General features: G+C 39.9%; 6 protein-coding genes across 6 annotated transcripts; 4 read left to right on the top strand and 2 right to left on the bottom strand.

The window, feature by feature from the left end:
• Positions 1–89,755: 89,755 nt before the first annotated feature.
• Positions 89,756–245,542, bottom strand: CCDC171 (coiled-coil domain containing 171; the record flags this gene model as incomplete). The annotated part of the gene is given in 26 exon segments (XM_082497984.1): positions 89,756–90,014; positions 90,017–90,053; positions 114,968–115,120; positions 135,571–135,702; positions 148,168–148,222; positions 150,884–151,029; positions 168,898–169,083; positions 170,407–170,589; positions 171,261–171,487; positions 177,293–177,409; positions 178,160–178,664; positions 184,201–184,389; positions 186,344–186,511; positions 188,394–188,594; positions 190,499–190,588; positions 193,160–193,263; positions 199,264–199,366; positions 207,646–207,784; positions 216,721–216,881; positions 218,210–218,302; positions 229,358–229,504; positions 233,547–233,728; positions 234,567–234,741; positions 237,031–237,169; positions 243,742–243,905; positions 245,525–245,542. Coding segments are annotated over 26 exon segments (4,002 nt in total). The 3' UTR covers positions 89,756–89,826.
• Positions 245,543–256,283: 10,741 nt separating this feature from the next.
• On the top strand, positions 256,284–288,316 carry PSIP1 (PC4 and SRSF1 interacting protein 1). The gene is made up of 16 exons (XM_082497239.1): positions 256,284–256,493; positions 257,628–257,704; positions 262,008–262,146; positions 267,534–267,650; positions 270,145–270,252; positions 270,810–270,872; positions 273,766–273,874; positions 275,638–275,713; positions 276,606–276,831; positions 277,522–277,640; positions 280,069–280,124; positions 281,391–281,461; positions 282,668–282,769; positions 283,456–283,675; positions 285,390–285,501; positions 288,223–288,316. Exons 1-16 carry the CDS (start codon positions 256,422–256,424, stop codon positions 288,284–288,286), a joined length of 1,731 nt encoding a protein of 576 aa, XP_082353365.1. The 5' UTR covers positions 256,284–256,421; the 3' UTR covers positions 288,287–288,316.
• Positions 288,317–291,993: 3,677 nt separating this feature from the next.
• Positions 291,994–341,994, bottom strand: SNAPC3 (small nuclear RNA activating complex polypeptide 3; the record flags this gene model as incomplete). Its single annotated transcript, XM_082497985.1, has 11 exons — positions 291,994–293,886; positions 295,656–295,763; positions 296,806–296,970; positions 298,306–298,388; positions 306,833–306,982; positions 307,512–307,616; positions 309,524–309,608; positions 310,839–310,916; positions 317,679–318,332; positions 319,560–319,588; positions 341,887–341,994. The coding sequence occupies 11 exons, from the start codon at positions 341,992–341,994 to the stop codon at positions 293,739–293,741; spliced, it is 1,713 nt and encodes a 570-aa protein (XP_082354111.1). The 3' UTR covers positions 291,994–293,738.
• Positions 341,995–358,429: 16,435 nt separating this feature from the next.
• On the top strand, positions 358,430–419,749 carry TTC39B (tetratricopeptide repeat domain 39B; the record flags this gene model as incomplete). Its single annotated transcript, XM_082497986.1, has 20 exons — positions 358,430–358,556; positions 359,623–359,675; positions 369,004–369,038; positions 393,674–393,778; positions 396,222–396,353; positions 397,574–397,650; positions 398,783–398,850; positions 400,454–400,518; positions 400,687–400,792; positions 402,164–402,229; positions 403,898–404,006; positions 404,893–404,960; positions 405,048–405,107; positions 405,428–405,589; positions 406,671–406,762; positions 407,077–407,197; positions 411,553–411,664; positions 414,961–415,078; positions 418,427–418,543; positions 419,570–419,749. 20 exons carry the CDS (start codon positions 358,430–358,432, stop codon positions 419,664–419,666), a joined length of 1,890 nt encoding a protein of 629 aa, XP_082354112.1. The 3' UTR covers positions 419,667–419,749.
• Positions 419,750–489,924: 70,175 nt separating this feature from the next.
• FREM1 (FRAS1 related extracellular matrix 1) lies at positions 489,925–551,405 on the top strand (the record flags this gene model as incomplete). The annotated part of the gene is made up of 36 exons (XM_082497719.1): positions 489,925–490,155; positions 495,005–495,099; positions 495,923–496,224; positions 496,646–496,842; positions 497,522–497,845; positions 499,632–499,740; positions 500,986–501,117; positions 504,222–504,566; positions 505,248–505,390; positions 505,976–506,172; positions 507,065–507,155; positions 508,204–508,371; positions 508,901–509,109; positions 509,754–509,847; positions 510,300–510,552; positions 512,415–512,612; positions 513,839–514,024; positions 514,983–515,179; positions 516,634–516,862; positions 519,233–519,377; positions 522,680–522,821; positions 524,186–524,381; positions 525,135–525,399; positions 529,927–530,341; positions 531,636–531,837; positions 532,310–532,454; positions 534,733–534,862; positions 536,251–536,323; positions 539,318–539,467; positions 540,641–540,879; positions 541,595–541,642; positions 541,857–542,039; positions 542,312–542,437; positions 543,148–543,263; positions 549,684–549,769; positions 551,206–551,405. The coding sequence occupies 36 exons, from the start codon at positions 489,925–489,927 to the stop codon at positions 551,403–551,405; spliced, it is 6,561 nt and encodes a 2,186-aa protein (XP_082353845.1).
• A 9,029-nt stretch (positions 551,406–560,434) lies between these two features.
• CER1 (cerberus 1, DAN family BMP antagonist) lies at positions 560,435–561,973 on the top strand (the record flags this gene model as incomplete). Its single annotated transcript, XM_082497759.1, has 2 exons — positions 560,435–560,962; positions 561,680–561,973. The coding sequence occupies 2 exons, from the start codon at positions 560,435–560,437 to the stop codon at positions 561,971–561,973; spliced, it is 822 nt and encodes a 273-aa protein (XP_082353885.1).
• Between the last annotated feature and the right edge of the window lie 14,743 nt (positions 561,974–576,716).

The raw sequence follows: 576,716 nt of genomic DNA on the forward strand, positions 1-576,716 counted from the left end.
TCAATTCACTCATGTATGTTTTTTAAGCTACACTTACAACTGACTCTCAGCCCAGTTTCTAGCAACAGGAATATTTATATGCCCTGGACATAGATGCGCCCTTAATCAGAACTCCCCATAGGGCCAATTGGCATAGAAAAAAATCAAGCAAGATCTGAGCCAGGAACCAGAAATGAGACAGTTCTGACATCTAACCCCAAGTAATTCTTTCTTCTAAGATTTTCACTCTGGGAATGGGGGAGGCGGGAGAAATTCCTCGCCTTTCCCACTCCTTTCCAGCCTACTCAACACGATGGGCACCCAAGCTCTGCTGGGACATCATTTCACTGCGGCCCAGGGTGCAGGAAAATTTAGAGAGCTTGGAAACCTCCTTGCAGCTGTAAGTGTGGCAAAATTGGGTGGTATCACTGCTTTCAAACATTCCTGGTTTGGTCTACATTTATACAATTCAGCCTGTTTCAAAGGCTGTGGCCCATGGGGCCCTGTGCTAGGCAGGCTAAAGCAGAGCAGTAGGGTTGAGTGACACAGAGCTAGCTCTTTGCCACCAGCAATGCCGTCACCTGCTCAAACTCTGAACTGGGGCCGATCACAGCACTTTGAATAAACAAAACAAAACACATGGCCCCAAACCCACTAATTTTTTGTACCGGCTTAGTAGTTTCTGGAATGTGGTTTGCTGACCTCTGGTGGTTATCAAAGCTACGAGAGATGGTTTGACAGTCAGACTTGGAAAGTTAAAAAGGAAAATTTATGAACTCCTAAAGCATGTGCAGCCATGGTGTTAGACAGTGGAAAAAGATGAGGATTTAAATCCTAAAGTTCAGGAGCTACTGTCCTATTCTGCAGGCAGATTTCAGTGCAACACTTATTCCTGTATCACTTTAGCTTGGTATCATTTTACCCAGCAAAACAATCTGAAGTAAATGAAGAAGTAGAGCAGCAGCTTCTGTGACACGTGTGGTCTCACTTAGGTTGTTTTCTTTACTCTTCCTGTCTGCATGGCTCATCATTCCTACCCCTTACATGGGCCGTGTCCACAGAGAAAGGCTCTGATGTCCCCTGGCACTGGGCTCAGAGCAGATGCCTGCAGGGGCAGGAGCTCAAAGCCATTGAGTCAGGAAGAGCAGAGACAAACCATGTCCTTCTCAGGCTTACAGAGAGTCTTTCCCAGGAAAACTCTCAGTAAGGCTCAGTGTTCTCTCTTCTGTTTTGGGCCTAAACCCCTGCTTTAAATGTATCTTTGAAAGGCAGTCTAAGGTGAAACTGAGTCAGCAGCAGCATGTGCAAGGTCTGCGGAGGACCAAGCCTCCAGACCTGCCTTCAGCTGGTGGAGATGCACCGCTTCCCCTGCTGTCCCTGACTGTCCTCCACACCACACACTGCCCAGCGCGTCAGAGAGCAGCCCAGGATTGCATTAAATTCATCCTCTGAGAATAAAAAAAAAGGCAATCCCTCCATCTCAGACATTATTAAGGTCTGCTATGAGTCATGTTTGTCCTTGGTTGTATTCCTTCCAAGGAAGTGTTTTCCTCTACCCATGGAAATGTACGCTAAATATAAACACAGCTTTCTCAGTGACATTTGACCAGTTTAATGACTATACCATCTTCAAGGACACTTTCTGTTGTTATGTAGTGAATCTAGGTTGTTCCTATTTGCCTTTTCCTGACAGAATAGTGGCTAAAACAGACTATAGTCTATTTGAGTCTGAAATCATTTCTGGTTACATGACTGCCTGAAATTTTCCATTTAATAAGTGACAAACATTCTCTCCTTGTGCTTGTTACCAGTCGACATGCATTACTCTGTTCAACACTGTACTGTCTTATCTATTTTTCTAGCTTTGTCACTGATCCCCAGAGCTCCCTAACTGCTAGCACTGATCCTCATGATTTGTTGAAATTACATTGAATTAATTGATAGAGACAATACCAAAAAGGATTCAAATGAATATCCTTTTAAGATCAATCTGCTGTGAAAAAGTTGCTCCAAATGGCTTTTCCTAGCCGAGTCCTAGCTTAGTTAGGAGGGATAGACTTCTGTGTTAGAAAATAAGGTAACAGATGGTCAAGAGCACGTCTGGTTAGCATGCTTCTGTAAAATGAAAAACCACCTCCACACTAACCATGCTACAAATGAGATTAAACTCAGGTTATGTTAAAGCAGTGTAAAAACATTGTGTGAATATGGCTTTCGGGTGAATGCCCTGACTTCTTTTAAACCATTCTTTTAGACTGAGTTTGTAAAGAATCAATAGAATACCACCCTTACGGATGACTCTTGGGACAAATGATCATTGCAAACAGTTAGTTCTCAATTCTCTTGTGTAAGCAGGTGTAGGCTGTCATTTTCAGTATCTGCTTGGTAAGACAATAGTTCATTTCTTTATTAAGGGCTAAAATTTGTCCTCTGATATGTGTGAATGGCTCCCATTGAAGTAAATGAAAATGTCAATTAATTATTTAGCTTAGTTACAGGGGTATAACTAGAGCAGTAATGAGAAGAAATTAAAAGAAGAAAAATTTAGATTGACTATCAGAAGAAAATCCCAGGCAGTGAGACTATTTATAGTGCTGGAGCACATGTGTGATTTTAAACATGTGATTGATACTGCTTTTTTTCTTAAGGTTGCGTACATGTGTATTTCAGTTCTTGAACTGGATCTGGACTACACTTTGCCCGTTGTCATAACATTAGACAGTGAAATAATTTCTCAAGGGGAAAGAACACTTGGGAACATTTAAATTAGATTGGAGAAACATCAGGAAATATGGCACTGAAATCAGTTCCACATTAACAGGAAGATATAGTGGTTGATCTTTATCATCTCTGTATCCCACATAGTGTTTATAATTTGGATCTTATAGCTTCTTTCCAACTGCAGGATGTGAAGGTCTGAGGAGGTGACAGGAGGCATTTGTAGTTAACTTCATTACCTGTGTAGGCCAGATATATGCCACCAGGTAAATACTCCTGCTCCTTACCACAACCAGTAATCTCCTATACAGAAAGTGCCCGGAGCCTGCAGAACATGGTTTGCCACATCTTTCTCAGCAATCAGAACAAGTAAAATGATCAAGCCAAGGCAATGTATTGTACAACCTGGAGTACCCCTCACATGCAGGATACGCAGCACTTATACCCACTGTTGGTGAAGTCTTTTATAGAATGAAGGTGGCTCTGTGTGTTTCCATGCTGTGTCCATGGAGAAAGGTCAGCATTGCCCTTCCTATCAGAGACAGCCAGAGTGAGCCTGCTGATCATTTGGATCATCCTATGATGTTTAAATCAGCAGTGAGGCACACAGACAAATAGTGCAGCAATCCCACTGCTGTGTAATCTAACTCCACACTTTTTGCATCCTGCTTCCTTGAGACAGAAGCGTGTGCTCCACTTGTGCAGCTGGGAAACTAGAATACTATTCTAAAAAGTGCTTCTGCTAACCTTATCTTTAACAGAGAATCTGTACATCATCTTTAACATAGAATAAAACATCAAATCATATGTTCTTCGTATAAGGAAGGTGAAAATCACAGATGCAGAGGGTAATATGTGAACCATACAGTGCTCAAAACTGTTCTGCAAATGCAGTGGCACATACATATTCTAAACCATGGCAGCAGAAATGATGGCAAAGCCTTTATGTTTTCTAATAATACATCTCTTTGAAACACTGCTGGCGGACTCTCTCTCTCTACATCATGTCACACAAGACAAGGAATGGGACAGTGCCTCTGTGCTTCTCAATTCATAGATATGCCATACAATACAACAAGCCAGCTTTATAAAGGCGTGCTGAATGAGGCTCTGTGCCTGCAAGGGAAATTTAATTGGATTTCTTTATAGGTTGCAACAATCCAATGAAAAATTATGTAAGAATAGCATGATTCAATTTCAGCATGTGCTTGAATAATAATATTTTTTAAAAGAGAAAATTCTTCGTGCACACACACACAAAAAAGGCTAAAGATGAAAACAACCTAAACCAGCAGTTTTCAACCCAAATAGACTGCATGGCCCAACTTTATTCACAACAGCATAGACATTATGTGTGTCATTGTCCCAAGTTAGGATATAAAAGCACAAATTATAAGCCATTTGATGTGAATATATAGGCTTTCACGGCTTCTGGGTTTGACTTTTTGGAAGAATAATGGTGTCTTTCATTCTGTCCCCATACCCTGAATCAAAGTGGCTGAGAAAAGAAAAGAAGAGAAAATATTGCTTCATCTAACTATCAGATCCACCTCAATGAATAATGATGAGTTCAAGCATTACGGGTTTCAGTTGCTTGGGTGTAACTTAAATATTTCCATGCTTTTCGTCGTATTTAACATACATTTTCACATCAACTAGTAGCTGAATAAAACCAGACAGTCTTTGGGTTTCTTAAGGATACATGTGAGATGCTTGCAAGTGTGTGTGTTTGTGTAGATAGATAGAATACATTCCCAACAATCCTAAATACTAGGTAAAAAGTGGCACCTAAGTTGACAGCTGCCTGTTGATTACTGTTATACCCAGATACAGCAAATTATTAACCCTACGGTAACTTCAAATAAAGTTGTAAGGATAGCGCTTTTTTTGTATTTAATGTGAAAATGAAGAATATGACTATAATCCTAGTGTTACTTAATTTTTCATTAAGCTTGAATAGGTTTGTCTTATGTTCATGGCTTTTGGTGCACCACGAATCTTTGGACTGGGAACGTAGATACTTTGTATCATTTTCAGTGACTTTAGCATACAAGGAGGGGGCAAATGAGATGGCTCCAGAAAAGAGCAGAAGGAAGTTTGAAACTGTAGAATAAACTTGTTAGTTTTATGCTTCTGGTAAAGTTATCAGCAATCAAAATCATAGAATCATAGAATCATAGAATGGTTTAGGTTGGAAAGGACCTTGAGGATCATCAAGTTCCAGCCCCCCTGCCATAGGCAGGGACACCTCCCACTAGACCAGGTTGCCCAAGGCCACATCCAGCCTGGCCTTAAACACTTCCAGGGATGGGGCCTCAACAACCTCTCCGGGCAACCTGATCCAGTGCCTTACCACCCTTAAAGTGAAAAAATTCTTCCTAATTTTCAATCTGAACCTGCCCTCTTCTAGTTTAAAGCCATTTCCCCTCGTCCTATCACTACATGCCCTAGTAAAAAGTCCTTCCCCAGCTCTCCTATAGGAGCTCCTATAGGTACTGAAAGGCCACAATACTGAAAAGCTCCTATACCTCCTATAGGTACTGAAAGGCCACAATAAGATCTCCCCGGAGCCTTCTCTTCTCCAGGCTGAACAGCCCCAACTCTTTCAGCCCCTCCTCAGAGGAGAGGTGCTCCAGCCCTCAGATCATCCTCATGGCTCTCCTCTGGACACGCTCCAGCACGTCCATGTCCTTCTTCTGTTGGGGACTCCAGAGCTGGATGCAGTACTCCAGGTGTGGTCTCACGAGAGTGGAGTAGAGGGGCAGAATCACCTCCTTTGACCTGCTGGCCATGCTTCCTTTGATGCAGCCCAGGATATGGTTGGCCTTCTGGGCTGCGATCGCACATTGCTGGCTCATGTTGAGCTTCTCGTCAATCAGCACACCCAGGTCCTTCTCCTCAGGGCTGCTCTCCAGCCATTCCCCGCCAAGCCTGTATTGTGCTTTGGATTGCCCCGGCCCAGATGTAGGACCTTGCACTCGTCCATGTTGAACTGCATGAAATTGGCTTGGGCCCACCTCTCCAGCCTGTCCAGGTCCCCCTGGATGGCATCCCTCCCCTCCAGCATGTCTACCTCACCAAACAGCTTGGTATCATCAGCAAACTTGCTGAGGGTGCACTCGACCCCACTGTCCATGTCGCCGACAAAGATGTACAGGCCCCAGTACCAACCCCTGAGGAACGCCACTTGTCACTGCTCTCCACTTTGACATCAAGCCATTGACCACAACTCCTTGAGTGCAACTGTCCAGCCAGTTCTTTATCCACTGAGTGGTCCATTTGTCGAATCCATGTCTCTTCAATTTAGAGACCAGGATATTGTGTGGGACAGTGTTGAACACTTTGCACAAGTCCAGATCGATCACATCGGTTGCTCTTCCCTTGTCCACTGCTGCTGTAACCCCTTTGTAGAAGGCCACCAAATTTGTCGGGCATGACTTGCCCTTGGTGAAGCCGTGCTGGCTGTCACCAATCACCTCCTTGATTTCTACGTGCCTCAGCAGAGTTTCCAGGAGGATCTGCTCCATGATCTTGCCAGGCACAGAGGTGAGACTGACTGGCCTGTAGTTCCCTGGGTCTTCCTTATTTCCCTTTTTCAAAATAGTGGTTATGTTTCCCCTTTTCCAGTTGGCAGGAACCTCGCCAGACCGCCATGACTTCTCAAATATGATGGCTAGTGACTTAGCAACCTCATCTGCTGGCTCCCTCAGGACCCGTGGATGTATCTCATCAGGGCCCATGGACTTGTGCACCTTCAGATTCTTCAGGTGGTCTTGCACTTGATCTTCACCTACAGTGGGCGGTTCTCCATTTTCCCAATCCTCGCCTTTGCATTCTGCGTCATGGGCAGTGCGGCTGCAGTCCTTGCCAGTGAAGACCGAGGCAAAAAAGTCATTGAGTACCTCAACTCTGTCTCTGTCCTGGGTAACCAGTTCTTGCATTTCCTTCCAGAGAGGGCCCACAGTTTCCCTATTCTTTCTAGGGAGACCTAAACCTATGAGACCTATATTGATATTAAAGATTTATCATTAGTTTTTAAAAATAAGGCTGCCTTTCATACATGACTGAGCTCTTGCTTTAGAAATTACACTTCCAAAGCTAATGACTTTGAAACCAAATGTTATATACCAAGTACAAAATTTTGCAGCAAAAAGTAAATTTTGTGATTGAGTACATAACATTGATTTCGAAAATACACAGACCAGTCAGTACTGCAGCAGAGATCCATCTCTGCTGCAGCTAACACTCTTATTAATAGTCTTTATTTTAAACTTTCTTCTACTAAGTTTTGGGGTTTTTTTTTAAACACAACATTCTTATCCAGAGCGTCTTCATATTTGACCCGCTTCAGATTGGTGCCAAATTGTTTATTGTCTTGAATTTGTTGATACTTGAAGAAGGGTTTCCTCAGACAGTCTGTCCCTACGTTTTAAGTACAGCGGCTGTTCTGACATTGAAAAATTCCTCTAGTGTGTTTTAACTGCAGATCTGAAGGTTCAAACCCCAGAGGTGCCTAAAACTGACATTATACATTTGACATTCTCCCCACCTAATATTCATTTTTTATGCCCCTTCTGAGCCCCCACTTTGGAGAAACTGTATGAAAATTAATATTCCTTGAAGAGTTGAGGTTTCAGAAAAAAAAAAAAAACAAAACAAAACAAAACAAAAAACAAAAACCAAACAAGACAGAGTCACAGACCAAGTGGGTTACACCAACCCATTCACTGTCCAAGCAGCTGAAAGGTTTCTAATCTGTTGGCTCAGCTGGTGAATCCAACATGGACCTGCTATGGGTCATTTTGCATTTGTCATTAAGCAGGTCCTTGAAAGCGAAAAAAAAAAGGACTGTTATTACAATTTCCTGCTGTCAAAAGGGGAATTTCTTAATTATTTTGCAGGCAAATCTAACCTGTGTATGACATAGACTTATGAAGGGGCTCAGATTGTTTCCTCAAAGATAATAGATGACATGTAGTCATCTTCTGCTCATGGAGAGGAAAGGGGGTGGAGAAGACTTTGAAGATTTGGCAAGAGAATTAATGGCTATGCATGGATGAAAAGGGAGGAGGGAAGAAGGAGGAGAAGAGGTTGGGGGAAACGATGTTGATTAGCGGGAGTTGGAGTAGCAGGATCACTGTGAGGAATGAGATGGGGAAGGGTGGCAAAGGATGAGAGGATGGGTGCTGGGGATTTAGGCACTGGAGCAACTGCTGGTGCAGAGCTATGTGCAGGATGGAAAAAAAGGAGACACTGATTTGTGCAACAGGTAGCAGACCTTCTTCTCCAGTCCCCTGCCTCCTCTGAATTAGGGAACCTTTTCCCACATGGACGTCTCTTGGAAAGCCCTGGTCATCTAGAAAGAAATTCTCTGAGACCACAGTTTCCCAGTGCAGGGGTTTTGGCAGAAATGCTGACTCAATACTTGCCTGCTGTTCCCCATTTTTGGTCATGTTTCCTGCAATTTTTATCCCCCTTGGTGTTTTTGGGACCATATTCTACAGCATGTCACAGGGCTGACCCAGGATTAAAAAGAACCCTGCAAAGCAAAGGTTTACTCTTAGCCTGGATCCTTGCTCCAATGTTTCCTTAATGTAAAATGATGGCTTTTGTCCCAGTGTGTGGTGAGATGTGGGGACACCTTGTCACTCATTCATGAAAAGAGCTACACGGGAGGCATGTACCATGTACACAGGGACCAGTGTGAGGCCAACATCAGAGAGCAGCTGCACTTCATGCATGTCACAGGCTCTCAGTCTTGCTAGAGAGAAGGCAGTGAGGGCAGGAGGACACACTCTGGCATGAATAAAGCTGTTCTCACTGCTCTGAGGTGTTCCCTGATGGCGTTCCCATTCACCCAAGAAATTCAGACCAGGATGGACAAGTATCTTCACACCTTTTCTTCGTAAGACACATTTCGTCCAACTGCTTTAAAATTTGCTGACATTCTTGAATTGCCTTTACATTTGCCATGCTGTATGGTTCATGGTGTTTTGTTGGGTAATCAAGACTTCAAATCACCATGATATGCCCATACCGTGAGACTATCGTTTGTTGATAGGAGAAGGTGGGATATGATCAGGGAATAAATCCTGGCTAATCCATGTTAGGAAACAGAGGTTCTCAGTTACTCAGGTGCTCATGTAGTATATGGCAACCACTGCCCCAGTAAGAGATACTGAGGTGTAATATTTAAGAAATATGGAGGGATGAGATGGTCTGAGCACTTCCTGTTCCTCATGCGAGTACTGCTGTTTGGAGAGGTCCATGACCAGAGTTTGTTTTTCAGTCTGCTTCTATAGGTAAAAGGTTTAGGGGATAGGTTTAAGTGTAATTTGTGCTTGATGGGAAAAAAAACAAAGCTAAACAGCCACGCTTAAAGACCACACCCGTCATTGAGCTGCACTGTAACAGCCAGAGGTATGTCAGTGATGGAACATGAAAGGGAGGCTTCCTGAAGAGCGCTGGATGTTAAAAGGGGGTCTGGGGTCTGGCCATGGCATGCGAGGGAGTGCAGGTGGGAGAGCATCACTGGGGGCAGAGCAGGGCCTGTTTCTGTGTGAAGTTTGGGTATGCTCTGAAGATGTGTGTGATCCTCCATCCAGTTGCTGCGGATGCCACACCAGCAAGCTCCAGACATGCATCAGCCATTTTTCATGTGGTCAGCATTACCGTAACCACCTCTATGTTTTTTGCATGCCTGTGATTTCTCACTTCAGCCTATATGGAGACTTCACTCTAGAGATATTTAGCTCCCTGTTAGGTTAGGGAAGAAGGTGAAGTTTTAACAGCACTCCACTAACACACCACACTAATTTTATATTCTCCAATATTCCAAAGCACTCTCTTAGGGAAAGTTTGGCAAATTTTGGGATTTGTTGTTGTTGCTTTTTTTCTGTTTCTAGAATTTAAGCCCTATTCTAAAAAATATTTACATATTTACACATTTTCCCCTATACATTTTGAATACCATTGTTTCCTGTTATACACATGATCACATTTTTGAGAAAAAGTGTTCTGGTCTGGAAAACTCAGCTAAGTGGTTTTTGTCTTTCTCCGAGGTCCAGAATAATTTATTGAATTATAAGGAGGTAAAGGACAGCTGGCCTTTAAAGCTTGATTCTGCCCCACAGATGTGGATGAAAATTTTGCCATGTAAATCCATGAGGCAACTCTGGGCTTTATGACGCTCAGAGCTTTCTAGCTTTAAAGTCTAAGGGCTTTTGGTTTTGATTTCTTACTGCTTTTTATTTAGAAAATTATGGACAAAGTCAAGTACTTTCCTCATCTAATTCTGTCTTCAGGAACATTTATCTGCAAACAGGGACCTCTGATGATATTAACATCCATCTCCCCCAACCTTCCATCCACAGTATCACTCTCAAGTTGATGTTTGTTGCAATGCACACATGTTATCCTATTAATGTCAAAGAATAATTCACTTAAGCCCTTTCCCTTTGCTAGGAATGTAGAATATGGGTTTCTATTTGTCTTTGTTTGGCATGGCAGCCACAATCTGATTGGTGGGTAGATGTATAGGTTGATAATACAATTGTTTTCTGTATAAATATTGTCATGAAAGCAAAGTGTGTAAGAGCAATAGTCTGTGTCTGATGACTGGACAGATCTAGCTTGTACAAATCAAGCATTTACAAATTGATTATACTTGTGAAAGATTTCTTCAACATCCCAACTTAAAAGCAGAGTCATGCTATTGAAACTGTATTCCTCTTTGTGTTATTTTGATAGCATAGACCTTGTTATGCTAGTTAGCATTGCATCAATATTTCCAGTGTAACTAATCCTCGTTCTTTAGATGTTTAAAACTAAGATATGTTAGTGCAGAAGGACCTTGAACTGAATGGACAAATAAAGACACCCTCCTCCCCCTGAAGTTCTTTGACGTTGCTTGAAATATATTTAACAGCAGAAATAAACAACAAATTGCCTTACAGATATATTTTTGTCTACTTAAACAACTGTTTTATGTTATACAATACAATCTTGAAGACACAGATTGTTCCTGTGTATTTAGAAATTTAGACCACAGAACCTTCACCCATCAGCCATTTCTTTTTCTTTGACAAAAGAAGTAGTTGATTTTATGTTAGGCAAATATGCTTCACCTTACAAATACTTTAGCCAGAACTGGTGATTAAAGACTAATGAGATTTTTTCCTTTGTTGTCGACACAGATGTCTTCCTTGACACCTTCCCTTTTTGTTTCAATAGCAGGGGAAAAGAAGTGGAAGATAAGTAGGTTGGTGGAGAAGTGCTGAAAATTTCCAGCCCTTCAATTTCAGCAGCTCCACTGGATGAAAAACAGCAGGGCTGGGAGTGGGAAGGCTAGGTGGACCATCAGCTCCTGCAGGAGATTCAAGTTCACACCCAAGCAGACATCAGACCACGCTCCTAGGCCAGGGTGTTTTGGGCAAACTGCAAAGAGTTTGAGTAGTTACCCCTTAGACTCTGCTCAGTGTTCAAGTAAGGGAAAGATGAACAAAAACAAACAGACAAGCCTGTGACTTGAAGGAGAAAGCTAGTAGAGACACGTATCTTGAGCATCACTGTAAGGATGTCCAATACTAGTAGCATCAAAGGCAACAGCAAAAATCCTGAGATATATGGAACATCTTGTGAAATTTATTCAGATTAGGCATGTAGACTATAATACATGAACAATTTTAGCAGTGTTAAATTGTCTCTGAGGCTGACTGACATCCATAGTACTGAACTTTCCTAACCTCCAAGATAGAGTGGGTCAGCTTGTGCTAGCTCCCAAGGCTTCTCTGGTAATCTCCTGAGAGAGCAAAGGTTGCCATGGACGAGGGACCACAATGAAATAGTGAAACGCTATTTCACTGACTTGAAGTGTTTCCTGGCCCTGTTAATTGAATAAGGAAGATTTGCTAATAAAATCCACACCTCAGGGTTAGATAAACCCATGTCCCTCAGAGCTGTCTGTTCAAATGACAGTAATTCTAATATTGTCTGCTCAGCAGTAGGTTGTTTCTCCTTTAAAGGTAAGGGAAAGCAGGTGGAGCAAGAGACCCTCTTGGCTTAACTGCGAGCTTCTGAGTCTGTTCAAAACCAAAAGAGAAGCATACCAGAGATGCAAAAGTGAACAAATACCCATTGAGAACTACAAGGGCATTGCCAGGGTAATGTCTACCCAGATTTCTCCAAGGCTTTCGATGCTGTTCCCCACAGCCTCCTCCTAGTGAAATGGATGGGTTATGGTCTGGACAAGTGGTCTGTGTGGTGGGTGGGGAACTGGCTGAGAGGCCACACCCAGAGAGTAGTGGTAAGTAGCTCCTTTTAAAAATGGCAAGCTGTCACATGTGGAGTCCCCCAGGGATCAACACCGGGCCCAACACTGGTTAGTATCTTCATAAGTGATCTGGATGATGGCAAGTTTGCCAATGATACTAAAGTGAGTGGGGAAGTGGACACTCGGGAAGGGAGAGCCACCCTGCAGGAAGACATGGATGGGCTGGAAGAGTGGGATAACAAGAACCTTATGAAGTTCAACAAGGACAAGTGTGAGGCTTTACACCTGGGAAAACATAATCCAGGTGTGCAGGACAGGCTGGGTTCTACCCTGATGGGGGGACAGCTCTGTGGAAAGGGACCCGCGGTTTCTGGTGGACAACAAGCTCAATATGAACAAACAGTGGGCTGCAGCTGCAAAGAAAGCCAACAAGGGCATCACCAGTGGGAAAAATAATTCTGTAATTATTCCACTCTACTTGGCACTTCTCAGGCCACAGCTGGAATAACGCATTCAGTTTTGGTCCCCGCTATGGAAGAAAGATGTGGACAGGCTGGAGAGGGTCCAGAGAAGGACCACAAAGATGATCAAAGGATTGGGAAACCTGCCACGTGAAGAAAGGCTGAGAGAACTGGGTTTGTTCAGCCTTGAGAAAAAAAGACTTAAGGGAGACCTTATTACCATGTTCCAGTATTTAAAGGGTGGCTGCAAAGAAGATGGAGACTCCCTTTGTACAAGGAGTCACGTGGAAAAGACAAGGGGTAATGGGTACAAATTACTCCTGGGGACGTTCTGATTGGACATGAGGAAAATCTTGCAATGAGATCAGCCATTGGAATAATCTCCTCAGTAAAGTGGTGGATTTCCCAACACTTGACACCTTTAAGATTCGGCTGGACAGAGTGCTGGGCCACCTTGTCTAGACTGTGCTTTTGCCAATAAAGGTTGCATCAGATGATCCTTGAGGTCCCTTCCAACCTGGTATTCTATGAGTCTATGAGTCATACCTCATACGTACCCATGTGGTCTGGGGACACTTCTCCCACCTGGCTCACAACATTGCTCCAAGTAAAGCAAAGAGAAATAACTCAGAGAGCACGGTTTTAGATGGGATGAGCCAATCTACAATTTTGCTGTTGAGGAAGGGGTAGGGTAATGCTGTCCTTCCCTTCTACCTTTTTTCCTGCCAGCTTCACACTCCAACTGTGCGCCTCGTATCAGCTCAGTCACTCTCCACTCCCCAGTGGGAGCTGGTATCAGCTGTGAACTTGGAAGAGTAGCAGGAGAGGAAGTGAAAAAGGCCCCACTTGACAGCAGTGGTAAGCTGTTATGTTGCTTGAGCATTTTGGTAAACTGAATCCTGAAAGACCTAAGGATTGCCTCAGTCATAACATTAATAAATATATCTTTTGGGAAAAAAATGTGAAATAAATGCTGACACAAGAAAATATTTCATCCATCACATATCAGCCAGACAACACAACAGAGATTATTTCAGCCTTCCTTCAGTTATCCCTGCATTAAACGCACAGGGTTTCAACACTATTTCCATTGCTGCTTGCCCACCACAAGAGCTGAAACTCAACTGTATTTTATGTGGTACTTCAGAGAAACAAAAGGGAAAGACCAGTTATATAAATTATTGGAAACCATCATAAGCTTTTTTTTTTTTTTTTGGTGGACGTAACTGAGAAAGAGAGATATATAACAATGGATTTCACAATACTAGCGACTTGAGCTGCATCAGATGAAGTCAGCTAATACTGTGGGAATAAAAAGACAAAAAGCAGTCAGAACCAGACCTCTTGGTAAGAAAGAAGACTAGATCCTTAGCTAGTTTTGCTATGCATAGATTCAAGTGAATCAGTGGGGACATCCCAATTTACACTAACTAAAAAACATTTAAAGCTGGTAGACTCTTCTGGCTGTTAAGACCAACTTTCTTGCTTCTCCGTTTAATCCTTGTGCCATTTTGCCATCTCTCAAAAGACAAAACTAATTACAAATTTTCTGTCTTGAGTTGCTCTGATTTTTCATACTCCTACAGTGTGGGTCTGGAAACTATTAATAGAGAAATGCTGATCAGCTCAAAACTGATTTATGTGGAATAGATCCTGAAAACTGTAGAGTTAATAGGATTTAGGGAGGAAGGGACTCAGAATAGTGTGCAGGAGCCAAATGACCAGGGCTTTTCTGAAGTAAATTGTGTGACCTGGGCACGCAATTTCCATTAAACTCATGTGAGATTTGGTGTCTTAAGGCCAGTTGCCTTAAGAAGACTCCATTCTCTTTGGCCTCTGAAGTTCTCTGCACGAGTTAGTAGTTGCTGACTGCTTTTAGAAACCTCTCTCTCTACTACCTCAGCTCTTTTTAGAGAAATCTGAGTTGATTTTTTTGAAAGCTATTGTTAATAACCCTAGAACTCTATGACAAATGAGGTAACTGTTTCATAAACTGTTTTATAGGAAACATCTCATAGGGGCTTGCTTGACTAATTTGTTATGGTTTGTTTCTGGAAAGTAGAGAAGGTGTTGGGGTGCTCTGGTCTCCCCATCTCTCAGAAAGGCTTTTCTAAGCATCTACCAAAAAAGTGCAGTCAACAGTGAGGAAGGGGTTCCCCTCCTCCAGCCATCTGAGGGCCATGTGTGTTACTTTTAGCATAGGGGTGATGGCCAGCTCTGTGCTCAGTAGTCCTCTGTTAGACTTCAGGAGCTAACTACAGCAACAAGGTGTCTTTCCAGATGGAAATTCAAATGGAGATCTTGTGCACGGTCACACGAATGGTTATTTCTTCAAATCAATCCATCATGCCCAGATTTCTACTCGGGAATTTAATGGAGAAATGTTTAATATTTAATACTAAATCCTCTTGTAAGTCTTGTTGTTATAAAGCTAATTCATCCTCTGGTTTAGCTCAAAGCTACCCTGAGCCTCTCTCTAAGTGATTCCTTTACAAGCAAATCCATCACCTTCTGAAAACAACTTTTTAAAAGTGCAGATCTTCCAGCTGCCAACACATTTTAAAACATGTACCTTTGCTTTAATGAGAAACACCCCAAGTATCATATGGTCTGCAGTGGAGAGCAAAGTCCTTTGCTATTTTCTTAGCGTTCTTGATGGCAAGATAATTGCAAGAGAGAACACACTCTTTGCAGCAGCTGTGATTATTGGAAGCACTATAGGAAGCAAATAAGTATGTATGGGGTTTTTTTTAGTGTACTGGCATAATAGAATAAAATGTGCGATCCAGTGAGTCAAGTCCTTATACACTGTCCAATACTAATGCATAAGGGCCAGATAGCGCTCAGTGCCTCATTGTGCTAAGAGTGTGGCCAGTTGCCAGAGGGTGCTCCAAGAGGGATCATGTCTGCAGCTGACAACCCCTCCCAGGGCACTGTATGGTAGAGAGATTTTTGTGCCGGTGTGGATCCTGGAGAGAAGCACTGGACTCTTTTCTCTGTGTTTGCCTCCTTCAACTGTTTAGTGAAAGGCAGATGAAGAGCATAGCTTCTCCTCCTCAGCTTCTAGCTTAGGTGTTCCCTCCCGGGGTGGCTGGGAAGGGACAGTTACTGGAATGTCCTCAGGTGCAAACGCTCTCACAGAAGCAATTACGCACTGATACCTGATGTGCTGTTTATGCTGTGGGACTTAGGACCATATTGCTGCACGTTTTGTATATCTCCCCATCAGTAGAAAGTGACAAACGTGGACCCAGACTCTCTTTAAGTTGCTGAAGAAGGCAAGCCAGAAAAGGTGGGCTGATTTGTAATGAACACTCAAGTTCCTGGGCACCAAAGATACTTACATCCCACAGACAAAGTTGAATCTTTGTTATTCAGATCTCCTGGGCTGCAACTTCAGGCCCTAAATTGCAACTTAGAATTGGGTTATACTTGGGGTCTCAGTTGGTTTTGATTAGCTATTTGCTTCTTTTTTTGGCACCTTATTTAATGAATATTATTTGAGTGCTTTACAAATCTGTGTTCAGTCACTAAGGTGCTTTCAGAATAACAATAGAGGTTTCAAAGCGTTTTCTCAGAAACTGATGCAGGATTTGGAAAGCTCTTTTAGGCCTGTTAGCATGAAGCTGGAGAAGTAAGAATTGACATGGGTGGTTGCTTATAAGCAGAGACTTCTTGCTTTCCTCTAACTGTCTTCCGACTTCCAAGCTAGAGAAGTCAGCAAGCTTCACTTTCACGGCTACTGAGCACCTTTGTCACCATACGAAATCAGGCCCTGTTTATGTCTTTTATATGCCAACATTCACTGAATTTTGTAAAGAAAGTTGCAAAATGGCAAGTAAACCTCATAATTCCCCAGAGGAGTACACATGACCCATTTGTTTTCTCACAAACCCAAATAGAATTAACGTGCATTGTGGAGCCACAGTCCCTGGAAAACATCAACACTCTGACAGTTTCTTCCAGTCAACAGTTCTGAACATAACAGTTTCTTCCAGTCATCTAATCAGAAATTAAGTGTCTACAAGCCAGAGCACAGAATCTCATAATCTCATTTTGCAGAGCAATTGTGCGTCAGGACATCAGTATTTAGACTAATATTGTCCTGTGATTTTTTCTAATCTATCCATTTCAAAATGATGACCTAGGATAAGATAATAATAGTATTTTTGGCAGTCACTTTCAGTTGAAGATGATTCCTAGTTTGTATTTCTTTCTTTTATATTACTGAAGGAGAAAGATCATGGCTGTATCTATCTATATCAAAATGTTACCAGCAGGTGCTTGTCTGTTAAGTTAGGTGTTCTTTGTTATCATGCAATATTGTATTTTAACAAATCAGTAAATATCCTTAACTATGTGTATGCGTACATACGCAGTGTACAGGGAACTGTGTCTTGAAGACAAATGTAAATTTAAAATAACTTAGTGCTTGGATTCTGTCAAAACTGCTTGATGGACTTTCACTCTTCAGCTTCACTTTTTCTATCAGAACAAACCGAAATGGGTGCATATGAAAGCACTTATGAAGAGTTAGGGGAAACTTAATGACACAGTTTCAGGTGGGAACTCCTGTCTAAGAAAGTATATTTTACAGGGAAAAAGCAAGAAGAGTTGAATTCTCTACACAGAATTAGTTTTAAGGAGTTGAGCAATGCGGCTGAGAGGGAACAGATAACTGCTGTTTTCTTTAGGGTATTAAAAAAAAAAAAAAGAAAAGCTAAGTTGTCATCATCATCAAAAAGATTCCTGTTCCAGTTTCAACTCAATAGGTATTTGAGGCATGCAAAGGATATACAATTGGGTCCCATACGTTCAGAGCCACTGGTGTGAGGTCTGTATACACTCCTTCACAAAAATGAAGATAATCACAGAACTTGCAGGGTCCTATGAATGTTTAAGATTTAGGCAGGTGTTCTTCTAAAATGCTATAGATCTATAATTAATTAACAGTAATGTCCTATGAGTATACTTTTCTGAATCGTTCTGTGGTTTTCTGCAGCTAGAATATAATTTATTACTGGGTAGACACATGTGACTGGCCCTTCTTGTGTTAGGAGGAAACCTTGCAGACGGCAGAGTCACTTAGCCTGGAAGCAGTCATAGCCTGTGACAGCTGAGGCAGGAATGAAGGCTTCTTAAAAAGGGAAGAAAAATAAATACATAAATAAAGATGAAAAGAGAAATGGGCTGACCATTTCTTCTTTTTTTTTTTTTTGTTTTAAAGAATATAACTAGTGGTAGGGCAAGGCAGGTAGCAGTGCAATTCAGTATTCCATGGTAAAACCTCTCTGTACTGTGAGTGTTGGCTCTTAAACATGTTTTGTTTAATTTTTTTTTTTAATCCTGATGCTATTATAGTAACAGATGGAAAGTATGTGTTATTTCCATTTTTTGGTTATTGTTGCAGCAGCTTAATAGTGTTAGATTGTTACAGCTATTTTTTCTGCATTGTACTAACGAGTGGCAACTGTGTGTTTTCTTAAGGGGTGGTTGTCATTGATAAAATTTCTCTTCAACAGCTGTAGTTTGCTCTTTTGTCTGGTGGCTGTTGGCCCTATTTTTCTAAAAGAAACTGACCCTCCTAGCAAAGTAAAATCAGAGGAAGGTGTTTACTGTCAATTAAAAAAATTGAAGTGATGCAGATGGTCGGTCCAAAAGAGCTTGGAGTGCACTGAATGAGCTTGGGCCAGCCATGGAGCTGTTTAGCACTATGGTGTACGCATCACTGAAGAACTCTGCCCGGTCTTGACTCTTAAATTATTCTAAGTTTCAACTGGGAACTGGGAATGGAAAAAGGATATATTTGTGAGTATATATACATCTACATGGAGGAGTGATTGTGTGTGTGAGTGCGTGCCTGCACGTGTGTAAAATTAAGTTGGTTTGCCAAATTTCAGGCTCATTCCCTTACTACTAGAAATTATCTAATAGTGAAATGACACATATATTTTATGTACTACAGTCAATGTATTGTTATAACTGTTAAGAACTACTAAAACTGTAAGAGGACCTTTTTTTCCAAAGATTTTTAAGAAAGAGGGAAACATCCACAGACAGCCTGCAGAGTGGACTTGACCGGAAAGATGGCTAAAAAGCAGACATGGGCTTTTTGAGGAGGGAAAGGAGGATTAAAGGAAAGTTAGGAATGTGAATTTGCTTTTCTACAGAAAATCCAAAACATCTTTGTTGTGAGAAACAACACTAACATCACACTGTCATTTACTGATGGATCATGCTGGAGGGGGAGTCTGTCTTATTAAAATACTCCCTATGGATTTGGTGAATAGAAACAGTTCCTTAAGGAAATATCTATGGAAACATCTCTGTATCACTCCTCATTGGGAAAATTTAACAGCTCTGTAGAGACAGTTTGGACCATGAAAATTAGGAGCCTTTCAAGTGTTCTTTACATACTGTTCTGTTACTAAGTACTTAAAGAAACTTCTGTGAAATGCCTACAGAAGCCCGGCTTATTATGTCTCAGCTGTTCTCTGCTGTTTCTGTCAGGTTGAAATGCTACTGATTAGAAAATGATCCCAACTTAGGATCTAGTAGTAGGATAAAATGCCCATCAAAAAAATCCCTTAATATAGCTATATGAAGTGAAACGAAAAACCATGTATCAAAAAGGAAAATATAGTTATTGTTATCACATCTGTCAAAGGAATTACCCTGTTTCAGTGAAACTCTTTTGCGCTAGTTCCTGTAATAAAGGATCTAAAGGATGACTCCAGGAAGAGATCAACTTGTTAACAGAACACTGTGTATTGACTGTGTTCAAAAAGTCTGTATATTCAGCAAATCTCCATTGTAACACACCTTTTTCTATTGTAAGAACAGTAGTTCCTGTGGCGAGTATTTGACTCCAGTCTGAACTGTATCTTTTGCACTACAAAACTTCAAAGTCAGCCACTTCAGAGAACAGAGATGGAAATGCTTTCCCTTTAACTCTGTGCTTAACTGTTTAATGAAGAGTTCTGTCTTTAAAAGGTCAGTGAAGCTACAGCAGCAGAAAGTGAGTATAACAGGATAGAGTCAGTCCTTTAAATGTTTAAGACTATTTTATAAGTAAGTTTATTCTGGTGACATTGCAAATACAATCGAGTCGGCCCATAAATAAGATGGGCTCGAGCTTTTCATCACTTGTGTCATCGTGAAATTTGAGCAACTCCACTGAAGGCTATGATTATGTGTGACTGCCTGACACTCGGTTTAAGCCTGAGCTTCCTCCATCTGAAGAATTTTCCTAAAACTACAGAAGAAAAATAGGTGTTTGATTTGCTCCTTCATGCCTTTACCCTTCTCTACAATAGGAAGGATTGAGGATTAGCTAAACTTGGTTTGCTCTGGTTCAATAGTCAGCAATGGCGGGCGTTCGCTGGGTACTTGACCTTTGCCTTGTCACTTTCTAATGAAAAAATAAAGGAAACATAAGGAGGACATTTATGTAGGAGCTGTAAACAGTGGGCCTGTGCTTTTTATGCATGCCCTTAATGTTCTTGTTTTACAACCTTAACTCTCCCAGAAGAATTTATAACAGTCGCTAGGCACAAGCGGTTGATGTGTGCTGTTTGTGATGGTAACACAAAAGCGGCTACAGTAAAATGTTCTGGTTAATAAAGGATGAAACACTAAGCTCTTTGTCAACAAACATGTCTGGGGCAAACTTAACATTTCTTTTTACAAAACCAAAGTGCTAAAATTAGAGGTATGATATATGGTTCTATCCTTGCTTATGTTGCTTTTAAGCTGCGCTTAGGCTAGTGAAAAACTTTGAAGAAGGAGGATCAGTCTGAGAGCTGGTATTTATGTATCTATGTATGTGTACTTATGTGTAGATGTACATGTCCTGATTAGTACAAGATTCCTTATTATTCTTGGTCCTGACTGAATAAAATTTTACAGTGATGAACATCGTATCTTTGTAAAAGAAATAGCACCTATTGGTTTTCGTTGGTTATCCTTCAGGTTTGCTCTCTTCCCAACAAACAGGAACTAGTTATCATAATCAAAGGCACCAATGTAACCACATAGTGATTACTACACTGCTTACATAGAGCACAGGATGTAGGACACAGGACCTCAAGTTCCTAACCTCCTGAGGTCAGTGCAAAGCCTTAAAAAATATCTTTTCCATGTAAATGTATTTTTCCATAGCAAGTATATTTTTAAATACTGAATATTAAAACAATATCTGCTGGGGCAGGGGTGTGGGAGTGGTGTAAATGCTCAGCTGCTGTAGGTCAGGACAGTTTCATTTCAGTTAACAGAGCTATGCTAATTAGCCTCCAGTGGTAACCAAGAACTTAGTCTTGAAGATCCAGCTCAGTATGCACTTATCACTGAGAGCAAAAGGTTTGGGCCAAATGTATGAGTGTTGTAAATGAAGATAGCTGGGCTGATTTCAGTGGAGCTCTGCCAGTGTATGTCACCTAAGGGTTTGGTACAACAATTTCAGGCAAAGAAGATACATTCCTTTCAGAAGATTAATTATGTTTTATGTGCACTTACTGGGTACTTTTGGGGTATGTTGGCTACAAAATAAAAAGCAGGTAATAAAAAGAAAAAAGCAACCTGAATTTGCAGGTGGTCCATTTTATTGGACTAAAAATAAAAGGCAAGCATTTGAGAATCACAGTGTCTTCCTTAAGAGCTCGAGAGGAGGGCAAGTTGGGGCAGCAGACATGAGAGCCTGGTTCTGATTCAGGCTTCATAATTATATTCAGAGCCAGAGATCAAAGCAGGAGCTGAGCAGGAAATGGCAGAGAGAAAGTCAGGTGCAGATATCACACCCTACTCTGTAGCCGTCGTCAGCCAAAATTTGGGAGCCAGTCCAGTGTGGTGAATGAATGTGTTTGTTTAAAATAATTGCCTTGACTGAAGCTCATTATTGTTTTCTTCTGACTAGTTTAGGTGGAAGCTACTGCCAGCCTGTTTCTGGTGGTACAGGTAGTCAAGCTAAAACAGCTGCCGTCATTAACACATGAAAAATCCTGCAGTCTTTATTCAGCTTCTACTCAGGCTTTCCTATGAAAAATACTGCTGAAATGGGAAAAGTGGACCTGAAGTCAAGGAAGAATTACTTCCATCTTCCAGAATACCCTAGTGGAAAGAAAAAACACCATTCAGAAATTTCAGCGGATTGGCTCACAGTGAAGCAACAGCCTGTAGTAGTTCAATGACTGTGGGGAGGATATATTTTTTTCTTCTTTTTTCCTTAAAACAAGGCCTTTTTTTTTTTTTTTAATATATCTATTCCAACTTTGCATAGAAAGTCAGATGAAGAGGCAGTTTTGGCAAGACAATAGTGAAACGGATCAGTCTGCATACCTGCAAATTTCTAATTGACAAGAAAGCTATCAAAAAAACATTCTGGTTGCAGGTACACACTCCAGACTAGACAAGCATCAGTGCAAAGTTTGCTAGTTATCCTGGTTGTTATTTTATCCTATACTATTTGTTCTATGGGGTTTCTGCCCTACCAACTGCACCAGGTGGGCATGTCTAATTAAATGCATTGATTCTGTCAGGGAAGACAAAATTCAAATTTTTGCCTTTATTGGAAATGTAGCAAAATCTGTCGAAACTAGGGAACCTTTATATTTGTCTAAAATCTCTAAATCCCATCCTTGTGTATATAAGCATATTAAATACATGTATTTCAGACATCCAGATTTGAACTTGGTTTTATATTCTTTGGTGTCACATTGATTAACTAATTTCACGTTTGAGCTTGGGGTCCCAACAAGTGAGTCAGTCATTTGCTGGGAAGGAGTGAATAGCTGGTCCTGGAGGTACAGTCCAATCTGCTCTGTTTTGATGCTTGCCTGCTGTGGGGGATGCCCCAGCTCACAGGAGAGACCTCCTGTACAGACCTAGCTAAGCCTCTGCTCAGTTTCTCCCTGCTGAGGTTTCCCTCTTGAAGACAGCCATCTGGAAACTCTTCCTAGAGGTGCACAAGGGGTTTAGAGCAATCCCTGAGGACTGCGTGCACACAGCACAAAGGACTCATTAAAGAACAAGTAGGGGCAGGAGCTGCTACATGGAAAAGGGTATGATGTATCGTATAAAGGGAAAGCCCAGACAAAGTGAGATGAAACCTGACAGTCGATACAAAAGAAGCATCTGAGAAGACAGGCAGTATTCAGCTTATAGAAGAGGATAATTTTACAAATGATCATAACGTTGGTAACCACATGTTCTCACATAAAAATTTCAATCTTTAGCTTACAAGAACAGAAAACTTCTAGAAGCTTTTGTGATGGGTCTTAGAGCATGTTTCATTCCCATCCCACTGTTAAACACAGGCCATACAAAGCTGTAGAGTTCCAACTCAGCCCTTCAAGGGAATCTGATTTTGATCACACAGTAATTAACAGAAATACAGAAGAACTTGGTCAAATATTCTTCTTTGGCTTCCCTAAATCCATAGTTGTTCTGAAATGTTGCTCTCTGCTCAGCCTGTTCCTCAGATTTTCACCCTTTCCTTCTGCTGCTCCAGCCAGCCAGTTCACAACCTTTATAAACAAGACAAGGGAGTCATTTGGCTCATTAAGTCAACTCCTAATCCATCTCTGGAACAACATTGACTGTCTCTGGGGAATAGTGACAGACATGCGACTGCACAACAGTGCCAGGGGAAAAGCAGCAGCCAGCAGGCAGGTTACCCCATACTCAAAAGTAATCTGGCACTGACCCCTGTCAGGAATCAAACTTTCAGTATGATCTGGCAAATCTTCCTGACAGGAGAGTTACCTGAGAGCTGTATCAGTTTGCCTTGGCTTTCACCCGCTCCTGTGCCAGCTGAAGTTATTTCCTGCTGGGGAGTCTCCCGAGAGGAACCTGCGATGAGCCTAGCAATCAGCTCACTCACACTTGTCTTTCTCTTTGGTGTGAAGATGTCATAAATCACAAAAGAAATAGTTGCTTCAAGTTATGTCAAAATATACTTTCTATTTTATTTAAACTGCCCACTTTTATGAATACAGAGCCAGCCATCTATCTATTTAGGTGCCAATGGCCCAGAAATTTGGCATCCAAGGATTAAACCAACATTTTTCACATTCGTTAACAAAACCATATTGTCAAAATACGTGCTGACAAAATGCTGAAAGTGAATGCATGAAACCCTTATGGCCTGATCTCTCAAGATATTTGAGTCTATAGTCTTCCCAGCTGACAAACTCCAGGCTTGCAGTTGTCATTATAACAAACTTTAATTTCTTCTTTCCTATCGCTTTAAGAAAAGACTTGCACAGTTCTAGGACACTGACCTTGATCTGTTGGGGTTTTTTTCCTATGTAAGAAAAATTCTTATACTTTTCAGTTATCTAGACTGAAAAATCTCTCCTGAATCTAAATAAAGCCTTCCTAAAGGAAATTCTTATCACATATAGCAGCATTACTTTCATCTTTTCTATGTGCACAGTGAATACAGGAATTTAAAGAATAACAGAGAAATAAAATCCTGTAAAATTCACTGTTATTCAAAGGCTGATTATGTATACAAGAGCATAACTTTCACAAGTTAGTAATTTCTGTGATGCACCCTCACTAAAACTAATTTTTTTAATAGGCTAAGCAACTTGTGTTGTCCAACATGTTATACGGTCAGGTACTTTAATTAAATATTGCTTGCTATTAAATGTATGTGCTTATTTATCTTAATTATCCCCCTCAGCTGTGTAGATTGTCGCAAATTCAGTGTAAGCCAAGTATAGGAGATATTCTTGGGACCTGGAGACTTCATGCAAGCCCAAGATGCAGCTGGTGAAGGTGTCAACCTACTGCTTCTGTGGGATTGTGCCAGATAGGCATTTATTCTCACAGACAACACTCTGGAGTTTTATTGCAAACATTCAGACTAGCCAGTTGGTGACAACAGACTGGAGTCTGGATTGCACCATTCAGCAACAAGTGAGGGGAAAGGGCATCCTAGAAACTATTCAGAAACTGAAGACCTACAGGGTTGATATGAATGCTTTCATTGCTAGTAAAAATTACTTCAGTTTGTGCTTCTGGGATTTCAGGATCAAACAACGTTGAATTCAAAGCACCTCGAGTCTATCGACAACCCACATTCTTGCCAACCAAATCTTGGGAATTTCACATAGCTCTAGCTTTTATCCCTGATCTCTCTTGGCTTTCACCAGTCTCACCATGCCTATCTGCTCTTCTCCTCACTCAAGAGTTTTTCTCAGGGGTTTTGTTTTAGTTTTTGTTTTCTTGTTCTTTTCCAATTAGATGCCAGGATTATGCCTTTTCTCTAAGAAATGATCCATTTGAATCTCCTAGCCAGAATTTCTTCTTTGCTTTACAAGCTCATTGGCAGTGGCAGAAGGGGACAATATGCCTTGTCTTCTACTTTTGCAGATGTTTCTCTTGGCCTTTGTGGTTTTAGTCCTTGTTTCTCTCACTAGCCAAAATTCCCAATGAGCCTTTTATTTTTGTCCCAAAAATACTGTTTTTCCTCACAGTCTTTCAATTCTTCATCAGTACTAAATCATCCCAGTCATTGGATTAATTTAACAGTTGTACTAACAGCCAGCATAAGGCAGCGAAGTTCCTTCTGCCACCTGGCTGCTACTGCAATAACTGAAAAAAGAAGAAAATGTCAGTATTTCCATTTTAAACCTATAGAAAAATAAAACAAGAAACCATTATTTTTAGTTTACAGGTAACTGAATAGGACTCAGAGTAGAACTATTTTTTGCATTCTCATAGCAAATTTGCTTCCATGTAACCATGCTAATTAAAACCTACGGTTGTTAACATCTCATTCATGTCAAGTCGTGTTTCCCTTCCTGCTCCTCAGCAAGAGCAAATGGTGTGGTGGCCGTGGTCACTTTCTCCCTTCAGTGCAAATTTGACCACTGCCGGGTAACTTGGTTCACCTTCTCATCCCCTCCAGCAAAACTCCTTAATGTTTGTTCAGTGTTGATATAGCTGTCAAACCACCCATTGCTGACACCATTCCTATTTCTTCTCACTTCTGTTGGGAGAGCCATCAGAGAAATGGGAGGAGAACTGATATCTGGGGGAGGCCATCAGAGAATATTGTGACAAACACCACATTGATGGACAACACAGAAAGAAGCAGATCCTGGGCCGCATTCAGATCTCATATATGTACCTGTCTTTTACCTGCTCTTTTCACTGAAGTGAATGGATTTTTCTCTGATCTCCAGAGCAATATCGGTCATATCGGCTTGCATCGTTGTTACTCACCTGATGCCTGACTGTGCTGTAGTCCCGGTACATTGCAAGTGAAAAAGACAAATCTGTGCCCCAAAGATTTTGCAACCTGCAGTCTCTACACCACAGGCCTTTAGGACCAAATGTACGCAAAGGCAGGTAATTTCCTTCATATAGAGCTGAATCAAGGGGCTTTCTTGGGAAATAAGGGCTATGCATTTGGAAGAAAGGGTGAAGGAAACATGGGCCTGCAGGTCTTGAAGGAAGCTCCTGACTCACCAAGCTTGGGCCACTGCATCCAAACGTGATGGTGTTTGCCCTGAAAGGCCCTCAAAACATCTGCTCCACATACCAGCAGCAAAATACCACAACACATCACAGCAAACTTCCAAGATCCCAAACAGACCGAGAGCCATATAGTGCCACAGGGAGAAAATAAAAGGGATCAGAGGCACCCCAAAATCTTGCCAGTAGTGGGCAATTAACTGAACAAAATACCTGGGTGTTTTTAGGCTGTGGGCTACACTCACCTTCTGCAGACATGAGCGGCAAAGGGGAGGAAGAAGTACCTCTCAGTTTAATATAGGAAATAAAAATCTCCTTTGATTCTAAACCTGTTAGGTGATGAACCTGACGAATCTAGCAATGCACTTTCCTGGGAGAGTGTGATGCCACTAGAAGCAGCAGCACAGCTCAGAATAAAAAGCAGAAATAGTATCTTTTCTTTGTCTCAGCTTCATGGTGCTGTTTACTTTTCTTTTTATTTTATAGATTGGCTTCATGCAAACTACATTGAGGGATGTTATTTCAGTTACTTGGTCATTTTCAGGATGTGTTAAGAAATTAATTAAAACCCCAAATGCAAAGATAAATAAATGCTACTGCTTAGAATATCACTCTGATTTAATGGTCATGAAATAAAATATACTTTAAATATTCTTTTTATAAAATAACCATACAATATATGTATGAAGGGACACCTTTTTGCTGGCCATGTTCACCTCCTAAAAATGGTAGCCCCTGCAATGAATGCAGACATTTGCAGACGTTCTGCAGATTGTAGAAGAGAGATTTAATCTTGCTCCTTGTTCCCACTGAGTTTTTTCTAAACCCACCCATACAGAAAAGCTATGTATTTGCATAACTTCTCTGCACACATGCTTAAAATAGTACAGAATTGGCCACTGTTCAGATGAGTCAAAGTAAATGATAGGGCCAGCAATAAAATGACATTAATATGTCTAAATAGTGACTTTCCCCAAGCTCTGCAACCTGTGAGTTCAGGCCAGCAGACCACCACCCATCTCCCTGCTGCACGATATGCTCCGATCAAGCTCTTCACTGCAATGCTTGAAAGGCTCCTGATCCCCAAGGAAAATAATAGATGGTCAGGAAACAGTGTGCTAAGTTCAGAAACTATTTCAGATGTAGTGTACTGTGCCTGAAAAGAAAGCAAACTTATTACTTACAGCTGCATTGCAACAAATTCAGAGACGCAGCCATTGAGGGCCTCTTTGTATTTTCTTTGGCCTCCGCACAAATTGTTGACATCATTTCAGTCTTCACCATTCATCTACTGCTGTTCTGAGTTTAAAGCTGTATTTCAAAGATGAGAGAAGTTCTGGTCAATCAATTGCGGGGATTCCTCTGGGAACCCCTGCACCTTGTGCTATTGCCTGAAGCAACTGATCTGAAGCAAAAATGACATCCAATAGCCATGCTTTAAAATTTTCACCCAGTGAGTTCAGGACTCTAAGAATTCAAATAAATTCATAAACAAATAAATAAATAAATAAACTCAGAAATAGAAACAGAATTACAGAATAGCAGCAAAGATATTTATGTATTTTGTCTTATCCCATAAAATTGCAACTCACAGAGTGGCTGAGATTGAAAGGGGCTTCTGGAGGCCATCTGTTCTGACTGACCCGCTTTAGCAGGGCCACCTAGTGCCGGTTGCCCAGGACCGTGACCACATGGTTTTTGATTATCTCAAAGGATGGAGACTCCACAATGTCCCCTGGCAACCTGTGGCAGTGCTGTCACCCTCACAGTGAAAAAGTATTTTGTGATGTTCACACAGACCCACCTGTGTTTCAGTTTGTGCTCGCAGCATCCTTGGTTTTCTTAAATTCGGGCTATCAAGATTTCATGGGTGGAATTCTGTGTAAGGTAAAACACAAGTGCTCACACTGACTTTCATAACTCACCATGCAAAGACAGTGAGAAGTCAAGGAGGGCAGCAGACATAAAGAGACAAATCTTCAAAATTAGTGGCTCTAACATTGGTTTGCACAAATTATTTACAGCAAACTGTTGTGTAATACTTGACAGAAAAGCTGGGACTCAGATATAAGTGAGTAAAGCCATGGTCTAACATACGCCAGCTCACATGCGGTTGTGAATTAAGTGCCTGAAGGTCCCTGGAATCATTGAATTTGCAAGTTAAATTGCTATTTAGTTTAAACTGCAGCATAATGGAAGCTCCATAAGCTACAGTACGTTGGGTGGTTACTGGATCCTCTTTGGGGGATGTGCAGTTTTACCCTTATGGTGGTGAAGTTGCCTTTGGTGTGGAGGACCAGGACAAAGCGCGCTCAGCAGCACTGGGCAGTTGCTGAGCTGTACCCACCGTGGCACCAGCTTCCCTGGGAGAACACCAGTGCTTTGCATGGGATTACACAAATCCAAACTCAAAGGAGGGTGAAGATGGGCCATCAGTCTACACAAATGTAGGTTTTGGTCACAGTGAAACAGCAGCAGAAATACAGCTCCTGGTTTGTGCATTGTTGTTTCCAGAGGTACACTTAAAAATATTTTCCATTTTGCCAGACAGATTTTCTGAGATGCTGCTTTTTGCAAGGTCTCTTTTTCATTGAAATGTACCCTTTTTCTAATAGATGTATGGTATATGTTTGCAGTAATTACAGAAGATGTTGTCCTTTTCATTTATGTCTGCACAATCCAGTTTGACATCATGTCATAAAAGTTTATGTGTTGTGTTCTCTGAGCTCCTTACTAATATCCCTGGCATTCTCCCTGGCTATCCAAAATCAATACCATTGCTCCTCTCTCAATAAAAAATGGAGCGTTGAACAGGGTCCAAATGTGCACACTGACAATTTGCAGCAATTAGATGCTGTGCTAACAAATGACCATCCCACGGGGTGATAAAGCAGGACCAAAAGGATCACCGATGTCTTTCACAGGGGAGCCTACAAACAACTGGGAATTTTAAGTCACTTACTGTCCCTGTCTCTCTCATCGGACAGTCACAGAAATAGTGAAATCAGGACAGAGAGGCATTCAAATTAGGAACCTTGGCGATCAATTTTTACTTGCAGCCAGTGGATAGTAATCAATGTTAATTAACCAGACTCCTTTTCAGACCAGGCTACACCAAGAGAGCAACTGCGTATATTTTTGACCAAGACAACTAATTTTGCTGGTCTTCAGAAAGGGACAGAGTGATGGCTTTGGGAGCTGCATCAGAATACCAGATTAGGGAAAATAAAATGGACAGACTTTAAGTCCTTTAGGAAAATATGTCTTCAGGGATATAGGAGACAGTAGCAAATATCTCATTTATGGAACTGGCAGTGGGATGGTGCAGTGCTTACCCTGTGCCTCCAAATTTGAATTCAGCCCCAGTTGTGGAGACCAAAAATATATTATTTTTTTTTTCAATGAACTATGCAAAATGAACTTTTTTTCTCAGGTCAAGTTCAGGAGCATCAGAAGTGGCACCCACAATGTTACAGTCTTCACATATTTCTGTTGTGCATTTGATGCTATTCATAAAGACTTATTTCTTTTAAGGTTGCAATTAGGAGACCATTTTAAATGTCTGTATTTTAAAAAAAACAAACAAACTTTCCATTTTCATTGCTGCAGAAAGGTTGAAAATGTGACTAAAACATACTCAAAAAACATGGAAACCAGAAAATTAATGTAAGCATTTTCCCTTTTTTATTTTTAAAAATGGGCAGGAGTATAGTAGGAGAAGGGCTGTATCCTGGTGCTTGGACCCATGTTTGGCAACACTACACTCCTGTAAAGACAACCAAAGACTGAACAAACATACAGGCTGAGCTGTCTTCTCTTTTCCCGAAATGCTTGCTGCCAGACGGGTGGACACAGACAGAGAAAGATGACACTGCTCCTGCATGGGCTATACCTGTTCTTCAGATAAACAAAGGAGTTCATTTTCTAGTGCTGTCAGACTATTGCTTCTTCCTGACACCAGACTCTTTAAAAATTCACAGTGCAAGAGAAGGAAAATATACTGCAAAGCAGGATTTATATACTTGCCTATATGCAAAACTTGCTGCATTGATCTGTGAATTTAGTGAATAAAGCTGTCTTTCCAGGGATCTTTGACTGGAATAAAAATTGAGGCTTTCAATGAACTCTGAGTGGCACGAGAATGAACTTGAGATAGCACCAGAAAATATTGTTATTCCTCAGGCTTAGCGGGGGGCTTGATTGCAAACTCACTGTGACAGGGACCTTTTCTGTTCTGTGTTTGTACTCTGGAAGCCAGCAGGACACAGTTTCCAATTAGTTCTTCTAAGCACAGCACTGATACACAGGCATTAAGGCAAAACTGGTATAAGTGACTTGGTCTAAGAAAAGGCAAAGACACTAATACAGTGTGCTGTGCTATATGGATGGTAGCGGTAAAGCTCTGATTTTCTTGGTCACAGTTACCACAGGCAAGTCACTGCCTCTATGTGTAGTTGGAATAATGATAATTCCTTCTTTCTATCCTTTCTCTTGTCACTTAAGATGTATTCTTGCAGAATAGGATACTTTCTTCTATGGATTTCCATAGCATCTACCACAACCAGGACTGAGAGGGTACAGGGAAGGAAGTGTCTAGACTTCACAGAGGTTTGTTTGGATTGCTTAGATATCATATGAAATCATTAACTGGTTAACTGGGGGGGGTGGGGGGGAGCAGAATATTGTCTAGTCTATGAAGTTTTATAAAACACAAAATTTTTGTCTCATGCTTCAGATATTTTGGGGTAATTTTTTTTTTTTCTATGAAACTTAAGAGAATATGGAAAGCATATGCCAGGAGCGTAATTCAGCCCAGTTTTGTTACAGACATGGTGTACCACTACCAGGAGAAAAAGGTTGTCTCTACCTAACACTACTGCTATAGGAGGTAGCAGTATGGCTACCCAAACTCACAGTGGAACAACAAAGTGCAGAATTCAGAGCTACAGGAGCAACAGCAAATGCTGCCTTCTGGTGCAGGGAGCTGGAAGCCATTCCTGCTTCAAAAGAAGAAAAACCAAAACCCCCAAAACCCTAAAAACCATGGGGCCTAATTTTCCAAGCACATGTTTGCTGACAATAAGCATCAAATTTACCATTCTAGGTATTCCTAAGATAGTCTGGATACAGAAAACAAGACTAGTTTCTCTTTCTGTCTTTAAAATGAGCTGGTTTCTTGCTTTCCATGAAGCTGAAACTTCAGTTCTAACTGAGCACGTGGCTCATAAGCTGCGGTAAAATATATGTAACCAAGAGGGATATGCAGAACTTTTACTACAGAAGAAACAAACATAACTGGTCTGCAAGAGGGATCATTTAATTTGTGATTTGTAATACACAACAACAAAAAAAATTTTCACATAATATAATACTGTAAAAGCCTTGGGTGTGATCAACCCAAGCCTTGGGTTTCATCAACCCTCATTCGATTCTGGACTGTGAACAGGTGGCCTATAATAGGCATTAAAAAGTTTTTCACAGAGGCAACAGTGAAACTTTCAGTGTAGAATAAGTTTCACCGCTTTTGTACCTGGCTTGCTCTTTTGGGGACTTTTAGTAAACACTAAACCACTGAACTGCACTCTTGGAAACTCCTCAGACAAAAATGCATCAGCCAGTGTATACTATGTGAGCATTACCATAAAGACTTCTCTAGGTCACAAGATGTTTGTAAAACGCCACATCAGCTGAAAGGCAACTTGCAGCAGCCACTTAGCTTCGTGACAGGACTGAATGTCCTACTATATGCAAAAGGTCTTGTGCCTGATGTAAAGAAATTATATCATGGTTGTTAGGACAGCTGAACAAAAATCTGCTGACAATAACATTTGAAACGGGGTCTGGTTTGTTCCAGGCTCAACAGTGAAGTGAGGTTCATCTGTAAAGTTAGAATTTTGATTTATTTCTAAGCACACTTAAACCAGCTTCTATGTCTAATATGAGGTTCAAGCACAGACCTTCAGATCCTTCAGTTAGAATTTGCTTAGAGATTTTGAGTATATTTGAAAATAGCAGTAGTCAGAGCATGCCAAACTCCAGCAGTTCTGGATTAACAGTGGTTTCAAAGAGGGGAAGTTTCAGATGACGTGAACCATCCAATACTATGCGATTCCAGGAGACAGATCAGCAGAAAAGTAGATGAAAAGCACCATGAGCTTTCTTCAGTGCAACTGGGTTCTGTCCCACGCAGGTCCACCAAGGTAAATCTAATACTTGTTCACTTTTTTCATACAATAAGAGGAAAAAAGGTACTTTCACTGGACGTCTTTTATCTTTGCAAAACAAAAAATTATTTTGTGCTGAACCAGTGTCTGGAGGTAACTGTCATTGATAACTCAGTTTATTATGACTTGTCAATGGGTTGCATTATGATAATAATCTTGTGTCTAATTCATTTGGCATGTCTCTTGATCATACAGAAGTTTAATTTCTACACACCCAAAGGTGTTAAGATTTGAAGTCTCAAGCCAGTGAAGGTTACATGCAGTCACAGGTATTTCAGACTTGTGAGCGTTGCCAATTTTCAGACTTCCCCTGGATCCTCACAGAAGCTCAGCAGTGCAGGGATTGAAAATATTTCTCATTTCTGCAATCAGCACGCCTGAGAGAGCTTTCATTGATGGAACATTTTGCTGAACTGAACTCAGGAAACTCACACACACACACACACACACTAACACCCCATTACTGCTAGCACAGCTGAAACCTATACCCAAATACTAGCAAAGGAGTAACAAACTCTACAGTGAAACTTGCATTCAGAAGAGTCGTGGAATATGTCAAGTATTTAAAAGACACTTGCAAAAAATCCTAATTTCTTACGCACCAAAGACAGAGCATTCAGCACCTTGCAAGATTGAGGCCTTTCAGTGAGTAACCTTCTACTGCTTCATATGTATCACTTTATAGCATCCCAAATGATTCAATGCATACTGAAGTCTACCTTGTCCAAGCAACTGATGTATTTCCTGGTCCCTTGAGTGGTTCCTTAAGACATTTGTGTAAAGGGATCGTTATATCCAACACTGAAATACAGCCTGCCCTCTGGTATAACTTGGTAACTGTTTAATGTCACAGAGCAATGCTGTATGAGAGGTTTAAAATGGAAAGTGAAAGCCATGAGAAAACAACCCTCCCTTAACAGTAAGTGGCTTAGATACTTTCCTGCTTGTACTAGAAAGCATTCATTTTAAATGGAGTATAACTCAACATCACGGTGGGTCAGACACCATGGCTTTGCTTATTTAATGAATATTAAAGCATGAGGAATAGCTGAGGACTGCCTATAAACATTCAGTCTCTAGAATTTATATTTCTTATTTTCAAGGCATAAAACATTTCTGGAGCTTATCACGTAGAAGACGCACCATGCTAAAGAGCAGAGTAAAGATGGTGGTGAATGAAAACTATGTTACTTAGCAGAAGACTGGGGATTGTTTTTTGAGGGGGTACCAGCAGGTAGACTGAGAATCTTTTTTTTTTCCTTCATAAAAGTGGTCTGTCCTATTTTCTTTTCATCACTTTGCCAATTTTCTAATGCCCTCACCAGCAAAATTCCTGTTGGCACAAATGTTAGGTTAGCCATTAAATAAATTCATTGGCATGTATTTGGCATTGTCCAAGCAGAGTTCCAAGATATTTTGAAAGACACAAAGAAATGCAAGTGAGTTTTACCTTGTCGACACAGTGTTTGGTGTTAACTGCAGGTTCTGTGGAATGACAAACTTATTCAAATACAAAAAACACAGTCATTTTGGATTGTGTCACAATTCTTTGTTAGGGCTCACATGACAGCCAGACTTACTCACAAGCCAGTTTTCTTTCAGCAAACTCATTTAATGTTGGCTGGAGGAGAATGGCACCTCAGTGCCAGACCTTTCTCTCCACTTTCCTTCTTTTCATAGTTCCTTCTTCATGTGTCTTGGTCATTGAACAGTACTGGTGGCCAGAACGAGGGATCTGGACCCTGGTATCAACCATTTAGCTTTCAGAGAATTCAGAAAAATCAGGAAATGTATCTTAAATTGGTGAAGAGAATTGGGTATTTTCAAAGGGCAATTCAGACCTGACAAAGGCTCAGCTATCCTTCCACGGTCTACAACAGAGCCAACCTGTGGTGAGGAAGCCTCTGAATCAGATGCTTCTATACAAGTGTCTGAAATTGGGTAGGATGAACAGGGACCAAGATGTAGGTTTCCATTTCAGAACATGGTTTGGCTTCCAGAAACTCAGAAGCATTCATTCCAGAAACTATTCAGCATTCATGTGAAAAACAGAGGTAATATTACCAATCGCCGTAAAGCAATCAGTTTCCCAACTCAACCAACAGCTCATTTAAGTATATCTTTAGTATCTTATTGCTATTGTATTACGCTATATGTAAAAAGCAGTCAAAGCAGACAGGGAAACATATTCAGACATGGTTTCACCCACAACACATAAATGATGGCAGTTTCGTCCGCAGTGATGAATGGAAGCAATGAAGGAGATGTCAAAAAAAAAAAAAGTCTGCCCCCAACATGCCGTTCCACCAGTTGTCTGGAAGAAAACATACAATAAGACCAAGAGAGTCTGTAAAAATGTTGGATGCAGATTTGAAGAGGAGAGTAATGGAAATGGAGTTTTTCTGGAACATGCAAAAGAAAGAAAGAAGGGTGAGCAGAGCCTGGCAGCAATACAGGGTTTGCAGGGAGGTGACGAAAACAAGAGCAAAGAGACAGGCTGAAACTGACAGTGACAGAAAATGTATCTGTAGAGAGAAGCTAAAGGCAAAATACAGCCAAGCAAAGTAACCCCATAAAATCCTCTGCCATGAGCGTTCTAAGGCTGAAATCGTATTTTATCTTTATTTTGCAAGGTGTAAGTTGGTCTTTCAGTTAGAAAAAAAAACTTCTATTAAATAATTTCTCTCTAAAAAGGCTAGTTTCCTTATTAAAACTGCAGTGGGTTTCACAGTCTTCCCAGGCAGTTGTTGATTTTTTTGTGCTCTTGTTCTCAAATAAGGGCTAAATTCTGTGACCTATTAATCATAGAGCAGGTCCTGTCATATGCATACACTCCCATGCAAGGTAATCAGAGATTGTGCTGCTCACTAGATCTAAAAATTAAAATGCAGCTGTTGAGAAATTGATATAAACTAACTACAGTAGCCTGGAGTTAAATATTTATATTAGTAAAAACTGGCCTAGCTCTTGAGTTCCTAGAAGATCAGAGTTAACTTTCAGCTTGTGACTCAATTGTAAAACAATGCCATTTTCTCTTCTCAAGCCAGCAGACAGCCCAAAACAACACCCCTGGGAAGACATGATTCTTTAAATGAGAGATTTTCTTCACTGAGCCTTAAGTCCAAAGTTTTCAGATGATTCTGTGTAAGTCCTTATTATTAACTATTTCATCAAGGAAAAAAGTAGGTGAGAAGAATAGGGACAACCTGTATCAAATATCACTGCATACTGGACAAAGCATATATATGATCTGTTGCACATTACATCCTGTTTTGGTATTCCACTTTGGTTTAATTTTTGGCTGATTTGTGGGAAAGGGCTACTGCTCTCAGGAGTTTTCCTGTGCTGCTCCCCCTCTTCCAGGGAAAAAAAAAGGAAAACACCTTAACAAGGTCAAGGAAAGTATGAGACAACATAAAGCACAAAAAACCCACTCAAAACCAAAGTGGCAAAGCAGATACGGATTTCTGCTCTCCATTCAAATAATATAGTTAGTTGATGACATTGCTGCGTCTTTTTTTTTTGTAATCAAAAGCAGCCATATACTTGTGAAATTAAAGTATTATTGCAGTCAGAAAAGCTGAACTTTGTGTAACGTTACTGATGCTGGACAAGAGTCAGTATCAGGAGTAAATGCTTGCAAAGTTTGATACAAAAGGCTCTCTTGTTTACACCTTCACGGATGATCTAGAAAAAAAACCTGAACCATCCGAGTTACAGAAAAGTTGTTAAACTTTGCTGAAAACAGAACAAAAATTGAAAGCCATGTCAACTTTGAACCTCATTTAACAGAAATGAATGATTGAATGTTCTTTGTGTTTGGGGAGGTCTGGGGCAAACCTTCAAGCTGTCAGAAATAAACTGTTAATATCTCAAGGAGAATCAGTTTGGAAACATATTTAGCCAACATAACTTGAGAAAAATAACTCCACATCATCAACAGGGGCCGAGTTTGGCACAAGGCTCCTTTCATCTGTATGTCTCACCTGTATTAGTTAAGGGCTAATTTGGAAACCACAGGTTCTGGGTCCAGAACAGAGCTGCAAGTGCTGCTGTTTGTGTTCAATGTTCCTTGGTTCATTTCAGGCTGATGAATCCTCTAAATTTTCTTTTATTTTTTAAGTCCTAGAGAGAGGTAAATCAGAGTTATTTTCAAACCAGAGTTTGAGGTTTTTTTTTCAGGATGAGGTCTACTTTTGTGTAAATACTTTGCTGTTTTTAAAGGAAATTCATAGAGGTTTGGGACATTTGTGTTTGATTAGTTTAGGGGTGAAACATGCAGCAGAAAACAAGAGAAGGATAAAGTTTTAGGTTTTGCAAACCACAACTGACAGCAGCTTCTTCTATGTATTTCTTGTTCACAAAAACTGGTTGCATCCAAAAGGTTTCTCCAGGCACACTTTTTGGGAAATGCTTATGATGGGTTTGCCATTGAATGACCTCACTCCCAGAAATCTGTTTGTAATGAGTAATAATAACAATGAAGATGCCATCAAGCACTAAAATCCTCCAGAGAACTGGAGTCTGTTCTCAGCTCACAGTGTATGTAAACACTGGAAATATATGTAGCGTTGCAATATCCTATAGTTCTGCCTGCAAAAATACACCAGGGTAACTTTTTTCTCCATACGGAACCATGAGAAATTGTGAGACCACTGTACTTAAAATTCTGTTCTCCTCCTTATCCTGCTGCATTGGAAATACTGGGCTAATGTCTAATGCTTCAGGTTATAGCCAGTGTCCCTTGCCCATTTCAACAGCAGGACATGCTCTCTTCAAAAGCATCCATGGAGGCTGCAAGTCAAAGCCACTGATGAAAGCCAAGTCTCCTGTCTGTCCTGTGTGTTAAGCACTAGTCTTGCTCTCTTTTATCTGGCTTTCTGTAGAGTTTACAACTGCTGCAAGGGAACAGCTTGTGAATTTTCATTTTTCCTCAGCTTTAATTTCACAGCATATGTGTTCTCTGTGTACAGACCTGGCTACAGGGGCTCTAGAAACAAATTCCCTGAACACACAACTTCTAACTTTGGAAGCAGTATTTTGCCTAGAACCACGTTATTGTCTCAACTTTCTATCTATTGTCTAAGGGATAATCGTGAGGGGGCAACAGGACCAGGGAAAACTCCTGTGCTCTCTTTTCCGTATGGATAGAAGCAGCAGATTCACAAATTTTTGAAAGGCTGTCCAAGCTAGTCTTATGGACTGTAAGTTCATGGGGACCAGTCATCTGGAGACCAGGGAGGGGCTAAGATAAGAAAGCTTATTCATGCATTTATCCCTGCCACAGATGGGAACAACTGTTATGGGGGGGGAATGCAATCCTGTTTTAGGAGTGGATGTTGCTGGCATCATCACCCATGGGTGTCTCGGCAAAGTTGACAGACTACAGAAAGGAGAAAAATAACACTGAAGCCTCCAACTTTGAAGGTGTCTCTGGGAAGAGCAGTAAAGTATTTGGGATAGAGACTTAGCTGCACTGAGGTCCTAGAAGGTGAAATCAGGCAGGGGGAATGCAACCATCTGCTCATCAGATGACTGTGACCATCCCAGCTCATGGTGCCCAGTGTCCCAAGTGCCTGGAGATCTGAGCTTGCCCAGCTGACAGCCACGGAGATGAGCAGGCAGGGCTGGTGGGCATCACGGCCCCTCAGAAGTCTCCGCACTGGTTGGAAGGTGGGATCTTTCCCTCCTTGTTTTTCCACCCACAGGGTGAGGTGCTTTGTTTATGTCCTTACAGAGGTAGTCATAATGGGCTTTTTTATTTAGAAAAAAAAAAAAGAAGATTCATGAAGGGGCAGCCCAGAGCTCAGAACTGTGGCCTGGGGTTGCCCATTTTTTTTGTTTGCTCAATTTCTGTGAGCACAGTCTGGTGTTACAGGAGTACACTTAGTTTCTCAGGTGCCTGCAGGGGTCAAGACTTGGTGTAAATTTACATTCCCTATAGTATGCCCCAGGCCATAGTCTATCTGCATTTAATCTGCATGAACTCTGAGGCACTCCAGCTGGATCCATCAAAGCGGGGGGAAGGGGCTTCATGTCTTGTGAGAGAATCACACCTAATCTCAGCTGACCCCATTAAGAAGGGCTGACCTGTAGGTATATGTTCTCTCTTGTTTTGGACTGCTCTTGCTTATTTTCTGAAGCCTCCCAAGTGAGCAGGCAATCCTGGGCTACCATTAAGTGTGAGTCCCCTTCTGGGGCTCAGCCTTGCAAGGACAATCTTTCTGTGACACCAGTGCTGTCTGTATGCGTTTGAACACAGAAAGGATATGTGTGCTAGACACCAATAAAGCGGGTTTGCACCTTAGTTTTACACGTATCTATCGTCTCTACCCAATGCTCCCTGGAGAGACCATGTGGTCTACTGGTCCCTCTCGCCTTCTTATTTTCCTTGACACGCAGGTGCAAACAGCACTTTGGTGTGCAGTGTTACACCATGGAATGGGAACTGTTGCAGATTTGGAGCTATGTGGGGAAGACCATCCCAGAAGGAAGGTGCCTCTGGGCCACATTCTGGAGAGAGGAAAATGGCAGGATATGGTCTTGGATGAGGATATAAGTTTAAGAAGTGAATGGGTTACAACTTCCAAACTGGTCCTGGGGAGGGTTTTCAGCGGGGAGGGAGGCGGGTGTATCTTAAGATGGTCTCTGCAACCTTCATGCTGATCAAGAGCTTCTGGATGAAGACCATATCCCTTTCAAAAGTGGATGTGATATCCTTTCCAGCACTAGTGACAGCTGCTGACACAAAGCTGAGAAGGTAGCATACTGTTCTACAGGTTACCAGTCACCCAACAACTGGGAAAAGGAAGGTGATGCCAGAGAGGTGTGGAGAGCCAGGGAACCTGACCGTGGGGACACCCAGGACTTCCAGGACCCCAGCATCTCTGCTGTTTGTTTAGCAGAATGCCAGACAGTGCCCCATGCAGGCTGCTGAGGTTCTCCCTGGGACCCAGAGCACAGAATGCAGCAACACCTCTCCCTGAGATGAGAGGATCACCTCCCTCCTTGTCTGGGATCTCTTTCTCCTTCTTTTACTGCTCCCTAGCCACACAAATCATAGTTTCTTGTATGTGGTGATACAGCAAGATGTCAGTCCCCTGGGCTGGCAAGGCCCTCTAGAGATGACAAAGAGGAGGACCTTTCAGGGATACTGGAAAAGTATCTTAGTGTGCAGTGCAGGCAAAACCAAGGTGTTTGGGAACTGCAGTTGGACCCTTGCATGACTGCAGACCTGACTTGTGGGCAGAATTGCTATTGACAGGTAGAGTCAAGTAGCCACCTGACTATAATATCTGATTTCATATCTGAAGGACAAGTCAGACATCCCACTTCTGCAACCTGTGGTATTCATCTATCAATGACTGACCTAAAACTAATAGAAAATCCTTCAAAGCCAAAGTACATCTGCTCACCTCTTTGGCTGGCCTACCCAAGACGAGAGGAAGGCTGAATTGCAAGACAAAGTCAGGCGTACGCTAGCATTTTTTAAAAGGTTCCTCCATCACCCCTGAACCTCCACTGATGCTCCTCCTATTCACCTCTAGATTATGATGAACCCCTTCAGTTCAAGCCTCCCAAACTGAAAGTGGGTGATGAATTTACAGACTAAGTTTGTTAGTTTCTTCACATATGAAAAGAGATTTCCAATGTTCTCAAAGGAATGCCATTACAAATGCACATCACCGTAGGCTTCAAGGGAAACGGAGAAGCACTGTCCCTCTGCTAATTTCTCACAAAGCAACTACTGTTTCATGTGACCCCATCAATTACTATGGCAAAATATTTGCTCCACACAAACACTTGAATGATTTCCAGGGATAAGACATCTCTGACGAAGAAGAGGAGAGAGTAGGGAGGAATAAACCAATTAGCGTTAGAGAGAGGAAAGGGCTTTTTTCCAGTGTTAGACCAGAATTCAGTATAGCAACCTTAGGAGCACACAGAGCAGCCCAATGCAGGTGCGTGAAGTGGGAACACTGATTACGGCAGAGAGACATCTGCCATCTCATCCTGCACAAACCTCACTAAGTACTGGTGCTTCAGAGCAAGGTGCAATAACCATGTAACGAACTAACCTAGAGTAACCTGACCTCCAGCGAAGCTTGCTTCTAGCCCCCTGCTCAATTAGTAAGTGATTTTTGCTCTAGAGCTTTAGGGTTTATAAGACACATTTGTTTTTCTTGCCTAATAACGATGGATCTTGTAATTACCCCTGTGCTGTCTGATGCTTTAATAGAGCTCGTTATGCTCTTAATCTCGGTGATACACTGCACTGGCCCAGATGCTGGGTAGCCTTCCAGGTGAGGATGCATGCTCTCATGTTTTACAGAGTGGAAATAAAAACTACACTTCCCGCCACCCACCCAAAAATGTTATATTAAAGGAACAAAGCCTGCAATAGGCCATTTTCTCCAGCCCTATGCACAGCCCTGAAACTTCCCCTAAACCCCACTCCTCCCCCCAGCTGCCTCCCAGGGCCTGGGTGCTCCCCACTGCCTGGTGCAGAGATCCGCTGTCCTTCCTGTGGGGCATCTTCAAGGTGGCCCACAGCCCGGCCATGCCCCATGGCACCCCCAGGCACCGTGCGAGTGTCCCCAGCCAGCACCAGCGCTGCGGATGGCTGCGGCGGCACCAGCTGCACCCCCCCCCCCCACCAGAAGGGCTCTCTGGGACACGCAGGACCATGGCATAGCCCATGGATTTGGGGAGGATTTTTTCAGGTCTTCATACCTGGGAAAAAGAAACAAAACCAACCAGAACAAGTAACAGCAGTCATTAAAACAGAAGTTACTGATATAGTACTGCCATGAGAACTTCCTCCAAATAAGTTTATTTCATCACTGTCTTGTTTTTCAGCTTCATTAAAAAAATCCTTTTTTTTTTTTCTTTTTTCTTTTTAAGGAAAGGGTTAATAGAAACCAGATAATTTGCTTTCTCTGTTCCTTACTTTAAAGATTCCGCTTGTGTTCTTGCATTGTGGGCTACTTTGTAACCTCTGCCATGGCCTTCTGCTGCTCGTCACAACGCGATATTTTTTTTTTGTGCGAGTTGGCAGGTGTTATCCACACGGTCTGCAGATAACGCGCTGATCACAGAGAACTGCTTTAATTCCTTGCTTCCAGCTGCTTGGTCGTGTTAAACAGTAAAAGGTACATTTCCGCATACTCATTGCCTGTGTAAGCAAATGCTGTAGCTGTGGCAAGGATCTCATCAGCTCAAGAACAGAAAAGAAACTAATCGATGAAACATACTATTTAAACTGTGATCTGCCATATTTTTAAAAAAAAAAAAAAATCATTCAACCTATTATATGAAATAAGAGTGCAAGTAAAAAAGGAAACCTAAGAGAATGTTTCCTCTTTTTTTTTTTTCATTAAGCATTTACTAATCTGGGTAGGGCTTTTTAAGGGTTTTCATCATTTATTTGCTAGGAAGCTATTTGGGAAATTTTTAAAAGTATTTTAGAGTCATCATATCTATTTAGGATGACTTATGAAATATTTTGAGATCATGTATGCCTTGATTGCTGTCTCACCATAAAAAATCCTTATGCCCATCAAATTCATGATAGTGGTCACACATGCTGCTGAGCGGGTACATCCTCTTGTTGAAACTTGGGTCGCAGGATTGGGACCTTAATGTGACATGGAGGAGGGGGAGATATTGAGAGCCAACTTTTTGAAGCAGACAGATGTTATTGATCTGGCAGGGGGGAAGTCTATTTCTACCTTTTTGGCGGGATCTCAAAGAGTTAATGTAGTATTTCCAAAACAATGCAATCAGCTTAGAAGCAATTATTTTGCATTGGAGCTGGCACTCACTAAATTTTGTAGGTCCACAATCTCAGTGATCCTTTTTCTCATCAAGTCATGAAAACCTTAAAAATGTCTCACAGGCTACAAATGTATTCTTATCTTACCAAGAACAAGTACAACCTCATAAAAGCTGTTGCATCTCCAATTCTGAATCCAGTCAAGCTATTATCAGATAAAAGGGCAACATTTTAGCTCCTTTTTCTATTCATATATTTATTGTTAAATTTGGCACCTTTTTTTTTTTGTTTTGCATTATTCCACACTACGCTGCTCTAAAACTAGTTTTAATTTTAGTACATACTATATATTGTACTGCCACATCCTGGGAACAATCAATGACCTTTCTTAATAATGTATCACTTTACTGAATATTACACGTAATTAAAAAAATGAACACATGCTGTATTTATATTTGGTAGTAAAAATTCCTTCTCAAATAATACTGCTATCAACACAATCATATAGACAGCCATTAATGGTAAAGCACGAACAAAACCACAAGTGTAAAGATTTAGAGGAACTGACCTCTCAGTAGTGTAATCAAAACAACATGCACTTTCTTTTCTAGTTGACAGACTCCTGCTTGCAATATTTTCCACTGCTTTGGATACAACCTATTCTGGTGCCATTTCTTCACTGATTTCAACTGAATGTTGTCAGTCTGAAGATGGCAAAGAACATAAGAATAAAGAGTCACTAGGAAATAAGTTTGTGTATTGTTACAGAATTGGGAAAGCATTAAAGGACCTCTCAGATGATAATTATATTATATATAAAAAAGAAGTTTCCTCCACGTAAGCAGTAGGGCAACTTATTGCCAAGACTGAAACCGCCCGTGGATCCTTTTACTTTTTGACACAGCCAGTTTTAGCATTTGTAAAGATATTCTGGCTCACATTAGCTCATGCAGCTAATCATCAGCCATTTCTAAAGGTTATTGACTGCCCCATTTTCCCTAAAGCTATAATGCAGAAGCACATTACAGAAGTCCATGAAAACTGGTCAGTCACTTTCCTCTGTTCCTAGCAGGTCCTCAGATCAGTTTGCAGCTACCTCCACAGTGCATTCCCTATTGCTCAGCTTCCTGTTAATTACCGTGGTTCCCATGAACCCAAGCCCCCTGGTTCACGTGCAGTCAGCTACCTCACCTGTGACTTTGCTGGGGAAAGAGTTTGGGGCTGGCACTTTCCACAGCAAACTCTGGGCTGGGGAACGTGCTCTTTCTCTGCTGCAATGTAGGGTTGCTGTTTCGGCTCCGTGGCTAGAGGATGGGGACAGTATATTTTGAAAGGTTTAGTAGTTACTGTTTTATACTAGTGGGAGGTGCCCCTGCCTGTGGCAGGGGGGTTGGAACTCAATGATCTTCGATGTCCTTTCCAACCTAAACCATTCTATGATTCTATGATTCTATACAAATTTTGTAGATATATTAATGTCTTAAAACACTTGTCATATTACATAGACACATTGGATATATTGCAATACAGTAAAATGTTTAAGGAAAGGAAGAAGCACAAACACACTATCCTTGCCTTTGCAGGTTTGGTTTCCTTTTTATGATTATTATAACATTAAATGGAAAGAACCGGTTTTTTTAAAGGAGACTTTCTTCCTTCATTGTTTATTAGCTATGTGTAACTGCTTACATGGCAGGGTCACCTTTCCATGTCATGCATTGCGTATAGTCCCTCTGTGTGTATAAATACAACTCAAACTTGAGTGCACACTAACTCATGCTACAAGTAGCGTTTGTTTCCTTAATTTTAGACATTCAATTCTTGACAGAGTTTACGTCTTAGAAACAGCAAGCTGCCTCCTCTGCTTAGTGTAGGAAGGGCCCCATGACTGCCACGAAGTAAAGTGAATTAAGAAAATAGTCAGGTCTTTGTAATAAGTAGCCTCTGTTTTTCTGCAGTTCTTTTCCACTGTTTATGCTGGGTTACAAAGCAAGCAGGAAACTAATTTTTATTTTTTTTTCAGTAAGAAATGGCCAGTGCAATGTATCTCTGCCATATCAGCTTGGATGACCACAGGCTCCTGCCTTTGCCAGAAGGGCTAAGAGTTTCCAGACATCTTACAGGGTCACCTGAACACATGCAGGTTGCTATTCCTGGTGGCAACCACCCCTCTGTTGTGACATGTAGCCTGCATGCAAAGATGCCCTATATCACCAGAACCTCCAATCTGGGCAGAGGCTCCAGATGTTTTCTAAAGTTTTGAGCTCTGTAGGTCTCTAACTCTTTTTTCTTCCATGGCAAGTACATCACGCTTATCTGTGATCTGGTGAGTTGAGATGTTCCCCCTCTTCTTGGACACAAATACATCTAAATATGACCAAGAGGCTCTATAAGTGAGCTTCTGCCATTGCTTCTCTCTTCCCTGGCAGCAGGACTTAGTTGCAGGCTCTTGCCTCTGACTTTGCCTTTCTCAAAGTCGTATACAAAGAAAATTTAAGAACGGTGTGTAGGGATTAACCTAGAGTATTCCTGGACAAAGGACAGCATCTAGAACTTCATATCTGTGTAATATTTTTTTTTCTGTTCAAGATTTGGTTTTGTTGTGTTTGGTTTTTTTTTTTTTAAATAAGCACCAGCTTGTAACAACAATTGGTGCTGTGCAATTAATTAATTTATCATCTGTATGATATTGCTGATACTGTCTTTGGAGCCACTACTATTGAATGTGTACTGTGCAACACTGAACATGGTGACAGGGCTCAACACCTAATAAATGATAATAAGAGGTTTGCTTGGTCACTTTCAGACCAGAAGAATGAGCTCAAGCTGATCTGGGAGTGTATTATAGCTGATCTGTGAGTGTATTATTTCATCTGCCCTTCTATTTTTATTTTTTGTTACTGTGGGAGTGATCCGTTGTCTCTAAAATCAAGCTGCCCTTTGCAGTTGACTTCCCACTGACATGAGGAGCAGGCAGTGATTTTGCTTCCAGATGAAACCCGAGGAGAACAAACATCTGTGAAGAATGGAGAATGGTGGCAGCCCAGTGAAGTGCCTGAGAGCAAAGTGTTCAACATGCTCACTAATAAGTGTCAGCTTGATTTGAATCATTTGCTAAAGTGCAGCCCAGCTGAAGCCAAAAGAACATACCTTTCCTCAATGAAATGGAATCCCAAGGCATAAATAAAAGATTTCACCTGGGAAGAGTGATTTATTATCTCCATCCCAAGAAAGATGCCTGTGATTTACCACACCTCCTTGCTTTAAAGTAGAAGCAAAAACAATCCCTTCCCCCAAAATAACCCCTAACCAGCAACCACCAGCACTATCTCCATTAGTTGGAAGAGAAGTCTGAGATGCATTTATACCAGTGATTTAGTTGAAGTCAACAGTCATACAGACAGGAGAACAGACTAAGTGAGAGACAAACTGGGTCCATGGTTCCAAAAATCATGAGAAACTCACTGATATTCATTTTAAACACACACACACACAAAAAAAAAAAAATTAAAAAAGACTATATCACAGTGGGCTTCTGTCCAATCTAAAACTCCAATCCCATATCCCACTGAAAGGAGCCAGCTAATTCATTCCCAACCATATGGATGTTGTAAAGCTGTAGAGATCAAAACCCTCCCTGACAGAACCTTGGATCAACGAAAGAAAACATTTCTGCTCCCTCTTGAGTAGCCATTTCGGGTTTTACAGGGAGCCTGATCCGTGTTGGGACAACAGTTTGAACGGCTTAGTCAATGCTAAAGAACGTTCACACAGCAGACACAATCAATAAAGCTTATAATTTATTTACTTCATTCCTGAGTCTGAGGGGTTTGATTTAAGGAGCTGACATGGGATGTCAAAGTGAGGAGGGGCTTTCTGGGGTGAATGACAGGTTTTAAATACTGTCTAGGTCTTAGGTAGATTCTCCATAGCCTCTTGCTCAGGATTATGTTGAAAACAAGACACTATTCATAGACACCCTCAGCAAATGACCACACCGTCTGCTGCTAGCTGTTGCCATAAATTACATATACAAAATTCAAAACCGCTGGACAGTGATGACTGGGCCCCTCTTTAATTCCTCTCACTCATGAAGCCTGAGCTTCTGCAGGTTGTGGGAGATGCAGGCAGAATGAATGATAATTACACACAGTCCTTAATTCCATCTTCCCTCCTTCTACTGCTTGAAGCTGGGAAAAGAAAGAATGGTAGGGAATCTGAGGTGGTTGGAAGGTGGGGATAACTGAGGGTACTTGCCTCTTTTTCCAGCCAAGTACCCTCACTTTTTCCAAACCTGAAAATTTCAGGGGAAACCCTAAGGAAACGACTATCAGGGTCAGCCAGCAAACTATATACTACTCTCAAGCAGGCAAGTTACTCGGTTCCCCTATAACGTTACCTTTCTTTCCAGTACGAAGTAAATTATCTGTGCTGCTTACAATGTTGCTTGGAGTGCAAAGTACTTGCTGAGACATTATAATATTTTCAGGTGAAACAACCCTTTACTGGAAAGCCTGTGCTCTAATTTACTCATGCTTTAAGCCAAAAATAGGAAGCCACTTCTGCCACAGGAACTGCTTAGTGTCTATTTCTTTTCAGTCCTCAGCAAAGAGTCAGCCAGATTTAGCACAAACTGACCACTGGTGGGGACAGCTCTGAATGCATGACCAGCCTTGGAAATCCTCATGCGGCAATAAATGTGTTGAAGACACTGCATGGAAAGATCATTGAGTGACTTGCCCCTTGTTCTGTCCTTCCAGGGTTTTATGATCTCTAATAAAGGTGAAAATGTGATGTGTACCTGACATGCTTATGTATTTATATTTACAAGATGCAATCTACTGCCTCAACCTCTAGTCCTATTTACATCACAAAACATAAATAAACAACATAAATCAAGGGAAATAAAGAAATGTGAGCTTTTGCATGTTCTGCATTTGTACCAGTGCTGTCCTGATTTAATTTCTTGGGGTTCCCTCCATATGGGGCATAATGATGCGGGACTGGAAGCATCACTTAGTGCAGAAATAGAGTGCCAGGTACTTGTACAGAGCAGTGCCCTCAGCCCTATGGCTACATCCTCTCAGATCAGAGCACACCGCTGGTACTCAGCCAGAGGGAGCCTGCACACGGGGAACTAGAGTGGGAAGACAAGTGAAAAGTGAATCATTCTATGTCACCCCTGCTTTCCATTCCAGAGTAAGAGCTACACCACAGCATAGTAAGCAGGTGGAGCTGAGGCTTCTCTGAGATCCACTCTAAGTGTCTTCTGAAAAAAACACAGCAGGTTTTGCGGTGTCTAGACGAGCAGTGTCTGCCCAGTCCCCTGTGCAGCATTCCTGTTTCCCGATGCGCTGCACAGCAAGGGCCATTGCTGGGAGTCATGAAGGCAGTAGAGAAATTGAAGCTTATTGTGAGAGTTCATTGGCCCTCCAAGTATGAGCTTTGAAGTTACTTCAACAGCTCTTCTGCATTTCTCATGTCCAGCAAGAAGTCAACACAGAAATGCTCCCTCCTCAACATGAACCAGGTGGAATTTTCTTCTTAACGATCTTGAAAAGCACAGTGTCCACCCTGAGTACTTGGCAAGTACTGTGCAGTACAGGTACATCAAAACCATAAGCAACTTTCACACTCAGAAAGTAATGTTAGCATTGGCTGCCATACAAAAGGAACTATAAAACAACAAAGAGAGAAGCAGAGAGCATTTGGGATATATACAAATGGCAGGAGTAAGGTAGATAAAAGATTCATGCATGAGGCCAAATTATACTTTTTCTTTTCAAAGACAAAATTATACTTAAAAGATATACTTTGTGTTTTACAACTCAATCCCACATTGATAAAACTGCCACCTTTCAGCTACCTCTTCATCTAAAAGGTGTTTTTCGGTCCTGCCTGAGTGAAATGAAGAATGATTTATTTGTCAGTCAGGGAATGCTCTGGAAAAGAAATTTTGCTCTTTTACTTTTTCTCCTACAGAACTAGAAAAAAAAAAACAAAACAACAACCACTCTTCAGGCTAATGTACCAGTATACAACATGGTCACCAGTCATTGCCAGCTGTTCTGGCATTCAACATCAGAGATGCCAGAATTTCTGAAAGACCTGGAAAATTGTAGTGAATTTCCAATTTCTGGTACCAATATAGCAGTGAAAAAAATGCTGCCACTCCGCATGACCCAGTGCTGATTCTATCTGGAAGTACCACCATTGGCTTTAACAACAAATCTTCCTTTTTCGAGTAGTTGTACTTTGCAGGAATGTCTCTGCCTGCTTATGGCGGCCTAAGTAGAACGAATGCTGTTCTGTACTTAAGTGAGATTTATTTCACCTTTGACAAGAAGTCACCAGTTTATTTGGGCAGATTTAAACTCCTGTTTACAGAAAAATGATGGGAAGAAAAAAAAATCTACTCTCCTTTGCGTCCAGATTTGGAGTTTTTAGAACTGTTTTACATTGGAGAGAAATTCTGGAAATCCCACCTCCGTGCAATCTGATGTAATAATGCAGGTCTATTTGCTTTTACTGATTGCATTGCTTGTCTGTTGCATTATTGCTGGATTGCTTCCAAAAATCATCATCATAATAATAAAATAACTTTTGTTTATCCAAATATCTGAACAGTTTTTTGAGGTACAAATCCATATTTAGCAGCAATATCATTTGCAGCAATAATGTCTGGAAGAAAAGAAAAATAAGAAGTGTCAGTCAAAGTAAACAGATTCTATATTGCAGCCCCCAGGAGGCCATGCTACGGTGTATAATATATTCAGTTGCTCACACCTAGCCCTATTTTCAAAGTCATAAACTGGGGTGGATTTGTCAGAGTTTCAACAATATAATTGTTTAGCTGCAAATTTTCCTGCTGGCAAGTTCCAGAGTTTTCAGATAATCCCAGGCAGGGATTCAAGCTTGCAGTCACATACACAATAGAAGGTTCACAGGTAGCGTGTGGAGCCTGCAAACTGCGCTGCCACAGAAGTTTTCAGGGGATCACGAGCTCCCTCAAGCACACAATGTAATTTGAATATATGATACACAGATACTTCCATCATGGTGCACAAAGAGAGTGACATTGTTGTGGATTGTGTATGATTAACAGTGGAAGTGCAGAGTAGGTTTAGAAGTGTGTAAATCACTCAAATTTTTCAGCATCTTGAGCAATAAGATGCATTCCCACTTGAAGCCATGTGGAGAGGGCTTGGCTCAGGCCTTATTTCAGAATAGTCAAGGGAAACACCTGTGTCTCTGTTAGCATGAGGCATGGCCTATAGCTTCTTACTTTGGCTATTTTTCTCCTGACTGCACAACTTATGTCCTGGCAGCACAATCTCCTGAGGTTTTTTGTTTCATTTGAATGCTTATTTAGCTTCCATCTAAGCTGTACAACGGGGCTTGAAGTGTTTATAGAAAAAGCTACAAAGATAGCAGTCATACAGAAACCACTTCTTCGCAGGTAAACATGATGAGGGCTGATGTACATAAACTAATGAAGAGGAAGGGAGAGAGAAGAGCATTTCCATTTCTCACTGGATTAGGAAGTCAAAGACTATTTCCCTGATTGAGCTGGAGTTTTCTCTCTCAAAGCACCATACACAGAGGCATTTATTTATCCTTAGATGGATTCAAAACAATGTTGGAAGACTCTGGAGCATGGTACCACATCCCACCTCTCACGTAGCCTTCCCTCTCTGTTGTTTGAAGGGTAGCACAAATCCTGCCAACATAAACTTTCCTCCCCTGAAATCCACTGCAAATAACCTTCACCCATTAATTCTTAAAACCCCCAGAACCTATTGCAATAGTCCCTCTGAGTCCCTAAAAACACCTTATTGTGTGAGAGCAAGAGAGTGAAACTATGACTTTTCCTCCATGCCTTTCTTTGACCTACCGCTGATCCATCAGAAAGGGCCTCCTAACCCCCTCACTCACAGTGTCTGGGGCAGCTGCTGCAGATGCCGTTGTGGGATTTACCTATGTATCTTGAAGGTCCACGTGGGTTTGGCCCTGCTGTGCTGTGGCACACCACCTGCCCCTTTACCGTCACGACCCCTGCCTGCCTAGCCACTTCAGCTCACTGCAGTTCAAAGAGATATAGCTGGCAGGAGGTCATCCAGAACATCCTGGTGAGGTCCTCTTTCTGAAATCACTAACACTCTGTGCCCTCCTCAGTGTTACTTGAAAAAACAAAACAAAACAAAAACAAAACAAACAAAAAAAAAACCAAACCAACACCAAAACAAAACAACACAAAAGGATACATTTTGCCAATGTTTTGCATAGGAAAGCTATGTCAGTCAATGTTCCCTCCACTCTCAAAAATTTGTCACAAGGCATTACACAGAACTCAGGAAAAACTTTGAGGAGACTGGGTCAGTCGAAGGGCCAACAGAGACCCAAACTAGAATAAAACAGCTGAGGCGGAATCAAGGTTACAAGCACTTTCCTCAGAGTGCCCAACATTTCCACAGCACCCTGCCGTACAAGCCTTGCCACTCACCCCAGTGGTGCATGGAGATGAAGCAGGACTGGCCACGGACACCTATGGTGATGTTTACCCTGCCCTTTGCAGCTTCTGCCTGGTTTATATGTGGCAGGGCAGTTTGCAAACACCTAACACAGTGCCACAGTTCAAGCTTTGTGATTTGGTGGAGGGGATGTACACAATATTAAATGCACTCAGTTATCTTTTCTGAGAACTTACATACTTCTTCAAAAATAATTGGAAGTAGAGCATAATACTGCGTGCCAGAGAGAGAAACAGCTATAAGTATTTGCTCTCTCTTTTTTCTCCCCTATTGAAAACGCAGAGAAAGAATTGCCTTATCTCCATCTTCCTTGAATACCCCTGAAGATCAAGAGGCTGATAGTCAAAGGTATTATAAATTCCTCTGTAACACAGTTCTCTAGCTGGTATCTGTAACTCCATGCTTGCCTCAAGCTTTATCCAATAATTAATCAGATTGCCTTGGTCACACATACTTGGACTATAAAATGCCTCTGCAAGAGACACTCACAACCAGCCCTGACTCCACACACGCAAGGCTCTGATTTATTCATCAATTTGGCCCGACTAGAAGCAAAGCTATAGTTTTTCACCTGGGGTGTGATCCGGCACTCATTGATGTCAAAGGCAGCGCTCCCATTGACTTCCACGGGACGCAGGATCAAGGCTTTCGCCCACCAGCAACTGACAGTAAGTCGTGCTGGTAGGGAGGGCAAGACTCCCAAAGGCAATTCAGAGTGCAACAAATTTACCATTGTGTGCTAGGTTACAGACGATGCTCCTTATAATCAAACTATCCAGCTTCGGTATTTAGGTACCTGTGCTGAACAGCCGTGCCTCGCTGGCTAAGTTCCCAAACCTCTGTTTCAGCCTCAGTTAAATTCAGTGTAAAACCCTGAAGGTCATTTCCATCTTTTCTTTCTCTCTTTCTCTTCCATCCTTCCTTTCTTCTTTTCCTTTCTTTTTCTTCCTCTTTCTTTCTTTTTCTTTCTTTTTCTTTCTTTTTCTTTCTTTCCCTCCCTCCCTCCCTTCCTCCCTCCCTCCCTCCTTTCCTTCCTTCCTTCCTTCCTTCCTTCCTTCCTTCCTTCCTTCCTTCCTTCCTTCCTTCCTTCCTTCCTTCCTTTCTTCTCCCTTCCTTTCTTTCTTCTCCCTTCCTTTCTTTTTTCTCTCTTCCTTTCTTTCTTTCCTTTATTTTCCTTTCCTTCCTTCCTTCCTTTCTTTCTCTTTTCTTTCTTTTTCTTTTTTTTCTTTCTTTCTTCCTTTTTCCTTCCTTCAACTGCCTCTCTATTTCTCTTTCTTTATTCTTCTTCCTCTTCCTCATTCCTTCTCTTTTACTTTCTTTCTCCCTCTCACTCTGCCACCTCTCTCCCCCTGCCCCACTCTTTCTTTCTCTTTTCTTTTATAACCAACTTGTTCTTCTCAGTTTGGCTTCACAATGCTAGATAGCAATTCAGAAGGCACGTGTCTGTGTCTTCAGATGGCATCCAGACTAGTTTGGTTATGCTTTCCATAACAGCTGAAAAAAAAATGTGTTCATAGAGCATGACAGAACGTACAGAATCTGGAACATCATGTGTGCAGCAGCTGGACCCTTTGCTCCAGCTCCCTTGCTCTCCACTGTCTGGAGGTATTTTTCTTGGTGTCACACACTGGTTAACCTTTATAAGATAAACTATTTCAGTTAATATTGGAGTTGTTTAGGATTTGCAGCCACTCACTTGAGAGCAAAACTAGTCCTTGTGTATGAAGATAGCAGTTGCTTATCCCAATCACTTTAAAACTGGCTTTTCGTCATTCATCATTAGTCAAATACCTTTTCTTTAATCAAAATGTGGTATTGTTTCTTCCACACGTTCCTTAGGACTAACTATTCCTGCAGTTTATTTCTGCTTCTCCCTCTCTTCACTTGGCCCCAAATGCACTAAAATGTCCCATCTCCCATCGTTTGAAGGTTAGAGGTGACTGGTTTATCTAGAGTTCACTTCGGTTATATTGACACACACATGCTGCAACTGGGATACTCGGGCCTCCAGGCTCTGGCTCTGAGAGCCGATTCCACAGTGTCAGAGGAGGGGATTGTAGGCTGTGACCCATCAGTAGGCTGTCTATACACTAAAATAATGGAGAATGTGATAAACTGTCACCAGAATACAGTCTCAATTCCCTGACTCTTAATGGTAGAATAACACAATAGGGTCAGACTAAAAAGGTTTCCTTATGAAAATTTTATCAGCAACTTTGGTAAATTGCTGTGGGAAAGGTGCTTTGCTCTCAGGCAGACCTGGAACCTGTTTTTACAAGGTACAGCTCGCATGCATTGCCTCACTCCCGCAAGATATTAAGGGCACTCAAATTGAATTAACACCAAATCAGGCCGGTGCACTTAACAATACAAATGCACTTAAGGGATGCCTCAGAATGATTTGTGACTAAAGAAAGCAAAGAAGAAATCGGCCTTGAAGACCACAGGGGTGGTGTTGTGTGTCATATACAGGAAAAGCCATAAGTAGAACTTAGAATACCGGAAAACCATGAACTTCAAGGGCTCTCAGATACCTTAGACCCAGCCGTAAAGTAGATGGTCTCTTTTGTGGTATGTAGAAACAATTGATAAATAAATTACAGCCAATTTTCTTAGTGGCATGGTCTCCATTACCTCTGACAGCAGTGTAACTGCTTTGCTAAAATGATAAGAGGTGAATAATGGTATATCAGGTAGCAGCAAAGGAAATTCTCTGATTTGCCTGTTCTCTCCGTGACAGCAATGCCACAATGCAGAAGTGAGTGAGATGTGATGTGGCAGCTGACAGGGAGCTCCGTGTGGACTTCTACTAAGGCCAAAGCAGCTGAACCATAATCCTAGTAAGAGGGTGGAAGCAGTGGGGTTTTGGTTTTCTGTTAAATTGTCAGACTCATCCTTTTTTTCAGGAAGCCACCTCTGTTTACCACCATTTTTTATCAAGTTACTTAATTGTTCCTCTCTCTGAGCCTGCAGGACATATTCTCTCATAATTTAGAGGACCAGCAGTGCAAAGTTTAGACCACAACCAGGCATAAATCATGTAAAAAGCACTAAGAGCATTCTTCACCTCAGGGCTGCTCAGTGGATCAAGCTTTACAGAGGGATAGGTCCACCATGGTGAAACTGGTCTATGTAGAAGGTAATAATTCCTTTCTAGTCAAAGACTAGTATTGGCCTAAAAATACCATACATTCCAGCTATCTGTTATATGGGTAGTTTCTTCAGCAAGCATGATGTTGAAGACACTATTAAAGCAACAGTAGTCTTCTTGACACCGCAAAATGGTGGAGTTGAGGTCTTAAGTGACTGGAACTTATAGCAGAAAGGAAAGTGAAAGACTCCAGGCACGTTTCTAAGACCTCTGTGACAAACTAAAATGGTGGTGGTTGTGGTGGGATTTCTGCCTATCAATGCTACAGTTGCTGCTTTTGCTGCTGTTACAAAAAAATAGCCAAATCAACTAGATCTTCTGATTTAGTACACAGGAATTTCCTTGGCTTAGAAGGAGGCTTTATATCAAGAAACAAGACACTTGTCAAGTCATGATGATGTTGTGGAAAAGCAGGTCGGGTTTTGGTTTGGTGTTCATGAAGAACATGTCAGGAAGCTGTGAAACAATGAGGGATTTCTATGAGCTGCACCATGACTGTTGAGCAACATGCATATATACTGCAGCATTTACTGTCAAAGAAAACATGTTGTGGGGCCATTTGTTTTAGGCTGCAGTGGCAGGATGGCTCACAAGCTGTGGAGTGCACACCCATCTTCCAGCTGAGTACCAAGAGGTAGGAAAGAAGAATCCCACATACCTACAAACTCCGGTGAGGGTCCTAGCAGCCTGTTGACAGAGGAAGACATAAAACCACTGCTATGAGTGGTAGGAGTTAGGGAGTGGCTCAGCAATGGAGAGAAGTCTCCCCACATACACCAGTACTGCCAGGTCATGGTGCACTTCATCCCCGTGGGAAACGGTCAGCCCAGCACAGCAGGAAGTCAGACAGGGAGCAGACATAGCCCATTCCTTGTCTCCTTCCTACATGATCTTAAAACCAAGTCCCAGAGAGGGGACAGCTGGAGACATTCAGGGCAGAATAGACCTTTTCTCTTCTCCTGCATTCCAGAGTAGAGCCAAGCAGCCCGGACACAGGCTGACAACCCCACGGAGCTGAACTCTCACCATGGGAGGGCAGCTTTTGACAATGGCAAGAAAGAGACTTTCTCCTTCTCCAGATATTCATCCAGGCCTTAGCCTGGCCAGCTGAAGATGTTTCTGTGATTCTGCTCATTGTAATGTGGAAGGAGAGTGCGTTAAAAGACTTTCTCTTTGTACTATTGCTATCCAACTAACACCAAATGGAAAGTAAACTACTTCTGAGCAGATTGAACCAATGTCACTCAAAACACTTTCAACAGAGAAGACCTTCAGGTTGGAAAACATGTTTGCAGGCAAACCTTTGTGCCCACAATGGCAGAGATGGGGGACGTGAAAGAGGTGTGCTGGGCAGCAGTCCAGCGTCCACCCTATGCCTTTTGTCCTTCCACTCTTCTACCCTTCAACCTGGTAGGAATTCAACACAAATAACAATGCCGTGGCTGCTGAACCAGATGACCCACTAGATGTCCTTCTTAACAAATGTTTTTTATGGAATTAACGAAAGGACTGTGCAGCAGCTTCTCATTAACTCAGGCCCAGCTTCAGCTTGTACTCATGATATGCTTATTAACACCTCTCGGAATCCTAATCAGACATATCTGCTAAATTTTTGCTCAGACTCAAGAAGTATTCCTCTTAGCACCTAAAGCAAAAGGATAAAACCCCAGACTTTTAGTCAAGTTTGTGTTCCCGGAGAGGATTCCTGAAATCCCTTATAAGACTGTGTTCTTGAACAATTTCTGGGGACAACCTAAGTTTTATATATTGACAGACTGAAATGTGTTTGTACACATAATAAATACTTCCATGCGTCAAAATTAATCAGGCCTACAGATATTGATATAGAAGAACGGAAGTATAAAATGTAATAATTAAAACTTTATCTTTGCATATGTAAGTCAGATTCTAATGATCTCCATTTCCTTTGGTTTCTTTATTTTCATTGGAAGCACAATTTTATATCAAGTTTCTCCATAAAAACAGTGAATGGAAACTTACTAAATGATTAATAACAATAAATGCTTAATAGATGTTGTAATAAATAATCAATTGTTTTTAAATCCGGTCAGTCAATAGGATGCTAACCTTATTAAAAACCATGCATTACACCTCCTCTTGACATGCTTATAACCTCCCACATCACTTGTCAGTACAAGGGTTATACCTCTTTTTCACCTCTAGTAAGCATTTATTGACCCTTTATAAACTATCTTGGAATGAAACCATGTTGTAGAATGCAAAATCATAGAATCATAGAATGGTTTATGTTGGAAAGGACCTTGAAGATCATCGAGTTCCAACCCCCCTGCCATAGGCAAGGACACCTCCCACTAGACCAGGTTGCCCAAGGCAACACCTCCAGAGATGGGGCCTCAACAACCTCTCTGGGCAACCTGTTCCAGTGCCTTACCACCCTCAAAGTGAAAAACTTCTTCCTAATGTTTAATCCTAACCTGCCCTCTTCCAGTTTAAAGCCATTTCCCCTCGTCCTATCGCTACATGCCATAGTAAAAAGTCCTTCCCCAGCTCTCCTGTAGGCCCCCTTTAGGTACTGGAAGGCCTCGATAAGGTCTCACCGGAGCCTTCTCTTCTCCAGGCTGAACACCTTATGATCAGAAGTCCATCACAAAGACAGAATATCAGTCACAATGCAATTGATCTTTCTTATGAAGACACTAAATGACTTGAAGGCAGTTGAACTAGATTTTCTAATGTGCAAGAAATAAATGACCATCCAGGAATCCCACACGTGTAGCAGAGTCACAGAACGGTTGAGGTTGGAAGGGACCTCTAGAGGTCATCTTGTCCAACTCCCTTGCCTAGAGCTGGTTGCCCAGGACTATGTCCAGATGGCTCTTGAGTAAGTCCAAGGATGGAGACTCCATAACATCTCTGGGCAACCTGTGCCAGGGTCAGTCACCTCCACAGGAAAAAGTATTTCCTGATGTTCAGGGGAACCTCCTATGTTTCTGTTTGGCCCATTGCCTTTGGTCCTGTCATGGGGCACCACTGAAAACAGCCTGACTGCATCTTCTTTGTACCCTCTCTTCAAGTATTTATACACAAGGATATGTTCCCCACTGAGCCTTCTCTTCTCCAGGCTGAGCAGTCCCAGCTCTATCAGCCTTTCCTGATAGGAGAGATGCTCCAGTCCCCTAATCACCTTTGTGGCCCTTTGCTGAGCTCTCTGCAGTATTTCCAAGTCTCTCTTGTACTGGAGAGCCCAGAACTGGACACAGGACTCCACGTGTGGCCTCACTAGGGCTGAGCAGAGGGAGAGGATCAGTCCTTCCAGTGCAGCCCAGGATACCAGTAGCTTTCTTTGTAGGAAAGCCATGTTGTTGTTTTATGTTCAGCTTGTTGTCTCTCAGGATCGTCAGGTCCTCTTCTGCAAAGCTGGACAATACACAGGTTTATCAAACACCTGACCCAAATTCCACATAATGTGACCTCTTCTTCAGTACATTTTAGATTAACTGGAATTAACAGTAGAAAAGCATCCACTGAATTCAGAAAGTTCAACATTTGATCAAGGGAAAAATGAATGAGAACTTCAAGAATCTACCCACCCCCTCGGATCTGTCCCTTAAATGAGAGTTGCTTAACTTTATGTCTAAACACATTTTCATTATTAAGTATTCAGCAGGCCATTACAATATGACAATAGATCCCAGCAACTTTCTCCTCTAGAATCAATTTAAATAAACACAGCTAAGAAGGAGGATGTATGCCTTGGTCGTTGTAAGAGTTAGCAAAAGTTCATAATTGCCAAACAAGGAGACAAAGTGTTGTTTGGTTTGGAGTCAGCCCGCTGACGTATCCCCTGACGCTTTAAATGAGTTCATTGTATTTTATGAGCATTAAAGCTTCCCCCTCCATCAGTCAATTCATTCTCTTGGTTTAATTTTAATACATACTGTGAAGTTATATCCCTTGAAATCATTGGCTTGTCTGAAGGTCCCGAGATGCTCCCTTCTGAGTTCTCTCAGTCCCACTCGCTCTTTGCCACACACCTCTTAGGTCTTTACTCAGCTGGTTCTAGCCCACACAAACATATCATCCACAACAAAGAGTTTTCTCTCACACATATTCATACTCAGCAGGAGAATATAGAATAAATTTCCTCTACTAACATATACACGTACATATATATAGGTATAACATATACACACACCTATATATATGTGTGTGTAGAGATAGAGAGAGATATATATGTGTGTATGACCTACACAGTTCAGTGATTGTAACTACGTGACTTAGGACTTCCACTGAACTGTGAGGAGAGGTTTGCTTTTTTTTTTTTTTTTTTTTAATTGCCTGCAAGTGCTCCCTCTGGCCAAAAACAGGGAATACAGCTTCTCCCCCATCCCTGACCACAATGCCAGGCAAGCGTTTCCCATTACATTTATCACATTTTGTATGGAGTTAGGTTTCCCATGACATCTGTAATGTGATCAGCAACTGGGTAAGCTTGCACGAATTGCCACATTCTCATAAAGCCCACTAATATTTAAGTATAAATATCAGTGTCACTGGAATTCCTGTGGTTGCAATGGTCTACATCAGGGGGTGCAAACATGTTGTTAGGCAGATCACTCAAAATCCTATTGAGACAAGAGAAAAGACACATCCATCTTTCTGTCATACACAAAGTTTCTGATAGCATGTCCTAATAGGGAGTGGTGGGTTACATTTAGTTAACTGGTTCTCTTGTCAAAAGGAGAGGGATGCCTAAATGTGGCGCATATATACAAAACTGTGGGAAAGATTTGACTTCCACTCCATTTCAGACAAGAAAGCATTTGAATATTTTTGCGTTTTCAGACTGGGGAGGAAAAAAGAATAAAATAGCCATGGAAAAAAAAGAGTTTCATTGACTAAGTCACTGCTAAAGCTGCATTTTTTGTCATGGTTCCTGAAAGAGTCAAGGAGTTCATGTTTTTCAGAAAATTATCCATGACTGATGACACTTTGGGACTTTTTGCATGTGGGTGAGTGGATGCAATGTTAACCAGTTGAATCTGTTTCAGAGAAACCTTTTGGTGCTGTCAAGTTAAGTCCCAGACTGCAATGGAATATGACAAAGAGCAGGAACCCAGCAACACCACCACAATGACAAAGTGTCCTGGAACAGCGGACTCTCCCTGAGACTGCCTGGAGCAATGAGCTTTCTCCCTCCCATAAAGAAAACAAAAGGTCTTTTCTTCTTTCTCTCTCTTTTTTTTTTTTTCCCCTCTCATTCCCATATTTAGAACCATAGCTTGGTTCAAAGGTTAGTTCTGGCATGGTGACCAATTGGGTCTCCATATGGTATTTATTTATTTATTCTTCGTCTAAAATGCTTTTGGCACAAGATATTTGCATGAGTTAGATGGTGTTTATAGAAAACCTGAATACTGGAGTTCACAGAAAAGGTCATTGGCTCAGTCTTTTTTTTTTTTTTTTAATTGAATTTTCCTCGCTCTTGTTTCTGCTGCTACTTGTTTTATTTCTTTATAGATATTGATTTCTTTTCCGGACTTGTTTTTCTTTGTTTGTTTGCTTGCTTTTTGTTGTTCGGGGTTCTTTTGTTGCTGTTGTGGTTGTTTTTTTTCAGCTTGACCACTTGTGGGTTCTCTGTAAAAGCTTCAGACAGTTTTAATCAAATGGAGGAGTGTGGTCTTGTCTACGAACTTGTCACTTGGAGCTAGTGCCCATTCCTTCTCAGTATAGAAGGTTTCACTTCAGTCTCTCTGAAAGAAGAAATTTGATTCTGCTTGAATTTTCTTATGAAGCATAGCCTCTTCAAAGGCTGCACTTCCTGTTCACTGCCTTTAACACCCTATTTCCTACCTTTAGCAAACAACTGTGCCAAAACAGCTCTCATTTTACCTACTTGCATTATTTGTGGAAAACCTCACTTAACACATCCTCCAGTTCAACAGAGGGCTGTGGCAAAGCTCCAATTCAGAAAAAGCATTAGCTCCCTGTTTCCTCCCCAGATGACTCAAGCTATGTACCATTGTGTGGGGAGCCTCTCCTCATACCCACTTCTGAATAATGCCAAATGACACTAAGGTTTGATTGCTCTGTGGTTGTATCTTCCTGGTCTTCAGCAGAGTTACATGAGGAAATAATTTTTACTGGTCATCTTTTAGGTCATCTTCAATGTTAAGATTAAGATAAGGAGGTTATATTTCATGTAGGTTTCTTTGACTCTTTATGTGTATAAATATATACATATGATATTACATATATCTTATGTCATTTTATGTCATTGCTGGTTAATGTCAGATGACAATTTCCTCCAGTTACGCAAACTGTAAAATTTTCCTGAATCTAGCCTCAATGGAGCACAGCTGCCTTCAAATGCTTCAGAGGTACCCCAAGGCCTCAATCACACCAAGGCAAGTTCCAAGATCAAGGCAAACCTTCATATGCTGAACAACAGAATTGGCTGTAACCCTTTTAAAATTTGACTTATTACATCTTTATTTCCAGCTGGATTCCTTTGCAGTAACAAAAGCCTTGTTGAGATCAATATGGCCACCTTGACTGTCTGAAAGGGAAACCCTGTGGTGCCTCTTCCTAACCTGAGTGCCTTACACTGATGACATTATCATTCATGGGCTTCTTGTATCTGACCCTGACTGACAGCAATATCTTTCAATTTCTGTATTATATAAAATAGAGATAATCCACACTGGGAAGGAAAACCCTGGTTTTGCTTTGTAGCAGATATTCCAGCTCACTGACTGTGAAGCATCACCAGTGATATCAGAGGTCGCACAATGACATTGAGGGACCTGGGGAAGTGGATCTTTTGCTCTGAACCCACATGGAAATATTCTGTGACTGAAGGAGAGAATGTCATAGGTTTTTTGGCAATAGGTTTGGTACATCTGTCCTTGAGCAACACAGTACTTCACTAGGTGTCATGGTACAGCAATAACAATAACAATAATAATCATCATCATCACAGGCTGAGAGAGTTGGAGTTGGGGTTGTTCAGTCTGGAGAAGGGAAGCCTCCAGCAAGACCTTATAGCAGCCTTCCAGTATCTGAAGTGGACCTACAGGAAAGACAGAGAGGGATGTTTTGCAAGGGCGGGTAGTGATAGGACAAGGGGGAATGGTTTCAAACTGGAAGAGGGGAGATTTAGGTTAGATATCAGAATGAAATTTTTTGCTATGAGAGTGGTGAGACACTGGAACAGGTTTCCCAGAGAAGTTGTGGATGCCCCATCCCTGGAAGTGTTCAGGGCCAGGCTGAATGGGGCTGGTCAAGTGGAAGGTGTCCCTGCCCATGGCAGGGGGGTTGGAACTAGATGATCTTTGAAGTCCTTTCCAACCCAAACCATTCTATGATTCCATGATTCTATAATAATGGTAAAATAATATACAAGACACAAGTCTCTCTCACTGCCCAGTGAATTGGTTGCCCACCGTGACCCAAGCAGAGGTCACAGATTCCTCCTACCCCCGGCCACCTACCATTTATATACCAAGCATGACACCTATGGTACCGAATATTTCATTGGCCATTCCATTGTTCTGTCTATGCTCCTTCTCAGATTCTATGGGAAGCTGAAAAAAGTCCTTGAATAGTATAAACATGACTTAGCAACAATTAAAACAATATGCATTATTGACAGTCCTCTCATACCAAATCTGAAAACACAGCAACCACTAGAAAGAAAATAACTCTATCTCAGCTGAAACCAGGACAATTTAAAAGACAAAGCTCTTCTGGTTAATAAGCAGAGTTAATATCCAAGATGCAAAGTATTATGCCATTTCAGATATAGGCTTCTAAACCCCAAATTGCATTCATTTACCAGCCTGGCTAAATTTTGTCTTATTTTCCACTAACGTAAAGAATGCTGTTCATTATGGAAATTTCCAGATTGGAAAGTGGACAAAATGATTGACAAAATCATTAAATGTCTCTGAACTTCTTTTTCAAGAAGTCATAAATTGGATTGTCAGTGAATTACATCTACGTACCACCACAGGATGTATCACTTGCAGAGAATTTCTCCTGTAGCTTGCTTAAGAAAAAAAAGATTTCTATTAAATATCAGGACACATTAATTCTTTGTATTTCATTCTAGATTTCAATTTTCTGTGTTTTTTCACCAGTCAGTTTTGTCATACCATTGGAAAGGAACCATAAGTATAAGAGCAGCAAATTAAAAAGCAACAATCCAGCATACATTGTTTGGAAAAATCCCTCACTCTGACAGGTGACATAAAGTTTCCCTTTCACATAAATTATGTCTTAAATAAGACGTAGTTTGCAATTTTACATTACAAATAACTGCTGGGCTGGAATCAAACTAGAGATTGAAGCAGTTTCCTATTCCAGTGAAATTAGTATGGTGCCTGGGTCACTTAACAAAAACATTCAGAAAATGTAACTAAACCAGAACTCGACTCTGTGAACACCAAGTCTGCTTTTTACAGTAATGTCTACAAGACAGGCATGTGAAGACTCTTAATTACTTGCATAGTCCTATTGACTTCAGTAGGAAGAGTTGCAGGCACAGGTCTCTGCAGGACTGCCATTCATACGGCTGCTCCTGGAGCAGTTGGATCACTAACTTGAGCAACATCAGAGGACATCTAGCATGGTACGGCAGGCACATACCACATTGTGACATTTGAGATGATAGAAACATAACCAGCCTCTCTTCCCTCACTTAAAGCACATTTTAAAAACTTAGAGATCTCATTTTAATTGGTGTTTTAGCACCATTCATGAGAGAGAGGCCGAATGGAAGAAGTGAAGATGCATTTCAGCTGGACAACCAAGTTCTTCTCAATGTTTTCAGGAGATGAAACTTTTAAGCTCAAACAGAAAGCCTGAAGTAGAGTGAGATATGAATAGGTCTTAGCATCAGAGATCTGCCAGTTTAAAGAGCTTGTGTCTAAAATGAACACAATAATGTAAGTCAATTCAACATAGCAGTAAATGAAACTTTTTGCAATCCGTATTATTCCATCACTTCCATTGGAAAAATAAACAATACTTAGTATATCAAAACAGCTGTTCTTAAATTTACAGATGTAACTCATCAGAGGAAAAAAAGATCCTCTACCAGTATCCTCTTCGTGTGTTAGAGAATTGAAAAAATACAATACTGTTATATACAAAAACATGAAGATCATACGAAATTCTATTTCCTTGTGATAATGGTACAGATAATTTTTCAGTAGTCAAAATCACTAATGCATCCTCATTCTTCTATACTTACAAGTAATCAATGAGAAGTAGAATAACAACCAGAAGTTAAGGTTAATGAAATCAAATGAAGAATTTTGAAAAGTCAGACCTGTAATTGATATGCCTAAACATTGACTTTAGCCCCTATGAATAGATCAATAGGGTTTGATGTCAGAATGGACTCATCATAACAAAAGGCAACAAACTTCCCTTAAGAAATGCCTGCTTCTGCCCAATGCATGCTCTTGAACTAAAGTTCACTTTTGAGAAAGGAAAACAAAAAAAAAAAAAAAAAAAAGAAGAGATCTTGACCAAAATAACTAGCCCCAGGTATAAATCATGACCTCTGTTGTTTCAGTGACTATCACTTTGAAGAACTGTCTTCATTTCAGCCAGAATTTTTCTAACTACAATTTCCCATCTCTTAATCTTGTCAGGAGTTTGGTTGATAAAGAAAATGGTCCTATGGAGTAATGTGCAAGCCATTCCACATTGCAGCTCACCCTCAGGGCCTGGCATCACCTGGGGCCTCTCCCTGAACCCTCTCCATATCTCAGCTCCCTCTTGGACCATGTGACAAGCAGTGGGCAATATTGCAGCAGGCTCATTGTCAGACTCATGCTGTGCTGAAGCACAGCACAACCTTCTTTGCTCATGATGACCACAGGCCACTGTGGGTTTTTTCCATGACAGAATCCCTCAATTATATGACTACGTTTAATGAAAGAGCCATGGAAATATATATTGTTCTCTTGCATCCCAGCTATACCAGATAACCAATATTGCTATTTGCTGTCCCCCCATTCTTGCCACATGAGTGGACATTTATCAGCAGCAGTTACAGTCATTGCTCAGGGAAATCCTGAATAGCAGAAGGCTAGGTTAAACATCTGTGGCCTGAGAAAAGGAGGCATTTGTAATTACCTTCTTCAGACCTGCCCCTTGTCCATTATCTGAGTGCGATGTTGGTTTGGTGCCATTCTAGGCTTTCAACCAAATGGCACGTTAAGACAAAATAAAACGCGTCAGAGACTTCTTAGCTTATTGGATCAACATGCTGTTTTTATCAAATGACATTTTAAAATGTCACAAAAAATACACCATTTATTTCCCCAGATCTGTTCTCTTAACCCATACTGACTGTTGTTAACAGAAATATCACCTTTTTATTCAAGGCCTATGCTGATTTTCCATTATTTTATGTGGCACCGATGTCCAAAACAGCAGGCTGAGTAGCCCTTTTGTATTCTGGCTCAGTATTTGCTTTGCTCTCTTGGAACAGTTATGAGATATGTTAGGGAAAAATGTCAATGTTAGTGCCTCAGAGGAGTTCTCAGCCATTTTGCTTAAAATTTGCTGGTAGAAGGTCTTTCAATAAGTGATTAAGCAATCTGATTTTCAAAGATGTTCTTTAACATCATCTTTCATTATCACCAGAACTGAGAAGTGTTTACCATTACATGACAGAAGTAGAGGCTTTTATCAAGTCTGTAACAAAGATATTTATTGAATTGCTGTGTCTTCTGCACTATAAACAGTAACTGTACCAACTAGCAATGGGTCACTGCAGACTTTTTTTTTTTTTCTCAGTAGACCTTTTCCATAGATATGTCTTTGTGAACTTTTGCTTCCCTCATAAATTTTCTGGTTTTCCCTCCCTTTAACTCACATTCACCGATGCTATTTTCTATTTTTCTAACAATTTTTATATCTTTGGAAAAAAATATATGTTTATTTTCACCTCTATGCCTAACTTTTAAGAAACCACAACAGCAGCTTTCCCCACCTCGCCCCAAAAATTAAACCATAATAACCCTTCAGACTACGAGTTTGTTGGGCAGCCAGTGAAATGTTTTATAGCAGATAACAAGATCCTTTTTCCTAGATGTTGTCACTTAAAATTGTTTTCAAGTCTGTGAAACTGAGCCTTTAGCATCCATTTGTACATTTACTGCTTGTTCAGATTGTATTCTGCTTGCACACAGCAAATTTAATCAAGTCGAGACAATTCACATCTGAAAACCTACTGATTTTAAGTTCTAAAATCAACTTCTCTTTTTCAGGTGAAGTCTAGCATAAAAATCCTTGGACTTGGATATAACACATATTAAGTCAGAAAATCGAGATGTACAATTTTTGTAAATTCCAGAACCAGGCTGTGAGACGTTGGCAGCATGTGTCACCTGGACTGAAAGTCCCACACAAGTTATTGATCTATTTAAAACTATGGCTTACTCTCCTAAGTGCATTTTCAGCTGGTAGGGCAGTGCACAGAGCTGCTGGAGTCTAGGCAGTGGCCTGGTACCTGCAGAATATGGTAAGAAAAGTGAAGAAAACAGCGGCTTTAAAAATGAAGAAAAAATAACAAAACATAATAAAATGTAGTTAGAAAAGTAACGAGATTTTATGAAAAACTTCACAAAGGAATATTTTTCAACAGGACAATAGATACTGAAATATTCTTGAAAGTTCTACCCAGCAGCAGTACTCACCTGAACAAACCTGTTCATCTGTTCTAAGATGCAAGTATACATACCACTCTTCAGCCACTGATAAAACCATCAAAAAATTTTCCAAACTTATATATGCAAGGCTCTTTTAAAACAGTTCCTTTGAGAACATAAAAGTTGTCAAATTGTGAGTTGGAGTCATACAATCATATGAAAGGTATGTGAGATTTTTTTAAAAAAAAAAAGTAAATAAGGAAAACCAAAATACAGAGAAGCTAAATTACTTCCTCACAGTGCCGTGCAGAGATGACAACATGCCAGGACTGGTTCCTTGAGAGATGAATAGCAAGTCCAGGTTGCAATTGTCACTGCAGGTGGAGTTTGTAAAACCCGAACCCCTTTCACATAACAGAAAAGTGTCACCTAATTTAACATTATTTATTACTTTGTCCTTAGCAAGGTGCTTAGTTTGTAGTTCATTTGGTGCCCACCCTAAACAGGGCGGATGAAGAGGGAACGTCTTCACATCACTCATAACAAATCCACACCTGTGACTGATCTCAGTGGTTCTGTATTTCCCCAGTGGCTGATGGTGATACACCTGAAGAAGCTGCAGCAGTGAGCAGCTTAATTTGTAAAAATCCTCTTCAAGGAATTAAGCCCATCACAAGAAGAATTACGTATTCACACAGATCTCCCCACTACTTGAACTCAGCAGTCATGCTTCTATCCACTGATGTCCTGTCAATGGTGAACTGACAGATGCAAGACTTCAGGCGGGCGTGCCATACCCATACAAACTGCAAAATGAAGCTCTGCTGCATGAAAATCATTGCATTGATCTACAGGCAGGCAAGGTCACCACTTTTCCAAAACTCCTTTTGTGTTTCATAAGTGGAAATGACAAAGGGAAAGCTTCATTAGTGACCTAGCAGTCCCAGACAGACAGACCAAGGTCTGAGGGAGAAGAAATCATCCTGCATACGTTGCAGATAATCAATCAGCAGAGGTGCAGTATCATCAGGAGGTGCCTGCACTCACCAGATGCTTTGACACACCTCATTGCTTCTGCCATGAAAACCAGCCGTCACCACTGTAAGACAGTTCTGGTGCATTAACATTGCTGCCAAGCTGGGTTTCAGGCTAATCTCCCACACAAAGTGATTTTTTGGTTCACAACGTGATTTTTTGGTTTAGCGCAAAGCACCCTGTACCCATGGGTGTCAACAAGGAGCACATGTGTCTCACATAAACAAATGAAGGCATGATGCTAGTGGAGAGTATGGGGTGGTGACATGCTACCCAGCCAGCAGCACCACCAAGCTTTTGCTCAGCACTGAGCTCTGCGGGAGGCTGTGGAGCCAGGAGGCTGCAGGGGACAGCACCTGCTACCAGATCAACAGTGGAGGTGTTGGGTACTCATAACTTCAGAAACCTCACGTGATGCCCCAGCACCAGGCATGGGCTTAGAGCTGCTGAGCTTGCTTGAAGATCCACTCTTTGCTGAGGTCTCCATAAACTTTCTCAGTTTAGATCAAGGGAGACACTTCTGTGAGGTTACTGGCTCAGCCTGTTCGGTATTTTAAAATATATATTATAATGAATTTTCCATCAAAGCTGTCACTTGCTATCTGCCTTAAGAAGATAAATATATGAAGAGCATTGCTATAGGAAAACCCTAACTGGATTCCCATTTCAAGGTAGGTGCTATCTATAGTATAATACTTAAATCCTGCATAGTCCCTCATGAGACAGGAACACTTAACAAAACAAACAAAAAGCAATTTCTCATTTGCCAGGAGCGCTTTGATGTCGCACTTGAAAACTTGTGGGGGGCAAAAAGGGCAGCACACCTTATAAGGGAAGCCTAGAATTTCTTGTTAGTGTAACTAAAATCCTTAGTTGCTTAGTGTAACTAAGCAACAACAAGTAGTTCTAACAAGTAGTTCTAACGAGTAGTCCAGCTAGAACAATGCTAACACTCATCGTCCGAACGATCTAATTAACACACAATAAATCTCCTTAATAATACGGTTTAAAAATCATTATACAAACCCTCCTACTATCTTCCCCTTTCTCTGCTTATACACGGACCCTCCCACAGCCCCTGCGTGTCCTCAGGTTGGCAGCAGCACCTCTGTGGTGCACTTCTACGCTTCGCTCTGTCTTTATTGGTCTGGAGCTCATGTTGCATCCCAATTTACCCTGTATAGTGTATTTTACGGTTGGTAGATAAGATGCCTGTTGCTTATTGCTCCTGTGGCTAATGCTGCTCAGGTCCCAGGTGTGGGTCTCTCGAGCTGACAGTGGTAAGCTGTTTATAGCCTCTCCAGGTCTCCAGTGCCAGTCTCTTCCTTCTCTTGCACCACCCCACACCTCTACACCTCTGTGCCACCTCCCCATTCCCAAGGCCTGTGCTGTCACACCAGGGCTGCATATAACGACATAATAATGACATCATTATGGTAGGGTCATAAATTTTGCATTTGTTGCGGAGTAACTATACTGTAGAACACAAAATTATGGCTAAGATATAAAATACTTTTAAAGTATAAAATCATGGCTATTCTGTGATTGTACAAAGATAAGCAAAATTAAAACAAATTAGGCAACAGCCTCCTGATCATTGGAAGAATTGTTATTACAGCTAAATTAACTAAAGCGGAGCTCTAGGCCGGCCAAGAAGACCCCACACAAAGCCTGGCAAGCTTGCCTCAGTCCTGAGACCTTACGAAGTTACTTGAAGGTCTACAGACTTTACTGGGCTATACATGACTACTGAGAGTTTCTTGTCAAGAAAGGGAAAAAAATTACCCCAGAGGAAGAGGCATCATTCCAAAAAAATGCTCCACGTTAGTGTAATGGGAAAAGTAAACACATGAGTGCGTTATCAGGAAAATAAAAGCTGAACTGACACTGACCTGGTGGGTTGCCATTCGAGCTCTCCGTGGTGTGAGCAAGTTTATTTGCAACAGACAACCCCGGCTTCCACCCAAGACACACATTCACACCCCACACTTTAGACTTTACTGCTGTATTTCCTGTGTTATATTAATGAACAAAAGCAGAATTGCCTATAAACACATTTTTGGAACAGTGTTTATAGTGCAAGAGCACTCAGCTTCTACTCTACTCACACATTATGAAATAGATACTTCTGAATGTGCTGCATATCAACGTGGAAGTGATGAAAACACTTAACAGCTTTGTAAAAGCCTCTTTTTGCTTAGAGACGAGAGCGCCTACGTACAGTAGCCTATGTAAGCCCCCAAAAGGTATTTTGTTCTACTCCATGCTTTGTAATGACACTTGTCTCTTTCAGGCTCGAACAGACCATGCTGTTTGGCTTTAGCAGAATGCAATGCCACACATCACCATGTGTACAGCTTCACAGATCGCTGGTAGATACCTATTTGCATTCCTACAACTTAGAAAGGAACACGCTGTTATTTTCTTTCCCTGTTTTAGAAAGTTCCATATAATATTCTGTACAAATGGGAGTGCACTCATGTATCCATAAACAAACATATGTACCTTGGATGGAGATCTTTGTAAAGTGGATTTTAGCCCAAAGTAAATTTTTGTAATCGGGTTTAAAAGCCTCCAGAATTGGAGATTATAATGGAAATAGTGCAACAGAGCATCTAATAGCAGCACTGCGAGATCTCTTCCGTAGAGCAGCAGTAACATTTAGAGAGCAAAACTACAGTGTTACAGCAATACTCCACAACCCTTATTTGTACTTTTAACACCAGTTTTGCAGTGAAAAATGGAAACAGTAAACAGCAGCTCAAAATTTCTACTAGCAGTATTAATATCAATGACTCTTATAAAACCAATAGCATAAATCTTGCTCTTAGCACCGTAGCACATGTTTAATTAATCAGCCCTGCCATCCTCATTTGCCCTTCGCTGGGTTTCACTGATGATTACCCAGCGGAAAATTCAGCCCCTTAATGCAAACAATATCCTTTTTAACACTTTCTTACCAGCGGCTGGCTTTTGGGGGTGGCAGAGGCATTGCATTGCCAGCGAAGGAGGCTGGAACTCCTCTTGGCTCCAGCCACCCTTCTGTGATTTAACCCTTCATATGGGTTACAAACCAACTTGGAAGGGGTTGCTCTCTTTCTTCATCCAGAACGGCTTTTCCTTCAAGACCTCTTTTCTCTTCCTCTCAGCTTTAGTGATAGGATTACAGCCAAATATTTATGCATCTTATGAATGTGAGGCAAGAGACGTATTAAGTGCTAAGTTATTCTAATTTATTCTGCTGGAGGAACCATGTGAGTTAGCACAAAGCCCTCCCTGATTTTGAATTTTAAGGCCAGTCACAAGTTTTACGTGTAAAGGACATCAGAATTTTATTTTCTTGTTGGTAGCACTACTCAGGAACGAGAGAGAAAAATTGTCTCAGAAATGAAACCCTTGTAAATAAAATATAATTCAGAGACAGGAGCAGAATTTTCCTCTGGGTCATTATTAGTGAAACCCAGTGAGGGGATAATAAGGACACGAGGCCTGATTAATTAAACATTTGCACTATTGTGTGTAATTATAGTTTTGTGAATCATCCCATGGACATCTGTTTACACAGGGCCATGGGACCCGCCACGCTGAGCTTCGCTGGGTCCTCAGGCAGAGCCCAGCACGGGGCACCCAGCCGCCGGGGCCCCGCAACCCCTTCCCCAAACCAAACAGCCCTTCTGCCTGCCCCGGTGGCACATCACAGCCTGACAAACCGGCCACGTGTTCATGGCAGCGTCTTCCCAGAGGAAGTCTCCAAACCGGCCCGGTTTGGTGCTCCGAGCTGCTCCACTCGTATCCATCACTATGTGAATTTGCAGCCACACCTGTAAGTTTTCACATTTGGTTACCCAAGTGCACTGTGGCATTCTCCTAGCATGTGGGATGTATTCCCATTTATCTTCCTCTTCAATCTTTGTTCAAGCCATATACAGCTCAGAGGAGTTAATACAGCAGGGTTTTTACTTGAAGCATTCTTTTGAAAGGTCCATACCATGCCATATTTGCAGTTTATAGCCTCTTTACAGCTTTTAGTTGCTAATTAACTTATCTCGGGTTTTGCAAGATTCTGACAAAAAAGCCTTGAGCCCCTGAAGCGTAGTAAAAACCTTGGTGCCAGCATTATCAGCTAGATGCTGTGGAGTCACTAATAGAGACAGCGTCAGCCTGCCTAAAATTTACCGTAGTAGAAACATTAAATTGTCATAGCACACACACACTTCTACCATAACTCTAAGTCACAGCACATTTCTACTCCGAACAGTGACCGTGACAACGGTATTTTGGGGATCTGCTTCTCAAAGGCGGCCGGGACTGACAGTGCTCCGAACAGCCCTGTCACAGTGAAATGATCTCTTTTTCTGGGGAGGCCGGGAAGAGCTCTGCTGCCTCTCGGAGATGTTACATCTACCTCCCCTGGGATGGGAAAGGGTAACTATCAGGGAAGGCCATTTTCAAGCATTTCTGGAGAAATAAAGGTATTGGTGAGAAAAAGCTCGATATTTTGGTTCATTCTTTGACTTCCACTTCCTCACGCAATCTGGGGTGTCTGAAAATATCCTGTTACCAGAAGCATGGCTCCCAGCCAGAGTCCCCCTAAGGGAGAAGAAGAAACTGGAAGTACCATGGAGGAAAAAAAAATACAGTTTTATATATTTCTAGGGTGCTTTTTTTTTGTTTGTTTCTTTTTTCTGATTCGCGACTTTCCAATCTCACACTCCCTCTTTCAATTGATAATTATCTTGGAGTGTTTTTACAGCACTTGTAGCTCTCCTTCCCTTGCCCATGTGAGAACAGATATTAAACCAGGACATTTCTGAAAAACCCAGACAAAGTAGAAAGCTCGAATAGCCCAGCTGAACAGGATAGTTCTTACATGATAGTTGAAAGGCACAAGAGGTTTCACAGCAACAGAGACCAACATGTACATGACCAGAAGGGAAAAAAGAGAAAAAAAGTTGTACAGTTGCAAACTTCTGCTGCGTTTTCTGTTGTAAGAGGAACGGGTGTAAAAATCCTGTTAGCAAAATCCTGCCGGGCACTGTGGGTGTCAGCATCTTGTGTATGCAAACGGATAGTTGGGTTGTGTTCAGCGCTGTAGAAATCCAACCGTCGCAGGTCAAAAAGACATGCTGAGTTGGCTCAATGCAATTTTAGAAACTCATTGCTGTTGCCTTTTCCTTGCAGTAAAATAATGTCTGCCACAGCACCACCTCATTCTTGCATTAAATGATCACATTTGTACCAGGTTAGTGCCAGGTTTCCTTTCGGTATGTCTTCTTCAGCCTGCACTCCACGTGGCCGGTCCTGGCATCCTGCCACAAAACCAACAAACTTTGAGTGCTCTTCAGGTCTGCCCACTAGTGTGACCGGTTCCTGTGCAGGCAAAACAGAGAGGAAAAAATATGGCAACAGGCCAAACTGAGGGCCTGGCACTGAAAGGCAAGAATAGCCCAAGATCCCTGAGTCACACCTTGAGACAGACGGTCACTAGATGTGTGGCACCTTCACAAGGAAACACAGCGCCCGTGAGCAACTCCTGCGTGTCTTCTCCTTATTGCTCTACTCTTCCCCCAGACAAGATGATTTAGTCCTCGGGGTCTCTTCTGAACTGCGTGATGCTCAGTAAAGAAAGAAATCTGTTGTGAACACTGATTTTTATTAAAACAAAAAAAAAAACAAACAACCACCCCTGTCTGATTTTAGTAAATCGCTAGATTTCATCCTAATTACTCCTAATTATTCCTTGCATTAACCTGATGAACTGCAGGTATATATCTTCAGCAAAAGTAAGATTTGAGTACAGTATGCCTGAACATCTCCAGTGGGACAAGCTGCAGTGTGTTTCCAGTACAAGGGTTTAGCCTGACATACACTTGCAGCACAGGCCACTTGTTAACATGACAGAATAAGCAAACCAAACAAAAAGAAGAACTGGTGCCAATACTGTAAATGCATTTAAAGGGCAAGTAAATGCACTTTTCTTGTTTTCAAAAATGTTTACTCAGTCATCATTTTCAGGCAGTTTATCATAAAAATCAGATTATAAGTGTGTTTTCCACCCATACTTCATGACGCTCTTCACAAGAAACTAATTGAACTGGTGCACTAGAAAAGACACAACAGGAATGATCCTAGTTCCCTCCTTTATACAACTACATTAAAAGAGAAAATGAAGAATGGAGAATTAAAGTGTTTTATGGATTATAACAAGGCTATGCCAAGACCCTGGTTCTCTGAATCACTGAAGAAAAAGGGACTGTTTTCATGAACAGATTGCCAGGGCTAGGTCTCACCTTTCATTTAGCTGAATAGAAATATTCATCTCTAAGGCCAGCTACAATTCACTTTTGATTGAAACTGTCTGGGAAGAAAATACTGAATTTTCTTTGACCTCATTTTTCTTACAACTGAATTTGTTGCGTTTTTTTTAATGAGTGGAAAGCACATGAAATAGCAACACAAAGACCCAGGTGCAATTTGATGTCTTGAAAGGGAGCTGAGAACCTGGACACCATAAGTGTGTTTAAATTTACTCTTGACCAGTATTTAGGGCCAGTCACTTAATCGCTCTGCCCCTCAGCTTACTTCTGCAAATGACAGATTTCAATATTCCACTAGCTCTAATGCACTAGTAGGCTCTCTAGATGAAAAGCACGAGGTAATGCATGTTGTTATGATAGCAAAAATACAATAAAGCTGTTCAATTGTCTCATGAGGTAGGGCTGCTAATCTGCTAATTGATGCCTCTGGAAATACATGCCTGAGCACCGTCAGTATGGAGCTCCCCTGCCTGATACATCTTGACATAATACGGAACAGTGCTAAGTACTGAAAACAGTGTAATAATCAACTTCCTCACTTTTTCAAGGAGCTTGGACAGGAGAAACGGAGAGAAATCTCCATAGTGATGCTACCACTGCAACTTTGCTATTGAGATCATTGGCTTTGCCAGAAACTGCGCTGAATCTTATGTGAAAACAAACAGCAGGGAATCCTGAGCGGCTTATAGACAACCCAGGGAGTAACCAGGGCAGCATTTTTTTCTTGTTTAAACCTGGCACTGTGCAGTGTTGCAATTGACTGGGTGACGCAGCAGCAGAAATCAATTGGAAACTCTAATAAGGGCGTCAGATACAACTGAAGGGAAGCAGGTGAAAAAGATTGTAGATGACATAGCACTGCTGTCGGAATATGTGAGGGGAATGCAAGAAACGACTTGCAGTTCAGAATGATGTCAGTCCATTTTGGCTTCACCAATACTACAGCAATATGACTCTGTGCGGGAGAACCAGCACTTCAGAGAAGATGACCGGCTGGCCAAGACAGCCACAGCCTCCTACCTGCAAAGATCTCCGAACAAAAAAAAACGTAGCAAGGCTTGGCTGGAAAAGCGGCTGGATGAAGAAGGGATAATTTTGGCAAAGAGCATGACGATCACAAATGCCAGTCAATGCTTGTAGTGGCCACTGCAGAAACACCCAGTGGTCAGAGCAGCAGCTCTCCACACAAGGTGGGTTGGTGCACCAACAAGGGCAGCGGAGGGGTGTTGCGGCACTGCTGCCCTCTCTGGACCTGTGCTGCGGAGATGGCCACGCTGCAGCTGTTTCTGACATTCTGGAACACCCGATGTTTGTTTAAATTCAGAAGCAGCTACCAAAACTAGCCAGTACACAAAGATGAGTCAACCTTACTTATGCAGGCTGAGTTTCAATTAAATCTTTTTACTTAAGGACTCTGCTAAACTGTAGAAATCCTTCTGTGCTTTCAGCTGATAACAAGGAGCAACTCATTTTCTCCTGCTGTATTTCTTTGCTACCTGTGCTACAGATCTTTCCTGGCCACGCAACAGTCCAGGACAGGATAGTCTTTAATGTCAGTAAAACACATTTATAGAAAAGACATAGAAAGGAAAATGGGGTAAAATACATAGGTAACCTGCATACAAGCTGGGGACACCAAGCAGTCATGAGGGAGACACTTTCACTGAAGAGTTCACTGAACTCTTCTAACCCAAGTCTTATTCTTCTAATTTAAAATTTTTATTTTAAGTATTAAAATATGAGAGAAAAAAAATCTGAGAGAACCACAGATAAGGGAAATGGGACCCTAATAAGGTCCTTATTAGATAATGAGGCAAAATATTTGGGTCCATCTACCTTACAGTAGGGAGTGTTTTAGCTTCAACATGTCCTTTAAAACTTCTTTGGGCCATGGCTGCAGCAGTCTTAAAATGAGATAAAGGCACTTTATATAAGGCTTTCAAAGTCTCAGAGAAAAGAAGAACAGTGCTGAGTATTGTTACTCTTTCTCCTAGCAAAAAGATCTACACCCAAAGCCAGAGAAACACTGAGAAGGACATGTTGCCCCAGTAACATTTCTTAATGCACTGGGCATCCCAGCAGGCAAGGAATCCACCTTGGGTGTAATAAAAAATATAAAATATAAAAAGCCAAAATTCCTATTCACTTCAACAGGGTCAGGATTTCACACAGGAGGCATACCACCTTAGTCTATGTACGGTTTATTAGTTCTGCTTCCAAAGCACCACCCTTACTGTCCTTCCTCGACAGGACCCTGATGTCTCCATGTTTGTAAGTTTAATCCAAATATTTTATAACCGGTCATCTCTGGTTATCAACAGCTGATTAAATTGACACACTTGCCTTTTCTGTGATGTCTGTCCTCACAGAAGACATATTAGGTATTCCTGGCAAACTTGTATGCTTTGGGCCCTATCTTATCATCCACCCACTACGTGTTGCTTATTAAATCAGCAGGAAAACTCAGAATGAAAATCGTGCAGCAGAAAACATCGTGTCTTGCAGTTCCCCTGAGCTGCAAGAAAAGACCCTTCTGAAGGTGATTTCTGGTTTACATGGCATAGACCTTTGAAGTACACTCAATCTGGAATCAATTCAGGAATTTACAGATATGGGTTATCAGCCCTTGTTTATTCACAATGATGAGAAGAGTTTAATTAATACCACGCATATTAGTCAATTCTTTGCTTTTAAACCTTACCTTTTGCCCATCAGCCAATCAATATGTATTTTAATCTTCTCTCCTTTTCAGACGTGGTTTTAACATCTCACAGAACAGAGTAGCAGGCTTCACAATCATTAATTGCTATTACCAGCCCTTTCATTTTCTGAACATCAGCAGTTTCTATAAATTCCACTTTCATCCATCTGTTATATTATCCATTCTTATTCACCACTTGTTTCTGAAGTATTCTTTTTTAGAACTGCAGAGAGGTTCTCTTAGCCAGTAACACAAAATATTTTTTAATACAATTTCATTACTATTCTCAGAATTTCTCGTTTTACATGGAAAAGCAGACAAGAATAAACTTCAGCTGTAGACATAATTCCATATCTATCTGCAAAACCTAAAATATGAATGAGGAAAATAAAGCAATTTTCCCTGCTACAAATACAATTGAGCCATTTATTTTGGGATATAGACTAACTTTTTAACCCGAGGAGTTCTAGGTGATAATTAAGTCCACAAAAATGAAACTGTTTTAAGGTCTGGCAGTTCATAGCCTACAAACAAGCTGATCTTTGGTCATGTGTAGCATGTAGTAGCAGTTAATATGACTTTATATTTATCCCCCTCTCTGTTAATCAACAAAATCAACAGTTACAGGTAGACATGGAAGAACAACTCTCACTGACCTCTCATTTCCGCTTTGTTCGTGCAGTTGAACTCAGACATAAAAGGAAAGTGGACACGAGGTGAGAGCAGGGTCAAGTGACCCTGGAGAAGTGTAGTGTTGCTGTCCAGTCATGCAGGGATGGGGTTAGGAAAGTCAAGGTCCACCTGGAGTTGAATCTGGCAAGGAATGCGAAGGACAACAGGAAAGCATTCTACAACTACATGAACAGAAAAAAGGAAAATGTGAGCCCACTGCTGAATGGAGTTGGGAAACTGGTGACAACTGACACAGAGAAGGATGAGGTACTCAATGCCTTCTTTGCCTCAGTCTTTACCAGTAAAAACTACTTTCGGGAATCACAGGCCCCTGAGGCCAGAGGGAAAATCTGGAGCAAGAAAGACTGACTTACCCTCAGTAAAGAAGGATGAGGTTAGGGAGCACATAAATAAAGTGTTTTTACATAAGCTCAAAAGTGCTGAGGGAGCTGTAGATGTCACTATGAAGCCAATCCCAATTGCCTTTGAACATCATAGCAACTATGAGAGGTTTCCAAAGACTGGAACAGAGAAAATACTACTTCAGTCTTCAAGGATGGCAAAGAGGAAGATTTGGAGAACTACAGGCCCTTCAGCATCACATCAATCCCCAGGAAGGTGATGAATAACTGCTCCTGGAAACCATTTCCAGACACATGACTGACAAGAAGATTATTTGGAATAGTCAGTGTGGATTTACGAAGGGAAGATCATGCTTGACCAACCTCATTGCCTTCTACAATGTGGTGAATAGCTTGGTGGATGAAGGAAGAACAGTGGATGGTGTTTACCTTGACTTTAGTGAAGTTTTTGACACTGTCTCCTATAACATCATTATAGGCAAGCTGACAAAGTACAGATTAGATAAGTGGACAGTGAACTGGATCAAAAAGTGGCTGAACAATCAGGCCCAGTCCTGTTCAACATCCCCATTGATGGCCTGGAAGACAGGATGGAGTGCATCTTCAATAGGTTCACAGATGGTACAAAATTGGGAAATGTGACTGAGACATCAGAGCGTTTTGTTGCCATTCAGAGGGACTTCAATGAGCTAGAGAGGAAACTCCAGAAATTCAACAAGGAGAAATGGCAAGTCCTGTAACTGGGGAGGAATAACCCCAGGCACCAGCACATGCTGGCCACCCAACTGGAAAGCAGCTTTGCAGAAAAAGATTTGTGGGTTCTGATGGACAACAAGCTGACCATGAGGAAGCGATGCATTCTCATAGCATAAAAGGCCAATGTTATCCTGGGCTGCTTTAGGCAGAGAGTGGTCAGCAGGCTGAGGAACATGATCCTTCCACTCTGCTCAACACTGGTGAGGCCATATCTGGAGTATTGTTTCCAGTTCTGGGCTCCCCAGTATAAAAGTGACATGGACATACTGGAACAACTCCTGTGCAGGGCAACAAAGACGATCAAGCTACTGGAGCACCTTTCATATGAGAAGAGGCTGAGAGAGCTGGGCCTGTTCAGCCTGGAGAAAAGCAGGCTCAGGGGAATCTTATCCATGTGTATAAATACCTGACAGGAATGAAGATTAGGGACCTAGACTCTTCTCTGTGGTGCCCAGTGACAGGACCAGAGGTAATGGGCACAAACTAAAACAAAGGAGGTTCCCTCTGAACATCAGGAAACACTTTTTTTTTACTGTGAAGGAGATTGAGCACTGGCACTGTTGCCCAGGGAACCTGTGGAGTCTCCACGCTTGGAGATATTCAAAACCCAACTGAACACAGTCCTGGAAAACCTGCTCAAGCTGACCTTGCTCTAGACAGGGGCGTCAGACTAGATGATCTTCGGAGATCCCTTCCAACCTCACCCATTCTGTGATTCCATGATTTGTAAGCCAGTGGCTTGCTTGCAGTTATTGCTGCAACAATTTACGAATTTGATGACTTCATTCTGTGACCCATGAGAATGATCACATCACTTCTGTGGTGGCATCATGGAACAGATGAAGTAATCATCATAAAACAGGAACAGCTCCTTAACAAACCAAACAGTCTTGAGTACTGTACACTAAGGACAGAGAGAACGAATGATGGAATTTTAGGATATGCTCATCCTCTCATCTGCTGTGGACAACAACCTCAGGTTTCACAATGATGAAGTTCTTCCTCCAACCTTTTATTAGACTGAGAGCTGTATGCCCATGTATTGGTGTGTCTCATCATTACTATGCATTGCACACTATGTTTTTCATATATGTGCCAAGTGAATGGATTGATTTTAATGACTTTCATTTTTCTATCACCTTTGCAATCCTCCAAGTTCCCATCTTGAAACTTTTTAGTTAACATGTATATGGCATAATTTGATTGTTTCAAGAAAAACAGCTGATTTTGTGTAATAATTGGTAAAATAATGCTGTCCTCCGGGAGAGGACACTTCTTTTTCGACAAACCTCTCACAATATGAATAACGGGCAAAGAAAATGTGTTAAAATACCACTTAGAATTGACTTATGTTGGTAGTGAGAACAAGAAAACTGGGGTATCAGGTTTAAAATCCAATTGAATGATGCTGTATTTCTGACAGAATGTTTAAACTCCGTTCTAATATAGGGACAATTCTAGAAACACTCAAAGCTGCATTGCCTGGATCTACTTTCTTCCTTCCTTCACTCTCACAGAGAACTCCTTCATTCTGGAAAAAAAAAAAAAAAAAAAACAACAACAAAAAAAAAAAAACACAAAACAAAACCAAAACAAAACAGAATTGTGATTGTGAAAATAAATATCCATATTGGGGTCCTAGTAGACAGTAAATTATCCATGGCCCAGCAATGTGCCCTTGTTGCCAAAAAGGCCAATGGAATCCTGGGCTGCATAGGGAAGAGTGTGGCCAGTAGGTCGAGGGAGGTCATTCTCCCCCTCTACTCTGCACTGGTGAGGCCACAACTGGAATACTGTGTCCAGTTTGGGGCTCCCCTGTTCAAGAGGGACAGGGAACTGCTGGAGCGAGTCCAGCACAGGGCAACTAAGATGATTAAGGGATTGGAGCATCTCCCTTATGAGGAAAGGCTGAGAGAGCTGGGACTCTTTAGCCTGGAGAAGAGAAGGCTGAGGGGACACCTTATTAATGCTTACAAGTATCTAAAGGGTGGGTTGAAGGAGGATGGAGCCAGGCTCTTTTCAGTGGTTCCCAGTGACAGGACGAGGGGTAATGGGCACAAGTTAGAACACAGGAAGTTCTGTTCAAATACACGGAAAAACTTCTTTACGGTGAGGGTGACAGAGCCCTGGCACAGGCTGCCCAGGGAGGTTGTGGAGTCCCCTTCCCTGGAGATTTTCAAGACCCGCCTGGATGCAGTCCTGAGTAATGTGCTCTGGGCAATCCTGCTTTGGCAGGGGAGTTGGACTAGATGATCTCTAGAGGTCCCTTCCAACTCTGAAAGTCTGTGATTCCATGATATACATACACAATAAAACAAGTCAGACATACAGGAAATTAAGAATTGGAAAGCTTGTGGAAGCCATGCAGAAATTTCTATCATAACACTTTCCTCAGGACTACAGCCCAGATTCCAGTCTAAAGTCACCCCAAGCAACTCTCCACATTTCATCTTCATGTCCCTAAGATTTGTATCTTTCTGAGATCCTCAGACTTGTATATAAAATTATAGTCCCTAAATTGGATGTGCATTAGACAGCTGGTTTAATGAAAAAGATGACTAGCAGCTGCTCAAAGAAATAAGTTTGTATTTGACTAGCTCACATGGTGAACTGTAACTACTCTATGAACTTTGTAAGAAGTTCTTGTAGACTGAGACAGAGGTAGAAACCATTTCAGTTATTAAAAGAATCCAAGTCTTTTTGTGCAGCACCAACAAAGAGGAAACTCCTCCCTTTCAAATTATAAATCTTTATAGTGCAATTCTTTATGGCTAGGAAGAGGACTTCAGACACTTTTCAAATAACCCCAACCGTTTAATCTGTACCCTTCAGGAAGTCAAGCTGTGTGTGTACGTGAGACAGAAACATTTTTGCTGAAATAGGAAGAATCAGACGGTTCTGCTCAGCCCACTGTAAAACTAGATGGCTTCTGATAGGGGAAGGAACCTACTTTTCCTTTGCAGAGAATGGCATTATAAGGCTTGTGATTCTTGATCCTTTTGTAGTCTGGTCAGAACCTGTGACCACAGGGGACAACTCTAGGCAAATATCCCCCCCCCAAAAAAAAGGACAGTAGATCCATTAACAAAGGTATTTAATTTTATTTATGTAGAAAACCATTAGCTTCTAAGTTTAGTTTACAGGAAAACAAGTCTGAGCCATTTATAAAAGGTCCTATTTATCACTTCCTTTTAAACTTACTATTACTCCAGAGTCAGTTCTGTTAGGTTTTAAGCAATTTGTTTGAAATTCTAGCAAATCCAATATCCCAGTAGTAATGTTTATTATCTCCCTACCTTTCCCTGTGCAGTGATCAGACAATCATACAGGTACGAAAGTGCAACACAAACAACAAGTATTCCAGAAATACTTAATGAAGACCATTGATGTAGTTAGTTGCAGTTGTAAATGTAAGTGTTTCACACTGGATAAAGTTTGCATTTTCAATTAATAAAGATGCCCTCACAGTCTTCAGGACATAATTACAGTAGAGATGACAATGAACGGACTTTGCAGATAGATAACATTTTTCACCTGAGAATGAAAGCATTTTTTAAAAGCACTGGAGAAAAATAGGTAGAAATTCTTACAAGAATTTTTTTTTAAGTAGCAGTTGACAAGTAAGATAAAGGAGGTTTTGCTCATTTTCTTATAGGGAGCCACAGCCAGCTTTTGGTGTCCAAATCCTAATTTATTGCTAAAATTGTACAAACCCCTTCTTTAGAAATAGAGAGCCTTTTGCCACTGAGCAAGGCTACATATTACCTGATGTCCTCTGAAGCTATCCAGAAATTCCCAGGTCTTCTTTTCTTCTTGGTCCTTCCCAATTAAAGCTGTTTCTAGCTATTCACCCCTTTTAGCACCAATTTTGTAACTGGTCAGTTTTACGTGCCTTTCCTCTTGGAGCTTTTTGACCAAACGACTAGCACTGCTTTGCAGTTGGTCTAAGATTGTGATATTTGGTTCACCCATTTAAAAAGGGGTTTATTTACAACGCCAAACAATAATTTCTTCTCAGTTTATTGGTAATCATCAAGTTTCCTCTTCTTTCTTGCTAATAATTTAACACGCTCTGCCTTTCACCAAGCAACAGCTGGTTCTACCTGACTGCTACAAGTGCTTCTGAGTAAAATAAGTTCAGCGCAATGCGCACGATATGTGTAACAGCACATACACCACAGAGTGCTAAAGAATACATTAAATAAAATAAAGCATTAAAATGTTCAAAAAGGCAACACCCAACACAAATGTTCATATACAAACACATGGACAATTAGACTTGGAGCTAAAGCAGGTTCCCACAAGTCTCCTTATGGCTTCACCCCTCTGTACTGCTCAGCGCTCTTTGCAGCACAGTTGTGAGTTTCTGGAAGCTGGAAGGATTTATTTTTTGCCCTTGAGCCAGTAGCAGACATGAGAATCGAGTTCCCACAGGCCAGAGCTCTATAGGCCCTGCCTGCTGAGCCATACTGCTCTCCATAGTATACAAGTGACTCAGTGTAGATCCTGGAAGACACAGATCTGCAAACTTCACCAGCAATTCCTACTGTGAAATAGTTAACCTGTTTCCAAACACTTTTATGGTGTCTTAGACACTAGAAGGAATCTAAATATATTTACTTAAACCCATAAAGGCAGGTACTTAAACAGGCTGCTGCTTCTAAGGAGCTCTGACTATTATGACTTTCTACATAAACTCTTTGTGATTTACCACTCAAATTTAAGTTTCACACAGTTATTCCCTTAGTAGCTCAAGTGTTATGCCCCGATGTGACCTAACAAGATAGTATAAGAACCAGAAAGTTCACACAATGCATCAAAAGTTTCACATACGCTAGGTCCATCTGCAGTTGCAGGCTTCAACCAGGCTGGCTGACATCAACTTGAAAAATTACATTGGCTTGCAAAAAAAAAAAAAAACTCATTGCAAAACTTGCAAACTCATTTCCAAGATACAGAATTCTAATGACTTCCAGAAAGCATCCTGCAGTCATGAGAAAAATCCTGGAAAGCACAGAACCCAAAAGCATAACAAAGCCCTATGGGACTAGACAAACAGCATGCAGACTACTTCAGCCAAAATAAGGAAGAATATAACAGCTGTCCATATGAGGGCAGTTATTTTGGAACAGTTATTCTACCATGCAAAAGCACAATATGCAATATACTCCTCCCACTGTGCACACAAGCTCCTGTAAGTTCACCAGTGTTTATTGCTTCCCATATCCCTCTTCAAAAGCCTTTATTTGCATCCACAATTTACAGTATTGTCTATATCTCTCTTGCAAACCACCACCAATTTCCTCTTGAGGGTTTTAGACTGGCATGGAGACTTAACACTGAGAAGTATTCAGAGAAAGAACATGAAGTTATTTTTTCCAAACGTAGACAAAGAGAAGATGAAAAGCCATTGGTGTGTCCTAAGGCAAGCTTACAAAAGCTATCAGAAGGTGCTTCTGTAACAAATCTGCCTTCTGGAGTTGGCTTTGTACTTTTCAAGGTACATTTACTAACTTGTGTGACACACCTGACAAAAAAAATCTTGGGATCAATTTATTTATCTAAAGATCCAACAATTCTCTCTTATCAGTCCTCTCAAGAGGCAGTGTGAAAACATATATGACAAAAAAAAACTCAGTTCACATTTCCTGTCTGGGTATAATGAATGTTGCCACCATCCAGACAGTATAGGAATCCCACTCCAGCAGAGTACAACTGCTCTGTCTTGCACACTATTTTGCTATAGCAGCACGATATGTCAGTGTATACTTTGCTGAAGAGAACTTTCTGTCAACAATCAGTGTTTCACTGGCATTAATGTGCAGTAAAAGACAACGAAGCATGACTCAATTAAACCACCAAATACTGCATTTAAATAACATTAACCCCTGACATTTTAAAAGAACTGTGCAGGATTTTAGCTGCATGACTCTCGTTAAGGTCAGTGCTTTAATATATACAGCTTCCCACCCCAAATGTCTGACATAAACTTGTATCAGTAAGCCAATTGAGAATGAAGCCTGAAACCAGAATTTATCTCCTAGTGCAAACATATTGCAACTAAGATTTCTCCCATGCTATTGTTTATGGCAACAAATTTTCTTAATCTTCACATAGCATAGAGGTAGGAAAGGATTTCTTATTTAATTCCTAATTCCCTTGCTTATTTTTTTGATAACGACCTTGTGAACTGAGGATTCAGAAATTATTTTTAGAAGTTTTTTATTCAGTAAAAACCTCAAATGCCATCCGAATGTCATAGGATGGAGTACAGCTTTGGATTGCTCTCTCTTACGTGTACCAGCAGAATCCCATGTATTAGAAGGACTTTATGTATAATATCATGATGGGCTGGCAAATCATCATAGCATACACTGAAAGTGATTGAAACTTTGGCCTGATTCATACAAAAGTTGCCACCATTTAGACCCACACTGCTATGCACATGTGCCAGATTCTTACACCTAACAGCATTTTACCTGTAAAGTGTAAAAGATGTATGCCTTACTGAACAGCCTACCGTTCCAAGTACACCATCTACAATGCTTGTTGCCAGGGCTTTAAAGACCACACCACTCCTGTGAACTAAAACATTCCAGCATCTACGAGGCAACAGTTAGTAAGGCTGCTGTATGGGTTAGCGGTGTATCAGGCAAAAAGGAATGTAAATACGGTTATGTATTAAATATAATTAGCATCGTTCTTCTCATTTTGAACAATCTCCCTGTTACCATTATGCAGCAGATTAAAAAATGTGTTTACCACGAAAAAGAAAGGATACTTACACAACAACGCTCACAATACTTATGCTTAAAGTAAATCCAATGTTCTTCATCTTTTAATTAATGACTTTCATTGAATTAGTCAGAACAAGATTCAACAACTTCTGACGCTTTAATCAGGCACAGTAGAGCCATGAGAAAGCAATCTAATATCAGTAATGATTATTAGTACTATTAGCTTATAAATAGACAGGAAATATGGTAAAGTAGAAGTGGTAAACAAAGAACTGAACAAAAATTATTCAGTGGATCTCCCTACCTCCTGCTGAGCATTCCTTGGAAACAATTTAGTTTTCAGACACTCCTTCATATTTTTCTTTGTCCTTGTTCAATTTTATTCATCAGTCACTGGACACCAGAAATGGCAGGCTAAGATTCAGTTTCACGTGCAGTGCTGAATGACTGGTTCGTAAAGTAAGAACTCTTTTTTTTTTTTAACATTAGCATCAAACTATGATACATAAAATTATATGAACCGCACAAAATCCCTACATGATGCTCCCCATGACAGCGATCAGATCCACGTTAGCATGACAAAGAACATGTCACCTTCCATCTTCCATTGATATTGAAGGACGATTTGCAAAGACCTAATTGAAAGCCAAGTCTACATCTGTAAAATTGAAGTCACAGTAGAGATAGAGAACCTATCAGAGAATGCAATTGTACCAGCTTTAATCCCAAAACACTGCACATAAAGAGGTTAAATAATTTAGTTTTAATATATGTAAAGATCACTGTAGATTCCACTGGTTTAGGTGAATATTCAGCAAAGAGGAAAGAAGACACTTAAATACTTTCAAAATGAAACTGAGGTACATTTTTGGGCCACACAGAGAGCATGAGGTGGAATGATTGTCCAAAGAGGATCAGACTATTAAGACCAAAGTGGAGCCAAGTTAGGCAAAATCTAGTAATTTCATACTGATAAAGAGGAAAGTTGAAAAGATATGAAAGAATGTCCTAAAAGAGTCATTTTGTAAGTTTGGATATCAAAGCCAATCAACAAAAGGATGGAGAGAGGATGGTGTTCATCACTAGCAATGGAAGAAAGGTGGTTTGCACATAAAGATTTGTTCTAAACTGTGATACTGCCAATGGCTTCTTGAGTTTTATTCACAAGAGAATAATCAAACAACAAAACACATCAGGAGGAAAATGCTACTAATGCAATTTTCTATTTCCAAAGAGAGTTCAAATAATTTTTAGGAGCTAGGTTATACCACTGAACATGCAGATTTATATAAAATTTGAAGTCCTGGAAAACCTTTCAAGTATAGGACGACAGCAGTATGATCAGATGATGTTTTAAGTGATCAAATGATCAAACTAACCTAATTGACAAACGGGTCATACAAAATATTGCATTTCACTTAATCCAGGGATTTAGCAGTGTTTGGAAATTTTGGAAAATTTGCCTTTACACAGCAAAATGGCCCACTGTTGAGTAAGGAAATATGGACTTGATACAAAGACAGTAAGTCAGTTTCAAAACTGTCTGAACTGGTGCGCTAAAAAGGAATGCGATCAGTAGAATGAAGTCCACTCAGAGGCCAGTCATTAGTTGTATACCCCAGGGATCAATACTGGGGCCAATACTGTTTAATGACCTGGACAACGGGACCCAGTCCACACTCCACAAGTTTGCTGATGATACAAAGCAGGGAGAAGCGCTTGATAGATCCAGAAGGGTTTGCTGCCATCCAGAGAGACTTCGACAGGCAAGAGAAATGGTCTGACAGGAACTTCTCGAAGTTCAAAAAAAGAGAAGTGGAATTACCTCATGCACCAGGACAGGCTGGGGGCCCAAGACTGATCACGGACCAATTGGCTGGGGAGCAGCTTGGCAGAAAAGTTCCTGGAGGTCAACGTAGACTCCATGTTGACCACAAGGCAGCAGTGTGCCCTTGCGGCAAAGCAGGCCAACAGCCTCCTTGGGCTGCATCAGAAAGAGAGCTGCCCGCAGGCCGAGGAAGGTGATCCTTCCCCTCTATTCAGCACTGGTGACGCCATACCTGGAGTAATGGCTCCAGTCCTGAGCTCCCTAGTATGAGAGAGACATGGACATACTGGAGTGAGTCCAGTGAAGGGCCACAAAGATGACTGATAAACTGACTGGAGCATCTTTCACAGGAGGAAAAGCTGAGAGAGCTGTGATTTATTTAGCCTGGAGAAGAGAAGGCTCAGGGAGATCTCATCAATGTGTTTAATTACCTGCAAAGTAAAGAAGACGGAACCACACTATTCTCTGTGGTGCATACTGACAGGACAAGAGGAACAAACTGAAACACATTAAAATCCATTTGAACATAAGAAAAAAACACCTTTACTTTGAGGGTGATTGAATACTGGAACAGGTTGTCAAGAGAGGCTCCATCCTTGCAGATATTCAAACCCAGCTCAATGCTCAGCAACCTGCTGTAGCTGACTCTGTTCTGAGCAGGGGCACCAGACTACATGATCTCCAGAGGCGTCTTCCAACCTCATCTGCCCTGGATTAACTTAGTAAAGACATCCAAGGTCTTTTCCAGCAGAGGAGGAGACTGCCACAACTGTCTATCAAACTTCACTGGCAGTAAAGCTTGTGCTGAATTTGCAAATATGTGTGGAAGACAGAGGAAGCCGAAAAGTCCTTCTGTACTACTGGTGTAGTAGTAATTACTTACACTATGTGGTGTGATAATACAGTCAGAACAATAACCAAACTTTTTGCCAAGAAGTATACATATGTGTGCACACAAGCACACACACAATTTGTACTAACAACTGTAGTTATAATAACTTTCCATTGCAGGGAAGAAATCATATATTTCACAGTCTCTTTTCAGAGATTAGTCGCTTGGTGGGAAAACAAATTAATATGAATTTTGAGACCGATCAGACCACAGATCTGTGACCAACTATTTGTTGTGCCACATTCCAGAAATGCGGAGAATATTCTAGTCCCACCAAACATGGGCTTTCTTCTAAGGAAACTGTCTGGTTGTTCTCATGGAGCAGTGCTGATGATGGAGCTGAGGTTATCAAAGTGGAAGCAGTCCTCTTGAAATCCCAGGCCCAAACCATGAAAAGCTCTGAAAGGAAGGATCTCAGGCTCTGCAATTTTTGAAGCAAGTCAGAGGGAGCAGATGGCATACAACAGTCAGGATGCTCTTTTGGCAGCTACTGTTACTGAACTGTGTTGCCACATTCTACACAAGCATGATTTCTATTGTGTCCCCGAAAAGGGAAAGAAATGCTTTGGTGGGATCATTTGTAAACTACTAACAGGGGATCTTGCCAGCTGGATTTCTTATATTCATTTGGAATTTATAACAAACTTCAATTTATCAGATGCCTGGAAAAGCAACACCGAAGTATTTGACTAACAGTCATCCAGTTACTACTCAACAACTTCTTCACAATATGAGAAAGAGGAGCTTTCCTTTACAAATGGGACATCTGACATCCAAATAAAAGATATTTCAAAGTCTCTTCAAAGTGGATGGGTTTAAGAAAAACAGTCTGTAACTTGCAGTTGGTCAATATTTAAGTAGAGTAAATGAGGTAAACATTCCTCCTTTCAATGAAAACATACAAGCTAGTTCTTGTGAGACAGTCAGTTTGTCATTGCTACAGCCCCTGTGAAATCACATGGACCTACGCTTGGAGCAGTAACTGGAGTAACTGGAGATCAGTCCCAGTCTCAAATAAGACACTGGTTTCAAAAAGGAAAACAGATTTCAGAAAGAAATCCTTCTTCCATCTCTACATGCACAATACCACATGTACTGGCAATGATGGGAAAGTGACAAATACGTTGCAAATTTTCTTCAGTAGTTTGAGGTCATGTAGCAAAGAATAGGCACTTTCTTTCTCCAACTACAGAGTACCATGAGAATGTATTTTAAAAAGTAAAGCACATACGTGCTTCTATACATAGTAGACAGAAAAACGCTGGGTAAAATATACTCTTTCATTCTTCATACAAATATAACAGATTTTTGACATTATACTTGGGAAAGCAGAATTGCAGTGCTTTTACCAGGAACAGTCACTGTCAGGAAGGAGGGAGCTGAGACTTCTGCAGGGAAACAAAACTTCTTTCTTCAGTTTTCAAGACTAAATCCACCATCATAAAGAAGCATTCCTCCTCTATCAGTCCACTCTTAGATGCGAGTGTTCTGCAGGATTTATTATTTGTTTTTTGCATGGCTCTGTATTAGTATACATACACACGTGGACATCATGGCTGTGAGCAACGGACATGCACAATAGGGGAATACCTGAAAACTTGAAGCTATCTTTGATTAAAGTTCTTCTGTTGTAAATTTGAAATTTATTTTAGCTTTTCTGGTATCTGAAAACAAGGGTATTTGTAAGACTTTGGTCATTTTAAGTGGTGTATTATCTATGCAAATGTTGTCTTCCATCCAAAATGAAATTTCAGTAGTAGTTGGGAGGCTTTAAAATCAAAACCTACATTTGACATATTAGAAGAAATTACAAATTCCATAATGCATAATATTATTTTTCTAATGTATCACTGGCCCATAATGAGAAACAATCTATTATATAGATTTTGCATTCAATCTTTTTGTCAAAAACTACATAGCACATCAAAAGTTAATAGCACCGGGGAGTTCAGCGATTAATATGAAAACAAATGGTATTTTACAAATTTTCTTTTGTTCTTCATTCAAAATGATGAAACTGCTAGGATTTAACCTTTAAGGGTTAAAGAGTTTAATCAATGTCAATGTCTGATCTTCTGAAGGCGATAAAGAACAGTCTGTCTAGCGATACCCAACAGAACATCACTTTGTCAAGCCACAAAGCGCCCAAAAGCTTGTCAAGTAAGTTACCAGAAACCTCTTTGTGGTTAGAACTCAGCTCCTTCCTGCTTGACCTATTATTTGATATTTGACCACTTGGTTGCAAGACACTTGCTCTTTCCAGCTGAAATGTCACTGGGGCATCTTGTCAGCTCCCCGACATCTCGGCCTGACATACAATTTTACTTTTGTGTGCTACAAGGCAGAAAATGCAGGGCAATGGCCTTGCTTTAAATTCTGTCAGCATCAAAGATGGGCGTCACTCTTGGGTCCTACCAACAACAACAAAAAAGGAGTCTATTTGAAGGTCAAAACAGCCATTACTTTAAAGTCTTTCAGCTTAAACTAAATCTATTACCTGCAACACTGGTTTGGGAACTGTCCTTATAAAGTACATAAACATATCATCAGAAATCCTCCCTGCACAATTGTTCTTCTTTCTTATGAAATGCAGACTTGATAAAAGGGTGAGTTTTCAGCGCCTGCAGGGACCAGATTCAGCAGTTAACTTAACTTGTTCAAATAGGCAAGTGGTATCATGTAGCTTTACAAGGAGCAACCTGACCTTCTCACATTGACCAGCAGTGACATTATTGTGCAGGAAGAGAAGCAGTCACATCATTTCTGTTTTGCACAACCTGCTTAAAGTTTGCAACTAAATGCTTGTCTTCAGTTGAGCTGACAAGAGAAAAGAGGGGGCTCAGTGAACCATGGCAGGGCTGCCATGAAATGACAGGAATCATTGGCATACATTTCAAATAGCTCTCTCAATCCTATTAAAGTATTGCAGTCCTGCTTTAAAATAGACAAGTATGAAACAACTTTGATAGATAGAGACTAAAATGGCTTATTGATTTTTTTTTTTAAGACTGAGGAAAATTACCCAAAATGTGTCATTCTTTAACATTTAAAAATATACTACATAAAAAATGAACAACTGCAATAAATAAAAGTTAAAAAAATAACTGCTTCGGTATGCAAAGAATGAGAAGCGTAGAAATGCGAACATATGAATGCACATTTTCATAAAAACGTAAAATTAATGTCAAAAATTATGTACGCTGAACTACAATTCAAAGGTAGCAACAAAATTGCACTTTAATTGCATCATTTTACATTAATGCAATTTTTTCCTTCTAAAAGATTATTGATACAAAGAATCTGAAAATCCATTTTCCATTGTTCTTTTGGGACTGGATGTGACATTCAGGCTGAAGGAATAGACTGAAGACTGAGAACTGGGTCTATTGTGCATAAAACTGTAGGATGTGTCAGGTTGAGCTTGCAACGCCAAAAAATCTGGGATACAACTCTGGTCGGGCTGAATTCCTAGCTTGAAGCCATGGTGATGTTTGAAGTCCCTCTTGATTCCTGGAGTAAAATAAAGTAATAACAAAAAAAAAAAAAAACCAAAATCAAAGAGAATCTACATTTACTGTTAAACAAGCAAGAAAAATAATTTCATTATGCCTTTCACAAAGCTAAGTATATGAAGAATTTGCAAGCATTTGCTTCTTGTTTAGAACACTTGTTTAAAATACATGCTACCTGAATATATATACTAATATTTAATAAGCAGGAACAAAAGACATTAGCTAAAGTATTGTACACTAGTAAGTGTTAGGAAACAACAGCCTACTTTATTTTTTTTTACTTACAGAAAACTTTTATCCCTTTTCACTGTCATTTCTGGGGTGTGTTTTTTTAATCAAGCAAACAAACTTATTCTACAGGCTCCCCGTCACTGTTAGTAGGAAAAATATGCCATGCTGAACGCGGAAGGTATTAATTTACTTTTAAATACATTTTACCATCAATTGAAATCACTTAATACTCTTCAAATGTTAGTCTGCTAGAAGATGGCCAGAGAATATACACTGAATGTACGTTGATGGGGAACATGATTCATATTTCAATGAGTCTCGACATTCAGTCAAAGTTATAAAGGTTAGACCAGTTAAAATTCAGTATTAAACAACTTCCAGCACCAAAACATTGTGCATCCTGCTCTGAAAGATTATGGAAAATATCAGTATTTCAGCATTAATAATTTTTAAATGCTAAATGAAGACACTCTGTATTCCCCTAAATATCCATAGTAATAAATAAACTTAAGAATACACAATACCATATTGCTCTTCTGCCCTTTACCAAGGTATTTTACCCAATGTACTATACAGCTGTGGAAATAACAATCAATTATTTCATCAGGTCATAAATACATGAAAACTTCACATGCAAAGCATAATTATGGAAAAGGCAAAATTTAAGATCCTGAAAGACTGTTATGGTGTATTTGAGGTTTTAAACACTCTCTCTTTGGCATATCAGGAAGAGTATACATGCATATATAAACACGGACACAGAGTGGCAGAAATGCATATATACAGAGGCATAGATTCCAATATACATACTCATAGATATCCAGAGAGAGGCAGAAGGGCATGCATATATTCATATTTCAACAAATCCAGACTCAATCTTACGTATAAAGACACATTCATGAAAGATTCCCCTTTCCTCTGTTACTATTGCTGGAGAAAAAAATCAATAGTTGCCTCTAACACCTACTTCAACAGTTTCCTTTGATAGGACTCTTCTGATTTCCTGATACACCACAAGCCATATAGCAGCTACTGTAAACAGCTAGGTTATGTTACACTTTCGTTAAGAACCCATACAGTAGCAAATTGAGATGACTACTTCACGAAGATAGTTAAAATGAGGCAGTGCCTTGATTTTTTCTAAACTCTGGTGGTGAGGAGGATGAGATAACCAGTAGAACTGGCAAGTAATATCTGTAACACCCTAGGTTTTCAGTCTTTCTGGGCTCAATGCTGTGCAGAATGGGAACCACTAAATAGCCAAAGCACAAACAAGATTTACTGCACTTGTATCAGTGCCTCTCAAATGAGATCTCAGAGAAGGCATCCACCTATTACACCGATTAACAGTCTGTTACTCGTATACTTTAATCAGCTGACCACATGGCCAAAATTCTGAGTCATTCATAAAATAACATTATAACAATATTGAAATATGCAAATAACTTGTGATGTTCTAAAAACACTTCTGTGTGTAAAAAAATGAAATCAGTAAGATATAAGCTATAAATGGGTTTCACTCTGGATAACAAATACTGAAGACAAATTTAAACATATTGGTTTGTACTGCTTTCAATAAATCAGCGTATCATAATGAGTAAAAATCACATGCTACGATTACACACTCATATTACTCTTCTTCCAGATGTAGTGAGGTTTTTTTTGAAGAATATGGCATCAAAATCCCAGTAAGGAGGTAAGAAATCAGATTTCCTTTGAGGGTTGCAAAAAAAACGTATGAAACTTAATGATTGGCAGCAAGTCAATAGACTATGTTACAGTAAAAGCTTCACTGTTGGGGGAAAAAAGCTCTGGTTTAGTTATCCAGATCCTGCGCTGTACTTACAAAGAACAGAATACTATTCATTGAATAGAAGGGAAACCGGATCTAATAGTAATGTGATTGATGTAAAGATAAATCTTGGCTGTTACTCACAAGAACTGTTTTGATCCAGTATCACTATATACACTCATGATGAATAAGAAAATAGGATTCTATAGGTTAGAATGAAAAATACTCAGAACTGTTATAACACTCGTTTGAACACATACCTCTACACAGGAATTTTAAAGGCAGTTATAACTTCCCCAACAGACCTCTTTCAACATTATTGTATTTAGACACCTTTCTAAAACATGTATTAAATTGACAAACTCAAATGACTATGCCAGAGCTGTGATGATAATCCATCACATAAATATGCATTTAGGTAATTTTTAAAAGAGGAATTATGTATCTTAAATAAGGTGTCTGTTCAGGTAAATCTTTAGCATAGCACTTTTATTTACCCGATAAGCTGTAAATGATTCCATCTAAACTGTTACACTTCATCAGGTAAATAGATATTTAGGACACAACACGTCTAGCAAAAATATGCTTTCAAAATATTTATGTAATACAGTAATTGGTCATGTCCTATGGTCATTTTTCAAAGTTTGATAGCCTAACTTTATAAAACATGTTTTCCCAAAGACCAAAATACGAAAGGTTAGTCTATATTATGGAATAATCACTTTCTAAACTATAGTTAACTCAAGCAATTTTTTAGTATTAGACATGGAAAAAGATTTCTAAGACAATTCTTCTCTACAGTTTTTCTTCTGTGACTAGCCTATGATCACATTTAGGATCTAGTTTACAGGTTGCCTCATGATACATGAACTGTTTTACCGAAGTTAAAACTGATTTATAGTGGGTGGCTTTATTATGTATGATATTGTGAGGAAATATTATAATACCATCATGTATTATTAGCCTTATATAGGTTTTTATTGCAATCCCAGCCTACTCAAAAGCATCACGTTGTGATCAAAGACACCCCATTTTGCTTTTATATATCAATACTTGTGGAATACTTGCCTAACTTGCACAGTTAGACACTTGGAATTAGAAGACTATGTACATGTTATGACAACGGTGCAAACAGATAACTACATGAAGAAATTCACTGTTATATGTATATTGTTTATCTTCAGTTGTAGGAGTAAAATCTATAACCAGAGCAGAAGCCACAAATCACCCTTCAAAGTCTACACAAGGATAACTTTACTGCACCACAATTTTCACTATAATACCACACTACAACTTTTCAATTGCCCTCTACTATTTGTATGCTGCAACAATAACCCCATCCAATTTTGGGATTTTCCACCCACTTTAATCACTTTAAACTACTTTCAAATATTTCATTTCAAAACACAGCAGCCCAAACTTCCCTTCCACTTTCTTTTGACACATAACATTCTTTATTATAAAAAAGTCAGAATAATAAGAAGTGGTAAGGTTTTTGTGAGTTAAGGTTTCTGGGTTGTAAATAACAAGCTTGCACGTATGGCTTCCACTGAGGTAAGAAAGTAATGAGACAGCTTAGAGTCAGAACAGAAAATGACTGAGTAAGGAATCAAATAAAAGGGCAGACAGGGTAATACTGAAGTTGCAACATAATACGAAGACTTAGTTATGGGGGATCCCTGTGTGATGACGCAGATGCAGTAATAAGTTCATTGTTATGTCTCAAGTTGAATTAAAGGCAACTGTTGAATTACAAAGCCAAAGCGTGATCTGAAAATCACCAGATTACAGGATACTTAGGTTTTGCTGTTGTGACAGCAAAACAAAAGTGCAGAGGGAGGAGCAACCTGTAGTTTCTTCTGAATTCTAGCACCCCCTAAAATTTCTGGAAGGCTGTAGCACAGATCCTCAAGAGTAGGAAGAAATGTAAAGTAAGCACGGACGCAGAGAGCGATGAGGGGAATGTGAGAAACAGTCAATATATTTCTCCACGTTTGATTTCTGATACCGATTCCTCTCACCCCAAATCTAGAACATACATATACACAGTAATACCAGTAGACAGCAAATCAAAGGGCCAATAATGCTCTTTTCAGTCTCTCCCACCTATGCTTTCATTGCAGCTTGCACCGTTTCACTGTAGCAATAGCAATTCCAGTAAGTGTTAAAGAAACAACCACTGTCTTCAATAACCATTTTGAAGCATTTATGTGGAACACCTATTTCCCTATAAAGAAAGATGCACATTTTCAGATCATTCACTACCAACTCCTCAGACTGCTGTTTCCAAAACTGAGTTGACTTTTGCCAGACAATAGCAAAAGTTCCTGTATGCTGTTCATTCTTTTGCTGTTAAAAGTATCTCCAAGAGCCATTCCTCATTCTCAGTGAAATAAATAAAACACCAGACTGATGAAAATGGTAGAAACTGGTGCTTAAAATGGGAAGTATTACTAGCGGGCATTAGTGCAGTACAGTACTAGTTAACAAACTCCTTCAAAGCAGGAATGTATGCTGGCCAAAACTGGAAAGTTTGCTTCCCATGTCAATGATTTTGCAATTCTGTATGCTGAGGCAGTACGACCAAATTGGTGCTCTGACACAAAGTAGGAAAATAGTAACATTCAGTATAAATTTTAATTGTCAGCACTCCTGCCTGGATTCTGCAAACAATTTGCTATCAGAGAATAATTCAATGGGCTGCCAGCTCGTTGCACATTAAGTCAGAAAGGTAGACACACAACACACTTTGGGTGCTGCTAGCCAACAATACTAATGGCTTTTTTCATTATCAAAGAATTCCCTCTTCCACTTTCAGGAGTTTTTAAACAAACACATGAGTCTGAAATATCTAGAAATAACTTTTTTTTTTCTGCTTTTCTAAAGCTTTAGCATTTAGTGCATTCAGTGAAATCAAACTCCAGAGGCTCAATTAAAAGCAATTAAGAAAAAGACTTCATGATATTGTATTTGCTTTTCTAAAAGAAAATCCTGTTTTATTCAAACATACTTAAACCTGGTACGTTTGAAGAACGCATGGGCTTGGATGGATTATCACATCAGATGAACATCTTATCTTCAATGTTTTGTTGGCTTTGCATTGCTAATTTTGATGATTTCTAAATATTTTGGCCAAAATCCACTATACAGCCTACATAGTAAGTTTCTCTTCCAGATGATTCATTGGAATACACACGGCAGTCTCCCATTTTCAGGTCAAATTCTCTGCACTACCCTAATTAGACCAAAACATTAGACAAACTATGTAGTGCACTATTTTCACAGCGAAATGCTCAGTCTGTATTGATTTCAATCCAAGGTTCCAATTCTTTAGTACTTTTTGCCCATGCTGTCTACTATTCTTTCCACTTTCTCAAGAATGGAAGCAACTTTTATTTATTTATTTTTAATCTGAGTAGCTAACCCAAATGGCTATTGGTGTATCTTGTGCTGCAAGTTGCAAACAACATTGAAAGGTACACGGTACTCTTACTAAACTGTTGTGACACCTCTCCGTGTTTTGCATCACCATATAAGATTGTCACTATCTGTAACTGATGCTCCTCTTGCTTCCAAGAAAGCCTTTCCTGCTCTGTGTGTTTTCCTGCAGCTTTTCATGGCCTCAGATCAGTATTTCTCTCTCTCACGGCTCTCTCTCATGTCTTTGCTTCTTTCTAGCAAGAAGAGGAGAAAGTGACTACAACTAGAGACTAAGACACTCACGACACCATGCTGAGACACCAGCAGCTCATGAAGTAGTCCTCCCCACTTAGCCTTTTCTGCTGCTTGTGCTAGTGGGAAAACAGTCCCTATGCAACTAGTTAAAGTGTCAAACTTCATATTCTCTTGAGAAATGTATTCAGTCATCAGCCGAATTCCTAGACAGTGTGACTGTCTGACGTAAGCCTTCAAAGTTTCATCTGAGTTGCATGTATACTGCCGCTCTAGCAGAAAAAGGAAAAAAGTGTATTTACATTCATTTTGCCAAACATTAGCATCTTCTGTCCAATCATTTGAATGCAGAAGTGTTAGGAGAAAACAGCTTAGAGAACAAGGGTTGACACATACAGTGTGAAATCTTAAGGTGCTTGAATGCAATGAGGGAGAAAGTGAGACAGAACCACATTTCATCTCCCTAACTGTGCTATAGTCCACATGAACTTTGTGACAGGTCTCTGTCTCTCAGCCACACTTCACTAGCTTCTGCTGACATTCAGCTGTCAGACAGCAACCCTTTACCATGCCCCTAACATGCTCTACAGCTTCACCCAATTAACTCGCTTTCACTTGACATTGCAGCAAAAAGCTTCATAATAGGTGGTCAAGGTGCATGGTGTCTGCTTGCCCTCTAACTGCTCACGCACAGCAAAATGCTTAGCTACCTTCCTTTTTGTCTGTTTGCTCGGAACTGGAGCAACTACAATTTAGGCATTCTGCTGTTAAGCAGGACAAGGACAGGAGACCTTTGCCAGTGGTGCATTAATCTACCTTTTACCAAAGACTAATTTTAATGCAGAATCGTAGAGCTAATCATCATAAACATTTTGGAAAAAAAAAAAAAAAAAGAAATTACACTGATTCAGTAAAATACTTCAATCACTTTATAATTAATAAAGATATACTGTATCAGCAATACGGATACAAGGGGGAAAGAGGGAAAAAGTAATTATTTCTAATAGTAACATTTAACAACATAAAGGAGAAAGGTCTAGGAACAATGAGCGTGTCTTTATGATTCAGTTTTCTTGCATTAAAAAATCTTTAGGCATTCAGAAGATTAATTTTTTCTATGCATTTCTGCCAAATATGCAATATTTTTGAGGAATAATATTCAGAAATCAGATTTATCTATGTAGCTAACAAAACAAAGCAACTATTAAAAAAATGGGATCAACATTTTAGGATTCCCCTGACAGCTTAAACAAAAACGAGAACCAACACGGTACTCACTGTTACTTTACAGACAGATGCCTTGAGAATACTCCAGTTTGCTCACTACTTCTCTCAAGTATATTTGTATAAATATGTGGAGTAGGTCAGAAAAGGCCCTTAAAAAATCGAATACACAATAACTACTGATGATGTTCAAGTGCTCTTTGCTGAAGAGGCATGTTGTTAACCAAGGGTGGAAAAGTCTGGATGAGCACTGGATGAGCACTGGTGGACAGGGGAATTAGGAGTCGCTGTAGTGAATGCCTTCTGGTGGCCTTAGGGGTTTTGACTACCAGAACTCCAGGAAGGCAAGACACAAAAGACTATTCACGAAGCCCTTTCAGATTCTGGTGTTTGCTAAACTACAGCAAGTTCAGATAGGCTATGTAACCTATTTGCTTCCCCAGCATATCTACAGGGACAAGTCCCCGTGAAGTTTTCTCTAAAAACCACTGAAAGGGCATTTTTTCACACAAGAAATCTGATTTTCATAAAGAGAAGCAGACATCCAGTTTGTAGAAAGTGGAAGCTCAAAAGAAACCATAAGCATGAAGGAAGGAAAACAAAAAGGAAATGTATCAATTGAGGTGTAAAGCAGATACCTCTCAACAGGAATTTGTGGCAAGGACATAGAATCAACTTATCTTTATGAAAGGTGGTGAAAAGAACCAAGTCATAAGGACTTGGAGCTTCCATACCTCTGGCAGAGGTTGGTGATGCAAAAATGGGTAGTTTTGCAGCAATGGAAAAGAATGCAGCGAACATCTCACTCAGATTTGAAGTAGGAAAACTCAGACTTAAAACGAGTGCCAGGCAGACACAAGGTCTCTTAGTCAAGAATATTATTGCAGATTTCTCCAAAAACCTTAAAGTGAGCAAAAAGTTACTTTGGTCCACTTGGTTGTGAGAATATAATCCGGTTATGTCCATAATCCTGAAGTTAGAAGGGAAAAGCTGATCCCATTAATTGACAGCCTTTAATATCCCTTATCAAATAGCTGACTAATGTTAGCTTTTAGGAGACAGAATTAGGATCACAAACTGGAAACAGATATGGTTTATGCAACCTATCTGCACCTATTTGAAAAACAGACTGATTGTAATGTGTTATCCAAAATACAGACAAACACTTCCATGCTCAGTGAGAACATCTGCATTTGCATTAGGCTATAGGCTAATCTACATCTCAGTTCATCTAAATAACAGTACTAAATTGATTAGCCTCTTAAAAAGAACCTCTAATGATGAACTACTGAACTACTACTACTGTAAACTTCATTTTCTCAAAAGTAAGTTTACTTTTAAAATCATCAATGATTTTAAAAAGAGGGCAAACAGTTCCACCCTTTTGCACTGGACAACGCAGTGTACATTTTCCGGATTGTCCACTGCATATGTGTAGCCTGCTACCTCCCAGCCAAAATCATAGAATGGTTTCGGTTGGAAAGGACTTCAAAGATCATCTAGTTCCTACCCCCCTGCCATGGGCAGGGACACCTCCCACTAGACCAGGTTGCTCAAAGCCCCATCCAACCTGGTCTTGAACACTGCCAGGGATGGGGCACCCACAACTTCTCTGGGCAACCTGTTCCAGTGCCTCACCACCCTCACACTAAAGAATTTCTTCCTAATATCTAACCTAATATCTAAATATAACCTCTTTCAGTTTAAAACTGTTACCCCTCGTCGTGTCATTACACTCCCTGATAAAGAGTCCCTCCCCTTCTTTTCTGTGGGCCCCCTTTAGGTACTGGAAGGCCACTATAAGGTCTCCCCAGATTCTTCTCCAGGCTGAACAACCCCAATTCTCTCAGCCTGTCTTTATAGGAGAGGTGCTCCAGCCCTCGGATCATCTTCGTGGCCCTCCTCTGGACCCCCTCCAACAGGTCCATATCCTTCTTATGTCGGAGGCTCCAGAGCTGGATGCAGTACTCCAGGAGGAGTCTCCTGAGAGCGGACTAGAGGGGCAGAATCACCTCCCTCAATCTGCTGGCTATGATTTTTTTGATGTAGCCTAGGACGCAGTTGGCCTTCTGGGCTGTGAGCACACATTGCTGGCTCATGTTAAGCTTCTCATCAACCAACACCCCCAAGTCCTTCTCCTCAGGGCTACTCTCAATCCATTCTCTGCCCAGCCTGCATCTGTGCTTGGGATTGCCCTGACACACGCACAGGACCTTGCACTTGGCCTTGTTGAACTTCATAATGTTCGCATGGGCCCACCTCTCAAGCCTGTCCAGGTCCCTCTGGATGGCATCCCTTCCCTCCAGCATGTTAACCACACCACACAGCTTGGTGTCATTGGCAAACTTGCTGAAGGTGCACTCAATCCTACTGTCCATGTTGCTGACTGTTCCCAGTACCGACCCCTGAGGAACACCACTTGTCACAGGTCACCACTTGGACATCCAGCCACTGATTGCAACCCTTTGAGTGCAGCCATCCATGCAGTTCCTCATCCACCGGGCGGTCCATCGGTCAAATCTATGTCTCTCCAATTTAGAGACAAGAATATCGTGTGGGATGGTGTCAAATGCTTTGCAAAAGTCCAGGTAGATGATGTCAGTTGCTCTTCCCTTATGCACCAATGCTATAACCCTGCCACAGAAGGACACTGAATTTGGTAGACACGATTTGCCTTTCATGAAGCCACGTTGACTGTCACTGATTACCTCCTTACTTTCCACATGCCTTAGCAGAGTTTCCAGGAGGATCTGATCCATGATCCTGCTGGCCACAGAGGCGAGACTGACTGGCCTATAGTTCTCTTTTTGAAAATGGGGGTTATGTTTCCCCTTTTCCAGTCAGTGGGAACTTCACTGGACTGCCATGACTTCTCAAATATGATGGATAGTGGCTTTGCAACTTCCTCCACCAGTTCCCTTGGGACCCGTGGATACATCTCATCAGCTCCCATGGATCTGTGCACATTGATAAGGGTTCCACCGCCCTCCCCCATAAACTAGCTTAGAGAAAGATTCACTGGGAGGAGGTACATTTGGATCCCTGTAGGTTTGGCATAGTTTTCAAACTTTTGTTTGCTTATCCAAACCAAGCACGTTAATGCTTGTTGATCCCCAGTAAAACTTAGTTGAAGGAATTTCAGGAGGGAATTACTCCTTCTCCCACAAATTGCATGCAATATCTGAAGCAGTATATATTCAATGGAGTTCTAAAGGGTAGTTTTATAACAGTCAGGGAAAACAGTTGGCTTTCTGACAGTATTGCTTATAAAATATCAGTTGATATCTGAATAGCCTAAAAAAATATTTTAGGCTCAATTTCAGTTGCTGGCTAACATGTAGGTCTTTTGTAAATGCAAGATCCAAATTACACTAACTGGGCAAGGAATCAAGCTTATCAGTTATAAACAACTTGAGTGTGGGTGACTTAGGTTTACTGTCTCTATTGGTTTTGGCTGAATTTATATATACAGTTATACTTCAGACTGAAATTAAATAAAAAAATCTAATAATTACTTTGACAGAACTTTTTATACTTATTAGATTCCTGAGCACAATCAGCCTCTAAGAACTGCTGTTAGCTCAGGTACTAGATCATCACTTTCTGTGAGGCTGAACATGCAGTTCGAGTGAGTCCACTAGGCAAATGAAACTAATATTTCCTGCATACCAATCATATTTTATGTGAATCAACATTAAAAAAATGCTAATGGAATTTTATCCTTTCGTATATGTATGCCAAATGCATGTTCTGAAAGCACAGAAGAGTTAAAACAAAACAAAACAAAAAAATAGAAACCACCACCACATACAACACTACAAACTTTTCATCAGGCATGTAAAATTTTTATCGTAAGAGTCATGAAGAACTTATAAGGATAATTGGAGAGAGGTTTCTTCAGCTTTTCAGTTTCTAAAACAAACTGAAACTGGAACACAATTTAAAAAAAATCATCTTGCACAGGGATGTTTCAGTAATGTGGTGTTCCTTGTACACTCCAGAATGATATCCTAAATTCCTTTATTCAGAGCTCCCAATTAGATTATGCTCTTCTAAAAAATCTTATTTAAAGTATGGTTAACTTCAGTAAGTTATTAAATTAAACCAGAAATTCCTAAAGCAATAGGTTGCTTTGACATGCACAAATCAAAACGAAACTGGATGATTTTAAGTGTTAGGAAGCTTTGGAAAGCCCCAGTTAGATTACAATACATGCTCAGGCTCCCAAAACAGCGCAATGCATTTACTGTGAAAGAAAACTTGATGTCACATAGAGTCTGAAAGACTAACAGGTCCCTGACCATTAGTGTATAACCACCATATGAGCTGATCCTTTTGTGATCAAATGAGACCCTTGGTACTCAACAAAAGCTGAAAAATTAGTGAATCGTTTCATTATTTTGACTCTGGCCTCCAAGGGCTTTCTTTGTGAAATCACTGACAACAAATAGATAGGACAAAAGATTTTCAAAATATTGGTTAAAATACAAATTTAAGAGAGGCAAGTATTGCAATGTCAGCTTTATGGCGACATTTACTGAGTGGACTATGGGTTTATGGGTCAATTTCAGTTGAGGACCAGATCCAAAAGTGTGGTGTCTTAAAGCAATGCAGCTTTAAAGGTTCCATGGGCCCCTCTCTAAAAACCTGTAGGAATTAAAGCAGTTACACCATTTGAAAAGTATGAAATGGAATCATTGCATCATCATAATGGCACTTTGCTTTCCTAATATCATCATATATAGCAGTGAAACTCTGCTGGTGAATAACCACACCATTCTTGCCTATATTTTTATTACTGGGCATTTTAAAGGTGCCCTACCTTCCATTAAATTAAAAAAAAAGTCAGTTGATTGCTTAACAAAGAGACAGTCCTTCCTTTCCAAAAGGTAGCATTTCTGAAACAATTCAACAAAAAAACCCAATTCTTGTAACATGGGAAAGGAAAGATATAGCTTAAGAAGCACATTCATTTCTAAATCTCTTTCTTTAACTGAACCATTATGCAAACTGAAGAAAACAAAAGTTAGCTGAAAAATCAAGATTATTGTCATGATAACATCCTTTTAGATGACAATGAAGCTCTTTACCCTACTGTATACTCATTTCACATTTTTAAAATTTGTTCAAGTACTGGTTTATTCAACAGGCCAAACTGCTTCAGGGAGCCCAGTCTCTGGAGGAAACAGGTCCTTACCATGATCAACTAGAAAAACTGTGACTTCACTACATAATGTGGGTTTCACAGAGTTCCACAAAAAGTTATTATACATAATTTAAAAACAACAAACAAACAAACAAACAAACAAATAAATACTGGGTAAATATTAAGCAATGTGACTTAAATATGTAAACCCCAATAAAAACAAACATTAAGATGTAACTTGCTGACTGTATTCCCCTAAATCACGTCAACATTACAGGAATAAAATTACAAGTTAAGAACAGTGTTATGCTTCAAGCCCTAACTCTGAATTTCCTGTCTTTTTATCTCAGCAAGTCATACTCTCTAACGTATTTTAAAGGTGTTTTTTTTAATTTCTCACATTAACTTCTATGCTTAAAGTACAAAATGCAAGCAATCAGGCAATGGAAGTAGACAAACATATGCATTTCTACAAAAACACATTATTCTACTGCAAAAATGTCACAGAAAGGAACGCAAAGGCTTGTTATTTTTTTTTTTCCCAGTTGAAAAGGATGCAAACACGCACAATTGTAGAAGGTAGGGGAAAAGAGCACGAGCAAACCAAGGGAAAAACAATCTGATTTTATAAATTCCAGAAAGGCACAAAGTAAAGGAGACTGCTATGGTTTACAGCTACCCTTCTTTATCGCTCTCATTATCTCCCTTTAGCCTGTGGAGGACCCACTTGTCCTCTGCTTGGACTAGTGAGGTGAGGTCTGCCAGCTGAGAAATCTGCTGTGGGACCAAGGGTGTAGAGGGTGTTGGTGATGCCCAGCCTTGTGCTCCCATGACCTTCCTTCCAGTCCGTGCACCAAAAGCAGAGACGAAGAGGAGATACAGCATCAGAGACAGCTGTCTCCTGTGGAGGAAAGTTTGCCTGCTAGCTGGCACTGAATTCTCTGGTGGTGGGGCATCGGCCTTCTCCCTGCCATCCAGAGGGAAACAAAAACCTCTAAACATGAGATTTTGTTTTACAAACATTGAAAGTACGTCTTTTGAGGGGAATAGTTACTTCCCCACTAATTTAAATGTAGTTTTACGCTTAAATAGATTCTTCAGGCCCAATCCAGCACAATTGTGTGTGTCAGCACAATTTTTTTTAATTTTTTTTTTTAATAGGTGCATGTAGCATTATTCTCACTACATATTATGTGGGGCATGCTGCACATATATGCATTTCTGAAGCTGTTTGAGAAAGAGGCAGACACTGGCCTAGGTCTTACTTGCTTACCGTTTTTCCCTGAGAACTATGCAAAATGAGCTAGTGGCAGAATGCAAACAAGAAACACCACAAAATACAACAAAAATCCTTCCACCTATCGTCCCACTCAATGGAATTTCAACTCACAGGTAGCATGTACACATCTTGCACCATTTATCAAAGCTAATGCCTGAAGATCAGCACTGAATTTTCTTCTTATATACTCTTCTTATATACTCAGCTTGAAACACAAAATTAAACAGGTGTCAGAACAAGAAAATAATTATTCATAACAGTATACCTCACAGGATCTAAATTTAAACTGTCAAGAAAATATCAGGAAGATGACAATCTGGATTGCATGGCTTCATTTGCCATTTAAGTATCTGAGCTAGACTCATTCAGGCACAGCTATACTTTAATCCCCTACAAAAATTTCTCAGCAAATTCAGTCTCAGAACAGACGTTCCCTTTATGTTTAACCCACAGTTTAGCAGGGAATAATAGAAGCTGCCCAGCTCTCTTTCTTGAAATAACTTCTTCAAAAGGGAGGAGGAAGCACCTTCTGGCCTGAGTAAAAGTCCTTGGGTCTGGAAAGAAGTGAATTTGTCTGCCTTTGTAGAGAATATTCCTTTTCTTCTATAAAGCAAATAAAATTGTGTCATTGGCTCTGTTCTTTTGTAAAAACTTTTTCCCAGGGTTAACTGTCTTGGTCTATAATATCCAGTTCTCAAAATAACAGCCTGTCCAGCAGTCCCAATACTTTTATTTCTACTGCAGCATTAGCAGTACATGTAATAATATACAAAAGTTTCTTTAGATTTGATGTGCTGAAAATGTCGCTTTGAGAGGTATGGGAAGAAGGCAAAAGAAAACAGGAAGCAAACATATATGGCTGGTGAATAAAACTCATTACATATTACCAATGAAACACATTTTGAAAGACCACTGCAAAAACATCTGTGAGAAACGCGCTCACTGTATTGAATTTTAGTCCGGGGCAAATTCGGTGGAGCAAAGAATATTTATTACAGCGCTGGGAGTTACACAGGGGATTTCTCCTCCTGTGGCTCATTTTTCCTTTACAAACGCTTGTTTTTATTTTGTATTCCTTATACTTATTCATGTTTCTTCTTGGAATGTAATTTGCATAATCAATGAGTTTTCAGAACACAACCCACCTTCAATTACATAATCAATGAGTTCTTGGAATGCAACCCACCCCGCAATTTACATAATCAATAAGTTTGTGGAATGCAACCCACCCCTGAGCACGCCCCCTCCCTTCTAGCGGTGCAGGCGCTATGCTTCCTCAGGGGTCTTCCTGGTAGTCGTTGGAGGGAGGCTTGAAGTCTTTATCACCATGTCCTTCTAGAGGCTTCTTCATTCTTTACACTCCTGTGGTTATCTTGGCTAACTACACCACCCTCTGTTCTGCAAATTTTCGGTACTTCTAACTGTTGCTTTCGTCTGATATCCTATTTAACACTATCCCTTTTCCAAAGGCATAGCAAGCGCACACCCATCTTAGCTGAAGCCATAGCGAGCACACATTCATTTTAGCTGAAGCAAAATTTTTGCCAAATTACTTATTACACATCTAATAAGGAAAATGGCATCACACAGCTCACAGTTGCCTTCCACAGCAACTGGGGCCTTTCTGAAACATTCGGTTTCAGGAAAACCCACGTACCATTTTGCAAAGAAAACAAAAGGCTAGTTCATTCCAGTATTTCTCCATCAAAAACCAAACAAAATGAAGCGCAGGCATTCACTTCCTTTTTCTCTGTTCATCAGCTGCCTACAGAGAATGAATGCACGATGATTTTTTTACAGGGCAAACTTGAACCTATACTTTAGACTTGTTTCCTTATCCAAATCATTAGTTTCTCTAAATCAATTTCCAATTAGTTACTCCAGGAGGTACAATTGTTGCACTGGACCGAGCATTTAGGATAAGAGATGAATACAGCTTCAGCTTCCAAGTGTCTCATTTCAGCCCTGGGAACTGAGGACCCTTGTTTGTGAGCTGGTAGTTCCAGTACCTCACTAGAAACACATTTCTAATGCCATAGAAATGCAAACCATGAAGGAAAAAAAAGGAAAGGAGATTAGCTTCCTGAAAACATGACCCTCCTTTTTTGCGACGCAGCCAATGACTTGAAAGATTTGTTTTGTGCTGAACATCGGAACAAACCTGCGGTCATTTAGGAACTTCATGGTTTCCATTAAACCGCACAGCATGGACATTTGGAATTTCATGGCAACTATGAAGTGAGAATGTAGATCTTGCTTTTCCAAAGCACCGGTCTCTGCCGAGAGCTAACACCCACACACATTCACTCACATTCCTTAGCCAATTCATGTCATTAAGGAGACTTCAAGAACAGACAAAACAAAGAAGAAAAAAAAAAAAAAAAACAAAACAAAAAACAACAAACCAACCCTACTTAAACCTCCTTCTTAAGCACTTGAAAGCAAAATACTACAAGTGGAAACATGATATTTAAATGCAGCAAAAGCATTGTGTCCATCTACAGTGTTTACAGGATAAACTCTGCAGCTACACTGAAGAGCTGAAGTATTGGGAACCACCTAATTACCCAAACATTTACCTCTCTGCAGGTGTAAATACATGGGCCTAATAAGCCTTCCCACTGTGAAAGCAGTTACTTAAATTATATTAAAATATTAAAAACTATTTAATGAGCTTTTTTCCCCTAAAGTAAATTGAGTGTGTGCCTTAACCTGCTTCAGGCAAAGGAAGTTTCAAACATATTGGTTTTGAAACTAGCCATTATTTCCCATGTTGCAAAAATGGCAATTTTATTTCCCAACAGCAAATGAAACTGTCAGGAAAATTTAGATGCAATAAAATTGGGTGGTTAAACCAACATGCTGGATTTGGAATAAAACTGAATTAAAGGAATTAAAATTAAGCATTATGTCAGTCAAACTTTATAAAAATTATTTGAAACGGCGGGGAGGGGGTGTTGGGGTTTGGGTTTTCTTTTGCAAAAGTTAGGTTTTGTACTTGGTGAAGTCCACTCATAACTACCCATTTTATGTCCATCAACAGTGTCACATTTGAAATTTGCGCAATGAAAAATATTTTGCATAAAATGTGTTGCTTCTGGCAACATTTCTGCCTAAATAAAAAGTTGTCAGGCAGTGTGTGACTTTAGTGGTACAGAGTTTTAAAATGGTGGCTTCAGTCCAAGGCTAGCTAATAACGGCTGACATGCACTGGAATCTTGAGGCCTAAATCAACATTGTTTTCACAGCTGTAATTAAGCCACCTAATCAGAAGCACATTTTGACGGGACAGTTTCTGGAAGCCAGACATTACAATTTCTTATGCCTGGAGCGCAGTGGCTCATGAGAGGTCCTCATTTAATTTCAGAGGGTTTTTTTTTTTTTTTTTAAAAAAAAGGCTGTAAAATGAAAAGACTATAAAAAAAGCAGTGTACGGCTGTTGAAATGAAGCAGGCCTATGTGTTCATGCCTTGACCAACCCTGCATCCCACCCTCCTTCGGCTCTCTGCCGAGTCCCCAGCTCTCAAGTGGCAGCTGCACACAGTGAGATTAAGGGCTTCTGCCAAAGTCAACAGATGAGCTGGTCTGAACTGGCTCTCTGTGTGTTCTGATTGTAAATTGTGCTGGTGATGATTAGAGAACTCTAACACAGGATGTCGACTCTTAAAACTGTCCAGAGAAAATAATTTTTATTTTTTTTTTAAGTTCAGGAAATTTTTTTAAACTTCTTTTGTGGCTTGGTACATAGTGTTGTGTCTATAACTTTCAGATGATTCAAACATGAATTCACACAAATTAAGTAACTATATTATTAAAGAAATCCACTGTTACTTGCTCACAGCGAGATCCTTCATTTGGGGATGTTTATGTAGCAGTGTTGCTGCTGAATGCAATTCTCTGGCTAGTACACTCCAGCAGTCTTGTGCTTCTACCACCTGCCAGTGGAAGATACCCCTAAAATTCAGATTATCAACTATTTTTCTTGTTTTACTGTCACTTTGGGATGTCGCCATACCTGAAAAGGCTACACTGCCTTGCTCTTTTTCTGGAGTACAGCTACATTACTAACTTTAACATAAACTTTCAACCCCAGAGGCCATTGTAAAACTATCAATATGAAGGCACCAGTCACTGGGGTCTGATTACATTTAGTTCTGCATTTTAATTACATATGGATTCTATTAACTGAACCTTTTGCCTTATAGGCAACATTTTAATCAAATTACTATAATTTTCAAATACGTTACAATAGTCTGACAAGTTAAAAGTTCACATACCTAGAATATTGAGTATCAGAAAATTTTTGCATAGAAAAGAAGTATTCTTTACAAAATAGCAAGTGTGTTGTCGGATTACTGTAACTGTTTTTGAACACCTTCCTCTAAGTTACATAACGTGATTTATAATATTGGTTTCATATTATTATTTTTTATTGGTACTATATAATAAGCAAATAGTTTAAACTACATGATTTATACTGTTTGGTTACAATGATTACTTGTGTAAGCAATACCACATGACAAAGTGAGCATTTGCACTAGTATACCTGCATTCCTTGGCTATGCAGTAAAGTTGGCAAAAGATGCCCGATTGCTTAAAATCAGGTAAGAAACGCAGTATTTCAGTAAAAAAATAGGTTCTGGAAGATATTACTGCTTTGCGGATTCAGCCTGATAGAGACTTCAAGCTTAGTAAATATTACAAATACAATTTTCTGGTTTTGCCTATGGTGATATTTCCACATTCCATGTCTATTATCACCTCAGTAGTTGGGAAAGTCTCCTTGTGGGTCTGTCAGATTTTTCTTTACTTACTATCACTTTAAGAATATTCATATGTTTCACAGTAAATAAACCACGCACTGGTAATTAACAGTACTAAGCAAAAGTTCCATCCCAAACTATTTCCAAGAAAACACTGCATGACAGCGGGTAACAATAAAAACAAGTCTGATTATGTTTTGCAAGGCAAATTAAGAACTAGCATCTCCAAATCTTTCACAAAACCAGTTCAATTCCAAATCTTTCGAAAAATCTTTTAATTTCAGTTGTGCATCAGGCTAACATGAAGTAGTGGAAAAGCCAAGCAGAGTTTTCATCCAGGACCTATCTGCTTCTTGCAACATCTGGGAAGAATTCCCCCAGCTACATCAGTCATTCCATGTCCTAACACAAGAGATATGGCTCTGGCCCATGAAAGACACTCTGACATTTAACACGACACCGATGGAGTGAGTGCCTTTCTCCTATGCAGCAAGTGAAAAGGCAAACAGTTTTTTTTTCTTTCTCTCCAGTTCCGTCCTCATAATTCTAAATGTGAGGCACTGCATCCCTGTTAAATGCAGGTCTTCGCCTTGAAACAGAGATTGAACCGGTGACAAGGAAACAAAGAGCATGGGGAAAGGACAAGTAAAACCACTGCCCTGACCAGCCTGGCTAAGTAGGAAGAAACTCAGTGGTGTTGTTAACTGATAAGTTTGAGTTTCAAATATTTCTTTTCTCTCTCCCTGCCTTGAGTGTGGTTCAAGTAGATCATAAGATCTGAGAGCTGACTGCTCTGAGTAGTAAGAAAAGTGTACAATTTGCTTAATGCAGTTCAACAGAAAAATATGAGAGCATATGTCAATTATTAGCATCTCAACAATGAATATGGTTTCTTCATGCATAAGAACACTCTACTTGCTTCTGTCACCTTATCAAAACCTACAATTCCTGTACTTTCAGAACTTAAAGTGATATCACTAGGCATTTCCAGACAAAGGACAGACACAGCCACAACTTCGGGGAAAAAAAAATAAGGATGATGCAAAGCCACATAAAGCAATGAGTGATTTCATTTTCAACCCCAGTTAGGAGAAGCATCCAAAGACAACAGTTGTTTTTGTGGTTAGCGAGAGAACTCTGCTCTTCTTACCGACATTTACTTCACCCCTCTCAGCCATCTGAAACTCACCTTCTCCGCCCTTCAGTTAAAGTTATCCTTTTAGCTCCCTAAATTTCCATTTCTCCATTACACAAAAATCTTTTCTCTCTTCATTGTCTTTATAAATCACTGTATTTCCCCCTTCAGTTCCTACTGTCCTTTGATTCTGAAGTGAAAGCAGAAAAAGGAAGGAGTACCACCAGATCAGCTGCACGTTCAGGATCAAAGAAACACCTTATCACTTGTAATATAACAGTGGCTTCTTTAGTTTGCCAAAACTGATACCAGAATATTTTAAATTCTTAAAATTCTGTCAGCAGTACTGACATCAGGCACAAAATCTCAGGGCTGAAAGCTACGAAAACACTTTCTGGAGAAATTTCATAATGAATTGAATTCTGTCAGTTCCTTATGTGTGTCAGGACACACTGGAAAATACAGTGTCACGGCATCCACTCCCCACAACACTGTGCTTGTAGCAACAAACTCTTTGCCAGTACAGACCCCATGGATTCACGTGCTTTCCATGTGACTAATATGATGCCACATGTTCCCCCACAGCACCCACAAAGTAATTGCGTATGACTATACTACTGCCCAGTACAGCACTTAAAAGGTCTCAGTTCAAAGCCTACTTATTACTGCGACTCAGAATGAAAGTGCAAATATACTAATAAACTAACGTATCTGAAGAAGTAAAATGGATCAAAGCAGCAGAAATTGGTACTGTTAAAGTAACTGGCAAGTGTTCATTTAATAGGAAACCGTGAAGCACAGTCCAGTTTTTGATGTTTATATTCCTAGATGTTGCTGAACAAGAAATAGACAGGAAAAAAGAAATACAAGAATGTTTTAGCTGATATCTTCTCTGCTTAGATACTGATTATGTGTGCAGTTAGTTACTACCAGAGAAGTACTTCCCCTAAACCTACCTTCTAAGTACATTATGCTTACCTAAGGAAAATCATAAGAAGGCATAAAGAAGGAGACATATGAAAGGAAACAATACAGTTTCTTAAATTTCACAGAGAAAATGGCAGCGCCAGTCCAGTACTCACTTCAGTGCTCAGTGAAATAATACTCCATCTTATTTCATGCTAGACGTTGACTGCTGGCTTCTCTGTTCTTCCTCTGTCAACCTACATCCTTATAGTTAAGACTACATATGGCCATATCAATGACATCTTCTTAGCTGAACTCTTATTGTTATTAGCTCTACCAATTACAGACATAATCCTTAATGCGGGGATGCAGCCACTTATGAAGGACAGAGAGTCGTGGATGTCATCTACCTTGACTTTAGCAAGGCTTTTGACACTGTCTCCCATGACATCCTCATTAGGAAGCTGAGGAAGTATGGGCTAGATGAGGTGACAGCGAGGTGGGTTGAGAGTTGGCTGCGGGACAGAACTCAGAGGGTTGTGATCAGCGGCACAGAGTCTAGTTGGAGGCCTGTAACCAGTGGTGTCCCCCAGGGGTCAATACTCGGTCCAATTTTGTTTAATATATTCATTAATGACCTGGATGAGGGGACAGAGTGTATCCTCAGCAAGTTTGCTGATGATACCAAACTGGGTGGGGTGGCTGACACCCCAGAGGGCCGTGCTGCCATCCAGCGTGACCTGGACAGGCTGGAGAGCTGGGCAGAGAAGAACCTAATGAGGTTCAACAAAAGCAAGTGCAAGGTCCTGCACCTGGGGAGGAAGAATGCTGGGCACCAGTACAGGTTAGGGGCGGACCTGCTAGGAAGTAGCTCAGAGGAGAAGGATCTGGAGGTTGTGGTAGACAGTAAATTATCCATGGCCCAGCAATGTGCCCTTGTTGCCAAAAAGGCCAATGGAATCCTGGGCTGCACAGGGAAGAGTGTGGCCAGTAGGTCGAGGGACGTCATTCTCCCCCTCTACTCTGCACTGGTGAGGCCACAAGTGGAATACTGTATCCAGTTTTGGGCTCCCCAGTTCAAGAGGGACAGGGAACTGCTGGACCAAGTCCAGCGAAAGGCAACTAAGATGATTAAGGGCTTGGAGCATCTCCCTTATGAGGAAAGGCTGAGAGAGCTGGGACTCTTTAGCCTGGAGAAGAGAAGGCTGAGGGGAGACGTTATTAATGCTTACAAGTATCTAAAGGGTGGGTTGAAGGAGGATGGAGCCAGGCTCTTTCCAATGGTTCCCAGTAACAGGACGAGGGGTAACGGGCACAAGTTAGTACACAGGAAGTTCCGTTCAAATACACGGAAAAACTTCTTTACGGTGAGGGTGACAGAGCACTGGCACAGGCTGCCCAGGGAGGTTGTGGAGTCCCCTTCCCTGGAGATTTTCAAGACCCGCCTGGATGCAGTCCTGAGTAATGTGCTCTGGGCAATCCTGCTTTGGCAGGGGAGTTGGACTAGATGATCTCTAGAGGTCCCTTCCAACTCTGAAAATTCTGTGATTCTGTGATTCTGTGATTCTGTGAATTGTGACTGTGGTACTTGCACTTCAGAGAAAGTAGATTTTAAAAAACAAGGAAATGCATAGGACTGAAACTGTTATGGTTGCAAAGAAAGACTGTTACAAAACTGTTTATGGTTTGATAACAGAAATAAAAGACATTTTAGAAATGTAAGGGAATTTTCAGAAGCATTTGGTAAAGAAAAAAAACACGAGAAATTTAAAAAAAAAAAAACAAAAAAAAGAATAAAACAGAAAAGAAATACAGGAATAGGGAACAATAGAAAAAAAAGGAAGGTTTAGGTAGAAAACCAATCATCTGTATTTCAGCCATACTGAATTTTAAAGAGTTTCAAGAATGAAAAATGCACGGGGTCTTTCTCTGCACAGAGGAAGAATCATCAGAGATGAGTACGACAGACAGATAGCTGGACACTAATGAAGAGTACAGAGACATTCTGCTATTGACTCCCCTTCACCCCACATAATAATTCTCTTCTCTGTTTGCACTATTTCCAGCGTTCATCTCACTTCTGTCCATCATAATCATATCCCTTCCTGTTCCTCTCTGTTGGCATTAGCATGAGCACACACAGCAATCTCAGAATCTAAACACTATTGACGAGAAGTAAGTGGTTGGACCAGAAGCAGAACGAGAATGGAGACGTCAATTCGGAGTCTTAGATAAAAGATGAGGAGTCAGAATCACTGATGTTGCCTTATGGCATCAGGTTTTTTTTTTACAATTATCAGCAAAACCCAAAGCAACAGAAGAGGAAAAAAGTGGTGTGAATAGCGAGAAAGGAGATGTAGTTAGCAAATTTCAGTACAAAAAGGTCAGTTAGGAAAGCAATATCTTCTGAACATGGCCAAGATCAATACTGATGAATGGCCCAAATCTGGATGCAATGGACAATTGGGAGGGCAAGAACCTTACGCAACATACAAGACATCAAGAGACAACCACAACATAGTGAGATAAAACCCAATCTTACAAGGTCGACACATGGTATACACCTGAAAGACACTTCAAAAATGTGTTTCAGCACTGAGCAGTAGGTTACTGTTCTACGAACACAAGCACGCATCATATGAAGATCTGCAATTAATGCAGCCCAGGTGCTGTGTTTGTCTCCTACATGAAAAGTTTTGCCTGCAATGTTACTAGAATTGGATATATGATTGAACACAGTGGATTGAAACCAACAAAGTATACAATTCTGAAACCAAATAGATGCTCAAGAAAAGCCATTACTTCCTTTCATTTCAAATAATCAAGAAAAGAAAAATCTGTTCTACTTTTTTAATAGAGAAAGAAATTTAGCGCAAAACTTCTTCCTCAAAATCAGAACAGAACAGTATTGGCTGAAACTTTAAAATTTAAGTCACTCTGGAAAGCTGTGATGCCTGAAGTTATCAGAAGTCATGCTTGATGCAACTTCTGCAAATATTAGGAACAAGCTTTAAAAAAAAAATTAAATACTATGAAATATACCATAAACACACATACTTTTTTCATGGAAACTTGAGAATCTATCATTCTGAAATTTTTGCCTTTACATTAAAATTTTAAAACAATTTCTATTAATGCTTATGCTTAGGTTCAAACTAAACTGCACCTAAAGGAAGGAGTATTCTTCTCCTCAGTGTTGTACGTAAGGGCCAACAGATCCTACTACAATGCAAAAAGTATCACCTTTACACTGGTACTGTAGGCAGACACAAATTACTTAAAAAGCTCTGCATTTAATCACAGGCATCGGAGAGCTGGTGGCGGCAAGTTGTTTGTTTTCGTTGTAACATATCAAGCCACTGCATAGACCTTCATAGACAGGACTAGCATAATCTTTGCTAAAAGCTCTCTCAATCCCAATGAAAGCAAACCTCGCTGCAGCAAGTTTGGCAGACTTCCCAATCCTTAGTACACAAGTGGTCATCTTGATTTAAACAACAAAAAACAATCGTAACAGGCAAAGGAGCAACCCAATTACACTGGGCACAGGCTCAGCAGGACACATGTAAACCGAGTAGAAAACATAAAGAAAGCCTGGTTGGAGGAGAAAAGAAGCAATTTGAGTGAAGCAATTTCATTTAGTTTCTTAGAAAGGCTGTGCGGTCACAATTAAAGCTTTCATTCAATCATCTCAAGATATTAGAACTGAAATTCAGCACTGATTAATATATTTTCTATTTGTGCTAATATCTCATTGTGCTGACCCAATTTAGAAGCAGGATAAGAAATTAATGTAATTCTGCTGGAAACAACCAAAGCCACAGTCACAGCCTTTCAACGTACACTTGCCGATATATTTATGTCATTTGCATTAGTGACAGCTCTCTTCTTACAGATCTTTGGTTTCAAAAAGACAAACAATCTGCATTTTCTTTATGGTGCTTTCCTTCACAAGAATAAAAGAAGACAAAACAGGAAGGAGAGGGGAACAAAAAAAAACCCTCAAACTCCAAAGCTTTCTCCTTTATCCTATGTGGAAAAGTAAAGAAAGAGGGAATAAAAATACATCAAGCGTATGCAAGTTGCACAGCTTATACAGTCTCATTCTAGACATACTTGGCTACATATTTATGACAGTTCATGTGTTTGGCCTCCTGCTTGTGTGACACAAGTACATCTGCATTCAGTAATTCCCCTAGAGAGAGATCTCAGATCTGAGGAACCACCTTATTAGCCTGAGACAAGTCCAAGTAGCTTTCTGGGCAGCAACGTTTTAGACAAGAAATAGTTTCTGAAATTGGATTTTAACCTTGTAACTTTAGTGAGAAGTATTAATCATAAACACAATTGTCTCTAAAAAAAAATCATGTCTTCTAATAAACATTTTGTTTACAAGTACAGTTAATAACATTCAGTTTTAACATTGTGCTATATCTTTAGATGGTTACATTCTTCCAGTCCAAAATTCAACTGTTTACTGACTGCCAAAACCAAGGAAATCACAATGTATACTTTTCCAGTGACAGCGGCAATGAACAGGTCCTTGCAGAAGATACAGTAGTAAAATTAATCCTTATGTTAACTTTTACCACCCCTTTCTCTTCTGAAAAAGTCTCAGAATGTTTCTGTTGACACTAGTTTTATTGGTCTATTATGTTTATGATGAAATATTGTATTTCCCTAGAGCAACTATGCAGTATGAAGGGAGATGCTGGCTAGGAAACCACATCCAAATGACAAAAATTACTTGAAAAGCAGACTTACCAATTGTAAGTTCTCACTTTCATGAAGACAAGCTGTTTGGAGCTTGGACTTCAGGGCTGCAGTGTGAAGCTGATGAGATGCTGTTTCTCTCACTAACATGTCAATTCTGGAACTTGCAAGTTGGTAGACATCCATAAAACTTTTAATCATGGCCTTTAAAAAGTAAAATAAATCATCAGTGCCAGGCAGGCTATACTTAAATGCCAAATAGCATACATCCAAATTCATTACAGGAGACCTAACTTTTATTAATCAGACAAAGCAAACAAAGGTTGGAAGCCAGGCAAAATTTCAGTCTCAGAACTTAAACATTAAAAAGGTCTAACATGGGACTTTGTATTCCTTCTAAAACCTTAAATATTAATAGCATTGAAGAAAAGCAAATGACTGTGCACCCTAATTAGAAGGTGTTTTGATGAGCTGTTTTCAAACATGCAGTACTGCATTGAGCAGCTGATGCCATTTTTTGTTGTATCTAAATGCAAGACTCAGTGCAAGTTCAATTTCTGTTTACAAAGAATCACTATGCAGTTTCAGGTAAATGTTTATACTTTCAAAATGAGTCGAGTTACTAATCCTCCCACTCCATGTTAAAAAAAAAAAAAATTAATTTGGCAGAAACAAAAGATACACAGTAAACCTACAGACCTTTGAAAGCAAATAATCTGATTACAATATAGCTGGGAAAATATAATTGTTTTCATGTATATAGCAGAAGAATGTCCCAACCATGTAATATTGATCAGACTGATAATAAAGTTAGCAGCACAAGAGAGTACAAATGATTTGGCAGTACTGGCAACTTTATATCTACCCTAAATAGTGTAACACTGTTGAGATTATTGGTCTTCTTTACAACTGGTTAATCACATTTTATAAGTTATAGTTTTCCCTTCTGAAATGACCTGTAGTGAGTTTCTACTGTAAGAACATATTACAGATAATATGAAACTGGCCTTTTGAATGCAAGTTTGTGGTATAGACAAAAATAAACTTAGTACCACAACTAGGCATGGACAAAGACTTTTACTATTTTCCCTTCTTTGTTCTCAAACACACTACTGCTTTTCAGAACAAAAGTTAACATAGCTGAAACCAACCAAGTTATTTAATTGTCAAATGTAGAAAACAGCAGTGGCAAATTAACACCATCATATCTTTTCTCATCAGAAAGAATAAGAATACCCAAAATGTTTCACATACTATGGTGCTGGTCCTAAAAGTGTATTCACATAGCTCTAAGTCTGCCACTGTCAGCTCTGATCCTGCTTTTAAAATTTTTCATCCACATTCAACGTGACTAAAATGCTGCAGGTCTTCACAAACAATACCAAGCAAGAATGTGGATATATCTCACACCCCATATAAAACTGCCTGAGAGTCTTCACATGGCAACTGCCCACATGTTAAAAATTAGACATATGTTGAAATACGTCTATGGACTGGGCCTGTGACTCATAAACAAGGATTATACCAATGCGTCATAACAAGCTGTGTCTCAAATCTCACACAAAAAAAATCTTACGTGTTCCTTTGATTACTTCCCACATGATATTTAAAGGTATCGCTGAACTAGTGCGCATAGGGACGATTCCTTACCTTCTCCCTTTTACCTCTGCTACCACAAAGCTAGTGAAGCCACTAACCTATATAGCTTCACCCTATGTCTCCAGAGCCACTCTAAGTCCATGCCATGATCTGAAACAGCAGTTATTGATTCCTTGCTGCTCGACTCAGCTATTTCAATTGTTCTCTTGTTTAATGAGTTCAAAAATTTTCAATCTAGGAAAAATGTATTCATTCATGAGCTTTTATGTTCAGACGTGGCAAATACTTTTTCTAAGCCATCTAGCATTTTTGGTTTTTTTAGTCCAGAAGGAAGCAATTTCTCAGCTATTAACGATTCATTACAAACGTGGAAGGTAGCATTTATGCACCCATTAGTACACACTCCTTCCAGTATCTCCCAACTCCCTAGCAAGGAGTCAGGATCAGTTTAAATTTCTCTCACTCACTCAGGACCAGGTTAGGAAAAACAGTATTTTGGGGTCTTCCAGTGGGTGACGTGGAATCCTTGATAATGAGTGTGCAGAACATTTATTCTAAATGCCATCTGGAGGAAGGCAAATACTTTGGCTTTTAGATGTGCCATTGGAAGGCATTCATTTACATATGATTTTAAGTAACTAATGTCAGTCACAGATTGAGTCACAGATCTGTTTTCCACAATACAAAAGTTCCACTTATTAGAAAGCCTGATACACAGGGTTGGGCATAGAAGTCGGTCACTTGCATGTTATAAGATTCGTCACATAATGATTAAACATATCTCTAAAGGAGTTCAGAACTCTAATTTAGATCCCTCTTTGCTCATTACCGATACAAATATATCTGCAGCTCTGGAAACTGTTCCACGATCAACAAAGTCTGTTGACAGGATTTCAGAGAAGGCACATCTAGTTCTGCAGAATTTTTTTCCTCTCCTGCTAAGAAGTAGTATTTTCTTTTATTTTTAAGTACACAGAGGAGTAAGATATACACATAGCTTTTAAGTACAAATAGCAGTAAGATACTTCAGCGGCCCTCCTGATTAATTTTCGTAGCATAAAATTTGGCATTCATACACTTCTGCAGGATCTGGATTCAAGTGAGCACTTCTGGTTTTCAATGTGTTGATAATATTGTGACATGCAAACTGGGAACAGAACATAAAACAATAAAAATTTGTCTACCGTTACAAATAAAAATGTTTTAGAAATACACACCAGAAAATGACTACTGTTCAGAAAGGCCAGATGTATTGATCCGCAAATATTATAGGAACTAATACTGCAACTCAGACCACTTTAAAAGTTAAAACCTTTTCAGACAGATGAGAATTATAGGAAAGTTAGTGGGGAGAAGACTTAACCAAGGAGGCCACAGCAATAGTAGGGCTGAAGAATACTAATTTTAAACATTACTGGCTCTAGGTGTCCCTGCAAGAGGCTTGAACTAGATGACCTCCAGGGGGCCCTTCCAACCTCAACCAGTCTGAAATTTGGTGATTACAAAGTCTTCCTAAGGATGGAACGCAATTACAGTTAATAATGGTTGAAGTTTACACAGAACTGTCAATTTTAAGAGCAGAAATTGTAGTGACTTAACTCTGATTAATCAAAGAAAAAGAGGAATTAATCAGACAGCTGAATGGCTTTTTTCAGTGACCTCTTCCCCTTCCTTTTACTCCACACAATGCCTTATTTTATAAAGGATTTCACTATTATTTGAAGTTCTACATCATGTACTACTGATATGGCAGAAGATGGCAGAAGAGAACTATAACGGTAGGACTGTTTCCAGTGTCAAAAGTGTCTTCAGTGTGAGAGGAGACCCATGCTCCAACACTAAGTCAAGACACAGGCAGCTTCGTGAAAACAGATGCATGACTTTCCCAATAATTGGCTCCAACTCACAGGATAAATATATATTCATAAGGTTGGCATGGAGAAAGGATGCTTTTATGCTGAAGGTGCTGGACTAGGCACACAATTTGCAACAGTGCCCAAACCCATTTTCAAATATAAACCCCATTTTCAAATATAACTTTCAATGGACAAGTTATTTTAAGCCCAAGTACTTTTAAGGAACTTTTTTTACAGGTATTTATATATTTCAAACAGTATCCCCATCTGGAAAAAACCCTTTGACCACTTTAACTATCTTTGAATTCAAAGCAAATCGGAAAGTTTTGAAAAATTAAGGTAAGTGCTATTCACATGGTAAAGGAACAAAGTATTTTAAATTTCAGATCCTTATTTGTTTAAAAAAAGGGACTCTGAAGATTCTGAGCATTGCACACCTGACAATTTTGCCTACCTCCCCAGCTCGTACAAACAAGGCCAGAAGGCATTGCAAAACCATGTATGTGCACAGCCATCTACCAGTGCTCCTATACCCTGAATATACATCGATAATCACATAAATAGATAAAAGAAAACATATATAAGAAAACATATATAAAATTTAACAAAAATTAAACACATTTTAAGTGAAATTAACAGATAAGGTTTATTTCAAAGCAGCCGTAAGGAAGAAGGTCCTTATGATCTGTTCAAACATGTCTCATCTGTAATACAAGGGCGTGTAAAAATTTCTGGCTTACGCTACGGGCTGGTGAAGCTAAGAAACCTGAGTTGAGAGTAAAAAAGAGACAAACTAATTTGATGCTGTTTATACAATACAAACCAGGTGAACTGCAGAACAAACCAGCAAAATTTAAGCTGTGCTTTCTTTCTCCAGATTAATCTTTAAAAGGACTGAGAATACTTAACATTAAAGTCCTCCAGAGGACACGTAAAAACAATTTTTTCTAATATTCCCTCCATATAATTTTGAATAACCAGTCATTTTCTTGTTCTGTACAACATTTCTAGAACCAGTAATTTAAAGGTGTATAGTGTAGTAGATGCTTTAAAACAGCTTTTGCATGTATTACTGACTATAAATTTACAAGACTGGAAGACTCCAGTCTTCAGGAGTACTTTATTTAAAGCGAAAAATGGCTAATACTGACAAATTACACAACAATCTTTAAGGAAAATGAAACATGAAAAGAAAATAAACCTTTTTTTAAAAATTAATTTATGAAATTCAAAGGTTTCTCAAACTTCAACTGTTCTCAATTCAGTTATAGTAGAAACACATGACAAGAAATATACAGATCAGTATATGCAAATTAGCAGAAGACCTCTCATCAAAGTTTTCATGTATTTATTATACATTATAAAACCGACATTCTTAATTCCAAATTAAAACACTGTACATGTTGTCTCCCTCGCCCTCAGTGCTTGGCTAATGAGAACAAACACTGTTCAAAATAATTTTTATTTGGATTATGAATTACAAGTAATTGCAAATGGAAGTTTCCATTTAAAATTTTAGACTATTCCAAAGTTACAAATAACATACCAAGTGATTAAGAATAATTTTCTTTATTTTTATATCCACGTGATACCATTTACTCAGGATCTTATTGGGCCTGCTGTTATCAAAGAACTGTATCTCCTGTTTAGAAAGAACAAAACTAAAGGAAAGTGACCTTATGTGACATAATGCTTACTAAAAGCTACCAAACAGAATAACAGCCTGACAACATAAGCATGAAATTTGTAATGTCAGATGCAGCAGGTAGAATAACAAGACCATCCACTTCACACAATGTGGTTAAAAAAAAACAAAACAAAACAAAAAAAAACAACCAAAACCAAAAGTATAAAAAAAAAAAAGTCAAAATTTATGTTTGACTGTTGGAGTCTCGCTTCAGGAAATTCTTCAACTAAAACGAATGTTAGCAAGTAGTAAATTTACCTAAGGGCAACATACACAAAAAGATGAAAAAGAACAAGAGAAGGAATAATGAATGGACTTCAGAAGAATGAAATATTAAATCTAGTATAACAAAATGCTTAGATGAGAATCTGAAAAGACTGAGAATTTCATTTATGGTACAGAATTTGGCTGAAGTGCAGTTCGGGCAAAAGCAACTGGTGTGAAAACAAAACTCCGCAGAGTGGAGTTCTGCATGTAAAACGCCTGTCATTACTGCCTTGTTTCAAACTGATGTAAATAAGATTAGTTAAAACGAGTCCAGAAAACAAAACATACATCAATTACTTTTTGTTTTCAGAAGGAAGATTTCAGGATATTTATTATAGATTTAAGAGAGCTATATTTAGGGAAGAAAGCATTAAAATTCACTTCCCCCATACACTTTAGCATTTGAGAATCCATTCTGGCTGCCTTGACCCATAGTCCAAAATGTCTAGTGGCAACATCAGTGGAGGATGTAAATACAGCAGCTTCTCAGGCATCAGAAAAAAACCCCAGGGAAACAGCATTCAGCAAAATTGCACTTTTGCAGCTGTTTGGCACTTCTTTAATGATCTATTCTCCTTGTATCTCATTTCGACACTAAACTTTTTGTTGGGTTCCATTCAAGCGTGGCATGCACAATTTAAATGTGCCAAAAAGCAGGTCAGTTCTGTTACAACTTTTTTTTTTTTTTTTTTTTAACTGAAAGCTGACTCAGTGCCACACACGGGGCCTAACTCTATCCCCTTCGCTTCAATAACAATTACTTTACCCCGTAGGTCTCAGAGGATAGCCCAAGGGAATGAAGCTCTAAATAAAAAGGCTAGATTCTCTGCAAGAGGTAATGACATGACTTCCTACAAGAAAATTGAAAAGGAAGCATTGAAATTGACAGAGACTGAGGGGAAAGTGCTTCTACTGGAAACCACAGCAGATGGGCATAGCAACAATTGCCATGAAAATTATTACTAAGCAGAAGAATTTCAAAAATAACATCGACATTCTAGAAACTGATACATTAAGACCAATGTGTTTGTTGGTATGATCAGGTAAAAAGCATTCTGAGAATTCTATAGGAAAGGAGCTACCTTCAGCCTTGACCACTCCGAAATATCTCTGGACCATGCAAGAAAATTACCACTCAACAAAATTAAGGAAACACAGGTTTTTACAGGCCAATAATGTTTACATGCAAAGAGCACTCTCACTGCCTGTTGCACAAAGTCAGGCATAGCTGCACACAAAGCATAAAGGAAAAACAATCGCTGCCCCAAAGAACTTGTAGTTAAAGCTACAGCTACGGGAAAAATGCTACCAGTACATTGTACCCCTTCCCATCTTCTCACACAGTCTTGATACAAAAAGAACAAAAGTTTGTCAGGGAGGAATAGAATTTTCAAATAAATGGTTTTGGCAAGAAAGAAATGGAAACTGAAAGAAGTTTCAGGCTGGTACCCTTCCTTCAGCTTTCTCTTGCAGTGTATATTCGAGACATGGACGAAAGAAAGTGGGAGAGGTAGTCACTGAAAGTAATACAAATTCTGCGTTAAGTGCCTCAACTGTGAGCACAAAATTCTGGTTAGTGTGAGCACAACATATTACCACTGATGAGAGGAACTAAAGAGTATCAGTCACAACAGAAAAGCCAGGATCAGTTTTATCAAAAAAATGGCAGTGTCCCATCACACATTCAGCTTGAGGAGAAACAAGAGAGTAAAACTTCTCATCAAAATCCAGGTGAAATGTCAAGTGAAAGTACAAGTTGCCTGTATCTGGATGATGTTGCTTTTCGTCTATTGGAGTGACATCTTGGAACCAGAAAAGATGTACAAAAGCTGAAGTCTAGAATTCTGTTTTCAAAACTAAATTGATAGAAGTAAAATCCATTAAAAAAAAAAGCATATTATTTCTTATTTTTAAGGGACTCCTACATATGGGTAAGATATCCTCTATAAGCAAACCAATTTTCATAAATAAATGTTACCTAAACACTAGGTCTTAACTATCTGAAATCTAATGGATTAATCATAGGTGTATGTGTATGAGAACAATTTAAGGAAGGGAGAGAAGCAAACATTAATCTATCAAGTTACTAAGTAGGAAAATCTGAAGCAACTTCACATGGAAGGTATCTGTAAAATCTGAAAAACTCTTCCCTTCTTCTGAAATGCTGTCCACAAACTATTCAACGTAAGTAACAAACTCTATTATTTGCCAACAAAGTAGAAACAATGAGTTTACTGAAAATTAAAATACATATTTTTCATTGTTTTTAAAGAATGTTCTATTAGTTAAGACCAATTTAAATTACTTTCAGTAAAGAAGTATATTTTACAAACAAATAGATGCTATTGAGACTTTTATGAATCTTTTTAGAAACTCAGGAATAAATACTAGTTTGGTTTTAACCAGTGCAGAAAAAGTCTGTCACTGACTCCAACAGAAGAAAAAGATCACAAAATCTGGGTTCAGTATAGACATTTCCTTAACTGTCGACTGGAGCTACAAAGGGATATAGATCATTCCTTTCTGGCCACAAGAAGCAGCCTTTCAATTTTAGATTAAAACATTTTAAAACTGAATTAGATACAATATTTTACATATGCTTACAAGGGGTAAATGCATCCAGTTTGTATTTTCCATGCAAAAAGATGAAGACAATCTATGCTGTAGTTGCCATTTATTAGGAGAGACAAAGGTCTCTTCTGGCAGGTTTAGTCGATATGACAACTGCTATTATGTGGCTCATACATAAACCATCATTACTGAGTCCTAATCTTCATATCAGATTTTAGGTGAATGCTCAAGTCTAATGGAGCCCAGGGATTAGAAAACTGCACAAAGTTTTGTGATACAGTTACTTCATTTCCTTTGCTTTTCTTACAAAGTGCTCATGATCGCACTGCATTTTAGTTCCACGTCAATATTTCATCCTACATAAAGCAGTATTTTGTAGTTTTGTAAGAAAACTCTAAAGTATACTTGCTGGTTTGGATTGCAAACTAATTTTTTCATTTTGGCTTCTCACCAAAGCATCAGTTATGTTCACAAATTCATGATGCCACCACAGGAAAAAGCACCAGTCACTCTCTATAGGGAAAGTAATGACCTAGAAAAGCTGAACTGCATTCCTCAGGTGAATGGACAGACCCTTAATCTAATGTCCACTAACACATACAGGATGGACAGGTGTTCTCCAGTCATTCTGCTGAAACTCAAATGTTAGTAATATAACTAGCTTGCTTCTTGAACTGTATCAAAATTTGTATTTAAAAAAACTCAACACACAAATGGTTAGATTTTCAATCAGACTTGCCTTCAAGATCTGTTTTATGCCACGAAAATATTTTATTAGAAATTGCAGGGACAACAGCTCATTCCAAAATCTGAAGAGTCAAATGAAATTTAAAGAGCACAGTACACCTACTACTGACCTCCACAATAAGCATACAGATCAGCATCCCTCTTTCCAAAGCAAACGTCAGAGAATATTGGCAATGTCTGCCAAAAGCGGTACTGACACTGAGCTTGACAACTTGCTATCCTTAAGCTTCGTATGAAATAAAGAAAATATTTTCCTCCCAAAGTTTGCTTTTAACCATTAGAATCTGAGGAAGAAGAATGAATAAAATGATCCCTGTCGTCTCTGAGTATCTAGTTCTACTAACAATGGATGTACTGCTGAAGAAAACTCTTATTGGGAAAAACTGATTCTGTTTGTCCATCTTCTTGGCATTTGTCATATAGGTGACAGATTAGCTCAACTCAGAAAGGTATAAATCGCAATCAACACATGCTAAACACAAACTAAAAACTGGACGAGTGAGACTCCACTACACTGAAGCCGGGGCCTCTTCCGTGCAAGAGGTCAACAAGCTAAGTGAGAAAGCTGCTCACATGGAACAGCTTGAAAGACAAAGAGAAGAAGAAACAAACTTTTCTGCTGGCTGAGCTCTGGTTGTCCTTGCTTAGACCAACAATTCAAGATGCGTTGTTACACGATGAGCTTTTTTAGACAGTATTTTGGAAGACGTTGATTTTCTGCTTTGTCTTCAGCAAATGCACCAAGTGTCTTTTCATTAAACGGAAACTTATCATCAGACTGCAGAATAGGATTTGAATTATTAGGTCGGGAGCCTGGCAAATAAGGAGTAGGCTGTTATGGTCTATTCCCCTGTCCACCCAACAGTCAACAATTAGATCCAATTCCTTAGAAGCATAAGAGATCAAGTGACTTTCTGAATTCTATTCATGAAATTGGATGTATACAGCAACCCTGAAAGGAGAAAACTAAGGACAACAGGCACTGGTGAGATGAGTTGGCTAGACAGCATGAAATATTCTTCAACAACAGGATCAGAACTAAAATACCCCATATCACAGGCCATCTAGTTACGCTAGATTAAGTCCTTTTTGGTCTTCCTTTTTTACTGGATTTGGTAATGACTGCAGGCACAGCAACATCATGTGCTTTACTGGTGACCTTAATGGTGGATCAACAAAAGAAGCTGCTTCTTATCCAAGGATCCCAGGCTATCCTAACTTATAAACAGCCTGGAGCACAGCATTTTCTAAACTGCCTCTGATGTGAATTGGTTACTACTTCCTTATCCATTTTTCAGAGCTGGACCACTACTTGCAGTTAGGTCATTTATGAGCAATTGTGCCTACGGATGTTGGTAACATTGAGAAATCACTTCCACAGCTTACCAAATCTTCTGTTACCAAATCTTCTGATGATTTCTACTGTTTTTCACCTTCTTGTAGTGGAGAAATGAGGAAAGTAACTTGAAAAGAAACAACTACTGATGGAGTGGCAAAGAATGAGAGGTGATTATGACAGATGATGCTAAAACATGATTAGCATAAAGAAGGTAAACTGGGAATATTTATTAACATTAACATATTAAAATTAAATGAAGCAGCAGAAACCATTTTCAAAACAAACACAGAAAACAGTTTTTCAGAAATTGTGTAGTTAAGCTGTGGAAGTCCCTTCCACAAGTCATGTGCATGCTTAACTTTACATGGGTTCAAAAAGCAATGGTGCAATACATGGCTGTTGAATACAAAAATAAGAATTTTGTTTCAGGAGGTCCTTGAACTAAAATGGTGGAGTCTGGGAGAAATTCTGGAGACATTTTAGCCCTGCTTCTTATACTCTTCTGTTTGTTTTTTTGTTTTTTTTTTTCCCACTTTCCCCTGTCCAACCTGTTTTTAAGCAGGGACAACCAGATTTACAGCTATTCTGTGTGTCCTCTAGACATTAAATGTTTACTCAGTCCCACAGTTTATTTCCCAAAGAAGTAAAATTTGCAGCAAGTCTGTGGAATAAATGCAAAACAAATCAAGCATCTAGGATGCCAAGGTACAGACAAACATCACATTCTGACACGTACGAGGCGCTCTGCTCAAAACCCAGTCCTGTGGTCTTTGCAAGCATTTGCAAAAAATTCAGAACGTCAACTTAAAATCTTTAGCTTGCACAATATTAAAGTAATTCATAAAAATTATTCCTTTGAGAATGCGAAACTGGATGGAGAGAAAGTCTGGCACTACATGCAGTAGCAACGGCATATTGCTTTGCTCTCTGATCTCTCCCTTTAGATCAGGAAGAGGGGGACCTACAAATGGGTGCTGGTATTGGAAAAGAACACACAATCTGCCTTTGAACAGAGAGAAGTCAGAACTAAAATATAATCTTCAGGCATTACATGGGCATTGCAAGTTTGCCCACAGGTGAAATGGGTGACTGTTTCCTCCTGATGTTTACTTTAGAACTGCACTTTTGTCAAACATGATCACGATGTGGAAGCAATCCAAAGGAATCTAAGTATAAATTCTATCCAGGTTTCAGGTGGATAAACAAATGGTGGTCTTTCCCAGGATATTATCTTTTTAAAAGCCATGAAAGACTCAATCCTTTGCGGGTAAACTTGCCAACATGCGGGCTGTTATCCCTATTATTCAAGTTTACAAATCAGTTTCACATTCACCCCCTCTCCATTACTTTAGCACCCTTTAGCCCTCTCCATTTTCTCCCCACCCCATAATTTCTTACCACCTTTTGCTTCTAACAAGAAGGGACCATAATGAGGGAAGAGATCACAGTGAAGGAAGAGACTGTAAAGAAGGGAGAGTTAAAGAAGACTATAATGAAATTTGGTACTGCAAGGGACAAGTATTCATTAAAAATGAGTGCCTTATTTCAAGCATATTTGTCCTGGAACACCTACAGCAATAGACCTTACCAATCCTAAGAATTTATGCTTTCCACAGTCCAATCTCAGTGTTGGAACTTGTGACCTTAGGATTCTAGCAGCACATATCACTAGACCATCAATCAATTCAGTAACTGAAAAAATCAAGACAACAGCTTCAAAGTAGTTCATTATGATTCCTGCAAGATTACAATGTGAAAAAGAAAATTTGCAGGTAACAATATATGTGAATTTATAAGCTGCAATTTACAGTCCCCCTCCCCCCAAAAAGCCCAAACCCAAAAGGAATTAGTGGCAACTTGGTAGAATTTGGTAAAAAACAGGTTAACTTCTAAACCTTTCAAAATTCATCCTCTTTGAATTTCACGTCAGCAGTATACCACTTGGGATGCTAGCCCAGTCTATTTCTTCAATATAGGACAACTGTAGAATTAACAGAACAGCCTGGTTTTTCATGCCTAGTTTTATATTCTGAAAGGTTTACTGTGTTTTTCTTAATCCTTAAGTTGCATATTCATTGCTATATTTTCGTCTAACTGCTGTCACTTATATTGTCATCCAGAAGGGCAAATCAGGGTCAGTTTATGTAAGCGGCATCAATCTGAAAAACTTCATCAGTCTTTATTTCAAGGCATTATGCAAAGAAAGCTGACATTAAGAGAGCCTTAACTGACAGCAAATGAAATCAATCAGCAAATCACTAAGCCATAATAAACTCGCTCAAGTTGTAGATAACCCTTCCTCTTCCAGGTCTTTAACTACAAGGCCCAGCAAATGCAGTATGTGGGCAGAAATGTCTCTCTTGGTTCCATTACAAAATTCTTGCACTAATATAGTGCACTATTCAACATTTTTTTCTTGCTCTGTAAGCTATCCATAAGAATATTAAACAGACAGAGATACGTTTTATGATAATGGAATATGAAGCACTTAAGTGAAAAAAGACTAAACAAAATATTCAGCATTTGAAGTTTCTTTTTTTAGTTCAAATGTAATTAAGAATAGAAAATAGTTTGATACTGTCTCTGCTACTAACATTTTTGCGTAATAAAGTCTATTGCCTTATTTACTCCTATTGCTTAGACTCACTTGCTCAGCATTTTGTCTGGTTTTGAAATTAAAAGAACTAGTACAAAAAAAGTAAGACCCCAGACAATTCCTAATCTTTCATAGTATTCACTTCATGAATTCATTTTGTAACCCACATGATTATTAACAGTTTAACAGCTACGCTTCTTGATGGGCTTATCTGTGTTACAACAGTACACACTGCAGACAACATCAAACAATACAGTCACATACAAGTTACGCAGTGGTTATCTGGAAAAATTATCCCTTTCCTGAAGATACTGCACAAAGATAGTTGCATGCAGTTCTGGAAGACAGAATTTCTGAAGTAAGAAAAACAGCCTAACAAACAAGGTGCTGTGAAAACTATATTTGTTATTTTACGTTATGTTACGTTATCGCATTTAGGAGTCTGCCCTTATTCACTGAGGCAGCTTTGGGTACATATTGAGATCACCGTGTCTCTAGAGTAATTTTTCTCATAAAAGAATAATGACTAAAAGTCAAAAAAGATGCTTCCTTTTGGGTCCTTATGCTATAAGATGCAGCAACCAGGTAACCAGCTGGAAAAAAAAAAACATCCCAGGATTACAAGTAGAAGCAAAACTAAATAAATAAACTTAGTGAATTAAAATCGTATTTTACACAGTTCTTATAGCCTTTTCTTGCATATCAATGCAGATCATTCATAAGAGATTACCCAAATGCAACAGATATAGATGTATAAAAAAGTCTAAGTGGACAAAAGCAGATAGTTACATGATTGTTTGACAGGGTCAGGAAAGAAAATTTTCCATTAAGAAAGGTTACTGAAAGGTTAACTGATTATATACTAACTTTGGCATGCAAGATAATCAGCAGCAGATCTTAACTGAAAAGTTTTTACAAAAATAATAATGCTTATGAAAGAGGCTGGACAAGAGTTAGTAGTTTCACAGGCATAAAGAGACAGCTTTCAGTAATTGATGAATTAGTGATTACAGATACTGACTTTGATAATTACGGTCCCATAGTGCCAAAGACTTAACAGGGCTGGGATGCAATCAGTGTACCAGATAACTACAAAGCCTTCTGAGAAGAGTTCTTCATGTAATCTCTATTCATTTATTAGAATGAAGAAAGGCAAGGGAAGAAACAAAAAAGTAAAAGGGTGGCTAAGAAAGCGAGGGAAAGAGGCTAATGATAAGGAGGGGGAAAATAAGGAAAGGAGACAGAGCAATAAAAAAGCCCATAGAGGACAGGGAGAAAAAGACTGCTAAAAGAAATGCAGTGGAGAGGAAGTTGGGAACACAGCTAACATGCAGAAAGGAGAAGGGGTGTGAAATTCAAATTATAAAAGGCAAATTTCCAGCATCACTGGCATTTTGAAGATGCCTCACTTTTTATGTTTTAAATTTGTTTTGCTAACATACATTGATGTTATGTTTTAAAGGAATTACAGTTAAAATAAATTATGTTAAAATGGATTCTAAACATTTATCATCATGATACAACCTATCTGGAGACGTGACTCCAGATACCAGCTGAATACATTCAAGGACATTAAATTAGAGTTCTTCATGTTACATCTCTTCAATCTGGTTATTCAGATTTTACTTAGTTGTTAATTATTGTTTCTTAAGTGATGCACCAACTTTATTTTTGACAAATTGAAGTTTGCAAACGGTCAGGGTTGCAAGAGGTGTCATCCCACTCGAAGGAGTTTAAAACACTTATTTATTTATGAGTATTTCAACTCAAGGTGTAAGTGCAAAGTATCGTTATATTAATAAAGAATCACTTCTCTCTTCAAACAGTACATTGGAAGGCAGCCTCGTGGTCAGTCCAGAGGCAGGACATTTTGACACTAGGTAGGAAATCAGTCCTTTTTGAGGAGAGAAGAAAATAAGCGGAGGGCAGTCCAGGTGCTGTTGATAGCAGCTGTTGAAGCCCTGGAGAATGAAGACCCAGTTTTACCCAACAAGAAGCAGCAGTCTGATTCCAGAGGAGGCAACATTCTGGCCTCTGTAATGAAACAGACAGTACCTTCTGTGGGTGAAATGGTGGAAGTAAAAAGAAAACACTAGAAGTGTGTGCATGTTGGGTGCACGTATATATAAATGCACTATCTTCAAGAATCTCTTAAAAAGGTTTCTCCTTTCTGAAGTACTAAGAGAAAAAAAAAAACACAATTATTTGTTCTTTTAACAGCCACACCATTAAAAAAAAAAGAAAGATATAGGCTCCAAAACAGAAGTATGAGATTTAAAATACTAATAATTCAGTTTTCAAGCAGCTACTCCATGATTAATCCTTCCCATTAGGTCCTCATACCAGAAGTGATTTATGTTTGAAAGACTTGCCCTACGCAGAAGATAAAATCTGATGACAGAATTATAATGTTACCTTTGAAATCACTGGCTTCCTCAATTTGGTAAGAACTCTTTTACTGAGAAGTAAACATGGGAATGAGAAAGTGTTCATTATTTTAAGAAAAATTATCAGCAGAAATATGACTATCTTTTACCTTCTAATCTATCAAGCATAAATCTAAAATTAATGAACAAGTGAAAATAAATACAAATTAGAAAGCCCCTAACATTTTAAACTACGTTTATGTTTGCCCAATTAATTAGAAAAAGTGGACCTACAACACAATCAGATAATGCATGACTAAATCATATATGAATATGTAATTTACATAAAATAAATGGTAAGAACCTACTCCTTCATAAATTTATAATGATTATACTCTAACTCTGAAGATATGTGGCTATAATACTAACACCACTATAAGCCATTACGCTATTACTGCACTTTTCATTTCAAATTACCTCAAAACACTTGAGAAACTCAAAAGAAGTACACGTAAATCCCACGTGGACTTCCTAAGCCTGCACGAACAGATGGACACATGCTGAAGACAGGGACAGAGGGAGAGCGCGACAGAGGGAGCGCAAGATGCGGGGGGTAGGAGGGAGAGGCAGAGGGACAGTGGGGACAGAAAGCAGACAGAGAGGCAGAGCAAGCGAGACAGAGACAGAGACAGAGTGGGAAAGGCAGACACAGGGAGCAGGAAAAAGGGGAAGAGACAGAGAGACAGAGGCAGAGCAGCAGGCAGAGCTGGACCGAGGGAAAGCAAGAGCGTGAGTAGAGCAGGGAGAGCAGGCACGGCAGGAGAGGGAGAGCAAAAGCAGCAGAGGGTGGCTGTGCGTGCGGCAGTGTGCACACAGCAGCGAGCAAGCGTGCGGCAGAGAGCGGACACGTGCAGTGGGGAGTGTGCACATAGGGCACAGGCAGGGACGGCGGGCAGCAGGGAATGACAGCGTGTAGCAGAGAGAGAGACAAAAAAAGAGGGAGACACAGACAGACAGACAAGACAAAGTGCAAACTTATCCATCTCAAACCCACCTGGAGGGGAGAAAGCAGACCACAAGTGTATAGTATCTTTCAAAATTAAGGGAGAGCTTAGTAATGGAAAATATGAATTTACCGACTCAAGTCCTTCATTATAATAAACTAAAATTTTCTTAATATGCAAGGGATTTTCAATAGTCAGGTCAATCTTACATCTCAGGTGAAGGGCAGCACACAAAGAAATGCCTTCTCCTAAGACCTAGAAATACCAACAAACACAGATACATGTATGTGCACCCGTTTTACACCAGAAGCCTGCCTATAGTCTTATCCTCACATCTGCTTTTTCAAATACCACATAAATGTGTTAAATATTCACATCCTCATTAAAGTCACTCACAAAACTTGCCTATTTGGATTCTCTAATTCATATAAATCCTGTAAAACAGCAACACAAGTTCACCTGTGAATATCAGTTCTCTTCCAAACCGACATCCAGAAGTCACATCATACTCTTTATCAACCAGATATTAGAGGAGGAAGACGCCCAGCATGCCAAATACAGACCAAAAGCAACCACCACAGATTAATAGGGCCAATTAATAAAACACACAAATGGAGACTTTGAAGACAGAGGTCAAGGTAGTTCCCATGACAGAGAAAATGATTACTCTTTCCCTAACTGCACATCTGCAGGCTGCTACCACGTGTGAGTACCAGTGGCTGTCTGATCACACAGCCATATGCATGTCTTCCGGACACACAGAAGATGTGATTCTGCCAACCAGAGTTCTTGTTGCCACTGTTTTTCACCGACAATGCCTGAATAAATCTGTTACTTCTGTGTATCAGAACATCTGGGACATTCTCCATGAAGACAGTGCTCCTCTACTTTGTCTAAACAGCTCATGTACCTCCTGTAAAACTGACCTGCAACAGTCCATACAGAGCATAACCTAGGCACGCAGGGCAAAGCCACTGATTTGTATGCTGTCAGCCTTTCCCTGTTTGGGAATCAAGCACTTATACATCAAGCATACATTACGCATCCTGTTGCTATTGCAAAATTAGTCTGAGGTACTTAAATTTCCTTCAAGAAGTTTCTTTCATACCAGTTCTTACCCTTCTGTGTATACATCTCCAAATAGAAGACATTTATTGCGAGAGTATACCAATGTTTAATTATTTATACATGAGCATTTAAACCTTATTTGGGGACTTTACGCATTGTTTTTTAGGTCGAATTGCTTGCCATGAGTATTAACTACGTATCTGATGTAAAAATACTTGAGACAATTCAGAATTAATCTTCTGAATGAATACTTCTTCTGTGAGCCAATAACCTCTTTCAGAAAAGAGAGTTAAGAGAACATTATCCTCTTCCTAAAAGTGTAGCACAAGTCAATTTTGTATTTTATAAAGAGTTGGTAACTCTCATATTTTCTTACAAAATTACTGGTAAATTCAATTAGTCATCTATCAAGCAAGACTACTAGAACTAGGAATCCCTATAGCTTGTATTTATTGAAAGCTTCACATACGATTCCACTTTTTATCTTCAGTGGGAACATTCAGGCATGGCCAGAACAGCACACCTTAAATCCTGTTCTCATGTGTTTCAGTTGCTTGAAAATAACACTGTATTTTCCACATTCAAACTTAACTAAGTTACAAACAGTACAACTTTGTGACATAACATCCTTCACAGCAATTAAATACCAGGTGAGAATGTTTCAAAGCTATAGCAATCATATCATTTTACTCTTTGAGATATTGCACATCTTTTTATTATTTACCCATCTCAAGTGACATTTTCAAACTATTATAGTAATTCTTGTTACAGTTTCCAAGAATTTAACGAATGCCTACAAATGAAGTCATACTTCCACTACTTGCATGGGGCTTTAGAAGACAGTGCAAGGACATTCTTGTCAAATAACTTACATTTCAATCTATTATGTAACTTTGCAATTCAAGAGCCATTACATAAAGTGCAGGCTTTGGAGAAGATACACATGACTTTGTGTCCCAAATATTTCATTTTGTTATCTAAAGGTCTATCACCAGAGTGTACAAAACATTCTTTAAAAGATGCACACCACTTCCTCTACAGCTTAACAATTATTTCATTTGGGAATGACAGGGGTTTTGTTTGTCTGTTTGTTTGATCAGCCCTGTAAGCATTCATGGTATTTGGAATGTTGGATCCATTTGCTAGAAAAAGAACACCTTCTCTGGTTTTACAAGTTAATTTATTAAGTATGCCACAAAAAAGCAAATCTCTGATAGGTTAGTTCATAGTCGAGCAACTAAGGTTCATTATCTTCTTTACATTTGTGAGAAGGAACATTCATACAGGAAGAAACATTCATATAGACATAACAGCGATTTAAAAATTCCAAGACTTCCCATATTCCCAATGACAAGGAATATAGATCCCTAATGCTGCTGAGCCCATCAAGTAAATTAAGGATAGCAGATTTCATTCAAAATGCCTTTAAGAGCCACTTGCTTCCCAGAAAATTTGGAAGAAAGATAACCTATGCGGATGTGTATGTACATATAAATAGACTAGCTTTTTTCTTCCTCTCATATGATGAAAAAGTGATACGTACTGAACCAATGGATACAAAATTATTATTAATTACTGATTTCAGCCACCAACTATGAACTGGATGCATGAATAATAAAAATAAAACAATGCAATCTTCTATGAGTACTCAACAGTTCTGATAGCCCGTGCTTCATCCCTACCATACTGTCTAATTTAGGATATTATCTTTTATGCAATTTTTTAAAAGAAACCATCAAATATCAATAAATTTAGACTTGGAAAAAAACTCCTCATGTCTAACAGTTGCAAATAATAAGGCCTTTAACTGAAATGTAGTTGTCACAGACTAACTACACGTAGTAGTAGCCGTTAGAGACCATGCATGCAACCAATTCCACTGGTTTTAATAATAAGTGTCCATAAAGTGATTACTGCTTGCCTCATTCAAGATTGCAGGATTGCCCTTAATACGGTTTTGCATACAGTGAAATTAAAATCAATTAGCTGACACTCAGCTAGAAAAAGGCAATTTTATGATAAAATCTCTATAATGTACTTAGAAAGTTATCAAGCGGGCACTCGTTTACAATACTGCACCATCAGTAAACTCACCAGTGCATACGTTGCTATGTGTTGGTTATATCACAAGCCCTCCATACAAATGTGAAACGCAACTTTTTAGATTTCTGTTTCTCTTCATCTTAGAAAGAAAGATGGAATAGGCTGTCTTGCAAATGCTTCTACAATCCTTCTGAGGTCAAAAAAAAAAAAAATGGGACTTGGGATTGGACACAAAAATAGGGCAGCTATCACTGAATAGGCCACCAAATTAGAAAAGCAATATTTAAAAGCTGGTGATTTCCATGACAGGTTCTTTGAAAAGATGCCACCTGTGGAACCTTTTGCACAGCCTTAGAAGTGATCATCACTGTACTGGGGAAACATTTGAAACTCTAAACTCTGCTAGGGAAGTATATCTGTGTTAATTAAAGTTCATGGGAATCTCAAGGTGTTACATACTACTACTTCATTATGGAAATATGATAATATACACATGATTTAAAACTTTCTTGTACTGAAATGCATGAATACAAGAAGGCAACAGTGAGAAATGTCCAGTTTAGAATCTCTTTCTTGAATGTTTGATTTTGTGACCCCATTCCCGCAATTACATACCACATCTAAAACAGAGAATCTACAATAAACTAAAAAGGATTACTACAGAAATGTACACACACTATGCAATACTTGCATTGTCTGACTTCCTTCAACTTTACATGACTTGCTTTCCTCTCTCCAATTCACGTAGAAGAGCGTGATGAAAGTACGTACTCACTCTGCCTTTCCTTCACTCATTGAGAAAACAAAATGTTCTTCCTTTAGCAAGAATGTATCACAAGAATGAAGTCATTCCGCACAGCTATAAAGACTAAGGGATAGTTCGTGTATATGAAGACATAACAAACTTAAAAACAATAAGGAAGCATTGTACAGAATCCATTTTCAGAGCTGAAATATTTTCAGTTCATTTCTTTTTCCCCTCCATTGTTTCCTCCTAACGAAAACAGTATTTTGAAACATACAAGTCTTTAAACCTACATAAACAAAATAGATTCTATATTTAAGTATTCCAAACAGCAGTTCCTTTTAAATTAGGAATGTTCAAAAATCATTATTACTTCTAAAACTGTAATATGGAAAAATCTGACACCGACAAAGAAGCAGCATAAAAATTCTGTCTTTTTTTTTTTCTATTTTATCCATCTTGCTTAAATTGGGTGGGTGGGGGGAGCAAAGGGGAGGTAGGATAGAGTGATATTAATTTTCAAATATATCATGTGCATTTTTCCATGGTCATATTCCCGTCAGTTATTTAACTGCATAATTAAAAGTTCACATCATCTCTGAAACACCGTATTCAAGAGTATATAGGGAAATTATTTCTCTTTCAGCTGTTGACTGCAACAGTTTTGAAGCTTTTTGTTCTCCACACATTCAGAGCAGTCTGTCTTCTTGTTCTATCTCAGATGCAAAAAAGGAAAAAAAGATACAGGATTATTTTAGACTCTAACCTGAAATGCTACAACCTCTGGCCTGCCCTTCAGCCCTTCCACTGCAAAGGTCTCTAGGTGCAGTTTGGGTAGCTGCAGGGTGAAGTCATTCCTGGTTGCCGCAGTCCGTGACAGCAAGGTCTGATCTCTGACCTAAAGGGAAAAAAACAGCATCAATGGTAATTCCCCTTCAGACACATTAACTGGGATGAACTGGGTCCCCTTGAGCCCACTGAGTGGACTTGCATTGATCGCTGGACCTGAAATCCATGAATAAATTTAGGACTAATTGATTTTTCGTTGCAAATAAATCTCTAATTCAGAGTGCTGGGAGAGAATGTTAAGAAGAAAAAGCATCTTCCCCAGGTCTGAAATGAGAAGGAAAGAAGAGACAGTAAGGGCTCACAAGCCCACCTGGCACATACATTTCACAGATCTGTCCCCTGTAAAAACCTCAAAAGAAAAGAAATAGTAATTGTACTTCTGACTCAAACAAACATCAGCTATGAAATTAAAAAGTTCACGCGATCACACAAAGAAGAAGCTGGCATGTGAGTTCTGCCTACTGTAAGGAGATTGTATCAGTTCATTTAATATCAATTCAGCTAAACCCCAGATTAAAATGAACAATCCTCAGACAAAGCAAAATAAACCAACCTGTAGCTCTGCAATTAACAGAAAAAAAACCCACCTAGCCACCAGATTTCTCATTGTGGACTCCCTATAAGAAATAACACACTAATTGGTATTAATCGACTTTTATACAGTTTCTAACTACGTCAATTCGGAGTGGGAAGCGCTACAATTTGCACGGAGTTCGGGCAGTTTGATATTTAGTTTTGCGGGCAGCCCGAAACGGAAGGATAAAACCAACCCCCCAAAGCAGCACCAGCGTGATGTCTCCCCGCACACCGACACACCCGGAGGCCGTTGGTGTCACAGTGCCACCTGCTGACCGCGCCACAAACCGGTTTTAATTGCGAAACGCGCGTGCCTTCAGAGGGAGGCAAAGGCAGGGGTAAAACTCTCAGCAACGTGAAGTGATTAACGCTTTTGTCTTTAAAGGCAGCCAGACTTACTAGTGTTGCACGCGAGACCAATACTGTTATCGTTACTTAAAAAGCAACTTTTTTCCACATATTACAACATGTGATTAGTCTATCAGCATGGATGTGAAATTACATGTATTTAACACGTAACTTCCCCGGACACATCACTTAAATTTATATATATACCCCATATGCTGCCACACACCCACTTTTCATTCCATTTAATACAAAAATTGTCATGTTCACCTCCAGGAGATCCCAGTAGCCAGGTTAGATTCTAATACAGACGGAGAGACACACGTACAAATATATATTAGCACAAACGAACAGATGAAATACGTTCATTTGGCATAGACTGTATCTGTTGAGTAGAGCTAGTACTGTAAAAATAATTTACTGTCTTTAACAACAATACACAGTCTGATACTAAAACATATACTAAATATCTACTAAATACATATAAATCAATAGATACATCATTTACTAAATACTATTTTAAATGAATTTCAGTTTTTCTTAGAGCCTCCCTTGCAGAAAAGAACTCACAAAACATGAATTAAAACATATGTCCCTTCATTTTAAATCCCAGATTACTTTTTTGTAACCACTTACAAAATTAGATTGTTTTAAAATGTTGATTATGAGTGAACATATTTCAAATAATAGCACAGCCTTTGAAATCTGCTCTGATTTAAAGAAGCACGCATTTGTAAATCTACTGATACAAAGAAGAAAAGATTTTATTTTATTCGTTGCTCTGTTCTGTGGGAATAGGGAGCCCTACATTTCCCAAGTTGACCTAAAGAATTCCTGTCAATACCTGTGGCTGCCAAACATATGCACTATGATGCAATTTTTATAACAGGAAAGGTCCTCTACACATTTTTTGCACACATAGTGCACTAGGTTCAGGATATACAGTCCTGTGGAACAAACATACTCTCTAGAGTGTTCTGTCAGCATGTGTAATTCCGGTCAGATGTTAACCTCGCTGAACATAACAAAATGCATTACTTTAAATACACACACATACACACACACACACACACACGCACATACATGCATTTGATTTACATTTTTATAGCTCATATATCCCAACTTTTCAGTGTCTTTGCTGCCAGTATGCACACAGATAAAAGAAAACATTAATGTGGATTAAGGTACTAAGAATTTATCAACATCAAACCACCAGTGTTTTGCCTTCTACCCTTCTGAACCGTAGTCAATAGATCTAAATATTTTACTGCACCCTGGCCAATTCATTGTTTGATGTTTAAAAACTCACCCAGAATCAAAGAAAATTTATTAAATTTCAGCCCCCAAATGAGATACTATTAGCTTTGAAAGTCAAGTTTAACTGCGATATTGATGATTCTCTTTTTTCTGTGACAAAATTCACAAGGGAAATCCCTATGTCAAAGTACAAAAGCAGATTGCTAATACTACGGGGAAAAAAACAATGTATAAGCAATGTAGGTATAATACACACACAATACAGACAGTGGAAGTCCTTTTAACCCTATTAGTTTCAAACTCTCCATTTCAGTATTGGGGCCTGACACTCACTGAACAATAAAATACAAAAGCCATTTTTTAAAATGGCTGAATTATGGTAAACATATGACATTAATGCCACCGCCGCAGAAAAGTATATCTTAGCTCCTTAAAAAGTATGATATTTGATATGAAGATTCACAACTAAAAAAAAAAAAAAACAAACCAAAACTTTCTGTGTTTGTAAATACTTAGATCGTAAAGAGTGAATCTCATTATCAAAACACATAATGAGAAACAGAAACGAAGCTGGAGTTTTACTTTGAAAAATACTCAGAAGGGTTCAGGGAAAATTGTAAGAACAAAAGACTGGGCATACACTGTACAAATATCATTACATTGTTTCTCTAAAAGTGAAAACAGTCTTCAAGTTGGCCGCCTATTCAAGGAAGGGAAAGCTACAATAGCCATGCCTGGAGGGAATCACATTGGATAGGCGGTACCTATATGAAGTCTTAGTTAAGAACTAATTTCATCACTTCCTGGTTATTTGCTTTTTAAGATCCAGAAAGACAACGACAGGAGTTGGGCAACTGTGATTATTTCCTCATTCTCTAAGGAAGTAAGCACAGTACTCATGTAGACACTTCCAGTACAGAACTATCAGGCAAAGTTAAAACTAGTAATTTTATTTAAAAAAATCTTTTTATTTTGGTAGCTTGGCAGGGAGGAAAACCATCCTATGTAGTTAAGCTTTACAATGCAAGTTCAGAGCTTTTTTCGTATTTAATGACACTTTTTTTTTTCCACATGAAATCTAAAGCAAGACTATTTTATCTGAGAGGTCTCCTTAGGCTAGAGTCCTAATGCTATAATCAAAAAACTTGATCAGCTGATCAGGCTCATTGCAAAGATTAAAAATGTCTAAAACCAGTTCCACTTCCCTATATTCAAAAATGAACAGAAAGAAAAAAATATACAAATGTATATATAGCCAATGCTAGTGAAGATTTTGGTTATTTCTGACTTCAGTACACAAAATTTTGGCTGACACGTGAAAAGTTGTCAGAGTGATTTTATATGGACCATAGCAAGTACTGCGACAGTGGGCTGCTAAGTCCGATCATTAGATTTTTCAGTTTAGCTTTACATAAATACTCTCTGAAAACAGGCAAAATCACACAGACCCACACAACTCTACTACAATACTCAAAATGTTTTAAAACAAAGTAACATAGTGATTTATAACACTTTAACTTTTTAATTAATTAAGAGCACAACACAGAAGACAAGACTATAGCAACTCAATTTAAAATCAATAAAGTACTGATGAATTCAGATCAAAGCTAAAACTGAATAATAAACTGAAGTTACGTTATTGACTGAATGAAGGTGTAGAATTTGATGCGCTAATTCTACATGTCCAAAAATGACATTAAAAATTCTCTGCTGATCAGAGATAATAATTTTGTCTACAGTCCACTTCTATGCTCACTTCTTTGTTTACCCTCTGCAGGTATGTCCAGTTATGCCAATAGAGACAAAGTAAACGCTAGCAAGCTGTAAAAGGTATTAAGATGTGCTTACCCCTCCCTACTGCCTTTGCCTGGTTACTGTCTGACTGGTACAACAAACCTGAGATTTTAGTTCCCTATCTTGGGCCTAATTCAATGCTTTCTTATGATGAAAATAAAGTAAAAATATTTATGGATATAAACTTCACTATGTAAGTGAAGGAAGTGTATAGGAAACCTTTTTTAAGTTCAAAGTTCACCAATTCTACATAAAAAATAGTACCAAGAAAGTAAAAGACTTTGGGCTTATTTTACTTTCATTTCCCACTACTATTTTTAATAGCATACCATCTGCAATTTAAACAGTGGAACAAAAACTACAATGATGTAGTGGTTTGGTGACAAATGAATGGCACACAATGATTTAGTTTGCCTGACTTTGAGATGACCATATTGCTTAGATAACAGAAGCTACAAATACGTTATGCAAATCATTCTCAAAGAGTGCAAACAAAATAGTTTCTACCACACCATAATGTGTTCTGCATATGACATATAATTAACAAAAATGCTTTTAGAACTTTTAAAAATAGAAAGAGGCAGTTTGAATGCAAACCACTTCTTAGTCTTAACCACAGTCTTGTAAATATGTGGCTGATTTAGCTGCATAATGTCCATACCTCCAGGGCCGCATGTAGAATGGAGGCCATATTGCACAAATCAAGGAAATGCACATCTACTGAATGTGGTCCTTTGCCTTCTTCGATGAGAAGCACTTTAACAGAAACAAGTTACATAGTACATCATTTGAATGAGCAAGTCTTTGTTACAGTGGCGCAAATTATCATGGAACTATAAAAAATCGGTGGACAAAATTAAACCTTCGTGAAGACTCCCCAATTTTTTAATGTTTAGTTATGAATTGTTGATCTTCTCTTACCCTACACCAAAAAATACAAGTGAATATACATGAAGGAAGTTGCACCAACAATAGGACTGAATAGTGTTGGTAACAACAGTTCTTCAAGTAAGTTGCCCGTACAGACGATCTTTCTAAGGATATATCCATATACTGTCATTCTTGACTATGGGCTCTCCAGAAAACAGTGATCACACCTGAAGTGTTAGCCCTTTAAGGGAATACAGACCCCAAAAGATTTGCTGAAGGATTTGGCACGTGTGACATCCAAAGTAAATACCCCAGCATCCTGTCAGATCCAAGAAACAATCTGTTAATACCAGTTGCTTATAAACACCAGAGGCAGGACTGTCCTGAAAATAAGGAAATCACTCAAAAGTGTACATTCATCTTATTGAATGAGGGCCTATATAATCACTGACACAACCTTTTCCATGAGGATGTTTCAGCAATCAAGGCTCACTCCAGAAGTAGAGAGACCGCTTGTGAAAGATTGCATTGTTTAAACTGAAGGCACTTTAAATCAAACATGTGAAAACTGGAAAACTATAGCCCCAATCAGAGAGTGGAACAGCTGAGGAATGATGCTGGGAACCAAACCAGTCAATTGAAATGAAAAAAACCACACACAAACTCTCCAAACTTTTTTTTTTTTTTTAAATCTTGCTTAGACAAAACAGTACCTCATAGGATAGAAAGGGAAAAAGAGCTACATGGTACAATTGAATGGATGCTTGTTATATGGCCATCACAGTTAGGTTTGAGTACTCATTAAAGGCCACATGATAGTTACATACTCTTTCATCAAAAGAAGGAATATTTCCTCAAACCCAAGGATCTGACTTCTGTGGAGGTTTTAAATAGCATTTGCACATACCTTGCTGTAGGTAGCCATATGTGAATATATACAAAATATTTCACTTAACTGAAAATCTACTAAAAATTTCTGTAGTAGCATACAGACTTAGTGACTACCCTTTTTGATGACTGCCATTCAAATCTGTATTTAATTATAATACAAGCAATTTCATAGGTGGTTTTCAAAAGACCATTAATTATTGTATAACAGCATTTGTGTAAGGGGACATGTATCTCATAAAACTGATCTTTTGGGTATGTTTGGCTTTTTCTTTTTTTTTTTTTCTTAAGGACTAGTCAAGATTCTGGACATTAATTTTCAGAGTAGAATAGCATCCCAGGCTTACCTATAAGTTTAATTCAAGCTTTCTCATATTACTATACACACACTACACGCTCTGCTGAATAAGATGTTAATTTGATCCAGAGTTGTTTTTTGCAAACATTGACCACTGTACCTAAGCTTCGCTGCAGTTGCAGGATGTGCACTATAATACATCCCCTATGAATGCATTTCAGTGACCTTGGGCTGAAAATGAACCTATGTCTGGAGAAAATAACAGTTAATGTATTCAGTAATTCCACAAAATCTCCAAACAAGGATTTTTCCTTACTGAAGGCAAACTACACAAAAGTATTCAGCCTTAAAAAAAAAAAAAAAAAAAAAAAAAACATAAAAAAAACGCAATGAAAGGCAAAGAAGACAAATGCACCCTGAAATTAGTTATTTAGATATGTCTAAACTGAAAACAGTTAAGCACATGGATATGACATTCGGCAATGTCTTATCTTTAGTTTGTCAAGGTTTTTAAATCCCTCTTGAGCTGGAGTACCATTTTTAGCTTGGCTAGGTCAGAATGACACTGAACAATATGAGTGATGACACACTAGACAGCTATATGGACAGAGTTGTCATCAGCAAGCCAGCTGTGCTAACACCTGTATGTCCTGCACAACTGATCTTTAGGAACAAGGATCAAGAAAGTCAGATTACTGGGGGGAGAAACAAAAGTCTTTCATAAAACACTGAAATGAAGAGGTGCTAATTTGAGATGGAAGAGGAGGAAAAGTAATCCTTTTACTGCATGTTTTTCTGCTCACAAAGAAGTAATAGCTTGTTTCCTACTATAAACTCCTTACAGCAGTCATTTAGAATTCTAACATTCTAATTGGGTTTTTTTTTGTGATTTTATTGCATGTACACATAACCACTGTGTCAACAGGCTTCTGATAGGGCCAGTTTAGAACAATCAAGGACCATGGTGATAAATAAACCCTGATCACACACACACAAGCAGACTTCACTCTGTTAATGTGCCTAAACACACAGAAGAACCAGCTCTGGGAGTGACATTAGGCTACAGAAAAATTTTCAAGTTGAGATCTCTAAAATTGAGTTTTTCAATCATTATTGAGATAACTAAATAATATGACAGACTATAGATCTGAGTTAACTCAGAGAAATGTGGCTGATCAGTACACCTAAAAGTATCAGGTCACTTCTATTGGAGACTGATTGTGGCAGCTAACTTAAGCCTCATAGCTGTTCTGTTTTTTCAAGGCCTGATCAATTTGTGGTCTTCTTGCTGAAACTAACAATTAATGCCACTTACACTGAGAGTTTTTACTGATATAATCACCTGTATATGGACTTAAAGCTGTTGTAAATTAATTTCTTACAGGCCGTAAAACAACCATCACAAGGAAATGCATTTTATTGCTATGGACCACATGAGAAATAGCAATATAATGCTACGACGTTACTAATTCTCAAGTCTTCAAAGGTCTCAGCCATCTCCAACTGTCTTTTTGTCCTGTATTAAAAATGTTGCTAAATCGGATAAAGAAAGATAATTTTGCATTAGTATTTTACAAGTATATAACAGGATGGATTGTACTGGTTTGAGATTTTTTACAGTGGATAGAACTGTGGGGCCCAAATCTCACTCATAGCCAGTTTAGGGACATTTCCGAGAAGACAACAGGGGTGGAAGTGGAGCAGCACTGAGGCAACGAAACGCACTAGTGGAAGGATTTCAAGGCTGATGGCTCTGCGTGGAAGCTGTTCTGCCAGCTGGCACGTGAACCTTTCAATCAGCAGAAATGAAGTGTGTTACAGAAGTGGATGAAGAAGTTAGTTTGGCACTAACCAAGTGCCAAAAGGAAAGAAGCACACTGGACAGGTGTTGTGATCCCTGAACTGTCCCAAACTGTCAGAATGAGTGGGTTGCTAACTGGTATCGGGAAAAAGATTTTTTCAGGGAGGCTTTTTTGTGTTTTTCACTGACTCATTATCACAGTTCATCAGCCGACAGGGTAATGGGTAACAGTCTAAGCTTGTGAAGACACGGTATTTTATTAACCTGTTAAAATGGCCAAATACCTAAGCAGCTGGGGCTGGGACAGGTGGAAAACTCTGCCAGCCCTTAAAGCTTGTCAATACTTTAATAGTTAAAAGTACACAGGGAAACAAAAACAATTTTCTGTCTCTGTACAGGCTGACTCACTGGGATGACTTCCCATGGTGGTGTTTTGCACAGGCGGAGTTTATAGAAGAGTGATGTAGGGAGGCTGAAGAAGGGGCAGTTACAGCGCTGTACCAGATGCAGTGCCCAGGCAATGGCAGAGGGGGCTGCAGGGCAGCCTCTGTGAGGAGCGGCCATTTCCAGACGGCTCCAACCGACCCACCACAGGGCATGGCCGAGCCCCTCAGCCAAGCTGGTGGCCCTTCTGTGAGGAGGTACTTAAGAAAGGGCAGAAATCACCACAAAGGCAGAGGAGGAGGGAAGAAAAGGAGTGAGAAGCAGCCCTGCAAACACCAGTCAAAGAAGCCGGAGGGAGAAGTGCCTGAGGCACCAGATTGGGTACTTCCCGGCAGCCCATGCAGAGGACCATGCTGGGGCACATGTCTACACTGTAGCCTGTGGAGGACCTCATGCTGGAGCAGGCGGATAGCTCGCGAGGGAATTGAAGTCCATGGAGAGCCCACGCTGGAGCAGATATTCTCAAAGGACTGCAGCCCATGTGGAGAGCCCACACTGGAACAGGGAAACAGTGTGAGGAGGAAGAAGCGGCAGAGAGGAGTTGCTATGGACTGACTGCAATCCCCTGCCCCTCACCCACCCTGCACTTCAGGGCATGGCCAGAGGACTGAGGAGTGAAGTTGAGCCTAAAAGGCAGGAGGATGCTGATTTTTTTGTCTTCGTTTCTCAACATCCAAATCCATTTTAATAAAGAAATTAAAATAATTTTCCCCAAGCCAACTCTGTTCCACCTGTGACAGTAACTACTACACAATCTCCCAGCACAAGCTTTCTCATCCTATTTTGTCTCCATGTCCTGTTGAGGGGGAGTGAGATTGCGGCTGGGTGGGCATCTGGCTGCTGGCCAAGGCTGACCCACCACAAGCACTCAAACTGCAAAGCAACACCAAGGGAAGGCCGAAGATTGTAGCAGAGAGAATGTAAAATTATTTCTTCCACTGATGGGATTACCATAGCTAATAAGTCATTAACTACGCATTAAAGAATCTAGTTGTATGAAATGAACAGATCTAATGTCCCTTACTCTGTCTGTGCAAACACGATCTTAAGAAGTACAGAAGAAATTAATAATGAAACACAGTTTATCAACAAGTATAACAAGGATATATTTATTACTAAAATAACTTCTCAACATATTTTTGAGAGGACAGTGTTTCAAGAAATCATTTATTTTTAATAAAATTTAATTTTAATTTAATAAAATTTATTTTTAAAAAATTTAATAAAAAGGGCTGCAGATGGGTTTTAAAATAAGACATTTATTTAACTGGTTTTTCTCTTGATAAGATGACTTTTTAAGAAAACGACATTCAAACTTCAAGCAGGTGGAATTTCTTCTAAGAACTCTTCCAGTAAAAATTAATTTATTTCTGTTACTGTTTTGCATCTTACATTGGGCTTTTTTTCCTTTTTAAAGGAATTGGTCAAGTCATGGACACAAATTGGCTGATGTTTAAACCTGTTTTACTTTGCTATGTTTTTCAGTATAAGGCTATCTAATAGATTCTAGGGAGGGGGAAAAAAAATGCACCTGTTTTCCAAACCTAGATTAAAAAAAAAATCAGCTATTACCTTTTGGTCATCTTCTATATTACAACAATAAAACTGAACCAAAACACAATTTTCTTGAGGTCCTTTGTTTGCCAATGGTGGTGTTTGTTTTTTTTTTTTTTTTTTAATTTGGTAAAACATTCACTTTGCACTTTGGTATTTGTCTTCAATATTTAGATGGTATAGAACCAAGAAAGATCTCTTATTTTAATGGTATCAGGAACTCTTGTGCAAATAATCCAGCTCCAGGACTCAGATGAAGATAGCTAACATAAGAAGACCCAGGATAAGAAAAAAATAACCTTCTAAAGAATACCTTGCAGGTTGTGTAGGATACAGAACTAGCTGCAAAAAATATTTTCTCTCTTACCATCGCACATGCTTAAGTTCTTTAAGATTTATGCTTCATAAATATTCATGAAGATTTAAAAAGGTGGCTCTGAAATGGTCTTAAAAGAATCATTCTGGGCACAAGCACGCTCGAGCACTTGTTGACAAAGCCAAATGTATGATACTAGATTTTCCATCCAGTCACAGGCTGGGGGGTGGGGAGGGAGTGCTAAGTGTTGTAAATAATCCCTTATCTACAGCTGTATTAGAGGCACACACTGTCTCCCTCAGCTCTGCTTTTTTTTTGCTTTGTTTGCTGAATGTTACACCCAAGTACACCCAAAGGCAGAGGATCTAGTACCTACATTGCTGCCTTCTGGATTCTTGTAGTGGTAAGAGTACAGAAAGGAATGAGTTTGCTTTAATGGATATGAGTGCACACTGTCTTATCCTTAGTCTAACTAAGATTACTAAGGATGTCTGTAAAATCCCTCTGAGCTCTATAGGCAAAAATTTAGCATTATGCATTGATAACACAGATCCTGCAAGCGATGCAGTGGAATTTTGTGGATATTTGCTCATGAATACATCAATGTAGAAATATCACAATGTTCAATTTCAAACTCCCATAAATATATCTGCAGCTAACAGTAATACTTGTTCAACTCCAGATGATTCTGAACTTTATCCATTTTCTTTGGATTCCTTTTTTGAAAACAAAAGCAGTTCGCAGAATTTCTATGAGAGAAAAGACAGGCTTGTGGTTCCTTTTCTATTATTGTTCTGATTTTTTCACTATGTGAGAATACCTTTAAGAACAACAGTGTAAACTTGGTAGTTTACACATAAGCCGTGTTCATTCGTGTTAGATAATTAGCTACCATTATGACGTAGGGCTTACATTTCAGATATACCCCAAACAAAGATCAATAATTTCCCTTTGTTCTTCTAGGAGAAATGACATGTCAAATTATGAATGATTTACAATCAATTCTTTTTAGTTCCTGCTGAAAGGAGCATCCTGACATTTCTAAATCTTATGTTTTCCTCATTCTTTAGGTTGACAAACCAGAAAGGATAAATTACTCTGCTACTCAATAATAAGCTATCTGGGCCTAACAACTATGTACATCAAGAACTAAGAAGCAGATGTGGTAACTAAAATTCTCAAAGAAAGATGGCAGTTTCTTGATCCACTCACTGCATCAGGAAAATCAGTACTAAGCATGTGACCTTCCCTGTAACCTTTCCCCAAACATTTTAATCCTTGTGCATATACAGCACCGCTTTCTAAATCAAAACGTAAACTTGCAATCCAGAACAATAAATTCTCAAGGCCAAGGACATTGCATGTACGTGTTACAGTAAAAACACAACACATTCTGCATTACAGAGACTTCCCAAGCTTAAAAGAAGCCAGTGTGAAGAAGAGGACATGAAGGAAGACACTACCCATCAGCATAGTTTGCTACAGCTAAAACACACAGTTTAGGTACTGTCACTTTTTGTGAACATCGAAGGAAAGAAAAACCTGAAAAAGGTATCTGAAAATTAAATTAACAGCAGTTTTGGTGGACACAGAAACTAAAATAAGGAATAGATTCCCATGTTGCTGGGAATTCACGATGTGATAAGGGAAATGAACACTCCCAGGTAATAAAAACACTTCTTTTGCTCTGTGTTGCTCTGGACTAAAAACAGTTACAAAACAATCAGCCACTAGAGCTACAGCTAAAAACAGACCTTTATCCCAAATAATTAATATATACAGCTTTTTTGGACCTTCAAAGCATACTATACCAGGGCAAAACAGTACAAAGTCAGACAAATTAAAATTATTACTCACTTTTAAATTTTTTTTAAAAATATCATGAAAGTTTTTGATTACAGGTTAATATTTACTGTCTTTTCCTTATTTTATTTATCGTGTATCAAAGATTAAAGTAGCATGCGCAATGCCAAATGTCTTGTGGCCACTGCGCATGTGACCTCACAAGATGACCTCCACCTTACTCAGTAGAGAGAGTTAACTCAGCAGCAATTATGAAGTGTTTGGATGATCAATAGTCCTCACTTGGTAACCATGAAAAGTGCTCAGTGACTGAAGGAAGGAAGGTGAATTTTGTAATAAGTTTTATATTAAAAATAAGAAGTCCATATACTACAAAATTGTATTTTATTTCACTAAATACGAATAGTTTTTGGAGATGAAAGAAGTTGAAGGTGGAAACTTAAAACTTGAAGGGAACAAAGGAAGTTACTTTACAACTTCTACTCCCCTACCTCCTTGAGAATAAGCAGTTGTAAAACCTTGATGTGTTTAGAAATACAAATGCAGAGCAAGCACTTCAAATTCCTACCTTGCGAAGAGTGGCTTCCACAGATTTCATATGACTAATAATCAGTTCTTTGTCTCTATTACAAGAGGAAAAAAAAAAAAAGAGTAGTTAATAGAACTGAAGCTTTAGTGATGAAGAAATTAATTTTCTGCTACTTTATAAACATCATGTCTTTAAAAAGTTCAGTCAAGGATCCTATCCTTATGAAACAGAAGTCTGGATAACGAAATACTACTCTCATGCCTTTCTGTAGATTAGGGCTTCAGTAAGAAAGAACTTCAGTTATGCTGCCATAAAAAACCTTGGTCTCATCTGATGCATTGACAGAAATTAAATTAAAGATGCATAATACCATATGACTAAGGAGAACAGGACAGCATGACCAACAAAACACCACAGGAAATAAAATGGAATCTACGCCAGAAAAGCATAGGCTCCTTAACATTCTAGGACTGTCTTTTACCTTGCCAGCTATGAGAATATTTTGTTTGAGCTCTTACAGTTCCTAAAACAGAAGTCAAAACCATGGTGGTGTTCTGCCTGGAATGACTACTGCTTCCTCATTTCTTGATTCATACTATCCTAACAGCAAATACAGGAAGGTGGACAGAAAAGTAGGACTGGCTTTTACATTCCTAGTAAAGCTGTCGCAGAGATTTTTCTGTTTTCAGGATCCTGCCTTTCTTTGGACTAGACTGACAGGGACATGCTGTTCACCTTCTCTGCTGGCCTTGTTTATGAAGCTACTGCTATTTGTCTGGGTGAAGTCAGTTCTAGAGAGCCAGTTCAACACCATTCATTTCTATGTTAAGTAGTGACATAGAAGTCAGACTCTTCCTTGCATGTTCTCAGGTGTTCATCATAAAAAGGAAAGTATCTTTAGATGGAATTTTGGACCCAGGATAATAGGTGGTTCCCAGGTTCTCATTTTTGTGAACAGAAAGCCCTCTGAATATGGCTGATTTATTCTCTTAAATAACATCTTAAAATAAAATTCTAGTAATATTTGTTTATAGCACCTACAAAAAAAGTTTAAAAAAATGAATCTATTGTACCCCTACATGCCAGGATCCACATTTTATTCCATCTTTATTTCATGTATTCATCAACTCCTACAGTTGTAAGGGAAATTGTAATTGGATCATAGAACTATTCTTTAGGATTATTATCCTGAAATGCAGTTCAGGCACGAGGAACATGCTTTACATCATCTTTTACACAATAGCTGGGGTGAAGGTTTGATAGAGAGTTTCTATGTAGCAGAGGAATGACCAAAAGGCTACTAAATTTCTGTCAAGTTCACTGCTATCAGGCACTTTTATTAATACTGCTTCCTACTTTGGAGTAAAGTGGAACAGAACTGCTGGCCACCACTGCAAGAAAATCAAGGTCACAATTCTTAGAATGAGCCAGCCATCTTGCTGTTATTTAAAGCTGTACAAAAGATTAGGAAAGAACTTGAAAGACACCCATGCATTGGTTACAAACACTCAGGTTATGGAAGAGATATTAAAATAAGACTTTCTGCGCAGAAGTCAAGTCTATTTCACCAACTTTGCTTATATGTTCCAAAGGGGAAAAAAAGGCATTTGTCATGAAGAGCCGGTAGAACAATAAATGGTATGGGTTTTTTCTTTGTCAATATTCAACTGCTATCTACAGAAATAAAACCAATTTTAAAACCACTTCACATTGAAATAACCTTTTCTGAATATAAGAAGGGCCACAGGGAACGATCTTTACTAGAATGCATAAAATAGGTTGGGGCAGGGTGAAAAGGGCCAAGCTTTCCAGAACAAATCCTTCTTCAGGTCACATCAGCTTTAATACACTCATACTAAATAACATTTGTCATTTTAATTAGCTTGTTAAACATTTCACTGATAGCCATATTAATTACATTATTTCACGTGTACATAAATCCATTAAAGCTTGTAAGCTATTGTTCTTCAGAGGTCAAACGTATCCCAGGTATAATGAGAAATTTTAATTTTAAATTAAACTTTTTTAAAATCTTAGCCATAGACCAAATTATTCAAAGTGCATACTACAATAAGAGTAATAGATAACAGAGTCTGCAAAGATTTATCTTTTTATCTGACTATACGACTGTAAGAGGTTAGTAATAATCTCATTCAAGTCAACGGAACACCTTTCGACTACCGATCTTTCCAAGACCGGTCCCTGAACATTTCCTTCCACTCTCCAGATTATGGAATAAAAAGGCATGTTTTTTATGTCTAAATTCAAAACTATCTGAAATCAGCTGAAAGATCTATCCTGTTCCATAAATAAGACTAGTTCCAAATGGGTATCAGCCCCTTTGGCAGCTAAGACTTGTCACCTAGCTGTTTTTATTATAAAAAGTTTGTATCTCTCTATAAAAAGATAACTTGGAAATAGAAAAAACAAGCAATAATTTCTTAAATAAACAAAGCGTTAGAGATCTGCCAAAGAGACATTATCAAATCAGTAAGATAACTGGCAAACAAAAATGCCCATGCTATTTCAGGACCCAGAATTGGGAGCACTATTATGGAATAACTACAGAAAACATACCATCTAGTATCTTAAACTAACAGTTTTCTTTTTAGAAGACTACCACTGAATTTCAAAGAGAGACAGATGTACTTTTGTTTTCTAGCATTACATTAGCCAGGGCTAAAACCCTGTGCATGAAAGTAAGAATTGATCTTTTGTCTGTTTTAAGTGATCTCCCCAAGGTCCCAGTGCTCACTTCGCTGCCATGCAGAGGGCACTCTCTGCATCATGGATGCTCTCTTTCAGTCGACGCTTGTCCTGCTCCAGCTGGGTAAGAAGTCTATTGAGCTGACGCAGAGATTGATCTTTTCTTCTCAGCTCCATCTTTGCCTCAGAGAGTCTCTGCAAGCAGACAGAAAGCAGAGTTACTTGTCAGCCCAAATAATTAACTTCAATTTATGCCATAGGCTATTAAACAAAGTGGAAAACAGACTGACTGTGAAGTAGATTTGGACCATTACATACTAAGGTTTTATGAATTCTCTAGCAAAAACATTACTAACTCAGAACCCCCCAGTTTTTAGTGTATTGCCTATGTACAAATGTTTTGTAAAATAAAGTGATCTGTTGATCAAACAGGTACATGTACTATGTTACAGGTACTATATTTACAAATACCAGATCTAATCACAGTGAAAATAAGAGTACAGCATTAAAGAGAACAGAATATTCTCAAAGCTTAATTTAAAATGAACATTAAAGAAAAGAATTCACAAAGAAAGGGAATGAACAAAGTAGCATTTATTTAAATATTCTGCACTATTCAGAAATTTCAGGATTAAAAAAATGATCTAGTATTCTCTGATAGTGCATTAAGTACAGTTTTGCTGCAATTCTTGCTAAGAATAAATCACTACTTTATGGTGCTTTCACTATTTTAACATTAGTTTTCCAATATTCAAAATAGTACGTGTATTTTTCTTAATGTTTCTCTCTGGCTTAGAATTAACACAACATGCTTTAAATCAATTCAGATTAATCCAATAGATGACAAATAGCACACCAAACTAATTAATACAGAACCTGCCTAGTTGCTACTCCTTTCTGCTGGGATAAATCAATACTTTTATAGACTGGAGTATTAATAATGTGATTTCATAGTTTGCTAAATGTTACATTTTACTTACAGCTGTTAATTGCCTTTTTAGAAAGAAATTATAATAGGTGGCTATAAACATTCTTTTACAAAATGCAAATTCCCTGACAGATACTAAACCAATGTGGAAGGATAGAGAAGGCTGCACAGTTGCAAGACTGAGCTCTTCTTGCACCTTGTTTTCAAAATTTATGGATATGTTTTATGCTTATGTTCTAAGAACGGTCTGCATAATTTGTACTCAGGACTACTTGACTTGGACTGTGGAACATGGACAATATATATTATGCTGTGGATACGTATTAAGAACAGTATATACAAAAGGTTGAAAAAATTTGGAGGGCACTGAAAACCCAACTAATCTGAAAAAGCTTCAGACCTAGCCAAGAGTCAAAAGCATTTCAAAAAACAATATGCTAGAGAAATTTCTGTAAAATAACTAAGTACAGCATAAAACTGGATAATACTGCAAAATAAACCGAAACCTGTGGATTGGCGTAAGTTTTCTTCAAACATTTCTCAACACAAAAAAGCAACCAGTTATTTCAAGTGTATCTGGAAGGTACAGCATTGCTACCTGAACCCTCTGTTCAGCAATTTACAAAATACAGGCTGAGCTTAGTCACTGCTGTAAGAAAAAACCCAATCAGAGCAGTTTATTTAAGAAACTCTAAACCCCAGAAATGCTAATATTAGTCTTGCTCAAATTACTGCAGGCTGAATAACTCTATTTTGCCTCCTATGTCATTATTTTTGATGAAGAATGCCATTTTTCACCTAAGTAAAGATAAACACACAGATCTCATTCTTCCACTGCGTTATGAGCATAAAGATATCCAAAAACAGAAGTGTTGCTTTCAGAAATTCTACCCTAATGCCACTAGCAGCTATCAAAGCCCTGTCTGGACAGCTGAAGTTGCGAATTGTCAGATTTTCAGAAAAGTTATTTCCAAGAAACCAGATGTGGATTAGCAAGGATCAAAGGAGCCATCTTTAATTTAAGAACAAAGAACATCTTCATTTATTGTGTTTACTGTTTGTTTGTTTTAGGCTAAGTCAGCATTGAGGAAACTGCTCAAAAACCAAGTCCTGTCCCTTCCCCACCCATATTCCCATCTTTTGATAAACAAAATTTACTGAATAGAGAACAATGTCTCTGGTGCCGATGTGGTTCAGCCCACTTTCACATATGATTGAAAAATCTGTTTTTAAGATGCAGCCACGGGACTGAGCTCTGACCAACGTAGAACAGGTAATTCTGCTAATATTTCGATGCAAGCAACTTTTGATGTACAGGCTGCTGGAAGAGAGCCTGGGTCCAAGATTCTAGTGGTTTAAATGAGCGAAGAAAGACAGGATAATAGGAACATTATGTGTATTTATTTCTTTTTTATTAGATAGCTATCCTTCTACAGGGCTGAGGAGTTGTCTGCTCCCACATAAAGCTTTAAACACTGACCACAAATGGTGAAGAGACCCACTAGGTGTCAAAATCTTCTGGGAGCTGCTAACTAACCTTGCTTACCAATTGCAAGTGCAGGCCTATTAATAAGGCAATAAAACAGGGATGAAATCATGAAGCCTAACTCTTTGAGAGGCATGGCCAGCAATCCACACTAGCTGGTGATGAAGCAATACAGAAAATGATTAAATCAAATACCTCACTGAACAGCTGCTTTATTATATTCAAAACTTTCACCATTATTTACAGAAATTTCCAAAGGATTCAGACTTTATCTATCAATAATATTGCAATATTTAAGCAAAATGCAAACTGATTTTAGCTCTCTAAAAGCAGTTTCAGCATTCACTTGAAGCTCCTTGCTACTGTGGATTTAAGTCAAGCCTTGGAAATTGCTGAAATACAGTGTGGAGTATTCTAAAGTAATGGCTGCTAAGCCTCTCTTTTTTTCCTTCTTCAGATTGATCTAATTAAAACCCTTGATAAACTTTATGGACTCTAATATTTCCAGCTGAGTGACTGAAACCAAGAGGGTGTGCCTCAAGGCAGCAAGGCAACAATGATAAGCAGCAGGTTAGCCACTAATTTCTCAGCCAGGGTAGATTGTGAAAGTGTGATGTTCTGATATCCAAGAAAGTGTTCAGGAGAGAATAGGATAAATCAAGTTTAATAACTCTGCTCCTAATTGTTCCCTCAATGCTCCACTCTAATTACTTGGAGAACTCTCCTGACTGTCACCTGATATTAAGTTGTTGGAGGCTGAGTGTGGAGCAGTGAGATAATCAATAAACATTTAGTGGGGAGAAGAATGAAGATCCCGTTAAGCAGTGGGAACCTGCAGCACCCAAAGCCCTTCTGCTCATGAGAAAACCTATGGGAGAGCCATAGTGATTGCAAAGCAATAATCCAAAGCACTGTTTTTAGGCCTTGAGGCCTTTAGGCAACAGTACATTTGAGAAAAAAAGGTTAACACGGTCACCCTAATTACAGCCCATTTTCACATTCTTCATATATAAGCGAAGACAAGCCAATTAGGTAGAAAGGAAGATAAGGGAAGTTTTATTTGTATACTAATTAAACCCCTGATGAAATTAAAGGAAAAACATACAGCTCTGTAATTGTGTCTGAGAAAGGTCACTTCAGGTTCAGTTATCAGAAAAGCACAGCCTTGAGATATTTCACTTAATCCACAATATAGCCCTTATTTTGCCCCCCAGGTCTTAGTATTTACAAAAATAAGAAAATTTCAAAACCCGATAATGCATTTATCTCAAAATGTTTTCTGTGGACAATTACAATTGTTAAAAAGTTGAGGCTAAATATGATAAGAAGAATGAAGGTTTTAAAAACCTACTATGTCTGCACATAGTTCTGTGAAGATGCTGAGCTTTCACTTTCAAGCACAAGTGATTCTGAACCAACTTACAAGCCAAACTCCAATTTATTGACACTCCATAAAATTCCGTTATCTGTTTAGTTCAGATGTTTAGGCATTCAGGTGCTAATTCAGACATCACTGCACTCCTTCCTCTACAGTCCACCAAAATCTCATAGATCAGTTGAGTTTTCATCAGGATGCTGAGAAGGAGTTCCCCTTAGAGATATTTAGACTTAGGCTTTTTTTCCCCATAAACTGAGCACAAAACCCCATTTGTTAGAGAGAACACCAAGCAACTGATAGCACTGCAGAAAAATCTTATTGGATGTCTGTGGGATGGGTCCTTCCACAAATAATTTTAACAAGCTTAGGCTTTGCAGTGAGGAATCTCTTTCTTTAAAACCAGTTACAAAAATAAATCAAAGTTTAACATTGTCATTCTTTACATACAGAAAAGCACTCTATTCAAAAGATAACAGATGGACAATCATTCTAGACTAACGACAGCAGTCATACAGTTTAAATTCATGCAAAGCATGTGTGACACATTTACACTGAGAGCATATTTTCCAAGATCAACTAAAGCTAGATCAAACTGCTTACTAAATTAGATTTAAATTACTCAGACACAACACAGCACTACAAGACATACAAATATACTGCAGTATGTGTATTATGAACTAATTTGTGAAGTAAAGATTTTGTCTTCAGGATGAAGTTTTACTATTTTTTTTTTCCATTTGGACGCAAAATACTATTTTTTAAGACATCTGGACAGTGAATACATCCTGAAAACTGTCCTACACATATCACTAACAAAATTCCACAATGAAAAAAAGAATGCAACGTTTAGCAAGCATCCATTCCTCCACCGGTTGAAACACACTTCCCATTATCCCTGTTGGCAAACATAATCTTCAGGACAATCTGAATGCCCCTCAAAAGACAGTCCACAGATAACCTAGAGAAGTCTTCTATCTTAAAAAGCCCCAAATCCAAAAGGTACAAGAAATTACATTAATATTTAATGTAAACTGTATTTTTAGTGTGCAATGCAAACCAAATTATATTAGCTCAAACTATATGCCTGAATTTCCACAGAATGTTTTCTGAAAAGAATTCTTACTTATTAAGAACAACTCAAAATGAAACTTTTTCTATCAAAATAGAATAAAAATCTCATGGAAAAAAAAATTCTGTGGCAAAAAAAAAATAATAAATGAGACTTCTGATCGATACATGGAAAAAAAAAAGACTTTCTAAGACGTACATTTAGGCCTATGTCAACAAATAAGATGGATTCACATTTTTCAACTGTAAAACAAACTGCAATATAAAAATATTCTATCTGGATTCACTGTGTGTTTCATAGGGGTTGCAGTATTGTCTTAAAACAGTTTGAAATGAACTCCATGTGGCTCTTCTGCTCTTGCAAAGCAGAGCTAACCTGAGGCTGACCACCCATGACATCCCTTCAATAACAAATGCTTTCACATGTCCTTTAAACTACTTTAGGAAAAGAAATACAAGTACTCAAAAGGACGTGAATCAGCTGTATCTGCTTTGCAGAAAAATCAGTGATTTTTTTAACCTCTCTGCTACTGGACCCTCATCCTGACGGCAGCAATCTTTTCATATGCTGGCATTCTTAGAAAGAACATACCTGATGACTCTTCTCTGAAGTATGTGATGTAGCATGGAAGCAGTTAAACATAGCTTACAGATCACAGTGCACCTAACAAGGTGCAAAATGGCTCTTCACGTCTTTGAAAGTGCCCTGGGTAATAAGGTTACAGAGTACGAGTGGGTCTACTGAGCAAAACAGTAACACCAACCAGCACAATGATTTTAATCAATAACCAACAGAATACTGGTGCATGAAGGGATACTCGCAGACATATTTTCACATTTCTGACACAATGTCAAATACAATTGCTTGTGATTGTTTTATATAAGAAACCCTCGTAACATTGGAGCACAAACTATGCTAACAGCAGAAAGCTTTAGCCAAATCAGTATCACAAAAAAGTCAAGCAATTATCTGAAGACAATGATAAGTTAAATGATGGTGAAAGGTAGCTTAAAAAGCAGCTGTGATATAGTTACTCAACAAGACCTACAAGCTAATAAGAAACATTTCAATAAAAAATTATTCGAGAGTCACTCAATGGGTTGGATGGGGAAAATGCATACATTTTCATTTTGCAAGAGATTTTTCTTACAAAAGTCGTTTGAAATGGTAGGCACTCACACTGTGAAAGCGAGTGGCATTACCTATGTATGTCTAGACAACAGTTCATTTATTGACTGAAGCATAGCTCTCAAACATCCAAGCAAGTTCAGGTACCACCAGCATTTTACCTGCAGTAGTTCAGGCTGGATTATAGTGCCTCAAAGACTTAAAGCTATGCCTAATATCTCTGTGCTACAACGCAGACTTACTTCTCAAGAGAAAATCTATTCTGATCAACAAGAAAGGAATGCATTTTTCAATTGCATTAGCTCAAAATGTTTAGCAAAGGATGACTGAAAATGCTTTATGAAGTCACTGAGCTGGGTACGCTTTAAAGTTATTGTGAATTAAAAGAGCTTATTAATTTAAAGACAGTAGCAATTCCTGAATAATTCCACATAATAACACTTCTTCCAGAAGACACATCCTATGTTCACATGCCACTCAGCTTCAAAGTAAGTAAAACTAAACAAAACTTTGAAAGTTTTATACACAGTAATCACAAAATACAAACTGCTCACACATAGGCTAGATCCTCATGGACTGTTAGTACTAGCAAACAAAAGCATCAGTGTTAAAATGTGTTAGCTAGGTACACTGCTGTATCTGAAGAGAAACAAAAGTTGAAAAAGTTGAGGGACTCCCTTTTTATACCAAGATGCACTTGGCCTTCCAGACATACACTAATCCAATCAGAGATAATAATTAAGCTCTACTTTTAAACAATGTTTTGGAAAATGTTAAAGTACGTGATAAAATTTATGCATATCATAATCTAGAAATTTTTTATCTTCTTCTGAGCTAAGTGAACTATGTCAGTATTCCTGGAATGCTGCAGAGAAGGATTACACCACCTTAATGGAACAAAGACAATTTTAGAAAAATGCGGGCTTTATCATTGTGAGTTTTAAGTGTATTAGAAAAGCCCTTGATGTTAAGTGAGAATAAATGTTTGGAATCACGTGTGTGGTGGCATGAGAAGTTGATTATTCACCTCATTCACCTCTGAGGTGCTACCTCAGGACTGATGTTTCCTTTTTCTCCCTAGAAAAGTAAATTCCTCTCCCACCACAATACCTAACCTTGTGCAACTGCAGACTAGACAAGATCCAGCCCTGCAGGAGCAGCAGCTTTTCTGTGCTTTGTCAGTGTCATGCCTTTGAACCAGCTACTTAAGTGCCACAGAAAAGAAAAAATTCTGTTTTTTTCACTGTTACACTTTTTACCCTGATAGACCCCCAGGCCTTATAGTTGTTACAGTTCCAAAATTTCAAAAAGATGGTTTATACCTGGTACTGCAAAAGAGGACTTTTCATAACTCTCTGATGTACCTGTATGTACGTGAGGCACTCAACTTTACAGGGGAACTCTGACACCGCTCTGTTAACACCGCTCTCCACTACACACAAGCATCTGCAATACTGTTGCTTAACTTTGCTATACGTTATCTAATTGTGCATATTAGCTCACAGTGTACAACACAAAGATGTAAACCAGAGTAATGATAAAGTGCTGTTTGTAAGTGCTAATATATCACATGTATGTACACAGAAATATTTAGCTGGATATCTATGATGACACAACATATTGTGTTAGTTTCTTGCATTACATTATAGGTGAACTGTGCTCAAACCGTCTATCTCTGATCACGTCCTACTGGTCTTAATGATCTTGCAGTCCAGTGACATTTCTAAGCCCAGGAACAGACGCTTCTGTTCTCAAAAGTTCTCAAAAAAAATTCTTCCACTGGATCTGCATCACTCAATTTATTGGCAACATTTCTAAGCCATACAGTTAAGGTAACTCAGGAAGAAGGAGAAACAACAGCAATAAAATTATTAGCAATAACAATGAAATGTTACCGACAAATTAAATAGCCACAATTTCATTCCCATTGTTTATTTTAAAAAAGCATACAATTTGAAGTCAGTGGGAGTCTGGACACAGACTAAAAAGTCATCAGGGAGTGACCGGTTAAATCACACAGAACTCTGCCTCAGATCTAAATTTAAGAAATAAGTATTACAGCACAGTGGCTATATGTCTTCACTTCAGACACTGGCTCAAAAAATGGGAATCCTAAGAGTCTTTAGAATAGTTTCAAGAATTTTTTGAAATAGAACTTAAAGTTCAGGCCGCTGTAGGAAAATATACTGTTCATGACTTCAATATACTGCATGACCTCAATATACTGGTGGTCCCAGTTAAGTTGTTTCAGTGCTACAGGTCATTCTGCAACAGTTTCTTGGAAGAGGCTGCCGCACAGTTCTACCAAACACTAGCCCTTTAGTATAAACCATCACATTAAGCAGTTATGAACAATGCCAAGTATGCCAATTTATGCAACCTAAAGTTTTGATCTTGCTTCAGCAAGAGTTTTCCTTTTTCTTCAATTAATTAATTGGACAAATATTTTTTTTAATACGGCACTAACATTAACGTAGGCTTTGGCGCATTTATCACGTTATACAGTTTACATTCAAACACTGCCTTCTCCTTCAGAAGTGTTCTGACCAAACTACATTTGTATTCAGTTATATGTGTTTCCACAGACAGCCCCAAATGCTGTTTAGTGTATGCATATTTTATTTTAATATTATGCCAGCCACATCCTGCTGCATGAAGTATCTGCAGGGGGAAAACACGCATACATGATTCTCTTTATCCCCTTTACTCTTTAAACCTCAATAAAATAAGAATGAATTGCTAAATACATCATTTCATACTAAAAGGTCTATTCTTTTATACAGGTCACCCCTATCCCTCCCTTCATTAAAAACTGGAGAGTAGTCTTCTTAGCAGAAAGAACAGATACAGTAAAACACAATTTAACTAATATAAAAGGCAACTTCTAAATCATTCTGTTGAAAAAGCGTTGAGGATACATTACATCCCAATATTCACCAAGGAGACCAAAGTGCTATAAAGGCATATTGATTGGGTGTCTCCCTTCCCTTAGGATATGCTTTGTGTCACAGCAAGTGCCAACCAAGAGCACAAACCTTAAATAAGGAATATGTTTTTCTGGGCATGCCACACACAGATCCTGAAGCAGACGTGGTAAATACTAACAACAATAAATCACTGTAACTGTTAAATTGAACTGAATTAATTTTCATTTTTCGTATGTTTTGTGGCACCATGATGGTACAAAACATGGAAAATTACCTGCTTCACCCATCTACAAAAGCAACAGTAATAAATATGCTTTGTTATCAAATATGTTGGGTGATACCACATAACTATTTTAGTAAATTATCGTTAACTTTTTTTTTTTAAGAACACTTATTTCTTCATGCTCACAACTGAGAAATTTTCTTGTATAACAGCAAAGTACTATTTTTAAATAAAATCTTGGGACCGCTACTTAGAATTGAAAATCTTAAATTCATAGTTTTTAAATCACTTAATTACTTACTGTATAGTCCACAGTCAAAAAAAAGCCAAAACCAAAAAAACAAACCAACAAATGAAAAAAAAAAAGTAAACAATAATTAAGGTGGGTTTGCTTTAGCTAGTAAGTTTTCATAAATTATTAAAAATACCTTCTAACTGAGATAGTAAAAAGATTCACGTAGCAACAAGAACTTCAGTGGGTATTTCATAAATATATACTGTAAAAGGCAACAGAAAAATTTAGGCAACATAAAAAAATAATTTGTGTTTTGAGTTTCCTACCCTGCTACAATCTCTAAGAGCTTCCATGCTTTTCATGATGAAAAGAAGATAGCATAGCTACAGATTTTGGAAGCTGAAAAGTGGTATAAATTTAGAAAAGTTGCTCTTGAAAATCATCAAATACCTAATGAGAAAGAGTGCCAAATTAAATTAAAAAACCAAATTACGTGAACGATAGACATGGCTGCTATGTAGCCATGTCATTGTATGTAGCCAAGAAAGAGGACCAAAGTGCAAAGGAATGCATCTCTTGCTTTAGCCTTATGCCAGTTAGATACATACTTAATTATATTCTAATAGCTTAATTATATTCCAATAGGTATTTGAGAGTTAAATACGTACGGTTTTACAAGAAGATATAAAAGATCTTTATGGAGTTAGCTTCACACAAATAGAACAGGAGATCATGGGAAAACCTGACTAAGGTGAAAAAATGATGGGGCCCTAGAGATACCCTAGATAAACAGCAGCAAGAAGCAAATCTATGTATAAAGGACTTGTATATCAAGATCCTATACAGCAGAAAGTCCTATACATTGATATCTGAACTACTAGGAAAAGGAGGGTTTAGAACACTTCTTTAAAAACATCATATGCTGTTTTAAAGATCTATTGATCCCCTCTGCACATCTCGAGGTAACAAAGTTACTTTCTAGTTCACCCAATAATAGAACACAGATCTCCCAGGCACTGGATTTATCAAAAAGCCTTTCTGTATTTTTGAGTGAAAACTGAAACAGAGTTGAAGGTCTTGAAATAACAGGGATAAATGGTATGTAAGTACATATGCTTAATAACCACACACTGTAATTACACAATAATCCCATTTTTCTTCCAAATTACATGTCAATAAATCTTTCTCACTGCACTATAAATTCCAAGGTCATGGACAGAGGTGTTTATTAGTATAATTACAATGCAGCAATAAAACCATTAAGCTTTTAGATCCCAATATTGTTCCATTTATTCTCCCCTCCCCCCAAGGGAGGTACATAGTTCCTACAAATGGAATACCCAGAAAATATTGGAAGTTACTTTTAAAAGACTATGAAAACGCTCCTGTTCATGCAATTACTTTATTAAAGTTTTCTTCATTTAATCTTTGACAGAATGTCAGAATTTGCTTTTTTTTAATAGAACAGTACAGCAAACAGACTCAAGATAAGAAATATTCTCTAAAATAGGCAACATTACTACTCTGTAAAGATATAACTAAAGCATTCTAGATTTCACTGTGTGTGCAGTCCTCAACATATTAGACCAAAAAACCCAATGTCTTAGCCATCTGTTCAGAAGGAACTTACAGTCCGAATTATTCACTCTTGTTTCCACATCAGTTTCAATATTCCTGGGCACAATTTTACCTGTCTTGGTTACTTGCATTCTTCTGCAAACTACCAGAAGGCCACTTAAGCGCGTGATTGAGATCATCTAGTCCAACTCCCCTGCTAAAGCAGGATTGCCTAGAGCACATTACTCAGGACTGCATCCAGGCGGGTCTTGAAAATCTCCCGGGAAGGGGACTCCACAACCTCCCTGGGCAGCCTGTGCCAGTGCTCTGTCACCCTCACCGTAAAGAACTGTTTCCGTGTATTTGAACGGAACTTCCAACTCTGATAATTCTGTGATTCTGTGATTAGTCAAATGACTATTGAATTCAGACTACTGAATCAGACTAGCACGATCAAACTTACTGCGTAATTTTCTAAAGAAGGGAAGATCTATTCTTACTTGGAAATTAACTCCAAGCTTTCATAATTAGCTTTGAAAATTTAACTAAAGCGATGTTATGTAATCGACTTATTCCAGCGTTCTCTCACAGTGCCTAAATTACACCCAAATTGTTACAAAGGTGAGAGCATCTTCCTCAGTTATCTTAAACTCTTTGACACGTTAAAAAGAAAACAAAAATTTTTCTAACATAAGGATGTCTTTTCTGATTAGATAAATAATGTTTACACCTGACTAGATTGAACATGAATGTAATAAATTGACAATTCCATTCACTCTTCTCTCAATGTAAAGTAGAAGGAATTTCGGAGATTATTTTACTATTTTCTTACTATACAAAGATAGTAAAGAATTTGCCTGACAAAACCAGGCCACGTAATATTCTTACTACTAACCAATCAAATATTTTGTAGTGGGATAATTTAAAAAGTAACAAAAAGTGTTCACCTGGTATGAATATCTCTTCAACTTCCAATGTAAAATCTTAACATTGCTCAAATTACAAGGAACTATTACTGATATTCAACCTGCAAAACTGGACAAAAGAGGAACTGCAGAGAAATAAAACAGTAACACAATGGTAATGCCAATATCCCTCCAAAATAAGAGTTTCTAATTAAGTTATGTTTGTGTGACTCGCACAGTAAAATTTTGAATTGTTGTATGGAACTTCATGTTAATGCAAACACATAACTAGTTCATAATCACAAATTTTAACTTTATTTCTTTTCCTATTCTGCTCATTAGTTACATAGTTTCCAGAAAACCTGTCTCAGAAAAGTTAAGGCAGATCTTCAACAACTTGGTTGGTAGTTGCTCGGTTGCTTCATTGATGACTATGGAGCAAATACAACTCTTTTCTAAAGGCCACATACTGACCTCAGTCCCTCCAGACTACTCACACTGGTACTAACTGATGGATGTTATAGGCACAGAATAAAGGAAACGCACAGACCTAACCACCTGGCTGGAAATAAGTTTGTTCTGTGCGAAACACAGGGATCAATATTCCTAATGATGTGATCTCTAAAGTGGAAAAAGAACAGAGCAAGCTTCGGACCCTGAATCTTAGAGGCTAACCAGAGAAGCAAAGCAAGGAGAGCTGTGCACCACAACATAAAGAGCTGCTTTCAAAGTGCTAAACAGAATAGAGTACAATTATTTATCTCCAAGAGAAGATTTAGTTTTAGTCTAGAGAAAAGAAGACTGAGGGAGGATCTTATTAATGCTTACAAATACTTAAAGGGAGGGTGCCAGGGGGATGGGAACAGACTTCTTTCAGTGGTGCCCGTTACCTCTTGTCCTGTCACTGGGCACAAACTTGAATATAGGAAGTTCCATCTTAACATGAGGAGGAACTTCTTTCCTTTGAGGGTGGCAGAGCACTGGAACAGTCTGCCCAGTGGAGTCTCCCACTCTGGAGACATTCAAAACCCACCTGGACGCTGTCCTGTGCAACCGGCTGTAGGTGACCCTGCTCAGGCAGGGGGATTGGACTAGATGATCTCCAGAGGTCCCTTCCAACCCTGACCATTCTGTGATTCTGTGATTTAATGCACAAGTTTGTCATATTAAAAAAGTAAGACAATAACGCAGACAGACAGTAAAACAAACAAACTTTATGGACAAACCACAGAAGAGAAATTTAAGGTGAAGTTTAAGTTTAGATATCTGAAGTGCAGATTGAGTAACAGAATACAGACTTCATCACAGGCTTCTTCTCTTTCCTTCTGTGAAGAGAAGCTCTCAGGTCCAGACCACAACAGGATGCTTTCTGTGTGTCTCTCCTATTATATAAAGCTAGCAGCTGCTAGAAGTAAGCCTGGGAAGACTATCCCTTCTCATATACTTAAATTCCATGTACAATGCATAGCAATCTTTAAACAAGAAAGCACAAAGGACCAGCTCCAGGGCAATTCTTTAGTTGACCTAACTCTTTGAAGACTATCTAAGAAGTTATCAGTAGTAGAAGTTATGTAACAGACAAGGAGAATAAGCAGGCTTACTTATTTTACAAATAGCATTAACGCAAACTGAAATACATGACAAAACTGTTTAACCTGTAATTTATTGTAATAAGAAAACATACGACCTCCTTTGACTAAGAATACGGCAGATGGCAATGATAATCCATTCCTACCTACTTTGTAAATTATTTAGGTGTTCAGAACATAAAGAGTATGGAAACTAAAAACCCATTTAATTAATGAATCATTAATTTGAGTTTCTAACCTATTCAGAGGGGAGCTTGCTTCTCTTTAACATGCTAAAATGGATTAATACAAATTCTCTATTAAGTTAGATGCTAATGGTAATCAGCTATACTGCTTTCTTTTATTTCATATATATATACACTATATACTATATATAGTGTGTGTGCATATATATGCACACACTGCTTTAATTTAACTGGGCAACATACAGAAATGCCATTTCTTGACAAAGTGACAAACAAGTTTTTGGGAATCAGCAGTATAGCTCGGTGCACCTAAATCCTGACAGTCGTTCCAACACAAAATGTCAGAGACTTTAAAAAAAAAAAAAATCCAAAACTTATTTTGGTTCTTATAGTGACTGTAATCTCTGCTGTTCTATTTGAGAAGCATGAAAATCACTTAGTCTTCCTCATATAAGTGAGGCCTTTTAACCTTTCTAAAAGTTAGAGTACTGCATCATTTGCAGAAATAGCCAACTACAAAAAGCAGAAATAGCCAACTACCATTGTAAAGTGTGTGCAATGTTATAATAAAAGAAAATGTATAAATAATTGAAATTATTTTTCAGGGAAAATATGTGGCTATAAATGTATGAAGAGGAAAAGCAACAAAAAGTAGCAATTTGTGTACCACCTTCAAGTGAAATTCACACCAAGAACCAAGAACCTGCTCAGGGAAAACATCCACTTCTACCAAACCTGGAAATCCCAATCTCCTTTGGAATCTAATTAATTCAGATGTGTCTGTTTAGCAAAGGATACCACACTTTCTGACCACAGAATATCCATATAATGCTTTAAATGAAATAGCTAGTGGAAATAAACACTCCAAACCTCCCCATCAGAAAATGTTTTTCTCTGAGTATTATCAAAGCACTGGGATGAGATTCTTTTCTCACTTTTGCTGTCATAAATCAATGGCAGCCTCACCAAACTCAGCAGAGTAAATACACCGAAAATTTAGGGTATCTTCTTCTAAAACATGTATTGAAGACCATTTTGAGGCAGATCAGTAGCAAATTACCTGATTTAACATATAGTGCACTTAAATGCACACAGAGTTATTCATTAGCAATTTATAGGACATGCTCCATAAATTAAACGTTAAAAAGATATTGTTTTTATTACAGGCACTAACAGGTACTAAAAGGAAGTAAATATACACACAGTGCCTGTCAATAGGAAGAAAAAGTATTTTACTGGAATTAAGACATGCTTCTATAACGAGTAAAAAATATGTCTGCTATAGATGCCTGTGTAGCATTTTTGTAAAAGTTCGTCTTCTAAGGCAGGGGACTCAGAGCTACTGATTTACCTCTTCTAATAAAAAAAGTGGTGTAAGAGAGTTGCTTAGTTCTAGCTGACCTTGAATGCAATTGGCTACCTTGGATGTCCCTATGGTATATGCCATTAAGAAGATAAAAATATACAGGATTAAAATCTGAACCGATAAAGCTAAGAAATTAAGTATTACTCCTTTAATAAGCCTACTTTATGAAAGTACATGAATACCAAAATATCTCCTTACTTATTGCTGTTGAACTGTGAATAAGTTTAAAAATAAGTTATCAAAAGCAAAAGTATCTAACATTTTATTTTTCCCCTTGTTACCTGTTTAAAAACTATGAATAAAGAATTCAAAGCAAGTTTTTTTACTCCATGACACTGCTCCATCTGAAATCACTCGTACACCACAACATTCTCCAACATTTTATATATACTTAGTCTAGACTGATAGATTATTTTGTATCTTAAGATGAAGGCACAGTTTTTCTATTATATTTTTTCGGTGCAGCAGTTCTTTTTTTCCATACTTCTGTACTATTTAAGAGTTCAGAAGCTTATGCAATTGTAGGGACACTGTTTTACAAGCTCAGGGTTGATTATTGCAGAGATGAGATTGTTACACTGTACTGCAAAACAAGAGCTACAGAAAGAAAAAAAAACAAACACAAAAACATTTTAAGTCACAAAAACCAATCTGCCAAGAGAAAAAGGTCCGTCAGTTGACACACCAGGGCAGAGACCGTTTCTGTTTGTCAGGAATAAAGCCATAAATAAAGTGGGACTGTGGTAAACTGTGGGAGGAAAAAAGCTTATCAAAAACTTCCATTTCAAAATCCCCAAACATGTAGAGGTCAAAATAAAAAAAAAATCTTTTTACTCCTTGGCATTAAAGTAGTTTGTGTTAAACTTCTTGAATTTAGGAAGTACTTATTCAACATAGGTTTGGCACTGTAAAAAAGAATGATAAAAATTAAAGGCGAGATGATGATTTAGGAAGTATATATTATAAAATCATCTAAAAAAAAAAAATCAAGAAACACTAGATCATGAATGCACGTTGCCATGCTACCACAACTGATCTTGTTTCCTTCCTTGATACAGTCAATGATACAGGCAGTTACAACCACAAGGCAATTTTGTGCTAACTATTGTAGTAAACGGCATGAAGGAATCAAAAGACATCAATCAACCTTCTGGAATTTAAACAGAAGTTTAAGGACAGTACACGGCAACAAGTCCAAAACTTAAATTTGGCTCAAAACTCCTCCATGGAAAGGATTGAGAATTATGGAGTAATACATTCAGAAAACCAAACCAGTGTAACTGTAAGTAGTAAGTTTCAGCTCTAACGCTTATTTTGTCAACTTTCTTAGCCTCCATGCTAGCACAACAGCTATATTATTACATTGTATTGTATCTTTACAGCTTTCACCTATAACCAAACATTTTACACTATATCGAGTTGCTCCAGTAGCAAACAACTGCTAGGGGGCTGCAGAATTAGGATGCATTTTAGGATCACTGCTGTCTCAAAAAATAATTGTACCCAGCCTTTAATTAATAAAAAACAGAAGCTGTGCAATCTAATTCAGTACCCAATAATCCGTGTAATAGATTTGTTTAAAGTTCCATCCTATATTTTAAATGCCTACAATTGACTTTTTGTTTAATTTCCTCTGAACAAATGTAAAGGTATGTTTTACATATAAAGTAAAACATGCTGAAATACCATGCATTAATGTATAAAGAGTAGACCCTAATGAAAATTTCAAGTAACATCTGTCTTCTATTCCTTCCCTTCTTTATGATCCTAGTATCTATTTGAACATCTTGAATCAAGTATTTGCCAAATCAATCAAACACAAGTCAAACAAACACTTGGCTTATATATACTGCAATTGTAACCGAAACAAAAAAGCAATAGTATTAACAAGCAACCTGTCTTAAACATTAGACAAGTTTATTCTTACATTGAAATGAAACACCCAAAATTAGGAGACTGGGAGGGAGAAAAAAACATTAAAACCAACAGGTAAATTGGAAATGTTGTTGTCTTTCACCCTTAGTGAGATAAGGCATTTTTAGTAAATAATACTGCTAATGAAAACCGTCCTTAATAAATTTAATAACATCCTTAAGCTTCCTCCACTGTACATCAGTTCAAACTTCAACTCTGCTGAAAGTCATCCTTCTTGACATCCATTTTCCCTGTTACGTTTTCAACAATGGTTTCTGACTTTTCTACTAGTTTTGTAGCTTGTATCTTTTTGGTTCTCCTCCCGCCTCTTGACATTTCTTATCACTTCCTCCCTAAATCTTCCTCAGATACACAAGATTCTATTACTCAAAACACCAGTGAAGCAGTCTCTTTGGCTCAACTATCAATTCACAGAATACTGGGAGGTGTAAAGACAGTAGTAGGGCTGAAGAGCAAATACAAACTGCAAAGCTTGCTTTAAATAAAAAATAAATAAAAGCTGCAGAGCTCAGGTCACCACACATTACTGGCCTGCCATCACAAGGTTCCTTCTCTTCCCACGTGAGATATCCACTTGTTTTCAAATGTCTTAGTCTCTCTCTCTGCTCCTGATTTGCTATCAGAGATTCTGATAACATCATCTTTTCCCTCATTACTCTTTATGTCTGGGGAAAATTCTAAATCCTGATGAAAAAGGATGTTTCTCTACTCTCACCTGCCATATTCCAAACTGACAAACGCATTCTCTACCCTAAGACTATATTCAGGGAACAGCTAACTCAGATTTTAAAGTACTCTTATAATCTTTGTCAAAAAACAAAGTATTCCTGTATTTCTTCCTTCATTTCTCCTATAGCCTGCAAACACTTTGTGATAGCTAGAACTCCTGTCTCTTATGTATCACGTAAAAATCAGACACTTCACAGATTACATATATTGGTGTACACTGTCCAGTCCTAAAAGCAGAAAACGGACGTTATACCTTTAAGTTTCGCCTTGAAAGTGTTTTCTGAGTACCCTAAGATTCCAATGGAGTGAGTAGTATGTGTGCAATTACTCCTATAATTTTATTTGCACAAGAAAAGCAAGATTTGGCTTACTCACCAAAAGGTAAATTGCTGGTGCCTATTTCTCCTAGGATAATCATCTTACCTTTACAGTTTCACTTAAGACTTCATTTTTATCTGCTTCTTCACTGGAGTGCAATTCTAGTTTATTATTTAAGTCCTGTAGCTGTTGCGCCTGTTCATTCAAAAGCACTTGTGCTTGATGCTCCCGATGTAATGCATTATTTAATTCTTCACATGCACTTTCAAACCTCTCATGGGCGATCAATTTCTGATAAGGGAAATAAATTGTGTTTGATTGTGTAACTGTATTCACTTGTTTACATGCTTGACTTTCAGAGTTCCACTTGCAAACATATCAAATTCTAAACCAAAAGTGCGCTAAAGATGAATATTTAGGTTTTTTTAACATGAAGACTGACCACTGAACAATAAAACAGCAGGCCACTTTATTCACTGTATTTTTTCAAAAAAGCATTCAGGGTACTGTAAACAGTACGCACTCATTATTCTACAAAAATTAGCAAGCCGGATTATAAAGAATCAATATTTAGAAGGAAATAAGCAGGTCAATGTCCCACTTTTCAGTGCCTATCTTACTAATCCTTGTAAACGTCTTCCTGGACTCTCTCCTCTCCCCAAAAAGTTCCAGAAAGAAGAACTAATTCTCCAGGGAAAATCATCATCTACATATGAACAACAATTTAAAATGTGACAACATCATCTAACTGTCCCAGAATTGTAAGGGGGGGAAAAGCAGTAAGAACAAAACTGAAGATGATTAGCAGACACAGTTCAATGAGTATGACAGGGAACAAACCGACAACCCACAAAAAGGCATCAATCCCTCAAACACCATGTCCATTACTCGCTATATTGTGGCATCAAGTTGTCAAGGAATGGTTGTCTCTTCTCAGTCTCTTCTCATTCCTGCCAGAAAGTGCTATTTACAGGTTAGTGAGCCCATAGTGTTTACATAAATCGATCAGCAACAGTAAAGGGTCAGAGGGATTTGGTGGACATGTGCTACTGAGAATGTAGAAGAGGGCTTTTTTTTTTCCTTGCTGTAAACTTACTCCTTCAAGGAAACAGCCACACTCAAATTTGCACTGACTAGCTCAGGATATAACCGATACTCAAAGATACAGTAAAATGTCTATCATAATATTCAGCAATATCCACGCGGAGTTTAAGATACTACTTTTATGCTTTTTGAACTTCTCATGAACACACTTATTGGATACCCTCATTCCAGCTGACTTTACTCTGTTGAACTGAAATTTATAAATCCTTTTATGGTATATAAATCACACCAACATTTTCAACACATGGAAGAAAAACTGGGCTGCTGAACACCAAACGTAGTTTACACAGAATACCCCATTCTACAAATCAAAGAGAAACTCCAGTGGAAAGGATATACTTCCAAATACATCTGACTTACAGTTTAGTGACATTTACAAGGCAATTTTTCGGGAAAATTCTGTTCATAGTAGATTGATTTCATACTTGTTTTTCAGAAGAACACAAATCAAAAAAAGTGTAAAAAGGAAGATCTCTTGTAAGCAGTCTCCTCTAAATCAAATATACTTACAGATTGCTTAAACAGATTTAATTGCTCTTGCAGGCTCTGGGCTTTGTCAGCTTCTTTTTTCAACTCACTGAAATTCCATTTGAATTCTGCAAGTTTTAGGCGCAGTGAGCGGCGTTCCACCTCTGCCGTATGAAGTCTTTGTGTAAATTCAAATATTTGCTTCTGCAAGGATGCTATCCTTTTCTGTTAGTAAAGAGAAGCAAATTCATGTGCTATAAAATGTGCTGTTTTAGCAATACAATTAATCACTTTTAATACCCAAGCAAATTAGATGAAGGTGTCATTTTGTCGTCCACCTCTAAAAGACAGACACAAGTTCAAAAATGTGAACCTGTTTCACCTGCTGTTGAGGGTTATTGAAAATTCTGGTTTTAAGGAAGTACCTGTTTTCACATAAGGCCCATAATAAAAGACAGATTATGTGAGAAAGAGTTTATCCTTTCATTTTGGTTACAGGGAAGAAGGTTATCTTTACTGAAAGACAGAACGGTAAGAAGGCGAAAAATGGAAAAAAAAAAAAAAAAAAAGAATGAACCTTACATTTAGTTCAAGCCAAAAGCAAGTTTGTTCTTATAAAGCAAATACAATTTTGATACAACTTCAAAAAATTTTTCTTGGGTACATCAAATCTCTTCTTGAATTTCTTTCACAATGAAAAAGATTTTTTTCACAAGAAAAGATCTATTCACACCCTAATGCTTTTGGGTGTTGCAAACAAACTTCTGTAGTTGACTTCAATGTAATGGACTCAAACAATTTGAAACAAAATTAATGGTACTACCAAGAGGGCTTCACCATAACACTTATGCTGTGAACCTACTGTTTAGATGAAGTAGCACTATAAATACGCATACCAGAATGGGTAGTCTGTCACACAATCCAGATTCCAGGGCCTGGGTATTTATTTTATGAAGTCCATGCGCCAGCCTCTGTACCAAGGAGTCTTTCTCCAGATAAGTAATGCTCCTGCTGCTGTCTAGTGGAACAGTCTCCATTATTACATTCAGCTTGTCCATAAGTCTTGAAAAGGAGTTCCTGGCTGCACTTACAAGCAAGTGTCTGGAAAGCCAGGGCTTTGGATCTTTAAGAAACAACAACAAAAAAGAAACATCAAGTAGGTTATTCATTTTGAGTTTTTTTCAGTGGAAAAAAGCAATGACAACAAATAGCACCTTAAAAATACTCTGTAAGAAGTTTCCATTAAAGAGCGGAAGATTGAGCTCACAGGAATATCTTAGATACTTCGGGACAAATTCTGTATGTAGCAATGAACGCTCCTATCAATCTTTGAATGGAAGGGCAGGATAGGATTCTGAAGAATAGGATTTGTTTGTCAAAGAATAATTTTCCAGTTGTTTTCATGTTCTCCTCCAATACGATACTTTCTTAAGTCTTTCTTAGACGTTCTTATTTTGTAATTCAAAAATTATGTAAGATGGATACAAGAAAATGCAAGCCAGGTCAAATATGTCAGATGTGATAGCACATGGTAAATCATTTTATCGCAATATTTACAATGCAAATTTCTGAGGGTTTCCTGACTCCTCTTCCCTCCCGTCTATAGATGTCTAAATCATTTGCAGTTCAAAATTAGTGAGGCTTGGTACCTTAATGCCATACTATTTATATTCTGAGACAAGAGAATATAATTTACCTTATTCCAAGGCAATTAAAATTTTACAGCTACAATTACTTATTTCCCCACAGGATTTTGGTAATCATCCTTCTCATATAATGGACTTAAGGCCCCAGCACACCCAACATGTCCTGCTTACTGCTAGATTCATCAGGTCTGTAATTAATAATTGTGTTTAATGTTGATAAATAAAATTGTCAGTGCTCCTTCCACTAATTGGTATTCCAGATAACAGTTAATAGGTTTATTTATGCCTTAATAAAAGTCTTGTAATTTAGTTTTCCCTCTGCTAGGCAGGTCTTAATCTGTCATTACTTGTCTTATGATACTATCAGTGTAAGATGACAAGCATGGAAGAGCTTATTTACATTCAGTAGTACAGCAGATCTCCTGTTGCTGCAGTGAATTAAATATTTACTTAGGAGTATAAACAGAAAAAATAACCACAGCATTTTAAGTTAAAGAATTTCTTTTTATATATTGTGAGGATAAAGACAAAGGTTCAAAGCAAACAGAACATGACCATTGATATTTTTAGATTATGAATCCCATCATAAAGAATGTATAATTTGCACGAGACGAAATTTACCTTTAAGCAACAACAACAACAACAAAAAAAGCACATGATAAAGTCAAATACTCTTTTTTCAGAGCCATTCTGCTGCTTGGTTTCAAAATACCACCATTCCAATGATTCCAGTGCTTAACTGGAGTACAGTTTTTGAGTACATCCTCTCCCTAATCCCAGCTAGTAGTAAATCTGTCTTTTCTTCATGTCTAAGATAGCACTCTTTCTATTCATTTCCAAAGCTAAAAATCTTATCCAGCATGTTTATCTTGCACTTCAACTAAAAAAAAATCCTTTTAAATTAAAAAAAAATTATTATTCTCGTACGCAGAAGAAACTGCTATTCTAATGCTCTGTCTACTTTGGCCAAGGCTCTTCTTTTTTCCTTATGTTGGTTCACTACTACTGATCACTTAAAAGATAAGCTACTTTCATCATTTGAACTCTTATCACAGATTAGCCTGTCCTACCTGTCTTTCAGTTTCAAAGACCATCTCTTTTCTCCAGACATGATGCATTCACTAGTTTGAATGTTTAGTTATATTAACCTAAAATTAAAAGAACATTATTTGCACTGCCTTCCATGTAAGATGACAACAAAATGTTCTAAAAAACTCTCCTTTGAGGTGATTTTTGGTAAATAACTAAACAAGGATACTGTCAACAAGCTACTGTTCCTTCATTTTTCCTAGTATTCCCACCTGGTATCTCATTTTACACGAGATTGTTTGCCTGCCAGAAAACACAGTATTTCTCCATATGTGCAGTACCTAGGAAGGCAGTCCCTTTCCCTATGTCTTGAACCTCCAGTTTAACTGCATTAAAAATAAATTAATAATAATAGTTCAGGCAATTGTGTTGCAGCATTTTGAAACCATCTTTCAATTTCATAACCAGGATTCCCGCTATTCAGTATACTTCAGTATCTACAACTTAAGGCACTTTCTTGGGATGGGCAATAACAAGCAAATCAGCAACTCTGTTTATTTTTTTAATGGGAAGCAGTTTGGAGCTAATACACAGAAGTAAATTGATGCAAGTTACTGACTCCTTTGAAAGATGAAATGAGAATATAATGCAATTCCACAAGTAACTATCTCTAATCACTGGGAAGAGAATATAGGGTTTAAGTATACACATTTTAAGTACCTGCCCAATAAAGATCAAGGAATTACAATGAAAGCATTAAATGATGTACATTATGATGTGTATAAGAAATAATTAACACAAATACAGGTACATCACAAAGAGCAATTAACTCTTACTTTGAACAAATGAAGAAAAAGAGTGAAAAGTGGCAAATTTTACTTCACTGACAGATGAAGAAAGAATTCTTGTTTACTCTGTGTTGGTGAAATAGAACAGTCAGCCAGATGAACTTAGTAGTACTGCACAAGATTAAAATTTTCATGATAAGCTTCAAAAGCTTTGTGTATGTAACAGTTGATGATATTTGTATTCAAAAAGCTTGACCTTTACTTTCTCTGGTTTCTTGCAGTACAGTTTCTCTTCAAACAAACCGACAAAATTAACCTTACAAACCCCAACACTTTAATGAACTTGTATTCAAACTGAAGCTAAGAGATCATTCCAAGACACGCTGGAATGAGAACCAAACCAATGAACAGTGTGAAGGGAAATGACCATGAATGTCAAACCAAAACCACATTTTAAAAAGTTAAAAGCTCAAGAAGCGTGCCTCAAATCACCAGAGCGCACAAGCCTAAAAATTTTCAGTGTCATCTGAGTGATCCAGATTCCGTTTCTCTCAGCTGCCTCAAATGGTTCCTCAGAACCTAGCCATCTTTAAAAGTAATTTTTAAGACAGCAAACCATTCCATATTGTAGATCCATATAGCACCTACACCCTCCTGTGATGTGCAGTCTAATCTGGAACTGCCATTATTTCAAGATCTGAAGAGAGCAGATGCCTCTCAGGTTGTCTATTTACATTAAAAAAACTTTAAAATCATTTAAGTCAGTTTGAAGGTTTAAATCCTATTTGAAATATGACTTACAGAACATAAAATAATTTCCTAAGTATGCAAGCTTTCTTTCAAATATATTCCTTCAGAGCCTTATCACTTCGATACTTCTGGAAATTTCATGTCAAACTTTAAATTATTTATTACTATTTTTTGAACCAAAGGTTTTTGGGAAACTTTTGATCTCACGAGCAACAGAATTCCAAGTAATACATGAGCAGTTAGATCTTGAGGTTCTGTGAAAATGACTTAAAATAGAGATAAGCCATGAAAGAATCACCAAACTGACTGACCATAACATTCTCAGCATGGCTTTTCCTAATTCTCAAAATCTAAACTGTGTTGAGTGCAGAGGTATCAAGCAAGTAGAGTCCAACAGAATTCTCATATACTTCAGTACCAGCAAAGTATCATGAGGTTTAGGGTATTCTAACTAGTCACTTCAGCACATCAATGCTGCTGTAACATTTCTCTTAATTCCTTTTCAATTTGCTGTTCTTACTCAACACTCCATACACAGCAACACTTGCAGTATAAAACCTGCAAATATTCTAAAACACAGTTCAAACTTTTTTTTGTATGGACATAAGTTCAAGTTATTGAGAACAGGATGATCAAAGAAAAGAGCGCCTGGAACTGAATCAAAACACTTATGATTCAATGGCTGATTTCCATTACCAGTTTACTGTTCAGGCTTCTGGGAAACGTATCACCTTCTCTCTGTCCCGCTATTTCCCTTTATTCATATAAATTATCCTTCCTTTAATATCCTTTATTCTGTGACCAAATTGTTGGGACTTTGAAACTACCAGGTATCAAAGAACTAAGGATGACAGCAATGCAGAGGAACCAAGTGAGATCTTACATCAGTCCTCACTGCAAAGAAATTAAGGAGATAGTTAACAGCTGGGAATCAAGAGGTGACATTTCCAGAGACTGGCACTAAAATTGTCCATAGGCACAGCAGAATTCTATATGAGGAGAGACTGAGAAAATTAAGGAATCTAGACACAAATCTAATTAAGCATATCCTTAGAGAGGGAACACAGCAGACACAAAATAAGGACTGATATCACAGAATCACAGAATTATCAGAGTTGGAAGGGACCTCTAGAGATCATCTAGTCCAACTCCCCTGCTAAAGCAGGATTGCCTAGAGCACATTACTCAGGACTGCATCCAGGTGGGTCTTGAAAATCTCCAGGGAAGGGGACTCCACAACCTCCCTGGGCAGCCTGTGCCAGTGCTCTGTCACCCTCACCGTAAAGAACTGTTTCCGTGTATTTGAACGGAACTTCCTGTGTTCTAACTTGTGCCCATTGCCCCTCGTCCTGTCACTTGGAACCAATGAAAAGAGCCTGGCTCCATCCTTCTTCAACCCACCCTTTAGATACTTGTATGCCATAATAAGGTCTCCCCTCAGCCTTCTCTTCTCCAGGCTAAAGAGTCCCAGCTCTCTCAGCCTTTCCTCATAAGGGAGGTGCTCCAAGCCCTTAATCATCTTAGTTGCCCTTCGCTGGACTCGCTCCAGCAGTTCCCTGTCCCTCTTGAACTGGGGAGCCCAAAACTGGACACAGTATTCCAGTTGTGGCCTCACCAGTGCCGAGTAGAGGGGGAGAATGACGTCCCTCGACCTACTGGCCACACTCTTCCCTATGCAGCCCAGGATTCCATTGGCCTTTTTGGCGACAAGGGCACATTGCTGGGCCATGGATAATTTACTGTCTACCACAACCCCCAGATCCTTCTCCTCCAAGCTATCTCCCAGCAGGTCAGCCCCTAACCTGTACTGGTGCCTAGCATTCTTCCTCCCCAGGTGCAGGACCTTGCACTTGCTTTTGTTGAACCTCATTAGGTTCTTCTCTGCCCAGCTCTCCAGCCTGTCCAGGTCACGCTGGATGGCAGCACAGCCCTCTGGGGTGTCAGCCACCCCACCCAGTTTGGTATCATCAGCAAACTTGCTGAGGATACACTCTGTCCCCTCATCCAGGTCATTAATGAATATATTAAACAAAATAGGACCAAGTATTGACCCCTATATATGTTGACCCCTATATATATATATGTTGTGAAAATTGACAGCATTTTATTTCTCTCTCAAAAGCCACAAGATAGCAAGGAAACCAGGTGAAAATAGTATCCCTCAAATTCAACTGTGTTCCAGATTTGGAAATTCTAGATTCACATCATACAAAACACAATAGGAAATTATTTCCTTTCAATCAGCAGTGGTAACATCCCAGGTTGAATATGTGCCAGTTTTAGGGCCTGCATTTAAGGAATGCACAGATCAAACACGTTAGGTTGAGCTCCCATAAAATACTTTTCCATATTAGAAGGGTGGAACAAGATAACTAGGTAGCTTGTAAATATTACTTCACTGGAAGGTTTTAAGAACAGGTTAGCCAAATATCTGTTAGTGTGGTGTAGATGGTTTTTTTCTATCTCACAACAAAGCAGGTAAAACTGTTTATATGCTTTCTAGAAGCACTCTCCAGCCTCCGCTTCCATGACTCTATATACTGAAATGATAAAGTATCATATCACCAACCGAAGAAAAATAATCTGTTCCAACAATACAGCTCTCCAGAGATTTGATCCAGAATAGTTTAGATAAAATCCTAAAAATGGAAATGAAGTAACCACCCTGACAATTTTTTTTAATCTTCTACTACAAGAATATAGATCTAAAATTACCTGGTTTGTTTACAATATCCTGTAATTCACTGACAGAACTGATTATTGCAGCAAGGAGGTCAGAACTAGTAAACCAGCTGAGTGCTTCAACACAGTGCATTTGTTCCTCTTCGCGACCTGTGAAACAGAATTGTAGCTAGCAATAAAACTGAATAACCTGGATAAGGCACACTACTATCTCCAGCTCTTTCAGAAATTGACCAAAACTAAGTATGTAAGCCACAAACTAATTCTTCTTTCAGGACAATTTAGACTGTATTAAATATGCTTCCAGAATTACTAAAACAGAAGAGCAGACAGATCTTCTGGATTGGGAAACATTTTTGATAGCATTTATCCTTGCAGGGGGAAGTGTGAGCTAGTCTGGTAAAAGAAAGGGACAGGGAGACTACATAATCTCTAAAGAAAAATTTAGAAATTCTACGTTAATATTTTACCTGAATGAGAAAGGAACTTTCCACGTTTTAAGTATGAAATAAATACTAGAAGTTATTAATAAAAGAAGAGGAAATATATTTTTAAAAAAATATGTTGATGGTCAATCATTTAGGAACATTACAAGATATTTACCACAGGTGCAATAACACCTAGTTCTGAAATCCATAGCTCAAATGTCAAAGGTATCTAACAGTATGAGTTCATGCGCGTAGTTCTAACTTTTTTTTCAGTGCTTAACAGACTAAGCATTTCCTTTTAGGGGAAATTACATTTGTCAAGAAATCCAGGAATCACAAATCCAGAAATTACAGTTGTCAAAATGTCATTAAATTTGTCTTTACACTCTATTAATAATAACATGACTATTTGCTGTTCACTAACCATGTAATTTGACATAACACTTATCAAAGAAGAAAACAATTAGCTTACTTGACACATTACGCTTGTCTTTGGAATCTCCTATACAAACTAGAATTCCAATGCCTTCTTTGAAGCCATTTACCCAGGAGAAGAGGGAACGAGAAGACTGGGCTAAAACTTTAAGTCTGTTAGCTGCCAAAACTGCAATCACACCTCTTCGGAATACATGAATCAGGCCTTTGAATTTTCTTTTCTTCAGATTTTCTTCATCTTGATTGTTTTCCTCTACATCAGAGAGAGCATGAACTAGGGTCCTAATCTCCTGGTTCACTAATTCATAAATGTTGACCTGATCCTGGAGGAGGTCTCTTTGGGAAGACATAGCACACAAGCGGCCGTAGAGAGGATACAGGGCACCTGCCAATAGAGCACAGGCTGCCAGGAGAGATGAATGCTCCTTCTGAACATGCATTAACATATTTTTCACAGATACATTTTCAAGGGCCAATTTCTCCTGTCTTTTTTCAAGGACATACATTTTTTCCTTGTTTTTCTCTGCTGTTTCTTGGTATTCCTGGGGTAAGGGAAAAAATCAAACAAACCCAGAAAAATATTAACTAGAAGATATTTTTTAAAATAACAAAATCATTTTTACCTAGACAAAGCTATTTTTTTTCTGATTCAAATAACACATTAAAAGAACAAAAGTTATTAGCAATGACTGTCAAAGTATCTTAGCAAACAGTTGCAGAACCAGATATATGAAAACATGAGGAAAATTTGCACAATCTTCAACTACAGATGGACTCCAGATTTCTGACGATAATCCACTAGTACCACAATAGCCCACAGAAGGTCCAACAGGACCTTGTTGTCCACAATACAGTTTTATGAGTCGGCTTAACAATAAGCAATTACATGCTCCAATTTCAGAAAGAACATTGCTCTTCAAAGCAGAAAAGAAAGTTAGTATAACAGAGAGGAAAAAAAAGAAGGAAGACTCTGGAAGATAAACCTAGACAGATTGGCAGCAGCTGGGAAAGGGGAAGTAAAGGTGATCTCTTAATTACTTTGTAATCAACCCCCTACTTATATATTCACAGATTAATTAGGTCTCATACAGAATTGAGTTTTCAAAAGAACAGTGTAATACAGATATTTTTGTTTTGACTAGTGCCATTACAGATTCTTTTCAACTTGCAGAACATTTTTTCTTTTCCTCTATATGCCCTGAAACAGGGCAACAGGGAGATTTAAAACAGTAAACTGGTGTAGCAAAAATGAAGAGACTAATAAGCCAGTGAATGCCAGGACTAAGGTTAGACCACGCAGACTGGCTGCTTTTGATAAAATGCAGTTCTTGTATAGGAATCAAGACACTATGCTGGGACCTCAGAGACTTATACTGGCTTCTTGATGCATGAGAGTCCTCTGTGATTGGAACAAACACTTGAGACTCCGTTTACAAAGGATTCAGTGGTACAAGGAGATAATAAATTTTAGGCACTGTTCACAAAGAATCCACAAGCTCAAGTTAAATGCTTACACTCCAGTTACACTACTTGGACACAAAAAGGCAAACATGAATGGAATGACAAGTCCGTATGACGAAGAAAAGAGGATTAACCTAAGCTTCAGCTACCTCTCAGAGCTACAAGCCATTTTGTTAAAAATGGTGTGAGGTTATTCCTGTTAGCAGTGGCCAAAAGAGAAGTAAAATGGTATCATCCAGCCACATTCCCCTGTGTTTTATTTGGTACAGGTCCCAAGCAAGTCGTCTGGGGGGCACTCTAGTTTCTTCTCCCTCCTCCATCCTGCAAGCACAACAGGGGAAAAAAAAACCCACCACTCTCCCTAGAATGGAAATAAAAGATTCCATGCTACTATAGCGATGTACCCTAGTCAGTTCAGAATGTCTTTGACCAAATAAATATTTTATTATTTTTTTGGAAGAGGAAGAATTTGTAGTGTTATTAAAATACTTTCAGTGATACAAAAATAGAGTAGGTAACTAAAAGATTTAACTACAAAATGCAATTTACAGGCTTCATATGTCACTTCTCTAAAATTAAGTATGAACATATACAATACTTTCAGTGCTACTGCATTATTTACAGTATTTGATTTTTATAGGAAAAAAAACCTGATAGCATGACTGGAAGGAACTGAAAAGGTAAGCTGAATTTAGAAAACAACTTATGTTTTCTGGCCATCACAGGTGAAAGGCCAATATCTGAGTAAACAAAGTGTGATCCCTACAGGGCTGTTGGGCAGCAATACTAACATTCAGTGCTCTAGCTAATTAAAATTAATTTTTTAAAAAAGCTTAGTGTTTTTATGCTTATGGTTAAACCATAATATGCAAAAGTGAACAAGACAATCTCTGATGACAGAAATGTAAAAGTTTTGTAAGAAGATACACCTTCTTGGTTTTACCAGCTAATAATTGCTTTTGTCTTACCCTACACTTTTTCTACTGTTTTCTTTGAAGCTTAAAAGCAATTTTTTGAAAGGGACATAGAATTCTCTTCCAAACACTGGCAACCCAGCTTGCTTCAGTGTTTGAGCTTTGAGGAACATCTCACTGGGTTACAGAGCTTGGTGGATTCCACGAACCCTTAATAAAAAAATCAGGTGGCTACTAGCAACACTGTTTTATCCTACTTCTTTCTGGATTGCTACCCTTTATTCTGGCATGAAAACAGAATTGGAAACTAGAAATATAATGACACTATGACTTCAAAACGTTTTCCTGTATTTCAGCAGTTGTTTTTTTTTCCCTAAATATAAACATCTATATAAACAACATCAACACAACTGCCCTCCACTTCTTTCCTATATTTTAAGTACATGGGCCAGAATATGTCTATCAAAGACACATGGTGGGTCAGGAACAGTATAGTTATGGGTACTTCTCCTTTTGCACTGACTGCATTGACTTTTGATACAATTGCAAGATATCACTGCCTTTAGCTAATTCACCTGCCTTGCTGTAAATGCAAGGCTTCCAAACAACAAAAAAAGCCAATAAAAGAAAAAACATTTTTTTCTCCCTAGAGGACTTTTCCTCTTTCCTATTTAGCACACCTTTTATTTTTCTGTTGAAATTAACATTTTTAAAGTAGTTACAGGATTTTTCTCTTACAACATATTTTTGCATACCAGAACAAAACCCTTCTATTTTAAGTGGTTGCCACAAAAAAATGGGGACAGATTAATAAATGTCTACATAATAAACAAACAACAACCGATAGTTAAAATTCAGAGGACATTTCCTATGAGATTGTGCAGAGTCTGAATAAATAATTTGTGTGAGGTTAAGGAACAGGCATAGTAACATTTTCAAAATGGCACACTATCAAATCAAGAGGACTGCACTCCTGCTACAAAAGGCAAGGAAAAAGGATATGAATTTTAAGCTCCATTGACTCTCCAAACATGGAGACCATTGACAAAGAAGAGTGGTATCTCTAGAGTGCCTTATTTATTGCTGATCTGTAATAAGGCCACTCTGGGAATTTCCACCCTACAGAAAAACAGTGAAACTGCTTTCTGATTATACCATCCGACCTACAGTAACAGTTTTGAAGTAGTACCGATTAACATCCACAGATCCTATCTTGGCATAGGGGACCCCGAACAGTACTGGTTGGGGACAGAAGCAGCAGCAGGTGTCACTGCTACTAAAACCTCCAGATATCACAATGTTACATTTCAATCATAAGGAGAACCATTCTGAAAAGCCCTAACGCTCTACGGCAGTTCTAAGAAACCAGAATGATAATTTCCAAGGTACATTACTCATATTGCTGTGCAGTTAGAGTTCTCAGTTAAATCCTGAGAGTCTGAATTGACAGTCTTCAGTTTGCCTTTGTACATGTAGCAACAACTGGAATAAATAAAGAATTCTCAACGCAGAGCTCTGAGGAGAAAATGCCTAGAAGAAGACATGGAACACTGGTGGAAGACAAAGTTACAAAAAAAAGGATGCATCCTATGATGTACCATTAACTTGGTGCAGGAAAGCAAAAACACCTACAAGGGATTAGTTCATTATACTGCTTGCAATTAACACTCAGGTCTTTGAATGGAAAATAAGGCAAATTGCTACAGTTTGCTTGTAGTGCCAGAATAAACGTCCTACAGTGATAAGACCCACAGTTGTATAATAAAGTATAGAATACTGGCAACTTATATTCCACTTACACTGATTATACGTTTCCTATAAAATTTAATGAATAAAGCCTGTTAAAATAATTAAATTTAAATATTGCATTCTGTATCTTTATGTAAACACTGGCACTCAGTAATATCTGAAAGACCCTTTGAAAACATTCTGTAACTTGTGGCACATTTTTCCTTGTTTCCTATGGAAATAAGACTGCAATATTTGTCTGCAGACCTCTGATCCAACTAGAGCAGTGATCTTGCAGACAAATATGGCTAACAGGCTCAAAATCCAACAGGTAAAACACAATCAAGTCTTACGAAAAACAAGCACTCAGGATTACGACAGCCCTAATGGCAGATATCCATGGACTCTACAGATCCTAGAAAGGGAAATGCTTCAGCTGATATTTGCAGGTCCAAAGTCAGTCACAAACTAGAAATCCACAAGAAATAAGACTATCTTCCTTGCAGATTGACACGGAAGAGTAAAGAAAGCAAACTGGAACATGGGATGGAAAAAAGATGAGACAAAGTTTTGTTGAGTCATCTAAATGTATACAGACATTGCGCTGCCTAGTTTACACCACCAGCAGCTTGTACTCCAACACTACAGAACCTGTTAGAAAACATGCCTAGGTGTTTCTAAGGGAAAGCATTTCCCTCTTAGAAACCCAGTAGTCCCGTACAGTAAGCTGACAGATAAAGTCTTTTCCAGAAGCCATGCCTAATGCACGCTCCACAAAAGACAACTCTGTTTTCAGTACACACTCTGCTTGCTGTCTACAAATTTCAGCTGAGAAGACTGGCAGGTTCGGCGCCATCCCGAAGATCGGCACAGTACTGCACAGCACCAATTCTCCACAATACGCTAGAGTTCTGAAAGAGATAACTCAGACCTTGCTTTTGTGCAGAAGCAGGCAGAAATCTAAATTGCCTAACTCCACTTTTTCTTTAGGAATAAAAAGTCATTTTTAAAATTAAGCTTCCTCATTGTGTCGTTCTTTTTGTTGGCAAGGATTTCATAAAGTGAAACTACAGGACGCTGGGGGAACTTGATGTAAGTATGGATGCCACTTATTCAACTCATAGGGATGTTTAGCATTGCCAATATCCAATGTGAAATGTAAATATGAAACAAAAAATATATACAAGATTTTAACTCATTCCCAGGGAATTACCACAAATTGCTCTGTCTAAAGAAGTCTTCATAAATACATTTTTCACAGTGCAAAGGCTTCCAAGCCCAAAATCTGAGTCAAATACAGCATTCTTCTGATGAAGCAAGTCTCAGATGTCACAAATAACAAAGCATATCTTATTTTCTCTATTTCACAACACTTGTAACTGAAACACGTGTGAAGGAATGTGACTGTAAAGACAGTAAATTGTGGTTGTAGAACAAGTGTGAAAATTTTAGATCACAAATAACTTTTCCAACAATCGATGACAGTTTTATATTGTTGAACCACTGCCCACTGTAGTATCTGTATAACAAAGTCCTTTAATACTGCTGAAATATACCACTGTAACTGCTAATTGGTTCTCAGGGTTAGAATGTATGTATCTAAATTTATCCCCACATGACACCACATTACTGTTGCTCTACAGAGTCTTTGCAAAGCATGACACTGAAAAAGTAACTGCTGCCCTATATAATTCTTTAAATAAGCAATTCAAGTATTACAGCTTTAACATTCTCAAAAAAAATCACTAGAAACTAGAAACTAGAAACAAATTAAGCAATTCATTTCTGGAATGTTTTAAAACAGTAATTTATTTCTTATTATAAGTGAAGTTAATACCAGCACAATGTTGGCATTTTTATTTTAAAGATATACTAAAATTCCCAAATAACCTTAAATTGGTTAGGAGCTTAAATTACTGATATAATCCATTAAATATTTACAAGAAAAAGAAATCAGAAGTTCACAGCACCATACCTGTGCCCTTGCATGAACTTCCCCAAGGAGACCTGAGTACTGCTGTTCCAAATAAGTTTTTTGTTTCTGCCAACAGCTTTCCTGTGCTTTCATCTGGTCAGCCATTTTGCTAAAAGCATCTTCCTGGCTCTGCTGAAGTTCCTTCATAGTACTGGACTTCTTCTTACAAACATATTCTAGGTGAGATATCTGCGTGACAAACATTTAAAAAAAATATTTTACCTCTCAAAACACCTTTTTACTTTAATTGTTCATATTAACTTAAGCTCAGACTATTTCAGCATAAAATCTAAATCGTAATTTCATCAACATATTTATTAAAACCAAGTAAAAGCCTTTCACAACAGATTACTTACTTGAATCTTGCAACAAAACTGAGACATATTTTGGGATAACAAATTTTCCTTGGCTTCAGTTTTGCCATCCTTATACACCTTGCAGATATCTGTTGCCTTCTTTGTTGGAAACCCGAACCGGACACTTACCACGATTTTTTGAAAGAAGTGCATTGAATCTTGTGCTGCTAACTTAGTAATCCAACTACACCAGTCCTTTAGCAGTTTGCAAGGATTGCAAACAGTAACGAAAAAAAATGCCCTTACTTTTATTTTTAGTTTTATTGGAAAGCCAAGACATTCCATATATTATTAAGTATTAAAATAATTTTCAGGAAATTTTGGTGTACAGAATGTTTCCCGTACAAGTAGCTCATTGATTTTTGATGTGTTTTCAACAAGCATGAAGGGATTCGCTCTGTGGTTTAACTTTGCAGCTCCCATGCAAACTAAATGGAGGAATGAATTAACCCGACAATGACCTCTAAATACACCTGCCTACATTTCGTTGCTACAGAGTATCACAAGTTACCTTCCGAATAGCTGACACAAAACTGCAGGAGAAAAATTTTGTTCTCAGAAAGCAGGTACAACACAGGTAACAACACTGACCCAAATCCCTGAAAAGCTGGTAAGTACATGAAAAGAGCCCTAGACACCTCACAATCAATCTCAATAACCATACTAAATTGAAAAATAAGAAACAATAACACAACACCCACCCCAAACACTGCCAACGATGTTCACTCCTTTCCTTTCCATATCGTTTCCTCCTCTACTCCAAAAGGAAAATACAAATGTACATCCAATCTGCACAATCCAGGTTTTCTACTATCCCTCTTTAGTAATTTCCATTGACTGCTGGTGTATTTGCAGCAGATGGGCTGCAAATTTGTATTTGATGGGCAGACTAAAAACAATTTACTGTAACCAGCCCCATCCCTTACTCCAGCCAGAAGAGTGGTCACAATTCCAGCAGATGAGAAACATCCAAAAGAACTTTTCCCTTCCAATGCCTCAGGAACAAAATGTCAGGGCAGCCAAGATCTGGGGTCGCTCTGTTAGACTGTAGGACTGGCCTGATCAATGGAGCCAGAACATGAACTGAAACCTTAACAGTGGTGTATGTTAGTCTGCGGAGCCGATTTAAGTTATTTAAAAAGAGGTCTTTTCTTTCCTAAAAACAAAGGGATTTTCAGGGAGAAAGGACACGTAAGCTTACTCACATTAAAAACATTGAGAAAAGTACAGCTTCTCCCTTAAACAAATATTGACATGTTTTATAAAAATAAGTATCTTCTATTGTATTTCTGAATACAAACTTCATAGTCCAAAAGTTACCATTAAAGCAAAAAAACACACTGGCATTTTTTCAGATAGTACCTCTGAATCATAAACATATAATTTAAAGATGATGTTCCTGGAGTAAGTGCATTTTGTTTCTGTTTTATGCTAAAATAAAGACTTGCTTTATTAGTGTAAATGACTAAGTTCTTTGAATTGCTTCATCAGTAAGATTAATTTATTTTCTTTTAATTAGGTCCCTGTGGCTAATATTGGCTAGTACTATTAGCATGTCCTGCACAGAAAGTGGAGCTTAGAGACTTCATACAGACTTCAGTCACATTTACATGCCCACAGCAATGGCATCAAACTGAGTTGTAGACAAGCCATAATTAATGGTATTGAATTATTAACGTCCAAATTCTTTTTGAAATAAGATGAATGTCAGTCCTTTTTAATGATACTGTGATGTGGACAAATGTCACTGAATTTAATAGAGGTAGCTGGTGCCTAAGGACACTTACCTTCTCATTAGCCCTGTTGAGGTCTAAGATCAGGGCATCAACATTCTCCTGCAAGACTGCACAAAGCTCAGACCAAGAGAATCTATCTAGGATGCCTTCTGGTTGTTTTATAAGCACACAGCCTGCTACCAAATGCTGGTATAAGCTATGGAGGAAGGTTAGCTTCTCCTGAGACAAAAAGAAAAATTAACTGTTGTATCTGAACAGTGATAGAATTCAAAGAGATGCATCATATGTGTAGTAATGTGAGCTCCATGCAGCTGAAAAAACCCACAAAGCTCATTCTCAAACCTTTTCAAAATTCAATTCCTTGTTAATATTTGCAGTCATACATATTAAAGCCAGAGTAAGAAAACAGTTTTTACAGAATTTATCTAATTACCCATCGTATATAACTAAAGAAAGCCCAATACTGAAGTGGCCACAACCATGACCTGATACAGATAAAAATTTCCATGCTGTTAGTAGATTAATCATTCACGTTAACACTTTCAGGTACATTCAAATTGTACCCACTTCCAATATCAGCACGCAGAAAATTGTCTGATTGGCTTGGCAGCACAACACAGTGTTTATACAACTATCACTCTGAATTCTTTTGAAAATCATTTTTGTATGGATTATGTATGACTAAACAGTCAGACAAAAAGGCTTACAGCTTCATCAGTTAAATTCCACAAGCTATTTCTCATTCATTTACACTGATTTTAGTCAGTAGTATAATAAATTGATGCAAGTTATATACAAACAATAGCATGCAACAAAAATTCCAGCCTTCATTCTTTCAGTACATATATGCAACTTAACAACTTTGATTAAAACAATAGAAAGCCGTACCTCAAAAGCCACAAGAAACAGAGCCTTTATTCAAAGTCAGTAAACCATTGTAAAGGTTCCCATTGTTTTCCAGGGGCCTTGGATGATGCTTTACATTAAGAAATTGTGGATGACCAAGATGGGAAACTATGGTTTTTCTGAGCCCTTTCCATTATACTTAGGTGCATTTTCTCACACTATTATTTCATGGTATTTTAGGTAATAAAAAATTGTAGTGTAGTTTATATTAACTTTGTTTCTAGCAGATCCCTTAATTCCCCAAGGAAAATCCAGTGTGCCACCATTATGACATTTTTGCTTGAGCTGTGATAAACCAAGGATGATAATTATCCATTTGGCATCAAAAAAGGGATCCCAAGACCCAAAATCAATTCACACATGTTGAACGCAACCACAGTGTTGTAGACATGCTGACTTTACAATATAGCCAGGCTTCTCGTTTCCTTCACTTTAATCATTATCTGATGTGTATAACAATTCCAGCTGCTTCATGTGGACACTATTTAAATACCAGACTGTAAAAGAGGTGGAAAGAATGTTTCCTCTTTACTCAGTTGGCATCCATGTCCAAATTTGTGGAAGTAATGAGCTCAATATGCACAACAACTATGATAAAGAATACCATTGCTATTGCTAGTACTGCTTCATTGGGGGGAAAAAGTAACAAAATTAACATCTGTAAACAAACACAAGGAGAGAGATAATAGTTCTGAAACAAGACTTTGTGAAGCAATTCCCACATATTGCAAACCACAATGAGCTAACAGGTCACAAATAGCAATTTCTAGGTTTTGTGGCATTCAGGGAAAACTACCTCAATTCCACATTTGCTATCTATCATTGCCTTGTGAATCAGTAATTAACAACACATGATGATGATACTATTGTATGTTCCAATTGTAAAACATTTTTGTTAACTTTCAATTTGAAAGAAAGAAATAATTGCCAGGCACAGCTCTTTAAATAAACTCAGTTGTTCAAAAATTCAAAATACTGGACGGGTTAAGCTATTAGTTCTGATATAGAAGGAAGCAGAACAAATATGTCCTGAGATCTTGTAGATATTAAATACATATTTCAAAATACATATCTTAAAATCATATTTTGGGGATAAATCTGTTAAGACCAAGAGTAACCATCTGATGTATGTAAATGTATAAAGTTGAGATTAAATAAAGACTCTTTTTGACAGTCATCTTGTCTCTGGTAATACCTCCACATCCTTCTGGTAAGCCCTGGTAAGCTTCTGGATTTCATTTTCAGATTCTGTGGCACGTACTTTCTCCTTCTCCCAGCATTGCCGTACATTCTGTAGTTCCATTTTTAAAGTTCCTATTAAAGTCTCTCTGTCTGCACACTTAGTGTGCAGATGATTTAACTCTTTATTGGCATCAGTTAGGTTATGCTGAGCTTCCTGTAGAACAGAGGCATGGAACAGAAAGGCTGGTAAGAATTTTACTCTATAAAATATTACCTTAGTCCACTGCTCAGCATCTGAAGTAGTAAACAGTCATATAGCCATATGTGCTCAGAAGACTCCAGGCTAAGCTGACTGTATCTTGTCAATAACAGAATTTCAGAATTGACAATAGTCCTTCTCCACAGCTTGTAACTAGACGGCATCAGAAATCCGTCTGAGAGTTAAAAGCTCCATGATGCAGTGACCTTCGGAATCCCCTCTACCCCCACAACTGAGATGCAGAACGCATGGACGCAAATTATCCTCTGCAGAGTGGAGAGCTCTCAGAGCTAGTGAAAAGATATATTATTTTCATAAGTAAATCTCTGATCCATTACAGCTGAGTCGGTATGCAACACAGACAGCTGCTGTTACCCACTGTATTCTTTATCTGCATGATAAAAAAAAAATAAATGTGAGTACTCTCTTTAGAGGTTTGACCATGGGAAGACACTAATAATCAGAAATGGTCAAAAATACCATCATTATGTTACCAGTACCAAATCTCACAAGGTAAACAAAGCATTTCACACACTATCCCTATTCAGCCAAAAAGATTGCTGAGATGGAGAGGACAGATACACATGCCTTCCTCTCCTACAAGCACTGGACTTCAGTATTGCTTAAGTTTGCTAAAGGTCAAACTGAAAGCATTGTTTGTTTTTCGTAAAATCAGAGCTGCTTATATAGGAAATATAATAGGAAAGATACTCCCAAATTCAGCAGACACTGACAACTTTTATTCTTCTTAATGGAAATATTAAAAGATTAAAACAATGTTAAATGTTTTCAGAGTGGATCTAATTTTTACTCATATATACAATTTCATTACCAAAAAAATTAAAGACATCAGACACTGGTGTTCTGCATAAAAACCAGCACCATCTGTGAGTAGCAAACTCAGTTTTTGCATGAACAAGTATCTGTTGCAATGGGTTGCAAAATTTTTAGGTGCCTTACAAACGTGCCGCAACAGAAGCAGAAGTTTTAAGTCTTCCGAACATAAATTAGTAAAAAAGCTCAGATCAGATGACAGGAGATCGTGTGCTAGTATCAATTAATATGAAGATGCAATGAGTGTTGCAGAAGTATCTGTGATTAAACTGAAGTGATAAAGCAACATATCCTCAGCAAAAGAATCTGAGAAACACTGGGAGTAGAGACATTGTATTTTGGCAGTAATATAATACACTGCCAGTTGGGAGATTAAGTTTAACCATGACCTCAGGACTTCCTCACTCCCTCGGCCACTGATGTAACCAGACAGGACATTACAAAAGTGATGTGTCAGCCAAAAACAGAGACAACAAAAAATTCTTGTTCAGAAACTAAAGAAAAGAGTTCACAATTGCTTTTACTAGTTCCCAGGCAGATTTTACTCTAAGAAAATTTCAGCTGCACATTGTACAACTGTTAAGGATGACCTGATGCTACATGCATGCATTAAGTTGTCTGATAAACACAAACAAAAAAAATTAACAAAGAAAAGGACAGCTTTAATAAAATGTGCTTTCATATGAACGGGGGTAATTAAATTCTCTTCTCTTTTTCTTGAGAAAAACAGTTAAGAAAAAAAAATTACTGATGCCGATTTAAACATAAAACAGTACTTTGCAAATTGATAAATCTATTGCAAATTATTTCAGAAGTGCAATCATTGAAATGATCACTTACGTAGTTTAAGGTGATAACAAGAATAAAGCAGCATGCTTCACACAAGCTTGCAAGATAAACCAGTCTGCTCAACAGAATACCTTTATACAGAGACTTATTCTGATAAGAAAAAAAAGATACCTTAAATCCACAAAGATACTTTTTCCAAATCTTTCAAATTTTATGTTAAGTTCATGAAACCATACCTTTAAGTCTTGACTTAAAGCACACATTTTATCTTTGGATATCTCAAGTTCTTTTGTCATCTTTTCACACAGAGCCTTCATTTTCCCAAGCTGTGAAAAATACGGAGGTCAAACAGGCTTTTACAGAAAGGCTACATAATCGCTTGAATATAAAGGAAGAATTTTATATATAAAGGTAAAAAAAAATGTTTTCAGTTCATTTGAAAATATTTATATTGCATACAATCTAAATAACGTGCCATAACTAAGCACTAAATAACTCTTTTATAATAGTTTAAGATAAATAGCAGTGGCAGAATCCCAAACTGAGTCCACTATTAACCTTCCCATTAACTCTCAAAATATCTGACAAAAGTACAGACTTTGAAATGCATTTGAAAATGGAATAAATTCAGATTACGATCTGGGGAGTGGTTCGAGAAAATAAGTTTTCAAAGTCAGTGGCCATTTGCAGAAATTGTCTGGGTACAAGCGTGGTCTCTACTTTTTACTGACCGCTTGATAGTACTCACATACTATGTTGCTCACATAAAATAACCCATTTACAAAATTTATAAATTACTTTGGAAACTATATATTTGTTTGATCTCAAATCAGGAGACCTGGCAGAACCCTTAGAAATAATTATAGTAAATCACAGAATGTCACTGGAATATTTCCAGTCTTTTTGTTGGTTTACTAGCCTTCCCTCTCTCCCCAAACATATTCTACCTTCTGCACTATACAGAAAGTCAAAAGCTTGTTATCTGCCAAAAACAAAACACTTTTATACCTTTCAGTCACACAAATGAAGCAGATCGTTTAATCTAATGTTTAGCACAGTAAGTTAAAGGTGACACATGACGAGTTTACCAGCATATTTCACGTACACATTCAGGTGTGGGGTCTTGTTGAAAATCTCTCTATAAAAAGAACCACTACATAATTACTCAAAACTAAACCCTTACTGCTGTGTATTAAAACATCCTGTTTTTATTGCACAGTGCCCTTCATAGTCCCTTTGTGCATTATTGTATTATTAAAAAGTTTTATTACTAAACATATCTAATATATAAAAAGCCAAAAGCAGCGTTATCTGTGGGGGCAGGGGTAATCAAGAAGGACAGAGCACTGCCCTTTCTGTGCACCATGAAGGTGCTCGGTGATCTCTGGCTCCATATGACAACTTCAGGGTCAGTCACACGCAGTCCTACTGGGAAGTCTTGTGGCAGGTCATCAGTTGGTCCTGCTCTGCTTGCGATTTATTTTCCTTGACAGTTCATTCTTCTTTCTGTCAGAATACTCTCTTTGCTTTCTTAGCAGCCACCCCCTTGGTCTCCCCACTGCTGTCTCTGGCACAGTTTCACAACAAAGCACATCACTAAGCCAAAGCCTGCTGAGTCGACTTTTCAACTGTGCTGCCTATCACGTGACATTCCTCCTCCCAAATAACAATTCGCTGTGGGTAATATGTTCCTAGTTACTCTGCAGCTTCCAGACTTGGGTCTCAGAAGAGTTTCATAATGACTATACACATCGGTTCTCTTATCTCTCTGGGAGAGACCTAACAGTGCTTGCTGTTTACAACAGTATAATTGTTTCCATGGTCACTTATTTTTGTGCCCATTGAACAAACTCAAAGGTCTTGTGGGAGACCATTCTTTTCCCAATAAAAGGGGCAAAGCTGATATACTTCCTTTTTTTTTTTGGTCCTTTTTTTTTTAAAAAAAAAAAAAACGTTGTGAGTGACTAGTTAGACTATGCATTTGTAAAAACACGAGACAAAACTGAGAAATGAAAAAAACAGTACTGGCATTTTTACGGTCTTATCACACCTTGCCTTTCTGTATTTGCCAATTTTATCCAAAGATAAGCTAATTAGAAGTTTGTACAGAAAGCTTTAACAGTGCAGTTAACTTCTCTCTACAGCCTTTAAAGGCACAAATTCATAAAAAATTTACACCCAAGAGGATTAATTTAATCTCATTAGCAATACAAATGAGAAAATAAATGCAAGATTGTGACTTTTCAGTCAGTGAAATAAAAGGCCAGTAGGACTGCATGCAAAACATTTGATTTTTTTCACGGTTAAGACTTCCAAAATTGAAATATTTCCATTATTGTCTTAGATAACTTAAAGAAAGTATTGTCACAGTCCTATTTTACTTGAAAAGACCCAAAAATAGTTCCAAAAGAGATTTCATCATAAACACAGTCATCTCAGAATATTACATCACTTTTTAAATGTACAAGAGCATGCACATTTACATAACTTATATCAATGACTGTTGAGGCTGAAGTGTTACATATTTAGGAATATTGTGGTATACATGGCCCAACTCTTAAATCATAATCTTTTAACTGAAACCCTAGATATAGAAGGCTTGTTTTGCCAAATGTTTATTGAAAAAGTAACCCCAACAGGGTTAATAAGAAACCAAAACCAAATTAAACTGAAAAGAAAAAAAGAAAAAAACCCTTCTCCCTTTTCCCCCCAAACATAAGTGAAACTTCACTGTAGGGCAAGCTTAGAGAAATTGTAGTGACAGAGATTATTTCTTTGGGTATACATGAAACTGTCAACTCAACATTCCCACTCTTCTGACCTTTTTTACAAGCAAAGCATATGTACTGCTGCTGGCCGAAGGCGATACATATAGAGCCAAACAGTGCAAGTGTTACCTCATTAGACGTATCTTCCAGCTTGTTCTGGTAAGCTGTCAAGGTACACCTCAAAGTCTCAAGGACAGAGAGGCTCGGAGGTTTATCTTTGTCCTTACAAGTGCCTGAAGAAAAATACAGAATGAAAATTAAGCCTTAAAGCTACAGAGAGAAAACTACTCACCCCGGATGAGAGGTATTAAAATTAGTTAGGGCTTCAGCGACAATACCAAACACTGAACAGCAGCCTTTTTTGCCACAAGAGATGCAGCTGAATAGTCATACTTTCACAGCAAATGCATCTGAAAGACATTTGTATAAAGCTTTAATACAAGATTCAGAACTGTAAATTCTGGATTACATTTCTACCTAATATATTTGGTATGCAGTCTCGCATATAATTTCTACTGTGGTCAAGTCTGTGTCATACAGTCAGACCAGCCAACTTTAAAACCACACAATAACACACTTTGAAAACCATGTTGCCTGGAAGTTAAGTATGTTACACTTTTCCTGACATTATTTTGCTGTTGTGACTAAGCATGCATATTATAATGTAGTACTTCATTTACTCAAAGCTTTACCGAGCCAAAGATCACATGACTGTTATGCTTGGAGAGGTCTTAAAAACCTTTTAAATGATCTTGAATTTCATTCCAAAGGAAATAGTAAAAAAAATTTATTATCTGTCTGCCGAGTCCTACATAACGTTTCAATTATAAATCTTAAAGCTGATATATCCATTATATACACACTACACTTATTTACTAAACCTTTAGACGGAGACTTCTGATCTGGTTGTCTTAATTAGGGACATATGAACAAGTCTGAGCATTCCAAAGTCTGTAGTACAATGTGCTAAGAAAGCAAAACAACACTGTATTGATCAAGAGGTCACAAGATGTCAGCTGATATTAAATTTCCAAGAAAAAACTATTCATTTTTTTCTGGTGTTACAGCAAAACACCAGGTTATTGACAGATGCTTCTCCTCAGCATTATTTATATTAGTACGCAGCATTTATAAACTTATTTTGTAAAAAATTATAGTACAATCTTTTCCACGAATCATAACATGTTCTATAAGCAAAACTAACTTTACCAACACTAACAGCATCCTTATTTTGCAAAAGAAGTGAAAAAGTCTGTGGCATTTGAACTACAGAGAGGCTAAACAATCATAACTCCCAGCAGAACTAAAAAGATGATACAGGTGTTTTATCACCTTTAACAGGCCAGTGCCACTACGCAATTTACCTAGGGTGGCTCATAAAGTCAAATCAGATACTAAACTCTAGCGCCTTCTTTGGTTCTCCATAAAACTTTGTCAGCTAGAGGAGGTGCACTTACAGACTTGCAGGCTGGAATTTTTTTAGGAATCCTACGGTTAGTGTTCTCTAATAAGCATGATGTTCTACTCAAAGCATTATACAAAAATTATAGATTTGTCCTGTAGGCTATACATAATTCACCAGCATCAGTCAGTGGAAAACTTACACACATGCACAAGTCAGAAAGTATTGCCAACAGCCATTCTGAAAATTTTTTCAATTAATTAGCCTCTTCTCTCCCAATTCCTTGTTAATACCGGACAGCATAGAGTATTATTCAAATTGGACATTAACTTTTCACTTTGACTTGCCAGTCAAGTATTACTGTCAAAGTCACACCTAGTCAAACCCACACCGGTTTGCATGACTGCTTTGAGTAACAGGAGCAAAATCTGCTCTTCAGGATGTGAGTGAATTTAAAAAGAACACACGTCCCAGTGACAGACTTCTGCTCTATCAGCCACTCCACTGGACACCTATTTACCACAGTTGCTAAAGGTCTACAGGGTCAGGGAAAAGCAAAATCTTCTTAATGAAACTCCAGTGCCCTTAATCAAACCTTTGAGCCCTACAGATGTCCCAAATAACAATGTTACACTTAGAATCAACCTAAGAATAATTCTTAAAATCTGACCTTTTGTGAGTAGTTTAGATTTCACATTTAAGAAAGAGACTAGTAACACCTTACTATCATTTTAATCACTTAACCACAGCTATAGTTAAGGATGCATAGCCCTCCGCTCCTGTCTTCTCAATTACAAGAGAGACTTCTCACAACTACTCATTGTAGGAACATTTTGCAGTGATCTTGTTGCACAGAAAAAAGAAAGTACTATGCTTCCATGCTTCTAGCTCTAGAGAAGTTGTACCTCACAATTCTCATTCAGTTTAAAATAACACCTATTAAGTCAATCTAGGGGTTGTCTTCCATCCCATAGTTTTCATCAAGCGTCTAAATGATGTATCTAGAGTCCCAGCCTGCAATGCTGTCACTGAAACGTACCTCTGAAGTACCTTAATTTACATCATGTTTGCCAGAACCAGATTTTTGCCATTAAACTTTCCATGCTGGCTGGCATTGCTTGCCTTTGCTGCAACCCTATTTTCTAGGCAGCCCAGCCTGCCAACAGAAATACCAGATTCCACCATCCTGCACTAGCTGAAAACAAGTCTATGGCTTTAATACTGGCCAAATGTTGCCTGTCTTCACACAACTATGCAGGAGACATGCAACATAATCCAAATGGTACTCTCTTGCTGGAGAAGGCCTGCTTCAGCAATAAGGAAGAAAAAACCCCAATACTTGAAGCATTTGCCCAATATCACCTGAAAGTTTGGGGGAAGAATTTTGGGAAAATGCCAGGTTTAATAGGAGATTGACAGGAGGTATTCAAGTGAGTAAACTCTTAAAACTGTTGCTTCAGACTTTCTACTAACGGTACTGGTCCTGGCTAGGATAGAGTTAATTTTCTTCATAGCAGTTCATATGGTGCTGTGTTTTGGATTTTTGACCAAAACAGTACTGGTGGCCTGTGTTAAACAGTGACATTAGCTCAAAGCAGCTGACGCTCTTAGCACTTTATAGTCAGTTCACATTTTTTTTCAGATTGCTAAAACCTTTTTTTTTTTCTTGAAATGAAGACAAACTTCCCTGAGCACAAACCCTGTTGCTGAATAACTGTAAAATATGATAAACTGAACATGGACAAACTGAAATCATGCAAATTCACCAGAAAGTGGTGGTGAATGGAGTTAAATCCAGTTGGTGTTCAGTCACAAGTGGTGTCCCCCAAGGCTCGGTGCTGGGGCCGGTTCTCTTTAATATCTTTATCAATGATCTGGATGAGGGGATCGAATGCACCCTCAATAAGCTCGTAGACGACACTAAGCTAGGTGGGTGTGTTGATCTGCTTGAGGGTAGAATGGCTCTGCAGAGGGATCTGGACAGACTGGACCAATGGGCCAAGGCCAATGGTATGAGGTTCAACAAGGCCAAGTGCCAGGTCCTGCACTTGGGTCACAACAACCCCATGCAGCGCTACAGGATTGGGGCGGAGTGGCTCAAAAGCTGCCCGGCAGAAAAGGACCTGGGGGTGTTGGTGGACAGCCCGCTGAATACGAGCCAGCAGCATGCCCAGGTGGCCAAAAAGGCCAACAGCATCCTGGCCTGCATCAGGAATAGTGTGGTGAACAGGACAAGGGAAGTGATCATCCCCCTGTACTCAGCACTGGTGAGGCCCCACCTCGAGTACTGTGTTCAGTTTTGGGCCCCTCACTACAAGAAGGACATTGAGGTGTTGGAGCGTGTCCAGAGACGGGCTACAAAGCTGGTGAGGGGTCTGGAGGACAAGTCTTATGAGGAATGACTGAGGGAACTGGGGTTGTTTAGCCTGGAGAAGAGGAGGCTGAGGGGAGACCTTATTACTCTCTACAACTACCTGAAAGGAGGTTATAGAGAGGTGGGGGCTGACCTCTTCTCCTTGGTGACAAGTGATAGGACGAGAGGAAATGGGTTCAAGTTAAGTCAGGGGAGGTTTAGATCGGATATTAGGAAACATTTTTTCACTGAAAGTGTTATTAAACATTGGAATAGGCTGCCCAGGGAGGTGGTGGATTCGCCATCCCTGGAGGTGTTTAAAAAAAGGGTAGACGTGGTACTTAGGGACATGGTTTAGAAGTGATTTTGTCAGGGTGGGTTAATGGTTGGACTTGATGATCTTAAAGGTCCCTTCCAACCTCAGCAATTCTATGATTCTATGAAATTGCCCAATAAGAATAACAATGCTGTGGAAATTTTATAAAGGTCACTTAAAGAGAAGATGTGGATTTATGCTTGTTACTTTGGAATGTACAAAGAAAAAATTTTTTAAAATACTTTGGCTTTTAATCTTAAAAATATAAAGTCTTCTCTTCTTTTTCCTGTATAGCCCAATCAGCACCTAAAGGAAGGGCCTGGACCTTTAATATTGGCAGATTTTTAAGTAGATCTCTCAACCACTTGGATGGAAAGTTAAAAACCTAAACAAGAAAGGAAGATTGCCCAGCCAGATGTGGTTCATGTAACCCCTCACCTGCTAATTAGACTACAAAGATTTATATAAGATTTTTACTTTTATTGGCACCCATTTCAAATATGATTACATTAAACGTTTTTTTTGAAAACTGAATACTGGTACATAATAAATTCATAGGTACAACACAGTAAGGCAACAGCATTAGAAAATTTTCACACTTAAAAGCATAGTAAATATGTAGAACAAATGTCTTAGTCAATGTCCACTTTAGTATTAGCCTTAAAGACTCAATCCACAGCCAAGTTAAATTTTACTTTCTGCCTCAACTGAACCTCTGCAGAGATGCTGATGCTTAAAAAAAAAAAATCTCTTGAAATAAGATCTTTCAAAGTTTACCTTAAACAAAGCAAATTAATACTGAAGTTACTGTTACTGAATCCCTAGATTATAGAAACAGGTCAAAGCTGTTCTCTGCAAGGTTTATCACTAGGGAGAACAGAAAACCTACCCAAAAGACAATTACTGCTTTGGAAACTGCACTTTGGCAGCAGCATCCAGCTCCCCCCAGAATTGCTGAAGCCCCTCCAGGCATGCAGAACTTTGCAAGATTGAGGAAAACATAGAGTTTTGAAGAGCTTTTCAGTCTGACTTATTTACAGTAAACCTACAGGTATTACCCACAGGAATTACATTTATAATTACAGAATAAAACTGGTACCAGTTCCCAAATAAAACATCATATAGCCTATGTGAGGAAATCAATGCATCACAGATTCAAGGCTAGGCTTTTAAGGACAACAGAAATCTTAAGAAGTTCCTTTATTCAATTTTAACAGCACCAGGGCCCCCAAAAAATGTTTTTGTGCAGATACAAAAAAAGTGCATCCTCATTTAAAGATGTTATATGACCCATTTGTGCCCACTGTTGCTAAAAAATGCAGAAACATCACAATTTACATAAAACAAAAGCATTTGCTCTTTAAGCAACATTTTGCCTGTTTTCTTACAGTTTACTTGCACTGCAACTTGGAAGCATTTTGAGTCTAGTATGTGATTTTCTAACAGGAACCACATAGAGAAAACTTTTATAGTTTTAAATGAAGATTTTTAAGAGTGTACTATTTTCACCTTTAAAAAAATTACTAGCTTTGATGTTAAAGTTCAGCTCACTTATGTCAGCCACTATTTCAAATATTTAAGCAGGCAGCAATTTGTTGAGTTTGATACAATAATTACATATAAAGCTAGGCAGCAGAGTGACAACCACTGACTTACAATTAATTTTAATGAAAACAGAGAAACATTTGTTCTCTATTAGATCAAACGAATGCAATATAGTAGTAGTCCACAATCAACAGTAAAAAGTATTGTGTTATATCATGTGTCCTACACAACCTTTTTGAATATATGACCTTTAAGTTGCTGAAGGTTGCCTCAGAATTTGGCTCAGTTCAGGCAAAACATCTGTTCCCTTTGCAGGTATACTGTAAGGACTTTTTTCTCAGTTGGATTTAGAGCACAGCAAGTGAGCCCTTTTCTGACCGATCATATACACCCCAGCATTTGTAAATCAAGCTCTGGGCTGACAACAGCAGGTCCACATTCCGTCACCCTTTCTCAGCTAGCAAGGCCATTTGACTGCTGTGAGAACTGCTCTTAACATGTCATCAAATCAAAGCATGTTGAGAAGAGGGAATGCAAGAGGCATCTGCAGAATTCCCACAATGTAGTGACTTTGGAACATTGACAGATGCATCTGTCATTTTATACCTTCAACTAACCTGCTGTCCGCTGGCCTGACATAGCAAAGCTGTCCAAGAGTAACTCCAGCTCTCTCATGTTGTTTTCATACGTCTCTGTTAGAAAGACCTGGTGTTTCTTGGCCTTTATTTGACAGGAGATACAGACAAGACAAGAGAGGGAAAAAAAGAAACCCATTAAAATAGTAAACAGAAGAAATACAGATCACAATGGTATTTTTGTTCCCCTTTAAGTTTAAATTCCCGCTATATTTGTTATTACTCCTTTTCTTGAGCCAAGAGACCTAACATAACATCACAAATAACACAGACCCCTGCAACATACTTAAAAAAGAACTAAAGGCTTCAGGTAGTCAAAAGAAAAAATGGCTGTACTAAAACCTAGTTTTGATCTTCTTTTGCTTTAAAAATGTCTTAATGAACATTAATTAACTGCTGCCCATCTATGCAAGCAACAAAATCTATTGTTACACCCTACAAGGGCATCCAGAAAGACACCAAACTACTGGCAGACAGGCTAGAAATTCATGATTTGGCACTCAGTCAAATCCCACACCTATTCTCATTGCAAATCTGCCTCCTTTAATTGTTAGTATCGTCCATGTTTGATAGTGATTTCTTCAATATCAAAACCTCCTCCTTAAGCATGAAATATAAAGCAGCAGAGTCCTTCAGCTCCTATCATTGAATTTTCTTAAAGAAAGCTATTCACTAAGTGCAGCCTATTGTTCAAATCAAGACAGTGGCTTTATTCTCAGGGCAGAAAGGTAATACAGCAGATTTTTTTTTAATCACTACCATAGAAAGACTATTCCTTCAATTTATATCTGATACTAAAACTTGAAGTTTTCAAAGACATGCATCCACAATTCCAGACAAGACCAAGGTTCTCTTGTAAATACATAGCTCTGGTTTCTCAAAGAAATGTACAATTTTAGTAGCTAACTGACAAAAAGTAATACATCTCAGCAGCGTAGAAAACAAAAAACCAAAACCCCCCAACAACCCTTCTGCCCCAGATGAAGAGGATACTTAATTTAAATAACTTCACGGTTTTCACATGACAAAGGCTATGCTCAAAGATGCCTCATTACTTTTAATTACTCTATTTTTATTCTAAATTCTAACAGCTATTTGAGTAATTTACATTTCTACTTGGTGATGGAAGGTTACCCTTTTTGTATTGAGAAAAACTCTATTGTTTTCTATCATATCTATAAACTCTATTGCTTTAGTTATGCTTCACTGCATGTGTAAGGATCCAGTCAATTTCTCAAGTGTGGGAGACTGCTCATACTGGTAGCATATAACTGTCAGGCTAAAAAAAACCAAGAAATGCATTTAATTCTCTGCAGTGTTCTTCACTATTCAGCTTAAATATTTTATAAATTTGCTTTACTCTTTCAATTCTAATTATATGTACTGTATATCAACTAATATATTATTCATATGTGTATTTCAATGTTAGGTCCCCTGTAGCATTTACACGCCTTTCCTTGTGTGAGAGCTTGTACTACGCTTCATAAAGAATTTCCAAACCACTTCTATATGTTAAAAAATAACTAAGTTTTAACTCTTCCTCTATAAAATTAACTATATAAATAGAGCTTGTAATTGCAGAGCTCCAGTAAAAATATTTTATGGGATGCAAACATATTAAAATAATGTACTCTCATGTACGGATATAATGTCAAAGACCTCACATATTAAAAATAACAAAATGTAACAATATGATCAGCATCACAATAAAATAGTCTTTTTACATAAACCACTTCACCACAGAAAGGTCAGACTAAATCTTCCCAGAAAAACCTTTTCCCATGGAAAAGTCAAATTTGAGAATTTTTTTAAATCTCCTTATCCAATTTTTTTCATTTGGTTTAGTTAATTTACCACAATTTAGTCAGTGTATTTGAATTTACTCAGCCTTCTCCACTTCTCTGTGCTTTATTTGCTAACTGCATCTAGACTCCCTAAGCCAAGCTTGGTCTCTTTTTCGACAGCAATAAAGATCAAAAGGAAATTCCTTAGACTAGCCAGTTTCTCCACACTTCAGCTGCAAAGTATTTCGTATCTTTCTTTTCTAACTCCCATTTTCAACCACTGTCCCCCTTATCAGAAATTGAAGAAAAATACTGTAAACTACAGTGCTGGAAATCCAGGCACAGGTTAAGAGTACAAAAGGGTCTGAACATATCGATCTAATTTCTTATGTCTCACTGACAGGTATCTAATAAGAATGTGTAGAGTCATAAAATCATGGAGTAATTTAAGCTGACAGGATCTCTGGAGGTCATCTGGTCCCACTCCCCACTCAAAGCAGGGCCATGCTTGAAGTCAGGTTAGGTTGCTCAGAGCTTTGCCCAGTCAAGTTTTGACTATCCTCAAGGATGGAGTTTCAACAACCCCTCCAGGCAACCTGCTCCAATATCTCACCATGCTCACTGTGAAGTTTTTTTTTTTCCCCATACAGGTAATTAGAATTTCCCTTTCTAAAACTTCTGTTTTCTCTTATACTTTCACTGCATAGTTCTACGGAGAATGTAGCTCCGTCTTCTCAGTAAGCACCCACTTGATAATTTGTGGCAGCAGCTGTAACTCCCTTCATTTTCTTTTCTTCAGTCTGAACAAACACAGCAAGTATACATAACTACTTTGAAAAGGAAAATGGAGTCCACAAGTGCAGAAGTCAAACATAATCAGTTGCAGCTGCTGAAAGATATCTTCTTATCTCCTGAAATAGTTGGATCTGGCAGATTACTTCCCTCTCAGCAAGTCCATCCATCATCCTGTTTGTGTTAGGGGATGCCATTCCTGTAGAACTACTGGAAAGGTACTGGCGTGAGTGTTCCCCAAATTACTTCAAAAGGGAAATCAGGTGACAAAATACTAAAGCCTTTACTTACAGAGAGTCTGCTTCCCAGACCACATTTAGTAGAAACAGGTGGAAGAACACTTGTAAAGTAAGCCTTCTGCTGACTTTGCTTGACTTCCTGCACATCAGGATGGACCATACCTGACCTTGGAGGTGATCCTTGACAACGACCTTGAAAATCAAAGGCAGCAAGGGGCCTGTATGGATGCACGAGTAGCTCCTAACTAAATTCAAGTATTAATAGGAAGCAGAAAGGAGGTGGAAGCAGGCGTAAGTGACCTGGAATAAATATCGAGACGCTGTCCAAGCGATATGCTTTGGAAAGCCAAAATCCACCCAAAGTTGAATTTGGCAAGGGATGTGAAGGGCAACAGGAAAGGCTCCTGAAGTACATCACCAACAAAAGGAAGATTAGGCAAAATGTGCACCCACTACTGAATGGGGCTGAGGATCTGGTGACTACAACTCAGAAAAGGTCTCTCAATGCCTTTTTCACCTCAGTCTTTACTGGGAGAACCTGCCTTCAGGAATCCCAGGTTCCCGAGATCAGTGGTAAAGTCTTCTTGTGAAGTTTGTACAAACACTTGAGAATTTAAAATTCTTGAAATAGATCAGGAGTATTTCCTATACCCCACAAACACAATTGCTTCCCTCACAAAATATTCATAATAGGAGGCTAGAAATTAAATGATATGGGAGTGAAGTCACCCTTTCTGAACCTACAATATATGCTGAATTGCTTCCCATAGTCAAACTTTATATCCTTAAGAAGGTCCCTATTACCACAAAACTTCCCTTGAGCACAAAAGAACTTTTGGTAGAAAAATGTGTTTGGCAACATATTTACTTAGCCATCAATTTGTAAACACAACTGTACTTTTAAAGAAATTAAGTAGAGGCCAAGTATTTTTCATTACAAGTAATGTAGGCTCCAACCAGGAGTAAATCTTTTTTCCAAGATTTGTACCCTTATCTGTAAGGAGAACCAGAATTCTTAGGAAAGCCTACTGCTTATAAAAATGATTCCACCCACCGTCAGAATTATACTAATCTTCCAGAATCAGGGTATCTGCATTTATCTGGGCAATTCCCTATTATCTTGGTTGCAGAGATATTTTCTTTAACTACCAGCATTCAATTTTGGTATAATTCCATCACCTCTTCCAGGACAGAAATGAAGTCCCGTTGATTTTTCAGCATTTTCCAAAGGCCACTGTTGAATAAAATAAATGCAAACTCTACGCACACTTACACAATAGCCCACGCGACCTGATGCTGCAAACGTGCACCTGTGTCTCAAGTTCAGTAACATTTAAAAAATAAACACATAGGCAGGAGTTTGAGGCCTTTTCAAAATTATCTTATCAAAACCTCTGTAGTATTATAGAAGGAACTGGGGGTTAGACCTGCAACAAACTGCCATTATTCCAAGAGGAATTTCCTCTGCTTTGTTTACAGTTACAGGGATTTTCCAGTGTGGCTGTCTTGTACACGGACTAATCCACCCACTTAGACTGCAGTACAAATCCCATCTGATGATGGCAGAGCAAGTGCAAAAGACAGAACTATCCACACCAACACTGAAAAGCAGTATGTTCAGATACTCCTTGAAAAGCATTTGGGTAAATTCTTTACAAAAGCATCAGACCTTGGGGGAACAAAATCAACGTGTTTACAGAAATAGGCTCCAAATGACTGCTCCACAGTTAACAAAAAATGGTTTTACTTGAGTGATGTTCTGCACAGCAGAACAGTGGCCCAAATTTTAAGCAACCAAGCATAAATTGCAGTATAAAACAAACAAACAAACAAAAAAATACTCACTGACAATCTCCCTCCTTAGGCTACTATTTATTTTTGCTCAAGTTATCTAACTATTGAATCCTTAATAGAGTTTCTTTATTTTCTTATATTAGCTAGAATTTTCTGAGGTCTATAGAGGTATCTTTAAAAAGTGTCTAGCCATGTGTAAATTAAATACAATTTCTCAAGAAATTTAGTGTATTTGTTTTACTCCCCTGAAATAAAATTATTCGAAAATACTCAAATTTTATATGGAACTATTCTAGTCCCCTAAAGAGAGATTTGTAACAACCTTTTGGTGGGACAGAGTATCTCTTTTGGTTTTTAGGTTTGGTTGGTTTTTAGTCAGAGAAAGTTCTTCAAGGATTGGCAACTTTAAAAGCGTCTTTTAGATGCCTGCCTTCAAACACTGGGACATCACAGCTTGAGTGACCTCTCCACTTCCAGAATAAATTACAAAATTGGTTTCTTTGTTTCTATCATTTAAGCATATGCTTCAGACTGATTGGTCCACTTATATTAGGACAATAACAGAAGTAGCAACTGGGTAGGAACGCTCCACCCCTGAGTTAAGGCAAGCAATACAAGCATCAAGGTAACAACACTTAACAATCATTAGCACAAAATTAATGAAGACTGAGTCTCAGTTTTTTTAAATTGAAAGAAAAATCGCTGTTCACAATAAATCATCTAGATGAGATTTACATCTTTGCCATTGAGTACCAGATTCTGCTCCACAGAATTTGTAGGAAAGTATCACAATCTTTAGGGTGTTTCATTGTCTGTTCAGTCAATACTTTAAACACTTCTGTTAAAGAACAACGGTTAATGCCTATGCCCAGGAACTAGATTCTCAACACTTCTGTTCTGACTTCCATTTTACAATAACCTACAAGGCTGTTACAGGCAGCTGAGATGTATACAGCACATGACTGCATGCATGGCTGCAAGAGAAAGATTTATATGCTACATGGAAAAAGACAGGCTCTGGGTGTAATCTATTACATTACTTACACACTAATTATGCTACTTATACAAACGGGAGGAAATGAATACACAGTTCTTCCAAATTAAAGGAATTTGTACTAAAATACACTGTTTTTAATGACTTTCATTTCTTTATATGCATTCTGGTGAACTGGCAAGTTCACCAAATTTCAATATACGTTTGTCATAAAATAAAGGTTCAACATTCTCCCACTTGTCCGGTACTAAGAGTTAAAGATCATCCACTACTAGGTGCCAGAAACATAAATATCCTCAGTGACTTTTAAAACAATTGAAGACACCTCTTATCCTTTCCATGGTGCAAGAATACAGCTGGGGCTGCTTCAATTTAAAACAAGTTCTGAATCACAACGGCCATTCTTCAAGCTAAAAATTTCTAAAAACCCTAGCTGGAAATAATGACAAGCCTGAGACCAATTTCCTCAGAAAAACATAATGGAAATCTTGAGAGTCTGCTCATGCTGAACTTTCATAAGCAGTTTTGTTTGATACCAACAGAACCTATCACATTTGATCCATGCAAATTTCTGGCAAACTTCTGCCACATGCTGATGTTTAAAATTAAAAGCAGCATAACTACTTTAGTATACATTCAGCTGAGCCATAAAAAAAAAAAAAAAAAAAGAGTTCTTCTCTTTCATATAGAGTTTCCAAAGAATATATTTCGTCCCTGCTTAAGTCTGCTTCTCTAAAAAAAAAAAAAGAGCCTTCCCCGGTTTGGTTATATTTCCCAAGTATTTTACAAACAAAAACATTAACTTTTATTATAGCAGTACAGTGAGAAACAAATACAAGATCATCAGACTGGAGTGGAAAGGATATATTCACGACGTCTAACAATAGTATAAAATATAAGAAGGCAATGAACAGATCAAGAAAGCAGGAAGGGGAAATGAAGGGAAGAGAATACACTGACTTTTTCCACACAATTTTAGCATGGGTATAGGGAAGCCTAATAACAGCATATGAAATGTTATTTATACTTAGTTTCTGCTAGAGTCTTCGTCTTTTTCATTTTGGGAAGGAAAATAACAAAAAGTTGTCCGGACTAAGTAAACAAGACCACACACAGGCACTCCTGCTTCCCAAACAAATACAAAAGTCTTCAGGAAAAATACAAAGCCATCCAAGGTGATAAAAATCTAATCCCATGGGGACCACTAATACAACTCCTCAGAAAACTAGTATTTTTATTGCCTGTTCAAGACAGTCTTGTGGTTCGAAATAGTTCCAGTAAAACAATTAAAACAACCAGCTCAATGAATAAGACAGTTCTTTTAACTGAGACAATCTATTCTGCTTTTTTACCATCCAGTAATGTAGTGTTCATTTTGAGTACACCATTTAATACTGTTGCCATTACCAGAAACCTTGATCACGAACAGAACTCTGCCCTGAGTTTTTGTCAGGTATAACATACATTTTACTAAGGAACACAAAAAAAAAAAGGAAAACTCATATCACAGCGACAGCTAGCAAGCGCTCAAGGTTCCTAGTAGAAACTTTTCAGCTTGGAATTGTATTTTATAGTAATAAACAGCAATCATTACTGACTGTAGTTAGGGGAGACAGTTGCTTTTGTCTCTTTGTAGTCCTTTTGTGCCTGATAAGATGACTTTTTCAAGTTAACTAGGCCAGTAAATGCCTTTTAATACATTAAAGCTTGCATGGAAGAAGCTGTGATTTTCCCAGATGGAAGAGGGTGGGTTTGATTTGATTTTTCTTCAATTTATTAGTTACCAATCTGTCTGGGAAGTGGATAACACTAAGACAACGTATGGAATAACTGCATCAGCAGAACAGAAGACACCAACAGGTCTGAAGATCCTCTGATCCGGGTCTCTGCTCCTTCTCACTGACTAGCACAACGCTTATCAGCAGCAGGGAACAGACCGCTTTTACCTGCCAACTCACAGCTCCAAGACAAAGAAAGAAGAGAAATTTGCAAGCCAGTATCAAAAAAAGTTTACACTGGTTAAGTATAGAAATACTGCAATTGTCACTACACAATGGAAGGAGAGGTGGTTTTCTAGATATCCTAAAATCTTTGCTTTGTCCCTGCTATTACGGAACAGGATGGCAAAATTGTTATTCAAAGTTGAGGTGGGTAGAGACAGTGGGAAGGCCTCAGTTGGTCATATAGAAGGAGAAAGATTTCAGAAAATAATGCAGTAAAATACATCCAACATGCCAAATCCACAGCAAAACAAACAAAAAAATGCCTCTGCTTTGTCACCTTCAAACAAGCAATTTTCAACAATTTTTACAGTGAAATGTTTTCACTAAAAACAAAATGTTACATGAAATAGAAATAAACAAGCCCACAATGGCAGGTAATAAGGCTTGCAGAAGAAAAAAGCTTGGGTACAAAGAACATTCTCCACAAGGAATCATAATCCATATCTACAAATTGTCTTCTTTGCTAGGAATGCAAACACAAGTTACTCTTTACTCATAGCCATACTTTTAAAATATTTGTTTGCTCTAAATAACTCTTCAGCTAAATACATGGTGTATCACTTAAAATACATTTTCAAATTAGCTTCTCCAGTGTATTAGCTGTATTGAGCCATGTTTTACAAAACAAAATAAGGTAAGTAAAATCAGAGTAACACAATGGCAGAGTTCTTAATCTTCATTTACTGTGCTGAGCCGTTTATGTTCACAGTATGTTTAAAAAACCCTCAAGAATGAGTGTCACAGGCCTTTTGTCTTACCATTGCAAGTTCCTCCTGTAATTCTCTGCAGCTTTTTTCACTATTCCCTAGTCTCTCAGAGAGGTCTTTAATTACCTTCTTCTTTTCCTCAATCTTCTCATTCATTTGCTTGGTTGTGGAGAAACACTCTCTTTCTAATCTGTAAAGTTTCAGCATTAGAACATTTTTATCAAAAATACTTTTGTCAAGTATACTATATACTTTTAAAGATAATCAATGGATATGGCACATATCATGTTATCACATCATATCGCTTCTGAAGCTACTTTTTTTTTTTAAACGAAGAAAGTTATATATGCCTTCTATGAAAGTCTTTTCAAGAAGTGGTTATGTTCTCTTCAGTTACAAATGCTTGTGTTAGGCTTCCAGTCATAAATTCATTTGGTCATTTGGATATGACCTCCAAATTACATATAATAAATAGAATACATCGTATTTTAATTAACACAATAGCTCTCTTCAGAAAGACCATGTCACACCTTGGCATAATCAACCCTGACTCCAAGTACAAAGCTGGCTCCTGAAGTTTCCACATACCTGACTACATCCTACTCAGAATGGCAAGACTTCAAATTTTTCCACCAGCAAACTGTTCCCAAAATTTCAAACAGTTCTTGTACTGTATCAGTCTTCCTGGTACTCAGGAAAACAGATGAATAAGAAGCCTGGCATGGCTAAACAGGCAACTCACGACAAAGCTACAAGGCCAAAAAAGAGCACACAAGAGACAGAAGCAGGGACAGGAACCCAAGGAAGAATTTAGAAAGATTGCCTGAGTATGTAGGCATGGTGTCAGGAAAGCCAAAATCTCACCCAGAATTGATGTTTGCAAAGGCTGACAAAGACAACGAGAAGAGATTTTACGACTATATTAGGGTAGAAAGAAAACGCAGACCTGCTTCTACGCAGACCACGTAATTTATCAACAGCGGACACAGAGAAGGTCACCACACTCAACACCTTCTTTGCCTCAGTCTTCCCTGGCAAGGTCTCCCAAACCTCTATGATCAGTAAAAAGGCTCAAAGAGGACAGTTGCTAGCAGTAGGTAAGGACTGAGTCTGAGATTACTTGTAAGAACTCAACCCATAGAAATTGAAAAGGCCAGCTCACCCACACTCAAATATTCTGACAAAGCTGGCCAATGTCATAGCAAGGCTGCTCATTATCACCTTTGAAAGGTCACAGAGATTGGGGGAGGTGCCTGGCAAATGGAGAAAGACAAATGTCACACCTATATTTGGAAAAGGGCAAAAGGTTAAGCCAAGGAACTACAGACCAGTTAGCTTCATTTCAGCCCCAGGAAGGTCATGAAGCAAGTCGCCTTGGAACAAACTTCTGTGCTTATGAAAGAGAAAAAGGTGATTGAGAACAGTCAGTGAGGATTTACCAAGGCTAAATCATATCTGGCCAATCCAGTTATACTCCATGATAAAATGACCACATCTGTGGACAAAAGGAAAGCAAGTAGATTAAATATAACTTAAGGAAGGCTTTTGGCACTGTCGCACATAGTATTTTTATAGCCAAGTTAGGACTTCAGTCTAGATATGTGAACTACAACATTGATAAAATTAGTTTGGATGGTAAAGCTGAGATGGTAGTGGCTGCTAACAAGTCAATACTGTAAGAGTCTGTATTAGAATCTGTTTAACATCTTTATCCATCATCTGGATTAGGCCAAGAGTGCAATCTCACAAAGTCTGCAGACAACAGTTAACTGGGTGTGGATAGGTCATAACACAACACAATTGATACACTCAAGAGAAGGGCTGCCATTCCCTAGAACCTAGACAGGGAGGAGGAACAGGTTAACAAGAGCCTTCTGAGATTCAACAATGACAGCTGCAAAGACCTGAATTTAGGAAGCAAGAGCCCTCTGAAGTGATATGGCTGATACTGGCTGGGGAGCAGCTATGTTTGAAAAAGACCTGGTAATCTTGGTAGACAGGAGGCCTGCCACAAATCAGCAGCATAGCACACAAGTAGAGTTAGCCAACAGCATCCTGGGCTGTATTAGTAGTAGTATAGCCAGAAGCTCAAGGGAAGTGATTAATCCCCTTTTATTTGGTACTCATTACAACACATCTAGGATAATGACCAGTTTTAAGCACACAGACCCCAGATGAAGGGTCTGTGTGAGACCCCAGATGAAGATGAAGTCAAGTCAATGGATGGGTTTGCCTTAGTTGATGAGGACTGGGTCAGAGACCAGTTAAGCAACCTGGACATCCATAAATCAATGGGTCCAGATGGGATGCACCCGCGGGTGCTGAAGGAGCTGTCTGAAGTCATTGCTGGACCACTCTCCACCATCTTTACCAAGTCTTGGGAAACGGGCAAGGTGCCCGAGGACTGGAGGAAAGCAAATGCCACTCCAGTCTTCAAAAAGGGCAAGAAGGAGGACCCGGGTAACTATAGACCGGTCAGCCTCACCTCCATCCCTGGGAAACTGATGGAGCAGCTTATCCTTGGTGCCCTCTCAAGGCATATCAAGGATAAGAGGGTTATTAGGGGCAGTCAGCATGGCTTTTCCAAGGGGAAGTCATGCTTGACCAACCTCATAGCCTTTTATGAGGAAATAACGAGATGGATGGATGATGGCAGAGCGGTGGATGTGGTCTACCTTGACTTCAGTAAAGCATTTGACACGGTCTCCCACAGCATCCTCATGGCTAAACTGAGGAAGTGTGGACTCAATGACCGGATAATTAGGTGGACTGCGAACTGGCTGAAGGAGAGATGCCAGAGAGTCGTAGTCAATGGGGCAGAGTCCAGTTGGAGGCCGGTAACCAGTGGAGTGCCTCAAGGGTCGGTACTGGGGCCCATATTATTCAATATATTCATTAATGATTTAGATGAGGGAATTGAGTGTACTATCAGCAAGTTTGCTGATGACACTAAGCTAGGAGGAGTGGCTGACACGCCAGAGGGCTGTGCTGCCATCCAGAGAGACTTGGACAGGCTGGAGATTTGGGCAGGGAATAACTTAATGAAATACAACAAGGGAAAGTGTAGGGTCCTACATCTGGGCAGAAACAACCCCAGGTTCCAGTATAGGATGGGGAGCTACCTGTTAGAGAGCAGTGTAGAGGAAAGGGACCTGGGGGTCCTGGTGGACAGCAGGATGACCATGAGCCAGCACTGTGCCCTTGTGGCCAAGAAGGCCAATGGCATCCTGGGCTGTATTAGAAGGGGAGTGGTTAGCAGATCGAGAGAGGTCCTCCTTCCCCTCTACTCTGCCCTGGTGAGACCGCATCTGGAATACTGTGTCCAGTTCTGGGCCCCTCAGTTCAAGAAGGACAGAGAGCTGCTGGAGAGAGTCCAGCGTAGGGCAACTAAGATGATTAAGGGAGTGGAGCATCTCCCTTATGAGGAAAGACTGAGGGAGCTGGGTCTCTTTAGTTTGGAGAAGAGGAGACTGAGGGGTGATCTTATTAGCGTTTATAAATATATAAAGGGGGAATGTCATGAGGATGGAGCCAGGCTCTTCTCAGTAGCGACCAGTGATAGGACAAGGGGTAATGGATTCAAGCTGGAACACAAGAGGTTCCACTTAAATTTGAGAAGAAACTTCTTCTCAGTGAGGGTGACAGAGCACTGGAACAGGCTGCCCAGGGAGGTTGTGGAGTCTCCTTCTCTGGAGACATTCAAAACTCGCCTGGACGCCTTCCTGTGCAACCTCATCTAGGTGTTCCTGCTCCGACAGGGGGATTGGACTAGATGATCTTTTGAGGTCCCTTCCAATCCCTAGCATACTGTGATACACCTCCCCTGTAACACAGGAAAAAAGTTGGAGTGAGCTCAGGGGATGGTCACCAACATGGTCAGGGGCTGAAGCACATATAAGAACTGAGGGAACTTGGTATGTTCAGGTGGAGGAGAGGTAACTTAAGGGTGTATAACAGGCCCCACAATATCTAAAAGAAGGTTATCAAGAAGATGCAGCCAGTCACTTCACAGCAATGTATGGCTAGAGGACAAGAGACAACAGTCACAAATCAAATCCAAAGAGGTTCAGACAAGGAGAAACCTCTTCTACCTAATGACAAACAGCAGAACAGGTTCCCAGAGAGGTTGCGCCATCTCCGTTCTTGGAGGTTTACAAGACCTAACTGGATGAAGCCCTGAGCAACCTGATCTCATAGATGATCCGGGTTTGAGCAGAAGGTTGGAACATAGATGTCCTGCAATCCCTTTCAACCTGAAGTATTCTTTGATGTAACTCTTACCAGTAGGGACATCCAGGTTTCTCTCATTTCCTTGTCTCTTCTCCTATCACTTCTGTCTCACTAGAACTGAAAGTAGTGCAAAGTGCTCAAAGTTCTTCCAACTTTGAAACTTTTGAATCAGTTTGTCACTTCCTGACTTGGACTTATTTCTTAAAGATCGACACATATTTTTAGCTGAAGGACCACTTTATCAGTCCTCCAAATACCTACATGCTTCTGCTTCTTCCCAGCTGATTTTTCTTCCTTATAGCTGTAGATGGTTACTTGTTACTCCTAGAGAAGAACTTGCCTGTTTCAGTCCCCCAAAGTAGCTTCTACTCCCACAGCTTTCAGACACACAGCAAAAGCAGTTCCAATTTATTCTATGTCATGTTCTCACTCTTCAAGAAAAGTAAATTCACATGGAGACCCAAATCCCATGTTGCTTCCGATTTACATAGTGCTACTGGGTTCAGAGCTAATTAATAAATTATGCAACCCAGAAAAGCCTGATTGCTTGGTTTCAGCTATTATAACCATCTTTTTGTGAGAAAATAAATTCTAACAGCTTTGAATAGCTTCCAACTTTGGTATTATTTATCCTACATCAAGTCCAGCTAAAAAGACATGCAAGTGTTCTAGCATAACAAATGAAAGTCTCCAAGACTTTCCAGACACTAAGGCTTAAAGACAAACTCATGGAACTCCTCCAGAAAAAGGAAAATATGTTAGGATGCCAAATCATGGCTTAAAAGAAAAGCCAAGCTCCTGACATTGTCTGGAGTCCAAGGACCACAGCCTTCAAAGGTAAGTAGATCAAAGGCTCTTGTATTCTCTCTGAAGGGATCCGGTGAAAGCAATCACTGATATTCACCAATGTTACTGATACTTGTATGCTTCAAAGAATAAAAAAAGGCACAGGAAACACACGAGGCAGCAAATGCCCACCCCATGTAGTTACTTCAAGGGAACAGAGTATATTGATGTCCATCTGAGATAAAGCTTGACCTTCACTACCTACCTTTATGAAGCTCTGGAAATGCAGGTGCCTGGATTAACAAAATCGCAAGGCTAGCCTGTTTCTGTTTCTTCAGCCTCTATTAACAAAACCACCAACTGTTTAACTGTGTTAACTTTTATGGAGAAACTTTCATGGAACTTTCATTTTTGAAATCACAGAAGACAATTTGTTTTCAAAAAAATCTCAGTTGGCAGAAGCTGCTAGGAGTAATTGCCTGAATCAAGAGATGATTGCAAGTAGTGAAAAGTACTGCTTCAATATTAGACAAAGTTTATTCTGATATCCAATTAACACACAGAACAGGTGCTTTAAGTAGGCACAAACTCTTTTTTGTACCAAAAGAAAATGCAAAATAGGGCAAATCTGCTTTCCTGGGAAAGAAATGTTGAACAGAATTATCCAACTTAGAGGAAAAGGGGAAGGCTGTTTCAGGTTCTTGTTGCATTTTAGCAACATAAGTACTTACTTCTCTGTAAGCACTACTATCAAAGTTCCTAATGCAACTGGTACCATATCTCTAAGAACTGTATTTCCTAGTCTTAGCCACAACAAATATTCAACAAAAAATTAAGGTACTTCCTATGGCAATTCCAGACAAAGAAATATAGTCCCTAAAAAACAACTCTATTTTTCTTTTTAGGATAAGGTTTTTGTTTAAGAGTTCTCCCCATTTTTCCAAAATGTAATTTTCATGGACCACAACTACAATAGTGAAGCTCCACATGGTAACAACTGGACAACATTGTTCCATGTGCAGGCAGTACTCCACTTAAGACTACTTCTTGAGAAAAAAGGTCTTTGCGCATCTGAGAAACTAATCTGCGGAATAAAATGGTCGGACAAACTCTGTTTGTTAAGGAAACTTAAGTGTACATGCATACCACTTTGGCAGATTGGGGTCTAGTGTGATGAAATCAACCAATCAAAATTTTTCTAATAAAAATGCAGCCGAGGAACTCGTCTTTTATTAACTTTCTGTAGGTCCAAAAGGAATCTTCCTAAGAGGATCTTGCACTGAAAACTATTACTGAGCACAGATATCTAAGACAAAACATCTTGTAGCAAGGTGAAAATAAGAATTTGCTAAAATAAAGAAGAGTACCTGAGAGAACAGTTACGATGAAAGTTAAAAAGAACAACTGAAGACAGACAAATAAAAGCATTAAAATGCCAAACATAATGGAAACCCTGAGAATCAAATTGTTTTACCAATATGTAACTCCCAGTGTAATGTATTAACACTCCTTTCAGGACCTAGTACATTTGCATGAAGTGTGGTTTACTTTTTTGGTTTACACGTGTACACTTATATATGTTATATTTTTAAAATTCATTTCTGCAGAATTCATGACTCCACATTTATTTCAAATCAAATAATAAAATCAGAACAGGCAAACTTCTGTAATGTTAACTCTTCATTTGTTAATGTATCAAAGCTGAACATGACCCACGTGTTCAGACTCACATTCATTTTCTAGAGATCTATAAAGATAAAAAACAGTGCAGTTCTGCATTTCAAAAGTTAAGAACTTTCAAAAGTCATTAGGTATAATTTCTACAAATCTATTAAATCCCCTGATGGACTAACTGCACCCTTAAATTTGACAGTGTCTGTGGTTCATTAATCTCACTACCTTGAACTTCAGAAGCAAAAGCTACAGGTCAGACGCACCTGTTTTCTCTAAGAATGCAAGAGACATAGTAACAGATACAAGGACAGACATGAGCTGCCTGTACAATTCACGGGCTAGCTTTTGAGCTTGGACAGAAATAACGTAAGAATAATTCCCGAAACTTCCAGAAGGAAGGAGTAAATGGTATCTGGAGATTCTTGGAAGGTTAATAGCTCCCTAAATGATTACAGAAAGCCATGCAATGGTAGCCATGTTGACAAGACAGGAGAAATTTTTTTTAGACTGAAAACTACTCAAGCTTAACATTCATTAGCCAAAAATCTAAAAAAGCCCTGTGTTTCACTTGAGGATGGTGAATTTGGCTGTTCTAATCTCAAATACAAAGATGGACCTTGGAATATTGGACCTTGGAAGGATTCAAGAAACGGCCCAAGAAGAAGCACTGGAAGACCACTGTTCAGGGAAACTTTTAAATCTGAAAAGAGAAAGATTTTAACTGTAACATGAATTTTCTGTATTTTCTGGACCACTCAGATATGGAAACCTATGAGAGAAAAAACAAAAAAAAAAAACTACACACACACACACACACCAAGAAAAACCAGACCAAACCATATTCTCGGTAAGAGTAAGAAGTTACATACAAGAAAAACTCCTACAGCCATTCCTCCGAACAAGGCCGTTTTGAACACAAAGAAGCCTTTCTAAAACAAAACACCAAAACCAAATAAAATGTCAAACCAACCGTACAGGCCTTCTCCAGCTCAAGGAAAGGCAAAGAACTTGGTATTAGTTTAGTGCCTTATATGTTGCTGCCATAGAACTCACGCTCAAAGCAAAAACAACCAGGCAGGATGAGATTACAGTTTAATTAACTGATGTTATTTCAGGACCATAGAGAATCTTGAAATACACTTATTAAGTTTCCCAGCTGTGAAGATTGCAGTCTTCCTGAAGCATCACGTTAGATTACTATCATAATGTATTTCATATATTTTCACAAATTTTTAACACAAAAATAATTTCTTTTTTTTTTGAGAAAAAAAGCTATCATTTTTTAATATGACTTTGGTTTACCTAAACACAATCTTACATACATACTTCTTTTGGCCTTATTTTAATGAAAAGCTCTAAAGTGTTTATAATACAGCACAGGTTTCAACTACATAACTAAAAACATCTCCGTAACCGTGCATATAGACAGACTCTCTCAGGCCCACAAACTTTCTTACCTGTAGGAAAACCAGTTTCTTTTGCTCTCCACTATTGCTTGTGTGAATAAGTCAACATAAATACCTATGGGTCCAGACCCATATAATCCTAGACTGAAAGCGATGCCACCTCTGTCTTTTTCCAACCCATTCTACTAGCTTGAGACTCTTTCCATGCCTCCCCTGTGCACCGTTCACTTTAAGTCTTCTTAAACCTCATCTTTCCCTAAATTTAACCTACTACCATCCCTTATTTCACCTACTCCTCAGTTCTGTGTCTTCCAACACCATTCTTCTTCCTGACATTTTCTCACGCCAATATATACTTCATTCCGCCACGGAAGAAGACTCAGTACCGTGCATCCTGTATCTGCCTGGGGAATATAACAAAGCCATTCTTCCAAAAACTGTTTGACAGACACAGTAGATTGTGAGAGCAGATGAAATTATCTGGGATTCCTTTTCTGCTCAGCACACACTTCACCCCTTCTTCTATTTTTCATTACTAAGTTAAAACTTTCCACAATTATCCAAAAGCTGAAAACAAAGATTATTCACTAGAATTATACACAACTTCTAGACAGAAGTCTTAAAGATTCATCTAGCTCCCTGAAGTGAAAAGTAATGTTTTCATAATAATGTAAGTGTATACAGGAAAAAAAAAAAAAACAAACCCTGTTCTAAACCTGCCACATGTTTTCCTACACTCCTCCCAAACACTGCTGGAGACACGACCCCATCATAAGTATTATTTTCAACATTTTGCTTTAGCAAATAATCTGTAACAGATCAGTTATTTTCCCTACTTACCCATAATATGCATGGTTACTGATATGGACCTGTTATTAATGGAATGCCAGGTTCATAACCTTGGCTTGGTTTGGCAAACTGCAACAGATTGTGTTGTTTTCTAGTGACTGAAAACTATACAAAATGTAAACTTTAAGTGGTACTTAAGCTGTCTACTGCCATTTTACAATTAATTTAAAAGGTAACTTACACATTCAGTTTTTCCAAGTTCTCTTGGGCATTGTGTTTTTCTCTCTCATATGCATTTTCTACCTCTTTGAACTCTTTCTTGATCATTTCTAAATCCGAGAGAGCTTCTGCTTGGCTGGCTTTTTCCACCTGCAAAGCTCCTTCAAGGTCTCGAATTCTTAACTACCAAGTGATAAGAAAGCAATTAAAGCAAGTTAGGAAAAGCTATCACGATCTTTAATGCTGTTCTATGTTCTATTCTGCTTTATAGGTAACTATATTCTATTCATTCTATATGGAAGTATATACACAGAAAGCATTGAACATGTAAAAATGTATGAATAGACACGGTTCGAAACAGACTCAAATAGATATGCTGACCAAAACGACCTTTTATTCTCCTTTGGTGGTATCTGGACTTTTCCTTTTTCGGTTATTACTGAAGTTTTCCAGAGGAATTTTATTTTTTAAGTAGACTCATGAAAGTGTGGGATTAACAGTAAAGGCTACACTTCTGCTCAGCACAAAGCACACTTGAAACAAGGAAGAAAACCTTACCAGTTATTCACCCATAAAAGATAAGTCTGTAACTTTAAGGAATGTTACCTTCTCAGTTCCTTTGTATGTTGTAAAAGTAGAGAGGAAATTAAGAAAACTGAATCTTTCCTTTGTACTAGTTTGTCACTTAAAAAAAAATTAAGTGCCTGTACATTGAGAAGATCATGAGAATAAGAAAATAACTGACTGAAGAATGTCAGTACTTATTTTTGTTACTCAGAAAATAAGAAAAAAAGACATTCTTTTTTTTTTTCTTAGTTTTTCCAAAAGTCCAGTGTGAATGGCTTGTTAATAGGTATGAGATGACTAATCAATCACCACCTAGCTTTATCTCTCTTGCTTTTTAAAATAAATCATAATTGCCTTACTGGGTCAAACCCCGTGTGATACAGTTTAATAGTACAAAGATTTCATATTCAAGTATATATACTACATTTTTTCATACAATCAATCTTTACTGGTAACTGCAGATATTGTAACTTTGTTTGAAGATGAAATGTACTCTGAAATAATTATATTTGGAACTGCAGTTTCAGGATGCATTAAGCTCTCATTCCTAGAGAAGTTAGGTGTATGCACTGTATCTCCAAATGGCCCTAAATGCCCATTCAAAAGATACAGGGCAGGATAGTTAAACAGTAGAATTGTGTTTAACTATTGTGAAACATTTCCTTTCCCCTCACTGTTTAAATGCTAGTGGGAATTCTCAAACTTGCAAATGTGACATTTTATTTTATTATTTATTCTAATAACTTTTATGTTCTTTCAAAAGCAGATATTTTTCTATTCTCTCCTTTTCTACATTAGCTCTTACAATTTCAACACTTGTTGCAAAAAACTCTATACAGTGTTGTCACTGAAGAAAGTGGTCTTAACATTTCTGGAAGATTTTATCTTTACAACATCAACTGTTTTACTGTAAACTTCTACAAAATATTTAACAAAAAGTTTACCTGGATGATCTCAGAATTGAATTTGGATTCCAAATGTGCTGCCCTCTCTGCTTCAATGTTTTCTTCCAGTTTCTTTATTCTCACTGTAGCTGCCTAAAAGTGTATTTTGAAGAAATTTAAGTCCAGAGAGATGGTAAACATGACACGAGGACTATTCTATTCATTCAGTATCTTAGGACTCCATACACCAGCCTGATGTATCTGAACTACTTATACTTTGGAACTGTGAGAACTCACACCAAGAAATACATATAAAACTAATTTTTACATATCTAGAATATTAAATTATTATTTTCTATTTACTGAAATAAATTGATGTAGCGTTATGTTATTGCTGCATTTTTTACAATCGAGAAAACTGCAGCTGGAGTCAGGAAGCAGAAAGACCAAATTAAGTATTCTATCTCTTCCCTGACTATTTGCTTTTTCACCAAGGCTGGCACCTGAAGCAACATAACCACACCCTGTATGTTCCAAAATACAATGGGTTATCAACACACTATCGACAAATTCAGTGACGACACAAATGAAGCACAAAGAAGACACCGAATTCCTCAAAAATATGCTGGCTTTGGCACCTAATATCCAATTAAGGTGCCCAGAACTGATTGCTTTGCAGCCCTAAGCTAGTCAGTTTCCCCTACAACAAAAATCTGTAAACTCTAATGTTTTAAAGCACTCAATTTTAAACTAAATTTTAAACTATTTTTTTACGGCTGTGTTCCTTGACCTCTAACTATTCTGTTATATTTTTGTCTAGCAATTACCAGGATATTCGTGATCTCATTTAACAAATATCCCGACTACTTTAGTCAGTTGTGACATATCATTACACAGAAGAACACATGTACATGCATGTGTAGTTTAAGCAAAACGTGATTCTCTGAATTAAACTGTTGCATCATTCTTATCCATTCTTACAACATTTAGAAAAGCACAAAAATGCAAATGACTATGCTAAGAATCTACTTGGAAACTTGAATTGCCTACAAGAAGTTGAAGAAGTAATCTATACTTTTACTAAACTTTTCTTTTTTTTTTTAAAGTGATCCAAGCTGAAAAAAATCTTTCGAGTTACAATAAACAGAGAAGCAATCACCAGATACGTAGATAAAGGCCTGGACACAGAATTTCAGCCGGAAAAACACTTTTACCAAAAGCAGTAACTAAAGATCCGCTATAATGGAAATTCACATGCAATTTAAACTACACTGCTTTCTATCAATAAAATCTTTTCACTTCAACTGATAATTGAACTGAAAAGAAAAATTAATCTGAAAATGTCTCTTGGCTTCAAGTTAAATCAGGGAGATCAAGAAAAAGGAATTAATATTAAAATGTCATTTAATATAAGCACATTTAAGATTATATAAATACAATTGAGGTTATTGATTTTGGAAAAGTAAAACAAAGTAACAAATATGTGAGACTGTGTCTTGACTCTCAACATTTTAAAGAAGAGACAGAAACATTAACAGATGTTAAAATAAAAGCTCTTGGCAATAGATTTAAACTTTGTTTGTATAATTACACACACACAAAAGGACTTTTGAAACTGATGTCCATGGAAGACTTACTGAAGAGAAAAGCAGCAACAGCACAGAGCTAACCAAACCTACTCCACAGTAAGCTCTGTCAAAAGGCTTAAATTTTGCCTTTTCCCAGGGCTTTTATCTGCTTAACATATTTAATACAAAAAATTCACGAATCCTGCACAAACACTACCACTGTACTTCCCTATTGCTAAGATTATTCTCAAAAGTAGCTTGATCTAGACTCTTAACTGTATTATTCCTTCCAAACATCAGCTCCTACTCCCCTTTGCCCTTAATGGAGAATTAGCAAACTACCTCTGCTTCAGTTTGGAAGGACTCCTTAGCATCCTTCAACAGGTCAACATCTGTCAACAGGATGGTTTTACACAAGAATACTGCCAGCCTAGTAAAAGTAGTCAGTGATCACTAAATATAAGTGATGTGGATTTAATTTCTTCTGTAATAACATTTAAAAAGTCAGCCTGAAAATTATTCTATTTTAAGTTTGAGAAGAAGAATAAAGGAAACGGTGAGGAAGGTACTTATCACAATATTTGAATGGGAAGTGCAATTATTAAAAAACAAAATTAAGAAATAGAAACTCCATTGAGAATATTCACTGCATATCCTCAAGCGCAAAAATGCTTTTCTGTCTTTGGCTGGTTTGTTCAAGTATCTATTCTCATAGCAAACACTGAAAGGGAAAAAGAAAAAAAAAAGTGATGCTGCAAGTAAAGTTTTTGGGCATAATTTACTAATTCACATGCTCTGCATTTGACTGCTAAGTCCTATTTTATTTACTGAGCACCAGTTTAAGTAGAACTACGGCTTCATCTCAGCCTCTCTTCACCTGAAACAAGAGACGCAAGACTGTATCAAAATGGTAAACTTAGCCACTCAAATGGAGCCCCATAGAAGCGTTAGATTTCGTCAGTCCTAAGAAGAAAAATAAAACCAGAAAGAATAAATAACAGCTTGAGTGAGGGCATCTGCAAGAACGAAAAATTGGAACAATCACATTCTCCCAAACAGAGCATATAGGTATCAGTTCTTGGTACAGTTCTTGAAAAGCAGAGTCTATCCCCTTCAGCCAACATGATGGAAACTAACTGCAAGCACACAAGATATGGCTGAAAGGAAACACAAACTCCCAGAAATATAGAAACTTCAGTCCTAAGAAAATCCTGGGACAACGAGGGAAGAGAGGCAGGAGCAAGCAGACACCTGTAAAAAGTGCCAACATATCATTCTCTCGCTGTCTGAAGTAAAAGCAATTCCATTTAAAACCAGACATATTTGCAGATGGTTCATTTGCTTGAGTTGTCACAAGTCACTGAACAATTAACTTGTAGAATTATCATGCCTATAAAAAGAGAAGCACTGGGAAAACTAGTGTTTCAGCTACAGAGATTCCTGATGATCTCTAGAATGTGAGAAACAGGCTCCTAATTGCAAGCAGGACAGTGTGTCTAGCCTACTGAACCCTAGGCACCAACCAAAGAAGAGCTAGATGTACCTGACAGGTATCCTATGGAAAGTATTCAAAGAGATTCAAGACGGTACACAAAGTGAAATTAAAACAGAAACGAGAAATCAAAATATCTGTTTGACAGGTTAAGTATCATCTTCCAGTTCATAACCCCATATAAAGGCATGAGAAAATTGACTTGTTCAAAACTGGGGTTTCTTCACAAGATTAGGAATCTCAACCCCCTATTGCTTTTATAGCTCATCTTCTAGAGTTTGATCCTTTAAAGCTTTGCTTCACCTAAGTAGTTTGTTACAATTTTGATTTTTAAAACCTTGTTTAAATTAGTTCACCAGACCTTCAGAAAACAAAGACCTAGGGAGAGAAACAAAATGTATTTTCATTCAGGACAAGTCACTGTCAGGGACCTGACAGGAACTGCCACTAATTTCTTGTACTGCTAGAAGCCAGAGACAAAGAGTGAACTATGTTCTCCTCAAAAGTCTCAGAAGATTACTCAGGTAAACCTTAATCTTAGCTGACCAGTATAAGCAGCTGTCTTACCCAGAAGAGATATAGATGCTTAAAAGAGCTTGCAGAAAAATTACATATGTAAATTGAGGAAGTCATGCGGATGCTGTCTATGTCTGGTGGAGCAATGAATATTCTTTTTCCTGGGTTCTATGATTTGATCACTGAAGCTTATGGTTCACCATACATCTAGCTAATTTAAACAAAGTCAGATGCCAGCAAATCAGTGGGAAATTAGTGGAAAAAATGAAAACTTTACGACAGACATCTAACCAGCCATTAGCACATAAGCCTTGCTAAGCAATACAGAGTTATAAATATAAAGAAATTCAGGCTTGCTTAGACCGCTCTAAGGAAAAGAATCTTGGAATTGCTATTTATCTAAGTGCACATCAGCCATAGAAATTGCACCTGGATTCCAAGAGAGTCTGAAGTTTTATTTGGGAAGAACACAGCTGCAAAAACTGTAGACAATATCTTGTCTATTTTGCTAGTAAAGGTTTAAACAGGTTCTACTGATACTTATACACACTTCCCTTCACAGTAAGAAGCTGCACGTTCAACCAGTGAGAATGATGCATTACGCACTCTGTGAGGGAACGCAAGAAATGTCAGGGATGAGTCTAACCCATAACACCATACTGACAATTCCAAAAAGAGAAACGGGATGAGGAGAGGAGTTCCGTGTTCCTGTCTGACAAAGAGAAGACACCAGTACCAGAGTCCTGTTAGCCAGGCAAACCTCTTTGCATCAGACGAAAGGTGATAATCAGTTTCCTTACTGAACCGTATGTGTCCAAAAACTTTACACAATGACTGTCTAGAAAGAAGAAGTTGTGTGAAAACAAGCTATAGAGAAAGGTTGTAGGCCACAGACATCCAGATTACAGTCTCTCAACTGGGATTCAAATGGGAATACTTTCTGGTTTAGTTTGGAAAGCTTCTCATCAGGTCCAAGTCACAGAGATCAACCTCAAAGATGGATCCAAAAAGTTGGTTCTCCAGTGGTTACAAAGTGTTTGCTTATCCAACATTGGAAAGATTGGTTATTCAACAAGATTCAGTCACTCGTTACTTCCATGTGCACCTAACCAGATATATGAAGGCAGACATCTTAAATAAGATACTACACACAAACTCAATGAATCTCTGAAGTTTCTAGATATTCAAGACGAGTCAATTTCAGTCTTAATTTAAAGAACAAAAATATCTGGGATTTGTTTCCATGATAGCACAGACAGAATTGTGACTTTTGAGAAACGGCAAATAAAAATGACTAAGAAAACTTCAATGCCAGCTTTAGAACTTGTGGGCAATCATGCTATGTTTATGCTAATCCCTTAAAGTCCAGTCACTCTTTCCTGTTGCATGCCAATGCTAATGTGGTTTCTAGGAGACATCTCCTGCATGCTAACAGTTTGCAATACCATTTTCCAAACTGGCCTTTGTGGCTTCCACTTTTCTCAGCCCCTCTCACTTGCTCCAAGCACCGCAATTCATGAATACTGGAGCACTCCATACTGAAAGAGTCATTCAGTATACTACATTTGTGCAATGGCACAGCCATGAAAATGTAATCGCTTGACATTTGCATTTACATCAAAATACCCTTTATCAGATAAACAACAAAGAAAACAACAGAAAAAAAGAGAAAAGTATATTTACAACAGTTACTAAGCTTAGACACAGTAACAGAAGTATTTTTTCTCTTCTTTGCTTCTATTTAGACCACTTCTGCAAGATTTTTCCGTGTCGTTTTACTAACAAGTTGTCAGGATACTTATACTTCCCCATGGCTAAGGTCCAATCCCTATGTGAAACGCTCAGCCAAGATAAAGTTTGAAGTGAAGAGGACACACATGTACCTCATATCTGGATCATCATCCACCCACTCTGTTTGTGTGCTTCCATGTTCAGATTAAGATCTTACTTCTTCCTACTTAAAAGCACCTCCCTATGACTCATAACACAAATCAGGAGGTCAGGTCTAAACACATCACTGGTAGATGTGCTGACTACTTCCATCTAGTGTTAGAAATGCTGATGCTTCTTGATCATGGTAAGGTGGAGCCACCTCCTGTTCAGATAATAAACAACCTTTTAGTAACTATAAAGTTACTTAACTGCAAACAATTCTTAACCACTGAAGCAAACGTTCTTTCAGCCTGACAGAGTGCGGTCAACCCTCACTATAAACATTTCCTGTATATGAAATCTGGAGTAACACATCTCATTGACAGAGGAGCCATAACTGACCTGCACAACACCGGATAAACAATTACACCAGCATGAGGGCTACAAGACAAGCCATACGCTTCGCTTTAGGTTAAAAAAAAAAAAAAAAAAAAAAAAAAAAAAAAAAAAGGTACAAACAACTAGGACTGCTAAACTGACAGAGTTTGGCTGCCTTTGGATAAAGTCCAAGTCCATTCTAATCTGCAACTGAATTGCAGCTGGCGAACCCATCTGAACTGTTCTCCCTTTCTACAGTACCTTGAGGAGAAAATGATGTCCCTTTTCATTCTCATGCTTATTAGCTGGTAAATCCCTTAACCGTACATGAACTGACACTGTTACTTTATACATACACATAGGCCAGATTAACGTGTGACTTGTTACATATTCCTGGTGAGGGCTACATAAGACAGTATTCAAACAACTTCAGTCTTATAGTGAGGTAGCAGCAAACAGTGTTCAAACTGGACTTGAATAATATGATGACATGGGAAAAGATAGAGGAAGCTCCTCTCAGAGAGCAAGTCCGTTATGTCAGTGAGCTTGCCACTGGAGAAATATGAACTTTGGAGCCATCACAGAGATCCCATTATGAAAACTGCAGTACTTAGAGGATATATAAGACAGTCACAGTAGCTAGAATTCCTTGATGCCAGTTGTGCACTGTGGAGACACTAGAAAGCAGGGGATTAAGTAGGGGTAAGTCATCAAGAAGCGTGTAGTCATAGGAGACAAAGTAGTTTAAAGGTTAACAAGTAGCACTGTTAACTGGCTGAGGAATGTGTCCTCTCTCGCACTGCACGGAGCTTTTTCAAGCCTTTCTTATGAGAACTATAACTTACCTAACACTGCAGTTCATGGTAAAATTAATAGCAACAAGGAGAAAAACAAAAAGCGGGTCTGCAGGTTTTGGGGGTTTGCTTTGTTTTTAGCTGGGACCTAAATTTTCTGTTTCACTGACTTAGATACTGCAAGAAATTTAATATACCCACAGCCTTAAACTATTGCCATGTACATATACCTTCTGCAAATATAGAGACCGACCATCACTCAAGTCTTCTTTGCAGTCATCTCCCCATCACAGCAGCATTACCAAGCCAATACAAGATGACAGATTTAGCAGGACATGAAAAGGTCAATATACTTACAAGCAAGGCAGAAGGAAAGGCAATGTGAAAGCTAAGGGAATGGTATTTAAATGGTAACTCTAAGTCTCAGAAATATGGCAACATACTCAGCCTCAGAAATAAAACGGACCGAGTTATGGGACATTTTTCAGGCCTCATGAGAAAGGCTTAAAAACTTTGAGAGACCTTGAGCTCCAGCTTACTAAGAGTTGGCAGCCTCAAACACATAAACCAAACAATAGAAAATCACTACATTTCTGTGAAGAAGACAAAGAGTTTGAAATTTATGAACTAATAACTCTGTTTCTCATGGTAAAATCCACATTCCCTTTTCCTCCACTGTTGTCAAACAGATTTCCCACCCAGCTTTTTGGCAGCTAGACACATCATAAGAAACACTATTTTTACACACAAATCGCTCTATATTTCCCAAGAAATCATCTTTCCAGAGCAATGGAGCTAAAGACTAAAATAAAAGACACTCGTTCCCATAAACTGATTATCATAAATTGCAGTATCTTGATAAGTTCAATACAAATACATCAAGAATTCGTTTGACTACTGGATCTTAGGCTAAAGAGGTAGAATGACAAGGTTCCCAAACTAAATTTTTCTGGTACAGTATGTGTTCTGCTTCAGAAGGACTCCATGTCCATGCACTGGTACACCACATTGGTATCAGTGCAGTCTGGAAAGCTAGTAGGTTAGACACTGTACCAACAGCTATCTTTCAACTGAAGAGTCCACAGATGCTTGCTGTTATCCTTTCTCTTAATTTCTCATTCCAGAAACCAGGCATGTCCTCTTTTAGACCATGTTCAGAGTAACAATTGAAGAACAAAACTGTACTAATATTTAAAAAAAAAAAAAAATAACGGGGGGGAGACACGCACTTTCTTCACCTTCTTTTCTTATAGTCTATTAGATATAATTCTTCGTAAGAGTGCCATTGTACAAAAAGAAAAAGATTCTAAATTTACCATTTCCCTTCACTACTGAAACACAAATATTTTCCCATGGACTTCTCCCTTACGTCCAGCAGAGGGTAGTAAAGGTACGGCTTTGTGAAAAAGTTCATCCTCATTGCATATCAACAAGCAGCGTATAACAAAAGATTGTAAGACTGCCTTTTAATTAGAATTACATTACTCTTCACACAAATCACCTTAAGAAGTTCGCTGCCATCATCAAGAACTTAAGTACACATTTTCTAACCAAATGCCCATTAACACAAAGGTACTCGGCATGGGAATTTAAATCAGACATGTCTCCTATCTCCATCTTTCCACAAAAAACAAATTTCAACCTATATGCCAAAAATTCCATGAAGAGAGATAAAGAAATACAGGGCTACTTCATGAAAAAATGTAGCCTGTTCTTTCTGAGGTGCACTCCTTTAAGGCTTCTATTCTGAACGGAAATCCCTCGCAAATACTGACATCATAGGCAAAAATAGGAGTTGTATTTAACCACAGCTGGAAGTACAGGACTGGTTATCAGAACTTTATCCGTATTTCTAACATGGGTAATACTTATTCCCATACATTGAGGAGTTTTAAATTGACAGCTAGAAGACCACAGAACTATGTGAGAGTAATACCAGATGGGCAGAAACACAAGGACACTTTGGCACGTTGGTAGATGAAGGGAAAACTACTGTCCAGGCTTTAGTATCCTTCTTTAATGCCTCTTCCACAACGTCTGGGAAGAATCTGGCAACTAAGAATGTGATCTACAGAAGCTAGCATGCTAGTGAGGCAGCTGTTAAAGCAGAGAGGAGGAAATCCTACTGACAGCAATGTTTTTAAATCTCAAAAATCTCCAGGCTTCACAGAAGTACTTATTTCTACTTGGGAATGCAGCATGCCCTTTTAAAGGGCCATAGTACTTTCTTTCAAACTCAATTAGAAGGGAAGACTGTGCTCATTTCCCCTCATTTGAGTAACGAGTCATTCCTTGAACACTCCCCCATTTCCTTCCCTTACAGCCTTCAAGACTAAAGTTCCAATAACTGAGCTACAGAGGTGAACAGCAGCTTATCTGGTCCCTTTGGTTGAGGTCTTTCCACTCTGTTTCAGCATGAAGGACAGATAATACCTCTGCCTGACTGAGTTCCAGAAGGTAAGAAAGGAAGAGGAATGACAAATTTATAAATCAAAGACAACCAGCAATTAGATTTCAAACTCTGTTAATACTAAACTGTCCCTCAGCACATAACTTTTTGGGGAGAGGATTATGGGTAAGAGAACAACTTAAAACACATTTTATTAACCTGAATTTTGAACTTCAGAACCCTGGCAGCCTTTCAGGACCATAGAAATGGCAGAACAAATTCTGTTCCACAAACAGTGATGCAGAGTACTGGTCCCTTATAAGATGCAGATGGTACTGTTGTCACAAACTCTGGACTTTGAGTCCACTAACCAGTATGAAGTCTACAGTAAACAATACTGCCTACAGTAATCAATATTGAAAGCTTAAAATATCTAGTGCTTTTGTGTCTTGAAGATATTTTCAGAGATGCTCGTTCTTTAACGTCTCTTTGACTTCAAGTATAGAATGGGTAAGTTATTACTGTAGGCTCTTTCAGACACACATGCAATTTGCTTTTGAGATGGTCAAACGAGATGCAAGCTGACTAAAGCACATGCATTGCAGTCTAACTTCACCTTTTTTTTTTTTAATTCACAGGGACTTGTGCTATTTTGCTTAAACTTTTGAATGCAAGAGATTTCATCACATACTTTCCACTGCTTAAATAGGTACACATACAAGTACCACAAGATTGATTTTTCTGTCATCTGAATGTGTTGTTTTCTCACAACATTATTAAGAGATTCAGTAAACTAAAATAATTTAATAAAAATCAAGCAGCAAGGAAAGTATCTTAGCTGACTCTGGCTAACAGATAACATTCCCTGATAAAACCAACTCCAGGGCACAGCAGTTACACATTTTCAATGAAGTGCGTGCTTCCTTTTCAAATTTACAGATGGTAAGTACACCCAATCAAAATATTTAGAGAGATAAGTAATTTGCTGCCTTGCTCCTCCTCCTTTCATCTCATGATTCCTATGTTAATTATTAAAAGCCATGAAGTTACAAAAAAAGAGCCCCTGTTCAAGCAAAAATATTTGGTTTTAAAAGCGCTGTTGGAACTTCACAGTACACAGCACTTTCCAACTGAAGGTAATTCTGCGTAGACCAATACGTGCAGCTCACAATACCTGACACACAAAAGCACAAGTCTACCTTGTTGGTCAATAAGTCAGCGGTTTTAGTTGATGAGCTTTGATCTTCCCTGTAGGAATCTTCTTTTGTACTTCATCTTTAATGTAGGGCTCTACCTACCCAGCAATCAATGCTTTAAACACTTCTTTTGCCTTTAAGGGAAAAATAACAGAGAACACACACAGCTGAAAACTGTATGTCACTTACTGATTTAAGGGCTCCCAATACCCTGCAAGTGCCAATTCTTTAAAATTCATTGCAGAAAATATTTAAAGATGCCTTTGGTAGAAAACTTACATCAGGATAAAGAATCATCCGGTCACAGTACTTTTCTGCAGCGACCAATGTTCTACCAAGAAAGTCTTGGTCCAGATTGCACATACAGATAACATAGTTACTACAAAGCCTACCAGTGGACAAACAAAATGTTGAAACTTAGGAGAGCGCTAGTAGGAGCACATTTACAAGATACTAGTCTTAAAGACTTGAGACTTCTCAGCAACAGGTGTTGCTCAACAGACACTTGAGTCACTCAACAGGGAAACTAAAGCTACCTGTAGCATTTAAGTCTGGATAGGAAGAGGCTGCCATAACACCACTGTGATCTTCCACTATGCTATTCTCTCTAGCTAGCACAACATCTGGTGACTTTCTCAGCTCTAGTAGATTCTCCATTGCAAATTCACTAATTCTCAAAATCTGATCTTAAGCCAAAAAGATGGGAAGATAGACAAATTAAAAGGTTAGGGAAAATGTACTGAGTTCCTAAAGTAAAGTTAGCCTTGTTTTCACGCTTAAATAAATCTTTTCCTATCTGCTGCTCAAACAACAGTCTCAAATCAGGCACACGGTTTAAGTGGCATTCGCCAGTTCAACCTTTTCTGTGAAACAGATGTTCAATATTTTGTTAATCCAGTACATAGAATTCACAGCCTAACTGGGAGGTTCCATCCCTCAAAAATGAAATTGCTCAGAGCATCAGTGCTTGTTGAAACTTACAGCAGTAGACAAAAAGCCTTACTTCAAGTTCTTTTTTAAGTCGCTCCTCTCGTTCAGCGCTGTATGCAAGCTCATTGGCCTGGCGCCTCAACAGCTCAGTACAGCCATTGTGTTCCACCTCCACATCTTTCATTTTCTCGCGTATATTTTGCAGTGCATTAGTCTGCTCCTAGAAAAAAATAAAGCATTAAAAGAGTATTAGAGTAAAGAGTTCAAAAGAGGAATACTTTGTGAATGGAGACTGCACTAGAACAGGTTATTAAAATCTAACACCTTGGCACATGTCAACAGAACCATTTACCCAACAGCAGACATGTTCTTTATTCACCACAAGGTAAAAGGTGTTGGTTCAAAAACCGCTATGAACATGACCTTCTGCGGTAATACTAAAATCAGAGCCAATTCCCCACAGGAAATTTGACTCTCTAAAACAAGGTTGCTCTTCCAATCTCTTCTCTTTCCCAGCTCAATGACAATGATAGGAGGGAAACAGTTAAGTGCATTTTATGAAATGATACATAGGAGCAGAAGTTTTTATTTTGATGTGGTATTAATTGTTAGAACTTGAAATCAAATCAGACATTTTTAGAAATAGTTACTCCCATAGACTAAATCTTTATTTCTGCTATTCTGAGAAAGACTTTCTTCTGTCTAGAAACTGAATTACTTTAAAAAATTATCTACACAAACTATGAAGGCTGTTCCCCACTTCAATTTCTACATTCACAAGCTGAACCAAGCTACAGGCTGGGATAATTACTAACACCGCTGGACTCAGCAGCTCTGTGGAGTCACTGCTACAAAATCCACATTCACACCACACCAGGCTCAGGGAAAGTAGCCAAATAATGAACCCCCAGTAGTCTAGTGCATACTTAAGCTGGAGATCCCAGAAGTCTCAAAAAGAATAGCTTTGGTCTAGTGGACAGGAATAAGCTTTTCCGTAACTAGCACCAGAAACAAGCTGTAAATCCAGTGATTTAGTTGGATGACCTTTGGAGACCATATTTGTTAAAATGACTTTCTGTGCAAAACACAGAAAGATTACAGTAAGTCTCCTGTTCATTTACTCCTATTCAATATCATGGCAAGAGACATTTTGTGGACATGAACCAGGTGGTCTGCAAATTCTGCTATTACTCTTACATTACATAGTCTTGTTCCTAGAAAATACTAATCATATGGCATCTGCAGAGCTGGGGGGAGGAGGAGGAGGAGGAGAAAATGAATTATTCATTTAGAATGATTCTTCAGAAAATTGAAGTCTGACAGGACCATGTTTATACATGAAGATCAAAGAAATATGAGTCTTTTCCAAAGTTTGGAAAACGATTTTTAGAAGTTACTCCAGATTGAAGGTAGAAAACTTTGGCCACTCAAACATGGTAATAAGGGAATCACAACTCTTCTACAGTGCTAACTGTTATCAATTAGTAACTGAAAAAATTAAGTTTATTTCCTCTCTTGTTTCATGCACAGGCACTATGGCACGATTTTTTTGGCATGCTCTGAAAAGATAAGGAGTATGCATGTGAAACACGTGAAGAAAAAAATGGGAACCTCAGTAAATGAAAATATTTCAAAAATAGTATACCTGGATATGGACTAAGATTAGGGTAATCCTCTAACTCTGCCTGTAATTTCAAGCAATGCACAGGCTTCTTCCCATCAGCATGCTAAAAAAAAATTTTAACCATTTTTATAGAAATATACAACTACTCCCACTCTCTCTATAGTGGAAAGATACAGACATTTCTCTGGAAGATATACCTAAAGAGGTATTAACAAAAGTAAGCTGGGAAAAGCACACATGAAATAAGTACTACATAGTTTGCTGGAAAATACTGTATCAAGACTTAAAAATATTTTATACTGGAAATATAGTTAATGTTCATCAGACTAAAATTGACACAAATACATCAAGCTTATTATACAAGACACCATGAGTTGCAGGATTTCAGAATCTTAAAGGAGTCTTCAAACTTTTCAGACTTAGAATGAAACTGTGCAAATCTATCCCACCAGTCACCTTATAAATTTTCAAGAGAAACGTACTTCACCATGTAAAATAGAAAAAAAAAAATACAAAAAAAAAAAAAAAAAAAACCAAAACACAAAACAACACCCAGACATGTATACCTGGATGTCACATACACACTTGCTTTATGTATCTGCTTGAAAAACACGGCTATTTTTTTTTTTTAAAGCGTGTACAAAAAACAGGATTTCACAAGTAGTCTACGGAAAAACTGAGTGCTTCTGTGAAGGACTATTATCCGCTGACTAACCACAAGGTGATGCTATTGCACTTACTATTGAGCTCCAACAGCTTTTATTATGAAGCGGATGGAGTGCTAAGCACACCCAAGGGAGCACACCACAAGCCTGTTAGAAAGCAGAGATTACTTTCCTTCCATATCTTAGAGACGCGTTTCAGTAGGTTAAGCTGACTTCATTTCCATGCCTACCTCAGCATTTTCATAGCCAAGTTCAGAATTACAGTTCATGAAGTGCAACTTTTCCAACCAGGATTTAGATACATGCTTAGAATCTCATTTCTATACACATATTAAGACCAAAATTAAATCCACTTTATCTAGCTTTCATTTCTTAACTCAGAATAATTTAATAAAAGTATTTAAAACAGGCCTGAAAATATAAAATGCAAAAGACTGGAACACATTTGAAGTCATAATTTATAAACCCAGAACCTTCTGACATTTATCTGCCAAGTTTAAATCGATTAAGCTTTCAAGTAACAACTAAGGCAGCCGAGTCCATGTTTAACATTTATTTACATATTTTTTGTTTGCTGGAAAAGTCCATATTTAACATTCATGTATGTATTTTTAATTTGCTGGAATTTTATAACTAGGGTGATGGGCAGAGAAACAGCTATAAAAGCAAAGTGGGAAAATAGAACATTTTTGCTATTGAAAGCAGGTTAGGACTTGACACCTAGTAGTGAATTATGTTTACCTTAGGAACAGTTTTATAGCTTTAGTGCATTTACCAACTAAACACCTGCCTCTGCAGATCACCTTTACTTCCAAATATACATCCATTGACAGAGAACACAATGTCCCAAGCAATCCACAGCTCCTTTTGATCTGAGATCAAGCATCACTTGAGAGAGTATACCTCTCCAACACTGCTCTTTTTAGACTACTACACCCACTGAACGGGGGTATAGAACAGAAGACAAGTCCATTCCAAAGCATTCTCAACCTAATTCAGCCTACTGTAAGCCAGAATTCAGAGCCAAAGCTCCACGCTTAGCCTGCCTTACCTGGCAACTTAAAAAAGAAAACTATCGAAAAACAGATTTCTTCATAGCCTATATCTAATCCTACTGTTTTTAAGCATCAACTTTAAAAGACAACTGAATCATGTTTCTCTTGGTTTGAGAAGGACCTCAGGGGTGTCACCTGTCAATCAACTCACGTGTTTTTTTTCTGAATCCCTCTCTTTCCTTGGCTTTGTTTGTTTTTTGATTTTTTTTTTGTTTAACTATTACTGCAAAGTACTGTTTAACATATCCACAAAATTACAAGGGAGAGGAGGGAATTTTCTTTCTGTCCTTCATTCAGAGAAAGTCCAGTCAGTGGGATCCTTCTCCTCCATCAGGGCTCCTGGTCATTAAGATAAAAACAGAGCAGAACTCCTTTTGCAGCCCATGCACAGAAACACTACGTATCCACACACTCCTGATTTCTACTGCAGGTCTTATTACTGCACCTGTCTTTCCAGAGCTTGCGTTCAAGCAAACAGCTGAAGAGTCAGTACACAGGACTTCTGGAATACATGTAGTTAAGGGTGACCATGATTTTCATGTTCACAGGCCATTAGATGTCAAACTGGGGGCAGCAAGAGGGAAATGGAGTCAGAAGCTCAGTGTTGGGTGTCCCTGATTTTATTAACTCAGCTTCGCATGACAGTGCAAATGGGCCTCGCTACCACTGTGCAATGGTAGCTTGGTTTAGGCATTTACCATGACAATCAGCCACAACACATTCCATCAAAGTAAGAAAGACTGTGACACAGTATGTGTAACTTTACAAAGCTATATTCTTCAGACATATGCTGCAGTATTTAGCTATTTGGGGGATTTTTTCCCTAAACCAGAAAAACCCCAACCCGCAACAGACTTTGCACCAAAAAAAGTTCCAGCCATCATCTCATACAACTTCCCAACTATTAATACATCATACCTGCAAAACACTTTCTAGTTTGGTTCTTTCCTTAAGAAGCAACTCATATTCGCTGTTGCAAGTTCTGCGGATATCATCCTTCTCACTTGCAAGTCTTTGCTGTTGTTCTTTCCACTTCTGCTGAGCAATATGAAATGTTTTCTCAGCCTCTGACACTTTCTGCTGAAGTGTTTCATTCAATACTATTGTTTACAGAAAAACAGAAAGAAAGAAGACAAATAGCACTGTAAATCATGTTCAGAAAAAAATGTATGATTGTGTGTATTGGGATATCCTGTGGAACACTGGAACATTAACACTTCCAGCACTGGAGAGCGCCACCTTCACTACAGAGAAAGAATCAAATTTTGTGTTCCTATAGCAACCTTCACACAAGGACATAGGAACACTTTAGAGATTTTTGTAAATTAAAATAGGTAAAAACCTCCCCTTCCACATACTACTGTCACAACATACATGTTCCATTACCTATAAAAAGAGAAACAAGGAAGACTAGAAGATGAGAAGAAAAGAAACAGGACATGAACGCTGAAAAGGTTGAAAGCTTTGAAAAGATGAAAGAAAGAAACAGTATAATAAAAACTTCTGGAAAAAAGTTGTTGGAAATAGTGCAAACAAATGAACAGGAATGGACTTTTTCTTTTTTTTTTTTTTTTCCCCGAAATGGAAAAGGAAGAACTGCTGTATATAGTGGTAACCAGGATGTGGAGACAGCCACCATGATTACAATTCTGTACAAGGACAGCAGTGAAAGAGGGAACAACAGAATGTGAGGGGCAAAAGGAAATACAGTTGATAGGTTTAGCAGGTTAGTTTTAATTCAAACATGAGGCAGCAAGAGTTTTGTAAATCCTTATGAGTTTAGAAAAGAAAATGAATACGAGATGGGAAAGACAAGGGAGATCCATGAAAAAAAATACCCTATAACTAGAGAATTTAATTAAGTCACTGCTGCTCACTTGTCTTCCTGACTTGGAACTGACTTAGCCTTTGTTCCATATTTACTTTTTTGAAACTTACCTTGCAGTTCCACAAGTTTGTTTTTTGCATCACTTAACTCCTCTTCTGCAGCATATATTTTTAGACGAGCATCTTTTCTGGCAACTGCCAATTCATACTCCAGACTTTGTCGAACAGCCTCTCCTTTCTCAATTTCTGACCGTAATCTGACTATCTGGCTTTCATAGCTGGACAGCTAGAAAATAAATTTGGGTCAGAAAACTGGCAACAATGCTCCTTTGAAAAAAGGCAACATGTTACAGAATATTTTTAAGACATTTTGAATTGCATTTACAGCTGTCTTCTTACTTCACTTGAATTTGTACAGTCTTGCAAATGCACGTTTATGCAAATTTTAAGTACTTTTACTGTTTTTTTATGCAAACTGCTCCTCTTCCTAGATGAATTTCATGTACCTTAAACATATCCCTCCATTTTTCCAAACATACACTATTTTAAGAAAATAAAAGTCATAATTGTGTCATCTTCCTACACCTCAAAGGAAAAACTGCAGCAACAGAAACATTATATTCCACAGGCAATTTTCTGGTAACTTTCCTTAAATTTAACACTTAGAAAAAGTCATGTTGCAATGCTAGACTATCAAATATCTAGTAACTCACAAGTATGAACATAAAATTCAGTCCAATAATGTTCAGTAGTCAAACAGAATGCTATTAAATTTAACAAACAACAAACTAAGAATGGAGAATGCTTCAAAAAGTGATCTTGTCCAGATGAAGAAACATAGTCCAGTCATTGCTGCCAAAAACTGGGTCCAGAAAATGAAGTTCAAGCTACTTCATAACAAGAGGTGGAAAGTAAAATACTTATTTCTTCAAAACATCTACAATGTAGCCTCTTGACTTCAACAATATCACACGTAGGTGACTTCAGCACTTCCATTATCTGTAACTGTATACTAAATGCATACGATAAAAAAAAAAACCAACAAACAGTCTCTCAAGCAGTTTATCTACTTAAAATGCAACCTGACTTTGTGGTGCAAACCACACCAGCAAAATGGTGCAAAAGATCCTTGTACACCCTCAGCTTTCAAATTCTCAATGTAAGACATTGTTTGTTCAGTTTTTTTTTAAATCCAAATAATTCCAGGGATCCATTTTATAGAATCGCCTCACAGTTGATGGGGCAATGGGAAAATAAAGAATTAAGTGCAATTCATCGTGGGAGAAGCAGGAATCTCCTTAATTTGGGTACACACCCCAATAATAAATGGCTATGGAACAGCAAACTTGGTTTATTGGCTCGATTTAACCCAGAACAGAAGAATGAGCACCCACATCAACTGCCCCTAGCAAACTGCTAAGAGCAGAATTGTTACCTACAGTAGTAATAATACTTCTGCACCAGCACAGTTTAAACCAGGATATCACCTGCCAGATTGGCATTAGCAAGTGTGGGAAGCGTTCCTAGTAGCAACAAATCCAAAGCTGATTACAACTACTGCTGTACTCGGTGCCCACCTTTTCTTATGCATACTAGTGCGAAAACTGATATTCACACTAAAGCAAAGATTAAGTATTTTCTTACTACTACTATATTTCATAGAATCATAGAATGGTTTAGGTTGGAAAGGCCCTTGAAGATCATCAAGTTCCAACCCCCCTGCCATAGGCAGGGACACCTCCCACTAGACCAGGTTGCCCAAGGCCACGTCCAGCCCAGCCTTACACACCTCCAGGGATGGGGCCTCAACAACTTCTCTGGGCAACCTGTTCCAGTGCCTTACCACCCTCAGAGTGAAAAATTTCTTCCTAATGTTCAATCTGAACCTGCCCTCTTCCAGTTTAAAGCCATTCCCCCTCGTCCTATCACTACATGCCCTGATACTAGCTTGCTACAACAGCATCAGGGAAAAGCCTTGTAGTGCAGGTAAATTATCTGCCTATGAATGAAGTTCTCATTAACAAGTATGAAGTTATTGATGAACAACACATCACCACATTTGTACATTATACATTGTTACAGTTATTGAAAATTGCAAATTTGCACATAGCAATACAGCTAAAGGAAATCCCAGCTGGATCTGGTGTATACACACACAAAAACACTGTACTATATTTGAGTGGGAAATTTCTGCAGAATAAAAATGATACTCTAATACCTTGCAAAAATATAAATAAGAAGTAAATAAGATCTTTCTATGAGGCTAGATTCAAGCTGTGGCTTTTATTTATTCGTGTCACCAGGCAATTTTATCTAACAAACTACTGGTAGTGGCCATGACTCCTTTCCCTGCAGAAAATACGCACTCTGCTTGGTGCAACTTCAACTAGTGACAGTGACAGCAGAGGTGCTAAGAGTTCCTATGAACAGGTATGATAAGTCTGTAGAGTGCCACCTTCCTTGTTATTTATCAGTCAATGACTATGCTTTTGATACACCACAGAAGAGTATTATTTTAATAAAACAAAATTACACTTCTTCCAAAAGTAAACTAAAGCAAAAAAAAAGTCCTTACTTCTTGATTGTGTTTAATGGTTAAGTCTAATTTTTCTTTTTTAGCTTGACAGAGTTTCCTTCTCAGATCTTCAGCGGTATCCAACTCTGATTCATTGCTATTTCGTAGTAACTGTGACTCACACTTGGCATTATGTAAGCTGAAAAATACAAATGTTTTCAAAATACATGAGTATTCCCTTGAAGTTTTAACGCTTCCTTATTTCGGTGATCAGACTGTGAGCCCAAAGTTCTAAACATTCATTAAAGTAAAATTATGCCACACAGTTGTTACCATTTTATTGCTCTTTGAAAAAAAGGGGTTATACAGAATTGCTTATTGTGCAAGATATGAGAGATGTAGCAGCAGGAACTTAAAACAGATATCCACTTAGGATTTCTCAAAGTTGATTTAAGCATAACGTTTTTTACTATTCTTCATTTTTATTATTGATTCAATAAATTTTCAGGATGCTTAAAAAACTTCCAATCACTTAAATTAAAATGACTAGCAAGTTTTCGTTTGTCTCCTGTAGTAAGGCTCATTTTTTAACATTGATTACCATCCCAAAACCACCTCTGCCATGAAACAAATGCACATATGTGAAACAAAAATCTCTTTTCCACATTTTTTCATCAAAAATATATAAATTTAAGCTATACCCAAGCAATTAATCACAAACAAAACACAATTAAAAGTCTAGCCTTCTAAAATACCCAATGTCTTCATTGCCACTGCTATTTCCATTAAAATAAAACTCACTTGGCAGATAGCAGCATCAGCCCTTAAATACCACAAGCAATATTAAAATATCAAATCAAGCTATTATATGTAGAGTGAAAAATTAGTATAAAAACACCTATTCAATAAAAAAAAAAACAGTTTAATAATCTTATGTGCAATTATTGTAATGTCAAACTGGACAACTTTTAAATTAATTCAGGAGTTAAAACTCAGTTTTCACATTATTTTGTCAGTTTTCACATTATTTTCTATATTCATATATTTAGATATTTATATATTTTATATATTTATATATGTAAGAAAGGCTTCCATAATTAGTGGCTCCACACAAAAGCACAAGTTGTCAGGACCACTAAATATGAAATATACTGTAAGAAGAAACAGGATTAAATTAACCACAAAGTTGGTATAATTTCATACAGAACAGAAAATACTAAAATAGCTTATCTTTGTCTACATGGAAGTTTTAAGTATTAACTACAGAAATGACAGTCTGCTGGGACTAAGAATCATAGATTCATAAAATGGTTTCATTTGGAAAGGACGTTTAAAGGTCATCTAGTCCAACCCCTCTGCAATAAGCAGGGACACCTTCAACTAGATCAGTTTGCTCAGAGCCCTGTCCAGTAATGTTTCCAGGGATGGGGCATCTACCACCTCCCCGAGCAACCCGGGCCACTGTTTCACCACCTTCTTCCTGATATCAGACAAAATCTTCACTCTTCTAAATTAAAACCATTATCAATTGTCTTATCACAACGTTCCCTGCCAAAAAGTCTGTCGCCATCTTTCTTATAAACCCCCTTTAACAACTGAAGAACCACAAGAAGGTCTCTGCAGAGCCTTCTCTTCTCCAAGCTGAAAAACACCAAATCTCTTCACAGGAGTGAAGCTCCAGCCTTCTGATTGTTTTTGCGGCCCTGCTCTGGACTCACTCCAACAGGGCTGTGACCTTCTTATGTCGAGGCCTCCAGAGATAGACAAAGTATGCCACCTGGGGTCTCTCCACAGCCGAGTAGAAAGGGAGAATCACCTGCATTGACCAGCTGGCCACGCTTCTTTTCATGCAGCCCAGCATATGGTTGGCTTTCTGGGCTCTGAGCGCACATTCTCTGTTCATGTCCAGCTTTTCATCCACCGGTAACCCCCAAGTCCTTCTGGCCAGGGCTGCTCTCTATCCCTTCATCCACCAGCCTGTAGAGATACCAGGAGTTGCCCCAACCCAGCTGCAGGACCCTGCCCTTGGTCTTGTTGAAACTCATAAGGTTCACATGGGCCCAATTCTCAAGCTGGACCATGTCCCTCTGGATGGCATCCTGTCCCTCAGGTGTGTCAATTGCAACAACTCAGCTTGCTCTCAGCTGCAAAGCTGCTGAGGATGCACTCGATCCCACTGCCCATGTCACTGATGAAGAGGCTGAACACTTCTGGTCCCTGTATGGACCCGTGAGGGACACCGTTTTTCTCCGATCTCCATCTGGACATTGACCCGTTCACCACGACCCCTCTGCATGCGACCATCCAGACAATTCCTCATCCACCAAACAGGCTACCCACCCATCAAATCCATATTCTGCAACTCAGACAGAAGGATGGTGCAGAGGATCATGTTAAAGGCCTCACAGAAGTCCAGATAGACAAAATCCATTGCTCTTCCCTTGTCCACTGATGTAGTCACTCCATCATAGAAGGCCACTAGGTTCATCAGGCAGGACTGGCCCTCGGCGAAGCCATGTGGGCTATCTCAAATCACTTCCCTGTCCTCCACGGGCCTTACAATAGCTTCTAGGAGGATCTCTTCCATGATCTTCCCAGGCACAGCGGTGAGGGCCGACGGGTCGGTAGTCCCATGGTCCTCCTTTCTACCCTTTTTAAAAATGGGTGCAATGTTTCCCTTTTTCCAGTCATCGGGGACTTCACCGGGGCTGCCATGACTTTCCAAATATCACGGAGACTAGCTTGGCAACTACATCATCCAGTTGCCTCAGGATTCTGCAATACATCTCATCAGGCCCCACAGGCTTCTGTATGTTCAGGTTCCTCAGGTGGTCTCAATCCTGATCTCCTCTTACAGTGGGAGGGACTTTGCCCCCTCAGTCCCTGCCTTGGCGTCCATCTGCTCAAGAGGTATGGGAAGAGAGGGTGCCAACTGAAGACTGGGCCAAAGAAGTTGTTGAGTACCTCACCCTTCTCCTCGCCCTTTATTACCAGTTTGCCAGTTGCGTTCACAGGGGCAATACGCTTTCTCTGACCTTCCTTTTCTGGCTGACAGAGGCCCTACTTATTATTCTTTGCATCCCTTGTCAACTTCAGCTCCAGCCGCGCCTTGACCTTCCTGACCGCATCCCTACACAACTGCATAGCATCCCTATAGTCCTCCTGGGATACCTGTCCCTGCTCCCACTGCCCGTGCATTTCCTTCTTTAGTTTCACCCGCAGGTCTTGACTCAGCCATGCTGGTCTCTTGCCTTCCTCTCCTGATTTCATGCACCTAGGGAATCAAGGGCTCATGTGCTCTATGGAACGCGTCCTTTGAGATCTGCCAGCTCTGTTCTGCTCCCTTGTCCCTGAGGACAGTTTCCCAGGGGGTCCTATTGACTACCTCCTTGAAGAGCTGGAAGTTTGCTTTCCTAAAATTCAGGGTCCTGACTTCACTCTTCTCCTGACCCATACCCCTCAGGACTGAGAACTCCACCGGTGCTTGACCACTGCAGCCCAGCCTGCCTCCAATCTTGACGTCACCGATGAGCACACTTGCACTGGTGACCAACAGGTTCAGTATCTCATCCCCTCTGGTAGGGCTGTCTATTATCCATCTTAAGAAGTTATCCTCAATGCATTTTGTGAGTCTCCTGGATTGCCTACAGCTCGCTGTGCTACTTTTCCAGCAGATGTTGGGGTGGTTGGAGTCCCCCATGAGGACAAGAGCCTGTGAGTGCAATGCCTCCTCTAGCTGGAGCAAGAAGGCTTTGTCAATAGGCTCCCTTGATTGGGCAGGCCTCTAGTAGACACCAACCACAAGGGTCCCTTTGTTGCCTCAGTCTCTAATTCTTACCCATAGGCTTTCAGCCTGCTCGTGGCTATTCTTCAGAGACAGCTCTTCACACTCTTTCCATTTCTTGATGTAGACAGCAACCTCTCTGCCCCTCCTTGCTCGCCCATCTGAGAAGCCTGTAGTCATTGGTAGCCGCGCTCTAGTCAGGGATTCATCCCACCAGGTTTCAGTAATGGCAACCAGATCATAAACTTATTTTTTTTCTAAATAAAGAATGACCACTTTACCCCTAGGTTTGTGCACAGGCACCATTAACATTTTCCATGACTTAGAACTCTCCCTTATGATACATGGTTTTCCCACATAAGCTGACTAGAAAAAAAAGACAGAAATGTCATCAACAAGGGGACCAGTAATTTAGATTAAGTGCTGTGTTTAAAGGCATTAGTAAAAACAAAGGATGAAATTTCATTTTTTTAGCTACAGCCTATAAATATTTTACAAGTTATTAAATACTAAGTCTATTTCCATTTAAAAACAAAATAGACTTCATCCATGAGATCAGACTAATTGTATGCCATCGGTAATTGTTCCACAGGGTGCAATGTACTTAACACATTTTATATATTTAATAAATGTAGGAGATAAGGATCATTAAAACCTGCATGTACTGCAAGAAAACCACAGGCACATTATTAGCTTTCAGTGTTTACTATGGGAGCCATACCCAAAGGAACCAACGTGACTCAAAGGGCAAAATATCAGCACCAAGGCAAGTAAAATCTCATATTTTTATTTTACGCAACTCTTTGCTACTGCAATAAGTAGATATGGAAAACAGGAAATAAGAAGGATCTGAACAGCTGGAGCATCTGTAAAGAGTATAAAAGCTTGTTTGTTGACATCATATAAGAAGTTTGGGAGACCTTTTCCATGGCTGGGGAAAAGAGAGATGAAAGAAAGGCAAGTCATCTTATTTGGACATGATGCAAGACGCATCAATCTCAACTAAAGATAGCTAAAGGCCAGACAGCACCAAAGCTAGCAAAGCAGATGTTAGGGAGAAAAGCAGAATCCAAATTGAAAACCAGGGATCACTAGGGCAAAGAAATAAGGCTTTTGGAAAGGGTAGCCATTTTGTGAGTTTGTGGGCAGCCCGGAGGTCATTTTTCCTCTTTAAACCTGGTGATATTTAACACTTCTTGCATGGAGAGCACACTGAATGCAAGCAAGGGAATGAGTACTTTTTGTAAATTAAATAAAAAAAAAAAAACCACCTTTAAATCTTTAAGTAAATGACATCAGTTTGTATGGCAATCAGCTTTCAAGAAAACTGTTCCTTCCAACTCCTCTATTAATTATCCAGGAAAAAAAAGAGCACAATAGAGATATCTACACAATAAAACTTAGTCGGAGGAAAATTTAACTATGTGATTAACTGTTCTGCTTAACAGGACCCATGAGAGGGAAAAAAAAAAAAAAAAAAAAAAAAAAAAAAAGAGAGAAACAAGTTACAAAACATCTCCAGTAATTAGGGACATTATAGAAATGAAAAATGTGCATAAAAGCATTAAGACATAACAGGACAACAGTAACTACTGGAAAAAAAAAAAAAGTATTGAACACCTTTTTAAAATAGAATTTTCTGCACAGCTTCTAAACTCACAATGCCATGGCTGAAAAAATAAAAATATAAACCAGAAAACCCTATTTTTGTTCTTAGTATAGAATCAAATTGAATCAGCTACTTTAAAAAAAAACAAACACAGAGGGAATATTACTATGTTAACCACTTCATTATTCTATTTGTCTACTTAAACATTTTCAAATAAAATTGAGATTGGCCTTAAGAATTCTTATTTCTGTGACATTTTATTTAATCATCACAGCGTTGCCAGCACATGCGGTACTTTATGAAAGCTTCATAATACCTACTGTAGGAGGTTCTTCCTTCCACATTCATATTACAAGTAGAAGTGCTACAAGCATAAGGCCCTCGGAAGCTTAAATCAAAGACAAAACCACACAAAATCCCTGGAAAGTTTCACAGCATGTATGTTTTGCAGTCTAACAAGAATTCAGAGAATGTTTCGTACTTCCATTTTCATATATTAGTAGTTCATCGATCATTGGTTTTGAACTAAAATAAGCATTTTACCAACTACAGCTTTTATCTAAGCAGCACTATAAGATTCTTCAATAAACATATAAGCAGGCAAAACAGCTTTTGAGTTCTACATTGCAGAATGTCTTTTTGTAACTCAAAAATTTTAAATTCACATTCACTTCACAAGCCAGCTAGTTACAGTGAACATAGAATATTGCAGAAAAACAGTTTTTCACTAGCTTTTCTTCCACATCTAGCAGAAAATGTTGAGTAATTTTGTAATAGAGAAAAATTCTCTTTCATTTATTACCTAGCAGTGGAATTTTGCAGAACTTCCCCAGCTGAAGGAGTAGCCTGCAGTCTGATTCCCTGACAAAAGTTCACATTCATGGAATTTTGTTGTTCCTATATAATTGGCGGTTTTGTAAAATCGAACTTTAAATCGTGACAAATAGCTTTCACAGCTAAGATAAACAGAATGAATTAAATCTTACTTTAACTTTGCCAAAGTATAAAACACATATCAGGTTATAAAAAAAATATGAGCCATGTGCAAGACTTAAAGCCAACCTCTGCCACTTCAGCTAATGCAGAAAACCATTCTGTATCTCCAGGTCAGCGTTTCTTACTGCAGACAGAACCCCCCCTATCTCTAAGTCATGTCTCCTACGGTCATGTAAGAATTCTTGCACATCAGATGGCCAGTATGCATGCCTTCAAGTAAATCTTTTCATCTAATGACTACATTGACATGGCACAACTTGCGTGTATCACACCATATCTGGTTCTTCTTCAGTCCAAATTACCTAATTTCAGGGATCTAGAAAATAAATGACAAAACAACAAACCATATTACTGGACTTAAAAATACACGAATGGAGCTCACCATTTAGCTTCCTTGACAGCATAACTGACTGGAGAGGACAAATTCATGATGTTGAATATGCAGCTTTTTAAGTCTATAAACTCTGGCGAATAAACATCATCTTCAACTTTTACTTGACAAGCTTCAAAGATTACTCTTTTCCATGTCATAAAAACATTAAAAACCTGTAACAGAGACTTGCTTTAGTTTATTTGGCAACATAATAAAAGAACAGTTTGTTAACAATCATTAACAGTTACCAAACAGCATTACTATTATGTCATGTACACAATTACCACCAACAGTAATCTGACATAAGTTTTAATCAAAGAGAATTGTGCTGCTAGTCCTCTAAGATTTAATATTGTAGACCAAAAAAAAAAAAAAAAAGTACTTTGTAGAATATTCACTGCCAGGGTTTTCAGAATACAAAAAGCTGCGTTTGCGTAGATTGTTCCCATACATTCTCTATTTTCCTACAAGGATCAGAAACTCCATTTCTCTTCTAAATAATTCTAAGAGAAATGAATGCATGTCCTATGATTTTTTTAAGTACGACAATATCCAAGGCTTGCTGTCTAATAGCAGGCTTTAACATAACAAGTATTCTGTTTCAAAAACCTGGAATTTTCTATTTGAACATATTTTTATTGTATCAGATATATCAGCAATATTTAGGGGTACAAGGGAGGAATATTAAATTGAACTATACCTCAGCTCACCTTTAGAAGAAACTCACTAAATCAGTGTCACTGATAAAAAAAAAAAATCAATACAGATAATATATTTGTAACATAGACCTTAAAAAAGCCAAGATTTACTTCAAGCTGAACAGTAAACTCATTTATGTTCTTTCCATTAATTAAGGCAAGGTAACGCAAAAAATAAGCTCTATGCAACAGTCAAGATTAATAAGCCACAAAAGTTTGCTATTGAACTCTACAGCAGATGGACATTCATACTAAACTCCAAAACAAGAAACTACCCTGGACTCCATCTTTACCATCTCTGGCTTGCATGTTTGCCACATGTGCCATGTTTGCCACAATCTCCTTCTGTTGGAATGAACACAGAAGTACTTGGTATAATATACTAACTACAAACTCATTGTGTTCACTCTAATAGCTAATAATTGGCACTAGAAATGTGGAAAAGAAAAAATGCATTTCTGATCCAAACTATAATTTTAACATAACATGCAGCAAGAATAAAGCTATTATTTCTAATTTTTTTTGTTGTTGTTGTCACAGAAAAGCATGCCAACTGGTTCCTAGGGTTATCATACTGCTTTATATTCAAACACACAGTTATTCCAAAGTACCTTCAAAATCAAGCAGAGTAATATGGGAAGAAAAGTACAACGAAGGTTAACAGTTTGCTTCAGTTTATTAATAAAGAATATCTAGATGTATCATTTGTGATTTTTAAGATCTACCCATCAGAATTCATCTTGGTACATGTGTACATAAGCCCCAAAACACATAACTACCATACAGCTGTCACTTACACTCCTAGGGAAAGCAACACAGCTTTCTTTCCATCTCAATGGAGAAAACAGTTGAAGACTTTATTTTCAAAGTATAGACAAACCTGCGTTACAACCGCTAGGCACGTGTTAAGGCCCTTTAAATTATTAGTAACTTACAAACTAAAAACTCCAACTTTGCATGACAAAAGAACAATCCTGACAGAGCATTTGTTGTACTGTACTCAATGTATCAGAGTATGGGAAACTATACCTTTATCGTGTCCAATTGTCACACTAAGATGTAGCTCTGAACACTGAGAAACTAGTTTTTCATACCATCCTTTTAAGCGTCATTGCAACCTACACCAAAATGTCATACTGAACAGTAGAAAAAAAAACAGGTGTAACTAAAACACACTTTCTCAGAAATCTTGCTTCACCTCAAGAATAAACTCATTAAGTCTACTGAACAACAAAGAGCTGCAGTGAAAAAAAAAACAAACATTGATCTGAAAACATAATCAAAACGTACTCGTCACATCCACATCATTCTGCACTTTTAAAACTTCCTGATATTACTCTGAAGTCACCGGGGGCGGGGGAGGGGAGGGGGGGGGGGGAGGGAATCTAAAGCATGTTTTCTGGGAATGCTAATGATTTTGAATATGCAACCTTCCTCTGCTAAAATACGTATCAATAGCTAGTTGATTAGCACACAAATGGATACACTCCAAAAAGCACGCTATTTCACTTATGGAAAAAAGTATTCAAGTGGCATGGAAGGGCTCCTATGAGCCCCCTAACTAAACAACAGTACAGGCAGTGTTTATTTGAGGAGTTAATACATTTGATGGGTGATACCACAAAACTTGTGTTATATTCCCCTCATAAACCTCTGAGTACACTTAACTACCTTTAGCAAGGCCATTGATTTAGCCGGGATATAAGCAAAATGTCTTTACTCTGAGGGTGGTGAGGCTCTGAAACAGGTTGCCCAGAGAAGCTGTGGAAGCTCTGCCCCTGGAGATGTTCAAGGCCAGGCTGGATGGGGCTTTGAGCAACCTGGTCTGGTGGGAGGCGACCCTGCCCACGGCAGGGGGGGGGGGAACTAGGTGATCTTTAAAGGTCAAACCCAAACCGTTCCATGATTGAGACTACTCAGAATAAATCTAACCACGATCTTAAGATGTGCTACTTTAAAACATACAAAGTAAGACATAACGAACATATCTGCACAGGGACCTATAAAAGCTCACCAGCAGCTGTTTCAGCCGACAGAATCACTACTAGATGCTCGTTAGGGCAGACCAAGAATTTTACGCGAGCTGAAAGTCCAAGCAACAGCCCACCCCTTCACCGCCCTCACATCACAGATGTCACTTGTTTAAGCGCACGCTGCGCCCGAGGGCCGCCAGGCCGCGCCCGGCAGCGCGAGCTGAAGCGCGGGAAAGCGCCGGCAGCGGCCTCAGCCTCGGCCTCAGCCTCGGTCTCGGCGGCCCCTCAGGACACCGGGCCTCAGCAGCACCCCCGCGCAGCGCCGGGGAAGGGCGCACGGGGGGACCACCCGAAAACCGCCGCAACAAGCACGAAGCTCCGTCTGCCGGGCGGAACGGCCTAGCGGCCCTCCCTCCACCCAGGCGGGCTGCGCGCCGCGGCCAGAGGGATTAACGGCGGCGCGCCGCCGCCGGGGCACTCCGCAGCCGTGCGTGAGGCGTGTATCCCCCCCCGCCAAGACCCCGCCGCCGCCGCCGGCCCCGTCCCACCTCTCCGCGCCGTCGCTAGGGCCCGGAGGGAAGGACGCGGCCCCGCCCCGCCCCGCCTTCCCACAACGGCAACTTCCGGCTGCGGCGGAGCCGGCAGGGAGCACCGGCAACGCCGTCGCTGGGGGCTGGCGGGCGGCGGGCCGCGCATGCGCGGGGCGGGGCGGGGCGGTGCTGAAGTTTGGGGGGAGAGGGGGCGGAGGCCGTCCCGGGGTACTGAATCCCTCATATAGGAGGGAGTGTGTGTAGGAAATGGGAATAAGCAGTGAACGTGAAAGCCGGGATGTCCCCCAGTCCGGGGGGCGGGACGGGACGGGACACAGACATTCGTCACCCAGATTATCCCGAAAAACAGTTGATGATCAGGTCCGGCCCCAGCTGTAAACATCTACGATGTGAGACAGCGACCACACGAGACGCTGAATAACATGCACCCTACAATATACTAGAAAAGCGGACAAAGTATTCCTGGGGCTCATAGGCTGAAGGCAATTAAAATAATTTTAAGTTAAGGTGTTCGGTAACTACCATTGACATTATTATAAGCAGATACATGTTAAGATGTTCGTTACAAGTAATTTAAAAGGTAGTTTTTACACATATCCTTTTAATGTTCATAGATGACCTGAATTTCCGCAGGCCATGAGATATCTCGGTCCTCTTGCATAAGCCAGATTGTATAAAAGCTATCAGGAACCACATCTGGAAAAGCATCAGTAGAATAGTCTCTCAAAAGAACATTGGTCTGCACCTGAAGACAAAAAATGTATCACGATGTCCATGGATTACCAGGTTATCTAGGAAAATGTGTAATCCACAAATGACCAGGGAAATCTTAGAAAATATACAGTCCAAAAATGACCAGGCTGTTTGAGAGCACACAGTCCAGAAGATGAAAAAGTCACTTAGGAGATAAAAATATACTGATGGATGGTGCACAGAATGGGCACATGCGGGGAACACAGGAAAAAAAAAAATCTTCTGTGGGAAACTCAATTATCCTTGTCTATAGAGGGGATTACATAATTTCACTGTAATCAAAGCTGACCCCAAGTAATTGCGTAGGTGGAGACACATGAAGATGGGATATATAACGCTCTAGCGAGCTTACACAACTCCCCGAGTTGTGTAAGGTGCTGTGTTTCTTCAGGGCTGGAAACGCAGCACCCATCACTGGCAGGCTGCAGGTACTGTACCACTGCTTGTGTAAGCACTGTTTTCTTATCGCTGCAGGGAGCTGTGTCACAGTACCTGTTCTCAGGTTTTCTAGGTTGTATTCAGCCTGGGACACCCCCCCTCCCAGCTTTGGTGTGGCTGTTTAATCTGGATGCAGCGACCAGAAACAAGCAGAACAAAGTCTTAACCTTTTCTTAATTCAGAGCTTTGAATCTGAAGGTCTCAGATTTTATAACCTAAAAAAACCCAAAGAGAAATACTATTAGCAATTTAAATTGAAACATAGTTTACATTTATTTATATATATTTGTGTTTATAAAGACACATAAAAATCGTTGGGGTTTTTCTTATAGTTGGAATTCCCCAATAGGAGCAAAATTACACTAAAGACAGTTATTTATGAAGTTAAAATCAGCTTATATAAACCACAAAGCTGCAGTTGGTTCTCACTCAGGAAAACACTCATACTGAATTCAAAGTACAGCTAATTGCTTTGGCTTACGAGTCAGCATGACTGACTTTGTGATTGCAAGTATTGCCATAGCACTTAAGTTGCCCTATCCCTTTTTATTCCAAAGTTGTTTCCTGTTGCTTGCAACTGCAAAAATACCACTTTGGGCTAAGATTTTCTAAGATCTGCACTGATGTACAGCCTGATACTGATATCCGTCAAGGTACAGATTGAAGTTTTAACTGCAAGACACAAAAAGATCCATAATATTTTACACCCTCTGAGATGTCTCAAAATTTCATTTCTAGTTTCTGACCTGATCTGTACAATTGGCTTTTAGCTGTGGTTTTGCTACTTCTGCATCATGCAGTTATTTTAAATGTCTTGTGCCAAATCAAATACATTCTTTGTCCAGGTGCGCAAAATTAGAAGATTTCATTATGTTGCAGTTCTTTTAATAACAGCATGGCATTTATATTTTTTTCTTTCTGATCAAAAATATAATAGTGAACAGGTCTTCCTCTCTTCTTCTGTCGGATGAGTAGTCAAAAATTGAGCATTGTGGGAAATTAACAGAAGATTGGTGAGGAGGATTGTAAACACGCTCAAGTAACTCGCACTTGGGGTGCTGGACAACACAGATATCACACTAATCATTGTTCAGCTTTATGTGCTCACAAGTAGAACATCTGCACTTAGATAACCTAAGTCTGTGATGGACTCAGGGACACCTTATCTAGCATACATGAGATCACTGCCTTGTTGTTGAAGATCAAAGCACAATGAAAAACTATGCCTGCTTGAATCCTTGAAATAGAGGCAAGAACAGCAAGTCTGGGATCTCAGTCTGTCACTCCCTCGCTATCAAGAACTCTCTCACTAATAAGGACTCTCTCACTCCACAGTGACTGCGTCCCCTGTTTGTATGCCTCTGTCTGGGTGCTGCTTCAGAGGTCTCCTGGTCCACAAGGTATTGAGATTAGATTTGTTGTTTGACTTTCACCTGTTGTTGTGTGGTTCTTCCAGCATCCTGCCTGTGTCTGCTCCCACATACATCATGAAAAATGACCTTGGATAATGAAGAAATACAAATTAAGGAACAATATGAAAGGAATCATAGAAATTTAATTGAATCATATAATCATAGAATAGTTTGAGTTGTAAGTGACATTTCATGGTCATGTAGTCTAACCCCTCTGCAATGAGCAGGGACATCTTCAACTAGATCAGGTTGTTCAGAGCTTCGTCCAACCTGACTTTCAGTGTTTCCAGGGATGGGGCATCTACCACCTCCCCGAGCAACCCGGGCCACTGTTTCACCACCCTCCTCAGAAAAATTTCTTCCTTATATCAGACAAAATCTTCACTCTTCTAAATTAAAACCATTATCAATTGTCTTATCACAACGTTCCATGCAAAAAAGTCTGTCACCATCTTTCTTATAAGCCCCCTTTAACAACTGAACGACCACAAGAAGGTCTCCGCAGAGCCTTCTCTTCTCCAAGCTGAAAAACACCAAATCTCTTCACAGGAGTGAAGCTCCAGCCCTCTGATTGTTTTTGTGGCCCTGCTCTGGACTCACTCCAACAGGGCTGTGACCTTCTTATGTCGAGGACTCCAGAGATGGACATAGTACGCCACGTGGGGTCTCTCCAGAGCTGAGTAAAAAGGGAGAATCACCTCCATTGACCCACTGACCATGCTTCTTTTCATGCAGCCCAGCATATGGTTGGCTTTCTGGGCTGCGAGTGCACATTCTCAGCTCAACCCAGCTGCAGGACCCTGCCCTTGGTCTTGTTGAAACTCATAAGGTTCACATGGGCCCAATTCTCAAGCTGGACCATGTCCCTCTGGACGGCATCCTGTCCCTCAGGTGTGTCAACTGCAACACTCAGCTTGCTCTCAGCTGCAAAGCTGCTGAGGATGCACTCGATCCCAGTGCCCATGTCACTGATGAAGAGGCTGAACACTTCTGGTCCATATATGGACCCGTGAGGGACACCATTTTTCTCCGATCTCCATCTGGACATTGACCCGTTCACCACGACCCCTCTGCATGCAACCATCCAGACAATTCCTCATCCACCAAACAGGCTACCCACCCATCAAATCCATATTCTGCAACTCAGACAGAAGGATGGTGCAGGGGATCATGTTAAAGGCCTCACAGAAGTCCAGATAGACAAAATCCATTGCTCTTCCCTTGTCCACTGATGTAGTCACTCCATCGTAGAAGGCCACTAAGTTCATCAGGCAGGACTGGCCCTCGGCGAAGCCATGTGGGCTATCTCCACGGGTCTTCCACGGGTCCTCCACGGGCCTTACAATAGCTTCTAGGAGGATGTCTTCCATGATCTTCCCAGGCACAGCGGTGAGGGCCGACGGGTCGGTAGTCCCATGGTCCTCCTTTCTACCCTTTTTAAAAATGGGTGCAATGTTTCCCTTTTTCCAGTCATCGGGGACTTCACCGGGGCTGCCATGACTTTCCAAATATCATGGAGACTAGCTTGGCAACTACATCATCCAGTTGCCTCAGGATTCTGCAATACATCTCATCAGGCCCCACAGGCTTCTGTATGTTCAGGTTCCTCAGGTGGTCTCAATCCTGATCTCCTCTTACAGTGGGAGGGACTTTGCCCCCTCAGTCCCTGCCTTGGCGTCCATCTGCTCAAGAGGCATGGGAAGAGAGGGTGCCAACTGAAGACTGGGCCAAAGAAGTTGTTGAGTACCTCACCCTTCTCCTCGCCCTTTGTTACCAGTTTGCCAGTTGCGTTCACAGGGGCAATACGCTTTCTCTGACCTTCCTTTTCTGGCTGACAGAGGCCCTACTTATTATTCTTTGCATCCCTTGTCAACTTCAGCTCCAGCCGCGCCTTGACCTTCCTGACCGCATCCCTACACAACTGCATAGCATCCCTATAGTCCTCCTGGGATACCTGTCCCTGCTCCCACTGCCCGTGCATTTCCTTCTTTAGTTTCACCCGCAGGTCTTGACTCAGCCATGCTGGTCTCTTGCCTTCCTCTCCTGATTTCATGCACCTAGGGAATCAAGGGCTCATGTGCTCTATGGAACGCGTCCTTTGAGATCTGCCAGCTCTGTTCTGCTCCCTTGTCCCTGAGGGCAGTTTCCCAGGGGGTCCTATTGACTACCTCCTTGAAGAGCTGGAAGTTTGCTTTCCTAAAATTCAGGGTCCTGACTTCACTCTTCTCCTGACCCATACCCCTCAGGACTGAGAACTCCACCGGTGCTTGACCACTGCAGCCCAGCCTGCCTCCAATCTTGACGTCACCGATGAGCACACTTGCACTGGTGACCAACAGGTTCAGTATCTCATCCCCTCTGGTAGGGCTGTCTATTATCCGGCTTAAGAAGTTATCCTCAATGCATTTTGTGAGTCTCCTGGATTGCCTACAGCTCGCTGTGCTACTTTTCCAGCAGATGTTGGGGTGGTTGGAGTCCCCCATGAGGACAAGAGCCTGTGAGTGCAATGCCTCCTCTAGCTGGAGCAAGAAGGCTTTGTCAATAGGCTCCCTTGATTGGGCAGGCCTCTAGTAGACACCATGTCTGCAAGTTCTCATGGGATTTTGCACTGTAGTATCTTACTAGATACTGAAACAATACGATGAGTTTATCAAAATAACACACGTATCATTTTTACTTTAGACACAATACTGCTGCTGCGTGCGTATCTCTAAACAAACTCTTTTCCTCCTTCCCACACTGAAGAAACTTCTCATACATACACTGGGCATTTCTTCACAGTTCAAGGAATATTTTAATCAAAACCTACATATATTCAGGAAATATGGGTTGGGGTTTTTTTTAAGAAAGGTGGAAACAAATCAGAGTTGTATCACAAGGGAATTCAACATTAACTTAATTTTTATTCTTCAGAGACACCTGTTCATGATGTGTTTAGAAAGAGTGCTGGACCTTCAGGAAAAAGGAGAGGAGACCCAGCCTTCAGTGTGGGTCTGGCCTTGGCAGAGCAAGAAGCGACTGCTTCACTTGCAGACAGGATACCAGCACGCTTCTTTGCAGTGCGACCTGACCCACACCTGCAGGAAATCAGTTGGAACGGCTGTTTCAAACAGGCAAGCTCAAGACATACAGCTTCTCACAGGAAGAACTGTTTGTCACCTCCAAAGTTCATTCATGGCTTCTAGCAACTTCATGGGTATCAGTGTGCCTGACCTTTTACTCAATCATCAGGTGGCAGGTCTAGAAGAAGCCCTACAGGTTCTGTCATTCAAAATGAAACCGTTTGCCAAAAAATGCTGATACGGTCCTTAAAGTTTAATAGCATCAGTATGGCATGTTACTCTCGTTCAAGTACAATGTTTGGATTGCAAAATACACTTTTCCTTCTATTGTGTCTGTACTGAAGCAGTTTGTCTTCAATTTTACATTTACTTAACATGTACAAATGAGCCTGATGATTACACACAAAATACAACTTGTTCAAACAATTTTATTTTTCATACTTTAAATTGAATTTTACTTTGTTTTCTTTACCTTTAGAATATGCTTTAGTAACGAGTCTCACACACCTACACCCTACTTTTGTATGAAACCAAGTCTTTTTCAGTTGCTTCTTTAATTAGGAGAAAAAGAAGTATTTTTGCTGATTTTAATACAAGGTGCAAGGCTTCTGATTCCTGGGAAATGTCAGATTCAAAAGACTGCTTCCAAAGGCTGAGGAAATTAGAATGTCCTCGAGAGATTCCAAAAGCATTTCTTCAGAACCAAAATGTGAATTTATTTAATCTGACATGGAAGACAAATGTAACTATATGATTAAACAGAGTAGTGACTTAGCTAAGGGAATCCCTGCAGCTTGTCAGTTCCTGCATAGCAAAATACTAATATACACAGGTTTTGCAGTACTCAACACTTTCTCATTTACAAAAAAATACGAAACTTCATGTATTGCTGAAATAGGAATGATTCAATGCAGCAAAATAGACTTACATATCTGCCTTACAGACTGCCTTACAGACTTACAGATACAGCTTCTAGCACTGTCAAACTTTTGTCTTCCTCTAAACAATTCTAGATGTGCTGTCTCTCTCACTTTTTTTAAACAACTTTTTCCCCAAGTGGTCATTCATTTGTGCATAGGAAGAAAGCTTTTTTCCTGTCTAATATGTTGATGATCTTCTGTTTTCTGATAAGCTTTTGTGTAACTTTGTAGAAACTTGATACGTATGTCAGAGGTATGAGTTTCACCACCTCCGAGATAATCAACCAAATTTGACTGGTTTAAGCCATTGGAGAACTGCAGTTTGTTCCTGCTTAGCACAAATGCAGTGAAGTTCTGCAGTTAATGTTTATAAATGACCGTTTTGTATCTAAGGAGGAAAGAGCGTAGAACAAAGCACAACTTGCTCTGTGGCAACTGCAGCGGGTGTTTCAGGCCTGGCTTTGAGTTTCAGTACCAAAACCGAAAGCGGGAGGATGATTCTTCTTACAAAGGACTTATCTTTGTGTGCAAGTTGCACGGAGGGCAGCTGGCAGAAAACTGGCCTGTAAAACTTGTGCATCAGGCCACCAGCTGAGGATGAGCATTGAGGCACAACATGGTTAGGTCTGCCCCTGTGACACAACGCAATTGGCTAAGAAGTAACTTTTTGTGCCACTACACTTAGAGGTTTTTACTGGTTTTGGCACCTGCGTCAGAACAAACATGGTACAGGGACTTGCAGGTGGTGCTGTGTGGGACCATCAGATATGGCCAAAGCCGCAGAGAGCTGACAGACCAGATAATTTCTGACACAGGGAGACAACTAGAACTAGACCCAACAGCACAGGCGGGCAGGGAGAAAGAAGCTGTTGAGTTAAAACATGGATCTGAGGTCCTCATGTTTGAAGAAAGGTATTTGTGAGGCAAAGCGTGGGGACGCTGGAGGTGCCTGATGCCCTCAGCAAGGAGACCGACCGCCCGGCAGGCAGGAACAGGAGCGAAGGCTGCCGTGGCTGAAATGCTGGGAGAGGAGTGAGCCCAACGCCTGGCAGGTAACGAAGCCAGGAGAGGGTAGATATGGAGAGGACAAGGGGAGTAACACAAAGTCTGAATTCAATCCCAGTAAAAAAACCCAGCAAAACAGAGGAGTTAATGGCGACTGAGTTGTGGGTGAGAACTCCACAGGCTTGAGACTGAAAGGGCGGGTTGTTGGGCGCCGGGGGGAAGCCTGGACATGGAGAAATATAAGCCGCTGAGGAGTGCCGAGGGAAGGCGAGCGGCTCTGGGGCCGGCAGCGATGCGGGTCCGGCAAAGGGCGGCCCCGGTAACGGGCCCTGCGGGGCGGGAAAGAACACAAAGGCACCGGCGGAGAGGGACAAACACACCCGTCCCTCCGACCAGCGGCGGCTGCCGGTGACGAGCTCATTCCCAGCCGGCCAACGGGGCGGCACGCACGGCTGCGAAGTGCCCCGGCGCAAGGCCGGGTATTCAAGCGCTGGTGAAAACGACTCTCGGCGAGCCGGGGTGACTGGAGCGGCGCATGGCCGCGGGGCCAGGCCTGTCACTGGGCCTCCCCGCGCCCGCCAGCCACGCTGCCACCGGCGCGGCCCGACGCGGCTCGCCCCGCTCTTGGGGGAGCGCGGGGCCGGCGGCAGCCGCTGCCTGGGACGGGGAGAGGAAGCGAGGCGGCACAGGGCCGTGCGGCGGCCTCGCCTCTCCCCGCCCCCCGCCGCCGCCGCCGCCGCTGCTGCCAAGGGCGGCCCACGGGGCCGCGCCGCCACCGCCACCTCCTCCCCCTCCTCTTCCCCCCGCCCCCCGCCCGGCTCCGCGGCGCCGCGGCCGCCCCGCCCCCGCGGAAGGCGGAATGAGCCACTTCCGCGGCTGAGGGGAGAGGAGGATGAAGGAAGCGGGCTTGTTTCCTTTCTCCCTGCCTCGGGGCGGGCGCCTTCTTCCCCTGGCTGCCACCGTTAGCTCGCAGCCGCGGAGGCGGGAGCTGAGCCGCCTGTTTTCGGCGGGGCCGGCGCTGATTGCCTCTCGACGCCTCCCCGACCTCCCCCGCCGCCCGGTTGTGGCGTGCCGGTTGGTACCGCCCCGCCTGGCGGGAGGAGGGAGCGCGGCAGTGTCTCCCGCGGCGGCGGCAGCGGCTGCTGCTGCAGGCGGAGGTGGGCAGCGGGCCGGGCGGCAGCGCGGTGCGTAGCGGGGCGGCGGACCCCCGCGGCTGAGGCGGCGGGAAGAAGGGAGGGCGAGCAGGCAAGCAGGTAGGTAGGTAGGTAGGTAGGCAGGCAGACGGGCGGAGTCTCGCTTCCGCGCCCCCCGCCCCGCTTCCGCGCCATCGCGCTTTATTGGGGGGGAGCGGGCGGCGCGTCCGTGTGGCGGGAGCCGTGCTGGCCGGGGAAGGGCGAGTTTCGGCCGCGGCGGGCGGGCGAGCAGAGCGGAGCCGTGCCGTGAGTGCGAGGGGGCGGGCGCGCGCCCCTTGCTGCGTGCGGCCCGGCCCGGCCCGGCCCGCGTGGGATATGTGTGTGGCGTCGGTGCCGCGGACGGGCTGCGGCCGCGACCGTCGGGCGCCCCCGTGGGGGGCTTTCGGCGGGGGCGTGGAGCGGGCGCGGCGCGGCGTGGCGTCCCCCGGCTGCCCGTCGCGTGGGGGGGGGGGGGGAGCGCCCGCCCTTGTGAAGCGCGGTGTTGATGTCCCCTCCTGTGTCGCCCTTGTCTCCGTTCCTCCCGCCCCGCTGTGCTTATCCCGGCAGCGGGGGACCTCGGACGGCCGGCAGTGCCTCGGCGGCAGCGGCAGCAGCGGCGGGGGAGGGGCGTGCGGAGGTGCCAGACCCCCCTCTCCTCGGCCCGGTTCGGCTGGACGGCAAGGGGCGCCGCGGCGGTGAGAAAACATGAGCCGAGATTTCAAACCCGGGGATTTGATCTTCGCCAAGATGAAAGGTTATCCCCATTGGCCGGCCAGGGTAAGGCTCCCCTCCCCTCCATACCTGTCCCCTGTGTCGTCCGTCCCTTCCCCTCCCGCTGTCCCCGTCGCCGAGGAGCGATTTCGGGGAGCCGCGGGCTTATAGCCACCCTGCGCCTGCAGCCTCCCCCCGGGGGCGGGCGGGAGGGAGAGGATACACACACACACACACGCGCGCGCGCGGGGTAGTGCGCTCCGGCTGGATTCGACCTCCGGATCGCACTGCAGATCCTGTCCTCGGGTCTGCTCTCGCCTGACGCCGGTCTGCCAGACGCTTCTCCTGTGGGCAGTGTTATTAGTCGTTTGGGTGTCCTGATTTGCATAACTTCACTTCTGGAGATGAAGACCGCTGTGTGGTATGGTAACGCGGCGCTGGAGCTGTGCAAGCACCTAACTGTGCCAAAATACTGTTCCCCCATAACTGCTTTTCTTTTTTTTTTTTTTTTTTTTTTTTTGACGAAAGAAAACGGTAAAGTTATGGCAGAGTTTGCTCTTTACATTTAAAGTCAGTTATTCCTGTGGTGCTTCCTGTAGAATGAGCTACCTGTGTGTGATAAGTGGTCCAGTCCTTTTTAGCATTCCCTCTGCTCTCTGGGAACAATCACAGCAAGTTCTGTGACTGCTGTAGGTTGTTTGACAGCTGTGGGAGTGTAGGTAAAATACTAATTATGAGATACTTGGCTAAGATGCTGACTTAAGAATAGTTGTGGGTTTTTTTGTTGTTTTTGTTTTTTTTTTTTAAAGTTTCCTTTTTGTAGCACTTGACATTTGGGTTTGGGCAGGTTATCAGCTCAGCATAAGGGCAGGAAGTCTTGCTGTTGCTTGTGCTGACGGGGGGCAGTATTTGGATGAACCTGAATTATGCTTTTGGCCTGTTGCACATCATGTCTCATCTTTTAAAGAAAATGTTAATGTGAAAAGTTCTTGTAACACAAGAAATGTTGTCATTTCCTATTGTTGCTAATACTGTCCTTGATTCTGCTGTATTTTTTAACTTGCAGCTAAAAAGAAATCTTGAGACCTGCTTTACTTCTCTGTACCTTTATTTTTTTCTGTTTTAATGCTTAACACTTATTTCCCCCTAGACTGTTCTTAACTCTTACTTGACTTGAATTATAGTCTGTCTTTTCCTTAGGTGGATGAAGTTCCTGATGGAGCAGTAAAGCCTCCTACGAATAAAATGCCTATTTTCTTTTTTGGCACCCATGAGACGTAAGTCCTTTATGTTTAAGGGTCATATTTTTTTCCTTGTAGAATGCTGTGACAAGAAGTTAACAGCTCATCTGAGTGTAGTGTATTTTAAACTATAGTATTCAGTAGTTCTTCCTAAATTAATCTCTTAGCAGACAAACTCTTCCTAAATTAATTTCTTTTGACAAGACATGCTTCTCTAACATTTCATTAAGCTATTCAAGGGAATAGTAGACTGTAACCATACCATGTACGCTTTACTGGTCGGAAGAGAAAAGGTATCCTACCCACAGTAGTATGACTGATAGGTTGGGTTTTTTTTCTTCAGCAATGGACTTTAACGATAGTCCTGTATGTCCTCAAAATTCTCAACAGTATATTCTCAAAGAAAGTGAAATAAGGCTGAGGACAATGAAATAGGCAAAGTTTTTTGAGAAACAGACAAATAATTATGTGTTGGGTTTGGGATTTTTTTTGTGGAGAGGTTTGGGGTTGTGGGTGTTCTTTTTTTTATAAGAGTTGGAGAGAAAAATGAGGAAGTGCAGTTAGCTTTATACCTGTGAACCTGCAAAACATTTATGTTTGGGTACTTTCAGCAATGCTAGCGTTTAGCAGTCATGCAACATCTGCTTTGAGGGAATATATTCCCTCAAAAATTCCACTGCTGTAAGTATTTTCTTCCACTTTACTGTAAATATTTATTGTCGGATTTGTTGGTTGGTTTTTTTTTTGTTTGTACTCTGTTTCTTGCATTGTGTGGAATGGCCTTGCTTTTTTTCTTCATCTTATTAAATATCTATTGAAATAGCTTTAATCTGGTACTTTGCATCTATCTTTTAGTAAGCCATGCCAAGATGTTATACATTGCCCTCCACTCTCTCTGACATTACTTGTGGCTTGGTTCTTTTTTTAAGAAGTGATTTCCCTGTGAAGAAGATTTCTATATGCTTGGCCCATACACCCATGCATTTCTTTAACTGTTCTCATCTTTCAATAGATCTTTCAATGGCTTAGTTTTTTTAGTTTGGGGTTTGTGTGTGTAGTTTTGTGGGTAAAGAGGAGTTCCCGGAATTCAATTCAAGGTTGTGAGGTTTGAGTCTTGTCCATTTTTTTTAATGATAGTTTTAAACAAGGCATCAGGTTAGGTTTTTTTCTTATTTTTTTTCCATAGCTGATTTTTTTTTTTTTTTTGGCAGCTAAAAGCTTAGTGTTGCTTTGATCCTGCCCTTGGTAATATCTATGTTATTCTGGATTTTACTGAGGTTTTGTGCAGTTGTAAATAAATTCAGGGATACAGATTGAATATAAGTGAGACAGAAACAACTCCTCATCTAAAGCTTTAAAAATACCTTTGCAAATTTTGAGAAGCATTGTGGCCAGTTTTAAATTTAGCTTAGGCTCCTAAGGCATGCTTAGGTTTGGAAGTTTTCTCTTTTTTTTTGTAGTTTACATGGGTAAATTTGAAATGTCTATTCCTCACTCTTTGATATTATTACAAAATAAAATTTTACTGTGATCTGGTTTTTGTTAAGCTGTAGGTTCAGGGTTACGACATTTCAGAGATCCATACGATGTAAGAGAAACTACTTCTGTTTCATACACATTGCAAAGTATAGGATGTTCCACGATCCAGCTGTCTCCTGGTGTTTGTTCTATAAGCATGTCGCTTACCTCGGGCCCCTTAGAGTGGTAACAGGTGAAACTTAGGTGCTTCTTGGTCTTGCTTGTTGTTACATACAGCAGATGCCTGTAAGTAACAATAGGAAGGAGCAGATCAGGTAAAAAAGGAGAATGCTCTTGCATGGCATGTAATTTTGTTTAGGTTTGTAGCTGTAAATACTGACTTCGTGATCCACCAGGTATTAGGTAGAGCTAACAATTTTCTGTACTTTTTTGTAAGAGTTAAAATAAATTTGGTAAACTTGTTCTCCTCTGTGTTTCTCACAGTTAGTTACACACCTGTGCAAAGTTAGACACTATGTGCCTTCAGCATGTTAGTAGTGTGTACATCTACAGCCTATCTTGCTGTAAGTACTGGTAACTCTGAAAATCCAGATAAAGGGTTTGATCATGCTAAAAAGTCCTTCTGTATAAAGGATGACATCTAGCTATGTGAACGATTACAGTAGGAAAGTAGGAGCTTTGGGGAAAAGCGTAAACAAGACTGGCTTGGGAATAATTCTTACTTGACTTTTAGCAATAATACTAATCGAGTTTTGCAGATTACTATAAACAAGTCTAAACTTGTGCTTTGATTGCTGTTGTTGATTTGCTTGTAAGTTTTGTCAAAATGCAACTAAATGTGTTGCTACCTGTGTGCTGTGAACAGATACATGCTTCTTAAAATAAGCTTGGGGAATTTGGTTGAGGTTTGTTTTGTTTATTTCTATACTGTCTTAATGCAGCAACAGTACCCTTTCCTAAAACAGAGTAATAAAGTAGATTACCGTTTTAATAAAAGCTTTACTTGGATCTGTTGTGCCAGTAAATCACATCAGTGCAAATTTTGGTTGGTCACAGACAAACAAAAAGTCACACTGAACTCTAGTTTCTAGTCTAGTTTGGACCCTATATATTAGGGCAATCTCTCTTCATTTGATTTTCTTGTTCCCTTTTCTTTTTGGTACGTGGGGATTTCACTACAGCAATCAAGTAAGCTACGTGACCTTCTCACAGTAGCTCGTTTCTGGTGTTTATCGAAGCCTGAGTGATAGAGGTAGAGGCCTACAGACCTTGAAAAAATGTTTCCCTCCAGGCGATAAGGAAGAAGGGAGGCAATGTTTCTTATTTTTGTCTTTCATGGTTTCTGTTTGTCTCCCTTCCTATCCTTTTGGTCTGGTTGAGTAGGCTCTGTAGGTGCATCTTTCCCACACTGGTTGAATCCTCTCTAACTGTCTCTTGCAAAGTGGTGGGTGATTTGCAGTCTCATCTGTCACAGTGGTTTACGTAATAATTTGTACACATAGCTGAGTGTTTTACTGCTGGAATAGGAAATGCTTAAGCTTTCTAGATGATGGTATGTTCTTTTCATTTGTTTAGTAGGGTGTACATCTCAAATACCTTGTTTTTTAAAGGTGATGAAGAAAATAGGAGCATTGAGCTTAGAAGTATCGATTTAGCTCTTCTGTGAGCCAATAGTTCAGAAAGCAAGTATCTGCAACTTTTCAATGGTTGGATCTAACACATACGCAATCTGACAAAGCTGTGTCTATGCACTGCATGAAAGTAAGAGTGTACCACCAAAGTGTTGTCTTTTTCTGTTAGCAGCATATGGATTGCTACAATGAAATCTGAACTTGAAAAGTCATGAAAGTAGAGAAGGAATTAAACTGTCTTTGATGGTCTTCAGCATAAACCAGAATGTTGGTTCTCAGTAATACGTTACCTTGTAATCTCAAGTCTAACTTAGAGAAGCTGGTAGTGTGGGTACTGTGACTTCGACATATGAGAAAAGCTACTTGGCTAAAAGCTTTAGTTACACAGCTTACAGGAGGGGTAGTGCTGTGAAGGAGTGTTGTTTGTCCGACAAAGATATACAAGCAGTGTTAAGACCTCTACTACAAGAGTAGCTTAAATAGAAATTGGCCTCCCCCAGTAAGGGCTCTAACCACACTGCCCAAGTGGCAGAAGGCAAAGGCAGGGACTGGGAGAACGAGGAACAGCCCGCTATAGGAGAAGACCAGATTCGAGACCAGCTGAGGAACCTGGCGGTGCACAAGTCCATGGGACCTGATGAGATTCATCTGTGGATACTGAGGGAACTGGTGGATGAAGTTGCCAAGCCACTATCCATTGTATTTGAGAAGTGATGGCAGTCTGTTGAAGTTGCCACTGACTAGAAAAGGGGAAACATGACCCCCATTTTTAAAAAGGGAAAAAAGGAAGACTCGGGGAACTACAGCCCAGTCAGTCTCACCTCTGTGCCCAGCAAGGTCATGGAGCAAATCTTCCTGTAAACTCTTTTTTTGTTTTTTTAAGGAAGCAATTCCTCTTTCTGTTTGTTTGCAAGCTACTCAGTTTTTAATTGTTCTGGTTCAGATTAGTTGGTTGTCCTCAGCTGCAATCTTAAGGTACAGCATCAGCTGTTTCTTGCCCAGACACTCAACCTGAGAAAGTGGGGATTCATAGGTGGTGTGGTAGTAATGGAAAACTTGGGCTGTTGGAGGCAAAAGTTGAGAGAACCAGAGATGCTTATGTAGCAGAATTAGTTGTTGAGGTAGTAATGGATTTCATATCTTAATAACATTTAGTGCCTATTTACTTGAAAAGACTAACCATTTACAACACAAGATTTTGTTCTTTTTTTGTTTTTTCTTACCTTAAGGGCTTTTTTGGGACCAAAGGACATATTCCCTTACTCTGAAAATAAAGATAAATATGGCAAACCAAATAAAAGAAAGGGTTTTAATGAAGGCTTGTGGGAAATCGACAACAATCCCAAAGTGAAGTTTTCTCACCAGCAGGTAAGTTATGTGGAGTCTGCAAATTTTTGTTGCTGTACTTTTTTTTGGGGGGGAAAAAGGGCAATGAGTATTTCCTTGCCGTAGGGTAATGAATTATTGCTGTTCAACTGCGGGTTAGACCTTTTTTTTTTTTTTTTAATTTTTTATTTTATTTTTAATTGGTCTCTAGTGTTAATAGCATAAAAGAGATGGGTGTGTTATTTAACAGGGAATATCTGTTTATTATTGTATGCTCATGAGGGACCATGTTGACAGTTTTGGAGCACAAGGCTAAAAGTTTAACAGTTTTTACAGTACGCATCAAGTTGGATTTATAGCTCTCTCTATATACTTATTTATTTATACTTATAACAATATACATTCCTAAGATACTTACCTTTGGATCTGTACAACCGTGCTTGAAAAGTGGTAGTTTTTTCTGGAATCTCAGTCACTCTACTTCTTTCTGTCATCTAAACCCAAGTGCTTTTCTCCACAAGTATCCTTTTAAGATTACAATACGTGCTGTCTTAGCATACAGTATTTTCCTTCTAGCGGTTGGAAGCAGTGTGATGCTTGCCTTTCACCCCGAAAGGGTCGCTTGACTTGCTTGATTCAGTTTTTGTCCATAAGTAATTCCTCGTTTCTTGCCCTTTTGGTTAATCTTCCAAGCTTAAACTGGAGCTATGCAGTGCTACCCGTAAAAAGACCCAAATTTAATCTGAAGACAAAGAAATTATTCTTGCTCATTTTGTCTTTGCCTGCCTTCTCTGAACATTGCATAGCCTTTTGGTTTTGCTCTGTACACTGGACCCTGATCACATACTGGGTCTTCTAGGCAATGCTGCAGTAATAATAAAAAGAATTGATATCTTTTGGTATTATTTGCTGCTCTTATGCAACATGCCAGATTGCCATTGCAGCTTCAATTAATCCCTGCTTCATAAGATACCCCAAGTTACTGTGTTTCTAGTTTGAAGGAGAATGTGGATAAAGAGCTGAGGAGTTTCTGAAGTAAGAGTTGAGAGATAAGATGATGTCTTCCAGATGTACACTTTTTCTGCTCCGGGATATGGAAAGATGCTAATCCACTCATCACAGTGGGAAGGACTGTATTAATAAGGGACAGATTCTTTCTGCTACTGTAAAAAACAACTCTGTGTACCTTCTTGCTGTTTTCTTTGTGACAGTTCTGGAGAGATGCTCAGTGGATGGCTGAGGCAGTTGTGAACTATAACTGAGTTGTATGTTACCAGTCATTCAGCAAGGTGAAAAACATGTGTATAAACAATCAACAGAAACAAGCTTGTCTAATATTTTTTTTCACAGCAGGAATCAGTAACTTCGATTAAGCAGTGCTTAAGTGGGTTGCTTTCCTAGCATCTCAGACATTCCTAAATACATTTCCAATTGGAAATACACAAAACATGTTGCCAAGAGGTACATACAGACTCTTTTCTTAGTCTAGCAGCCTTTGTGCTGGGTAGTCCTTTCCACCTGTTGAGTTCGATTCAGGTACTTCAGCTTTGGTGATGGCTCTTTCACAGACTCTTTCTGTGAACTGGTCAGGTTCTGTCTAGAGCCTTTGGGTTGTACTTTGCCACTTCTCCCCACTATTTCTTTATTTAAAAAAAAAAAAAATTCTTTCCACAAGTCATATTTAAAATCTGTTTCTACAAGCAAGCCTTAAAATTACTGGAAAAAGAAACTTTTCTTAGTAGGGATGCTTTAACTTGAGTACTGTGTCCAGTTGTGGGCTACTTGGTACAGGAGAGGCATGAACATACTGGAGAGAGAGAGTCCCATGAAGATGATGGACTGAAGCATCTCTGCTAGGAGGAGAGGCTGAGAGAGCTGGGACGACTGTTCAGCCCCATAGGGCTCAGGAATGATCTCATCAATGTATACAAATACCTGAAGTGATGGTGCGAAGAGGATGGAGCCAGGCTCCTTTCAGTGGCGCCCACTGACAGGACCGGAGGTAATGGGCACCAGCTGAAATACAGGAGGTTCCTTCTGAACCTTAGGAAGCATTCTTTTACTGTGAGGGTGACCAAGCACTGGCACAGATTGCTCAGGGAGGCTGTGGACTCTCCATCCTAGGAGATATGCAGAAGCCATCTGGACATGGTCCTGATCAGCCGGTTCTGGGTGGCCCTGCTTGAGCAGGAGGGTTGGACCCGACTGAATTACTGAATGAGTGGAGTAGTGAAGTAGACTTGTGCAAATTTTCTTCTGAATTTTCACCTCAACTTTAGAAAGCTTTTCTTTTGATAGCCTTCTCTTTCTATCTGGTGCTATGCATTGTTAAAAGTAAGTTTTACTTGGAGCAAATCAAGCCCTTAGAATTTAGCCAGCTCTTGTTTTTACTTGTGGGCAGTTCTTTTTGCTGCTAAAGGAGTACATCTGCAAATGGCTGACTAAATTTGACATTCTGTAAAATAAATCAGGATGTAAAACAGGCAGAGTAAGTGTTACTTGATGTGAAATAAAACTGCCAGTAGGGGTCTGCTTCTTTGAGCATCTTTGATGTCACATCAGTCAGTCCTGCATCTTGGATGTTTTTTCACAAAGCACTACCTTTTGGGTTTAACTCTTGGAATTGAAATACTATGTCACTGTTTCACCAAGGATTATGGATGAGACAAAGGAACATCCCGCTCTACCAAGAATAAGAAAGTTGTAGAGTGGTTTTGGTTTTGCTTTTACTTGTTTCAGCTTGTGTGCTAAAATGAGCGCTATTTCTTCCGTACTTTGCAGGATAGCATACATTTCACAGTGGTGAGACTTCAGAGGTGCCTTGTTTCATATTCTTGTTAGTTCCCTTGGTTTCTGATGATTTTCTGTTAATGAGAATGTTGCCTTAGCATCCTGTTCTCAAAGCTGGAGCAACAAGCGCATACAGTTTCTCCCTCCTGGTAATAAGGGAAGGATGCTTATCTGCTTGATATCGGTCTCTGTGGCTGTCTTAATTAACAGCTGAGGGTTTTTTGAGGGGTAGGCTTCTGGATGTTTTCGTCAGGGAAAGAAAGGAAGTTCAGGAGTGCTTCATGTAGATACTTAGACAGTTTTATCGGCAGCTTATGGGGAAGCTTCTACCTGTTCTAAGGGTAACGGAGTGGTTGAAATGGCCTTCTGGGGCCTCACCCTCCCATCTTTGCCAAAGAGGGGTAGAGTACAAGCAACAAAACACTCATGTGAGGGAACTTGCCACAATTTAGCCAAATGACATAAGTTCTTTTGTTACCGATTCTGGTAACAAGACACAAAGACAAGCAAACACTCAGAGAAACGTGCCTCAGCTTCCCTGCTCCCTCAGCTCCCCCCAGGCTGGTCTCCAGTCCCCACACCCCACGCTGCCGTCAGTCCCCCAGGTGAGGCGATGGCGGCACGGGAAACCGAGGCCGGTGTGTCGTGGGTACTTTGCTTTTGCTGTTCCTCGCTGCTTGCTTAGTGGCTCGGGGGTGGGACCCTCCATGGGCTGCTGTCCCCTCAGAGCTGTCCTTTCTGTCCCCTCTCTGCCCCTGCTTAGGCAACTCCTCTGGGCTGTAGCCTGGCTTGGGTGACTCCTCATGTGCCTCCTCAGTCCAGCGTCCCTCCTGCCCAGGCATCTCTTTTGCCTCAGTGTCCCTCATGCCCTGTGCGGGCGTCTTGTCTGTGTGTCGGCATGCCCCCTTCTGCAGCATCTCTGCAGCCCTTCTCTGGCACCTGCTCTTCTCCACGGTGACTCTCTTCCCCATAGCTGTGTTGGCGGAGGTGCTCTGGTCTGCTTTCCCCAGTGAGGCGTGAGAGGAGATCAGCGTGGGCAGCAGGTGGTCCTGAAAGTGGAGACAAGTAGTTCATTGAGGAGACTGAGAGGAACATAAGGGTACTGATAAGACAACTATTTTCCCAACAATATTTTGAAGTAGAGTATTGTGTTACAGAATCACAGAATGGTCAGGGTTGGAAGGGACCTCTGGAGATCATGTAGTCCAACCCCTCCACCAGAGCAGGGTCACCTAACGCCGATTGCACAGGACAGCATCCAGGCAGGTTTTGAATGTCTCCAGAGTGGGAGACTCCACAGCCTTTCTGGGCAGCCTGTTCCAGTGCTCTGCCACCCTCAAAGTAATGAAGTCCCTCCTCATGTTTAGATGGAACTTCCTATGTTGAAGTTCGTGCCCATTACCTTATGTTCTATCACTGGGCACCACTGAAAAAAGACTGTTCCCATCTACCTGGCACCCTCCCTTTAAGTATTGATAAGATCAATTACAGCCTGTGTTGCGGTATTCACTATGTGTCGGTGAATGGACAAATTTTTTTAGCTGAGGTCTTGGAGACGAATAAATGTATCGTAAGGTATTTGTTGATTTGCATACAATTCTTTGATTTTAACAAAGATTCTTAAGTGAAGCACAGTTACTGGACAGTAGCAGGGAAGACAGTTTAGTTGTCAGAGCCTGAAAATTCAGGGTGAGTAGGTAATTTTGTCTTTGGCCATAGAGCAGGTAGGGTCAGAGGGGAGTAGGTAATTGCATGGCGATGTTGGCAAAATCAAGCTTTTATTCAGGATACAAGATAATAGTAAAGTGACAGACTTGTCAGCTATTCACATAGAGGGATTCATTTGCAATTTTTTTTTTCTTTTTTTCTGTCCTTTTACTGGTCGTATTTTGTCTTGGTAAGTCCTTCTAAGAGCCGCGTTTTCTGCTTAACAGCCAGAACTGGCTGGAATGTTCTGAAAGCAGTATTTATGCTTTGCAGATGTTGCTTGTAACTGCTAGTAAGGGAGGTGGAGGGCAGAAGGGAGCCTGTGGTTTGGGCTTAGATCCAAAACCACTTCCTCAGTGGGGGAAAGATTAGAGTCAGGGGAGTCTGCCAGCTTTGTTTGAAGGAGCTAATATTTAAGAGAATGCTATCCACAATGTAACATAATTTAAAAAAAGAGTAATTTTGGCTTTGTCTTCTCTATTTCCATGTTTATAATAAAGGCTAAAGAATTAAAGTTAAAATCTCTTTTCTCTGGTCCCATTTTCAGGAACAGGTAGTTGGCTGACTCAGGATTGATAGCTCATTTAAAAATGCACTTCTTCGCAGTAGCATTACAAGTTCTGCTTGACCAAAGACAACTTTTTATTTTAAATTATACATAAGAAAAACCTTACATTGCAGTATTTTTAGTGTGAAAATAAGTTGTTAAAGCATTAGAGCTTGGAAGTTTGATAATGAAAATAGAATTTTAACTGAAAAGCATGGAAGTTAATGAAACAAGATATATGTTAGTGTTCTTGTAGTTCTAATAAGGGGCTCCTTAGCATGATACTTTCTTCAGTAACGTACAGGTGGCAGAACACCTCTCAGTATTGTAACTCTGTAGTTCAGGAAGGGACTTAGATTTCATTTTTGATGTTTTTATATTGAAGTCCCATCCAGCTGTTAACACTCCTGTCAAAGAAACTGTTCAAGAAAGTAGTCAGGAGCCTGCTGAGGGCAGTGAAGAAAAAGCAGGAGCCAAAAGAAGAAAGTCTTCTGTCCCAAAAGTAAGTGACTGAATTAATGTTTTGTTCGGCCGGAAACATTTTTAAGTCAGAAATGTATTGCACAGTTTTTACTTAAATACTTTAAACTAACAGTGTTTTACTGTTGTAACTGCCTTGCCTTTGCTTCTTTTCAGATGCACATATAGTACTATTTTTGTCCTTGTGTATTCCTTTTAAGGTGCTGTACATATTTTTGAAAATTAATTTCTTTAACGCTACATATTTTTAAATCATAATAGACTTAAACCAAATTCATACAGTACTTCCTAGGCTGGAGAAGGTGGAAATGATCGCTTTAAGTTTTCCTTTGTTTTTGAAGACTTCTTAGTATCATGGACAGGTATAACTGTCTCTTCCTATTATGTCAGTTTTTGTTTAAAAGCCCAACAGGGCATTAGCTTCTGTCTGGGCTGAAAGTGTTCTTCAGTGTATTTGCTTGAACAGATTATAAGAATCAGTTTGAATTAGGCTATACTCCTAATGGGCTAATTAAGATATAAATGGATATAAAGGATTTCATATCTGTATCTGTATCAATTGAACTCTGAGTCAGGAAAGTATCTGTGAGTAATGAGTATACGGTAGTTTATATAGACAAGAGTTTAGCTTCTTTGCTTTGTAAAGGTGCGCATGCCTTAGACTCCTGAAACAAGATTGTGTTCTCTTGAAATATGTTGTATTTGGACTAAGAAAATGCATTTCTGTCTGAAACATCTTAGTTTCAGCTTACTGGTGCTGTACACAGTTTGTACTGTAAGAGGTGAACCTTCCTCCCTTATCGTACATTTAATGATACTTGTATAGGACACACTGCTTTGAACTTTCTCTGGCCTTAAATGTTTTGTTTTGTTCATGTGGGGTTATTTTTCATATGGTGTGGAAGACAGGTTGTGCATTATCTCAGTTTTTTTAAGTAGAATGGAATCCTGAAAGGACAAAAAATTGTGATGGAGATGGGATTGATACATTTATGGTATCTCATTTATTTCTAACTCATTTCTGGAAATTGCTACTCTACAGGATGAGCAGTGCCCTTAATTTAAGTGTCAAACTATTTTGAATAGACTTGCCTTAATTCTGACTGTTTTTATTATTTGCCAAGATTTAATGTATTGTAGAATACTAGAATGTAGTTTTTTCCTGTAAGTATAGCTGGCGGTCCTTTAGTATTGATTCACAGTTCACTGAAGAATTTGCAGTGTTTCAAATACAGCATGGAGGTTCCTTATGTAGGATTAGCGTCTAGTAGCTGTAACAGCTTGTTTTTTCAAGAGGAAAAAAACACCTTTGGGAGGGGGGAATATTAGTGTACTGGTAGTACACTGATGGGCGATGTTGAGAGTTGTTCTGATGAGCTGAAGACTGTGGAGTTATTGATGGGTTATTTCTCCCAAGTTCTTACTGCTTATTATGTTCCTTAATTGAATACTTTTGCACGTGGAAGGTCAGTGTGATTTGGGTTCTATCAGCTATGCTGTAGGAGCACTTTCCAATATGTAATTTCCTGGCAGTATTAGTAAACCAGAACTGTTCTTCCTTCTTGCCCATGCACACTGCTGACAACAGCATTTGTTCCTGCTAGGGGAAAACTTTTAAACGGGGGCAGTTCATCAGTTTGCTTCACTGTGAATTTATGCAGCGAGCAGCATGTGCTAGCAGGGATGGTGATGACTTAAGCTTCATGTGTCTTCTGAAAAGTGCTTTCAGGCTGTCCTGAGCTGGGACTCACAATGAGAAACGGGAAGATGTAAGAGCCATCGAAACACAAAGATGGAATGGAAGATCCTGAACGGGTCCTTTTACATAGATTTCTGTAATTAGTCTTAATCAGTCTAAGGCAAAATATGGAGCGAATTTGCTCATTTTCTTTTGATACTAATGTAGCTATAACGTTCTTTTAACCAGTCATTGTAGTCTGCTTTCCTGTGGTTCTAGTGTACCAGTGATTCCTCTGTCTGGAGTTTGTGGTCTGTAAAAAGACTTGGTGAATTACATGCATTCAAGTAATCAGTGATGCAATCATGCAATATTCCTGTCTCACACATGATAAAACAACTTGTGTATGGTCTGTTTACTACATTAAGTCTTTGTTTAGTAGAATGATAGCCTGCTAAATGTTTTCTGTGACTTGGATATCCAACTGTACATAATAGATAAAATTATCCAAATGAATCTTGAATGTTGGCATGAACGCTTGTAAGTACTCATGTAATGGTGATATGGTGAAAAAGTGTAGTAATGTTATCATGAACACAAAGCGAATTTAAGTTCCACCATAGTACATTGCTGTGTCTTGACCTGTTCTGACAGCTGCCTGCAGTCATGTACAGGAGGAAGCGGTCCTGCCTCAGGCTTTTAATGTGTATCTGCAGACTTAAACTATTTAAAGTGAAAAGCAGCCTTATATTTATTAGCATGTTCTCTTTTCACTCTGAAATACTTCTTCATGCATTTTTTTTTTTTTTTTTTTACTCCATGTTGACTCCCTTTGCAGTTATCCCCTAAAGGGGATAATAACTTACCTACAGAAGCTGAAACAGAAGAAAAAGAAATGGATACTTTAAAGGAAGATGATCTGCCTTCTGAAAAAAACAGTAAAGAAGTATGTGAAAGCTTTTCCTATGTATTCTAATATTACATTGGTTGACATAAATCTATTACTGAGTGCTGAGAAGCTACAGTTATTACTACTGTGACAGTCTCGGGAGCTGGTTAATTACATAAAACTTCCTATGTGTTCACTCATTTTTATACCTCTCATTGAAGCTTTCGTCGAGAGCAAACTTTTAGTCTGGCTTGTCTGTAAGTTCAATTAAAACAGGTGGAACAGTGTGTTTTCAATCACTTATCCTGTATTGCAAATGTACTTTTTTAAAGGCCCAGATAAAGAGTTCAGACAGATTAAAACATGACTACAGACCTTTATTTAAAACAGAATATTATTTAGTATTTATTTTATTTCATATCTTTCAGAAAAAAATACTGATTACCACATAGTTGGGATTTTAATAATTTAAAAGCAGGAGGTGTCTTCATATCTATTACGGGATTTTTGGCTAAAGTATGTGCCAGAGGCTTCAGTTGTGGAAAAAGCTTAGAATCATTTAAAATGTATCTTTGTTTTGTTAAGACTCTTAGCACCACTTCTGATCTTCACAGGATGCAGTGAAAACAAATGATGCTTCTATTCCTAAAGTTGCTAGAAGAGGAAGAAAAAGAAAGGTAACAATATGTTTAATTACTTCATCTTACTGGAATTTTTGGATGTGATGATACTGGTTGTTATTTCCTTTACTGACAGATTATGCACAAGTTGCAGTGCTTGACACCCTCCTCCTGCCCTTCAAATGGCTGAAAGCTCGGTAGAAATGCAAGTTTTCCCAGAGGGTGTTTTACAAGTCTTAATTATGTTTGAATTTAGTGTAGAGTGTTTTCCTGAACAGTCTTGTTGCAAGTAAGAAAAACTAAGATATAAACTGTTGCTAGACTGCTACTAAAATAGTCTGTTTTGAAGCTTGGAAAAAAATCTTTTTAACAACTTCATCACGTTGAACTAACACTTGAAATACTCCCCCTTCTCATGAGGTGGTGATTTTGTGTTCTCTTCAACGTGGGAAAAATTGGAGTTAGTTCGAAAGAGGCAGTTTCAGCTGCTTCTGCAGAATGCTCCAGCTTTGGTGTTCATGTGGTCACACAGCAGGCCAGATCAGGGCACTGACCCAACTGAAAACTAGATGAAAGTGGGGCAAAGTTTAATTTTAATTTGAAACCATTTAACTTTGTAACGTTATTACTGACAGCAGGAATGGTATGAGTGCGAAGTAACTGTGACCTTAGTATGTTTGTCACAGGTAAGCAGCATGCTGAATATCACTTGCTTCATGAAAAAGAAAGATACGTGTTTGGGTGTTCTTACAAAACCAACTTGAATATTTGAAAAATGTAATTTAAAGAATAGCTTAATAAGAAAAAAGGTAAATTTTATAAAAATCTAAACTAAAATTCAAAGAAAGCTTCTAGTCTGAAACAGCAAGAACTTGAAAGAATGTCTGTGACTATGCATACATGTGATTTGAGCTTGTGAATGGGAGAGAAGCCTCATAGATGACACACACACACAAATCTCATTCTTTGCTTTTTCAAAAAGCACTCAAATCCTATGGTTGCGGTATTTTTTTCTTCTGTTTTGTTTGAGGTAGGGTTTTTTTTTGGCACCGTAAGGTAATGCAAGCCTAAGAAGATTTTCTCTGTCACATTTACTAGCTTCAGCTGACAGCCTTGTGTTTTTGGCATGTGCTGCATGTGGCAAGGGGTATAACCGGAAATTTGTATTACTACATGCCATTGTTAAAAAAAAAAAAAACACCAATTTTTGAAGGGATGTGGCATGTACTTGTGGGTCAGAAAAAAGGGTTGGCTATGCAGTTATATGACTTCGAATGTGTTTCTTATTTGCCTTGAGAAACATGGTGTTTTCTTTCCTTGGGATTGTAAAAAAGCATTCTAACAGGTATTTTTCCGTTTTCATTTCAACGGTTGTCCTGGATTGAGGTAAAACAGAACCAATTTTCTCTTCATTAATTTTACTTTGCAGCTAAGCCTCTTCTAACTAACTGAACTCTCTGAAATTAACAGCATACTGTCCACACACGGTTCGCTCTCAGAGTGATAAGACCTGATTAGTTGTAATTTATACCAAAGCATGGTATGCGGAGAGGCTCTTGCTTATACTTATTGCTATAACACCCAAGGCCAGATAACTTGGTTATTGGCCCTGTTGGAGGGTCAGAAGCGGAAAAGTGTAGAGGGGTCCCACCTGTGGGGAGGAGCGGACAGGACAGGATGGGTGAGCCAAAACTGACCAGCGGGGTATTCCATCCCATCTGCCTCATGCTCAGTATGAAAGCTGAGGGATCAAAGGGCTCAGCCTCTTTCTTCAATGGCTGACGTCTGAGGATGACTGATCCAGAATCCAGTTCCCATCCATCGCTGAATCCAGTCTGGTGCTTTCCCAGTGCGTGCTCGTGATGTGATCGTCATTCTGGGAGCTTGACATGGTTTTGTATATATTTCATTATTTACCTTTTACTTTATTATTAATATTTCATTAAAGTAGTTTAGTTTTTTTCTAAACTCATAAGTTTCTTTCTCCCTCCTCTCCTTGGAGAGGGAGGTGGGGGAGAGCACCTGTCATTTCTTTCAGTGGCCAGTCCAGCCCAAACCACAACAATGGTCTTTCTGTAGGCTTATGGAAAACACAGTTAATGTGAGATGTACCTCTGCTCTGTTCTAGATTTGAGTTTGTCTCTATTCTTTAAAATTGTCTTTTATTTTAGGTGCCCACAAGGAATATAAAAATGTGTATTTTCTCATAACTTTTCTGTTGCTGCTAGCTGATGCTCCTGTATCCAGGACACTAAATACTGTGAATATTTTCTCTATTTGGGATTTTTCTCAATTCTTTTTATGTGTCTGTATGGATATGGAATGTTTCTGCAGGGAGAAATGTATCCTTTCATCAAGATCTTCTTTTGTCATAAGTTCTGTCTGTCTTGACAACCCAGCCCCCCTAAAATGACTATGTAGATGAAGGTCTGAAGGTTATTATGTCCAGTTAGTGCAACTCAAGATACAGTTTTGTATTATGAACAATTGGTGATAGAGCTAGAAGCAGGTGGTTTTTTTCTGAATAGCTCCATCTACTGGCTTGATACTTCAATGCAGCTAGGGGAGACAGTATCTAAAAGAAGAGTATTTGTACATGATGGGGGGGAAATATGAATGTAGCTGCTCAAAATTCAGTTTGGGCATGCTCTTATGGTGATCTTAAAAATACTTATAAATAATCTTTTTCCTTTGTTGTACCAAGGTAGAAGATGAATGGGCTGTTTGAAATTATATGAAACATTACTGTATCAGGTAGCGATGGTATGTAAGGGGTGAATTTAGTACTGTTTAAATATAATCTGTTACTAAATTTGGAAACTTTTTTTCCATGTGTAGAAGCAATAGCATAAGAATGCATTTCTAGAAGTTTAAAAGTGTTGTTTGAGAAAGTAATTGAGATATTGGTGCCCTGTGTTTTTTCACTTCTGAAATTCATTTTTTAAATTAGGCTGAAAAACAAGCTGAAGCTGAGGAAGCAGTGGCAGCGGCAGCAGTGGCAGCAGCAGCTCCTGTGCCAGTGTCTCCAAAAGTAAGCCCCAAAAGAGGAAGACCAGCAGGTAACTTTCAAAAAAAGATATTTTTTTTTTTTTTTTTTTTTTCACCACAGAAATATCTTTGTAGAATTAGTCAGGGAGCTGTTTCTTTCCCCTAGAATACTACAGAGTATTTTCTTATGCTGAAGGCAGTCTTGGCTAATAGATTATAATGAGAAAACACCTCATTGCAAGCTGACAAATAACAGGACATAAATAGATTTAAATTGTTATCATTAATGCTCAGTCCTCTAAATAAGAGTCGTCGTTTTGGGGTATAAGTATCACCTTTAGAAAAGCCTTCTTCATAGAAGGCTGCTAAACTACAGATACATGATGAGAGCTCTTTGTGCATTGTTGCTCCATAAAGGTTTATATTAATTAAAGGTCTGTAAAATACTTTAATTGTGTTAGAATATCCGTAAAACATAAGAAAGAGAACTGGGGGGACACAGACCCTGTAGGTGGAGCTCAGAAGACAGTGAAAACAAACAAAAGAGCTGGAGAGACTTGTTTAAAAAAATGTTTAGGGCAGACTGTGTAGGTTCATAGACAAATGAAAAGCAGCCATAATTGCTTTTCTTAAAATGTATAATTAGAACCATTTGGTGGTAATTCTGCAGCGTTTGTTTCTTTTAAAGTAGCAATGATCTAATTAATTGGAATTTTTGTCGTAAGCTTGCGGATATTCTTGAATCGATCATTACTACATCAAAAAACAGTTCTTGCAGTAGTTAAGTACATTGTACCAGCATCTGGTCTGGGAAGAAAATAATTTATACTCATCTGTATCTGCTGACAGTATGAAAATAACTTTCAGAAAGTGCAGCCACAGTTAACTACATTTGATTACTTTTGCCTTGGAAGCTGTGAGGAAATTAAGTATTACTTCAGCTCCCCTTCTCACCACCCCACCCCATTTAATTACATGTAGTAAAAGTACATTTTGATTTTTTTTTTTTAATATTTGTGTGTTTACCCTTAAATTTTTTGTTTGTTTTTACTACCTACTGTCTGTAAGAGCAGGAAGGGATCTATAAGAGATGCGTTCACCTTCTGTATAAATACCTTTTTAAGAGATGTCCTGTGCAGCCTTTTCTGGTGTTGGATATGACGCATGTATCTCTTGCTTAACAGCGCTGAATGCTAACACCAACAGGAGTTTAAACACTGAGTATTAGGTTTCCTAACCGTCTGTTCACTGTGGTATTGGACACGCATTTGAAGGGTGTAAGTGCCAAGAAGGCAGATACGCTATCTGTCCTTACAATACGGTTAATCTGAGGAAATGCAAAGTTTTGCTCTGTACTGTAGTGTAGTGGTAGAACTTCTTGACAGTGGTTTGTCATCAAGAAAAGTGATGGGAGCCCCATGATACATCCCGAAATAATGGCAAACAGGCTGCATAAATGTGGACACTAAGTGACTCCTTTTTCTCATTCTCTAATTTCAGACTTGTTCGTATTAGTTATGCAACATATGAAACAAATCCTAACTGCACAGAGTGCAGAAAACACAAGAATTGGTAGTGGGAGCACGTGGCTAAAAAAAACACTGAAGTTTGTAATTTACCAAACGGCTCAAAATCCTGCCACCACTTTAATTTTTCAAAGAGATCGTGAATAAAATTTGGTACTCACTTAACACTTGAATTTTGTGTAATAACAAAGTTGGGGTATATATTTTGATTTAAGTGTAGCTTCTGGCTGTTGAGTAAGAATCTTTTCACATAGACAAGGAGCAGACGGTGGCTGTGGACTAACCTGTTGTTTCTGTATAAATGCTAGCTTCTGAAGTAAAGGTTCCAAAACCAAGAGGGAGACCCAAGTTGGTGAAAACACCTTGTCTTTCAGAGAGTGACTCGTGAGTTGTTCTGTTTTGTTTCTTAATATAAAGCTGCTTCATTGTAAACCACATTGTTCCTTATGTTAAGACTTCATCATTAGTACTGAGTTCCTGACAGGCTTCTGCCCTTTTAGTATTCCGCATGAGTTAGTTTGCTTTAAAGTTGTTATTTACAGCTCAGGTAATTAATAAATAGTAACTCAAGGTAGTACAATTCTGGAACAAGAGACAGAAGATATCAACCTTCCTAATTTGTAAAATCTGTGCAAAATTCCTTACATAATTGTATGCTGAGCGAAGAAGAAAAGGTATTTATTAAGAGAAGAGACAAGATCGTGCAAAACAAAAGTACTGAAATTTATTTACATTTTTGTTTCAGAAATCTCTTCTGATGGAATTCCAACACCACTTGTTACCTAAATTTTGTTTTTACTCTCTTCAGTTCTTATGTTAAGTCCTTAGTGGTTCTAGTAACTGAAGGAAAAGTTGAGCATTAGCATAGTTTTCTATAGGTTAGCAGGTGCACGCTTTCAGTATATATACACCTTAGGTATACTTTATAAATCAGCGTACAGTGTATGCACTCTTGGTCCTGCAGACACATGTGCGTGGAGAACTTCTGAGCATTAACTTTCTGGTTTTGGGTCTATGCATGCATATTAATGTTAGCTTCATTAGGACCTCCGTACTATTATTTATTTCTTTGTTTTGCATAGGTAGTGGGCTGTAATTTTAGAAGACGACTGAGTATTTTTTGAATAGTCATTAAATGAACTGACAGTGAATTAACTTCATAATTTTTAATATTATGTGCTAAAAAAGAAAATCAAGTTCCTAAGTTAGAAGAATGTGATGTTTTAAGCTCACTGTAGATAATGGATATGATGCCTAAACACTGTTCATGTTTTAGTGTTAACGAGGAGGAGAAGGCAAAGAAAAAAGGACCAGAAGAAAAGCCCAAAAAGCAAGGGAAGAAAGATGACGAAAGTCAGAAGGAAGAGGAGAAATCAAAGAAGGAATTTGACAAAAAGGAAGGAAAAAAAGAGGCTGAACCAAAAAGGAAAAATTCTGCAAAAGTGGGTTCTGCATCAGCTTCTGATTCTGAAGATGATGGAGAAGAACAAGAAGGTGACAAGGTATAAGTTTGCTTTCCTGATGTATTTATTATAGAGGGATGTAGCATCACTGGAGATCTTTTGTGAACATAATGCTAGGTCTTGGTACATGTTGGAGTCCTGTGGCTGGCTAATATAAACATATAGAATAAAAGTTGCAGAACTTCATTTTGTGAAATAATTCCTCCAGGAACTTCTTCAGTGTTTTCTAAGAAAAGCATCTTTTCTAAGACACTTTTCCTTTTATCAAAGTATTTAAATGTAGCAGTTATTTATTTTGTCAAAAGGCTTTTTCCATCTATTTTCCTTGGAACACAGACCTTTTTTTTTTTTTTTTTTTTTTTTTTTCTTTTTCCTTTTTTCTTCCCTGGGTGCATCTAAGAGAACACTAGGCTTGAAATCAGGTTTTTGAAAGGCACAAAGCTATCCATAGCCAATCATTTGGAATGTCTTCATTTTTCTGGTGCTTAGGATATTTGGGAGATAGGGGAGATTTGGGAAAAAGTGAGAAAGGACTAAAGAAATTCAGAACTTATCAACATGTGGAGGTATTGTATTTAGTTGCAGGGAAAGCCAGCTCTTGTCAGGTTGTTCCATGGACCAGAGTTGCTTCAGAGATATTTAGTGTATGTAGGTTTACCTCTTTACAGAAACAATGATTTAATAGCCTTGCTTTTCTCTTTTCAATCCTAAAATCCCAAACAAAAACAGAAGAAAAAAGGGGGAAGAAGCTTTCAGGCAGCTCACAGAAGAAATATTGTAAGAGGCCAACATGAGAGAGAAGTAACAGACAGAAAGCGTAAGCAAGAGGAACAGACAGAATCTGAATCGTGAGTATTTTTTAACACGTGATGCCTGCAAGTTGTAGGAGTACTTTGAGACTAACAGGAGGAGACAATATCTGAAAAAATTCCACACTGGTTTACACTGTGTTCTGTTGTTCTCGCCCCCCCGCTTTTTTGTTTATTTTAACTTCTTTTTAAGTGGAGAGTAAAAATTTCCTCTAAACCAGTATGTTCTATTGTGGGAGGACGGGAAGAATTGAACCTAGAAATTAGGCGGTGTCAGTCTTTCAGGGACTTGGAATTTCTAGCAGAAGACAGCTGGTAGGTTCTGTTTAGAAGTAACCTAAGTATATCTGTGTGAAAAGGGATCAGTGTGAAAAAACATTCAGGACAGCCATATATTTTTCTTTTAAGTTTTGGATACATTAGATTGAGAACTGGTAGGACCTATTAATCCATGGTTAGGGATTTTTGATCAGGTTGTGGAATGCATAGGGTTACCTGGAAAACATTTCCTTCTCTGTCTGGCAGCTGGAACTCACACCGTCAGGCAGAACAAGTTAAAAAATTAAGAATTATTCTACTCTAACACTGCAAAGCCAGTTGAGTGATACCAAGAGCAGTCTGCATTCGGAAGATAAATTATCAGAAATGAATCAAGCATAAGAATGGAGAGAAGATCCTGCCAGAAACTGGGGGGGTGGGACAATAGGAAGAAATCTGACTCGTTCTCAAGAGCTATTCTGCAAATGGGTGAAGAAGCCACCACCACAAGAGCATGATGTTCCCATCCCCACAGTTGGTGGCAGGGCAGAAGAAAGGGAGAACAAGGTAAAAATTCAGACAAAAAGGGGGAAGATAATGGTCCCCTTCACCTGTAACAACAAAATTCTACCTTTTTCACATGCATTAACAAGACTGTAGTTTGGGTTTTTTTTATCCTCTAGCCCTTTCTTCTCTTCTTCCTGTCACTCCTTCTCTGGAAACCTAACATAATTACTATACTTGCCTGTAGCAAACCTAAGCATTTCCAACTACAGAGATACTAAATTGTCCTTAATATCTTTGCAGTTCTTAATATATCACTATTTAAATCTGACATATGCTGATTGATTTCTGCAATGAAACTGTCATATATTGATTTGGTTATAACAATCAGATCTCCTCTACTTTTAAATAGCTGTCATATTTTATATGTTGGAGGGTAGATAGAGCTTTGTTTCAGTAAGATAAAGGAGTAACAGTTAATGAATGCACAATAAATTTAATTATAGCTGATGACTAATCCCACTAAACTCACTATTGATAGAAAGTAAAAAGACTTTTTGTGCCATCTTCAATTTCCTCTACTAATACACTGAATATAAGCTGATACCTTTTTCGGTTACTTTTCTTATCAGCATAGTTTCCATTTTGTGGTCTCTGTAGCTAATTTGTTATTATTTATTTAAGTCTAATAACAGTGCCCTGTACACTGTTCTGTACATATACAAAATTTACATGTACTGTTTAAGCGGCGTGAGCTTGTGCTGCCAGCGGAAGTAAAATAGGCTTACATACTTTAAAACTGTTGATTCTGTAACTGGACAGAGTGTGAAAGGAACATGGAAAATGATAGACATGCAAGCCTGGATATTTTACAAATTCATACTACTATGACAAAAAGAAAATCAGTCACAGAATATTTAGTCATGATATGCTGAAATATGCAAGTTCTAAAATGAGGCTTTGAAACCCCTCAGTAAGACAAGACTGAGGAATTGAATGAAGAGTTCAAAAGCTTGCTTGAAAGACTTCTGCCTGTCTTCATCCTGTAATTGAGATGGAGACCAGTTTTGTTTTGTCTTTCTTGAGTCCCAGCTTTATTTTTAGTGATACAATTTGAGAAAGAGCCAGGAGATGTCAATGAACTTGTAATAAATATATTTCCTTTATTACTCTTTGCTTCAAGAATATTTAAATTATCACTGATACACTTACAGTCAGTTGTAGGATACTTATGCTGTTGTAATTAATTATATGAGAAAATAAGTCACATAGGAACTGATTATGACTAATTAGTGTCTCCATAAATCCCCATGGTAATATTAAATAATTTTACTCTTTTTGTCATAATAAAAATATTTTCTTTCTCTGCTAGTTAGTTCTGTACAATGCCACTTTACCAATTGGTACATGCAATCAAAACAAAACGCAGTTTGGAAATGTGACTTGTTTTTAAAATCCTTTAATTTGCTGCTTCTAGGGAAAACCATCTGTCAGTATGGAGAATTTATTAGAAGTATGTCAGCTAATTTTGTTAATTTATTTCAGTCTTTGAAAACCAGAGTTCAGCTCTTTGTGGTTTTTGCATGCTAATGTTTTACTGAGATAATACCTCAAAATATTGCATTTAATCTGAAAATTGGGGGGAAAAAAAACACTCAAAAACAGACTTTACAGCATTGTAAAAACACTGTAACGTTTTTGATAGGCAGAATAAAGAAGAAGGCAAGAAAACAGAAGTTAAGAAGATGGAGAAGAAGAGAGGTTAGTTTAAAAAAGCTAAACAGTATTTCTGGTATTTTAAACTTTGAACAGAATTATCCACCTGGATGAGATAATTTACTGCTAAAGGTGGCTGTGGGGTCTCAGTCAGAGATGTTTGATCTATGACTGCTTCCTTCAGTGCATTCTTGTTCTTCCTCATTAATTCTTTGTTCAGTGCATTAGAACACGTCTTTGCTATTCCTGTTCTACTGTCATTTGAGCTTTTAAACCTCAATGATTCCTTCTGTTTGTGAACAAGAAACAAAAACTCTTACTCTTTGAACCGAACCACTTTAGTTCTTCCCTTCATTTTTTCCTTTCTGTCTTCTCATAACACAGTAATCTGAGGGACTTCGTGAAAGTACATAGATACCACCTCTTACTAAGTAGGAGGCTTGCTAAGAAAAGGCTTGCTCTGCCTAAGCAAGAGGCTTAGATTCAGATTACCGTGGTCCTGTCTACTAACCCACACTTGCAAACTGACCTTCATAGGGATCAAGTTGTTCCTTTTTTAGTACTCCCATCTCTAAGGGCAATCCAAACCACTGGCTGTTACTTGTAGTATAGTACAGATCCAGTGGCGCAGACTCAAGTGTTGAGTGTTGGCAGCATGGAACTGTTGGCAGGGGAAAAAAAAATTATCCAAACCTATCCAAGATGGATTGGACTGGACTTAAAGGAAACTCTGCTTGCTTGCAGTATTGTTCAGAATACCTACCACTTGTGTATGAAAAAATCCAAACCGGCATTCAGCATGTGAATTAGAGATGGACGCATTCAGTCATCTTCCACACCTGCTGGAGCACGTGTACTGGGAACATTTTTATTTTATTTAGATGGATTTGGACTGTAACTTGGATCCTGTCCAGTTTACTGAAAACAAAACCATCAATATCCAGGTGTCCTGTCATTTCAGGTTTTCCAGCTTTGTAACTCTTAGTATTTACTAAAACTTCCTTTTAACCTGGCCCACAAGTAGAGGGTGACAGCTGTATATTGGGACAGAAAATTATTTTCAGTTTGTAACTCCTAAGGAGAAAACTATCTAGGTTGCTAGTAGTGTCCAGTTTTAAAAACCCGCATACTTTATTTCTGATAGTAAGCCCTATGGTGTATTTATGCCTGCACCTGCATCATTATCTGATGCAGAGTGCCTGCCCATATTTTGCTACATTTTGTATGAAGCTCAGGTTTGTGGAAAGGCTTCTACAAAAACAAACCTGGTGTGATTATCAAATATTCATGCTTACCATTTTTAATTTTCAGAAACATCAATGGATTCTAGGCTTCAAAGGATACATGCAGAAATTAAGAACTCCCTGAAAATTGATAATCTTGTAAGTTTCTGGGTTTTTTTTTTAAACTCATTTATGGGTATAATTCCAGTAGGAGGTACTTGGTATGCATGTTTGTCTTTTAATTAATATTCTGAGAACGAATGGAATTTTTTCATTTTTGAAAGATAACTGCTGCTTAAATCAGGTTACTATAGACCAGTGTCAGCACATAAAATGGGTTTTGTTTGAAAATACTTGATAATAAATTACTTACCGGACACATTCAGGCAGAATTCTGTGAAATGAAGCATCTGTGCCAGCTCAGCCTGAGCCACGCAGAAGCACCAGGAGGACACAATGAGCACAGCAGTGGCAGACTCCCCAATGCGAGGGATGGAGGCCCCTATCTGCTGACCCCGCACATTGTCAAGGGAAGTCTGCTGCTTGCTGGGGGCTCAGGTTTGGAACATTACTGACAGATGGTTGAGGCTTGTCTGGCCTTAAGACTGTTTATTAACGGCTGCTGGTTTTCTATGTTGGGCACCAATGATATGGTCAGGGGAAACTTGCAAAAGTATCACGCATGACTTCCTGACTCTGAGGGTGACGGTCAGAGTATGGGGACCCAGGTGGTAGAGCCCTTTCGTGAGGAAAGGACTTGTGAAGGAATGCACAGGACTGCTAGGAGGTAGCAGGTTCCACTCAGAAGTAGTGCTGCCAAGAGGCTGGTCAACCTGATTAACGAGCTTTAAAGTAGGAACAGTAGCAGAGGAGAAAGTGAGGAAGCAGTCAAGCAGGATGGCAATCAAGTGATGCAGGATTATATAAACGGAATTGGCCTTGTAAGTGACAATTTCCTCAACAGAACAGGACTAAAGTAGCATCACCACAAGCATACGCACAGAAACGAGGAAGTGCTGGCAGCACAGCATTACAAGAAACGCTCTCAAGGAAGTACTAGAATTGCTAGAATTGTGAAAGCGGCATAAAGCTTGAGTTTCTATTTTGAAAGTACAACATTTTTAAAAATTCTAAGTTATTCAAATAGCATCTGCCTTTTTTTATTGTGGAAGTAGCTGAAAGGCAACTGATAGTAATTTTTGTTTGCAAGTTTGACTGTGTAAATTGTTCTAAAACTAAGTACATAGTCAAATTAAGGATATGATAGGAAGGTGTATCTGAGCACGGAAATGAATTTAATATGGCTAATTAAGGATTATTAACATGTAAGTTAAGTCTTCAAACTAATTTCTTGTTTATATACAGGATGTGAACAGGTGTATTGAGGCTCTTGATGAGCTTGCATCCCTTCAAGTCACAATGCAACAAGCTCAGAAACACACAGAGATGATTCTGACTCTGAAGAAGGTGAGATGTGCAATGTTAATCAAATTAACCTGTGTGTTTTCTTAAATTGAGATCAGTGTTATGTACTACTGCAGTACTGGGTCCATTTCTGGTTCCCACAATTCAAGAATGATGCAGACAGACTGCAGAAAGGTCCAAAGGAGGGCTATGAAAATGATCAAAGCGCTGGAGAATTTGCCCTATAAGGGGAGATTGAAGGGGTTAGGTATTTTCTTCCTGGAGAAGTCTCAGGGGGCACTTCATCATGGTACTCCAACACTTACAGGGCACCTACAAAAAGGACGGAGACGCTCATCACAAGGAGCCACATGGAGAAGATAACAAGCAACGGGTATAAGTTGCACCAGAAGAGGTTTCATCTCACTATAAAAAAGAAATTTTTTCACAGTGAGAACAATCATTCACTGGAACAGCCTGCCCATGGATGTGGTTTTCAAGATGCAATTGGACAGGGTTCTTGAAAATCTCATCCAGGCTCTCCTTTCCCAGGAAGGGTTGTTGTACCAGATGATGTTTCAAGGTCACTTCCAACCTGGGCTGCTCTGTGATTCTGTGATATGTCAGAGAGTGTAAAAGTCTATGATCTTATTTCAGGTTAAATTAGGAATTTTGTCAAGCATGTGATGAAATTATATAGGTATTTAAATACCTAAGTGGAACTCATTGTTTTATTACTTTGATTTCAGATACGGAAGTTCAAAGTTAGCCAAGTTATCATGGAGAAATCTACAATGCTGTATAACAAGTTCAAGACCATGTTTCTGGTTGGAGAAGGAGATTCTGTTCTTTCCCAAGTACTAAATAAATCACTTGCTGAGCAGAAGCAGCATGAGGAAGCCAATAAAACCAAAGAACAGTGGAAGAAAGGATCAAGCAAAAAAACGGAAAAAGAAAAAGACCAAACAGGTAAGTCACTGTGGTTTTAGTTTCTTGACATATAAAAGACCTAGTCTCCATCAATTTCTGAACCAGCTTCAAAAAAATCCTTGATGTAGGAATTCAACCCATCTATTAAAAACCTTTACGTATCTGAAGTAGTCAAGGATAATCCTGCTATAACTTAAGTTTCAAGCTCAAGGATATAATGTTTTTTATGGCTATTTTACTGCCTGAAGAGAAGGACTTTTGCAGGAACTCAGTTTAGCATCTTTCACTTATTTGTAAATTTTCTAACTTTATTACCTTGTGTAATGAAAAAACCACATGAAAAATGAGGTAAAATAACATACTACTTTTCATTCCTCAAGTAGCCTTTTGGTGCCTAGGCATCCGCCTATGCTTTAACTGCTTAATTTCCTTCACTAGCCTCTTTCTAGATCATGGGCGCTACTATGTGTGGCAGCAGCTTTTAACCACTTAATTGCTACTTCTGTGAGGCAGCTTCAGTAGTTCAGTCTAACAGTAAAGAAATAATCATAATTTAGGGGAGAATAGGCCTTACGCTGTTAGCAGTACTATTCCAGATTAATCATGAGCACTTGTATAAACACAGCATGATATTGAAAGCTTTACATAGTAAGCATGGTCTACAATAATTTAGGTCAGTTATTTAAAAAATAATAATGAAAGGAATGTAGTAAAATAGATAATTGCATTTTTAAATCGAGGAACAAAATGAGACAGAGACACTGGAAAGCTGTGTTGCAAACAAATTTAAGTCCTTGAAGATGTAGGAGTTCCACCCATGTAGTAAAATTTAGATGGCTGATCTCCACAAGCACTGGAGAGAAACTGTATTTACTTTGAATCTGAATCATAGGAGTAAAACTGTTTCGGAAACTGTTTGACAGTTACACCACCCTCACCTGGAATAAATGAGTTACTGTAACTGAGCTGATTGAAGATGCCAAGGATTCAGAGTAACTGTAGTTGAAGTACTACTGTAACTGCTAAGAATGCAGGGACGATGATAAAATCCAACTATTTAATGGTGAGAGAATTGTGGACGATGTAGTAGAGGTTCCACACAGATCTTTCCCCAACCCAGTGGCCAGCCCAGCTAATACTTTAACAATCTAAACTGAAGGACTTCCTACACATAGTCTAATGAAGCTACTCCTGATAATGTTAGACCTAAACAGAACATGCTGAAATACCGTATTGTTGCTTAGTGAAATGGAGAATGGTAAGAAGTTTTATGAGAGTAGGGGGATATTTCACGGAAGTGGATTCTTCTTCATTTGCTACAAAGAAAAAATTCTATGGAACTGGTAACTTCGCTACTTAAAGTATCAGAAATCCCCCCAAATCGTCTGACCGGCTTAGAGTGGTAAACAGAATTTACTGCTGAAATATATCGTGTCACTGCTCAGAATATAAATAAGCATTAATCCTGTTATCTGTAGCCTAGCAAGCACAAGAACAACTTGAAATTGCATGAAATACAGACTATTCACTTCCTGTTACTAAAATTATGGGATGAGGCTCATTGCATGGGATTTTCAGAAGTTCAAGCTGTATCGGTTACTGCTTTTTGTATTGTTTCAGCTGCTGGGTATCGAGGTGAGGGGAAAACATCTATAGTGTTTGAGTTGCAGGTAACGAAATTATCTGGGGCTTTTTATAGCACAGATTTGCTGCTTGCAGTACTGTTTTCTTCCCCTGCCCTTTCATTTTAAAGGTTCAAAGGTTCTGAATGGCGGGTCTGAAGCTCAAGACACCAACCAGACACAACACAATGGAGAGAACACTGAAGAAAAGAAAGACAGGCATGAAGTGGGCAGTAAGAAAAAGTGAGTTAACCTTACTGAGCTAAGGATCTGTTCTGCTCTAGCAAAATGATGTAAAATAGAACAGCAGTGGATTGAGGTACTCAACCATGCTGAGGTACTGTTTTCTTTACAGGGTTTTCTCTCAACTTTAGGGAACGATAATAGGATGCAAATCTCCAGTTAAAAGTTTTGAATGAACCTTTTAGAAGTTACTTCATTCACTGCTATGGTGGAGACTTAAATAAAAAAATTAAGGATATCCTGTTAGGAGAAAATCAGCATGTCGGGAGACAGGGCAGAGCACAAGCTTTCTCCTATGTTTTAGACTACGCGATGCTATTATTGAGTTGGAAGCAAAGGAAGCCTGAACCAAGTCTTACAGAAACTAATGGGGATATATTGAGCTTCTTGTGAAATCATGTATTCTAATCAACAGCCAAGCCACTTTAATTAAAATTCTATAGTATAGCTATAGAATTGCCCAAATGCAGATAAACTGCAGGCTAGAAGTTAGAACCTGTGAAATTTCAGAACACTGAATGCTTTATTGAGGCCGACACATTTACCTTTTCCAAACAAGAAGCCATAAGAATGCTTGAATTTATCAGGAAGTATGTATTTAAACCTCAGCCGCACTGAAAAATGCTATTTTGTAAACAAGAACAACAGGCAGTGAATCTCTTGTAGAATATGATAAATACTTAATAGAATTTTGTAAACAATGAGGAAAAGGCCTAGAATTATCCTTGAGCTGAACTGTTTTGTTGAAGTACCACTTTGCTTTCTCTAAGCACTTCTGCACCTTAGCTCAAGGATTCTTTTTGTCCAGCAGCATATATTGAATGCAGCAAGCTTTCTTTTTATCACCATCTTCATACAGGCCAGGAGAAACTGCAGTTGCCTGGCATTCTTCTGGCTGTCTGCCAAGGTAAAACTGTACAAATAAGTGGAATATTGACCATTATTTACAATAAGGTTAACTTAAACAGAACAAAACAAAAAACCCCTTAAGATGAAAATGAATTTGGTATTTGCTGAGGGGTAGCCTCAGAACTGCTGGCTTCTGATTACACAGCTTTCAGAAGTGACATTTGGGAGTTTTCAACCAGTGATGCCAAATACTCATTTGGTCTGAACAAGCAGCATGTTACTGGAACGTAATGAAGGCACAAGTGTAGGTTCCAACACAGGTTACACAGCCTGGCACACTGCTTAAATAGGTGACTTTGCCAAATCATAATATGGTACTAACAAAGTGCAACACCTAAGTTACTTGAAATCAATAGCAAGGCAGTTCAGTAATAACAGAACCAAGTATTTAAAAATAAATGATTATTAAACTGGCTCTCCAAGGCAGAATTTTTTTCATGGACTGCTCCTTTTGTTGTTCCTGTAGAACCTGACAATACTTGGATTTTTGGGTGGCAGAGAGACAATCTCAGATTGCCCTTCATATTTGTGATTAAAAGAATTAAGAATATTTGGGTGCCTGCATGATGCCTCAATGGACATCGGTCACAAGAAATTTAAGGCAGATAATTCGGATAGTTACGCAACATGCCAGGGAAAGGCTGTTGAATATAAAGAGTGTCTCAAAAAAGCAAATTTGAGGCAAGACAATTGACATTTTTAATACTTAAGTAATTGTGATTTTATCTGTAAAACTTGTAAATATGTCTTCCATGAATGGGCTAGTGGAGGTGTCATGTCCTGCTAATAAATATTTTATCTCTTTTAAGTGTGTGTGGTGTTTGCTATGGTCTTGAAGTCTGTACTCCAACATATTCTTTGACTTACGTAAACAAAGAAACAAACCCACTTTACAAAAAGACTTGTATGGCTCCTTGGGAGCAGTTTCTATGGACTTATTGTTGGCTAACAGCTATAAACTACATTTTTAACACCTCTTGAAATACCATGCATGTTGAGAAATGCACCCACATACCTGTTCTGAATTCAAGCAAGCTACATAGTGATGTCTCTCCATCATACAAACTTCCTTTCATTCCATATTTTTCATACATTTTTATTTGCAATATTCAGTTTCTTAGAAGTGAGAAATTAGTAAGCAAAATAAATATGAACAAATCATCAATGTTCAAAACACCCCTGCAGTTCCCACTACTAACTCTAAGCAAACAATTTGTAAACTTCTCAAATCATAGGGCTATCTATTCAGTTCTGAACTTTACTCCCTTTGATAATTAGAGGCAAGACATGTCTGTACCTTTCTGAAGATGTACTTCAGAAATTTTGGAAAACAGAAGTTGTGTAACTTAAAACTTCTGAAGTGATTGGCACTTAAGAACATCTTTCTGTTCTTGTTTGGTAAAAATTTATACTGCTTCCTGAGGTTACCTTGGTGTTTGGGACACATACTGGATTATTCTGGCTACTGAGAAAAGTTGGTAAGGGATGTTAAGACAGAATGCTGCTTCTCCACAAGAGCTGACACCTATTTGGCAGCCGAATGGGGAGGACTGCCTGAATGGGACACAAACGGAGTTCTGGATGTTGCTGGTCACATGTTAATCACTACCACCTTAGCTTTGCATTTGGGGGCTGTCAGCGTAAAAGTGGAGATAGACAGCTGTCATCACTACCAGCTTCGGTTCTCAAGCCCTCCTCCTCTGCTGAACATAAAGCAGCATCACTTACTCTAGAGAGTACAAATTCATCTGGAATGCATCTTGCTCTCTGTGTTTTTATATGGTCACTAATGTTGCTTTATTTTGTTTCTAGGACATGTGGTGAAGAGAGTGAGCTTGAAAAGCCAGCAAAAGATTCTGCCTTTGAAAGCAAATGACACCACTGGAGTCTTTTTTTTTTTTTTTTTTTTTTAAATAAAAATTAAAGAGGATTGTTAAGTTTTGCATTTGAAATCTATAGACTGCTGAAAGTTTTAAATAATTTTATAAGCATAGTATTTTGAAGTTAAATTTTGTGGAATAAAAGTCCCTTTAATCTTGGTTTAAAAGTATTTAAACACTTTTGCCAATAGTTTTGTCCAGTATTGACAGGTAATACATTTCAAAAGATGACAATTCCAGCTAGAAAACAAATGCTTACATGTCACAGGACTTAGAGTTGTAGTATATTTTTATCTGACTACTGTATGTTTGTCTAGCTAATAAGCAGGAAAAAGTGTAAATACTTTTAACTGCCCAATTGCTTCACTTGTATAAAACCTACTCTCTTCCTATGATACTGACCTATGTGTGTGCATAGTTTTTCAACACTTGTTGGGATGTCTTTTCACTGTGTTTTGTAGGAGTTGGAAGCAGCGTTTTTAGAGCTGTAACAATGCTAATGTATGAGTATAGTTAATCACTTTTTCTAAACAAGTTTAGTTCTGTTCTTGCAAAACTCACTGTGCCAATTTACTGCAATGTGACTTTATGGTATGCTTTTGGTATAATAAGTACACTAGAAAGAAATGTGTTTTCACAGAATCTGTTGATGCAGTGGGAAAACACTGTCTTGAACAATTTATGAAATTAAAGAACTAAAACTGATAAAGAGAGACTGGTTCTTCATACTAACTTGTATAGACAAAAACATTCATAGGAACAAATGTTAACACTGGTAAAGTATTTTAAGAAAAGTTCCTAAAGGCATGAAAGGGGTGCAAGCACCTCTGAAAATTCTTTCTTGAAACACACTTTGCCTAACATCAGAACTAAGAACAACTTGTATATGACTGGAAAATGGTATTTGACAGAGGCCAGCCAGAGTTTAATAGTCCTAAGAATCTCATTAGGGGGACTGTGACATGGAAGGTGACATCGTTTCAAGTGTACAAATCGCCTTGTTTGTGTCATCTTCAAGGAAGCACCAGGATAACATGATTACAGCCTGGTGGAGATGAGTACTTCTGAAACTTATAACTTGCACCATTCAGCAAGGAATAGTTTTAGGTATTGCAGCATGACCAAACAGCATGGTACCAAATACTGAGAAGTCAAATTATTTCTTGTTTACATTCCTTGTAAATGGCTGCCACACCTTCTTTCAGTCAGTCCACCTGGGATTATTGTTCTTTTGTTCTTACCCAGGGTAGTACAGAGAAAAGGGATTTCTCATACATAAAACAAGGCACACAGCTTTTCTGCATTTCAGGTTCACCAGCTTGGTACAACATTTACTTTTGTTTGCAGTTCTGCTCTTACAGTAGTGCAGCTGGATGTTCGGTAATAGGAAAAAGTATCTTCAACACCCAATAGGTCACAGCCAGGTGAAGGTCAGTAACTTCAGCACTGCTTTCAAACTTTCCTGTTTTCCGGAATCTGAAAGTGACAGATTTAACTTCAGAATAATGCTTTTTTTCCAGTGAAATCCTGCACTACTATGAAGTAACTCCTCCTTATTCTCCATCTCCTAATTCTGAAGAGCTGAAAACTAGTTTCCCTTGCACTACCTTTTGCTGTTTTTTTCCCCTTCTTCCTAACAGACTAGAATAGTAAACTGCATAATAGCTTTAGGATCATAGCCCTAACCTGCCCTTCTCTTCATGTCCATGGTTTAAGTAACAACAAAAAAATTCTCACTAGTTACCAGAGGCACAGAAAAAGCACAAAAAAAACTGAAATCAGAAATCTAGTATCTGATACTCATTGCACAAGCAGTATTACATTTATTGTGTTCAAAACTGCTATTTACTCATTGCAAGTCTGCACTAGTTATTTTTATGTAATCGCCAGACTCTGAGTGAATGGTTTTCTTCCCTGCTAAATACACCACTCCTTCAGAGACCATGTGTGCAACATGTAGTCCCTACACAGAAGCTACTGCTAACGCCTGTTGGAAGTAGTTTGACCAACTTTTAACTGCCTGTTTACACAGTGTATCCTGGTTTGAGGTAAAACAGAACCAATTTTCTCTTCATTAATTTTATGTTGCAGCTAAGCCTTTTCTAACTAACTGAACTCTCTGAAATTAACAGCATATTGTCACTGTTCACTCTCAGAGGGATAAGACCTGATTGGTTGTAATTTATGCCAGGGAACGGTACGCAGAAAGGCTCTTGCTTATATTTATTGCTATAACACCCAAGGCCAGATAACTTGGTTATTGGCCCGGTTGGAGGGTCAGAAGTGGAAAAGTGTAGAGGGGTCTCACCTGCAGGGAGGAGCAGACAGGACAGGTGAGCCAAAACTGACCAGCAGTGTATTCCATCCCATCTGCATCATGCTAAATATGAAAGCTGAGGGATCAAAGGGCTCAGCCTCTTTCTTCAATGGCCAGTGTCTGAGGAGGACTCGAGAGAGCGTTTGTCTGCCTTTGATCCTGATCTGTGCATTCCTGAATCCAGATCTGGAATCCAGTTCCCATCCATCGCTGAATCCAGTCTGGTGCTTTCCCAATGCCTGCTGGTGACGTGATCACCATCCTGGGAGCTTGGTCCAGTTTTGTATATAGTGTAGATATGTCATTATTTTCTTTTTATTATTTTGTTAATATTTTCATTAAAGTAGTTTAGTTTCTTCTAAACTCATAAATCTCTATCTCTCTCTCTCCCTCCTGTCCTTGGAGATGGAGGTGGGAGAGAGCACCTGTCATTTGTTTCAGTGGCCAGTCCAGCCCAAACCAAAACAATAGTGGTACACCTAGATGATGTTAAACTGCTTCTATAGGTTGTCCTTAAGCAGAACCCATTACGTTTATTTTTGGTATCAATAATCTGTGAGCTAGCTGTAACACTAAGATAGCACAGGATTATAGGTTTGGTAATGTGGAAAAGCCAACAGAAGAGTATTTATTTCAACATTCAACAACACTGTTCACCAGCAGTTGAATTTACGGAGCCTGTACAGCAGACATTATTATTAGGATACACTGCATATTTTCTGAAGACTTTTTAACTATATTGAGTACTTTTAAGTTCCATAGATGCAAGCATATTTTTTATCATTCCTTATTATTCCACTATCATTTATGTCAACGGACAGAGGCACATGCACATGTATGCATCTGTACTGAGTTTAACAATAACACAATCTGTGCATATTTACAAAATGGGACTACTTCCACTCTACCTTCCTGCCCGAAGTTGCAAGTGGCCTAAAGCTATTTTCTCTTCACAGCTCTATTAATCAAATGGGGAAGAGATGTAAAAAGTGCCTGGGGGACGGCCTCTGTGTGGCTGCTCAAAGCAGCACGCTGATAAATGACTTTTTGCATGGAACACTGTGGAACTCAGTTACAGCAGCACTTTGTAGTAACATGCTGGCTGCCTTGGGAAATTAAAGTACCAAGCAACAGGCATTTAGGAAGTTTAATGATTAAATATTGAAGCCTGTATTTACAAAGCACAATCCACTTACGTGATTACTGGAAGTTAAAACTCAGCATGGAAAGAAGTTTTAGTTGCAATATAGTTAAGATTTTGAATACAGCAGCCTCCCACACAAAGGTAGAAAAAAGCAGAGATGAAGCTGCTGATTGATTGCTGCAAGTCTCTAAAATCATGCTCTTACCCATTCAGCTGCTTGGGCTTTTACTGCCTACGTTTACTGCCCGTTCACAAACTAGAAGTAACCTAAATTCACAGAATCTTACTGACTGTAGAAATGGTCATCTCACCTTCCAAGATGCCTGAGTGTCCAGGAGCTGTGTCTCTTGAAGGATACAAATATAACTTCTGAGAGCTAAGTACTAACTAGGCAGTTAAGCTTAAGCCTCCAAAGGAGTAAGACCGATTCTTATTGCAGAAAGGAAATAAACCACAGTTAATGCACAAAATGTAAAGCAGATTTAGCTTTGACAGTAGCATCCCTACCTCAAGAGTCAAGTTTACTACAGCTTAAAATACTGTGCAGCCCTGTTGAGTTGCTCATCATTCAAGTGCACAGGGGGCTGTTGTGATAATGTTACAAGTGCCCAGATACCAGTGGGAAGTGACACTGCCTATATGAATCACATTTGCTTCGGAACTTTACACCAGCAATAAAATCAGAGGGGCCTCTTCTCTTCCTCAACAAAGAAACAGTGTTCTGTATTGCCATCTTGTCTGCAAAGCAAAAACTTCCATTAGGGAGACAATTTCCAAGACCTTTTATAAGTTTGAAGTAAGTTCAAGTAAGTTCAAACCTTGAATAAAAGGTTCATACTGCCAAATCACTAAGCATTTAAAAAAAGATCAAAGAAAAAGTCAAGCACAGATTCAGGTTAATGCTTTTTAGATTCAACAGCTTCAACTACAGTTTTTAATACTCCAGCCTTTTTGCTTCCCCCGGTAAGTACAGACACAAATCTTCACAAGTCAGCAGGCAGGGCCCTTAAATTTTCATTCAAATATAACTCAGATTATCTCCAAGCTCCATACCCTTATATCCAGTTTATTATAAAAAGGAATTTACATTAAAAAAAAGGGGGGAAAGACATAAATACCAACACACAGATAAGAGATTATTAAAAAAAAAAATATCTCATTTTTCATCACAAAGTGGTAAAGCTGCTTGGAAGTTTTGGTCACTGGAACACTAACAGCATTTAACAAGCAGCCAAATATCCAGCTGGTGTCATAGAAATTTAACTACGAAGGTGCAGTGGGGTGCACTGCTGGGTTTCACTCCGAGGACTCCTTCAGAAAGACACATTACATCACAACTAGACCCAGCTGTTCTGTGACAGCTCCAGGGAAGTAAAGTATTTTTAAAAACTATGTTTTAGTGTAACCTTTTTTCCCGTTTGTCATTTAAGTTGAATCATTCAATATGAAATAGGACTAGAACACACAAACAGCAGCTTCTAATATGAGTTCTTCTCTGTTTTGTAGTTAAGCACAGGAGGCACTCAACTTCCACACCCAGACTGTGTCCAGCTTCTCTTTGCCTTACTGGAAGTATGGGACTGGCCCTAGGATAATTTCTTAATCTGCAGGGACAGCAATTTTGAAATATATACTTTCTTACTGGAAAGAAGTAATGGGTTGGGTGAAAGATTGCATACCAAGGCAGAATTAGTTTAATGAAAGAATAAATTCACATTTTGGTCACTCCTCCCTACTGCTAAAGAAAGAAAAAAAATAACAAAAAAAACCCAACACAAAACCCCTAATGATTGCTGCCTTAGCATAAGGAGCCATCAAACAAGCTGGCATAATTTCCAAGGGCTCCTTCCACCTCAGAAGAGAGGATTAAAAGCCTAACCCAAAACCCAGCAGTACGATCAAAACTCAAGCTGTCTGGTGGTTTTAACAGCCAGAGCAACAGATTCACCACTGTAGTTCATTGAATTCATTCTGGCTCATGTCAGTTTCAGTTGAAAATCCCAGGATCAACATAAGGATATGCAAGAAACTTCCCCAGTTTATTGCCTTCCGCATCGTAATGAAGCATCCGAAAACAAACATCACAGAAGAAACAAGGATCCTCTGGTGCCAGACTGTCATTGTTGGTTACCCACCTGCAGGTTACATAATACAAGTATTTTCCATGTGAATCCAACAGATTTGTGACAAACATCTCAACATTTTACTCAGAGTTGGCAATGGCAGCAATAAACATCAGTATAAATGTTATACTGACCAGGTACTACCTATATTGCATATCTCCCACCCCAGGCATGCAGCACTTTTCCAAACTCCACACCCATTCCCTGTCAATCCCAGCTGCTATCTTACATTGCTACAGCAGCATCTCCTGAGGAACTCCTCAAACCTGCGTAGCTGGAACAGTGCACAACCAAAAAAGAAAATTAACAGGCATATTCTGTCCACCCCATGGCCATTTTAAGTCATAAAAGATAAATCTAATTTTCCCTTAAGGTAAGAAACTGTGATATAGAGCATACATGACTGACCCAAACTACTCTGAGTAATAATCAAATCCATTTACGAGTCTAAAAGGAGAGCCTGGATGATGCAGACAAGACAAGGAGAGGATTGCTGCTCACTCCGGCAAGTACTGAAGTTAACATGAACACAGCTGCCAGTACAAGGAGGGCCTGCCATGTCACCACGCAATTAATTTATGGTAGCACTCAGAGGCCATGACAGCTGAAGGCCTGTAGTGATTAAAGATGCTATCGGCACAGATTAGAACATGCAGGACAGCCAGCCAAAGCAGCTCTGCTATCCATGGTTTAGCATCTCCCCACTTAAGCTTAGTGCTTAATCCTGGTTTTAATTTAATGCATTTACATCACCTCTGGTAATGCCCTCCCCATCCCATCTTTCCCCCATATTGACCCTGTGGCTCCACCTCCCCGTATGGCCAAATGCCTCACAGATTATAGGCACTTGTGAAGGCATCCTAGGGGCTCTGCTAGGAACACTAGGATGGGCTCCCATCACAAGGGGAATTGGCTCTTTGCCTGATTCAAGGGAAGCCTAAGGCCAAGCAAGTAAGATAACAAGGACACAGCTGCTGTGTCAAACTGAGGCCGAGAGTGTAAGCTGCCCCGGGGGGGGGAAAAAAGGGCAGTGGGTGTGTTTGTGAATAAATCAGACCTATAAAATCAGGGAGACTAGCCTAGTCTGTAGAACTCCTTTGGAGAAATTTCTACTATGTCTATTGAAAGGCTTTCTGCTGTCTAAGTAAACAGGACTGAAGTATATGAAGAGCATCAAATTCACATTCTGCTCTCTTAGCTGCAGAAATCTGTGCATCACAAAATGTTCCTTCAAGTACAGCTGTACAGCACAGTTTTCAGGTAGAGGTTATGTGTTTACCTGTGGGGAAAGCTACACGCCTTTTAAAAATCTCTAGATTTTACTATATTAAAGTTGGACAGATCCATACTTCCCTCTACTTCCTAGATGCAAGATATAATGAAAGCTCTGTATGACTTCTGGCCAATGAATTTGAAGCACGTGTCTTGTCACAGGGGAAAAATGCAGCATTTTCCCCCAAAAGTAAGATTTTCAAAAGTAATTGATCAAGAGCCAAGCTCTGTGTATGCAAAAGAACCTGAGCCAAATAATTAACCTCTACATCATTTCAGTTCTTTTGATCATCCTGAATCATGATCTCCAAATGAACACTACCTGCAGGAGGCCTTTTCCTAGGCAGTGAGAGAACAATTGCCTGAAGGGTAATATTTCAGAATACTTGCATGAAGATTATTCATGCACCTTATCAAGTACATACAGAACTTTGATTTTTTAAGTTAGTAGCAGCACGTAGAAAGACTTATTAAGAAGACAACTTAAAACGATCAAGAATGTAGCATACCTGGCTGTATGCATTTTGCACACAAAGCATTTTCTGGTACATAACCAGTGCTTCTTGATTAGCAAGGGGTAGAGGTTTCTGTCCAGGCAGTCATCATGATGAATGAGCCTTGAAGCAAATAAATAAACACATAAAATACAATAAAGCTCAGCCACATTGAAATTTATCTGAACATAAGCATGGACATTGAAGATAAGGCATGATTTAAATTCCTGTGTAAACTATGACTAGACTTCTGCTTAGAATTTCTTAACACAGACAGACTGTGAGTTGCACCATCCATGGATTCTACAGTCAGGAGTAAATTCAGTTTGTGTAGTAACTCAGAAGTCTTCAGATCATTTGCTTTGGATGGTCTTTTCAAAGTGTTTATCTCATACATAGACTAACAGGCAAAAACATCACCAAACGAATGTTTAGAGGCTCATAATCCTGAGATCATCTGCTTGCAACATCTATGCCCTTTTTTGGGTTGTATTCCTCTTGGGAGGCACCATTTACTAACAATGCTTAGGTACATCAGGCTTCTGGGAACTGAAAATGATCTGTCACCCACTGTAGACAATCAGAGTCATGTTCTCTCTACCTATTATCCAGTTAGCAGAGTATACAGAATAGTTCTACTGTTGACGTGGTTGTCACCTCACAGCCACTATTACCTCCTCCTTCTCTCCCTTCCCCACCCACCACAGCCCACTCTTAGCACTCTTCTGTTCTCTTTTCAGTTCCTGCCCCTTAGCACCAAGTCTAAACTAACAAGTCCTGTTGACTCCAGCCAGAGCTATTAACAGCATTCTGCTGCTCCATGCTCCGGAATCAGTACATAAATCTGCTGCACACTGGCTCTGCATAGAAAGAGCTTTTCACTGTGAGTGCCATTCCTCCCTTACAACAGTCATGCCATCCTACCTAGAAAGCAGTCTTTTTATGCAGGCAGATTATTTAAAAAAATAAAAATGCAAGGGAGATTACCTTCTTCCTTGCAGAGGTAGTCACATGTACATGGAAGAAAATCTTAAATAAGCCCGGCAGAAGGCAGCAGAATAATCTTAAAGTTAGTCTAACAAATATTCAGCATTTGATATCTGAAGTTTGTCCACAGAAGGCTTGCTTTCAAGTGCATAAGAATTACCAAAGATCAGTAACTTACCTTATATCTGTGATGATAATGATGTGCTCACAGTTCCCTTGGTGGCAGAAAAGGTATGGAAAGCCAATTTTGAGGGACAAATCATTAAAGGTGTAGTCCTCCATTTTAACAGACTGAAGATTTCCATAGCCTCTGTCATGAGATTCTGACCACTGAATAATTGTTCTGAAAACAGAAAAGGTCATCAGCATAGCAATGCTATGAACTGTGAATGCACAGAAAAGGACATGCAAAAATCTTCATTGGGACACAGTTAAAAAGATGGAAATCAAAACAGCTGACAACATTTTATAATAATTTAAGGTAATTTCACAGCAATACCACAACCGCACAGAACTGTGCACTGTTCTTATCGAACACCTGCCTTTAATTCCCCACCAGGCAGCTTCCCAAGGAGTTCTAGTAAGAGTGTATGCTCTTCATGGCACCCATCCAGGTCGGTTGTTTGCAGCACAACTCTTCTCAAGCATTCCAGTAATTCAAGTCACCAGTAGGTCATTTTTCCTCCCTAGGTCAATAACTTTTTCTAAACTATTAAAAAGCTTTTTTGTTTGTTTGTTTTTGCCAAAGAGAAATGCAAAGCTGACAGCTGCACACTTACATTTCCAAAGTTTACCACTGGAAGGGCACTGGCCACTGTTGCAATTACTTCTTGGCTTTTCATCACACTCCTACACACAAGGCATTTCACTTCTACAAACTGCATATGTTATCACAAGCCCTTCCATGAAGATCATTGTTGCTCACAGACAGAAAGAGAAGGAGCAAAATAATTCTTTTCTCTGAAGTCACACACCAAGTCTGGCATAACAACAGAGCCTAAACTCACAGCTCTTCCATACCATCCATTTTAACATCTTGACCTCCTAAATCTCTCCAGTGTGTCAGCAAGTCCATACTTCTGTAAAATAAACTATGTGTAGTTTAAATGGGTATGACTGGTGCTCAACCAGTGTGAGCTACAGTTCCAAACAAGAGACACCTGTGACTCATGGCAATGTCATTTGAGGTTTCTTTTCCCAACAGTCACACCATCCCCTTGTTGGCGCTCCCATGAAGGCATTCAGCATATTTTCAAGACTGAGCAGAACAACTGACTTCCACACAGCTGAGCTCGTTGTCTTCCTGACCCATCTTCTACCTCACAGGCAAGTCTTTTGGTGGTCATCTCAACTAGGGAGGGCATTTGAAACGGCAGTACAAACCGGCACCTGGCACCTTCCACAGCAATCCCATCCCAACAGAGCAAAACAGGATTTGCAGGGAGAAAAATGCATTCATCCCCTTTCAGAAGGGAAGTGAGCAGAAGGAATAAATAGAGCAAGTAAATTTAAACTGCTATGTAAAAATCAATTCAACAGGAAAAGATAGTAAGAGAAGTCCATTCTAGCTTCATACACTAGACGTTCCAGTCTTTAAAACACCACAAATCATAAACAAAATGAAATAAATTTCCTGTCTCTTAAGGTTTTCCTTAATCAATGTCTACAAATACTGTACCTGCTCAGATCTCTGCACTCTGGGTATCTTTTATCATTATAAAAGGTGCCTTCAAAATAAAAGAAAGCAGATTTGTAGAGATCCTGAGAGAGAAAGAGAGATATGTCTGCATTAGAGCTATGAGAGATTAAACACCTTAGGATTGTGTCAAAAACCAAGCACTTTAGGTATCTGAATTATATTAAAAGACCTCATTCTACAGGTTTCTAAGAAAAGCTTTGCACTGGTTTTAGATGCTGATGTGACAACAAGGCTTACATGATTGCCAGCTATGCAGTCCCTCTGCTGATATTATTCTCAAGCCATTACATGTTATTTTAGCGCTCTTCTCTTATTTCCATCCCTGTCATAACAGTTATGGATTTCTACAAAAACACAAGCATCATTGCCCAAATTAAGAAACTGCACAGTGCTGACTTTAAGAAAAGCCTAATAATATTTTAAAAAAATAGCAAGATGTAATGTGTTGACCTTGGCTGGCTGCCAGACCCCCCACCCAGTTGCTCCTTCACTCTCCCTCTTCAACAGGACAGGGGAAGAAAATAAGACAGGCAAGCTTGTGGATTGAGATAAAGGTAGTTAAATGAGAAAAGCAAAGGCCACGCACAGAAGTAAAGCAAAAAGAGGAGATTTATTTTCTACTTCCCACCAGCAGGCTATGTCCAACCACTTCCTGGGAAGAAGACCTTCGCATAGTGGTTGCCTTGGAAGACAAATGCGTTAGCCATGAATGGCCTCCCTCCTTTCCTCCAGCTCTTATTGCTGAGCATAATATCATATGGCATGGCATATCCCTCCGGCCAGTTTGGGTCAGCTGTCTCAGCTACATGCCCTCCCAGCCTCTTGCCTACTCCCAGCCCACTGGCCTTGCGGGGGACTTGGAGAGACAGCCTTGAGGCTGTGCAAGCACTGCTCAGCAATAGCCAAAACACACGTGTGTCATCAACCTTGTCCTGCCAAAAATGCAAAGCACCACACTATATGGGTGGCTGTGAGGAAAGTTAACTCCGTCCCAGCCAGACTCAGTACACTTGATCAGGACACATCACACCACAAAATACTTTTTGCTGGAATAAGAGAAAATTATTGCAGTCCTGTGCCCTTCACATGCATGTACCCCCCGCAAACATATGGGAGCAGTCCCTAGTCACATCTATATAAACAAGACAGACATGAAATTTTGGAAGGTCCAATCACCTCACTACTGGGGGCTCAGAAAAAAAATCTAGCATCCTTCAAAACTGCCCCTTAATTAGGAAGTTTGTCACATGCAGACAGGCCATTTGTACCAATCTTCTCTCTCAAAGAAAATTAACAATTTATGGCACTCATACCAGCAGTGCAAGAGTCACCAGTTTCCAGATCATCTCAGCAACTGAGCTAACCCATAAACCTCCATTACACATGTAATAAATTCTGCAACAGCACTACAGAACTATTTAAGTAAAAGCATATCCATCCATAAAAAAGCAGACTCCAGCTGCAAGCATCTTCTTGAGAATGAAAAAAATAAATAAGAACAGGAAAACATCTTGTTGAAATAGCACAATCAGGTATTGTTCTGTTTACCTATCCAGACTCCTTGCACAACATTCACAGAGCTGTTCTCTCTTAAAGCTAAAAATTAGAGTTTATTATATATTTATGAATTGGGGGACAAGAGGGTGTTCGGTCACTGGAACAGGTTCCCCAGGGGAGTGGTCATGGCACCAAGCCTGTCAGAGTTCAAGGAGCATCTGGATGACGCTCTTATATGGTTTAATTTTAGGTAGTCCTGCAAGAAGCAGAGAGTTGCATCAATGATCCTTATGGGTCCCTTCCAACTCAAGGTATTCTATGATTCTATACAAAACATTGTTTGTAGTTTTGCAACTTAAAAACAACTACACAGTAGCAGAAAGAAATGGAATGTATTTATACGATATATATATATATATACAGCCAAAATTAAGAAGGGAAAAAACTTAGAAACTTTTCATTTATATATAGATGTCACTTAACATCTAAGAAAGGAGTAATTGTTTAATTAAGTTACACATCTGCTTCCCATCATTTCCATCTTCTGTTGTTGCTGTCAAAACACCCTTTACATAAACAAGTAACTTGAGCAGAGAGAAGACAACCAGGAAAGGTTGTGCTTTTTTATCCACATAACTTTTTTACCTTTAAACTGTGCTATTGCAAGTTCTTTCATAAGAGGGTTCTGTTTTGGTTTGTGCTATAACTTATTAAAACCTGAGGCGAGACAGCAGGACCTATTATCAAACTGATCACAACAGACATAAAGGGCTTAAGAAACAGTTACAAGAAAGAAGAGACACCCTTCTGCAGTGGACCTTGAAGCAGGGAGGTGCCTCAGATCGAAAACCCACACCAAGCAGGCAACCATACTGTTCAGATACTTTATTACATTTTGCTGGAGAAAAATAATAGCAAAAAAGAATAAATGAACTCTCTTGCAAGAGCAATACAGCTAGCACAGAATCTACCCTGGGCTGGGGAGAATGGGTCAGCTACCTTGCACAGCATAAATTACTGGAAGTGAGAAGAGGTTGAAGCACATAGACTAAACCCTCTCAAACCACTTCAGAGTGGAACATTTCTGTACTGACTGCTGCTCAGGGAGCCATTCTGCATGCTGTACATGCAACCGTGCACAGCTATGGTACATACAAATGATGCTAAGATACACTGTATACACACACAATTGACCTGTAATTTACAGCATACAATTTTCTCCATATTTTCAATTGCACTTCTAAGAAAAGCAGCATTTTGTGACCTTTCAGCAAAAAACCTTTATCTGCAATTATACACTGGCGTTCAGGTATTGCACAAAGCCTATTTAAATTCTTTATTTTCAAGTACATAAAAAACTGCAAGGAATCCTTAATTCATGGGCCTTAAGAGCATTTTGATAAAACATCTCTCCAATATGCATCAACAAATAGTTTTATGACAGGAAAGCAGTCCCAACCTCTACACCTCTAATTACAATTGTGTGCCAGCTCTCAGATAAGTAAAGGTTGTATTTATTCCTCAACTGATGCACGTGCAGGCAGGTCAGACAGACAATGACTGAGGAACGTAACTTCAAGGAGCTTTGTTCCTTTCCATGATTAACATGGCGACTGGCTCACTCCAATTCTGTAACTTGGGAGTTGCCTACTGCTCATTAGGTCACAGAATCCTGATGAACTTTTTACACGCCTGTTGGGAGGCAGCCTATGACTTGCAAGAGCTCACAGTGGAAAAGAACAGGCAGAGAAAGAGTGGAAGACATGCTTTATTTTACAGGCTGGGTATAGAGGCATAAGCAGACTAAATAAGAATCAAATGGGAAAGCTGTGGACAACTAGGTACTCTGGATCCCCAGACCAGTCTTATGTGTCTTCATTAACAGAGAATGAATGCTCATTTCTGCCCAAAGGTCTCTTTTAGCTATTAACTCTAAGGTGTTAAAAGACAGGAAATGCAGACACTGAGGCCAGAGATGGGACTCATGACTGGAGATGACCTGCACAAAGGCACAGCAGTAGGAATGTGTTTTACATTCCTACTGTTTGTTTTGGCTCTGTTATTATCACCTTCCCTGGGTCTCCAACCACAAAGTGTAAGTCCTGCTATGCTCTGGCAACTCCTTACCAACTTCTGTGGGTCACAGCAGTTCTGAGTTAGCCAGTCCTTTAAAGCTGCTCCAAACTTCAGAAAACAGCTATTTGTCAGAGTGAGCAGAAGGCCAAGGGAGCCACTGTTACAAACTTCCTAGGAATTTGAGTCAGGTCTTTCTTTCCTGATTAAGGCCGGCTGGAGGAGTCGCTCAATTTCTAGGGAGTAAAATAACCCAATATGGTCCAGTTCTCTTAAACACCCCCCAGATGTCGGTTTTACTAAGGTAAACCAAACCAAAAAAGGAACAAAAAAGGAACAGAACAGAACAGAACATTTCAGTTAGAGGGGACCTACAACGATAATCTAGTCCAAATATCTGACCAATTCAGGGCTGACCAAAAGTTAGCACATGTTATTAAGGCCATTGTCCAAATGCCTCTTAAACACTGACAGCCACGGGGCATTGATCGCTTTTCCAGTGTTTGACCACCCTCACGGTAAAGAAATGCTTCCTAATGTCCAGTCTAAACCTCCCCTGGCACAGCTTTGAACCACTCCCATGGATCCCAGGCAGAAGACATCAGCACCTCCCTCTCCACTTCCCCTCCTCAGGAAGCTGCAGAGAGCAATGAGGTCAGCCCTCAGCCTCCTTTTCTACAAACTAGACAAACCCGAGAATCCCCAGATATACCTCACAGCACATGCCTTCCAGCCCTTCCATCAGCTTTGGTGCCCTCCTCTGGACGCATTCAAGTAAGTACCTTCACATCCGTCTTTAATTGTGGGGCCCAGAGCTACACACAGACTCAAGGTGAGGCCACACCAGTGCTGAATACAGTGGAATTACCCCATTACCCTTTGACCAGCTGCTTATACTGTGTTTGATGCACCCCAGGATACGGTTTGCCCTCTCAGCTGCCAGGGTGCACTGCTGACTCCTGTTGAGCCTTTTTGCAGGGCTGCTCTCCAGCCACTCCTCTCCCAATTCATACTTGTGCCCGGCATTACTCTGTCCTAGGTGTAGCATCCAGCATTTGGATTTGTTAAATTTCTTCCCATTAATCATCGCCCAGTGAAGAAAAAGCAAAGAATAAAATCACAAAACCCAAAAGTAGCCAGAATGAAAGTTAGGCCTATTTATGCCAATAAAATCCAAAAAGTCTCTCTTACTCTCTCTGTAACAGCTGACAAGCTACACTTGTTTACTTAACCAATGAGAGCAGCAACTTGATTCTTTCACTCAGCCTGTGTACTCAAACTGCACTTCCCTTGAAGTGAAAGCTGTCATCAAGAGCTAACTTACACAGCCTCTTTCCTGCAGACTCTCAGAGCACCAGTTTGATTTAAATCAGTCTCAAAGATCTTTATTTAGTCAGAAGTTACTTTCTCTATTTGGAAAAGCTGACATACTTCTGGCAGGTAACAGTGCCACTTCCTTCCTAGACTGAAAGGAAGAAAAATCCTACCCCACTGATGGCTGAAGCAATATGCAAATTTTATTGTGAAGACACAATCATGCTTGAGGAAAACAAATAAATAGAATGAATGCACACCAATCATTAACAGCTCCTGCTGAGAGGCTAGGCATGGCGGCATGCACTTACTTTGGGGAAATTATTGATGTGAGGAAGCCTAATCTCAGCCCTGTTGCGGCCATGACAGCCTCACATTACTCCTCTGTGTGCCCAGGAAGAGAGTCTAAGAACTCTCTGGTCTCAGAACTAATCAGCTAGTGCTTTACTAGACAGTGGTAGAAAGACTCTTCCATTTACTGTACATAAATGAAAAGACTAGTATCTGGATGTCTTTCAGTCTCCTTAAACAAGAATGTGCCATCATTTCACTATTATGTATACAAATATATAACTTCCTCTGGTTTCTCTCAGATTGTGTAACATACTAATGTTAATACACTAATTGATAATATTTTGATATTGATAACATACTAATTGATAATATATAATATTGGCGGAACAGCTGGGCCCCAAGGATGATAATCAGCGGAACAAAGTCTAGTTGGAGGCGAGTAACTAGTGGAGTACGTCAGTGTTCAATACGGGGTCTAGTTCTGTTTAACATCTTCATTAATGATCTAGATGATGAGGCAGAGTGTACTCTCAGCAAGTTTGCTGCTGACACAAAACTAGAAGGAGCAGCTGATATACCAGTTGACTGTGCTACCACCCAGAGGGACCTCAACAGGCTGGAAAACGGGCCAACAGGAACTTCATGAAGTTCAACAAGGAGAAGTGCAAAGTCTTGCACCTGGGGACAAACAACCATATGCAACAATATATGCTGGGGGGCCTCATCTGGAAAGCAGCTTGGCAAGAAAGGAGCAAGGGGTCCTGGTGGACAAGAAGTTGACCATGAGCCAGCAATGTGCCCTTGCACCAAACAAGGCAAATGGGATCCTGTGCTGCATTAGACAAAGTATTGCCAACAGGTTGAGGGAAGTGATCCTTCCCCTCTACTCAGCACTAGTGAGGCCACACCTGGAGTTCGGTGTCCAGTTCTGAGGTCCTCAGTACAAAACAAACATGGAAATACTGGGGTAAGAAGGGGCCATGAAGATAAAGGATCTAGAGCATCTCTCCTGTGAAGAGAGGCTGAGAGGGCTGACACTGGTCAGCCTGGAGAAGGCTCAGGGGGAATCTTACTAACATACACAAATACTTCTAGGGAGTGTTCAAAGAGGATGGAGCCCGGCTCTTTTCGGTGGTGCTCAGTGACTGGACAAAAGGCAACGGGCACAAACTGAAACAGGAGGTTCCCTCTGAACATCAGGAAACACTTTTTGTTGTGAGGGTAACCAAACAGTGTCACAGGTTGCCCAGGGAGGTTGTGGAATCTCTAGCCTGGGAGATACTCCAAAACTGTCTGGACACAGTCCTGGACAACTGGCTGTAGGTGGCCTTGCTTGAGCAGGGGGGTGGGACCAGCTGACCTCCAGAGGTTCCTTCCACAGCCATTCTGTGATATGATACACAGTATATGAGACACATTATGAAAACAATGCAATTTCAGTATTTTCATTTAGAGTACTTTTTCTTTACTGACCCCTTTTGCACGACCCCAGAGAACACCTGGCAATTGGGAGAGAGGGGAATAATCTTCATTCCAACTTCCAACACCCAGTTGCAAACAACAAAGCATGTAAGTTCATGGGGGGATAGTCTACATTTAGCTTTCTATTACTTCTAGTGCTTTAGAATATAGCTCAAAGCAGTCAGTCTACAGAGAGACAACTATGCAACAACTCACTGCCAGTGTTACTACTTCACAGCAGCAGCATTAATGATGTTTTACTTGACTTCGCACAAAATAGGTGAGCTTAGTAATGCCAACAGGAAGCCACTAGCCATCATATTTCAGAAGTTGTGGTGGTCTGGTGAGGTTCCTGCCGACTGGAAAAGGGGAAACATAACCACTATTTTCAAAAAGGGAAATAAGGAAGACCCAGGGAACTACAGGCCAGTCAGTCTCACCTCTGTGCCTGGCAAGATCATGGAGCAGATCCTCCTGGAAACTCTGCTGAGGCACATAGAAAACAAGGAGGTGATTGGTGACAGTGAGCATAGCTTCCCCAAGGGCAAGTCATGCCTGACAAATTTGGTGGCCTTTCTACAAAGGGTTAATAGTGGCAGTGGACAAGGGAAGAGCAACTGATGTGATCTACCTGGACTTGTGCAAAGTGTTCGATACCGTCCCACACAATATCCTGGTCTTTAAATTGAAGAGACATGGATTCAACAAATGGACCTCTTGGTGGATAAAGAACTGGCTGGACAGTCACACTCAAAGAGTCGTGGTCAATGGCTTGATGTCCAAGTGGAGAGCAGTGACGAGTGGCATTCCTCAGGGGTCGGTACTGGGGCCTGTACTGTTCAACATCTTTGTCGGCGACATGGACAGTGGGGTCGAGTGCACCCTCAGCAAGTTTGCTGATGATATCAAGCTGTTTAGCGAGGTAGACATGCTGGAGGGGAGGGATGCCATCCAGAGGGACCTGGACAGGCTGGAGAGGTGGGCCCATGCAAACCTCATGCAGTTCAACAAGGCCAAGTGCAAGCTCCTACATCTGGGCCGGGGTAATCCAAAGCACAAATACAGGCTCGGCAGGGAATGGCTGGAGAGCAGCCCTGAGGAGAAGGGCCTGGGGATGCTGATTCATGAGAAGCTCAACATGAGCCAGCAATGTGCAATCGCAGGTGATTCTGCCCCTCTACTCCACTCTCGTGAGACCACACCTGGAGTACCGCACCCAGCTCTGGAGTCCCCAACATAAGAAGGACATGGACCTGTTGGAGCGCATCCAGAGGAAGGCCACAAGGATGATCAGAGGGCTAGAGCATCTCTCCTGTGAGGAGAGGCTGAAAGAGTTGGGGCTGTTCAGCCTGGAGAAGAGAAGGCTCCGGGGAGATCGTATTGCAGCCTTCCAGTACCTAAAGGAGGCCTATAGGAGAGCTGGGGAAGGACTTTTTACTAGGGCATGTAGCGATAGGACAAGGGGGAATGGCTTTAAACTGGAAGAGGGCAGATTTAGATTAAACATTATGAAGAAATTTTTCACTCTGAGGGTGGTAAGGCACTGGAACAGGTTTCCCAGGGAAGTTGTTGAGGCCCCATCCCTGGAGGTGTTCAAGGCCAGGCTGGATGCGGCCTTGGGCAACCTGGTCTAGTGGGAGGTGTCCCTGCCTATGGCAGGGGGAGTTGGAACTTGATGATCTTCAAGGTCCCTTCCAACCTAAACCATTCTACAATTCCATGATTTACTGGCAGTGCAACCCACAGGTGGAACCAATGCAGCTGAATTTGGTGCTGAAATAAAAATAAAACAAAACTCTGCCTCTCTCTCTCCTGTATGTTTCCAAAGCTCCTATACATGTAGAGGGTTCCACATAGAAGGCTTTACCTTGCTGATGTGCTCTGGTGCTTGATCTGGCTGACTGCTAAACTCACCACCTATCTGGAGGTCACTGACGCAGGAAATAGAGTCTCTCAGTTCGGTGAGCTTCTGGCTGCCCAGTACAAGGACTGTCTGATATGGCTTGTGATCTTTATGCTACGAAGAAAACAGCATACAAGCTTTAAATAAAAATCACTTGTCAGCATCAGTACTGCTCTTCAGTTGACAGCTTGAGGTCATTAATGGCAGCATATGGCACATCACCTCTCTGTACAAGATTTTTAACAGCATCTTGCCTCAGCCTCTCCTAAGGCTGCCATTTATTTGTTTTATTCAGACACTCATAGGTCACATTCCTCAGCAGAAAGTGAAGGGAAGACAAAGTCACAGCACACTCATCCCAAATCCAGAAAGAATAATTTAGTTTTCATGTATTTAGTTAGTTTCAGATTTTAAGCTTTCTGTGAAATCAATTAACTGCTGAGTAATTACTGCAAAAATTTCCTTTTGTAAACCACTAACAGAATGAAAGCCATATTCTGAAAAAGCCTTAAGAAGTTACCACAGTTAAAGGGTTTACCACACTCCCTCAGTGGACTCACTGATTTTAACTGCTTGGGAAAGCAAGATATTATCTGAGTAGGGAAAAGATATCAGACTACAACCAAGAGAATTTAGTACCAACCTTCTGAAATATGACAGGATAGAAGATGTTCACAGTTAGAAGCAGTTCTCCCTCCTCAACTAGATCTGTTGGATTGTCTGGCCTCTTTCCAATTGCATGTGACTCCTGGAAAAATAAACATACCTATGTATATAAATTTGTTATATTGGCAACCATTTATATATATCATAGTCCCTGGATAAAAGTCTGAGAAATGCTGTTCTAACTGTAAATCATTTTTGACTGTGTAGGCTTCTGAATCGGTAACAGCCTACTTCCTCCTAGACGGAAAGATGAGAAACTGCTGTAAATACTGATTTCAAGCATTTTCCTTCATTCCAAGCATTTTCCTTCAGTTCTGAGCTCTGGAGAAGCTGAGGTGTTTTCAGTAGTTACAAGATAGCTGGCTACTCCTTGGCTACTGAGAGGCCCTGTATAAAGGAATTAAAGCCTGCCACCACTCTGCCCTCTAGAATCCAGCTGCTACCAACTTCCATCACTTAATGTTTTGAAATGTTCTTTGAATGCTTTCACATATTAAGGGGGATTGCAACCCTCAACTTGAGAAAGACTGACCTAGAAATTAGCCACAGAATGACATATGAAAAATCAAAATTAATGCAACATTTCCTCTTATTAGAGAAGCTTGACAGAGCTGAGGTCTCAATTTCTCCAAAATCCAGCAATGCCCTTGCCACACTACTATTTTTTAGAAAAGAAGTGAAAGTATTTCCACATTTCCATCCTACTTTGTTTTTAAGACATAGCCCAGCTGTCAGAATGAGGGAGGGCATTTCTCTGTAGCAGTCAGTTGCTTCCTTTTTCAACGAATCAAGAGAGAATACTGACTGCGCAAACACTTCCCACCAGCATGAACTGTTCTTCAGATTTAACAGCAGAAGCGTGTACTGCTGTGAGACTTCAGTTCAGAGACACTTATGTGCTTGCACCTTGCACCTCCCTTCTTCACATGACACATTCCAAACTCACATTTCTTGTTGCTCTCATCCTGTTCTAGGACACTGTGATCCCACAGCTCTGACACACAAACCAGATACCACAGCTTGCTTAAAGGATGCAGGAACTGACCACGTGCTCGTTCTTCAAAAACTCAAATAAGAACCACTCATTGAAACCCTTTATGAAGATTTCCATTGCAAATATTTACTCAGATATGCCCTAGACTAAAAGCCCAGCACAGTTGTTGCATCTCAGCTGATACATGCTGTTTACATTATATGCCTAGGCCTCTGGACAGTTAAAACAAGACCACTCGTGACAGATCAGGAAACCTCAAGGGGAAAAAATGTATAATAGTCACAAGTGAGGCTCCTTCCTTTCTACGCCTCTGGCCCCAATTTTTACAGTAGTTCACAGCTTGCTTGTTCAAGCCACAGGCTCCCGCACTGCAAAATTTATGATCTTTAGGACTTTAAAGGTTGTGAAGAAATCTTAAAAAAAAAGAGATATTAAGCATAGTTAAAGGAATTCCAATACGGCTTTTGAGGGGCTGATCAATACAATCCTGGTAACTGACAGCTCAGAATGGCTGAGAAACTTGTTACAAAGCTCAGAATCAGGAACTTACTGCCACCACGCTCCTACTGTCTTCCTCTTTAGGCCCTACAGAAACTACCTCACAATCATTTACACACTAAAGTTTAGATTCCAAGACAGGATTCCAGAAGTAAAAACATTATGCATTTTGTTTGGCTCTGCAATAAATTCACATGATGCTCAGTACACTTCAGCCCTTACACAATGCTTTAGTAGCATCCAAATAAAAGCAGTCATACAGTGGTAATAAGCTGGAGTTCCTCCTTATTACATTTGTTACTAACAGACTGTAAGAGCAGAGTTCCTATCCTATCTTTCTATAAAATATCTTTAATCTTACTCGTTACCTGCAAACTTATATCTGCAAACATTTAAAGTGCACAGAGATTCATAGTGATAAAAAAAAAAAGCAACCAGAACTTGGATTTGGCTGTGCTGAACTCTCTTGAGATCCTACAAGATGACAGGGAACTTACCATCTCATAAGCAAGAGTTTCTTGTCTGCAAGCCCGATCCACAATGATTGTTTCTTCTCTCCTCTCTAATGCCTTCTTTCTTATTCTGAAGGGTAGGAACACAGGACAAAATTTCATTCAACAACTTCCACGCAGAATCTCTAGGTGCATTTTTAAAAAACGCAAGCTACTAAAGGGCAGCTTTCAAAGAGCAGGATTTCTGGACATCTTCATATGATAGACTAACTTACAATACTCTTGGCTCCTGACTCCCATAAAACCTGGTAGTACACAGGCCGGCATGTGGATTTCAGCTTGTGTTTTTCCTTCCCTGTAATGTGCAACTTACATGTTGTCTGAAGCAGCTCTCCAAGAAAGAGCACTTTGGTACCTCTGAGGAAGCCATTTCAACTATCCCTCCCACTTCAGAGAAATTCAATTCATGTTCAAGCAAAAAAACAAACAAAAAAAACCCCTACAAATATTCTCAACCCCATGACATAGATACTTTTCCAAAAACAACTTCAGTATCATTTGTAGAAGAAAGAGTACCATACATAGAATATCTACTAAAATACATGTATTTAACCACTGCATGAACACCAAATCCTTTTTAATTTCTGGGACAAGCCTATTTACCCTCCAGACTTTCCTGAAGGTTTTCAGTAACAATTAGACTTAACACTGATCACAACCTTAACACATTTCTTTACATTAGTACTATGCAAACTGAAACTCAAGTACAGCAAAGGCCTGAACTGGCCAAGTATGAGTTCAAAGTTCACTAACTGATAGAAACTTAACACATATTGCTCAACCCCCGAAATGCACCAGTAGTATCTTTATAGATATGCATAAGTTGTATCTTTATAGAATTCTATAAAGAGTGGGTTCAGACAAAGAAGTATCTGGGTACAACTTCAGTACTTACACTTTGGCTGGTACAATGTGACTGTGGGTTACCAGAGGTAAGAGCTCCTGATTTATTTCACAAGGCTTTGGAGAAACCTCCTGCACGTGACTATGAGTAGTCCCCTGCATGCTCCAAATTTAGGTGCTAGTTCAAAAGTACCTAGGTCCAGAAATCCTAAGTTCATCCCATAAGAAAGATGGCATATTCTGTGTATCTTTATAAAAAAATTGTAAGTAACATTCAAGCAGGAGGCTCATACGAATTATCCTAGCATAAGCCGGTGTTTCTGCTCTTACAGTATTTCTGGACACTGCTTCAGAAAATACACCATTGCCTGGAAAAGGAACAAGCAGCCAGCCATGCTTTTGTGCTTTTCCATCCCACCCCATATCAGGGTACTGTGGGTGTACCGTAACCACATACCGAAGAGTTAGCAGACTGCTGTCTTCAGGAATGACATCCAGGTCCTTTTCTTTATCAGGAGACATTAACATATCAATGCTAGGACAGTAAAGAAAGTAACTATTATACATTTTTTCATACTTACTTCATAACGAAAAATCAGTTAAGCTATTCTTAAAAGGAACAAAGACAGCAAAAGTGAATAAACAAGATATAGCTTGTATAGCCTAAATCAGGGCAAAAAGGCAGTACAGTTGTTAAGATAAAGAACCAGAAGACAAAGAGTCCTGGAGATTGTATCTGGCTTTCACAGAGGTTGGGTAAACTTCATCTTTGTTTTCCATTCTGCCTAATGGAGCATAGCTGTCTACAGAGGTTTAACAAGCCCCGTTCAAAATGTGTGCCAATACTTTCCACAAATTAAAAATGCCACTGAACTTTTTCAAATGTTCCACCTACTCCGATTTTCTGATGATATATCACAAAATAGATTAAACCAAAAGGAATCATCAGCCTGTATGCTAAAGCTAACACTGCCCCTCAGGTACAAACATGGACAAGCCACTACATTTACACAAGCTGTCATTGCTGTTTTAAAGCATCAATTTATGCCGCATTTCTTCCAGTGGGAATATGACAACACTTCTGCCAGAAGTGACAGGTCCATTCTTCCTTGTATCCTTCTTTCCATCTGCAGTCCCTTTTCAGCCTCACTATTCTTGTGTTTGCACAGAATCCAAAGTAATGCTAACCATAGTTTTTTGCTGTAGTGCAAACCACTGCAGGATGCGGGAAGGAAAAGTGGAACTGCTTTTGGCTGCAGCAATGATTTAAACTGATCATACAAATGTTAGGTTTTCATAACATAAACGAGGATGTAATTTCTCATAAACACGTCACAAAAAAAGGAATCCTGTGGGATACTATATGCACTCCCCTGCCACAGTTTTATAACGGAAGGTTCCCCCACGCCATTCAACAAACAGAACAAACAATCCATCTGAAGGCATCAGATTAGATGCTATAACAGTATCAATTACCTTTTTAGAAACATGCAGAATAATGCTGACTCAAAGACAGTAATGATTTTTATTAATCACAAAACTATTTTACCCAACTTAAAAATAGTCTGAGGAAATATTATTTAAAACAGAGAAGTATCATCCGCTATGAATCAGACTTGATCTCTTTTGTCTCTTTACTGTTTGCAGACTACATAAAGGCAGGGTTTATACCACTGCCTAAGTCCATGGGCTGTTTGAATCCCAGAAAACTCCTGTGCGAACCTATCTCTTTATCGGACAAACAAACCATTGCTGAAGTCCTGGGAAAATTTTTGAAGTGCACCATTTATTCCCAACATAATTTATGATTTAGTTGTATTCTTTTTCATTATAGTCTTACAATGTTCCCCATAATCTTCTGATGTTCCTCATAATCTTATAATGTTCCCCATGTCAACAATGCTAAGCTAGGTAATACTATCACAGCAGTAATGAAAAAGTCTTTAGAGTGGAACTGCATAGGAATATACAGTAATTGAGAAATAAAGTCTGGAATCAACTGGTATCAGCTGACAATAAGCAAAAGTTAGAGACAAAATTTTGGTTGTGGGTAGATGGCCTTCTTCTGATGACCCAATCACTCTGTATTAAAAATAATTTGAATTTATTATTGTTCAGTTTGTTTCTTACCATCCAGCTGAACACAGTTTTAACTTTCCTGTCCCTTAGATTTCATCCCAAACAGAAAACTATTCTTTTTAAGTTACTGAGAAAGTGGAAATCCTTCAGAAGCACCATTTTAAAAGAAACTCTGCAGGAATTAGTTAAAACCTCTTAGAAAGAGAATCATCTTTACCCTTAGATTCCCGCTTGAGGAAGTGCAGGCAGAGGCAACTGAGTTAAGTCCCATATCAAGTGCAGACTGAGCCACTGCTGGGGAATAGTAATTTAACTAACATAAAGGAGAACAGCACTTTGGAGAACACAGAGCGAGCACTAGCTTTTTTGTTCGGGCTGTTCTGCATTCAGCATAGATTGGTGTTATGAATACCATACCTAATGAAGAAATGTATAGCCCCTGACAGGTAAAGCAACTCATAACTGACCCTTCTGTGGAGTAGACATCCTACCAGCATGACCAGACTATTGATCTAAGTCTTCCTGCACATGGATCAGTGATCCTATTCACCAAAAAGCCTGAGGTCACTTGAAGACTCGCCATTTTGAAGAAGTGACTGTATTTTTTTCTTTAAACACCACACACGTTATTTGCAGGATCTGAAAAGGTCTATTGCCTACAATTGTGAAGTTTCACCTGCATCAAAAGTGATGGTTTCCCATTTCCCTTCTATGCATATATACGATGTCAGAACTCACCAACAACACTTGGGCATTCCTTCTCTCTCATGGCTCTAGGCCAGGGATCCACACCAGGGCTGTGGTATCCACACCATGCCCACTGATAGCCTGCTGCAGGAAAAAAACTAGCATTCCCCAGAAAGCAGGTCCAAGCAGATACCGTGTAAAATAGCTAGCATGTAAGCTGCTTCCTCTTTTTCCTTTTAAGGACAGAAAGGTAGCTAGTACAAAGAGAAACTTTCACTGAATCCCTGACAAGTTCTGCAGATCCTTGTGAGCCCAGATACCACCATTTCTCATTCCCGGAAAGTCAGCAATCCTCAATTTCTAAAGGAATGTTACACACAGAGAACCTTTTGCAGTATTTTCAGTCTATTAATTCATGGCATATGTCATTGCATCACATGCACTGAAGCCTTGAAAGGCTCTGCTGTACGGGCTTTCACACAGGCCACTCTGGAGCTCTTCCTGGGTAACTCCACTGCAGTCAGTGCAACCACATCACTAACATTTGGTCCATGGTCCTGAGGAAACCAGGCTTAGCAAACAGAGAGTATATGCTAATCCCTACAGAAATTAAGGCTTAGTAGTCAGTGTCATACACCTAACAGACAAAAGTGCAGGCAATACGAAGTTTGCACTGGGCACACCTCACTCCTGACAGCCATAAGCATGGGCCTCCACCATGTCCCCACACAGAATATTCCCCATATGCAAGACAAATACATTCAGTGCACTCAGCTGTTGTAGAGGGGAAAACACTGGCCATAATGTTTAACAGACACCGAGGTGAACTGTAAGAGAGTGACGAGGAACAATAGCTGAAGGTCTCACTTGAAAAAAGCATGCAAAGTGTTATATGAAATTTACGTCCCCTAGAAAGATATTTTAAGGCAGCTAGAAACAAAAAGGCCAAAGGCAAGTCCATAGAAATTTGGACATGGAAACAGACTATCAGTGAAGCCTTTAATCACCGTGACTTTACTTTTCTCTTTTTTCTCATTCTCTTTTACTTTCTTATTCTGGCAGCATAAGCTTTCTCAGTTTTAGAAATTAGAAGATGCTTTAGTATTTTGCCTGATAATTTCATAGTGAGGAGATACAGTGCTTACATTACTCTTTATATTGCATATATTTTAAGTGCAGTACTTTCATCACCTTTGAGACACTAATACTAAAAGACGCTAAATACTAATACGTTAAGACGCTAATGCTAGCTTAATGCAGCTTTATAACACGTCCCTAGAGATATTTACAACTACCCCTTCTAATAAAACAAGAAGGTGAATTAGGGCTGAAGTGGAATAAGGTACCTGTAAGCCTCACCTTCCTTGACCTACCTAAAATCCACACTGATTTGAGTCTTAGCCTGCCCTACAGGTACACAGCAAATCACTCAGAAGGCAAAACAGAGTAACTTAGCATCTCCAACATTCAAGCACTTCGTTTGCTCAAACACCAGTAACGAATCCCAAGGTAGACCTCTTTTCTCACAGACTGCTAAGGCGTTTGAACAAAACTTAGAACTTTACCCTCCGGACACCTTGGTCATTTAAGAGAACTGCTGATGGAATCTCCCAGCTAAGGACACCATTTTTACACCTGTTTAAAATCTGATGAAAAACCAAGCAGTCTCTGCATACAACTTGAGCAGCAGGCAAAGCACTGTTACAAAGTCAAATTCAAGTGAGTGAAGATGGAATCTTTTTTCCTGCATTCTGTTTGCAGGAATATATTATAGGAAGAAAATAGAAGAAAAAGAAAAAAAAAAATCAACCACAAGACACTGAGATGCACAGAGTTAAACAGCATTTAACCATTATACTGTTTCTCCTCACCAAAATACTCTAAATCACCAAGAATACTTAAACATACACTATGTCACTATATCCTAAAAAAGATTTAACTACGGATATTGAAAAACTTCATCCTGAGTCCATGAAAGAGTCTCATAACCTATTACTATTTTTAAAATCGATATAGGCAGAGTATCTACATCTTCCCATCTGTATCCTCCCCAAAGAAAATCTCCTCAACTTGCCAGAAGTTCCCTTACAAGTAGTTCGCAGTCAGAAAAATCTGTGTTTATATCCAGGATGTGTTCATTTCAGTGCCTAGAAAACTGTATTTATGTCAACGTGATGCCAAGGCACCACAGAACAGATCTTGGTATAGTCCAGTGTTTACAGCTCTTCTCAAGGGAGGAATACAAACAGCTCAGAGCAGGCGAGTGAAAGTGATCAGAGGTAGCGATTTGAGGTTGGCCAACCTTAAGGAGAGACTCAAGAGGCTAGGACTATTTAATTTAAAAGCAAAAGCACATGGAGATTAGCGATTGGGATTTCCAGCCTGCACAGGGGAAAGGTCATACCAGGATGTGCAGGTTTATCTTCATTCTCCTGCAAAGCCAACAAGCAGCTGCCAGATGATCTGTTCTCTCCCCCTCACACACTGCCTGCCCCTTTTTTTCTTTACCAAACCTTTCCACTATACAACACCACTTTTCTCAGTGCACTCAGCCGCAGACAGCACTGCTCTGTATCACCAGCAAATGCAGACAGCAGATGAAATGTAGCAGTCGTAGACTGAAGAAAGCAGAACAGAAAAAAAACAGAATCAATGAAGGGAAAAATAAAAAATGCATAGAAGATCTGCTTGGAATTCAAGCAAAAATAGCAATAGACAGGCTCAAGCAACAAGGTCACCACGGAGAATAAGACACGGCATAGGAGCAATCAGAGGCTACACCTACACTAGGAAAACTTACAGAATAATTCCCACTGTTGCTGCTGCACCAGAATATGTTTTTAGTACTTTTTTTTTCTAATACTAACATCAGCCTCTACTTTTACTAAGACTATTAATGGTAAAAAATGATCCTAGTCACCAGAACTATGACGGCTGAAGCAAAGCACTGTTTTAGTTAAACTAGCATTAGCTTGGCAAATTTATTCTCTGTTGGCAAAGCAAAATATAATTCAGTAAGTGCTGATTTCTTCGTGATTAAAAATGCCCCTAAAAGTCTCAACTTCTGAATAGCTTACTAAGCTCTCACCATTACACACCGTACTCACGCAGGTATATTTTGGCTCAGACATTGAACTCTGCTCCTGAGCTGCTATTCCTATTCTCTGTTTGCTCCTTGCCTTTTACTAATGCAACAAATGTTCCTTCTCTGAGGTACCATCATTTGGTTCCTACCTTCCTCTGAAATATCATCATTTAAGCAAACAATAATTAACTTTGTCCAGTTAATGACTTAATCTCAAACGATGTTGCTAATGTTGTTTTTGCTGTCATGTTATTCCCATAATTTGGTGTATAACTCTAAACATTAGAAGAACATGCTCCTGACACAACACCTGCATTTTTTATACACATATTGCATGCAGGGCACTAAAGAAAAAGCCATCAAGAGCTCAATATATAGTGCAATTCTAGCTACAATTACCAAATTATGGCTTCTGCATCACATCTGAGACTATGTTCATTCTATGCAGTGCATGAAAGTGAACAACCTCCATCTTGCATTTGAAATAGCTCAATAAATACTTCTGTGCCTTTGAGGAAACAGTAGCTGAAGGACAGAACTTGTACAAAGCTATACAGACAGCAACAGAGCTCTGGTATGTCTTCCTTACTGATGAGCTACAGACAAACAATTAACTGTGATGCTTTCTGCAGCGATTACTGCCTGAAACCAGACATTTTCTACAGGTGAGAGATGATTCTCAATATTCACAAGACAGGAGAAGCTTTCTTCTTTCCCAGCCCTAGTGCCACCCTTGGGCAAGCAGCACTAACCCCTGCACCAAGAAGCACTTGCATGGCTTTGACTCCACCACCAGCCCTGACAGACAGCGGAGGTGAAGGACCCAGGCAACCTCAACAGTTAGTGCGTGTTGTCGTTGTTAAATGATGTTCACACAAACATCTGCCCAGCTCTTTTTCTTCATATAAGGTATGCCTTTCATTGTGCAACTGGGGCCTCCTAAAACCACGTACATGTTCAGATACCTTAAGTTTTACCTAACGAGTAATATCTTGCTAAGTATTTACTTACTTATTAAGTGCTGCACCGTTTGCTCATGAATTCAAGGCCGTAACGTAAAAGTTCCCGCCAGTGGAGCATTAACCCTCTAGAAAAACGCTCTTTCCTTTCTCCACTGTGTCTTTACCCGGCAAACAAAAAACCCCACATGGCACAGACCCGGGAAAGACCGCTCAGAAGTGGGGTTTGCCTGGGCACCTCCCGCCTACTCCTGAGGGAACCGCCTGACCGACAGCACCTCCTACCCCCGGCCCGGGGCGGCCTCCCCTGCACCACCACCACCGGGCCGGGCCGAAAGCTTCCCGCTAGGACTGCGGCCGCAAATCCCCGCCTGGAGAAACCCGGTGGTTCCGGCCCTTCTTCGCCCTGATCAGCCCGGGACCCCCCCCGCCGTCCCCCCTCCCTCCTTCCTACCCAACACCGCCCGCCCGCCGGCCCCGCCGCCACCTGCACACGGCCCGCAGCTCGGCCGCCGTCTCCGCCGCGCAGCCCAGCTCCGCCGCTACGGCCGCCTCCGACTCGGCCTCGGCCGCCGCCTCCGCCGCCAGCGAGAGGTCGGGCGGCCCCAGCTGCTGCCGCCAGCAGCGGCCCAGGGCGCCCACGCGGAAAGCGCGAGTGTACAGCTCCGCCGCCTCGTAGTCGGGCGCAGACCCCGCCGCCTCGGCCGCCGCCATGGCCGCCGGCCTCGCGCGCGGCCCGCTGGGGCCTGTAGTCCGCCGCGGCGTCACGGTGGCCTCAGTCTCCGCGGCCCTGTGGGCGGGCCCGGGGAGCGGCAGGGCCCTCCCGCGGCGGGTCGCTGAAGGCGGGCGTCCGGGCTGGAGGCAGGATACCGTAGGCCGCCGTCGGCCGCCCGCCGCTGTTTGGAGCGCTGTCGGTGCTCGGCGGGTGATCTGAGGCAGGGAGGAGTGGCGGGCAGGCCACCGCCCCCGGGAAGCGGTGCGGCCTGAGCGGCTGCCGGGGCCCGAAACGGGGGAGGCCGTGGGAGGGTGTCGGGCCTCGGAAGCCGCGGGGCGCCGTGACAGGCAGTCACGGGAGGGTGGCGGCTGCGGAGCTCCTCTGGCGGTGCTGGGAAGTGCCTGGCCTCGTTCGTTAAAAAAAGTCCTAAAAAAAAAAAAAAAAAAAGTCATTAAAAATGCACCGTGTCCGTGGTTTTGCAGCAGTACAGAATCTTTAATCGTGCTTTGTTGAAAAATTGCATTTTTCTGCTAGCGAAGTGAAAATGCTTGCCAAACCTTTCTTTTATAGCATTAGATTAGGGTGTTTAATATGAACATGGTTGCTGAGACAGGTAGTACTTTGCTAGCGCCACTCATGCCATCAGTTTAAAAAAATAATCTGTTGGTCTCCACCTTTCTTCCTAGCCATTTGGGGCTAATGATGCACTGCAGTTGTTGCTCCAGAAGGCATTTTTTAGGGAATATATATGGGGAAGATACATTTTTTAGGGAATATACATGGTCAACAGTTGCAGAATATTCTTGTGTTAGAGCACCTGGGAATGCCCCACTGGAATAGTGTGACAAAGCTGCCGTGAGCACAACCTGTTGAGAAAGAGGCAGAAGTAATTCTGGATGGAGCTGACCTGATATACCTGTTGCACATACCAGTTGAACCACAGCCTTCTCACTCACCAAGCCAAAATACCCTATTACTTCTTTAGATATGAAAATAATACTTGAAAAGGAGGTGTGTTGACAGGTGGTTTGTTGGAGCACAAGGTGAAGACAAGACCAGAAAAAGTTCATGAAAGGAGAATGGGTCTTTGCAAGCTGTGTGGAAGGGGTAGGATGCCGAGAGTAGAAGAGGGTCACGACATTTACCTTCTGCTTTCACAAAGGAAAGTAGTTGGTGGGGGTAAGAAGGTAATAGCGCATCCCTATGATATGAGAGCATACTTTGTTTCATTTAGCAATAACAGCATGGTCTAAAGCCCTTATACCTCCCCAAGTTATATTTAGGTTTGCATTGCATTTCAATGCTGAATTCTTTTATTCTCTTGCTCACCTCTGTCTCTTAATTGCAGTTATTATTCCTCATTATGGAAGTTTTGCTAAGCTTCAGCTCATTTTTCCTGTAGTTATTGACGGTCTCTGTTTCCTTCTTCAGCTACACCCTCTGCTTTCTTCATCCGTCACCTTTGTGCATCATGACACTCCCCAGCTCTGGAAGAAGCTCTTGGTTAAGGGCTGTTGCCCTCACTTCCTGTGTATGCTCCCTGAAACCTACTCGTTGTTTCATGAGGGATTCACGTTCCAGTTTCCAAAACCATGCCCGCCTTTTCACGTGTTTGTTGTTATCTTCTGTGCACTGTTTATGTTGTGAACATACCTTTCTCCTTTGTGTACTTGCAACATTACCTGAAATTTGAAAACACACCATCACTTATGTGATGTTGCCACATCTAGGGTGGATGTGACTGGGCTGTATTGATCTAAGTGCAGTGTTGACATAAACATGTAGGAGCAATTTGCGCCAAGAGGGGCAGGATTAAACCCTACTCTTCCAGAAAATGATCAGAGATTTTTAGTGTTCATAGAAAGGAAATAAGATACTTGTTTCAAAAACCTTCTTTAGAAAACCAAGCATGCCAAACTGTGTAGGAATCAGTGGGCTGGATTTTTTTTTAAGACCCTGTGAAAATGACATCACAGAATTACCTGGCACAAGGGCAGTCACTGCCAACCACAGTGCTGTCACAGAGGGGAGCATGGTTTGGATGGGGCAAGAGGCTGCTGTGCTGTAATTATTCATGCTTCTTGGAATAATCCCCTTGGGGTGTTCAGTTAGGTATATGAATTTCCCTCACTGCCTCTCTTCCTTCTTCTCCTTGATTTTGGAGTTCTGTATTAGTTAAAAAAAAAAAAACAATGTAAAGTACGTAAACCTCAAGCAGGAAGACAGGATGAGTAGAAGCTCAAGGAACAGCTAAGTTGAAAATACCAACACTGATGATTTTTAACCATGAGTGGATAATATGTTTTCTCTTTAGTTTCCAAACTTCAATACTAAGAAGTCATATACTTATAAAGCAATTCCGCTCAATCCAAATCCTCTTAAGAACAAAGAGAGCCATTTATTTTTATAGCTTGGAACTAATCTGCCCTTTATATGCTAGGCACAAGGCACATGGGCATTTCAAAGTTTCCAAGAGGTACTTACTGTTCTGCATGGAAGAGACTTTAATATTTCAACATTAAAACAATGAAGGATGTATGAAGAACTCAAGCAATGTAAACCAGGCAGGTATTAAGCTGAATTCTTTAAGACAAGAAGTGCTGAAATCCAAAGAGTGTTGAAAGGCTATCAGAGTTATAGGAGAAGTGGAGATAGTGGAGAAGATGGCTGGAAAACAAGCTAATAAGAGCAGCCTACACGCAAGAGGAACAAAGAGAAATTGTAACTAAGTACTACTGAAGTAATCAGGTAGCCTGTATTTTGTAGTGCTGTGGTATCCTGCGAGCTTAAGAGAATGATTTGCAGAGCTTACGTGTGCACAACTCCAGCTACAGTCAGTGAATACCGTGGATACATAACCATTCTGAAAAGCCGGTCCTAAATGGTCCAGGAAGTCTAAGGCAAAGACATTAATTAACCCCCTTAGTTCCAGGCTCGTCTTTCACCACAAGAAACACCCTTCATTCCTTACTTGATTCATACAGCCTCAGAAATACTTGAATATCTGTCAAGCCAATCACATTCTATGGCAGTATTGAATAGCTCTTGCTCTAACAGACATAGTCTTAATGTAATGACATGGTAATGCTTATGAAAGGGTAGTTCTGTGGCTTAATCGTAAATCAGATTTTATGCTATCCTCAGCCCTGGCTCACATCACCAAATTTAGAAAAGTCATCTTAAAGCACCCTGGGTTTCTGCTTCAACCCAGAAAAATCACCATCATCATCACTTATGCTCCAACAGGAGTGTCATGACACTAACAAAATTAATGTTTGTAGGTAGTTTGAAAAAACTTTGGAGAATTAGTGTTCAGCATTATTTTAATTCAATATTTTAGAATCATCTCCATCCTTGTTCATTTCCTCAGTCCTGAGCTCTGTGGTACCTATATATCTTGGCAGACAAGGATCATTGTCACTGGTTTTTAAGCACTGACTGTCTCGGCACAGCAGTTACAGAAACACAGAAAGGTTCCAGCTCTGTAATTTTTGGAGATGGGGCTTTAACAGCTGTCAGTTTTTTCCTTTGCCATGCCCTGTACTGCAGGCTTTTGTTCTGAGGATGCAGCTGTCTTCTGGACGGCAGCACCCAGACCACTGATCAAACCCAGTTGAAAGTATTCCCCCAGTCCTTCTGGGGAACCTTGTTTTAACTTGGCCTGAGCTAAGCCATAGCGTTTATAGTACGATCTCACACAGGGTTGCACCGGTACAGCCAGCCCGCTGTTCACCAAGAGTAGGAATGAATGGGAAGGCCTAGCAATGTGTTGCCTGCCACTGCTTCCAAAATTCCCATGCCAATGAACAGCGGTCTGGCAGTGTGACAATCTCTGCATCAAAGGCTCTCAAAGGCAGTCACTAGCATCTTTCACTATTACACTTGAACAGGAATGATCCATTCCTAAAATATAGCTATAGGTCAGACAAAAAGTAGCTTATGTTACTTTTACAATAAAGTAAAATATTAATGCACTTTCATACATTCATAGAGGTCCTACACAGATATTTATGTCCAAACAGATCACATAAAAAACTGTGCAGGCAATCTGAAAGCTGTGTAACTAAAATATAATTCTGTCCAAAGACAGACGTTAAAATGATTTTTGCATCTCTCCCCAAAAGTAAGAGCACTGCCCAAGGATAGCATGTTGTTTTGCCAGGGTACAGCATGGGTTTTTTTGCTACAGCCCAAGGTACACAGGTCAATTTAAACAAAAGAAAGGAAGGAATTATCCTGTGGTTGTTCATTTCTGAACTACTTCATGGGTGAATATTGCTTTTACATAAACCGAGTGAGAGTCAAATGAATGCAGGATGCTTTCATCTCATGAATGTTGAGTAGTCAGAATGATTGCCCTGAAGAGTTTCCATCTACCTCTGCTTGTTCTTACTTGCCATTGAAACAGCTGAAAGTGGAAGAGGAAGACAAGCTTAAGAGAAAGATGATGACAGGGACGCATACAATCCAAACCAGACCAAACAGAGGTCTCTTCTTTAGACCTTAATTGTTGCTGCCCCAAGTCATTCAGATGTTTACAGCTGAATTTGGGTATATAAGGTACAAACAAAGTCAGACACAAAGGAGCAGTAGTATCAGAGAGTGGACACCATCTACAGTTGCAGAGTACGTTACATGTTATTTTCAGTCATGAGCAAGCACACCCATAAATAAAACTTTGGTCAGGAACTCAAGCTGCTGCACTGGTACCAAACTTTTACTCCAGCAGTAATTGCCAGCATTCTCATTTCAAAGCTGATTTGTACAGCGAAACACTTCAACAATACAAAAATGCAAACAGCGGATGCTGTTTTCACTTTCAGCTTCTTTGGAAATGCATTGCAAATATCATTCTTGGATTTGGGCATGCATTAGATCATGTTTGCTTTTGTTACAAGTTAGAAAGCAATGCATCAGAAAATCACATTTGGACTTGAAACTCCGTTGGTGAAATTCCCAGCTAGAAAACATGACAAGTCTGTGATATTGGTAGGACAAGGAATGATATTAATTGAAGATGCTTTTGCATATAGTGCGCTCACCAGAGAACCTTCTGGTTTTATTCCCTAGTGTCTAAGAGTCAAACCCTCTTCAGATACACTACTCATTTTCATTTTGTGAAAATTGAGTTTTTGTAAAACTAATGGAGTTTTCAGATTTAGTTGTTGAAGGAATGTTGTCATGGGCAATGGATGAAAAGCATTTTAGACAACAGAAGAGGATGTTACATAAATTGCTTCTTGCATCAGGGCAATAATACATCCTATAGGGACAATTACAATTTAAGAATTGTAACATAAAGATGTAGGATATATTAAGTCAATGATCCACCTTGGTGGGTTCTCTTTTCAAGGTTCACACTAGTGTTTGATCATACACATTCTTCTTTCAGGAAATTTTTGCCAAGGTTTTTCCATCATCAAGATCCAAAAGCTATTTATCCTATAGAGAGCTGCGGACTGGGGACTATTGCAAAATGCTTTATACCATCATATGAGCAATGATTTTGTGAAATTATGTAATGAAAATGTATCACATTTCAGCTTCAGCTGAGACTATTAACAAGCAGGAATTTTGTTCTTAACCTTATAAGCTTCATAGCAGACCTCCTGAAGCTTTCTTCTTAGATATAGCTATAAAAATAATTTCAAAAATACACGAGAAATTTAGAAGTTTAAGTCTTCTTTCCAGAAAATTTGATCTGAGTCGTAATGACAGTCAACAAGATTTCACTTTTTAAGGCGAAACTACAGGTTTCCTATGGCATGGGAACTTTTTGCCAGTCTAGCTATGTCATGTACCTAACAAAAGACTAGAAAATGTTTACTGGTACAGTTTTACATACCAGTTTACGTAAGGAGGTCAAACAGTATAGAAAAGGCTCAGATCTGCAGGGGTAGGTAGTACTACAACAGAATTACTTAGCACTTTGCCAGTGTAAATTGCCAGTGTGATTGTACTAAGACCTAAGAAACTACAAACTTCTTCTAGGCACATTTTTCCTTCTAGTACAAGTATTTTCCAGTTAAAGCATGCAAAGATTTTATGACACACCGAGCAGGACTATAGCTGAGCTTCTGCAAGATATCTCATGTGATCCATCAGCTCCCTTTAGCTGAAGACTTGGTAGGGAATATTTCATTTGCGTGCTGTGTAACTGCCCCCTTTATTTCACAATTTTTCTTTACAGAGTATGAAGGAAACCTTGTCACAAGCCACTACAATTAATTGCTCAAATTTTTAATTTCCATTTTATATGCTTGGAATGCTCACCATAAGAGTACTCTGGTTCTCTGGGAAAAAGAAGTTGCCTTGTTTTTTCTTGAGTATCATTCAAAGAGAAGTCAAATACATTTGATGTCAGTGTAAATTTCACTGGCTTGGAAATATGCAAAACTGTATGTATCTAAAAAAACCTTTTTGAATAGTTGTAGCTTAGTTGTGAAACCTAAAGCAAAGGAGCCAGACTTCAACTAACTTTCCATGAAATTTGAATTAGTAAATAAAGTCCTTAATATCTATGAAACATTTTGACTTCAGAAAGGCATTTCAATATACCAGTTGGGTAATTGCTATAAACAGTTGTTTTATGCTTGTGCGAGCTGACACAGACAGGATGCAGGAACAACCACAAAACCATGGATGAAATGCAAAGAGTAAATTCAATCTCGATACCTTGTGAACCGGATGATCTCCAAAGCAGCACCCAGGCAGAGACACGCAAGCGTGAACGCCAGCACCGAGGAGCTCGGTCCTTGCTGTTGGGTGTTTTTGAGGGTAATAGTCCTTATTAGCAAGAGAGAGAGTGTGAGAGAGTCTGAACCTGCTGTTCTCTCCTGTATTTCAGGGATTCAAGCAGGCCTAGTTTTTCACTGTGCTCTGATCTCCGACAGAAAGGCAGGAATCTCAGGCATGTTCGGTCAGATGCCTCTGAGTCCATCACACGCCTATGTTATCTAAGTGCAGATGTTCTGCTTGTGGAGCACACAAGACTAAACAACGCTTGGTGTGCTTTTCAACACCTTCAGCTGCAAGTCCCTTGAGCATGTTTACAATCCTCCTCGCCAATCTTCCAATACCTTCCCACAATGCTATAATCACCAGCTCTTAATCTGTACACTTTGGCATCATTTCAAAAAAACCAAACCAAAATAAAACACCACCCCCCCGCCCAAAAAAAAAAAAAAAAAAAAAAAAGAGAAGAATGGAAGAAAAGGAATGAAGTGGACCTGAACAGAGACTGACTTGAAAACAGATATGAGTGTTTGTCAGCTGCCTTTTTAAGTGAGAAGGGAATGAACTGAAGGACCTATGCTCACCACTCCAGATGGGTTGTAACATTGTAAATTTGTTACTCTTTAATGGTCAAGGTGTCCACCCAGAGATTGATATAGCCTATAGACTGTATTGTGGTAATTGTTTTTTCTGACTCTCAAATCTACCTGTAGAAGTCCTTGTTGGTATTTCAGGGTATGTTCTTCATCTGACAGATAACTGTTATTTCTTTTTTCTTTTTTTCCTCCAAAAGCCCTAGCAATTTTGCCATTTGCACAGGACAGAGGAAAGAGAACAGGATTAACATGGCCACAGTTGTTTAATTGAGTAGTCGGCTGTGACACAGTGTTCTGCCCCGGGTGCCAGCAGTGATGTCCTACTGAGGAGTCCCTCCCTATTCCAGTCCTATTCCAGCCTGACGATGATTGTTCTGGACAGCACCCGAGGGTCATGTCCCCATTTTACCCTTTGTACCATCTTCATAGAGTACCTCTAGCAACAATTTTCATGCTACTTTAAGGGCTTTCTGTTATACCAAGTAATACCAAGTGATACCTCTTTCTTGAAAGCTGGCTGTTGCCATATCTTAAGAAAATAAGTATTGTATGTTCACTTTTGCCAGGGTGAATTCCTTAGCTGAGTGGCAGAGATTGTCTGTATACATTCATTCTCCTCCCACCAACTGTCACTGAACAGAGTACTTGCTAGACAGCCTTTTGGTCACAAGTGCCTACACCTGGCAAAAAAAGCAGAGTGTGAGAATCTTTCAGTTTGCTATGTAGAAGGAGCACTTTTGATTCCTGCTATGTGCCTGGTGGTCTCTTACAGCAAAATTGTTTCTGAAGTGGATAAATGCTGTGTTTTCTTTCCACGAGCGTCATTCATTGAGGTGTTGCGAGGAGATTATGAAGTAATGCAGCATTGTTTAGGTAACAAAGCTGACTGGAAGAATTGTGCTTCAGGCAGGTTCAGGTAAGAGCACCTTTTGTGTATAGTTGGACTCTAGCTTAGTAAATTCCACTGAGGTTGTCAGTATCTCCAGTTATGTCAGTGACAGGCTTCCCAGCTATCAATCTGAGGGCAAGCCAGTTTGTCTGTACATAGATCTATCGCCTTGGGTCCTGAAGGGACATCAAGATAAAGGTGGTTTGGGCCTCTTAGGCTGTTTTCTGTGCTGCGCTACTCACGGTCCTTGTCCTCATATCCAGACCAGCAGTCTGATTTGTCTTGAGTATCTCAATGAGTAGTTTGTGAGAGTTGAACCTGAAGGGCTAAAGCTCATGTTCAGCTTTGGAAGAACCTCCTTCTTCAGTTGAGCTGTCAATTTCTTGCACAAAATGTTGTGGATGCTGAAGGTTTATACTGTTAAAAGAGAAGTCCAGACAAATTGATGGAAAAGGCTCAAGAAATTCTCGAGCTGCCAAATAGTGGCACTGGGGAAAGGATTAAACATGCTTGCCATGTTCTTTCCAAGCCTGTGGTTTTTGACAGTGGCAGAGCCAGGATACAAAGCTAAATGGATACTGTGGCCATTTTTGTGTTCTTAGTGCACTCATTTCACTGCCATTTTATCTTTTAAGAGAAAAAGGTGCAGAAAAGTCCCACCCTCATCAAACACGTTCCATCATCATTAGTACTCCCCAAGTCTGACTTCAGGGATTAATTGGCCTATGAATCTTTTCAAGAAATGTTTCCCTGAGTGCCTAAAGGATGGAGATAATAGCAGGATACTTTGTCTGAGTTTTTGGAAGTTTATTTTTGACACTGGCTAATTTGTCTGTTGGGCAAATCTTAGAATGATTTATTCTGTTGAAACAATTTATACCTTAATTGGTATGATAGACTCTTCCATCCTATATAGCATCCAAAACTCTAACACAGAGACAAGTTGCCTTTAAGCAGTGCTGTCCACAAGTCAACTAATTTCTATCTCACTAGTAAATGGTACATAAAATCAGAGGGCTTGGAAATAAAAAATAAAACATCTCTCATCTTCTGAAAAGGCAGGAATAGGATGGATTGCAATGCTAGCAATTGTCAAATAACATTCTACTGTATACTGCCTTTTCACCTGGCATAAAGAGTAAACCTAATCTTTTGAGGTTTTTGCAAAGACCTTTAGGTTAAAGCTGAGTGCTGCAAAGAGTGAAATGATATTGATGGGGCAGGGAACACACCAGTCTCCATCATACCATGTTCCGCTGAGAGCATCTGACTTCTGATCCTGATTATAGACAACTGGACTGCTTAGTGGGCCTTTTCAGTATTTTGTAGTGTCTAGACAATCACAGACAGAAAAATCTTAACTGTGAGTGATGATTCCCAATGGATCTACATAGCTTCCTCTAAGTTCTAGTGTCATTGCATGGAACCAAGAGCATGTGATTTGCCACGCCAATTATTCTTTTCTTTTTTTTTTCCCCACAAATTGTTTAAAAAAAACCCCAAACCCTGAGTCGTTTTTTACACTTTGTGGCTGGAAAACCACAAGCATAAAAACAAGTCTTGAAAAACTGTGATTTTGTTCATCTCCCAATGTGTATAGCCTCATCTATGGCTATCTCCGGAATTCTGGGTTAAATTCAACATTCCAGTCATCATCTTCATATCTCACTATGGTCCAAGTTACTAGAGAGATTACCTCACTTCATCTCCTTATGGTAGGGCATGAAAGCTACATACCACTTCATTAGTGAAAATATCAACTGTGTGAAGCAGATAGACTGTTCATGCTGCCAAGCAAATTAATTTGCAACTTGCATCTCCAGAATAGGATAAAAGCGAACCTTGATGTCTTCAGAACAAAATATATGGTAATCTCCTTCAACATAGGCTTCCCACTCCATCACCAAAAGAATAATCTCCCACCTACTAAATAAAGCCCAGCTGTTAGTGACAAGACTGACAATAATCATACACTTTTCTTATTGTGTAGGCATAATTCAGGGAGGTATGCTGCCATCAGAAACTGGAAGCTATTCCTCTAAACAAATCTGTTGAATGCCAGTGATGATAATTACTAGTGATTATTCACTGATTGCTAATGCAGTCTAGATTTAGACATTCCAAAATAGGGACAGCCTGGCAGTTTTTCACATGGGTGTGTGTTCAGGCTAAATTTTTTATTTTTACCTTCTAACAATAAGTCTTGGTAAGGAAAAAGCTAGTGTTCAGTAACTGAAATCTGTGCTGCCTAAGGTTCATACAGTTTTAGACTTACTTTACAGGCATATAATATTTCAACTTGAAAATAAATTGAACTCTAGGAGCCAGATGAGTAAGTGTTGCCTAAAGCCTGTTAAAATAAAGGATGTCAGATGAAAGATTAAATCATCTTTCTGGTAGAAGAGATTTAGACTAGGTCAAAGGAAAAAGGCAAGTTGTTATAATTCATTTGCACCCTGGAAGCTATGCTGCATGAGATTTGTTGGAAGAAATCAGATCTTTTGTGAGACCAGATGGTACAGCTGGAAAAAGATGACAAGCTTTCAAGCACACAGAGCATTCATTAACTGATAACACAGATGTAACAAACTCACAGCTAACTACAGAACAATATAGCACGTGTGAGTAAATAGATCTCTCAAACCTTTTTGAAAAATACTGCTTAATCCTCACCTCTGTAGTCCTCTCCTTAATGGGTTTGGGCACTCATCTAAATCTTATAAATTGGGTTTCCAGTACTGAACAAATAAGCATTTACTGAAACTTGAAATGGCAGTTCATGCCAACCATTTGAAAAATGATTTTTTTTTTTCTTGCGGGTTTTGTTGCTGCTGTTGTTGCATTCGCTTCATCTGGAACAAATAGCTGATCTTACTGTGTGACCAGATTAGCACTCATGTCAACGAAAGGGAGAGAAGAGGAATGCACTGCAGTTTTAGATCACTATTAGGCCTCAAGATCATAGCAAAGAATTCAAGGAGAACTTCCTCTGTGCCCCTGTTTTCACTGATCGTGCAGGTAAGCTTTGAAGGTATGAATGAAAATGCTGGACATCTAAATGCTGGGTTGAAAAGTTGTTTCAATTTCTTATGGATGGCATTTTGCAAACTTACGTAATGCTTAAATTCATCAGATTTTTTACAACGAATACAATTTAAGTAATACCTATTAATGTTGTGCTAATAAATCTGCATTCTGTTTAATGGACAGTTTTAGCTGATCTGAATTCTTTGAGAATTACTATATATAACTAGACACACTGATTCAGCAGAACAGTATGAAGAGGGGCATGGTTGCAGATGGTTTGTGCCCTCAGAGAATGACTCTGATTTGGTCCTCAAAAAACTGTTCTCCCTGCCTGCATTTGTGCTGTCTCTTCTGTGGCTCCCAGGATGTCTGCTGCACGCATTCCCAGTGGCAATGTGCCCTCTGTACAGCAGCTGGCTGCGCCTGGCTTTCTGTTACGCGGGGCTTCTTAACTGATGATGCTCTCCACATCCTCCTCCAAGCCATGGACCAATTCAGCAATACAGGGGGAAGGAGCAACTAAACCACCACTATCTGGTCAACTGCTTCCCTGTACTCTGCTGTGTTTCCCATTATGGAACAGAACAGCTTTGCACTGCAGAAACCTCAGGTGATGGCTCCTTATTTTGTGTTGCCAGTGCATGGGGTCACTCTCTACAAATTAAATTAACTGGTGCCATCTCAGCTGTCCTAGGGGTTTATGGTGTGGGGACACAGGTTTAAGTACTATTGCTGCTCCCTAGGAGATGCTACTGCTGTGGTTTGACTGACCCAGGGAGAGACTGGGGATAGAAGACAACAGCCACTGTGGTTCTCCTCACCTCCCAGCTCCCAGTGAGAGGAATATGTAGTTATAAGCCAAGACTAATCTGGAGATAAGCCCATTGACCTTTGTAGGCTGGGGTATCTGTAAACAGATCTATTACAGGCAGGTAGTGTATATATATTCTAGGTAATTATATGGTCTCACATGGTTATGCAAATAGCTATGAGCGTACCAATCATAATGACACACTGCTGATGCAAGCCAGTCTTGTTATCCCATTTAAAGGACTGCTGCATGGAAAGACTAGGTAGCCAGCACAGGGTCATCCACTCCAGTACCAGGGCAGGCAGTAGAACTAGTTACTCAAGCTCCAGACTAGTTTTCTAACTTCTGTCTTGTCCTTCCTATCCAACTATGTCTTTGCATATGGCTGCATCCCAGTACTCTGTTTTATTTTCCATGATTGGTTACCTTGCACCTGGCTCAAGCAGGCATAAAATCTTGTGATCACAAGTGCCATGACATTAAATTTCCTATTCCATCTTTATAAGAAAATTTTGAAACCTAAATCTGCAGCCCTTATTTGAACTCAGTAAAGAAAACATGATCAGAGATACCATTCCTAAGCTTCAACTTGATGCATCTACAATGTATTTTAATTCAAAACTGTCTAATCCAAAACATTTTATTTTAAGGACTACAAATATATGCCTTTCTGCTGAGTAATCGTTGCTTCAGTGGGAAATAGGAAGCCCACAAATATATGCTTGGCTTCTCAGCATGACCTACTGTGGCTCACAGCCATCTGTGTTTACAGTAAGAGATCGCCCACATGCATTAGTCTGTAAACAGTATTAAAACCCAAAGCTTTTATTTTTTTCTCTTTCACTCTTCATCTATTACAGTCTCAGTGTGTCTCCATCTAGGTCTAAGTGTCTGCAGACTTTTTTTTTCTTTGAGGTCTAAGCAATCCAGCAGAGCTCTGGGCTAGTGATTCAGAGATGCCTTTGCATTGTTGGTAGTTGGAAATATTATTAGGTTATTGTTTGCAGTAGTAAGGGAACATTTATTAGCTGCCTCAACCCTTCCTGGTCCTCTCAAAGTGTTTGCATATTCAGATAACCAGTGCATATTCAATAACCAGTCAAAATGTAAATGAGAAAAAGCAAACCCATTAATTTCCCCAATGTGTGGGAGGTGTTGGGGGCACCTCTGTTTGGCATTTCGGAACTCACTGTTTCTCCATGTTAGTTGATTCAGACTGTCAGCAGACTGTCTTTCTGACCAGCACTGGAGCCAGGAATAGCCACAAAAATTATATTGCAACCCAGTTATGTTTCTGCTAGACTAGATATATATTTGTGAATATGATTATGCAAAAAGACTTAAACCCCAAGGTTTCCTACAAAAGTCATTGGCAAAGAATGGAATTCATATCAAATTAGGACTTGATATTTTTTACAAGGTGTTATTAAAGAGTGCACTCACATTTCAGGTAACAAAGAGGAATGCATTTGTGGAACATGTAAAGCACAGCTATTCTTATAACTTTATGATCTCCAGGACAAATAAATCCTTATGTGCATGTTTCTGTTCATAAAATACATGGTGCTCGCATTTAACAAAGGTAAACTGCCTCAACACGGAAGGAAGTTCCATGGTTGTTGCAAAGATGAAGAAATCCCAGCATACCCTTGCATCATAGAATTGAAAGCTGCTTGCAGCTTCTGAAGCAGTTTTGGGATTGTCCTGCACTCCGAGTCACTGCACAACCACTACCCCTGCCAGAAGGGCCAGAATGTGGACTGCTGCTGCCATGGAAGAAGCCACGCCATTCGGTGCCGAGGACCCTGCATAAAACACAGCCCTGTGACAAAGTGTTTGTACGCACACTAGTGTGGGGAGCGCTGAACTGATTGCTGTCGGCCCTTCTTTTCCCGTCTTTTATGGTGTCTTTCATGACCTTCAGGCATTGACTGGTCTGATTTGGGAGAGGACGGATCTGAACAGCACTTGGAGTCCGTTGTCTGCTTTGCCATGTGCTTCCTGTGCAACTTCCTTTAACTGATGTAATGACACTGCTCTGCTTAAGCCTTAACTGTTTCTTGTCCCCTGAGTGTTTTTGAGAATAAAGCTTTATGAAATACGAGAAACGCTTAGAAATTACCTGAAGTGCTTGGTTAAATAATGCAAATATGCCATAAATTTTGGGCAGATACAAGGGCACAGGTTAGATAGATAGACAGACAGACAGACAGACATGATTAACAGAAGGACACAACAGACACCCTAATGTAAGCAAATTATGGTAAAGAAATCTATGATGATTTACAGCATTTTAGGTAACAATGACTTGTGCAATGGAGAATGTGACGTTGCTTATCCTACTGGCCTTTAGAGGAAAATTGCCTTGCAGTTTTCACATGTGAGTGTATTCGGATGGGTAGTCCTATATAGTTGCTAACTCACTGTGCATCCACATCTCCCGGTATCTTGTTCACGCACCCAGATTCCGAGAATGGATTCAGCGCCTCACGTGCTGGAGCTGAAAAGGCCCAACCTGGTTTATTCACATGATGCTGAAGTGTTTCTCTGAGTGACCACAGTGAAGAAGTACTGATTTTTAAAAATCCAAAAGTGAAATCAGGACTTTTAAAAGTGGGAAATGAGACTGGAACACCTCATACAAAACTGGAAAATATTCTAAAGTTGACCTTCTTGAAACTTTTGAGAGCAGGAATTGAAATAAAAAGTTAAATTGTTTCTTCTTAGTAATGATTATTATGTTCTTCAGTAAAAAATAATTTTAAAGCATTTTTGGCTAATCAATATAGAAGCTAGAAACAGGCAAAATATTATTTTGTGTACTCACAAGTTACATTCTGCTGCATTACAGAAAAACAAATGTGATCTGCCCTCTTAGAAAATTTCCTTGTTCAATTAAAATGGTTTTGTGTGTTTGTATGGAAACTGTAAATATTATGAAAATTCTAAGCAGGCTCTTGAACAATATGAGCTTTACTTTTCTTACAAAGGCCCTGTTCACTGCATAGCTGATAGGAATACCAAATCACCTTGTCCCCAAAAGGATCTAATATCCTGGTATGACTTAGACAAGGACATAGTCATCATGTTTTTTGTCAGAATACCTGTGTGCCCCAGCCTGTCTATTTCTCAGATGAAAGCTTCTCCTTGTATCTTTCCGTAAATCAAACTCAGATCATTCAGAAAACATTTTTGTCATAGCTTGTATGCAGTACATGCTCTTCAACGTTTGGTATTTTGCTTGTGCCGGAACAGAAATTTTCTTTTGGTTATACGTGGCCAGTAAAAGAAATGATTACTTGGGAATTACCTACCCTTTATTTGACATTTTGACAACTCCTGGACTTGTGCCACACAGTGTAGAAGATATTAATCAAGCCAGAATTACTTGAGAGAATTTCTCTTCACTGGAAACAGAAGCATCCATCTGCATTCCATCCATCCAGGAGAATTTTTACTGGTTTTATGACTGCATCAAATCAAGTCAAATGCACACCCTTAATACACTGATTTCCCCATCAGGGTCTGCCTGTGGCCTACAGTCAGCATGAAGCTAAAACAAATGTTTTCACAAAGAGCATAGCTGCAGGAGAGCTTTCTGCAGGGTGTATTTCCTCATTTATCTAGGAAGCCCAAAATTATCTACAAAAAGACTGTAAGTTCACCAGATGCTTTTTCTGCATAGTCCTCCACAAATCCACTGACCCTCAGACCCCTTTCTGAAGCAGTTATCTTTGTTTCTTCGTTCTTTCAGATGGCTTGCCAAATCATTGGCCCAGCAAGCTGCCACAAAGTACTATGTGAAGATTTTGATACAGAATGTGTACTTTCAGCTCTAATGGAGAAACATTTGAAAACTGCTGCATGCCAGTCTGGCATGGAAGCGTATTAGTTTGGGCACAGCATCATACTAACATGCTTGCTGGGCTTTTGATTAAGAGTTAGATCAGATCAGATACAACTGGCATAAAGTGTAGACAAGGCAAGCTTGGGTTTGTCTGTAACTGCCCGTGCTCTAAATCTGTTTATTAAATTTGAACTGATAAAGTAGATAAAAGCACTTTAAAGAAATTGGTTATCTAAGTCTTGCATTTTTAGGACTTCTTAAATAGCAGGTGGCTTGAACGAACTAATTAAATCATCAATAGAGTTAAAATTCAAAGTAAACCCTAGAAACAGAGGGTATTTAAACTACTTGCGCTTAAGTTATTAATGAATACTGTTACTCTAATAATTATTAGTAGGAGAGTCCAACACCTCACATTATTCTTAACAGTGTCATTCTCTCCATTGGCTAATGTGGAATTTTGGAGCCAGAAGAGTTCTATTCAAGCTTCAAGAGCTCTTACTCATGTACTGGCCAAATGCCAGTACTGAACAAGGTTTATGTCCCTAGATGAGACACCTTAGCTTCTTTTTTTTGAGCTAAATGCATGCATTTAGCTGCAAAACACAGAGAGAGTCCCTACTGAATCTGATGCAAAATGTCTTCACTGAACAGAGGGACTGCCATTACAGTAGAGCTTCTGAACATGCCAGCCTAGGTGACAAGAGGAAGGAAGCACACACGTCTGTTTTACAGGTCTTTGTTTTTTAGAAGTACCACCTTTAATGTGCATATTACATCAATTAAGAGCAGTTAAAATACATATGAATAAATAAATAAAAATATGGGTTTTTTTCCTACAGTGTGAAGGGTACGATTTAGCAGTTGTAAATTGCTGTCCTATCATTAAGTCATAGGATCCTCAGTCAGAGATACAATCCCTGTTTCCTTGTGGGAACAAGAACATTGTTATGTATATGTGACATTTTGGGTATGGTTTGGGGGATTTTTTTTGGGGGGGGAGGAATGGGTTGCATTCAGGCATTTTCATTCCCTGATGATTTGGACACGTAACAGCCATCTGTTCAGATGGTTCAATCCAGAACATGTTGTTTTCAGAGCAACGAAAGAATAACAACTTGTATAGACAAAGGTTGTAACATTTTCTGACAAACATAACTTTGAAAACTTTTGTTAGTAAGGCAGAGAAGATTTCTGTAAGATGAAGTTAGACCTTCTTCCTTTGCTTTTTCTGGTACAAATAGTACAGTATGTGAAGAAAAAGCACATGGAAAGGTTTGAGCTATGTAAATAATATAATTTCAAAGGTGCCATTGGCTCTAGTTACTGGAGGATTTACAGGTAAACTGCTCTGTTCCTTGAAGCTGATCAAAGTACCACATGACAAAGCACAGTTTAGACTGTTAATAGGACCAAAGGTTTCAAAAGGGAAAAGAAGCCAATTAAAAATTAACCATATTAAATGGCAGTAATGTACCAACATCCTTAAGGATTTATTTAACAAGACATTCTGCAAGAAGAAGTGATCAGTCATTCACAATATACCACGCAAACATCAAGCATCATGCTAGTATCAGAGGGAGTGATGACACATTAATGTATTTTATTTTCCAAACAAATACTATAACTTAGTGTGGCCTTTTTAGATCTTAAAAAAAAATGGAAGGTTGGATGAGGACAGTTGCAGAGGTCATTTCTGACCTTTATTACTGTTTAATTCTCTGAAACATGCACTTTGACAAGAGCCTGGAAGGGGGAATATCGAAATACTTCCAATGAAAATAAATAAGATTAAATATAATGATAAACAGGAAGAAGCTTAGAGATAAGAATGGGAAAAGTACAGAGGATATCTTGCTGAAATAGCAGGAAACTGCTTAGCTGTAAAGGAGAGGAGAGAAGGGAAGAAAACTGGAAAGAGATGAGACATAGCATACCAGGATAAATAAATGTACCATCTGCTGTAGGAGAGGAAAGGGTTCATTGTTTGGCCTGGTGGAAGGAGTTATAGGTGGGACCTCTTAAGCCCCTCCTAGAAAATGCTCTTGGTTGGATGAATAAGAAGAGGAGGAGATAAACAGAAAAAAAAACAAAGGATTCCTTTCCATCTTTTTTTGAGGGGGAAAATGGAATGGAATGGAATGGAATGGAATGGAACCAGGTAGGGTGGGATATGCATGTTGAGAAGAGAGAATGCTGATCAGTAAAGTTATCGTGAGGAGGAGGAGTTTAGGTGATGGGATGCTTATCTGTGCTTCCAAATGTAGTGAAGTATCAGGTAGGTCTTTGGCTTTGTTGTCTAGAGCCACAGAAAATGGGGTGACTTTTAAACCTCCTAAGAGATAATAAATGCTGTGGTGTTTTCTTGTGGTTTTGGGTGTTTTGGCTTTTGTTGTTGTTGTTTTGTTGTTGTTCTTTACTCTGCAGGGCTTACTGATTTTTGGATGTACTATCCTATTGAGTCTGACTCAATACTCTGATGTTTTGCTTGGAGGTTTGTACTTAAATGGTGCCAGGTGTTCTCTGTTAAGGCACGTATACAAAGCAGTATAAGCAACCTGGTGTAACCTTGAGCCAGGTGGTACTTTCAGCAGTGGGTGGATCAGGTTACCTCCTGTGGTCACTTCAAACCTGAAGTATTCTGTGACTTACCTTATTACACTGTTGTGAAAAGTTGTTCCTGGCTGTGGGTGCATCCATTTTAAGCTGTGTCAGCCTAAGAATAGATTGACTCCGCCTGGAGCAGGAAAGATGTGGTATGTAAGCGTTGGGGGGGGTATGCCTATTTCTAGGGCTAAAAAACTTAACTAGTCATTCTGAGTGACATCTTTCAGGGTTCTCCCTTAGGAAGGTGATAAGGGGAGACACAAAATAATGCAAATATAGCCCGTAAGTTAGAGGCGGCACCTGTAGAAGTGTTGCTAGAAACTAGCATGCAAATAATGTCTGTGTAGATACATTAGTAAAAGCACGGAAAGGCTGACTGAAAGCTAGGTGCACTAATTGTGTTATGCTTTCACTGGGGATCACTTACACAACCTGTCTTTGGTACACAGAAACAAGTCACATGGCGACTGAAGTAAACCACTGTACCTTGTCCAAAGTTCATTGTTGTCCTTTCCCTAGCTTTGGGAAAGAGGCAAAGCTTCCCTAAGTAGAGAAAGCTTTCTTAGGGATATTGTTCAAGATCCTGTTTATGCTGAAGCTTCTGGGAACTGCCCAATCACCCCTCTTCTAGTCTCAGGCATGCAAACTAGCAGTTCTGTATGTCTGCTCACCACTACAATATTTGATACATGCTAGTATGGTGAGTGAAGGGAAACATGGCTCTCCAACTGAAAGAATTGGTGGCTCTGCTTCAAGATGGCTACCACTTTTAACTACGGGAACATGATCTGAGGGTTTGAAACCACTGTGGTTCTCCAAAAGTGCTTAACAGAAGGTGAAATTCTAAGTATTTAAATAAAAATACTGAATTATATTTGTCAAAGAAATAATGTCTAGGTTCTTCACTTCCAAATACAGTTCTTGAGAGGTCTAGCATACAGGATTTAGATGAAGCAGCTTATTGAGGGTAGAAAACATTCACTCCTGACTGAAACAGCCCAGCACTTTAAGCTTTATTTGATGTCTGTATCTGTACTCTCTGCAGTACATGAATGCTCTATGCCATAGCACTGCCAGGTGTCTGGGAGAGGCTGCTTCCTTTTATGTCTTTCACGAAAAAGTGTACGTTGGTGTGTTTGGTTCAGTTCCTTATGCCCTTTTGTTGGTGCCTGAGGCCAGAGAATGTATTTTGAGGACACTGACTTTCCTTTTTCTTTTTTTTTTTTTTTTTTGGTGACTTTTTACTGTTGCGTTTACTCAGCTAGGTGGGCTGCTCTGCAGCTTGCTAAGCTCTCCTTACAGCTGGGTGCGGGAAAACAGGTGCTGGGACTGAGAGTTAACATTCCTTCTGGAGGCAAAGGTAAAACCTGAGACTTGTTGCTGCAGGCTGGATAGTGGCAAAGGACCGCGTGTGTGTGTGTGTGTGTGTGTGCGTGCGCAAGAAGGGGGCACTAAACAAGAACATAATCTTATAATGAATCTTAGCCTTTTCATATAACTACATGTATGCATCAATGCACTCTCATGTGTTTTAACCCTAAAGGGGATACTGCTGTTGCTATAGTAATCTCTGAAATACTGTTTGTGAGCCACAGACTAGCTCAGCTTGTGGGAAGAAACATTTTGATACTGGTCCCTGTCAGGAAGAGGCGTTGCTTCATCTTAATTGGCAAAATTAGTGCTGGCTAAAAAAAATTAATTGCCTAGAGGTTACAGCGTGGCTGTTATAATCCATAAGGAAATACACCCTCATCAATTTTTTTCTCTTGGCTGTTACATTTTGCTTTTGTTATAGGTTATTTTTTGTTAATTAGTATCTGAGTTACTGCAATTTTTTTTCTTTTTTTTTTGCTTAGCTGGCTTCTAACTCAGTACAGCAGTAAGAAATCTGTCTCGATCTTGAAAGGCATTCCTCAAACATGGTGATTCTTACTCTCTCAGCAAATCTTTCACAGTGTGTTTATGTGGGTAGATTCACGTGCAGTTTGTACTGCTCAGAGTACTCATTGTTCTAATAGGTGGTTTATGAAACAGTACTTCTGGAACTAGGTGGGACTTGGTTTCTGTCTTGCTCACTTGCCCTACCTCCATCAGGGAATCTGCTAATTGTTTAATGAGTGTTATCAACAGTTCTGTTTGGCTGAGTTTGAGACAGTCTAACCCTGCAGGAGTGCTAAGGCAACTTCCTAGGCTTCCTTTATTCTATTCTCAAGAACTATTTTCTAGTCCTCAAGAAAATTAGATCAGTACTAAGTGTTTATACGGAAGCTTATTTTATTCTTCTATATTATTTGATCACGGGAGACAAAATAGGACTTTTCATCCTTGTCATGGGTATTTGATTACGGAATCTTGAAAAAAACTTTTATTTTTCCTCACTGTCCCATTAATTCTTATAATGAGGTAAATTCCCAGTGAATAGCTATGTTGCAGAAGGAAACACTAGCAGAGCTATCAAATATCCAGGTAGTGGTAACATAGCAGCATGCAGGTGGTGGCTCTGGAGATGGGGGAAAACGTAGGAAAGCTTTTCCTGGGCGCGAATTCTATATAGCTATGCCAGCTAGAGGGGAATAGTCTCTCAAGGTCCTGCCTCCTCTGTCAGATCTCAGCAAGATCATTTCAACCTGTCCACTGGAATGCTCTCTGAAAGATTAGTAATTGGCTCATAATCTTCCTAATTCTTGATGCAAAAGTACCTACATTCAAATGGATAGAAACTAGAGCTGGCTGGGAACTGCAGCGGGCTTCTCTTCTCAGAGGATTAAGACCTATTAATTCTTGTCCATATTTCTTCAGAAGTTGTGGTTTTTTGTTTTGTTTAGTCTTTTACAAATGGAAAACTAAGAGGAAGAGGAATTTGCAAGGCTTTTCTTTAATGCTTATATTTCAAGGGAGAAGAGAAAGAATGATTAAACTGATAAAAGCCAATGGAGGGTGGGTGGGTGGCTTTGAGATGCCCTTTTGACTATTATTACACTAGCTTAAATAGGACCATGCCCTGCGGCAGCCGGTCAAAGACCAAGCAAAACTCAGTAATGGCTCTGCCATTCACAGGGCCTGCATTCAGACTTGAGTAGCAATTTTCATACCTTAGCTACCTGGGTCAGGAGTGATACGATGTAGTTATCTCCACCGTGATTATTTTAGCATGCATCTTTGCTCTGCCCTGAGAAGTAACTGATAGATATAGCTTTAAGTCTGCCCAAAAGAGTACACATGAGCTAAAGGACTTAGTGGGGAGGAAAGAATACAATAATATAAATGAAACCTATCAACAGCTAATCATGAAAAAGTGGTGTTGAACCAGACCTTCGTCTTGAACTTGCTGAGTTTATTAACTGAACCTCTGACTCATGCAGTTATGTCTCCTACGCATGGAGTAACTCATGACTACAAATTCTGCACGTTGGTGTGATTTCACCAACCTAACTCTAAAAGCACTGGTGCTATAGTCCATTAACAATTTCTACAAGACCGTAAGGCATCAGGCTAGGTTTTCATTCTCTGTAGCTGGAACTGGCAGTATGTAACTGCCTACGTGTGTGGCTCCTCCAGAATGGTGTAACTGGTTCCCATCTTTAAGGACCATGTTTTTAGAACTTGGAGATTTTGTGATAGCTATCCTACTCATATTATTTATTATCCTACTTTATTTATTATCCTATTATTATTATTACCCTACTCTATTATGTACCCCATACTATTCTGGTTAGAAGAATACTGTTTGTTTTTTGAAATGGAGCTAGTCTGCTGCCCTAAGCAAAAGGATGTCTTAAAGGGATTGCCTTTGAAGCTGGAAAATAGAAAGGGAGTCATCTCTTCAACAGAGGACAATGGAATCACGGAGTTTTCAGAGTTGGAAGGGACCTCTAGAGATCATCTACTCCAACTCCCCTGCCAAAGCAGGATTGCCTAGAGCACATTACTCAGGACTGCATCCAGGCGGGTCTTGAAAAATCTCCAGGGAAGGGGACTCCACAACCTCCCTGGGCAGCCTGTGCCAGTGCTCTGTCACCCTCACCGTAAAGAAGTTTTTCTGTTTATTTGAACAGAACTTCCTATGTTCTAACTTGTGCCCATTGCCCCTTGTCCTGTCACTGGGAACCAGTGAAAAGTCTCTTGCTCCATCCTCCTTCAACCCACCCTTTAGATACTTGTAAGCATTAATAAGGTGTCCCCTCAGCCTTCTCTTCTCCAGGCTAAAGAGTCCCAGCTCTCTCAGCCTTTCCTCATACAGGAGATGCTCCAATCCCTTAATCATCTTAGTTGCCCTGTGCTGGACTCGTTCCAGCAGTTCCCTGTCCCTCTTGAACTGGGGAGCCCAAAACTGGACACAGTATTCCAGTTGTGGCCTCACCAGTGCCGAGTAGAGGGGGAGAATGACCTCCTTCGACCTACTGGCCACACTCTTCCCTATGCGGCCCAGGATTCCATTGGCCTTTTTGGTGACAAGGGCACATTGCTGGGTCACGGATAATCTACTGTCTACAAGGGATCTACAAGAGGTGATCTAAAATCTACTGTCTACAATAGGATGATAATTTGTCTAATTCTAGTGAACATTATGTAATTCTGATGTAACAGTAACATAAGTTTCAGATGCAGCTGTGTGGGCAGATGTGACTGTGCTGTGAGTCAAACACAGAGCGTGCACGGGCCTGTCTACCGCATCTGCACTACTGGTAGGTTTCATGTGCTTCGGATCAGTCCTGGAGAAGTATATTAATGTCGCTGGAGTATCTTCCAACAAATTGCCGGTGAAGAAACATACTGAAGTGCAACAGGACTATGGGAGAACAGTGCATCTGTGACACCTTAGCTGAGAAGAGTGCAATCTTGCAGGACAGATGAACATATTCAAGTTAGGTTCCCCTTTTACTTGGCTGGGCTGGGTAAAAATAGCACAGCAGCACGGTCTATGTAAGAGTAATGAGGACACTTCAGCCTACGCTGAAAGCCTGCACTTCTGCCTCTTCTTAGACTGGAGGACCTTGCTTATCTCTAGAACGTAACTCCAAATGTTGCAAAAAGCCCTTAGACTGTACCTCCCTCCTGGTTCGCTGAATCCATTCAGTTCTCTTTCCTCTCTTCATCTGTCTCTGGTTCTAATCAAAGCTAGTGTATCAAAACTGTATGTATTTTTAACAGAAGCTGTGACAGAGAAGTAACCTGTAGGAAGTGGAGATGAGCATCAGGCTGCCAACGTTTTAGCAGAACTTGACCTCAGCTGGCAAAGTAGGGAAAAGCGGTAACTGGTGGATTTTTAGCAAAGAGCATGATGATACTGTGAACTAACAACAGGGTGAGGCAGGGTGAGGGAAACTAACAGTCCTTCTCGGAGACCCAGCTGCTTTGCAAACTTTCATCTCTAGTGCCTCAAGTCAGCATGGCGATGAAGCAGCTCTTCCACTGGGCGCTGAAGGACTCTAGATGCACGTCTCTCCTGGACTTCATGTAGTGAATACCCGGAGCAGACTGACAACAACAGACCCATCGGGTGGCCCACTGGCACACTGTGCTGTAGCAGGTCCCTGCAGACAAGGCTCAAAGCAAACCTGAGCCTGGTCGTCCATCGCACAGAAACACCAACCCAGCAGTGCTGCTTCAGGTGTCCTGGGTGCCGCTCAGGTGACTGAGGGGACTGTCAGGACACGGAGGGACTGTAGCCGTGACTGAAGGAAGCCTCACTGCACTCCGGATGGCGTATTGGGTGTCGGTGGTGCGGGGTGGCCGCCAGGAGCAGGGCCTCACTGAGGAAGGAGGTCTCGGCACGCTTTTGGGACAACGCTCCACTTGCCCCAAAAGCCGCCCTGGCCAACCTCATCCTCCGACCGCTCCAAGGGGTCGGGACGGTGCCGGGGTACCCCTCCGCCGCCGGGGTAGCCCTCGGTCGCCCCGGGCGGCAGGCAGCGTCGGCGGGCGGCCGGGGTCGGCGGGGCCGGGCGGTGAGGGCCGAAGGGCTGCCGGGCCGCCGCGACGGTGACAGGGCGCGACCGGCGGGGGCGGGGCCTGCGATGCAAATGAGGGGGCGCGGCCACCGGAGTTGTGGGGCGGCCGGGGAGGGGAGGAGGCGGTGGGGCCGGGCCGGGCCGAGCCGAGCGGGGGCGGCCGGGAAGTGCGGGAGGCGGGCACCGCCGGCGGGCGGTGAGTGAGCGGGACGGGGCGCGCCGGCCGCAGTCATCCCGGCGCGGCGGAGCGGGAACATGGCGAGCGTAGGAAACGGCACAGAGGAGAGCGGCGGCGGCGGCGAGGAGGTAACTGGAGGGAGGCGGCGAGAGGGCTCTGGTCGTGCCCTGGCCGGCTCGGCAGCGGGGGGAGGCGCGGGTGGGGGCCCGGCTCCGCCGGCATCCTGACCGCCCACCTGCCCCGCGGCAGGGCCGGGCGGGCAGCCGCCTTCTTCCGCGGCCGGCCGGGCCCCAGCGCGGGGCGAGGAGCCGCCGGCACTTGGGGAAAGTTGTCCCGGCGGCGGGGCTGCCGGCAGCCCCTTCCCGCACGTTATTCGCCCCGCGCCGCCCGCTTTCGTTTTTATTTTAAAAAAAAAAAAAAAAATCAAAGAAGATCCCAGCAGCGCGTCAGAGCCGCGTTGCTCCGTGCGAGTTCGCTGCGCCGCCTGCCCGGTGCGCGCCTCTGCCGGCGGCGGGCGGGAGGCGCGACCCCCGCGTAACCCCCGGGGCTGGGGCGGAGGGGGCGCGGGCAGGTGTGGGGGGCAGCGGGGCTTCCCCGGCAGCCGCCAGGAGCCGTCCCCCTCCTCCAGCCCCGCGGCGGCCCGGGGGTCTGCCGGCGGGCAGGGGCGGGTGGCCGGGAAGGCGGTTAGCGGTCGGTGAGCCCGGGAGGGGGCGGCTGGCGGGCCCCCGTGTGCGATGGGTGTGCGGCCGGCGGGCTGGGCAGGCTTTGCGTGGCCGGGCGGAACGGTCGCGGGTGTTGTCAGACGTGTCACGTAGAGGCTGGAGTTCATCGTTTGCCGGTGGTTTTGTTAAAGGTCCTTTGAGCAGCCCGGACTCCGAGTCCCCCCGCGAACGCTCACCTGAGCTCTCCGACCCGCTCCGGGTCCCCTCAGTCCAGAAAAATGCCATAGCGGAGCGGTGGGTGACTCCGCTCAGGAAGTGGGTGGTAGTAAGGGACCTCCCGGACGAGGTTTTTGGGAAGGGTGCAGCAGAACTGGGGCAGTTCTTTGGCGGCGGGGGGGCTTTGTAGGCACCGTAGGTCGCAGTCCGGGCGTGCACCTGCCGCGACGGCGACTTGGTTTCTGACTGCACCCTCCAAAACGAGCGATTTTAGCGTTGGGTATGTTCAGCAGCTTCTTCAAAGAGATGTGTAAAGGCATGCCTCCGGCCGAACTTTGCTGAAGAAAACTTATGAATCGCATGGTTATGTAATAGTTGTCTCTTTGTGTCTTTGTTTGTTTGTTTGTTTTTAAACCTTGTTGGGATGAATTTTTTGATAACAGGCGTGTAACCAGCGTGCCCTTTCTGAGGTGAGGAGGCAACGTTACCTACGACAGGGCAACCGACAAATATATATGTAGGAAACAGTATGCTGTGTAGTTCGGTTAAATCCTCATGTTTTCGATTTGGCAGTTGCAGAAGCCATTCTTGGAAGAGATGGTACAAAACCAGCTTGTTCTTTTTCTTGGTTGGAAGGTGGGGATATATACTATTTCAGAGTGTGCTATAAAAGTTGCTGCTTCCTAAGGTTATGGTGTGGAGGCATAATGTGAAGAGGATGTGAAGTGCTTAAATCTCATTGTACATGGGATTGAATCGCTGCAAAATCATAGAGCGATCTCTGCGGAGCTGTTTTGTTTCCGATATAAGGAGCAGTACCAGTGAGAACAAGTCATTATCAAACTCTTGCTGCTCTCAGTAAGCAAGTAGTTGGAATTCACAATTTAACAATTGTTAAAACAGGTATTTAGCAACTTAGTTGGAGCCCAGCTGTCCTGTGTGAACAATGGGGAAAGAATATTCTTCACTGAGTTTGCTGTTAAGTGTCAATGCTTTATGAGAAGAAAAGACGCTGCCATGCAATCAAGTGGAGAGGTAGGCTTAAAAGCACTTGGAAAAGGCTTTATTTGAGCAGTAGTATGCAAAAAGTGAAAAGCTTTCTCTGGATGAGCTTGAAGGACCTCATGCTCTTTTGCAGAGACTTGTGCTTGATTCTCTGGAGTCTGAAACAGATCAGAATTGGTAAGGGAATGAATACTTGGATTCTTCCTGGTGGGGTCCTGGAGTTCAGGAAAGGAGGGCAGATGGTGGCTTGATCTTGGGCTAAGTCACTGCTTCTGTAACAGAACCGCTGTTCTGGTCTAGACAAAACATTTGAAACCTGCCTTTACCTACAAGGTTCACCACAATCTCTTCACTAATAAGCTAGATGTGATTTCAGCACTTCATGCAGGAGACAGTTGTTTTTAAGTGTCTTAGCTTTTTTTTTTTTTTTTTTTTGAAAGTGTTTGCAACAGTTAGATGTTGGGGAACATTACTGTTAGCTTTGCTCCTAAGAGCTGTGTGCATCTAAACAATGTTTACATGGAACGTGGCAGATAGGAGCTCTGCTTCCTGATTTAAGTGTACATGCTTAGTACTATATGAACATAGCTTTTAGCATAGAATTTTGCTTTACAGGGACCTGTGAATACTACTTCACCTCTGAAGCTTTGAAGAAGGATATGTTAAGCTAAACCTTGAAGTTACTTCCTACTTAGCAGGACATTGACCAGCAAGAGCCTTGCTTCTAAAGTCCAAGCTTAAAGTAGCAGGTAGCTGCCCCCTGCTGTAGTCTCTGATGAATAAAATTTGGTTTTTCTTATGCTTTTTGCAGCTCAAGGAAGTGCCAGATACCATGTTTATCTATGTTTAATTTTTTTTGCTGATTTATGCCTAATCGTCCTGCAGCTGTGGCTTTCCAGTGGGCATGGTGAGGAAGTGGTATGAAGCGTAAATAAATCTTTGGGTTTTTTCCGCAGCTAATGCAAGTGTAGTAGTCTGATTTTTTTTTCTTCTTTTTTTTTTTTTTTTTGAAGCAACAAACCGCCAACAGGAATTGGAGACCTAAGCCTGAGTGGCTGTATTAATGAGATAGTGTTATAGGTATGCTCATCTGGGAAAACAAATGGTTATTAAACTTGGGATTTTTCTGCACAGTGTTGTTTTTTGGGTGTTAGAGTGCCTGTGGTCATCCTCTACTAGGAAGCAGTTTCCTGGATGCTGCATGATCAGAGTGGAAGTGTCCATCTGTGGTGTGCTGAGTTGTGAACTCAGAATGTGATGTGCCATTGGCACTTAAACCACTATATGACACTGAATTCACCTGCTGAAAGTACTCATACTAGTATTTTTTTGGAACAGGTTGCAAATCTAGGACAGACATGCTTAACTTTAAGGGCAAAATAGCATTCCCAGTCACTGCAGAGTCTTCAAAACTTTAAGCCTTCTTCCCCCCCCCTCCACTGTCTAAAGATTACTTAAAATAGTGGGCCAGATCTGCTTCCCATTAAGTTCACTCTGTGCTGCCCTGGTTTTTCAAAGTCTTAAAGCCAGCTTAATTGGTTACTTGGGGATTCCCTATCCATTAAAAAAAACAAAACAAACCCAACCTTGGCCTTTGTGCATGTGAGGGTTGTGGCCAGACAGAAAAGGTCATGATCAAGAAGTATCTAGATGCTAAAAAAATGCCTTGTTTGGCCACAGTCAGCCAGACTAAGGATTATGCACAGATCTGAAAGTGATTTGGTGCCCTTGCTGTGGTTAACTCTAAGGCTTGTATTAAGGACAGCTTGGCCAATTCAGGTGATCTGTGCCTCAGCTCTAAACTAACCAATTAACAAAAATTTAGGTAATGAAGGCCTGGTGATGCATGCTGTACTCTCTTGAACTGCCCAAGCAAGGGCAAACACTGTTTATCTTCAGAGCTAATTTCAAAATGAAACCAGCATCGTCTTTACCTCAAAAGCTGTTTGGTACAGGTCAGTACTCTGTTTAAGTACTCAAGCTTTTCATCCACTGCTGCAGCAGCTGCTGCACTTGGGATCAAAGAACTTACTAGTGGTGTGCTTCTTTCCACCAGTAGCTTAATATAATAACATACTTTAGAACAAATAATAGGATCATGCATCACTGGCTGCTCTCTCTCTGATGTTTACACTGAGGACTCTTCATCAGTCTTGTTTGGTAATTCCAGCCTGGAAGAAGAGTCTCAGTGGTGAGAAACTGTGGTAGCTGCGCTCCCCCGGAGACTTTGAGAAGCTGGAAATAAGACACTATGGCTCCTCTTTCACTTTAGAAAGTGAAGAATATGTTGGGAATATGGTGTTGGGAAGGGGTGGTGGGGGCAATTCCTCTTGTGAAGGATGATTGGTTTTAAAACATTTTAACCTGACTGGTATGGTTTCATCTCTTTGAGAAGTAGAACTTGCTCAACTGAAGAACATAAAATTTGAACTCCTTTTGTCAGCTTATGCTTTAGGCTTGTGCTTTGGCCCATAGGTAATCTGTTTTTCCTGTTTTGGCCTCTCCTACTGTCTGGGCACACCTGCATCTTAAGATGAGGGGCAAGCTATTCTAGCAGCACAGATGAGAAAAGGACCACAGGAAAACCGAGCATGACTAGTAATTTCTTCTTTATTCAATAAAATTAGGTTGCTGTGTCTCCTTCTGAGGTTCTGAAGTTCTTTATTTCAGATAAAACTTTGTTTTACATGTGGGTGTACTTGTTGAGAGGTTTCATTTTTCCTTGTGACCACCTATTCAAGGTAAGGATGTGTACTCTGATTTTGTACTACCTATATTGTCCCAAGATGGCTAATTTTTTATCGTTTACATTTTTACATTTCTTATTTGGCTTCCTTGAGCTTGCTTCATTCATCTGTTTGAAACCCTTGGTTGACTCTGACCGAATTTGAAAGCTGGGTAGATAAAAAATAACCGTGGTTTAAGTCTGCGTTGGTGTCCTGGAAGGGAAAAAGAAGTGTCCATAATGTGTTCCAATTAAACTTTTTTAATTTAATTTTTGCTCTGATTAATCAGTGTGCTGTTCCTCCTCAGAGTGAGGGGTAAAAGAGAGGGGATATAGGGAAAGGTGGGGTTACTGTGGAAAGCACCGGGTGCCTCTTAGGCACACAGAACTGACAGATAAACTTCTGGGAGAGCTAAATACCTATGAAGTGAATTTGTTTGCCTGTTATAATTTGCTTTTACTTTTCTTTTCTGTGGTTTTTTCTTTTTGGGGGGGTAGGGTGGGGGGGTGGAGTGGTGATATTTATTGTGTATACAGGGATGGAAAAAAAGTAGAACAAAAATGAAGAGTTTGCTTTGTTTTCTTAAGGTTTTGTTTTTTTCCTTGTACATTGAACTGCTGCTATTCTGTTGTGGAAAGCAGCATCTAATATCTTTTAATGAAGCCTTTACTTTGAGCAGTGGAAGTTACTGCCCTTGTGGGTATAGCTGTCTTGGTAATTGTAGCTAAAAGCTTGTGATCCATGACACGGAAAGACAGTTCTACTGCATACATAAACTTATATGGGGATAGCTTGCTTCTTGTAGTTCCAGTAAATCTGTGTGAGAATGATGACTTTGTGGAAGCATGTTTGATTCTGCAAATGTATGTTCTTCCTTTGAGATTTTGGAAAAAAATCTCTGCTTGGAGAGACCTCTAGACCTCATGGGCTTGTTGGAACTGCTAGAGGCCAATGACTTGGCTTGCGTAAAGGTTGTTGTTGGGCCCCTCTCTTGGCAACGAGGTTGCGTGTTGAAAGAGAAAAGGAACCTAATTGCTTCTTGGCAGACCACGCGTTACATAGCAGCATGGACCAGGATGACTCAGCATACGAGTAGGTGATAAGCGTGTATGATCTTATGCCTCCTGTCTCGTTAAGTAACTCTCCTGTAGCTTACCTAACCAAAAGGACTTGCAACAACAAGGAACGTTTCAAGTAAGTAATAGGGCTTTCTCTTCCTGCATGGCACCAGCACAGCAGGTGGAGATAAGATCATCGTTGCTGGCATCAGGCTGGCAGGAGCACAGCCTGACAGACCACGTGCGTCTGGTGGGTGCTGATTGTCACACATACTGTTTCTTCTGGGTTAATAGAAATGATATTATACTTGAGGGAGCAGAAATGGTGGATCACTGCTCTCTTTTTGAAAAGAGAGCAGAAGTCTTGCAACCAAAGACCGGAGAACTGACTTTTGGGGTGGATCTGTGCTGCTGTTGATGTGTGTTCTGGTTAGAGCCTGGACGTGTCCTTGTGCCATAGGTGGTCAGGTGTCTGCTTAGATTGTCAGAAATGTGAGACTTTGTGTGTGAGTGCTAAAAATTTCTTCTGCCTTTCTAAGCCCTCTCAGGTTCAAAAAGCATTTCAGCTAAGTCAAGAGTAAGTAAATGTCACAGACCTGTGGACTTATGCCCGAACATCAGGTGCTAAAAGCAAGATTTTCTTACCAAACAAGTGAAGACTTGCCTGTCATCTTATTCTGGAGGAAGGGAGCAGCGCTGTTACCACATAGTAAGGCAAGATAATCTTGATACCTCAGACCTTAGTAGCAGTGATATTTTTTATTATGATGCAGTGAGTGTATCTTGTTTTTATTTCACTTCTCTTATGCACTCACTGTGCAGCAGAGTAGTAAATAAACTTTGCAAGCCAGTGTATGGGCGTGCAGCACTGCTTTGATTTCTTGTCCCCAGGAGCCAGCATCATGCACGCTCTCGCTCTCCAGAAATCCTCTTATTGGAGGATGTACAAGGACAGTCTGTCATCAAAACAGAGAGGAAGTTTGGAGGAAGCCTGTTTCTGAAGACGGTGATTTCTGTGACTGGCACCTATTGGCAGTACTCGTTGTTCTAAGTGTAGTGTTTAGTAGGTGGGTAGTAATACTCGGCTGTAACTAGTAGTAGGTGGCCAGAAGAAAGAAGAAATATTCCTATTAGCTTTAGTTGAGGGAAGTGTGATTATAAAAGGTAGAGTATGTCACACTGGGTTTTATTTTCACCAATAAATAATGGACTAGGAAGAAGATGTTTTATCTGGGTTCTCTCCTGTAGGACTTTTGATACCCAAGGGGGTAGGGTATCGGGGCAGCTAGCTAAACTTGCTCTCTATGTCATGTTTGGGGTTTTTTTTGTTTGTTTGTTTGTTTGTTTTTTTCTTTTCTGTAAACTTAGTAAGCTTCCAGGGCTGCAGCAAATTACTTTTTTAATTTAATATTTTAATTTTTTTAAAAGAAGTATGAATAGTAATTCACTGTTAAATGGCTACTCTAGCATCCTGTGGCAAAACCTGAGCTTGCTGCTGAAAATACTGTGGAGATGCAGAATAATTGTGGCTTTGGTAAAGAAGCTTTTTATACGAGGCGAGCTTATGCAGTTGTTTAGGGTTCTTGTAGCTCACCTGGCTAGAAAGTGCCGAAGAAACGCTAAAAACTGAAGTATTTTCCATTCTCTACAAAACTTTTGCACTTTAATTTGGGGAGGCAATAATTTGTCATGAAAATAATGACTTTGAAAAGAGTTATAGTACATGATGTGAAGCTTAAGTGCTTCTTGACTTCTTTTTTAATGAACTGTAGCATAACTGAATACTTCATGAAGTACACTTTGTTAAGGTCTTCTCAGCAAGAAAAATATTTTGAAAATATTAACTATTAACTGCATTGAGGGAAAACAGGGGGTGGGGGCTGTTTGAGCCATTTTTATCTAACTATTATGTCCTCACATCTTTATCATATATTAATCATGTTAATTATTATGTTCTTTATCAAGGGAAGTGTGAAAAGCATAGGAACTAGACTTTGGAAATAAAGCAGTTTAGCTAAATTTAAGTGTGTGACTTGGACCAGAGGAAGAACTTTAAGGTAAGACTCAGTGGCTTAAATGTAGTATTAAAGAGTACCTAAATCTGTGCCTTGTCCAGATGGAGAATCTTAGCATGAAAAACATGTGCAACTCTGGAAAATCCAGTTAAACATATCTGCCTGTGTACTACTACTTGACACCAGTGAAGTAGCTGGCTCTGTTAAGCTGCGTTCTACTGAGCTTAAGCAAAGTCTCTTTAAAACCTCAGGAAAGAGAGATTCAGCAGCAGCTCAGTGTCTGTGTCTTTTAATGTAATTTGGATTAAAGAGCTAAATATGGATATAGCTCCCTCTATCAGTGGAAAATACGGGGTAGCTCATGGCCAGTCACTTCTAGAAGGTGGAATGGTTAGTATGACACTTTGCCAAAGTGCTGTGACCCCTGCTAAATGTGAACTATGTAAATTCAAGTCATGCTGAGTAGAAGGGATGGCACAAGTTGTGTAGTTAAGTTTCAGAGTGAACATATTTTCTAGTAAGTGAACACCAAGGGAGTGTTAAGGTCCAAGTGAGAAAAAAAAAAAAAAAGGTTATGGTGGGCTGTTTAAAAGTCCATTTCGCTCATTTGAATGGTGGAATTTTTATCTTCCATTTGGGTCAGTTGAGTGATGCGTTTGGAGTGCAAGTGCAAAGTAAATGCAAGTTGTCCCAACTTTGTACTTTTTTATGAACTGGAAACAGAAGCATACGGTCACGCCAGTCAAATCAGGTCCCAGGTAGGAGAATCCACATGAAAGTCATGCTCTGTATTTATTCTTTTCTGTGGTTCGGACTGGAGGACTCCTAACTGCTTTCTGAATTTGTGCTTGTCCTGAGTTTTTACATTGGAGTAGCCAAAAAGTGAGCTTGCAGCTTTAGCGATGTGCCTAAGTGAAGAGGGAGGTGTTTGTGTTCCTCTAAGGGAAAGTAGGCAAGTAGTTAGTGGTACAGCTTTGTGTCCGTCGTGCCTTGCTTTTGGGGTTTCATGCTGAATCAGCTAAGTCATTCACCTTACAGGTGTGTCAATCAAAAGTGACTGCAGTAGAAGAGTGTGGGGACAAGGGCTAGAGATTGGGTGGTAGGAAAGGGCTTGTGTGCTTTCTCTGAATGGTTTAAGAGTTGCAACCATGGGATGTAGTTTATGGTCCATTTTAGCTATCTTCTCTACAAAAAGCAGCCCCCGTGGCCAATGGGATTTGTGCAGTTGCCTTGAATTCCTGTCAGTTTGTATGTATGTGTCCCTCTGGTGCAGCAGAGAAGGGAACTCACCTGACACCCCTGAAAGAGCTGACTTTTCCACTGTTGCTAATGCTTTGGGTTGGGTTTGATTTTTTTTTTTTTTTTTTTTTCTTTTTTAACCCACACAACTTTCCTGGTGTGTGTTGCTTCATGTTTGTGTAAGTCCTCTGCTGTTACAAGGACAGGTGGAGTGCAAGAAGGGGAAGCTGAGGTTACATCTTTTGATGGCAAGGCAGGATACTAGGCTTGCCTTCTGTTATCTCTGAAGCACGCTCCTCCTCTGCTGGGCCGAAATCAAACACAAAGTTTTGTGTCTCGTCTTCCATGTGTGTTTTAGCTTTGGTCTGTGCTGTAGGGGCAATAGAGTGGGCAGTTTTATGCTGTGAAGGTAAGCTTTGTATGAGTTTTGTGTTTAGTATCTGTGTAGATCATACCTTACAGTAGCAGTTGGTCTCTTTAGATTACGTAGGTGAGTTCTGGAAACTACTGAACTTAGGTTTGGATAGTTGCAGAAATTGGCCTAAATTGTGTCTTTCTTACTTTGAAGTCTCGACCTTTGGTAAGTAGTTTTTGCATGGTCTGAAGAAGTAATTAAAAAGTCATATGTGAGATTTCAAAAAATTTTGCAACAGCCTCCACAAATCAATAAAAGCTTTCTAGTCTATAATGACGGTGGGCTGTAGTGAAAGTGGATACGGGTACCAGCAACAGGCAGAGATCAGTTGTGACATAAATAGTTCCCTGGCAGCCTGGGATAATTGTCTGGCTGATACTTCTCTTTCCAAAGTTAAAAAAAGTACCCTTGGCCTTGTGAGGGGTTCGGCTTTTCTGTTTTTGTGTCACCGGGTGCTGACGGGAGGAAGTGGTGTGTGAGGGTTCCGTCCTTTAGATTGGACACGTGCGGTCATGTGGGATTTCCTTGTGCATGGGGTCAGTCATGAGGAGCAGCGCATCGGACACTGGGTGCAGTGTGGGCTTGGTGTAAAGGAGGAACCAGTGCTCTGATTGCCGGTGAGTACGCAATGCAAAGTGCCAAAAGAGGACTATAACCCTCTCGGGAGCAGCTGCCTGGGGGCATTGACACACTATAACCTTACATTTTTGGTAAAGTGACCCTTTGGGTAGAAGCAGTGACGAATCTGGTAGCAACTGTGTATTTACTCTTTCCTTATTATTACACTCCAGCTAGAACTTTCAAAGGCTGTGAATGCCTCATGACATCAGTAAGCTGTACGGGGAGTGTGCATGTGGAGGGGGGGGGAAACTGCACCTTTCCGACAAGCTTCAGGGCATAAGTAAATGATACGACTTCCATATGGGGAAAAGCATGCTGCATTCGGTGCACCTGCGCAGTCCGTTCGGTGTCTCTTTTCTGGATCCTGCAGTGCCTGAGGAAATACCACACTCCCCTTGGGGACAGACTGGATGAAGAATTAAAGTAGGGGAAGACTTGACTAAAGAAGGAAAGCCACAAAGACTTGACACGTTAACAAAACTTAACAGGGACATTAACTCTTACTTTATGTTAATGAAATTTGAAGGCATGAGTTACTTGTGATATTTTTTTGGTAAGGGTTATCCTCATAACTTCAGATAAGAATGTGTTCTGCTTGTGCTTGCCTGTAAGTAGCCTATAGGAAGAACTAACACTTTAGCTTACTGCCTGGTTAAGTCAAGATCTGATTCTGCTTAGTGTAATTTAATGTGACACTTGGTCTGAATGTGACACTATATTTCTGTGTTAGATGTTTGTCTGTCTCGCTTTCTTTTGGGTGGAAAGACAAGAAACTCAATAGAATACATGTATAAATCAACTAATAATTAGTTAATTTTATACTAGTACTGAAGTTAAGTTGCTGAGTCCTTAAGAGGATGCTTCTCTATTAATGAAAAAAATCTGTTTTTTTTTCCTAGGAGAGATGGAAGGTGTCCTGTCTGTTTTGCATTGGGGGAACAAGCTGTGCTGTGGACAAAAGTCATTGCTTTAATCCTGTATTACAGACACTTCTAACTGTAGATAATATTTGCACCTAAAGCTCCGCTGTTTTGTTATTGCAGTTAGTGCTTCTGGTGGATCAGAAGATATCCGTAGAGACTTTCAAGTTCTGTAATGAGAATAACATTATCGTAAATAAGGTTGTTGGTATTACTGTTATTGCAGCAAGACCTTCTTTTAAAGGAAATGAACCAGTTAAGAAAAATCACTTAAATTACTTTCCACTATAAAATAGAAGTTTGTGATGCTAAATATGAAGCAAATGCTGTTGCATTCTGTACAAATTGAGTAACCAGCTGTGTAGTCAAGAGTACATTTCACCTGAGGGAGACAGGGTGAGGTTAATACCCAAGATGCTCATGTTAATGTCCTTTTCATGGTTTTCTTTTTTGGATTAGTTATAGGCAAAGCTGGGACTCAATCATCTTTAATATAAGGTCAACATGTTTGTTTCCCAGTTTGTGGACATCTCTGAAAGGTATTAATATCAGTAGTTCCAAGGTGATGCCTCTGTAATGAGACTTATTTTAGATTGTTGATTACGTTGTAATTGGTAAGCATTCTGGAACACTGTCAAAATATCCCTCCAGGGGAACTGTAATTCATAAGAGGCGATGCTTTTGTCTGGGTAGGTCTGAAGTAAGTGCATGGTGAACCTGTTAAATATTAGGATTTTTCTTGGTGGCTTTAGAAATCTATGGAAGCAGTGAGCGTCCAGCATCTTTATTTGAAATTGCCTATTAAAGTTCAGGGCAACACAATGTGCTCTTCCTTTTAGCTATTTATATTTTACGCTTTTTCCTTTGCTGGGAAGTGTTTTTCACTGTGTCTGCTGCTTTCTTATGCTGATTCAAGACTGACGCTCAATTTGTAATTGCAGTTTGACTTACAGTATGCCCTACTGTTTGATCCATCCTGATATGTGTCAGATTTTCTTTTTTAAAAAAAAAGAAAAAAATATGTGAGGGTGTTTTTTTTTTTTTTCATCTTCAGCATAGTAGGTTGCATGACAAAAAAGACAGGTATGTTGTGGGGTGAGGACAGAGAGACTGGAACTGAAGTTTTGCTGCTTCCTGCTTAACATTAACTTTATTGTGGAATTAGAGACCTTGACAAAGCTGGAAGCTGTTGTATGCTACCACAAGATCTTTGCTTGGAATTCTAGTAAATGCATGTAAATCTCAACTGGAAATACTTTTTTTTTTTTTTTTAGCATATTTTTTTCTAAAAAAATCACCACCGAACAGTGACAAACCTCTTATGCCCAGGACTGACAGAACTGGATGCTAACTCTTGTAATGATGAAAACATATTATTAGTGATTCTGATACACTTTAAAAAATTTATCTAATGGCAAACTGATGGGAAGCACTGATACTCCTCTTGCTTGTACTTCTCATAGGTGACTGTTTCTCTTCATGCTACAAGCACAATTGATGTTATACTTCAGAGACCTTGCATTCTGTTCAGCTGTGCTATTGGTGTGTCATGACACTAAGATAAAACTGCAAGTTTATTATTATTATTTAAAAAGAAATTACTTAAGTCCGTTTTTTTAAACTGCTTCCAGTTGTACCAAATACAAAGCAGTGATAATAGAACCTGTATTTGAAGTATGCGAACACTCTAGCAACAGCGCTGCCTTATGCTGATCACACAGTCCTTTTTTATAGCAGATTGCAGTATAGCTGTGACTTGCAGTTCTTATTTTCCAGGTTGGACTAATCTGCGTGTGCTCTTTTCTTTTTTTTTTAAACCCATAAAGCACGTCATGTGAACGAGATGAGGAAGTCTGTGGAAGCATGACAACTGCAGTTGCATTTAAATGATATCTTTAGAAAGCCTTCGTATATAAGCTACGAAATTCTTCATGGTAGGTAAGACACCAGTTGTCCAAAAAAAATTATACTAGAAGAGTTCCAGAGGCTACAGCCATGGCATCAAGCATGACACCATCCAAGTATAGCTGATACACTTTCATCTTGTGAAAGTGGTGGCATTTGTTTCTCTTGTGAGCACTGGAATTGGGAGGAAATCAATCACTGATTCTTTGTTATGACAGCCAGGTATTTCAGAAATATGGTTGTCAATTCAGGATAACTCTCAAGTTGATTCATGGCTTTTAGAAAACCAGAGAAAAGAGTTTTATTTTTCTTCATGCAGTTTGTAGAGTCTCTTTGACTTCCGCACTTGTTTATTATGAGATTAGCCTTACCTGTCAAGAAGCATGCATGTTTCCACATTGCTTGAAGTGTAGAGCTTTTCTTACTTCTCTCTCCTACCACGTGTTTTGACTGGTGGCTTAAAACCTTTGAAATGGTCTTGATTTATACTCCATTTCAGCATTAGATACTTCAGTTTACTACCTTCTCAAGGCTTTTTGGTTTACCTCCCAGTTCTTTACCCCCCTGTTCTTGTGTCCTGGTTGGTTGTAGTTTTTTGCTGTCTCTAATGTTCAGCAGCTCTCTTCAGTTGCAGCTAACAGCACTCCCACCAACAAGTACATATTTGACTTGGGGGGGGGGGGGGGGGAGAGATAATCTCTGTGTTTTCATCCTGAATAAACCTGTTCTTGACATCTAAGGATGCAAGTACTTAGCGCTTACTAATGAAGAAGTGTATCAGAGCAAAAATAGAAGTTGTAGTGTTCAAAGAATGAAAGAAACAGCAATGGAAAATATTTTTACTCTCCATAAAATCACTGCTTCTGCCAGATGGTTCAATCAGAGGTCATGGTGGCAACATATCTAATGTGGAAGTAGGAAGAGCGTAAAGTTAACTGTATACTACTCTTTCCCATGCAAGGCCATTTGTATGGAACAGAAATTCCTTAAATCATTTTTCTCATTTGCTCTCGATGCTTTTCCAGCTGACTGGGAATAATTTTCAGTCAGCAAACTGAAAATCTTTCAACAGTGGATTAGATACGTTGCTACATCGACTGTTGTTGCTTCCATGCTTTTTTTTTTTTTTTTTTTTTTTTTTTAGTGTCCTACTGTAACATCATGCATAAGGTAGCCTTAAGGTAGCCTAGATGAAAACTGTCAGGTTTTGCCTCATCATGCACATCAGGAACAGTGACATACAGGAATGAAGGTGGGAAGGTTAGATGAGACAACTGAACAGATCTACCCTCGTGAGGGTAAGAATTTGGGTTCTCCAGCTCCAAAAGTGTGTCCAGCACAGATGTGTTGTAGTCTGGTGTTTGCCAGCTGGATTGTCCAACTGTGTTTTTCTTTCCTTTTCATGGTAACTTTTATTTTATTTGGTAGGTTGTGTTGACTCTAATGTGTGCAAACAGGCCTCTTACCTGCTTATGCGCTAGAATAATATCTCTTGAAGTGGTATAATTTTGTTAGCAGCAAACTGTTCAATGACCCTTTGGCTAGACTGAGCCAAAATTCCTGTGAAGGTTAGTCAGTCATGGAAAGTTAAACGATGAGATATGGCCAGTTCTGAACTAGAACGGGTGAAATGTCACTAGCTGTGAAATATTATCTTTGCCAGAATTGATAAGACCAAGCTTTTTGATTTGAGTCGTAGAGAGGCTAGTGACTTTCAAGTTACTCATGCCTTGGCTGCATACAAGCAAGCTAAGAGAGTAAAACTTGTCCTGTTTCTGATGCTCGACCTAATGCCTTGCTTTCAGTTAGTGTCTGAAAGTACCCTCTGGTGTGTCTCTCAAACCTCTCATTGTGTCTTTACCTCTTCTACAGAATCAAAAAAATTAGCTGAGTAGTCTATTTGGAAGCTGATAGAAGCTTGCTAAATGTTTGTTGCTAATCCAGATGACTGGAGGTAGGAAAGTCTTTACCAGCTTTGTCTTTCAGCAGTGGTGTCTCACCCCTGCTGTCTCCAGTGTCCTGCAAAAGACAGATGTACCTGGTACTTATTGGTTATGGTTATGTGTAAGAAGAATTAAGTCTAGAAAGATGTAACAAGGGTCTTACCAATGTTATAGGCATATTAAATAGCATACTGAAGTTCCTTTTGATTTTAATGTGTTCTTATGTAATTGCTGTGAAATGATTAATGATGGCTGGAATTTTTGTAAAAACTTTAATGAACTTGACATGAAGTTCTTGTGAGAGTCAGAGGCAAGTCTGCTGCAAGAAGAATTAATTTGATTGAATAATCTTTGTTATGTCTAGAGAGGACAAGCTTACAGTGTCTTACCTTGTGTAGTGTCTGTTTTGAGAAGAATGGTTGTGTATTGTCCCTACTTTCTCAGTAGTTGCCTTCACATTCTTCTCAAATTGCTCTTGGACAGTATGAAAAGGAAGATGTATTCAGCCAGGAGGTGTCTGTATCTGCCTTTCAGTTTAGAATTGCTTGGCAATCAGTTTTGTCCAGTGAAATTGATCAGGAATAGTGATGTGCAATCTCTGCAGAGATTTTCAATGAGGAATATACTTTGGTGCTTTTGTACTGGGCTGGGAACTCCTGGTTGAGTGTGTTGTTTGTTTGTTTTTGGTTTTTTTTTCTGGTGCCACTCACAAACAAATATAAGCCTACATGACACTCCTTTGGACTTGAGAGGGGTGCGTGAGACAGACAGGAAAGATGGTCAACTAATTTAAAAATGAAGAAAAAAGCTTTATTGCAGCAATGAAGTTCTATGCTGCTACCCTATTCCTCTGCTTCTTAGAAGTGCTCTGTGCAAAAACAACTGCAGGTCAAACTAACAAATGCAGGTCAAATACCAGGAAGGTGCCAGTGTAAACAGTAAGGGAAGCCAGCTTGGTATTCAGCCAACTTTAACTGAAACTGTACTCTTGCTTTTATTTGCAAAATGTTGGATATGAATCTAACATGAATAACTGTTGACAGCAGCCATTTGCATGTCAACTAAAGTGAAGTATATTGTGATCCTTTACTTGCTGAGTGTGTAACTGAATCTGCTTATTTCCACTTTTCAGTCACGAGGGAGAGGTGTTGTTTAAAATGGCACAAGCTCAGCCAGTTGTGTTTAGAACAAACGAGACTGATGTCAGCGTAGTAAAGCGTGGCTGCCTTATGCCCTGTCTTAAGAAGCAGATACAGAAAAGCCGCCTTCTTGTTGCTCCACGTGGTATGTAACTGGTCCGACCCACAACAACTGACATCGCTGAATGTAATTCCTTCAATTGATGTTCATTCTCAGTCCTGCCCTGGTTTGTACAGTGTGGCTGTTACGCTGTTTTAAGAATTGTCCGGCTTGCGTGCAGCTGAAGGCAGGGTAGGAATTGTCCACTTTTTAAAACATGTTCGTTACTTGTGCTTAATTATGGCAGGTGCATTCATTACAAACATCTGTTATCTGTAAAAAATGGGGAGTGGATCTTTTAAGAATCAGTTTTCATATGTCTTTTGGTAATTTGGGGGTGACCAGCTGCATCAAAAGGCCATGGCTTTCCAGACTGTAATGGAAAAACCTTCATTATTGTGGGTACTGACATCTAATTTTTGAGCTAAGTGACACTGAAGTTTGTTTGACTGGTAACTGTTCAGCAACTCTTGTTAACCAGATTTCTAGTAAAGCTGGGTTCTACCTTACCAATTCCTGGTTTTGGTGTGTGTTTGGTTGTTTGTTCTTTTTTTTTAATTTTCAGTAAAGCATGACCCCCCCAACCAGGTTACCCATGTCAGTAAAGATTTTTAATGTAGCATACTGTTCTACATGGATGAGATTGAGTATGTAAGTCTGAACTACTGAGCTTGATCTTTGACTTCTGACAGTTGAGGTTCTTCATCTGCAGTGGAAAATATCTAACAAAATACAGCTCCTCCAAAACGGCCACCGAGCAGTCTAATCAGCTCTTTGGAAAAACACTGATATTTTATGCAAATATTCTCGAGAACAATTTTTAAAAAGCAGATGAGTGATATTTATAATTCAAACCAGTAAGTTCGAAATAATACATAAGCACAAAAATATGTGCATTTTTTTTCCTTTGGAGAAATTAATTCAATTTTTTAGTTTTCGTGTAAAAATTGGTTGTACTTAGTAAAACAGAACTTGTGCATTTCATTTCAGTTCTTGCTGCCTCAAGGCTATTTCTGTCTCTGGGAAGGGGAAATTGTTTTCCTCTTTTGTAACAGCTACATTGTCTCATTCCCCTTTGAACTGAGTGTTTTTCATGTGTTTCTGTTCCCAGGCTATGAATCCTTAATGCCAGGATCTGGTGTCACAGTGGCAAATAAAGTGTATGTAGGTGATGGAGAAGAAGGGTTAGGGTTGTCTTCTTCTCTCTCCACTCCCCCAAGTTGTTTCTCTGTCAAGACAGCATCAAAATGCCTTTTGTCTCACATGTTTGGGTTTTTTTGACAATAAACATTAAGATGTTAAGATTTAATTCCCAGGTTACTTTTCTACTGGTTTGTAAAGTGGACTGCTCTTTTCTATAAGAAATAACTGCATCAAGTCTAATGAAGTGGCAGCTAAAAAGTTGCAATTTTTAAGCTTTTTATAATACAAAGTACTCTCAGTTCTGAATAAGTATTAGGAAGTGAAAAGCATCCATATTTTTGAAATGAAAAGAAATCTGAATTTTATTTGGGTCATCAAAATACTAATTCTTTACATTAATACTTTATGAATTTGCTCAAGATGACATGTTAGCTTCCAGGTCCTACTGTAGTGCTGGGAGTTACTTTCTCTCTTAACATCTGGAAAAATATGCAGTCCTAGGTAATGTTTTCTCATGCCACTCCCCATTTAAGCAACAGTGGAATTCTGTCCTTATGTGACACAATCATCTGATTGTTAGTACACAGGAAAGGTATCCATAACAGATTATGTTTCATAGGTCAAGTTCTCAGAATTACTTCTTTATTTTAGTTTGTGCAGCTTCTATCAGAAGTTTGTAGATATGTGTAGACATGTTACCCTTCTTCTCTTACTGTAGATGAATCAAAAAAATTCAATTTCCTTAGCTGAATGTATTTGCTGTTAACTGAGCAGTATTACAACCTGAACTTTCACAACTTCAGACCAGTGAGCTTGCACTGTTGTTCATCTCCATCATCCATTTTTGTGAAATAGTCATGTCTCATGTTTGAGGCTTCAGTGGAGTGGTTGGTGGGGAGGTGCAGGTTGTTAAAGCAACAAGATCAAATCCTTGTAGTCTATGAAGATGTGTTACAGGGAGAGTGAGTGTCCTTTTGCTGTGAAAGAGCAGTATTCAGAAACTACTTAAAAAGGAGTCTATACCTGCATTATCATTTTGATCCTATAAAAGGGATCAGTAAATTTGATAGCATAAAAGCATCTTTGGCTCAAGTCACAGCCTATGAGTTGATTTGAACAAATTCTCCATAGATTAATGTCAGAACTACACATACTTTGCTCCTTGTGTAACAAAAGCTGTAAGTTTAATGAAACTTGGCTGGTGTCAAAGCTAGTAATTTGTGCTTAGCTGAACTGTAGTGTTTTGTGCTTTTCAGACTCTTGGTTTGGAGACACAAAAGACAGTGTCGGTGGTTATTGTCGCTGGTGTGGTCCAGGAGTTAGCACTCTGCCTGAAAAGTGTGAACTTGATGCAGCAGATAGTGTTTTGTTTTGGTTTTTTTTTTTTTTTTTTCTGTGACTTTGTTTATATGAGCCAGAGACAGTAAGTAGTTCTGCTGTCTTGAATTTGGTGAATCCAAAAGATTGTACTTCTAAGTAGCTCTTGCAATAATTCATGTGTTCTACCTCCTGAACTATTTTCATGTGATCTTTTCTGTTATCTTACATATTTATCAGCATTCAAGAAGGCTGAACTCTAGGGAAGTACAAAGTTTTACAGTTGGATGCTAAAGCTTTCTGTTTTCTACTGTTTGCAGATTAATTTAAGGATCACGTTACAGCAGGAATTCATATTGAATTTCTTGTCAAGATGACCTTTCAGTCTTAGGATTGTTGCTTTTCATAACACAACCTCAAACTGTGTGTATGATTTCTTTATTTTTACACGTGCATCTCATTTGGGACTGACTTAATGATCCCAGTCACTCTAAGGGCATGTATTTTTTGTTATTCTGATTTGTATTCCTCTAATTACTTATGGTTGAACATTTCATTAGTATTCTGTATGTTTCAAGAGTATTGATTGGAAATTTATTGAACAGAAAGAAGCCTTGGAGAGATTCTGTTAGAAACAATTTAATTATAGTCTTCCACTGACAACTGCTTTTCCTCTTGTTTACTCAGCTAATTCTTAAAATAATGTATGTTTTATCAGGTACCTCTTAAGAACTAGATCAGTGTAGCATGTAAAAAAAAAAAAAAAAAAAAAAAAAAGGGCTTGTCCAGTTCAAAGTGGTGGTCTTCATAGCTTGTTCAACCAAGAGAGGTTTTTAATATTCTCAGATTTCTCACCGTTGTCACCATTTTTTTTGGAACCATGTCAACTGTGCTCTAGTTCTTTATTAATTAAATATAATTTTAGTAAGCTTTTATTTTGGGTTCTGTGGTGGTGTTTTGTGTTTGGTTTTTTTTTTTTTTTTTTTTTCTCCTGAGGTTAGTGTCATGTTAATGAGTTTACAGTAACTGAGGTCTTTCAGTTACTTGCTGCTTGCTGTGATGGTAGCTCTGGGCTATTCTAGCAATTCTTTTGCTAAAGTCACCCATGATCCCATGTAGCTGCACATCTGGGAATTCTGCTAATTTTGTTGCTGTTTACCCAGGAGATTTTCCAGCCTCTGTTAGCAGTTCTCCGTTCAGTCAAGTCAACTATGGGGGAGATGGTATCTTGTCCTTTCGTATCGTTGAGTAATATTCTTAGGAGCTTGCATGTTTCTATAATGCCTGGTAAGTTTTAAATGCCCAGTGATTTTTAAGTTGTCACTTCTGTGGGCCTGGAGTTTAAAATTTTTAGACACCAGTTTCTTGGAATTATTTTTAATGTAGTCTTGGCTAAGGCTTAGAAGAAATGAGTATTTACAGAGTTGCAAAACAGAAAAGATTTTGTTCAAAATATATATTTTTTTAATATTCTGTCCCATTTGGTAATAAAACCTTGTGACTGCTGACTTACAGAAACTGTCTGGAAACTGGTTCTGTTGTAGAAACGAAGATCATATGGAAGGCCTCTCTTTCATAGTCCCAGTCCGTACTATGGATGTTGTGGATCACTTTCTTCTCCTTATACCTCCCCATTGTCTTCCCATAGTCACTCTTTTTTCCTATATTCAGTATTAACAAGGAAAAAGAAATTTAGTCTATACCCCCACATGCTATGGTTATGGTCTTGCCCTTTCAGCTGGGTCTAGACAGTTTTAGCCAGAGGGAATAGGATGCATCTCCCATGATTTTAGAAAGCTGCTTCTGAGCTTGTCAACTAAGTTTTGTTTAGACTCCCTAAAGTCCTGTGCGATGAATCCCTATACAGAATGGTAATTTTCATGTTAACACAGTTCAAAACGTGTTATCTTTCCTGTTGGATTGAGAAATTTTAGACCTCTCAGTGAAGCCTCTTTCTGTTTATGTAGAATCCAGCCACTGACTTCCAAAGTGTCGACCGTGCTTCCCACAGGCAGGTGCAGGCACAAAGTACGCACGGCAGCATGGATGTTGAGAGGCTGGGTTTGCTGTACATCTCTTTCACCAAGCCTTTATTGTTTTTGAGGGAAAGGATGGTATGGGCTGAATGGCAGAAGACAAGAAGACAAAAATAATTAGATGTACCCATACTTGTAGAGAAGATTATCAAAAGCATCAGGACTAAAAGCATCTCAAAGTGTATGTGCTTGCTAAATACATAACTGACTCCATAGAGTCCTGTGCTTTGCAATATCTTAATATGTGGGCTTTCCAGGGAGGGGAGTTACTATTAAGCTCATGGTTCTTCAAATTTTGTTTTAAAACTGTGTTACCTGCAAAATAAAGCTGAGACTCGGCAGGTAAATGTGGTGTAGCAACAGTATTTAATTCTGGCTAGTATTATTTCACCATTATCTTGTGTGGTCTAATATGTCTGTTGAATCAATGTGCAGCCTTATTCATGTTACATTGATGTGTTTCACATAAGGCTTTTTGCCTTTTTTTCCCCCCTCTCCCCTTGCCCAAGCTAGTATGGACTCCAAATCATGGCTAGTGTTCCTAGGTATGGTTGGACTTAGTTTTCTGAAGGCGTGTTGTTTTATCAGTGGGGAGAATGTAGGTGGTTTATACCTTACTCGGTAATGATATTTTGTCATAAATATGGATTTTAAAGGAATAGTTTAGATTGACCAAATTTGCCTTCTTCACTTTGAAAAGAGCAAGTGTTTAAACACTTAAGTTTGCTAATTAATTTGTCAAGCTAAGACAATAGTTTAGAATGAGTCACAGGATATAGTGTAAAGGTTGCTTAAAGTTAAGTGACTTACGATGAATGTGGAAGAAAGGAGACTTCACTTTTGGTGCTATGATATTGGTTCTGCAATAATCAAGACAAGCAGTTGTTTCCACTTTGTTCCAGTGTATTAGAATAAAAGTAGAGTGACTGAAAAACGTCCTGTAGTAGTTTAAGGGTCTCACTTGCACGTTGTTTTTCGTGAGGCTTTATAGGTGAATTGTGGTCTGCTGCAAATGGTTTCTGCTCTCCTTGCTAAAGATTACAGGAACTCTGGTCAGTTTTTCTGTGTTAATACACTGTGTCCATTTATGGCTCTGTCTGACTTTGACTTCCTTGGATTTGCAAAACATGAGCATCTCTAAGTTGTGTAAACTTAATTCTTTTCAAACCTGCTCCCATCTTGAAAATGATGCCTCAAAAAGATGTGAGGTAGTGCAATAATCAACCAGAAAAAAATGAAGATGTAATTCAAGAAAAATAATTTCGAGACGGCTTGATTTTGTCAAATCGTGCGCCGATATTTTTTTTTCCCAGATTTATGGAATATTCTGAATCAGTTTTTCTCATGCCATCTAGTGGCAGTTTTGTTGACATTCACGGGTTTTAAATTCTTGGATTGATGTGTTCCGTGGAAAAGGTGCAATAAAAATCTGTGGATTGCAGCATTAGCCAGCATTGTGTACTGAGGGACATGCTTGTTAAACTTTCTCCTGGTACTGACTTAAGTGTTAAGATATTTCTTTTTCTGAGTAGAACATCTGAAAATAAGCTGTGTTGCCCTTCTTGTAGATTTAACTGCAGTTTGCATTTCCTGAAGATTTCTGCCGAATGTGTGTGGCTGTTATAACAAGGACATACTGGAGCAGGACCTTTGGGACTTGCTGGAGGATGGACCTGGGTCAGGTGAAGGGAACGAATGAAGGACTGCGTTAACCTCAGTCTCTGTTGAGTCTCTCCAGCCCTCTCAATAAAGGAAACTGTATTCCTACGCTAACACTGCTGAAGTGTAGAGGTCACAAATATGGCTGATTTAGTTGCCCGTGTCTTTAGGCCTGAAGGAACTTGTGTGCAGCCTGTCATCAGTGCTAATTAAAACTGTTTTGCTTAAATTAAGTAATCTGCTTTTCTGTAGACTGAAATGAACAAGCATCTCTGGGAATGGATTATGGCATTCCAGCTGTGTCAGCTAGAAGTTGCAGTGTTGGGATGAGAAGTTGAAGATGGGAACTTTACTAGGCTTTAACCAAATGTGCAAGAATATGTCTGTCCCTGTTTTGGGGCTGCTTCTGTGCTCTGAGGAATGGATAAACTTTATCAATCACCTGATTATTTTTTTTAATTGGCATAGCATATATTATATGCATACCTATCCACGTGTTTATATTATATACAGTTTGAAGTCTTCCAGATGCTCTGTATTTTATGTAACACTTCACTCTTAATTTTTTTTTCACCTCTTGAATAGGCTTGATTTGCAGGTAAATTTTAAGAGACTACTGGAGAAAAGCTAATGGGTTCTGAGTGCTTCTGAAACCTTCTATGTCTTGGTAGGAACATGATGAATCCCAGAACTTGATCTGGGAGGAGCTGTTCTGGGTTACTCAATTGCAGTCTTTTCCCTTATGCTTTAGGATGATACAACTTTTTTTTTGCTGTAATAGGCATGGAATGGTATAGAAAATGACTAGACTTTTTTAGTACCTTCAACTTTCTTTTATCTATAGGGAATCAGTGAGAGTCTGTAGAGCCAACTACAAACTTGTGTAAGACAGCTGAGGAAATGAGAACAAGATGTCAAATTAAATGTATTCTAATACCTGTTTTGCATGCAGTAGTAATGGGAAGTCACAGAGAACTTAAGAAAAACTGTGCTTTTTTTTTTTTTTAGCATAGAAGTAGTCACCTTCAGCAATGTTCTGTTTAGCTGCCTTGAGGAATCTCTTGAGAGGCTGTGATTATTCCCTATGCTTTGGTACGGAAGGGAAAGTATCAAGGTTGTACTTAATTGCCTAAATATTTAGATATGCAATTGGCCAGTGTGAACAGCAGGGAACAAAATTCAGTAGGAGCCAGGCAGAGGAGGGCCCTTATCTGGACAGAGTCCAAATTATCTCTGTGGAAAGGGACCTGGGCATCCTGGTGGACAATAAGCTCAATATGAGTGAACAGTGGGCTGCAGCAGCAAAGAAGGCCAACAGGATGCTGGATTGCATCAACAAGGGCAACACCAGCAGAGATAAAGAAGTCATAATTCCACTCTAATCAGTGCTTCTCAGGCCACACCTGGAATACTGTGTTCAATTTTGGGCCCCGCTATACAAAAAAGATGTGGACAGGCTGGAGAGGGTGCAGAGAAAGCTACAAAAGTCAAGAGGACTCGGAAGCCTGCCATATGAGGAAAGGCTGAGAGAACTGAGTTTGTTCAGCCTTGACAAAACAAGGCTTAGAGGAGACCTTATTATCATGTTCCAGTGTGTACGAAGATGGAGACTCCCTTTTTACAGGGAGTCACATGAAATAGATGAGGTGTAGTGGGTACAAGTTAGTCCTGGTGAGATTCTGATTGGACACAAGAGGAAAATCTTTCACGATGAGAACAATCAGCCATTGGAATAATCTCTCCAGGAAAGTGATGGATTCCCCAGCATTGGACACTTAAGATTCAGCTGGACAGGGTGCTGTGCCGTCTTGTCTAGACTGTGCTTTTGCCAAGAATGGTTGGACCAGATCATCCTTGTGGTCCCTTCCAACCTGGTATTCTATGATATCTCTCCCTTTATTCTTGTACATACAGGTTTGAAAGAGAAGGCAAGAGGTTCATGTCACAGATGTTTTTACATCTTGGTGTAAACTTCTGTTTGTTACTGTTCTTTGTAAGTACCTGGCAGTTAAAAGTACCTTGACTTTTGATGTCAAGTTTGTTCTCAGAGGAAATGGAGGTATGCTAAAAAAGCTGTCAGTGTGTTTTGTTTATTTATTTTGCTGAATTTCTCCTCTTGTCTCTAGAAGTGGCTCAAGGAGGCAAACAGTCTTCGGAGAAACACTTCAAGACCCTCAGTGTCTGGGGTGAGACATGGGTAACAGTTTCTGTCCAGAATGTTTGTTCCTGCTGGGTTTTGTTCAGCTTTTCGAAACGTGGTTCAGGTCTCTTAAGATCAGGCTTCATTTTATTGGCTTCTTTGAAGCTGATTACTATATTCTTCACAATAGGTCTTGTTCTGCCTGATAGAGTATTGTTGGCTGGTAAATTTGGCTTGAAAGAGAGCATTTGGGCAGTCTGTTTATAACATTTCTTTGAATACGTACATGTTACTCCTTGGCAGTGGCTTCTGCGGGCAATAAAGAACATGCAACTGCAGTAGTTAAAAATGGATCTAGTAGAGTATTCTATCTATGAGGGATGAAGAAAGTCCTGTCTTTTTGCAACAGTTTGTTTTTTCTTCTGAATGGAAGTTTTTCCTCATTTGAAAATACCAGTAATTTAACGTTTTCTGGAGGGTGGATCACAGTCACGTAGTGTACAGCTGAATTTGTCCTGTGGCAGAGAAACAGAATCTAACAATCATTACACTGTTTGATTATTTATCAGATGCATTTTCTGCTGAGTTTGCTGAGAAATGCAAAATTCATGAAGCATAGGTCTCTGTCTACTGGGTGTTAGCTTCAGTCTCATGTTATCATGCTTAAGGTAAATACCACTAAAGCACCAATTCTCTACTTCACTGACAGTGAGTCTAACAATATTCCAAGTGTGTGCATTGTCTTAACTGAGTGGACAGCCTTGAAGTAAGCTGCAGTTGGTGTTTTAGCAAGGCACTTAAGTTTTTTCTTTTGTTAGTGTTGGGTTTGGTTTGAAAACTTTTTTTGGAAGGTTTGGTGCAAGCACTATAGTGCTTGTGTCATTGGTGGTTACATAAACTGAGAATGCTGTGTGAGATTTGTATTATCATACTCCTTTGCACACCAAGTCAGTGTTATTTCTGGGATATGTTAAAAATTGGAACAATCTCTTCCATCATACTTCCAGCTCTTCTGATGGAAAGAGCAGAAAGGACAGTCATAAGTCAGAAATGGTTTCTGCTCGAGGAGTGACTGAGTAAGGTAGCAGTCTTTGGCTTGGAAAGAGATGATGTGGATCATATAATGAAGGTTTTAAAAATTGTAAGTGTCAGGGAAAGAGAAAGTAGGAATTTATTCTTCACTGTCTTTCAATTCAAAAGCTAGGAACTGTTAAACAAAGGTAGAAGGAGCCAAGTTCAAGTAGAAATCGTTATTTTGCACAACATGGGTGGCAGACTTGTGAAATTCCTTACTAAGGTTATGACCCTATGAATAAAAAGAAGTCTACATGGGATCGAGGTGAGGCTGGACTGGTACTTGGAACAGAGGTCTGCTGAAAATCACCGGATGGACAAACTGCATCAAGGCCTGGAATTCCCTAAGTTGCCCAAGGCTGCAAAGTGTGGGGTGGGAAGGAGGGAGGTCTCTTTTCCCTGTTGTCTCTGCTACACACTTCTGTGGACCAATTCTGGAAGCTGGATACAGAAGTAAATGACCCTTGAGCTGAACCATTCTGACAATTTTTATGTTTGTGCATCTCTTCCTTTATTTTAATTTGAAATCTGAACCTAGGTGGAAAGAGGTTTTAACCTAGGTGAAAAAGACACCCTTTAGATGTTTGGACCAAACTGTTCACATAACTGCTAGTAATGCATGAGCTGGCTGCATATAATGCTATCTTTATATAGCTATGCGTATAACGCTATCTATAATGCATCCTGGACCTAGTATAGGTACTCTGCCCAACCTGCATATCAGCTATATGCTTAGAACACTTCATTTTCAGACTCCCAAGCTTCCACCAAGTAAATCACAGAAGGCAATACAGACTTCTGCATCAGGAATTTGTGCAGCACATCTGATGTATCCAGGATGCACTAGCTGACCAGTAAATCTACGCATAAAAAACCATAAAATATGAAGAGGTCTTTGATTTAACTTAACTGTAGCCTGATGTATTAGGTGCATAGGAAATATGTCTCTTTGGGTAATTTGCACTGAAAGCATATCAAAAAGTCAGTAGACTGTGAATACTCTGGTTATTACTGTATGTTGCAGAATTAAGTCTGATCTGGTAATGGTAATTTTCTACTGTGTTACAGAGAGAGTTCCAAAACACATGCACATTTGACTGAAACAATTTTTTTTCTTTTGCAGGAAAATTTTGAAGATGCCTTTGAAAACATCCCTGTGTAAGTAGAGGTTTTTTTAAATGTGTACGTTTTTGTTAAAACTATTTATACAGCAATGAAATACTGCATGCACACCATTTCAGGGAAGCATAATTTTATATGCGCTGACTCCCTTCACATTTTCCAGAACAGTTAAGGTCCCTAGGAGCTGGGAAATGGATGTGTAATTGGGTTGATATATGTGTTGAAGTATTTGTCAACAAATCTGAAAGTTGTAAAGAATTAAAAATAGCAGATTTAGTAACTTCTAGTTACATACTGATGGCTCTAGACATTTCTGCATGGTGAAAAAATGATAGCTCAGCATTAGTGGAAAAACTTTGCATCACACATTATGCAAGACCATCTAAGCAAGATTTTCAAATGGAAATTGCTTTACTTCATAATGTACTGCTGCACAGACGTTTCTCCCTAAGGAAGTGAGATAGTCACTTCTCTGGCATTAGATTTCATGCTGAAGCAACACCTTACTTAAACTGTGATGGAAACAGATGATGCTGTTCATAAGTGGTTTTAGTTTTTCTGTAGTATTTTATTGCATCTTTGTGCCACGAAGGCCATGAGAAGGAGACTTCTAGTGATGTGCTCAGATTGCTAAGACACTTCCAGACCCAGAAGCGGTAGCTTTGGACTGAATTTAACTGCCAAAATTTCCATGGCCTTGGTAAATTATACTTTACAGATTTGCCAGACTCTTTATCTGTATCTTACCTACAGTAGTAAGGTCTATCTCTATGTAAAACTGTAGTTCAAAGATTAAACATATAGCTTCTTGAGACTCCAAAGGAAGGAAATAAGGTTCTGATATATTTATGTTGAAAACTTTTCATGTTAATGATTACTTTTTCCTCCTTTGACTCCCTGGCTGTTGCTGTATGATCAGATTCTCTCTCTGGCCCTTGCTTCCCTTGAGAGAGAAAAGAAAATGACTCTGTAATATTTACTTTATGAGAATATTTATCCAACACTTATTTCTTCTATGAGAAGGTTGTTTTGTTGTTTTTATTGATACCTGAGCTGGGCATGGGTGTTTATTATTGGTATGCAGAGCTTTGATTTGTTCTTCCTGAGTCTCTCTTCTGTGCTCATAGCTGTTATACAGAGACACTTTTTATAGTGGTGTAGACTGATGTTAGCTTATTCTGGCTGGTATTACTTCTCTCTGTAATAACCGTTATATAGAAGAGTGAACATGTGATGATGGAGAGAATATTAGCAGAACAGGAATTGTACTGTTACTTAATGTTTCTAAGTTGAACAGTTGTCAACTGTGGTTGCTGTCTTCGTCCACTGGTCAAAATTACTATGCCTGTGCTGTTACGTTGTTGACTGATTCTGGTATATGTGCATTCTAAAACTAACTTTTTGTTGATTTCACAGCCTTTAGTTTAGCCTCTTTCAGTAACGTAGGACCACCCACAGTTCTTGTTCGGGTGGTCCTGCACAAGCCTAAGAGAAAGCACTGTGTGAGTAACTGCATTCCCTGAGCTCTTACTCATTTTTTTTTTTCTAAAATATAATGTGGTATATAATGTGGTTATAATGAATCTGATTATTTCAGTTTTTCGTGTAAAAAATAAATACGCAAATTCATTTTCATGTCTCAAGTACTGTTTTAGTTGTGGAAAAGCTACATCAAAAACCTAACTTGCATTACGTAAAAATCCATGAGAATGGTGTTTAAAAAGACTCTGAAAATACGCTGCAAGATTTGAGCTGATGATTGCATACGTTAAAATAGTCTGCACTAAATGTAGTAAAACTTGCATAGATGGAGAAGGCAGTATCTGTAACCCGTTAGCAGCCTGGCACATTGACTTGCCATGAGATGTGCAGTGTGCCTAAATGCTCTTCACGAAGCCTGTCTCCTATTTGTTTAGTTAGTTGAGTAATGGGAATATAAGACAGCAGATTTAACCTTGAAATAATTCAGGGATTAACCTGTGCCTTCAGTGGCAGGCTACCAAACCAGTCAAGAACAGTATCTCAGTACCTGTAATTGTCAGGAAGGTGGTGTAACTTGTAAAATGCAGCTTACTTTAATGTTATGTTGAATGTTCAGACTCATAAATGACTCCACATGTCCTTCTCAGGCATGCCCAGTGGTAACTCCCCAAAACAGTTGGCCATCTAAGTAATTACTGCAAAAGTGAGATGCTTTAATGTTAGTTCATTAGTTTGGAAGAATGTATTAAGCCTCTCAAACCTGACAGGGTACATAAAGGAAAGAACAAGTATGTGAGTTTCTCAGCATCAGACTCTGAATGCTTTCATGTTTTGAGTATATATTTGAGTACTATGGTTTTTTTAGACTGGCTTATAGTATGAATAAAGGCATTAGTCGTATTCAAAGGAAAATATTTGTAGTTTTCTGTGCTTTTCTCTAAAGTCTCTACCATTATTCCAACTCTTACAATATACAAGTTTAGAAATTGCTATGAAATTCTGTAGGTTTTTTGATTGGAATTCTTTCTTCTTCTTTGGAAGAAAAACTTGGAACTCCATTTTGGTGGTTTTGATCTACATCTTGTCCAATTTGAATTATCTGATTGCAGTGAACTGGCAGAAGATATTAGTAATGAGTCTGAACAGCACCATTCTTCCAAACTATTGTGATTTTTTTCAGTTTATTGTCTTAGAAATTTTTATTCCACTGTTGTAGTATGAATGGAAAATAGGATTTGGAGTATGTCTGTATCATTGGGCTATGAAAAGTTGTGATGGGGGGCCCTTTGTTACTTTCATACAATGTTATTGACCTTAAGTAGCTTTATCAAATATTTTTTAGGTAGGGAGGTTGTTGTAGGCTTTAGTTAGTCAACTTCATAGAGGTCTGTAAATTCTTAACCATCCTGGAGAGCAGAGGAAAAAGGAAATTTCTTACTGAGAAAGCTTTGCAAGATTTTAAAAAGCATTAATGACTGATAATTTCATCATCTTGTTATAATTAAATACTTTGATTATCAATGGCTCCAGTAATTTTTGAGTATTTCTGTCGGTATTTACTTCTGGATTCCCTGTGTGCACTGTAGCTGTTGGCAGAATGTACCATGAGCACTGAACTAATTTAACTTCAGTTCATAGAGATTATCGTCATAGGAACCTACACCTTCGCCCACCAGATGACTCAAGCTTTCCCTGCACTTGTCCTCGTGACCTACTTACCTCTCCTTTCCCCTAGCTGCACCTGTGTCCTCCTTACTCCTGGATGGTCAACAGGTAGCTTGATTTTTCAGCAGGCCAACAGAACAGAGAATCGTGTTGTACTGTAGCCTTTCCCTCAGTAGGTGGGAAATATGCCCATTCAGGTATTCCTGCACTATCCAGATACTGATTTTAATTGTGTCCTGAGTCCACTGCTTCTGTGTCAAATTTGGCTGATTGACCAACAGCTTAAAATATTAAGATCATGGGGACACATGAGTGGGCAGTCAGCATAATTGTATATGTTGTTTCCTTTGAAAAGGAGGTTAATAGAGAGATGGTTCAGTTTGTTAGTGTTTGAGCAATAAGAGTAGGATAATCTCAGCTGGAATACTTGCTGCTGCTGACTTTCTCTCTGTGTAGACAATTAGCTAGTCTGCAGTTATGGAAACTATATAGAAATGTGTGTATTCTTTTGTATCTAAGCATGATTCTTCACTTGATTGGACTGTCCTTCCTGAAATTCTTCAGAAAGTACAGCTATTTTTAAAAAAAGTGCCTAAGGAACTGAAAAAACCCTTGGGACTTCTGGAAGTCCTCAGTCTTACCTTCTTTGAAACTCTTTGGTTGTAGTTTTCAAACGATGCTGGTATTTTGCCTGACGGAAAGCCTTTCTCAAATCTAATACCACACTGGTTATTCTTGACCTTTCCATGCCTAGAATTAATGGTGTTTTTTTTTTTTTTTTTTTTTTTTTTTTTCTATTAATAATACAGTAGTAGAAATTTGGGAACATTACTACATTGAAACAATGAATTACCCGAGGTTCAACCATTTGGGAAGCTGTATCTATTTTTTTGAGCTTGCTTTTGAAAACGTTCATCTTAAAGTTTTCCTATGTATTGATGTTTCAATCTCTTATTTCAGATAAGAAAGTGGCATTGTTACAGCTCTGATGATATGCCTGGCATTGGTTTGAGTGATTTATTGCAGTTTGGTTATACCCAATTGAATTTAACTAAAATGGACCTTTTTTATAGGTAGTTGTGTCTACAAAGACTGTTGATGTTTACTTATGAGATCAGCGTTGGTTCAGGTTGTGTTAGATCAACTTGGTGGTTTTGAGAATTTGGAAAGAATGTGTGGAAACCATGTCTTCATAGTATTTCATACACATACTCCATAATTCTTCATGTAAAATATATGCAGAGTAACACTGCTGAGTATATTGCTCCAGTAAATGCTAGCAAATGGTTTTGCCGATCTAACTTGGGTTTAACAGGCTTTATTCCCTAAATATTGTTGCTTAACTGTAGATGCCAGGTTGTGCATGTTAGATGTTAAAAGGGCAATGAGTTATCTTAATAGGGTAAAATCCATTCCTAAATCTCTAGTGCTGGCTGTCGCATCTGAGGACAAGTTCAGGAGGAAATCAGTCTTTGCTCTGATTGTCTAAATGGATTAGATTCTTTATCTAGACTCTTTTATGATCTTGTTCTTGTGGTGGCTACTGCAGGTACACACAGCCGTTCCAAAACGGTCTTTGTAATGAACCCAAAACACTTGTTTTGTAGAAACGTGGAAGGACCATTGAATGGAGTTCCACCTGTAAATGCTGTTCTTTACTCACTGGTGCTGAAGCCAAAGAAAGGGTATTCCAGTAGGTCAGTCTGCTATTTCGCTTAAAGCAAGCAGTAGCATTTTGTCTCATATCTTCTCTGCCAAAGACAGTTACTAAGTTTTCAAAGTACTGGCTTGGCAGTAACTTTTGATATAGCATCTTCAACCTTACAAAGAAGATAGGTGGGATATATGTGAAAGTAAATTTGCCATTACATGGTTGTGTTAACTCAGAGCTGGTTTCAGATTGGCATATTCTGTTGTAAAAGGAGCTGAGTAACTGGAGACAAATGGTTCTTTCTGTTTCTAAAGTTGAAGCCTCTGCCAAGAAGTTTTGTGATAGTAAGCTACTTTTTACCAAATATTTCCCCATGTGTGTCTGCTTACTTTAAGTTTTTGGGCAAATCTGTTTCACAAGGTAACCTAACGCTGATACCTGCCAAGCATCTACAGATTCAAAAACATACATGGATGGAAAAGATTTATGTGTGTTTCCTTCTTTTATTTAATTCTTGCTAAAAATGCTTCATCAGTGCCTAAATCTTATAGTGGAAAAACTACGAATTTAGTTTCAGTATTACTGAACAAGATAATTCTCAACTTCTATGACAAAAAAGTCCCCATCTATTTCTGCTACCTTAATTTTTCCCAAATTATTCAGAAATTCTTTTTGTGGAATGCAGAGATCCATGTTTTCTACTGCCAGGGTATAATTTGTAAATTATTTCTCCTTTGGTTTTACAAGAAGGTGATTAAACAAGGTTTGATTTCTCACCAATTTTTAACCATCCCCATATCGTGCCTAGCATGTACTGACCTTGTCACTGCTATTTTGATTTCTGTATGTTATCCTTTGAAGTTCTCAATCTGTTAGGAACTTGTATGAGATTTTAATTGTATTTGGATTTCCTTCCATCTCATTTTACTTACTGTTCCTTAAAATGTCATCTCTATGTGACAGGAGTAAGTTACCATCAAGTTGTTATGCTTTTCCATGCTACGGGTTGGCATCCAATCTTTTTCTTTGAGGTGAAGGTAAGATGGTGTTTGGCATTGTCACCCCGTTATCAGAGGCTTATGCAAGTGAATAGTGACATTTAGAATGACTGTATTGTGGTAGCTGCCTGGGCATCTTCATAGAAGATGCTCTGTGGTTGTCTTTAGGAAGAAACATAGTAGTCTGCGTGACTGCTGCAAACAGTGCCTACACAGAGGAAGTACTCATGTTGTGCTATTTGTATAGAAGTTTCTGACATCAAACCCTGAGTTTTGGCATCAGTCGAAAGATAGTGAGATCTCATTTAAACGCATCTAAAAGGCAAAAGAATTGAAAAGGTGGAAGCTAGAATTCTGTAGAAAAGCAGACAGGTGATTTTTGACCAATAATGGAATTTTGAGGATTTTCTATCTTTATCGATTTCAGCAGAGAGAGGCATATTTAATTGCTATATTATCATTCCTCTTTTGCATTTCCTTTTCCTACCCAAAGCTTGATACTGTTAATCCTTGATCCTACCAAAGCAGCTCTGTGTGGTATTACTGGGGTGATAGATTAAGGGCCAGAAGTGTTTAAGGAAGTTAGAGCAGGTTATCCTTGTAATCTCAGAAGTGTAGTTAAGATTTCAGTTATACCTGCACATGTGTGTGTTTTGTCAGTGAATGAAGTTGAACAGCTGAGAATATGGCCCTAAATTCAAGTTTGAATTCAGGGAGCCGAAAGCTTTTAAGAACAGTGCTTGTCTTAATAAGTTTGAACTCAAATTCTGACATTGTCTTAAGATGGTGAGAAACTGCTGTGACAATTTAAATGATCAAAGTTTTATTTTTCTATGTTTGGTCCTCAAGGTCAAAGGAGGGGAAAAAAAGTCCAGTAAAGGTGATTTTTGTATCCAGTAAATAATATTTTCGTAGCTACCGACATATGACACAGTAGCTACATTATATGGTCAGTCTCAAGATTTGGAACAGCAGTAGTGAGACACCAACCTAATCTCACTAATCCTTCTCTGCCTCAAAACAGTTCTTAGATTATGAATTGTTTAAGTTTGATGGGGTTTGAGTGGGCAATAACTATATTATTCCTCACTCTTCCATGTTTATTGCAACTACGCCGTTTGCCTCTGGTGTGAGATTTCTCTGTGTTTGTATTTGAGTAGAAGTCTTCAGGCCACATTGGTGAAATTTGTATGTTGGTATCTTCTGTTGACTTTGAAATATGCAATTCCACCTGTGTCCATAGCTTCTGTTTTTTCCCCTTCTTGCTGTCTAAGGAGAGATGGGGGGGAAGAGAAAACCAAAACCCAAACAGAACAGCAATTCTACACAGAATTGCCTGAAACTCTGCATCTCTTCTACACCATGCTACTCTCTCGCAAGCCTTCACCGAAAGGCTGGCACACAGCCTGTTTTTATGTTATCCACTGTTTGTCAAAATAAGTTTGTCTCAGTTGAGCCTAAATGTTTGGGTTGCTGCTTCTGGTTTGCTCTTCCATGAGATATTAACACTGTGGCTGTAAACTCGCATATTATTTTTTGGGTGGGGTGTCCTGGAGACTCCTGAAGTCTGTTAATTATCATGTTGGAATCTCGATGTTGTGCTGGATACCCATCACATCTGTGTTTTCTGACTTTAAATTTCTTTCAGGGAATTAATGCTTATCCTTTGCTTTAATAAAGATTGAATAATGCTATTTGCAGTCTCAAACTGAAGAATTGCCTTCTCTGAATTACTTCAGAGATGTTGAAAGGGATGTAGACTCTTAATGTTTTGGATTGGTAGTACAATCTTTGAGTCATTAGCGCTTTAGATAAGAAAATTAAAAGATAAGCTCTAACTTGTAGATGAAAAACTAAAAACTTGTAGGCTATGACTTGATCAGATATTGAGAAGTAGGATTGTTTTTAGGGAAAAATGATTGAAAACCAGATTTGCCACATTCTTTATTTTAAACTGTCAAACAAACAAAAAGCTCTCTGATCTTTAACAATGTCATGTTTTGGTTGTTCTGTTGGTTTGTTGCATTTTGGGAAACAATCTGAGTGGAAAGTGGCTTGAATGTGTACTAGTGGGTTTTTCTTTAAGACAATCCAGGGAAGATCTTTTGAACACGTGTTGATATTTACAGGCAGAAAGCTTGCTTTTGTCAGTTTTGTGGAAATCTGCTCCTGACTCTTTCTCAGCTTTTACTGGGAAATACTTTCTGAGGCCTCAAGTGTGGACTGTCTGCAACTTGTGTGGAGCTAAAGACAGCACATTGTATGTTTTGTGTGTGAACTGACTTGATTTTTATGTCACTGCTCAACCTTGATGAAAAACTGATTTACCTTTCACATGCAATCAGGGTAAGAGAAATCCTGGCACTTTTGACTCTCCCTGCCCCAAATAATGTTAATATAATAAGTGACAATACACATAAGCACTGCTTCCAGGTCATGTGGTGGAGAACTCAGATATCTCTGAATATCTCTGATATCTCTTTAATACTGCCAGGCACAGTTTCAGGGAAAAGGTAGAAGTAGCCTGATTTCAAAGGTACTGTTGTCCCTAAGTTACAGCTGTCCATCTCATCTTTGTCCCGCAAAGCCTGTCTTACCTTATCATAGCCCTTGGTTTCCACAGGTGTTTTAGTAAATACTGTGCAAGTCTTTCCTAGTGTGTTGCACTTTTCCTTGTATTTTCAAAAGTAAATTGTTTAAATAGATTGATTTGAAGTATTGCTGCTTTAATATTATTACTTAGCACCCATCTGAAATGGGTAAATGCAAATCTATAGTTTAATACGTTGTGTTTTAAAGGCTTTCTTTGAGGCATTTTTGTGAGTAAATCTCAGTTTATGACAGCAAACATAGCTAGGAATAGGAACTATAAGCCTAGGTGGTACTGCTTTAAAGAATACTTTTTGAAGGTAATGGTGGAGGACATAGTTTAATTTTCTGCTGCTTAGCTCCCATGTGCTGAGCTTTCCTATATCTCATCCGGAGAGATTAGACCAAGGGGATGAAACTATCTCTGTTGCAGCTGTTTTGCTTCTGACATCTACTTTCTCCTATTGCTGCTGTTTACTAGCTGCTTCTCTGTGCTATTGATTTATTTTGATTATGAAACTCTATATAAAAATTCTGAATTCTGGGGGAAAAGTGTCAATTAATAACAAAAATTATGTTGATTTGTTTGAGTACTGTCAAATAATGAAAATCAAACATTGAGCTAGTTAGCTTTCTTCAGTGCTGCTTGCTACCAGCTCTCGTATGTTTGATCTATTTTTACTGCAGTTGCATTAGTATACTTTTCCTTTTCTGCCTGACCTTAATTATAGCATTTTATTTTTTTTTTTATTTTTTTTTTCAATTCAGGAGGTAACTCCCTGAGGTAGCTCCCTTTTTGCCTTTAAATATAGATCACTTTGCGTTTCTCATGTCTCCATTTTCTCCTTGCAGTTAGGAGTGATGGATTAGAATTAGGCTGCAGCACAGATTGGGAAAATCTCCCAGCATCCTCTTCCTGCAGAGGCATCAGCTTCCAGCATTGACTGTAGCTGCTGCCACTCCAACTGACATTTCTTTTGAATTCGGCTATGGAGAGTGCCTGTGATGCCAGCTGCTGGCTTGTGAACTTTTACCCTTTTTGTTCTTTTTGCTTGGTAACTTGTTAATGAAACCTCATGGATATTGAGAAATAAAACAGAATCAGTTTTCTCTTTATGCTTTTCTGTGGGTTTTTTTTTTTTTGGTGTGTGTGTACGGTGGAAAAAACAGAGTGAAAGAAGCAGCACTTATTTTTGCATAAGGACTATATTTGCATACCTGAAGTTAACTGAATTAATCCTGTAAGTATGTTATCTTTGCCTACTAGTCCCTGAAATCATGAATATGGTAGTCAGATTTATGGGGTTTTATCTGAGGAAATTTACTTTGGCAGGTACGTTGAACACTTAAACTACAGAAATTTTTTTTAGATGGATTTCCTAAGGGAGGGAAAAGTGAAGTATTCACAATGCGTGTATGAAATAATTGTTTTTCCTCTGCACTTTGCAGTGGTGAACAATGCTTTTAGAGAGCAGAAGCTTCTCTGCTGATGTCAGTGCTTAATCAGCTCGAATGCTGTAGGTTGGAGAACACCGCAAGGTGTGTATTTTGGGATACCGTTCTTTAAAATGTGGCAGTTTAAGCACAGTATCAGATTTGAAGTTATTTTCTCCATCTGTAGAGTGTGTCTTTTACTCTTGGTAGCTGTGCTGATTTAACCATTTGAGGTTATGTAATTTTTGACTTAAATATATATGACTTTTCTCATGGGATGCAGTTCTATGCTTTCTAAGTACTAAATGTTAAGTATAATACAGTGTGCTTTTAGAGATTTCAGTAATTGAAGGTCTCCAACAAATAGCTATAAGTTCACTGTGTAATAAATTTCAGTAAATTGGTTTGAAGTTTAGGAAGAGTGTCTTACCAGGATCACACTGTCCTAATTGTTTGGATCAGAGCCAATATTTGTGTGACGCAGTGTTAGTCCTGTTAGACATCTGGCCAGATCTGGTGTCCTACTTGCGGCATGATTTATTTCTTGTTTTTTCCATAGCAAGATAAGTAGATTTTTTTATTTGTTTTGTGTGAAACTGTCAGTAAGCTGTCATTATTATTTATATATGCTAGCTCTTTTGGGAGGATCTGCTTCAACCTATTTTCTCGTCAGCATGTCTTATTTAGACCTACTTTCTAAGGGAAACATTGAACAGATTTTTTTTTTTTTTGTGACCCTCTATTTATCTATATCTACATATTGTATATAATGTCTTGGCAGTATCACTCTCTGGTATATTCAGGTGCTCATTTTTCTACACAATATTGCATGTATTGACCTCAGCTGGATTATTTGATATAAACTGTTAGTCTGGTAAGGAGTATTCAAACATAGTAAATTATGTTTACTTGCAAAGATCTCTTGTTAAAACATACATCTAAAAATACTGTTGAATACTGAGTTCTATTAATAAATCTGTTAACAACCTTTTATAGTGCTGTGCATTTCCATTAGTGTCCAGCAGAACAGTGTAAAGCTGTTTTTTCTCCTACCTGCAAATCGACACTGACACTGCTTTGTTTTTTCTTTTCCCTCAGTCAAACTGTGGTCTAAATACCCGTGAACTGATTGTTTTGCTGACTCTTTTTAGGATTACATATATTTTGCAATGCTGCGTCAAATTCATGCTGGAGAAGCTTGCTATGCTTGAACAGGACTATTTCACAATCATTTTAGTGATCAGACAGACTGTATGTGCATATTCAGGTGGGTAAATAGTAACCCAGGTAGTTGTCGTGTGTCTTGCTCCCACAATAAGGCTGATTCATTATGGAAAATTTGTGTCTTGCTTACTGTGCATGTGCAGTGCAATTTGCTGTTGAACTTAAAGAACTTGGTGTCAGATAAAGCTGCTGATGTTGCTTTTCGCCTCAGGCTGTAAAAACACCTGACTTGCAATAAATTGATTATTGATTTACTGAATCTGATTAATGGTCAGTCCAAAAACTGAAACGTTTGCAAATGCTCATGGTTATTTTTTCATTTAAAAAAAAAAAAAGTGGCTAGAAATGTAGCCTGTCTTTTTGTGTTTTTCAGAGGGGCGAACTGTGATGTTGGCAATGGTGGGTGCTCATCAGCCAGTACAATAAGTTTAGTTTTGGCACTGTTTCCTGTGGCACCTGAGACTCAAGCAGATGATCAATTTTGCCTTGCTTTTCTTCCTTTGTGCTTACTCAGTTGCTTTGTTGGAGCTGTAGAGTAGTAATAATATGTTAGGATACAGCAATCAATATTTTCTTGTGGCGTTCAGATACCGCATTGATAATAGATACATAGGTAAGCCAATTCCACATTTTCACTAAAGACAACCATCAGGAAAGCTCCTTTATCTCATCACCCCTCCCCGCCCCCTCAGTCCTGGACATAAAGTAAATGTTTGGAAGAAAAACCTTTTTTGGACCACTTTCTTGTATTGCGTTACCAGATTCTCATGAAGCAGCACTGTGGGTGCTGGGCTGCTTTCTGACTAGAGCAAAGACAGTCCTGTGTATACCCCCAAAGTTCGAGATCACAAATAAGTTGTACATGCAGAATGTAAAGCAAAGAAACATTATTGGTCTCCTGACAGGTGCTGGTCCAACATTTGAAGATTAAGGTCAGATGAGACTTTTCAGAAGGAATTTCTGTTTGTATTTAAAGTTTTTGGTGTGTTTGAGGGTTTTTGAATGCATTTAATTCATAAGATAGTATTACAAATATTTCTAATGCTGTGAGCAATAATTCCTAAAATAAAACAATTGCCTCCTGTAATTAAATGTGTCTGTGAAGCTTAGAAAAGCTAAAATTAGAACTTGCTTTTCTAAAAGGGAAGAGGGAAACATCCCTCCTGAAATGCCAGCAGACCCCTCCCCTCTCAGGTTCTGATCTGTGAGGGACAGAGCTTTGTCTGCCTTCTGACTGCCTCGTCCTTAGATTACATGTGTCTGGTAAGATATAATGACTGATCAATTAAAATGCTCTCTTAGTGCAATTCCAATAGTCTGTGGAAAGCTGTCAGTTTGAACTTTTTTGACAATGATAAGGTAGAGATAAAAACCGTAAAGTCATTCTTAGATCACTTTCATGCATATCATTTAAATAATTGTTGATTTTTCAACGCGGGCAACTGCCTCTTTTTTTTTTTTTTTTTGTCTTTTTTTCTTACTCCGATACCTCTTCCCTTCATATACTGTCTCTGTTTTTCTGAGAGCTCCAACTCCTTTTCTACATCTGTTCCTTTTGAAAATGTTTTTTGATGCTTTCTCTTTGTTTGTTATGTATACAAATACATATCAGGTAGCCACTGTTTCTTCTTTTCTCCCTGCATCAGCATTTCAAAGAATCATAGAATTGTCTAGGTTGGAAAAGACCCTTGGGACCATCGAGTCCAACCATCTACCCTACTCTACAAAGTTCTCCCCTACACCATATCCCCCAACACCACAGCTAAATGTCTCTTAAACACATCCAGGGATGGTGACTCAACCACCTCCCTGGGCAGTCTATTCCAATGCCCGACCACTCTTTCTGTGAAAAATTCTTTCCTACTGTTCAGTCTAAATCTACCCTGTTGGAGCTTGAAGCCGTTCCCTCTTGTTCTGTCATTAATTACCTGTGAGAAGAGACCAGCACCAACCTCTCTACAGTCTCCTTTCAAATAGTTGTAGAGAGCAATGAGGTCTCCCCTCAGCCTCCTCCTCCTCAAACTAAACAGTCCCAGCTCCTTCAGCCGCTCTTCATATGATTTGTTTGCTAGGCCCTTCACCAGCTTCGTTGCTCTCCTCTGCACTCGCTCCAGCACCTCGATATCTCTCTTGTATTGAGGTGCCCAAAACTGGACACAATACTCGAGGTGTGGCCTCACCAGTGCGGAGTACAGTTCTGCCACAGCTGTAGCATGAGGGAGAAAAAATAATTTCATTAAAAAAACCCGAATACATCACAAACAAAAGAAACGCCACCAAAACCAACATTAAACAAAAAAACCCAAGCCAACCAATCAAAACCCCCAATGCTATTAAAGAAAAGGAAAATGCTGTAGTGATGAGATTGCTTGATCATGGAAATGGGATCTGCCTACGCTATCTTGGTATTGTGACAACCATCCAACTCACTGATACAGATTTACAAATAACTGCATAAATGCTACTATCTCATGATCAGGTAGTGTTGAGAAGGAAGGTACAGCCTCACTGAACTGAATTGCCTCGTAGCATAGCATAGTGTTTATTGCTGACTGCTGTTACTCGTTATGTGGGTGAATAGGTGTCTCCAAAATTCAAGTGAAAGCCAGTACATTTGCCTCTGTCTGCTATAGAATGTGATTTCTAAATACAGCGTGCAGGAAAGTCCTGAGGGAGGAAGAAGTGAAAATGTATGTTACCCTAATGGTTTTGCCAAAATACCAAGCTGTGTAAACTAATATAATTTAAACTAAATTACCTTGTTAGGGTGTGTGTGTGTACTGGGTGTTTTTGGGTGGGATGTTTTTATTATCTTTGTTGGTTTGTTTTTGAAAAACTGCCTCTTATTGAAAGGATTGTAATATAGTAAGCTTTTAGAGTAATTTCTGCCTGCTTGCAAATTTGACTAGCACAGCACTGGATAGTTTTGCTGCCAGTTGGGTTTCCTTAAATGAATGTTTAGCACACAGACTACAGCATACATTGGTGAAGTTCTGAAACAGTGAAGACACTACGCCTTCAAAGGAATTATTTTATCAAGTCTGTCTTACATCAACATGAATTTTTTTTCAATGCTTCCCATAAGCTGATAACATTTCCAATGAATATGTAAACTACACAATTTTATTTATCTAAAATTCATGCTTCTCTTAAAAAGGGATACGTGCGTATGAATGCAGAATTTGCTGTGGAGGTATACTATGCCTAATGGGTTTACTATATGGGTAAAAAAAGTTAGCATTTATTATACTGATCAGATAGCTGTGGTTTATAGACGTTCTATATTAATGATGATAATAGCCTATCACAGGCGGTGATTTGTGTGTGTTGGAAATAATTTCAAACTTCTAGCTTTATGTATTAAGGTTTTTCTGTTGTCTGATTATAAGTGGTGTTGACATCTGAGTTTTAGATGAAATGGTAAAACAGTTTGAAAAAAGTTTTCTGTTTACGATAGAAAAAACTGATGATCATGTGGTCTTATATCTTTCCCTGATTATTTTTAAACTAACACATCAGGTTAAGAATCCTTTTTTGTTCATAAACTGGAAGTGATTGGCAATTTAAAAATACTGTGATGCCTTTAATGTAAAGGATTTAACATGCTTTAATTTGTTAGCTGCAAGAAACATCTAAATGTGGGAAAGGTTACTCACTTTGATTCCACCTTTCTGACTTGCTCTCCAGATGTGAGGAAGACATAGCATGCGTACAGATAGAAGAATAAAATACAGCCTCATGGAGGCTTGCTTGATGCGCCTTGCTTTTTCAGAGCCTGATTCCTGTACCCAGCCAGCAAGATATTGGAAGATATGTGCCAGCTCTGGCATAGTGTGGGTGTGAGGGTTGTGTGCAGTTCCTTACTCAGGTCAGTAGTCCTCAAAGAGAATGACACATGCTCTGCTTTTGTGAGGGTTCCTTAGATTCAAACTTGATACAGAAATCGTTCATGAAACTCGTGCATCTCTGCTTGTATTTATAAACAATCAAACAGAGACAAAACCACAACAAAACCAGACAGAAGGCCTACACTTTTGAGTTTTAGGAGTAGTTCCTTGCAATAAGAACAATACCCAGCGTAACTAGAAAGCTACTGTCTTTGGTTTTATGAACATTTCCTAACGTAGGATTTTACTACCAAGGACCATGTAAGCCTTCAGCCACATTTCACTGAACTATCCTGAAGATAAAATGTGAACGTAACGGCATATCTCAGTAGGATTTGGCAATAAGCTTATTTTATGTTTGCTTTCACTTCATGTCATAGAACTGTTGGTGGGTATTTGTAATGAGTAGTGGTGCCACCTCCTGCTCTGTGGTAGATAGGTAGTACCCCTGCAAAGCATCTCACTGTTTATCTGATGAGATTTATACTTGCATTGCAACTTGGTGTCTGTGCAAGGGATAGATAAAAGTGATAGCAAATAACATTGTCCCTTAGGAAATGGTCCAAACTAGATTTTGGCACATCACTAAGCAGAGTAGTGAAGCATTACTGTTGGCTTGTATGAGTGATGGATGAGAAGGATAAGACGAAAAAGATTTTTCTTCTCAAATGTCTAACATAATGGTGAGGACTACTATGCTTTCAAAATGTGAAGAAAATTGTTTGAAGAGATATTTCCAGATAGCAGAACTAATAGCTGAGTTTTCTCTATGCTTGCTCAGATACGATGGATACACATGGATATACATTACTGTTAATGTGAAAGCAATTCCTGTTGGAAGTTGTGAGTCTTTGCAGTTGCTTGCTGCATATATATAAAAAGAAGGCCAAATGCAGTCCTATGATAGATTTTTTTCAAGGACTTAAACATTCAAAAACGTTCATATGGAGATAAGCAATCCTGGAAACATTTCACAGAGACAGGAGACCACCATCTATTTGGAGGAACATTAAATAGATACTAAGAATCATAGTTCAGTGATGCTGAAGGTAGAGATGTTTCTTATCTGTTACCCATGGACAGAGACACTAGTTTGCTTTTTCTACTTAAAGCTTATTGGAATAATCTGCCAGCATACAGTGGTAAGATGTTGACTCATAAGATGAACTGGCATACACTGGTGAAGGATAAAATAATTGATAAAATAATTGAAGTTGTTATATGTTGTTATTTTATAGGGCTACACAGAAAGAAAATCTCTCTATTATTGTATAGGATGACTGTGTTTTCCCTTCACTGAGACTGAAGAGAGAGGAGTAGTAGTAGACTACTACAGGACTTTCTATGCTTGAATAGAAAATGACTGGCAGAGCTAAGAACCTGTTCATTACCAATTGAATCATTCTTAAAGCATGGCTGTTCAATGCTGCAGAATTAAGAATGGAAACATCCTTGATCTAACGACACACTGCTAATCTGAGACATAGGTCAAAATTAAAAACACAGCAAAATGAAGGATGCCAGGGACAGAAGTCCTTCATGCTGCAGTAACACAAAGTGTCTGGGTGATGTGGTGGAGGCAGTTGTTAATATTTTTGGATCTTTGCTAAATAGTAAGACCAGCCAAGAGGACATCAAGTACACTTTGACGCGTAAAGCCATGCAAGAAATGAACATGAAGTAATGATTAATGATGTCTCTGTGAGCTGCAAACTGTGACCTCTGATACCGTAGTTTGAGTACAGCTTTTGATCTTGGCTGGGAGGAAGTCCTTCAGGGAGACAGGGGGTTCCAGCCCCCCAGGACTCTGTTGAAGGCTCAAGTTGTTTTATGCTAAGCACGCATGAAAGTGGACATCAGCACAGAGCTCAGTGCTACGTGTGTGGAAGAAGCACAGTGTGCCTGCACAGTAGTCCCCTCATTGAGGGAGAGAGATGAAGAGAGATCTTGTCAACTAAAAAGCATCAGAATCACTATTGTTCTTGGACATTGCAGGGGATCGATACGCTTAATGTAGAGCAGCATTCAAAAATGCCCTCAGCCACCTAGCTAAGAAAATGGAGCTGTTGAGTAGATTCTGGTGAGGATCAGCTGCTATTTACCATTAAGAAGTCGTGTCCTGGCTGTTTGAGATGCATGGCAAGGTAATAACTCTTTTTAACATGGTAGAACATAAACAGATATTCATCAGTACAAAGGGAAAGATCTACTTAAGAAAGTACAGAAGTGTTCTGAATAGCGACAGTGAGTATAGGTTTTTGACGGTATATTAGGACTATTTGACTTACCATCTTCCTGTGGAGGACAAGAACTGCCTGAGAACAATACATTTTAATGCTCTTGTGTCATCATTAACTTTGGCAGTAAATACTCTAGCAGATGCCTGCATTTGTGTTACTCAAGAAGAGTGCTGCAGATGGTAGTTTCTTGCTTCCCTACCTGTTGATACTGTGGTTGACATCCAGAATAGTTTTCGTTTGACTTTAAGCAAACAAATGTCTCTCAAAGATTCTTCTGATGAAGCTTCTGTAAGTGTTAAGGGTCTCCTGTCTGTTATTTCCTGGGAAAGCGTTCTCTTAGATGCATTACATCTCATTTTCTTGATATTTATCATCAAAATAGCATCCTCTCTGTAGACACCTTTCCCCCGATTTCTAGAAGACCTTTTTTTTTAGTCCTTTTGTTTGTCAGACATGCATCTTAAGTGTTTCAGGCTTTTGTGTTTTTTTTTTTCCACTCAAGAGGTTTTACTTTGCTCCCACTAATAGCTTCAAACTTTTTCAGTAAATGTAACCCAGTGAGACTTTTGTAAGCAAGAAGAGTAGCTGTACAAAACCAACTCGCTGGCAATGAAATGTTTATCAGATGAGGCTGATTATTTTGGCTGTGTTGTAAAAGAGCCAACAAATAATTCAGAAGTTTTAAAACTAAATTCTGCAATCCGTATCCATGCAAAGTACTGCTTACACATTTAAGTGCAGTTAATGTTAATTAGGTGAGCTAAGTCCTAAATACAGAATTTAAAATGTGGAAAATACAGTTAGATTAAAGGTAAATTTTTCTGCAGTTCTCTTATTTCTAGCTCCTGAATCACCTTTCAGGAGAGGAGTTAGTAGATCATTGCACCAGGGATGCTTGTATTAAAAGCTGACTAAATCTCTTGCAGATACAAAGACGGCAGCATGTACCAAGCCAATACTTAAATTTAGCTATATAGGTGCCTTTCAGGAGTGCTTTTACAGTGAGCCCTGGCATGGACAGATAGGTGTTAATGCCTAACTCATTACATGTTTAAATAACTTCCTTTTAAATGCTAGAGCAATGACTTTTTTCATTTATTTTAGGCTAGTAGTTATGCTTCCTTTTTAATTAATCTGTAGGGAAAAGAAGGAAAATGGCTTAATAAGATGTAAGCTGTTTTGACATTTTAAATTACTAATTTTGCTTTGTGTACATCCTAAGGATTGTCATCCTAATAGTGAATATTCCAATACATCTCAGGGTTTTCAGTTGCACTTAAAGAGTTGTGGTAGATGGCTCGATGTCCAAGTGGAGACAAGTGACGAGTGGCATTCCTCAGGGGTCGGTACTGGGACCTGTGCTGTTCAACATCTTTGTTGGCCATATGGACAGTGGGGTCAAGTGCACCCTCAGCAAGTTTGCCGATGATACCAAGCTGTTTGGTGAGGTAGACATGCTGGAGGGGAGGGATGCCATCCAGAGGGACCTGGACAGGCTGGAGAGGTGGGCCCAAGCCAACCTCATGCAGTTCAACAAGGCCAAGTGCAAGCTCCTACATCTGGGCTGGGGCAATCCAAAGCACAAATACAGGCTCAGCAGGGAATGGCTGGAGAGCAGCCCTGAGGAGAAGGGCCTAGGTGTGCTGATTGATGAGAAGCTCAACATGAGCCAGCAGTGTATGATTGCAGCCCAGGAGGCCAACCTGGGCTGCATCAGAAGTGTGCCAGCAGGTCAAAGGAGGTGATTCTGCCCCTCTACTCCACTCTCGTGAGACTCCACCTGGAGTACTGCATCTAGCTCTGGAGTCCCCAACATAAGAAGGACATGGACCTGCTGGAGCGTGTCCAGAGGAGAGCCATGAGGATGATCGGAGGGCTGGAGCACCTGTCCTATGAGGAGAGGCTGAAAGAGTTGGGGCTGTTCAGCCTGGAGAAGAGAAGGCTCCGGGGAGATCTTATTGCGGCCTTCCGGTACCTAAAGGGGACCTACAGGAGAGCTGGGGAAGGACTTTTTACTAGGGCATGTAACGATAGGATGAGGGGGAATGGCTTTAAACTAGAAGAGGGCAGGTTCAGATTGAACATTAGGAAGACGTTTTTCACTTTAAGGGTGGTAAGGCACTGGATCAGGTTGCCCAGGGAGGTTGTTGAGGCCCTATCCCTGGAGATGTTTAAGGCCAGGCTGGATGTGGCCTTGGGCAACCTGGTCTAGTGGGAGGTGTCCCTGCCTATGGCAGGGGGAGTTGGAACTTGATGATCTTCAAGGTCCTTTCCAACCTAAACCATTCTATGTTTCTATGATTTCTATAGCAGTTCCAAGTAGTTGACTAGAAGAAGTTGACTACTTAAAGCTGCTAACAACTTCCTTATGGACTGTAATGGAAAAGGTTCATGAGTAGCTCAGCACCAAGCCCAAGAGTCCTAAGCTATTTTTGGAATTCAAAAGACTTACTCTTTTTTCATATAATAATTTTGAAATAGAAGTGAGAAGATGGCTTTTCTCAACACACAACATTTTTCTAATTTATCTTTAAAGTACTTAGACAGTAATACGGTGGTGTTTTATTTCGCTTGTAATATGACATTGTTTTCTTTGTGTAACACCCAATATAGCACACTTTTATTTCTTTGTTTTTGTTTAGAAGTGAACTGTATTCACTGGGTGTAAAATCCATAGTAGTTCCACTGAGGTAGTGTTAATTTGGTCTACTCCAGGATAAATTAAAGCATATGCTCATCTGAGGTGATAAAATGTGCTACGTTTCTGTCGATTCTAGGAAACTGTATGTGGAGGTGGGGGAAAAAACTGAGATTGCCAGAATAAGACTGAGTCAGAAGGAGAAGAACATGAATCAGAAGGAGTGTGAGTCAGCATTGCTCACCAAACTGTTCATCAGTCTGCTAACTTGCTGTAGAAGTTGGTTTGTGATGTTTTGGGAGGAGAGGAGGACATGTGCTTTTTCCAACCTTCTGCATAGAAATATTCCTTGTCTGCCAGCGAAGATAGCCAAGTTGCTTCTGAGTCAGTATGCTCCTTTCTTCTGACTGTTGTGGTATCAAGTTGTGAATCTGAGTTGGAGTGGTTCCTTCTGGTTATGTTCCTGTGCTGTAGGATGTAGGAAAACAGTAGAAAATATATGTGAAGAGTAATTAAATAGGAGTGAGACTCTTTGGCAGAGGATATGATTCACTTACCATAAATGAGAGTCTGAGAAAACTGTCTTCCTAAGTTTTTTATTCAAGGTGGCAGAATAATTTAATGAGCTTGCTTGATGTAAGGATCAGGTAAATATATTGACGTAAGGAATACCGTTTGCATTGTCTACAGGCTTTTGTCTCACATAAAGGCAGCAGAATGGGAGCTAGTGCGCAACACAGGAAAAGAACATGCCAGCAACATGCTGGAGAGATCTGCTGCTTACCCATTTAACAGGAAAAGATAGTTTTGACAGGGTGTGAGGGCTATGTTTTAAGGAACCTTATTTACGGAATCGTTTTAGAAATATTGATACCTACCCTAGTGATGCTAGAGTTGGTGGTGTGATGGCATTTGAGAGCCTGATGGCTAATGGTCCTCTCTGATAACAGCTGAAAAGGCAGCATGTCCATGGCTATGTTCTACAAAATAAAGATTAGATTTTTTCTTCCAAAGGGAGATCCAGCAGTTACTGATTGCTGGGTATGAAGTCTGCAGTTTTACAGCATAGAAGTAAAGAATATGTGTTTCTTCCCACTGAGATAAGGCCTAGTGAAGCAGTGGAAACAGGACATTGCCCTTACATCTTGATCCTTGCATTCAGAAAAACGGTACAGCAGTGGGGCACTGTAATACTTTATTTGTTTGCTGTTACTTTTCACATCCTCCTAGCTAGAGTAAGAACGCATTCTTGCCATCTAGTAGATCTCAACTTTGATGTCTGTATTTTTCTTTTAAGGCAATCACTGCAAATTTGTTATTTAAAAAAGAAAATACTCTCCCCAACCCCCTCCTTTCTTGACAAATTATTTGAAAGCAATTAGCTGTTTTTTCTAGTGGCAAAGACACTAACTGGAATGCATAGTCTAACCAGGCACGTACTGAGTGAAACGTAGTTTCCTGAAAACAAAATGTGGAATGAGGATATAGACGCATGGGGATACACTGTGGTGGTGATGGCATGTTATTGAGGGACTAACTCAGGTCCTTACTTGCATACCAGAAAAAAAAAAAAACAGCCTCTAAATCTAGCTAAAAATAATTTTCTTTTAAATTACTTGCTAGCAGATGGTATACATGGAATTAGCTAATAAATTGGGTGTTTTAAAAAAAACCTTTCAGTCATTATAAATGAGTCTCTTTTTTATATCTTACCACTGTTCTTTGAAGGGCATACTATTTAAGACATTTGAAGAGGACCTGGAAATGTTTACATTTCTCTACTTGTATAAATGTTTTAATTTGGACAGATTTGTTTACATATTCAGAGTCTGAATGCACTCATTTACAATTGCTTTCTTCATATGTGTTTTGATAAATGTTTTAATTCTGCTTTACAGAGCAGGAAGTATAGGATCTTAAGAATACTTGCTTTTGATGACTTTTGTTAACAGGAAACCTTTAACTGGTTGAGCAGATTTAGCGTGAAGTGCTAAGTCCATTCTTTTGCCAAATAGGTGGGATGTTTTGTAATTTAGAGTCTGTGGTTCTCTTGATCCAGGCTCTGGAAAGAACTTTGCTTTGGGAGTATGAAGAGGTGTTACAGGCTGAGGCTTTGGCAGGTATCCGAACTAAATGCTCAGCCAGGTTATTTTGTTTTCTGGATGTAGAAGCTAGAATGTGCGAGATGAGTTGGCAGTTGGCTTTGGTAGGTTGTGTCTTTTTACCTAAGCTAAAGTATAGAAGTTGTGACTTTGCAATGTGAGGAGACAGAGATATTCTGTGTGTCTTCTCCATGGCTCTCTGGGTTCATTTTTCAGGAAGGAATGGTGGAAGGTGCCTCTGTGTTAGAATTGTAAGGCAATTTGCATTTTGGCCTGTAAATCCATGCAAGACATGAACATGACGTGATGATTTGCATTTACAATTTCATGTCAGATGTTCTAATTTTTCAAAGATTGTTGAAGTTAGATCTGAGAAGTGCGAAGTCCCCTGTTAATTTCAGTGCAAGCACCATCATGAATATAAAAAGCCATGTCCACTGAAATGTGAAGAAAGTTCTTAAACCCTACATGACCTACAGCAAACTGCTGCATTCTAATAAAAATTCACACACTCTCCTTTTCCCTCATCAAGGAAGAGTCAAATGGAAGGAATTAATTGTGGTATTTGAGAGAGAGGGGAGAAAGTAAAAAATCAAAGCAATTAAGCAAACGGTATTAAAAGGGGAAACCAAAAATTGCGCACGATCCTGTTGAGTTCATAGTGAAAATGGTGTCTCATTTTGTAACTATCTTGGAACAATGCTGCTACTCGATTTTTTTTTTTTTTTTTTTTTTTTTTTTTTTGAGAAGTGTGTTTCAGAAACTTTTGACATAGTAGCTGTAGCGGGGGAAATTTGAAAAATAAAGCTATGGATTTACTCAGATATACTTCTGTCATTGAGTAGCCTTGATTATCAAATATCTTGCAAAGATGAATCACACAGGCTTATAAAAGATTTAGAACTTTGAAAATGAAACAAACAAACAAACAACCCAAACCACAAAATCCTCCACTTTTTTACAGTTCAATTGTAACACTTCAGTTTAAAGTAGCCTCAAAGCTAAGGTTTATAGTAAAACCAGTGCATTATATTTAAATACGCAATGGGAAGCTTTCTGAATAAAAATAAAATACCATAATATATTCCTAGAAATAATGAAACTGCCTTGTAGAAAATGATTGCCTAGATAACAGGTTAATTAAGATTACCTGGTGTAGTCTGAATTATACAACACAAAGGTACAATTAATATTTTCCAGTGCAGTCTAGGATATGAAGAATGGTATACAAACAATAACAAAATCCTAACTTTTTCTGTCTCCTTGCAGGAAGACAAAAGGTACTGTTATTGCTTTACCTAAAGGATTTTTATTTGCTATTGGGGCTTGTGTGTTTATACATAGACCTGCAAATGCTTCAGCTTTTAACAACTGTAGGATTTTGCTATGTAAAACTACATAAATCTTAAAATTCTGTACGTCACAATCAAGTTGAATCCCAGTATGAGAGAAAATGAAGGTCTTTAATTTGTCTTTAAAATTGTTGGTAACAGTCTGGTGGTAAAACTGCTGGATTTCAACTGCTGGGCAATTCACTACTTCGTTATGAAGGGCAGGATTTGCCCCTTCGTATGTTCAATAATAAATACCGAGTAGTTGCCAGGTATTGAATTAGAGACTTTGTTTTTATACAGAAGGTGAATTTTAAGTATTGCCACTATTAAAATTACAGAAAATAAAGCTGAAAAGAGTTCTGGGATGTCATCTAGCCATGTCCTAATTTTCTGCCTTAGAAGGGATGGAAAAAACGGAGCCAATGTTTTTAAAGCTTTTGGGTGATGGAGAGAGGAGGAGGGTAGGGGAAGTTGATGATTTTGTGTGAAAAGCTGTCCAGTCATATTTTCATGTCCCCCTTTTCCTTGATTTGTTTTTTGTGTGTGTGTTACTGTCCGATTTAGAGCAGCTGCACTCCTCTGTTTTTTCTCTTCTTAAATTCCTCCTTCAGGGTTCTTCTCTTCTGGTCAGCACTTAAATATTCGTCTCATTGACATGATCTGTTGCTTATCACTGCTTAACCTTACTTGGATAAAGCCTAAAACTGTTGTTTTAAAGCTGTAGACAGATCATCTTTTCCTGATCCAGCTGTGCACGTTGGAGGCTGTGTAGCTTCTTGGTAGTCGTCACTACCACGAGTGCCCAGTTTGTCACCAGTTCTGCCCAAGGAGCAATTTGCGAGTGCTCCCAAGTCTTTCAGACAAAACTGTCTGAGGTAGCAGTTTTGTTAGATGGCTTCCTCTTCAGCAAGTGTAAGTGACTTGACTTGAAGTGAATTAGGGAGAACAAAAGCTTTTGGCATAGCTGCAGGCTTCTGACAGGACTATTTTTGGCATAGCTGTTTGCAGAGTGAGCCTCTGTTTACTGCTTTCTTGGATGAAAACATTATTTTGTCATCTCTTGAGGTTTAGATCTGAATAGAGTCTGAAACTGCATTTTTACTGATGTGGAGAATTGAGAGCTTGGACACGGTGATAAGTTTTGAGTATTTGTGTTATATAAGTAGCAGTAAAAATTACTCCAGTGCATATCGACTGGTTAGAAAAAGGAGGACAAAGCCATAAACATCACTTAAATAAGCAAAGAGGGCATACCCATGTAGCATGGATAAAGTGTTAAGCATATGACTTGTTTTTGTAAAGCTAGATTTTAAAAACAAGTAATAAAATTGCTATGAAAGACCTTCTGTGTTATGTAAGGGGAAAAAAAAATCTTTCAATTTTGTGTTTATGTTTACAGTTTGACTAAACTAAGAATCTTTTTTTAGGGCATCCAAGATGGATCTCAAGTGTGCTCTGGAAGAATGTTCAATGGCACTGAACTTATTCCTAAACAATAAGTTCTCTGAAGCCCTGGAACTTCTTCGTCCATGGTAAGGTCCTGTTATTTGCTGAAATTACTGTGTAACAGATAGTGCACAGTATGCTATCTGGTAGCTGAAAATTAATTTAAGGCCTCTGAAGATACTAGTTTTCATTTATTCCCTTTTGTCTAAAGGCATTTCTCAGTATCTTTGGATTTTAGCAGTGCACTTGTTTCTCCTTAAGATTATAGCAAAATCTGTTGATGAAGCACTGAATATTCAGTTAGAAAATTATTCAGTGTCTCTCTAATCCAAGAATCTGTACAATGGAACTGCTTTTGACAAGACAACAAAGCTGGAACAAAACTCCAGAATTACATTTGAGTCACAGTAGTGTTTACCCTTAAAGCCCACCTTTTGCTCTTCTGACTAGTTCTGCCTGTCCCCCTGTTGCCTTTGCCCCACTGAGAAGAGAAGCATGGCAGTGCAGATGTTGGGAACTAAGGAGTAGTGGAAGGTTCACTACTCCCTAAGGAGTCGTGAAAGGTTCGTATGGTAAACCTAACTTACCTGTGACTGCGTGGGGAGGCAGTCTGGGTGGCTGTTCTTCAGGTCTGGGATCTGAATCCCATTCACTGTTCTTCTGTCTGTCTCTCAAAGATGTGTATGATGTTGAGGGATGTGTCAATGAGAAGGGTCTGTAGCTTGTGTTAGTAGAGCGAGGTAAAGATCTCTCTCTGCCGTTTGGTGATAAGACAACTGGATTAAGAATGATGGGTTGGTGGTGTTAGGTCAGTTGTGTGGACAGGTGGAAGAACGACGTTAAATGGAATCTTGGGAGGATGACATAGCTGTCCAAGTGTTTGCTTTTAGTGGTATGGAGAGCTCAAGTGTAGAGGAGGTAGGCAGGAATAACACCGTTTCAAATTACCTAAGCTCTTTTCTGTAAACATCGTGCATTAGTAATAGAGCAATGCTTTGAGAAGGCCCATTTGCACTTGTGTATGCTAAAACTATTTTTGGGTAGTATTGCAAAATACTAAATTCTACATGCAAGGACTGTGCATATGTGTATGACTAAATGTGCACACACACACTCATTACCCAAATTCTTTTTGTATGTTTCATACATATTTCATTTTGTGTAGTAAACCAAAAAATCCCTTGTTTCATACAATAGTGTTCTAATGTACAGTGAAGTATTTGTTTTAGTTGAAGTTTACTATGGAGAAAAAAAATATTCTACACTCCACAATTTTGATGCTTTGAATCCCTGGCAGCTACTAGACTTTGAGCTCATCATAAAGCATATACAGCTAATCTGCAAAGGAGGACCTAGCCTAGCAAGGAAACAAAAAGCCATCTTTAAAAAAGAAAAAAACCCAATTGCTTTACTGAAAAATAGCCTTTTAATGAAAGTTAAACTTAAGCCCTAAATCACGTAAAAGTTTTAGGGACAGTGTTGATATATTTAAGAAATAAACACGTAGCCCATGGGTCTGTCTTCCTTGACTCTGCTAAAATTTCCTGTCTTCAGAAACTACATTTGGCAAGTGACTCCTTGATTTAGGGGGAAGAAAAAAGTTGAGGAAGCTGGAAAGGATCCAACAGAGGGTTAGTAGCACGGCTAGAAGGCTAGACCATAAGACTCATTGAGATTGTGAGAGCTCGGTTTGTTGTAGTTTGGCAAAAAGGAGACTTGGTGATTAAGCTAATACCAGTCTGGAGCTATCAAGGGGAAGTTGCAAAGACAGACGTCCGTCTCCATAGTGCCAGGTGGTAAAACAAGAGGTAGTTGCCACAAGTTGAGGCTTAGGAGATTCAAATTGGATGTTTGGAAGAGGGTACATTGATAGTACAGTACCGGAGAGGCCGCCTGGGGGCCTCATTTTTTTGAACCTCTTGAAGCTTGGTTAGACAAAACCTGAGTTTGCCTGATGTAACCTTGGCAGTAGTGGTGCTGCAACTAGTAGGTTTGACTACATGACCTCCAGTAGCCACTTTCCAAGAACAATCTTTTTTTTTTTTTTTTTAATTGTGTAATTATGTTGTGAAAGCCAGGCCTTTTATGCAGGGCTGAGCATGTGTGTACTGTTTTTTTTCTGTGACACAAATGCAGATTGTTGTATCTTTGGATAAAGTAGTAATGTTACAATGATGTCCTTACTTCTGATGTTAAGTGAAAGCAGACAGACGAGTATTTATGTCAAGGCTTAATTAGCTAAATTAAATAGATATACCAGCGGACTATAAATGGCATATAATTAAGTGCAAGTGTTTGCGTAACCCAGTTTGGATATTTTCTGGAACTTGCTGTGACAGTATCCTGTGGAGGCAGATGCATAGCACCCAGTGGAAGATGATACTTGCTAGGTTATACTGTCACTTCCATTACTTTCCTACTTTATACTTTTTTCTTCTCACAAATTAAGGCAAGTGCCTTATTGTTTAATTTTGTACTGTAATTCAAAGTTTTGCCTAAATGCACAAGATTTATATATGTTTGCCCTAGGTCTAAAGATAGTATGTACCACGCCCTTGGGTACAGCACTATTTTAGTTATGCAAGCTGCTATGACCTTTGAACAGCAGGATATACAAATGGGAATTTCTACAATGAAGGAAGCTTTGCAAACCTGCCAAAGGTAAGCCCAAGCAATGAACATTTATGAGGTACTTAATCCACTAAATGTTCTTTGTAAGCTATCCCAGCTGTCTGTACGCTTTCAAAGCAGGCTATTGTCAGACATTTATCATCACCTCCTTAGCAATGGCAAAAGAAAAGGAAACGGGACAAAATTACCAGGTGCTACCTGAAGAAAATAAAGGGTCGGCAGTTTCTGCCATTTTCAGGTGTGCTGTCAATTCACAGTTTCATCTGAACTATTTTGTTTAGTATGTTTGAAGATTAGGTGCCTCTTTGTACTTTGGATAGTTTCAGTGAGGACCACTGTCTCTGCAGGATACACTTCTATGCATAAGTGCTCTGATCTAGTCTGTCACAAAACTCATAAAAATGTGAGGTAAAGGCAATCAAACTCTCAAAGGTGAAGAATTGCCAGAACTACATGTGGCTATTAAGCCACAATGTATGTGGTTTTGGTATGCATTATGTTAACCTGTAGTGTCATAATTGCGTCCTCAGGATCCTATGCTTTTCAGTGTGCAGAATAGTGTAAACAAATGATAAGCTAATGCTCAGTATTTATAATTAATGACTTCCTGGCTTACAAAATACATTCCTTTTCTGAATGTAGAATTGTTTCTTTAGCTTCTTCATAAAGCTGAGTTGTTTGTAAATAGTAGCGAATTAATTTCTGGAATGTCATACTAAAATAAACTAACAATTTATAACATGGACGGTTGAGATCTGTTGAAAGTAAAATATGGGACTGTTTTGGCATCATATCTGCACAAACCACCATAAAATACTGAAGTATTAGAGCTCCTTTTGATTTTTTTATTCTTTTTTATTCTTGTTTTTTTAAACTTAGCGCAAGTTTAAGAAACAGAAAAAAGTAATCCATAAAACTTTGAAGCCCAGTTCAATGGCTTCCCCAGTGTCACAGAGACTTCTGCAGCTGGTGGGTGGAAGTGGGGTGGAAGCTATTGTACACTTGAAGTAGGTTAAATGCATGCTTGGAACATCAGTCAAGGTTGGATAGGCTTCTGAACCTAGCTGCATACTGCTGGCCATGATTAGACGACTCAAAAATTTCAAACTACTGGCAAATCATCTCTTTACTAAGAATGTCTATGAATTGTGGTTGGAAATGTTTGAGTTGTAAATAATTAAGTTCAAGTTTGTGTTGAAATGTTGCTCATGCTGCGTGGATTTCTTTTCTTCTGTGTACAACTGATTTAGATTCCGAAAAAGAAACACAGTGGTGGAATCCTTGTCCAATCTAGTTTCTAAACAGCCAGCAGATCAGTTGACTGAAGGTAAGTAGTTTATAATAAAATTGAAATAACAAAGTGAAAAAAGCTCAAAAACATCCTACCAACATGTATTAATAATGCTTAACCACCTGTATGGTGGTTTTTTGAATTTGAATGCAAAGCTTCTCAAAATGGGGGATTCAGCCCCATTTTTTTTTTTTTTTGGCTCTGAGTATGCATGAATTAAGAAATGAATGCCTCTCACAACGCATTATAGGAGTGAAGAGAGACTTTTTTTTTTTTAAACTTAAGACAGGTCCCAAAAGTTTAAGAATCATTGGTGCTGTGGAATAAGTCCTTATCATTAATTGCATTGGAATCTGAATATATTAACAAGTTTTGTGCTTGTCTGTTTTGCCTTAAGGTGTTTTGGGAAATGGTATCAGTACATTGTTCATGGCTCTGAAAATGCCGATCTCCTATTTCTGATTCGGGCAGAATCAAGTATGCATTTTTTTCTAACCTGACACAAAAGAATCCTCTTTGATACCGGACACGTCAAACTCACCATGTGTGCACTGTACATGCAGCAGCCTTGTGCATGTGGCTGGTCTTGCAGCATGGGTGCAGAGTAACTCCTGTCGTGTGTGTTGAGTCAGATGTAATTTAGTGCTGCATGGGGACAGAAAGTCTGCCTGGTGCGTTCATTTTGCTGAGCATGACTTGGTGAAAACCTGCTCATAATGTCTTACTGGACTTTGAAAAAGCCTGAGCCACAGTGAGTGTTACCATTAATCCGTAAAAGTTTTTTCTAAGACATGGAAGGAGGGTTGGAAGAACTAGTTGCTGTAGGCCGATATTTAAACTTAAGATCAATGGAAGGTACCTGAGATCATCTACCAGAATGACAAGTAGCTTTTGCCCTAGTCTGAAGTCAGCTCTGGCAAGATCAAAGATGTTGTCTGAGGAAAAGAATAGAAATAGAAGACTATTTTTAGCTAGCTTCCCAATTACTACTTCTGTTGGGATTTGGGTATTACAGCTATTATTCAGCAGTTATCAAAACAGCAACAGCAGAATCTTGCTTTTTTTTTTTCTTCTTTTCTTGGCAGCATTTTATTTGTTCCACTTACTCCAAAAAGAGAATATTGACAATTACTTCGCTGATAGTAAATAACTTTTCTTTCTTACATAGAGGAAATGCATGCTGAAATCTGCTATGCTGAATGCTTACTACAGAAAGCAGCTCTCACCTTCGTACAGGTAAAGTCAATTGTTTATTTTGTATCTCTGTGTAGCAGTTTAATGGGAAGATGTTAGTACTTGTAAAACAGCATTCCCACAACAGATATGCTATTTAAAAAACAAACTTTTTCCTAGCGAACGAGTGTTATTTCATGGCAGTGATTGAAGGTATGGCAAATTCTGTGCTACCCAGCAAAATCCTCTCTGTGTTCATATGAATAACCGACGATGTTACTCATACCCAGGAAGCAAAAACCTAAGGTATATTGCAGTCTTACACAGATGGTATGTTTAACTGACTTACCTCACACCTCACAGTGTCCAGCACTTGTTTAAAAAGATGTTCAAGTATGAGGAAATACTTGTTTGAAAGCACAAGTCTTTTTTCACACAAAAAGGATAGAATGTTTGCCATCTAACAAAGATGCAACTGGTGTGCATTTGTCTCTAATTCAGTATCGCTTTTCATTGCGCTTTTGACATGGTGTCAGGAACAATACAGTAATGAATTATTATAAAATGAGCAATCCTTAGCTGTACTGAAGTAATAATACACTTCACAAAAAGATCTACTGTTTAATACTGTCTAGTGCTTCTTGTTTAGCTTATGGTTCAGGGACTTCATGCTACGGTGTTTTCAAATTGGATTTGAAATTTGATTTCTGAAAACAGGAGTTGTTAGTCGTACTTTATTTTATGTGAGTGTTTTACAAATGTTTAATGAAGGTATTTTATATGAGGCACAAAGATAGTAAGATCAGGTGGACCGAAAAAGTTACTTTGGCAAAGTTTTATAAACCACTTAATACAGTACTTTGGACAGAAATGTCAGGAAATATTATTGATGGAATGCCAGTCTTTCCTATGACTTTCTCCTTTGCTAACCAAATTAGAAGCAACTGTCTTTTTGGAAGCAACCAGTTTTCCTTGGTTGATGATTCTGCGGCTTTTTTTGTGCTTTTTCATTTTCCACATCATATATGTTGTCCCCGAGGCTTTAAAAGTGCATTTCTGAAATTCCTGCACATGTTCCCCATCTGTATGAATTCCAAGAGAAAAAATTCTATCCTGTTGAATCTTACTTTTCAGGAATTTATTTTTGATGGCTAGTACATTGTGGCTTTACTTTGATTTTTCTGGAGGTTAATAAGAACATATGTTGGGTAGTACTTGTGGTTACTGTTGATCAGCAATGGGAATTCATGTGTTCAGAGGATTCTTTGGTTTGTCTTCTGCCAAGTCCTGGGCTCGCTTGTGTGTGTCAGAATTGGCATTTCAAAACTTTCTAAAAAGGTCCTACAGCACCATCTGGTGGAGAGCTTTCTTGTTTCATTTATAAGCATCGGAAATTCTGTTAAAAGTAACTGACTGACTTTTTTTCCCATCCCCCCTCTTAAGTTTTAAGGTTTGTAACATGCACCAGAGAAATGTTTCCCTGACAACTTAAAGCAAGTGTTAACATCAGTCTTAGAGATGAGTCTAATGACTGAAAAACATTTTTAATTTTTCCAATGACTGTTAAGCTATAAACAAACTTAAATTTAGCTGGAAGATTTTTCTGTATGTGTTACATGTAATAGCTGAATGCACATTTTTGTACAATTAACTTTTTTTCTTCCAGGATGAAAATATGATCAACTTTATCAAAGGTGGCCTCAAAATTAGGACGAGTTACCAAATATACAAGTAAGCCATTAGAAAACACTTAGATTTAGTGTTGGTGTAAGCAGGTGCAGTTGCATTAATGCCTGCAAAATAAAAATAAATATTTTTGTAGAAATAGTAATGATCATACTTCATATAATTTCTAAATCATGTTTCCCTTCCCTCCTTTTTTTTTTCCTGCATCAAAAGAGAATGTCATCAGGTTCTACAGATGACTCAGGGGAACAAAAGCAGAAATGAAACTTATTACCAGTTTGAAGGTGGAGTAAAACTTGGAATTGGAGCATTCAACTTGGTATGACTCTTTCAGACTACAGAAAGGCCATTGGGATAATTCTGTAGCATTCTTTCTTTGCAGATACAGTACTGTAATCCTGTTTTTAAAATTACGCATTTGTAAAATGGAGATACAGGCTTTGAAGGTTTTATGCAACATGAAAACAGCAGTGGCTTTTTGCATGCATGCTTTCTAGGAGCTTTCTACTAATTTACTCTGAATTCTGTTTAATTTTCTTGGACTGATTTATGTATGTATTTCTTAAAGCAGTTTACAGCTACCTGTGTGTAGCAGGAATTTTTAAGATGCTTATGCTTTGGTTACAGGATACCTGGAGTGATTGTTTTTATATTCCCCATGTATACCATTCTTTTGCTTTAGTGACATAGATAATTACAAATTCAGAAGAATGAGCAGTAGTTTACTGAGCGTGCGTGAATGAAAACTGAGTACATCCGCTAGCGTTTTTCTTTACAATCTACTACAGTTGCCTTTTCACATCTGTCGTGGCAACAGTGAGAGTTGATTTCTGCTGGTATGTTAATTTCTATGTCATTCCAGACTGGAGCTGGCGAGTTCTGAGTATGGTCAGTGTAACTAAGGTCTTCAAAACCCAAGCAACTGGTAGATGTCTGTGTTCATAAATGCTCAGACCTTCCCTATTCTTCATGAACTCTTCTCAGTAGGAAGCTTAACAGAAAAAGTCTCTGCTGGGCGGAATGTGTTAGGGAGAATGGAGCTTTCAAACACTGACCTTCAAAGAGACCTTCTTGTAATGCTTGTTGAAAAGGTGGTTGTGATCTTTCTATGTGTTCTGTAGTGTAGGATGTGGAGAATGCAGTTACAAGGGGAACAAAAAGTGCATGTAGTAGAGGGCTAAAAGATGATAACAATAGCTAGTATTTCTAAAACAAGTAGGCTTGCTAGTCTGCTAATTCAGTGTTCCCACAGTAGGAACAAGTAGAACTTTGTGATACCATTGTGTCATTTGATTTGGAGTAAAGGAAGATGACAATTGTAGATTGCAAGTACTACCAAAATAGATAATGCTTTCATTCTAAATGACCCACAATTTTCAAACAATTCTGATCAGCTGAAGACAGACAAATCGGTCATTATCTGAAGAAGCACAGCTGGACTCTGCCTTGCTGTTTCCATGCTGGATGATCATCAAAAGTCTTGAGTTTCCCTGAAGCGGCAGGCTGATTGTGTATTGTTGATTATGCATGTCTGTTTTCAAGTTCTTTTTGTGTTGTACTTTTTCACTAATGTAAAATGGCATTTAACATAGTAGCTGGCATTTTTGGCTCAGGTTTATAGTGGTTTTACTTTGGGGAAAAAAAAAAGTAAGTTTTTATTTATCTTGTTTTTGTTTGAAATGTATTTCAGATGCTGTCGCTTTTACCAGGAAGGATCCTCCGACTTCTAGAATTTATTGGATTTTCTGGCAATAGGGTATTGAATCTGCTATTTGTCTTTTCAAATTAGTCTTTTGTCAGATAAAGAATGGATGGATTTAACATCATATATTTCACACTAAAAGTATAATGATCTATATTGTTTATCAGTATTTTAGTGGTGTTAAAAAGATGAGAAGTGGGCTAGATGATGCAGGTGTAAAAGCACATATGGTGATATCCTGATCTTGAACAACCATGGGAGATGACCAGTCTGCTTCAGAGGGGCTTTTCCAATTGCGATTTTCTTTCCTCTTTCTGATACTTGAGGAGAGGATATCAGCTTTCTTTTCTATCCTATACAGCCAGAAATTAACGTTCCTCATACCAGTAACTGAGGCGAGAGTCACAGTTCTACATTTTTCCACCCAGAATCCCAGCCCATTTCTTTGGGAGAAGGAATTTTTGAATATCATGTGTCACACTGGAATCTCAGGCCATCTCTTTCTCATGGATGAGGAAAGTATTTGTAATCATAGCCTTGTTTTTGTAAATGCAGCTTTGATTTGTAAGTTTCTTACAGCCCTTTAAAACTCTTTTTGCCACCCATAAGAAATAAAAAAAAACCTAACAACAAACCAAACAAATCAACCCACAGAATTGTATGTAACTAAACTTCAAGTTATTAATGGGACAAAGAGTCATAATATGGTCTTATTGCTGTTAGTTTGGCCACAAATATGGTTCTGCTTATGTAAAATTAGACTTCAGTAGAGGCCTGTTCATTCTGTTTCTTCCTATGAAAACCTGGTTCATGCTGAAGCCCTTCCATGATGGACATTTTTGCCCTGACTTGAAAAGGCAATGAAAGCTGAAAGGAAAAGAACAACCAATTTTGGAATATTACCACTTTTTTTTTTTTTTTTGTATGGTGCTTGATTTCTCCTATAACTCATCAAGTTGCTGTGCAATAAAACTCCTGTTAAGTTAATATTTGTTTGAAGGCAAAGCTGTTAAAATCTGATACTATTCTGAAGAGCTACCTCTCTTGAGTGGGGAAGCTCTGAGCTCATCTCAACAATCCCCCAAGCAGTGAAGCTGTCATGTAAACTGGAAAGGATGGGAAGAAGTTTCACGTGTTAAGAGCTGAATAAGTCTACATTAATCTGGATTCCTTTTCTCAGCACACACAAATTCCATTGTAGCTTCTGGAAACGGGGCATCTAGAAGTTGGTGTGTCAGCAGAGGTAATATTTGGATCAGAACCTCAAAACAGTGTCTGACTTGCTGGAAGAGGATTGAGGATAACCAGGGATTTCTGTGAAGGAAGTCTCTTGCCTACAAATAGAACAGGAACAGTTGAGAGAGGTTTCTCACCAAGCATAGATTTAAAAGACGTTATTCTGAAGGGCTTATAGTCAGAAAATAGTGGGGAAGAGATGTATACCCGTGTGTCTGCATGGTCTGTGTGATGTTCCCATTTCACTAGAGCACTGAAATGCATGGGTAATTTTATTCAGTGTTAGCCTAATCTTCTCCTTGCTGTGTGCTATCAGCTGTGGCAGAACGGTTTTGGTAGAAGGTTTTATGGATCTGTGATAACAAAGTGGTGAATTACGGAATACTTACATCTGAAAGGAAGACTGGATTTGGGGGAGCCAGAAACTATTAAAAGTAACTCTGTATACTTATAGTTAATTCTGCATGTGTTTGTGATGTTTCTTAGGAGTTGGGCCTCTGTCAACTACGTGAAGGCGCATCTGGCAGCAGTTTGAGGGCCATTCTGTGTACTTTCACCCTGTTGGTTTATCATACTTACGTCTCCTTAATCCTTGGTGAGACCCACTGTGTAGCTGTTCAGTCATGCTGCACTTTATGATAGCTATTGTGATTTTTTTTTTGAACTGAATTTTGAAACTGTGGCCAATTAGCTTTGTAACAGGAGATAACTGTATACTTAATTATGATCTGAAATTAGTATCTCTGACAAAGCTATGTCTGCAGAAACAGTGAGGGTGGATACCATTATACCAACATCTTGTTCCATTTCAAGGGCTGTCTCAACATACAACAGCAAAATATCACAAAACACTTTTAAGTTTAGACAAGTCCTTATCGATAAATTAAAGTGAGATATTGTGAAAATTATCTCCAGAAAGAAGTCTGTACTCTCAAACAATTTACTTGGAAGTTCAAACGTAGAGAATTCATTGCTTTTGCTACATGGGGCTAAAAGTCACCATTAATTCTGTATGCATCTTTGACACATATTTTAATATTCTTTAGTTTGGAAGTATTTTAGTCCTTGTCCCTCAGGCTCATCAGGAAATTAAGGAGAACTTCATTTCTTTCAATATCACCTGTACTTCATTACTGAGCTCAAAGTTAGGAAAGGAGGTAGCTGAGGAATGTTTTCTTAACTTGCTAAAGCAATTAAAGGGATTTAAAAATATAACTAGGATCTATAAGGGAACATTTTAAACAATGTTCACATATTCTATTCTGTTTCTACTTACAGACATTTACTGTCTTAAAAGCACTTAGTACCTTTAGGACAGTAATTCATTTTTATGGAAACACAATATGATGAAATAATTCTGCTTTTGCATAAAAGCAGTCATCTGTTAATCTATTCAAGTCATAATATGATTTGGAAATGAAAATCTTAATCTATGAAACTCTTTTTTTAAGTACACTGAGTTGTTTTGTTATGTTTTCTAGGTACGGGGGAAGCTAACCTTCAGGAAGCAGACAGTCTCCTTGAGCCCTACCTCCATAAATTTCCAAATGTGTGTATTCTCTATAAATGTTATAACAGCAATGTACCTCCGTAGGCTTAAAATAGTAACTGGGTATTTTTCTCATCTCCTTTCAAGGGTTCCATTATTCTGTTTTATGCTGCCAGAATAGATATACTGAAAGGAAATTTTGAAAAGGTAAATAATTTGTGTTTTCTTTTTAAGGTTTTTATTTGTTCAGTGCTTAATTGGGGGAGAAATGTCTGATTCATCTAAGTAACTTATTTTAGTTGGAGTGATAATTATACTCTTATCCGTGTTCATGTCCAGTGTCAATATTGATTTCCAGCTCTCTCTCTCTCTGTAAGTGAGACTGAAAGGGAAGTTTATCTCATTTTACTAGTCAGGTGTTCTCCACTTGGGTGCTAGGAAAGAATTTGCTCTGTAATTAGACATGGCTCTCATGTGGAGCAGTAATTGAGCCCATTTTCATCATTCTTACTTAACTACATTCGTAGGCGCAGTTGAGGTTCCAAGAATGCATAGCAGCCCAGCAAGAATGGAAACAGATTCATCATCTCTGTTACTGGGAATTGATGTGGTGCTACACCTTCCAGCAGAACTGGCTTCAAGCATATCGGTATGCAGACCTGCTCAGCAAAGAGAGCAGGTGGTCTAAGGTAAATGGGCAGGTGGACGTTGTTGTAATGTACCAGTAGCCTCGCCACAGTTGAATTTGCATTTCGGTTCACACAATAGGCATAATTTTTACTTTCTTCTGAAACCCATAAGCAAAGGCACAATGGCACCAAAAAGGTAGGTTTAACTGAGTGGTTAAGAAGGAATTTTTATTTCATGTTCTGAAGCAGCAGAGCCATAACTAGCAATGCTTCAGCCCCTCTTAAAACAGAAGTACCTAACAGAGATGTGATGAAAGAAGAGGGAGAAGAAAACTGTTAACTTGCATCTCAATTCACGTTCTAACACTCACTAACAAAACTTTGCTGAAGAAACTGTGTTAGTTAATAATAAACAGACAAGACCAGGCCTACTCAACAGATACTTTGCAACGTGAAATGGGAAGGCTGCTGGAGACAGGGTCTCAGAAGAAAAGTTGGGGTATCTGCCTCTTCCTCATAAAAACATTTCTCAAAGCATGAACCAGGCATAAGGTGCAAATAATTTTTGATACATCATTTTTCTTTGATCCTTTCTAGATTACTGTTTTATTATGCTTAGTGGAAAAGGGGGTACATCCAATTCCTGACAAAAGAGGAAAAGTATATTCAATGTGAAGTGCAAATGTCTTGAATAGAATTATGGATGATCCTTTTTTTCCTCTATAAAGTCCAGCTGTTGAACTTTGCTTGAATTAGTACTCAGATATTTTCTTATGTTTTTTTCAGGCATGTCTCTACATGTAACAGGTCATATAGTAACATTAATTGACTTTAAAATAGTTATGTCATTTAACTTCATCTCTTTATTAGTGATTTGCATAATGAATTGTCCTGTTCTTTGCAGGAGACACCTTTAGCATTCTGACTAACTTATTTAAAATATTAAGAAATATGTTGAAAATAAAACCATAGCATAACTTATGTGACAAAGGAAATGCTAACATTCTATGGTTCCACCTGCCTGAGAATTACTGGAAACACTTCACTGCAGCAAGTGTGTTGACAGATTTGAGTCCTTAGTGTGTTGGCTGAACACAGCAAATTAGATGTGGTAATATGTTGCTATTTCTTTTTGAAATAGGCAATATATGTATTCCAGAAGGCAGCAATTCTGTGTATGCTTCCAGAGGATGATTTGAAAAGGACTGGTGAGGACATTGTATCTTTATTCAGGTAAACATTTATAAAGCAACTAGGTGTGCAGTCTTTTTTCCCCCATATAAAAGTTTTTGACTTGAACATGTTTGTTTTGTGTTACTTACTACTTACAAACATCAACTTTTCAATTTTTGTCTTTGCTTTCAGTGTCAGAATATTTAAAATGCTGCTTTTATCAGCAAATATACATCCTGCAACTGCAGTCTCAGTGGTCTGAAACAATTTAAGATGTTATACTTCAGAGGAGAACAGCAAATCTGACTAAATGAAATAAGATGAAATAGAAATTACATAAAGCAACTTCTGTTTTCCATTTTCCCTCCTTGTAGACAAGTGGATGGTCTAAAACAGAGAATTGCAGGAAAATCTATCCCAACTGAGAAGTTTGCAGTAAGGAAAGCTCGACGCTATGCAAGTTCTCAACCAGTGAAGCTGATATTACCTGCCTTGGTATTTATGCTTGCTTTCTTTTCATCCTTTTTGGCTAGAAAAGAAATAAGTAAAATTCCTTATAAAGGGAAAGAATAATATTACTGAGTAGTATGTGTCTGCATTTTTTTAATTTTTTTTTTTTTTAAAGAACTGTTGCATTCATCAATGGGATTTTTGTGAAATGTATTAGGGACTGGATTATACTACCAACTACTTGCAGTTCAAAACCAGAGTCAGATTTCTCATGCGGAAGTTCAGACATACAGAGAATGATTGCTGTTGCCACGTGAGGCTGAAAGTCATCTTTCAGCTAGAAACCTGCTTGGGTTTCTAGCTTATGTGTTCATGTTCTTTAGTTTAGCAGGATATCAGTCCTTGTCCTCCAGACTTTTAGGAATCATAGAATTTTCTCGGTTGGAAGAGACCTTGAAGATCAAGTCCAACCATCAACCTAACACTGCCAAAACCACCACTAAACCATGTCCCTAAGCACTATGTTTGCCCATCTTTTAAATATCTCCAGGGATGGCGACTCCACCACTTCCCTGTTCCAATGCTTAACAACCCTTTCTGTGAAGAACTTTTTCCTAATATCCATCTAAACCTCCCCTGGCATAGCATGAGGCCATATCCTCTTGTTCTGTTGCTTGTTACTAACAAGAAGAGTCCACCCCCCACCTCTCTGCAACCTCCTTTCAGGTAGCTGTAGAGAGTGATAACGTCTCCCCCAAGTCTCCTTTTCTTCAGGCTAAACAACCCCAGTTCCCTCAGCTGCTCCTCATAAGACTTGTGCTCCAGACCCCTCACCGGTTTCGTTGCCCTTCTCTGGACATGCTCCAGTGCCTCAATATCTTTCTTGTAGCGAGGAGCCCAAAACTGAACACAGTAGTCAAGGTGAGGCCTCACCAATGCTGAGTATGGGGGAACAATCACTTTGCTAGACCTGCTGGCCACACTATTCCTGATACAAGCCAGGGTGCTGTTGGCCTTCTTGGCCACGTGGACACACTGCGGACTTATATTCATCTGGCTGTCAACAAAGAACAAAGACCCCCAGGGCCTTTTCTGCCGGGCAGCTTTCCAGCCATTCCTCCCCAAGCCATTCCTCCCCAAGCCAGTAGCACTGCATGGGCTTGTTGTGACCCAAGTTGGACCCGGCAGTTGGCCTTTTTGAACCTCATACCATTGGCCTCGGCCCATTGATCCAACCGGTCCAGCTCCCTCTGTAGAGCCTTCCTGCCCTCAAGCAGATTGACACTCCTGCCTAACTTAGTGTCATCTGCAAACTTACTGAGGGTGCACTCGATCCTCTCATCCAGGTAATTGATAAAGATACTGAAGAGAACCAGCCCCAGTACCAAGCCCTGGGGAACACCACTTGTGACTGGCTACTAACTGGATTTAGCTCCATTCACCGCAATTCTCTGGGCATGGCCATCCAGCTGTTTTTTTTTTTACCCAGCAAAGAGTACAGCCGTCCAAGCCACGAGCAGTCAGTTTCTCCAGGAGAATGCTATGGGAAGTGGTGTCAAAGGGTTTACTAAAGTCCAAGTAAACAACATCCACAGCCTTTCCCTCATCCACTAAGTGTGTCACCTTGTTATAGAAGGTTTGTTGAGCAGGACCTGCCTTTCATGAACCCATGCTGATTGGGCCTGATCACCTGGTTATCCTGCATGTGCCGCATAATAGCACTCAGGATGATCTGGTTCATAAACTTCCCAGGCACTGAGGTCAGAGTGACAGGCCTGTATGTAGTTCCCTGGATCCTCCTTCTGGCCCTTCTTGTAGATTTGTAGATGGGCGTCACATTTGCTAACTTCCAGTCAACTGGGACCTCCCCGTTTAGCCAGGACTGCTGATAAATGATGGGAAGTGGCTAGGTGAGCACTTCCGCCAGCTCCCTCAGTACCCTTGGGTGGATCCCATCTGGCCCCATAGACTTGCATATGTCTAGCTGCCGGAGCAGGTCACTCACCATTTCCCCATGGATTATGGGGTCTTCATTCTGCTCCCTGCCCCTCTCTACTAGCACAAGGGGCTGGGTACTCAGGGAACAACTGGTCTTACTGTTAAAGACTGAGACAAAGAAGGCATTATGTACCTCAGCCTCTTCCTCATCCTTGGTCACTATGTTTCCGCCCCTGTCCACTAAAGGACAGAATTATCCTTAGTCCTCCTTTAATTTTTAATGTATTTATATAAACATTTTGTGTTGTCCTTAACTGCAGTAGCCAGGTTAAGTTCTAGTAGGGCTTTGGCCCTTCTAGTTTTCTCCCTGCATAGTCTCACTACATCTTTGTGGTTCTCATGAGTGGACTGCCCTTTCTTCCAAAGACCATAAATTTTCACTTTTATCCTGCATTGCAACCACAGCTCTCTGTTCAGCCAGGCCAGTCTTTTTCCCCGATGCCTCATTTTTCGGCACATGGGGACAGCCTTCTCCTGCACCTTTAAGACTTCCTTCTTGAGAAACGTCCAGCCTTCCTGGACTCCTTTGCCCTTGAGTACTGCCTCCAAAGGGACTTTGTCAACCAGGCTCCTAAAACAACCCAAGTCCTCCCTCCAGAACTCCAAGGCAGCAGTTCTGCTGACCCCTCTCCTTGCTTAAGTTAAGATAAAGGGCACTTTCTGTTCTTCCAGTGAAAATGAGGAGTGGTGGGGTGGTTTGTTTTGTTATGTTTTTTTTCTTATATTGAGTCTGAGTAAAATGTGCAGAAATTAATGATACTTTATGAATGCTATACTGATTTCTCATGCTTTTAAATTCAAAGGCATTAGTAGTGCACAGCAATGATACTTCGTATATGTGGTGCTAAAATTTTTGTACATGGATAATTTAACAACAACTGAAGATGAAAAACATAATTTGAAAAGGAATTTTTTATGTTAAAGTTTCTTGATAGAGAAAGAGGAGTCCAAAGAAAATTAATCCATCTGTTTTAAATTTATTGTATACTCAATTACGTGTAAAGACCTAAGTAATAAGGTTGTCCTGGGCTTGTGCAGCACAGTGCTGTTCAGTTGTGAGTATGTATCTTTGGTCTTGCTGTCAAATCCAGTATCTTCTAATTTTAAGAATTCTTCCGTCATGGGTTAAGCAAAAAATAACATAGGGTATGGTGTTACTGCATTAAGCATAAATTAGACAGGACTACAGAATTGAAATGAATCTATCATAATGTAGTTGATAGTTTCAATAACACTATTTCTGGTTTTGATAGAATCAGCTTTTTTCTCCCTCTGAAGCCCACATAGTTACAGCACAAATATACATGGAAATATTTCAACAATGTATTGTATCAGCCTCGGAATGACATCTGGCTTCAAATTTCAGAGCTTTAATTACAATTCAGATACAGTAGAACAAAATATACTCTTGTGTTTGCGATGATTGAATAAAGATCTGGGCAATGTTTTGTATTGGCTAGCAGTAACTATGTGTATTCTCTCATTCTCTTTATGTGTTACAGTGATAATATTTAATGCATAGAAACAGGCATGTTGCTTATTACTGTACTGAAGCGTCTGGAAAGCTTTGTGCCAGGATTTGCCTTGATTTTTTTAAAAAAATAAAGTTTTGTAGGAATTGTATTGGAAGTGCGTGTTGGATGTGTGCACTGGAACCACATTTTTATCAGAAAGTTTCATGTACTTCCAGTGTTGCTCTGTATGGAAGGTAACAGCCTACAGATTATAGTATCTCTATATAAACACACACGAGTGTGTCTTTGGGTGCATGCATATATATGTATACTGTATTTACATGCACACACCCACGAACACACACGCATTTTATCTATAATCCTGTAGAAAGTAACTACTTTCAGCTGATTCTTTAGTTCATATGGCAGAGGCCACAAGTTGAACCTAAAATAGCCAGTTTTGCTGATGTGTTACATGGGTGATGGTAAACTATCATGTGATAAAATCTGTTCAGTTTTGGTTTTAAAGATCTGTGAAAATACATGACAGAACCCATTAAAAAGGTGTCAAAACATTGAAAACTTAGAAACTCAGGGTAGCTTTGCCCACACACATTCGATGTCATTTCGCCTCCCCTATGCATAAATATTCTTAGTCAACTTTAATTAAATGATTATTAAAGCAAATGTGATTGTCTTTGTAAACTTGCATGTAACTGACAGAATGTCTCGTACTCATTGTGGGTGGTTGAAGTCGTACAGATATTTTATTCATGGGCTTCTCAATAGTGAGTGTTTGGCTTTGAAACCTTTCTTATTGTTTCAAACAAGTTTTTGTAGGCAGCATTTTTATGTACTCAAAATGTTCCATAACAGCCTTCCAAGGGATAATCTTCAGTTAAATATTTATGCAATTCTAGGAGTTTGTCTTGTTTATTTTTTTGTCAGGAAATGATGTATGTTTGGAATGGCTTTGCAATTGTGGGCAAAAGAGCAGACCTCACTGAAAACTTACTGATAACAATTGAAAAAGAAGAAACTGCTCTACAAAATGAAACTAGTAAGTAATCAGTTAAGATGGAATTAATAAGCTGGTAAGAAATGCTGACACTTTTCTTTGCTTCTGTCTACTAATGTTCTGTGAGGTAAGTGTTGACTCGGGCAATTTGCTATTAAATCTGAGTATAGAAACTTTAGCCACATGAAAGTTCACAGTGAAAGAACATATTTCTTCAGTATGTTCTTTATCCACCTTGACTGATGCTGCAGAAGAATACAGAAAACTCAAGGATGTGAGGTTATTAGTTACAGAACTTAACTGAACCTTGCTAAGACATTCCGGTTTGAGAACGTTCTTGGAGCGTAATCCGCTAATTTCTTAGATGTCTGAAAAGTACTTCTTCTAAACCAATTTACACCTCATTTTTACTGCAGAGGACACATACTGAGCAGAATATAACTAAGTATAAAGGAAATAATGAAGCATGAGTCTGTTGTTTTACTTTCTGCGAGGAGAAAACTTGTTTGCTAGTTGCAAACTAAAACATATTTTTAACAAATAAACTTTGACTATGGTTTTAGATCTTGATGTGTTTGAAGCATAGATGTTCAGGGTAATGTTTAGAGAATCAGTTTGTAACTTACCCCTAAAGGACCGTAAGTTCCATTATTACAACAGGTTTACTGCAGTCAGGTGTACCTGGCTTTATCAGGTTTTATCAGGTGGTTGTTGTCATCTATCCTGTGAGCTTCTCCATAGACTTCTCTTGTGTTCTTCTAGAATGAATAAATAAATAAATGCTATCTTGCACATGAAACTTTTTTTAATAGTAATTCACTAAAAATAATTTCTATTGAACCCAGATTTTAATCACACTTATCAACAATATAGCAAAAGTCAGTTTTAATAAACATCAATTGTGAAATATAAAAGTCTAATTATGACTTACAAACAAACTGAATTGATGCTTTAGAAGTTACACAAGGACATAGAAGAAATGCATACTGATAAAATCTGGATGGTATAATAAGCTAAATGAGAGTAACTGCAAGGCCAAGACTGAATTGGGTCCCTTAATTTTTTTACTCTATTCACATGTCTGCAGAATCGGTATTGTGCCTCTTGAATCTCGTAGTTTTCCTTTGTTTATTGTCATATTAAAACCAAACAGTAGCAGCATGCAAGACGTGCAAATAAAGTCATGTTTCCATGAGTTCTGTGCGGAGGGTTCTGGCAGAAGCTGTTGGGAATCCAGTGCTGTATTGTGCAGAGGTTTGTACTATAAGTGCTCATTGGTTGTAACAGTGAAGTGAATTTCCTGCCAAATTCCTAAGCAAAGATGTGCAAGGTACCAAAAGAAAAGGAACAGAAGTAAAACCAGTATGTTTTTCGTATGGAAATATGCAGCTTAGAAATAGGGTGTAATCTGGAAGCGTGCTTGATTTTTATGCTTTCTGTATCTTTTTTAGCAATAACTGCAGTCAAATGTAGTTTTGTTCTGAACTGATTTGCTGATTTGCCTTTAAAGATACTGACTCAGACAAGGTAAAGACTGATTACCAGAATTGCTGCTGAATTGAGACCCAAAGTAACTGATTAAGGCTATTAGCAGAGCGTGGCAAGGATACAATATTACTTTAAGAGATAGCTGTCAGCACTAGATAGCTTTAAAGGACTGCTAAGGTGCTGTAAAAAAGTGTGTTAATTATACACAAAGGTTATTTAGGGATTGAGACTTCTTAGAGAGAGCTGTTGATACTTCATTTGCTTCAAGTGAACAGGCACAGCAAGGAATCTGTCAAGGATTGAAAGTTGTTTTAGGTTGTACAGAGCTGAAAATAGAGATGGTAGAAGGAACAGATGAAAGGCATTAGAAATTATTTTTTTTTTCCTCATGATTTCTGGAAATCTTATTTTTCCACAGTTGTGCCATCTCCAAGATACAAAAAAGGAATTTGTAACTTCAAGAGAAAAATGATTTTTTTTGTGTGGTATAATCCTGATAATGATATTTCTTCTAGCATAGAGGACTGCAGGAAGATGTTTCTCCCACATTTATTGCAAGGTTGCCTGTATTAAATCGGCTTGTGCATTTACTGTCATTTAGTGTCAGTGTTTTGGCATAATAGCTTTGCTTCCTGTGGGAAGTACCAGGGAGATACTAGCTGAAGTTGTTAAAGACTGGCAAGCTTTTACTGACATCAGTGCTTGCCCCTAGTAATTTCAATGAGTGAGTCCTTTAGGAGACAGTCACGTGAATCCAATACCTTAGCCTAGCAAAACAGGCTAGAGGGAATGCAAAATACTCACCCGCTGCGCTTCTACCTGTCACTAAAAGCGCAGTCTGTCAGTTATGATCTATCAAGGCTTTCTGGGTTTAAACACAGACAGAAATAAGCCTGAATGCAGTGGCAAAGCACTTCGCCGGATCCCAAGATGCTTTAGTCTTGCATGTTTCAGAACTGTTTACGTGGGATTTTTTTGGCAGACTATTAAGAAAAAAATTATCCTGACCTTAGAGTGCTGGTAATTAGTTGTAAACAACATGATCTGAAGGGCGAGTGTTTTGCTTCCTGAATTGTTAATGTATGTGCTGCCATCTGTCTATCCGTATGTGTTTTCTTTCCTTTCTTTTCCTTCCCTGCACCCAGCAAATGCTATAAACTGAGGCAGCAAGAAAGGAGCACACTTGCTAAGGTTATATTTCTGAATCTCTCCACAAAAGCTCTTTCATCTGATATTTTTAGTCCTATTGAAAATAAACGTTTCTTAAATTTTCCAAACATCATACGCTACTAGTGAAGCTTCTTAATCGTTAGAGATTATGGGAATGCTAATAAACTTGTTTTCTTAAATTTGTACTGCCAAATAATGCTTCTGAAAACTTCTGTGGGACAGAGTCCTAGGGTGTTCTTGTGCTTTTCATGTTACTGGTGCTACTGCAGGTCTGCCAGTGCTCTGCAACAGGGGAAGCTATTAAGATAATGTAGTGCAAAGGAGGTTTCAGTCTCACTGTAGGTTTTGGTTCCTGTTTTAGATGTTACAAGTACAGAAATCTCTAACTGCTGCCAGTTTATGCCTGCTTTGTGCTGACTTCCAGATACAGAAGATGGGGGAATATCTGGATGTTCCAATTACTTCTTAGCCAGTATCTTTAAAGAGAAAGATATAGATGTTATGCACACATCTTCTTTAGTAGACAGTATTTAATGTTGCTCCTGAATGTTATGTATATTTTGAGGTATAAAATCTGAGAAGCAAAGTCCTGAGTCTGAATACACATTCCCTACTGAAAATCTAATTTTCCTTTTCATGATATCTTCAAATTGTTTGATGTATCTCCCTCTTACTTTTAGGTCGCAGTGAATACTATATGGATGATGTGTGCATGTTGCAGTTACTGAAGGGCCTCTGCCTGAAACATTTGGGAAGACTCATGCAAGCTGAACTGTGTTTCAGTAAAGTAATTCAAAGGTAAAAATAACATAAACAGACTTTCTACCTTTGTATTTTGTAGCTTTGGGTGAAATTTCTGATACTCCTGTAGAAGCCGTCATGTTAGAATTTTGAGTAATTAAACTTCAATAGCCTGTTAAGGAGCTGGAACTAAAATACCTCAGAAAGTAGTTGGAGAACTACAAAACTTAGCTGGTATTTTTCTATAGCAAATTAACATTATATAGCTCTAAGTGATGTTTTAGACCAAATAAATCAAACTGATGGGTAACACATTTATCTAAATACATTTGGAGTTAGTATTTTTGGATTTGCAGAACAATCAATGTAAACATAATTCAAATGGATTTCCTGTTGGGTTTTTTTCAGGATTTAGTTCTTCAGTAGTTAATGATTCTCTTTGTAGATGAGAAATTGTTGTTGTTACTTGTTTCAATTGAAAACTTGAGTTTCCTGTATTATGGATTTTTCAAATACTTATGGTGTCACATCCTCATATCCACTGTAATAATTTTTCTTTGTATGACATCGAGTCATGTACTGATTGCAGTTGTAAACTTTTTAGAATTTTTAGAGGAATTAGGCTGAAAAAGCAGTTTTTACATATGCAATTTTTCTAACAAATAATTTAGAAAAACTAATATTTAAGGAGAACTTCTTACATATAATTCTATTGCTTGTTATAATTTTCTTGCCATCTTGCCTTCTCTTGCCATTTCTAAGATCCCAAATAAGTTTAGTCAAGCACTTTGCAAGTTACAGGCAAGTGGCTTTTCATTGGTTACAGGTGAAAGGAATGCTGATTCTGAAAACCTTGCTCCAAATGTAGTTGGCAGAGTGGAGGCTTTTAGAGCTGAGACATCTCAAAAGTCTTCAGACAACACTTCTTAAAGCGGGTATTTTGCATGGGGAGGAGTTCTCTGGTAAAATAAATACCTACATTCTGGTCAGCTTTACTCTCTACATTGCTTGGTCTGCTACAGTACATTAAGACTGTTGATGACATAAGCAGTCTCTCTGCTTTAAGACACACTTCTGTGCATCACACCTTGTCTTGGTGGATGAGGTGCCTCTTTAGAAGTGTTGCTCTCAAAATGTCAAGAGCTTTTGCAGTGCTTGTGGCGAACTTTTTCATTCTGTAGTATTGGTTGATGTTATTCTATCCAGATAAGAATCACAGAGTTGATTGTAAAAGACACAAGAAATGCCAAGATACAAGATGCCTTCTTCACCTCGTTCTGTAGTGCCAAGATCAGCCTTCAGGAACTCCAGCTTCATGGATCTGGTGGGAAAGTCTGGAACATGCAAGAATTATCCTTGATGGAGGAGGGTCAGGTTAGGAAAAGTGTGAACAGACTAGGCACACATGTCTATGGCAACTCAACATACTTAAGTACATGGGACATTAGCATATGAAAGCGTGCGTGCTGAGGGAGCTAGCCAATGTCATTGTAATGTTCCACTATCTGTGAAAGGTTGTGGTAGTTAAGGGAAGTTCCTGAGGACTGGAAGAAAGCAAATGTCACTCCTGTCTTCAGGAAGGGAGATCAGAAGCTGACTGGTCTGCAGTTCTCCAGATCAGTTCCTGGGAAGGTGGAAATTCTGGAAACCATTTTCAAATGCTTAAAGGTGATCAGGAGTAGTCAGCATGGATTTATGAAGGGGAAGTCATGCTTAACCATCCTTATAGTCTTCAACAATGAGATGACTGGCTCAGTAGATGAGGGGACAGCAGTTCTTTACCTTGAGTTTAGAAAGGTTTTTGACAGTGTCTCCTGCGGTATCATCACAGATAAACTGATGAAGTCTCAACTGGATAAGTGGGCAGTGAGGTTGATTGAAAACTGGCTGAACTGCTGGATTTGGAAGACTGATCAGCAGCGTGAAGTCAGCTGGATGCTAGTCACCAGTAGAATAATGCAGAGTTTGATGCTGAGGCCAATAGTTTTTAACATCTTCATTAAGGACCTGGATGATGTGACAGAATGCAACCTCAGCAAATGTGCAGAGGACAGAAAGTGGGAGGAGTAGCTGACAGGCCACATGGATGTGCTGCCATTCAGAGCAACCTGGACAGGCTGGAGAAATGGGCTGACAGCAACCTTGTGAAGCTCAACAAAGAGAAGTGCCAGTCCCTACCCCTGGAAGGAATAACCCCATGCACTAGCACAGGCTGGAGGTTGACTGGCTGGAGAGCAGCTTGTCAAAAAATGCCCTGGGGATCCTGGGTATCATGGTCAACCCCAAGTTGACCATGAGCCAGCAAGGTGCTTTTGCAACAAAGGTGGACAACATTGTCCTGAGTTGCACTAGGAAGAGTGTCATCAACAAGTCAAGGATGGTGATCCTTCCTCCCCTCTCAACACTGGAGAGGCTGCATCTGGAGTACTGTGCCTAGTCCTGGACTCACTGGTAAAAGGGAGACATGGACATACTGGAGCAAGTCTAACAAAAGGTGATTAAAGGATTGAAGCATCTGTCATGTGAGATGAAGCTGAGAGAGCTGGGTGTATTCAGCCTGGAGAAGAGAAGACCTGAAAAGGTTTCCTCAAGGGAGTGTGGTGTTTTTTTTTTTTTTAAATTAAAAAAAAAAAAAAAAAAAAGCCAAGCTCTTTTCAATGGTGCCTGGTGACAGAACAATGAGCACAAACTGAAATACAGGAAATACTCTTTAAACATAAGGAGAATTTTTTTTTTTTTAATTGTCAGGTTGGTCAAATGCTGGCACGAGTTGCCCAGAGGGGCTGTGGAGTCTTCATCCTTGGAGATATTTGAAACCTAGGTGGACACAGTCTGTGACAGGTTGATGCCATTGACCTTGCTTTGAGCAGGGGAATGGACTAGATGATCTCCAGAGGTACCTTCCAGCCACAGTGATTCTGAGAATTTCTTGTATTGAGGAAAAGTTGAATTCTTACTTCTCTGCTGATTTGTTCAGGCAAGCTAGGGTGAGGGGATCCTAATTCTGTGAGTGGGAAAGAAGTATCTGTATTATTCCGCCTAACCTAATGAACGTTGTTTTTATCTCAAGTTATCTTCTTGTATGACTTGTATGGCTTTTTTGAACTGTAAGTCACACAATAGCGTCCCAGTCTTGGAATTGTGTTCATGGTATCTTGGGTAACATACCACAATACAAATGGGAAGTATGAAAGAATACGTTTTTGATTCTAGAAGGTCATGTTGAAAGTATTTTATGTCCACTGTTTACAGGTATAATTAATGTGCACAAATTTAACCAGTAAAAAGTTTTCAGAGTGTTTTCTCTGGCCATGTGCTTTTGCAGGCGTGATTGCATTTAAAAGTTAACTGGTCACTCGAGGAAAGGTTGTAATTAACCACTTCTGTATTTTTCTGGTTTTCTAGTGAGAAGCAAATAAAATATGATAGTTATTTGGTGCCGTTCACCCTGTATGAGTTGGGTCTTCTGTACAAACAACAGGATGAGAGAGAAAAAGCAATAAGATACATAGAAACTGCAAAGTGAGTGGATTTTTTTTTTTTATTTGTGTCATCCTGTAGATTAATAATAACTAAGTTTAGCAATGAAGGCATGTATGTGTTTTCTTCCTGCCAGAGCCTTTGCATAATACAAGTAATTATAAATCTATGTTCTTGACTTGGAAAAGTTGTCCAATATAGTTGCATTTTACAGTTTCAAGACTGTCTTCAGACACAGCGATGTAGACAATATCAAACAAGACAGAATATGAAGGGAAAATGTCTCCTTTTCATTTAGGCTTCAGAGTTGCTGAGGCTCCACTGCATGCATGAGATGGAGCTGCAGAGTCCAGAGAAAGGATCTATACCACCTCTGTCCCAGAGAGCAGCTGGGGGGCTTATATCTGCTGCAGTAAAGGCATTAGTGGGAATAGGTTAAAATCCAGGACACTTCTGACCACCTCCCTTTTTCCTTTCACATCCTGTCACAGAAGAGCAGTAGAGAGCTAAATTTGCTGTAGGACAGCATGTTAACTTCATCTGTAGATTGTAGTATGGGGTAGAATTTGCCCATTGTGGGTACAGAGAAGTATACCAATCATGCAATAGTGTTGTAAATGTGAGTTAGAAACAATCTCCTAAAGCCTTTTTTTAGAAACATTAGTTTTTTGCCTTTCTTATTGCATAATGTGATTTCCCTGTGTTTTATTACTCTGAGTTGTGTTTTGAAGCCAAACATATACTTTCAGCTAACAGCTTTTCTTTTCTGTAGTCTTCTAGCTTGTCTTTTCATGGCAAATTTCAGTAATTGGAAGGGCTGTTGAAAGGATCAAAATAAGTGAAAGAGATGCTATGATGTGGATTCAGTTTATCAAGACATCGAGTTGTTAGTACTGGTATAAGTCTCTGCTCAGTTTGTGGAGGTAGCTTTAAATGTCTTAGAACGCATCCATCTCTGTTTCTTGTTGAAGAAATTAAGGCTGTTAACTTTGGTACTTCAGTGCATGTATGGAAAAGAAACAATCCAGGCCAAAAACGTTTTTCTTAAAATAACTTTATTGTTTGCAGAAACAACTACAAAGAATACTCTATGGAGTCCAGGTTGCACTTCAGAATTCATGCAGCACTTGACAGCTTGAAGGTGTCGCCTGCTTCAACACCTTGAGTGAAGAGGGATGCTTTTCATGCGTACAATGCATACAATAGCCTACACAATCTTTCTGCAATCTTTTTTTAATCATAGAAAAGAAACAACTTGATGATTGTTTTCTGTCATCTCTGGTTTGATGTATGTCATTCCTTTTAGACTGTTCTTTTACTGTATAGCGCATATACTATATCTACTTGATACTTTAAAGAAGACCTTATATTTTGTTTGATAAAAATAATTTAATATTTGACTTGAATGGGGGATATTTTAAAAAAAAAAGTTGATGGTGCAATAATGTTTAATGCAAACACTTTATTTTTTTATATGAAACCAGATGCAGGTTATGCAGTGGAACTAGTGATAATTTCTGCATTTTGTGAAGGTTTGATTTTCTGCAGTACACTTGAGACCTTTTGGCCTTTGGAACAAAAATGCAATGTCTGCAGATAACCTTTACCCACATTTGGCATACCATATTCTGAAATTTGTGTTCCAGAGGTAAAAAATTATCATCTTTGACTTAATTTCATTTTGGGAACAAAATGAACCTGTCTGAAGTGCAATATTTTTACACTGTCAGATAAAGTTAAGCAGGGCTACAGGTATAATGTCTTTGCAGATCTGTCTCACTCAAAACAAGTGGTTCCAGGGGATATTTTTCAGTCATAGCAAAGCAGGGCTACTAGGGACATTAAGAAACCATGTATATATTTTTGCCCTAACATGGAATCAACAGTCTTAGGCAGTTCCTGACAAATACTTGTTTAACCTGTTTGTTGTGGTTTGTTTTTTTTTTTTTTTTTTTTTTAAACCAAACTTGTACTGAGAGAGATTTTGTAACTTACACAGGGTGTCTTTCCCAGTGGGAAAAGACTGGGAAATTTTTCCTGATGTCAACCCCAAATAATTCTTGGCACAACTGAAACTGATTGCTTCCCATCTTCTCTGTCATGGATCTGGAGAACGGATTGTTCTTTTCCTTTTTTGAAGCAGTCTTTTAATATTTGAAGACTGACCCCCTTCTTGGTATTCTCTGTTGTTGGATTCCAACCAAAATAAATAAGTATTTGTAGAATGTATTTATTTTCCTAATAATGGCAATAACTCATATTAATGCAAGTTGATTGTGCATCAAACTGTGAATGCACCTACGAACTTGACTTAAGAAAGCGTGCATATTCTAATCACAACTTTGTACCCAAAATGTGTAGTAAAACTGAGTTACACTTATAAGTGCATGTAGTTTCACATTAGTATGTGAACAGCAATATCAATTTGAGTTTCCCAGTTCATTATATATGCAGATTCTGCTAGCTGTCTGTTCTTAAAAATAAGAATATACTTGATTTTTTATTTAAATATGCACCCAATTACTGTTCTTTTACTAATTATTGCAAAACTTGCCCATTTCTGTATTTTATTAATGCCAGTGTATTTACTTCTGCGCAGTAAATTCATAGTAACTATGCCCTTCTATATGATCCTCTGCCCTTAAATCCCACCCAAGAACAAAGAGAAGAAAAATAAATAGGTGTCATGAGTAAACGAGTAACTGAAAAGTTTCTAATTAAACAGTCAGTATAATGTAAATGCTATAGTTACTCTGCTCAGCTGACTGAGAGCACAGCTTTCTTCTGTGACTTTATGAATGAGTCATTTAATTGCGTATAAATCTGTAATAACAGTGGCATACTTACAGGTGAAGTAAGAGTTTAAAAATATTAGCTAAGTAAACATAATGGGTCTTTCAAAGTGGAAACCTAATTCAAAGTCTGTTGTCTTCACTGGTTTGGATTTGTGCCTATTGTAAATGCGTAACTAAATTATTGCGTAAAATTAGGCACATGTAGATTTGAAGCTTAGACTGAATCACTGATAAATTGCGGCATGCTTATTTTTAAATATGTTCTGTTAACTGTAGCTAAAGTAAAAATGATATCTGTCTCTTTGTCAACAGAGATTAGCATATGCTACTGACTTCTCTTATTACTTGCCCATTTATACATATCTGGTTATAAGCTGTAGACAGCAAAAATAAAATTCTGTATGTGATATTTTCAGATGATATTTTAATACCTCTTTGGGTATTTACATGTTCAGTTTAGGATTATTTTGGTTTAATCTGATTATTGGATTGTAGCAATCAAATGGGAGCACTTCATTTTCTCGTGAAAGGTGGTGAAAACAAGTGCCAGTAAAACTTTTATAATTTGTGTTTCAAATAGTAATTCGCTCTACAGAAGAGTTAGAACTGGGACTACAGACTCTCAGGATGGAGCATGAAGTAGTCTCTGACCTCTTGTTTTTTGTGGAGAGTGTATTACAGTTAGTATTTTATGGGTGATTTGGGATAGAAATCAAAATTAATGAAAAAATAAAAAATTATTTTCCTTAAAAGCTGATTTTTTGAAATTTTAGCACAAAGTGTCATGTAGCAATGTGCTTTTTTCAGGGATAATGATACTGACTGCAGAAAGAGTAAGAGAACTTTGTTTTCGTCAGTTCAGCCTTCTGAAGTCAATATGAACACCCTGTGTATGTTACACTTTGCCTCTTTTGGGATCTGCCTTTTTGTGCTCATGCAGAGAACAGGCATATCAACACATATTTGCAATACCTTCTGGAGTGTTTTGATGCCCTGAGGTCCCCAGCATAAGTACTATTTACAGCTTGTCTCCTTTTCTGTGCTGCTGTTCCAGACTTGTTTGCTAGAAAGCCTGATTGATCAAGAACCTTAGCTTTATTCTGGATTTTTTTTTTCCAACTTATTAGCAGTGGAAATATAAATGTGTGAGAGTGATTTGTAACCCTGCACTTAAGGTAGGTCTCAGTAGAGCTGTAGAGATGCTTTGTCTTCCAAATGCTGCAGAAGAAGCGCATGTCTCCCTGACACAATGCGTCATTGATGCACTATTATTTAGTATATTATGTCTATAAAGTGATTTGTGGCTAAGAGTGCAGATGAAAAGTCCATGGCTTTTTTTTACCTGCTGTATACTGTACTGGGCCTTAAATACAACTCTGATTTAGTCTTACTCCTCTTCATAATCTTCACTTTGAGCAAAGCTGAGCATTTACCTATGATACTATAACCTCCGTTGATAATAGTAGGAACTATAATATATACAAGAGCAAAGCCAAGTCCTTAGTTTAAGCGAGCAAAGCTAAACTTACATAGTTATGTTATGACAAAAGGTCAGTCTGATCTTTCTGATAATAAATGTAATTTTTTTTAAGGTGAGGAATAATAAAGTAGCCTGGTTATAACACAAAGCTTCTCTTTGATTAAGAATTGTCTACTTAGAAAATATTACAAAAAAACTTCTTGTCTGTGCATATCATGCAAATGTTTAGTCTGTTGGTAAAAGATCATTGTATTACAGTTTTTAAGTCCTAGCTCACCTCTGTTTAACAAAAATTGAAAGAAAATACATGTTAAAAGAAAGCTGATTAAAGATTGTTTTATATCTGTTTTAATACATGTGGGTGGCAGCTGTATTTATCACCTTATGGCCAGAAAACATGTACAATAATCGGATCCTGCTGTATTTCCAAAACACCTTGCCAACTGATATATAAAAGAAGTAATTTATTGTAACAAATCCAACTTAAAATTTGCATTTATTTTATTACTAATCTTTAATGTCCTTTTGTTTCTGTATGTTCTTACACTGCATAGGTCAACAAAGAATGTTTATATTTGCACTGGTGGTGCGGTTTATTTGCTTCCAAACTATTGGAGTTTGCATGTGTTTGTATCTGGTACTTGAGTAAAAACAAGCTCAGAATAATGGAGGATGAGGGAGATGAAGTACCTTCTGGTTTTAAGAGCATGTAAAAATGTTCATCGTGGTGCATTGGAATGGATTCTCACTTCAGAGGAATAAATCACATTTTATGCTTGTGCTACCGAGTGCTGAATTTGGCACTGTATTCTACTTGTGCATAAAGAACCTTCAGCTGAGATTTATCAAAACAATATCCACAAAAAAGGCTTGGTCTCAAGTTTAAACATGCTATCTCGGGCATATAGCTCTTTTGTACAACCTATCAAGGCTGAGAGGTTGTAAAAAGCTGTCAAGATCTAAGAGAGAATAAAGGGTCTTTTGAAATATAGATAGCAAATATAAAATAAACTACTTCAGTTCCAATTTTCACGAGAGATCAAATAATACATTTGAATGCTATAAATTACAGAAGTGATTAATAATTAACTCATTGTGTTATCAGTTATGACATTAAATTCAGTGAGAATTAAACATAACGTACTGCTAGGATTCTTTTAAAATCCCAACATTAGAAACAGAGAGAAAAATATCTTTTTATGTGTGTGCAGGGCTTGGTTTTAGTAACATTTTGAAAAGTAAATGTTCAGAGTTTATTTTTTAATGTGGCATGGTTAAATGTTTCCGTAGTTCCATGTAATTTTACCTGATGCTTCCCAGCAAATAGGTCAACTTAATTACCATAGTTTGAATGATAAGAATGGTGATTATGGTTATCATAAGAACAGAGGTAATAGATAACTTAGCTCACAGAATGGCAAAGGAATGGAGATGCTCCTGTATGTTGGTTGCTGTCTGTAAGATGCTAATTTACTCTTAATTATTAGACATACCATAGTCCAGAATAAAACCTTTGTAGCTAGGTTAGAGCACTTGTGGACTATTGAATAAAGGAAGTACATTGAATAGGAGAAGGAAAAGAAGACACACTGAAGAAAGATATAAGCACAAAAATAGGAACTACATCTGCACTCGTGCAAGCATTTGGCAGAAGTTATGTGACGTTTATAAGTCTACGATACAGTCATCAGATCAGCGCAACACTTGGACTTCCTGTATTCCAGCCAGGGGAAGGACATTGGTGGTGCTGGGACCTTAGCTCAGTTTGGTTCTTTGTGAGTTTTTTTGTTGTTTTGTTGGGGTTTTTTTTTGTTGTTGTTGTTTGTTTGTTTGTTTTTAATATGGTCTTGTCACTCATTTTTTAATAAATCCTGTAGGACAGCTTCATAAAGAAATTTAAGCATTGTGGGAGTGAACTTTGCAGTTTGTAGTACAGTAGCCTCTGGAAAAAAATCAGAGACTATGGTTAGCCTAGTAAATTCAATGTTTAATGAATGCAAAATTAAATATTCTCCTTTTTGTCAAAGTGTAAGCATGCAGTTCCAGTCTACGGGGAAGCACATGTCAGCTAGCAATCACAGGTAGGAATACCCTCTTAGATTTAGTCACTCACTTAAAGAGACAGCTTCTTCACATGTATTAGCAGTAGGAGGTGTCTGTTGTCTGTGCCATGCTGTTGTACCATAAAAATGGTAGTTAGAGCATCCAAGCTGGGTGGGCCAGATTCAATACCTACCTCATCTGAAGCCATAGGATGAAGACTACTCAGAGTTGATGACATGCCGCTGTGTGGGAAAACTGTTAAGGTTTTACTGAAATCCCACTTGTGAGGTTAATATCCTTATATACTTGAGCATGTAAATGTGGATCTCAAAGCTTAATATTCTTACTGTAAAATGGATGTAAGACTACATTAAGATAACTTTTTTTGAGATGCTTAAATGACCTGCTCTTACAGTATCTAAAATCAGGGTGGAAGGTTATGTAAAATTAGGTTAATGCTACTTATATAGCTTATGTTAGGCTTAACTTGTTTCAGAGCATTAGGAGATCTTCAGAATTAAACTTGATGTAGAAAAGAGGGCAGTATGAATTTAAGTGTGGTTTTATTTTTAATACAGTTGTACTCAAGGGGATAGAGCTTATGTCCAGGCAAAACACAATGCCTACATATGCTGTGGCAGAAGTGTAAAACTTCCATCCAAAACACCCAACCCATCTTGACTAGATTATTTATCTGCCTTTTAAAAGAGGTTCTTTGTTGCATGCATTGATAAACCCACTTAAACAATATTCTACAAAGGAATCCAGCTGCAGTTTAAAATTTTATATGTTTTAGAATGTGCATGCTCAAGCTTTACTTCGACAAGATGCTTGCCTTAAATCTCTTTACAAACTCCACAGTCACATTAATACAATTGCTTCAAATCAATTTGCATTAGTTTTTACATAGGAACATTCAAAAATTCCCATCATTGTTGACCATGGGAATATGTTACATGTTTTTTCACCTACTATTTATTGTTTTATACACTTGGATAGAAGATGGATCAGAAAAAGTTTACACTTGTTTTGTGTCTAATATAAATAAAGTTGAAGATCCATTTCTTTTCACAACCCAAATACAAAGTGCTCCTTCTGTATTTTACATTACTTTTACTAGACTGTCTGTATTCTGTGGAAGCAGTTTATTTAATTTATTCCAGGCAAGACTACAAATAATACAGTAATCATTGTGTCTATTGTATGATGAATCTTAGAAGTGGTAGCTACTTTAAATCAGATTCTTGTGAGCGGAAGGAAAAGGAAGAGGGCTGAAAGTGGAATGTCTTTTGGGGAGTTTAAGGTCTCTGTGGAAGATGAACAGTTAAACAGGATGCTACTTAAAATGCAGTATACTCTGGAGACCAATGACAATCCATATGTTGTAGCATCTAGTGAATATGAAACAACTTACAGAATACGGTGTGGCTCTTTTACTTCAAACTGAGATGTTAATAGTTTAGGCAGAAGAAAATAAACAAACCTTGCCTGAAAATTAGAATCTGCAACCAGAATACTGTATGCTGTTGAGTAATAACAGTTCTGCTTACTGAACAAGTCACCCATTTTAAGGAAATCCGAAGAAGAGCCAAATAAGCTAGCTTCACATTCTGGTTACATGTTGTCAGTGAAAAGTTACTGCATTGATATCTGGAATTTCTGGAGTCATGCAATCTAATTAAAATCAAATTGTATATTTTCTTGTCTAAACAGTTCCAGTGGATAGTCTTCAGTGCCACTTGGTAAACTGGGGGGACCTTATATTATGAATGTTCTGTTTTCTTTTTCAGTTAACTTATAACTGCTGTGTTTCTTATTTGATATGCTACTCAAATAGTATGTTGCAGTAGAGATACCAATTGGTTTTGCGCCTGCTGCAAAAATGAATTTAAATTTTACAGACTGACACTGGCAGGACAAAAATGGAAAGTTAACTCCCCCTTCAGTTAAGCAAAACTTGATTGTATCAGCAGTTAACTTCAGGAATCTTACCTGTGTACCTGGATGAGATTAGGTCTACCAGTCTGAATGCCCTCCAGCGTGTTGTCCGGGAATTTTGTCCGCGTGGACTTTGAGAGTTATATGCCTGGTGTTTCTGCTGCGGGAATCCCAGTTGGAACAGGGAAAAGTTTGTCGGCAGCTGTTTTCCTTCTGGACGCTTCTGAAGCTAAGAAAGAAAATCAGAGCCATCACTTAGCTTTTATTTTGTTTCCTTGAATTTTTCATTGCTTGCCTAGGACAGCTGGGTTGGGATCCTATTCTTGCCTGGCTGCCTGAAATTTGTAGCAGAGCCTTTAAAGAAAAATCTTCTGTCTGTCACTACTGTCTGTGCTCTGTGCTTCCCTGGAGTAATGCAGAACCGAGATACCTCCTTGTCTTTGCTACCTGTAGTGATTGCCCCTGTCGGATGAGAAAGAGGGATAGGCATTAGGAAATGGTCAAGGGAGACAATGGATGATAAATTTGGGTGTGAAGGATAAGAGTGGGGTGGAAGGAGGGATATATTGCATAGAGATTTCCATAGCACCCAAACCAGTGATGCCGCATTGGGCTGTGGGACCACACAGAATAATGTGAAAGGATAAAACAAACATGATTGTGGTAGAAAGGTGTCAAGTAAGAAAAAGTATGGTGCAAAATAATCATTTGCTGGCTAAAAGGAGGCAATATGATCCAGAACAAAACATTTTTTTTCTGCTTAAGAGGAGAGCTGAGGAGGATAGACCTGCTGTCAGGCCAAGCAAGGGAGAAGGAGCTACGCTCCCGAGGGGGCTGTGGAGAGTGAATTCTGCTCTTTCAAAGAAACAGCATATGAATTGCAAACCAGAGTTGATACTAGAAGTCCTTGAATCTTTCCAGCTCCTGAAATCTAGACAGCTGCTGATTTCACGCAGCTGGAGTTCCCTGTTGGGAGCTGCTGAGGAAGGGTGTTCCAAGTTCCCGTAGGAAGGCCTTTTCTCCACCACCACAGGACTCTGTGCCTGTGTGAAAACCTTGCAGAACTATAACTAATGGCCGTTTCTTAGAATGACAGATGTCTAAAAAAAACCCCATGCTAAGTTGTGGAAAAAACATGGAAGTTTTGTAATGCCAAATCTTAAACATGCAATTATTTTTTTTTTTTTTTCCAAGTTAAACTGGGAAAGTTTACTTTTATCTTTATGAATTGCTGACTCACTTGGCGATACTTTATTTAAAATTAATTGTGTTTATTCTGGGTTAGAACTAGACAGTTATCTATGGATAGATGTGGAGTGGGATTCACATACCCATCTGAACTTTGGGCATCTATTGTAGGTTTCCTCAGAGGACCTCCGGAGAGAAAAGTTTAGGGCAGTTGTCTCAAATGAGTATCAATACTAATCGGACTTAATGGCTAAATTAGATTAAATTAAATCGACTAATATGAAAATAGTTGGTCTTAAATTGTTACTTGTTTTGTCTTCAGTGTAGAATTAGAGTGTGGGAGGGGCACCTGTCCACCCCCTCTTAAGATGCTTCAGCTTCGCTGACAGTAACTAGTAAAGAATCCTCATATAGATGAGTTTCTGTCAGCTGCAGACATTCATAACAGCCTGAAGTGCTGCTCAGCAACATCTGGTTGTGCTACAGACACCAGCTCTAGTCAGGGCTAGTGCACAATTTTCCTAGAATAAGCAGCTTTCCCAAGAGCACTCTTCTTAAAGCGGGGTTTATATAGACTTTGCAACAACTCCGTTCTCTGCTATGGTACAGTTTAATACCTGCACTCATTTTGCGGGGGTAAAACAAATAAATAAATAACTTAGTGAAATAATAGCAACAACACTTTGAGTAAAGGATATAGAGGACAGAATCTATCATCCTAGTAGAAAAAGCTAGAAAAGAGTTGATATTAAGAGTACAGCTTTTTTCATAATGTTAAGAAAATACTCTTCCAAATTTTTGAACAGCTGTTTTAGTTAGTGTTCTATCAATGGTCCTATAAGCTCTTGCTGTTGGATTTCCTGTGAAATCTGTAATGTTTGTGGACCTGTACACTTAATATTGAAGCTGTTCTCCTGTGGGTTGTGAGGGTTTTTTTTTTGACATAGAAGCTAATACAACTACAACAATTGTATTTTTCATTACAGAATAAGTTGTTTCTGTCTAAATATGTGCTATCTCTTTGGAGGTGATTGTCAGGAACTTTGAGGGGGGTGGTTTACCAATACAATCCAACCAAAGAGACTTTCAATTTTACAGGCTAAGAAAGAGTTGTAGTCCCTTATTGTTAATCTTGAGGGGCCATAAGAGGATGGAGAAGGCGGCAGACTACAATTTTTCCATTCTACTTTGCCAGATAAAACTATGTTTGACCAGCATACATGTGCTGGGGGAATAGGGAGTTGGGGGTCTTCCTCTCCCATTCTGTCTGTTCATTAAGTTGTTCTTTGGGTGTGGTAATACAGTTATGATGGGTGGAAAGGTATAATCTGTTGCCTATTTTAGGCGTACATTAAAAAAACCCAACCAAAACAAAAAACGAAAACAACAAACAACCCCCTTAAAAACTCCCAACAAAACAATGCCCTAAAAAACCCCCACAACCAAAAAAACAAACCCCAAAGCCCCAAACCAAACCAAACAACTGGGATGTTTTTTTTTTTTGGTAAAAAAAAAACCATCCCAGTGGTGACTTTGCACAAGAGGTCCTAGAATGAGCAGGGATATTGCACAATTTCAGAAATAACTGGGAAAACTTCATTTCTTTTCATTTAATGAAAGCTCATATATTTTTAGTCAATTTGTGGAATGGAATAATTTAACTGAATTTCACCTTCTGAAATATTTTTTCCAATCCAATAAGTAATCAGCTACATAGTAAAATATACTTCTTCTAAAGAAGAGAGCCTCTTGGATGAATTCAGTGGATCAATTTATGTAACAACAGTCCCTATAAAAAAGGGGTGTAGTGGTGCAGTGGCCATGTGAAAGTCTTACATTGCATGATTCTTCAAATAAAACCAGAAAGAAAGGAGCTGAGTAAAAAGTGCCAGTAGAAGTAATTGCCACTTGATAGAAAAAAGTGTTAATAAAATGTTGCCTATGTAATTCTTTGAGTTGTTTGGAGTATAATCCCTGCCCCTTCCTGAGAAGTATTTTAAAATGCAATGTGTTTGTGATAATGTATCCCTGAAGAGGTATAATCCTCCTGGAGAGGCCCACAGTATTGACTAGTAATCCTGGCAAAAGGAAATTTGGATGTGTTGCAGTAACATACTGCCTTGTGAATATAAAGGTTTTTGTGAAGAACATGTTATATGCAAATTCATCTCACCTTGTTTTAAGTTTTAATTGTAGCTTGTGGTATTTTTGTAAGAAGCCTAGATCTTTCCTCTGAAACTTCCTAAATTACAAGATTGGATTTGTAGCATGGATTTGACAGCTCTGCCAATAGGTGAAAATTTTCAGCAATGATAAAATCAATTAGATTTTCATGAACTATCTGTTTACATGCACAGTTTTTAACTCTCAGACTTCCCAAGTTTCAGTCACAATATCGGAAGAAGTATGTTACGTTAACAGAGGATTATTCCTGGGGAGACACAGTAGAATCTTCAAGCAAAATGTTACGTCTGAAGTTGGACTTCATTTGGAAAAACATTGTTTTGACCATTTAAAGCATACAGTTAAATCGTAACACTGAAATAACAGATAGAGGGCAAATTTTAAGCTGGCATGTGTTGTTGTGACTCCATCAAAGGAGCTGATGCTTTCTACTGAAAAAAAAAAAAAAATGAGTGGGGTTGGACTATTCTATTTCAGATCCCGTACTCTTTCTGCCAGAGAGGGTCTGTTTTGCCACATCTGTGCTGAACCAGAAGCAATGCTGAGAGCTGGGTGGAAGGCCTGATCTACCACCTTGTCCTGGTTCCGGCAAGGATGGGGTTAATTTCCAAGGAGCCGGCAGGGGAGGCACGTATTCCATACCACGTGACCCATGCCCCGCTATAAAAGGAGCTAGCCGGGGCGGGGGAGTCAGTCGCCACTCGGGGGCGGGTTGCGGCCGCGCGGGTCTGGTCGGTGCGCTTCGCGGCGGTACTGTAATCGCGTTCTTGTATTCCTTTACCGGTGTTATTGTTTTTCTTTCTTTCTTTTCTTTCTTTTTCCCTTTGTCTGTTCTGTTAAATTATAATATTTCAACCCACGAGTTTTGCCCTTTTCTGCTGATTTTTCCCACGGCTGTGGGAGTCGAGTGAGCGGCTGCGTGGTTCTCTGTTGCTGGCTGAGGCCAAACCACGACACACCTGAAGAGTGAAGTGTGTTCGTCCATAAACTGAGCGTGTTTCCAACATCCTGTCCTGTCATCCTGTTCTCCCAGCACATGCACATTCTGCAGTTGATAGGCCACTGTGCAAGTTGAGGTGGTCATAAGCACGCAGTTAAGGCGTCCTGGATGAATGGAGTACTCAAATAGAGTTTTAGCTAGGGACAGGTCAAGTCTTTGTCACCTTCCTACATTTATATGTAGGATTATGTTCAATGAGTTTTCACAAATACAAAAAAGACAAAAAAAAAAAAAAAGGGATGATGTTCCAATACACTTTTGAGTGAGAAGTTAATAGGATTAGTATTAGCCTTTGTTAATCCCGTTTACTGCTGCAATACAGCTAGGCAAGGTAAAAGTTCTAACGGGCTGACTGCATAAGTGCACGGAGTCAGCTGGTACGTCCAGGCGGTGTACAGCAGGCACGTGCAGGGGTTTCCTGGGCGTGAATCCATTTTATTGACAATTATTATCAAAAAACATTTTTTCTCAGAAAATAAGTTGCTTAGATAAAAGTAGCTGTAGGCGCCATCCGGCAGCTATTTCTGGGTGAACACTCCAGTAACATTTAAACTGTCCTGTTCCACCTATTGGCAGCTGCTACCCAAATTGCACGGCAGCAGCCTGGGGCAGTAGCCCCGCTGCATCTCACAGGAGAGACTTTTCATTATAACTCCTACTTTAAATGCCAAATAATCCACCATTATCCACCCCTACAGATGCCAATGTGCTTGGTGTGTCCCGACTACCTGATTGTACTAATTGGTCTCCTATGGCCAGCTACTGCTGCAGCTGTAAAACAATTGCGTGGTTTACATTACTGAAGAGGCTTTAGAAGTATCTTGCAACATCTTTTGAAGAAACCAGGAGTCTCCAGTGCTACAGCGGCACCCTCTGGAGTGTCACACAGCGCTGCTGTTCCATTTAGCAGTGTTTCTTGGGGTAGTTTTTTCTTCCACCCGCTAGCACCATGCTGACATTTTTGAGGGACCTCCTTTTGGCTACTGCCATGTATCTCAGGCATTAGAAAACAATATACCATCAGCAAGAGCTTGTTTAGACCAGTTTAGCTCAAACAACACTGTTTTTAAAAGCAAAACCAGAAAAAAAATCCCAACTTCTCTCAAATCTTTGTGGAAAACTGGGCTTCCAGGGGAGCTGGCAACTGGTGACATCACAGCCAGGTTCATCCAGAAAAGGCTGAAATTTTTAAGGCATAAAAATCTGGTGGTGGTTCAAGAAGTGTAAGTATTTTCTCATCAAAGTCTCCACCTCATGTAATGTTTCTGTGAGCCGTGAAGGGACTGCGAACGTTTCTGTTACAGAGCCTGGATGAAGCTATCTTCTCAGTAGTTCAGGAGGCCTTGTGGGACAATTCCAGCTAAGAAACATGAAGCCACAGCTACCCTGAAATAACAGTTTCTGGATGTTGGAGAACAGTCAGGAAAACATTTTATGGTACAAAACCAGCTGACAGTCAAACAGAAACTGATTATCTGAGGTCAAGTTTGTATATACTTCAGGTTTTTTGAAAGGTCTGTTCAATCTCTAAATTCAGTAAGTGCCTGATTTGTCAAAGGATAGGGTTTTGAAGAGAGCCAGATGGAAGGCCATTGAACTCCTTATTTTGTTTGAAAGAAAATGGATTGTTTTGTTGCAGCATGAGATTTTTTTTGTTGCTGATGTTCTGGAAATTCAGCCAATTTCGGCTCTATTACTTCTTTTCAGTTCCTGTTGTTAGTAGCTTGCGCAAGCTACATTTTATTAAATTGCAGTGTCGTTAGAGAGTGTTAGATAAGGAGAACATGATTACAAAACCTAAAGGCTGGACACCTGAGAACAGGCTGTACCCTGTTCTCATGATAGAAGCTGACATGCACTTGGCTCACAGGAGGCTCCTTGCTGCTTTGTCCCATCGCCGTAGTTCAAAGCAGTACGATGAACTCCTGCAAGGAGTGTGAGCATCAAATCAGCGAATCTGCAAAATTAAAAGATAGGTAATACAAAACGCAGCTTTAGCTAAGAAATGTTTTTATTGAGTTAGGAAAAAAAAGCGCCTATTCCTTCTCCTGATGCATTTCTCCCTTCCTCCCTCCCTCCCTCCCTCCCACAAATCCGCTTGGCAGCAACACATTGGCAGGAGACCTCAGGAATCACCAGACCTCGGGCTTAGTCTATCAGGTAGGTTGCTGCACAAAGATAGTATGGAGTGACTACCTTCTCACAGCTGGGCAATCAGGATCACATCTACTGGCCTGGGAGCTCACACAGGGAACTGGAGAAATGGAGGAACTACCCAAGCAGTTTCTCTGGTGAGGCTTTCCTCTGAGCAGAGCACCCCAGGCTTGCAGTCTTTCCAGGCTTGAACCGCAGCGTTGGCAACCAGCTGGACATGAGGTGTTCTGCCAGCAGGCATCGCATTAGCCGCCTCTCTTGCACTCAGAGCATTTAAGCTGAGACAGCAGTAGCACAAAGGACGTTGTAAGCCTGCTCAGCTGCATAGAGAGAGAGAATGGGTGGCCAGAACAAGCCAGGGGACCAGCAGAGAAAGCCAGCTTTTCTGTTGAATGTGGGGCAAGCTACCACCGGTGAGAATAACCTCATCATGATTCCCCACCTCTATCTCCAGGGCAGTGAAACCCAGCAGCAGAGCCTGGGGGTGTCCCAGTCCCAAAGAGTGCCCAGGACCAGCAAGGACACAATGTCCTTCCTGCTGTTCCCTGCTCAAGCTTTGCAGGTGGAGCTGGTCCTGATCAGGATGTTTACTGCCATTCATGTGAAATTAATAAGCACACTCACTGTGTGTGCAAAACCAGGGCCTTGAGCCTCTTCCATAAATTTCCAGACCGCTGAACATGCTGCAGGCCTTCTTCATGCAGGTGGTATGGCTGCCACCCTACGCTTACCGAATGGGGAAATTGAACAGGGTAGATGATGTAAAGAAAACTACAGCTTTAAATATTCCTACTTAAAAAAAAACTGTACAGCAAGTACTATTTATAACATGTGAGAGGGCATTCCTGGTAAGGCTTGCGGGTGATGTGGAAGTTTTCCAGTGACAGATGCAGGTGTTGAAATTGGGCTGGTTAGTAAGCAGGCTTGATCTTAGTCTCAAAATTGCTCGGTCTTTCAACCAGTCACCAGAAGGAAATCAGGGGTGAGGGAGGTTGGTTTGCCTTCTACCATGGGGCTGTGGATGGTTTCATCTTTACCAAAGGTTAGGCCTTGCATGGGAAGGCAACTTCAAAAAGCAGTTAAATAAGTTAAGTTTTATAAAAGTGGTGTATCCTTATTGGTCAGAGAGAAGAAAACACGAGAACCGTACATTTCTAAAAGGAGGGAAGCATTTTGACCCAGAAGAGCTTTAGGACAGTTTCATGACCAGTCAGACAAAATCTGAATAAGCTCCCAGGACTGCTGCCAGCGATGCTCCTGCTGCAGGATGCTGGGGGAGAGGTGGTGCCAGGTGGTACCCACCAGCTGGTGCCCTGCCAGGGCTGCAAGGTGCTGCCCGACCTCCCTCACCAATGCCAGGGAAAGCACTCCAGTCTTCCCGACCGTGGCAAAGGCAAGATTGACATGCATACGGCAGAAACCGCAGCTCCTGGGCAGGGACCCTGGAACAACACCAGTCACGTGATTTGCAACCTCTCGCATATACTCTTCTTTCCCTCTTCTAAGTTCATCCCCTCTACTGTCCTTATCTCATCCCAAATAAATAACCAAAATGATCAGATCAGCAGTTCCTGGAAGGGAAAGACTGCTCCCCAGGGAGAGCGATGGCTGCCAGGAGCTATCCGCACCCTTATCAACACAAACGACAGAGGAGCACACGGAAATTGCTGAGAAAAACGGTGTTGCTCCTTACAGGAGCTAATTGAAATTGGGAATACACAATGCTGTGGCGTTTATTTCTCCAGGTATGAAAGAAATGGCTGCAGCCCTAACAAGATTAGCAAAAGTTAAGAAGTGTGTGCAATGTTATTGAGGACAATGTTCTGATTGTTGGAGAAGCAGTTGGAGGACTGAAGGCATACAGCTGTAGATTATAGAGAAATGCTATTCACAGAGGAAACAGCAGTCCTAAAAGCAGCAAGCAAGATCTGGAGACTAAAGGCATAATAAAAATCCTCTTGGCATGGCCAAGATAAAGCATCTTTAAAAGCTGATGTCATGGGTTCATGGTTCCACATCTGTAGACTGGTCATTGACTTGTTGGCTGCGGTGGCTGCAGATACAGGAGAATGTGATGAAGCTACAATCAAAATACCAGCTGAGAGGATGCTTTGACATGGAGGTCTGCAGCTCTGCAGACACGGTGTCTGGCACATCCAAAGTGCGGAGCTGCCATATGGGGCTGGACAAACTTCTTCGTACATTTAGGGTGTGAAGGGTAATGACGTATATGAAATTGCAACAGAGGGGGTGGTTGAGACAGACAGAGATTAATTGTTTTCAGACTTCTCAGAGCACCTTGTGCATTCCTCATCTGGATCTCCTGCAATTCACACTTGGGGTCTGTACCCATTTTGGAGCAGAGCAGGAGCAGAACTGAGGTGGGCACGTAGACGCTGAGCCTCGTACTGGGACCAGGCTTAGGGTTCTGATGCATTGACAACTTGCTCCACCCACGGGAGAGAAAGTGCTGCAGAACTTTGAAAATCTGTCATTTTCTTGCCAGGGGATGGCAGGTAGGTGCCAAAAATGAGAAAGGAACTACTAAAGGGCTACTGAGAAAATAGCTGTGCATGCTGTGACCACAGAGGGCAAAATAGCAGAACGCAGAGAGGCAACATCTCCTGACTGCCAGCGCCTTGCTGTGCTTGCTGCCTTGCACGGGAGCCGAGAGAGTTAACACAGCTGTGTGACGTGGAAGAAATAAAGTAGACCTGCAAGAAATATTAGATAATAAAGCACCAGGACCAGATGGGTATGCAGCTGATTTTATGGGACATTCTGAGACAAATTACTTCCAATTGTAAATGAAGTTTGTTAATGCACTTAAGAAACAAAATGTTTTCCCCTAAATTAATTTAGCCCACCAGGAAGAACGCCAAAGCAGTGTAGAGTGTACAAATCTATTTCATTACCTTTCGATGACTATGATAATTGTAAAAGTCATTGCTATTAGATTAGGGGGCAACGTTATAAGATTTTCTCAAGACAAATTTGCTAGAAGCCACTCCTTTCTTAATCACAGCACAAAGTGAGTATATCAGCTTTGCTGTAGCATTGTGACTTGATTGTCCAGGAGTATCTCAGTTTACCTCCTGCAAAAGGAAGGCACTCGCTCAGCCATTCGTTCTCTCAACCCATATATTGGGAGGGCAGCCGTTGCCCTTTTCCACTGCTGCTCTGGGAAGCAGCGCACACTCGCCTTGCGTGCGTTGGGGCTGCCTGGCACCTTGCACTGCTGGTCCCGCGGGCTCTGCGCAGCCTCGATGAGCGCCGGTGTGGGGCTCTGAAAGTGCTGACACAGCGTTTCACAGCAGTGTACACCAGCTCAGCGTGTAGTGAAATATGCCTTTGTGCAGAGCTAAAAGTACGCTGTGCATGCAGTAATTCGGGTAGAGCAGCGTATGCCATTCTCGGTGCCTTGCGATAATAATCAAAATTTATCGCCAAGAAGTATTTCTGGGTTTTAGGTTGTGCCAGCCAAACCTGGATTTTCTGTCTGGGTGAGATGCAACATATCTGCATATATATCACAGAACCACAGAATGCTTTAGGTTCAAAGGGACCTTAAAGATCACCTAGTCCAACTCCCCTGCCATAGGCAGGGACACCTCCCACTAGACCAGGTTGCTCAAAGCCCCATCCAGCCTGGCCTTGAACACTTCCAGGGATGGGGCATCCACAACTTCCCTGGGCAACCTGTTCCAGTGCCTCACCACCCTCAGGGTGAAAAATTTCTTCCTGATATCTAATCTAAATCTACCCTCTTCCAGTTTGAAGCCATCACCCCTCGTCCTATCGCTACATGCCCTTGTAAAAAGTCTCTTCCCAGCTTTCTTGTAGGCCTCCTTCAGATACTGAAAAGCTGCAGTATCCATGGGGGTGATAGTCTGCAGAACCATTTTTGTCAGAGGTGATGTTTTTCAATGACATTATCCAGTTATCAGAATTTAGCTCACTGTTCAGCATCTTTATTGTACATGTATTTCATGTCCATCTCTGTATTAACATGTATTTATATGGTATCAGGTGCTGTGTTGTGTATATACATATCTATTCATGCAGATACATACATATGTTTAAATACGTATGCATATATATGTATGTATGCTATTTAAACATCTATTTAAAATAAACAAATAATTATTCTACTTAGGCATAATTTCATATAACAATGTAAATCTTAGAATTATGACTTTCTGGCTGCTTGGAGAACACTTCTCGCCCGTTAGCACTTGCTCTGTAGTTGCAGCGCTGGCACTAACACAGAGAGGTTTATTGCAGGAGGGGAGCACAGCTGACTCTGGAGTCTGAGCATCCCCCGCCTCAGATGGCTACAGGGTCACTGCTGTATGCTCGAGCAGAGGTACGCATCTGCTACAGATGTAATGTGATTGCTTTTGCTGCAAGATGTCCCTCTGACGTTCCTCAGGCTTTCCAAATTCAAATGGGAGCCCACTTGGGAGCAGCCAGGACTCATGATTTCTGCTCCAACGGGAGGGAGGTGACCTCCACTGTGGAACTGTTGCTCTCTGCTGTGCCAGGCAGCAATCTCATCTGCACATGAGGAGTATTATTTTGACGAGTCTTTATTTATACCCTAATGACCGAAGGAACACCAGGCTGGGCTCTAAGTCTTCTGAAGCTTTTACATTCTGATTTTTTTTTACTGTGGCTCCATTAAAGGTTTTCATAGCATTTTCATTTATATATATATATATATATTTTACTATTCACCCATGTGAATTTGAAATGAGAGCAACCCTCTCATTTTCAGTGATGTCTCCATGACCTGTGTAAGGACTCTTTGCCCTTCTCTCAGGCTGTGTATATGCTGTGCTTTTAACAAAAAAGCATACTGGGGGGCTCTCTAAACAATAATAGGTATTTCTAAACTTTAGCAGGTAGTATTTCTCATATACCTCCTGTTGTAAAGAAAGGCTCTTAGTTTCTTAAGAGTACTTTATATAGGCCTTAGAGGTGGATAAAAATAACCAACATCATTTCAGAAATGGCTACAGTGTGACTTGTTATTACCTAACAGTTTGTGACTTAAGACATCTCAACACCTTGGATCTTTGGGATCTTTAGGAAATTATATGTTCCCTGCAGATGGTGGGAGTCTTATTTTCAGTCATTTTAGGTTTGTAAGACAAAATCTAGGACTCATTCAGGATAAAACACTGTCTTTAAGGCTTTGTGTATAAAGGAAGAGGGTGAGAGGTATTTCTGTTGTTTAATCAATCCATTGTCAGCTGTCTAGAGGTGTCCAAAAGAATTTATGGCCATAGTCTCCAAGAACAAATATGGCTATATCATATAACAGCTTCAGCTCAATTATTTTACTTTTTCCCTTTTTTTTCCTGGCATTGCTTTGCTATGCTTTCCTCAGTAGATGGCAAACTTCACAAGCTGTAGCTGGCTGAATTTTTTTTTTTTGCAGGCTTTTATACCTCAAATAAAATAGCATGTGCTGGGAAAGCTTTGGTTGGACCTCATCCAAATAATATTTGCTTTCTTTCACTTGCAAAAATTGAGCCATTATTGCTCCTAATTCAATCATTTTCTTTTCTGGGCTGATCTTTGAAAAGGCTATAGCTGCTTCAATGGAGTCTTTACTTCCTGTGTGTAGTGCTCTTTAAGCTTGTTGAGTAAACAACAGGGAAAATGTCCCTTTTTTGCTATTTAAAAAAGAAACACCTCACATCAACTCTATCCATGAAACACAGGCCTAGTTTGTTGACACTATAGAACAATCATTAGAATAAGAAAAAGCACTGCCATTTCTTTCTATATAATAAATATCCTCTGGTGCTACCGTTTTTTTCAAATCATTATTAAGTGTGGGGAGAGCCCTTGGCATTCTTCATACCATGTACACAAGGGTGACCTTCAAGAAACTTAAGAGGTCCCTCCAGCATATAACTAGAATGACTCCTGTGTTTCAGCAACTCTATAATCTAATTTCAAGTAGTGATACAGAGTAAGCAGCTGAGTGGTACAGAGACTGGGATCTGCCTTAGCATCCCAGCAGGCTGTCTTTTCACCCATGGATGGATGGCATTTCTATTAAGCATCGGTGGGCTTTGGAGAGGAGCTGATGCCTCAGGAGGAAGTTGGAAGGAAACAAAATGGATGTCTGATGCACAGCGACACTAAGAAAAGAGTTTAAAGCATACTGGGCTGTGGCAGGTTGAACTGACTCTTATCAGAATCTCTAGAAGTATTTCATAGAATCATAGAATCATAGAATCAGTGAGGTTGGAAGGGACCTTTAAGATCATCAAGTCCAACCATTAACCTACCCTGATAAAAACACCACCACTCCTAAACCATGTCCCTAAGCAGCTCATCTACCCTTTTCTTAAACACCTCCAGGGATGGTGAATCCACCACCTCTCTGGGCAGCTTATTCCAATGTTTAATAACCCTTTCAGTGAAAAAATGCTTCCTAATATCCAATCTAAACCTGCCCTGACATAACTTGAACCCATTTCCTCTTGTCCTATCACTTGTCGCCAGGGAGAAGAGGTCAGCTCCCATCTCTCTAAAACCTCCTTTCAGGTAGTTGTAGAGGGTGATAAGGTCTCCCCTCAGCCTCCTCTTCTCCAGGCTAAACAACCCCAGATCCCTCAGTCATTCCTCATAAGGTTTGTCCTCCAGACCCTTCACCAGCTTTGTAGCCCTTCTCTGGACACGCTCCAACACCTCAATGTCCTTCTTGTAGTGAGGGGCTCAAAACTGAACACAGTACTCGAGGTGAGGCCTCACCAGTGCCGAGTACAGGGGGATGATTACTTCCCTAGTCCGGCTCACCACACTATTCCTGATGCAGGCCAGGATGGTGTTGGCCTTCTTGGCTGCCTGGGCACACTGCTGGCTCATGCTCAGCCGGTTGTCCACCAACACCCCCAGGTCCTTTTCTGCCGGGCAGCTTTCGAGCCACTCCACCCCCAGTCTGTAGCGCTGCATGGGGTTGTTGTGACCCAAGTGCAGGACCCGACACTTGGCCTTGTTGAACCTCAAATGTGATTTGTTATCACATTTACAGTATGAGACAATGTGCACTTAATTTCCTTATTATTTTGTATAGATGCTTGTTCCGTACTGTTTCTCACAGTAGGAAGAGAGTGAAGAAAACTGGAAAAACAAACAATACAGAGCAACAGAGAGATTTTAATATAAGATTTTAAAAGAACTGGAGAGCTTCAGTAGTTGGGAGGACAGTTCAGCTGAAACTGTTGTTGCAGCTGTTAGGCTTACTTTTAACGATACTGAATTTTGTCAAAGAACAAAGCCCCTCTATTCCACAGCAAGTAAGTCCTCTATGGGAATGATTCTGGGTCTTGCTTGCTCATTAGCAAGAATGAAGTGTATTGGGGGTGAAGACTGAAACCAGTTGGACTGGTAAGGTACTGTGGTCTGAACTGGAATTTGCTGTTCTGAGTAGTCACGATGACAAGCTGTGTGTCCAGGGGCGTGTCGTTTCATTAGTCTGTGCCTCTGCCTATTTGCACTGCCAACCATGAGGTCCTGAAACAATAATAAAGGTAGTTTTAAAATCTGACCTCTGCTTTTTTGAGCTGAAGGTCCCAGTCCTGTGGGCTTCATACAAACTGAGGAAAACATATTGGCTTTCTGTGGGAGAACTCTGTTAATCCTCTCCTCACGCTTGGATCAAGTCTACTCTCCTTTGCAACCCCCACCCGTCCTTGTATTTCTTCATCTTCCCACCTACATCCTCGGTAAATCTGTTAACATAATCACCTGGTGTGATCACTTTCACAATACAATACCCTCTGTTTCATGCCTCTTCATTTCTGCTGTCCCTCTGCTCTTGCTCTGCATGTTCCCCATATAACCTGTTGAGCCTGTCTGAACTTGGGTTCCTCTTAATCTTGTTATCCCCCAAGGTTTAAGGTGAGATTTCCTCTCCATACTCTGACCCTGTTGTTTCCTTCTCTTTTTTTTCATGTGCTCTCTGTATGTACCCACCTCCTCATTTTTTTCGTCTACGCCTCTCGTTAGTGATGTGAAAGCCATCTTGGGCTCCTAACAAAGCAAAGCAAAACAGTAGGAGCTCACAGCCTTCCAGAGTAGGCATAGGCATCTTTATCTTAGCCCCATTTGGGCCAAAATGGCAGACTAAGTCTCATTTCAGTAACGAAAACCATTACAGTATATGGGAAGATAAGTCCAGTGTAGCAAAATGTGCCTCTCCTAATCAATAAGAGAAGCTCAAAGCACAGCAATGGAGAATGGTTTCAAAACGATGGTCCTCAAGGTGTGCCTCTGACTGTCATTATAATAAGAAAGAAAAAGCTTGAACTTTGTAACTCACCAGCTGGGGGAAAAGTGGAGAGCAAAGATGGCTCCTGGATATCATGGTTTGTCACATCTGCAAGCATCTGGGACACCAAGCCAGGAGGGAGACTGTGTCCTTTCAGGGTGATCCCTTGCAGCCAGCTGTGGCAGAAGGAAGAACCTGGATAATGCAGTCAGGTTGTCAGTCAAGGTGAAGTAGATACTCAAAGGCATGACGAAAATGGATATCAAAGCCAGCGAGTTTCAAAAATGTTAGGGATGAAATTCAGGGAAGGGTGGAAGGAGTTCAAGTTGCATGTGCCTAGTTGAGTGCAGAGAAAGAACGTGGTAAGGAAGCACATCCATTGTGGAGCTCACACTGAGGAGAACCACATCCCTTGGAAAGCCAAGTGGTAACTGTCTTGGGAAGTACAGTATGATTTATAGGGTGGAAAGAGATGGTGGGGATAGTCAGAGGAAGAGAGACTGAACATAGCTTAAAATATTTTCTTGAGGGTTCAGCTGAAATACACTTACCTGGCTATTGATGTCCAACCAAAAGTGCTTGGTTTCTTTCCCTCTCCACTCCTTGCTGGCACAACCCAAGGCCTGGTCCAGGGTCCCTCTGAGATGGTTGAGCTGAGGGCCACGCTGCCTGAGCTCAGCCATCATCACCAAGTGTGCCTAGACTGGGCTGCGCGCATACTTATAGCTGAGTGGTAGGCAGGAATGAGGGGAGGTGCACCGTGCAAAGGCTGCAGCCTCAGCTCCTCGTGGTGTGCCACCACAGCTGCAGAAGGCATCCATCAGCCTACCCAGGCTGCACCAGCACTGGTGTCCCATATGCCCTGCTATAAGGGTATATCAGGGTCCCAGGGTTTAGGTCTGCCTCCTCTCACATTAAAGCTGCTTGAGGAACCTTAAAAGTCTAAAAAAGGGGAGAGAATAATCTTGGAAGACAATTTTTGTTAAATGTGTTGTAGTTTCTTCTTGCCTTTGCTATAGAGAGGTTGAATTTTTCTCCATCTTCTAACCCAGAACAGGAAAACAGCTGGTCTGAGTCCAGCTCAGACGTCTTTGCGTGGTTACACAGCCTGGACACGTGTGATCTCTAGCAGCACACATACCCTGTGCTTTTAGGAGGTAGCTGATTAATGACTGCCTCTTCAGCAAAAGGGCTTTTAAATATTCCTAAAGGGGCAACATGGTGTCAAAAACATCTTAGGAGGAAAATAATTTTCCCCTTGTTTCATTTCAACTACACATCAAAAAGTTGAAATAAAAAAACCCCATAGGTAAATATTTAAGGAAAATGCACACTCCCACTGAGGGACATTTCATGGCAATATACAGTACCAATGAAAAGGAAAAGAAGAAAGGCCACGATCTGCTCTGCTGGCCAAGACAACCAGTAGTTCACAAGGGGCTGACTCAGCTGGGCCTCCCATCCTGTGTTGCACAAGTTTTGGGTTGACTTTTACAGCTAACATCAACGATGTGGTTCCTTCACCTCCCCAGCCTGTGCCTGTTGGCGGAACAAATTGAAGCAATCTGCACTGCTCTCATAGGTCAGGACCTCCTTCCTTTGCATCCCACCCCAGCTGATGTCCCGTGCAATCTGATGGGCTCCCTGCTGGAGAAAGGAAAAGCTTAGCCTGGGCTCCATGGGAGCTGAAGACAAAAATTGCAAGTAGCAGTGCCGTGGAGACTTTCTCTGCCTTTTTGTGGCCATGTGGTTTGCAGTATGTAATGTCACACACAGTTGAAAAATACTCTAATCCACACTGAGGCTGTGTGATCTTTCTGGATTTTGGCTCACAAATGTTTTTTCAGAACAGGTGGTCAGGTTAAAAGTACGCGTTGTGTTTGACACATGCGGCTCAACCTGTGTGTGGAAAATGCAAAGTCCACCAAAACCCACTCTGTTTAGTGCCTGTCCCGAAGCTGCGTACCAAATTGTCATTTGTGATTTACATTACCTGTAACTCTTTACAGTCCTACTATGACCACTTTTTCTGGTCTGTATGCTTGGAAATGTTAGAAACAAAGCCTATTAAAGGCAATGACTGTGCTTTTCAGCAGAATTATGATGAATCAAATTGTTTACAAATTCATGTTTTGGCACAAAAAGGAAAAGTGTTTGTAAAACATGTAACACCTTCCCTTGTTTCGCTATCTGCTTAGCCTCATGCTTGCATCTACTACACTGTTTTATCAGTACAGCTTTCCATAAGAGAAAGGACCTTAAGCTAATGCAATATGAAATCAGGCTTTGTCTTTTCTTTTATCTGACATTTTCTCTAAATGTTTATTTACTCGTCCAGTCACTTGGGCTTCAAACTGTTCAGAAATATCTAGGATTTGCAGTTCCTCCTGAGGATCAGTGATCTGTGTGAACTAAAAGAACTTCTAGAGCAAGATCCTACTTTGCTGCCAGAATGGCTGTATTAATTCTCCATTGATGGGGATCTTTGCAGGATAAGTGAGGTTGACAAGAATCTCTCCTGATAGTAGGTGTGAAACCCTGGCCTCTAGCCCCCACTTTCAGCTATTGCCTTTTCTTGGGATGGCCTGTATATAGTGGTTGCTGCAGATACTACCTGTGAGTTGAGGTTGAGCGCTGGTGGGAGGAAAAGTAGCAGTTACTATACCAGGATTATTCATTGTTAATTGTGGCAAAGTAAAAAACGAACATTAGGGTCTAATGCAAACTGTAATTTTGGAACAATTAAAATGTCACAACACCATCAAACTAGATTAAATAAGTAATAATGAAGTCAAGCTAGGAATAGAGATAATGATAGTAGCTTAGCCAAGGAGAGTGCATTTCACATTTCTTATTTTCTGTCAGGAAAACTTGATTGTTGGCTCTCTAAAAGCATTGCTTTGGGGGGAGAGGATAGCCTAGTAATCCAGCTACCCCCTCACCTTCTTCCTGATGTGCAGCATGAGGGGAATGAAGTGGAAAAGATGAAAACAGAAGGCAAAACATTAGTTCCTCCTGCAGTCTTACAACAAAACGAGGGAGAAAACTCAGCTTGCTAAGGTCAAACTCAAACAGAAGAAGGAAGCCTACAAAGGGTGGAAGCAAGTACTGGTAGTCTGGGAGGAACACAGAGAAATTGCCCGAGCAGCCAGGGATCAGGTTAGGAAAGCTAAAACCCTGACAGAATTAAATCTGGCCAGGCACGTCAAGGGCAACAAGAAAAGCTTCTATAGGTTCGTCAGTGATAAAAGGAAGACTAGGGAAAATGTAGGCCCTCTCCAGAACGAAACAGGAGACCTGGTTACCTGGGATATGGAGAAGGCTGAGGTACTCCATGACTTTTTTGTCTTAGTCTTCACCAGCAAGTGCTCTAGCCACGCTGCCCAAGTTGCAGAAGGCAAAGGCAAGGACTGGGAGAATGAAGAACCACCCACTGTAGGAGAAGACCAGGTTTGAGATCGTCTAATGAATATGAAGGTGTATAAATCAATGGGACCTGATGAGATGCATCAGGAGGTCCTGAGGGAACTTGTGGATGAAGTTGTTAAACCACTATCTATCATATTTGAGCAGCTGTGGCAGTCCAGTGAAAATCCTGCTGACTGGAAAAGAAGAAATGTAATGACCTGGGGAATTACAGGCCAGTCAATCTCACCCCTGTGCCTGGCAAGATCATGGAGCAGATCCTCCTGGAAATATACCAAGGTACATGGAAAATAAGACGATTGGTGACAGCCAACATGGCTTCACTAAATGCAAATTGTGTCTGACATATTTGATGGCCTTCTACAACGGGTTACAGCACTGGTGGATAAGGGAAGAGCAACTGATGTCATCTACCTGGACTTGTGCAAAGCATTTGACACTGTCCCGCATGACATCCTTGTCTCTACATTGGAGAGACATGGATTTGACCAATGGACCACTCAGTGGATAAGGAACTGGCTGGATGGCTGCACTCCAAGACTTGCAGTTGATGGCTCAATGTCCAAGTGGTGACCCTTGAAGAGTCACATTCCTCAGGGGACTGGTGCTGTTTAACATCTTTGATGGTGACATGGACAGTGGGATTGAGTGCACCCTCAGCAAGTTTGCAGAGGACACCAAGCTGTGTGATGCGGTTAACATGCTGGAGGGAAGGGATTCCATTCAGAAGGACCTGGACAGGCTGGAAAGGTGGGCCTATGCAAACCTTATGAAGTTCAACAAGGCCAAGTGCAAGGTCCTGCACATGGGTCAGGGCAATCCCATGCACAAATACAGGCTGGGCGGGGAATGGATTGAGAGCAAAGGAGAAGGACTTGGTGGTATTGTTTAATCAGAAGCTCAACATGAACCGGCAATGTATGCTTGCAGCCCAGAAAGCCAACCGTATTCTGGGCTGCATCAAAAGAAGCGTGTCCAGCCGGTTGAGGGAGGTAATTCTGCCCCTCTACTCTGCTCTGGTGAGACCCCTCCTGGAATACTGCATCCAGCTGTGGAGCCCCCGACATAAGAAGGACATGGAGTGAATCCAGAGGAGTGCCACAAAGATGATCAAAGGGCTGGAGCAGCTCTCCTATGAAGACAGGCTGAGAGAGTTGGGGTTGTTCAGCCTGGAGAAGAGAAGGCTCTGGGGAGATCTTATAGCGGTCTTCCAGTATGTAAAGGGGGCCTACAGGAAAGATGGAGAGGGACTCTTGTCAGGGAGTGCAGTGACAGGATGAGGAGTAATGGTTTTAAACTGAAAGAGGGTATATTTAGGTTAGATATTAGAAACAAAGTCTTTAGTGTGAGGGTGGTGAGACACTGGAACAGGTTGCCCAGAGAAGTTGTGGATGCCCCATCCCTGGAGGTGTACAAGGCCAGGTTGGATGGGGCTTTGAGCAACCTGGTCTAGTGGGACGTGCTCCTGCCCATGGCAGGGGGGTTGGAACTAGACAACCTTTAAGTGCACTTCCAACCCAAACCATTCTATGATTCTACGATTCTATAAGTCAGTGTTCACCTTTCTATTCTTGTCTGTCTCTAAATGAGGATAAATGTAATATATGTGTGGTGTCACTTGTTAAAATATTTTACACAAACTAAAGAGACATTTTCTTGGTTTAGGTCAACCATACCCACATCTAGAGATCTACTCCTGTCCTAAACTCTCATCACTAAAATCAGAATGAACTACTATATTATTCAAAGCCACTGATTCCTCTCAAAGAAATGTAACCTGCTCCTTTACATGGTGTAAATCCTTCATAAAAAGTTGCCCAATATAGAATGCAGAAAAACCCTTGTGCTGTGAAGTCTCAGAATGAACCAGTTTCCAATTTGCTCTGTGGTAACAGAGTAATAAGAATGACCTCCTTGAGAAGATCCTTCTAGGAACTTTGGCTCCCACCCTTTAATCATCACCTTTTCCACTGTTGTAGCTCCAGAATTAATGTTTTTTTCTAACAACTTCTTCCTCGCTTCAACACACAAGAAAGGGAATCTGCAGAAAATGACCTGGATAGTTGATGTTTTTAGATGCCTCGTCGGATTCCTGAAATTATTCCTGATTGTATCAGTCTTTCCTCCACATGAATCTTCTGTATTTGTGGCAACAATGAGTGGGTGTTTTACCCCTTCTGATCAGATCTCTGACTTTTGGCGTTAGCAAGGCGGAAAGCGCACATTCACTCTGCTTTGCTGAAAACTCCCCTCTAAACTGCTGAATTGTACTTCAGAAGAACTGCCTTCTCTTCCCATCTAATCGCTCCCTGTAAGAACTTATCTTGCAGCCATTTTCTGCTCTGTTTGATCTTCTGGTACATGTTTCTGACCCTAAAATTGAACCATTATGTACAAATCATAGCTGTGTCTTGCTCCCCTGAAGCTCGTAGCTATGTAAAAGAGCCAGTGGCTCAATGGTAGGAAGAGCAGTGACCAGTTCTGTCCTTTCCAATGCCATGTTACTCTGCATGCCTGTGGCTTGTTGGTCAGTGAAATCAGATGTGTAAATATACCATTGTATGGTGGGCTCTACTTGCTCTGTCAGATCAGTTTTGCTCCCAGAAATGTAACATCTACCATCTTTTGTCTTGATAGACTAGGGAGGTCTTTTGACTTCATCCTCTTTTGTCCTTTGTGTTCTTTTTGGCTCCACAGCATATCAAAATACTGACTGGACCTCAAACACCATTCATGACTCTTTAACCACCATCATGATCACTCCAGCCTTGTCTTTGGTCATGCTAGCATCTGCAAATGTTGCCGCCTTATCCCCTCTCACACTAACCACATTGCTGTACTTTTTATCTCGTCTTTACCAGTTTCCCTTTTCACTGCATCAAATTTAACTATGTTGTCCCTCAGTTTTAGGGTCGCCAGCAGTGCTATTGGCTTTCTCTCAATGCCATCAGCTCCTGAGCAGACCCTAGAGGCTTGCCTGAGTACCTCTTTTGTACGTTTTTTCACACAATCGTGTCTTCATGCTCAATAATGTCCGTTTTATGCACAGAACACCTCCCTGCTTTAATTTTTAGTTATCCGTTTATTCTCCAAAAGCTCGTTGATGAATACTACCACATCTCATTGCCTTCCTTAGCTAACAAAGAAATTGAAATGCACTAAAAAACATTAAGGAAACTCCCATTGTCTTTCTTTGCTTTGACTACTGAATTTCTGTGTGCTTTTTCAGCTTTTGCTTGACCCGCTTCTAATCCTTGCCCCCTGACCATTCTGTTCCAGCTTTTGGGGACTGTAACATATCTGATAACAAAAGTGGTGTGTCTGTCTGTAAGAAGATCCTAGCCTCAGGAATTGAAAAAAGCTCAAATATCCGCTTTTCAGAGCTCATAAAAAACTGCCTGATGCCTTTTTGTGGGGCATTTTGTCTGGAATGTCTGAGCACCACTCCCCAGCTCCAGACGTTTTGAAATCCTTTGCTATATTATTTAGTTCACCATTGTGATTTTAAATTTGTATAATTCCTTCGGCTTCAGTCCCACAAGGTACTGATTATTCTGACCCCTCTTCAAAATGTATTTTCTTGCTGCTTGAGTATAGCTTTTTTCTTCCACTACTAATGAGCTACATCTCTACATTCCTCTTTAAATCCTTCTCCTTTGGTATGTACATGAAATTAATGCTTTTTTATTACTAAAAACAGATTATGTTTCTTCATTTTTGTAATATGTGATTTTATATGCAGTATATTATTTCCTGACTTTTAATGTGCCATAAATTCTTGATGTTAGTGCAAAACCGTTGAGCTCTTTCAGTGGAATAAACCATATAGACTAAATGCCCCAATGTGCCCAAAGTGTGTTTAAGGGCTTGGTTCTGCATAAACCTTTCACTTTATCCTCACTTCAGTGATAGTCGTGGGCATGGAGCAGCTTTCAGGCTGGTTCCTCAGTCACTGTGTCCATTTCATGGGTTTTTAACCCCCTGTTTCACATTCCTGTGATGTTGACATTTGCTTCTGTATGGTTATCCTAGATATGTACCACCCACTCTCAGACCTGGATATTTCACTTTCATCTAGGAAATCTCTCTAACACCTTCTCATCTCCAAACCTTTCAAGGAAGTATGTGAGGGTCTGCAAAAACGAACCCAAATGCTGCTGTATTGAAACACATTTTCGTTCACGTCTTTCATGTGACTGATGATGCTGCCATTCCTGAATGCTACAAACCTGGAAACTTTGTCTTTGGTGCCCTGGGTTGTGACAACACAGCTGTTCAAAGCTTGGCATGGGAGTCCAATGAAGCTGTGGCAGGGGGGTTGGAACTTGATGATCTTCAAGGTCCTCTCCAACCTAAACCGTTCTATGATTCTAACTTTACCTTGTTAATTCCCCAATAAATATTTTAGAGTAAAAGGGAAGACAATAGGCACAGGAATGTGCCATGTGAAAGGATATGTGCAATGAGCTACAATCTTATTTTCTAAAATGTGACCTCCTAAACAGCCTTTCTTTCATTTACTGTGCCTTGCTAACTTGTAGAAACTATTTGCAAAGCACCTGGCCAGTCATTTGTGAGCTGCAAGCGTGGCAAAGAACCACTTTAGCTTTGTAAGCAAATGTACTTGCTTACAGAGTAAGGATGAACTGCTGACTCGTCTGCTGTCCTTTCTGCCATGTCCTCAGTTTCAATAAATATTTTTCAGTTAGATTTGAATGAAAATACACAACTAGTGACAGCGATAACCACTGAGCTTTACAAGAACCTGTGCTGACAGCAAGGTCCTAGTTTTCACACCCTACTGTTTCCTCTGTAGATGGCGAAGCACTGCAGTGAGAAATGTTAGTCTTTCCATTTCACAGGTGGAGAAACTGAGGCACAAGAAAGAATGAGGTGAGCTGGTTAGGACTGACCAGCAAGCTTCACGTGACCCATGCCTACACCACACAGCAGAATGCAGGGCAACCACAGTGAAAAGAAAGTGTCCCTGAGCCCAAACTGAACACAGCCAGCTTAGCAAAGCTAGGCTGTCCTTGGACTTTTAGCTTCTTCATGCAATGTAGGACTTACATGTTCTGTAACCTTTCAAATTCATGCCCAAGAAACAACACAGCTTTCCAGCTTTGGTCAGAGCTCAACCCCTGCTATAATCTCTCACAGCTGCAGTGAGGGGAAGGGAGTACCTATCATAAACTAGACAGGCAGCCTACATATTTAGCTAAAATCCTTACCAAGACTTCTCCACTTCCTGCAAGTTGTTTTGTTGCAGCACTATGTAAATGCAAAGTCGTTAAAAAGTATGAAAAAACCTGGCCTTTATCACTTTAAATACAACAGGAAAGGTTGCGAAGTCTTATTCTGTGTTTTCCCCAATACGTTCCACAGCTTTCATGAACAAAAAACCACTTTACAAAGGCGTGTTCTTTAACAGTTAATTCTGGCCATGTTTTTTTAATCAAGCATCTAGCAAAAGACCACACAGGGAGCTGTGTAATGCAATTTAAAGGGCAAGCCCCTGGTGATCAGGGCCCCCTAAAAGCCAGCAAGACCTCAGAAATGAAAGCTGGCTGGAAAAAGCTCTTGATAGTCCTTAATAGGCCTTAGCTTGGGCCTACTTCCCCATCTGCTTGCAGATTTAAAATTTGAAATTAGGTGATCTTATTTTGTTGCTCTGCTGTGATCTTCTTGCACCAGCAACCCAAGAGCCTCAGGATCAAGGACAGGCCTGGGGCAGCAGCAGGATGAGAAAGCCATAATCAGGGTAGAGGGGGTCCATGGCGGTTGCAAGGAACTGCTCTGGTGTGGCCTCATCTGTAATCTGGATGTTGACTGTGATGCAAATACTGAGTATTTGCATGTATGTCTTAGTGATATCCCAGATACTTGAGCCTCCTTTTCCGTGATATGTGTTACTGTCTGAGAGAATTAATTGAGGTTAATACTCTCATAAGCCTTACACCTGTGACTGCCTTTCACCAGTTGTGCTGTTGGTTTGAATATCTGTCAAAGTAACTTTCTTATTTTAGATGTTTTTCAGAAGCTCTGTTATGTTTTGTTCGTCTTATTGTGCTTTTCTTTTTTCTTTTAAAAGGATAATCCTCATCCTTCAGTTTATCTGTTTGCTGTGCAATCTGCAAATTCAGAGTAGCAATCAACTGATTGACATTTTTCCTTGCAAAAACTTAGTATGCCTCCTGTCCTTAGCTGTGGTGTTCCTGGGATTTCATGATCCTGTTTCCTCTCTCACTTCGATATCTGATCTGGCTACATTGTTGGAATTTAAAGCTCGAAAGCCCAATTGCAAGCAACTTATTGCTAGTCTGGTTGTAATTTCTCTTGAGCTTTGTAGTTGTTATTCATGGCTCAATTGGCTGCTCTTCATCCATTAGTAATAGACGTGCATCTTTCAGGTAATGAAACTATTTGCAAGGCACCTGGCCAGCCATTTATAAGCTGCAGGGCTGGTGAACATTTTTAGCTCCCTGAGGGATTTGGTTATTGAATTCTCTCCTCCAAAGACCAGAAAAAATTGCTTGCTAGAAAATCTGTAGAGGAACCAGGCATTCTATATAGGTTTAGCAGGAATGTCACTAAATAGGTTTATGTTCCCATGAATGCTAGTAATTTCTCCAGTGGGAAGAGATATTCTAGCAACTGTTTTTAATTTCTCTGGAATGGCTTTGTTCAACACTAATTCTGTAAAAACCTCAATTTTCTACTGCTGAGTTGCATTCTTTGGCGTTCACCCTTGTGGGACGCCTCTCCATCAGTTCTTGTGTTCTTTCTTAGGACTATTAAAACTATTACAATAATTATTTCGTAATTAGTAATTCCTCAAAATATATACTATTATTCATAGAAACACATAAGGAATGGAGTCAATGTTACATTTATAACAAGAGGTATATTAGGGGTCATGACTTAAAAGGCAGAGTTGTACAGATCCTTTCTGGGAGAAATTGCAAAACTTGTGTTGGTGCATTATGGTGTCTGTGTGATTGTCCTTGTGTCACTTTCAATTCTGGGAAGTTATTGCAAGAAACAACTTCTCAATTGCAGATTCACAAATTAACACTTGATATATAAGGTTTCTGTTGGAGCTCTTAAACTGCATACCTCGGTGAGATAAAATGTTTCAGTGTTATTCATCTTCCTGATTTTGGCCAGTATATTTTACTCTAAATTTGCCATGGACCCAGTTACTACAGTTAAAATATAGGATAATGAATTTCTAAGGTCTGACTGCTTATAGTTTTTTGACCTCCTGCCACTGAGTTGCCTTAATGCTTCCTGGGATCTGATATGAAAGACAAAACTTACAGCCCTGTATTTTGCCAGGGTTTGTCCTGTTCACCCATCAGTCTTTGGTTTCTTCTTGTCAGAATTACTTTTTATATTAAGCAGTCACAGATCAGTCATCCAGGAAGACTGGCAAAATAATTTTACAGCTTTCACTCCCTCAGTTCCCAGTGTGTGGAGGTCTTGCTTGTTCGCTAGTAAAATGCCTTTTGGTCTGCAGAGCGGAGGAGGAGGTCTCATCGGTATTGTTCTTTCATTAGAGTATGTAGATATTATTCTCTCACGCATTTTCCCAATTCCAGTGTTAGGTGGCAACTGCTGTCCTGTCTGTGGGAGTTCTTGCTTTGTTCATTGCATGCCTATAGCAAGTGCCGCAGCTGCACTGTAATGTTGTTTGGATTTGTTCCTCAGCTGACAAAGTCCATGCCGTATATTGTAGCTTAGCCTTCCCACAGAGATGCTTTTGCAGAAATTGTTATTGGGCCTATCAAAATCCATAGCATCTATAAGACAGGTAAAACACATCAATTTCAAGGTCCGTCACAAATGGGTACCCTTTTTTATGGCAGCTACTTTCACTGTGCACTAATGACTTAAGAAGACAATGGGATAACTGGCGTTTTCACATAGAAATTTTTAGGATAATAAAATTTCCAGTGGTAATTCCTTGGTTGTCTCTGAGCAAGACCAAGATTGGACTTTTGGAGGTATTTTGGCATTCATAGCATGGTCTGTGATACCCATCTGGAAAAGTTCAGAAATATTTAAGGCAATAGCATGTCTTATTATAAAAATCACGGTTGTTTGAATCCATTATAGGAAATATATCACCCTTAACTAGTACTGAGCCTTATTTACAGCCTAGTCAGGTCCTGCCCACAAAACACGGAACAAGAATGGCATGGGGTTGTATGGAATGAGTACTAAATATGATCAATAATACAGCATTGGTCACACATTAAGGAAAGGTATGAAATCAAAAGGCTTCTAGGGTCGAACACAGCTGCAGCTGGTGTGTGAAGAATCCGCTACATCTGCGATTCCCCATACAATATTTCTTGCAAAGCAACACAGGGTGGTGAAGTGGGGTGGAGACTCCAAGGCCAAACCCTGTAGTAATCCAGCGAACATGGGAATGGGATGGCACCATGGAAGAAAAACAGTGCAAAGATTGGAGCAGAGGGGAGACACCGTGGCTAAAACTCTGATAAACTGGGAACTTGGTGACCAAATGGAGCCCTCAAAGGTCTTATGGAACTGATAAACTGCCAACTCGTTACCCTGAGCCAACGATTTGTCGTTTTTTTGATTAAATGCTGTCCTTTAGTGAACTTAGCTCATTATAATTTCATTATAATACCAAAACCCACCTCCATCCCAAAAGCTACCCACCTCCAAGGTGTGACCACTCCTCCTTGAGTCTGCACCCTGAATTTTTCGTAAACTATACCTTTAAATCTGAGGCAAGAAAATTTTACACCAATCATAATTAAAATGTTTATTACTACAGTCACTCAAACTCCACCTTGAAGATGAAAAATAGTATAAAAATAGCCTGAGAAAGGGGGGATGTGAGGGAAGACACCATTGTGGACTTCTGGGACCAGTTGACAGGCTGAGCCTGTCTTCCCCCCCTCCCCATAAGGAGGCTTGTGGGTAAGATTCGAACACTTGGCTATACCAAGTGCTTCCCTGGGAAACTTAGAAATCTCTATATAGAGTGGTTTTATAACTTAGTGCATTTGTAACCGAGCTATATTGCTAGCATCTTTAGTATTCGCATGTGCTTTGCAGACAGTCACTATCACTGGCAATCCAAAAGAACTTGTATATCTGTTATTTAAATAAACTGTACTGTGTAGGCAGCTAGTCGTTTGGGTTTCTCACTGAATGCGACTGAAGCGAGGCCATGTTAGTTCATGAGCATGACTGGGCTGAAGATGCAGCGCGCTATTAGTGTATTCAGAACCGTAACAGTTTAATATATATTAAACACACCTGTACTGATGGTGAATTGGGCATCACTCAGAATTTAAACCTAGCTGCACCTAGCCTTGCACCTCGGTGAGGAGTGTTAGAATGCAAGGGGGTTTATTTTCTGCCCAAACTACTTTGCCCCTTAATGCAACAGGTTGACATTCCAGGAATCATTTTTTGCAGTTGCTTCCTTCATCCTTCATGTTTCAGAGAAGCATTGGTTCAATGTCCATGGCTCTGTCAGCTGTACATGTCCTCAGAGAGCTCATGTGATGGGCAGAGAGAAGACATGGTACTCTGGTTAGTATGAAAAAGCATAACTTTCTATAGCTATTTTTTAGCTGTGATTTTTGTCTATCAGTTTGTTTTCACTTTTGATTACCTTTAATGGATATTTTTTGAAACTAAATAGGACCTGGAGAATGAAGGCAAGCAGACTAACAAGAATTGGATAAAGAAACTGAAAGAAACTGTTGTCTCTTTCAAAAAGCAACTTGAAAAAGGGGGTGATCAGATGAACACTGCCAAGAGCAGCTATATTTTCTGTTTTAGGTAATCCATCTGCAGTTCAAGTTGTTGGTTTCTGTGTGTTTTCTTTTTCTTTGTTTCTTTTTTTTTTGTTAATATTTTAACTTCAGAGGGCAGAGAAAGTTCCTAAATGCTGTGATGGAAATTTACTGCAACTGGACAATGATATGTTTATGTGACTTTGCTTTTTTCTTTTTTCTTTCTTTTTTTTTTACCATCTCCAGATGTAAAATGTCCACATAGAACTGAAAAGATTTATTCAGAAAAGGCACTGGCTAAAGCTGCTCTTTATACAACAGAGTAAACACTGCATTAGAATCATAGAATCATTAGCTTGGAGAAGACCTTTAAGACCATCCAGTCCAATTGTTAACCTGGCACTGCCAAGTCCACCATTAAACCATGTCCCTAAGCACTACGTCTACATGTAGCTTAAATACCTCCAGGGATGGTGACTCAACCACTTCCCTGGGCAGCCTGTTTCAATGCTTGACAACCCTTTGGTCAAGAAATTTTTCCTAGTATCCAATTTAAACCTTCTCTGGTGCAACTTGAGGCCGACAGTGTCCTATCACTTGTTACTTGGGAGAAGAGTCCGACCCCCACATCTCTGCAATCTCCTTTCAGGTAGTTGTAGAGAGTAATAAGGTCTCCCCTCAGCCTCCTTTTCTCCAGGCTAAACAACCCCAGTTCCCTCAGCCACTCCTCATAACACTTGTGCTCCAGACCCCTCACCAGTTTTGTTGCCCATCTTTGGACACACTCCAGCACCTCAATGACTTTCTTGTAGTGAGGGGCTCAAAACTGAACACAGTACTCGAGGTGTGGCCTCACCAGTGCTGAGTATGTGGGAACGATCACATCCCTAGTCCTGCTGGCCACACTATTCCTGACACAAGCCAGGGTGCTGTTGGCCTTCTTGGCCACCTGGGCACACTGTGGGCTCATGCTCAGCTGACTGTTGACCAGCACCCCCTAGGTCCATCTCCACCAGGCAGCTTTCCAGCCATTCCTCCCCAAGCCTGTTGCGCTGCGTGGGGTTGTTGTGACCCAAGTGCAGGACCCAGCACTTGGCCTTGTTGAATGCCCTACCATTGGCCTCAGCCCATTGGTCCAGCTGGTCCAGATCCCTCTGTAGAGCCTTTCTACCCTCAAGCAGGTCAACCCTCCTGCCCAACTTGGTGTTGTCTGAAAACTAACTGAGGGTTCACTAGATCCCCTTGTCCAGATTGTTGATAAAGATATTAGAGAACCAATCCCAATACTGAGCCCTGTGGAACACACTTGTGACTGGCCACCAACTGGCTTTAACTCCATTCACCGCAACTCTTTGGTCCTGGCCATCCAGTCGTTTTTTCACCCAGTACAGCATACACCTGTCCAACCCAAAAGCAGACAGTTTCTCCAGGAGAATACTGTAGGAAGCAGTGTCAAAGGCTTTACTGAAGGCTAGGTAGACAACATCCAACTAATAAAAAAAGGAACTAAACCTCTGTTATTAATGGCTTCATGGGGAGATACTTTTTCTTCTAATTTTCACCTTAAAATTATTTTTCAAAAGACTGCAAAATATAATGAATCTGCATTGGATCTGTGCAGGGTCTCCATCTGCTTCCCACAGCGCTGAAAGTGGATGCTGAGGAAAGAGGGCAGAAACAGACAGACAAGTACATGACATTTCACTGTTTATTTTTCCCCCCGCCACCCTCCATGCTGTCCAAGATTTTGGGTTTTGCCATTCGCATCTTGCTGAGCCAGAAGTGGTTTCTGTGTACTTTGTACCTCAGTGGATTTCTTCTCCATAAACTGCATGGACTCCCCTTCAAGGTATGTAAAACATTGTGGTCCATATCACCCTGCAGTGAGGAGTTCCACAGCCTAACTACCTGGGCTTGCTGAAAACCCCCCACCTGCCAGCTTGGCTTGCTGATCCCTGCTTCTTTCTGAAGGTGATGGGGACTGACCTTTCTTCTCAGATGTATTTCTAGAACAAACTGGTTTTACTAGGATCTGTGTTGGTATATGTGAATCATTATTTCACCGTGTAAAGCATTATTTATTAAACTGAATTTTGTGTTTGTGTGAAGGGGTGTGTGTATATGGTAGACATACCTGCTAGCAATACTTACTGAAGGGAAAGCCCAAAAGAGGACCTTGTTATCTTTTGCTGAAAACTTTCACAGATTTTAGCTGCTGAGTTTGAAATTTTTTATAAATGTTACCTAAATTGGATTAAAATTTTGTTAGAGTGGTGAGCCCCATCCACTGCGTTTTAGCCATTTCTGGTTATGAGTTTAGGACAACTGGATTGTTTTAGCAATGCTTCTCACTTTGAGGAGCTCTGGTAGACCTGTTTCTTTGAGAAAAAATACTAAAGAGGGCATTTGTCAGTATGCTGAAACACTGGTTATGTGGTGTGTTTTCTTAGGGTTGACGCTTGCATTTGAATGAAAACTCTTGATGCTGCTACTCTTTTTCACATCAGATAGAAGGTGAAGACTGGTTCCTACCTGAGTCTGTTTGCCGGGTTTACACGGGCAATTGACAACTGCGAATTCAAGCTTATATCCAGCAGCTGCCAAAGGTAATGTGGCCATGTACTGCTTCCAGACAACCATGTGTGCCCTGGAGTAATTTTTTCTTAGATTCAACTGGCTGGGGAGGTGTGTAAACCCACCACAGGGTATTTTGGGGGACAGATGGGGGTTTTCTTCTGTCAACTGTATGACTCTAGAAGAATTTCTCCACAGATGGGAGCATATGGCCCGCTACAATAACATTTTTTTTCCCATTAGCTGGAATTTTCAGTTTCCAGATCCAGAAAGAACTTTTGGAGTTGTTTTAGCTCTTGCCAGGTAAGATATTGCCTTTGCATCCCTTTGCCCTGCACCAAATGAAGCTGCCTGAGGTTTAATGTTCCCTTCTCTGACATGCTTTTTCAAGAGCTTTTTTAACTGTGAAAGCCATATGTTCCTTGTCACTCAGAAGACCATTAGCCAAGCCAAGCTGACTGCCAAGTGCCCTGGAGCCTGTGAGGTGCTGTGTCTCTGGAGATGTTTTCCGTTTTAATCTTTTCAGTCTTTCCCTGCCTTTCGCGGGGATCTGGCTGTAACTTACAGCTGGTTTAATGAAGGGGACGTAACACAGCTGGAATTTCATCTTCAGCTGCTCTAGGAATAAATCACATCCCAGGCCTCCTTATCAGCACAACGTCATGAATGCTGTTACTGACACAGAACAAATTGCTTTACCACTGCACCAGACAAGCTGTGGGCAGCGATGTGAACCTGATATGCCCTTGCACAATCCATGCTTGAAGTCTCTTGAGTATGTATATAGGTTCATCTGACTGGGGAAGAAAAGACAACCCTTCATGACAATTTACTACTACTAGCTTGGGTTCACTCTGCGGTGTTCTTAATGTTTTGTGTATTCTAAGTTTGGGAAAAAGGGGAATGAAATGCATTAGCTGACAGGATATATTTAATGACCTTCAGAATCATTAAATGTAGGATGTAGTAGGGTGCTTACTCAGGATTTTTTGTTATTAATGAGAAGACCATGTAAAATTTTTTTAAGAGTATTCAGTATTAAAACAGATGATAATATTTGTTATTGTCCATTTTAGAAGAAGCTAATGCTGGGTCAGAATGAACTGGGCTACTAAAACTCTCTGGCAACGTCCAAACTATCCTGTTTAAAAAAAATTGCATTTCTGTACAAGCAGAAACCTTCTCTAACTCTTTGACAAAAACTATATGTAGTACTACATAGAACCCTTGCACAGGAGACACACTGAAGACCATGAGACCCCACATGAGCAAAGTAGCTCAGCAGTTTTTGATGGCAGAACATGGCCTTTGTGCTTGTTCCTGAATGGCGGTCTCCTCAGGGCAGAAACATGTCAGCTACTTAAAAACACATTTCTGGTATTGATATTCTCTGATTTTACAAAATTTGAAGTGTCTGCAATACAATTCCCACTGATCAGTTAGAAGCTTCTGTTGCATTTCTTTTCTCCCTCTTTCAAGCTTTAGTGGACTAAAAACGTGATGCATGGAGGTAAAAAGCAAATCTTTGCATGTGAATGGATTTCTCCATTGGCATGGAAAACAGCTGTTGCCTCTGGAATTGATATGAAGCTCCCAAGGAGAGAAGAGCAGACAATTCATTCCCTGTTCTGCCACCTTTCTGAGGCTGTCCCCTGTAAGTCAGAGACTGCTGGTGGGAGCACCCCAGGAACTTTGCATTTCTCCAAGTCCAGACACAGATCCAAACTCCACGGTTTGGCCCTGTCATTGCTAGGAGCCTCTGCTATTTCCATGGAAGCGAAGTCCTAAGACTGAAAAAATAATCCTTATGTCTGCATGCTAAAAACACTAACGTTTCAGAAGCGAGACAGCAGTGGATTTAGAAGAAAACCCACTAGCCATTTTACCAGACTCCTGCTTAATTGCGAGAGGGATTTGAGAAGAGACACAATCGTCCATGTAGACTGGTGTAGTCTAAGGATCCTCTTGCTGAGAGTGGCTAAGCACTGACATGATCACACCATGTATTGAGTAACACATGGTGTAGTATTCAGTAGCTATTGAATAGCAGCTCTGGCAGCTCTATGGTTGCAGTTCTGTCTCTCCGTTACCTGTGGCTTACTTTTAATAAATAACAGTTTACACAGGTATGTGTTCTATATTAACATACTTGTCTCCCTAATTGTATTCTGTAAGTCTGCCAAATATTTACCTGTAGTTATTTTAATCACTGTTGGCTTGTCCTTCCTTTGAGTATTTCATTAACGTAGGATTAAAGATCAAGCTAATGTTGCCTGCTTAATGTCTAGCTGAGAGCACAGAATGTGGCTTATTTGAGTACCTGTTGGGCCTTATTTTAACTTTATTCCATGCACAAAGCTCAGAACAAATATTGTTAAGCCTTACAGAATGTGGAATATTTTGCAGCACTTAAATGCTTGTCCAGGGCAAAACTTCAATTAATGAAGTGCAGTGCACTGGAAATGATTAATGGAGCCTTTACTCGGTATGTTTTCTGGCTATCTTGGGGGCTTAAGCGTCTGTCAGAAGAAACACAGGAATTTTATGTTTTTTTTTTACTCTCCTATGCCTCTGTATTCTGAGAGTTACACCAGAGGTCCTAGCACTGTTTCTTTGTCACTGTTACCAAAAACATACCTTTGAATCTACCCCTGGAGAAAACGATGAATAAGCGATGTGGTAAAAATGACGGAGGAAAGTCATACACTGGATGCTTTGAGAACCTGCACATTCGATAACCCTAAGGAAGCTGGTAGTTTTCACTAAAGCAATTAAAGTATATTAAGATATGATCTAAGGGAGACATGCCTGATATTTCATGGTTATCTGTGATTTCAGAATAGTCTGGGACACACTATAATTATACTCTACTGGCTGTCTGTGGTGAGAGGAGGTCTCAGTGCAGTTTGTGTAAATCTAGCTGCCTCTGGCTATCTTAATCACAGAGTAGTTTTATTAGCTCAGGCTAGATAATGCGACTTTTCACGGTTTCATCTTCTGGCAAGTTAAGTCATGTAACACATTTAGAATTCATTTCTAAGAAGACGTCTCACAAGAGGTGGATATTGCAACCAGTACAATGTGTGGAGACCACAGTCATGCAGAGGACTAGCTATGGCCATCACACCAACTGGGCGTGATTCGAAAAAGTGGGAGGACTTTTTTTTGTACAACAGGAAACTAATGTTCCAGTCACAGGAAACTGATCCAGAAAAATGCAAGGATTCATTGCGCTGCTACAAATAAAATATATGTGCTTTTCTGCTTACATTTAGGTTTGTCCCCCTGCTTATTTTGCTCTAACTTCCAGTGTTACTGGAGAAATAACAAACTGAATCTGGTGACTTCTTCAACTCTGGAAAAAAAATCTATTAGTGATTTTGAAAAAAGAGACAAAACCATGAAGGTACTTTGTGGGAGGTTTTTTGAAGGCAGAATATGGTTGAGATGATTATTCCATGTCAAACTTAAACTGGATATCCAGTGCTTTTTCCTTAAGAGGATACTATGCATCTGTGTTGAATTAATAGAACTGTCCTTCCTATTCTGTGGGAGAAGAAATCCATCCACTGCTCAGGAATACACAGGAGGTCTATGGAGATGTTCATTTTATCATGCCATGTTATCAAACATGTCACTTTATCAACCTACATTCTTCTTCTTCCAAAACAAACCAAGCACCCATTCACTGAAAGGAGTTTATGCAGTGAAACATGAGTAGTAACATTTAATTGTTTTGTAGAGGAAACAAAACCTTTGATACTACTGTTATTACATTATTTTGTGGTGGACTGAAATATAACCCATAAAAGAGCTTTCAAATAAGCTTTTTAATCTATTTTTCAGCTTTCCTGGCTTTTAAGAAGAGCTGACCTCTTCTTCTCAACCTACCTCTCTGTTTTTAAGAGTCACCTCTTTGGTTGTTTTCTTCCTAAGAAGCATCAGGAGTAGTTTCTCTGCTCTGTGCTTGTTTTGGTGAAAGATTTCCTGGCCCAGGAGAAGGCTCACGTGTGTGTTGTCAGTGTGTATTCTTTGACTGACAGGCAGACATTTCAGTGTTAGTCAAACCATTATTACAGTTCAGGATAAAAAGCTGGTAACAAAAGCTTAAAAAAGCTGAAAAGTTCCAAAAAGTCTGTTTTTAACATCCCTTTTGACTGGGTTTTCAGTTTCTTGATTCTAGTGAGAAGCTATTTTGCCAATTCCCTATATACGTTAGAGCAATTTGTAGCAGCCAAGACCCGATGTTCTGACCAAATAAGAAAAGAGTTTCTGCTACATTGGACCTCTTTCATCCCCAGTTCCTCTCTGTCTTGTACACTTGCATCTTTGCAGAATTCTTTAAAGGAAATCCAAAACTTTGAACTTCCTATTCTTTTTTTTTTTTTTTTTCCCCACATCCTCCTAAAGGAAATGGGAGTGGAAGGACAAGAACAAAGAAACAGGGGAAAAAAAAAGACTGCAAGCTAACAAACAAAATATTACTTTGGCATTCCTACAAAAAATATTCTGGGCTGGCCCTTGACCCCTGAGCCCCTTCTGCTCATGGCAAAAATTATGGGAAACACTTTTCTCATGGGGAAGAAGTAAATTTGTTCCAAAGTAAGCAAATGCTTCAGCAGTGTAACCAGCGAAGGGTTATGAAGCAGCATTAGCAAAAGATGTGCTTATTTGCAGTAAGTAGCGATAAGTTTAGTTTCCTAAACAGTCAATTTCTTTTGCTGTTAAACTGTAAATGATGCAACAGGTGCCAACTATGTTGATATTTGCAGTTATTAGCAGTTTGGATTTTTAGGGAAATTTCCTATCCTGCTCCTCCCACCCCTCCATCTTTCAGAAATATGCTTTTCAGTACACGAGCATGTCATTTTAGCAAGGCTGAGAATGGCATGCTAATTTGTCATACGGATGGTAACACAGGCTGCCTAATCTTATGAACATCTTTGCTACAGGGAGCGAAGAAAGCCTGTTCTTGTTATAGAATCAAAACACATTGTGCAAAGCCAGCATGAATAGTAACTCTGGCAGTTATTTTGTTTACGGAGGGCGATATACATGCTCCGTATCCTGTCATCTCCAGTATTTGGCAGTGCTCTCAGCGAGAACGGGTTTGGTTAATCCAGCAGGATGCAAACTTGGGGCCCCTTGGACTGCGGATATTCAAGAAGTCATGCTCTCAGTTTCAGAGAGGAATGCTGGAATAGGGGTGGTCCCTTTAAATGCGTTTAAAGACATTTCTTATATGCGATTAACTTCTGTTTACATGAGATGTTATCTGGTGGATGCTAAGAATTTAAACATCACTGTTCATTTGTGCTTACCGGCAAAAGCTGATTGTAACCATCTGTCCTAAAACAGACCCAGAAAGGGGTGACCTCTCTGGTTTCTAGTTCTTGCCTGCCGGAACTGTGTCTAGCAAAATGAGCGAGCTGTGGAAACACTGCTGTGTTGCCGGGTCCTGTCTGAGTGCTGGCTAGCACAGGCGGTGAGCCCTCAGCACGCAGATGCAAAATAAAAGTAGGCATTTCCGCTTGACAGTACCGTGCCGTTGCACCTAATTCTTAAAAGCAACCAACAAAGCATTTGGCAGGGTTTGTGGCACTGGTAGGATTCCCGCTCTGCTTGCAAAACAAGGTACTGCTAATAATATTTCTGTTGAACTGCCGACAAATGTTGAGGCTGGGATCCCCTGATAAACTCTGAATGGGCAGCACTAGATTATTCATTTCAGTGAGGCTCCGTGTGAGTGCAAAGATCCACCCAGACAATGATAATTCACTGCAGGACTACAGGTCGCACACTTGGCCCACAGGATAGGCAGCTGTTTGGCTGGGGTTTAAAATGAAGGTAACCAAAGTTTTCTAAACAGATTTTTTTTTAGTTTTAATGCACACTGCCAGTAAATGTTTTAAAACGTGCAGACTGTTACAATACTGACTGATCTTATTGTCTAGTCTCTGTTGGTGTGACATTGTCACATGAAACCCTTAATGCCTGGCGCCAGCATTTTGGAGGTGCCAGATGCTCAGCACCTCTGCAAATCAGAGTACTGCATGATGACATCCAAATGCGAATGCAAATTGCCATATAGAGGGGAGTTTCATGGCCTTGTCTGGTACTGACAAGATTGAGGGGGATTCACTATGTGAGATTCGTGCAAAGAGGGAGGTGCTAAAAATTGTCAGGAGATGGGTTCAGAACTGATAGAAACGAGACACCAGAGGTTTACATCTGTGACTTGTATGAAGATTGGGAAGGAGAAAACATGGGCTGAACACAGTGGTACAGAAGAGACAGGACATCAGTTTGGGCTAAGAATTTTTTGTATTATAAATTCAATGAGACCTCACCCCTCTGTTTTGCTTGAAATGGAGTAACATTCTGTTATTGATACAACTGTTTTGGTTACTTAAAATAAAAAGTCTGCAAGTAGAAGTCTAAAATGTGTTTTGGCTGAAGCTGTTTTGTTTATATATAGATTTTTTTAAAAAAAGTGGTCAAGCTAAAGGATCTTTTATCTATTTGATATGATTGTCTCCTCCATATTCAACGAAAATCTATGACTCCTAAGGGGTAAAGCAATGTCCTAAGGGGTAAATTCACTAATATTGTTGTCACAGCTGTTGCTGGCTTTAGTGGAGGTGGTCTTCCACTCCAGAACTGACCCGAACTCTGCAGTTTTGTAGCTTGCCCGCATCCCTGTTTGTAACATTCCTGTTAGGTGTCTCAGCTCTCCTGCATGTAACCCAGGTCAGCTTTGGAAATAGAAGCACAGTAGTAGAGACAAAAAAAAAAAAAAAAGCATTTTCACTCAGGAAGACAACGTCTTTTCTCTGGTATCTTGCTGGTCAGTATCCCACATAATGCTGCAGAAAAAAGGGAAAGGCAAGGCAGGTGGGGAAAGTGAGGGGGATTTTCTGGCCCACTCTAGCTTATATTAAATACTGAAATTGACATTTAGTTTACATTGAACACTAAGGTCTGGTTAAGAACTTGCCCTTAAACTTTAGATGAGGCTTATAAATGGAATTGGCTGTACCTCCCTGAAGGTTAGAAAAGTTTGACTAAGCAGTTCTCTGCTTCCACAAGCCCCCTTTGGGGGGGGAAGTCAGCTGTTTTGAGGAGATACAGTAGAGAGAGACCAAGGAACTTTACACCGAGGTGTAAAGGATGCTTTTTTTGTTAAAAATACTGAAACCCTCCAAATCTGCTAACATACAGTAATTACCAGGTTATTATTGCTTCCATTATGTGTACTAACAACCCTTCTCTCCCTCCAATATCTTTTTTTTTCTAAGTGCCACACAGTTTTACATTATTTTTTTCAGCCCAGATGCACGAGCAAGCTAACAGCATATGTAAGTCATTGCCTTCTTCAGCCACAAGCGAAGCGCCATATGCTTGCTCGTACATCTGAGCTAAGTGTTTGAAAGATAAGGTTTAGCTGACACCTTAATTCTCTGTAAGAGTGCCATGGCAGGGTTGCAAATGAAGGCAGCAGGCATATTAAGAGGAAAGAAACACACAGTGTTTCCTCATCCTCCACCCCAGTCAGACCTATCAGTTCCCAGGAGACGGGCTCCCTCTCATACTGGGAAGCCAGCCCAGCCCAGGTGGTACCTGAGGAAGGAGTGAGACTTGAGCTCTGCAGGGTCTCACCCAGCTCCCACCATGTTTGTATTTACTGCCGGGCTTCAGGTCATTATGCACCCAAGCTGGTGCACCCAAGTGGAAGTCCAGTTTTCCACCATGGTGTTGTATGGCCCCATGGTCTGGGGCTGAGCGCTGCCCTAGCAGTCATGATCTAGCCTTTCCCAGGGTACACGCAGTGCACAAAGTGTCTTCCAACAGTGGCACCCAACAGTGCTACTTCCTTCTGAAGTCGGTCTTAGGGGGACATACGCTGCAGATGCATGTATTTGGTCTAGTCAGTAAGAGAAGGATGCTCGAGCAATGTTTGGATGGCTTTTCCTGTAAACTTGGTTCCCATTTAAATGGCTCCAACTGGGGAACATCCTCACTTTTGAACATATCTCCCCACTCCCCAACACAGCAGCCAGGCTCAAATCTCTCATGTTCCACAGAAAAGGTTGTGTTTTTTTTTTTTGTTTTGTTTTGTTTTTGTTTTTTAAAAACAATCAGAAAAAAAAGCAAACTTCTCTTGGGTTATGCTTTCAACCTCATTTACTTCAATCACTTTTTAAGAAACCATTCTTTCTACCTTTTCTTAGGGTGAAAGAATGATTAGCAGAACACAAGAGCCTCAAAGTAGTGAGATGCAGCGTATTATAAAGACCATGAGCCAAGATCATATCCATCACCACAAGTAAGAGGCCTTTGATACTGCCTGTGTAATTCCCTTCCATGTAATTACATATGTGACCTGAGTCTGTGATTTAAAAGGATCAAACTACAGTCTTTGGCTAGGCTTTTAATAGGGTTTTTGTTGTTGCCTGCATTGGTTGGTTTTAATAAAGCTACTGGCTGCAAGACTGAATAGTTCAGTAAAGTTCACTGTTGAGCCTTTTGGCTTGTCCTCATTCAAACTTTGAACATCAGTGAAGTTTGGTACACTTCATAATGGTTATCCTATGATGCACATTTATGTGCATGATCTATGATTTAATCTATGATTAAAATTTCTGTTCTTCACAAACAATTTTAAGTGCAACCTACACTTTTGTGATAGTAAAATTCTTTTTTTTTTTTTTTTTTTTAATCAAAAGGGTGTGTAACAAAATGTCTTTTTTGGTTTTTGAAGTCTCCTTAAATATTCAATGATGTTACTATGGGTGATGACAGGCTAAACTGTTAGGAAGTAAGAGCTGTCAATTCTGATGTCTGCAGAGGAAAGGATTCTCTCTGCTCAAAACCTATAAAAAATGTCAGGTTTTCAGAACTTCCATCTCACTGGGCCCTGCCTTTGGCCTGGACGGCTAAAGAGGAAATCTTTCTGGAAATGAACTAACAACAAACCATTGGAAAACTCGGTATACGCTCACAATGCAGCCTTTTTTTTTTTTTTTTGTAAAAATTTTAATCATGTCAGATCAAAGCCCTGTTTTTTTGTGGATTAAAGTAGAGCTGTCTGCTTTTAGTAAAAGCTCAATTCATGCTGGTTTTCAGTTCTAAACCCTCAGATGTTTTGGCTGGATCCTGAAAATAGCCTGGTGGCTATCTTGGTTCTTGTGCTGAAGTTGCCGAGGAGCACTAAGGCCATCTCGTCTGCTGACCCTGCTTCAGGGCCAGTGACCTCTGGACAAGGGTTGTCACAAGCTACTGGGAGGTGGGGACAAACGATGCCACTGCAGCTCTCAGTGAGTGTTAGTGCAACGCCTCAGCTCATTATTTCTGCTTAAATCAGGGTATATCCTCCACGTGCAAAGCTCCATGCTGGCATGGCTGCCCATCAGTGGGTGCCAAGTGAACTCACTCAGCACCAGTCAGGGAGTGTTTGCTCAGCATGCGTGGTGCCCCAACGGTAAAGCTTCCTTTGGGCTTGTGCACACAGATGCCTTCAAATAACTGAGCAGCCTTGACCTTTAATTAGGTTGTTTTTTTTTTGAGATTACTCAGTTTGACTCTGAACTTAGTATGGAAAGTGCCATTTGCAAAAGCTGTGAGGGACTGAGATGGGCAATTCCAACTTAGGTGCATACATCCTTTACTTTCATAGCTGCAACCCTGCACGTTGTGCTGCTGTTAAGGCTGAGTAGGTCTCTAGTCCCTCTACCCAGACTCTGGGGGAGTTGCTTCCTCTTCTCTCTGTCTGTCTGGATGGATGAATGAAGCAAATGGATATTTCAGTCTAACACCAACACTTGAGATGTGCCCCCAACCCATCCTGTGAAATCCACACCAGGATGAGGTTCGATGAAACTTTGGGCAGCTAGATAATCTTTAAAGGTCCCTTCCAAACCAAACCATTCTGTGGTTCTATGATTCCATGAGGTTTCTTGGTGGCCTTCAAATTTCACAGCTGGCTCAATTTCTATGACCTGGTGATCTTACTATTAGAATCTAACCTTGATCTTTGGGAGGGGAAGGTCAGAAAATGGGAGAATTTTCTTTGTCACTCATTCACATTTCTGGTTCTCCACAACACCCAGCTTTCTCTGGAAACACCAGCGTTTCTGGCTTACACACTGCAGTCCTCGAGCTTCTTCCTTTGTGCTTTTTTACTCAGACTAGCCTGGCTAAATTAAAATTCTGTTTGGACAAACTTCCAAGTTAAAAGACACCTCATACTACCATTCACTGGTGCTCTGTAAAGAACCTCAGCTGGAAAGAGGCTTTAAACAAAGTAGACTTATTTATTTTTTTATTTTTTTTTATTGGGCTCACCCTCTGGCCAGAGCAGGGAGGAAGCTGAATGACTTTTGACTCCTTGTCTAGTTGAAATCTTGAAAAAGAGGAACTGAAAAAAGAAACCAGAACTGTCAGTAGCTGTGATCCAACTCAAGGAGAAAGAATCTGAGCGTCCAAATTTTAGCACAGAGGTTTAGGAAACCAAGATGTTAGCTAACCAGTTTACAAAGTAAAAATCCAGGAATGGATCAAGTAAGAAACAAACAGAATAAAAATTAGGCACTTCCAGGAGAAACTGAAATCGATCTACATCTGGTCATTTAAAGACTTGGAAAAAAAAGACCTGAAAAAAGCAATGAAAGAAGAAGAGAAGGAAGAGTTGGCTTTATTTAAAAAAATAATAAAAAAGCTACCAGCTACAGGTCTGACTACCTGATGAATTTTTAGAAAAGTGTCTGCTCTTGGTAACTTGTCCAGGTGTTTTGTGATGTGTTTCACAATTTCCCTTTGTAGAGGTGGAAGATCATGAAGTTAACACAGCTCAAAACACTTACTCAAGACCCTTTATCAGGCGTTCAAAAGTTCTTTCTTGAGAACTTTGTCCTTCTCCTTGTATTGTCTACTGTCATCCTAACAGCTACTCTAAAAATAAAAAAAGAGGAAAAAAATCTTTCCTTGCTTCCACTGGCCAGGCTTAATTGCACTACTTGCATAACATTATCAAATTCTTGCTGGGTTTTATCTGTCCATACATCTGCATCAGGCTGGGTAAGTGTTTCTTTGGCCTCAAAAGATCATAGCTTAACACTAACAGGTTATTCAGTAAGAATACCAAAAAAAGGTGTGCCCTCGGCTGTATGAGGTGGAGCTGTAGGCTGCACCTGGTACCTGGGTTTCAGGCTCTCCTTTTCTAATAGTCTTTGTTTGGCACTCCTCTTTTCTTCTTGGCTTTATCTTTCAAACCACCTCGGTTGCCCATTCTCTCCGACCTTCCTGCATGCTTCCCATCCTTAGGTCTGTATCTGGCCAGACAACACTGGATACTGCTTGGGCCACAGCTGGACTTTGGTGTTAAAGTAGAAAGATCACAGGAATACCCACATGTGCAGTGGGGATTTTCTGAACTTCGCTTTTCTAGTTGGTAATTTCATTCATTGCAAGCAAGGATCGGATCTAGTACTGTTATAATTAAAACAACACACCTTCCTAGATTTCCCCAAGCCCTCTCCAGGTGCATACAAGTGGGGTTTCTTTTCTTCCTGTACCACAGAAGATTCCTTCAATTTTCTCTAATTAAACGCTCATCTTAATAATACCTTGGCATTCAGCCAAGGTATTGAAAATTCTTCAGAAAATAATCTTTTTAGAGGATTATAGCAGATTAAAGCACCATCCTGTGCTTAAAGACTTCAGCATACCTTGCGAACAGTTAGGGATCACAACAGTTTCACAATATGTTGTCACACTTATTAAAGCATTGCTGTAAGTAAAAATGTGGACTTCAGAGGGAAAGCAAATTCTTTGCGAAGATTAGCATTCTTGGTTTTCAGTCTCGCTGCTGTGTGTAGCACATGCAAGGGTAAGCGCTGGATGATTTCAATATACTAAAATGTATGGGTTTACTGGAGCTACTGGTTGAGGTCAGGAGTGGTATCTGTTACACATTTGTCCTACCTGATTCTGCTTCTGAGAAGCATTCTGCCTTCACAAAACTTGCAACTTTCTGTAGAAAACGAAATAAAATAGGTGATATTGTTGAGAAAAAATGTTTTGTAGATCTTTCATACTCAGTGGCAGTGTGAGCTAAAAAAAGGAATGTCGACGAAAATTTAGAAGCATTAACTGAGATGAAAATCCAGTTGTGACAGCTGTGGTCTAAACCCACGTAAGCCAAAATGAAGGCTCTGCCCCCCCAAAAGGCTCAGTTTTCAAAGACTCTGGGTAAAAGTGTTCAGGGCCTAATTAAGTTCACTTTGATTGATCTCAATTAAAACAACTAATGAGCCTTTTCTGAGTGTACTGATATTATTTTAATGGCAATAAAGTAATATTCCTAAAAGCCTTTCTGTTTGTAGTAAGTTGGATAGTTGTTTTACGATGAGAACAGTTTCCCATTTGCATTAACAAAGCCATGTGGTTTGGGGGTTTTGATGGAATGATTGGAGCAGGAATGACAGACTTCAAAGAAACGGAGGGAAAAATGGGCATTTTGAAGCCTAGTTGTGAGCATTGTTCCAAGGAGCAGGCAGACTGCCAACATGTCATAGTCATTCATGTAGGTTTGGGTTTTTTTCAGCTTATGGTGTCTCACTACAGTTTGAACATGTAGTCTTTACCCTTTCTTTCCTGAGCTGGTTTTTCTGTCCCTTGTTAGGTACATTAAAGAATAAGCCAGCTCTTCACAAGCTGGAATCTAATTATTTCCTCTGTTACTGGGATATTGTTGCTCCTCCAGTGCCTTCATTAAGTTCCTGTCTCCAACTGTGCCAAATTCATTACATTTGTGTTGCTCAAGAGCTGTCTATGCCCACTGTGAGCGTACTGATTGTCTCAGGAAGGGATGGAAAAGGGTTCATCCTGAGCTTCATGTGTGACACCTGTGTGACAGACCGGACTGTCCCCACCCTCAAAATTTAGAAATGCTGGTGGTCATCTTAGCTGCTGCCAACCATCTGTGCTACCTGAAGATTTGGAAAAAAACTCTGTCTTTTTACCCTAGATAAGCAGTGTACAAAGGGAAATGGGAAGAATAAATACCTTTATAGATGCTGGAAGAACAAGTACAAATATTCTTAACTACAATTTCTAGAAATTGAAGTTCTGTGATGCAGGTTAAACACTCCAGCATGCCTTTTAATGCTGCAGAAGACGCTCTGCGAGAACAGTGGTACCCTGAGTTTCTCTTCCTACCACTTCCCACCACAATAACCATTGTTATGTATCTTTACTGTCTTGATTCAATGAGGGACAGGCCACCTCCAATGGTCACATACTCCTACAACCCCGGTGGTTTTGCAGCCTGCAGTGAGGCTGCCTGGAGGACATAGAGAGAGGGCGATTCTCTGTTGCTGTGCAGCCAGCTGTGCCTAGCCCCTCTCACATCTCCAAAAAGGAAGCCATGGCTATGAAGGGGTGTTTTTGTGATTTGCAGTATGGACGCTGATCCTTATGGCTATATAATTTGAAGAAACCTTAAAAACAGTGATGTGCTCTAGGTGTATTCATGCCAACGACTGCAGGGGCTGCCAAGATGCTGAAGTCCTTAAATATGTCCATTCACTATTCCTCTGCAACAGCAGAGGGTCTAGCCCAAGACATGAAGAATTTTGAGAAAAATCCAACTGTTTAAAAATAGAATCGCATCAAGTATAGGTTTTTCAATGAAGCTACTCATTTTACTGAAAATTCTACTCACCTTTGCCTCAAACTTCCATTTCAGGTAACATTCTGATTTTTGGATCTGCTTGACACAAAGCAAATGTTTTTGTTTTACGTTGTTGTAAGGCATTTGTTGTAGGTATTTTTTTTTGTTTTCCAGAATGCCATGCCTGACTTTATGATTAGTGCCTCTTCTGCAGTCAAAAATTCAAATATTTTCTCTTCGTGATCAAGGGGTTTGCTGTTACACATACTCTGCGTGTATTTTCCAATGAAGCAGCTGGCAGTGGCACAGTGAATTTGATCTCCCGACAGCTGTGCTCCATGTAAGACATTAATGCACTAAAGTGTTTTCTTTAGAAGTTGTGTGAGATTAATGAAGACTGTAACACCAACAATAGTTGCATTGCGATACATGGCTTTACTCCCTGGAGCTGTATCCAAACCTGAAGCGGGTTATTTTTAGACTCACTGCTTGACATTACATGAGGCTCAATCAATAGCTATTTCATTTATTTATCATCTGCGACACAAGGCTTTGTTTGCTTGGAATTGAAATTTCACACATATTTCTTTCACAAACTTAGTGTGTATATTGAGTTGCAATTACTAAAAATATAGAAGATTTCAAAAAATGCTGTCAATTGCTGACTATGCATTCAGCACGTGCTTGATTTTTATTCCTCACGCTCTTTCCTATTTTATCTGAATACCTAATGAACGATCAGAATCCTCAGCCCTCTTGCCTGCAGGGCACCATTATAGAGCTGTGCTCCATTTTTCTTATGGAGAAGCAAAAGGAACCACACAACAGCGTTTTCAAATTTGCATTGCTGAGAATTTGAAAACGGGGACATGGCCTGCAGTAGATTCTATTGCAGTGACTGTCTGTGAGACTCAACACTCTTGATGAGCATTCCCGTTATTGCAGTGAATATTTTAAACAAGTATAGAAAGAGCACCCAATGAGCATATCTGCGCCAAAGGAGGAGAAATGTTGGTTGTGTCAGGTTATATGGTATATAATTTTAGAAATGTGTCCTCATTTGATCACACAGGGCTTACCGTAAAGATGAGTTGCATCTCGTGCCAGGCTTCCTTTAACAATCTCAATGTTAAGAACGCAGCTATAGACAGTTTGCAAGTGGAAGGCTTTGCAGGTATTTTGTAGAAATGCTGGCTTTACCCAAAGAATGTCTCATCTAGATTTCCATCTTTATAAAAAAAACACCTTGTATTTGCTGTAACATAGGCAAAAATAGCATTTTGGTTCTCTTTCTCTCCAATGCTCTTTGCCAAAAGACTATACTGTTTTAATCAAAAGACTACACTATTTTAGAGAAAAATCTTAGTAAACATAAATAAACCATTTTCCACAATATGTGAAATAAATAGCATTGTTATTCTCCGCAATATGTTCCAGTTGAGAATCTGTGTTTTACAAGGATACACCTTGAGTCCTTAAGAGCAACCATGCCTTCAAACAGCTTTGATATGACTTGGGCATCAATAGACCAGGTCATTTAACATGACTGAGGTGAGCGGGAGTTCTCATTTGATAGGAAAACTGAGACAAAAAATGCTTTCCAGGAAGCCAGACAAAAGCTTTTGAGTTGAAACCAGTATCCAGAATTTCTAACTTCAGATGTTATGCCTAATCTTGTGAGCATTTTGACATGCTGGCATTTCTCTGACCCATTCATTACCTGTTAGAAGTAAGTGGAAGGGCAGCTGTGCTTGCGGGGAGATCCTCCCTGCTACTTAACCCAAACTAAACCTCTACATGCAAACTGAAGCAAATAACAGTAATTTTTCAAATAACAGCCCTCAACACCTGAAGATTAACCACTTGCCTTTCTATCACTTTAGTGGAAGTGTATGGTGGTTAAAACTCCCTTTAGGTCACAGCTTCTTTTTTTCAGGCAACACAGCAATGTCATGGTTCATAAATTGAGAGGTCAATTGTTTGTCACTAGAGCTGAAAATACCTCCCTAAAAGGTTAGGTCTCTGAGAGACTCTTTAAAATGCTGGCAAGTTTCTATGACAATGGTGCTTTGAAAAGAATGTTTTCTGATACTTATCAGGGAAGAAACCTCAGCAGCGTGATGCCTTATCATTTTGGACTCATTAGCGGAGAAACCTTTGCCACGCTGTTTGGAGTGTCACTTGACATTCCTATTGTTGATTACAGGGAGAGTTAAAACTGTGGTACATAAAACTCAGTAGCACTTATAAATGTAATTTCCAGTCTTCTTCTTTCCCAGGGACAAGACTGGTTTTGTGGAATACAGCCAAAACCAATGTTCTTCACTCATGCAGCTGTACTACCAGTTCTTAACAGCTGCCTTGCTGTGTGTCTATGCTTGTAAGGGGGTCGATGTAAACTGAATATAGTTCTCCTGGCTGCCAGGCCACAAAACATTAGGTTCCTTATGAAAGTTTCCTTATAACCCAAACAGCCCAGTACTACGTTCCAAACTATGAGTATCCATAGGACATGTGTTACAAGGAGTCTGCAGACTGTAATGTCTTTGCGTAGGCATCTCTCTCTATTCAGTTTGCTACTGCAGCAACCTCTCCAGAGCATCACTGCTGCTCAATGTCTTGTGTCCTGGTCTTGGATGAGGCTTTTCAGTGCCTTAGAATTGGAAGGGGAAATGGATATACTCCCTGCAGCAAGGACCATCCTCCCTGTTCTGTTATATACTTTAATTGCTTTGTAGTGTGCAAACTGAGCATGCTTCTTGCTTGGCCATACCTGATAACCAACAGATCCTCAGCCTTCTGTGAGAGTATTCAAAGGAGTATCTTGTATGGTACTTGCTTGGTAATGCTCCAGGAAATACTTTTGGATGAAGAGGGGAAATAACCAGCTGACAGTTTTGATGTGAATTTCATTATTAAGTTCTTGCTTGTTAACAGCTTGGGCTGGAGCAGCAGCATTACCCTCCTAGTTGCAGTGGTGGTGCACAGCACCGCAAAGAAGCCCCAGCCAGTGATTCCAGTCACAAGCATGCAGTAGTCCCAGATTATCTTTGTTTCTTCTATAGACAGTGTGCTGGTTATTTTGATGGCATGATCATGATTACCATGTTCTTATGAACTTGATTGTGGCACTACCAGGTGAGTTTCCATGCAAGCCTAGCAGATTGACAGCCCCTTACACGATCAGCTCTCTGTGAACACATCTATCCCTGTTTTCCTGTTGACTGTGTGACCTTCCATTGCTGATCTTGCATTTTTGTGTTTAGGAAGAACACACCTTAGTGCACTCAGGGGGTTTCCCATATTTGCAGTAGCCAGGAGGACAGTATGGGCAGAGCATAGGCAAGCTGGGGAAGAAGAAGAAAGTAGATTTGATACTTCCCCTTTTAAACACGATCTCTCACCCTGTTCTCCTCAGCCTGTGTTAGAGACTGAGGAGTGGACTGTGGCAGCCCAGTACGGTTGCTCACAGAGCAAAATTTCTGCCAGGTAATAAATAAGTGGGAAATGGTTGTATCTTTTTTTCCCCCACGGTTCAGCAGATCTTCCTGTGTACAGCCTTCGGGTTTGGAATGAGCAGGAGTCTTTTTGTTACTTTGAGACCCTCATCCTCCTTACAGGAGTGTTGGTTGAACGTGCAGATGACAGACTATGTGAGGTTTAGGCCGTTGTTCGCCAATGCAATTCGAAATGAAAGCGAAGAGATGTGGGTGGGGTGGGGTGCAGGGTGAGTGTGGCTGTGGGTGTGCCCTTGCCTGTTTTGTGCTTAAGATAAACTTTTTATATTATCTTTCCCAATAAAAGCCTGGAAAGAAAGGGATTGATTATGACTGTACCATGTTAAAGAAAGCTTGCAGAAAACAGATTACCTTCATATCAACAGCGTGGGCTGCATGATTTTAGCTAATAATTAAGAAAGAATATATACCATGCTTAAGTTTCATTCACAGGAAACTGAACAATTCTCTTTCCTGTGTGGACAAATGGTGAGATAAAGAGAGTGAGTATGTGGACAAAAGGCATGTCTTCTCTTCAGTGCTCTGGCATTTCTCAAGAAAAGCTTTGGTAATTTTAGTCTGTCATTTAGATAATGTGACCTTGACAGGCTGCAAAAATTAATTGTAGTTAAGGAGTACAATAAGAAATGAGATGCCAAGCTCATTGCTGGATTAATCAAACTGGTTTGAAAAGAGCTTCTGTAACAATGTTATGTATTAATGGGTCAGAGACATTATACTTTAAAATAAACTGCCACTTTTTTAATCAGCCTGTAAGTACAGTTATGTTGATGATCCTAACCAGACCACTGTACAATACAAACAGGCCATTCATCACGGTGAATTAGAAGCTGCATTCCAGCAAGCACAAACACAAACGCACATACTAACCCAGAGCCATCTACACGACTCAGAGGAGACAAAGACTTATTCCAAGTTTTTCTGAAACTTGATAAAATCTGAGGATGATTTCAGGTCTGAAACCCAGGACAGTATACCACTCTGACACTAGCATTGTACCTCTAGGATTATTTTTTTTTTGTCTAGTGGTTTTTTTTTTTGTAAGCAAATATAACCGAGATTGTAACATATTACACATGGTGTAGCTTTGAGTTCATTTTAATTTTTAATAGTCATCTGTTTTCTTCATCTGCCTTTAAGTCATGCCACAGGAACATCTGCTGGTTCTTTTCTTGCATACTATTGACTTTGTTTTTGCATTTTTACAGTGTGGTTTTGTTTCCATAAGAGGGTCTAAGTCAGCTTGCTTGTTCAGATAGGGGCAAGGCGAGGTAACATTCTACTGAGTTACAGTCGTGCTGGATTTGGCCCCTGCTTACATAGGGAACTTGTGACTCAGTAGCTCTTCCCCATGCTGTCCCTCTTCCACTTGTAAAACATGTGCTGGGCTGAAAATCTGTCTGTCCCCTATGCTTAAAACTGCTTTTTGTCCCTGTGCTGAGATGGGTGTAGGGTGGTCTGCCCCTGGTAATTCTGTCCCTGTATTGCAGCTTTGCAATATAGCCTCTGTGCTCCGAAAATTTGGGCCGTCAAATTTACTCTTCAGAATGCACCAACAAGACACTGTGTGGTAGCAAATGTTAGTTAGACCCCCACCAGCCAGCCAGATCCGCAAATCTGATGTGAATCTTGTGACAGAAAGCTGGAGAGATATTTTGAATTCTACGAGGTATTAAATAATTGGTTGGATATGGCTGATTTCCTCTTTTGTGATGTTCTGAATGGGAAAAAAACCCTCAAACCTAAATAAATAAAAACAAAAATTAGTAATTAAAAGGAGTATACGTTAATTTGAATATGTAATAATTTAACATGCAACAAGTTTTTGAACAGCGGTCAACTGAACATTTCAGCTTGTAAAAAGTATCACACATGAATAGGCAATACACATTACTATTAAAATGGTAATGCACTTGATTTTAATTTTATCAGCCACCTTGAAATAAGATCAAACCTGTTGCACTGTTATCTTATGGAGGAAATTAATCATGTCTGTATTTCAAGAAAGAGTCTTTTTCCCTTCTTGTGGGGGAAAATTGATTGATCTTAAAAGATTTTAGGTCACCTCTTTGTCTGTGAATCTTTAGTACATGAATGAGTGTGTGTGTGTGTGTGTGTGTTGAAGGAAATAAACTAGCAGAAGCAGGGGGGGGAAATTATCAAACCTTATTAACAGGAGCTCAGTTTTTAGTCCCGATGGACTTAACTAGCAGAAGGGGAAGGGAAGATCTGGGGCTGGCTGCCAGAGAGGCATTGCTGAGTGTAAACACTCCAAGGCATCTCAGAGTGCCCTTATCATAGGGAGCCCGAAAGTGTTTGTGCTCGGGGACTCTGCAGTCAGGAGCAGTCCTGCAAGCAAAGAGTGTTTATTGTGGATTTTTAGTACGGAGAAAACTACAGCCGAGCTGACTAGAAAGACTGGAATTTCATCTCTTCCCCCCCACCCCCGCCCCCTCTGTCTTTCTCCCTGTCGCCCACTCATTGGATTTCTCTCTCTGCCAGCCTTTTAAACCAGAGATTACTGGGGCAGTGACATTCATTATTCCTTTTATGATCTCGTGTTCAGCCTCCCGGAAAAACACTGCTACCTGTAAGTATCTGCTTCAAACGTGTTGTTATACACTGAATGCCGTTGTGTTTATGTTCGTAATAGTGTTTAACAGCTTAATGAATGTTGCAGCAAAGTCATCAGACAGTAATTTTTGTAGTCGGGATGGATGAAAACTCAGTTCTAACTTTGGAGGAAACAGGCGCTAGTTCTTGCCAGTAGTTTAGTAGAACTTAACTTGGAAGTTAAGGATTCCAGGCACCTTAGTTTATCCTAATGTTCAAGTCGATACAGATTTCTCAACTATGCTGGCTTTCTTCCATCAGTTCTAGTAAAACTTTGTGGGTTTATCTTTTATAAGAGCTTGGAAGTACTATGCCAGATTTCTTTTCTTAAAATTGCCTTTTTAGTAAGACACACTGGGAGAGAGAAATGTGATAAAAAGCACTGAAAAACATACTAAAAACTTTCAAATTATTAAGTCTTTCTAAAGGATATAGCTCGTTTAGCTGGGAGAACTTGTTTTTTAAATGTATGTTTTAAAATTGTAGACTTTTATTTTGCAGTAGGGATCTGTGGGAGTTTTCACATTTTCATGTACATTCATACAGCTGACTTCATCTGAATTGGACAGATGTTCGTTGGTCATATGTATGTGCAAATGTTTGTGTGTGTTTCTGAACACATACATACATGCTTGCACAGATTTAGATTTCTCACTGATTTCTTCACATTTATCTAGAACCAAACTCTAAAACATCACATTTGAGAGATTAGTAGTTGTCACTCTGTCTTGTGCTGAGACACTTCAACAAATCCTGTAGATAATTGTACACAGTTTCTTGAAACGGTTATTAAAAGGGGATTTTGCAGGTTACTTTTTTGCCAGTTAGAGAATTCTACTAGTTCATCATCCCAGCTAACTCAGGACTGCACTTTACCTCAGGCAAAATGCAGCTCTGCTGTTGACATGTGTCCAAGGCGTCTGTGGGAGGCATTGGCATTGTAAGTCACCAGTTGCTTTCACAGTAAAAGAGCACACACATCTGTAGAAGTTGTCCCATCTCTTTTATCTTACTCAGGTGTTACTGCTGTGGGCCTGCCAGCATTTTATTTGTGATTCTTCCCTAGGGTTTATTTTGCATGCAACGTGACTACATGCACATTGTTTTGACCTAGAGAATGAAGTAGTTTGGATCTGGACACCTTTAGATTTTGAACATTTTTTCCAGCATAGAACCCTGCTCTGAGAAGAATTAGGCAAGTATAAGGACAAATGATTCAACAAGTCCCTGGACAACTACTTGATTTTTCAAATGGAACCACCTCACACCTGTTCATTCATTGTATTAATTTTCTGCAGTCCTGGAAGTGGTCTTGATAATATTAGTGTATGACAATATTAGTTACAGTACAAGTGGCTTTGATAATACGTGTCTATGATAATATTAATTACGATACAACAAGAATTAATTTATTCTTGGGGAAAATAAGTTATCACTGACTTCATCAATCTAACAGTAAATTTAGAAGGCAACAACGATATGTATAGTAGAAACATCATGGTAAAATAGTACGCGCTGGTCAAATAATGACACATTGAAACTGCAGTCCATTTGACTGTACCTGTTCAGCATGAAGGGAGACTGAGCACATCATTTGTCATCAATACTTCTCTCAATTTTTGAGATTCTGTGGCAGTTGTGGACCCAGATTAACTTCTCTCATGCTAATGGCTGTATGGGCTACAATTACGGTAGCTAGGGTGTCCATGCACAGCTTCATGCTTCCACAACTTGCAACACAAGATCCTCAGTACGATTCAGCTGCCTTTTTGCAGTTGGGTAAAAAAAACTGAACAAACTACATTTGTAAAGTTGTTGAACAATCCCTAACGAAATGTGTTATTTCTGTCTCTAGTTTCTATCATTATGAAACCTGCAACAGTATTTCAAAGAGCTCTAATAGCTGGCTGGGAAGATGAACTGTAACTGGATTTTGTTTGATTTTCTGACAAATGTCTAAAACCGCTCTGTGACTATATGAGTTGATAGGTTATAGCTGCACTGTGCAGACGTCCTGAATGTGTAAGGATACACTTTTATAAATGAAATTTTTTAACAAAGGAGGAACTATGGTTTTGGTTTCTTTTTTAGTGGATCCAGATTAATTTTGATGAGATGTGTAACTATTTAATCTAGTGCATGCTCCTCGTTTATCAAACATAATTTGAAAGAAATTGTACCACATCTAAGTAACTTACAAATTTCAGAGAAACCTCAAATCACATCTAGCTCCCATTGGAGTTCCCTCACATACCTTCAAAAGCCTAAATTTATGTCTGAGCTAAATCTACCCTCTTTCCCTTAGATAGCTATATAAACTGGCAAAAAGCTCAAACAGGTGACTTAGTTTCACATGTATAAGGCGCAAAAAGATGAACGAAGCCAGTGTGTTTGTGGGAAAGTGTAAACCATACCGTCTACCAGCTGTTAAAATTTAAGTATTCAAAGAAATCCCATGTGGCATGTGCAGCAGATTGCAAGTCTTCTTTTGTTTAGCACTGTAAGATGCATCACACCCTCCAGTGAGCTTGTTTTTGTGAAGAACAATCTGCGAAGTCTTCCTTCTCAAAAATTCAAAACCTTTGCCATTACCCTCAAGGCTCATCATCTCAAAGCTCAGCCTTCTCCCCCACGCTCAGTTGACCAGCAAACCAGTAGGCGTGCATAAAGAAATTATTCTAAAAACACCAAAACCACATGCTGCGCTTCAGGTAGCTTTCTACTTGTAAGAGGAAGTCTGGCAGAGATGGAAGTCCACCGCCATTTCATTGCTCTGTACTTCCATGTAGAGCAGTGTTGGGTGTTATCACATACAACTTACTGTGTGTATAAGCAGATACGTAACACTACATAGAGATGCAATATGTCAGCGGCACTGCATTTCACCACCACTGGCTGACGATGGTTGCACAGATGTTTCAGACTTTGCTGTTCATGGTGTAATGAAATAATGTCATTGTCGGACAGCTGGCCACAAGTTCCTTGTGCCTGCCTCCTCACCTTGTTATTCCTTGTGCAGAAGGGTTTTCCTGCTCCTTTTCTATGGGTTTTGACACCCTCACACTTACGGGTCAGAGATGATTTTGCTCTCTGGTAGAGCTGCTCTGCCATAAGTCAGACTCATCTGGCACCTCATGCAAGAGATTCAACCATAGCTTACACAGGTCATGGAAAAGCATGGGTCTCCAGAGCTGGAAGCTTTTTGTTGTCTTGTTAGGTTCTGAATGCAATGCTGTCATTTCTGTCTTCACTCACGAAAGTTATGGATCAAGGTGAAGCTACCAATTTTGTCCTTGTAACTCAGGCACGATGGTCACTGACTAATCCTAGGCTGCTTGCTGAGTTTCACTAGTTCCTTTTCTATCCATTAGTAGTTACTTGCTAAAACAAAATGCCTTTTCAAAATCAATGGTCTTGGGAGATTTTCTTCATCCACTACATTCCCTTCACCCATCCACAGTTTCCATTATTGGAGTAGTTTTCATTTTTATTTTTAAGTCATCTTGTGTGGGCTAGATGAGGTGACAGCGAGGTGGATTGAGAGCTGGCTGTGTGACAGAACTCAGGGTTGTGATCAGCAGCACAGAGTCTAGTTGGAGGCCTGTAACCAGTGGTATCCCCCAGGGGTCAATACTCAGTCCAATCTTATTCAAGGTATTCAACAATGACCTGGATGAGGGCACAGAGTATATCCTCAGCAAGTTTGCTGATGATACCAAACTGGGTGGGGTGGCTGACAATCCAGAGGGCTGTGCTGCCATCCAGCATGACCTGGACAGGCTGGAGAGGTGGGCAGAGAGGAACCTAATGAGGTTCAACAAGAGCAAGTGCAGAGTCCTGCACCTGGGGAGGAAGAATGCTAGGCACCAGTATAGGTTAGGGGCGGACCTGCTGGGAAGTAGTTCTGAGGAGAAGGATCTGGGGGTCGTGGTAGACAGTAAATTATCCATGACCCAGCAATGTGCCCTTGTTGCCAAAAAGGCCAATGGAATCCTGGGCTGCATAGGGAAGAGTGTGGCCAGTAGGTCGAGGGAGGTCATTCTCCCCCTCTACTCCGCACTGGTGAGGCCACAACCAGAATACTGTGTCCAGTTTTGGGCTCCCCAGTTCAAGAGGGACAGGGAACTGCTGGAGTTAGTCCAGCGTAGGACAACTAAGATGATTGAGGGATTGGGTCATCTCCTGTATGAGGAAAGGCTGAGAGAGCTGGGACTCTTTAGCCTGGAGAAGAGAAGGCTGAGGGGAGACCTTATTATGGCATAAAAGTATCTAAAGGAGGATGGAGCCAGAGTCTTTTCAATGGTTCTAAGTGACAGGACGAGGGGTAATGGGCACAAGTTAGAACACAGGAAGTTCCGTTCAAATACACGGAAAAACTTCTTTACGGTGAGGGTGACAGAGCACTGGCACAGGCTGCCCAGGGAGGTTGTGGAGTCCCCTTCCCTGGAGATTTTCAAGACCCGCCTGGATGCAGTCCTGAGTAATGTGCTCTAGGCAATCCTGCTTTGGCAGGGGAGTTGGATTAGATGACCTCTAGAGGTCCCTTCCAACTCTGAAGATTCTGTGATTCCATGATTCTCTGGGTGGATTAGGGGAAGCCATTTTGGTATCCACATGTTGTTATAGACTGCTCTTCTCTTAAGAAGAGTAGGTCTTATTCCCTCTCTGAAGTGCATAAGATTATACGTGAAATAAAAATGATGGCCAGTCTACTCCTTTTACTTTACTGTTCTCACCAGTTTTCCCCTAGTTTATATCCCTCCTCCCCCTCTCTCCTTAACTGGGAATCTCCAGGATCCCTCTCTCCCTTCTCATGCAGGAAAAGGAGAAAAGAAGAGAGGTTAAATATGCTCCTGATCTTTACAATTGTGTCATGATCTTAGGAGAGTACCACTATGACACTAAACTACAAAAAAATGACAGTAAAATATATAGTGGTTTGTATTAACATTTACACAGAGAAGTAGCCTGATTGCTTTGACTGCCAAAACCCAAACTTTTGCTGTATTTGAATGGTCGAAAGAAAATTTTAAGTGGATATACTCAAACTTTCTGAAAAATTAATTAATCCTAGAAATAGCAAAGAGGTCGGTTCAGTCTGTGATTCTCCTAGGCTGGCTTGACTTTCCCTGCAAACAGCTATCCCCTACAGCTTTATACTCGCAAAGGAAAGGTGGGAAATCATTGAGTACTGAGACCCAGGAGGATGAGGGCCATGTGCAGGATAGTAACCTATGGATAGCATCAGTGGAAGAGCCTTACTGAAAGCTGGAGTGTTTTATGGACTTCCTCTGACAGCTGTCAAAAAGACAGTTATTTATTTTTCAGACTCATTGCTGCATTGCACTCTGTTCGAATTCGGCATTCATGTCTGGTGGAGAATGGGTAGTCAGAGGGTGGCAGTTCCTATTTGTGTAATGATCTTAATAAACACAAAAAGGGCAAAGAGAAAAAAAATCATTTCATCTTTATCTTCTGAAGTTCTGTTATGTGAGACAGTTTTCTGGGCTTAAAAGAGTAGAGGGCAAAGACATTTTCATTGATCTTTTGAGGAGAAATATGTTCAGAAAATGCACTTCAGTCGTTAGTCTCTTACCTTTTATCTCTTTGTATCTTATCTCTTATTAAACCAAGAAAGACTTGATTTTATTTGCTTTTGCAGTTATCATCTTCAGTGTAATAGGCATCTGCTAGCAATGGCATCTTGATCTCTACATGAAAATGTAAAGCACTGCTAACAATATAAACAGATCTATTTAACACTTAAAAGGGAACAGCACATTGTCTTTAAGATGGTCTTTAAGGGACAACCACAATAAATATCTCCTTTTTGTTCGTCTCCATCTGGGACTCTGACCTGCTCTGCCTTTTTAAAAGTATGTTGTGTAATGGTTGAAGGCCAAGCTGTTAAGTATCCCTGCTCTTGACTGATTGAAAGTCTTCTTCTCAATGTTTCTCTTTCCCTTTATTTTCTTGTCCGTCACTGGACCCCCTCACCTGCCCCTCTATGGCTTAGCTCTGTTTCATGGGAAGGAGTGGAGAAAAAAAGAAAGGAACTGTTATCTACTCCTTAGACAGAATCCTCTCTGGCCTTACAACTTCTGGTTGATGCAGAAGGGAGTCTCAGAAGGAGCAGAAATTAAAAGTGTTCAGCAAGGGCTATAGAGGAAACCCATGGAAAAGAATAATTCCATTTTCAGCCTTGCATTAAGCTGCGACACTTGGCATTACAGACTGTATTAGGTATGAATCTGATAATCACTGTTAAAATAGGTGTAATGTGAAAGAGGGTAGAACAAAGAAAAACAGTTTTTTTTCTACCTTATAGTATTCTGCTTTAATACAACAAAGAAACAAAGGACAACAAAGAAATGTTAATAACCTGGATACATCTGATGTGCTTCACATCCTTCACTCTTTTCCCTGACGAAGAAAGGTCTATTCATTGACCATGCAATGAAACACTTATTGTTTCCTTACTTTGATAAAAAGTGTACAGAATTTGTCAAAAAGTGCATAGGACTTCTGTTCACAGACCAAAACTGAGAAGGGGAAAAAAAGAAGGGAACTGTTATCTACCGTTCCTTAACTCAGAAAATACCTTGCTGAATAATTAGCTTCTATGTGACCTGTAATCCTTGTTTGTAGTGCACAGAACAAAAACATTAAATAGCAAATAGTCCAAGGGGCGCATGTGTTAATTGCAGGTTCTGAAGCGACAACCCCCTAATTTAATGGCCTAGGATCCTTTCATTGCCCTGGGCTAAGTTTTAATTGCTGTAATAATATTCATTTTGTTTCCTAGAAACTGTGGAAGGCTCCTATTTGTTTTCTTTAATCCCATCACCCTCTCCCCCCCCAAAAAACCAAAATCCTGTGTTCTTTCTTTTTCTTGTAAACTTTTTCTGGTGTTCATTAAAACAAATCAGTCCAACTCCCAGCCCACAACAATCATCCTCCATAGTCCCCTTCAAGCTTTGCAAAAGAAGAGGGTACTTTTGGATCCAATTGTTCAGTGAAATCTCCCAGGCAACCAGAAATTTTGTCGCACACAGAGAAAACCCTTACGGTCTCATCCAAATCCCATTGAAGACTGGATGTCATTGAGACTTGGCTCAAGGTCACTAGTGTTTACAGATTTTTTAGTCAGGTTTTGGGTATTACAACTGAGATTTTGTGGTGCTGTTTCTGATCTTATTTTCAGTCGTTTTGCACTGGTAGCTAGCTATCTAAATCATTGGGATTAATTTTTATTTACACCGCATTAGCCCTCCTCAGAATCAGACTCAGGGATCTGTATGTTTATAATGTCTAAATAGAGAAGAAGTGCTGGAAACCCTCCCACCAACATAATATTTGCATTCTTCGAAGTAGACTTCATTCATGCAGGAGTTGTAATGACAAAAGAAAAACTTCAAAAATTACCTAAAATAGCAGATCTACTTGGCATGGATCTAGAGACACACAACTTTGTACATGTACGTCTGGATGGGTCCTGCACAGATATATGTTGTCTTCAGAGTCTGCTGTGGGAAGGACATCTAGCTATCAGTAACTCATGGATGCTCTTAGAGACTTAAAACAGTTCTCCAGATTCCAAAAGGCAATGAACACTTGACAATGGAAAGTTTTGTCAGATATTTTGTAATGATGATAACTCTACAGTGGTGTTTGAGTTCCTTTGGGGAAGTTTTTCTTTCCTCTTTTTTTTTTTTTTTTTTTTGAGAGAGAGAGAGAATCTTGAAAACCTGTTGCATTTGGTGACAATGCTAATGTTTGTAATTAGCCATTGCATCATTTCTCACATGTGCACTGGCAGCCCTGAGAGAAAACTAGTTCTTCTGGTATTTGGAGGAAAATTTTAAGAAACCACATGTGAAGTTCTCAGTAACCCTCCCCTAAATTGTCCCCAGGCTTGTCTGTCCCTCTGTTAACTCTTCAGACTCACATCCACAGCCTCTTCAGAGGCCACTTCACCCTCTGCCTCCTCCCCTGGGCTCATCTGCAGAGTGAGGCAGGGGTCTGCCAGCAGATGAGGAGCTCCTCAGAGGTCCCCTTGTTGAGTGTCCCTTGTGCAATACCCTGAACGCATTTTCAGGGTGATGTCAGGGACCAAGGAGAATATCCATTCTCCAAATAACCAGAGGTAGAATCCTTTTCCAGGCTCCCAAATCTCAGGGTCAGCTTGGCCAGTCTACCTCTAATTATGGGAAAGGAGGTATCTTTCTTTGTTGCCATATTTTTTATACTGGTATGGTTTTATGTTAGATCTCATGGGAATTACTGGAGAGTGTGTTTTATGTTAGATCTCATGGGAATTACTGGAGAGTGTGTGGGGTACAATGCAGTGTTTGCAAAAATACACCAGGTAATTAACTTGGGTTCTGGAAGCCAGACAGCTTTGTCATTTCAGCTTAGACACATCACATGATTTTGGGTGTAAAAGACCTCTGCAGGTAACTGCTCCCATCCCTTGCTCTCAGCACTGCCAGCTTTTACGTCAAATCCAGCTTCAAAGATACACCAGGCTGCTCAGGCCCTGATTAGTTGGTTTTCAAATATCTCTGAGGATGGAGACTCCACAGCACCTCTGGGAAACCCATTCCACTGACCATGCTTACCATGGCTTTTTTGTTTTGTTTTTGTTTTTGTTTTTGTTTTTTTTTTTCTAATATCTAATATGAATTTCCCTTATTGTGAATTTTGTGGGTTGCGTCTTGTCCCTTTGCTGTGCACCTCCAGGCTCTCTGTACTCTTCTGCTAGGTGCCTAAAACCAGCAATAAGCCCTCTCTTCTTTAAGCTGAACAAATCCAGCTGTCTCGGCCTCACCTCATAATTCACGCGCTCCGTCCCCACTGAGGGATAACAACGAATATATGATATACCACTGAACTGACATGGGTATTTTCTTTCTGGGGCTGAAGCTGGTAGCTTTCTGGAGCTTGTAGGCACACAGTGCACAGTGCAATTGAAGCTGGTTCAGATGTTTTGCCATATAGATCAACCCTTAGAAAGTCAATGAGGAAACAGCTTGGTTTAAAAACACTGATTCTCCTAGTATATCGTTTATGAACACCATTATCTCATTAAGCCTCTAAGGATATCTGAAATATTGTGGTTCATTTGGAATTAAATAGTGCCTCAGTTCATTCTGGATACACAGGTGACACGCCAAGGAATAGCAGGGATGAATTGGGCTCAGCTGTGGTATTTAGGATAGAGAAGTAAGGAGGCTGTAAGGAAGTCTGAAGCAGCCACAGAATATGGAAGCAGCACCACCAGTGGTTGTAGAGCTGCCGGAGAGCAATGTACTGTCACCGTGGATCAGCATAAGTCCCATGTAGCACACACGTGACTTTGCTGAAGCAATGGCTTTCTTCACACAAAGGGGAGAATGCTAATCTGACGGCATTCACTCCAAAACCTTCTCATTTTATTGCCATTAGGTGCTGAAAGGATCTCTTGACATTTCTTTTTGCTGTCATTGGATAAGTTTTTGAGAAAGTGAGGTATTACTTCTCAAGATCTTCACTTGGCCACATAAGGAGACAGCCCTGCAGCTGACAAGTAAGGGCCAATTGCTGGAACATATGGGACAAACACGTGTATAGTGATACAGGAGCAGTACCTGCAAGCGAAAGCAGTCAAAGCAAAACTGTAGCACATAAGGGACAACATGGGACCACTTTCACAGCAGAGAATGGCTCACACACCCACCATGAAATTGGCCAAAATTGGCTCCTCTTGGGGCCTTTCTGTCCTTAGTGTTTGATGCAGAGTAAGAAAAGGCAGCGAAGAAACCACCGCCTGTGCCTGAGGTTTATACCTGCACCCGGTGCTGGGGATTATGGGGCAGGCACCACAACACAGATCAACCTGGCCTTCATCAGAGTTGGGGTGCAGATGTTTCTGCATGAATGACTCTGTTGGAGAGAGACAGCTGGCTTTCCCTTCTTGGAAGGACATGCGTAAGGTGCAAACAGCACACTTCCCGACCAGTGCCATTTCTAAACTGGTGATTAGGCTGTGTCTGAACTATAATGTCTTTTTGTAGTAGATATCCATGTGGGAGTGGAGAAAGTCAAAACTGTCCAGGCTTCAATTTTATCATTTCTTGTGAGGTACTCAGTGCTCTGTGAATAAAGGCATTTTGCAGTGTAAATCCATGGTCCAGCCTGGTATTATGGAGCATGAAGTTACTGGCATTGTCATGAGTTGTAAATCACCGTGTCTATGCTTCAGAGTCATTGACTGCCTCTTAGCACTTTGCCAGGTCCTAGTCAGAGTGAAAAATTCCTAATTATTCTCTTATCATCTGACCCTCTCTATGGATGAAGACACTGGGTCTTCTCTGAAACTAGCTGTGACTTACTCATGCATTGCTTCTTCCTCAGGGGCTGGAGTTAAAGGATTTAAATTCATTGCAGTCCCTGTCCCAGAAGCTTCCTGCTGGCCAAGAATCCCGGCATGCCTGAAGTCAGAGGAGATGTTAGGCAGAGCATCTTCTTGAGACGTATGCCGAGGAAGTTATTTCACTTCCCTCAGCCCTGTCTTCACTTTGTTCGAGGCAGGAGATAGGAAGAGGGCACAGCAATAGCGAAGGTTTTCACTCAGAACATCTTTCCATACTTTGCAGCTGGTATTTTAAGGAAACATGGATTACACTGGATAAATGCTAGCAATCCGTGCACTATGTGATAAATGCCAGTCAGATATTCAGGTTAAAAGGGTGCATTTGCTGCAAACCATACTTTCTCACTTTGAGGCTGAAGTGTAATCTGTTTTCCTCTCCCTCTTTCCAAGTTGTCCTTTATAGGATTTCAGACTGTGTCTCAAAACTGTGAATTTTAGGAAGTGGAATGCTGTCTCAGATCTGTTTATTTCAATGAAGTGCCATGCGTATATACCCATCCCATTAGAAAGAAACAAAAATTACCAAGTACATTTATATATCTGGATTTTACTAAAATCTGTCTGTGTAAGTAAACTTTTTTAAAAATTAATTGAGATTTTGATTTGTTTCTGGAACACGTTAAAAAAGTTTCAACCATCAATTTCATTCCCATTCCTCTGGCTAGAATTCTACATCTTCTCTCAGATTTTGTTCAGGCTGATCTGGCCGCATAATTTTAGACCAAAATGGAGATATTTTCAAATAGAAAGCTAGAAAACTAGAGTTAAGATTTGTGGTCCAGACTACTTAGTCAACATACATCTAACTTTAAACATATGTTAGTCCCAATGTCTTCAATCTTGAATCTGGGCTGAAGTGAGTGGATCTGTCTTGTGTTACTTTAGGAAGTGAATAATTTAAATTCTTAACTTAAGAAATTCTTAACTGCTGTTCTTTGGTCAGTTAAATGTAAAACCGGGCAGATATGTACATACAACTGTAGGCTGTTCAGAAGGTTAACCTGCCAGCAACAGTAGAGTGAACACTTATCTGATAATAATATTGAACTAAATAAAGAGATAATTGGATTTGGTTTTTTATGGACTTTCAGGAAAGCTCACTGCTGGTGGTAGGGTTGAGGTTAACTTAGACTGTGCAAATACGTAGTCAAGACACTAAAAATTTACAACAAACTGAAGGAATGTTGGTGCTTTACTAGCTTGAAATTACTTTTGATCTTACCAGATTTAATTGAATCAATACCACTGCCTATTCTTTGGGCCATGCATTCAGTTACTTTGGAGGGTTGTAGAAATTAGGGTCTCATCATAATTTTAGCAGTGCTTATTCAATGTCAGAAGAACTATGCTTTTCTTATGAGTTTATAAACTTGAAAGATGAAAATTAACTGTAACTGGGGGCATGAAGCGCTTGTGTAATTTTATTTTCCATATTATCTTCTGTTCCTCATTTCCACTAAATTTGCCCCAGAACCATTACTCTTTTTTATTTTGTGAAAAAGAAAAAAATTAGCTTTGTCATGCCATATTGTACGTTTCTATGTTGACATCCTGGCATAATTACTCGCTATAGTAGGAAGAATAGAACACTATCAAGGTGTTTTCAAATGAAGGTTGAATTCTTTTCCCCCACATTCAATGGCAAAAATACATTTAACAAAAGGCCACTCTCCCTCTTTCCTACTTTCAGGTATATTGAATTTGGATGAATGCCTACTCCTTCACTTCCAAATTACTTGGATGCTCATACCCTTTTATTAATATCTAGTCACTCCAGCAGTAAAAAAGGCGAGTAACAAAGGAACCTATGTAGCAAGTGTTTGCATGTGCATACGAATCGAAGGTACCTGGAATTCATACTGAGAGCTGATCCATTGAGGGAGAAATCTCATTGGTACATAGCAAATTTTATGACCGTGTGTGCATTTAATAGTATTCAAAGGTGAAGTTAATCCGGTGCTTGAAATGAACTGCAATTATAAGCAATGGTGGAATTTTTTTTGTGGTTATTTTTTTTTTTACCAATAGTTGCTCAACACCTTATATAAATTTTCTTTCTCTTTTTTTTTTTTTTCCAGGATTAACAAACCTTAAAAGTACTATGAGAACACATTCATCATTTCGTCAGGCTTGACCAATGAATTTTATAAAAACCCAAGGATATTTTGAAAGGCCCCTGTCCAAATTTCAGTCAAGGGATGCATCTTAATAGAAAACATGTGGTACATTTTTACCCGCGACTAATGTTTTAGTCCTCCATTATATGGTGAAAATCTGCTAGTGGAGAAAGAGAAGACTTCTTTTATTAAGAACTTTTTCACTGGAGGAAACGAGCTGGCATCCCCTCATAATATGAAGCCTTTCGAGAAAATCTGGTTGTTTCTACTGCTGCCTGTTCTACTAAGAGTTGTCTGCTCCTCCTTTATTAGTGTCAACCTTGGGGTGAAAGTGAGGAAGGGACAGTCTGTCTTCCTCTCAGAAGATGACCTCAAGTTTTCCATCCCCAGAGAGAAGGATGTCTGCAAAGTAGAAGTTGTGATTAATGAGCCAATAACACAGAGGGTTGGGAAACTAACTCCACAGGTATTTGGGCTCTGTTTTGCTGCTTTGAGTGTCCACATGTGTGCAGGTGTGGGAGAAACTAGGAAGAGCTGCTTTATTGATTTTTTTTTTTTTGGGTGGTGACTAAAAGGCGTGAAACTGAACAGTTGTGAGATTCAGCGTTTTCCTAAAAGTAGCCAGCTGACAGTAGCCAGCACCCCTGAAATCCAAAAGCTGAGCTCAGTAACAAAGAGCGTATGAAAGTGGGCTCAGTGAGAGTCTCCTTTCACAAGCAGACAATGGGTACTTCAAAACTTTCGGTTAGGAGATGTCCTCCAGTCTCTCAGCTGCTTGTTTTTCTACCATGAGGGTAACCAGTGCCCCTCGGGTAATGCATAGACCGCTAGAGCATTTTGCATTTTTGTCACGCAGCCACGACTTAGGGAGCAATTAAGAAAAAAATCATCACATACAATAAGCACATTGTGTACACAGTTGTTTGTGCTGCTCTGCAACAGCTAAATTGCAAACAGATGGCAAATACATTAAAAAAAAATGTTTTCTGTTAAAATTTCAAGCTTGTAGGAATAATGAAATGTATTTCACATATCACTGTTCTTCTACTCATTTGCCTTACAAATCTCCCCACCTGAGTCACAGCAGGAAGGAGTTGGAAGTAATTGACATGACGATGTAATGGTACAGATAGAAGATGAATGGTTTTAATGAACCATAACAAAACTGGTTTTGTCTATTTTAGAAAAGTTTTGTTAATTGCACCATACAGCACACAGATCTATATGTTTGCATATGTATATTGTTTTAAACATCCTCTCTGAGGTTTCTGGTGGTCTCTGTGAAGGCGGATGCAGGAGCAGCAGCCTCAGTGGATTTTTCAAAGCTTCTAGCTTGGTCATCATCATTATTTTTGCAGACCACTGACGAGTGCTTCAGCTGAACCAGCACTCGGAAAGAGCAGAGGCACACCAGGGCAAACAGGAGGTGGTGAGCAGGGCGATGTGTGATCTTCCCTAAGGACTGGCCCCAAGATGTGCAGTGCCTCTGCTGAGACTTCCCCAGGGCTTGCTCTCCGTCAGCACAGGGGTTCTGACCATAATCCCCCCTCTCCGCTTCCCCAGTCTAGTTTGGCCCCTGAGGAGAAACAGAGAGACTTACGTGTCTTATGGCTGGCAAACCTTTTCTGTAGATGAGCTGGCTGGCTGAGGGAGTGACTTTGCTTTCGAACTCTGCCTCAGCCTCTACACGCAGTAGGACGCAGGTATTTTGAAAAAGCCACTTTGTGCCTTGTAACCTGACATGCTTCAAGCACAGGGTCAGAGGCAGTTTTCCGGAGACCCCAGGAGATGTGTATTCACCATAACTTATTTTCCAAAATGCCCAGGGCCCTTGCCTTTCCCCACGCCCAACCACACCTCTGTTAAGTGCCCGTCCTTCCATGGCCCTGATGTGAGCCCAGGCAGGCGAACACGGCTCTTGGAGGCTGTTGGCACACCTCACCTGGAGGGGTGAGCTCTGCTGGGCAGGTGGCCCTGGGGTACCAGGCTGGAGAGGGGCTGTGGCTGCTCACAGTGTCTTCTCCTCCTCTCCGCAGCTGTGGTGTGGTGGGATTGCCCGAGACACCACCACATGCAGTCTCCCAAGGAGGCTGCCAGTAAGGCAGGCAGTCTGGTTATCTCAAGTCATATTTTCTTGCTGGGTAAGACTAAGCCGGCATTTGTAAGTTGAGGGCTTCTGTTTTAAATGACAAAATCCTGAGCCAGACACCGAAAAGTGCTGCCTGAACTTTCACCATTCCTGAAAAGAGGTGCCAGAGTCCGGCCGTCCCGGTGCCACTGATGCTCTTTCTACCAGGAAATTCTCAGCAAGAAAACGTCTCTGGTCTGATCTGTTTTACTGCCATTAAAGTGAGTAATGTCCTAGGAATGTATGACAATTTAATTATAAATTGTAATTGAAAAGCAATTGAAGTGGAAAAAAACAAAGCTCGACAGTAATTAGGAAAAGATTTAGATCTCCTTTGTCTTGCCCAGCAAATTTATAGACAATTAGAGTTGCCTGTTCATATAAAAGGAAAACATATTAGGAAACATAAAACAGATGTTTCTTTTTGCAAAGCAGATTGTGCCTTATACATGTATAAAATGACTGTCAGTTAGTGGTAACAGACCTCTGTGGAAAGGTCCTTCATTTTCCATCCCCTTGTTATCAATTAAGAAATGGAACTAATGATGTCTTAGAAAGAAAGAAAGAAATGAATTATTTGATATGATAAACCAACTCCTTTGCTGTAGGCAGTCTGCTCTGATATGAACAGGGATGCATCATCTGAGCAGGATCTCATTGTCAGGTGCAAACCCGACCTGCATATCACCAAAAACCCTACTGATTTTGAGGGCTTTATACTGCTTTACATCAGTGAAGAATCTCATCTTTGGTGTACAACATTAAACTACTGGAAGCTATAATATGAGTGGCTTTTGTGTAGAATATAGTTTTTTTTTTTCTTTAAGATAACGCACCACCTAACTACTTACCATACTTTTTTTTTCTTTTTTGTACATTATCACTTAGGATCATCTAATTAATTACTTAACTATCACTTTCCTTCGTGTTAGCTTGTACCGGGAAAGAAAAGACATTAAGTAAGAAAAAGACGTATTTGTTGTTTTTTAAATACTGAAAAATAATGAAACACATATTTCTGTGACATTTGAAAACAATATAAAACAGAACAGCCACAACATAGACAAAACTTTTATCTTATGAAAAGCAATTTTGTTTTTCACAAACTGTTCTTGTCCTTCCTTTTTAAGCAGTCCCAACAAATAAAATCAATCATACTTTCCACAACACCATATATTATGGAATATTCCAAGACTATTTTAGCCAATAGGAACAGAGTGGTAAATCCATGTCTGTGTATCTGATAATCAACTAAATCATTACTTAAAAAAAAAAAAAAAAGAAGACTTTGTACAATGCACTTCTTGATTAAAGTTAAAATCAGGCTATACATTTAAAGATCACTAGGAATATAGAACAGCTGCCACATAGCTTGAGTGTCTGAGAATAACTTCAGTGGAAATAGACACTGCCAGTAATAATGAAAGCTGATAAACTCTAATTATTTTTCCATTATAGAAAGATGCAAGTTGTAAATCTGTGTAATGGCTAGAAAGAAACAAAGGTCACTAGATGTTCTATTCTTTCGTGTAAAGCCACCAAGTGGTCGTGAGGTGCTTCAGTTAACCACACATTAAGAACTAATTTAGGAAATAAAGTATTATTGTACTTTTATACTGGAAGTCAGAGCATCCAAGGACTTTCTCTATACACTGCACTTCCAGTCAACATTTCAAAACCTCACTAAAAACGCCCTACCATTTCACCGTCTTCCAAAGTTGTTGGGGAGATGTAGGTAAATCAGGCAAGCTCCTTCATTTTCATGATTCTTTTGGTGTATTTTAAGAAATGACTGGTAGTAGGAAATAACCTCTTATTTCTGCAAAAAGATGTGGTTTGTCAGTCAGCAACATATGTATATTAATGCTTCTTAGTTGTGACCTTATCAGGTCTATTAATGAATGCTGAACAGATTTTATTTTAGCCCGTAGAAGAACTAATCATGTGTGAATACTGCCCATAAAAACAAAATCAAAACCACGTTTAGTTTCACAGTGAGACACTCAGGAAATGCAATGATTAGCTTTTGCCTTCTTGCTGACAGGAATATGCTCTGTCTCTCTGTAGGTATGACATGAGTATCATCCATCTATGCATAGGCTGTGTAGGCGTTCCCTGTCGTCACAAGGATAGCATAGACATGGTCTTATCAATGCTAGGAGTTTTCAGCTGTTAAACTCTATAAAGAAATACAGCTGCACGGGAATTGTAATTTGCCAGGCTTGCAAACTGGCATATGTGAAGACATGAAAATCGTATGCTCCAGAATCTGAATCGTATGCCCCAATTCTCCAAAGAATGGGTGTGTCAGAACTCTTCAAAGCAACCTTTTTTTCCATTTGGGTCAGGCATTTTTCCTCATTGCCTTACTTTCACAAGTCAACAAACCATTAAACAAAACAATCAGCCTGAAACGAGTGTCTGGCTTAGACGGTTAAACTGTGGCCAGACAGGTTGGCAAATTTGAACTGTATCAGGTATGTCATAAGAATGAGTTTGTTTTGAATTACCTGGTGGACATGACACAGAAATTCTGGTTTTGCATTTATACTGTGGGATTACACAGGCATTGGGGCTGGGTGTTGGTGTGGCATAGAGATGACATCTGATCTGGTAAAAGGCTACTGGTGCAAAGTCAGTGTTCCAAAAATGTAACAAATCTGAGCTAGCAAAGTTTCCAACAGAGAAGTTTCACAGGATTGTATTTTTGTAGTCCAGCGGTAGTGGCCACAAAGCAGGATTTACTATATAATCTAGCTACTGCCATGAGCAACTTTAAAAGCTAATAAATCCAACATTACACTGCAGGAACTGCTGTCTTTTCACATCCACTGCAGTTGTCCCACTGAATACAACTGCAACCATAAGTCCACAGGCTGCAGTGGTAGAGAAGTGTGCGCTCAAACGATTTGTTGTGCTGGAGGAGGGACTTGGCAGCCTGACACAATCACAGTAACATGCCAGTTCCCTTTCTACTTGTAGAGTGCCAGTAGCCCCACATTAAAGTGATTGCTCTGGCTCTCACTGGGAGACCACAGAACAGGTGAATACCTACTCAGGGAAATCAACTCCAGGTTAAAAATTCCCTGAGGCTGATGCATTCCTGTCAGTCAGAGAGAAGTGGAACAGAAGCCTGAAGTTAACATCCTTGACAGCATTGTACTAGTCTATTCTTTCTCCTTCATAGGTTTTTGACTGTCACTTCCTTCCTAATGAAGTCAAATATACCCACAATGGCTGTCCGATTTTAGATGAAGACGTGGTTATGCTTAGGCTGTACAGGTAAGCAGCGGCAGGAGATCACAGAATCACAGAATCACAGAATGGTCAGGGTTGGAAGGGACCTCTGGAGATCATCTAGTCCAACCCCCCTGCCAGAGCAGGGTCACCTACAACAGGTTGCACAGGACGGCATCCAGGCGGGTTTTGAATGTCTCCAGAGTGGGAGACTCCACAACCTCTCTCCAGTGCTCCACTACCCTCAAAGTGAAGAAGTTCCTCCTCATGTTAAGATGGAACTTCCTATGTTCAAGCTTGTGCCCATATCACATTTTGCTGTTACCAGGAGCACAGCTGCCCTCAGGAAGAGCAATCAGTCCATTTTTCATGGTAAAGCACGTCCTCCTGTATATCTTGTAACTACTCAGATCCAGTAGCGGCATCATCAGTCAACAAGTGACCATCTGTTTACAGAAACATTTGTCACAGTGTATTTCAGATACGCTCAAATAATGTGTTTGTTAGCATTAATAAATATTCTGCATTGCTTGTTCATTACAGAAAACCAGTGATTTTTCTTTTTATTATTGAAAATTACAACAGCACTTTCAGAGCACTGTATTTTCTGTGCTGTCCTGATGATAGGGACATAGACCATTGCATGTACTCAGTGAGTAATCTCTTCCTTCGCACAAACACCTTTTTTACATGTATGAAGAGGTGGGAAGCGTGTCTGCAACCTCACGGTCTCTGGTGATCTGGGGTTTGAGGGCATCTGAGAGAAAGGTGTTCAAGTAATTCAGTTTAGAAGGTGAGGTCAATGCCAAACTCACAGAGCAACAGAAGATAGGATGAAGCATAATAAATTTCCTTCTATCACCTGCAGGTTTACTGAAACAGAAACATTTGTAGAAACATTCACCCTCCATGTGCAGTTACTCGAGCCAGACTGTAACATCATCAAAATGCGTTCCCGTGCTCTGGAGGTCCCTGAGTACTATGGCTTGTCCAGGGTGATTGACAAGAACATCCTCACTTTTGACTATGACAGGAAGATAAATCTGGATTGCACCATTTCCATAACCTCCTCGGAAACTCACCTGCCTGCTTATGGCCAGCTCATTATTGGGGAAGTGCAGCAAGAGCAGCTTCGTGGAGATCAGCCACAGAGCTTCTTCCCCGGCCCGGGTACGATGTGCTTTAGTTGTGAAGTTTAATGAACAGCCTGAGCTATTGTGGAGACTGAAAGGGACATGAAGTTTGTGTGGGGCACAATGCAGATCACAGATATGAGTCAGTAATCCCCCAAATGGTGTCTGTGTTTGGCTCCTAGTCATGTGGGCCAATGTAATGGCTTTGAGAGTGCCAAGACTCAATAGAAACAGGACAGGGAGTTGTTGGAGGCAGCGCCTACCCAAGAGACCAAGGGACGTTGGATTTGGAAAACGTCAGCTGAAAACAAAATCCTGTAGGAAAAGTAAAGTTGGGAAAGGAGTCCTAATTCTTATTGCACTGGCTTTTTATCAGAGTTATTTAGCTACATGGACAGGCTTCCCATGTCGGTTTCTGCTCTGGTAACTGTTTCATGATCTCTTCTGTTGGGTTACAGAGCACAGCCTGGGCCAGCCCTGCAGAAACGGGAGCTGCATGCTGAGAGTGGGAGTCATTCACAACTCAAAAATGAGCTGCAAAGAATTTCTGAGGATGGGGATTCGATATCAGCACCTTAACCCTCCCTCTCCTGACACCGATTATATTCCTGTGAGGTTGGATCTCACAGACAGCAGAAGCAAAACTCTGCACAAGGTAGAATTTTACGCAACCTTACAATATTTGCTTGTCCTCCTTGTCTAAAAAAAAAAAATAAAATTGTTGCTCCTTTTCACATTTGAAAAGATTGAAAAGAGACAGTGATCCTGAAAGTTTGTTCAGTTTGTACAACATTTCCAGCTGGGCAAATGCAATGCGTTACCTCCATGCCTCTATGCTTAGACCATTACTGCTATAGAGAAATACCTCTGTTTTTTACTGGCAGACGTAAGTAGTTTACCCTGAAAGAAAAATCAAATCTGGCATAATTCCACCTTTTTTAGGAGGAAAAAAGGAGCTGCAGGAGCTGCACTGACTTCTACTTCTATAGTAATTAATAAGTTAAGAGCTGTGTGAACATATTCAGTTAATAATAATTAACGGCTTGTGCATGTTTCTGTCAGGTAAAGTTATTCATTAAGCTCACATCAAGTTAAGAAATTTGTTTCAGCCCAGAATTAAGGACACAAATAAGACTAGTCAATATGGAAGACCTTTTAATGAGGTCTAAATATTTACATTAGGCATTTTCTCATTAATATGCTTCAAATTTTCTTTTCAAAATAATCATTGCTTTAACATGTACCCCAATTAGCTCTGTGAAGCTAACAGAAATCGAATTTATTTTGTTTGCTTCACTTTGTCCTTTCAGTTACCTCCTTTTTTCCTTTTGCAGACTGAGTATGCATGGCTCCCTGTTCAGATTAAAGGTGCTATTCCCAATCAAATACCCAAAGCTGTCCCGACGGCAAAGTTCATCCTGGAAGTAGATCAATTTATTTTAACCCCCATTACAACCGCAACAGTTGATGCTGAAGACAACGAAACTCCGAAGTCCCTGCTTGTATTCAACATTACCAAGCCACCTCCACGGGGCTTCATCACCCATCTGTCTGACCACACAAAGCCTGTTGGCTCCTTCACGTGGAAAGATCTCAGTGACATGCTCATTGCTTATCAGCCTCCAAATAACAGCTGCACAGAGAGGAGGAATTATGAGGTAACAGTGTAACGTATGAGCATTTGCTGGTTTTCATCTCCTTGAGATTCAGTAAGCTATAAATAAATGCATTCATTTGTAACAGATATTTTTCAGAACAACAAAAAAAGATGTTTATCTAACTATATGTAATGTAGGAGCAGAGGTAAAAACTTTTACCACTTTCTCCTATGACTCATCAGAGCAACTGTCTAACACAAATCAGATATTTGTTGCTCACTGCTTACGAATTTCTTTTCACTGAAATATTTTTAACCCTTCTGACTGAGAATATTTCAACAGGTTGGTTTTTTTTTTGTTTTGTTTTGTTTTTTAATTTTTATGAGAGGAATAGAGGAATAACACTGCTTGTAGATCTACCCAAGAGCCTTTGGAAGGATCAGTGTTGCTTTTTCCACATAGCTTTTATCCCCATGTGACAGTACTGATCCCTGTGACCTGTGGACAGGTAACATATTTAAAGCCATGAATGATGGACCAGCTAAATGTCAGGATTGCCATTTGATCTCATAGCCTACCTACTGAGGCAATGGTGGTATAGGAATAACAAAAAAGGACTCCCAACAGTTCCTGCTGGGAGGAGTAAAAGCATGTCACTAACACAAAGAATGGGATGAAAATGAGGAGAGCAGGCTGGTACCTGCAGGGTCTGGAGTGAGTGAGTAAATAAACAGTGCCAATCTAGGAGACCAAGGCTGCAGGAATACGTTTATGTTATATGGGAGTGAATAGAGCATCACTTCAATCTTTTCTGCGTTGGCTGCTAGCGATGTTTCTCCCTTCACACCTGCCACAGAGTGCTGGCAGCCAATGTCTCCTACTTTGAGTATAGAGTTACGTTATTTTTTCAGTAACCAGTACTGGTAGATATTTTGTGTAATTCAGCAGTGTGCCAGCACTCTGAGAAATAAGCAATTGTCTTAAAAAAGAAAAAAAAAGAGGAAGAGAAATGAGTTAAAGGAGTATATAAATATGCTGATAGTTATAAAATAACTATAGTTATAAAACAACTATCTGATAAGACAGTTAAGCAATAACCCAAACAAAACAAAATGGTTGGTACTGAAGTAATGAAACTGAAGAGACAGAGAATCAGAGCAAGGTAAGCTGGGGAAAGGCTGGACTGGAAAGCAAAGGAACAGTGACAGCAACTTCGGCACCTGATGCTGATAAGGCTTATTTATTCTTAACCTTGGCTGTCACAGGAACATCCTTTCTTTTTGTGTCCTTAGTATGAGAATCAGTCATTCTACCAAACCTCCTGCTCCTTAAGTGCCTCTTCTCTGTTTTGCTTTCAGCATTGTTAGATCACAGGTTCAGGAATTTGACAATTCAAGAGTTTCACAATTCAAGAGTTTGAAATTTTCATTTTTTTTTCCCTGCCTGTGCAAGTCCATATCTTTTATTTCATATTGGTTTTGGTTGTACATATGTTAAAAGAGAGGGAAATGCCCCTTCCCTTCTTATTATTACTATTAAAAAGGCCCTAACTTTATTGCTGAGTTATTTGTACCCCAAAAAACAGTGAAAATGTTTATCTTCCCCATTATTTTCTACATATCGCAAACTAACTTTTCCAGCATTCACTGTGAAGACCATAGAAGGCAGATACTTAATTTAGTGCAGAACCTCAAAAGCTCTTTCTAGAAGCTAAATCAAGTTTCATTTCTCAACAAATTATCAAAAGACTTTAAGATCTCCCAGGTAACAACATACAATGTATGTTTTGAGGTACAGCTGGTTTTCAGGCTTTTTTTTTTCAGTAGTTTGTCTATTTTCACAACAGGTGGTGTTTGAGGTTCATGACTTCTACTTTGAAAGGAGTTTACCGATTACTGTGCATCTTTCTATCAGAACAACAGATACAAACGCTCCTCGGGTTTCATGGAATACAGGTGACACCTCTTTTCCTCAGTCTATTTTGCTACAGAATTTATAATGCTTTGACACAGACATTTGACAAAGCTCTAAAATTCAGATTTACACCTGGAGCTTAGGGATCATTAAACTGAGGGAGTATAAATCTGGTTTTTACCTTTATCTATTTGGGGAGGAACATGTTACAACTTGGAGAAATTTTAAGTATTAACTGGAATGAAAAATAAAGAAAAAAGGGAGTTACAGGGAAATCAGGATTTCTGTATATAGCATTTTCTTAAAGAACAAATGGGACATGAAAGAGTATAAATAGTAAAGGCAAATATGTGGTGGAATGAGTAGTAAGGTAATCTGAGGGGAAGACCAAGGGTTGTTTGAAGTGGAAGTCTGCAAAAATGAACAACTAGAAAAAGAGGGCATGATACACCAACAGTCACTTGAAGCCTGGAAACCTTACAGGGTTAAGGCTAATTCAGAAAGATTTATAATGCCTACACTGAAGAACGCACAGGCTCTCCCATCTACAGTGAAACATACATTGATATTTAATCATCAAAAGGCAAACGTGTAAAGTCAAACAAGTTTTGAAGTTAAGGCCAGAGAAAAAGCAGTGTTACCACAGAAGAAAAGGCAAGGAGCCAAGAAGGAGAGGCCTCATGTCTCCCCAGAGAATCCTAGAATGGTTTGGATTGGAAGGAACCTGAAAGATCATGTAGTTCCACCCGCCCTGTCATGGTCAGGGACACCTCCCACTAGACCAGGTTTCTCAAAGTCCCATTCTGCCTGGCCTTAAACACTTCCAGGGGTGGGGCATCCAAATAAGAAGCCCCACCTGAAATTACTGTCTGAGTAAAAAAAAGAGATACTGTCCTCCATCATGAAGATTAAAATATATTTTTAAATGCAGACTCTCTAAGGAAGCTGAGTGCCCAGTTTCAGACATAGTGAGATTGCAAGTCCAATGCTTTAATTTGTGCAAGTGTTCAGAAATGTGCCTAGCTGGTCTATCAGACCATTGGGAACTAGAATATGTTATTTGTCTGAAAAAAATTCCTTAAAGACAGTTGACTAAGGCAAGTATGTCAGAATAAAAGCTGATATCAAACTTTTAAGCTGGACTTGAAAGCTCTGTCACAGGTAGGTATGTAGGTGAAATTAAACATACTTTTTTTTCCTGACCGCAAAAACCTTTAGAAAGGTGAGATGCTGACAGCCTTGAATGTTGCAGACACCCTGGCGAAATAATGCTCTGCTCTTTGCAGGCCTCAACCTCCTGGAAGGGCAATCCCGACCGATCACATGGCAACACTTCCAAATTGTAGACAATGATGACATCCAAAATGTTCGCTTGGTCACAGTTGATGGTTTACAGCACGGGCGACTCACAGTCAGAGGTAAATAATTTCAACCTGAGGGCCTCAAAACGTGTTCTCTAGTGACAACTGGCTATGATAACGTGACAGTCAATCAGATGCTGATAGAGTCACTCCCTGCTGAGGGCTGCCAGCGTAAGAGACAGATTTATGGGGAATCATAGAATAATTTTGGTTGGAAGAGACCTTTAAGATCATCAAGTCCAACCGTTAACCTAGCACTGCCAAGTTACCACTAAACCATGTCCCTCAGCGCTACATCTACACATCTTTTAAATACCTCTAGGGATGGTGACTCAACCACTTCCCTGGGCAGCCTGTTCCAATGCTTGACAACCTTTTTGGTGAAGAAATTTTTCCTAATATCTGATCTAAACCTACCCTGGGGCAACTTGAGGCCATTTGCTCTCGTCCTATCACTTCCTACTTGGGAGAAGAGACAGACTCCCACCTCACTCCAACCTACTTTCAGGTGGTTGTAGAGAGTGATAAGGACTCCCCTCCGACTCCTTTTCTCCAGGCCAAACAACCCCAGTTCCCTCAGCCGTTCCTTATAAGACTTGTGCTCTGCACCCCTCACCTTCGTTGCCCTCCTCTGAACAGTCTCCAGTATGAACATGTGTTTCTTGTAGTGAGGGGCCCAAAACTCAATGAAGGTGCACAAGGAAATACCTGAATGAACAGCAAGAAATTTAAAAGATCACAAGCTCATAAAGAAAGTCAGTTGCACAGCTTAAACACTTGTGCAAATAGTGTATTTGTGCTGTCCACATCCTTAAATGGGAGATTCTTGTAAGTCTGGCATTTTGCCTACACGCTACTTTCATTTGAAAGTTAAAATGGTCCCTATTTTCTTCACTGGAGGTGAATTCTGCTCACATGAGCTAATGCAGCTAGTAACGGCGTGCAGCAGGCCTGATGCTGCCCTGTCTCACCAAGGATAAATGAGGATGGGTGACTTAAATCCCCGAGAGACAGTGCTGCAGTGTCACCGCAAAACCAAGAGAAACTCCAGCATAGCCTTATTTATATTGCTCTGTGTTGCTCAAAGGAGACAAGAAAACCCAGGGCATGAGAACGCATCTCCTGCAGGTTTCCCCTCCGGAGCAAAGAGCGGGCAGGGAGAGGAGCTCTGCTCCCTCTGCTGACCGGCTTCCTCTGCTACAGTCGTGCTAGACTGGGGAGCAAAACGAAAGCACTGAAAAATTCGGTATCCAAATTTTTACTTTCTTACGGTACATTTACATCCCGAAGCTGAAATTTTAAAGAAACCGGCTATGCTTTCATTGAGTAGGCATGACCTAGGCAAAAGGCAGCCACTGTATTTTCACTGCTTACATTTTTGCTTGAGGATGCTAAGGAATGCCGGGTGCTTTTGATTTGTTGGCAAATACAGACAAAGTTTGGATATGGTTGTTATTTACTGGCAGCTTTAGGGTCTATTTCAAAAAGCGGTAATTAAATTAGACTTCTGATTCGTTAGCCTTCTGTGTTGTAAATCTCACTAATTTTGCTTTGCAATCTCCTGAGTCAGCTCAGGTGCTGCTCTCTTTGGGAAAATTATCAGGTCAAAAAGTCCCTCTGCTGTTGGCAGGGTGGAAAGACGCTGCCACTATCAATGCTGGATTTTTTGACAGCTAAATAGATTCGAGTAAAATGCATAGCCTAGAGACATAAAGCAAGTACTTAAAGAAAAAGGGGAAGGTGGTATTTGAAATTTAATGGAAAGAGAAAATATTCAGAAATATGTTTCACCTCAGGAAACCACTGCCAAGGGGTTCGGAGCCTACGTGATCATCCTCCTGTAATGCTCCAAACAGCATCTCTACTGTGCCGGCAGTGTCAGGTGGGCTCAGCTCCACAGACGGTGTTACGGGGGCTGTGCAGCCAGCCAGGGAGTGGGCTGCGGGCCGTAGGATCTGCAGGATCACGCAGAGCCCAGCGCCCGTCTCACGGTGGCAGTCCCATCCCTGCACGCAGCCCCCCATGGGTTTCCTGTGGGGCAGCCAGGGGTGGATATTTTTTTCTGCAGTGACCACACCTTATTCTCTTTTATGTGTCTGCATAGGCACATGCAGAGGAAACCATAATCGCAATTTTTGGCAATTGCTTTTTTTGTGTAGCAAGAACCAACCAATGTTCAAATGTTAAAGGAAAGCTCGGGTTTAGCCCTCCAGCTTCACCATAACCCTAGTGCTGCTGGCAAATGGTCTGAGTCGCTGCCCACTGAATCAGTGGAAGGTTTCCCGTTAACTTCAGGGAACAGTGAATCAACCCAATGCTTTGAATGCTTTTTTGTTGGGTTCGGCAATGCCAGTCCTAGAGCTAAAGGAAATCCCTGAAAGAAAGAGGTATGTATGGTGTTGTTCCCTGCCTTCTGTCACCTTTAACAGGCTTTTGTTTGGTGGTGAGGCGGTTATTTCTCCATCCAAAAGTTTGCCTATAATTCTCTTCAAGTAAGGAGCAAAGGGAATACACCCGCAGCTGTGGGTATCTCTGCTGATGTTGCACAGTATGGAGGGAAAAACAATACTTTCCTTGGAGGCCCTGGGGAGATCATATCTTCCAGCACCAGTCTGCAGTTCTCAGAATAAACTGAACTGAATAAAAAAGAACTCAGTTCTTTTAACCTGCCTGAATATTTGTGTGTGCATAACATGCCTAGTGAAGCAAAGGTGTAAAATTGTCTGATTATAGACAGTAACTTCGATATGCAGAAAAAACAAGACCCACAAATATTATTTTTCACTTGCAACAAAATGTTGAGCTGTAATTACAAATCATATTCTCTCTGATGCTTAAAATACATGTAAAATGTTCTGATAAGAAAGCAGAGGTTGAAATTCAAGGGGAAACAGTCACAGTCAAAAATCTTTAATATCTCCAATTGTCTTTAGTGCAATGGACATTTGGAGGATTTTCTCTGCTACCAGAGTTGCAAATTCTGCATTCTTATTAACTATTCCAAATTCTACAAACTTGTTTCCAGTAGGTAAAGTTATGTTTGATTTTTCTAGTTGAAATGCACTCTCCTCTCTCCCTTCATAACATTCATATTGGTGGAAGGATTCTCCTCTGGGCTGAGCAGCACATTGTTGATGCATTTTCTTCCACTGTTTTGACAGGAGGGAAAGGATTCATGTTCACAGTCTCTGACATTCAGGCTGGAGTTGTTCACTACCATCATGATGACAGTGATTCTACTAAGGACTTTGTGGTATTTAGGATTTTTGATGGGCCCCACAGTATTCGCCATAAGTTTCCAATCAATATCCTCCCTAAAGATGACAGCCCTCCATTTCTTATCAGCAATGTTGTCATTGAAGTTCATGAGGGACAGATGATCCTGATTGAGGGGTCCATGCTTCATGCTTCTGACATGGATTCCAGTGATGATTACATACTATTCAATATTACCAAGCCACCACAGGCTGGAGAAATCATGAAGAAACCAGGACCAAGCTTGATAGGTAATGAAACACATCCACAATAGACCACTTTTCTTTGTCCTACTTTTTTTTAACCACATTAAATGTTACAGTTAGACAACTTATTTTGGCTTAGGACAAATCATGGCAAATTTGACTTCTTTTGTTATAGTGTAAATCCCCATCAGTAATTAATGTTGGTCTCTGCACCAGGATAACTACGCTTGTGAACACAATTTATCCCTTAATTTTTCCATTCTGAGTCTATTTCCTTACTGTTCCCTTCTCCTCCAGAAAAGTGGGGCTAGTCAGGAGTTATTTTATCTGCAAGAATCCCTAACAAGTTCAAAACTGGTAGATGACGCTAATGATGCTAAAAGAGGAAGAAAACTCTCTTTCCATTTAACTGAACTCAGAAATCCCCATGCTAGACTGCAGAGACTGCTAGTCCTGCAAATTCTCTTTTGTCCTCTGAAGAGGGCTTTAGGCCCATTTGCTGTGTTGCTTCATTTTTTGAATGATCTTGAAGTGACATAGAAAAGAAGCTGGTGACCTTCAGGAAACATGGAAGACAATGAGATAACGTTTCAAAGGGCTTGCCCTAGTTAGGGTGAGAAAGAGGACATTACGGTTCACCAGTTACTTGCACAGGTAATGGATAATTTTTATGAATTATTAAAGTTGTGCACTGATCAATAGAAGATATTGTCTTCAATTCAACAGGGTATTCTGTCAGAAGTTTTCTTCAGAGGGATCTATTTAATGGAATAATTTATTATCATCATTTGGGAGGAGAAGTATTTGAAGATTCCCTTGAGTTTGTGCTGTGTGATAGTCATGACCCTCCCAATCTCTCAGAGCCACAGGTATGAAACTGAAGCATCTTTGGCAGACTCCTGTGGTTTTTCTTCAAATGGCTGATGATTTTACAACTTCTGATGGACTTTCAAATCAAACCAGGGTAGATCTTTTCTGCTTGCCATCACCACGGCCATCGCCACAAATAACGTTCTTCAGAGCTAGCTATTGTTCTTGCTTTCCATGGAGTAATTTTCTCTGCCTGGCTGCAGAGAGACAAGTCCATTGCAAAGACATTTTCCTACATTGTAAAATGAAATGTTGAAAACAAATTACATATGGAGACAGTACAAACAAACTAAACAGCCCTACTGAAGTAAACTGAGAAGAGACTATTTATTTCACCCAGTCTAACATACTGAATTTAACTTTGCTTTTAATTTGAAGTGAAACCATGAGGATTCGTAGGCTTTGCATTTAACTGTTGTATATCTCCATTACTCATGTGTTTGTGATACGGCATGATAGCTACATCCTGTATCTCATATTCCAGTGATCCACATACTTCTGTGTGTGCATGTTTGTTAACAGCTGCTTGGACACTCTCTCATTAAGAGGAACCGCAGCTGATTTTACTGTCTTCCTGATTTCAGGTGATGGTGGTGCACATTATCCCTGTGGATGACCAGCTACCCAGAGAAGCCCCAGGAGTGACCCGTCACCTGGTTGTTAAGGAGACTGAGATTGCTCATCTAACTAAGAAACATCTCCACTTCGTAGATGTGGAAGAGCAAGACAGGGATCTCACATACACCATAACCACTTCCCCATTTTTCTCTTGCACACACGGGTAGGTGTGACCTGCCATACCTTCCAGGTGGGAAAGGTTAATGACCCATGTAAGAGGAGCAGCCTCAGTGGTGGTAGCATGCTCATGTCCCAGGTTCTTCATCTGTTTAAAGTAAAGGTCACAATAGCTAGGTGCAGCTCTCCCATTTATGACTAAGGGTGATCTAGGGCTGAAAGCAACAGAATAATATAAGGAGTAATATAAAATAATGGATAGTTCAGCAAGAAATAAGAAGGAGGAAACTACCTGAAATCTTTTCTATCCTTTTCTTGGACTTGCATTTTACAGTGGCCTGTAGGATCCTGTGCAGTATTGCGACCAAGTCATAGCACCTCTCCTAACTGATAGAGTGGGGCTGACCTGGGCCTGCCCCAAACTGAGAAGATGAGGTGCTACAGCTTTTTCTAGGCTATGTATTATTACCATAGCACTGTAAAGGACTCCTGGTTGCTGGTTGCTGCTGTTGGAAAGTTGGCTTGCTGGAAACTGGTTCATTTCAGAAGTGTATAAGATGCATGAAAACCAGAAACAATTTATTTTTCCATGTAAAGATAAATGCAGGTGTGCAAGTAATAAGAACGTGATGGACTAGATTTGCAAGTGGTGTAAATGGCATCTGAGGTGTGCAGAGACACACTTGTAGCAAACCCACAGCTTGCTTACAAGGTATGCAATGATTTTTCATGACCATCCTGAAAATCATTTCTTGTGGTCAATTATCTGTGATAATGTTTAGATGAATAACAAGGATAGAGGAAAGAAAAAAGTTTTTCCTTACAATGCAGTTGGGAGTGGGAAGTTAATTTGAAATGCAAGATTGAGGTATGTGACTGTTGTTTTTCCTGTTCTTCAGTATTGCTAACGAGGATGTGATGTATGTATTTTTGTACAGCCACTCAGACGCTGGGAAGCTGTTTATGGTGGACACCATCCCCAAGCTGGTGAAGGATCCTGCTGCTCTTGCACTGCAGTCATTTACTCAGGTTTGTTATGTTACCTGGTACCATAACCAGTTCTAAACAATTTTAAAAGTTACAAGTGTACAGCTTCTTTTTTACAGGAAAACAAGAGGTGGAAAATTGAGGAGCAGTACTATCACAAGCTCTGCTTAAGAAGCTCAAAACTTTGCTAATTCAATTCCAGCTTTTGAAACAAATTTCCATCATGCTTCTGTTCTGCAATATGTAAACACAACTTTCCTGAAATCAGAAGGGGCTGCAGTTGCTTAGGGTAGGCTGAATTTGACTCCAGCATGATGTTAAGAGGAAGGAAAAAATACACAAAATGTGGAAATGCGTCCGTGACAATTTCCTGCTTCCGGTGTCTCCACCTATTGATTTGGTACAGGTGGGAACAGGCTTTTTTCAGAATTTTGTTTTTCAGTTTTCATGTTTCTGTGGTTTGACTAATGTCTTAATGAATATTAGTAATGTGCCCTGTTTTACATCCTGCTGTATGGTTAAGATTTCATAATGGTGACCATTGGGATACCATAATGAGAACTCTGAGTCTAAAAATCCTTAACCATGTGCCTAATATAGGTGTCTGGATTCAAGATTTCGGTGATTATTTTAGCCTCTTTCACTGGCTTGCCCTCACATGGGTAGACAGGGCGTGCAGTTTATTCATACTGGTGAGGGCAAATTCAGCTGCTATGAGAGATGTTACATCAAAAGCTATGTTTTGATGAATCATTTATTTTAAAGTCACAGTTAGAAAAGGCCCTGGGAGCAGCATTCTTAAAGGGCTCCATCAAGAAGGTAAGGCCATTGCCTCTGTTATCACTTATAAAGCACATCTGTATTTTTTGCTACAGGTTTGAGTATTTGAACCTGTGCTCACCTGATTTGTAGCTGAAAATGCACTTAATCAAGGTATTGGCAGTAGCTAAAGAGTACATGCAAAGTTTCTGAAATTAATTTTGGTGGTTCGGATAACATATAAACAGGGGATGAGGAAGGTTCCTAATGTCCTGAATTATGGCTATTCCCATTATCTCTTCTTAGCTGCACCCCTCTTCTCTTTTTGCAGCATGCTGTGAACTACATGAAAGTTGCCTACATGCCACCACTGCAGGACATTGGGCCTGAACCTCAACAAGTCCAGTTTATTTTTTCCGTCAGCAATCAGCATGGTGGCACTTTGTACGGGGTCTGCTTCAATATTACAATTCTTCCTGTGGACAATCAAGCCCCAGAGGTAAGACAGTAGTAAGGGTGAGAGGGAAGGACTTGGAAATGGCTTTAGGTAAAAACAAAAATGCAGAGATGTCTTGATCTGACTGAAATTAAAAATAAACCTTCCATGGGTTCAGGTTTTCAGTGGCTTGCACATAGCCCGCATCGGGACTGAAGTGGAAGGTGAAGTCTGGTGTGTGTGCAAGCTGATTTTTTTGTGCTAAGTAAGTTGAGGACTACCTTCAGCGTCTGGGTGGCTGCACAAAAATACGTATGTCACATCCTGGTTAGCAAAACTGCATCGTTCCTCTTTGTGCTGCCTATTGCCTATGAAGGCCATGAGCCTCCATGAATGGGATCAGGACTGGGCTGCATGTATTAGGGCCTACTGTAAGTATATTCCTTAGGTTTTCCTAACACAGCAGAAAAGAGTACAGCCTTGTTTTTAAGGTGTCACATGTCCTTATACCAGAGCAGATTGAAACTACCCTGTTTGGTGTATGTTTGGAGGTGCAGTAGAAAAGAGAGCTCAGCACTTCTCCTCCATGCAGGTTTTTACAAGCCATTTGAGAGTGGAAGAGGGTGGCCTGAGCCCCGTCACAGAGGGACACATTCTCATCTCTGATGTGGACACGAAACGAGAGCATCTCCTCCTCCTCCTGCGGAGACAGCCTCAGCATGGGGTGCTAGAGCTGGATGGCATTCCCATGAATGAAGGCGACAGGCTTTCCTGTGGGGACCTGCATACCCTGGCAGTCAGGTTAGAAGAGTGGCTGTCTTTTGCTCTTGCGGTGGCTGAGTCTCTCAGTTGGATAGGTGAAAGCCCTGCAGTGAAGTGGTGCCAGGCACAGAGGCTACAGCTAGCCATGCTCACCACAGCACGGCTCTGGCAGGGCTGCTCCAGGCCAAGGTTCCTGGCTGAGCCTTGGGACTGCAACTGTCATGGTGGAAACTGAGCTGTTGTGTAGCCAGGAGGCGGGAGCTCGTGACCATATCTGATGTAGATAGGTGTCTCTATAAAGCACTGCCCCATGCAGATAAGGAGGCAAATGCAGAATTAGAGCTCCCTGACTCTGTTTTTATCTGTTAGTCAAAGAGGGCACTTACTGCTGGGAGGACGTATGTGTTTGGTAGACACCTCACGAGCAGCCAGAACATAGATGACAAAGACTCAGTCAAAGCTTTTTCCCAGCTGATGTCTGGTTTATCTCAGGGATTTTCTGCTTGTAGAAAACCCCACAAGCCCTCTGAAGACACTCTGATCCACAACCAGCAGTCTTAGATGGACAGGGAACAGCTTTTTATATTGGGAGGGATCCATGTTGTCTGGCATGACCAAAAAGTACAACTTCTTTGTCTGTGTGAAGTCTGTGTAGCTCTTTTCCCCCCCCCCCGCCCCCCCAGGTATCGGCATGATGGCTCTGAGACTCTCACTGATGATGTCCTCTTTGCAGCCACAGATGGCATCCATTTTGTAGAGTTCACCCTGCAGGTCAAGGTCAGTGTGTTGCATATTTCTGAGAAAAACTGCAAAGCTTGACTTCTGAAAGTCCTTTGCATTTCCTTGTAAATTGGAAGATAATGGACTTGTTAGGCTTCTATTTCTAATCTAGGTTTCGGGTTTATGTGGCATATTTGAGAGATTTGTCTTGTACTACCTGAATGGCATGTGTGCTTGCTTTAGCTTGGGTTCTGTCTGGAATGGTTCTTGCTGTACTTAATAATGGGGAGTGAGTTTTCTTTCTCAAGTTACAATAATGTAGTTTGCTTTACTTTTGTCTTTGAATTTTGTGACCCTAATTCAGCTGGTTTCATTTGGTCCACAGAGAGAGCTCAATGTACTCTGACACTGACAGAATGCTTCTGGTTTGGGCTGGAAAGCAATGTAGTAAAAGAACAGGTTTACACGGAAATGAAAAATAAAGGATCTCGAATTATTTTTCTGATTAGGTGTTGCCTGTGAATGACGAGCCACCTGTTATGCGAACGGGTCTTGTTCCTGTGCTCCAGTGCCTGGAGGGCGAAGAAGTGGTCCTCTCCTCAGAGTACATTTATGCCACAGATGCCGACAGTGATGACATGAAACTGATGTTTATGCTGGCTCACCAGCCCTACCATGGGATCGTGAGGAAAGCTGGCATTGCTGTGGATCGTTTCTCCCAAGCTGATGTCATTGCTGATTTAGTTACATATAAGCACACTGGTAAGTGAGTTAAGGACAGAATTAGACTGGAAGGTGGTCAGAGAGTTTTTGGCAGAAAATCTTAACCTGAATCCATGTAATCTTTGCAGAAACAGAGCAGAAACTGCTCAGAAACTGTATGTGTTGCAACTGGGGGAAAAAGTAAGCTGCCTTCAAAAGAGGGCTGATGACATACAACTACCAAATGTTTTAATGTGTTCTCAAATTCCTATTTGAACTCAAAATTATATTAGAATAAGTAGATGAAAGCAACATAATCCTGGAGGATCTCTTTCACTGTTGCTGATAAAATATCTCTGGCCTTTTTGGCAAAATTACTATTAAATTAGGTACAAAATAGAGTATTTTTATTTGTTTCATGACATTAAAAAAAAGACTTTGACTTTTTTCCATAGTCATGTTTAGATAAAATCATGTAACGCTGTAAATAACAATGCCTAGTTTTAACAGAAAACTACTAACAACCTAAGGTACTTCTTGCTTGCCTTTACAATCTAGATGGATATCCACTTTTGGACAGCTTACAGTCTTTCTGTACCACACTATAAATGATGTTCAGATTTTCTTCAAGAGAACACAGCGCTACAGAGATGTTATTTTTGGTTCTATCTATAAAATCCAAAAATACTTTTTTTTTTTTTAATTACTCAAAGAAATCAAGGGCTGGTTAACCCTCTTCCCTACTTAATTTGTTCCTTTCATTAGCATTAAAGGGGTTCTCTTTTCTACATCTCTGATGACAGAATTAGTCTTTATATTTTCAAAGGCTCTGGGTTTCTCTGTAATTAGTCCGTAATTTTGTGTAAGCATGGAGAATATATGTGATATTTTCAGGCTTGGCACTGTCTAATGTGAACAGCTGGTATTTGAGAAGAAAAGGAAGTACTTGATTATGGCTACCCATAACAAACTTTTCTTCAGCATCCTAAAGATACCAGGAACATTATTTCAATGGCAGTGTTTTTTGGCAGAGGCCATGAAGGGCAGAAGCTGACCTTCAAGGGAGCAGTGCCTGAGTTTCGTATTCCCAAATTTCTACATGCTAAATGTGCTGCCAGTAGATATTGCGAGAGAGGGTGGGAGTCGCTGCCCTTCCTTTGCAGGCAGCTTATTAGCAATATCCCGCAGCAATGCAAGGCGCAGGCTGCCAGAAGTGCTGAGAACTGCAATACACTCAGCCACAGATGCTTCTTGCAAGGGGTGGCCGTTCCCAGCCCTGTCCTGTATCAGCCCACATTTTAAGCGTGATTACATATAGGCATAATGTACAGTGTAGTAGCAAAGTACAGCCCTCATTATAGTCCATTTTGTAGGGATAAGAGGCATATAGGAATACATGCATTTCTTGGTATGCAAAAAAGTTTTATTCTGGAAGCACATGAAAATTACCACTTGCCATAGAGAGACTATAAATAGAAAGATCTTTTCCTACAATCTTCAAGAAGGAATGCAGAAAAAGCCTCCCTTTCTGCCTAAATGTACATTTTTGCACATGCCTTAGTGCACAAAGAACGGAATCATGAGGACTATTAACAATTTTATTACAATTACAATATAATATTATGACATCGCAATAATAATATTATAAACATTAGTAATACTAACTTAGTAATATATTTTTCAACATCCTTTTATTCTAGAATCGAAGTAAAATGGTTAAAATGAATTACGAACAACAAACCAAATCCCTAACCAAACAGCACCCCCACCAGGCAGAATTAAGAATTCTAGTCATTTTGCTGTTCTGGTCTGTCTTTATCTTCTGACTTTGAAGGACTGCAGACTGTCCTTGCATGGTACAAAATTATTCTTCATGAAGTTTTGGAAAAAAGATTTCTTCTGAACTGCAACATTTTTTCCAGGTGGGGAGATTGGCCTGACTCCTTCCATTGAGATCTTAACCTTCATTGTCTCTGATGGTGAGGCTGGCCTAGATGTGAAAGACTGCTGTTATGATGGACCTCTTCCTCCTCCAGTTCCGCTTCATGACCCATTTCCAGTATATGATCTTAACATCACTATATTTCCAGTGGACAATCAGCCTCCATCAATTGCAACTGGTGAAAGCTTCCTCTCACTATAGCATTATGACGCGGGCTATGCAGTTCTGTGATGGCTAAAGGCTCAGGGGTTTTGTTTATTTGGTTTTTAGCATCAGAATGAGTCAGCTGAGATAAGTGTACAAAAGTTTTGGATCAGAATTTCCATCAATATTTTTTTTCTTTTGGTGCAGCCACCAAATTCAGCTGTAGGTGCAACTGTGAGTAATTCTAGTGGCTCTTCAGGTGCAGGTTTAAATCATGCGGTTCGAGAGGAGCGCTCAAATCTGCTCCCCTCCATCTATAGATGTCCATTGCAGCACGTGTAAGCTATGTCTGAGTAAAAGTGATCGATATCTCGTCCCTAAACTGAACTTAGGTCAAGACAATTGCCAGGTTTATATAATGCAAAAACATAAACATAAATATCTATCTACCTTTTCATGCAAAGTATACAACAGAAATTTAGACTCTGGCCCTGATATAATGGGATAGAATCTTTTGTTACCTATATTTAATTCTGTTAGTGAATAAAGACAAATCTAGGCTATATAAGTAACAGATGAAATTAACAGATGTGAAGGCACATTTTCTCTAGTACTCTTCAGGATCAAAAAAACTCAATTAAAATGGAAATAGTGCTTGTAATGTACATTTAGTCCAACAACAGCCCATTGTGTGAAATTTCCATTGACTTCCTGGGCTTTGGATGAGGTCTGTAGTATACATATCAAAGGTATGGTTTCTGTATGCTTTTCTTTTTCAATGTCATTTGTTTGTAAGCATCACGTGTATGCTATGTATCTCAGGGAATATTTAAGCATATGTATGAGTAGTTTTGTAATTTGCAGGCTCTCACCCAAGTAATGTTCTGGAAACGAAGCATTGTCCCAGCAGGGAAATTAAGCAGCGATGCATGAAAAATTGTTCATTATGAGCAATTCGTAACAGCTCTCATGTAATTAATGCTCTGACAAACAGAGGTAACAACTGATTTTGAGCAGCACATAAACCATACCTAATAACTTACCAGTAAAATAACTTAATGATCCCCTTCTCTACTTACATGATGGCAAAAGTAGAGTTGATGGTGTAAGCAGAGAAAAAAAAACCTGAACCAAACCCCCTCCGGTAACACAGTATTTGTTGTCTTTCCACCCTTAGTTATTATTTCCGTTCTTGTTAACAAAAACAACAATAAAATAAGACAACTAAGCAATAATGCTTATCATATTGTTTGTGTGCAGGTGCAAGGTTTGTGGTGGAGGAGGGCTCCTCAGCAGCCCTGACCACCAACCATTTGTTTGCCACTGACCCTGACACCACTGCAGATGACTTAGAGTTTGTCTTGGTTTCTCCTCCCCAGTTTGGTTACATTGAAAATATACTGCCTTCTCCTGGGTTTGAGAAGAGCAACATGGGTATAAGTGTAGGTAAGTAAACAACGTACGGTAATCACACAGATGAAATACAGAGGGCTGGTGGAGGGCTGTGTGGTGGGCTCTGCTGAAGTAGCTGCAGGTGTGTGCATTAATATGGGCTTATTGAGGAAGGCAGGTGCTGGCAAATGAAGAGCAGTGGGACTGTGTGGGAGGAGTTCAAAGGGAGATCAGGGCTCTGCAAATGTGAAGAATTGGCAGCTGAGGTAAACAAGCCAATCCTTGTTTTATGCATTCCAGCTGCAATCTATTAGAAGTGGCGATAAGAGACATTAATGCGGTCTCTCTGCCTCCCCTTCACTCTCCCAGGCAAGGCTCCCGCATGTCCCTTCACATATACTTCTGACAATTAAATGCTGTAGTTGAGAATTTGAAGAGCCTGGGTCCCATCTTAGTGCCCAAGGCAAAATTACAAAAGTGATAGAGACGGTGGTTGACCTGGGTCTCCTCCCTTGTCCACCTTCAAATGTTTTAAGGCAATTTCATCCTTGGTAGAACAGATTGTGACATGCCCTGTAACGCTTCCAGCTTTTACCTGTGCCTCCAGCTGGACACCCAGAATTGCTGAGCCTTTTGGTCACCATTTTCCTGGTCTGTCAGTCAAACAATAATCAGTGTAATTGCTTAGATCTCAGAACTTTTCCCACCTGTTATTTGGGTCTTTTTATTTGGGCCTTTTTATTTGGGCTTAGTTCTGCAAACTGACCAGAGAAATACGAAGTTGCACAGTTGCACAAGATGCAGAAGGATGCATTTTTATTTCAGGGGAAAGGCACGTGTGCGGTGGTAAAATGTGCAGTGTAACTCTTTCGGCCAAAAAATGACTGAGAACTAACAAATTCCAAGTTACTTGTTCACTGAAGAAAGACATAGTTTCAGATTTTGTTATGATATGCAAGACCAGAAGGCAGGAAAAGATTGTGCTAACCCATGATCTCTTTAAAATCTCTAGCTTCGTTTAAGCTGAAGCACCTGAAAGCCCTGAACATAAACTATGTACAAGCCAGGCACATGCGAATGGAGCCAACAGCAGACCACTTTGTACTTTATGTCACCGATGGGCTGCATCGCTCAGCAGAGACTCCATTTTTCGTGCTGATCAAGCCAATCAATGATGAAGTCCCAGAATTCATAGCAAGGAATATTACTGTAAGGAAAGAGTCAAAATGCCTGTCAAAGAATTATTTTATACCTGAAAATGCTTTTTAATATAAGAACATTGTTCTGACACCTATTCCTCCGCATCTTTCCCTTACTTTGTGTAGTTCAGCCTAGTTCATGAAACAGCCCAGTTAAATCCCATGTAAACCTTTAAGTCAGAGCTTCGGTGGGATTGGAGCAGTGCATAACTCTGGTAAGCATGACCATGAGCTGGCAATGTGCCCTGGTGGCCAAGAAGGCCAATGGCATCCTGGGGTGCACCAAGAAGAGTGTGGCCAGCAGGTCGAGGAAGATCATCCTCCCCCTCTACTTTGCCCTGGTGAGGCCACATCTGAAGTATTGTGTCCAGTTCTGGGCTCCCCAGTTCAAGAAGGACAGGGAACTGCTGGAGAGGGTCCAGCAAAGGGCTACAAAGATGATTAGGAGACTGGAGCATCTTTCTTATGAGGAAAGGCTGAGGACTTGGGTCTCTTTAGTCTGGAGAATACTGAGGGTGGATCTTATCAATACTTATAAATACTTAAAGGGAGGGTGCCGGGTAGATGGGAACAGTGTCTTTTTAGTGATGCCCAGTGACAGCACAAGAGGTAATGGGCCCAAACTTGAACATAGGAAGTTCCATCTAAATGTGAGGAGAAACTTCTTTACTTTGAGGGTGGCAGAGCACTGGAACAGGCTGCCTAGAGAGGCTGTGGAGTCTCCCACTCTGGAGACATTCAAAACCTGCCTGGATGCCATCCTGTGCAACCTGCTGTAGGTGAACCTCCTCTGGTGGGGGGGTTGGACTAGGTGATCGCCAGAGGTCCCTTCCAACCCTGACCATTCTGTGATTCTGTAACTTGCAGTTAAGTAAAAAAAAAAAAAGGCTCAAATTTTTAAACAAATGAGTTATCTAGGAAGCAGAAGGATCTTTATGCTGCTTCTGGTTTTTAAAGAGCCTTTCATAATCTTTTGTAGTTTTTTTTTGTGTTCCTGGCATAGCCTCTCCCCTCTCTGAAGACTGCTTTTAATATAAATAATAATGCTGTGACCACCATGCTAGAGCAGTGTAAGCTTATCTTACTGTAAAGTAAAAAGTGCGTGTATGTGTGTATATATATATAAATCCATATTTTTATACATATTTATGTATTTAAAGGCTTTCTCTTCTGTGCATTCCCTAGCACTTAATATGAAGTTTAGTCACCTAAAAGCTTTACTGTTATTTGGGGCAGATATGAACTCCTTATCCCACCTTCTCTTTTGATCACTGTAACCATTTACTACTCTATGTCCCTTAAACAGGTTGAAATCAGTTGATGGTTCAAAAGCCTTTGGGGAAGGGGTGGAGGAAACAAAGGGATACACTTGTACACAAAAATACCCTGCTTAGGAAAACATGCTAAAATTCTATAATTTCTCTGTATGTAAAAGAATTGGACATTTTTTTCTTTCATGTTCAGGTTCAAGAGGGGGCAATGAAAGAGCTGGATCTCTCTGTTATCAACGCAGTTGATCTGGATGTGCCTCAAGACCATTTGGTATTTGGGGTTGTGCAGAGGCCCTGGCATGGATTCCTTATTAATGGAGTTCATGGCAATGATATTCTACACTATAAACAGTTAATTAACCACGACCACCACAGCCATGGTTTGCTTGTTCATGACTTTTCCATGGAACTACTGAAGAACGGTAGGTGCAGCATTCTTCTGACATTGATCTTTCGTTCCTTTAATGAGGCAAGGGGGCACAGTGAGAAACCTTCACCACTTATTTATTCACTTGCCTTATGTGTATTTCCAAGACAATATTTATTTAGGAATAGAAGTTAATCTATTTAATGCTAATGTTATACATTGATTTTAGGAATTGTTAATAAAATCACGCTGAGAGGCCTACACATAAGAAAGTGTATTAATATGTCCAGGGAGGCCACCTGCACTGAATAAATAAAAGGAATAAGTAACATATCAGCAGACAGATTTCAAAATGTTTGACAGCACCTGGAACAGAGACAGAGAGACTGATTTAAAAACACATTAACTGATAATGGGGTTAAATATTGCTCTAAATGATCACAGAATAGAGTGATCATAGAATGATTTGTGTTGGAAGGGACCTTTAAGGATCATCTGGTTCCAACCCCTCTGTCATGAGCCGGGACGCCTCCCACTAGACCAGGTTGCTCAAAGACCCATCCAACACAATGCTTCCAGGGATGAGGCATTCACAGCTTCTCTGGGCAACCTGTTCCAGTGCCTCACCACCCTTATTGTTAAGCATTTTTTCCTTATGTCCAATATAAACCTGCCCTCTTTCACTTTAAAACCCTTGCACTTTTTCCTGTCACTACAGGCATTGGTAGAAAGTCTCTGTCTATGAGCCTCCTTTATATATTGGAAGGCTGCAATTTATGCGTTCATCATACCTTCATATACTTAATAATAAAGGTATGGAGGGCTACAGCTTAGCATGAGAAGTAACCTGCTTTTCAAAGGTTTCAAAGCAGTAAAGTTCTTTCAAGTACATGTAATCAAAAAGTATATTTAACACTGCCAAGGATATGGTGGATTCTTCCAGACTGTGCCCATTTAATGAAATACGGAATCAATATAAAGAGGGACATGAATTCAATCCTGTCACTCAGGTTGCAGTTCAGCCCTCAAAACCCAAGGAAATATTGTTCTCCTCTCTAACATGAACATTCAGAAATATGTCCCCACCCCAAATTCCTCAGCCTTCCCAAGTCCTGTTTTTGATTTTCTTCCAATTGCTTGGCTTTCCTCTTTTCCTGTCCATCACGGTGACCAAGCCACCTCCAGCCCAGATCATCTGATTGTCCATGGTGATAGCCACAAGAACAGCTGTCCTCCCCAAGGCTTGTTTAATCATAGAATCATAGAATGGTTTATGTTGGAAAGGACCTTGAAGATCATCGAGTTCCAACCCCCCTGCCTTAGGCAGGGACACCTCCCACTAGACCAGGTTGCCCAAGGCCACATCCAGCCTGGCCTTAAACACCTCCAGGGATGGGGCCTCAACAACCTCTCTGGGAAACCTGATCCAGTGCCTTACCACCCTTAAAGTGAAAAAATTCTTCCTAATTTTCAATCTGAACCTGCCCTCTTCTAGTTTAAAGCCATTCCCCCTCATCCTATTGTTACATGCCCTAGTAAAAAGTCCTTCCTCAGCTCTCCTGTAGGCCACCTTTAGGTACCGGAAGGCCTCAATAAGATCTCTCCGGAGCCTTCTCTTCTCTAGGCTGAACAGCCCCAACTCTTTCAGCCTCTCCTCATAGGACAGGTGCTCCAGCCCTTGGATCATCCTTGTGGCTCTCCTCTGGACACGCTCCAGCAGGTCCATGTCCTTCTTCTGTTGGGGACTCCAGAGCTGGATGCAGTACTCCAGGTGGAGTCTCACGAGTAGAGGGGCAGAATCACCTCCTTTGACCCGCTGGCCACACTTGTTTTGATGCAGCCCAGGATACGGTTGGCCTTTTGGGCTGCGATTGCACATTGCTGGCTCATGTTGAGCTTCTCATCAATCAGCACACCCAGGTCCTTCTCCTCAGGGCTGCTCTCCAGCCGTTCCCCGCCCAGCCTGTATTTGTGCTTGGGATTGCCCCAAGCTTAATTGCCCCAAGTTTAAAGATCCCTGAGGATTATTTAAGGCACAGAAAAGCGTTGCCTGATACTCTCACCCTTTATATGGTCCCTGTTAAAATGAATTGGAGTGAGGAGAGTAGAAGAAATGTGCCTTTTTCAGACTGACAGAGACAATTTTGTGAAAAGAGTCACTCCTTACTCAGGTCAGGCTGGAGTCAATAGCATGTTGTTAGGTTAATGAACAGCAGCAGCTTACTGAGCTCATCTTCTGGTAGCTGAAACAAGCTTCCTGTGACCAGGGCATATGGGGAGGGGAGATGGAAGAAGGGTGGTGGAAGCACAGTGAAATGACATGAGAGATTTTGCAGGAGTCAGATTTATATGTTCTTTCAATTCCTCTCTCTCTCTCTCTCCCTCTCTCTTTCTCTTATATTTCTTCCCCCCACCCCTTCTGTAGGAATGAAGCTGATGTACATGCATGACAATTCGGAAAACCTCACTGACAGCTTCAAAATCCAGCTATCAGATGGGAAACATAAAGTCCTCAGAACCATTTCAGTAAAGGTCATTCCAGTTAATGATGAGAAACCAGTGCTGAGCAAGTAAGCCACATGTTCCTGTCTCCAATAGCGTGATGAGTTCAGACAAAATGATCCAAAAGTGATCACAACAGCAAATTGGTGACTGCTGGGGAGAGGATGACATAACTAGTCACAGACTAACTTCAATACAGATGTTTCCACGTGGGTCTCTATCAGCCTGTTTAACAAAACCATTTTTAGTGAAAGTAGGGCATGCTTTAATGTTCCTCAACATTAAAAGAATAGAGAAAAAGAAGGTGGGTTGGGGGGGAACATGCTTGTTTTGTCTTTCACAACTTACTTCAAGATGTTTGCCAGAGAACACTGATCTTTACACACCTCACCTCTGCTGGCCACTGTCCACCATGGTATAGACTGCAGTCATTTTGCTTTCTTCTTTCCTGGGGCAACTACCTGCTTTTGGCAACTCTCTGAAAGCAACTCTGAATTTTGGCATGAGAGAATCCACAAGGTTGATGCCTCCTTGCCTCACAGGGGAAAGCCTTTCAGCTTAATGATGCTCTTTTCTATTAAAAAAATCTCTATTGCTCAGCCATAATTCAACTTCTGAAAAGGTACATGCAGACTTCCCTTAGAGTCCAAAACTTGGAGTTATAAATGAATTAAACATGGTCAGAAATGGCCTGGCAAACCATTTCCAGATAGGCAGCTGGCTGTGAGAGCGCCAGACCTCCTGGACATTTTAACAAGGAGCGCGTCCCTTGGGATCCCCATTTTTTAGCGGACGACCTGCCACAGAGCATCTGGGCCTCTGCCCTCCTGGCTGCTTTCCATCTCCAGGCAGGCAGATGGGTAGCTGGGGGCCCAGAGGCTTTGGGGGTATCACTCCGAACCTGTAAAGTTTGCATTTCAGAAATGACTCACAGCCCGCTAAGCAGGCTGCCACTAAAGTGGGAATTTCTGATCCCTGAGGATATTTGGCCTAACTTCAGATCAGACCTACGTTTCCCATTGCAGAGAATTTGGAATGTTTTGTTTTATCATGTAGAGCTTCCTGCATTAACAAATGTTAGCTTTTTAGTTCAAAGATAATCAAGGACCACATAATGCTAACAAGAGAGTCCATTTCTAGTTAGAATAAAGGGTATAGTTTATGTATTCATACCATGTACTGATAATTACTGATAATTGCCTATTTGTTCCTCACAAGGTAAAGATTGCTATGTCATTTTCCACCCTTTCTCTCTGAAGGAAGGTGATGGAGTGCAAGGCATCACTTGTTTTTAGCTTTGCCCAGCTGGATCCAGAAACTGTTGCTGCCTTGTCTGGTGATGTTAGGTCTCACCATTTGGCATTCCTGTGGTGAACAGTAGCACATAGTGAGCCATCTACTTGCAAAACAGCTATTTCATTATAAGAAGTTACTGCTTCTTGCTTGTTACTCTTCCACTGGGATGCAGTATGCTGCGAGTGGTTAACCAGTAGCACTTTAAGGAAACATGTTCAGTTTGGCATTGAAGTGGTTTAACTGCTGTATTCAGTCACCACATCCTTGCTGTGGGGTAGGATCTTCCTTGTGCCACTGCAGTATTTTATGGGCGGACATCCGACAATACCTGTAAGCTTTTTCTCACCTTTTAATCTGGGGGTACCTTTCCCCCCCAGTGAGTTTCAGTTCTCATCTCCATTAGCTATGGTCAACAGACTAAAGAATCTGGGATGGGATGTTTTTGGCTGGCAAACAGTGGTGTTTATTCACAGGGATTGCCAAAAACCCAATCTGTCACCTCTTGGATTGTGTCCTGTAGCGCGGAGTGCCCTTGGAGAATATAAGGACTTCATGCATTCCCCTTGAAAGCTTCTTCTCAAGATAAGATGTGTGGGTGCTAGAAGGACTTAACCAAGTAACAGCTACACAGAAAAATGAGTTGGGATTAGACAGCATTCAGCATGTAGCTAAACATGTTTATCATAATTTATTTTTTTGTTTGAATCTTCTCTTCCTAGCTCATACAGTCTTTGGGTCAGACACCTGGTCTTTCTGTTTGCATAGTCCCAGCATGATTATTGCTGGTATGAGCAAATCATTAAGGTTGCTTGATGTGTCATTAATATGACTTGATATACTTTGTCATATGACTCCATTTTCTTTGCTTCTCATTTTGCCAAACACGAAATTTCTATGCTTCATGCCCATATCAGTTTGAATATGAAACTTCAGGAAAAAAATCTCCACTCTTTCTGAGAACAAGAAATGTATTCTATGAAATCCTTAAGTAACTGTGACAACTATTTCTTTGGAAATCTCAGTTGTCACTCTGCTTTGGAGCAGGCACTTGCAGCTTGGCAAAGAAAAGGGCTGTTACATGAAGAATGTGTCTTTAGCAATTCTTGTAAAAATCTACCTGTATTTGGCCTTTGAAACAGCATGGTTTGCACATGCTCAGTTGTGGACAGCCAGAGTTTAGGTACCCAAATGCCTAAGGAGTCTGTCCTTTCCCAACTTGCTCTGTGGCAGATTAGCTTGAGGAGTTCCCATCCCCGGGGTGACTGAATATGCTGAATTCCCTCCAACCTCCTTGAAACTTTTGTACAGTCTAATAATACTGTTTGGGTGCCACATGCTGAAAATGTAAGGCAGCTAACAGCAAAATGATGAAGTAGGGTGTGCAGAGGCAAACTGGAGGATGGTTACTAGCTGAGAACAAAAATGGAGGAGACACAGTCTGAGAATCATCCTGGAGCAAGACTCTGCATGAATTTCAAACTATGTAAGATTTTTTTCGACAGAGCTGCCTCAAATTTTACTTGTGGCTACTGATGGCCATTTCTACCAAGGAAAAGGTGGCCTTAACCTACTCATCTGAATCAAGAACCCAGGAATATTCTGCAATGGGGAGCATAGAGAAGAAGCCAGTTAGGTCGTTGTAGTGTCTCTTAAAGATAAGGTTAGCAGTGACAGAATAGCCATTTGAAAGGCAGTCTTTTCTCAGTGAATCAGTTCATTAGAGCCAGTATTACTATGGTCTATAGTAGCAGTAACATATAATACAGCCTATTGGTTTACATTGTCCTCTTATAAATTGAATGAAGGTAAGTGGAATAGGGCCCAGGGGAAGAAGACAGACATAGTAAATCCCAGGATGTTGTAGGTATCTGCCTTGTTGTTTTTCACCGTTGTAAGGAGAAGCTGGTTTGCTTTTTTTTCTATTTTGAACTGAAATAGGCACCTTTATTCCATTCTTTCTGCAGTTGTCATTTCTGTCAGAATCTGGATAATCCATATTCCTGGCAGAGAAATTACATGTTAGAAAGGTTACTTTTCTTTTATCGCATCAATGCATGACTTTTAATTTTTGCAGGAAGGGTGATATAGAGGTGAACATGGGTGAAACTCGAATCATTTCCAGTGCTGTTCTGTCAGCGGAAGATAAAGATACCCCCAGGGAGAGAATTTACTACTTATTTGAAAGACTCCCAGAAAATGGTCAGCTTCAGCTCAAGGTTAGTCTTTGTACTTCCAACAAAAAACAGGCATGCAAAGAAGTCTCTCTTTAGGTTAGAATGAAGTTCATCTTCCTTTTCTCCCAAATGTCTATCATGTTTTGAAGTAAACAGCTGTGACCAGTTTAACTGTGGAAAGAGTGTTTGAACCAAACAATGGTGGTGTCCCAGAGGCTTTGACACTAAAGGCCAGATCCTCAACAGGAGAAGGAGGGTGAAAAGCATGGCAGATAGTCTGAGGTGACAATGGAGAGAAATGCTGGGAGAATCAGTGCATGGAGGGGGAAAATCAAGCATCAAAGCTTTGGGGAGGGGTGGGGGGAGCCCTTGATCAAAAAAATGTAACAAGTAAGCCATTACTTTAGCTACTTCAGGGTTCAGAAAGAATGGAGGGAGGTGTGTGTGAATGAGTGAGCAATAAATCATGAGTTGGAAGAAAAGTATGGAGGGAAGGAAGGGAAAAAAGAAGAAGATGGAAAAGGATATAGCAAGAGGAAAGGCAGAAGATTAGAAATGGAAGGAAAGACGACGTCTATTGACCAAAGATAAGCCACAGGAAAAAAGACAGAAAAGATCCCCCTTTTTAATTGAATGCATATATAATAGAAAAAAAATGAGTTTCTAAGACCCGTGAGCCTGGAAAGTATTTTGATGCTGCATCCCTGCAAAAATCTGTGGATCATATGAGACTTGTGAGTTAAAGGGATTCCACACACACTGAGGCGAGAGACAGCTACTGGCTGGAGTCTGACGGTTTGAACGTATAGGGTACCCACATGTGCTCGAGCTCTCTGTCTTTGATGACCTTTGCTTCAAAGTCAGTGACACTGTTACTGCAGGCTAAATGTCAAATACACAGATCAGTCCAGTATGGAGTACTATGCTACCTTCTGAAAAGCAGGAAATTTTATTGGGCAATTTACATTTTTGTCTGGGGCTCTAAACTTCTGTGCTTCCCTGAACTTCACCATAGGTTCATTTTTTATATCCTTTTAGGTCTGGTTTCAGATAGAACCAAGAGCAGCTTTGTGAAATTAAGAAATAGAAAACATAAGCTGGGTCAGGAACCATTTAATTTTCATCTTCTTGGTGTCTCATTGAGAAGTGAGCAGAAATGTATTTCCTGGAGTAAATGTGGCTAAACTCCATTTAATCCATTTTATTAATGACCACTTTATAGTTGCTTGGGAACAACTCCAGCTATTTACTGCCCTTCAAAACATACTATAAGGAAAGAGTCTATAGCTGAGAAGGGAAGCCAGGCAGCTGCAAGTAACAGTTTGCATAACTGCAAACAAACACGATTAACTGGGGAGGATGCATGGGAGAGTATCTGTTTAGTGAAGAACGTTTATTCTTTCTAGGTAGGCAAAGGCTGGATGACCCTCCAAACTGGAATGAAGTGCACTCAGGAAGAACTGGATATGAACCTTGTGAGATACGTCCATACAGGAGCTATAGGATCCAAGAACCAAGACAGCTTCACATTTTATCTGTGGGATGGGTACAACAGATCCCCAGCTGTGGACTTCTACATAAATATCAAGGACATGGAAAAGGGTAAAGATCCGCCAAACTTGACTTTTTACACCACCTGTTTCTGAAACAAAGGTGATCTGAGCACATCTCCTGATCTTTCCCTGAGCACTATGTGGGTCCTTGGCAAGTCTCCTTGTAGACCCCAAAAGTCTGTCTGCTTGGATTTCACTGCTGGCCAGAGCCTGCTGGTGAAGTGGTCCTGGGATTTGAAAAGGCTCTGCCTAAGGCAATGTGTTGCACCTTGCACTTTACCTCCCAGGACTCCCAGCTACTTTTCAAACAGAGTTGAAAATATCCTTCTGAAACTAGCTTTCTGTCTGAGTAAATTAAGGTGTAGAAAAATGGCAAGAATGTAATAAAGTAGGCAAAACACTGGTCAAGAACACTCCCAGATTTATGCCCTAGTCTTACAGTCTCTCTTCCTTTGTTGCATCCCTGTTAGAAACGTACATTAGACCAAGTTAACCTAACACTGCTAAGATTGGAACAAGGTCCAGAGAGGCCGTGCTGTCTCCATCATTGGCAGTTTTCAAGTCATGATGCGATAAAGCCCTGAGCAACATGGTTATGCCTGATCTCATGGCTGACACTGCTTTGAACAGAAGGTTAGACTAGAGACATCCTGAAGTCCCTTCCAGCCTGAATTTCCCTAAAATAATCCTATACTCCCAAGATTTTTCTGCTGGTGATGGCTTGCATGTGGTGAAAGAATGCATAAGAGATCAACTTACGATTCAATATGACTATGATAGTGTTGTATTGTCTACCCTGCAGGAGACATTGCTGTTTTCAGAAAACCTCTTAGCGTGCCAAAAGGGGATCGGGGCTACATTACAACCAATGTCCTCCTTGCATTGGATGGTACTGACAAGCCAGAGGAGCTCCTCTACGTGATAACCTCCCCACCCCAGTACGGGCAAATAGAGTATGTCAGCTATCCTGGCATCCCCATTACGAGCTTCAGTCAAATGGATGTAGCAAGACAGATAGTCTGCTATGTTCACAACACTAAGGCAGTTGTTCATGAAGATACATTCAGGTAAGGCATAACACCTCACCCCTGAAACTTTTCCCCTTGGATTTCTTGGGTATAAAAAAAATCCGTAACACAACACAAAACAAAGCAAAAAACTCAAAACAAATTATTAAAAAGAGGTGGAAGCTCTGTGGGAGTTCTCAATATTTATGTAGCAAAGATATTTCTACTATAATACACATAGTTGTGACTGCTTTGGTAATAAATGCATTTTCTAATTGATGCTGAACCTGTAGCCAGAGCCACATTTACTCAATGATACTAGCGTCAATATTGTTACAGCACCCAAACATACACAGCTGTTAGGATTTAACAGGGGAGAAAGACTAAGAACATACTTTGTGGAATTTTCCTTTGTTTTCTTGAACTGGTTTCTGAAAACCAGTCCACTTACCTATTCCAAGATCACAATAGCTCAGAAATTTGTCCAGACAATTGGGTTTTGGGGGTAAACCTGGTTACCTACCAGTTCATCAGCCTACTGATATTTAAGTTTTCCTTCACCTTAGACCAGCTTAGACTCAGTGCACTCCTAGAGTATTTCCTTGTTTTGTTTGTAAATGAACCTCCCTTGGTTATAGAGTGGAATGAAGTAATGAGTTATCATCAGGTAAATACAGAGTAGATGTATTGTTGCTCAAGGTCTTGGGGACAGTTTTGTAAAAGAAAGCAAATTCAGGGGAAAAAAAGCTCAGAAATAATGAAAATGTTTTTAAACAAAGAGTGCTAACTTCTTGCTAGCATTGGTATTTTCCTCTGAAAACATCTTTTGACAGAAAATTGACTTTCTCTAAAATTAAAATTTCCACACAAAAAATAAAAGCTTATTGTTTTTTCATTTGTGACTAAGAAAAATGAAAGATTTAGTTCCTAAGAGTCGCAATTCAGAAAAGACCCCTTTTTACACTCTCTTAAGAATAGATTCTTGATCTCAATGGCATTTTCCATTATGCATGATGAAGATTCAAGGACATGTTGACTCAGCCAGTTTGAGAACTTTTTTGCAGGGAAGTCAAGCAAGTGCGGCATGAAGACATCAAATCAACAGCCCTGTGACCCTGGTACAGCCCAGGTGACATTATCTACACACAAACCTAAAGTAATTTTGGGATTTTCCTCAGTTGAAATATTTTAAACTATCCCTGCCATTAAATTCAATGTGTGGAAATTATAGTTAGGAGATTTGTCTAGCCCATTTGAAGTCATAACAGAAAAAGCGAACAAATATTCTCTGGCTTTTTGTTTCTCGATTGTGAAACACTATGACCAAAACTAGGATTAGCTTAGACAAGTAAAGTTGCGGTCATGCCAACCCCGGGTTGGGCAGTGTAGGAGTGGCTTGCATCAGTGTGACTTCTATACCATGCTAATGAAAGCAGACCAAACAATTCCAGGGAAACCGTGGATGTGGATATATCCAATGTCTCCTGTTTACGCCAACAGCTTAGAACAAAACTAGAAAATCAGCCTTATAAGAGTAAGGTTATGATGCTTTAACAAATATTGATATTCAATAACTGTTTTAATCACAATAATTGGTGTTCCTTGTTGTTATCATTTGGAAAAGAATTTGGTTTTGTGTAGACGTATAAATATTGTGGCAGCATATTATTATTATTTAAACAAGGAATGGTTACATTAATTATATGGGTAATTATGGGGGGGGATTAACTGATCAGATTTTTACTTTCCACTGAAGTACTTCCTTCAGACATAAATTTGCCTGCATTGTTTGGTGCTGCTGGCCTGGAAGAAAGATTTGGCAGTGCTTGTTTGGACAGATGACTTCAAGTGATTAGCAACCTGACATCACATGCTGGCAGCAGGATACTAAAAGAACATGCTAATGTCCTCCATTTTGACACGCTGGCTCGATTTTGTAATGAGCTGGCACTATTTATGATTCCATTTTTATCTTCTAAATGCCATGACAGATGGTAGGTCCTACAGCCAACTCTGTTGCCATCAAACTGCAGAAAGCACGAAATGTTGGTAATGGTGAAATCAAACCATGCAACATGTCCTCCTAACTGTGCCTGAGAGTTGTCCCCTAAATTTCATCAGAGTGAGGAGAATATTGGCTGCTCTCCATTCCTAAAGGAAAGATGAAACAGCCATAAACCAGAAATAAACAGCAACCAAAATCTCCCAAAGTGCAGAAGAAAAGAACGTCTTGGACACAGGCAGCTTCATCAACTGTGAAATCAAATGGCATACAACATTTGCATCGTAAACTTCAGTCTGATATATATAACCAGGAGCTTTGCTACTATCTGGTATTCTGTAGAAGACTGGACAAATCTTCAGTTTCATGAACTGAATTATCTAAGTCTTTCACTTAAGTATTGTTTGACACATCATCCAAATGATTTTACAGCCATCAAAAGAACCAGAGGAAACTCACTTCTGCTGCAATTTTCCAGACCTTTTGAGAGATAGATAAGGTCTTGACTGAACATGTTTTGACTTTTTTTTTTCCTTAGCATAGTATTTATAATCATTATTCGAGTTCTGTATTTGATTTCAGCTAGATACTAATAGCACAACCCTTTTACCATTGGCACACTAGCATTAGGTCAGTGCAGACAGATGTCTGTAGGTTCCCAGCTGGGAATACCATCCTCAGTAAACATATTTCTAACTGCTATATAGTCCCTGGTCTGCCCATGCTCATTCCCATCTGTTTCATGGCATACTGCCAGCTTACAAGTTGATCAAGCCCTAATCATCCAGCGTTGGTGAAGGCAGTGAGGAGTTTTAGATGGACAGTCTGTGTGACACAGTACGCTACTCCATGACCTACTGAAAGTCACTTACGTTCAAGGCATGCAACAACAGGCCAGGTTCTGACCCTGTAATTATTAAAATATTTCTCTGAGGTCTGCAGTCAAGAGAGCAAGAGGAGGCAGATAATCTAAGCATCAACCAGTCCCCATTTCACTTATGTATGGCAGAAGCATGCTAGGAGGAAAGCAGCCAGCTATGCTGGCCCTCGTATTGTCTGAAACAACCATCCCATGATACTGTACCCCACAAGATGAAGTGTAGCTGTATGTGCATTCAAAGCATTGGGCATTGGAGGCTGGGAGAAAAAGAAAGGTCAGGGAATGCGCATAGTCTACCCCGAGCAACCTTCTGGCACAGGCAGAACTAACCTGGGTGAAAACCACTCTCCAAGATGCTGCTTTTGCATGTACAACATAACCAGTCACCTTCCTGCAGAAAGAAAGGTGACTCTTATGTACTATATGGTGATGGGACATGAAGGATCGTGAGACATTTTCAAGGTAATTTTTAGTTTCCTATAAACTCAAAACTCAAAAGGTTTTGTTACGAGCTTGAAAGTGTGCAATGTAATTGCTTTCAGAAAAATTACTTAAGTAATAATCTTGGCAATGAAAGCCAGGATGAATTTTGAAGGCTAAAAGATTGGTTTTCTTTTTATTTTTATCCACCACTAAATTTGATAATAAATTTCTGCAGAACATGCTGTTGTTTGTAAGGCAAAAGCACATACCCAGCTGGTAGGCTTCCAATAGATTTTCTATCCAGCCTTGGGCACCTTTCTTTCTCTTGTTTAGGAAAGGAAAATTAACTGTAGAGCATAATCACATCTTTAGTATACCTAAAGAAATATTACTGCTTGGAAGAGAACAATAAGAAACTGTGCCGCTATTAAGAGAAATTCCCAGCATGGAATAAGAACTTTGTAGATCTGGGCCTTTGATAAATACATGGTATGGACATCTACATTTTTAAAATTCCCCTCGCAACTTGTGTAGTTCTGTTCAGTATCTCCCACAGAACCTTAGTATTTCAGTGAAATCTTACTCGAGTTTTGTGAAGATGCATAAATCAGTTCCTCTGAATATACAGAAATTTAACGATACAATTAGTGCCTAAACAAACCCATAAAGTGAGATGAGGATGTATCTTTTTTCCAGCCTGCTTTTTTTGATAGTTTGGGGCCAATTGGGTACAAAAGGCTTGTAACAGCAAACAGAAAAAAAACATTGTACAGGCAGAACATGCACTTTACACACTTTTTTTCTCTGCAAGTTGTAGGCAAAACCAGCACTTTCACAGGCAGTTGGCACTACCAGGTAACCAAGTGAAAATACACTTAAGGATGAGGACAAACCTCTGTATGTATGCCAGAGGGTGCAATAAGGCCCCCAGCCAGCCCATCATTATAGATCCGCTCCATCTATATCTGAGCTAGAAGATTAGACCAGCTCTCTTATGACTGCTGAGACTGATGGGTACATCCTTAAAGTCATTCTTCTGGCCTCTAGTCAGATTCCTGCAGATGCATTGTAACTCTTGCCATTCCACCTGGCCATCTGTTTTCAGGTTTTTAATATATATATCCACCCCACCCACAGCCTGGGTTTGAGTTCAAACCATCTCTGCTACTTTTGCAGTATCAACACAGGCAAGTCCTGTAGTAAAGGTGTGTATTATCATTTCATTTCAGTACATGGTGAACCCAGAACACATGCTGAAGACTACCTTGCCTCTCTTTGCCAGATTCATCATCAGCAATGGACTGAGGACTAAGCATGGAACATTCAAGATCTCCTTGGAGGCAGTCGACCAAGCTTTGCCCACACTATCTAGGAACACAGGGTTAAGATTAGTGGAAGGCGCTATGGCACTCCTTTCTCCTGATGTCCTGCAGCTTTCAGACCCAGACACTGCCAAAGAAAACCTCACCTTCCTCTTGGCTCAGCTCCCCCAGTATGGTCATCTCTATTATCGAGGGGCTGTGCTACTGCAGAACAATTTCACCCAGCAAGATGTGGACAACAGGGATGTTGCGTACAAGCACGGAGGTGGGGATTCCCAGATTGACAGATTTACATTTGTTGCAACAGACAGGACTAATCAAGGCTTCATCGTGAATGGGAGGGTGCAGAGCGAGCCAGTGGCGTTCACCATTCAGGCAAGTGTGACCACAGGCCTACTTAAAAGAAGTATATAGCATGATAAGGTGGAAAATGTAGTGATTTTGATGAGAACTGGTGTTTGCTGCAGTTTGTGATTTCACTGAGGTATTTATCAGCTAAAATACTTGCTTTCTATGTTCCACGAATAATTAACCTGAAGAATTAACTACTTGCCACAACGTATTATTCAGGCAAAGAATTTTATAAAGTGCAAAGACAGAGACTGTATTTAAGAGAAGAAAGACATCCTGCTTATATAAATATAAGCAAGTATATACTTAAGCACTTATACTTGCTAAAATATTTTACGTAAAAACCTCAACCCTAATGTTGAGCCCAGTTATAGGGAGGAATGAACATCCTGCTGCTCAGCTTTCCCACTTCGTACCTGACCCACTGATTTGCATGTGCGGGATACTAGGATGACTGCCGAGCTTCATGTCACATGAACCTTGAATTACAGCCACTTCCCTCCCACAACTGGACAGCCTGTCTTCCTTCTGGGAGTCTTAAAAGATGCCTGCTCTGATTGTTCCTTCCTTTACTAGGATCTTTCTAGTCACTTCCTGTTTCCCTCATTTTCAATTTCTTCCCACTGTGTCATAGGCTCAGACACCTTTGTTACGACTTCTTGTATGTATCCGGCGTGTTTCAGTATGCGGAATAGGCCTGGTTGCATTGTATGTCAAAATTACATATGTTTCAAAACACTGATACTAAAAGAGGCTCCTAACTTTGCCTGATGACAAAGTTTGAAGTTACGTGATGAGCGAGGAGTGCCAGTTCTACAGAAAATGAGATATGAAAACAGCAACCACCATTGCTGGGTGCTAGAAGATTCATCAGAAGTTGTGAAAGGTGGCACAGGTTTGAGAACCACTGGCCAGGTCTATGACTGTGATTACCATAATCCTTAGGTTTCCATGCTTGTTATTGTAAAACAAAGGTGAGAGAAACCTTTGCTGGAGTTTTCATTTGCTGTAAGAAAAGTACATCAAAAAGGAGAAGGGCTATGGGGAGTGTGGGACAACAGGGCAGAGGTACACAGAATTTATGTTGCCCTCCCCAGTGTGTGCTGTATCCTGCCGCATGCAGCAAGCAACTGGGCAATCTGGGCCTGGAAACCACTCATGAGAAGTAGTACTTAACCGGAGATCAGACTTCTGGAGCAGACTGTGAGTCGAAGTGGCTAGTGCCACCCTGAGCAGGTTACTGTGCTTTTAGCAAAAGTAGGACAAAGGATATCCTGATGTTGTAAAATGAATATACATTTTTCTAACTTTGGTTTAGGTGGATCATTTGGACAAAAAGGCACCAAAAATCATCCATCTCCGTTGTTTTTCTGATGTGGAACTGCTGAAGAATGGCAATTATGGGATCTATATTACTGCCAGGTCCCTGAAGGTATCTGACCCTGACACAGAAGACGACAAAATATTTTTTAAGATTTTACGAGGTCCTCATTATGGCTACCTGGAAAATATAACAACAGGTGATGTCTTCCATAATCTCTGTATTTTGGGACATACTGGACCAGATTCCAAAACCTATCCTGTTAATGTTTGCTTGATAGAGAACCCACAATTTCTTAGTAAACTTTGGGCAAGCTTTGACTATAGTAAGAAGGCTTTTACACTAAAACCCGAGTCTCATGTTCATCATGAATCCTCAAAGAAGTGATTGAGATGATTGTTAATAGCTGCTGTTGAGAAACTATTTTTTGTGTCAAGAAAAAAAAAAAAAGAATATTGAACTTGGCCATTTGATAAACAGGTCACATGGGAAGAAATTGGCTGGGGCTTATAATGAGCTGGGATATTGCTTTTTAGCTATAAAACCAGATTTCTTTAAGTTCAAATTTTCTAAGTGTTCAACAAAAAGAAAAGTGGAAAACAGTATATATGAGCCATGTGGTTCTTATTAACAAGCTTTTGATTCACCTGAATGTTTCTTTTCTTTCCCAGGTGGATTTATTCAGGAAGGGTTTAGCCAAAAGGATTTAAACAGCAAAATCATACTTTATGTCATCAATCCATCACAGGAGGTGAATTCAGACAACTTGGAGTTTCAAGTCACAGATGCCAGTGGAAACTCTGCGGTGCCCCAAAGGTAGCTGAGACCCTCGGTGGTGCATGCTGTAGTGCACCGTGAGTGCCGTCCCCTGGGGCAAACGAACCTGCTGGGCTTGAAGCTGTGCAGATGTGAACATAGCTGTGGCTTAAACTGCCATTTCTTTTGTTGAACAGTAGAGAAGGTTTCTTTTCCTCAGGGAGGTGAAATATGAAGGGCTAGCTCCAGGTCAGACTGGGGAACAGTTCTCAAGGGCTTTCGGGGCCTCACACAAAAACAGAATGTAGTTTACTCTAAGTGGGAGTTGGGCATTTGAAGACTTGAGCTACTGGTTGATGAGGGATGGGACTGTCGCTTCATGTACATGGTCCTGCAGCTGGAGGTCACTCTTGCCCCGTGCTGACGGCAATGCTTTTTTTCACAAGCTTGAGAACACGATGGAGTGGATGCTCTGAAGCAGTGAAAGCTATGAGAGCCATACTTTTGCAAAAGTGCACTGAAAGAAGGTGAAGGGCATGCAGCGTGTTCTTTGTCACCCACTACCACAATTTATACAAGGTCTATTATAAAAATTTCCCTGTGACGTATGATAAGCCTAATGTACAAAAATTAGAGACTGGGTTATCATCTGAACTGTGCTTTGATGATAAAAGGCCAAAAGTGGGAGTAGCTCTACCGCACGGGCAATGTTTCTCTTTACTTCTGAAAAAAGGGCAGAGTGTTCAACCGATTTATTTAATCTGAAGTAACTGAGAAAAATAGCGCTGTTTTCCTGGGATAAACTGGCAAACCGGGGATGGTGGCGAGGGAAAAGGAGCAGAGCGCAGCCCGGCACGCTGGAGGGAGGACGGGGACACAGCAGCGACAGCGTTTCGGCAGTTACGCGCTGTGCCAAAAGATGTCCCCATATACAAGCACAAACACATCTGCACACAGCTAGCATCCCCCCCATGCCCCTCCCCTCCCCCCGCCTCCCAGCGCGTCCCAGCTGCCCTGTCCCGGCTCGCAGGTGCCCCGACGGTAAAACCAGCATCAAAACGCTGCCACTGCTGGTGGGAAAGTGCGTGTTCTTGCGTATAAAGAGCAACGTGTAACGACAGAGCTTTACGAAGAGAGCAAAGAGAAGCCACTTTTCGTGCGGAAAATAGGAGTTTCAGAGACGTAGCATTTATCTGTTAGCTGCACTGGACCTCAGAACAAAGGGGAATTTGGCTTTTAAGCAAAAAGTAATATTTTTAATATTGGATTTAAAAGCTTGTGACGGTTTTGTTTTGGTTTTGGTTTTGTTTTTTTTTTTTTTGGGGAGGGGGTGGTTTGTGGTCTGTTGGGTTTTTTTTTAACAATTCATCAGCTAATGGTCACTGGTTCGAAATACAAGTTTAATTTGCATGTTGATGTTATTAAAATTGAATCCCAGCTTTTATCTGAACACTGCTAGACTACATCTGGCACATGCATCCTCTTTAGCAAAAAGAAAGCAAATCAGCTTCTAAATGGTTTGCCCCATACCTTGAGTATCACAGGATATTGGAGGAGAGGGGGAAACTTCCATTAGTGTTGGAGCTAGTCAACCCTGAAAAGTTTAGAAGTTTGTTTTAGAGAAGTTCAAATTGTTTTGTAAGTAGCACAGCTCATCACACCCCCCCCGACTCTTAACTAATTTTTATCACAGCTTTTAAAAAGGTGAGATCTTTGCTGACTACCCTGTGCAGTTTGGTCACAGCCCCTATAAACAATTCTAAAATTCAGTGTACGAGATGACACCTGGATTCAGCCCCTTCTATGGCTGAAGAGCGAAGTACACAGAGTATTAAAGTAAGGGGTGTGGGGAGGGCACTTGCACAGAGTCCTGGAGCGTGCCCCATACTCTAGAGGAGGAGAGTTAGAGGATAGATGAAGGAAGGTGGCAAGAAAGGAGGATATTGCAGAGAAAATACCGAGGAGTGAGACTAAAATAAAACTACAGGGACAAAGGAAACCAGGAAGAAACAGTGATAGCTTGTCTTGTCCTATTTGGTGTTAGGGACAAACTCTGATTTTCTCAAAATTGCTGCAGAACCTTTCTGGTTCTAAAACAAGGTTCAGGCTTGGTTTGGGGTAGACCAGGGTGAGGCTGGAAGATTTATAAACCTCCTCCAGCTCTTCCTAATCAGCCAAATCGCACAAATGTGTTGAGTTGGAAACAAAGACTCAGTATGTGTATTGGCTAAATCAGCATTCAGGAGAGAAATGTCTCCTCACTGAACCTCGGAGCAGCAGGGGGTGGGGGCAGCAGGGGAAGTGGCATGGCTTCACACGGTCTTTCCCTCTCCCACAGCCTGGAGCTACGGTGGTCTCGGATTGAAATGCAACAGTCTGAATACGAAGTGTGTGAGAATGTGGGAGTGGTGTCTCTGAAAATCACCAGGGCAGGACACTCTGCAGAGTCCGCCTTTATCGCCGTGAAGGTAAAGCTAAAACCCAAGCTCCTAACTGGAAACTTAATAATAGGTAGTGGAGACCGTTGATTTCTTCCTCAGACTTAAAAGTTATTTCAGTAATCAGCGAAGAGGCCATGCAATTCAAACCAGACTTACCGAGACATTGTCCTTGCTGGTAGAGATGGTTGAAAAATTTCTGACAAAATTTTCTGATTTTTAAGTAGAAATGCTGATTAACCGAAACAGGAATGTTTTGGAGCAGCATTTCAGTTTTTATGACCTGTGACAAAGCAGGCAGTTTCCTCACTCACTGTGCTCAGAAGCTGGGTTTCTGAGATTTGCCCCATTAAAATCAAGGCTTTGGGCAACGTGGAGCCTTAGGACTTCTGAAGGAGCTCAGGAGGTACAGGAGTTTCAACTCCACAGTCACAGCAGCCTCCCCCATTTCTCCCCCCACTGCCATCAGCCTAGGAAACGGCCCAAGGAACCCCCTATATTTTCAATAGCAGCCTCTATCTTATGTCAGAAAAGTTAGACTGAAAGCTGCAGGTCATAATTTTGTAAAACAGGTTTTGTGCTACTTGCCTTAACAAATTTTATCTTTCCTTGTAAAATGGAAATCCAAGGATTTTACCAGCTCCCTTTCCTAGAAAAATACTAAAAGTTTCCCTCATGTTTTCTCAGGATTATAGCCCTAATTGGAAACATAGTTTTGATTTTTCTTCCACTGAAGTCAGTAGGAATTTTGCTATTAACCTCATCAGACGCCATCCTGGTCTATCCTTCATGGACTCCAGTGACTCTACTCTGGTTGTCGCTCGGCCTAAAAGACCTGTGAAATTGATTCCAGCATCAAGAACGCAGTGTGGAAGCTGGTGTCCTCTGCTTGCCTCCTGTGAAAATTCAGGGAGTCGCTGAAGTCCCTGTACTTATGTATATATGGGTTCATGCCTATCCCAATGAGTCTTTGGAGCTGACAGACAGATGTGCATGCAAACGCTCCTTCCAAGACCCCACAAAGGGCTAAATGGGCAGACATGGCCAGGCTGCTGCTGCTCTTCCAGGACACCATGATGTGCCTGCCCAGGAGCCAGGTACAGCTGGGTCCCCAGGCACGGTCAACAGCAGCGTTATCTGATGCTGCCAAGTAGCAACTTGAGAGAGGATGAGGCAAGATTTTAAGACAAGCAAATTTTTTTGGATTATGAGAGTTAAACCATAAGCTAGGACAGAATGACAATTGTGTATCACAAGGTTTTTTCTTTAGTCCTTTATCTTTTTTTTTCACATGTATGGGTTGGCATGTCTTTTTGAGACTTCATGGAGAGGTACCCTGTAGCTTCAGTGCACAGCAAAACGCAGCGGTTTGGTGAAATACATCACAGCATGGCATTTACTGTTTGATTTCTTCTCAGGTCAACGAAATATCTGCTATGCTGGGAAAGGACTTTACGGTGACTCCCTCCAAGCTTGTACAGTTTGACCCAGGTATGAACCAGTGCAGTGAATAATTTTAAAGTTAATTCACTGATTTTGAGAGTGTTAACTCTCACTTTGGAGAGTAAAACCTATTACATATCTGTAGCTAAAGGAGCTGAACAGGACTGAAGACACTTGGGCTCATTTTTTGGAAGTGCAGTGGGCTTTCTTTGTGAATTAGTATCCTTATTACTTAGGGTGAGATGGCATATGGTCCCTTTACATCAGTTAAAATATCAAAAGTGCTGAAATTATGTCTCCTAATCTCCTCACAGCTAGGCTGGGGAGGACTCATCCTGAGCTGAGCTGTGAGATGATTTAAAGAAAGACTTGACCAGAACACTGGTTAAATTTAGACAAAACCAAGTACAACTTAAGTTATGCAAGGTATCCAAGACCAGAAAGGTGCAAAAGAACCTGAAAATTGTCAGACTTCATCTGCACTTGCACTGTAATCATATCAGCAGTCTGACCTTGAGTGAGGCTATAAATAGCAAGAAGTGATAATAACTGTATTATCAAAAGGAGCTTGATTAGTTTTTTTGGGAGAGAATCAATAGCAAAAATTAATACAAATGTGAGGATACTGGAAAAAAGCTTCCTCTGTTCTGCACAATTTATTATTGTTATGCTTCAGGTATCTCCCTGGGTCTAAGGAAAAAACAGTCCAGGTGAGAGTTTCACAATTTACCATGCAGAAATTCAGCTTCACCTGAAAAACTTGGTTTTGCCCATTTAAAGAGATTATCTGGGAATGAAACCCCATTTGCTATGATAATCACTCCCTTTGCATATGCAAGCCTGAGTATTTTTGGAACACGTCCTATTGGCATAGTCTAGCATTTATTTGAGTTTAGAAAATAGGGTCTGCAGAGGCCTCCCAGGATGTTGCCTGCAATGCCAGCAGAGGTTATCCCAAGACAGCTAGCAGTACGATTTCAATGGCAGAAAGTCACAATAAGTACAGAGGAGACAAAATATATCATCTGTGAAAGGCTGAAGTGATGGCAAAAATTAGTCTAAGCATCTAAGTGCTTACCTGCATTTGAAAAACAGATATGCGGAATATAATAAGTCAGTTCCAGCCAAAGTCTGGGGATTTTTGGTTTAGGACTTAGACCTTTTTTTTTTTTTTTTAAAAAAAAAAGGCATTGCATGCTACAGAGATTATGTAGCACTGCACCCCATGGTGGATGAACTCATATATACCCCAGCTTTGTTTGGCTACCCCACAGGAAAACTTGTAGCTTTAAGTTCAGTTAGAGTCGCACATCTGATTATTTTGGAAATGTGCCGCTACAGCCCATCCTGAAGAAGGCAAATTTTATGTGAAGGTGTAAAATGAGCAACTGCTGGTTATTTTTCAAAGATGGAAAACGGAGGACAACCAGCAGAGAGCAGTAAAAAAACCCAAACAACTGGGTGGAAAGGTGGAAATCTGCCCTAATTTCCAGTGTTTCTGGAACGCATATGAAACCTCTGAAATCAATGAGCCACTCTCTGTGATCCTTTATTTTGCATTAGATATTTTTTTTTTTTTTTTTTTTAGTTTTAAATTAGAAGATGGAATAAAGACTTGAGAGGTCAGTGTAAAAAGTCCTTCCCACTGTGCTGCCCAGGATTCCAGCTCGCTTTCCTCTAATGTACTATGCAGTCAAGCTTACCAGCCTCTGGGCTGAAATGGCTAGACATTGTTGCAAAGACATTTTTAGTGTGGGGTCCTTTACTAGGATTTTCCTTTTCTGCTGGTCCATGTGGATTCTCCAAGCATGGGAGAGTTTGGAGTTACTGCTACAGTCTTTCTGAATACGGTGGTAAGCCACATGAAAATTAAGCGTGAACATGGACAGAAGAGATGCACGCTGTTCCCCTTTTCTGACCAGCTTCTCAGTTAAGCCAGCTGACTTTCCTCACACAGTCCTTTTTGGGTGGCTCTCTTCAAAAGTCCTTTGCTTAGGCTTAACCTTAGGGAAGGACCCTCCAAGCTATTAAATTCAAGGCATTGGTTTCTTAGTTCTAAATTCAAGATGTTTGATATGTGTTCATTAGTAGTATCTATTAATTATTTAGTAAGGCTGATAGGTTTGTTTTAGAAACAAACCTCAGCTATGCTAATTGACTGGAATGATTGGCACATTAGACTGCAACCAATAAATTGTATTGTGAAAAGGAGCAGAAGAGGACCCTATCCAAGTTTATGGCTCTGACTGTAGCTACAGCTCCTCTTGGCTAGAGGATTCATAGCGGAAAGGAGCAAGGAAATAGAGATTATGCGAAGTGTAATAAGGATGTAGGTGTTTTTTTGACAATGTTGCACGTGTATCTTAGATATTCATTTTGGACGTTAGAACTGACTTTGTGATGCAGAAACAGTTCCCAAGATGTTTTGTTGGCAGCAATGTGTATGTTGAGATCTGTTTCTGTCCTGCTGCCTCTTGACTTTTTCCCCTGACAAAATTTGTAGGCTTTTGGGTAATAACCAGTCTAGTCCTTTATCTTGGAACGATCTTTTGTCATTCCCATAATGCAAGACTGAAGTTACCTAGTAAAGGCAAGCAACCAAGTAAAAATTTTGTAACCAAGTATAAAATCTGCCTAAAAGGATGTACTTGAATCTAACATAGTCTTTGATCCATATGCAGGTATTTTAAATAACTGTTCCATCTTTAAAATTAAGCTGCTAAGATAAAAAACACATCATAACTTTTCTTTCGAAAATTGCAATTGAATTCTGAAATCTATGTATCGCAGTGTCATTTCCCACATCTACAGCAGCTTTTTGTTACAATGTATGCACTTGAAGTGAATTATCATTGCCCAGGAATGAATTCGAACTTAGTGTTATTTGGCGGAACAGCAGGAGGCCAGTCGGTTGGTAGGAGCACAATAGCATACACCAGCTACTCCATTCTAGCTGCAGACAGGTTAATTAATATATTTCTTTGACACCCTGATTGATTGAAATAGCACTTAAAGAGTAATTAAAATGTTTATTTCTGTTAGGAATGTCAACCAAGACGTGGAATATAGCAATTACCTATGATGGATTAGAGGAAGATGATGAAGTCTTTGAAGTAGTTCTGAACTCCCCTGTGAATGCTGTTCTTGGCACCCGGACAAAAGCTGTAGTGAAAATTTTGGACTCAAAAGGAGGTATTCTCTTTTGATCTTCATCATTAAGAAGGTGGGACAATCTTGGCTGACTAGCTGCTTATTTTCAACCACAAGTTGTTCCTAACGCTTACCTTCAAATCAAAATGCCTAATTTCTTTTTAGAGAAAACAGGCTTGACAGTTGCAGACCCTTTATACCCTCACACAGTCATATTCATCCTCTTAGGAAACGCAGCATGGAGAAAGCAACAAGTACAAAATGAGAAGGGTTCAAGGAAACAAACCACTTTTCATAACAACACGAGTTCAGTTCTCATTTATGTAAGTGGGGAAAAAAACGTTTTTAGGTCCATTAGATTTTTTTTTTCGCAGTTTTTGTATAGCAGTTGTTATACACCTCTGAAAAAGATTTATTTTCCTCTCAAAAAAGAAACCCAACAACTCAGCCCAGCTCTTAGAAATACATTTTCTAATGCTTAACAAACACAGTTCACAACATTACAGCACACAGCAGTGAGTTTAGGCTTTTATGTCTACATTTTTGTTGTGTTTTTCAGTGATAAAATGTGGCGTGCCTAAAATCACATCAAAAAAAGAAGCAACTGTAGAAAAATACAAATAACTAGCAAAGCAGCTAAGTCCTCTGAAACCTGAAGAGTGTTTTTTCTTCTGGTGCTTAGTGAAACAATATTTTAAATACATGCATTACAATGAATTAGGTTTCATTTTACAAAAATTCCTTTTAAAATTTCAGGTCTGTTTTCTCTTTAACATTCATAATGTAAATTGGGAGTTAATTGACACAACTAGTTTGTAGGAACAATAGTGTCCTGGATTTCTGAAGAGAAAATCATCTGGGCACGATGGAAGTATCACCAACGTTACTTAAAGATACCTGTCTATCCACGACCAAAAATCCAGCACTCCAAACCCCAATCTATGCAGGTATTTTCAGCAGATGCTTGGCTGAAATTCTGATCTGTGGGTAGACAGATGCATTACGTATAAAAACATAAATATACAGGTAGCATTTGCAGTCATAGTCACAGCAAACCCCACAAATGGGGATGACTGAACAAGCAGCAAATCAACCATATCAAGTGAAAGAATCATCCAACTTTTAATGACAAGCTGTTTATGTGCCCATGTCAACGTGACCAGTTATCTGCTCATGCAGTTAGAACTGACCATCTGCCATTTTTCATGCTTTCAGGTCAGTGCAGCTATTCCCATTTTTCTGGCCAAAGCAAGCCTGACTTCGGGGGGAGAGGCGCACTGTTTCCAGTTTCCTCGGGCTCCTCATCACCTCCCAGGCCTGGCAGTGCTCCCTTGGAAGGGATCCCACTGCCTCCTACCAAAGGGATGGGAGAGCATGGAGAGGCCCCACGGCAGGAACACAGCTTGGCGAATCAGTCAAGGACCAGGCTGAGAGTGACTGGAAATGGCAGAATAGTAAGACACTTCTGCAGTGCAGTGATGGACTGATTTGTGAATTCATTGGGATTTGATATCTTCATTGCAGTTGTCATATTTTTGTGGTGATCCTAGCTGACCATACAATAACCATAAAATACCTGAGTTTGTTTTGAGTCAGACCTGGGAGCTATTTAAAAATACTGCGGAGAAAAAAAAAAAAATTTAAAAATTCCTGATTTTGAAGACCCGTATATGCAAGGGAGGAAGAAAAACAGAGCTGGGGGAGGAAACATGCATCAACTTCAGCAATTATGCGGTTTCTAATCTTGTCTAAATTATGGGGCATCTAGAAGAAAGAAGTCACTGGAGCCAGGCCAACGTATAGAAGCTGTGCATCTGCTCTTAAAGTTGCAAAGCTGAAAATACTGATGGCTTAAATAGGGAACAATTATTTAAAACTTGCCCATCGCTTTTCTTGCTTAAGCTACATTGGTTTAGCTAGGTGGCTTAGTAACATTCTGCTCTTGTGATCTTACAAGTTAATGGAATCTGTTTATAAACACACTTGTGTGATTTTCAATGGCTGATTTCAGAGGTGATAATTTTCCATTCTAAAATAGAAAGAACTAAACCCAAGATATGTTCTGCCTGATTTATTACATAGAACTTGTAGTCAATCTTGCATAAAGTCTTTTTTGTTTCTGTAATGCGTGAATATGCCCACCTCATTCTGCTGTTCTACTTTTTTCAGGTTCCTCCTTCATCTGTATTTAGAAATGGAACTGATGTGGTTTTCAAAGTAAGAATATTATGAGTATTGCTCAGACATTTCTGTGATTTCTTTCTGATTCTGTTCTTTCCAGGCTTCACTACTGTTAGTAATACATCAAGTTTATATTATAATGCCTTTTTTTTTTTTTTTTGGTGGAGTTTATTTGAGTTGCTTATATGTGCTAACCCCATCTTTTCCCTCTCCTGTTCTGCTTGTGTGTGTGTGACACTGTAAAATGAAGTATCACGGGATGGTATCACTCAAAATAGAGGATGAAACCTCATCAGCTAAAGCAAACAAGAAGGCTCAAGTGTCAGTAATTAACCAAGCACCACCACAGATAAATGTCGTCTCCTCTAGGAAGACAGAAATCCCACAAGCTGATAAGGCAGAACTGGCATCTGAACCAAGCTCAGGACATCAGGTAGGAAACCTTTTGTTTCATAGGCATTTTCACCATCTGTTTTCAGTCATGCTGTTTTCCAAAATGAGTTAATACCTCAGAGATCTGCAGCCTAACCCTTCCCACTCCAAAGCTGACTTTAACCAACACACAGATAAATTAACAACTCAGCCCTTGAGGAGTTTTCATGTCATAAAGCTTTAATATAAGACCTGTTTAATCTGTTTCATGTAGCTTGTTTGTTTTGTGTAATTATTTTCCTTCAAATGTTCAAATGACATTTCTCTTTCCAGGACTTTTACTCTTTTCCAAAGGCCTGTACACCAGATTTAAAGGGGCTCTTGCATTATGAAGAAAGCACTCAAAGGTTATTTCAGTGTGATGGGATAATATGGAAATTCTGGAATTCCCAAAGCAAGGTAAAATGTTGCCACGTGTATGCATCTAAATCAGAGCATAGTGTCTACAATGACTGAGACTCTCAAGGAAAGAACCTTCCTGTAACAGTTATTGACCTGGACAGGGAATAAGAGTTGTCCAGAGTCAAGTTTGCTGTCACCAGAAAAAAAAGATTCCCAGAGACATGATGAGGGCTTGATTTATGGGGTTGCCTTTTGTCTCTGTCACCCACAGGTGCTCCTGGACAAACCAAGCACCATGTCTTGGTGCTTGTAGGGATGTGAGCATGAAACAGTCAATACACCAAGTCTGTGAGAGAATGAGTGGGAGTTAGTAAAATTAGCTCAGTTAGGTATTCTGTAAACATACATTCCCTGTGCCATGTAAGATGTCATGCTGAATGCTATTGCGCTGCATTCCCTACACAGACTGCAGAAGACAGCAAATGGTCTCCAAACTGATATGGCCTCTTATGAGGGTTTTTGGAACTAAAACCTCGCGTCACCTTTAAAGCTACTCACTATAAATTTTAGGCTCCTCCTGCAGGCATTTATTTCTTTACATCTTTCAAGCAATGTTGTAGCTTTATTGGTACCAGCCAAAGTTCATGTTCCAGTTGACTCTGGGGAGGCCATAAGCAGCACCGCCAGCCTTCAGTCTAATTATTAGCGCACGGATTTACATCGCTGTAAGCAGGAGTCTGTTTTGCCTTTTCCTCCTTTTATTTTAGGAGGCAAGCAGGAAGAAATGTCCCTCTGGATGGAGTCATCACGAAGGCAGCTGCTACTTCCTGGTGGTGAATCACAAGGTCACCTGGAACACTGCTGCTCGGTCTTGCAGAGAACAGTAAGAGCCTTCTCCAAGTGAACGTGTTTGCTGTGCACTGCTGTTGCCCTGAGCTGAATGCTGCTCTCAAGGGCCAAGTTCATTCAGATAAATCCCACTCCGGTTGTGCTGCACAGATCCCTCCAAAATAGAACAAGCCCTGAGATTCAGACCCTGTGGAGGATTTCAGGTGCTGATGCTACATTATTCACAACATAAATTCCCGCAATTGTCCAACTGGAGTGAGGATGTTTTCCTAATGGGAGAGTTAGTTTGGGAGAAGTGAAATAGAGCAAAGACTCAGTCTTTCACCCTTGCTGGCCCACCACTTCCTTGGCTTTACCTCCACTTGATATAACAACAGTACAAATTGCCAGTTCCTGTGTGCCTCACCACATTCTTCTGTACACGCAGGTCTTTAGATTCTGCAACTGGAAAACTTTAACATTCAGTTTAACAGTAAATATCTGACTTTTAAGGATAAATAAAAGCATAAAAATAATAGTAATATTAACAACAACAGCAAAACCAACAATAATAATAACAATAATAGTTGTCCCAAAGTAGGAAACAAACAGAAAATCTGCCAGTCTTTGGAGGCCTGCTTTGTGATTTTGGTTTTAGGATATCTTAGGACTGCAAGAAAAGCTAGCCATGGTAACATGGACCATGCCCTGGGATCAAGCATGTTCTGTACCTTGTGTTGAATTGTTAGCACCAGGCTGAAGAACAAGTTGAACAATAGGATGGGCTTTAACAGACCTCTCCATTACTCCACAAAATGAAAATGGAAACACAAAGAGTTGGAGATGAAAGAAGGAGAATATATTCAACAAGTGGTTGAAGCACATGCAGGAAACATGAAACACGGACAAGCATGCATAACAAACCTTGATTCATTCCAGTCAGTTATGCCAGATTATGTTGTCTTGGTAACATGCAAAAGGGAAGTCTTAGTTCTAATACCTCCCAGCTGATGGAATTTACTCCTTCCTAAAATATAAATGTTGCCTTCTCTTGTGAGATTGCCACAAATTTCACATTGTTAATAGGTTTACTTAAAATTTTAGCTCCTGAAATGGTTTTGTATCATCTGCTTTCACTTTGTTACCTATCAAACAAAGCTGTAAATTGTGAATATTCTAGTATTTTTTTTTTCTGAAGGCTTCACCATTCAATTGATCCCCTAGGAAGGAATGTCACTGCTGGGAGGTGTTCCCCATTTCATAAAAGAGTGTGCTCTTAGAGACCCATATTATTTGTAGGCAGTAATTTCTTGGTGAAGGCTATAGAGTACAATGTAGAAGTTAAACTGAATGGCAGTGTTAAACACCTACACAAAAAGTCAAGGCATATCACTGAATTCACAAGCAAGTGAATCCTAGGACAGTTAATATCAGACTACCACAGATGAAGGAAGCTTTATCCTGGTAAATGGAGTACTTCTGGCCTCCATCTGGAACTGATTTACAGAAGTAAGACACCAGGCACACACTTAAAAGTGGTACAAGAAGATAACTTAATAGTTTTTATTTGGTCCTTTTGCTCAGCTCCCTACCAGCAATCACTATCACCACCAATTGTGCTATTTCTGTTAATAATACTTTAACTGTTTAAATCTGTTTAAATAGCTGATATTTCCAACAAGCAAATAAAATCAGCACGGGGGTCCCTCCTTGTTTTTTTAATAGATCAAACAAACATTACACATGAAATGAAAAGATTAGACTTGACTTTCAGTAAATCAGCCAGTTTTGCTGAAAAATAAGAATCAATTTTATTACTAAAAGAGTGGCATTATTTTAAACTTCTATTCAATTTTATTGCTACACTGTTTCTATTATATAGAATGGGAAAAAGGCACAAGCATTGTCAAAGTTGTTTCAGTAACACTCTTCAACTAACCAACCTCCTAACCTCTTAGAGAAAACACTGTTATCCTGAGATGTTGGACTTAAAACTAAGCTATTCCATCAAAGCAATGCTATTAATTTATTGTAGAAGCAATTGCTGTCTGGACATAACTATATGTACATGGGCTTATGCAAACCTATATGGGCTTCTAATGAGCTTTGACATATATTGCATCCATTTGTAGCAAGTGGCACATCAACCTTTTCTTCAGTTTCCATGTGCGGGGATAGAAGCAGCCACAAAAATGTGTTTGTCTTAAAGCAAGTTGCTGTATGCCACGGTGATAGTGTGGGTGGAAAACATCTCAGCTAATTCCTGTGAAAATCTTGCACCATTTCTAACCCTCCTCCAATACACTGGAGAGAAAGGTGGTTTAAGAACTTGGTTCTCTGGCTTTGTTTTGTATGCATGAAGAGGCCCTTGGCAACATGAAGAGAAGCATCTGGGGGATATTATGGCTGAGTGATCCCACAGCAGCATGATTTAGCAGCAATTTTAGTGATTTATGTTACAGTTCTTGTTTATCCTATCGGGACATGTCCTCCCCAAGGGTCAGTGCAGCCGGGCCCAATTGCATGTGAGGTGGCTTCACTGCAGCCACCCAAGGGACTCTCCACTGGACAGACAGAACCCACAGTTGCACCTTTTGCTCTGTTAGTTCAGATTATACTTTCGTCTTCTTGAGGTTGAACATTTCATTAGAGCCTAAATATGGTCAGATTTCAGATCCTTTACTGTCAGCTTTGTAAGGCAGGGGCTGTTATTTTATTCAGGTTTTGTATATTAGCAGCATGTGGCCTCAGTCCTTGGGGATCACAGGCAGAACCACATCTGAAATAGCAGGTTAGATCCTTCATGATGGCTCAGCGTTGCCGAGTGCAAAGCAGGATGGACCCTGCTGCCCTCCTCTCCTCATGTTCTGCTAGTTCTGTAAGTGACTGGTTTAACTTACATTATTGCTACAGACTCCAGCATAGAGATTCAGGTACCTAGAGTAATTTTAAAAGCCCAGAATGTCTCGTCTGACTTTCAGTGGCCACCCTGGGAAGTGCAGGGCTCCTGTAAACTCCGCATCACATCTGCCAGCCTCATCTGAATGTTTTGAATACCGTCAGGCGTTGTAAGCAACACTTAGACACCTATTTCAAGGCACCGGGATTACTCCCTAGGTGATCAAACAAAAGCCTGGGATAAGCAGAGCCTCTCAGTCGCTCCCCTCCTCACTGCCAGTATAGGACATGGATTTCCTACAGCAGTTCAAATTAAATGTCTTTCTGTGCTGCAGAGACCCTAACAGCTAGTCAAGTGTGCTTTTGCCGAAGTTAAATTTACCAGGATGATATGAAGCTCCTTTAAATGTACTGGATAATTTAATTTAAAATCAGCAAAGTCTTTGTGCTAAGTGTTTGGCATATAATACTTCAAGGACAATGGCTACCCAAAATATTTCCTTAGCTGGGCAACTACTCTAAGATGAAGGATGCTCTTGACTCAATAGCAAAAATTTTAAAGCACACAGGAATAATTTCAAAAGGACTTATTTAGCACAGAAATCAGTGATGTGCAGGTTGGTTGGTTTGTTTGTTGTTTGTGTGTTTGTTTTTCAATAAGGCATTATGACCCCTTCTCTAGAGTCATTTAAATTAGGAAGTGTTAGATTTACGTAAGTTCATAAATAACATTATCTTGCCATTTCCTGTGTCTGGTGCTCTGCCTGGAGGTACAGTTAGCAATATTACCGTAAGTCGTATGGTCCTTCAGTATTGTTCTCATTTCCCTACAATACATCAAAACCCCTGCCTAGGTGTTACAATTAGAACGGTTGTTCTCTCTTCAGTCATGTGTGTTTCTCCGGCTGTATTTAGAAAGCACTCCTATGGAGAAAAGATTAGATAACATTATAATTATTGCAGTGCTTTCCTTTCACAGCACTGAAGTCTCTCCCTGGTACTTGGATTGAAGCAAAAGTCTGGAACTGTTATTGCTCAGACCACCCCTGTATGTCATAAATGATATAGCAGTTACTGATACACATTGATGCTTTTTGTTTTCACATTTTCTAAAACAATTGAAACAACAGGAGTAAGCTATGCTTGCTTAAAGTAAATGACTTAGTCCCAGGGCTTTGATTGTCCTTGAGCAGAAGCCAGATAAAATGCTGTATTTTTGTTCTTGCTGGTCCAATACTGATACCACAGACTACTGCCCAAATGTCTTCTGAGCCCCAAGTTTGGTCACTGGCCAACCACCATCACTGTGAGGGGGAACGGCATCCTGCCACTGAATCAGTTGCCCTGGGAGGACACCCTGAATTAACTGCGCCTGCTTTGCTGGACCTTTTCTCTGAGGAAGAAGATGGACTACAAAACTTTCCAAGAGCTTTTTTTCAGTGTAACAGCTTTGCTCCTGGTTCACTGCAGATTCAGTGCCTGCTAGGTGAGCCCAGAGGTGTGGAAGCATGTCACCCTGGTGACATACAGGCACCAACACCATGCACGAAACTTTACTGTGATGAGAAGCACAGTCGGAGCTCCTGCTGGGAGCTTCACTGGGTGAAGTTTTGGCAGCCTGTGTACCATAAGTGGGTGCACAATCCTGACCCCTACCAGACAACTGCTAAACACTTTGTGCTGGGACAGCCTGCCACTTGTAAAGTCAGGATCAATGTTTCTGAGGCCATCTTGTCACCCCTGTACCTGAGGAGAGCGTATGCAGATATCAGCAAGATCCTCTACACTTTCTTCTCTGATGGTCCCTGAACTTTTGGGGCTTTGATGGGGGCCTGCATTACTGTGCGGTGCCTGGTCTAGGGCAGCCATGATTACACCAACTGTAGTACTAACACTCATATGTCCTGCAGGCCTTTGCAGACCCAGCGTGAAAAGCAAAGCAGAGGGCAAAGCCCACACTGCTTTGGTTGACTGCAGGGATAATGGTGGAGCAGCAGAAGCATCCCATCAGCATCACAATGAATTTGCCCCATACCATGACCCTGTACGCCCAGGTTAAGGAGAGGTCCAGATTTTGTGCAGTAGGGACCGTGTAGAATATTGTGGACTGCTACTGTGAATTCCTCCTGATGTAAAATTTACCTGCTTCCCTGTCTTGTGTGGTGTTATGACATGGCTTCCATGGGATCGGTACTGTTAGAAGAGACACAAGACAGCAAACAGGAATGGAGGTCCAGGCATGGGTCTCTAACTGGGCAGCAGGCTTGGTGGTGGGCTTGCACCCCAAGATCTGTCTTGGTCTCCATAGCGGATTCAAGTCTGCCATGCCACCCTTGAGGTCTGGTTGTTGTCCCAGCTCTTAAAGAAGACAGTCTTTACCTCCTTTGGAGCAATACCAATCTTTTGTCTCTGTTAACTGGCAACAGTCAGAAAATCAGCAAAATCGTCATAATGCTATTGATTTATTCTGCTGCTAGAGAAGTTTTTGGCTCTTTTAAAACCTGTTTTGATGAGCAGTGTTGTTTGCTTGGGCCCTGTCAAGCATCACCCAGGATGTTCTGGGAGGCTGAAAGGGTTGGCATCACTGTTAGACTGCGAGGCAGTCAGAAATATGGGACAACAGAAATGACGGAGGCTCAGCATCGCAGGGAAGGCAACATCAGGTGTGACAGGTAAAATGGTGACATGATATCAAGGCAGGCGAAAAGATGGATAAATAAGACAGTGAAGCCACTGATGGCTGGTAGTTCCTGGCAAATGTGAAGGACGCCATTTGTCTCTTAATGCTTCAGGGTTTAGCCTGGTGTCTCAATGCCTTAAGAGCCAGCTGCTGGTGCTTGCATGCTTGGTACTAGTTGGAAGACTCCATAGTGGCAAGACTGCTCGGTAGTTAGGATTTGCAAGTCCTCCTTTGGGGTTGGCATACTTTAGGTACAAACATAGAGCAGAGCTCATGCACTGGCTTCATTCTGAAATAGTCTGGTTAATACACACCACAACTGTTCTCTGATCTGAACTAAATGCATAGTCATTGTAGACAACCCAACATTACCTCTCTGAACCACTCTACCACTCCCAGCCAGACCCCTACATTACATGCACTTAGTTCTGTTTTGAAACATGGCCAAGATTTTAACTGTGCTATTCAAAGCTTTAGTTTTGTCAGAACACAATTTTAAAAAGGTACAGTCTGCTCTACTACCAAATTGGTGGCTTGGACTTTAGTGTGGGCAGATTATTATTCGAAGGAATGTACCAATGATTGTGTCAATGGTTTAAAACACAGTTTGTGAGTATGAGATACACGTTTCCTGTATACGCTTCTTTCAGTTGCCCAGCTGATTTAACTTTTCTGTTAGAAAAATCAGACTAGGCCTTTGGCTCCTGTCCAAGTAGCCCAGAATTTTAAGACTTCATCTTCATGTAATTATTCTTTCATGCCAGTAAGTAGTGGTTTTCCTGTGAAAATTAGTTATATGCTTTATACCAGAATCGGTGCCCCTTGTTGATAAGTTGATGGGAGATGTCTGTCACTCTGTGGAATGCTAATTACTCTGTCCTCTCTCCTTGAGCCTAGATACCTGGGGAGTCTAGCAAGTGTGGCTAATGAACAACACATGCAGTGGCTGTGGGACTTCAGTGGGAGGAAGCCCTTTTGGATAGGCAAGTACATCAGCTGCCTGTGCCCTCCCAGGATTACAGTTCCCGTGCACCTTGGAAAGCAGAAACTGCCGCAGCAGTTCCAGCCCGGTTTTCAAATGTTGCATTGTCCTCAAGTTTGTGCTGCTTTTATTATTTCAGAGCAAGGCATTAAACAGAAAGCTGCAATTTACATGACTAATTGTATAAGCTTTTGTCAAAAAGAAGAGTTTATCATGTTGTTTATTGCTGGATTTTTTTGCCTGGAAACCTTTCCCATTTTAATACTAACTAGGAAAATAATTTCCAGTGGAGCTCTGTCCTGGTTTGAGGACAGATGTCTAGGTTTGTGGCCTAAACCACGACAAGCTCGTACTCTTGTTTACCTCACTGTTCTTTTGACTGTTACTTTATTTATCTCTAATTTATCTTTTTTTTTTTTACCTTTAAGTAATTCTTTATGTTACTGCTAATTTAATAGTGTCATATCAGAAATCTCATGAATTAATTAGATGATCAGCTTAAGAAGATTTCATCACATCATTTTAGATTCAGCTGTCTATTTCTTATTATGCACCTTTCATTTCATAAGAAACGGAAAGAACTTGGATGGGCCTTCTCTGTACCTCCTGAGACCTTTCTGTGAATGACTGCCTTAGCTCATGGACAAGTGTTACTGCTTTCCTCTAACCTGTCTTTTTTCCGCTATGCTGTCCACATTTTAGGTTCTTTTTTCCAATTGTGAACAGCAATTTTCAGCTTTTAGTAATTTTCTGAGATGGATTTACTAGCTATACTAAACCAACTTTAAAAACTACAGTTTGCTTGGGATCATATTTAACGGTATCACAATTCTGTTAGCCTGAGAGAAACTCCTCTGATAAGAATAATGACTACAAGACCATTGTGTCAATTTTCTGATCTTGGTCTCTTCTAGTTAAAAAGACAGGTCATGTCCGAAAATATGCCACCCATGTTGGTCTTAGTAACTCAGAGGATAAGTGAAAATATGTGTTTTAGTTTGTATTAGTTAACACAACCTAATTATACAACTGTTATTTTCAACATTGTAAATAAGGTCTACAAAGATCTGCAGGCTTATCTCTTCAGAAGCAATCTGAAGGCATCTTAGGCTGCCCAGACTTGAATGCAAGATTCTGCTTGGCATCTTAGGTATCAATAGAGAAACCTGGGAGGTGATAGACATGCAATAAGTGGAAAGAGAGAAAACATTTTAGATAGGCAATAATGAGGAAAAGTATATTTTCTGTTCTTCAGTGGCACTAATTGCCTTATGAAATATTAATTTGTATTTTACTTGTATTCTTCCAGATGTTTTTTTTCTCTCAGCGCAATATTCTATGCATTTTTTAACAAAGGGATAGAACAACATACTTCTGTTGCCATCAGGCTCCAGAGATGATAAACATCACTGATTCGGTCTTACCAATTTCACACAGGTTTGAATGACCAAGTCAATCCTGGACATTGGGAGTGGAACGGAGGAGAACCTGTGACCTACATAAACTGGAGAAGAGGCTCCTACCACTTTCCGAAGAGAGGAAGAAATTGTGTATTGGTGCAGAAGCGAGGAAAATGGCAAGCAACTGACTGCAGGAAGGTCAAATGGAACAGCTATATATGTTCAAGAAAGCTGTAAAGAATGGAGGATCTCTGTGAAAGCATGTGGACATTCAGGTTGTTTCAGTTTTATTTATCTGCAGACGTGTGAGGGGATGCAGTTAGAAAACTGTCCTAATTATCAACAATGTTTATTTTATATCCTGTCAGCAGTATAGATGCATTGAACTCTAACCAAGGAATATAGGTCAGTCACAAAGATTAAGTCCAGGTTAAGGTTGTGAACTCTCCCCAAAGGCTTTGATCTGTAACTTACTCATATGTATTTTTACACCAAAGAGCTAGGCCTGAAGGCTTTCATCACATTTCTGTGTAAAAATCCCTTTTTTTTTTAAAAAAAAAAAAAAAAAGAAAGAAAAAGAAACTAGCACAATCAGTTGATTTGATTCACTCTGCTTTTAAGGAGGGGTTGTGAATTGGCTGTTGCGTTAATTCATTTGCAATAAAAACTGCAGTTTTACCCTGCAGTCACAAAAAGAGGGTAGACTGCTTGGGGTGGAAATGAGGGCAGACTCTGCTGGCTAAAAACAGGTCCTCCTGGGTGAGGAGGGGAGGGACATTATGTCAGGAGACTGGAGCGTCTTTGGTGGATGCCCTAGTACGTCTTACAAAAATCCGAACAGCAGATATTAGTGACAGAGCACCAAGAGGAACAAAGCCTTGTATTTCTTTTTCTACCTGCCAAGGCCAGCTTCAGAATCCAGTGGATCTGCTCACACAGAGCTGCATATTGTATCACATTCCTAACCAAAATTGTTCAGTGTTTTTTTGGAGTTGCAGGATGGTGCTGTAATTTTTAGTGTAATTAAATAATGGGACCTCTGTGAACCTAATGCTGTATCAAAGGCTGATTTACACACACACACACAAAAATAATACTGAAGCTTAATCCTAGAATATTATCTTGGGATATTCAGTGATACATGAGCATCAATAGGATTTATATGTGTGTATAAACCAAAGTAATCGTGGGACATATTTTGTACTAAAGCAGCTATGGCTTTTGAGAAGTATTAATCTGAGTCCTTATTAGGGATTTGAGGTTTTTAAAAATAATAATAAAAAATCCAGATTTAGTTCTGTGAAAGGCTTAAAAATCAGCGTTTAATAGGAAAAAACAGCTGCCCATAACTTAATTTTAACTTATTTTAAACAGATGCAGTTGCAGTGTTACCATTTAATAACTTTATAGTAAATTTATATTTGACCTGTCAAAAATCTTGCTTTAGGACCTTCTTACTGCCAGCCTTAAAATTAAAAAAAGAAAGAAATCATAAGCTTCCTAAAAAAAAATTAAAATGAAAGCTCCTCTGAACCCTCCCTCTGCCCATGATGAGTGTGTGACAGTTGGTGTGGCACCACGTAGGGTGAATTTGCCCTTTACCTTATGAACTCTCACCCCTCCCATCTGCCTGCCTGCTGCCAGCAGCTGATTGTCCCCTTGTCCCCTATCCATTTGTCTATTCCGCCAGCATCTGGATCAATTGCATCTGTACACTACTTGCACCAGAGGTGCAAAACCTCCTTCTGGTGTTCCTCACAGCAGTCCCTCACAGTCCTGTGAGGGACTGAGGTGCAGCAGAATCACCCTCCTCTCTGGGCTCAGGGACGCTGTTCCAGCGATTATTGAGCCCTCCTCCTCACCTTTGGCATGCGTGGGTTATTTACCCCTCCTCCTTGCCTGTGGCATGTTAAATGACTATATATGTGAGTAGCTGGACAGTCTTTATATATAGGGGAGAACCTTTTGGAAAGGACTGTTGCAGATAAGGATCACCGCATTGCAAAATTGGAGGAAAAATACCATGGACAGAACCTCACCAAAGGTATCAACACATACAGACAAAAATATCTCCAGGATTTCTTTTTTTTTTTATGGTAATCTTTAGGCCATGCTTCTAGACACTTTTGCTAGACACTAACACTTTGGCTTAAGGATTTTTCTAGATCAACATAGATAGCCTAATTGTTTCAAGAATTTCCCAAACCAAGTACCTCTGAGTACCCATCTAGACCTGATTTTATTTTGGATAGTTTTCACTTTGGAAAAAAAAAAAAAAAAGGATCTAAAAAAGCACTTTTGGGATCTTGTACTGTTGTGTTCTGGAATTTCAGAGAAAATTGACTAAGAAAGCTTGGTTAGATATAAACTTTTATTTCTTTAGGGCCTTCTTTTTATGAAAACTGCTGAATTTATTGGTGCTATCTTGATAAAAGTTGTCAAGATTATTTAAATCTCTCTCTTGATTATTTAATAAAAGAATGACATCTACAGAGAGGGAATTTTTGCCAAGGTGCTTGTTACTTAATTTTTCACAGATCCTTACAGTTTTTATTAGAATACTGGAGTTCAAAGCATATGACATACTCAAATCAGGGAAAGCATAAATAAATCACTTTTTCTGCTATAGGAAGTTGTTGTCTCTAAGAGGTTTAGTAAAGAAAAGGCCTAAAATCCTGAGAAGTCATCAGGAATTTCTTCAGTCTTCAATACTTTCGAATTAGACTCTGAGTAAACCCAGGGAAAAATCAGTGTTCAGAGGATCAGCATCAGCAGGGAAATTTCAAGAGGCTGAAAGTGGGACCAAGGAGCATATAAATTCTGGTGTTCACCTATGGATGCCACACCTTCTGGATTAACAGAGGATTTATTTTACCAGAACTATTCATATGGCTTTTAAAAGCAACAGAACCAAGATGCAACAGCTCAGTGAAAAGAACCCAGTGCTTAGCCTAGATTTCTATAAAGGGGTGGGCAACATGAGCTCTTTGGGTGCCTGTCAATTTAACCACCACCTCTCCCTGTGAAGTATCTTTTAAATCGGTTGGCCAATTTGAAACAAATTTGACAGAGAAGTAGTTGACTCAAAGACAATGGTTATGAAAAAATTGATAGGCAACTTGCCACAGGAGTACTTCTTCCAAACCCAAATACTTTAAAACATTTGTGTTATTATTAACTTCACAGACATCAAGTTTTTAATCTAAAAAAAAAATCAGAAAAGTTTTCCACATCTCTTTTGTACACACTGAAACTTAGCCTTCAAGTCTTTATTCACTCATTCTGAAATTATAATAATAGCTTCAAGGGAATTATATGTATAGTTCAGTGAAAACTGTGATTCTACATTATTTACATCACAAGACTGGTGCTATTGTAATTCTTGTATTCAAAACACTATATATTGTTATGTTTAACTTTGTAATGTGTGTTAATACAAAACTGAAACATATTTTGATGCATACATATTTCTTCAGTTTCATAATGTCACAAAAGCTTCTTTTCTAGTGATAAAAAATATAGTGATGGGCATAGTAGGAATGTACTTATAGTTAAGCATAATATACCTACTGTTTACGGTATGCAGTTTCTGAATTCTGTTTCTTCTTCTGCATAAGCCTATTCCTGAACTAATACTATAAGGACATTTGTATAGTGAGCAAACCATTTTTAAAAGAGAAAATGCTGTTTTATTTTGAGAAGTAAATTTAAGAGAAGTTACAGATCTGCAAACAGATATACAAAAGGAAGAATGCATTCAAGAAAGACTGTCAGTCCATAAAACTGAATTTTAATATAATTCTTGATTTAAAGGAGAATGTGAAAAAAAGTCTTGTCCTTAATTAACCTCAGTCATCTTCATGGAAGAGATGCAGATGTCAGTACTCCTCTCTTATTACCCTTTTAGAAGCTGCGCTGCTTGTAATATGCAGAACTCTGCTACTCAAATTCCAGTGCTTAACTACTATCCCCTACATTAGTACACAAGCAGTATGAGGTTAAAATACAAGAACACAATAAGGTTTGTTTGTTTATTTTTATAGTGTTGAGATAATGTATTTTTTTGGTCAGAAGTAGTCCTAATGATTTGGAATCTGGTATCAGAAGTACTAGATATAAGCACAGTGAGGAAAATAATATAATTTTATTCACACAGGTGAAATTTTCAGATCAGTTTAAATATATTTTTACTTTAATAAAAGAAACCTTATCTGCATCTTCTTCGTTGGAATACACTACAAACATTTTCTTGGTGTTGTCAAACTCTTCAGTGAATCACTACAATCACTACTGCACTCTCAAATTATTCAGGGCAATCTAAGAAAGAGGTGTTTTCCCGAAGACCGTCATGTCTCTTTTCCCAGACTCTTTGTCCCCTGGTTCGCTGTCCCACAGCTTAACAAGATGAAGCAATCAAGCACATAACCGACACAGCTCCTCAGGCTGGGTTTGGAATTGGGTACACTCTTGATTAGGCAGTACATATGTGCCAGTACCATTCAGGAGATGTTTCAGCAGGTGGACACCTGTCCAAAATCTACTAGCCCGAGAGTTATAATAGAGAGAAAACCATCCACTGCATCATATGTCTGTACCTACAGCTGCAAGAACGTGGGCCAATACACATGAAAGGACACTTACAGCCCTCCTGGACACACACATGAGAACATTTTCAAGTGTGAGCATCTACATTTTGCCAGAAGTTTGAAACTTAGACTCCAGTTCTGTTGGTATAGCACAGACGAAAGAGAGAAAGATGAGCAGGAAGGTACAAAGGAGCGAAGAAAGAAACAATGCAACAGAGGGCTTGAAACTGAATAGCGAGGGGGGAATTCGTGATGTGCAGTATCTAAGGATGAAGGTACAAAACTGAACAGATTTATTGTCTGTTCTTTCATATCATACCTTGTAAAAAGCCTTTTGGTTTCATAATTATAACTTTCCCATGAGGCCTGTATGTGATCTGTTTCCCCAAAACTCAGTAAAACAAAGACCACAGATGGCTTTCTTTGATAAGTACAATAATTGGAGAATAAACTGCATAGTGCTAATTCATTAGTTCTGAGGTCTTCATATGGGTTCTGTAAAAGATATATCTGGATACAAGTTTGCCTACATAGGATGTGTTTTGAAAATGATAGGCTATTGAATTGGGCTGTAATATATAAAATCCATTTTAATGATTTAATCATCAATCATGCTATGATGAGACTATTTAGCTCAACAGAAGGCAAGTAATTCAAGCACTGCCTAAGAATTATTTTTAGGCATCAACTGGCAGTGTAACTAATTACTCAGTTTATATCCATAATGACTGAATAAACTATGGCTCTGAAACAAATGAATAATACCACTTTGCATTTGCATAGCACTTGTCATCTATAGACCTGACAGTTTTAAAAGGATGGGCAAACATTCACGGTGACTATTTCTAGTGAAAACAGAATGTCCCAAATAAATTGCTACTATGAAGGCAAATCAAAGCCTGCTTGAAAGACACCGCTGCATTTAGCCACAAGATTTAACAACCAAAATACATTGAAAACATGCGCTATGCTTATATGAAAGGGTAATCAGGCAGGAAAACAAGTTTTTATAAAAGATAAAGCATTGCTCTTTGTAGAAATCTGAGATTAGCTGTATTTGGAACATAATGATAATGTGCCCAGTCCAATCGCTATTGTCAATTATTAGTCTATGCAGTTGATGTCACCACAAAGACACTTACAAATACTATTTTTAACATCAGAATGATTCTTCAAACTGACTGTCTCAGCTGGGATGCTTTCCTGCAAACCAGGCAGGCACCTGTCTGAACTGAGAGGCTGAGGACAGATCTGCTACCTGTGTATGGTTATACTGGCAGCTGACTCCAAAACAGATTGAGACCGTGTGTAAATATAGAACAAACTGTGCCCAGATGTATCTGGTCCCATTTCTTACCAACTTTGTCTCTTGGAAAAGAGACACAGCTTACTCTTGTAGGCATGGAGGAACAGTATTAGACTGGCCTGGCAGAACCAGCTCTGGTTCTGCTTTTGGCTCTGGGCAGAACTTAGGTAAAACCATCCAGGAAAACCCAGGAACCACAACTGGCTTGACCTAGAGGAGAAGAGAGCACTGGTTTCTGCCTTTGGGTGGCAGAGTGACTTGCGGAGTGACTTGCTGACACCAGTTTGCTTCAGCCTCCTTTCCTACCCTTCTGCAAATAATATTATGTGCTTTTACAGCTGAAGCCCTGTAAGGCAGGCCTTTTTTCTTGCTGTATGTTACAGGATAGAAGGGTATGTACCATGAATGGATCCTGATCTTGAACAAGTTTTTTCAGTGCCATTGCACTGCAAATATAACGCTAGCAGCTTCACATCTATACATATATGCTAATAGTAAGGTTTTTATACATTCCTTGTTAATATTTGCACTGCACCAATAACCCAGACCATTTTAGTTTAGATGACAGAAGTTTCTGCACAGCCCGATCATTCCAGTACTATCATTTACTTAATTTATCTATGCACTAACAGAGACATCCTTAAATAATTTGTACCATATTTGCTGCTTGCAACATTATTCATTCTTTGTGAAGAGCTGCAGGAAGAACCCTCTGTAAACAGCAGTAATAAAATGATTTTGCTTATATTCTTGCTACAAAGAAGAGAACCCTCCGGCAGAAACTAACATGCTACCTGGGCAACAAAGCATGCTTCAGTCACATCAGATAAGGACAGAATACCCCTTCACACATACACACATGTTTCTTTCTTTCAGGGCAGATCGGGATAAGTTTTAACTGAGACTTAAAAGCCTTTTTTCTTTTACCTTGAAGGTAGTGGGATTTTTTTTTAAGCAGGCTTTGAAGGGAGGTAAATTGGGCCTTTTAGGCACTTAGTTTTCAATTCTGTAAACATACATGTGAGTAATTTAGTGCAATTTTGCTTATATGGATAAAGCTAAATACAGACATTACAGGATCAAGGCCACAGCTGGAACTTTTAAACAGAAAGAGGTGGTATACCACTGTCTAGACTTTGAGAAAAGGCACTTGCTGGCAAAGGAAGTGAAAAATAGCTGAAACAGATAAAAGCAAACAAAAAGAACAATTCCGTTGTGTTGCTATAATCCAGAAGGAATCACCTTTAAATTGTTTAAGTTAGCATTACATTTTAAAATTCTGAAGCAAAGAGCTGCAAAAATATATGTTGCTTCAAACAGTCAAATCTCATATTTGAAAGACATTGCCAAATGTGTTAGGCCATTCTATGTCATTATAACACAATATGATACATAGGTCTGAGTATCAGCTCAGCCTTGGAACTCTCTGAGCAACTGAAATAAAGAGGAAAAAAAGAAGGAAAACTCAAAATGTAATGTCCTTATCTTTGCTGAATAATTCTGGTTGACTACTACCAACATGAACATCACACAAGTTCCAAAGGTCAACTGCTTCAGCTCATTTTTTTGGCCAATAAAGATAGAATGATAGGATTCAAATTGCACTTCTAGGCTACTTAATTAATTACTTAATCAAATTGATCGGTGTTCCACCCTAATGCTGCACATGCTTGTGTAAATACGATGCCAGGACTTTTTGCAGGCTCACCTCAGTGCTAATCTTATTGCAGATGCTCGTATTTTCTATGATTGCACTCCTGACAGTTGTGGGAGAATCTGCCCTCCCAGGGCACACTTAACACTTCAGGAAGGCACCAAGCCAGTGGCAGAATTAAATTGCTCTCTGCTGAAATTACATAGCGATAAAACTTGTGCTTCATGGCTGTGTTTCCCTTAATGAGATCATCCTATTGAGGTCAAGGCACAAATACACTCTAATGTTGGTGTGTGAATGCCATTCTTGCTGGAGCTCCATGCACTTCTGTCTCAGGATGAACCTCAAGATTAGAACAAATTTTAACTGAATTGAATTATGCAGAAAGGAAAAGCTCTAGATCCCCAGTAACTCTGTGCTAAAGTTATAAGTCAGTGCCTCAAAGGATTGTGCTAGGCAATTAGTTTATTTCAGTTATCAGGCAACAAACTAATTCCCCAGAAATGAAAGTCAAATAACTCCATACATCTAATGCATATCACCTAAATTTTCAAGGTTAACGAACAGAATAGCTACAAACTCTAGAGTCTATTGATAGACTGTTTCTGGTAGAAACAGGAGTGTGTAGAGATTAGAATACCTAAATGGCAATTATCTGAAGCAGAATTTCCTTTTAGTATTTTCAGATTATGTTTGTGATGTTTATTGAAAACATCTTTTCCTTCTCCTACAACTTTCCTCTGTATGGTGTTCTATCAGATATTTTTTCTTACATCTTGCATAGCATGATAATTTTGCAAGAGACACCTCCAGTTTGGGGTCTAGTAGTCTTTAGATAGTTTGGTTGAGACATCGATGTCTAGAATCACAAAATATGTCAGTTCTAACATGTTTTGCTTAAATCTTCATTTTGTTTACCAACTTTATAGGATGCTGTGTGGCTTTGGTGCCTGAACAGGACATAGCAGTGTTAGTTAATCTTTGAGAACCTGAGGCACAGAGGTTCTTCACCCTGACACCTTTTATTCTGGGCTAGTGATGTGTCTGCACTCCAGCAGCTGCTAACCTGCTGTGAAGGAGGTGAAGCAAGGGCTAGCGCTTTCTGCCAGCTTCCTCTGGGCATTTAAGCACCAGTTTGCAGTGGTGCTGCTGCAGGCCTTGGGTCATATCCCAAATGTGACAGACCAAAATTAGACTCAACTTTTGAAAACACAGGCTGAGTTGATGTCACCAGATCCAGCTTCATGTTTTGGCAAACTTTAATCAGCTTGCCTTTTCCTGTTGTGATGAAATAACACTCCTTGTTTTGACAGTCTCTGGCAGTGTGGAATGGAAAGTCAAAATAAACACTGAAGACCACATTGAACATGCTAATACACAACCTCAAATGTTTCCCTAATTCCTAGGCCTAAACTAGACAGCTTATCCAAACATTTCCTCGTGTTGACTCCTTCTGTCCCCCACACCATCCTGGGTTACCAGATTTTAGATAGGAACTTCTAATACACATAATCCAGATTGAAAGCAGAGTTTCATTAGCACAAACTCCCCTATCATAATTGTAATCTACAGTAAATGAATGCAATTAGCCACACCAGGGTCTCCCCTGGGCCCTCCCCTCCGACAGCAGCCATAAGCTGACACCGGGCTCTTGTATAAAGCTAACACACTACGTTCACTGCAATAGCAGCAGGTCTATAGGGTTGCACTTTACAGGATCATGTCACTGCTTCTCCTTCAGCTGTTAGTGCTCTCATGTCTTGGAGCCACAGAGGCACAGGAAGATCCACCGCGAAGGAAAAGCAGAAGGCCATTTCAGCATCTTTTCTATCTGGACAAAAACCTGCTTGAAAGTCAGAGTTTTCGTGAGCTGGTAGGGGAAAACCCAGTAGGTGTTGAGGAAACCCTGGGAGAACCAAGCTTTTTTGTAGCAATTCCACAGACAGCATCTGAAAGTGAGAAGCTAGAGGAGAAAAAAACATCCAGATTCATCCTTCCCAATGCAGAACTCCATGCAGACCAAGACCCAAGAAAGTTGGCAGCACCCAGAGAGATCTCTCCTGTGGAAAACTTCTCTCCATCCCACTATTCCAGCAGGAGGGAGGCTGAACCGCCTTATAGAAAAGATGCCAAGAAATTTTGGGACCACTTCATGTTAAAGAAAAATTCAGCATCTGAAGAGATTGTCCTGCCAATCAAGACCAACGAAATGCACCAAGAAAACTGCAGAACCCTGCCTTTTTCCCAGGTAAGAACAGGTGTCCAAGATCAATAATCATGTCCTTTCCTCTGCCTCTTGTAATTAGTACCTAAAGACATACAGGATAGTTCATTTGCTAAGTCACAGTGCCACTTCAGAATGCTCACACATGATATGCGGCTGAAAAGCACCACTGAAGAAGGCTGAAAAAGGTTTAGTCTGATGAGGCAAACTGCTAAATTGCAGCAGGGGAAAGACACGCATTCAATTTTCAGAAAGTTATTTGTTCTTTTTATGCAAAGATGTTCTTACCTAGCCCAAGCAAGCAGACAAATCTTTAAGATTACAGTGGAGTCTAGCTTGTGGTTTATATACAAGAACGTTGGGCCAAAATGATGTTTTAAGTCCTGCGAAGTGGGTAAGACTGCTTAACCATGTCAGAAATGTAGAATTCAAAGAGCAATTAAAAGGTAAATATGACAAACTCACCCATTTTCCCTACCAGCTCACAAAGGCTGTGATCGAAGCAGATTTTTCCTTTGTTGCTCAATCTAAGAATTGCCCATAGGAATGCTAAAGTTTTCTTTTAAAAGCTCTTATGATTTACTGCTTGCCTGACATAAAAAATAAACATGTTTAAAGTAAATGTTCTGAGAAGAAAAAAATACAGTATTTTGGGGTTTCAGGTTTTTTTGCATTCATGCTTTCTAGCAAAGTCCATGGGCCATTCATGTATCAGGAACTTCAAATTGCTTTCTGTTTCAGGGTGTTACTCATGAGAGCTGTGAGAAGGTGATGGTACAGAATAATCTGTGTTTTGGGAAATGTAGTTCCTTTCATGTTCCTGGTCCAGAAGATCGTCTTTATACCTTTTGTTCTCATTGCTTGCCCAGCAAGTTCTCCATGAAGCGCCTGGATCTCAACTGCACCAGTTCTGTCCCAGTGGTCAAAGAAGTCATGATTGTAGAAGAGTGTAAATGTGAGACTCAGAAGATCAAAGACCCTGCAATTGGATCTCTACTGTCAGACTTGCGTGCAAATGTACATGAGCACAATTAGCCTGTGCAAAGTACTTCTTAGCTCCTTCATCATAAGAATTTGCCAATGAAAAAAAAAACAAAAAAACAAAGAACTAAAGCTTTCATCACACCGCTACACAAAAATATTAAATATGTAGACTTTCTACTTGAACTGTTTCTCTGCTTCAACAATAACTTTACCTAAAATGTAACAGATGTTTCCTTGCAGCTGTTAAAAGAGGTGGAGGTGACATTACTGATTTTATGTGTAGAGTTCTTACTCTAACAAGGGAAATCTTTAAAAAAATTTCCACCCTTCCTATCACTGTCTATAGAATGCCAGTAAACAACAGCTCAAGAACTAGCATGATTTATCTGTGCAAAACCCTGGTTTTGGCTGGTTTACACTGCCTTTGCTTGCAGGGACTGCCAATATAGATCTATTGGCAACACAGATGAGGCTTTAGTCTCCTCCTTGCAAAAAACAGGTCTACTTTTACATCAAGATAGTGGCTGGAGAGTGTAAAATGTAGATGGACATAAGGCAGATGGAGAGCTCTGACTAGTTAAGGTCATTCAGATTGCTCCCAGCTGGAGTTCAGTTCCCCATGAAAACTAATATACCTCACAATTTACACATTTAGATAGTGGTTTGAAAGGATATTTTGCCATAGAAACCACTTACTCTCCTGCTACACACCTGCATTTGCTCTGCAGGTTTTTTTTAACTGAAAGTAGAAGGAGAAAAAAAAATATAAAAAATGGTATACTCTCACAGAAACTGTCACAAATGAGTGGATTATTATTATTATGTAATTTTACTGCAGAAAAACAATGCACATTTTCCAGTCTGATGAATTTTAACGTTGTCAGTGACACCAATATACGGTTTAAGTAATGTTCTCGACACCTTAACTAAGGCAAAGAAGGCATTCGTGCAATAGAAAATCTGCAGAAGGATTTTACCAGCATGGTGATACCTGTACATAGGAACAGCCGAGAAAACTCCCTGTTAGGAAAGGTCTGAGACTGGTGCCAGCCAACACAGCACTGGTGGCTGTCAGCTGAACTGCTGCTTTCTCTGCTCTCTCCAGCTGCTTCTCCCTGGATTTGTCTTGCAGACCTGACACACCAGACAGCGATCAGCTTCCAGCAACTAGACTTCAGCCTATTTCTAACCCAACTCCCTCAGCCCCCCCCGGGAATCTGCTCCACTGCTATTGCCAGACTCTCAGACATGGGTCCCTGTTGTTAAACTGTCCACAGCTCTTTTTTGGGGTACTGGAAATCAGTATTGATATAGCTGGTCAATTCAAGGGTCGGGTAAAGGATTCCTTGTGTTTGAACTGCTCTGTGATCACAAGTGTCTGAATATCCTGTCAAAAAATATGTTCAGCATGGTTTTGCACTGCAAGGCCCCTGTTTAATATTTACTGAATATTGCTTCTGGATGATATTCTGATACTGGATACTAAAATGGAACAAAGCCTTCTTTCTATCCTTTTACACTAAAGAATGATGTGCAAATAGCATATGGGTGTTTGTATGTTATGGTGTGATATATGATGTCATTCCAAGTAACCAGCTATCAAGGTCTTATCATCCCTGTATTGAATACAATAAAGGAAATACTTATTTTAACATAATATTTATTCTAGCTTTAGAATGCTTATCAGTATTCTCAGGATGCTGGTGCAACAAACTAGCACCCAGAATCAGAAATTTACCTTCACCTGTTCAGCTGCACCGAATGTGAATGGGCTCAGGCTACGACCAAAGAAAGGAAAGTTTTTCCGGCAGGCAAAGCAGCACCAGCTAGCAACTGTATAGTTCCAGAGAACAAAGTAATTCTTTATGGCTCATGCTTTTTTCCAGTAGAGATTCCTCCTCACTGGGCATGTCCAATTGCACAGTCAGTTCTAACGACTGCTGCTTGTTAAAGTGTGCTGAATACAAGTGGAAAAGCCAAGATAACAACTCCCTGTCTTATCATAAGGTTCAAAGCTCAGCAGCTGATCAAACCTTTGTGAGTTATTGTGATTACTAGTGTTCATTTTTAATCAAGCCTAAGGAAAAAAAGCACACAAAGCATCGAAGTTCCCAACTTTTTTCTCTTTATTCACAACTTCATTTTTTAATCTGAAAAAGCTACATCTTCTGAGGCTTCTAACCACTGACATTTTAAAGTGGTATGAATTGTAAGAATGTTTGCATTTTCTTTTTTTCTGAAATGTAGGTATATTTTAGGTTTGATACTTGCAGAGAACCACTTGAAGGTAGGACCTACATACACTCTCAGTAAGATCACAAGTCAATTAAAAAGAAAAGTCTCGTAATTTTGACACGACTGACTGCTAAGCTGTGACCTTTGCACATAAGGATGGCAGAACTGAAGCTATATTGTGGACTGTAAAGCATTCAGCCTAATTTTTAAACCCCCTCCTGTGCACTGAAGCATTATTGCAGTCAAAGAAAGCTACTCACGTAAGGAGTTTGCAGGACCAGATTCTTAGTGTGAATTTGCACAGCTTAAAAGTAGGTGAAAAGAGGTAATGACAGCTGTAGTAATTGCTAATTAGATTAGTGCTGTAGGTTTTTTGGATGAATGTTTAATTAACCCAGCAATGACTGGTTGCATGCAATTAGCACGGTATTCTGCAAAATCAAGAATGTGTTAATTGGATCAGATTTCTCAGCCTTTAAAAATTCCATATTAGGAATAAGTTGTGCCCAAGGGCTAACAGGATTTTGCTCTCTCAGCACAACTATTATGGCCTCTACCAGTATAATGACATGGGTCAGAGAGGTGTGGGGTGTGATCCATATCACTCCATGGATGCACCCAGTAGTAATGCCATTATAGCAGCAAACCTGCATGACTTTAATTTAGTTGGGTCCATTCAGAGGTTGCACGCTTTCTGTAATGAAAGCTTTTCCAGTGTAACTATGCCTACAATGGAAAGGCTGTTAATGTGATCTCTTCTATTTCAGAGCCCTCCTCGTGCAAACCTATGTTACAGAACAAGACTAAGCCATAGTTGGAGAGCTCTCTGAAAATTCAGCTCAATCCTAAGTGGAGTTTGCACACTTTGGCCATTTTATTTGACCTACTGCCTCTTTTGCAAATGGGTGTGCTTTACCTTGAAAACAATTGACGAGAAGTGCTGTTTATCCCAATTGCTTAAGCAAAATAAAACTTCAGTACAGACTATTCTCTTAAATAGGGATTTTATGCAACCAGCTTTAATGACTATAATTACGTGCAACACTAGAGTTACATCAAACTCTTATCAAATTCTGCACAACCATATATTCCAGGGAAAGTTCACGCTGTGCTTGGTACTTTGTTCAATATTTATGAAATATTCACTGCTAACCTCATGGCTGTCAGCTAACAAGCTTTAGCATGTTTAGCTGACAGGTACTTGCAGTACTTTCTCCTAAAGGTACCAGCTCCTTGCTGCAGTAGCAAGACAACGAGATTCCCTACTAAGAGAGAAGCTCCCTGCCAGTCTGTACAGCTGCATAATCCCATCACGTCTGGGAGCGTGTGCTGTGCAGGATGGTGCAAGTGAAGAGGTGTGGCGTTGAGGCTACCTTAGGTCCTCCATCAGGCAGCTTGCCAGTGGAAACAGGAAACATGACAGTGAATTAAAAATGTTTTGTGTTTGCTCTTTCACTAAACCTAACTCCTTAAACATCTGGTATGCAGCCACCAAGTTCAGCTCCCCTGAAATCTCTCCCTGACAGCTGTGCACACTCTTTCTGCTCAGATGCAAAAAAATAGGGATGAGAAGACTCTGTAGTTGACTCGCTGCAAGAACATTGATAAAATGTTAATTGTCGGCACTGAGAACAAAATCATGTTTACAGTGCTGTCAAGGTTTGGGCTGGACTGGCAACTAAAATGAATGACAGATGCTCTCTAACTTCTCTCCCAAGTGAGAGAAGAATGAGAGAGAGCGACTTATGAGTTGAAAAGAAACTAAACCACTTAAATGAAATATTAATAATAAAATAATAAAAAAGAAAATAGAATAAAATTAATAAGAAAATAATGAAATATATACAATATATACAAAACCGTATCGAGCTCCCAGGATGACAATCACATCACCGGCAGGCAATAGGAAAGGACTGGACTGGATGCAGCAATAGATGGGAGCTGAACTCAGGAAGTGGATTCAGGAATGCATGGATTGCAACTGCCACTGAAGAAAGGGGGCTGACCCTTTGATCCCTCAGCTTTTATACTGAGCATGATGCAGACGGGATGGAATACCCTGCTGGTCAGTTTTGGGTCACCTGTCCTGTCTGCTCCTCCCTGCAGGTGGGACCCCTCTGTGCTCTTCCACTTCTGACCCTCCAACTAGGTCACAAAGTTAGCTGAACTTGGTTGTTATAGCCATAAATACAAGCAGGAACCTCTCTGTGTACCATCCCTTGGTATTAACTATAAATATCAGGCCTTATCTCTCCTAGAAGCAGACACTGTCTGAAAAATAGGCTGTTGATTTCGATTTCAGAGAGTGCAGTTAGCTAGAAGAGGCTTAGCTGCAAGGCAAATTACTCAAAAGAAAATTAGTTCTGTTTTAGCTCAAACCAGGGCAAGTGCCTTATGCTCCATGGCACCAGCAAAATGCACTTCAACTTGAAAAACAACAACAAAAAGGATCAAAATATACATAATAATAATAATAATAATAATAATAATAATAATAATAATAATAACAACGATGATGTCAGGGCCAACCTTATGTTTCTCTAAGGCCTTTTCTCAGGCATTTTTGTTTAGGGTATTGGTATTACTAGCCATTTAGTCTCATGTTCTGCTGGTGGCTGCACCCGGCAGGCAGGGTCTTCACACAGAGCACACGTACCTAAGCTGCCTTTCTGAGCAAGTATCTTAGCTTAACCCTCTGCTGAAGCAGGTTCAAACTCACTTTGCACTGCAACAGATAGGGAAGCATTCAAGCAGCCTGTTGCTTTGCTTGGACTTCAGACAGCAACTCCTGGAAGACGAGAGGTGTTAGAACAACTAATGCTAGGATACTTGCAGCTGGACATTATCTGAGCAGAGCTCTTTACACCATTGAAGTGCCTTGGATGAAAATTAACTCCCTAAATTAGACTACTGCCTTGTCTAGCTTAGCCCCCATGTAACCTATCTGGGCTAGGGGATCGGTAGATTTCACCATGCCTACTAGTGAGACAGACACATTGGAAAACGTATCTTGCGTTTGATTTTTCTGGCAATTAGGTCAGAGAGAAAATGGAGCCTGAGAGACATTTTTCTTTAACATCTATTACCTCATCCTCAGTATGTGACACTGTGGCTGACAAAACTTCTGAGCCAGGACAGGTTTTGTTGCAGCACAGCACATCATCAACACAGCATGTCATCTTCATCTTCAATTCATGAAGAATTTTGCTCACATTCTGGAGTTAACAAGTGTCTCCTATGTACATCAGCAAGGTTTACAAGGAAGTGAACAATACAATGGTACCGCTGAAGAGGCAGTAGCAAATTGCACAATTTAGAAGGACCCAGGAAGATGAGTACTGTTGAGAAGGCTGATTTCTCCACCTGGGAGAGATCTGTGCACAGACTGCACATCGATCAAGGGACACAATTGGGCTCGAAATGAATCCTGGAAAACAGTCTCATGAAGCAAGGGGCTTGTAAGCAGTAAGAATCACAGGAGTCGCAGTGCGTACCTCCCCCTTGCATGTGCTCTCCATAACAGAGCATCAGCTGTTACTGCACATGGCTTGATTTTAGCATGCTGATTTAATATTTACAGAGTGCCAATAAAATTTATATGATGACAGCTGGTGGCTCCTGTGGTAATTTATAAACAGCAACAACAACACAACACAGACATCAGAAACTCCAAGAGGAATTCTATGCTATTGTGCAATATTCAGCACTGAATAATGTGGGTATTTTTCTAATTTTGCAGACTTTTAATCTTTGTGTAATACATCCATATTGGACTTTATGTAAAGTCTGTATTATGCAAAGTTAGTATTTCCCCTAGGTATGTTTTTCTTTCAGAATGGGGGTCACCACAAAGACTCATTATCTGTCTATCTGGATTTGATACTCTGGCAAAAGTGTCAGGTAATTTCTATAGTCTGAGTCTTTGCAAGTTCAATTGGGAAGTCCAGAACAGATTGCCTGCTTTTCTTCCTGCACTGTGCTTCCCCAAAAGAAATATTAACAAATGTGAACTGCTGCGCTGATGACTGAGCCAGAATAGACTACTGCCCGTGTTCCACAACCTGTGTTTACTCTTTACATCCATGAGTTGAAAAGAGTAAAATACAATCTCTTTGACAAAACTATAGATCTAATGACCGGCCATTATCAGTGTACCACTACAGAAACACAAATACTTGGCATTTGACTAGAAGATGACATTATCGACTGATTCTTTTTTATTCTACAAGAAACCTTCATCAATCACACTATCCCTGTTTATCTTTCCATTTTATTTCCCCTTTCCCCTTCTTGGTTGTTGGGGATTTTTTTTCATCTACATTTATTCTTCACATCACAAAAAATTTTCACAGCTTACGATGTCTTTACATATAGGCATAAATTTGTCTCAAATTTATCATGGAATAGAGGCAGAGGCAGTTTGTTATTACAACAACCATTCCAGTGATTCTTTTCCTCATGCTTTTTAATAGTCCAATGAAGATGTCTATTATTTTCAGTGTTACCTGTTCCTAGGGACATATGTAGGTTGCTCTTTAGGAAGTGCTGTCTTCTGGTTTACCTAGAACATGCTTCATTCTCTTTTTAGACAACCTCCAGCTCCTGCTAAGAATATGGATTTTCAGGTAAGAGCAACTTTAGCTTGAAATGTTAAAAACTGCCCTGTGTAACAGAAAAGTCTGGACAGTGAATCAGGAAAAGGTCCAAGGCTCGACAAAAGCTTGAAATCCACCTAAACACTAAACTGACTTTTGGGTCCTCTCTTTTCAGAATAATCATATTATGATTTAAGTTATAGGAAGAATGTTATCAGTAATAAAGAAGAGTTTTCTGTATCGGTGATGCTCACCATATTACTCTTCATCCATTTCATCCATCATTGTGTAAGAAAAATGCTTCAGGGCAAGAGTCCATCAATTTACGGTGGGAACCATGCCACTCAGACAGATGGGGATACCTTTAGGTAGCTGAAAGATCACGTATGTGCATCAGCAATGGGTGCTCAAGGCACGATTCCCAGCTGGGAACACTGAAAATGCTGTCCATTACAAGCTGTCTGTGGCTTTGAGCCACTGCTCATCCCTCACGGGTCAGAATTATCTGTTAATAACAACGATTGGCTTCCGTGGCCATGTACAGGCCCTCTGTGGCCAAGGGGTACAGCACCGCAGGGGACCCAGGCGTTACAAAAATTTCACAACTGGCCTGTGCTGACAGAGGGGAGAGGCTAGGATGCAAAGTATAGAATCACAAGAGTAATTCTTTTTTCACGTGCATGAGGTATCCCATTTAAATCAGGGCACACCAAATGCAGTTTTACACATGGTTCTTACATCTTTCAAGCACTCAGATACACCATAATTTGACCACTCACTACTTAGCACACATATACTACTATTTTGAAAAACAACTATAATTCTGTGGGTTCCATCTGCATCTTTCTTGATCTAGGTGTCCCTGGAGTTGGTCTTGCTAGTTACTTATCTATGATGCCAGATAATGCAAGGGTTTCACAGAGGTGTTGGAGGGGCTGGGAAGCTGGCATTATCTTGGCAGTCCAGGGGTATCCTTTCTTGCTGGCGGATAGCTTTAAGCTTCCAAAAAACAGAAGGTCCTTATCTTCAAGGTGGGGGCTGTCCTTCTCTTCCTTGCAGTGATCTGCCACCCTTCAGTTAATTAGACTTAACCACGACTATGCAGTAGACAAGATATATACATATAACTCTTAAGAAAGCTAATACTATTTCATATTATTATGAAAATTCGTACAGCTTCATACTGTAAAGACTGACTGGTACAATAGTTAGGGAATGCGATTCTCCTAACAGGAGCCTGGAGACCGAGGCAGACTCCTTGTCTGCAGCGCTTACGTTTTGCCAGGACTTGCAAAGGGACATCACAGAGAGGAAGGCAAGAGAAGGACTCATCTTGACTAACGTTTGCGCGCGGGAACAGGCCTGGACCAGCGGGCTCCCAACACCGGAGACAAACGCCATCACGCTCACAGGCGGATCGGGCGAACAGGTTTCCCACAGCCTCCCGCCGGGCAGGGGCGGCCGTCCCTCCTTGCAGCTCCTCCCGCCTGCGCAGGGAAGGCACAGTGCAGAAACCTCACACACCCGCCGTGTGGGGGATCTCAACAGCAGAGGGCGAGGCGAGGCAGCCCGGCTCCCGGGCGGAGCCCTCGGGGCGGCCGCGAGGGGAGCGGGGCGGGGAGGCTGCAGGCCCAGCCGCCCCGCGAGCCCGCCCTCCCTCACAGTCCCCGGCCCCGCCCTGCCGCCAGCGTGCTCCCAACCGCGCGTGCGCGCCTCCAACGGCGGCGGCGGCAGGCGTTGGGCGCGTGCGTGCGTGAGTGCGTGGGGGCGCGCGCTGCGGGCAGCCGAGGTGGCCCCCGCGGTTGCTATGGAGAGCGGGGGAGAGCGGAGCGCGTGACCGTGCCCCCATCCCCACGCCCCCCCCCCCCCTTCTCCTCCCGGCCTCGCCCAACGGTTGGTTCTGCCTCGTGCCCCCGGGGGGGTGTGGGTGAGGGGGGGCGGTGGGGGAAGGGGAGGGGGCGTCGGCGTCGCCGCCGCCGTGAGGGGAGGGCCGTGCCGGACCCGAGCTGGGTGGAGCGGGAGGCCGCTGCCGGCCTTCCTGCGGCCGTGGGGTGCTGTGGGGAGCGCCCGCTGCCCCTCCAGGCGCCTTTGGGCACGGCCGTGGGAAGTCTGGCTGGCAGGAGGGTGCGCTGGGCACCTCCGCAGGGCCGGTCGTGGAGGTCAGGTTTGCCGGTGTTAAACCTGCGGTGCGGTGCCGGTGTTGGATGTACCTCTTTACCTCTTAACTTTAACTTCGGGAGGGCTATTTTCTGTGTAGGGAGTTAGGGGGGAGGGGGCTGAATCCTCAGCAGACTTCATGAGTATCTCCTTATCTTCAAAATAAAGCTGTAATTTTCATGAAGCTCCACAACGCTGCTTTTTTTTTTGGCTCACTGATGAGGAGGGTGTTTGCTGCTCTTGAGGTGCTAATGGCAAAGGTGCGTGGGTTTTGTTGGCTGTGTGCTCCAGCAGCAGAGCACAAGGAAATGCAATGCCCTCTGTCCCTTTCTTCACTTCACACTTTCGTTTTCCACCTCCAGTAGTTAGTAAAACGAAATTGTAGGTCTTCGTTCCCTTCTCACTGAGGATCCAAACAGTGATGTGCTTAAGCTAGGGTATATTATTTGTCTACAAGTGGCTGTTTGGTCAGCAGGAGGTGAAGGTAATTTTCATGGATTTGTGATCAATGAGGATATAGTGTGTATACATTAATATCAAGCCACGTCCCAGTCCACGCCTATATGGCATCTTTCATGAATGCAGTAGATGTTTACAGGTATACCTTGCGAGATCCTATCTATAAAAGAGAATTGGGTGGGAATGCCTTGCCTACCTTAACCAACCTGTCAACAGCCACCTGACAACTATGTAGTGCCAAAGTCTCTACTAACAACCATCTATTGTATAAATGTGTACAATGCTGGGTATGTAGGGTTTTGTCATGGCAAAAATATGCTGCACCTTGTATTAACTGGTTATTCACATACTACTTTTGTTAAACGGAAGAGCTGCAAAAGGCATAATGGTAATTCTATTTTGACACTTGATAATATCACATCAGTCACTTCTTTAAAATGTAGTTGAAAGTTATTTAGTTGTTTGGTTCAAGTCCACTTTTTTTTTTTTCTAGTGAAGTGTGGTTTTAGTTTTATATCAGTAATTTTTGGCAGTAATTCTTAAGATTTCAGGAAAGTCATAGATCTGGAACCACAGCTGGATCCACAAACTGATGGAGGCTGTTGATTGTTACGGCCTTGCCCTGGCTATCACAAAAATTACAGCAAGTGTATCTCTTGTGTTTCTACTTTCTGTTTCTTTTTCTGTCTGAATTGCTTAGAATACAGCCTTTTTAGAAAGTGGTGTCTTTCTCACTCTAGAAGTGTATTTTATAAAGCATAGTATTGTTCAGTTTGTGTGGTGTCTTAACATTGTGTTTCACAGTGAACAATACTGTGAATTATTGATCTGTGTCATTCTGGACTTGTTTAAGTGTTTGTGAAAAATGTTCTGGATGTCAGATTTCACAGTGTTACTTTTCTTGCTGAAGTGGAAGTCCAGGGCTAAAGTGAGCCAGAATGTATTAGGATTTTTTTAAGTATGTTTTGGGACAGTCTTGATGCAAAATTGTGTACTTTTTTTGAAGTTTGCATTCAAATGAGCCTCCTAAAACAATATTTCATTTTAACATTTCTAGTTAGTGCAAAGCTTTCTCATTTCTCGGAATTGACTTTCTGCCTGCCTGACTCATTCTGTGGTCTCATTATTCAGTGGACATCACATCAGAAGTCATATTGGAGATGACTGTAGTGAAGAAATACTGAATTTATGATACCATTAACTGAATTTGGCAGAAAGAAAAGGGTTAGGAAAAAATGCTGTCCAGGCATCCCATAGTAAAAGTATTTTTTGGAAAGGCAGGAACAATTCTTGGTTGTGTAGGAGAGCCTCAGTCATGTTTTGGTAAATCTGAAGCTTTTCACAGCCACATCTACTGTTTGCTTTCACATACTTTGTATTTGAGGTGTTTATTTAGAAAAAATGGCTATAAATTAGGATAAGAGGGAAGAAACTCACAAAACCTTCAACATTTATCCCAAAGGTATTTAGTTAGAAAATTTTAGGCATTACATGTATGAGTACTGAGTGTATACAGATATAAATCACTTAATTTTTTTTTCAACTCATTTGTTGTAAACCTGCTCATAGACTTTTTTCCTCTACATATTGTAGCTATTCTTAGTTATTCTGGTCAGAAATGATGCATCCTAAAGAATTACTTGAGATCATTCTTCCTTTCTTTGACACTGTATTTGAAAAAGTAAATACAGGTTTTTTAAAAATATGTTTAAAAAGAGAAGGCTATAAATTCACCTTGTCTGTGAGTTAAATTGGAATCTAGTACTTTCTACTTAATCATCAGAATGTGCATGTGTTGGGTTTTCTTTACCCCCGCCGCCACATATAAGGCACACATTAATGTGCACGTATAAATGTACACATTTATATATGGTACATAAACCAAGAGGGAGAGGGGAAAAAGCTCACTTTGCTGGAGGAAGTCAATATATTGACATTGCTTATGCAGTATTGCTGACAAAAGTATAATTAAAAATATAAAACTTAGCTTGTCATTATAATAGTAATGCAGCAAGCAAGTGTATCACAATTTAAAGTAAATGAAATACACTGGCAGTAGTGCAGTTTTAGATGGACCTTTCTCTGAACACTCCCATCCTTTTAAATCTGTAGAACTGAAATTCAAGGAAGATGAGTTAGAATCAGTATGTCAGTTCAGACACGATGTCATGATTTGGGCTGGGCTGGCAAAGCATCTGGATGTCTCTCTGAATAGCTTGAGAGGAAGCTCTACTCAGTGAGGTGTGGTATGAAGAACAGAATAGAAGGTAATCTATTAGAAGCTGCCTTTCAAACTAGTGATGATGGTTTTTTGAGTATCACAGTCTTTTTTTGTCTCTTTCAGAAAAGATAAAGAAGACGATGATGAAAAGTCTCCCTTTCTTGAGGATGGGACCTTTTTTTGCATAGTTCCAACTTAATTGTGGAACTTGCCATCAGAGGTATGGGTTTGAGAGTGTGTGTGTGTGTTTGGTTTTGGTTTGGTTTGACTTTGTAATTATGAAAGTGAATAACGTCATGCGGGCAAAAGTTAGTCATTGAGTTCTAAAAATTTGGGATATATTTCCGCTATTGGCATTCTTACTGTTTTTTCCAGATCTCTCTCACTGTTTATTGCTGATGCATTATTCTTAGTAGGTCACTTGGAAACAAGTATTTCAGTATTTACATCTCTCTGTTTTGTTTGTTGAGCTGTTATTGCCTCTTCTTAGGAAACGCTGTGAAGTCATGGAATCTCTGCTGCTTTGGTAAGATGGAAAACAGATGGATTCCTCAGCAGTCAGCAGTATTTCTAGTTGCCTCTAGTTTTGTTTGGCCTCTCTGTTTCTGTCAGTCTGCATGATTTCACCTCCGTAAATCCATGCTGACTACTCCCAATCATCTTCTTGTCCTTCATGTGTTTGGAAACAGTTTCCAGGATTATTTGCTCCACCTTCCCAGGGATCAGGGTGAGGCTAACAGGCCTTTAGTTGTGTGGATCCACCTTCTTGCCCTTGAAAACAGGGTTGACGCTTTCTCGAGTTGTCTGGAACCTCAGCTGTATGCTTAAATCTTTCAAATGTGAGGGAGAATGGCCTTGCAATGACAGGGCTGGTGCTCTTGGCACTCATGGTGGCATCTCATAAGGTCCCATGGAAGTCTTATGTCCAGTTTGTTTAAAGATTTCTTTATGTGATCCTCCTTCACTCAGTAAGTCTTTCTTGCTCCGGACTTTCCCACTGGTCGCAGGGGCCTGGGAATCCAGAAAGCAGTTCTTACCCATGAAGAGCAAGGTGAAAAAAATGCTTTGACCTTTTTGCATCCTTTCACCAGCTACCCCACCCCATTCAGCAGCAGGCCCACATTTCCCCTGGCCTTCATTACACTGCTTGGGTACCTGTACAAGGCTTTCCTTTTAACCTTCATATCCCTCATTGGATTCAACTCCAGGTGGACTTTTCCTTTCCTAACTGCATCCGAGTACATCCAAATGGTGTTTCTGTATCAAGTGTGTGCACACACTTGATCGTAGGTCACCACCTCCCTCTCTCATCGTTCCTAGCCTAAGCCTTCCCTTAGGAGATTAACCAGCCTATTGGCAAGGATGCTTTTACCCCACATAGTGTCAGGTTGATTCTGCCGCTCCTCACCTGCAGTTCTTGATCCTCAGAGAAGGTCCTATGGATGTAAAAGCTGAGTCCCAGCTTTTGACACAAGCTGCACAACCACTCGTTGGTCCACAGGATCTGTCTCATCCTCCTCAAGTCCTTCTCCTTTACAAGTAGGATGATGGAGACACCACCTGGTCCCCATGCCCTGGCTCTCATACTCCAAGCCATGTAGCCATGCTTGATACTCTCCCTGTCTCCCCTGGCTGTATCTGTGGTGCCCATATGGAAGAGGAGTTGAGGGTAATAGTCTGAGGACCAGACTGCTACCAGCCTCAATAATAGCCTGTCTGTGGTATCCAGGACCCAAGCCCCTGGCAAGCAGTGAACCTCACCAGGTGACAGGTTGGGCTGGCAGAGGTGCCTCTGTCCCTGTAGCAGGGAGTTTCCTACCGCTGTTCCTTGCCCTGTCCTTCCTGCACTGCCACAGGACTCGGGCACAGCCACCTCATAAGCTTCATTGGACAGAGCTCCCTGCCTTCGCCTGCTGCCAGGGCTCAGAACCTGCTTTGTAGATCAGAGCTGCACGTGGAGTGGAACTGTCCTCCTGGTGAAGGAGCTCACGAGCTCCCAGGTTTCACCAGGCTCAACACCACCATACCCAGCCTGACAAGCTAAGGCTGTGCCTCCTTCTTCTCTGTGCAGGGGAGGTTCACATTTCTCTAGCTGGAGGGTCTTGCAGGGGATCTGGTCCATCTCCTTTTCAGCATCCCTGATATTGTACAGTCTCCTCCCACAGCTTCTCTGCTTGATGAGACAGATCCTCTGTCAGTGCATGCTTAGAATCATATAAAATGTTTTTTAGTTCTAAACCTGCTTGTTGCCAAAGTTAACTTACAATAGAGACACATCAAGAACTGGTAGATTCGGGAGTATAATATGGTATCATTTATATGTCTAGAGACTGAACATATGTGTGTAGTATATTAATACCATGTATAAAATAGGCTATGGTGCAGGCATGCTACATAAATAGTAAAATTAAAAACAAATATTAAGTATAGACCAAATAGTTTCTGATTATCATGAACTTAGAAACAGTTCTAAGGGCGCAATAGCTGTGTTCAGTATGCATCATGGGTTTATAAAACAAGTATTGGCAAATTCGATGGATTTTTTGGGATAAAAGTAAGCACAATACTCTGCTATACTTGAATGGAAACACTATTACACTAGAAGACAACAAACAAAGGGTTATGATAAATGGTGCATAGAAGTGTGGAAAGTGTCAGGTTATTTGAGTCTGATTTTGATTAGAGATCTAGAAAAAGAAGAAAACTACATTAATGAAACTTGTGCATACTATTAAGCAGAGAAATTGTGAATGCAAGTGAGGACAGGCAAACATGGAACAAGTAAGCAAAACCCCTGGAAACAGGTGTTGGACTGATAAACAAGATGAAATTTCAATGCAACAAGTAGAAGGTGAAAGGAATGGAAAGAAATCCATCTGAAAGGGACAAGTTCCTTGAAGCCCGGAAATCAGGGAAACTAATGGGTAGGAAAGTACCTTGGGATTTATGTGTGTGTTGCAGTATTAAGATACATATAAGGAGGCAGCCTGACAAAAAAGTACCAGTAGTAATCCTTCCCTTGAAGGTTCTGCTGAATAGTACTTACGACTTAGTGCTGTGTTTTTATGAAGTTGAGTTTATGAAGCTCTGAGGTTCATACTGTAAGACTTGGTAGGGTTTCTTCAAT

Source organism: Vanellus vanellus (genome assembly GCF_965231255.1).
Source record: "Vanellus vanellus genome assembly, chromosome: Z".
Taxonomy (NCBI): Eukaryota; Metazoa; Chordata; class Aves; order Charadriiformes; family Charadriidae; genus Vanellus; species Vanellus vanellus.

Coding starts and splice junctions, on each gene's coding strand:
- PSIP1 (XM_082497239.1), top strand. CDS start 256,422: ATGAGCCGAGATTTCAAACCCGGGGATTTGATCTTCGCCAAGATGAAA. Junction 257,705..262,007: donor TTTTTTGGCACCCATGAGAC/GTAAGTCCTTTA, acceptor TCTTACCTTAAG/GGCTTTTTTGGGACCAAAGG. Junction 276,832..277,521: donor AAGAACAAGAAGGTGACAAG/GTATAAGTTTGC, acceptor AAACAAAAACAG/AAGAAAAAAGGGGGAAGAAG.